Here is a 576,716-nt window from a genome sequence, read left to right on the forward strand (position 1 = left end):
AGATGACATACCTGTGGAGGTATGGAGATGTTTAGGAGAGAAGGCAGTGGACTTTTTAACCAGGCTGTTTGCTTAACAAAATCCTGGAGAGTGAGAGGATGCCTGATGAGTGGAGAAGCAGTGTACTGGTCCCCATTTTTAAGAACAAGGGTGATGTGCAGAGCTGCAGTAACTACAGAGGTATAAAGTTGATGAGCCACACCATGAAGGTATGGGAAAGAGTTGTTGAAGCAAGGCAAAGGCGAGAGGTTCAGATCAGTGAGCAGCAGTTTGGTTTCATGCCCAGAAAGAGTACCACAGATGCAATTTTTGCATTGAGAGTGTTGGTAGAGAAGTACAGAGAAGGTCAGAAGGAGCTACATTGTGTCTTTGTGGATCTAGAGAAGGCATATGATAGGGTGCCAAGACAGGAACTGTGGTACTGTATGAGGACATGTATGAGGGTAGTGAGACAGTGGTGAGGTGTGCAGTTGGAGTGACAAATGGTTTCAAGGTGAAGGTAGGGTTACAACAGGGATCAGCTTTGAGCCCCTTCTTGTTTGCAATGGTGATGGACAGGTTAACAGATGAGGTCAGGCAGGAGGCTCCATGGATCATGATGTTTGCAGATGATATTGTAATCTGTGGTGAGAGTAGAGAGCAGGTAGAAGAGAATCTGGAGAGGTGGAGGTTTGCACTGGAGAGGAGAGGAATGAAGGTCAGTAGAGACAAGACGGAATATATGTGTGTGAATGAGAGGGAGGCAGGTGGAAAGGTGAAGATGCAAGGAGTAGAGCTTGTAAAGGTGGATGACTGAGCAGATCAGAGGGACAATGAAGGTAGAGCAGTTTGGAGATAAAGCCAGAGAGGCCAGGTTGAGATGGTTTGGACATGTGTTGAGGAGGAATAGTAGATATATTGGTCAAAGAATGTTGGAGATGGAGCTGCCGGGTAGAAGGAGAAGAGGTAGACCTCAGAGAAGGTTTATGGATGTAGTGAAGGTGGAAAAAGTAGAGGAGGCAGTGGATAGGGCAAGATGGAGGCAGATGATCCGCTGTGGCGACCCCTAAAGGGAGCAACCGAAAAATGAAGAAGATCAGTTCATCAAAGATGCTGTGTCAACACTACTACCATTAAAAAATCATTTGTCTTTTGTATGTACTGTAATCTTAGCCATGTACTTTCACTCCATAGAAGACACTTTCACCCACTCAACTCCCCCACAACCCAACCCAGAATAGCAGAAACAACACAAGGCAGCTGGGCCAGTGGCAGGGCTAATTCACATACATTAAACCTTTGAATTAAGTCTGTCGTTCAGCTCTGAGATTCATCACTGGCGAACCATGCAATGCTCATCAGTGCTTACTCTGGGTGGTCCTCTCCGGATGTACATCAGGAAACACACTGACCACGGTTTACTTACAAAGCACTCATTGGCCATATGCCATTGTAACCGATAACACATCCAAGCTTTCAGTAAACAACGGAAACTCATTTCAAAGTGACTGGATCATCCTCCCGGTGCCTTTAGTTTTTACGGAACTGTTTTTTAAATTATTTTATCTTAATATTTTATTTAGCCTTTTTACTGCTTTCTTATCTTGTACCTTTTTGTTTCAACGTTTCTTAGTCTTTTCAGTCCTTCACTCTCTGCTCTAATGCTTGGCCACATTGCACATGAGGGTCACTCTCAGTGTTCTCAGAAAGCACTCATTTTCAAATAAAGATTGAGTTTAACATTTTTGGAAAAAGATAATCAGTGAATATAAAATGTACCACTACTTTTGCCCTGGCATATATATTATTTGTGTAAATGTGTGTAAAAATGTCTAAGTGTGTTCTCTGTAGCGGATATGCTAACATAGTTATAAATAAATAAAACGAAATTTCGTTCCAATGCGCACTGTACGGTGTTAGTTTGAATAACTATAAAGTCTAAGTCTATGTCTAAGTCTAAGTCTTAGAAAACCAACAAACCGTGTGATGTGACCAACTTTCTCTTTCTCTTTCACCGGCTGTGTCCCAATACAAGCAGCCAGTCCTGGAACTGTCTAGTACTGATCTGCAGCAAATGGCTTCACTACACTGACAGCACCTGACCAGCACGTGGATCTACATCGCTACCAGATCAAGGAAAACAGGCAGAAAGTGAAGTTTCTTTCAGCAGCTGGGGGGCACAGGCAGCCTGTTCGTGGGGGGCGGAGGGCGCTTGTTTACGCGAACTGAAGAGAAAAATTCATTGTAGTGGACGCCGCCCGTAGGAGGGCGCGCGCGAGCACGACTTGACGACATGTTTCTGAGAAAGTAGTTCGCTTCATGTTCTCGCGATTGATATTTTACCACCAGACACTGTGGCGTGAAACCTCTGCAACTCTGAAGCTTCTCCTGAGCGCCTCGCTGTAGCTTTAAACCAACGGACAAGCAAACATGTCGAGCACGATCAAAGAGCTCACTTTGAACTATGACCCGGTTAACGAGACCAACACCTTCTCGAGCGGCGACGTTCTTCAGGGGCGAGTTTTTCTGGAAGTGGCCAAAGAGGCGAAGATCGACTGTTTTTACATTAAGTGTAAAGGGGACGCGGACGTGAGCTGGACGGAGAGGCATAATGATCGGACCCACACATATCACTCCCACGAGAGATACTTCAAGCTGAAGCAGGTTTTTATTCAGGACCCCTCCAAACCCGGTGAGGAGCGGGTTACCCTACTGCTGCTGTCAGGCCTTAACACAGGGCAGCGTAAACAACACAGCACAGTGGTATTTAGGCTTTGTTCATTAGATTTCATTCATGGAGAAGTTTTACATTAAAATAAAACTATTTATGCCGTGTGTGTGTGTGTGTGTGTGTGTGTGTGTGTGTGTGTGTGTGTGGGTGTGGGTGGGTGGCAAAGTACACACAAAGTACACTGGATTTTATCTTCCCACAGCTGCACCTTAGAGAGGTAGACAAGACAAATACTTATTTACATTCTGTTGTTTTACAGCAAACAATGAGCCAAACGTCATTATATCAACTGGGGAGACCTGTAAGTATAACCTTATTTTACAGCATCCAATTACCAACCAAATGGTTTATGAAAACTGATATGTGGAAATTTCCATAAGCTGTCAGAGGAAGCTTAACAAATCAGGTTGCACAGTGTACTGTTTTTGTTTTTCAGCCGTCACACTGAAGGCTGCTTTGGTTTGCCATCCATTAATGTAGCCTACTCACAGCTCGTTTCCCTTAATGTTGTTCTTTTTATCTTTTGTTTCTAGACAGTAATGTGGTCAGGCCCGGAAGACATGTTTTTCCATTTTGCTTTCAGCTGCCCCATGGGTGAGTACCGATCCTCAAATGTCTTTCACACACCATTTCGTTGCTTTGCATTGTGGATTAAGTTCTCATTAACTGTAGGTCATGCTCATGTAGGTCATGCATGATATGTACAATGACAACATTATGACCACTGACATGACCCTGCAAATATTTATAAGGGCGCACAAAAGGCATCGTCTGTCATGCAGGCTGTTTATGTCATCTTTGATGTCAAATTGACATAAGATGTGACACTGGTTTTCTGACATTTGTCTGTCATGACACTTTTTTGGGTGAAATGGCATAGCATATCAGTGTGTATCACAGTGACAGTGCTGCTCATGTGACTAAATCTTTAACATACTAAAATCTAAGCACTGCATGGATGGATGGATGCTGTGAAATAATGATATTGAGCCACTCCTTGCAAAAGTCATAGTAGGTGATAATATAGGACTGTTTATATGAGACATAGGCCCCGTTTTAGTACTTTTTAACAGGCCCACACCAGTTTCAACTCGCCACTTGGAAGTGTGCCACACTTCTTTTGAAAAACACTCAACCTCATAGATACTAGATGCTAAAACTCTGCTATGAGGTTTTGATTGCATACTGCTGTGAGGTTTTGATTGCATTCAGCCATGAGAGTATTAGTAAGGTCAGGTACTGATGCTCTGGATCTCAAATGCCACTACAACTCATCCCAGAGGCGTCGGTTGGAGCTTCATTACTGCAGAGAACACAGTTCTGCTGCTCCAAAGCCCAATGCTGGGAAACTATATACCCTGCTAGTTGGTATGTATCAGCAATAGGTGCTCTTCAAATTAGCCGGATTTACTAAGAAGAAGGGTTGTCTGAATACGTCAGAGCACAGTATATCAAACTGGATCTGACCATTACTCAATTGTTTTTCTTGTTAATGTCAGCCGAGTTCTACATAACTTCACATTATGCTAACTGCACTTCACTTTTTGAGTTCTCTTGTTTAACTTGTGGAAGGTGACTGTGACATGTATACATGTATGTTACACAATGAGACAGGTCAATTTGTAAGGACCATAAAAGGTGTCTTGAATATCCCTATTGTAACAGAAATGTGACCTCTGTCTGGGATTGTTGTGTAGCATTAAGAATCATTTGAAATGACTAGTTTTCAAAATGTCAAACAATTTATCTTTGGGTAGTTTAATGCACATTTATTTATGCTGTATTCTTAATTGCAGGAATATGCCACCATCTTTTAAAGGATATTATGGGTCAGTTAAGTACATTCTGGAAGTCAGAGTGGATCGTTCATGGAAGATGGATCGCACTGCAAAAGCAGAAATCAACTTTGTCCCAAGGCTTGGTGCTGGTGTTAATACAATGGTATGTGCTCAGTTGTTTTGTTTATGTTTTTCCCCTAGGCCTGTCTGCTTTACTGAATCTATAGTGGCAGGCATTCTATCAGACTACTTGTCTCAGTATTCCCACCATGGCCATAGACAATAATGTAACAGAAGTAAGATTCCACAACAAATTTTATGTAGTGTATTGCAGGTCTACATGCTAACCCAGCCTGAAAGTTCAATAGTAAACATTAATATTATGTTGTTTGCAGCCCAAAGAATGAATGTCTAATTTAAAAGAATGGAAGGCATTGGGATACAATTTAGATTACATAACTGAACGCTGTTTTCCTCACTTATTTTGAAATTTTTTCAATTCCAGATCATTTGTTTAGGTCTATCATTACAAAGGATCATTGTTAGATTGTCCGTTGAAGGGGAAGTGAAACAGGTCAAAATAAATTACTTCACCAGCAGGCCTGTAGCAAAGAGGTAGCCAAGCCACTCATCCTGCTACTTCAGTTAAAAAAATGAGACTATCAGTAACAAAGCAGTCACCAGAGAAAAGTTGTCATATGAACCCATTGGGAACAGTTATGTTTACTATGAAAATTTGCCATCAGGGCAGTAATCAATAATCTTGCAGTGCTCAATAGTCAGTACAGCTCATTGTCCCGTTCATACATAACAAGGCAGCAAACATTGTTTTTTTACATTAGACACAGTTTCTTCATCATTGTAGTACAATGATGTTATACTCTGTGTGGATCACATGACTGTGTGGATTACATTTTGAACTTATGTAATATGGGATATACTGTTCAATAATAAAATCATACCATAAATGAAACAGACGTTTTTATAGAAGCTTGTTATTTTTTTAATTTACATAGAATTATGACCACAAAAAAATCTACGTAAAATATACACTGTGCCATAACTTTTGCAAAGGCCTCATTTTATATGCTTTATTTTTTTCAATATGTTAAAATTCAGCAAATAAATAGAAATTGTGCATTAAATGCACGAAAGTGTGTTCTCTGTAGGTGTTATTAATTAAATCAACAGAATATGTTATTGACCAGTTGTGCCCAAACATTTTCATGCCCCAGTATGTTGCTCCCTTTTACATGACTGTGTTACCTTGGTAGTTGGCTAATTATCAAGGGTTATGCAGCTAAAAAAATAGTAAAGCACCATGGTTCTAATTGTGCAACATAAGCTTATTCCAAAGTAATTGTTCACAATGTTATACCTGGACTTTTCAGAAAACATTTTGCTCAGGGCAGATGTATTCCTGTCACAAAACCCACTCATTGTTGCCCCTTCCGCTACCTGTCGTTGTGTAATTGGCACTTTTCTAACACATATATTGTGCATTTTCAAGTGATGTGAAGCTGGGGAGGACATGTAACAGCATGGTCATGGTTTTGACATGTATGCTATTAATGGCACTTTTATATATTACACTTAAAAAATCTGTCAAACTATACATAGAATGATTCCTAGGGCTGATTAGTTTACTCTTGTTGTCTTTTATTCTTTTGCATACAGAGCCCACAGAGTGCAGCTATAGACAAAAAGATGAAGTTTTTCACCTCTGGAAGTGCGTCAATGAGAGCAACGATTGACAAAATGGGTTATATGCAAGGTCAGTTTACATCATCACTCAAGCGTTCAATCTTAACTCTCCTGTACCGGCAAACCACAGATCAAGCTTTCTAGGTCATTCAGTGCAGTTTGTGACTTGTGTATTTTTATTTTTTCTTTCTGAAAGGTGATATCATCAGAGTTTCCACCGATGTTGATAACTCTTCATCTCGCGAACTCAAGCTGAAGTACAGTCTAGAGCAAAAACTGGTCTTCTTTGCACAAGGTCGCTCCAAGAATTCATCAAAAACCATTTTCAAAGTGGTAGGAGATCCTGTCCCAAATGGTTCAAAGCAAATAGTCAACACAGATCTGAAGATCCCACCTAACCTGGAACTAACCATCGCAAGTTGCAGTATTATTAAACTGGTGTACATACTTAAGGTACCAGTTTCCTTTCCTTTGTATCGCTAAATGCCTTCAGCTGTAGTGTTTGTCCTACATTTAATCTATAGACGAAAAGCACAAACAAAGCCTTAGATGCTTTAGGACGTGCTTCCCCAGGTTTTAATTAAGTCAATAGTAATCTCAATATGGGTATAGTGAAGGCTAAAATCATATGTTCTTGCACAAATCTTTAACTTTTTGGGCCAATAATAACTCTGCAATAGAGTTAATAACTCTAGTTGTACACTAAAATGTATGATTGACAGCTTTCCAGTGAGCAGTTGTTCAAGACAAGGCTGAAATGATCTACTATATGTATACTATAGTGATGGTTCTTCACAGTTTGCAGAATTTGAACTAAAACAAAAGCCTAAACTTGTCCAAACTATTATACTTCTTGGATTGTGGATGGTGAAATCAAGTGCATAGGAAACCAAATGTAAAAGCAAGTTACTTATGTGGTCTATTTAATTGCAACATTAATTTACCCACATTGTGCTATTGAGAATATTAGAAACTTTGATCTTGCCTTGGAAGCAACTCTTATGCATTTCTTATGATTTTTCTTAGGTCTATTTGGATGTCCCCTATGCAAGTGATCCAGAGATTACATTTCCAGTGTGTATTTATCCTGCAGGCCAGGGTCCTTGGCAAAGTCCACCAAGCTTTCAGCCCTATGGGCCCAATCCTCCACCCCAGGCTGCCTTTGGGCCCAATCCTCCACCCCAGGTTCCATTTGGGCCCAATCCTCCACCCCAGGTTCCATTTGGGCCCAGTCATCCACCCCAGGTTCCTTTTGGGCCCAATCCTCCACCTCAGGTTGCATTTGGGCCTAGTCCTCCTGGTGCTACCTTCGGACCAGCTCCAGGACTTTACCCTAGCCTTTACCCTTCACCTGCATGCCCACAGCCAGCCAATCCAGAAGCTCCTCCTTCCTATACAGACGTCTATCCAAATCAAAACCCAACAGTTGCAGGATTCCAGCCACATCCATCAGCTCCATCCTGCAATCCTCCACCATATTCTGCTATGGGTTATCCAGGTCCTTCTGCCCCACAGCAGAATCCAGCACCAAGTGCTCCAGAGTTCTGTCCAAATCCGTCTAACCCACCCTATAGTCAAGCAGGAGGTCCCCCTGGATACTGGCCAAATTCAGCCAATCCAACCAACCAGTCAGAGCCTTATCCAACTAAACCACCAGAAGAAAAACATGCATAATCACACGTGCCTTTGAGTTCTCCATGTGACAAGAAGATCATTATGCAGTTATGAGCAAATGAGCATAGAGAACATAATGGTGTTTGCTTCACTGTGACAGTCTGTCAAAGTTTTGATTTCAAAGCTATTAGACAGTCTGCAGACAAAGCTGACAGTTTATAGAATAGTAGTGCATTTTCAAACGTTAACCACAACAAGCGTGTAATTTTAAGTCCTTGTTTAATAAATGCCTTTGTGAATGTTGCTTGTTTAAGAGGTGGAATGAGAAGATACATGAGGACTTCTGTTATCATATAGAGACACTCCAGGACATTAACACTATAAATCCTGCATGGACTTTAATGTAATTGATGCATCATTAAAAGCTATTACAGTGCCTTTCACTAGTATGTCTAAATGTGTCTGTTTATCTATATAAATATATTCTATATGCATCTTTTGTTTATAAGGATTTTACCCCTGTTTATATACCTGTTATGAAAATATGTTTTATATGCTTATCTTTACGCTGAGCAGTACTGTGCAAAAGTTTCAGGCATAAGAAAAATTTTGAAAATGCAAATAAAAATAAACACATTAAAAAGTGAAAAAAAACATAGAACACATCTTCAGTTTCTGATGTCTTTTTACATGCTTTTTTTGTATAAATGCTTACTGTCCAGATAAATAGCTTTATATATTTAGACATTTGTACTTTTTTTAGGCACCTGAGGTTAGGTTAGAAATTTAAGAAGGCCGTTTACCTGTGCAGAAAGCATATAGTTTTACATAATGTTTGTTTAATCAGTGTTTATTAGTAACACCTTTAGAGGGCTGCGGTGAGTAATGTTTATTTATTCAGTGTTTATTTATTCAGTGTTTATTAGTAACTCCTTTAGAGGGCTGCGGTGAGTAATGTTTGTTTATTCAGTGTTTATTAGTAACACCTTTAGAGGGCTGCGGTGAGTAATGTTTGTTTATTCAGTGTTTATTAGTAACACCTTTAGAGGGCTGCGGTGAGTAATGTTTGTTTATTCAGTGTTTATTAGTAACACCTTTAGAGGGCTGCGGTGAGTAATGTTTGTTTATTCAGTGTTTATTTATTCAGTGTTTATTAGAGGGCTGCGGTGAGTAATGTTTGTTTATTCAGTGTTTATTAGTAACACCTTTAGAGGGCTGCAGTGAGTAATGTTTGTTTATTCAGTGTTTGTTTATTCAGTGTTTATTAGTAACACCTTTAGAGGGCGGCGGTGAGTAATGTTTATTTATTCAGTCTTTATTAATAACACCTTTAGAGGGCTGTGGTGAGTAATGTTTGTTTATTCAGTGTTTATTAGTAACACCTTTAGAGGGCTGCGGTGAGTAATGTTTATTTATTCAGTGTTTATTAGTAACACCTTTAGAGGGCTGTGGTGAGTAATGTTTGTTTATTCAGTGTTTATTAGTAACACCTTTAGAGGGCTGTGGTGAGTAATGTTTATTTATTCAGTGTTTATTAGTAACACCTTTAGAGGGCGGCGGTGAGTAATGTTTGTTTATTCAGTGTTTATTAGTAACCCCTTTAGAGGGCTGTGGTGAGTAATGTTTATTTATTCAGTGTTTATTAGTAACACCTTTAGAGGGCTGTGGTGAGTAATGTTTATTTATTCAGTGTTTATTAGTAACACCTTTAGAGGGCGGCGGTGAGTAATGTTTATTTATTCAGTGTTTATTAGTAACACCTTTAGAGGGCTGTGGTGAGTAATGTTTATTTATTCAGTGTTTATTAGTAACACCTTTTAGAGGGCTGCGGTGAGTAATGTTTATTTATTCAGTGTTTATTAGTAACACCTTTTAGAGGGCTGCGGTGAGTAATGTTTATTTATTCAGTGTTTATTAGTAACACCTTTAGAGGGCTGTGGTGAGTAATGTTTATTTATTCAGTGTTTATTAGTAACACCTTTAGAGGGCGGCGGTGAGTAATGTTTGTTTATTCAGTGTTTATTAGTAACACCTTTAGAGGGCTGTGGTGAGTAATGTTTATTTATTCAGTGTTTATTAGTAACACCTTTTAGAGGGCTGCAGTGAGTAATGTTTATTTATTCAGTGTTTATTAGTAACACCTTTAGAGGGCTGTGGTGAGTAATGTTTGTTTATTCAGTGTTTATTAGTAACACCTTTAGAGGGCTGCGGTGAGTAATGTTTGTTTATTCAGTGTTTGTTTTCAGTGTTTATTAATAACACCTTTAGAGGGCTGTGGTGAGTAATGTTTATTTATTCAGTGTTTATTAGTAACACCTTTAGAGGGCGGCGGTGAGTAATGTTTATTTATTCAGTGTTTATTAGTAACACCTTTAGAGGGCTGTGGTGAGTAATGTTTGTTTATTCAGTGTTTATTAGTAACACCTTTAGAGGGCTGCGGTGAGTAATGTTTGTTTATTCAGTGTTTGTTTTCAGTGTTTATTAATAACACCTTTAGAGGGCTGTGGTGAGTAATGTTTATTTATTCAGTGTTTATTAGTAACACCTTTAGAGGGCGGCGGTGAGTAATGTTTATTTATTCAGTGTTTATTAGTAACACCTTTAGAGGGCTGTGGTGAGTAATGTTTATTTATTCAGTGTTTATTAGTAACACCTTTAGAGGGCTGCGGTGAGTAATGTTTGTTTATTCAGTGTTTATTTATTCAGTGTTTATTAGAGGGCTGCGGTGAGTAATGTTTGTTTATTCAGTGTTTATTTATTCAGTGTTTATTAGAGGGCTGCGGTGAGTAATGTTTATTTATTCAGTGTTTATTAGTAACACCTTTAGAGGGCTGTGGTGAGTAATGTTTGTTTATTCAGTGTTTATTAGTAACACCTTTAGAGGGCTGTGGTGAGTAATGTTTATTTATTCAGTGTTTATTAGTAACACCTTTAGAGGGCGGCGGTGAGTAATGTTTGTTTATTCAGTGTTTATTAGTAACACCTTTAGAGGGCTGTGGTGAGTAATGTTTATTTATTCAGTGTTTATTAGTAACACCTTTAGAGGGCTGTGGTGAGTAATGTTTATTTATTCAGTGTTTATTAGTAACACCTTTAGAGGGCGGCGGTGAGTAATGTTTGTTTATTCAGTGTTTATTAGTAACACCTTTAGAGGGCTGTGGTGAGTAATGTTTATTTATTCAGTGTTTATTAGTAACACCTTTTAGAGGGCTGCGGTGAGTAATGTTTATTTATTCAGTGTTTATTAGTAACACCTTTAGAGGGCTGTGGTGAGTAATGTTTGTTTATTCAGTGTTTATTAGTAACACCTTTAGAGGGCTGCGGTGAGTAATGTTTGTTTATTCAGTGTTTGTTTATTCAGTGTTTATTAGTAACACCTTTAGAGGGCTGCGGTGAGTAATGTTTGTTTATTCAGTGTTTATTAGTAACACCTTTAGAGGGCTGCGGTGAGTAATGTTTGTTTATTCAGTGTTTATTAGTAACACCTTTTAGAGGGCTGCGGTGAGTAATGTTTATTTATTCAGTGTTTATTAGTAACACCTTTAGAGGGCTGCGGTGAGTAATGTTTATTTATTCAGTGTTTATTAGTAACACCTTTAGAGGGCTGCGGTGAGTAATGTTTGTTTATTCAGTGTTTATTTATTCAGTGTTTATTAGAGGGCTGCGGTGAGTAATGTTTGTTTATTCAGTGTTTATTCAGTGTTTATTAGAGGGCTGCGGTGAGTAATGTTTGTTTATTCAGTGTTTATTCAGTGTTTATTAGAGGGCTGTGGTGAGTAATGTTTGTTTATTCAGTGTTTATTAGTAACACCTTTAGAGGGCTGTGGTGAGTAATGTTTGTTTATTCAGTGTTTATTAGTAACACCTTTAGAGGGCTGCGGTGAGTAATGTTTATTTATTCAGTGTTTATTAGTAACACCTTTAGAGGGCTGCGGTGAGTAATGTTTGTTTATTCAGTGTTTATTAGTAACACCTTTAGAGGGCTGCAGTGAGTAATGTTTGTTTATTCAGTGTTTGTTTATTCAGTGTTTATTAGTAACACCTTTAGAGGGCGGCGGTGAGTAATGTTTATTTATTCAGTCTTTATTAATAACACCTTTAGAGGGCTGTGGTGAGTAATGTTTATTTATTCAGTGTTTATTAGTAACACCTTTTAGAGGGCTGCGGTGAGTAATGTTTGTTTATTCAGTGTTTATTAGTAACACCTTTAGAGGGCTGTGGTGAGTAATGTTTATTTATTCAGTGTTTATTAGTAACACCTTTTAGAGGGCTGCGGTGAGTAATGTTTGTTTATTCAGTGTTTATTAGTAACACCTTTAGAGGGCGGCGGTGAGTAATGTTTGTTTATTCAGTGTTTATTTATTCAGTGTTTATTAGAGGGCTGCGGTGAGTAATGTTTGTTTATTCAGTGTTTATTTATTCAGTGTTTATTAGAGGGCTGCGGTGAGTAATGTTTGTTTATTCAGTGTTTATTCAGTGTTTATTAGAGGGCTGCGGTGAGTAATGTTTGTGGTTTAATGTTTATCTGTGTACCTGTAAAGAGCTGAAATGAAAAACTTGAATATTGTTAGTAGAGAATTTTACTTTAAAATACATCATAGTGTTGTAACTACACACACACGTTGGTTTTCTATGTAAATATTGCAAATCAATGCATTTATTAACTGCTAAGTACCAAAAGACGCACTTCTGTCATGTTGGGTTTAAAGAACGTCCTGGAACTATCAGATGTCCACCTGAATGACGTGACCAAGTATTTTGAACTTCCGTTGACGCGCCTCTGTCTCAACCAGTGACTGGGCTCCTCCTTTACAGCGTCTCTGGTTTTACTACGTACTCGAGACACACGCGCGTTTCTAAGGAAATCGTTTATGATCTCGTGATTTATATTTCACAACCAGACATGCTGGAACACAGAAGCTGTGAAGCCTCTCCTGAACACCCCACTGCAGCTTTTAAACTAGCGGGAAAGGAAACATGTCGAGCACGATCAAAGAGCTCACTTTGAACTAGAAATGTGCCTTTCCTGAAGGAAACGCAGGATAGTTGCGCAGCGGATACAATGGAAGTCGATACAAAATACGAGGGATGAAAAAACTCCATATGGAAGAGTAGGGGTCAGTAATGCGGTGGATTTGATCTCGTGGACCTGCGCTGAATGAGTACACGTACATTACACTGCCTCCTCTAATTTTGTGCTATGTTAACTGAAGTTCCACCTTAAGTACTGTGCCTCCTTAAAAAGATTCCACCTTAAACACTGTGCCACCTTAAATTTAATGCTATGTCATTTTAAGTTCCACCGTTAAGTCTGTGACACCTTAATTTCATTGCTATGTTAATTAAAGTCCCTCCTTAAATTGTGTGCCTCCTCCCGAACACCCCACTGCAGCGACCAGCGGGAAAGCAAACATGTCGAGCACGATCAAAGAGCTCACTTTGAACTACGACCCGGTTAACGAGGCCAACACCTTCTCGAGCGGCGACGTTCTTCAGGGGCGAGTTTTTCTGGAAGTGGCCAAAGAGGCGAAGATCAACTACTTGTACATTAAGTGTAAAGGGGACGCGGACGTGAGCTGGTCAGAGGGAAGTGGTGATGACGAGGACTCATACCACGCTCACGAGAGATACTTCAAACTGAAGCAGGTTTTTATTCAGGACCCCTCCAAACCCGGTGAGGAGCGGGTTACCCTACTGCTGCTGTCAGGCCTTAACACAACATAAGACAACATAGTTCTTCATATCTAGAGAAGCAGCTTATTCCAAAAGGCGTCATCTGCCATAAATGTTTGTCAGCTTCCTTGTTGACATTGGTGTGTGTGTGTGTGTGTGTGTGTGTGTGTGTATATAGTTATACACACACACACACACACACACACACACACACACACACACACACACATATATATATATATATATATATATATATATATATATATATATATATATATACATACAGGCAGACGATGCCTTTTGGAATAAGCTGCTTCCCTAGATATGAAGAACTATGTTGTCTTATGTTGTGTTATATATATATATATATATATATATATATATATATATATATATATATATATATATATAAAACTTTACAGGAGAAGGAAAAGACATACATTATTTTTAATGTAAGTCAATGGAATCAGACTTTTTCCAAGTCATTTTTGGCCATTTATTTTATTATACTTAATGAAATTTACACACAATATAAAGGCCAACATGCATTTTCAAATTATTTCAAGAACTGAAAATTGACAAAAATGGAGATACAAGGTTTTGTTCCAACAATAGCGATGTGTGTGTGTGTGTGTGTGTGCGTGTGTGTGTACATATGTGTTTATAACGCTATTTATGCCCCAAGCTGATCCTGTAAGATATCCATAGTGCTGTTCAATACTTCTATAAGAGCTAAATGTGATATTATGCAATATTTTACATCCTATAATATGCTTATAGTATTGCCTACAATGTGTCCTGACTGTGTGGGTGTGTACATAGATGTACACTGGCATCTGCACCTCAAAGAGATAAACAAGTGAAGGATTCACTCACATCCTGTTCTATTGTGTTTCTTTTACAGCAAAAAAAGAACCAAATGTCATTATAACAACTGGGGAGACCTGTAAGTATAACCTTATTATGTTTACAGCATCCAGCTATTTGGTTTAAGGAAATGGATATGTGAAATTTCCATGAGCTGTTGGAGGAAGCGTAACAAATGCACAGCGCACTACTGTTAGATGATTCATGTTTTTTCCTGTTCAGTAATTGCACTGGAGGCATCTTGGTATCCGTTAATGTAGCCTATTTACAGCCTGTTTTTTTTTTTTTTTTCTTGTATTTCTAGATGGTAATGTGGTAAGGCCTGGAAGACATGCTTTTCCATTTAGCTTTCAGCTGCCCAGTGGGTGAGTTCCGATTCTGAAATGTCTTTTACATTCAGTTTCAGCAGAGCTTTGCATTTTGGTATTAGTTCTTGTGGTACCACATAGAGTTGGCCTATATGGCAAAACATCATGATACCCTAGTATGTTTTTTACTATACATAGTATGTCACAATATTTATTTTTTTCTGACATTTGTGACTGTGTTCAGCATTTCACACACTGTGAACAGGACTGATCAAAAAGGACTAATTCTGCCCTCTTTTTAATCAAAAAGCAGTTGGGAAGGTTTTTTTTTTAGGTACTGTCAAAATATCCACCGTATGTTCAGAGAAGCATATTATGACATATTGGCAATAATCTATTAAAATAATGTTAAATATTGTGATATTGCTCAACCTAAGTAAGTCTGAACTGTAAGTCAGCGTTGTCACACTCTACAAAAAAGGCCATATTAAAATTTAAGCAAATCTGGGGGTCAGCGAATGCTTAAGTTTTTATTTCATTTTGAAATAACATTTTGCTATAACCTGAACTGGCCTTTGTTTATTCAAAATACACCAAAGAATTAACAGCAGAATATAGTAAACGCTGCATATTGCATCAATACATGGGGGAAAAAAATGTATAGAATTGGGGTGTGACATGACACTTATTTACTAGAATAACACAGATGATGTGACAGCTAAAAATAAATACATTTACATTTACATTTATATAAATTTAGTATGTAAATCTATATCTAAATCTATATATTCAAATGTGACTTACTGTGAATAAGAGCTACAACAAATGTTCAGTTTTGCTCAACCAGCAAGCTGTGTTATAATGTCAGCATTATGTCACTGTGACATACTTGGAGCTAATAATGTCTGTCATTTCACCCCAGAGACTAATATCAGAAAAATCAGACATAGATGTTACGTCAACTTGACATCAAATTTTACAAATGCAACCTTTATGATAAATGAGACGTATTGGAATGAGTGTTTAAATGTTTTTGCAGGTCTATTTCAGTTCTGTAATGTAATGAAGGGCTTATCTAGTGTCATGTAGCCTGTTAGCTACAGGGAAGTTTTGCCGTTCTTGCTTTATTTCCATTATGTTGTTAATTACAATATCAATAAAACTTGCAAAAGTTACAAAGTGATTTTATAGCACTGCTATAAAACTGCGGTGCATTGGTACTAGCTGTGTAGCCTCTGTGTAGCAGAGTAACATAATGAAGCTTTATTATCTGTCATGTATAACAGATGGAGTACTTTGCTGTCATAAACCCAGGGTGAACATAGCAAATTGAATATTATGTTTTGAAATAAGCATAAAGTAATGTAGGGTGTTTAGTAAATGTTTTAGTATTTTGATTTGTGTTGATGTCCTTCAGCCTTACTGGGTTTATTTTGCCCTTATTGTTGAGGACAGGGCTAGAACAACGCCCTGGGGAGTGTGTGTGAGCTGAAAGAGAGAGAGAGACGAGTGAGATGCTGAGTCAGAGAGCGAACTGTTGGAGAAATGCTTTGCTTATGCATTTACTGGTCAGGACCCCCACAAGACCACCACAGAGAAGGTCATATTTGGGTGGTGAATCATTCTTAGCGCTGGAGTGACACTGTCTTAGTGGTGGCGTGTTACCAAAACGTCCAGCCAACAGTGTCCTGTGATCACTGGTGAAGGACTAGAGGATGACTAAAACAAAGTGTTCAGCAACAGATGAGCTCCTATCACTGACTTTACATTTATAAGGTGGATCAACAAGCTATGAGTGTCCAATAGAGTGGACAGTGAGTGGACACAGTGTTTAGACTCCAGCAGCACTGCCGTGTCTGATCCAGTCATACCAGCACAACACACACTAACATGTCGTCACCATGTCAGTGCTAGCGCAGTGCTGAGAATGATCCACCACCCAAATAATACCTGCTCTATGGTGGTCCTGTGGGGTTCCTGACCATTAAAGAACAGGGTGAAAGGGGGCTAACAAAGTATGCACAGAAAAAGATGGACTACAGTCTTTAGCTGTAGAACTACAAAGTGCACCTGTGTGGCAAGTAGAGCTAATAAAATGGACAACAGAAACAAGGAGATGGTTTTAGTGAAGTGGCCGGATGGTCTATATCACATAATGAAACAAGTCAGGACCTTAAAATGTTGTATCTGGTGTCTTAAGTATCCCTATTGTAACTAAAATGTGAGTTCTATCTATGATTATTGTATAGGATTATTGATTGTTGTAGGTATCTTTTATAAAAATGTCAAATGGTTTATCTTTGGGTGGTTTAACGCACATTTATTTATGTTGTCTTCCAAAAATGCAGGAATATGCCACGATCTTTTAAAGCATATTATGGGTCAGTTGTGTACATTTTGGAAGTCAGACTGGGTCGGTCATGGAAGATGGACCGCACTGCGAAAATAGAATTCAACTTTGTGCCAAGGATTGATGCTGGTGTTAATTTCATGGTATGTGCTCAGTTGATGTGTGTTTTAATGTTTGTCCTCTCTGCCTGTCTGTAAAAAGTATACCAGAAAAGAAATGAACAATATTTTTACAGTATCTTGTTAATCACTTTCTACTTTTTCAGAATTAAAACTGTATGTAAATATAAAACAGACTAGAATAGATTATGACCATATTAATCGTTTGCCCAATACACTCATTGCAGTTCAGACTGCAAAGAGTGTCAAATTATGTGTAATCAATCAATCAATCAATCAATCAATTAATTAAATTAAATGGTTAAATAAAAAAAAAAAAAAGTTCAATGTAGCACCAAAAGGGTTCTTCTATTGTAACAAGCCCGACATTGTAGCAACAGAAGAATGTTTTTTGGTGCTATATAGAACCCTGTTCAAAAAGGTTTGGGCTGGAACTTTTAATAAAGCTTTAATCATGCAAATGGTTCTTTGGGTGTTCACGGTTCTATATAAAACCGTTGTCTTTACTGAAGAGCCCTCGAAGAATCATCTTTAAGTGTGTGGCTTGTAGGTGGCGCTGCCCACATGCTGCTTCAAATCAAATGTTTCTAGAATTCTAATGAATTCTAATGCTTCACTGTCTGATGGATTGTCAGTATGCATGCAAGTTAAAGTCCTCATAGAGACGAATTTGGTCATACTTTGTGGATAAAAATGATATTAGTGTTTCAAATTCTGCCAATTACTCTTTGGCTTGGGAGGTCTATATATTAAAATGAATAACACAGCGTCACTAAAAAGGTTGACTGTAACATACTCTACTTTTACAGCGCAATTTCTATTGTGGAAAAAATAAAATATAAAATATGCCATAACTTCTGCCCAGGCCATATTTTTTCAATATGTTCAAATCAGGAAATTAATAGAAATTGTGCTCTAAAGTTGCAGGAAAGTGACAGTTTGCTCACTGGCTAATTAGCACGGCCTGCTCAGCTAGAAAAAACTGCAATGTACCCTGGTTCTAGTTCTGTACCTCAAGCTTATACTAAAGTAATTACAAAGTTAATGCATGTTATGCTTGGACTGTTCAATAAAAGTCATCATATGCATTCCTATTACAAAGTCCACTCTTCACTACACCACAGAGCCACAGGAAGCCATTCTTACCTGTGGCCATCAAACTCTCTAACTCCTCCCTCAGTGTGTGATTCACTAAGTGTGGTTCATCTGTGCAAAACTCAATACCAAACTGTTCATATGTGTAATAATAATAATTGTGTGCAAAAACTCAGAGGTACTATAATTTGAACTGCTTTATACTAGATGATTCATATTTATTATTACAGTCACCGCCACTTTACTATATTCATAAGTACTTAAATCTTGTGTACTTATTGTAGTTTTTCTCTTTATCTTTGTTTTAAATTATTAAAGTGTTTATTCTTTTACATAAATGGTTGCAACTGTAACAACTGCAATTTCCATCTGGGATCAATAAAGGATTCTGCTTCTGATTCTGATCCTCTATTTGTCCTTGTGTAAGTGGCCCTTTTGTGACACACAAGTTGTGCATTTTCAAGTGAGGCAAAGCTGTGGACAGCAACAGCAATAAGGCCGTGGCTTTGACGTGTGGCATTCTTTAAATAGTGCACATAAAGAAAATTCTGTCAAGCTAAACATTTTTTAGAGCTGTTTAGTTACTTACTGTCTTTTATTTCTTTGCATACAGAGCCCACAGAGTGCAGCTATAGACAAAAAGATGAAGCTTTTCACCTCTGGAAGTGCGTCAATGAGAGCAACGATTGACAGAACGGGTTATATGCAAGGTCAGTTTACATCATCATTCAAGCGTTCAGTCTAACTCCTCATGTAAAAGGCACAATTCAATTCATGTTTAGCTAATTCAGTGCAGTTTTTCACTCTGTATATTTTGATCCTTTCTTTCTAAAAGGTGATGTCATCAGAGTTTCCACCAGTGTTGAAAACTCCTCATCTCGCCAGCTCAAGCTAAAGTACAAACTAGAGCAAATACAGGGCTTCTATGCACAAAACAGCTCTAAGCACTCATATAAAACCATTTTCAAATTGGTAGGAGATCCTGTCCCAACTGGATCAAAGCAAATAGTCAACACAGATCTGAAGATCCCACCTAACCTGGAACTAACCGTCGCAAATAGCAGTATTATTAAACTGGAGTACATACTTAAGGTACCAGTATTTTTTTTCCTTTATAAAACTAAATGGCTTCATCTTCTAACTTCTAGCAGTGTTTCTGCTATATTTAGCCAGATGCAGAGCTCAAAAACGAGGTTTAGATTGCAGCTACAACCTCAGGGCCTGCTTCTCCAGGCTTTCATTAAGCCAACAGTAATCTCAATTTGGATGTAGTGAAGGCTAAAATATATTCTTGCACAAATCTTAACTTTTTGATGATAAATCTGATTTAAAAAAATGATTTTGATTGACAGCTTTCCAGTGAGCAGTTGTTCAGACAAGGCTGAAATAATGTGTTTTATGTATATTATAGTTATAGCTGTTCATAGTTTGCAGAGTTTGATCTTGAGGTTAAAACAAAAGCCTGAACTTGCCCAATCTACTATACTTCCTGCATTGTGGATGGTGGAATCAAATGTATAAGGACATGTCTATTAGTTATGTAATATGGTGTTATAGATTGTGTCTTACATTCACTGATACACTGACCAGGCGTAACTTCATGACCACCTCCTTGTTTCCACGCTCATTGTCCATTTTATCAGCTCCACTTACTATATAGGTGAACTTTGTAGTTCTCCAATTACAGACTGTTGTCCATCTGTTTCTCTCATACTTTGTTAGCCCTCTTTACCCTGTTCTTCATTGGTCAGGACCCCACGGACCCTCACAGAACAGGTACTATTTGGGTGGTGGATCATTCTCAGCACTGCAGTGACACTGATTTGGTGGTGTGTATTGCACTGGTATGAGGGGATCAGACACAGCAGTGCTGCTGGAGTTTTTAATAAATACCTCTTGCTGGACTGAGAATAGTCCACCAACCAAAAATATCCAGCCAACAGCATCCTGTGGGCAGCATCCTGTGACCACTGATGAAGGACTAGAGGATGACCAACACAAACTGTGCAACAGATGAGCTACTGCCTCTGACTTTACATCTACAAGATGGACTGACAAGGTATGAGTGTTTAATAGAGTGGACAGTGAGTGGACACAGTGTTTAAAAACTCCAGCAGCACTGCTGTGTCTGATGCAGTCGTACCAGCGCACTAACACACCACCACCACATCAGTGTTACTAGAGTGCTGAGAATGATCCACCACCCAAATAGTACCTGCTCTGTGAGGGTCCATGGTGGTCCTGACCACTGGAGAACAGGGTAAAATGGGGCTAACAAAGTATGCAGAAAATAGTGGAGCTGATAAAATGGACAGTGAGCATAGAAACAAGTGTTCTAAATGTTGATTGCCTGATTGGTGTATGTGGAGTTTGTGTATCTTTGAAAACGTAATGTAAAAGCAAGGTTACTCATTGATGTGGTCTATTTAATTGCAAAATTCATTCATTATGAAAATGCTAGCTTTTAGGAAATAAGAAACTTTAATCTTGGACTGTAATTCCCTAATTGACTGTAATATCACTCTTCTTATTTTTCTTAGGTCTATTTGGATGTCCCCTATGCAAGTGACCCAGAGATCAAATTTCCAGTGACCATTCTTCCTGTAGGCCAGCTTTTCGGTCCCCAGCAAAGCTCACCAAGCTTTCAACACAATGATCCCTATCCTCCACCCCAGGCTGCATTTGGGCCCAGTCCTCCACCTCAGGTTGCATTTGGGCCTAGTCCTCCTGGTGCTGCCTTTGGACCAGCTCCAGTACTTTACCCTAGCCTTTACCCTTCACCTGTGTATCCACAGCCAGCCAATCCAGAAGCTCCTCCTTCCTATACAGATGTCTATCCAAATCAAAACCCAACAGTTCCAGGATTCCAGCGGCCTCCATCAGCTCCATCCTGCAATCCTCCACCATATTCTGCTATGGGTTATCCAGGTCCTTCTGCCCCACAGCAGAATCCAGCACCAAGTGCTCCAGAGTTCTGTCCAAATCCGTCTAACCCACCCTATAGTCAAGCAGGAGGTCCCCCTGGATACTGGCCAAATTCAGCCAATCCAACCAACCAGTCAGAGCCTTATCCAACTAAACCACCAGAAGAAAAACATGCATAATCACACGTGCCTTTGAGTTCTCCATGTGACGAGAAGATCATTATGCAGTTATGAGCAAATGAGCATAGAGAACATTATGGTGTTTGCTTCACTGTGACAGTCTGTGATGAAGTTTTGAAAAGCCGTTATGACAGTTTATAGAATAGTAGTGCATTTTCAAATATTAACCTCAAGAAGCGTGTAATTTTAAGTTGTTATTGTTTTATAAATGCCTTTATGAATGTTGCTTTGTTTCAGAGGTGAATAGGGCAGCTACAGGAGGACTTCATAATCATATACTCAGACACAAATGCTGCATGGACTTTAATGTGCTTGAATCATGAAAAGCCACTAAAGTGCTATTAGATAGTAAATCTAAAAATGTCTATTGTATAACTATATATGTTATATATATATGATTTATCTTTGTTTTTAAAATATTTTACCCACATTTCTAAAGGTATTATTATACCTGGTATATAATGAAGTTGAATTTTAACTGTTCTGCGTCACTAAATTCATTTTGTATGCTCACCTTTAAGCATTTACAGTTCTGTGCAATAGTCTCAGGCACCCAAGAAAATACTTGGAAACTACTTATCTGGGAAGTAAGTGTTTTTTTCCCAGTAAACACCCAATATAACATTATAATAAATGGAAATAAAAATCAATAAAAGATAAAGTAAAAGATAATAAGAATTTTGAAACACAAACCCCACCCACTGTATAGGTTTGTTCAGTTTCACCAGCACAGGTACACACACATTTTCTAGCTGCTTCTCCCTCAGGGTCGCAGGGGGATGCTGGAGCCTATTCCAGCAGTCAGTTTCACCAGCAGCACACCTCATTTCATTTAATTAAGGATTTCATACATTTTTAAGATATAAATGCTTACTGTCTACATAAATAGCTTTACATATTTAGACATTTGCACAGTACTATACACACCACAGAACATTAACACATTTCCAAACCTCTCCTCATGGCAGCTAGAAAAGTTTTTCTAAATAGCTTAACTAAAGTAATTTTTTGAAAACAAGACGTTTTTGCTGTATTTATGACCATTTGTATTTATTTTAATGTTTTATGTTGCACAGCACTATATACATACATACATATAGGCATATGTTTTTCAAAAACAAAAACTTTTTCATATATTGTCTTTGAACATCTGATTTACTCATATAGATGTACACCAGTATACACCAGCATTCAACGTTTGAAATCACCAGTATACACCAGCATTCAGCGTTTGGAATCCCTTCATAATAGTTGCTCTGGTATTTTATTGAATTTGGAATTGTTATGCAACAAAGTACTCTGATAACCGCTCACAGATGAAGCGAATAACATTGATTATTTTGTAACAATTGGGCATGCCAAGGTCTGGGAAATATCAGATGGTAACTGAACAGATAGTTATCGTAGCTGACGTGTTGGATGTGTGAAGACTTAAGTGACTTTGACAAGGGTCAAATCATTATAGAGCATCTCCAAAATGGCAAGGTTTGTGGGGTGCTCCTGGTGAGTGGTGAATACCTACTGACAGTGGTCTGAGGAGGAACAAATTCTGACTTGCCGACAGGGTGTTGGCTGCCCAACGCTCATCAATGTGCAAAGGAAATCTAGGCTATCTGGTCTGGTCCAAACCAACAGAAGTGCTACTGTGGCACAAGTCACAAACATTTTTTAAACAATAATTACAGGATAATGTGTCATAACACGCAGTGCACTGGGGAAAAAGAAAGTGGAGGGCATGAAATCTTCGGGGCAATGTTCTGTTGGGAAATCCTGAGTCTGAGCAGTGATGTTGATGTCATGCCACCTATATAAACATTGTTGAGAACCAGGTACATCCCTTCATGACAATAATTTCCCTGGTTGCAGTGATCTGCTTGCTAAATTTCCTTCAGGATCAATAAAGTATCTATCTATCTATCTCTATCTATCTACCTCTTTCAGCAGGCTAAACTGCCCTGGCACACTGCACACATTGTTCAGGATCGGTTTGAGGAACATGATGAAGAGTTCAAGCTGTTGCCTTGACTTTCACATTCCATAGATCTCAATCCAATTAAGCATCTGTGGGATGTGCAGCAGCACTGCCTGCAACTTACAGGACTTGCTGCTGCTAGTCTTGGTGCCAGATACCACAGAGCACCTCCAGAAGTCTTGTGTCCATGCCTCAGTGGGTCAGAACTGTTTTGGTGGCACACTGAGGACCAACAGAGCATTAGGCAGGTGGTCATATTCTTAGGGCTCATCTGTGTCAACTGAATACTGTAAGCTAGAGGGCAGGCACTGTTTGAGGTGTTTAAAAAGGTTACTAAATGACAAATAATATACTGTAATTATTTATTTATTGTAATAAGCTATCTGCCTCATTTTAATTTTAATTTATTGTAAGCTATCTGCCTCAGATTTGATAACCTTGGTTTCATAATACTTGGTCATTCTTAATGTTTTACAGCACAGTCATTAAGAAATTATCTACAGTTCTGTTTCTCATTCACTAATTTTTATAGCTTCCTAGTTGTAATTTGAGAAGCTGTATACTAGTAGCATCACAGTAGAATCATTTCATGTTTATATGTGTGCATTTTATTGAAAACAGTCACATTCATGCTTTTTTTAAAACACTGGAGGTGATTTGCTGAGACCAAGTTGAGCAGCCACATATAATAGTCTAACAAACGGCCAGGGTTCACTTGCTTCAATGGAATTACAGTGCAAACAAAAGACATGCACCACCTGCACATGTACAACGCCCTATAAAGTATACCTTACCAAAGTTACACAAGAGTGTATGACAACATTATAAGTCACTTCCAAAAAAACTCCCCATTATATCCCCATAAACCTCAGGATTATTATTCACTTATTCATTTTAAGGCTTACTATCCACTCATTACTGTGAAAGCCCATCCAGCATATTGGCTAAATGACAAGCCACAACAAAGTGACCCATTTTGGATCCAACTTATTTTGTCCTCAGTCTTCACGTGGGCCTTTTAAGCAGAAGCCCATGTGGGTTAAAGATGGGTGTAAGACGGGTACAACGTAGAACCATAATGGGTATGTATGTTGGGCTTATATGAGCCCAAGTGGGTTTTACATGGATACAACATGGGTACAGACTTGGACCTTCGTTGGCAAACTGGGCTCCTTATGGGCATTTTATAATGGGCCCCATAATGGTAGCCCATTTTGTCCTCAGTTTTTACGTAGGGTCATTGAGCAGCAGCCCATATGGGTTAAAGACGGGTACAAAATGGGTACAGTGTGGGACGATAATGGGTAGTGTATGTTGGGCTTATATGGGACCTCATTTTGTCCTTTTCCCATGAAAGTCCCTTGAGAGGCACACTAAATGGGTACATATTGGGTGTAAGGTGGGTACAGTGTGGAAGTAACAGTGGACAGAATGTTGGGTCTGTATGCTTTTTGAAGGAAGTTGGATTTTATTTTTTAGGTGTATTATGGGAATAGAGTAAGACAATCCTATTCTACTATGGAACTAACATGTAATAGGCTACACGTAGTAGAGGAATGGAAGTCTAGATCTGAAATGTTCTTTTACAGTCAAGAAATCTGATCATGAACAAACCCTCCCACGCTGACATTCTTTTTGAATTTTAAGCCCAGCAAACAATTCAAACTTGGCTTGCAACTAAAGGTCTCCACCCTTAACACTGCACCTGAAAGGAGACTCAGGGGCTCAGTTTGAGGAAAGTATGTGATCCTACTGGCTACCCGACTAAGACACCCTCAATTGCTTACTTTCTATGTTATCTCTTAAATGTGAATGGACCTACTTTGCAATACGCTCTGACCTACTACCTCTTTATATTCTACATAGTTTACACTGGCTTTTGTGTTTTCAATAGACCTAATCTAGTTATTATGAAATGATGGTTACTCATTGCCGGTGGCCTTTTTTGTTCAATGTCACATATTGTTGAACTAGGAGATAAAAATTAACTTGAATTGTTTGAGCTGGTTTTTAGCTGTGAAAAACGTATAAACAAAATGAAGCTAAATAATAATACATCATTAAGAGAACATGTTTAAATAAGTTTAGTTCTAACACAACCAATATAAAGCTGTAAAAAAGTATTTGATTACTGCCAGCCCTGCTGAATCTGAACATTACTTAAACAGAACCTTTCCAGTAATGTGAAGTACGCTAAAAGGTCTTATTATGCCATGATAAAAGAAAGCTGATGAAACATATCAGTCTGAAACGGGTTACAAAGCCAATTCAAAGGCTCAAGGACTCCAGCGAACCACGCTGAGAGCCATTATCTCCAAATGGAAAAAACTTCCCAAAAGTTCCGGCTTGCCAAAATTCCTCAAAGGGCACAGTGACGACTGATTACAGAAAGTCACAAAAGAACCCAGACAAACATGTAAGCAACTGCAGGCCTTGCTCCCCTCAGATAAGGTCAGCATTCATGATTCCATCATTAGAAATACAGGGCGATTCGCTTGAAAATGGCCCCAAATATTCTGTTGTAACTCCTGTTAAGATGAAGAAATCTGAACTAACAAAATCCACTACATACCTTGACGTGTGTGTAATCAATTGCATTATAAGCGATGCTGTAAGTGATCTAATTTTTTCTGCCAGACACATGAAGGGGTACAGGGGTATGTACCTGGAAGTTGCAAACAGAAGTTAAATGTTGTGATGGCTGACCGGCACCTACCTCATCGCTCTGTCACAGGGGTATACCAGTTTTATCAAAGCTCCACATACTGAGGAGCACATTGCTCATTGTTTTGTTCAGATTGCTTTGTCCTAAAGAGAGTATTACAGAATATTCAGGGCCTCTTTCAAGTGAATCTCCCTGTAGGCGGGGCATAAATGATATCTATGTGAGAGTTGCAAGGCAAAAAACACTGGTGAAAAAGAGGAACATAAAGTCTGATCTCACATTTGCCAGAAAGCATCTCTAGAGTGATGAATCAAAAAAATGTAACCTTTTTGAAGACAGGATACCATGACATCTAGTGTAGCGCTAACACAGCTTTCTACAGCAAGATCATCATACCAACAGTCAAATAAGGTGGTGGTGTGATGGTGTAGGGATGTTCTGCTGACTTGCCATAACTGAGAGTACCATGAATTCTTTCCTCTACCAGAAAATCTGGCAGAAAATCAATCTGTGATTTGAAACTTAAGTGCAATTGGGTTATGCAGCAAGAACCACAAGAGAAACTCCACTTCCAAATGGCTGAAATGAAACAAAATTCAGGTTCTGGAGGGGCCTAGTCAACATCCTGACTTCAACCCCATGGAGATGCTGTGGCAGACCCTTAAATGGGCAATTCATCCTCTAAAGCCCTCCAGTGTGGCTGAATTAAAGCGGTTCTGCAATAAGAGTGAGCTAAAATTCAGGTTGATATGAAAGACTGATCTCCATTTATAGAAAGAGCTCAAATATAGTTGTTGCTGCTAAAGGTAGTAAATGAAATGATGCTTTAAATACAGTGTTTTGTGTTTCATTATGTTCTCTTAGTCTTTTGTAGGAAGAATCTGAAAACATTTAGCACAGTATTATTACTTTTATCTGACTATATTTTCTGACTGTTTATACATCACCACCATTATTGTCATAATACTTTATAATAACTTTATTTATTAAATAATTCAAATATAATTATGTCATAATCTCATCATTTTAATTTTTATTAAATATGAAATCACTATATTATTTTCTAAATCATGTGGCTGTTTTTAAATCTGATCACTAGAGGGCAATAGCAGCCCACCTTGTGACCCAAACTAAAAATGTGATCAATAAAGGGGAAACTTCTTATTAAGCATGCACTCCTATACACTTTCTGCAGTTTTTGTGTCTATAGTAACAACATACTAAGAACGCTAGTACATATGAAGTGGTGTTGACTGCCCACTGACTATAGATGAGCTGTGCTGGGTCCAAAGCAGTGTGATAGGCCTGTTATCTATTCATGCATTCCTTAAGACAAATAGTTTAATTTGATGTCTTATTATAAAAACAGACTTTTTCATTAATGGAATCCTTTGGTGTTAAAAAAATATCTGATTTGTTGAAATAGTTCATTCTAGACAACCTTACAGAATCAGAATTGTTCACAGTGGTGGTGAACCACCTCTAAAGACTCCCTCATAAAAAAAAAAAAAAAAACATGAAATGGTTATGGATATGGTGCCTGATTTCTGAGACGTCATTTTACAGAGGTTTGTGATAAAGCTTTGGCCTAAAACATATTTTACTCTATTTATTTTAATCTAATCATGGTGGAGGGATGCATGAAGAGTGTTCTAAGACCAAATAAAATAATCCTCAAAGAAAACTTTTTTTTGTTGTTGTTATTTTACCACTACTTTACCATCAGCAGCATCACATATGAAAAACCCAGAAGTAACTAACCCAGAAACCCAGAAGACAGTAACTAAGTAAATGTAATTTGTTACTGTACTTAAGTAGTTTTTTTGTGTATCTGTACTTTACTTAAGTATTTCCATTTTGGGCAACTTTTTATTTTCACTCCACTACATTTCAGAGTCTAATATCTGACTTTTTACTCCACTACATTTTGAGAAATCTGTCGTTCCTTTTGATTTCTGTGTGTGTAAAAACGTAACATGTCAAAACAAAAGAAGTGCAAAGCAAGAGGACCAATCAGGGCACAGTGGTCACTTTGTTCTGAGCTTGTTTTGACCTGTTGGTCATACTGACCCAGTGCAGCACACGGTTCAACGTCAGTGCAGCACCATAAGAATTTGGGAGCACATACGTCCCTAAATGATGAACTAACCTAACTTTGTGTAAATAGACCACAATATAGAAATATGTCCACACATGCAGTCGAGACTGGCACGTTTCTTTTTTTCTGAATTCATACAAACACTTTCATTTTATAGTAAATTAGTTTTGGTTAGTTTATGTTTATGAACAGACGCCTACAGATCAATACAGTAAAGGAAAACTTACTTGTGATCCTGAGTTTAAAGCAAGTTTGTATTCAACTTGTAACTAATTTACAAAGTAATCTTAAACTGAAACTTTGCTTGTGTGTAAAAAGGGATTTCAGAGCCACTCGGTTCTCCCTTTGCCTTCAGTGTTTTGTGCTTATGATCATTTTAATAGACGTCAGTGTCACTAATTAATGACGTTCTATTAAAAGACTGGTTTACCAAGAGAGACGCTGGAGGATTTTCACCTAAAATGAGTTCATGAAGTGAGTCCTGTTATAAAAATAATGATACATTAGACCCATAATTAATCTTTTAGTACTTTTACTTTCGATACTTAATTACATTTGAAGGCAAATACTTTTGTACTTTTACTCAAGTTGAGGTCTACAGTAAGGACATCTACTTTTACTGGAGTGATATTTTACCTTGGGTATCTCAACTTTAACTCAAGTACATGATCTGTGTACTTCGTCCACCTCTGACTGTAACCCACTGGTAGTTACCACTGTAAAGAAATCAGTCTGTAGGTCGAAATTTCTCTACAAATAAACCATTTCACATCGAACTACTCTGAATGACTTTTTTTTATACCTCAACCACTGAACATACAGACATTTCGAAAAATCGGCGGAATTCCCCTTCAAAAGCCTCCAACACGCAACAGGTGGCGCACATGGCAGCACGCAATTTCCGAAAAGGTCCCAAAGCGAAGTGACGACCACAAGGTGGCGTTTTAAGTCAGTTCCACAAAGCGCTGCAGCCGCAAGCACAGCAGAACAGACTGTAAGACTGTGAATGGTGAAATGAAACAAATAAGTCTCAACAACTGCGATCTGAGCACAGAGCATCCCATCATCCCTAAAACATGATCCAGTTAAGTGTGGAGGGGCGTCATAACAAAACGCCCAATACAGCACTGACACAGCTACACTGAATGAAAAGATGCACTAAAATGAGTTGAATCAAGTCTACATCATTTCCACACGATGTCACCTTTAGCACTAGCAGCGCGATGCACTTGATTCAGTGCAGTTCGATACATCACATATTCAGTGTCTAATCCTCAACTTCACTGACTTTATTCATCATGTCTAAGAGGAGAGCGGTACGTGCTCTATTGATTGTTCTCTGTGTATCTGTTATAATGCAAAGGTGGCTTTAAGAAAAGGCTTTAATAAAGGAAACAGTAGTAGTAGTAGTGGGAAAATTGGTCACAGAAACCTGGTAACAGACTTAATACACATGCACAGATATCAAATATGCCAGTTACCTCTCTTTAACCCTTAACCCTACTTTATTCTATCAGTCAGTGATCTCAACTGGGCAGAATCTGCTCGTCACCGCGCTGGGTAAACTTTAACCCAAAACTCTCGGGTTACTGTCTAACCTCGCTGGAGAAAAAACAATGTGCAACATAAAATGTGAATGAATGTCTCGGCCCTGTTCTCCGCAGGCTCGTCGGCTCTCATTGCTCAGCTGTTCTCTGTGAAGTGGCTGTAACGAGGCACAGCGCAGCTCAAGCCTCCCCCTCCAGAAGGCGGAGTGAAGGTTGTGCGCATGCGCAGTAACTTGTTTTTCTCCAAAGCCGTCGCTTAAAGTGAGCCGGCCGAGCAAACTCCACCGTCTTTCACAGCAGACCACCAAAGGCCGCGAGGAGCCGCGATAACAGCATCATCTGCTGTTATTCCGCTCTGCCACATCAATGACACTGAACAGTGTTGGAACTCACCCTTTTTCATAAGAGATTATTTTCATAGACGCTTTTGTTTTCTTTTCTACTGACTTTTTGTACATTTTAATTTTCTGGTCACCATGGTGCTAGGAAAGGTGAAGAGCTTCGTTGTAAGCTACGACTGTCTCAATGACAGTAATGTCCCCGTCTTCTCCAGCGGGGACTGTGTCTCAGGAAGGGTCGTCATCGAAGTGACCGGAGAGATCCGAGTCAAGTCCCTGAAAATACACGCAAAAGGATTTGCGAAAGTTCGTTGGACCGAATCGCGAAATGCTGGATCCAACACTGCCTACACTCAGAATTACACAGAGGAAGTGGAGTATCTCAATCACAGAGACATCCTCATTGGCCATGAAAGAGGTGAGCGCACGTTTAAAACGGGTTTTAGTGTGATTTTGTTGTTTTGCAGTTTTGTATTCACTCTTCATGCTCGCTGTTCGGCGGTTACTGTGGATGCTCAGACTTGGTTGGTTTACCTGTGGATGCAGAGAGTCCGTTAGAGCCGTGTTATAAACGCTTTCTACAGCCGTAACTGTTTCTCATAAACCAAAAAATCTTCAAAAAACCCCTTTCAATCCGTTAAAGTGTTGTTTTTTTGAGAGTGCTCGTGTTTGGACAGAACTGTCAGAAGTAGGTTAAGTTAACGCCAGCTGGAATGAATGGTGGCCAGCTACCAGAAAGATTCCCTGCCGGTTTCGGTGAGATTTTCTCAAAGAAATAAGATTTTGTTTCACACAGGAGACTTTTGGTAAGAAGCAGAAAGCGGATTGGTTGTTTTTCACCATACATCTCCAAATTTAAGCGGCTTGAGGCTGTTTTTGCCCCGTTTGTCTTCAGTTTCCACCCTTTGTTAAAAGCGGTTCAATCCTGTTCTGATGCAGCGTCTGTTCCTTCTCGCTCCTGATTGGCTGACGCTCGCACGTGTTCACGATGACTTCACGGTCGTGCAGAAAAAACTCTGCAACTTTTGTGTCGTTGACACCTTTGCAGTAATTTTACTGTCTTGTTTGGACTGAACGCGCAGAAAATGTGCACCGTTTTGTCATGCACATAAGTTTAAAAGGTGGAAGTCACGATTTGGCAGCGGTTACAGCCCCGTGTTCGCGCACACTGTGCGAAAAACCAACTCTGCAAAACAAAATCTCAATGGCCATCAGTGCGTTTGGCAGCATGCACATGTAAGAGCGTGTAAGAAAGAGCAGTCGTGCACAGCGGCATGCATGCCCTCCCAGTGATGGTTCTTTGTATCGATTGCTATTAGCTGTTTATTTTCAGTGGGGTTAATGATGGTTAATTTGCATGCTCAAATCCTGTACCAAATGTTGTAAATGGTTCATCTTTTTGCTTTTATTCTGTAATTTGCTTTCTCGCCTGATCTGTTAATGTATCTTGCAATCGAGCTCACGAAGCCGAGGTCAGGTTGTTTTTATTCGTCAGCTTCTTGTCCGAATTTAAGGTGCACCATTTGAGGTAGAACGAGAAAATTCGCACAAGAAGCTAACGAATAGGCAGTCAGCTTCAGCGTCGTGAAGTATGCATAGACTGTAATGTGTGCAATACTAACAATAAAAGGAGAACTTGAGAGTATGTCGGTTTCCTGTCTTGTTTTCGCCTGGTCCTCTTCTTTCTCACGTGTGGTTTGGGATGGGGGGGATGCTCGCAGACTCCACGCCGCAGTACACGCGCTCAGGCCGGTAGGGGCTTGTCTCTGTGAGAGCGCGAGCAGGCTCGGGTGCAGTGAATGCGTAATGAGCGAGGCGGCGCGAGCTGGTTTAGGCCGGTCTCCTCTTGCTCGAGTCTGCCTGTGATTGACAGCTCAGCGCTTGTTTACCACAGCGCTGCCTTCGCCAAGCAGAGAGAGAGAGAGAGAGAGAGAGTGTGTGTGTGTGTGTGTGTGTGTGTGTGTGTGTGTGTGTGTGTGTGTGAGTGAGAGAGAGAGAGAGAGAGAGAGAGAGAGAGAGAGAGAGAGACGAATGCTGAGCTGGCGGAAAGGAAGCCGGTTACAGTAATTTTACACGAAACTGTAGCTTTTAGTGTGAAATTATACGTTTTTAACATTAAAGCTTTGTTGAGAAGCATACCATTTTTAGCCTTTTAAGATGAAAGTGTATGTTTTAAGCTTTACTCTGGGGCATTTTTGGTCATTTTTATGAGCATTCATCATGACACTAGAGACCGTAACACATTTTGAACATATATTATGGAGCATGTTGTTTTGTGGCATTTTTCATAGCCATTTAGCATAAAACTACAGACATTTAACGCTTATTCTGAAGCACATTTGAATGGGTTTTAGAGCCATCTATGTATTTCCACAGCATATCAGCAGCCCTGTTTAAAGGCCATGTACATATTTTGCACATTAAAGGTTTATTTATTGGCTTCCGTTACACTGAAATGCATTTGTCTCATTCTGTGGTCTTGTATGAGGGTTTTCTCCCATTTTGAACTAAATGAATCTAAAAAAAATGCACATATTTGCCACATAATCAACAAAAAACAAAATGTATGAAGGTATTAGCTGCCATGACTTTGAATAATCCACACACTTCAAAGGATCTAAGGGTCTTCTGACTGTTACAGTCATATGTGTAATACTTCCTTATTTTCATGTTATGTGTATGAAAATAATTATACTCATGAAATGAGACTTCTTTTTTGTGTCATTTTATAGCCCTTTCTCAGGTAAGGTATACACGTATTTGGAATATTTTCTTTTTCTTTCAGATGATGATAACTCCGAGGAAGGTCTCACCACCATTCATTCAGGAAGACACGAGTATGCATTTAGCTTTGAGCTTCCACAGACGTGAGTGCCCTCATATGGTTTTACATCTTCACATGAAAGTGAAACAGTTCTTGACACCAGATGCTTTGAATTCTTTCTTTTAACGTGATCTTTGAAGGAATGTAATGTGATGTCTTTCGGGTTGTTCATGCCTCCTTGTCTTCTCTACGTGCAGACCTTTGGCTACCTCCTTTGAAGGGAAACATGGCAGTGTGCGCTACTGGGTGAAGGCAGAGCTGCACAGGCCCTGGCTTTTGCCCATGAAGTCCAAGAAAGAGTTCACTGTCTTCGAACACATCGACATCAACACTCCCCTCCTGCTGGTGAGCATCTGCCTCCTCATAATCACATTCCTCATGGACGTTGTCACTTTATGGTCATCTCCCTGACCTGAATCTGACAAGTTCTAACCAGTAAAGGAAATTCTGAATGCTGTATTTTTAGAAAAAGTTGTGAACATCTTGTTAACTCTAAACTTATCCAGTACAACAAATATCTACGTTATGTAGTTAGGAGAGAAAGGAATGGAAGTTGGGCCCTTAGAGTTTAAGGAGTTAATATGTCTTAGGTATTAACATTGTATCATTCTGATCTCTGCTCTCTCTTCTACAGTCTCCCCAGGCAGGCACAAAAGACAAGACATTATGCTGCTGGTTCTGCACCTCAGGTCCAATCTCCCTAAGTGCCAAAATCGAAAGGAAGGGTTACACCCCAGGTAACATTTTTCTACTCACGATTGCCGACATTTTTCAGCCTAATGTCACTTATATCTTTGTTGTTTGCTTGCATTGATCACTTCAGCTGATTCCTGTGTTGATTCTTACAGGAGAATCCATTCAGATCTTTGCCGAGATCGAGAACTGCTCCTCTCGTATGGTCGTGCCAAAGGCTGCCATCTACCAAACGCAGACCTTTTTTGCCAAAGGGAAGATGAAGGAGATCAAGCAGCTGGTGGCCAACCTCCGAGGGGAGTCGCTGTCTTCTGGAAAGACGGAGACATGGAACGGGAAAATGTTGAAGATCCCTCCTGTGTCGCCGTCCATCCTGGACTGCAGCATCATTCGAGTGGAGTACTCACTCATGGTGAGTTCTGAACCTTCAGGCCCACCTGTTTCCTTTCTTTCTTTCCTGCAGCTTGTTCGTTAACTATTTGAAAGATCTTAAGGATTGTCAGAGTTCACAACCCCAAGTTTGACCATTTTTTTTCTTTCTGAATTCTATATCTGAAACCTGTTCTAACTCCTAGTTGTTTCATTAACATATCTGGTAAACCGTTGCCTTGAGGGACAACAGTTTCAGAAGCTCTGAAAGCAAGAATTCCTTTAAAGCCCCTTTGACCTATAGAGCCTTGATATCAACAGTGTCCAGTGTCCTAGGTGTTGCCATCACCTGCTGATAAGAGGATCGGCCTTAAATATCGGTCAAAATTCAGGCCAGTACATGTAATGACCTCTTAACCCTGTAAACCAATTTGACCATGCTGTACTTGTGTAATGGCAAGGCTTTCTAAAACTGACCTTCATGTCAGAGTGGTGGGGTTGTATTGAAATTACATTGAAATTGACTGACCTTACCTTTCATGCATAGGAGTGTCAGAGCTTTGATGTTATCATATGCCAGTGATTGTGTAGTGTCAGATTATTTTAACAGGCAATAAGCATCATGATTTGTATGATTGACTCATTGCCACTGTTTGTTTTCTATAGGTCTACGTTGACATTCCAGGCGCTATGAATCTATCACTCAACCTGCCTCTGGTGATTGGCACCATCCCTCTCCATCCCTTTGGCAGCCGGACATCCTCTGTCAGCAGCCAGTGCAGCATGACCATGAGCTGGCTGGGTATGAGTCTCCCAGAGAGGCCTGAAGGTGAACTCTAACTTCTGGATTTGCATGGCTCTCAACATTGCTAGAAATTGTAGACAGTTCTTTTGCATGTTTTACACTCAATTTGTCATGTTCAGAAGTCAGTTTTAGCTTCATTCCACCTTTGTCAGAGCTTTCATGTTTGTTATCATGATTACATGTTATATAGCCTTTATATAGCCCTTCATATGTGTAATAACAAACATTAAGAGATTTGCATTTGCTTAAACACCCTTTCTATTAATGCTGACAAATACAAAGGTGGGAAATAAGTGACTCGCAGAAGTGACAGCTGCTGTGGTTGGCATGGCAACGGTTGTAACATGGTGTTCTGCACTGCTGTTTCCCCAGCTCCCCCAGCTTATGCAGAGGTGGTCACAGAAGAACAGAGACAAAGCTGCCTGGAGGTGTCCTCGGGCCGTGAGGACTTTGATGGCCCACTGTTTGCCTACATCCAAGAGTTCCGCTTCCAGCCTCCTCCTCCATACTCTGAGGTACGTATTAATAATATATTACTTGTGAATACATTGATTGATGGCAACCAGAACTACCCGTTTTAATTCACTAAAAGTGTCATTTAAGTTTATAACATAAGCTTGTATAACACGTATGAACATCCACTGATCACAGCGCTTATCTGCTGAATGTACACTTATTCTACTAATTTGGCTATTTAACGCTATTATATAATTAAGTCTGTTGTTAGGTTTGAATTACTGTTTCTATGATTTGCTTCAATGTTAAATAATGACAAAAGCATAACAAAAATTTAATCCAGATCATAAAACATCTCCTTTTCTGTTTGGAACCATTTTGACTCTACAATTTCAGTAGAATTTCTCCATTGCAAGTGAGAAATAATTAATATAAAATCGCAACATGCTTTTGTTATCATAGGTGATAACTGAACTAAGTTCAACATGTAATTCTGATTCCAAACAGTTTAGCATGACTGCATGCAGTCCTGAGTTCAAAAGTATGCCTGCCCTTTGAAACACTGTCGGTGCCTGGGACGTTAACTCTAGCTGCGTCTCTGTGTCCTCCCCCGTTAGATTGATCCAAATCCAGACCAAGCCAGACGGACGGAGGAGCGGAGGCCAGACACGTGTCCGTCACGTTGAGCGGCTCATGGCACCAGCCCAGAGCAGTCGGGCCCTCCAAACTCTCATCTTTTTGTTTTTTTCCCGGCGACAACAAGCGCACAAGCGCCACTGTCGACGTTGGGAGAAAACAAACACATGCAGGAGAAAAGACAGAAAGGTGCAGGAAGTCGCTGCAGCATCACTTCCTGCCTGCCCCGGGGACATGTGGTCACGATGCTCATCTGTGTCAAACCCTGTGGACAGACGTACCTGGTCGGACTGAGCCACCAGGATTTCATCAGCCTAGTTTTTGTGGTCCTCACGCTTCTTTGTGTAACTGTGGCACAAAACATGGTTCTGTAGCGTGGGGCTATCTAGAGACTCGAGAAGAAAAACACAAAGAGGAAACACTATACAGTACAGTACAATGGAGAAAAGACTACCTTCCTCCTGCCTCAGTTGTGGATTTTTTTTTTGCACATCTTCTGTTTTTTCGTTGTTGTTGTTGTTATTGTTGTTGTTTGCTTGAGTTATGTAGCTCAGTTTTCACTAATAGTTTTGTTCTCTGTGTCTTGCTATAAAATGACTAAGTGATTGCAGGCTTATAACTTAGTCTTGCTTTATCCGCACAACTATGAACAATGCAGAGAATAGATCCAGAGGTAAATAGCAGACTAAAAAAAAAGCCACGCTCTGATCTAGTTTCAGCCGTTCTTAGGTGGTTCTCTTTTTTCTTAATTGTGTTTCCTCTTAAGGCCATGCAAATGACAAACTGCCTGGCAGCATACACCATATGAAGGCCCTTCATTGCCTTCATATCGTTGCCTGTATGACTATGGCTTTTCTATTTTTTTTTCCCTCCTGTTCACACGGACGCCATATGTAAGGTCTAAAATAGAATGGCTTCGATCTTCGTTTGCCTGGTGTTTATGTTGTAGCGCATGTTTCGTGGTGGAGAAGCAGAAGACGAGCGCTTGCCACTTGCATGTGTAGGCAGGGTGGAGAGATAAAACAGGGTGGGACCCAGCAGGCTACCCACGAACGGCCTGAACAGTTTGTTGCCTTTCTATTTGTAGTGTAACGCAGTGCAGGCTTCTATAGAGTACTGCCTAAAAAAAGCACTCAGTCTCAGGAGAACTTCTCACTTGCCAAATGGTTGGAAACAAAATCTATATATATAAATATATGAAAGACTATATTTCATTTGCACTGTTTGAAAGCGTGAAAGGACATAGGTGGGAGACATAAGTAGATTAGTTAAACAGAAAGAGAGGAGACATGCATGGAGATGCAAGGCAGCTTTCTAAGACCAGAGACATTCCCTTTTTGTCCTGTTGTTCGTGCAGACTTCATTCGCCACAACATTCCCCCAGGCCAGTGATGGGAGATATGATTCAGAGCAGCTGAAAGAAATGGTGGAGCACCCTAAAAGGAGGCAGGAGGGCTTAAGAGTCATGCCGTAGAGAAAGAAGACACAGCCAAACTGTGGCTCACTTTGTACCCAGGTGGCCACCGAAAGGCGTCACAAGTTGAAATGAGTCATACATTGGTTTTTAAAACTCATTCAACACCTAAGCTAGTTTAAGATCGATTGAGCCTTAATCGTAAAGCGCCTTTAACACAAAAAATCTGATCATATCTTGTTGAGGCCTGGAGAAAGTTTGGCCATTCAATCATTTCCCATTGAAAATGTTTTGATACATCACTTAAACTCGCAACCTTAGCAAGGATGGTATGAATGGTCACTGTCAAGTAGCCGACGAGTGCGTGTATGTGTCGTTTGTGTTTTGAGTGAGGATGTAGACTTCAGCAGGTTTTTTGACTACTCCTTCAAACATAAACGGACTAATTAAAGTGGTCTTATCATAGTGGCCTTGACGAACTGACCAGATTATGGCTCATCACTCGTGTTCATTACGACTTCTAACCTTCTGATTGTTTGTGTGTTGTCTGAATTTTTTTTTTCTTTTTTTAAAAGGACAAAAAGGGAAAACCAAGTAGTCCTTTAAAGCGCGCACTGATCCCCAGACACGCCACTCTTAATTTGCTATGGCTTAAATCCCACTTTGCAATGACTAGTTTTGATTGTTTTTCATGGGCATTTAGGGTTTGTTTTCTGGTCAAACGACCTGGTGCAGTTGTGTTTCTCTCACCTCTTTTATTTTGGGAACAATGTGGTTTAGCACACCTTCAGAGAACTGGGTTGTCAATGAACTGAATAGTTCTAACTATTCTGAGACAAAGCAGCCCACTTCTCCTTTTTGTCTGTTTTGTGTGTTTGTCGTTAATTTCTGTTTTAGATAATTCACACCTGGCAAAATCACAACTGGCAAGTGATTTGGGCCTTAGGTAAAACGATAAGCTTAAAGAAAAATAAGTGCTTGGTTGGTCAGTTCCAGTGTCCAGTGCTTGGCCTTCCAATGTAGTCCAGTGTTAAAGCTAAACTCTTAACTCTCTGTGAGGAATAAAATGAGTAGAATGTTGGGTGGGGATGTGTTTTTTTTTTTTTCTTTAGAAACTAAGTGCAATATTACCAGTTTGAGTTAATTTACTCACATTGTTATATCTTCCGTTTGTCTCTTCTGTGTTTTATTTCAGTGATCATTATCAACACTACATATTGTTAATCTGCAATTTCATTTTTTGGAATGGTTTGGAACTTTGTCTTAGTTCTTCCTCTGAGCTAAATAAACTTTTTTTCAAGCATTAAAAATTGTCAGGTTGCACGTTCCTCTATTTACTAAGGTGGATCCTTTGCTTTTTTCAGAGTCCTTTATTATTTCAGGAGTTCACCTAAAGGAGTGCTAGGCACAATATAACAACACATAGCTCTTATTGCCAATGTCAACTGTCAACTGATTGAAGAAAGACTATATTTATACACTGTGACTAGACAGAAGAGTCCAAAAACCCCAAAGAAAAAAAAAAACACTACATTTAAATCTGGAAATGGCCATTTTATGACATTGACTATGTTGAGGCCTTTGTACGAAAATGTCAGATTGTTTTTTTTTCTTTCGTTCACCTCTTCCATTGAAGTCTTGAACTCTTGGATTTGATCCACTCATCAGGGGCTTTTCACAAACTTGAGGAGGTCATGCCCACTCGAGTATATAAAAAACTGGTTAAAGTAGAAAAGACCAGTAAATAGAAGGATTTTCAGTGGTGGTCTCATGAGATTCAAAACTAGCTCAAATTGTAAGAGACTACAGGTATAAAACATACACAAATATCTGAAAGTGACTGCAGCACAGTTCTCTTGCTGGCTCTATGTATTTGTGTTGAAAACAGGTGTGACAGCGCCCCTACAGGCAAAAAGGAGATTTACAATGCCCTACAGCAGTCACTTGGAAAAGTTCCAAGAAACACATTTTGAAGAGACGTGTTTTGTCAGGGACTTTCTAAGTTGCTTTTGATTTCAGAGAAACATTTACTGTAATGTCTATCAGTCTAAAGGAAAAGCGATAACATTCTAACATATTTTTACAGCCACCTTACGAATAGATGATAACAGATGTTAGATAATGGAAAGCTTAAAGAGCTGTGTACACTCGTTTAAAATGTCCCTGAAGGCAGATTTATCCTTTTTTCTTTCTTTCTTACTTATTCTTGATTCCTTTGTGGGAAACTTGTCAAACAGATGCTCACTACTCACAGATTCTTCTCTTAGTTTACAGATTAGCTAGACATTCATCTGAGAATGCTCTGAGGTGTTGGACACAAAGACGCCAGCACAGTTTATTAGTGTTCACCCCCTGACCTCATCTCATTTGGGCACTCTCTGGTCACAGGTCGAGAGTAGCCCCAGGAAAGGGCTGTAAATTCTTGGCAGTAAGAAGTGAATCGTCCTGTCCCGAAACATGGTCCCAACAATTGTCCTGCCCCAACATCAACCCCTGACCAGTCACTTTTGTGCTTGTTTTGATTTAAATGTTCAAGTTGCTGACCAGTTCCCTTTGTTTTCTTGTGAATTGTTCATACAGGCCTCTGACATAACTTTCTGATCTCATTCATTTTATAGATACGACCTGAGGGAATATTTATGGATCAGTAAAGACATTTTTCACTAGGCAAACAAACCAAAGACTTTCCTGCAGAGTTTAGTCCATCTAATATGCTGACCCAGCCAATCGGGGACTTATATATATCATTACCTGGAGCAGGTGTGGCAGATGGTGTGGCTGGAACTAGACTCTGCAGGAAGGTAGATCTCCAGGACCAGAGTTGTAAACCACTGACTTAGAGCTTTACAGATTTTACGATTGATAACAAACATTTTCAGTACGAAAAGTTCAGTCCAGCACTCTGTATAGAGGAATCTATGAGCAGTTTTACCATGCTTTGAATACAGCATACATTCAGTGACCACTTTGCAAAATGTTTTAAATCGGGTCTCACTTAGTCTCAGCCTTTAACAAAACAGTGTTTTTCTGTAGATCAGTTTGCAAATGCTGACACATACAATTACAAAACTGATGGATTTAACTCGCAAATCTAACACGATAATAAGCTACTATATTGGACAACAATCAAAGCTCAAATAAGTTAATAGGCCAATCTGAGCTGAAGTCTGACTCTGACCATCTATAGATGTAAAAAAAGAAGGGGTCACTTCAATATTTTGTTCACAGTGGGTGGCCCCTTATGGGCTCAGCACATAATAATCTAATGCTTACAGTTTTTTACAATAGCTAACATGTAATATGCTTTTTTCAGAGCTGAATTTTCAAAACTTTCTTTATTCACTTCATTATAAAACTGTTACACCTATCCGTAGAACCTGAACCATAAAAATAAACTGAATATCAATTTACTAATTCACAAATGCATCACAAGACAAGCAAAGCTCAGGATATTAGAATGTTAATAGAGACAAACTGCTGATTGAATGTATGTAAACAAGCCAATTACACTTGATTCCCATCTGAGCTGCAGTCCTACCCAGGTATTGACTATCCATAAACAGGGCTCAGTTCTGGAGTTGTTTCGTTCACAGTAGGTGGTCCATCACAAACAGGTGCTTTTTATATGTGTACAAGCAAAAGTGGATGAGATGATGATGAGAATGTGATGCTGAATGTGATACAGTACCTGTACCTTATATTTTTTCTAGATAAAGGACTGGCTTTGGCTTTTTAGTTTCCACTACTTCATTTGTTCCTACACAGTAAATATATACAAGGTTTTTATATTTACTGTAAAAAATAGTTGTCAGTTCAATCTAAAAAATATTTTGTGTGCTAACAAGCAATTCAACTGTTTGGATGAACAAGGTCAATATCAATGCCCTGTTCCAGTATTGTTCAACACTTTTTACAGTGTTGTTTACACAATCAGCCAAAACTATAATTAATACATTACAATACAAAAAACTAATTTGCAAATAACTCTTTACTACTTCATAGATTTATCAGAATAGTTGATCTACCTTAATGTCCAAAGATGTGTTACTGAGGTGACTGTGTTCTGATTGACAAAGCATTCCTGTTGTAAGAACACTAGTGTTGATGTTTTGATGGAATAAGTTTATTTTCATGTTTCTGCGATGAAGGGTGTGAAGAGTTTTAAAAAATTGAACTTGGCTTTGAAAAATGCTTCTTAGTGAATGTAGAAATCTGTAATGTTACTATTTTTGCTTTTCAAAGTAAAAATGATTGTGAACTGACCTTTATCATGTCTTACTAAAATAGAGTATTCACATTGTTAATGTTGCTGTTAAGTCATTCAACAAGTGGTGGATTGATCAATACTGTATCTAGAATCTGCTTTTAGAAAATCCATTGAATTACGTCAGCCGTGTTTTGTACTTATTGATTGGACTGAGGGAAGCTTGGAGTGGCATGCACAGGACCGAAAGCCCCGAGAGGTCCATTTAAAGCCAGGAGTACAATCAAACATCAGAGCTGGGCTCTGCTGAGCAAAGTCCCTTGTTGCCTCTCCAAAGCAAGTACACAAGGCTGCTGCAACACTAATTGAATATGACAGGGCTGTGACACTGTGCTGTTTTCACTGATGCACTAACCCTGTCCCTTGCTTTTACTTCAGCCACCCTGAAAGCAGAAGTTCTCCAACATTTTACAATATAATACTCAACCGACTAAATAAAATGTGCATACATAAACTTTTACTACTTCCACAGCTGTTTTGGTTACTTATACAACAAATCTTTATGGGATTGCAGCAGACAGAGAGATAATCAAAGAGGCACAGTCAATGCCCAGACAGCTATCATCAACAGAAAGTAAACTGAGTTTTCAGCTTGTTAGGTACTGTTACATGCAAACATTTAAAAAACCCAGTGAAATGGCATGTTTGTAACTGAAGAGTGAAAATAAATAAACACGAGTAGAAGAACAAAATTCTGAAATAACTTTTGCACAGAACACAAAATTATGTAAATGTTTTCCCCTATATCTTAAATTCAGCATTACAACGTGTGCCCTCTGTAGAAAATGTGTTAACCCCTTAAAGTCCTAGACTTATAACATATTTACAAAGGCTTATTATTTAGTAACTATGGGGACTTCAGTGCAACCTGGTTGAGCTATTCTTAGGTTATAGAAGTGTCAAATAAAACTTTGGGCCCACTGGCAGGCCCATGGCCCATTAAGGGGTTTTATGCTATTTAGAGATCAACAAAACATGCAATTTGACCAGAGGGCATCCAAATATTTGCATATGACTACTTTGTACCTACACTCACTGGCCACTTTACCAGAAACACCAACCGCATAGTTGCACTTTGTAGCTCTGTAGCCCATGTTTTGCTACATAATTCATTGGCCAAGCTCTACCATATCCATCAGCGGAAAGGAACCTTGTTTCGCTAGGTTGAGAACAAAATATCCAATATATGCCGACCCAAAATATCCAATCAACAGTGGTACTGAGGAGAGCACCAACTCTGTGGCTCTTGGAGATCTACTGTCCTGCAAATTGTACTTCCAACCTATATCAAACATCCTGCCCCCTGTAAAATAACACTAAGCTCAAGATCCAGCCAATCAATGACCTCTGAAGAAGTTAATTAGCTGGAGAAGGGGTGGCAGATTGCGGTTGAAACTGGACTCCATAGGAAGGTAGATCTCGAGGACGATCGCTGGAGAGCACAGCAAATGATGACTGACACAAATTGTTAAAGGGAAAAGGACTCTAACTGTATACCTGCTGTGCCAAGAGGGAAGGCATTTCCAAAAAAAGGGTATCCGTACCAGATGTGTCTTTGGATGAAATGTCTAGAGATTTGAATTGAGATATGTTGAGATTTGGCTTGTTGGTTGAATCTTGTCTTTGAACCTACCAAGTTGTCCTAATATGCTAAAAAGATGCTAGTTTTGAAGCAAAGTTGACTCTCACCAGCTAAACTCTTTATCCCTTAAAATCCCAGGCTCATTAAATACTAATGCTTAATATCCAGAAATAATGCAAACTCGCTGAGATATTCATGGATTAGAGATGTGTGTAATAAAACTCTGTCCTGCCAGTGAGCTCTGGCCATTTAAGCGGTCTCGCATGCTTGTTGATGTGTCCTTAGCTATGATACAAAGTCGTGAAACGTCCATATTCTTGAGAAATCTTCTCACAAACCTAATTAAGACCTCTATAACCGTTTAGGTAGAATCATAGCATCGAAGTTCACAATAACACTTTCAGATTTGCATGCTGCCAGGTGGATTTGGACTCAGGCTCTGATGAGTCAGCTTTGACCCAGCACTTTTCACTCCCTTCATGGCCCCTTATGCCATTGACTCCTATGGGTCAGGGCCTTTGTGCTGAGTTGACCCTGAGGTTAGGACATAAAAGAGGGTGGGATTAGCGGTGGTGCTAGCTGCTGATTAGCCAGTGCTGACGCCACACAGGCCTCAGCTGTTTCCTCTCACTGGCTAATCCTAGAGCTGCAGGAAGAACAGCTCCCACCCTTAGCACACAGATATAGCTGCAGCGTGGCAAAGCCTTCTAGATGTTTCTGCTCTGAGGGGCTAAAGAACGCCTCTCTGTGTTCAGGAAAAATGTGCTTGGGGAGTGCAGCGCTGAGGTTATGTAATGAACAAAGACAGTAACTCAGGATGTTGGATGTTGACAGGTTGTTTAGGGGGCATGTGGGAATATACAAGCTATTTTCATGATGTATTTTCAAAGGAACCTCCAAATACAGGATGCCACATAATTAGAAGTTAATAGTTTTTTCTTTGAGATCCCTGGTGACCAGAGGTGGACGAAGTACACAGATCATGTACTTGAGTAAAAGTAGAGATACCCATGTAAAATATTACTCGCTTCATGAACTCATTTTAGGTAAAATCCTCCAGCGTCTCTCTTGGTAAACCAGTCTTTTAATAGAACGTCATTAATTAGTGATGCTGACGTCTATTAAAATGATCATAAGCACAAAACACTGAAGGTAATCAGTTTCCATCAGGGAGAACCGAGTGGCTCTGAAATCACTTTTACAAACAAGCAAAGTTTCAGTTTAAGATTACTTTATAAATTAATTACAAGTTGAATAAAAACTGGCTTTAAACTCAGGATCACAAATAAGTTTTCCTTTACTGTATTGATCTTGGTCTCTGTTCATAAACATAAACTAACCTAAACTAATTTACTATAAAATGAAAGTGTTTGTATGAATTCAGAAAAAAAGAAACGTGCCAGTCTCGACTGCATATGTGGACATATTTCTATATTGTGGTCTATTTACACAAAGTTAGGTTAGTTCATCATTTAGGTGACGTATGTGCTCCCAAATGTTTACGCTGCTGCACTGATGTTGAACCGTGTGCTTGCACTGGGTCCGTATGACCAACAGGTCAAAACAAGCTCAGAACAAAGTGACCGCTGTGCCCTGATTGGTGTTCTTGCTTTGCGCTTCTTTTGTTTTGACATGTTACATTTTTATACACACAAAAACCAAAAGGAACGACAGATTTCTCAAAATGTAGTGGAGTAAAAAGTCAGATATTTGACTTTGAAATGTAATGGAGTGAAAATAAAAAGTCAACCAAAATGGAAATACTTAAGTAAAGTACAGATACACAAAAAAACTACTTACGTACTCATTAATTACATTTACTTAGTTACTGTCCACCACTGCTAGTGACCACGGGAAACAAGACAGAAATGGCTAATTACTGTGTCCTATAGTATACGTCTGTGCCTTAACTGCTCCAGTGCTGTATCATTACTGAATATATTCTTGTTTTATTGGAAATTTAGCTCCATAAATAGTTTAGAGGACAGTATTCATAGACAATACGTTTACTGAGAGTAGTATACAAGTACAATGGTTGAAAGATCAATTTATCCAGGCCTTCTAAAGAGCACCTTTAAAACAAATTAGCTGTAATTTGGCAAGAAGTCAATGAACTGTCCTTGTGAGCGTCATTGCATGCTAGAAGCTTTATTTTCTTAGTCAAATTGGAGCTTAAGTGGGACATCTCAGACAGCGTGGATATCCTTTGTTAACACTTTATTCCTCCTCCAACTGAGACTTGTTGATTTCAGTGAGCCATCCTCTCTGTGCCACTTGTCTGGAACAGATAAGACACCTTAACCTCTTAAAATCCCAGGCTTATTATTTGGTTACACAGGTGTTCTTAGGTTACGTAAGGTTATATAGAACTTTAGGCCTGCCAGTGGGCCCTGACATTTAAGGGGTTCAAGTGGCCATGCTATTGTCACCTAAGAATTTCTCTTGTTTCCTTCATTTACTATCATTTCACTCAGTATGTGGACTGTACCACCAGAGAGGAAAGAACACTGGACCTGCTGTATGCTAATGTTAAGGACGCATACAGCTGCTCCCCCCTTCCCCCTCTGGGTAGGTCAGACCACAACTTGGTTCACCTCAGCTCCTGTTATGTGCCGCTGGTGAAGAGTCAGCCTGTGACCAAGCGGACAGTGAGTAGATGGTCTGGGGAGACTTACGAGACACTGCAGAATTGCTTTGAGGCTACTGATTGGTCTGCACTCTGTGAGCCACACAGAGAGGACATAGATGGGCTCACAGCCCATCATGGACTACATTAACTTCTGTGTGGACGCCACTGTCCCAACCCGGACTGCTAAATGTTACCCAAACAACAAGCCGTGGGTAACAAAGGGCATTAAAGTTCTCCTCAACAAGAAGAAGAGGGCCTTCAGAGCGGGAGACAGGGTGGAGGTGAGAACGATCCAGAGGGAACTGAGGACAGCTATCAAGGAGGCGAAGGATAAATATAGGAGGAAGCTGGAGTGGAAACTCCAGCAGAACAACATGAGGGAGGTGAATGGAATGAGGACCATCACAAGCTTCAGGTCTAGCAACAACAGAGGAGTAGAGGGCAGTGTGGACGGGGCCAACAGGCTAAATCTGTTCTTTAACAGATTTGACACAACAGGCTCTGTCCCCCCATCCTGACTCCTCTGCTGCCAGTCCTCAGCAGACCATACCACTCATCCCCCCTCCCCCTCCTGATAGCCTGCCCCCCTCTTGTGACAGCCCATCTCACACCTCCATCCCTCCCTCCCCCACCCACCACCTCTACAGTGTGTCTCACTGCTGACCAGGTGAGAAGACAACTGAAGAGACTCCACACAAACAAGGCTGCAGGCCCTGATGGGGTTCCACCCAGGGTGCTTAACGCCTGTGCCACCCAACTTTGTGGAGTACTTCAACATGTCTTCAACTTGAGCCTGAATCTCCAGAGGGTCTCCATGATGTGTGAAGACATCCTGCATTGTTCCTGTCCCAAAGACGCCACGACCCAGTGACGCCAAGGACTACAGGCCAGTGGCACTGATGTCTCATGTCATGAAGACTATGGAGAGGCTTGTCTTGGATCAGCTCCGACCCATAGTCCAGCCATTTCTAGATCCCCTCCAGTTTGCCTATCAGCCCCGCCTGGGAGTTGAAGACGCCATCATCTACCTGCTCAACCGAGTTTATGCTCACCTGGATAAGCCAGCCAGCTCTGTGAGGGTCATGTTTTTTTACTTCTCCAGCGCATTTAACACCATCTGACCTGCACTTCTGGGTGATAAACTCACAGTGATGCAGGTAGATGCCCCCCTTGTGTCCTGGATTGTTGACTACCTGACTGGCAGACCACAGTATGTACGCAGCACTGTGTGTCGGACAGAGTGGTCAGCAACACTGGAGTCCCACAAGGTACTGTCCTCTCTCCCTTCCTCTTCACCCTCTACACCACGGACTTCAGCTACTGCACAGAGACTTGCCACCTTCAGAAGTTTTCTGATGACTCTGCAATAGCTGGATGTATCAGCAAGGGAGTGGAGGATGAGTACAGGGCGACGGTGAAGGACTTTGTCGCATGGTGCGAGCGGAACCACCTGCAGCTCAATGTGACAAAGACAAAGGAACTGGTGGTGGACCTGAGGAGGGACAAGGCATCGGTGACCCCTGTGTCCATCAGCAGGGTCAGTGTGGACACTGTGGAGGATTACAGATATCTGCGTGTGTATATTGACAATAAACTGGACTGGGCTAAGAACCCTTCTACAGGAAGGGCCAAAGTCGTCTCTATTTTCTGAGGCGCCTGAGGTCCTTCAACATCTGCCGGACTATGCTCAGGATCTTCTATGAGTCTGTGGTGGCGAGTGCTATCCTCTATGCTGTTGCATGCTGGGGAAGCAGGCTGAGGGTGGCAGATGCCAACAGACTCAACAAATTGATCTGCAAGGCCGGCGATATTGTGGGTGTGGAGCTGGACTCGCTGAAGGCAGTGTCGGACAGGAGGACGCTGTCTAAACTGCAGGCCATTATGGACAATGGCTCCCACCCACTCTACGACACGGTGATGAGACACAGGAGCTCATTCAGCTCAAGACTCACTCACCAAAATGCACCACAGAGCGCCACAGGAAGTCATTCTTACCTGTGGCCATCAAACTCTATAACTCCTCCCTCAGTGTGTGATTCACAAAACTCAATACGAAACTGCTGATATGTGCAATAATAACAATTGTGTGTGCAATAACTCAGAGGGACACTAACTTAATTTAAATAATTTAAATAGTTGTAACTGCTTTATACCTGATGTTTCATATTACTATGACAATCACCGCCACCTTACTAAATTCATAAGTACTTAAATCTGGTGTACATACTGTAAATTCTCTATATTGTCTTAAATTATTAGTAAAGTGTTTATTTTTACATAAATGGCTGCAACTGTAACAACTGCAATTTCCCCCTGGGATCAATAAAGGAATCTGAATCTGAATCTGAATTTACTTTGTAGACATGTTTATATAGTTTCCTGTACATTGTATGGGGGGTTAGGAATATGGCATCTGACATTAATCCTAGATAGATGTTCTCAATCTTTGTCACTGGCTAAGAGCTTTCCATTCTGTTTTGTCTTATGGCTGTGACATCTTGTGTTCTGTATCCTTTTATAGAGCAGTCATAACATAACCATCTTTGCAATGTTCCCATCAAGAGCAGCATCTGTTCAAGGCATCTCAGTAACATGGTAGACCAGCTCTTCTAGGCAGGGAAAATTCTTGACAAGTCTCCAAAGTTGAACAGGAAGTTTGGCAGGAGAACTCATCACAAAGAAGAAGAACAAACTCTAAAAACTGAGCCAATAAGTATTATTCAAAATAGTATGTAAAACTTGCAAATGCGTAGAACAATCTACTGAACTACTGAAGTTACTCTGATAAGTTACTGCTGCAACACCAAGTTAGCTTCCAGCTGCCTTTTTGTCTACCCTCTCGTGCCCTGAATATTTACTATAACATCCATGTTTTGTTTTATAATAGTAATATAGAACATCTCTGTCAGCTTTGTGCTTTTTGGCAGTAGTTATGGCTAAACATAAGTCAGTGAATTAGTTTACAGGTCTAGTCAGAGAAAAGGTGTCATACTTTACCTGACTTTGTTAACAGTGTGGGATAACACAAGATAAGTTTACAGTACTGCTGGCGCCGTCAAAGTCAAGGAAAATAAAAGGAAAAGTTTTTAAACTCTTATAATTACAGGGTCTTCAGTGCAAACTGACTTAGCTGTTCTTAGGTTATAAAAGTGTGTAATAAAACATTGGGCCTGGCAAAAACTAGTTAGCAGGGGTTAAACTAATTTCTGATGGTAGGTGGCTTTAACAGTCACTGTTAATTCAGATTTGGCTTCAGACAAATTTTACCAGGTGGGGAGCTCAGTTAGAAACAATTAAAGGTGCAAGTTGTGTAAGAGGAAAACAAGTCTGAAATATGTAGATGTTTTCTATACTTTTTTTTCCATATTTACAGACAACAGGAGCAAAATGTGGGCAGCAAATATTTTGGTTGATGGACTACATTTGGGATATAGCAGGACATGGTGTAAATTAGATTTTTGGCCAAACTGCAATTTTAGGGGTACAGGTTGACTTTAGTCAATAGGACCTCTGAACAAAGCCAGATGCAAAGCACTAAACATTGTTGCTGGCAAAGTAGCCTGCTGAAGTTTCCTGGTATTGAGTGCCAGACTCTCTTCAGTAGCCATGGCACTAGACAAGGTAAACAACCTCAGTGAAGAGGACAGCTGCAGGCTCTTTGTTGTTGACATGCAAAAGCCAGCTGCCTTCATTCAGTCAGTATTCCTCCATAACTATTGAAGGGATCAAGGAATCCAGTCACTGGTGCTCCCAGGCTTGGGTTCTGGGACTTGCAGCCAGGTACAGGATAGTCTGCATAGCTAGGGTGGGGAAGGTCTTGACCCAGCCTCAACTGCAGAAGCAAGGGTTCAAGTTTGTGTGACGAGACATTATTAGCCTAGCCAGGAAACCTTGTAGCCCTTGTGCCTGAGTGCCAAATCGAACCAAAAAGTGTTGTTTGGTCTGATGTTTTCTCTTTGTTTTGCCTTGTACTTCTTTATTGATTAATTAATTTATTTATTTATTTTCATATGAGTGCATGCATGTGCGTGCATGCTGCCTGTTACAGTAGCTCCCGTTCATTCTACCAAAATGCCCCACAGAGCGCCACAGGAAGTCATTCTTACCTGTGGCCATCAAACTCTATAACTCCTCCCTCAGTGTGCGATTCACAAAGTGTGGTTCATCTGTGCAAAACTCAATACCAAACTGTTCATATGTGTAATAATAATAATAACTACATGTGCAATAACTCAGAGGTACTATAATTTGAATTACTTTATACTAGATGCTTAATATTTATTATCACAGTCACTGACACTTTACTGTATTCATAAGAACTTAAATTCTTGTGTACATAAACAATTTCTCTTTTGTTCTAAATTATTAAAGTGTTTATTCTTTTACATAAATGGTTGCAACTGTAACAACTGCAATTTCCCTCTGGGATCTGGAATCAGGGATTCTGATTCTTTAAACTCACTTTTTCTTCTGGTAGTTTGAGACTATTTCTAACACTGCAGAGGACGTGGAAGTAAATACAGTTGTAGTGTGAGTTGAAGCTTAATGTTTGTTGGCCTTTTCACATTATGTCAAATTGTAGAACAGCTTAGACAGTGTTTTTCCTGAGAACTGAAGCTGATTTGTCTGTCTGAAATCTGATACTGTGGCCTACATCAAGTCCTAAATCATACAGCGTACTATATGCAGCTTTCTGTACAGGCATATCTTCCTGCTGCAGTGACACACACGGCCCTCCTAACAGCCTCATTTTCAGGCATGTTCAACCAGCACAGTTTCAACGGTCTACATCACTTAGGCATTCAATATGGTAATATATCAGACATCATATACTACTGTCTTGATATGCTTTGAATGAAATAAATCAATAAATAAACAAAGAGTTCTTGCTATCAGTGGGACCTGTTACTGCAGTAACTCTATTAAATGTCACAGGGCTAACAGAATGTTTTGAGAGGTTATGTGTTGTACAGTTTTGGAATAAGCTACCATGACGAAGATCCAGTCTACAGCCTGTCTGCTGCTGGTGTAATGTCATCCTCAAACACATGCGCGGAAAGCAGCATTTGTTTGATGTGCATGTTTACAGATTAAAGTTGCGTTGACTCTAGCCCTGTGATCTGCTCGGATCAGAGAGTGCTACGATGGCAGCAGAGCTATCTCATTCTGCCGGTAAACAGAAGTCTTTGTCGAGACCACTTAATCCCTGCAACATTCTGCTGCTCAAGAGGAGGCGTTTACAAGTCTCTGAGAGTTCACATTTGACGTGTATGGGTTGCGTATGGACCCGCTGCCACGTTTATTTTAGGCCTTACGTTCAACCTCCCCAGACAGTTTCCATTTTAACTTTCACTCCCTTCTAGAGGGGATTCAAAGCTCATTAGGCTTAATGTTGGACCACCGATATTAAAAGAAGTGTATTTCTGTTATGCAATGAAATTGTACTAAAAATGATTCACCATATGTAAAATAATTGGAGGGCACTGTAAATCTACAACCAACAACAAGAATACTAAACAATATTGGAGAATCTAAGTTGATTAGGAAAAAAGGAAAAGTTATAATAATAAACACCTTTTGTAATATCATGAAGATAGACCGGTTTAGACTTGTGGTCATGTGTTGCAACATATGCACACACAAAATCTCAAAAGGACAGCATATTTTGCTTCGCTGATTAATAAATTGACCACAAGTAACAGGAAGGATCATTTTAGCTCATTGCAGAAAGGAAGACACCTTTCATAAAGGAAAGTGTCAAGCAAACCACATGACCCCAAGTACCTTGTTATTTCTGTTTTTGTGCAAAAACAAATAAAGAGTGCACTGTTCCAAAATAATAACCTAGGGCATAGGTCATCATTTTTACCTGTCTCTCTCTCTCTCTCTCTCTCTCTCTCTCTCTCTCACTCTCTCTCTCTTGTTTTCTCCCTGCAGGTAGAGGAGAACGATATTTTCAAGCAGATCCAGACTTGTTCCTTTTTTAGCCAGTTTGACTCACACTGGTCTCTGTCTCAGTTTCTCCTGAGTCACTGTGAGGCTTGACCCCCCCATGAACATGAGAAGAGCAGGTGCAGACAGAACTCTTCCCTATGCATAGCAAACAACCCCTGCTGCTTTCTGTCCACATGCATACTACCAGTGGTAGAAAGAGGAGGATTACTGAAAATCTCTGCTCACAGAGCACTGCTAGTGTAGTGATAATATGTGGTAGTAAATGTAAAAGTATTAATAAACTGAATAAATGAATAGTCTTTGACTTTAAATGAATGGGAAACTTCCAGGGCCACTTAGGCCTTCAGAGAAGTAACAGTTTGGTTTTGTTTTTGGTTAGAAACTAAAGGATGAAATTCTTGAAATGCTTAACAGAAACATATCTAATTACAATTTATTTTGTTTGCTCTAGGTATATACAGCCAACTGGGCTCTCCCATTAGCCAAGACTTCAGAAGCTAAACTATAGCCTATTGTGTCAGTTTAACCAGTGATATAATTAGGAGCTGACCGTTGAATACTCATGCTTTGAGTTACAATGGGTGGGGCCAATTTTACTCACGCCTGGCCTTCTGGAAGGTCTAGATGCATTACTGATGGTGAATATGACTGGTAGTTTGAGCAATACTTTTCAGACAGATTTAAGGAATGGAAAACAGTGGGAGCAGCTCCACAGCAGGGCTTTTTACTGAAAACACGCCACAAGGTGAAATATATGTTAATATGTCTATTACAAGCTTTCAAATATAATCTAAAATGCGTACAGAAAGTCCAGTGTTTAAGTTTTCACGCAGTTTGTTGGCTACCTAAGCTAATCCATTATCTTAACTGGAATGTTAGCTTCCATTAGCGAAATTAGCTAACTAACAAGCACTGGCAATGGAAGATATAAGGAATGCCTTTAAAGATGTTTAAAGCTAGAAAGCTGAAGTGCTTGAAAAGGTAAAATGACAAAAGAAAACAAAATAAATAAACAATTAAGAGCACAAATAGTTTAGTCACTGGTGGTTTGGATTGTGAAAAGTTGAGATAAAATGTTGAGATAAAGTTGAACATAAAATTTAAATGACCAAGTTATATACTCAAACTCATGTTAAAGTAAAAGACCTATGATTTAACTATACACCAAAAGAGTACCATGACAGTGAAAAACATATAGGTCTGTTTATGGCAATGAGACTGGTTGTAAGTCATTTTCCACCTTTGCAATCTACACACAATTGCACACACAAGCTTGGACAAATATAGATTTTGGAAGGTTTTTTGCTCAATGACTCTGTCTTGTTTGTTAACTTTGTGTAATATATAACTAGCTTCAGTTTATTGAGGGAATGCATTGACTGCATTGTCTGGTATAAGGGTAAAGGCCCTATTTGAGCTGCTGTACAGAGCCCAGTGAGCGTAAGGCAAATGTTAGACAGATAGCGGATTGACTCACATGAGCCTGTAACCCAGTCCCCCCCCCCATCCCCCCCCCCCCCCCCCCCCCCCCCCCCCGGGTGCCACATTGGCTATTTCAAGTACTGTGGCGGGCATCTCATGCCAGCATCTATTCAACCTCAACATGTTTACTCCATTCAGCTTCAGTTTCAATTTTGCCTTTTGCCCTAAATTATTTGCCGTCACATCAATGTAAGTTTCTCAGGATGCAATAATTAATCTGCATTGAATCCACTCTGAAGGTATACACTGGTTTGACTTGTATGCAAGATCTTTTAAAGCACCCAAATCATGGAAAAACAAATTTTTCTTTAATGATATACAATATAAACACTGTTCAAGTTTCAGTTTAACCCCCTAGTATATTGTCGCTGTCCAAGGAAAAGCATGTATCTCCAAAATAGTAACTTTACAAGAGAAGACCAAAACATTCTTAACTTTCAGTATAAGTTAATGGAAAGAGATTTCATTGTAAGCAGTTTTGGAGCATTTCTATTGGTCCAATCATCATAAAACTTTCACACAATGTAAAGGACAGTTGAGCTCAAATGATGCAGAAAAGTAAAAATCGCAAAAAATGGACATACATGTTTTTCATTGGACAGTGACGATATGCGGTTCACATATAGAAACCAACCTGCAAACAAAGTCTGTTTTCTGATTGTCACACAACACATTCAGCCTACAGTAGTTTAGCTGCCTATTCGTATGAAGGTGATATAGAGTGTTGTTACTGCAGATAGTCGGTAGCAAAGTTATTGCACTGGAAAATGTCAGGAAACCAATTAAACAGTAGGCAAACTGTTTATCATTACAGTGTTTAAAAGGATCTGAAAGGAGTTTTCAGTTTGACCTTAACCATATGTTCCACACATTTCAGCCCAGACTGCATAAAGAAATACATTTTTCTCCTTTCTTTTTATAGTGCATAAAACCACATATGAGTGAACTTCAGGGAAAAAATAATATGCAAGAAAAATGAAAGTAGAATGTACTGAGTGAAACTCTGGTGTTCTCGCAAGATGAGACTTTTCACCAAAGGGAAATTTCATTTCAGTAAAATCAAGACAGAAATACCACAAAACCCAGGTTTTTTTTATTTTCTAAAGCTCAGGCAGAGAGGTTTCAGGTCACATATTGCACTTGCCCATTCATTTCCTGTCTGTATTTATTTATGCTAATATGTTCCCTAACTATGCAACATAAAAAAAATCTTAAAATTTATGACACATAAAGGGCATAACTGTAACCACATAGACATTCTTTGCCACAGGCACTTAGTTTTACCGCTGTTTTACTGTTTTACATTTACAACAGCATTTGGTTCTGTAATTCAATAAGCATAAACTAAGCTCATCACTGGTTTATAGTTTCTGTCCAAACCCTGCTTTCACAGTCCTGCAGTATCATCATAAACTAAGTCCCTGCACAGGCTCTTTTCCACATAAGGCCTTATGCTGTGGTTTGGGCCAACATTTGTACAGACCCTAATGATGTCACAGATAAAGATGAGAAGATTCTTCTAAAGACGAGGAGAAATGTGAAGGACTGGAACATCAAGATGTATGAATTATTTTTGGAATCTATTCAATATTGCTGACACCTACAGTATTGTGTAAGAGCCCTTTATTTATTTCAGTTCCAGTCAAAACAGCGATTAATTAATTTATTTATTTTGTAGAACTTTGCAAAAAGCTGAAACATATTTAATATTAAATTACACAAGAGCTTCCTCTAATAATGTTTCATCAAATGTCTCTATGCTTGTTGTGTCTACCCTTTATCTTTATTAGAGCTTCTGTTCTTTTCTGGCGACTTGGTTCTTTGGTTTTTCAAAGAATCTGCTGGGGTACTTTTTTCCACACTTTTTCCGTACTTTAAAGTTCACCCTTAGAAGTTGGTTGCATTTTCTGCTTCTCACAATCAAAGTAATCCCAAACAAATTCAGTGACGTAACACCAGTAGGTTCTTTTTTTGATTTGCAAATGTTCTTCTTTTTTGTCTGTTTCCTTTTCTCAGTGCCAGCTTCTCAGCAGCTACATATCCTCATAGTGTTGAGTGTCTTCTCACAGTGGCAGGATGGACAGAAACACTTGTGGATTTTTTTCAATTTGAAGCAAGAGTGGAGCTTGATTTTCTCCTCTCTCTCAAAAAAGAGAGCTTTAAGTATTGTTTATCTGATGGTGACAGTTCTGGTGCTCTATTAGGTCTTTTACAGTTGTTAGGGGTTTCATTATCTCTATATATTTCAATTAGTTTTTGAAACTCCTGTTTTTTCAGTTAATGTTATTTGATGTATTATATATAAGTGGTTTATCTTTTATATAATCTTGTCAACATTTATTTACTTGATGTTTGAACAGGAAATTGAATAAATGAAGGGTGTCTGACTTTTGAACAGATAGATAGATAGATAGATAGATAGATAGATAGATAGATAGATAGATAGATAGATAGATAGATAGATAGATAGATAGCATTGCATAATCTCCTGTGAATTCCATCATAAAACTACTACAGAATTTACATACATGAAGTTTAAGCAAAGTGATGCATAAGATCAATGTCTAAGAAAAACCTTGAAAAATATTAACAAAGATAGCAGACTATAGACTGTCTGTTCTGTGAGTAAAATCTATCCATCAGCCGTTTTTAGGTGCATAGCTGTAACAGTCTATTGACATAACACACACTCATGAGCCTCTCCTTCTTGCTCAGATGAAATGATGAGCTGGATTTGGCTCAGTTAATTTTCCATAGCATCTGATACTGCAAGAAATCCTCTGCCTCATTGGAAACTGAATTAGTATTCTACAAGTCACCCGAGGAGGTGACAGATTGAGCAGTACCAGTAAACTCTGAGCCAGTGACCTCGTCTGACCTCATCTGAAAACATCACAACACTGCAGTATAAAACTGAATAGTGTCTTTAATTGTGTGCTTCAATTAGTGCTGTACTAACTGTCTGGATCAGAACACAATCAGTCAAAATTTCCTTGCTAAAGGCCTGTAGCTTGCTATGTGGTCCACATCATGCTAAAAAGGCAGCAGGGTCAAAACTTACACTCAAGCTGTCTATCATAACAATGTGTGCTTATGTAATGACAAGAATTTTTTCACCGTGGGGGTCACCCTGCTCTCACCAGTTGTGCTCGCCCTATTCTCTCTGCTTGGGTTACAGTTGTTGGCAACTCTAATTCCATATTTAGGCCCCTTCTCAGAAAGATAGGAACTGTTGCTCTATTTGTATTGCTGATCTATACAGTTGCTGCCATATTAAAAGCCTGTATTTTTTGATAATTTGAAAATGTCACATGCATTTAATACTGTGTGGACATTTCAGTCTAAAATGGAACAATGTAACACCCGGGAACATTAACCACCACTACCTACCACCACTGCCAACCCTTATGTCTTCCCTGTGTGGAAAAAATAGAAGTGAGAGGGAAAAAGAAATAATAATAATAATAATAATAATAATAATAATAATAATAATAATAATTAGGCAGTCCCCCACCTTGGCTACACAGACAAATATATTAAAAAGAGAGCATACTTTTACATACCACTGTATATGTGCCTGCATATGTGTAGCGGTTGGGTTTATGGCATGTTAACTGTTATGCCATTTCTGAGTGAACATAAAAGCAGTAAATCAGGTATTAACTACGGAAATTATTTTTTGGGAAATCATTATTACATCATTATTAGATCATTATTATATTTTTATGTATATTTTAAAGAAAAGTTTTGAAACAGGAATTAGTTCTCAATATACTGGAAAAATGCAGTCAGGTGCTTTGAAAAGCAACCTTCTCTTTGCCTTGATGCGGCTTTACACACATGCTCTCAGGCAGCCTCATGAGGAACAAGTTCAGAGTTGAATAAGTGTTTCATGTGCTTAGATCTTATAGGCTGAAAACTATGGCATGAGGGGCGTTTTAAAAATAATTTATTTATTTTTGTGAATTCATAGATAAGCATTAGCTTCACTAGTAATATTGGCAGTAGCACATCTAAAATCTCATAGGCCCCAGGCAAAAAATGACTGTCCCTTCATGTAAAAATTTCCTTCAATAAAAAGCTAATGGCATATATCATACAGACTAATTGTAATCCTAGCTATGTACAAGGGCTCAGTTGAAGAAGCTGGGGATTTATCACTACTGCCTTCACCCCTGCATTATGGGTGCTAGTGTGATTGGCCCTAAGCATATCTTTAAAAATGGCAGTTACATATTTAGTCTTTTTACTGTATGTGCACTTAATAAAACAGACAGACAGACAGAGGGAAAAAGTGAAGTGAAATTGGGGCAAATTTCTGTGGCTGACTGCATTAGTTCATTTGGCATCCCTTGCGGACTCCTAATCTGGCTGGGGAGAGGATTCGCATTCGCATTCAAGTGCAAACCACTACAGTCAAGCCAATGCACACAGAAATGTGAGTCACACAAATGAGACGGAATTTAATATGTGCAAACATTTGGGATTAGGCTCAGTTTGACGCCTCAGACCATCTGGCTCACTTCCCCGGGTTTCTGGCTCTTTCTCGCTCTCTGTCCCGCCCTTTTTTCCCCTCTCCTCTGCTTTCTCTCTGGCTTTTCCAGCTGGGCAGACGATTCAGCAGACACTTATGAAATCCGCCCCCGATGACACAGCTGTACACGAGTCCAGAAACCCAGCCAATAAGCAGTGTCTTTAGAAGACACACCTACACCCCTTCCTCCACTGCCACTCCCCACTCCAGACCCCTCTGATGCCCCCTTTTAGGCCTCTGTGAGTCAGTACAGTACATTTGAAATGTGCAATTGATTTAACACTATGGCAATTTCTCTGATGTAAGAAGTGCCTGTGAGATGTTTGAGGACATCTAGCCTTTTTGAAAAATAAAAAATGTCATGCTTATTTTTCAGTTAAGTATGAAAGACATCTGCAATGGTTTTGTCAAGCATAAAACAGCTATTTGGTAATAGGTTCAGTTTCTTGTTCATCAAAAATTTTTCTTGTTCATCACTAAATTTTGATGATTTTTCTTTTCCAAAATCTCATTAAAAGCACATATTTAACTCTTGTTTAGTCTTTAGAAAGTTGAAATAACTGAAAGTTTTGGTGCTGATGAGTTCTGACAACATAACAAGGCAGTGGCCTAAACAGAGTCTTATTAAACAATGTATGGCCCCCATTTAAAAGAACTTTGAGTTAATAAAACATGGCAGTGTAATTGATGAGTTGATCTGATGCAAGCGGTTGTGAGGTCAGGCACTGATATTGGACGAGAAGGTCTGCCTCATATTTAATCGACCAATTCGTGCTGAAGGCGTTCAGTGGGGTTGACCAATCTCGAACAGCTGCTTGCCTGTGGAAACATATTTCATGAAGTTCCTGATGCACAGTTCTTGTGCTGATGTTGCTTTTAGAGGTGGTCTGCAGTGAGTGATGCTACAGAGGATATACATTGTTTACACACTACACACTTCACCACTCTGTGGTCCCGCTCTGTGAGCTTGCACAGTCTGCTGCTTCATGGCTGTGCTGTTGTTGCTCCTAGATGCTTCCATTTCACAGTAATAGAACTTATAGTTGACTGGGACAGATCTAGCAGGGCAGAAATTGCATGAACTGACTTCTGGCAAAAGTGGTGTCCTATGATAGTGCTATACTTTAAGTCACCAAGCTCTTCTGTACAACCCATTACACCATCAGGGTTTGTCTATGGAGACAGCATGGCTATGTGCTTGACTTTATCCATGTGTTAGCAATGGTTGTGGCTGAACCCAGCAATTAGGAGGGGTTCCATGTACTTTTGGGTATATAATGTGTATCACATTGCAAGTGGTGAAGGGTTCATTTGACAATGGTTACCAGGGATGTGGGGCATCATGAATAAGAAGGAGACAAATTAAAGGGTGCATATGTCCCTTAACTTTTGATGGGAAGTGTAATGTGGGGATGCGTGATTTGTGTCCTTGTGGCTTGATTTCGTATTGTAAAAAACTTAAGAATACTTCTTAACTAAAAGGAGCAGTTAAGTACACTATGTACGCCTATTTACCCCTTGAGTAGTTGACATAAGATAATTTAAGTATATAAATATTTAAATGTAAGTATATTTATGCAAGTAGCTGTAGGATTTTATCTGTTTTCTCTGACTGTCTTGATCTCCCAATTTTCTCAATAGTTTTCACTCATTTAGTCACTATTTTTACTCGGTTTTATTACTTTTGTCCTGCTTTTCTTGGCTATATTTTCCTGCTTCCTGTAATTTATCTCATTTCTCGCCTCTCTTTAGAAGTCTCTTCCTGCTCAGCCTTTGTCTGTCCAATTCAGAGTGGCTGCGCTGACTCATTTCTCTAATGTAAGCCACTTTAGTAACTGTTAGACATGTCAAATGATTGGGCCTTAGTCCTCTACACTTCCTGTGTTCTGTAGAAGAGGGTTATAGCGAGAGGTTGACTCAGCACAGTGACCAGTGTGTTAGGAATGTGTTACACGCTCAGCTGCAACTTGTGGACTTCCCCATCTGCACGTCAACATGCTCACATTCCCGCCAACACAGGCCCATGGCCTATAAGAGAACACTGTGAAATCCATGTGGCCATTTCTATCTTTCCTTCTGCTAGAGTATATGAACTGTTAATGTTTTTCTGTTGGCCAGAGGTTTTATGAATATAACATTTATATAACAGACTTTGTTGGGTAGAAACTCAATGTAAAGCCACCATGAGCTGAAAATAAACAGTTCAATTTAACTACTGCATGATAAATGAATACATGGCAGGAGACAGCTGGGTACACTCACACAAGAGGTCCCTTAAGGTATCTTTAGGAAAAATAATAGTTATAGATGGATCATTCTACTAAATAAGTTACAAACTGCAGTGCTTCTAATTAAAAAAGGAATTAAGTATTCAGACAACAGCTATTTACAAGGACCATGTTAAAACCATTTAAACCAGATCTATTCAATTAGGCATTTATAGAGCTAGTAATGAGCTAAATATACACAATAATCATTTATAGCATAGCTTGTGCATGGAAGATACCACAAGGCAAAGGAACAAGTTTTAAATGAATGGCCACAACTTAGTAAGGAGTGGGAATGAGATAATGAAGTTCTGGCCACAACTTAATAATTTGAACAAAATTGTGGCCACAACTTAATAGAGGCCCACATCCTGTTTTATGCCTTAGTAAATTGTATATATAATTATTTAGTTAGTTATTTAATGTAAAAAGATTTTATTCCAAGTAATAGTTAACTATTTCTACTTTTTCTTTATCATGAACTGTTCAGATAATGTAAAGGACAGTGGGCGTATTCATACTGGGTAAAAAAAATTAATAATTTAAAAAACAGAATTACAAGTTTTTTCTATTGTGATGAATTGCTCTTACAGTACTACTTTATACAGCTTCCACTCAAAGACTGATTCCATATGCACTGAGTGAGAGGCGGGTCATCTGCAGGCATCATTAGGACTTGTGTGAGGAACAGAGAGTTACTGTCTGTAAGAACAGTAGATTCTGAAGATAGACTGAAGATAGAGGCCTAGAGCTTTCCTGAAGTTCAAATGGGGCTGTTTATGATCTAAAGCCCTCATGCATGTGAGTATGAAGACAAACCTTGAATATGAGTGATTTCCGTGAAAGGACCCATATCCTACAGTTCTCTTATATTTAGCTTTTCTTCTTGAGGTCTACTTATAAAGTTTGGTTGTATGTAGTAAAAAAGGGCAGCCAATCAGAACTGCTATATATATATATATATATATACATTAGGCTTTTTAAATCAGCCTGAAAGCACACTATCATGCAACATACATCATTGCTATTCCAATGTACAATCAATCAAATGACAGATTTATTGCTACATGTTGAGTATCTTATTATAATGTCCCTTTTTATTGCCTTTACAGCTGTTAAATGTCATTAAATGTTAAGCATTGCTGTATACAGAGAGAAGTGGAAGTCTCATGAAAGCGTTTGCCAAGAATTAACAGTCTTTCACTGTCTGATGGACTCTTTTAATACACTGCATACCGACTGGGTCAGCCCACACAACTCAAAACACCTGTTGTGTATTCCCTATAGAGCAAGGCTAGCACACTATACAACTGTAAAGATACAACAAGGCGGCTAGATAACAGCTCAAGCTCTCGCTGCTTCTGGATCGTTCTATAACACACATCTGCTGCACTACTTAAAATAAATTTAACTATGACTTTTTCAGTTAAATGAATAACTGAACCTAAAATAAATGCAGCAAAATGAGGCTAATGTAACTAACGCATTGGAAGTTTTTACCCCTGAAATCATTATCATGCTAACTGCAAATAGAAATTGCCTTTAACTTGCCTCAAACCATGTTAACCAAGTTAAATAGCCTCAAATGGTTTCTGACATTGCATGACATACAAGTGGACAAACGTACAGACATAATTCAGGCTTAAAGAAGCTGCTATTACTTATACATTGTTTTTAGCTTCTTTTGTACATTTCTATAACAGAACGTCGGTGTGCCACAGTGTCAGAAACCACATAAGCAAGTATCAGTCAAGTGATATATCAGTTTGGCTTAAAATCTTCCACCTTTGTTACCTACATTAGCCTCATAGCTTCAGTACAAATCTAACGAAGTAAACTTCAAAGCCCAAAAGTCGTAGCTGATTGACTACATTTGGGGTAAAGGTGTAAACTACAGCTAATTTCTAATGGCTTTGTTCATGAACAAGAATTTTTATGATTCAGCATGTCATGTGGTGCTTCTTTCCCAGTCTTCAGAAGACACTGGAGTGCTCTGTGAGCACTGAAAGCCTTTAAATTCATATGATTCACAGCACATAAAAGATTCATCTCTCCACGCCCTGCAGCACCTAGAAATCCAGTTTGAACTGGATTGCTGTTCTTGTTTTTGGTCCTAGTGAGACAGATAGCCTTGAAACTTTCTGCAAAATAGCTTCCCATGAAAGTCTTGAAAGAATAGTGTTGTGTTATCTTGAATTTTTGAATCCGGGATGTGAAAGCAGCTTCCCTTAAGAGAATGCTTCAGTCAGATGAAAATCACATAGTCTTGAGCAACAGAGTTATCTTACAGTTCTGCAGTACTTCAGTCAGTCACTGTATTACTCTTTAAGTCAGTTTGTTCATATAACATGCAGGGCCCTGTATGAAGGACCATACTTCAGTTCTGTGTATAACTTGCACACTAATTTCATAGCATTTACCTAATAATAAATAGTAGTTACTGAATAATAAGTCTTAAATGGATAACAGGATAATATGCTTTGGTATGAAAGGGGCGAATTGTAAAGAGTGATCTTGGATAAGCTGGAAAAACAGACAGATTCAGTGTTTTAAGAAAAAAGGTTTCTTTAATGTGCCATCCCTTAACATTTAACTTAAAAAAATATAGATCCAAATCCTTCAACAGTAAGTTTTAAAATAACAGTATTATTCAGTCATTAATCCTAGCACTTAATTTTCAGTGACTGCTATAAAAAATTCAATATATACTACAGAACTAGTGCAGTCATAACGCATCCTCTACAGAGAACAAACTTAAATATATAAATATATAACAAACTTTTTTTTAATGGAAATAAATAAAACATAAAATATACATTGTACCATAACTTTTTCACAGGGTACATTTCGATTCCATGTATTTTCACAACTTTTGCATGCATGTGAGTTGTGTAATTATGACAGCGAGGAACAGAAGTGAGCGCACGTGTGGTTCCTCATCCCTTGCTTTAGAATGAAAGGTTCAACATGTATCTGACTAGAGGGGTGTAAATGTATTGATAAAGTCTTTCTCTCATAAGACAATATTCAAGAGCTTCTTAATGTTCTTAAGAACTCAGTGTTTGTCTTTGAAGCTCTTGTGTTTTTAGTTGAGAATGAAATGGATTTGTGAATTCAGATCTTTATCAGAGTTCCTTAGTGCACTGTTGTAATGAGTTTGGCTGGTTCTAAATATGAAAACTTAGCCATGTGTAATGTGTCATTTTTGTAGACATCTGTGACCTCTCACCTTTCCTTACACCCTTCTTTTGGCCCCCTGCCACATTAACAATCACATCAATTAACAACTCCTTACCCAAATGCCCTTGGAGACAGTCCAGAAGGCTGGGTTCTTTATAGCAACCTGATGTACCCATGTAAACCCTCAGGCCTGAGCTTTAGTTGGACAGACCTTCATGGGTATTAGCTGCTGTCCCCAGTGCCTCACATGAGTCACGCTAGAGCTGCAGAAGTGGAAAACACTGAACCAAACTGGTTCAGACTGGCTCTGGGTGATTCAAAGAGAGATGAGGAGGCTGAAGATAGAGAGTGGGACAGAAGAGAGAAAGAGAGCGAGAAAGAGAGAGAGAGAGAGTTTGTGTGAGGGAGTAACAGAGAGATAGAAGCTGTTCTGTTTCTGTCACTGCTTTATGTTCTGCATTGTGCCATGGTTTCTTATCGTGGCCATAGCATGTCTTCTACTAAGTCTAGTTAGCTACCATAAACACACAGGCCACCATAAACATAGACAATAGGGGCTGATATTAGCGGGTAGGTTGTTCACAGACTGAGAGAAGAGGAAGTCTTTGATTCTTTGCACCTATAAACATGTGAGAGAGACAGAAGTAGAACTTCTGATAGCACTTTCTATGAATACTACATCTACAAGAACCTATAAACACATGCATAACATAAGTAGTATTCATAACACATTATAAGAGATGGTAAGTTGTATTTGCCATCTCTAAGTAAAGTGAAGCACGCTATACTAAAAGTTCCTCCAATATTAAGAGGCTTCAAGTTGAAGTATTTACTGAAGGATTTACTGAAATACTGCAGCATACACATAAAGCACATTACAGACTTCAAGCTATAAGTTCAACCCCTTATACTATTACATACTATATTACATATTACACACTAAGGCTAATTATTCAGTAACTACAGGGACTTCAATGCAAACTGGTTGACCTATACTTAGGTTATAGAAGGATGTATAATAAAACTTTGGGCCCTGGTCATTTAAGAGGTCAAGCAAATGGTGCCATCAGTGGACTTTACCAAACGTGGAAAAATCAATATACACAAATATTGGCTTGGTGCTAACTGAACACTGCATACCCAATAGAGAGGTAACAAAAGATTGCATTACTATAGTGTAGTAATGTTATAAAGTGAAGATTTCTAGTGGTTATTGCTAGAACCAGTGAGGGAGCAAATTATAATGATAGCACTTGTCTATAAAACTGTGTACACAACAGTAGCACTTTATAAAATCATATATATAAAGACATATATCATCAAATCATCATAGCAAATCACAAATACAATCTGTCCCTTAGGAGTTAATCACTTACTATGCAGGCTTATTATCCAGCTATTAATCTTATGACTTATTATTCACATATTATTTAAATTTATTCTAACTACCGTAAAATTGATATGTAAGTTATTTTATGGAGCTTGAACTGTGAAGAACTGAGCTGTGGGTCCACATTCAGGGTGCAGTGGGTGAAACATTCTGATCAAATGATTAAATGTCCTGTTTAGCAAAGTAATTTATTAATACGTACAGATCATAATCATATGTACACAGATAAATGGAACACATTTTAAAATGAAAGCCAACACAATCCAAAGAACACTGAGTAAATATTTGAGGCTCCTTTCGTCACATGAAACGATGGCTATATCTGTCAAGATAGACAGGTCGCCAGTCCATCGCAGGGCAGACATACACAATCACTCATACCCTCACACCTAGGGGCAATGTAACATGTCCAATTGGCCTGCCTGCATGTGGGAGGAAACCCACACAGACAGGGGGAGAACATGCAAACTCCACACAGAGAGGACCGTGGTCGCCTGGCCGGGGAATCGAACCCAGGTGTGAGGCGACAGCGCTAATCACCGTGCCACCGTTCCGCCTTTATTTACACAAAGAGGCTTTAAAACCCAGATCTTTGTGACTCTGGTCTATTTAGACTACCAGATATAGCTTAGTCTTTTTTAAGTGACATCGTCTTCTTATTTGTATGTCTGATATCGTCATATGAGCTGTCCTGCATTTTGTAATCCACTTCTCCTGGCTGGGGTGGGTGTCAAGACCATCGTGACCGTCTGGACGTCTTGGCAAGCTGACCTAAAGACAGATCAGTCTCGCTGAGTTATGAGTTATGCTTGAAAGGCAAAGCTGGTCAGACAGCTAGAATTCCTGACTCAAGTATCACGGACTGCTAAGTAGATTATACAACATGTCCATTTCACATGACATAATTAGAGCAGGTAGAGGGGTATTCTGCTGTAGCAACGGAAAAATAATGTTGACATTATTAATAATCGACTGTAAGATGAGATTTTTTTTTCAAACCTGTACTTACAACTAATAATAGAATATTACTATTATGTTAAACCTTTTAATAGGTTGAATTATTGTAGTGGCTCAAAGCAATCTTGCAGTATTCATGAAATCTTTTGAAACTTCAAGGCTGCTGTACTGTTTATACATTGCTTGTGCAAAAGTGTCCACCCCTTCTAATCAGTGAATATGTTAAAATGCACCCATTGCCCACACAGAGCTTGAATAATCTCTATAGAAAAGCACTCACAATAGAGTCAGATGCTCTGAAGCAGCTGCACTTGAGCCTAAGGTCACCGTAGTCAATGCCAAGCATTGACTAGGTTCAAAGCGCCCTAACACTGGGCTGTGGAGGAATGGAAAGTGCAATAGCTTTGGGATTAGTTGGAGTGTTGTCTATGATAAGGAACAATTCAGCCAACATCAGTACCTGACCTCACTAATGCTCTTGTGGCTGAATGCAATCAAATCCTCACAGCATTGTTCCAACATCTATAATGCAAAGCATTCTGAGAAGAGTAGAGGCTGTTACTGCAGCAAATGGGGGACAGACTCCTTGTTAATTTCCTTGATTTCAGAAGAAATGTTAGATGAATGGATCTTTTGGACATACAGTGTAATCCATAGATCAAATGGGGGACAAAATAAAATCTGAATAAATGAGTAGAGAGACTCCTCAGAGGTTGGTGGTGCAGAAACCAAATGGTCTCTAAGAGATCATGAAAAAAAGCTATGTGATCAGATGAGTCATACTTCACCCTATTTTCCACAAGTGGGCGAGTGCATGTGCGGTGTACACAAAAAGAGCAGTACAGGTCTGAAGCCTTTACGCCTTGATTTATAGTGTCAGGTGGCTCTACTGTGAAGTAGGGGCATTCTATGGCAATGGTTTGAGTCCACTTATGCCCTTAGAGGTAAAGGTCACTGAATGGTTTGATGAGTATTAATATGACATAAATCATGTGCAATGGCCTTCTCAGTCGCCAGATCTCAACCCAATTGAACACCTGTGGATGATGCTGGACTGACACTTTAGTCAATGCTTTCTACCATCATCAAAACACAAAATAAGGGGATATCTCTTGATGTTTCATCCCTCTAGCACAGTTCCAGAGACTTGTAGAATCTATGAGGCTAATTGGTTGGGTATGAGGTTCCATTACTTGCTACAACAGCCTCATGCCTCCAGTGCAAAATTAAAGAAGCAATATCACTTTAATGAGATCTCCTCTTAATATCCACAACCAGGAATATTCATCCACTTACACATTCCTTCAGTCAGGTCTGCTGAGCGAGCGTGTGTCTGTCCAGGTGCTGTCTCGGATGCAGTAGAAGCAGCTGCAGTGTTAGCTCAGCTGGAGAAACGGGCCTACTGGCTGCCCCCTCTGACATGTGTGTGCTCATTTGGAACTGATCCATCTTTGAGTGCGTGCAGTCTCAGAGGTCAAGGCCCTGTGACCCCGCTGCCGATCTGTTTGCTCAGGGCGGAGTAAGAGCGAGCGAAGGCCCTGGGAATGCTCGCCTAAAGCAGGGGGGAGAGGAGAAGAAGGGGCTGCACTGTGAAAGGCTCTATAGAGGGGTTATGTGATTTACAGAGGGGATCATAGGAAGTGGGGGATGGTGTGGTTAAAGTAAGGAGCAAGTTGAACACTTGCACAGTTAAAACAGGTTCTTGAGAGGTTCTTATGTAAAAAAAATTGTTCTATACAGAACTATGAACACATGCATGATTAAAGGATTCTTTGCATCATGAAAGCTTTCAGATTTCTGGAGAATATGCTGTAGATGGTTCTATTTAGAACCTCTGCCCTTTTGATTACATCTTATCACAAGATTATACGTGACTCACATGTGGAGGTATGAGGCTATGAAGAGGGGTTGAGATACACATCATCTGCTTCTCACTCTGTACTACAACCCCAATTCCAATGAAGTTGTGTAAAACATACGATGATTTGCAAATCCTTTTCAACCTATATTCAATTGAATACACTACAAAGACAAGATATTTAATGTTCAAACAGATAAACTTTATTGTTTTTTGCAAATATTCACTCATTTTGAATTTGATCCCTGCAACACGTTCCAAAGAAGTCGGGTCAGGGGCAACAAAAGACTGGGAAAGTTGAGGAATGCTCAAAAAGCACCTGTTTGGAACATTCCACAGGTGACCAGGTTCATTGGAAACAGGTGAGTGTCATGATTGGGTATAAAGGGAGCATCCCTGAAAGGCTGTCATTCACAAGCAAGGATGGGGTGAGGTTCACCACTTTGTGAACAACATTGTTGAGAACAATGTTTCTCAATGTTCAATTGCAAGGAATTTAGAGATTTCATCATCTACAGTCCATAATATCATCCAAAGATTCAGAGAATCTGGAGAAATCTCTGCAACTAAGCACCAAGGCAAAAAACCAACATTGAATGCCCGTGACCTTCAATCCCTCAGGCGACACTGCATTAAAAACCGACATCATTCTGTAAGGGATATTACCACATGGGCTCAGAAACACTTCAGAAAACCACTGTCAGTGAACACAGTTTGTCGCTCCATCTACAAGTGCAAGTTAAAACTTTGATTTGCAAAGCGGAAGCCATATATCAACAACACCCAGAAACGCTGCTGGCTTCTCTGGGCCCGAGCTCATCTGAGATGGACTGACACAAAGTGGAAGAGTGTCCTGTGGTCTGACGAGTCCACATTTCAAATTGTTTTTGGAAATCATGGACGTCGTGTCCTCCGGGCCAAAGAGGAAAAGGACTGTCCGGATTGTTATCAGCGCAAAGTTCAAAATCTCTGATGGTGTGGGGGTGTGTTAGTGCCATCCAAACAGTGTCTTTTTCAGGGACATCTCTGCTTATTTCAGCAAGACAATGCCAAGCCACATTCTGCATCTGTTACAACAGCGTGGCTTCGTAGTAAAAGAGTGCAGGTACTAGACTGGCCTGCCTGCAGTCCAGCCCTGTCTCCCATTGAAAATGTGTGGCACATTATGAAGCACAAAATACGACAACGGAGACCCCGGACTGTTGAGCAACTGAAGTTACACATCAAGCAAGAATGGGAAAGAATTCCACCTACAAAGCTTCAACAATTAGTGTCCTCAGTTCCCAAACGCTTATCGAGTGTTGTTAAAAGGAAAGGTGATGTAACACAGGGGTAAACATGCCCCTGTCCCAACTTCTTTGGAACGTGTTGCAGGCATCAAATTCAAAATATATGAATATGAATATTTGCAAAAAACTATAAAGTTTATCCGTTTGAACATTAAATATCTTGTCTTTGTAGTGTATTCAATTGAATATAGGTTGAACATGATTTACAAATCATAGTATTCTGTTTTTATGTTTTACACAATTTCCCAACTTCAGACAACAGATTACCACAGCTTGTAGTCATTCACAGCCACACCATAGAATGGCAAGGCTTTAGGCTAACAGCTAGCTCTATATTCAGCTCATTTCTTGCTTCTTACACCGATTGATCCGTCATCCCTGTTGCAATGCATAAACACAGCGGAGGAATGTTAGTCTCACCTTCGCAATAAGAGTCTATCTCAGAACCCAGAGAACAACTGCAGGAGAACAATAACCCAGAACAAACATGAGAACACATTTTTGATCACACTACAATATGATTCTAATAAGCTAACGCTATACAGTTTCACAGGTTCCGAATAATTAGTATGAAGCTGATGTGTCCAGAATGATGAGCAGAGCTGGAGATGTTGACAGTAATTCTACAGACAACATAATTCTGCTTTCCATAATACTTGAAATATCGAATAAACCAAAAGTACCATTTGGTGTCTATTTCAAGTATTTACATCTACAGGGTGGGCCAAAATCAGGAGCCACCCAACTGTCTTTACCAATGGGTAACATGTCATAAGCACAGACATTTTGGTGGCTGCTAACTTTTGACTCTCCTTTTCAGTGTATAAAATAATAAATCATTAACATGAGAAATAATTCCAAACTTCTGAATGGTAATGTATGACTACTATGGAAAATAAGGCCTTAGCTTAGCTGTTTAATATATGTAGTGCCTAGCAACCCAATCAATCCCTGCTGTCACAGTGTGAAGTGTCCGGCTTGTGACCCAGTCAAACTCAGCTGTTATAGTCTGAAGTCTCTGGCTCCATCAAACTCCTCTATCACAGTGCAAAGTCCTCAATGTCTCCATTTCAATTTTATGGTGTGTGTGGAAAATAGACAGCAGTATCAGAATAACGATCGCATTCAAGAGAAATCCAGAGCAAATCCTGTCATAAAAGTGACGTCGAACAAAACATGTTATGCAGTTTCAAATGAATGCAGAAACCTGGTCAGTCCTTTCAGCTGAATGAGAAAAGGTGTGTCCCACTGTCTGGCATGTATATTACAGTCAGGGCTTTCATTTGGCTTGATGAAGGCAGATTGGAAAACAAGGAGATGATACTATGAGCAAGAAGTATAAATGGCAGGATGTAACAGTTCACATCTCAACACTGCTGAATGGCAGTCAGAAATCTCATAGAAGAACAAATACATAGGCTACATATAACAAAGTTGTGTAACAACAGACCAAATGTGAGTGTGAGAGAGAGAGAGAGAGAGAGACTTAGACAAGTGCTGAGTAGACTATATCATAACTTTTGGGAACTCTAAACCACAGCTGTACAGTCCATGCCCAAAGCTCTCTGTGTATGTATAGTAAAGACGTTAAGAGGCCCCATCTGGCTGCATGTTTAAACAGAGAATAGAAAAGCGCTGAATCAAAAGACAGCTCATCAGATCTGAGCACACAAGTCACTTTTGTTGGTTTATGTCAGTGTCTGTCCTGTACAGTCACTTATGCCTCATCAATGGCTTAGTTTCTGCACTTCAGTTTAGAGAAAGGAGACTATTACTACTATTACCATTATTACTACTACTACTATAATAATAATATGACTAATATATCTTTCACTAGTTTCCCTTGATGATGACTTCAACTTCAAGCTTTAATTAACTGAGAGGTGGTTAACACCTTCAGCTGCAAGATAAAGTGTATGTGGAGCCACATTTCAGTTCTGTGCTCATATGGTCATATACAAGTATGTAATTTTGAACACCCCCAATAAAATAAATAAACAAACAAACAACAACAAAAAACAACTTGGTGGATGTTCTAAGTAAAAATAAAATTAACACGTTCTCTATAGTGTACAAAGCATAATTCACATAATTCTTATTTATATGCTGAGGTTAACATATTGAAAAATAAAACATGAAATATAAAATGTAACAATATTTTCATGAGCTGCATTTTATGTTTCTTTTCAAATATAACGTTAGGTAAATCATTAATGTTAATAAATTAACAGCAATTGTGCAAATATGCAGACGTGTGTATCTCTGCAGAGGATGTATACATATTTTCCCTCAGGCACACGACTGTTACTATATAACTTTATTAGTTTGAGAGTAGTTCCTAGAAGTCATTGTAAAATACTCAATATGCTTACACCTAACCAAAAATATCAATTAAAGTGTGTGTTAGTGCACCACATTATTAAAACCTAGTAAACATAGCTTGCTGTATACTAACAAACTACACTGCTTGGCTGAGGAATTGCTTATTGTTTAAAATACTGTTGTATTGAATGTTGCTATATTTCATCATATTGTACCTTGTCATTGCTCTAGTTTTTGCTTCATATTGTACCTAACAATGCCCCTTTACAGAGATTTCACCACAGTTAAGGGGCATTGTTTGAGTTTCTGCTTCATGTTGTGCCTAACAATGCCCCTTAACTGTGGTAAAATCACTGTAATAGATGAATATTTACTTAACGATGACATTAACCTTTATATTGTCCACTGCTCCAGATCCTAGCCTGGGTTTTCAATCTCAATAACGTCTACTGAATGTGCTTTGCTGTGTCATGATGCCTGACCTACATGATGTGTGATTTTCCTTTAATAGATTTAATGCATGCTTATTTCCATAAAGTAAGGAGCATAGAGGGAGAGGCCAAGAAGCTATTTCTGTTCTCATTTCTTTTAAATCCAAGTACCCAAGTGGCTGCTGACAGCTCCTCAGTGAATGGACTGCCACTATTGGATAGTCTGACTGGAAAGACCTCAAAACCTTCAGGCTAGGATGATTCCTCCTGCATCAGCATCACTGAGCCAGCCACTTTTCTCATATGGAGAACCACCCCACCCCCCCCTTAACTGTGGAGTTTAACCTACTGGGAAAAAAGAAAACATAAAATATAAAATGTGCCATATGTTTGAAATCTTTACACAGTCTGGATTGTTTTGTTAGTTGGTCCTACTTTTAACCACTTTTCCTACAAAGTCTGGACATTTTTTTCTTGTACTTGTACAAAAACAAACACACACCTACACATGTGCCAGCAGACGCTGCAGCCCAGTAATCTGTTCTGCTCTTTCATCTCTTCAGTTCTCTTTTCTTCTTTTCAGTTCTTTTTCACACTTCTTATTTCACCACACAGAGACAGCACTCGCTGAATGAAAAATACGTTTCTGAGCATTTTTTTTTTCACTTTCCAGATAACACGCTGCTCGAATACAAAATCCTGCAGCTGCACTACATCGCAAGCCACTTTGTTTATTTGTATTAGTGAGGAGCCTGCTGCCTTATCTGAGGCTTCAAACAGGGTTTGTTTTCCTCTATGAGAGAGGAGTGTCTGCTTTCACCCACGGGGCTGCTTAATAAGTGTTAATATGTGACTGAGAGTGAGGAATAAATGGGTAGAGAGATAGCTGAGGGAGAGAGACAGAATATCCTCTTTCATCCTCCTATGGGCTGCCAAAAAAGCAAACACAGACACTTGATCCAGCTCTAAATCATGTCCAAAAAAGCGGCCTCAGACTGCCTCGCCAACAAACATGAGCAGGCCTTGCATTACGGAGTTGTTGACTCTGAAAACCCAAGTCAATGCAAGGTCAAAGGCAGCCCTCCGGGCACTGTGCGCCGCCTGGCAAAAGTTTGGTAATACCTTACTTTTCATCAAGGGCAATTGTGAAAATGCGAAACGCTGTATTCTAGAGTAAGACATCACAGCAGTGGTGAACCAGATGTCTGTAGAGATTAATGCAGCGGCTGTGTTGCCTGACGCCTGAGACATTGTTTTATGATGGTCTTCTAGATAAAGTTTTGGCTTAAAATGTAAATCTTTCAAATCTAGGAAAGAGGCACAACCAGGGTGTTATGAGGCAAAATAGTCCCCAAACACAACTTATTTGTACCAGTATTTCACCACTATCAACATGCATATAAAACTTCTCTGGTCATCTTGAATGAGATATAAAATGGCTGCATTTGCATTGTAGACATTAAGATCCTTGAGCTGGAAAGTTTTTCTTCAATGCATGATTTCATATGAAATCAGAAAAACTGAATCAGATCTAAATAACTTTTTTGAACATCTCAGTGACTGTATGATAGAGAGATTTAGTGGATTAGTGAAAATTTAATTTCCCCCTTTTTATTTAATTACTATATTTTATTTGTCAGTTTACAAAAATGTTATAGAATTAAAAATTATTCTTTGCAAAAACTGAAAAACTGATGAAAGTGTTATCTTGGGAATAACATTAAACCCCAAGCATTTTATTCCCTTGTTGTTATGTCAGCATGTCTTGCACACATACTTATTAGCTGTCAGTGTTCAGATATGCAGATGTTTGGTGATGCCTGATATGAAGGATCTGTGTTTATTCCACTGTTTGGGTTTTGCCTGGTGTGAAGTCGTGAAGTTTTGCCTAACTTGGTGTCAGTTCATGTTTATTAAGAACTCAACACAGAACTCACTAACACTCAAACCTTTTCAGTCGTTTAAACCACTACGAAAACGGAAGAAAGAAAACGGAAGTGTTGCCAAATATACTGAGAGTATAAGCAGATAGTTTTATAGTGAAAAAAATGCAGCCTTTTCTTATCTAATTAAAAAGTAACAACTTTGTAATTGTTTCAAAATGAAACTTGGTCATTAAGAAGTCAGTAACGCACTATACACTAATATTTAAAAGTCAGACACTGCTGTTCAAAACAGTTCAAAAGTGTTGCTGTTGGAAACACAAAACTTGGCATCATTCAAAAGTTTGTAATTGCTGTTCAAAAGTTTGGAATCATTGTTCAAAAGTTTGGAATTGTTCAACAGTTTGGAATCATTGTTCAAAAGTTTGGAATTGTTGTTCAAAAGCTTGGAATTGCTATTCAAAGATTTGTAATCATTTTTTAAAAGTTTGAAATCCTTGTCCAAAATTTTTAAATACTTGTTCAATATTTTGTAATCAATTTTCAAAAGTTTGGAATCAATATTTTTAATAATATAGAACTGACTTGGTTGCAGAAAAGTATATAAAATTATCAGCATATGTAATTCATTTATAACTTCACAGTTTTCAAGTAGTAAGACACTAGAATGCTTTCAATAAAAATGAAATGTATATAATAAGTAATTCTAAATGTGTCCACAATGATGAGCTGTAGAAGACTCTAAAATGACTGAAAAAACTGTATAACATTGAGAATTAAGTTACAATAAAATTAATATCTAGAATTAATCATACTGTAAAAGTCAATATCAAATCTTAATGTATATAATGTGATAAAACAATATGTAAATAGATCATTACAATATATAATTTATCATATAACTTCTTGTTCATAAAATTCTTGAAATGTTCGCACATGTAAGATTCACTATGCAGTGCAACAGTGTGCAGTTAACACTGTTTATCACTGTTGACATGGTTCCACCACCGTCTCAGCAGACTGAGCATACTTTTGCTCCATTTGCCAAACCTGTTTGCGAACTTAAAGATATCAGCAAGCACGGAATTTACCCTTACAGAGTGACCAGCAGGTCGCCAGCTGTGGGCTTTAATTTCACACTGGGGATCTTTTTCTGTTCATATGAGTACAGTCTGCCAAACTTAGACATTTAAGGTCAGCAATAAGGGCCATACATCAGACAATATAGATCCAAGCCATGCTCTACATAGATTCATTATTGATTCATGTTGCTCAATGTAGGCTATAGTACTAACTTCCAAGGCTGTTTGAGGACTGCACTGAAAAAAAAAAGTATGTTACATAACAGATCCTATAGCCAAATGCTAATGGACATTGTCAGCAGCTGTTGTTAAACAGGACAACCCCCATATTATTTCATTACAGTGTAACAACAATAGATTGCGTGCCATCAAGTCAACTATCATACCAAAAACTCATAAACAACAGTGTTGTGCTGAAACGCACTCGCAGGTGTCAAACTGGTTTGCGCACTTTCGGTGCTGGAATCTTTACGTAATCACACTGAAGCTTTCTCATTGAGCTTAACCCCTGAAGCAACTCCAAATGCCGCTGCTGTTCTACTGCCAGACAGCCAATTTCATCACTCCAAATCACAGCTAGGGGGATAAAGACGCACTCATAGATGACAGGAGTAATATAGTTGTTGAATTATTTATTATCTGTAACACAAATCGAGTGGCAGAGCCCAGTGGTCCAGCCTGCTTGTGTGATCCTTCATCTACAGTACATGATATTTACATCTCGGCCCATTAAAAATTTCACAAAATTAATATGTTGACAATTATACTGTATATTCACATATACATATATATATATATATATATATATATATATATATATATATATATATATTTATAAAAGGTCAGAAATATCAACAAATTCCAGGTATAAAAAAACAACTCAAAAACTAAGAGAAAAGAAACTGGTCAACTTTAGTGCAAAGGTGGTACATGTACAAAATACTGTTGGTTGGTTTACACGCATTCAGTACAAAAGCAGCAAGGTTATAGGTGTGTGTCCGCGATGGGAATCCGCCGCAGTTCCACAATCTGAGAGTTCGCAACGCTCCCGCCATCGTGACTGCCAGGGATGGACTCATTGTCGCTCATGTTAAGGCCTGACCCTGTGGAGCACAGAACAAAAATGATGAGTCATATACATTATATGCTATATAATAATATAGCATATATAATATATATATAATAATATAGCAGAAAATGCACTATCAGGGTATTTTTGGCACTTTTAGTGCTCAATTTCTATTTATTTTTTTTAGTTTTACATATTGCAAAACATAAAATATAAAATGTGTCATGAGTTCTGCACATTTTCAGTTTTGTTTTTTCTTCCCCCCAAAAATATTAAAATAAGCAAACAAACAGTAATTGTGTATTATAATTTATAACTTATTTTAATTTAGAAAATAAAAAAGACATCTCATGTGAGCAGGGGCACCCACAGTTTTGCATATGACTGCACAATGTTTTAATAAACAGGGTTGGGAGACCTTCACAGAACATAAATCCCATTCAAAAAATTCCTAAAACGAACTGTAGGGTTTAGACAGGTGACAACATATTAAGATTTATTAAGACTGCATCTTATCACGCAATTGTACACAGCCTCGCCCACTAATGCATTCCAGCCAGGCACAGAGTTTTAAAGGTGCAGTAAAATAATGGATTTGTCTGAAAGCTGGAGATAAAAACATCATGGTATATTCTGCACCACATCTTCTCACGAACATGCATCTGGTCCAAAGTGGTTAAACAGTGTTATTCTGATGGTAAACATATTTTCAGTGCATAATTAAGGCTAATTCCTTCATCTAACTGCTGTGTGTGTTGCAGTGGTGACAGAGAGTCTCTCAATAACACATCTTTTATGACAATAAAGCAAAATGGTTATATCTGAATAGTAGACACCACTGAAGGAAATCAAGAGCTGGTAAATTTCTCTACAGTACAGTACACCATCTCACATCATAACAGTCAGGACGACACTTTTTACATTTCAATGGTTCAATTCTGCAGGAAATCTGAAAAATATCTGGAATTCCCCTTTAATTGAATTATTCATTATTTATTATTAGAATGCACACCCCAAGTATAAAATGTGTTAGATATGAGACACAGCATGCATATATACACCATCATGATCAGCACTGGGATATACAAATGGTGAAGTTCTCCAGTCATAAATATTAATGTCTAATTGCCCCGAAGTGAAGATGTGATATTTCACCGTCCAGGCTGGTGGGGCTGAAGCTGCTGAAATAGCTGCTGTGCCAGAGATTATATAAGACACCTAACAGAGAGATCCAGCCTGCGAAAAAAACTCTTACTAAGAGATGGATTAGTGTATCAGTTCAGCTAATATGCCTCTCACCAGAGAAATGATGCTTCACAGATAGAAGGAAACAAAGACAGAGACAGTCGATGGCCTAAAACTCTATGAATATTAACAACAAATACAGTCCTCTATATAGAGTGCCTTTACTGATTATGAGCCATGTATCTATGCTGATAATGTAACGTATCAGATATACTAGATTCTATGATGTACATGATTTCAACATCATTAAAATATATCAATACAAGTTGTCATTCAGTTTACTTATCATTACTTTTTCATTTGTAAAGTTCTATGTACATGTGGAAAAGATGTGCATGTAAATTCTTCTAAAGGGTATTAATAGGGAATTGCCCCTCTTCTACTCTATTGGGAAGGCTTTACACCAGATAAGGGATGCCAAAAGTGAGGCCTACAGACCAAAGGTGGCCTGTGAGGATGTTTGATTTAAGAAACGTACCCTAACTACAGCCCTTTACCAAATGAGAGAACAAACAACTTACTACATTCGTATTTTCCTTTCACATTTGTATGTTAGTGAGGTTAGGTAATGATGTTGGATAATTGCTCTGTATCATAAAGGCAACCCCAACCCAGAACAAAAAGCTACTGGATGAAGCTTCATCAGTCCAGAGAAAGCTGGGTGCTTTATACCCTTCTATCCAACACTTGGCACAGGACATGGTGACCTGTGCAGCTGCTCCAGAACACCCCTACCTATTGGCAAAACTTTTGAATGGAGCTTACACAAGCTGTGTTTCTACCATTGAGCACCTGTGACTAACTGCACCATAAACTAGCTGAATTCACCAATTAAAATGGATGTCTAAATGATATTGGACATACAGTGTATTTAACCTTTTGTTGAATGGTTAAAGCCTGTGTCCTTCCAGCCTGTCCAGTATTCCTGATTTCCTAACACAGGCTTGCAAGAAGCACCTGGCAGCCTGGCCTCTTGGAATCAGGCTCTAAAAAGTATTTTAACAAAGAAAGATAACTGACAACGAACTGGCAAAAGTTCAAAGTGCTAAGTGGAAAAAGCAATGTTTCCATTTGATTCAAAGTCCAGCCTTTGCAGTGTGTAATACAGACTTGGTGACAGGCTCAGTAAAAAGTCATTGTGCACACAGCCAGCATCGTCTTTTTAGACCACTCAGTATAAGAATGCTCTTCCTTCATTATAGGGAAAATAGTTAAGTTGAGCCGTAATAGATCACAGTGATGCATCGTCACACATACACGGCTCTATCTCATTAAACATTGATGATCGACCCCAATAGCATTCACAGCGGTAAGTCAGTAGAGGTTTGATGTACTAAGAAGAGAACATAAAGATGTATGCAGCACTGCAGGGCCAATGAGAATATTAAGAAAACCCTATATGGAAATATTGTGTTAAGATAATTCAATTTTAAAGTATGAATGTTTAAATTTTAAAGTCAATTTTAAAGTTAAGTGATACTAAAAGTGAGGTACATTCGTTCAGTATCCCAGAACAAGTAATTACCCATATGGTAAGTATTTGTAGATACTCAGATCATATCCACTTAATTCAGATTATATAAATTATACTATATCAGACCATCACCAACCTTTCCTTTCTTTTTTCCACCATCATTTAAAAACATCATTTGTAAAAAACATTTAATTTGCTTTTCATTTCATAACAACTGGATACAGTTCAAAGCATTGTTTCCTTCGACTACGAAGTTAGCATTTTGGGCAAGGTTGTCACAAAAACATACAGTACTCTGTCAAAGTCACAGGTAGCCAAGAAAATGATCTCAGCTAAGTGTGTTTTTTTCCAGTAAAAATGTTATTTAATATTAGAATAAATCAAATAAACATAAATACATTAAAAAGCCACATACGTACATGACTAACTAAGACAGCAGTTGAACAGTTGTAAATACATAGAATCATAATATTTCAAAAGTAAATTAAGTCCAGTGAATGTGTTTCAGTAGTGAAAATTTTAAATGTTCCACACTGATTTTCAGACTTGGGGACATTGTACTCAAAACAATGAAGTCTAACTGCTCACCATGCGGCCATGAGGGACAGGGATGCAGTCTCACCTCCTGCTCTAAAAGTCAGGGGCGTGGCTAAAATGAGGCTCTGCCTATTTATGTGTAAAGGGGTTTTATTTAAACATTGAACTCATGACAAAATGAGTTAAATAAACAAAATCGGAAAAATCTTTAAAAAAAAAAGAAAAACAAATGTAAGTTTTATTTTCCCAAGCTGAAATTTAGGGGTTTGGGTATGAGACAGCCACCCTCCAACAGAAAGTAGTATAAATGATGATTTTTAAATATATTTATGCTTATTACTATATTGATTAATGCTTTGGGTTAAATAGATCATAATATAATCCTTGTAAAATCTAAATTGCTGTTGTAAATAGTTTTTAACTGTTGGACCACAGTTTAAACTAATTCATTGGAATGGTCCAAATGTACAACCATTGTAGCTCAGTAAACTATGGCTATAATATATAGTAATTACAATATAACAGATACTGTACTGTGGTAAGAAATTGATCATGAGAATTATTTTTGAGGAAGGTCTTACCGGTCTTTAAGGCAAATATGAGGTCGTCAAACTCCTGCGACTCCTCGTCCTGGACTAGATTTGTGTTAATGAAGCCGCCCTCAGAAGGATAGGTGCCGTTTTCAGCGCCCTGTTTGAACACACTGCTGGGCTGACTGCTCGGCCTGAGGGACGCTCTCTCCCAATCTGCTGAGATCTGAGCAACACACATGAAAAAACAGACACACAGTCAGCAAACAAACACACATCAAAAAGTTTCCCAGCATATCTAAACAGATTTTTCAAACATGTCTAGTAATGCAAAAGGAATATTTAATACACCCAACTTGAACAGATAGATAGATAGATAGATAGATAGATAGATAGATAGATAGATAGATAGATAGATAGATAGATAGATAGATAGATAGATAGATAGATCTTTATTGATCCCAGAGAGAAATTGCAGAACAAAGAAAGAAAAACACAACTATCCAGAGCCAAAACATGTTTACTAATATGCTTGTACCAGCACCACACCCACTACCACTGCTGTACTGAGGGTGGTCCACAACCCTATTCATACAGCAGCCCTGTGGTCAGAAACTGACCAGTGATCAGTGAAATGGAGGGTGAATGAGAAATTGTGTATGACAACATGTCAGGAATTGTGCACTCTTACACTATTTTTCAAGTTTGAGTTATTATACGGTAAAAAATATACTGCAACAATCCGTTTATAGACAATTCTTTTTGAGTTATCCGCTCCTTAATTTATTAAAACTTCATTCTCGTCCAAAGCATTTAGTATGGAATCATCTCCAGTTCAGTTCTGAACACTAACACTTATTACTGATGCTTAACTAAAAATAAAATAATCTTTTTTTGGCAAATCCATCATAATTTTATATGTGTATGTATAACTAGTTACTACCCACTTCAGGTGTAATGTGCTGATGTGTTTTGTGTCTTATTATGATGTAAGTCAATGTTAAATGGTCTTACGTCTGTCTCCTCGTGTCTCAACAGAAGTAGGGGTCCCAAGATAAGAGCTAGTGAAGAGCCCCAGAAGGCTTTAATATGGCCATGTGATATTTGTGGTTCATGAAGGGGTCACTGTAAGATTACATTGTCATGGTTGGCTAAAGGGTAAAATGGGGTTTGGGGGTGAAAGAGCTCACTGGCTGACTGAATGATTCAGTGAGTCATTTTTGCTCTGAAGTATGCTCACTGCACACCAAAAGGCTGCTTGCTGATTCAGCTGGGAAATGCAGATAACTGGCTAAGGAAACTTCCCTTTGATATGAATTTAATAAATAAATGGAGCTCAGACAGTCAGACGCGGCCTTGGGGACTACAGACGGACCCATGAAATGAAGTAGAATAAAGATGTCTGGAAATGACTGAAAAGTGAAAGAGACACTTCTGTAAAAGCTGGTCAGCAGCTGTGGGTCAAATACATGCCTTACATAATGTACAATAACAACCTGGGCTAATAACACTGCTGCTTTTACTTTTCTCTTGACTGCAAGGGTCAAAGCAATATTAAACGGAATCTATCTATCTTCAATTAACATCCAATTTTTTGCCAGGCCAGTTTTGGTAATGTATATACAAAGGGGACGAAATGTTCCTCTGCAAACTCTCAGCAAATTTTCAGGAGAAAAATGTTACACTATAGAAAGCGCACACTGACTTAGCCAGTTAAACGAACCATTCATCTTCCTTTCCTCCATCTCCCCTTTCTCACACTGCCTTATTTTTTTACCCACACTGATAAATGCACTTTCCTTCCTCTTTTATCACAACATAAATTTTAAAATAGCACACACAATAATGATGCATCACATAATAAAAATGAACAGTTTGAAGAATGTTGCTTTGTCCCACCCAGTATCTTCCAGTATACATGTATATATCTTTCAGTATACAAACACATCAAGATGTGTTTTTCCTTCAATAACATGTAACTACTCCTTACTCTGAAACACTTGAAACATTGATGCTGTGGAGTAGCCACACATGAGCCTATAGTCTCCATACCAAATGCCAAGCTTTGACTAGCTAAGTATGAAGACTTGGGCTGTGGAGCAGTGGAACTGTATTCTCTAGGGAGATGGAGCTCCACTGAAATACCTTTGGGAGGACTCTCATTAATCATAAATGCCCCTTAATACACTTTATTTCAGAAGTTATGTTGGGTAAACAGGTGTCTATAAGCATTTAGAATTACAGTACGGTCAGAGACAACCCTTCACTTATTTAACTGAAAATGGCATTGGTAGAGATATTTCTGAGGGGATTAAATTTAAGACAATCCACTTATATAAGACAGAGGAAAGTCAAGTGAAAAAAAACAGGTTTACAATACTTAAGTTTATTTTAAATAAACATTTTAAAAGATAGAAAAAGTCTTAGCTGTAGTCTTAACTACAATGCAAGCCCTGAAAGACCACCAAAACCGTCACCATCAGACAAACAGTACTTAAACTTTTATCTTTGAGAGAAAGGAGAAAATCAAACTCCACTGTTGAAAAAATCCACAGACATTCCTGTCCATCCTTCCACTGTGAGAGGACAACTCAACACTGTCAGTCTGAAAGGACAAAATGGTTACTGTGAAAGGGAAACAAACAAAAAAGAAGAAATTCCAGCCAACGTCTAATACTGAACTGTGGAGGTGTGAAGAAATATCCCAGCAGAATTCCTTGACAAACAGAATGCAAGTCAGCTGAAAAAGAATGGAAGCTGTAATAAAGGTAAAGGACAGACACACTAAATACTGACCATTTTGATATTATGTTTAGTTGTGACATCTGTATGATGCTGAATATGTTTTCTGCTCTTTCCCCCTTACTCTCATAATGAATAACTTGTACCTAATGGCCAGGCGTGAAATTAAATAAGTGAAGGGTGGCCTCTGACTTCTGCTCAGTACTGTATAATGTGTGCAGTTTTCAATAAGCTATTGTTGCACATAAAATAACAAGAGGATATTGATAAACCAAGTGATGCCAAGCATTTGAATGGCTGTGTATCTCAATAAATCTCAATGTTCTTGCTGCTTCCTTTTAGTGCTGACTTAATTTCCTTTGTTAGTGGATGTCGGTAAAGCAGTGGCAGTGCTGGAGTTCCCATGGGAAAGGAAGCAAAATCCACCCAGTTTCTCCAGTCACAGGCACCAGAATCTGGTGGAGTGGCCCACTGGGGACGGCCAGTAATCAGGACAGAAGGTCTGAGGTTAGGTGAATTCGGCACCACCAGGCACTGCTGGATTTGTCACATCCGTTCGTAATGCCTGAACAGACAGCTAGCCCTCCTTCCCCCTCTCTCTCTATCTCTCACTCTTTCCCCATTCTCTCTACTCCCCTCTCCCTCGCTTTCTCTCTATCCCCCTTGCCTCGCTTTGGAGTCCTAAATCCAAAAAGTTTGTGCTCTCATGAATGAAACAGGATTACTCAGGCACTCCTGGGCCTGTGCTGGGGCACAATCAAATTAAATCTGCCCCTTCAGAATAACGGAGCCCAGCCTACAGATCATGGAGGTACTCAGTTTGAACCCAGACTGGATAAATGTATTACAAGGTTGTGACCTTCTACTGCATCTCAAACACCACAGAGAAAAGTGTCACTCTAATATGTTGCTTTAAGTGTAAGAGAAGTTGAAGTTGATTGGGTAAAATGAGTGGGGTAAACTACTTTGCTCCTAATTCTGTTTACTTTTAGAACCTCATAATCACCACCATATCTACTGCATATTACTGTAAAGTAGTTTGGAATCACTTCCCATAGTAATACTAGGGGTTATATTATATAGAATAATAATTTGTACTGTGCAGATTAATAACTAGAAGTTATAAGTTATAATAAAACTCCTAATCAAGAGCATATACTAATAATTTAGGAGCCACCATTAATATTTGTATTATGGTATTCAATGTTTTTTTATGTATAATAATGTGTTTATTTGTTTGTTTTAAAGTGGTAGGTAGAGGGACCGACAGGGAACCAGGGAAAAAATAAAAGCACATGCTCTATGTACTATTAAAAAATTAGTAAAATAATTAGAATTATATTATAGTACATGAAAACCAAACCCCTACCTCCTCCATAGCACTGATGAGGTTCTGAGTGGACTTGCTGATCTCTTCTCCTCCAACTGTGGTGGCCCCAGTGCTCTGAAAGACACCATCAGGACTGCTGTGGCCATTCATCTCCACTGTGTAACTGGCCTTGGCTGGCCAGCAGAGCTGGTTATGCATGATGAAGTAAACTGCAAACACATACAGGCCCTGCAGACATAAGGCTACAGATTAGAGCTTAAAGCATACTGCAGTATATATTACAAAAATGATACTGTCTTGACAGGTAAGGTCACTCTTCTATGAATGACTTGATGTCAGTCTATTGATTCCTTAAAATAACAGGCTTGGTACATACAAATAATATCATAAAGACAACTGCAAAAACAATACACTGTCTTGCCATCGTACTACAAATATTGACAGGTGATGATTAATGTCCATGACAATTCGCCTCAGTCCCAAATTCTTCACATGAGATTCGGAAACAGCATGACATCACTCAAGTCAGCATGACATAATCACCAGTGAGGCCATGGACGGCACTGTAACACATCATTTTACACAGTGGCACCAAACTGACAATCGCTCAGCTCACTTAGGTGCAAAATACCTCACTATCACCAAACATCTCACCACAAACACAGTCCACGTTAGACAGACAGAGGAGGGAGTGAGAGTGGAGAAAAAATCTGTAGCGCTTCTGGCTGTAAGAATTCTGCTGCTAAAAGAGAAACTTCAGCCCCAGCCTGTATGGAGAACGCTGTGATCCAAGAGAGATGCTGAAAGATTTATATAGTGATGAATATAAAGATGTAGCAAAATATGTCCCAAAATATATCATTCAAATGTTGAAGCCCTATATCAGCAAAAAATCACAGACATATGGCCACTGCCAACAAATACAGAGAAACAATGGTTCCAAAGACAGACTACACATTACCTTTAGCCTTAGGCCTAGGCTGTATGGCCTGTGCTGTAAGTTAATTGTAGCTCAATTGTTATTCCGTTGCCTTGTGTCTTTTAATCCATCTAATGCGATAGTTAAGCAAAAAATAATCTCTGAATCTAAAATATAGTCAATCAGTCGTGACATACATGTTGTCTGAGGTTTGCTTGTTCAGTTTTGCACTGGAGCTACTTGTAGATAAAATTCACGCTTCAAGCTGGCTGCTACTACTGATTTTACACAGGCTAAAACCTTTTGCCCATTTTTATAGGTAACAGTTTGTTGTGAGATACATACAGTGACATAAACCTCATGAGCACGTCTACTAATTTAAGCAGGTATGATGACTTAGGCATGCAGTAAGCACAAAACTGAAGCTTTTATTAGCTGTTAGCTGCATTAGCCCTGTAGGTCTATTGCAAAACTAAAGAAGCAAATCTCAAGACACTAAACAAGTCTTTGTTCAGCAACTATGTTTATGTAAACTTGACTTTTTTCAACAAACTATTGCTTTAGGCAGCAGTTCTCAAACTTTCCAAGGCCATCTTTGTGGACAATAAGTGCCCTACTGTGGCCCTACTAGGCCCCCCTCTTGCCCTTCCACCCTGATCATTACATCATTACTTCACTTAATGAATGGAATGAGGACCATGCTCAGTAGCTTGTCCATTTTGCTACCTATCACTGAACAGTCTGTAAAGTTTATACCCTGTTCTATGACCTTACGGATAACTCTGTAAGTGGGTGCATTATGACTATGAACTGTGACTGGCTGACAAGAGTTTAATTTTAATAACATCCAAATTTTTTATATGGTCAAAGCAAAATTAAGTAATAAACTTATAAACTTACTAAGTAATTTTTCAACTCACCCTCCCTGATTCTAGCCTGATGGCTTGAGGTGATATAGGTTCTATAATTCAAACTCTCAGTCAAAGCTCTAAAAGCTAATTAGTCTCCTTTAGTAGAATTTGTCCTGATAAAATCCGTTTATGTTTCGAACTGGTCTGACACTTAACAGGTACCTGCAAGCTACCAACGTCAGGTGATGTAGTTCAGACCAAACTTCAATGTTAGACAGCCGCACACATCAGTCTCACTGAGACCACTTCTCAACGCCCCCGAGATACCATTATCCTCTCCATTCAAATTTGTCAACAAGTGATGAAAGCTCGAAATAGACTAAGCGAGTAAGGCTTAGTAAACGAGGCATTAGGTGATATGCTCATAGATATAAAGCGAGTGCTGGAAGGCTGCTGGGCAAGCAGAGCACTATCAAAGCTCCCCCTCCAGGAGATTAGCACACAAATGGCCTGGAGGCCATCGCTGCACGCTCAATTACCTCTGTGAGTTACGTAAGTGTTCTCCATTCAGGAGTGGCAGCCCTCGTTTTCAGCTAAGGTGTCAGAGAGCCCAAAAAGCTTTTTTCAAAGACACTAGAATTTCTGAGATATGTCGCGACATTCAAAGAACACATCCATGAATTTGATGTTTTCACTTTCCTGTATCAATACTTCAATAACTGTAGCTGATTGTTCTATTATAATGTACACAGTTATCATATAGGAGATATTACATAGGTGATTAGATATAAGATAATCCTGATACTGAAAAAAGAATAACTTGTACTTAAGTCATTTTGATGGGAATTAAATGAAGGGTGGCCTCTGACCTTTGCACAGTTTTGTATAAACATATAATGTATGATTAAGTCTGTGTGGACACCTGTGTGTGTGTGTGTGTGTTCATTGGTATACATGGACTGATTAATAGACTGATGTATGATGAACAGCTTTAAATGCTTCGGTAACCCTACAACTAAAAGAGGACACTGTCATACCCAAAAGGCTTTGTGTTTGGTAGAGTTGACAATACTGAGAGTGACAGAGAGCCAAAGAAAAAGAGAGAACCTCTTACACCAGGGTTTTAATGCAAAAGAGTGATCTTGATTAATGTTTCCGATTAAATAAGGAGAATGAATTAATGAATTAATGAGAAAATGATAACAGCACACAAAGCCGCCAGCGCATACGTGAGGTCTCCAGCAATCAGACTTCTGCATCATAAGCAGGCCTGTTTAGCAACTGACTGACGCAGGAAGAAAAGAGGAAAGGGAAGAAAAACTGCAAATACACTTCCTCTAAACATTTCTTTTTCCCCTTTCTGCACTATCATGCAAGCATCAACAGGATGCCTCTGTCAGTGTCATGTACAACTGGCCCAGTGCTCACGGCAATAATAACAGGAGCAGTAGCACAATGAAGACGGATCTATTTATAGCTCTCCAGTCCATTCAAGAAGCGGAGGGGAAATCTAATTGTGGGCGAGTGGGCTCCATTGTTCAAAGCCTCACTTTCTCGTGGTAATGGAACAATGCTGTGCCGTTTACTGGCAAGGCACAGACATAGCCCAGCAAGATTAATGGTGCCACAGCAATTCAATTATTTTCACATTGGTCACATGAAATTGGCTGTGGGCCATCACGGATGGGGCTGCGAGATGCGACAGCGGGGTAAAACTACGGGGTGGAGAGATGTGGGAACAGATGCTGTGGTGTTCTGCAGGAGGACAGATTGTGACAGAACATGTGCAGCAATGTAATCTTAATGTGTGACCTTTACTACAGTCTATATGGGCCATTCTACCACACCGGTTCAAAGTCAGAGTTCAAAACACATTTCAGACATTAAACTGGCTTTGACTTCAGACAATAAATCTTTTGCGTTGACTGACCCTATATCTTAAATAGGCCTATGCTCATTTTATTGCAATAAATGCTTGAACATTTTGTTTTGTCACTACAAAACAATTATAACACTATTGAAACTTTACCAAATATTTTGGTAGTGACTGTTTTGGTAGTGACCATTTTAGCTCATTTTGAGCAGAACTCAAAAACCCTAGCCAGTAAACTCATAATAAGTCAAAAAATAAGTCAAAACATTACTTCAAAAGTTTTTTTTGACATTGTAGTGTTTTTAACATGTAAGTTATATTAAGTAATATTAAAGTATTATTTTCCTGAAGTTGAAATTTAGGGGTTGCCAATAGAAAACCACTATAAATGATGATGCTGTATACATTAAGATTTTTAGTGCCTCTATTAATGCCTTGATTTTAAATAGATCACAATATAATCATTATAAAAATTAATTGTTCTATTTGTTTATATAGCTGCTGTGACTGTAGGGTGGTAGGAAGAACACAAACAATATTTCATAGCCTCTAAATATCTCAGGCTTATTACATCCTAAGTATTGTTATTCAGTAACTACATAGACAACAATGCAAACTGGTCGAGTCATTCTCAGGCTGTCGAATTGCATAATCAATGTTGGACCCTGGTGGTTTGTGGCCATTTAAGGGCTGCCCAGATATTCCTAGGAAGGCTTATCATGGCCGAAAGAGTATAAACAAGCAATGTAAAGCAGTTGAAATTTATAGACAGTACACCTATAATTAGAACTATTATACTGTCAAGACGTCTTATATATGTCAACATTAAAACAACAACAATGAAGAGTAACATCAGGAATAATAATGTATCTTATGTATTTTCTGGTATATATTCAGTATAGAGATGAAATGTTATTGTCTGTTATAATAGAACGCTTTTATCTTTTCATTGCGTCAGTGAAGTTTGTTTGCATGTTGATTACATTTTATACCTCAATAACGATAGGCATGATGATAATCAAGCAGAAATAAGAAGGACTAGTGGTAACTGTTATGGCATAAGTGAAGAAATGCTCATAGTTCAGTAAATACTTGAAATCAAATGCACCTATTACTGGTAGGGCAGGTTAGTGCTTCACCCGTGTTGTCCTTACCAACTACAGCTCAGCAAAACTGCAATCTATTCTGGGTTTAAGTAGTATTTAAAGCACAGGAATAACTGCAAGTGTCAGGTAGCTCTTCACAACTGAAACAATATGTATTTTAATTAAATATTGGAAAAGAAGCAGTAGTACATTCTCTTCCGAGGTAACTGAAGGGTCTGCTTCAGATGGCAGGCTTTTACTGAGAAGCTAAAGCTCTAAATATGGATGCTTTGTAGCACAGACAGAAAATAAGCTACTTTACCATCAACCATTTTCACCAAATATTTAAAAATATCTTGTCATTTCAAAAAGTAGGAAGGACGTGCCTCCCCTCTCCACAAACCCTAATCCACATGTATTTCTGAAGGGTTACAAATGTAGTACAAAGAATAAAATGCAGATATTTTAGCCTAGTAGCCCAGTACTGAATAAAGGTTCTGCTGGTGCTAGTATTTTTTTTAATACCTGCCGATGCCATTCGCTTCTGTTATCAGTGATAACATCAGTAACACACATAGGCACACAGACAAAACCTGGAACTATAAAAGCTATGCCCTTTCTCAAAAGCCTCACCATCAACAGAGAGAACAGCACTATTAAAAAGCTGCTGCAGTCAATGCAACAGGGACACAACAGAGACAAAAAGATGAGCGTGGAAAATCAGCGTCAAGGAAAATAGCTTCCATGAACAACAGCAGGCAAGTCAAGATGATTGAAAACAGATTCAAACTGCTGCAAAAGAGCAGCAAGAAGAACCTGAAAAATACAAATACAAATGTTGCAAAGCTTGTGAAAATACCTTTAAAATGCTGCAATTTGCTGCAAAGACCTACTTTAATCGTCTCTGCCAAATTCCCTTTTCTTTACTCTGTGTGTTTGTCTGCATCAGCTGCATTCAATTAGCTTGTTCTTGGCATTTGCACACAAAATTACACGCCACAGAGGGATATTTGCTTATTTCAGTACACCTGACTCATGAGGTTGTTTTGTCACCAACATTTTTCATGTCTGAGTTTTAATGTAATGACAAGGTCATGACAAAACAAATAATCTGTTATTCTTTTCCCATCTGCATCAGAGCTGCTTTACCCCTCTGTACGCTGTCATGCTTTGCCTGAGGTGTTCGACAAAGCAATACAGAAAAGCAGAGGGTGAAATCCTAGACTAAACGATCATGGCTGAATAGAGCACGTTGTACTAAACAAAATTGTGGTGACACCTTATTTTGAATGGTCCTTTTAGATGAAACAACACTTAACAGACTCTCTGTAACATGGCAAAAACATTGCATGAGGGTTAGGATCAGGGTTGACGTTAAGGTGAGGGTTCGGATAAGGGCTCGGATGAAGGTTAGGTTTTGGGAAAGGCTGGTTAAGGTTAGGTTTTGCGTAATGGAATTAACATATTAATAATACATCTACTAAATGCCAATGTTAACAGTACATCTGTAAGATATTTACCTCAATGTAATCAGATGGTTCACTACTGCTACTTCACTGAGATGTTGTTGATGCATTACTGATAATCAGTAAAGTGTTACCAAAATTATATTTGGAGCAAATTATATGCTTGATTTGCAGCTAAGTTTAGAGAACTGGAAATAAGCAGTAGGTGTTGATGAATGTACTTTAAAGCCTTCTATATGGACCATATCTAATTCGTTCCAACTGCAGTAAAAGACCTATTAAAATAAAACAAATAAATCCTTAAATATGTAATCTGACTCCTTAGATATTTACAAGGATTATGTTTTGATCTATTGAAACCCAAGGCTTTAAATGAGATAGTAAAAAGGTAAATATATACAGCGTCATCGTTTATAGGGTACTATAAACTGGGAGACTGCTATCCCAACACCATAACCCCTAAATTTCAACGTACATTTACCTACAATTTATCAATGTTTTCTTAAGATATTTAAAATATAAAACATTTTATTTGATAAACTATAGGGTCACTCAAAGCAAAATGATTGCAGTCTAAAACCAAGGCAGTTAAAAGTCTGCAATATGTTTGAAGTCTGACACTGAACCAGTTCCCTAGAATGGCCTTCAAAGGGAGGGATCATCCTATTGTTCTTGAGCCTTTGAACCAGTGCTTGGTTTCCATGAGTTGAGCTTGAACTTGACTTAAAATCTGATAAGCAGGGAAGCTGCATTACTGATTGATCTGTATATGGGTGAGTAAACAGACTACAGTAACATGCAAACTGAAAAAAGAACATGTGACAGAATGCCTTGTATTCAGGTCACTTTTCTTGGCCCTTTAGGAATGTTCTCCATGAATAGACATCTATAAAACCTATTAACACTTGTTGCTGCTTGTTCCTTGGTGCAGTTTATTTATGCCTTTCAGCTCAGTCTTTTATAACTGTGTTTACTGGTGCAGACACAATTAATAACCTTCACTAGATCAAACTCTCCAACCGGTATGTACGTCAGTGGTTTTTGTTTGCAGTCAATCAATAGCAGTTTCCTGTGAATGCCTCGAGGAGGATGTTCTATTCCAGATAAATTACATGAAGTAGAGTTAACTTAGAAAAGATTGCAGGAAATAGAATGAATAAGAAATGAGGAAACTGCATTTCCCCTGAAGGCTTTTAAATTATATGGTTATAAATATACATCATAACAACAAGTTATGTTATGTTAAATTATAATAGCAATAAAATTCCACCTGTTAATAGCAGACTGAAGGACACAGGAAAACTATGTTTGAAAGTAGGGATGCACCAATGTGAGAATTATGGGCCATTGCCTATATCCGATACCTTTCATGCACGTATCTGCTGATGCAATTACTGAGGCCAGTACAGCTATATGCAAAAGTTAAACAAAACACTCACTTGCAGAGGGCTATAAATGGGGAAAAAAGAATTAAATGCAGATATTTTTTACACAGTAACCCAGCCTTGCTTAAATATTCTGCTCCTCTGGAATATGATAACTATATATCCATACTTAAAAGCATAGCTAAAACAAAAATGTACACTGTATCCAACATGAAGGCAATTGACCTACTTGTAGGTCCAATTTAACCGTAACTGAACACAGAAGGTGAGGGTGCTTACTATGGATAAAGCCTCATTTTGGAATACACTGCAAAGACAGTGATCAACCATCTTTTGAAACGATTTCTAGTCTAGGTTTAGGCTTAATCTGGACCAAAAAATAACTTTCCTTGGTTCTACTTTAGAACTGCTGGAGAACTTCTTTTCATATAGAGACGCTAGAAGTCAGCATGCTGGTGTGTGACACACTTCACACTTCACACTTCTGTCACGTAAGATCAATTTGACACTTCTAAGTAATGAAGCAAAATGAATCAAACAATGTATATTCTTCCACTCCAGCATTCAAATCATTCCCAGATCCAAAACATGTTTGCACAAGCAGATGAAAGGCATAAGCACATTTACACGAGCAGTTGAAAGGTACTACAAAACCAGAAAACATTTGCACACACTTGAATAAAATAAAATGAAAGCATGGAACTATTTCCATTGAAATGTTCTGATGTTCTTGCCAAGCTCAAGTTATGAACTACACAAGAAATAATCATGAAAGATTTCTCAGTTTATCACTGCTGGAGGGATCATCCTATTTTTCTAGTGAAGTCAATATTTAAGCAGACTCCTTTTTATGAAGACATCAATAGATTATAGGAAAGCTCACCCTGGGCAAGCTCAAGTGTGCGTGCAGTAGCTTAAGAGATCAATATTATGTGAGTGCACAAGAAAATCGATGAGACTATAAGATGCAAGGCTCTAATTTGGCTTCTTAGCCCAGCATTACATTTGTTTGATTTTCCACAGGGACACATTAGCAAAATGACACAGTAAGAGCACCGCAATCAGACCAGTACAAATTGTGGAAAAAGTTTTTTATTAGAGTACATAAGAGGACTGTGGTCAGCATTCAGATCCTGTGTTGCAGACTTGTTAACTATCTGAAGTACTTTTATTTTCACACGTCCTCAAATCTGACAGTGCACTTTGCAGAATGAGACACAACCCTCCTTATCACTCAGGGCTCCAGGATGATTTTATTACCGGGTGAGAATTCAAACAAGATAAAAGGGTTGAAAGTTCAGACATGAAGGTGATAATGTGAAAATGAGTCCTCTGCACACTTCTGTACATGTTAATGCACTGCTTATTTGCTGTATTTAGGACATCGAAGAAAACTCAAAATGCAACCTGTGCATGTGAGATATGTGGGTCATATCTTATAGTTTATACTTTTTTCCCACCAGTATGTTAAATTCCATATTTAAGTTATCCTGTAGAGAATGTGTTCACTTAGAAAATTAACAAAACATATAATTTGACTGTTGGTGTTCAGATTTTTGCATATGGCTGTACATAGAAAAGAGGAAACGTTTCCCAATTTGCTATTTGAAAAAATGAATGATGAGGTGGTCGGGTTGTGAAGAAAACGTTTTGTCAAAAAATGTAATCTATACTATTTTTCCATTATCATATGAGAAAAAAAATGAAGATCAAATCCAAAATTATTGCATTTTTGATGTTATTGCAAAATTAATCACCATGATGAACACTTCACTGAGGGCTGCAATGACAGAACAGGTACACAGCACCAGATTGATGTAATTAGATTGGTGAGAATGTAGCAGTAGGATTCACACAAAAAAAGCTCAATCTTTACTCTCCTGTGTGAAAAGCGAGTGATTTAAACACTCTGCTATAAAGCTAATTACCAAGTATACAAATATTCTGAACTACAAACCTGTACTAATACTTCAAATGTGATGACTGCTCTCATACCCAGAGTTGTGAGTACAATGTAAGAGGCAGTAACGGCTTCTGTCACAACAAACTTGCATCACTATAAAAAGCTTTTTAAGGAATAATTAATTGCTTTTTAAAGGCATAAAAATAAAATTATAGCCCTGTCTGTTTTGTAACCGTCTGTTTTTTCTAGTGTTCACACTAAAAGGTATACAAAATATGCTTCTAGTTTTGAAATTTTGATATACATTAGTATTTCATTATGTTTTTTTTATTATACATTTTACACAAGAGCTTATGGGTAATGTAGTTTTTGGTATATGCTTTAAAAAGAGTTCAGGTAGATTTATGCATCAATTGTATTCATGCCACACACCCAGTTAAAGATTATAGTTGACCGCTTCTCATACTATCCTTTAACATTTTAGCAGACACGTTTTATGTCTATATCATGCAACTCTTATATTTTGGCTGATGAACTACGTCTGTGTACATGTGAATTGTACATGTGGCAAACTTTTCCTTTAAAAGGGAGCAAACTTCCTCATCATATTATGTGGACAAGATATACTGTCATGTGCAAAAGTTTTGGTTTTGGTTAAATAAAAGGTCTTTTGATTTTCTAAGTGAAAGTAAGTTACTACATCCGCAACAGAAAACACACTTTTGCCCATTTTACTGCACAAGTATTGCTTATTTGCTGAATTTAACATATTTGAAAAATACAAAAACTGAGGCCTGTGCAAATGTTATAGCATATTTTATATTTTAGGTTTTACTGTTTTCCAATAAACTCCACAAGTAAATAGATACTATGCATTAATGTTTAAAGAAAATGACATTTATTTTTGTTCCCTGTAAAGGATGTGTTCACTTATTTCACATTTACCAACAAAACATGCAATTTGACTAGGGGTGGGCAAACTTTTGCATATAGTTGCAGTAATGACAATAGACAGAACACAATGAGACACAACTGTCAATTGATTAACATCTACTTCAAAAGGACTACTGGATATCAATGTGCAATATATTTCTTGAGTTTAGGGTATAATGCGACTTATAATGAAGGTGGACATTCTTACCAGAAAGACGTTGAAGATGACGAGGAGAATGAGCATCCAGAGATACCTGTAGGCCATGTGGAGACCGGCCCACAGACACACCAGTGACACAAGGGCAAACAGATACAGCACCATCGGAATCTCTGGAGAACAAAAGCCAACATGACGTTAATGACTTGAACCAAATAAGATGGAGAGATACATCTGATACTTGACAAGCTGGCAAAACTAGTTCAACTCCATATACTTGTCATGATTAGCTTGTTCCATTTAATTTGAATGGCTCCACATTATGCTGACTGTGCTTTTCAAGCTCCAACAGATGTTAAGATGCCAGCATGTTCCATGCCCTACAGAAAGCCAGTCAGGTTGGCATGGGTGCTGTTTCCAGTTGTTGGGTGAGCTGGTCTGGCAATGCCCCTGACGACTCAATTTTTCCACAGTTTGGAGAACCGCCCCACACACACACACGCAGAACCTCTTTTACAGCCTCTGCTTTGGCACGGAGGGTGAGTAGGCACGTTTATTGACCAGGGGCACAAACCCAAACTAGCTGCCAGTGAAAGTAAATTCATTATGAGACTCTTAATTAGGAGCCCTTACTCAGCGCTAGAACAAGGCCAGAGCGCTTGGGCCAAGAGTGTCCTTCACATGGACAATCAATCGAATGCAATGTCAAGAGTCTCTCAGGCAAATGAATACAAAGATTCAAACAAGTGTTACTGAAAGCAGGCTGGCAGCATATGCTACACTGTTTGAAGTTGCTTAACTACACATTTTACTTACCTAGAACATTTAGCAATAATTTGCAAGTTTTAACTGGGTTTTCCACAGACTAAACTGCCCAGTTCTAAACATTTACAGTACTCTGTCAGAGTTGGAGACTACCCATCATTTATTAAAATTTCAGTCAAAATGGCCATTAAATATAATAATCATGCAAGATCTGGCAGACCACCAAAACTGTAACTGTCAGATAAACGGTACTTTCATCTTCGAGAGACAGGAGAAAGCAAGCTCCACTCTTGTTTCAGATCTGAAATATAAACAGGTGCTTCTTGCACATCAAACTAAGAAGCTGCTTATCTTCTCAGAATAATGGATTGACCACCCTAGAATTAATGCCTCAATATAGCTATGTTATAACTGAAGTTCGGGGGAAGGAACATGCCTGAAACCTCTCTTTCTTCAAATCTAACACCCTATAAATTCACATCTTCACCTTCTATTTCCATGACAAAGGGTATGCAATCCCCAGCACAACCCCATCTCCTCCCAGTTCCTCATTTTTTCCTACAGCTAAGAGGGGTGGTCTGGCCTTCAAACTCTTTACCTTTTATCACTAATTCCATAGACAGAAAAGTTCACAATTCTGTACATTTCATCTGTGAACTGTAACTGAGGTCAAGCTACTGTCAGGTCTGAACTCTGCCTCACATCATGTACATTATCTTCAAGCTACTCATTAACCAACCACTTACCTATAAATTCTGACACTTGACCTACTTACTATACTAAGATAAGATGCAAGACATTCTACACTGTTTGAATGTTCAGTCCCCATAATCATCAATCCTTATGCTGTCCTCCTATCAGTAATGCCTTATACTCACCGTGTTAGCTACGATAACTTCGAGAGCAAAGGCTACAATCAGCAGGTACAGTACATCACAGAGAAGAGAAGAGACAAGGAGACAGGTTGGGCCTGAGTTTGATCAGTTAAGCCTTATTTGCATGCCCTCACCTCCCTGACCTATTGTGAACATTGAATTTTATTCACTCATTTAATGAGGGAACAAAGTGCTGCTACAGAGCCAGGAACACACTGAGTCATCAATCACATATTTCTCTTCATTAAAAAACAGCCCAACCGCTCAAACCCCCAGAACAATTACAGAGCGGTTGAACAATGCTTGCCCCCCACTCCACTCCACAAAAAAAAAACATAAAACAAAAAAAAAACACCACCGATCTGTATTTGAATTGGATTAGTTCCCACACTTTACTCAGCCCTGAGAGTCCATATTACAGATATTCTGAAAACTCTGTAAATGCGCTTTGTCTTCTTTTGAGTGAGTGAAGCATCAATATTTACATTCAAACCTGCTGGAGTAAACATGCACGACTTATTAGCTGTGAAGGCCTAATGAAGTGAATAAAGATGGTATCACTGTTTTTGATAACTGACTGACAAATCTCACTTTTTCAAGCCTCACAAGGCCAGGTATTATCTTGTAAGGAGAAAATCTGAGGACAACCATGAGAAATTCTGTGCTAAATGTGGGTAGGAGTGCAGACTTATTAGGGTCGGAACAAACTAAGTGTGAAATTTCTGAGCCAATCGAATTCTTTGTGAGCTCAAAGTAGGGGGCGATGGTGTGCTCGTCAACATTGTCCGAGGGACAAAAAGCCCGTGGCTGTTATGTAAAGTAACTTAGTTATCGTGGCTGAAAAGTCTTCCAGAAAACTCTTTTCTACTGAATTTTGTCTCTAATTTAAGTCAGTGAGAGAGGATTTTCAGTCTATTTGGATATTTTTATTTTGTAGACAGGACATACAGTGCAGAAATCAAGTTAGGATCAGTCCTCTTTGGGTAAGATATCCTAGGCTCTATCTACTAAAATGCTACAACAAAAACACTTAATTTTTCAGATGTGTGAACTGTGACAGCTTTATTTTTGACCATTTTTATTGTGTCCAATTTTTATATAATAGTCAATTTGATTGACTGACCTGATGATTTAGCTATAACTTTAAAAGGTTTAAAATCCATTTTTGATATTTGCAATGTCAAATGCATTCCAATTCTATATATTTTGTTTATTTGATATATTATAGTGTTATAAATACACTATTTTTTGAAAACTGTTACTGCTACAGACTACTTTCATATCAGAACTGGCAAAATGTATCAGTAAAGTGTTTATTTGCTTTTATACACCAGTAGCAAGAGAGAAATACTGTGATAATGTATTTTTTTGTGTTCTTGTAGTGTCAAAAACAGACTTGTCTTTCATAACGCAGACAGTTAGATCACTTTGACAAGTTCTGAAAACACATCTCACTGCAAGTTGTGGATAATGTTCGAGAAAGTCCTCTATACACCTACTGGTCACTTCATTAAGTACAACTCTCTGTATCTACATTCTTTGTCTTCTTCATCAGGTCCATGTACCATATAGGTGCAATTTGTAGTTCTACAGTTACAGGCTGTAGTCCATCTGTTTCACCCCCTTCCACTCTGTTCTTCAATGGTCAGGACCCCCACAGCACCACCAAAGAGCAAATATTTCTGAGCGAAAGATCATTCTCAGCACTGCAGTGACAGTGACATGGTGGTGGTGTGTTAGTGTGTGTTGGGCTGATATGAGTAGATCAGGCACAGCAGTGTTCCTGGAGTTTTTAAACATGTCGGTGTCACTGCTGGACTGAGAATACAGTCTCCTGTGGGCAGTGTCCTGTGACCACTGATGAAGGTCTAGAGGATGACTTACACAAACTGTGCAGCAAAAATTAGTTACTGACTACATCTACAAGATGGACCAACAAGGTGCATCTAACAGAGTGGACACAGTAAGAGGACAAAGTGTTCAAAAACTCCAACAACTCTGCTGCATCTAATCCACTCATACAGTGTAACACACACTAACTCTGTGGTGATCCTTTGGGGTTCCTGCCCATTGAGGAACAGGTTAAAAGCCTTTAAAAAATGGCATGATCAGCTCTGATTCCGACGTGGACATCACTACTATTTTTTTGTTTAAAGAATGGTTTAAATGGTAGCTAGCTTGTTTGCTTGTTAAATGAGCATAAAATACAAGAATTTGGAGGCATTTTAGAACAGCTTCCATTGTTCACAGCAGATTTAAGTTATGTACATTCTCATTACGTGATCATCTGGCCTCAGGAGATTAGGCTCTTGGAGATAATGATACATTAAGCAACATTAGACACTGTGAGATTAAGAGCTTGTGATTTTTGCAACAAGCTTCAGCAGAAGTAACCTTCTACACAATCTATCATGATACACGGTATGTATCATATGCTCAGCTGCTCAGAGAGAATCACAGAGAGAAAACTCACTATTGGGTTCTGAGAGCAACATTTGACTGGGCACACAAACTGCCTCCTAAATTAGCAACACCAATCATACAACTACCTGGTGCCTTGTTTTAGTATTTGTCTCACAATCAAATTAGATAAACCCAAAAACTTAATCAGTGCAACACAGACTTTAGTCTGTTCTCCAAGTACCATCTCTAATGTACATACACGTACCCAAAAAAAGCAACCATGATGCTTAATAATGACTTTCATCTGGAATGAATCGACGTGAGGGCAATTTGACATTTCTAATAACATGCTTCTATTAGGGAGCACTTATACTTTTTATGAGAACACTGTGCTCCATGCTTCGGTAATAGTTCCATCTCAGCACATCCTCAAAGGAACTAATGCACCAGCGTTAACATCTGTTAAGTCTGGCTGGCACCGGTTTGCATGCTTTGATCATAATGGTGCCTGAGGAACATGCTGACTCCAATGACACACTGAGTCAGGAGTTTTGAATGGCAGGTCAATGTCTATGACGCCTGAAGTGCCTGCATGTGGGCCAGAAGCTGCGGATGTTACGAAGGACTTGGATGTGAAAAGTAGGCCACACATTCCTCGCTAGTCAGAGAACACAGGGCTCAGGGCCAGAGTTGACCCACTGGACATTCACGGAGGTGTTACTTCCAGTCCTCTGACGCTTCTCTCTCCCTGACCTGCCTTCTCTTCTCATCCTTTAACCTTTGTCTCTAAGTTCAGTTCTATATTAGCAAATAATGGAAGCCTCTTATGAACGTAGACCTGTAACAACTCTATTCCATGGTTTGACACTTTCTTACAGATAGCCCTTCTCATTGTATAATCATACTGTGTACCTCATGTACTGTATCATTTATATTATGGTATTTTTATAATGCATTTCTGAAAAATGTATGCTGTGTATATCTTGGTTTCTTTAGTAGATCAATAGAGATTTTTTGGAAGAGGATTGGTAGGATTTTGTTATGTAAACGCTAGTATATGGGAGAATGGAGCGCACTTTAGTTTTTACATAATTAAAAAAAAATATTACAGCAAAATTATTCATTTTCTTACACAAGCAAGCTGCACATTTCTGCTACAAAAGAAAATGTAAACTTTGTGTCCAGCACTCAACATTTATGAATAATTCAAATTAATGTGTCAGGAGTGCAAAAGTTACACACAGGTAAACTTCAAAGTCATAGATAGAGGTTGTAACATTTAAAAAATCTGGCAAATTGATGCAAAAACAACTAATTCAGTATAATTCTATGTTGTTTTAACCAGATGAGATTTCTAACCTAAACATACAAAAAGATATTCATCAAAATGAATGCGATTAGTGAAAAAAAGGCAATGGTGGTATAGTAGAACAACATATATGAGCATAATAAAAGTGAAACACATTTATATTTAAACGGCATCGATCATATGTGTGACTGTGTGCACAAAAACGTCCAAAAAATTGACTGTATTAAAATTATATGGGAGGATATGAGCTTCTGTTCCATTTACTGTAGGAGGCTTACTGTGTTAAATCTAACCCTGCCATGTAGAGGCTAAGTTTAGTCTGGATGTCTCTCACTGTGAATCTGTGAATTGTTTATATGTTTCAAACTGGTGCTATATTACAGCCATAATAGAGGCTAACTAAATAACATACAGTTGCATGCAAAAGTTTTGTCTCTGAACAAATTACATATTTTGTTGATTTTCTTAGTAAAACTAAGTTAACGCTTTCTCTAATGACAATGCACTTCTGCACATTAAAATATACTCATACTGTTTAATATGCTGAATTTAATATCATGAGAGAAAAAAACATAAAATGTGGCCTGTGTGAAAGTTTCAATTTTTCATAGCAGGTTAAATGTAGTAAATGTAGTAAAAACTTACGCACTAACATTGAAAAAAATGCCACATCTACAGTCTCTGCATTAGTTGGTTAAATTATGTTCACTTAAGGAATCAATGAAACATGTTATCTGAGGATATATTAAAAGTTTTGCATACGGCCATATGTCTTATTTCTGTGACATACTGTGACATAAAACTTAGTAAGTAAATAACACTTATGGTGAAAAAAAGGTTATTTTTATGATTTTTATGGTTTTATGTTATACTGCTGTCCTCTGCATACTGTAATGGTATTTGCTGATTATGAATCAAAAATGTGTCATTTTATATTTTATGTTTTTTCCACTATTTGAAAAGGTCAGCTATGTTTAACATTGTGCAAACATGGGACAGAAATGGCTTGGACTAAAATCTCATTACATTTGTATACATTACATAACATTTTTCCACCTCTTACACATTTGTGAGTGTAATGATGGCATGTGACAAAAAATCTTCTGTCCTTCTTACACTTTGGCTCACCACTTCACCTATCTCTCTTTTCTCTCTTCACTCCTTCTTGAAATTCTCCCTCCTTTCTGTCCATCTTTCTGCCATAATCTCCCTCCCATCTGAACTTACAGTCCTCCCTCTCTCTCCCTCCCTTTCCTCCTGCCCTTGCTTTCCATCGCTGTAAGCACATTCCTTTTTGTGGTCTGGATCTGGCCTCCACAGAAGCAGCATGTTCCCAAACCCTAAGGAGTAATCTCTCTCTCTCTCTCTCTCTCTCTCTCTCTCTCTCTCTCTCTCTCTCTCTCACACACACACTCTCTTTTTCTCTTTCCCTCACTCTGAAAAGGAAAAGATGTTGAAGTTTCATGTGCACACCCCACATGTCCATCCATAAATCTTTTCTCAAGAGTGGCATTACGGGGTCTTTACTTCAGTACGTGCCACTCCTATAGGAGGAAACGGAAGAAGACGTATTTACACTCAAGAACACTGGAACGTGATGTATCAGTCTTGAAGAACAGCTTTATACAATATGAAGAACAGAATCTATAATAGTATGCAAGGAAACTTGGCTGTCTGGGAAATTATAATCCAAAGAGTCTAGCTTAATTTGCTCCCAATTATAAACTGGTGAAACTGGTCAGAGACCACCCTTCATTTATTTAAATTCCAGTCAAAATGGCCATTAAGGACAATTAATTCATTTTTAGAAGACATTTCTGAGGAGAAGATATGAGATGATAATGAGAAGATAATCCACCTGCAGAGGAAGTGTAAAATCAAAGGCAAATAAGTGAAAAAATACGCTTAAAAACTGTTAAAATAAGACTTCACAACAACAGCACGAGACCAGAAATATCACCAAAACTGTCGCCACCAGATAAAAAGAACTTGAAGTTTTCATCTTTGAGAGACAGATAAAAAAATAAAATCAAGCTCCACTTTTCAGATCTGACACAATCCACAGGTGTTTCTGTCTGCTTTCATCCTCTACTGTGAGAAGACAACTCAGCACTACTAGTCTGAAATCAACTTCTTAGACTGAACTTTGGAGGTGCGTAAATATCCCTGCAGCTAATTTGAAAAAAACTGAAAAGAAGTCTCCTGAAAACAGTGGAAGCTGTAATAAAGGCAAAAAGTGGACACAGTAAATAGTGTAAAAAAAAGATTATACTATTTTATTTCGTTGTTGGGGCTTGTGTTTGCTTTCTGCTAAACACATGTTTTCTGCTTTTTCTTCTAAAGCTAACAATTGAACAACTTGTTTAATGGCTGTTTTGAATCGAATTTAAATAAATGAAGGGTGGTCTGTGATGTTTGCACAGTACTGTACATTTCAGACTGCAATGTCAGAAAGGCTGAGACAAATCTTTTCTCTTGGGCTTCCCCCAAAAAGAAATGTATCTAATCAAAAGACACAGGAAGACAAAAGCTAAATATACCAGTAGCCATTATCCACAAACAACAGAGAGCAGAGAGCAGCAGAAGTCCCCTCAAACAGCAGAACAAAAAGTGAAACTAGAGTACAGAGCACGAAGGCTACAAATAGAAAAGAGCTACACAAGACTATGTCTATATAAAAAGATTAGACTGGGCAAGAACTGCACAGAATTAAATTAAAAGCTAATTTATTATTGTCAGGCTGTGTTCCTAAATATCACTATTGTCAGAACAAAACCTTGTATCTCCAAGATGGTAACTTTGGGCCATTTCTCTCTGTCAATTTTTCATAAAATTTACAAAAAATGTAAAGGACAACCGACATTTTCAAATTATGCCAAAAACCAGAAAAAAAACTCCAGAAAGGGTTTGTTGACAGATAGACAAATACATACATATATACATACTATGTATATATTTATAGTGCTAGAGGTCAAACGTCTGTGCCCACCAGGACCCTAGCATCCAAGCGAGCCAAAAAAATCTGATGTGACCCATGCATATCATGAAATTTTGAAACTAAAACTGACTCAAGATCAAAAAAAAAACTTCTGAACTGAAACGGCCCATCATCAACCAAAAGATAGTGCTGATTAAACTGGTGTGTACCAAGAGGAATATCCCTCATTAGTTTATGGATAAATGAAACATTGAACAACAATCCACTCCCTCCCCTCAGACCTGCCCTCAGGGGATGTTTGAATATCAGAATCAATGACCATTGACTGAGAAATAATACTCATATAAGAGTATTTCATGAAAAAAGATTAGTTACATTCTCATCCTGCAGCAAGCAGACTTTATTTAAACATGCAAGTGAAGGTTTTGTTGATATTCAATACTGACAGAAAAATGTTTAGTTTCCAGTTACTGATAGAAGACTGAGACTGTAATTTACTTTAAAAAGATGGCTCTTCTAAGGTTTTTAAGTAAAGATAATTGTTCTATACAGAATCATAAACAATAAAAGAACTTAAATTACATTAAATGGTTCTTTGCATTGTGAAAATGTTCTTCAGATTGATGGAAAATATATGTATGAACAACATACAACACAATCTCCATCAATCTGAAGAACTATTTGACGATTTAATCATGCAAAGGGTTTTCTGAGTGTTCACGTTTCTACATTTTGTTCTCCATATTCACTGAAGGTACAGTCAATTTTAAGAGGGCCCATAAGACTGTTATTCCAAGTTTTCAACACAGGTTTCCATAAAAGAGCATGTGTTTGTGTTTGTAACCCTGGGGTAAAGGACAGCAATAGAAAGTGTCCATTGTTTATTGGGATGAACAAGACCCCTCAGCATGGGAAGATAAGCACAGCGGGTCTTTGCGGACAAAAACAAGGGCTGTAATGTGAGAAAGCGCTGTGGCTTCTGTTTAATATGCCAAAGCAGCTGTCCCAACAGCTAGCCACGGGGTCCAAAAAGGCCCTGCTTTGTGTCGGGCCTGCTGAGCTAACATCCGCCTGGCCGCCCGCTCTAGTGTTATGGGAAAAAGACTGCATGGTACCAGTGGAAGAACGGAGGGAGATGGTGGAGAAGTGCGTCCCTGGCATGGAGATGAAAGGAGTAACTGGAAGAATGGAGAAGTGCTGGTAAGTGATACACTAGAGCAGTAGGAGATTTCGCAAGTTTGGAAGAACATCCAAAATAGGGGTTAGATTGGAAGCAGGTTCTTCTCTTTCTGCTCTGAATACTTGATCTGTGCAGTTGTGTGTGCGTGGGTACGACATTTGGACATCCTGCTCTTCTTTCGAGGCCGAGAGTGCGAGGAGTTTTCTTGGCCGCTTGCCAATTTTCTGACCCCAGACGTTCCATACGCCACGTCCTCCGAGGCCCTGCTGTCTCTCTGCGGAAAGCCCATAGCACACGGCTGTAGTGCTAAGCATAACAAAAAAACAAGGGGTCATGCAAAAGTCAAGTTCTCCAGCAGGTCCAAGATCAGCAGTGCATGATGTTCCTGTGATGCGCCTGAAAAAAGGATGTGTTCTGGAAAACCTACAAGGCAGAATAAGACCATAAAATGCTCTGAAAAGCGCCACAGGGCATTGTGTCCTGATGCAATTTAGCAGGGAACATTTGCTCTTCCATTTTTGCCCTCTATTATTTTAAACACTCTCTCTTTCTGAGTCCATATACAACCCCAATTCCAATGAAGTTGGGACGTTGTGTAAAACAGAACACAATGATTTGCAAATTCTTTTCAACTTATATTCAATTGAATACACTACAAAGACAAGATATTTAATGTCCAAACGGCTGAACTTTATTGTTTTTTGCAAATATTCACTCATTTTGAATTTGGTGCCTGCAACATGTTCCAAAGAAGTTGGGATAGGGGCAACAAAGGGGACTGGGAAAGTTGAGGAATCCTCAAAAAACACCTGTTTGGAACATTACACAGGTGAACAGGTTAATTGGAAACAGGTGAGTGTCATGATTGGGTATAAAGGGAGCATCCTTGAAAGGCTCAGTCATTCACAAGCAAGGATGGGGTGAGGTTCACCACTTTGTGAACAACTGCGTGAGCATATAGGCCAACAGTTTAAGAACAATGTTTCTCAATGTGCAACTGCAAGGAATTTAGGGATTTCATCATCTACAATCCATAATATAAAAAGATTCAGAGAATCTGGAGAAATCTCTGCAAGTAAGCGGCAAGACAGAAAACCAACAGAGAATGCCTGTGACCTTCGATCCCTCAGGCGGCACTGCATTAAAAACCGACATCATTCTGTAACGGATATTACCACATGGGCTCAGGAGCACTTCAGAAATCCACTGTCAGTGAACACAGTTCGTCGCTCCATCTACAAGTGCAAGTTAAAACTCTGCCATGCAAAGCCAAAGCCAGATATCAACAACACCCAGAAACGCCGCCAGCTGCTCTGGGCCCAAGCTCATCTGAGATGGACTGACGCAAAGTGGAAAAGTGTCCTGTGGTCTGACGAGTCCACATTTCAAATTGTTTTTGGAAATCATGGACGTCGTGTCCTCCGGGCGAAAGAGGAAAAGGACTGTCCGGATTGTTATCAGTGCAAAGTTCAAAAGCCAGCATCTCTGATGGAATGAGGGCGTGTTAGCGCCCATTGAAAATGTGTGGCGCATTATGAAGCACAAAATACGACAATGGAGACCCCGGACTGTTGAGCAACTGAAGTTTCATCAAGCAAGAATGGGAAAGAATTCTACCTACAAAGCTTCAACAATTAGTGTCCTCAGTTCCCAAAAGCTTATTGAGTGTTGTTAAAAGGAAAGGTGATGTAACACAGTGGTAAACACGCCCCTGGCCCAACTTCTTTGGAACACGCAGGCATCAAATTCAAAATTAATGAATATTTGCAAAAAACAAAAAAAGTTTATCCATTTGAACATTAAATATCTTGTCTTTTTAGTGTATTCAATTGAATATAGGTTGAACAGGATTTGCAAATCATCGTATTATGTTTTATTTATGTTTTACACAACGTCCCAACTTCATTGGAATTGTGGTTGTATCTCTTCTATTGTTTATTGCCTACCACATTAGTGTGGAAAAGGCCAATGGCTGAACCTGCTGAACATGTAGTACATTACATGAATGTTCTGTATTAAAGTGGTCAATGAGTTCACTATTGTTGACTTTCCATTTTTTTATCATAAGCCACGATATCTGTGAATGACACTGAACTGGCATTATATAATGACAGTAGTTTGTGTTTGATGCAAACACTTTTCTGAGGCTGTAAAGACACAAAGGTTGAGTAATGTGAAACAGATGGTCTTGGGAAGCACTCAAGAACAGATAGCACATAAAATATAGCAACCCATGATTTTGGGTGTAAAAGTGTCTTATGCAATCAAAACGTCGCTTCATCTATGCTGGTAATGACTGAGACAGATCCTGAGATAAAGCCTCTGAGCATCCTGCATTTACTTAGAACCAAGAATATTTAACTTCATGGATTTAAGCCTTTAAACTTTATCTGTGGAATTTTTGCGAATTACATTTATTGTTACATTTACAAAGTATTTACATGCCATATCATGTTATTTTCAGAAGATCTCAGGCTACTGAAATATAGTGGGGTGCAAAAGTTTGAGACTACTAGTGAAATTGCTTCTGTTTTGTATTCTTTTCAAATGTAATTAAAGGTTTTTAAATGCAAAGAAATTATTAGCATAATTTGAATTAAAAGTAGACTTTTTACCATTTTAACAAGAATTTCTGGATTTCTTAGTATTTAGTATGACTTTTCATTGTTTTCAGTTTTTCAGAATTCAACATTTTTCTAAATAAACAGTTTTTCAGAATTTTATTTTCAAGTTTTAAATGAAAGAATGACAGATGTTCAGTTTGGTCTTGGCTATGTAAATGCTAATAGATTTTTTTATATCTTAATGAATTTAGCTGTTTTTTGAACAAAACTTTATTTTGTGCCAGCTAAACATGCTTTTTCTCTACAGTACCTAACCTAGTGAGCTCTCCCATTGGTTAGGACTCCAGGAGCTGAACTGACATAAAAGAACATAACATACTAAGAAACAGATGGAGGTATTTCTGTTACAAGCTTCAAACAAAACAACAGAATATGTTTTATAAGCTTTGAATAGCCAAAAAATGGTGATGTGAATTGCCATTAGCCCCTCACTAACATACTGACACAATAAATAAAAAAGAAATAAAAATTGGCATTATTGTAAGGGTGTTTTTCCTCAGTGAAGTTTTGACATTTATGGCCTAAAGTGCTTCTTTCTTGGGGCACCTTTCATATAAGAATTGCTACAATCGCAGCACAACAAGGCCAGCCACCAGGGGACATAGGAAAACACAAACCATTTGGCTTTGTGTGCTTAAGCACCTTCATTCCTTTTCTCTCTTGCACACCTGTGAATGATAGCACTGTTAGATCTAGATAAGAGCAAATTCAGTGCAAAGTACAATAACAGTCATAAAAAGCAGACAAGTTCTATGCTTACTGTCAAAAGCTGTCTGCCCCATCAAAACTCAGGTAAAACAAGGTGTTATATTCCTAGTTCTGAAAACTTCTTTGACTGCTGCATTCCTCTTTGTTTCTTAATATTCATGAAAAGATTAATGACAGTGTCTGTCTGGAACAGGGCAGGTAAGGCTGGGGTAACGCTGGGTAGCTCTGATTATGAGGCTACTGTGGCTTGTTAGAACGTGAAACTACAGCTAGCTATCTGATCTGAACTGACGTCAGGAGCTGTGTCAATCCCCAGAGTGTTTGCATCCAAACCAGGTAGTAGCTGACACAGACTTTCAGTACAGGCCTATTTATCAGCTGAAGGCTTGCTGGCTTTCTGCAAGAGATGTACTTGATTTTATCAACAGCAGTGCATGCAATATCAGGGACTTTGACTTTGTACCTGAAGGAACGTGTATTACATAAGCAGAGAAGTTCAGATTGTGCAGAAAAAAACTTGTGCAGAAAGAAAGACATCTTAAATTTATTGTCATGGAAGCATATGAAGAGCATCTTAATGCCCTAGGTACACTGATGAAACACCTGATTCCAATGCCTTGTGAGATGAAACTTAACATAATGGAATGAGGAATTGTGGCGATGATAATATGATACAAAGCAGAGCACGCCATTTGTGAAACATGTGGGCATTGGCATTTCTGTGAGTCAGTGGAGCTTGGAACTTGGAGGTGTTTAGAAACTCCCGAGTGGTGCAACCATCTAAAATTCCTATCTTTGGGCAATCATAAGTTTGAACTGGTGATGCCACAGCCATCTGTAGCCAGGAGTCTTCTCTCTCTCTGAATGGGTAGGACAGAAACTACAAAAAATTTCCTTTGGTGGCTTTACATGTCTTGGGCATCAAATTCAAAATGAGTGAATATTTGCAAGAAACAATAAAGTTTATCCATTTGAACATTAAATATCTTGTCTTTGTAGTGCATTCAATTAAATATAGGTTGAAAAGGATTTGCAAATCATCGTGTTCTGTTTTTATTTATGTTTTACACAATGTCACAACTTCACTGGAATTGGGGTTGTACGAAGGGGAAAAAAGTGGGTCATACAGCTGCTCTCAGGAAACCAATGTTAGCAATGAATACAGGACAAAAGCAATATGCTTGCTAATAATTCACCAGCCTGCCCTCTACCACACTACTAGTCTAATGCAGAATCACAAAGGCCAGTAGGATGGCAGGTTTGCATAATTTCATGTGATCAAACTTTTAATGTTAGCAAACAAAAAAAGCCTCTTTGTTTGCCTTAGGCACAAATGAACAGACTGATAACCTTTACACCACAGCAGCCACTGCAGCAATAGGCTAGCACATAAACAAACGGCCTGAACAGAGGACGGGGATTAGCTGCTAGCCTTCTAGAGTTCTTCCAGGAAAAACGCAGCACATTGTGAAAGCACTCCACTTTTCTCAAAGTCTAATGCACAACTGCGAGGGCAAATTAGAGCTTTAAATAGGCCTCTCATATCGTAATTATTTCCACACCGACTTCTGGAAGAACAACCCTTCCCAGAGGCTAGACGTTGACTCAAGCTCTACAGAAGTTCTTTTGAGGGTAAGGAGAGTGACATTGTGGAGTATCAGCACATCTCAAGGGCAGAGCTATGCAAAGTCATTCTTTTTTTACCCCGACGGTTGCCCTTTCAACAGCTTTCAATAGTGCATGGTTACAGTGAGTAGCCCTGGCTGAGGGTAACGATGGTTTTGAAAGGCTCATTAAAGCAGAGACAGAGGGAGGCACTCATATCGCCCCTGACCATACGCTTGGCTCTTTCAGTCTGTGGTATGACATGCAAAGTCAGCGGTGCTCCTTCACTCCCTACACTGGGAGTGGATGCAAATGTTGAGTGTACTACTGATGCATTCTGTGGACAGAAAAACATTTAGCACCACCTGTGCATTAGTTACCAGCCATAATGAAATCATGGGACAAGTTAGCTTAGTTGTGTGTCAAAGTGCAGCTTCAAAACTTTCAATGGGTTCCATGTGTGTGTATAGAATATATTTTACATACAAAGCCAACTTAAGTGTTCTTTGTGGTATTATGGGACCGATTAGATGTGATGAAGAACATCTCCAACACTGACCCTCACAGACATTACATACAGACTCATATACATACTAGCACATTACACATACATTAGCAAGCACCTGGGATACCAAAGAAAGGGCATGCAACACTTTTGTAACCACCTGGGATTCTATAGCATGACATAGCAACACCTTAACAAGCACTTAGGATAACATAGAAACTGCCTAGCAACACCTTAATAACCACTTGAAATGCCATAGCAATGGCCTAGCAAAACCTTAGCAAGCCCTTGGGATAACATTGCAACTGCTCAGCAACACCTTAATGACCACCTGCGATTCCATATCTATAACTTAACAACATCTTAGGAACCACCTGGGATTACATATGTGTAGTAACACCTTAGCACCACCTAGGATTTGCTAGCAATGGCTTCGTCAGGACAACTTAAAGTTCATTTACGAACTTCCCCCTTCTAGTTGTGATTTCAAGTTGATAGAAAGTTATTGTTTTGCCATATTTTTTCAATTGTTAATAACAAAGCAAACATAAAATGATGAATGGTGAAACATGATGAATCAAAATGTAATCCAGTATGTAACTAACTATATAATAACAAGATAATTACTTAACATATGTAATTACACACTTGTAAATTAAATGTAGAAAAAAAGATTAATTAACTAAGATGAACTCATTCATTTTGAAGTTATCAGTAGTATTTTAGGCTGGACTGCATTTTTGAACAAGGCACAATATAAATCAGAATATTTACACATTTACATCTTAAAGGCACAGTAACAAAACAGCCTGTTTAATACTACATGGTAAAGAGAGGTCAAGAAATGGTCATAAATGAAAAGAAATTATGATTTTTTTGCATAAAACAACAGAAACATCATTGATGGATTTCATGGGAAACCCTGACAATGTGAACATCTAGATATAGTGAACATCTAGAGATGCAGGCCTCACCATTGTACTACAATTCTGTGACACAAGCAGTGGAGGTCGGATAAACAAAATGATTTCATGCATGCTGTCAGTATTTGTGTAGATGTGTGTAGCCTAGGAAGATTCTGAGGTTTTGAGGTTACCACAGGCTTTAAAGCAATAGTTGAGAGAAAAATCAAATTTATCCAATTTTACCCTTACTTCAAATGCAGACGAGCAGCCAAGATAGCTTTGGTGTCTGAAATCTATACTGCAGCAATGAGGCTTAAGCAGCTCACAAAAAATGCCACCATAAACCATTTAGTTAGCATTGTGCAAATCTCAGGCTTTCACCATCTCACACTTTTCTCTAAACAGTGTGGCTTATGCTAAATGGTGGGCTAGCTTTCATTACTTATAACAGCCTCATAGCTTCAGTGCAAAACTAAAGAAGCATATTTGAGACATCAAATGCATCTTGGCACATTGACCATATTTGAGGCAAGAGGGAAACTGTGTACATTACATTGTTTTAGCCAAACCTTCACTTTAAGGTCTTGCCAACTGTTGCTTCATGAGTCAAAGCAAATGTGGGCATGTGGCAGTGAGCTATGTGCAAAGCTGTGAGGGTGACAGTTCTGTAGGCGGGTGGGCTGGCACCGCAGTCCACTGTTAAAATAGCTGTATGGTTGAGGATTAGCCCTGTGTGGTTTAAGCATGCTCCAGAACAGACTGGGAAAGCTGACACAGAATGTGGGAGCCCCCGACCACCCACGCACACCAACACACACAGATGTATATAGCTATACATAAATGATACATTTGTCAGCATAATTTAATGTTACCAACGGGTTAGTCTATATTTTCCTGAGATTGTACTTTTGCCCACTTTCTACATTTCTCTTGCATTTTTGATGGTTCAGTTCTGTCAACTGTGTGGCTTTATGAACCAAAAACAGTCATAATTCCCTTCTATGTGACTGTTTTCCAACCTCTCTTTATCCCTTACAATTACACGTGTTGTTTTTGTTACTGTTCCTTTAAGATGCATGTACAACTGAAACAAGGCTGAAACACTGCTTAGAACTTCAGTGTGAATGGGTGGGGCTAAACTGCTCTAAGCAGAATAGGCAGATGCATGTAAATGGCAGAGGTTTTCAATGTGTGTCATAGCCCCCTAGCAGTACCACTGTGGCCGACTGGGGGGACAACATATCTTTCTCATCTTAAGGCCTGTTCATTTTTGTCAGGGCACTGTACTCACTGCTGTATTTTTCTTTGTTTCGGTGTATATACACAGTTTTCTTACATTTCTCAGTCTGAAATACGGTGGCTGTTTCACTTACAGGTGGTCCAGCCTCTGGATCTGTCCTGTTTTTTTTTAAACAGGATAAGTCCTTGTTTTTTAATTTAAATAAATAAATAAATAAATAATTTATTATGTATAAACAAATGCAGACATTTAAACAAATGCTATTTTAAACAAGATGAATTCTTTGCAAAAAATAAATTGCTATTGGAGATGCTAACACCACTGGTGATTAAGCAGAGGAAAAACCCAATCTGGCTACCAACAAAAGTAGGAAGGATATTATCAGTTCTACACATGATCTAATTAATTTACTGGCATCTGAAAATACTGCACAAACAAATTCAATTTGGTGTGTACAGGCCTTTGGGCTCCACATGTCTGCGTACAGAAAAGAAGTAACCACCTCTCTGAGTTGAAAGCTCAGAGGTCCTTTGGTTTTTAAATGAAGCTTTGTAGCCAAAGAAATTAAGCCGTCAACTGGAGGCTAAAAAAATATGCATCTGTTGAACTGAGCCAGACCTCCATTTGCAACTTTAAGGTCTTCAGCATGTCATCTAGCAACTCATTGAGTGAGTTAACATTGAACATTTGTGAGGTCAGGCACTGATGTTGAATGACAAGGTCTGGCTTACAACTGACGTGCCAGTTCTTCCCAAAGTTTTTCAGTGTGGTTGAGGTCATGCGAGTTCCAACCCACCAAACCCATCAATCCATGTCTGTATGGAGCGTGCTTCATGCACACAAAAAGGCCTTCCACAAACTGTTGCCACCAAGTTAGAAGAAAGTAATTGTCTAAAATGTCTTTGTATGCTGTAGCATTAACATTACCCTTCACCAGAACTAACAGGCCAAGCCAAATCCTTAACTTAACAGCCCAAGGCCATTATTATCCAACAACTTTTGGCCATATAGTGCATAATACTGTGCCAAAGTCTTTCTAAATAGTTTTTGCTTGTAAGAACAATTTATTACATTAGAATAAATGCAATTCAGGCAGTAAGATTAGGTAAGTAAGAAGTAGAATTTCTTGGGGGTTGTTGATATATTATGCGCTATTTAGAAGGAAGTTTGTTTTCCAATAGCTCAATCAGAGTAGAATACGCCCATGTAAACACCTCAATCGGAATAGTCTAGTCCGATTGAGGCCATTTGGAATACAATTTCTTTCCAGCTGAATGAGGTGAGTAAACCTCTAAATAATCAGTTAAATAGAAGCATAACATCTGTGTAAAAGCCTGTATCTGATTCCATTCTAATCGGAACATGTAAGTATGTTCTACGCATGTGCGTCACATCATAACGAAAGTTTATATCGTTCAATATGGTGGGAGCAGAAACTGGCCTGCAAAGGAGACGAAGTTCATGCTCTGAGCTTTAAAAGACGGCTTGTGTGTCTCAGGACTTGACGTCTTCCTCTCGCTGCTTCCTTTATAAGTAAATGTGAAGTATGTTTTCCTGAATCTGACATCAGTTTAAAGCAACTAAAAACACAAGCACTCCAACTGGAAACTCATCTCACATGGACTGGACCTCACATGACTCGTTGTCATGGTAATGTTTACTCTAAGCGCTACTCATTTGCATCGGATTAATTGTAGTGCACATGCAAAGGAAGATTTTCCATCAAATTGTTGAATAGAGTGAGCATAGAAACACCTCAGTCTGAATCTGTAATCAGATTGTATTCAAAATCTTTTCATGTAAACATAACCAATGAGAGGTTAATTTACCAAACCAGGTACTATAGGACAATAACCACAGATAACACTGCTCCTTAGGAGGAGGTCTGGAAAAGGTTAAACAAGCACACTGATGTACATAAAGTTCATTTTACTAATGTTTGTATTTAATGCTAATTCTACTGTGTTTGCTGATAAAATAGAAACAAATATTTTTTAAATAAAACTTTCTTAGAAGGCTAAAATGTTTTGCACTGTACTGTATCTATTTTGTGAAAGGCAGATAGAAAGAGAGATACTTCTGGCTGGCGAAAGAGAAATCAAAAGGCAAACACCTGGAAAACACCACCATGAATTTACTTTCAGTTTTTTTTTCATTGATTATCAGCTTTCACTTTGTAAAGCAGCTCTTATCTGTAAGAAAGCAAAAACACAATCAAAGACTAAATATAACATCACACAGACTGTCACACAGACAGACAGACACACATACCTGAGCTGTTGGTGCGCCCTCTGTACACATCATCATAGGCCTTCCACTGCTGTGTGACGTGGTAGGCATGGATGAAGACCACCAGCACTCCCACCAAACAGATAAGAGGAACGAAGGCAGCCGTACAGAGAGCGGCATACACATTTGGGATGAAGCACCTAAAGACAGAGGGGGAAGACAGTTGTATGCAAGTTTTAACATCGCTGGTCAAATAGCATGTTTCGTTGTTTGTCCATGTGAAAAGAAGTGAACAAACTGAAATATGGCATTTCTTGCGCAAATTTTGTGCACAATTTAATGTTGGAAAAAAACTTAACATCTAAAATGTGCCATAACTTTTCTGCATGGCGATTTATTTTTTTTTCAATATATTAAATTCAGCAAATAAACAGTAACTGGGTATCAATGTGTGTTCTCTGTAGGGGATGTGTACTAATTTTATTTTTTACTACCTTTTGATCAGGGAAGCCCACATATTGGCACTATATATTAAAGGACAACCCACATTTATAATGTAGCTGAGTAGAAAAAAAATGAATGAAATCAAGGGATAAAGTAATAAAAAGGCAATAAAATGGTGATAATAAGGTAATAACAGTGTGATAAAATAATGAACAAACTGTGATATATATATATATATATATATATGTATGTATATATATATATATATATATATATATATATATATATATATATATATACACATACATATATATACACGCACACACACACTCACTAGCCACTTTATTAGGTACACCTTGCTAATAAAAGGTTGGACCCCCTTTTGCCTTCAGAACTGCCTTCTTCGTGACACACTTTCAACAAGGTGTTGGAAACATTCCTCAGAGATTTTGGTTGGTTATTTGAGTTACTGTTGCGTTTCTATCACCTGGAACCAGTCTGCCCTCTCCTCTGACCTCTCACATCAACAAGGCATTTTCATCCACACAACTGCCGCTCACTGGATATTTACTCTTTTTCGGACCGTTCTCTGTAAACCCTAGAGATGGTTGTGCGTGAAAATCCCAGCAGATAAGCAGTTTCTGAAATACTCAGACCAGCCCGTCTGGCACCAACACCTTGTTGAAAGTATGCCATGAAGAATTAAGGCAGTTCTGAAGGCAAAAGGGGGTCCAACCTTTTAATAGCAAGGTGTACCTAATAAAGTGGCTGTATAATATAAATATATATTTATAATATATATATATATATATTTTCTTTTTTTACACACATACAAAATAATGAACAAATTGTGTGTGTGTGTGTGTGTGTGTATATATATATATGCAGTGAGTTGTTTACTGCCCTCTGCTCTGACCTTGTTTGTATGTGTAAACAGTACCAAACTACATGCATGCAGTGTATTTTTGCATGAAAGGTCAGCGTGTAAGTTCATGTTCATTTTGGCACACATAGAGACACGGTGCCAAATTTCAGGCTGACTTCACAGCACTCAGCACTCTCCCACTATCTCTGCTTGGCTAGCTACCCAATGGCTCTCAGCCTTTTATCTCAGGAATTCTGTCCAATCGGCACTTGTTTTTCACCACTGTGCAATTAGGTAGCCTCCTACTGGCCTTTGCCATGGGAAAACTTAGTGGGCTGATTTTGTTTTGACGTGCTGGACGTCCAAATAATCAGTATGTGCCCCCTGTTCACAAGGCAGCGTCTCTTCAGCCAGCCAAACAAGAGTGACAAATAAACCCAAACTCATATTACAGTCAAGGCACGCAAGGCATGGCAGGACTAAAAAACTCAAAACATGCAAAACGGCGTTGTGAATAGTGCTGTCTATGTGTGTGAGGAGAGTGATAACCTGGTCAGTTTTCCATTTGGTTTCATGCCTGTGGCCTTGATTAGATGGATTCAGATATTGTTGTTGTATTATGAATGATTCCTCCTGTATTATGTAAAGCTTGTGCCACATGCTTTACATTCATACACAAGAATACAGGGTCTTCAGCAGGAGCAGATACCACCTAGAAGCTTAGGTGTAGTTTTCATTGCAGTGAGGGTATATTCTTTATGCTATCAACAATTCTACGGTTAGTCTACACTCCATGGTTACGTCACACTCATTTTCATGGTTATACCATACAATTATCTTCATTACGATCCACCTATTTCTATGGTTACACAATGCCAATTCCACTGTTACTCTACAGACATATCCATGGTTACACTACACTCATTTTCATGCTTAAGCTACACCCATTTCCATGGTTACTCTACACTCATACTCAAGGTTATGCTACACCCATTTCCATATTTATGCTATACAATTTCCATTGTTATACTCCACTCATTTCTATGGTTGTACTCTACAATTTCCATGGTTATGCTCCACCAATTTTCATAGTTACACTACATCCATTTGCATGATTACGCTAAACCATATCTGTGGTTATGCTGCACTCTTTTCTATGGTTACAGTACAACCAGTTTCATGATTATGCTACACTGATTTTCATGATTATGCACTTATTTCCATCGTTATGCTACATTTTTTCAATGGTAACACTTACTCATATTTCCATTATTTACACTACTTTCATTTACACTGTTATGCTATGCTATTTAAATGGTTACACTACACCAAATTCTATGGTTAAAGTACAATCACTTCTATGGGTATACTATTACCATGGATGCTACATATGTCCACTGTGATGCTACACATATTTCCATAATCATACTAACAACAGTTTCCAAGATGATGTACACCACTGGCTGAATGGAAGTAAGAAGGAAAGTAATTGATTTGAAATATTCAAGAATCAAGCAGAAGGTGAACTCTATTCTAACTATATTCCATATTAAAGCTCCCTCGCTATTTATTAACAGATTAATAGTGAACTGCAGTGATTTTAGCTAACATCTCCTAGTGCTAACATTGTCATTGGCTGTTACCATACAGAAAATAGCATGTGTTGAGGGTGGGCTCCAACTCCACAGTACTCTTCTACCATATCTGAAACCAAAACTACACCCTTGTCCAGAAGACATAAAGGTCCAGCAAGTCTCTTAGTCTTGCTCATCAGATTACATTGAGCACCAAATTCTCTGTAAAGGTTGTTGTCACCTAATAGTCCCACTTTATGCAGTGGAAAGTCCAGTGCAATATGAGAAGAATCAGAACTGCATTACTCCTTTATGCTTTTCACTGCTAAACTATGAGAAGTAAACAAGTTACTCTTTTTACACTCTGAAGGTCACATATCCTGCACGGCGGCCGTGTCTTCCTGCTGCTTTGCCGTAATATTAGCTCCGTGCTGGGGAGATGGAGAGACACTGGGACAGAGCTGTAACTGTAGCCTGCTGACTAACAGTAAAGGGTGGAGAGAGAGACAGAGTGAGGACAGATTAAGAAAATAGAGAGGTCACACAAAGCTAGCTGACGTACACTGGCCTGATAAATGGCCCCAGGGAGTGGTGGGAGGTGGCAGCAAGCTGTTAATCACTGGGCAAGTAAACAAAATGCTCTCCACTCATATTATATGCACTTACGTACAACATCAGAAATGCTCAGGCTTTATCATTATCCACTGTTTAATCCTTCACAGGCTTTGGAAAAAAGCCCACATTTCATTGAGAAAGCTTCTAGGGGAATTAGTGTACATGTAATAAGTACTAGGCACAAGTCTGAGCTATTCATAGAAGGGTTTATCTTATTTTTTTACAGTTTTTCACATATTAGATGAACAGAATCAAGATATTTTAGGAAATAACAACAATTATGTATATAAATACTGTCCTTCCATCCAATAGTGTTTTTTCAAATGCAGCCATTTCAGCATAAGCCTTTATGACATATCTTTAAGACTGGAAGTCAATTTTATGACTTGGACACAGAGCACTTGTAGATTTTACTGAACACCACAGACTACTATATCAGCTGAATATACATCAAAGTATAAAGCAAGTCTCTTGTTAATAAGCAACTGACAGAGGAATATTCACATCAACAGCATTGAGGAAACCTCAGACACTTCTAGGCCTTCAGAGGAGGCCTGTGTCTGTAATAACTGCTTATAATCTTGTTATATTTGAACTGTGCAAGTAATGTAGTAATTCTCTTATTTCACTTATCGGTTTTGATTAAAAAGAAAAGAGGTTGATTCCTAAAACAGCCAGAAAATGATCTAGTCAGGATTTTACTTCTGTGGTATCTAGATAGAGCCAAGCAAGCTCTCCTATTAGTTAGGACTTCAGGATTTGATCTGAAAGTCTTATGTGTCAGATTATCTACTAACATAATCAGCTAGTGCCTGAAGAATCAATGTATGCATCAATTTTTTTGAGTTTTAACATTTATATCCTACACTGATGGCCTAGCTCTACCACTGACCACTGCCACTGACCCAATGAAAAATAAATTCATAAGACTCCTATATGAAACACTAGAAAACAGTACTCTCCCCTGCAAAAACATGGGCCAAGACCAAACTATTATATTTTTTACTGATGGTTTTGGCCTGATCAGAGTTCAGACTGAAACCATATGTAGAATATTTTACCTCATATTACATTAACCTGTTTCTCAGCTGTTTAATGCCATCAATGCTGGGTGGAACAATATTGACTCCTCTTTCTCTACAACACTGTCTGAAACGTTATCCACAAAACTTTATTATTTAAAGTGATTAAAGGGAAACGTTATTCCATACTATGTTACTTTATCTGTTTGTTTAATTATTTGTTGTTCAGACCAATGAAACCTTACTGTTTTGCCATTTTTGGCATGGGAGTTTACAGTTAAAAACAAAGACCCTGATATGATTACTGCCTGAAGCTAGTCATACAGCTGAGTGCAGTCATGAACCAAGAATTAAATGTAGCCTAGTCAAGTTGTGTACTTTTTATTTGTACCCCTGGTCCTCACATCCTGCATTTGTTACGTCATGTCCATCTCTAGGGATACAAATAAGAAACCAGCCTTGCTCAATCACCTAAAACTAGTTTATTTATGTGACTGGTGATTACTAATGCAGGTCAATGCTGAAAAAGTGACTAAACCTGTTGACTGATTCATGCATTTGTATTGTTGTTTAGTAATTTACACAGTTCTCCCTTATATAGCAGATAGTAATGAGGGAGTGGGGGATCCATTTCGGTTACAGCCTGGCTCCTGTAGCAAAGCTGTTTATAAAGACTCATTTTATAAAGTTTCAGGTAATCCTGACGTTCTTAAAAGGTCATTTGAAACTGAATAACGGCAGTTGACAGGTTCTCATGGCAACCTCATTCTGTGCATCCCGTCCAGCTGAAAAGCTTTACCAGCAGGTGTTATTTAGCCAGCGGATTAACAATGAGGCCTAATGGTCTACAGAGCCATTCAGAGCCATTCACAGCAGGCAGCCTAATTAGAGCTGAAACCAATCAATATGATTAAAAAAACAGGTCCTGCTAATGCTGGGTGCACGCTACAAGAACTTAGCTGCCTGATTGAGTTCTTTCCACTTTCCCGGTCTTCAGATGCAGACATATGAGAGCAGGCCTATAGGCTTGAGGTGGTCTGATCATTTATACTTGATATCAAAAAACCTTTGGCAGCGAAAGTTCGTAGGATGGTACAAGAGTCATTTTGAGAATGAGAGCTGTCAACAGCAATCAGCTCAGAAGAGTGAAGAGGAAAGACAGTTTCCTGTGTATTGCCAGACAGGGAAGATATGGCACAAGACACAAAAAAACAATTACTCCAGCTTCTTTGCAAGGTTGAAAAGTGTTAGGGTTGCAGATTGTCTGACAACAAATACACACAGTAACTGTTTAGCTTTTTGTTGGTAGTTGGTCCATTTAAGTACATTTAACATAAATCTCAAACTTCAAATGATCTCTTTTAAACATTATAGGCTTCTGGTCAACCAGTTGACTTGAGCTAGTCATGTTCATGTAGTTTTAATCCATCAGAATTTGATAGACCACTACTGGAGAATATAACTTCTGCACCATATTTCCTGATGATGCTCCTACATCTTTCATGAAGGGATGTTTTAAGGGGTGGAGGTCATGTGTGGTGTTTGTTTGTGGTTAATGTGAAACCATGTCTGTTGATGAAATACCATCTACTGGACAAATAAAGTTTTATTGATTAATTATTCACCCAGTGTAAAAGACTAGGGCACAGCAGAGCACAGCCTAAGACATTTTTGTTTTTGCTGAGTAATTTTAAAAGCTTTTTAGCAAGACAGATATCTACACATCTCTCCTACAAATGAAAACATAAATGCTGTTTCTTTAGTGAGGATGTTTATGACCTTGTTGAGTATTATCTTATCCATTGGCTCCTGGCATCATCTATTTGCACACTGTTTTGCTTTTTTCACTCATCCGCTTTGTGTTGTCTTGGTGGCTTACATTCTCTTTTGTCTGTATCTTTCTTAGCCTCCATGCCTAACAACCTAGCTGTGGTGTTGTACTGCTGAGCATAACTGTATGACAACTCATCAGTATAGTCACAACTTAACCAAATAAAGCAGATCTAAATCAAACCTATTAACCTGAATAGCTTTACTTTAAGTTGAATGCTGGAGCGGAACATACAATTATCAGTGCAGTTAATTAGAATTTACTTAATTGTGTGATTTAGTTTAATATAATCAGTACTTACTCATTTGAACATCTTAAATGCTGCTTAACACAGTTGTTTGGAACCACTTGGCATGACATGTTGAAGTCAATCTTTTTGACTGTGGGGTTAACTGTAACAGGAGGGGGTTGCAGTAACAGTTGCTAAAAAATCTGGTGAAACATTGATGCAAACATACCTCTATGTTGTTTGAGCCAGACAATGTTTTCACCTTAAAATGTAAAAATACAAGCTCATGATCAGTGAAAGAAGTTGTGTCAAATGTGTCAAATGTGTTTTTGACTACAAACTACACTGCAAACTGAAATTCTATTTATTCACACAGCACTTGCAGTACGTTTCTCATGAATCTGCATGAAAGGTTATGAAAAATGATTTGTTCTGAATTCATAGTGGGAGGAATGAACGTGTGTCATTGTTTACTTTGGGAGGTTTAGTTGTAACACTGTGTTAAAACTAACCCCAATTTGTGGACTCTACTTTAGCTTGACTAGCTCTCATTATCAGCTGACTATATGCTTCAAAATAGTGCTATATTACAGCCATCAAGAGAGTGATTGAAATAATACTGGTGTGAATTCTGTGACTTTTGGACCGAGGATGAATCTTGGGAAATGTCCATCCAATTGTCAAAATTTGCAAATGCCAAAGTCATGGGAATATAAGAAGAAAGCCAAAAACATATTCTGATTGAACTTGTTTATCTGCATAAAATATTACAATATGTAACATTTTACTCTGTGGTAATGGTGCGCCTCTCTTTACTCTATCTAGTGTAGTGTACTCTATCTAGTGTAGTGTACTCTATCTAGTGTAGGGTACTCTATCTAGTGTAGTGTACTCTATCTAGTGTAGGGTACTCTATCTAGATTACTGAAGAAAAAAAAAAACCATTTACACAACATTAATTATTTTCTTTTTAGTCTACAACACAAAGCAAGCTAGTGATAGCTAGTCATAGCAAATCATTATCACAGCCACTGATATCCAACAAGAGCTAACAGGTTAACCTGTGGTAATGTCACACCTTTTTCCTGAGTGGTTAGGAGTGAGTAAGATGAAATATACTGAGCATGTTTCTGTAATTAAGCTCCTCCAGGACGTGCCAGTCTGCACAGCCATGAAAGCTGCTTTCTTGTGAAGAGGCGGGAACTGGAAGGCCGTGTGAGAGATGAGGTGAGGTGACATCACTTGTTTCTCTCTTTGCGAGAGGCATATTTACCTTTCCTGAGGAGGATTGGTATGCTGCTCAGAAGGAGGGAGGAGAGACGAAACTAAAGCACTTCACTATCAGCTAAGGCTGGGTGGGGCGTAAAACTGAATGTATGCACAGTCACCAGTTTGTGACCTCATAACCACAGAGCAGCTAAAAATAGCCCTGCTTTAATCCCTACAAACAGCACAACCCCCGTTCACCCAGTCAAGGCAGGGTACTGTAAATGGGGCACAGACAAGAATAAGAGAAAAGAAGCCAGTCGGGTTATCTGAGACTATTCGTTCCATTTAAGGATTAGAAAGAGCCTTGTGTAATTACAGAACAGTTCGTGCTTACAGTGAATTTGTATGTAAATGTGTGCAAGTGGCAGGTGTGTGGTTGTATCTATGCAAGCTGCTTACACTGTAAATGTTATGACGAATGGGCTAACAGAAATGGCATAAAATGACTTGGAAAAAAGGCTGGTTACTTTGACTTACATTAAAAGTAAAGTAGGTTTTTCCCTTCTCCTGTAAAGTTACTATTTTGGGGATACGATGTTTTCTCTGCACTGCAGTGGCAAACGGTGTCCCACAAACCTGAAGCCAAGAAACTGAGCTCAAAATAAAAATAAAGCAGAGAAAGTTGATGACGTGATTACTGTGTAAGTGATTTTTTTTTTACCAGTTTGTGGATGTAAAACAGCATGTCACAGTGGTTTCTTCACATTTTAAGTATACATTTTTATGTAAAACAACAATTTTGATGCTGCTTCTTGGCTGCCTGTCCTATGCCCAATTTATTTTAAATATCAAATAAAGCTTTATTTTGATAACAGATTTTGTCTCAAGACTTTTTGTCATCGGTGCATTACCTGAAATATAAAATGTTGTATAAAAAAAGTTTTTTTTCTTGTTTGGATATTCTAAATTCTTGTTTGGATATCGCAGAGGAAGAAAGACTATCTCTGAGGGGCCCATGATTTGTGAAATTTATATTTTTTATATAAATATATATATTTTATATAAATTTGGTTAAAATACTGTCTGTTTTATGTGTTGAAAAAAGATTGTAACAGTGATGTCACTCACTAAACACTAAGTAATCTTAAATTTTAAATAAAATAACATAAATGCAGTATTTGTAATTTTCTACAACGTGACTTGTAACTAACTAAGTCAGTGGTCAGTCACCAATTTCACAGGTTAAAAAGAGAGTTGTTTAGAGCTTTTTCTTTACAAAAAACTACACTGACAATAGTGCTAGCCTGGGAAAAATCCCCAACTACACACATTTTATCCCCATGTTGTGATATCACAACAAACCTTTCAGCTGTTTAAACCTCATTTGGACCAATAAATGCTATTAATAAGACGAACATGAAGCTGAGTGTTGAATAATACACCCAAAGTATCAGGAAACAAAAATGCAATGTATCTTCAAATCTTTGAAGGTCAGTATATATGCATCTGTAGACACTCACAGATCTCCATGCACCAGCCCATAGACATCATGAATGTTCCAGCCGTAACCTCCCAGTAGCACTATGACGAGGATAATGATGACCAGGGCAGGAAGGCCCCAGCTCAGCAGGAAGTAGAGCAGATAGCGTCTTTCTGTGTGCTCGTCATTCATCACCAGCGTCTGCCAGAAGTTCACGGCCTGCAGAGAACGTACAAGAACTGTGAGATTACGAGAAATGGGGAAAATTTCACTGTCAAGTCTTCATAACACCATTAAGTGAAGACAAAGACATCTCACAAGAAAAACACATCTACATTTATTGATAACATTATTTGCAATTAAAATACTGCACATACATCTCAATATCACCACCTTTAAAAATATTAACAGAGTCAAATCAATGTTTCTGCATTCACTGATCTCTGGTCTGTTACACCAGCCATACTCACTATGCAGACCTGCTTGAATATTGTGGCTTAGAAAGCATGAACAGCCTGATACCTGAGAGCTTTTAAAACTTATGATTTCATCTTCTTGATGTGGAATTATTTGTGTGGTTTGGATAAGTTCTTTCCACATTACCCAACTGCTCTTCTGATTCAGTTGAAAACATGCAAATTACTTTTGTAAAATTCCAACTTTACTGTTGGGCTTCACCTGACTTATGTGTCTTATAAACTCCAGTGCTGAAATTAATTAATCTAATTAATAATTAATTGGACTGAATGAGTGAAAACTTCAAATACATTTAACAGCTCAACAAAATCAAACATACTGAGTTTGATCAACCATTTTTTAAGTTGCCTTTTTATTTAGTAGAGTCCTATTTGCAGTCTGAGGGCCAATGGGCAGGGGCTGTGTGTATATATATATATATATATATATATATATATATATATATATATATATATAAAATATGTTTGTGCAACTAACTCTAAACCTTCTCTAAACCTGAACTTCTGAATATTGATTTTATGAATCTACACATCATTTTAAGGCAACGGATTGTTTAAATAATTCTGCTAACATATTATTATTCAATATATTATTCAAACGATTCCACTTTGGAAATATTTGTACCCAAATTGGTTGATGTTTACCAGAGCTCTTGGACAGATTTCTAGTGCGGCATCAATGAGGTCAACGTCTGATATCATGAAACCTCTAACCTTTGACATGCAACCACCACAAGCCTTAGAGTTACATACCTCAAGCAGTGCAATGCTTACGTTGAATAAATGAAAAGATCCACTGAAACTCGCTGAGCTTATACTTTTATCTATTTCCATCAGTAATAGCTTTATTAATGGGATATTGAGTAGCTGCGGCACCTTTCTGCTGTGCTGGTCTTGGAAGATGCTCAGGAAAATTGGAGCGTTGCCGGTTATTATATAACCGTGTGAAAGTCTGAATTAACATCAACTCAGTGAGACCTAGATGCACCTATGCAATACTTGATGCGTTTTTGGTGGGTAGGTCATCCAGCTGGCACCATGCCATGAGTTCCTGGCCTTCCAACTATGACTGACTGGAGACTTCCAGACTGATGCTGGCTAGGTACTGAAATCTGATTCATTAGGCTTGGGAGGGAGCTCTCAAATCAATGGTCTTTATTGACTGACTTGTAAAGAAGAAATGGGAATGTACACTTCTCCTCAGTACTTGATCTTCATTGACTGAGTGGATGTACTTGGGTGACACTGATGTATATTTTGGCTAATAAAATCAGTTGATATTAAGGCTCCATTATGATTATTAATTGGTTGTGAATTCCACAAAGAAAGCACCAGTCCTTAGTGGATTTGTAATAAGCAGATAGCTTTCATGAGAGAAACTGCAAACTGCTGAAGTTTTTTATGATTCCATGGACTTGGTAAGACAAAGAAAGAGAACATTTTACTGAAAGACAGACAAAAACAGGCACATAGGCAAATGGCAACTAGACAAAGCCAGAGCAGAAAAGGGTTTTGAGTGAATGAAAGAGAGGAGAAGGGAAAGACTAAGAGATCATGACACCAAAAGGGAATGAAAAGGGGAGCTCTAATTACTCACATATCTAGCCTTAGGCTGCCATTAATTCTGATATGATTTGCCAGCTGTGATTATGAGAAAAACAGCACACGCCAAACACATTTTGTTTCAGGACATAAATACTTTCCACTCTGAATCATGGTTTACCTTTCCCATTACTGAGTGAGAATTAGTTCCATGTGTATTTCCGTTCAGACACACATTTAAACACATACGCATGCAGATAATCAACGTTACTGTGACCGATATTTTTCATATCCTTTTAGTTTTTTCACCAGAACTTCAGAATAGAATATTGAAATATGCTGAAAAGCATTTGACAGCATGTACATGTTTGACCTCACACAACCCTAGCAGATTAGCATTCTTTGAGTACCTCACACTAATATTTCAGTGCTCACTGTAATAAACATCACATGCAAAAGGGGATTACCTCCCCTATATAAACAAACCACCCCCCATTTGTTTTGCTCAACATTGAGGTAAAAAACAGCTTATCCGTTATGTGAGAAAAACAGTCTTTGATTTTAAGGTCACATAGGGTTAAGGGTATACTTCTTGGGTCTGTACACGGTCCAATTCCTTTTCAAACAGAAAGAGAAAAACAACCAAGGCCCCAATGTTTGCATGTGTGTAGGGATTATGAGCAATGCTCTTCTAACTTTCATTGAGCACGGTTATGCCACATCCTGTTGTTTCCTGAGCCCTGAGAGAACAAGCTGACCTTCATAACTTGGGTGAGGTTATATCCAAGGCCATATGTAGCAATTTTAGAACTTTGAGGGGTGGTGAAAAAAGGATTAGGGAGAAGAGTGAGGGCTGAAGGATGAGAGTTGGCTGAGGATTTGTGAAAGATCTCTGAACAGGGGCAGCAGGCATGTTAAAACGCCTCCTTCTCAAAGAGCCATGCAAGCAGAACTACACGTAGCTGGAGCAAGTCGTGCATGAGATTACGTAAAAACACGTGTTTTTTAAGTAGGCCGGGGATGAATGAGGCCTATTTTTGTTTCAAATTGGAGCCTATCTGAGCTGAGAATGGAAGAAGAAGCAAGTTAGCCAGGCCAAGAAAAATTTCTAAACTACTAGCTAAGCTCTGGTGCCTTTGATATTTGCTTGCCAGTGGTTCCATGAAATTCTGATCATTTCGATTTCCTAATCAGATTTACAAAGAAAGATTGCATACAGTCGTATGCAAACGTTTGAAGATTTTTTAAGTAAAAGTAAGTTAACTCATTCTCTACATGAAACAAATTTATATATTTGCTGCAAATTCTACTGCACAATTTCTATTTATTTTTTTTTGTTTAACCTATTGGAACAAAGCATAAAACAGAAAATAGCTTTTACGTTTTATTTTTCCAACATTGAATTCAGTAAATAAACAGTAACTGTGTGCATTAAAACATGCAGATGCGTGTTCTCTGCAGAAGATTGTTAACTTATTTTGACATAGAATATCAAAACACATAATTTGACCAGGTGTGCACAAACCTGTTAGCTAAATGAACTTTATACCTCCAGTCCTAAAACTAAAGAAGCAAATTCCAGGTACCAAACATGTCTGTTCGACTGCAATTGAGAACGGGTACAACTGTGGGAATTAGATTTTAGGCCAAACTATAGCTTTAAATAGTCTGGCTTCTATAATGGATCTGATACTGTGCTTGGCTCCAACCTGTATGAGCATCCAGCTGAACTGGCTGAGGTGGAAGTAGTGAAAGAAGAGGCCCAGAGCTGCACAGCTGTCCTCTGAGAACATCCTGCCCCTGAACGCTGACACCAGGAAGCAAATCTGAAACAGACAGAGGACAGTAGTTACATCAGCTGAAGTCCTGGTACAGTACAGACTTTTCAAAACACACACTGCATTCCCACCATCTTTTACACAACATGTTCACCCTGACATTTCAGGAGCATAGGCTCTCATAACCCTCTAGACATAGCCGGATGATTTATGGCTATATATTTTTCATGCATTTTTAAAAGCCTTGAGACCACGAATCCAAGAGTTGAGGCCATATTTCACAGAGAATTCAACAGGACATCATTCTGCAGAATGGAAAGCCAAAAATGGCCAACAGTGGAAGTTGCTACTGTGTCTAATTATGTCTGCGTGTTTGTATCTGTTTTATAAGCATGTGGATTACCACCAGCTCATTTTTTAACATTCCTAGCCAAAACAGCCTTTCAGTACAAGTTATTCAATTTTCTGGCCCCAAAAACAAAGTATAACAGTGAATTACACAAAAACTTTAACCCTAAGCATCATTGTTTTCAGTATTTAGTGTGTCCACTCTTTCCCTTATTTACAGCTTCCACTCTTTTCAGGTGACTTCTTTCTGCTTTTCAAAGAAATCTGCAGTGACATTTTTCCACACCTCCAAAGTTCAGTCTTAGAAGTTTGGGTCTCACTTTATTTGGATAGGCCACTATAGTCCTCTATAGATTATATACAGATGTTCAAATTGTTAAACTATCTGTTAAACCCAGTTGACTCTAAACAGTTGGGGGGGTAGGGTTAGGACTAGAACCAGGGTATGGTTTGGATTTAAGATTTGGGTTAAGGTTAGGGCTAGGATTAGAGCCAGGTTTGGAGTTAAAGCCAATTATTGTCACTTTAGTAGATATTTGTTGAAAGTAACTTGAAATGAAGTATCTACAAAGCATCTAAAGTGGACTATCCAAATAAAGTGTTACTGAAGTTTGTTGCACTTTGTGCTTATCACAATCAAAGTAATCTCAAATACAAATTTAGACTCATTTCAGATGTCCAGTTTCAGTGTTGCAGTACAGATTTTGTCCCTTTTCTCAGTCTTTTCTCATTTACAGTCTCCTTGACAGTTGACTTTTTTTTTTAGGCCAAACTTTGCAAACCTTAAGAAGTTGCAGTGACAACCAAAGCACTGGTCAGAAGTAGATTCTAAACTTTGAATCAATGTCATATTTGTGTTCATTAGAGGAAGAGTTATTATTGATTTGAGTTTCATGTTCTGTTATTGTTGTGTGGTTATGTGTACAGTCTTGTTTTTGCAGCATGTTTTTATTTGACTTTGAAACAAGTGGAAAAAGTCGGCAGTGCAGGACCTGTGGAGCCAGAAAGTGAATCAAATGTGAACGTAGTTCATTGTGTAATTCACTATGCAATCAAATATGAAAATAAACAATTAGATTTGAATAGTATAACAAAACATATATAAGTGTTTTCATAGGTAAAATTAATGGAATGATATGCATTCAGCTAAAAGATTAGTACTTGGCCAATGATCATCAAAAGAACAATAGGCCAGACCAGACAGATGAAAAAGGCCACAAAAGGAGCTAAATATACTGCATAGACCTTATTCCATTGCTCAGTGAACACCTGGGACATGGGCCAGTGCCAGGTGTGCCAGGCATTTGTTGTTATATAACACAAAGCACACAGATACCAAAGCACTTATAGCAAGGAAAGGAAAGAGAGAGAGTGAGAGACACAATGTACTTGTGAGAGTGTGTAAGAGGAAGAGATAGACAAAGAGAGACGGAACACACAAAAGATGTGTCTCTGGAAGGTCCCTGAATTAAAACTCAAAGCAGCTAAGCCAGTGAACAAAGAGCAACAATCATCTTTAATTTGTCACGTTTATGTTTAAATAATTTTAGATGTTCATTCATTCATTCATTCATTCATTCATTCATTCATTCATTCCCAGGTCCATTCAGGTTTACGTATGAGATCTGCACACACAGTTGGCTTACTGCCACTAGGTTGAGTCCCTGCACAGAAAAGATGAATTATTGCTTGAATGAATGAATGAATGAATGATGAGTGCTGTGTTCAGTTCCCAAAAGAAATCTACAGGGATATTTTTCCACACCTCCCCACCATCCAACCAAAGAAATCCCAACCACAGCGATGCTGAGGTCTGGACTCTGGAGTGGTCAGTTCATTGTTATGAAAACACCAGCAGCTTCTTTGTTCAATTTGCAAATTTTCTTCTGCCTATTTTCTTTTCTCAGTAAGGGCCTCATGACAGCTACGCATCTTTTCAGACCCATAGTGTTGAGTCAGCTTCTCACAGTGGAATGATGGACAGAAACACTTGGATTTTGTCTGAAGCAAGAGTGCAGCTTGTTTTTCTCCTCTTTCCCAAAGATGAAAGCTTTAAGTGCTGTTTATCTGATGGTGACAGTTTTGGTGGTCTACCAGGCCTTGCATGCATGTTAGGAGACTCATGTTTATCCTTCAATCATTTTTTGACTTCTGAACAGTTTGCAGAACCATCGTTAACCATCCACATTACTGACTGACCGAAGCATTTTGAACATATTGCAAGATGTATCACAATTAAAATGTGTAGAAATATAATCGCAATACTAGATTTTTTTCATATAGTAACAAGCTAGTATGAGAGTTTGTTTTAATGCCTACTGAAACTACTGCCTGCAGAAATAAAACCCTTCTCTTTCATCAGGTGAACGCTGACTTTATAACCAAACTGACCTCATCCACGTAGCAAATTAAAAACGTTCAAGTTTTAGGCCTCAGCTATCTATCATCACTAACACCCAAATATAAAGAAACCAACAAAAAGTGATTCTAATTCCTCAACGTTTGCATATCTACACAATTTCTCAAACAGCCTGCTCAGTGCACACCTGTTTTGCTGACTCGGATGATGAAGGTTAAACTGTGACACTGCATTTTGTGCTGGCACATATAGAGCGCTGTGATATTGCTCCGAGAGACGACCTTGTCTTTCGCAGACAGATTTTGACATTACTCATGCGTTTCCACCCTGGAGGGGACTCTTTCAGGCACAAATGGGGAAGGCTGGGGACATACTTGCCAAACTGACAGTGTGCTGGGTGATAGATGATCGGCTACAGATGGATCTGTCAAAGCTCAAGTGGATTTAATGCTCCGTTCATCATAACATCTTTATCACCATCATCAGTGCTACGCTAAGTAACTAATACAGGTCTTGCTCAAGTTAAGTGATACTTTTTTAAATCCCACAACCAGGGAAATTCCACCTCTGCATTTAACCCATCTGTGAAGTGAAACACCACATACACACTAGTGAATACACACACACTAGGGGGCAGTGAGCACACTTGCCCGGAGCGGTGGGCAGCCCTATCCATGGCACCCGGGGAGAAATTTGGGGTTAGGTCTCATGCTCAAGGACACCTCAGTCATGGACTGTCGGCACTGGGGATCGAACCGGCAACCTTCCGGTCACAGGGCCAGATCCCTAACCTCCAGCCCCTCCGACTGCCCCAAAAAGTTTTTTTGTTTCATATTGTTAGAAATAAAGTGCATGAAAATGCATTTTTGCATTTTCCAAATACCAAATACTTTCTACACATCACAGTACAGTATTACAACACTGTCATGTTACTATTTTTGTTATTTTCATGCCAATCGCCATAACATCACCGCATCTGTCATGACAATTACAGCTAATGGCAACATGACACTGTTAAATTACTGAACTAAATCTGTCAAGACAGCACATTGTGACTGTTTAAACTAAAGTATAGAAACTTTATAGGAGAAAACATTCTTTACTTTTAATGCAAGTCAATGTAAAGCATTTCAACAGGTCCGTTCATCATGACATTTTCTAATTCCAACAATCTAAAGGACAGCTGCTGAACACAAATGAAGTCTAAAAATAAAGATGGCAAAAAATCATACTTCTGGACAGCGACAACGTGACTGAAGCTATGACATATTTATAACATGCTGATGTCAATGGTATTTAGCCATTTTCACAGCTCCTTCTTCCTGTTCACCCACCACACATCTCCTTCCTGTTCACCAGTGCTCTTTCAGTTCTACCGCTATTCATTAAAATGGGGCCTGGCCTTGTAGCTCAAAGCAGAAAGCACCTGAAAAAAAGTGTTCTCTCCTGTCATACAGTCACAATAATCTAATAGAATCTCTATTCATATGGCACCATACTGTGACTGTCAGAGCAAAACCTTGTATCTCCAAAATAATATGTTTACAGGAAAACTGTACCTGGAGCCAAACTTGCACCTGGAGCCAAATGTGTACTTGATGAACATTTTAAAATAATGAAACAAACATTAAAATCAGGCTAAAGTAGTAAAATTTATGATTCATACGTTCAGACATTGCATGAATTGGTATCATATAAGCTGGGGATGCAACACTCAGAATGATGATGATAACATTTGTGGCACATACTTATACTTTTATACTCTTTCAATTTCATCAGATCAAAATTACCAGTATTTTTCTTTTTTTTTCTTCAAAAGAACCCATTTTATTTCTGTATATTGATATCATTTTGCCCATTGCTGGTCTCACTATGGGTGGGGAAGGTGTTTGCTTTGGCCAAGAAGGCTTTAGCAACATGTTCTACATGAGCAAAAAGGCGTCTTTCAAGTTTGTTTGTATAGACACCAAATAATAAGGTACACAGAGCGGACAGGGCACAGTCATAACAAACGATGGAATGAATTATGCTATTGTGCAAACATAACAGCGTTTCTATTTAAGTAAGGACACACCTAGCAATTTGTGAGTCAATGTAGAATCTACCACAACGTTATATAATTAGGAGCCACTTTAATAGATGTGTAATGTAATTGTTGAGTCATCTCCTGGTACGAATAATTTAACAGCATTGTGCTGGTCAAACTTCATATATCAAGAGGTGGTATGATGTTCAGAAAGATATTCCTTTCCAAAAACGGTCTTTGGGCCCAGTACGCTAGCCAACAGGAACACAGGACGCATACTGCACAAGAGTAATACCAGTCCGATAAATCAACAAAAATGTATGTGGCATCCTAATAAAAGGGCATTTCAACTTTCTAATGAGGGCACTGAACTCTAATAAAAGGGCACTGAACTTTCTAATGCACAAAAACAAGCCAGGATTATTTGACTTTCTGGTGAGGTAACTCTTAGCAACTTAACTCTTATAAGTTGCTGTTAACCCTGATGATTACAAAAGCCTGGAACTATTTCAAATGAATTATGTCTCATTCATTAACTGTAAGAAAGTTCTGCTTTACCTTAAAGCTACTGTTCAGACTGGCTTACAATTTGAGTTAATTAAATTCTGAATATTAACATCACAGAACAAGAATCTGTGTTTTATGGCCAATTAGCTTCTTATCTGAAGTTCAAATAAGGCAACATGTTAAGGCAGCCCTTTATTACGTTAAAACTCCACTTTCTCTGGTGTACAAACAAGCAGAGATGTTTTGCTGTGAATTGAAACTGATTCAAATTTTTATTAAGCATTTACTTTTGAGCACAAAATATCCTCTTTTCAGCCATGTTTGTCATTTTTGACACTACAGTAAACTACGGAATGTATGCACTGCAAATTGGACGACTGACCAAAAAATTATGCCACCATAGATTACGGCCATAAGGTCACTTTTCTAGTTTTAAAAGGAAACATTTGTAGAAGAATGGCTACAATCCACATAGCCAGCACCAGCAGGAAATGCCCAGCTCTGATGTAGAAGGGGACTGGGTTATAAACTGTTACACTGTTGCTCTTCCAAAGCAAACAGAGGAATAGGCCTTTCACTGGATTAGAGCAGCAGGCTCTATTACGAGTCAGTCAGGACGGAAGAGCCAAATAAAAAGTTCCAAGAAGTTTTTGCCTTCGGAAAGCCCATCACTCCTGCTGACTAAAGTGGAAATGCTAAGTTAGTGGAATAGGGTTGACATTCAGTGAACTTCCTGTTTGCATTATGGTGAATGGTGAGCAAGGGTGGTGGGTGTGGGCAGCTGGCAGGAGGTAGGACAGAGGGCAGGGACATTCTGGATCCTGAACGTTGACCAGGTGGTTTGCTGGGAAGTGTGATTCCGCGCAGTGGTGAGCTGGCTGGGGCAAATAGCAGCGCGGCCAAAGACTCAGTGTGAGTTAGCCACTAAAGGCCTACTGCAATCCTGGCCACACAAACACACACTAACTGTCCCTGGGGCATTTGAGGTCTTAAAATGTCACAATTCCCAAGCAACCCACTGTTTGTAACCTACATTTGAGTTTTCAAGGTACACAGCACAAAGGTATGAGTAACAGCTTATCTCTAGTATTTATCTGCAGAACTCCATACACGTTCTAGGGCCTGTCTGATACACTGTTTAGCCTATAAATTCAGCTGTTAAGATTAGCTGAATTTATCAGTATTGGTGGAAATGCCAGAATAACTTAATTATAACCCATGATTTTCCTGCTGCAGTATGTGAAGTATTCCTGCTCTAATATGTGAAGAATTATCTGAGAAAATGTGATTATATAATTAAATATTATCAGTTAAGAGATTGTTAGTTCCTGAAAATCATTATTGGTGACAAAATGTTCAAATCATTCAAGTCGTAAAACACAGAGCAAGCACTGTGTAATGTCTGCCATTCTGTGCCACTCTTACAGGTCAACATGGTGTCATGTTTTCCCAAGATTAACATGGAAAATGAAAATCGTTGTGGCTAAAATGAAAGGAAAATACAAATAAATATTCTGTGATACAAAAATGTTTTACTGGACACAGCAAAGAACATACCAACTGAAAGATGTAGGACATACTGTACTGCAGGGACTCTAGGGGCAGCTTCAGTGACGCACACTAAAGCACAAAACATGTTTTGTGCTATCCCAGCATTCCCCAGGGCAGGATATCTGAATGAACGTGGCAGGGGATTGGATCTCAGATCAGCTTTCTGCTTGATACGCCCTGCTTACGCAGGCTCACTCAATCGTTCACATCAGTAACTCTAGATTCCCTTTGGTTGAAGCAGGGGGCATCATCCTCCCTCCCCTAATGACCTTTCGGGCTGTATTTCCGGCCAGTGATTGATCCCAACACCTTATGTAACAAAGGGGACAATGGGAAAGAGTGGGCCCAGCTGCATTGTTTGTGAACACTACAGCAAAGGGAAGGTAGAGGAATTCCAGCTGCAACAAAACTTCAATAAAAAAGAAATTACCTAGTAGAATATAGTTGGTCTACAATGCAGGTGACACTCCAACCTTGGCAGCGACATCAGAAACAAAGCATCTAATTCTGGGTGACATAAATGTAATGCCTGATTCATGCATTGTAAATATGGATGAGTGGAGCTTCACCTCAGTAGTTTGTGAGGACTGAGCTATTGGTTATGCATCTTATCTTGGATCTTCTCCCTCAGGCCTAGTAGACTTTGGTGACATTCAGGAGGGGATGGTGACTAAGCCTGAGGGTTCTAGACCAGAGACGGGTAACCACCAATAGAGGATTAGAGGGTTCAACTCTGGGATTTAGCTGCATGAACAGATGGATAGTGGAGATACTGATCTACAGGTTCTACAGGGCTTTTAACAGAGAAATCTCTAGAAATACACCATCATACATCAACATGTCATATTCCCCTGTCCGATATGAACTTTTCAAATGAGCAAACTTTGGAAATTAAGTTCTGCAGTGCTACTTGAGTTAAATGCTCTATAACCCTTTGCTAATTAACCTTTAAAACTGAACAAAACCAACATCTGGGTCCCAATTTCTATCCAAAATGTCACACCGTGCTGAGAAATGTCAGAGTCTTCTCACTGGGCTTTCAATGTCTGATAGATGGAAAGAGGTTTTAGAGACAAAGGGTTTCATCCCCAAGCAGGTCCCTCACTGTGGCCTGTCATTAGCAGGCAAGAGGAAGACAGTGACACTCAGGGGCAGACACTGAAGGATGACTCATTCACAGCTCTTCTCAGATCACCATTATCAGCCTCTTAATGACAGCCCTGGCCCTCTGCCAGAACAACTTACACAGCCACAAGCTGAGATACCTAAATGCCTGAGCCAAAGTAACTGAGGCTATTTTCTCAGTGACATTGTGGCTTTAGCTGACTTTTTCGTTGGGTTTCTATGGATTCCAATTGTAGTTGTAAACTGTGATCGAAAATGGCACAAAGCCAGGCCGCTTTTTGAACATCGGTTTAAGATCAGTTGGAAGAAACTTCAAAGATAAGAGTTCTGCACTGACATTAATCCGATCCATTCGCTGGTGATGGGAGCTGAGAAGTCGTCTCCTCAGATATGGGCTGAGCAGGGTAGACAGGAGACGTGGGGCTTAAAATAGCTGCGTTTCACGCAGTAAGGAACCTTCACAGTGACTGGCAGATGACAAGGACTAGACAGGATGAGGGTAGAATATGACAGCACAACTAAAAACAAGGTAATGCAGCTTGGACAACTTTGTCCTAGGCAGTTCATAAATCCTGTCCTTGCCACAGTGTTTAGAAGCCAAACTAAGGGTGACATACCGCTTCAGTTTACCCTCAGATGCAACAGCCAAGTAAGCAAGCAAGAAAGCAAGTAAGCAGTCTTTAACATCAACACTATTCTATGATACCATTAATTTCAAACTAATTAATTCTATATAATACATAATATAAAAGTGATAAACATGCAACTTGTGTCTTGTAGGACTAGGCAATTTCCATCAGTCATACTGTCTGTAAAGCCTCTGCTGAATTCTGTATAACATGTACATGGATAGCTAACAATGCCTGGTTGCTGCATTATTCATAAAGCCCTTTCTCTGTGCCCTGCTAAATGTAGAACATCACTAGGTTCACTCCTCTTGAGCGTGCAGCACACAAGGATGTTGTCTTTTTCAAAGGAGCACCTCCCCCCACTTACAGAACAGCCTGTAAAGGAGTCGAGTTGTCTGCACCCTCGGGCTGTTTTCCGTTCAAATCAGGCAGACAGGTGAACCACAGTGCCAATTCCATGGAGGGTGTCTAGGTGCCTGTACTGCAAGGACTGTAACCATGTCCAAAAACATCTAAAGCAAACCAGGCATGCATGAATGAAAACATATACAAGTAAACAATCTGATGAACAGCTGTGATAAACTGTTGTACAAACACTGGCTGGACTGGGCTGTTCTGCAACAATAGACTGTGTTTGGGAACATGACACATCATGCAATTTACCACACAAAGTTACACCATAATGGCAATACTTTCCACTGCAAAAGCAGAAGAAAAGACTGCTCTCCCCCCACGTAATGCCACCCAAAGTGATAATAACAAGACAAGCAGAGTATCTTAGTCTGCCTCCCCCCTAAAGGAAGTGGAGATGGCTTGGCTGTTTCCTGTGTGGAGGCCGGGACAGCACGTGTGTTTGTCATCAAGCACCAAGGCTGCAACTCAAGGTTCGCTGTTGGCTGAATTGGCTGGCTGCCTAAAAGAACTGAGCAATCAAGTCTCGGTTCTCTCCTGTTGATGCCTCAAGGGTGGACGTTGATGATGATGTATTTTGTTCTGGGGCAGAATGTATTGTCAGTTGTCTGTGTCATTTTGGACCTTTGTCACTGATTATTATGTCTGCGAGTGGGATCAACAAAGAGGTAGAAAAAGAAAACAACAGAAGCATTTAGAGGTGACACCTCGAAAAATAAAGCTTAGATTGTAACACAGCGGCGAACACTCAAGCCCTAATGATTTCTGGTTACTAAAAATATATATGTCACTTTTTGTTCATTTTTATTCAACAGAATCATGCTTCTTTTTAAACCCTGCAAATATTACAGTACTACTTATTTGTTAAGTTTTGGTTAGAAACAAAAGGGTTACATTCTCTTCTGTCCAAGTAGGGATTTCTATGGTATCTTGGTAGACAGAGGCAAGTGAGCTCTTCTGTTGATTAGGCCTTCAGGTGCTGAAATAAAGGCTTAACATGTCAGATTAACCACCAACATAATTAAGAACTGACAGAGGAATAGTTGGGACCAATTTGCAAGGAAAAAAATGACTCTAGGCCTTCGAGGAGTATATATATGTCACTGAATTGGAATATGAGTGGTAGCCTGATCAGTGTGTCTCAATCAGATGTTAGAAAAGGAAAACAGTGCAGCTCTGTGCCAGGACTCCTTACTGACTTACTGTAAAAAAAGATAAAATATATGCTAATACTGTCTGTTAGCTTAAAAAAACACAAATGTCTTTCACAAACGCCCTTGCTTAATTCAGAATGGCCAAAAATGGTCATGTGATTTGCTGTTAGTGTAGCACTAACACACTTCTAGAATCACATTGGGTGCTAGCAGGAATTAGCATATTCACAGAGAGTGTACATTTTCTGAATGTTTTTGATATTTATGGTTCAAATTGAAGGCCTAGTTCTGATAGTCATAGCTGCCACTGCTAAAACCTGTCTGAAGCCATATTATGGTAACCTTATAAAAACATGCACTAATAAACAGCAACTAAATCATTATCTAATAGCACATATACATTTTAAACGCTTACTTAGTGTGATAAATCAGAAAGAAAAAAGACAGATAATAATGACTTAGAATTATTTAGATATTTGATACTCTAAATATATCTCTAGATAAATCTAAGCATTTATTTAGTAGCATAAAAGCGTATAAGCAGTATAAATGGACATCCTATCTATGTCCTGCTTTAAATGAGTCAGTTGGCTATGTTTTCTTTCATTTTCGTTACCTTGCCAAGTTGTTATTATATACTTGTTAAAACATGAATAATTATTTATTTGATCTGTTATAAAGTTTAAGATTAAGAAGGCCTTATTAGTCCCACAACGGGGAAATTTCCGTGAAGTGAAACACCACATACACACTAGTGAGCACACACACACTAGGGGGCAGTGAGCACACTTGCCCAGAGTGGTGGGCAGCCCTATCCGCAGCACCCGTGGAGCAGCAGGAGGTTAGGTACCTTGCTCAAGGACACCTCAGTCATGTACTGTCGGCTCTGGGGATTAAACCGGCGACCTTCCGGTCACAAGGCCGGTTCCTGAACCTCCAGCCCACGACTGCCCCAGATTCATTTATAGCATATATTATTATTACAGTTAATAACTCTGTTATTATAAAGTGTTCCTCATAACCTTTTGGATGAAAACAATGCCGCACCTGAATTATATATAAAACACACATATAACACATTTCAGTTAGAAAGTGGTTACTGTGAATGTCTTTCTCTGTAAAAACATCACACGAATACCCGTCAGTAATTCTGTCAGAAGATCAATTTGCTCCTGCTAGCCATCGCAAGGCAATTGATCCGGCTGCTGCTGCTGATGCTGCTTTAGCACTGTGCTATTAATAGCAGCAGCCAAAAAGATGACATCAGTGAGAGTACAACACTCTGCCAGACTGATACTCACTCTCTCTCTCTCTCTCTCCACCCCCTTTCCTCCTCCCCTAACAGCTACCGGTCTGAACTAGCTGGTTCCAGCCTCAGCAGCATCGTGGGTGTTTCCTCAGCTGCTTTTGTTCTGTGAAAGAGAGGCTGTATGTGCCGCACGTAGCTCACAGACCTGTATCCCTCTGTTCTTTATCCCCATCTATCCGCATCACTTTATAATTCTTCCTTATCCCCCTCTCCCCAGCCTCATCCTGGCCAGGCCCCTTCCCCATTATTATACCCACTTGTCTCAGAGTGTTATTTCAGGCAGGCTTAACTATAATGAAGGGCTGATGGGAGGAATTACCTGGCGAGGCTTCTTCTGATTTCACAGTGCTTTCGACAGTATGTGACTTGGTTGTGTGTGTGTGCGTGTGTGTGTGCGTGTGTGTGTGTGTGTGTGTGCCTACGTGTCTGTAAACGTACATGTTCGGCAGGCGCGCGGTCGATAGAATGCCTCTGAAAAAGGAAGGAGTCATATGGCAACGACTGAGTTAGTAGGGCAGTGCGGGAAGGCAGCAGGCATGACTCAGACATTCACTAAACGGACTTTTGCCACAAATAAGCGAAGACATAATGTGAGCAGTGGTGGTGGTTTCATGCGCTAGAGGAAAAGAAAGTCAGAAACCTAGAAATTCCAAACCAGTAGATCAGAGTGGCAACATTGTGACAGGGTCATTTCTTAAGAGGTGGCAAGAGAAGGAAATCTGGCAACAGCTCTAGCAGCTGATGTGATGATAAAGTGCATTTCTATTCAGTCCTTCACCCTCAGCAATTCTGACATTTGAAACTGTTTTTGTGATGTCACAAAAACCACCTAATTTACATATATCCTCCTATTTAACCTATTAGTCCTTAAGCCCCACCCAGTTATAAGGAGTGTTTCAGCCTGCTTCTTGAATGAGGTCCATTACAGGGGAATCAATCAGATCTTTTACATATATCAATCTTAAAGGCATAACAACAAAATCAACCTGTTTGATCTTAGGCATGAAAACAGGTTAGAAAATATTAATATAAAAAAATAAAGAATGGCTACTTTCAATATGGAAATACATACAAATATTATAATGGGGAAAAACGGAGTAGCCCAATCAACAAATAGACATTAAGACTAAAGAATAACAAATATAGCACATATATTTATTTTCCATTCTTTATAGCGATACATAACTATATATGTATATTTTTAATCCCGTAATCAAATTTTCCTGAGTTATTGTGACATTCCTAGGCTTTCACAAACCTCTTAGACCAAATGCAGAACTTGAGGCCAGGTTCCAGTCTTGGACAAAGAAGAGAACATTTCATTAATTTTTGAAAAATGGATTATAAAATAAAAGACTGCAGGAAAAACAAGGATTAAATAAGTTGTACATTCACAAAGATCAAACCAACTGTGGCTTTAGTTCTAACAGATATTTAACGACTGGCTCAGTGGCAGGTCACTCTCAGGGAGCTGCATGACAATAGGCCATGTCCTTGTTTACAAAGCACTGTTACTATAGTAAACAGAACCCTACAGGACGTAACCTACTGCAAGCTCTTTATACTCAGCCACCCACACGATACTCGTCCATTCTCCCTGCAAGGTTTATTAGCTTGTACTGAATGATGTCCTCATTGTAAAGCAGCATATTAGAACAAGATCACATTACAAATTAACCTACAACAGATTACATAACAAAAAACTGTCAAGTCAACTTTAGTCTATATCCCTCTAGCACGTTTCCTGCATGTTTGCCGTTCGGGTTGACTGAAATGCAACATGAAGTCAGCACTCAAAGTTTCTGAGTACAAAGACAATGTGAGGGGAGCAACGAATCCACTCACCAAAAATAATGAAATGAGCGGTGAGTACCACTGTTGCCAGTTAGCATCGCTCACTCTTGCTCAGACACTCGATACTGTTCTCGTACTCCATCATCACATGCTTTTATCATTTCTCTCATGACTGTGGGCTACGGCCATAGCATTCACTATCTCAGTGACAGATAATTCAGACTGAAATGGACACTATCGGCCAGACCAAACAGAGGTGGCCATGGGAACATGCTCATAAACAGACCTTCACAATGGCTGTGGCGGTCAAATGAAACAGTTGCCTTGGCAGTTAGAGGCATAGAATAAAAGCAAACTTATGGAGGCCCTGAGTTCAGAAAACAATGAAGAAAAAAAAATCAATAAGGAAGTCCTCAAAGTTTCGTGCATGAAGTTTCTTTTTTTTCCCTGGCATCTGGTTCATATCTAGTTCTGAGTAACAAAGCTAAGCGATTCTGAGTATTTGTTAACTGCAAGCTTAGATCATGCCTAACCTGTGCAAAAACACAGTAGAACATTACTTGTAAAAGACCTCCTCCATAAGTAAAGATGTTTTGCATAAGAAATGAGAGAAATTTCATTTCTTCAGAACCATATTTTACTTTTAAAACATCAAAAGTTTCTAAAAATGTGCCTCAGTAACATTGATCAGGATGATTAATTAGAGATGGACAATTCAGTAAGCTCTTATGCATATAGTATATGTGTATATGTGTATATATATATATATATATATATATATATATATATATATATATATATATAGCATCAGAATGAGGAAGAAGGTGATTTAAGTGACTTTGAAAGTGGCGTGGTTGTTGGTGCCAGACGGGCTGGTCTGAGTATTTCAGAAACTGCTGATCTGCTGGGATTTTCACGCACAACCATCTCTAGGGTTTACAGAGAACGGTCCGAAAAAGAGTAAATATCCGGTGAGCGGCAGTTGTGTGGATGAAAATGCCTTGTTGGTGTGAGAGGTCAGAGGAGAATGGGCAGACTGGTTCGAGATAGAAAGGCAACAGTAACTCAAATAACCAACCAAAATCTCTGAGGAATGTTTCCAACACCTTGTTGAAAGTATGACACGAAGAATTAAGGCAGTTCTGAAGGCAAAAGCGGTCCAACCTTTTACTAGCAAGGTGTACTTAATAAAGTGGCTGGTGTGTGTGTGTGTGTGTGTGTGTGTGTGTGTATATATACATATATAAATATACATATACACACACACACACACACACACACACACACACACACACACACACTGTAGCTGCCTACGTTTCCTCTAGGACAATCATTGGTGTTTATTAGGGTGGATGAAGACCAGCGGTCACCAGTTCTCCACTTATTGGGACTTATTAAAGTGAGAGGATGATCACCATCCTTATATTTATTCCTTAGAACTTTTGCTTCCTTGCATGCATCTTCTCAAACTATCATTTGACACTCAAGCATTTTGTTCACTCTCTGTCTCTCTCATTGGGCCTTTCAAAGCAGATTAATGACTTGAAGTCGTGTAAAAATGAGCTCCCAAATGTACTCCAGGCAGGAGAGTTCTTTCAGGGACACAAATCAGCATGCTTATCGCAACCCTGTTTTAGCAGAGAATGTGGATGTAGAGTGACCCCTATAGGTTGGGTCATATTACTGTTGAAAAATGTACAAGAAAATGCCAGATCACACTCGGTCCACTAGAAACGTAACAAACCACAGAGTCTCAGTGGGCTGGAATGCCAGCCAAATCAAACAATTATGCAGTCAAGGGACAGAAACAAAAGAACTTCAAAATAGTCAAGGAATTTAATGATATCGATTGTTGATGCTTTCCTTCCTATAAGCATATCCTGCAGACACTTGCTGGAAACCTGGCACTGGCACTATTACTCTTTCTATTCTAGTCTATTTCACGGCATCCTTCCTTTTTCCCCTGCTCTGGGCATTGTCACTGCAAGATGCACAACAACCGGGCCCTGAATAGCCCACCTCAAGTCAAATGAGCAGAAGCCACTTAGGCTACTAAAGATTGCTCATATCCTCCAGTCAATACTTGCCAGGATATTATACAAACCTAATTGCATACATACAGCCTATTGCATAATATTATGTCAGAGTTGATATGTAGGAACATGAAGTTATGACTGAAGACAACACCCAGGACAACTAGCACTTGGTATCTGGCTTACAGCATACAACTTGTGGCTCTTCAGCTCTACTGACTGAAGAGTGCACAAATTCTATCTAAATCTTGGTGCTTATTAAATGAACACAGCAGTCTTAGAAGTTTACTTGCATGGCAATAAAGTTTGGGCTAATTTCTGTGGGATATTTTTCATGTTTACATATACTGCATGGCAAACAACAGAATAAAGGTTGTCTAGCGATGGATCTACGATGCAAGAAAATTACTACATTCTAGATACATCAGTACACTTTTGCTGCCATCTACTTAGTTGGTCAAAATGTTTGTAAAATCTGACACAGTGGCTAGGCCGTTAAGATTTGAGGCATTACAGGACGGCTTGCAGCAGCACACTCACACCATATTTTAACACAACCTTTTTCTCCTGACTCAGCAATGCTACTTCTTTTAATTTTAGTAAAAAAACTTTCATAGTGCAGCTTTAAAGGGCAATCAGAGAGGCATTTCATAATCTTCATTTCTAGCCTACAATGTCGTCACTGTAGAAGAAATAGTAAAGTGTACAACTATTTACAACTAAATGATTTAATGAATCATAACATTTAAAATTTGACCAAGATATGACTCGATCCAGGCCTTAACTTGCCCATCATTGGAGGTTTTAGCTGTTGTCCTCAGCTATGGGGCTGTGTGGCTGTGCTGGCATAAGGCCATGCTAAGGGAGCATTCCTCCAGTCAACAAACAGAAGAGGGGCTGTTGGTCAGGTGAAGTTGGAGCGTTGTCCCATCTCACCCTCCAAAGTTCAGGCCAAATAAATCACTCAGGCGTCCCGGGCTTTCCAAAAATAGAGCAGGGGCCACAGTCTGAGTCCAGAGGTCCAGGAGGATTGTGGTGAGCAGCGGTGACAGGCATGGCCAATGCAGCCCCAGTGACAAGAGGCCAGACTCAGCACAGGGAGAGCAATGTGGACAGCATGAAATCTGCCACTGACAGCATGGTAAGAGGTGGTTCTCAAAGCACAAAGCTTATATGTGACTGAGGAATGATATCTTATTTACAGAATCTTAAGATCTTAGGAGAGCAAGAACGAGCTGTATAACATTTCCCAAAAGGTGAAGAATTGATGCCAGAGTGTCACTTGCTCAATGTTTAAAGCAATAGTTTCAGAAAGATTGCATTTTTCTCTATACCCCAAAGGTACTAAATCAGGCAAGATATGTTTGGTGCTCCAACGTTTGCTTCTTTAGTTTTAATTCAGTTTATAATTAACTAGACCTGCTTATGTGGATTCCTATCCTGCCTTTCGCCCAATGACAGCTGGGATAGGCTCCAGCACCCCCCGCGACCCAGAAGGAGAAGTGGCTTAGAAGATGTGTGCGCGTCTGTGCTTATGTGGTTTCCAACATACTCTTACCAAATACAAAAAACACAAACTTCAAGGTTTCTTCTACAACTGTTTTGAAGCTTTGCGATGTTTCAGCTGATCGAGCTGCTCAAATTTACTGCATTCAGTTGCTGAGATGTAATCAAAGTCATTCAGAGTGGTTTGGTGTGAAATGGTTCACTGTATAAAAACTGACCAACTCAGATTTCTTTACAGAGGTAATAGTAGGATAGAAACTAGGGGTCATGATTACTATAACATAAATTTAGTTTTATTATTCTCTATCTAAAATGACCAGTGAACCTACACCTGTCATATTTTTTATATGTAATGTTGATAATGATAAAATAGTGATGCTTTTAAACAAACAAACAAACAACCAAATACTTTGTACATCATCCTTGTAACTCCCTGATACAATAGTTAAGAGTTAATGTGAAATGTCTCAGGCAGCAGGGCATGTTCCTAAAGAAATGTCTTATTTTATGACACAACGCTCTGTGAGGTAGACGAATTAAACTTAACATGTCTGGTTTCTATCACCCCCTCTGTGAACACTTCTGACCAAGTTTCACATCAAACATCAAAGAATGACTTGGTTCACATCTGATCTAATCGTGAAAAAATGATTGAATTACTCTTGAAGAGAGGTGTCTTAAGTCTTAAAGCAAGTGTGTGATGCTTATTGCATTGACAGTCAAATGCAATTTGGGATATAAGCTTCCACCACGTGCCAGCTAAATTAGCCTTGTAGTTCCAGTGCAAGCAAACTTTAGACATTAAACATGTCTTGACTACTTTTTGAGGTAAGAAACAAAAGTCATACAATTTCCAAACAGTCTCTTTAACATGGCAGCCCATACTTGTCAAGCTCATCTGCAAGAAAACCTACTTCAGACAGCTACAGAAGTACTGCAGTGCAGAAACTGCTCTTACAGTGTTAACTGAATGAAACTGAATGAAATATGGCCTGAGCACATGCAGTATGTTCCTCCACTGGAAATGAGTATTGGCAGGATGCTAAGAACAGTTATTGTGCATGCAGGGGGCACACAAGTATGTCAAAGGCCAGACTGGCTCTTTGCTACTATTTGCAGAGCTTTTTACAGCAACACAAAAAGGGTTCAAGGCCTGACGTGGTTCATTATTAAGTTTGCTGCTCAGTAGTCAAACTCCAAGTGCTCAAAGAGCTGGCACAACAGGTAAAATATGGTCTGAGGTTCCAGAGTCTTCAAATATACACACACACGAACCAGCACATCAGTGTTTGCACTTCAACACACGTTTCTGATTTGAAAAACATACAGTAAAAGCAAAGCTTATCTCTCTGAAAAACACAGAAAGTAGGCCACAAGAGCAATGTTTACCACAGTCTACCCTTGTATGCAAAAGTTTGGGAGCACCTGGTCATGATTTTCTGAACACCTTGTTTGCAGAGAACACACTTATGCACATTTTAATGCACATCTACTGTTTAACTGCATATTAAATATATTAGACTTTTGAATATTGATGAATTTCTACTTGATGCTTGAGAAGATGCCTCAGATGTTGGTAAGGCATAAAGTAAACCTGTGTCAGACGCTTGCAGCAGGACAAAAAGTCCATATTTGCTAGCAGTAAAGAAGCCAGGGCTTTATCAAAGATACACTGAGCTTAACCTAAATGTCCAGCATTAGCATGTGCGTCCAAACTTCTACTACACTTCTATATCCTCAGAATACTCCACTCCATTTACATGTGGTCCATTTAATTGCTGAACAATAAGGCTTAGGCTGTATTAAGTGATGGTTTTTAGGGGATAAATGACACAGTAAACTTGTCAAGTTAAACACTTGACACTAAATGCTTATGGCTAACGATCCATGCTGGGTTTCCCAAAAGCATCTCAGTGTTAAGATTATCTTTACTTATGGAGAGAATGTTTAGCCACAAGCAGTAGCAATATGTTCTGCACTTCAGGTTTTTTTTCCAGGTGAATGAGCTAAATCAGATTTAGCTCCTAGAAAAAGTCATTATGTTCAGTTCATTTGCTCTGCTCTAGCTAATGTGGTAACATACAATATAACAAGTTCCGGTTGTGTGCAAATAAGTTTAAATATGGTTTAAACCAAGTTAGCATGAATTAAATGTCAAATTATAGGCTACAGTATTAAGTAAATTTACCTACATTAGCCGTCTGTAGCATAGTGGAGTTACATAGATTTGTGGGACAAATGAACTAATAGTACTCCTATTGCTAACATAGAGCTTGTATAATCTCCATAGAAAAGTATGGGCAATGAGATACTCTGGAGCTGCACATGAGCCTAACGTCACCATTCAATGCCAAGTGTCGACTAGAGGGGTATAAAGTCTCCCCAGCATTGGGCTATGGAGCTGTGGAACTATATTGTTTGAACTAATGGAGCTCCATCTAATACCATTGGGATGAGCTAATGTGATCCAAGACTAACCATCCAACATCACTATCTGACCTCACTAATACTCTTGTGGATGAATGCAATCAAATCCTGACAGCAATGTTCAAACATCATGCATAAATTCTTTGCTGGAGAGTGGAGCTTGTCACTGTACCGAAAAAAGGACAAACGCTTTACTAGCACCTGTGATTACAGAGGAGATGTGGGATGACAAGTTGTCTATAAACTTTTAGACATCTAGTGTAATTTGATCAGGGACGTCCAAACTTTTGCATACGAGTGCAGCTTAATCAGTGGTTGTGCAGCAGTAATTTTAAAGCGCAGCTTGCAAAACAGTTTATCATTATACAACTCAGTGAATGATTAGGGAGGAACAAAACATTTCTGTGAATGATTTGCTCCGAACTAATCTTTGAAAAGAATTGTAACTTCTGACTTGATATTCTGTTCAAAGAACAATGTGACTATTGTACTGTCAGAATTAGAAGACATTCTGCAGTGTTACACTGTACAGAGACTTACTGTTATGCAACAGCTGTCTTGACCTTCACAGAAAAAAAGCTTAAAAGGTTTCATGAGTTTGAACTATTACTCTTTTTTCTGTGTTTTGACAGTCGCTGTCAAGATGCAGTTAGGAACGGCCGTCTATTTTCACTCGCTTCCTTTTTTGCTTCTTTCCATATTCCATTCTCGATTCCTCTAGAAGTTGAGAGGTACTGCTGATCAGCCATACTGTTTAGACATACTATTTACAGCCATACTGTTTAGACCACTAGCCTCATGTGCTGCTGATCCTCTCCTCTGTGCTGATGGAACAGCTCTGACCTGCTGAGGCATGGACTTAGCAAGACCTCTGAAGGTGTGCTGTGGACTCTGGCACCAAAATGTTAGCAGCAGATCCTTTAAGTCCTGTAAGTTGCGAAGTGGAGCCACTGTAGGTCTGACTTCTTGCTCCAGCACATCCCACAGATGCTCAAGTGGACTGAGGTTTGGAGAAGTTGGAACACCTTTAACTCTTCGTCATGTTCCTCAAACCATCCCCGAACAATGTGAGCAGTGTGGGAGAGCGCATTATCCTGCCGAAAGGGGTGACTGGTCTGCAACAATGTTTAAGTAGGTGGTATGTGTTAAACTGACGTCCACTGGAATGTTCAGAGCCAGGCATTTCCAGCAGAACATTACCCAAAGCATCACACTACCTTCACCAGCTTGTCCCACAGTGCATCCAGATGCTATCACTTCTAATCATAAATGGCACACACAAAACCAGCCATCCATGATGTAAAAGAAAATAGGACTTACTGGACCAGGCTGTCTTCTTCTGTTGCTTCAAGGTCCATTTGATACACTTGCATGTCCATTGCCGGTGCTTTTTAACACTAGTAACTCTGACTGGTCTGTGGCTATACAGCCCCATACAGGCAAGGTGCGACAAATCTTGGGTGCCAAACACCAAGTTTCCGGTTTGTGGTTTGTCCCTATTTGGACCAGTGTCAGTAGGTATTCACCACGGCTGACCTTGAGCACCCTACAAGCTTTGATGTTTTGGAGATACCCTGACTCAATATTCTGCCCATAACAATCTGGGACTTGTCAAAGTCGCTCACATTTGCCCATTTCTCCCACATTCACCACGACAGCTACCAAAACCAACTGCTGGCTTACTATATTACACATCCCAGACACTGACATGCGCCACTGTTGAGAGATAACTGATGTTATTCGCTAATCTCAATCAATGTTATTCCACTCTATGAGTGGTCATAATTTTTAAAAGAATTTATCTGCCTTTTTTCAATGAGCTGCAAATGAGACATTATGATTTTTTTTTAAAAAAACAACAGACTTTTTGTTATTGTCAGAAATAGCTGCAACATTTAAAAGTTAACCATGTTGATCTCACTAAACTGTCTGACTGGTTGATGCTGGGCTCTGTGCCAGGCAATGTGACAGAAGGAGGTAATGCTAGCCTTCCTATGAGGGCCCCCTCAGCCCTACTGGAGAATATCATGTTAGTGACACATTGAGATTAGTAATTAGCTCGTTGTTCACCATGGTCTAGAAGAGCAGGGTCCTGACCTGTGCAGCATGCATCCAATTTCCCTAACGCCTCAGAGAAAAAAGATCCAGCCCTTAGTCTGATTTGAGCCGGAGGTCTGAATGGGCCAAGCTTGGCGGCGAGGTGAAGCATGTCCGTTTTTCATTCGATTTGAGTCAAATGAGCAAGCGTGGGCACAATTAGATTAGAAGAAAACCACCAGGCTTGATTTGGCATGCCTCATCCCAACATGGCCTGTACCATCTAATCAGATTATGTCGTGGGACGATCACGTTGTTTGGATTCACTCAGCTATGTTTGTGTTGAATAAGTGTCTAGGAGTGGAGTGACACACACTCACACACCCACACACACACATACACACATCTGTTTTCATACAATGTCAGGACAAGAAGTTACAAACAATACATCAAACATGTATATATGTAAGTATCTACATGCAGCAGTAATACACCCCTTATATATATATTTAGCAGGAAATTACACAGATTGGTTTTATTACAGAATATTTTATTCCACTCTTTACTTGAAAATTGCTTTCAATTTTTAAAGAAATCTGCAAGGATATTTTTACATGCTTCTTGTAAACAGCTCTAAAATTCATGCCTACAAGTTTCAAGTAATCCCCAAAACAAATTTAGATGCCTCAGCCTATAAAACCAAATTCCACATGCCCAGTTTTAGTGTTTTAGTGCAACATTTGTTCTTTTTTCATCTATTTTTTTTATTCAGCAGTGGCATTTTGTTGTTATAAACTAAAGAATAAATAACTTGTACTAAATGGCCATCTTGACTGGATATTAAATAATTGAAAGGGTTCTGACATGCACAGTACTTTATATGTACCTATATAACAAACAACGGGTCCCATTAACAACAGCTGCCTAGCATTAAACCTAATCCTAACCTAACCAAAAAGATAAACATGTAGCTTTTTTAAAAAAATAGCTCTTTACACAGTTAAGGCCATTTTGTTGGTCCTGTCATTGTAGTTTTTCCTATAAAGTGGGGACTTTTTTCTCCTGAAAATATACAAAACCAAACACACACCCACACACACACACAAACACCTACCCACATACACACATCTGAGCCAAAGCAAAGGAAAAGCGGGAAGGACGTGAACTGTAGAGGGATGGAGTGCTTCTTCCTTTCTGTAACTTTCTCACACATCCTCCTCTCCCTCTCTCAGACTTTCTGACGTCAGCAAAGGCTGGCGCGTCACTCCGCTGTTTATTGATTCACAGTAAACGAGCGTCCAGGATAAACTCTCTCACATGCGCTGTTCTGAGCTCTGCCGTCAATGCCTGGCTCTTGCAGCCGAGAAGTTCAGCCAGACAGCAATTACTATGAGCTATGAACAAAAGCATAAGCTCCAGGATTGCAAAACCTCCATTCCCCTAGGACGGGTGCAGAAAGACGGACAAAGGTGCCAAAAATGCTTCTTTGGAATGAAGCCAACAAAGAAGCACTTTGGGTTCCATATAGAACATTTCAAGAGACCTTTTGCATATAAGAAGTTAAAGAACATCCTCAAAATGTAAATGTTCTATATCAATTTAAGGATTTTCCTAGAACTGTGCATTGAAGCCAAGAACCATTTAGTAACCTTGATTTTAGGTGTGGGAAGCATTGTTTTACAGCCACTGCCTGACCTCCTGCTTCCTGTCCCAAACAATAATACATAAAAGTTCATTGCGCCAGGATGAATATTTCTGAAAGATGCTGTTCCTGTTGTCAGAAGTGTTGATATTGTTTTGAACAGGGTCCCAGAGCTCCACAGGATGTGAGATGCTAACTCCTAAGTCATTTTAGCTTTCCTTCTTCACTGAAATCAAAGCTGCTGGTTAAACATGCAAGTACAAAGTTGGCTTTTTCCAAAATCAAAACAAGTAGTACACTTTTTTTCTATATTTCTTGTCGACCCCTGGTTCCTATCACCACCTCTGTAAAGCAAATCTGAGCTGGTAAGTTTCTCTACAATGCAAATCATTCTGAAAGACTGATTGAAGTTTTGACAAATCAGTAGAATTTCAGTGGAGTTTACCAATCAAACCAAGACACATTACTTCTGAAGCCCTCACTACAGAACCCACACAATCCTCTCAGAGATGCAGGAAAAAAATTCTGGATAAAGTAATAGATGCATGCATTCAGACTTTATTTTCACATGTATCGCAGAGAAAAGCCGATTTCATGAATGTAGTTATAAAACATACTGTACTAAAACGTGCGAGAAATAGCTGTGACAACTAAACCTTGCACCACTTGCAGCTGCAGAAGCTTATATTAGGCAGAGGTGGCAAAGCTGCATGAGACAAGAGACACTTTAGCCAATGCTAATTTGTTAACCTTCAGATAAATAAGTGACTTCAGAGTTAAGTTCAAAGAGTAGGCTGCTTATGTATAAGTGCACACACCTAGAGTTCTCACAGATAGCTCCAGGTGTTTGAGTGTGAAAGACAGCCAGGTCAGACTCTTGGAACTCTTCAACTCTTCACAGTTATGTACCTAGTTCTAAGAAAAATTGCTGCGCTGATGTGGTGAAAAGTGGTCAGATTAGCCTTAAGCGCAGTGTTATGCAAAAATAAAATAGTAAAAAAATTTGGGGGGTGAGCTAACATATTATAGTCCAAGCAATACCACTTGTATAACTATTGAAATATACAGTGGATATAAAGAGTCTACACAGCCTTAGTGAAAACGCAGATCTCTGTAATGTAATGCCAGAAATGAAAATAATTCAATTTATTAACAAAAGGTTCAGGGCCATGGTCCAATAGCCCAGACCCAGTCACACCCAGGCTGTGGCAAAGTAAATTTTTAATGTTAGCTGAGTAAAAATGTAAATAATCAAGTGAAGTGCTCTTACTTCAGACTGGTGTTTAGAGACAGTAATGGAGTACTTCTTTCTCCTGAAACTGAGGGAAACTGAGGGATCATGCTGTAGGCATGTACTGTAAGGTATCACCATGTAAGTTTATCATTTTGCGTTCATGTAACTAGCCTTATACAACATTGTGCTGTATAATGTTTATGTTGTAAACACCAGATTATCCCTAGTATGAACCGTCATGCTACTTGCCGTCAAATGCATCTCATTTAACCTCATCTGAGAACCTGAAGAAAACTGCTCTTGAGAGAATTCAGGATGAGCTTAAATTTTGCACTGAAGAAACTGAAGCAATAGAGGCACCCTTCATTTCATTTTCAGTCAAAATTGTCATTATGCACAAGTTATTCATTTTTCACTAAATTAATTTTTTTCAGTATTTAGTGTGTCCACCTTTTGAATTTTTAACAGCTTCTATTATTTTCAAGAGACCTGCTTTCAGTTTTTTTCAAAGAAACCTGCAGGGATATTTTTCCATATCTCTACAGTTCGGTCCTAGAAGTTAGCAGTCCATTGTTCTGAGAACACCAGCAACTTTTTGTTTTCTTTATTGTTTTCCAGATGTTCTTCTTTTTTGTCTGTTTCCTTTGCTCAGTAATGGCCTCTTGACAGCTACACACTGTATTTTTCTATTTTTGTTTAAATTCTTCAAAATCTGCACTAGTCATGCACTGTTTCAGTTAATGTATTTTTACTGCAGTGAGCTGAATTGATTTCTTTTGGGGATATGTCCCTAAGACACATGCTGGTGGCGGTTTTAAACAGTGAACGTTATAGGCCAAATCAGCCTAGAACTGGTTTTAATTTATTTGAAAAATCTAATGTAATAATAACGTTTTATCAACCATTATATCTCCCACTGTGTGTGCTTTCCAGTGTTAAATCTCACAGTGTAACTGGTCTGTGGACTGGTCACTGCTCAGTTAATTTGCATAAAGTTAGTCCAGAATGAAAAAGAAGAGAGATTATGTGCATCAGCAGGCTAATGTGTCAGTAAAATGTACATACTGTTGCCTCTTGCCTCACTATAGTGCAGTATGACACATTCTGTTTGATTTATAAAAAATTCGCAAAGAAAAAAAGGAAATCATTTTGCATGACGTCATCCTTCATGTCATGTATATGTGGCTGAAATTTTAGCACCTCCAACTTAAAACACCCTCCAGCCTCCCTGTAGTGTAGAGATGTCTTCTCATAGTGGAAAGATAGGCAAAAACACCTGTGGAAGTTTTCAGATTTAAAGCAAATGTAGAGCCTGATTTTCTCCTCTCTCTCAAACAGGACTTTAAGTACTATTTATCTAATGTTTAAAGCAACCACAGGCTTGGAAATTCCTTTTTTTTCTCATTTGTTTTTCTTTGATTTTTTTCTTTTGTAGTGTGGTTTATCTTATTTCTAACTGCCTCAGAAATATTGCCTGAAAAATAAATAACTTATTGGTCATTTTGACTGGAAATTATTGTAAAAAGTAAATAAAATGAAAGATGAAATTATGTTGATGTAGTATTTATTACTCAAGCTCATATACTCATATAACTTTGGCTGCATGTCAAATCCATACCACTCACTGAATCCATGGGTGGTTACTGTGCTCAGCATTAGTGTTCTTTAAAATAAAGCCACTGAACAATGAAAGTACATGTTTATGTCTCTGTGTATTCATGCACACCCTTCTGCATCTCTATACCTTCCATAGTCGCCGAGCGCAAGCTGCATGCATGTGATGCTAAAGGCTGCGCTCGTCAAATCCTTTTTATTGCCCAGGCTTGCTAGCTAATTGCCCAGGCTAAATGTGTGTTATTGCTGCTCATATGAAGAGCCCTAGCTGCGTAGACACACTGCGCCAGGTGAGCTAGTCTGGGTAACTTTCCACTCACTACAATCTTCAGTTGTTTCGCTCTCTTGCTGCAGGCCCAAGGAGACAAAAGCTTGACCTCTGCAGTATCAATGTTCTTCCTGTGCTGAAAGGTAACTCTCTAATATCCTTGTTTAACAGGAGAGCATCTGCTGTAGATCAATGCTTGGCAAGTAGGCAAACAGCATTCCACTGATAACACACGAATATAAGGAAGCGCAGACAAAGAAGAAATTAATGCTAAATTGTCAACGTTTGCTGCCCGCGTTACACAATAAACAGTGCAACTTGACTTTTCTGGGCATCTACAACATCATTGCCTCTACAAAGCCTGCACTGCCATATGAGCAGGAGTGAACAGAGCGCTGAAAAGTCCTATTTAAGTACAAGGACTGCTACTGTAGCACTGCTAATTCACTTAAATTTGAATAAAGGTAATAATAAAGAAAATAATTATGGGCGACTTGTATATTAAAAAGATGTTTATGGAAAAGACTACTCAACTTATACTCGCCTTAGAGAAAGAAGGTCCAACACACAAAGTTTCACTGATTTTGTTAGCTAAACTAACCATTTATCTTACAGTAAATAGTGATTACATTAGCTAATTTACACAGCTAGCACATGCTTGAAAATGAAGATTTATTAGAAGTTTATTAAGGGTTTAATAGGTTTATCCCAAACGGTCATGCTTCTGTTTTAATGGCAGAATAAAACAAAGAAAATATAAAGGAAAAAAAGCAGCTAAGACTACTACCAGTGAATCTGGATATATACAGTACTGTGCAACATAAGCTGGTACTAATCATAATATAGCAGGAACTTGGATTGTAAGTATGTCTAAAACCCACTCTCTAAAAGCTACATTTTAAAATCTCTCTATCTATCTCTCTATCTATCTCTCTCTATCTCACTATCTATCTATCTATCTATCTATCTATCTATCTATCTATCTATCTATCTATCTATCTATCTATCTCTCTATCTCTCTCTCTCTCTCTCTATCTATCTATCTATCTATCTATCTATCTATCTATCTCTCTCTCTATCTCTCTATCTATCTATCTATCTATCTATCTATCTATCTATCTCTCTCTCTCTCTCTCTCTATCTATCTATCTATCTATCTATCTATCTATCTATCTATCTATCTCTCTATCTCTCTCTCTCTCTCTCTATCTATCTATCTATCTATCTATCTATCTATCTATCTATCTATCTCTCTCTCTATCTCTCTATCTATCTATCTATCTATCTATCTATCTCTCTCTCTCTCTATCTATCTATCTATCTATCTATCTATCTATCTATCTATCTATCTATCTATCCATCCATCCATATATATATATATATATATATATATATATATATATATATATATATATATATATATATATAATCATTATTGATTAATATACTGTAAATTTTGTTTGTTCAAATATTAACACTTTTCTCAGCAAGTAAACACATACTACACAAATAAATAGATTTTCAAAAAAATGTGTCTTGGGTGCCTAAGTCTTTTGCACAGTACTGTATATATGTTGCTTTGAAATAGAGCCATAATATAACTACATGTATTTACAAGTATGCAAGCAGGCTACTAAACAGTAGTTGTAATTTGCTTCTTTCCACCTCTGCATATCTAAGGCTAGAAGTCTGGCAAACACTGAACTTCACCCAGACTTCATTTCACCCAAGGCGAGAGGATAACAGCAGCAGATAAATCAGAAAAGAGTTTTAATTTTCTCTGTGCAGAGAGCTCTGGCAGTGAGCAATTGCAAACACCGCTGAGTTGGGAAGTGAAGATGAGCTCAAAGCCTAAACGTGAGGGTCGATGGCCTCGCAGTATCAACAGCTGCGATGGGCTGGAACAAGAGAGTAAAACTTGGAGTCCTGTGGGTTTTGTGTGCTTATTTTATGGTGACAGGAAAAACTGAGTCATGTTTGAAGGCCTGAGGTGAACATGAAGTGGACTGTTTGGAGATGTGATGAAGTACTTCTTGGGTGGGAACATGTTCTTCACAAGAGTTTCAGGCCTTTTATGTTCAAAGCAGAAAGGTCATCAAAAGTAGCGTAGAACATCGTGTTCGTGTCCTGCAGAGAACAGTGGTCTAAACTAACTCAGAACTAAATTTAGTTGAATTTGTGAAAACATTTTTTGAAACAATAACTACAGAGTTGAAATTTAGAACATAGGTTTTCAATTCTGTTCTGTTGGCAGTTTTTAGTTCTATTTTTGCATTCAGTCTTGTCTTCAGCAAGTAAAACATATGTTTAGTGAGGTTCAGGTGCTTAACTTAGCCAGACAAGAGCATTCCACATTTTTAGTCTTGAAAACATCAGTAGTCACCTTAGTGCCAGGTTTAGGATCACTGTCCTGCAAAATAACATGTGAACCACTCTGTTTTAATCTGGATCTAAGAAAATAAGATGCTACTGTAGAGTTCAGACTTCATCCTGCTAACACAGTTGCCAGTCACTAATAAATTAACAAAGAAGTTATTATTTATTAAATTACTGACAGTTATCAATGTACATGCCACTGTGTATTACAGACCGTGGTGGGGTAATGTAGCACAAAGCAATGCATTACAGTAATGTGAATATTTTTTCCTGTAATGAAGTTGTGTAATGCACTATGTTGCTTGTGTTTGTCATATGCCCAAACTCAGTGAGTATGACCTGTCGAATCTAATCACACTAATATGAAACTCATAGATGAAGATTTCTGTTGCAGAACAAAGAGTCTCAACCTCACCCAAACAGCCCAGGCTCTAATTTCATTCAGGAACAATTATACGGGCTTTATGACGTTCTAGATTTTTAGACAAAATTAACTTAGCAGTTCATGATGCCTTGTTCCTGAATAGTGACTAGGCTTTTAAATGATATTTGTTGAGATTGACTCTTTCTAAACAAAGGACTGCTTGATTTTCCTTGTACTTTTGTTTTGGAGGGTAAGAACATTTATATATTCTGAGAAAGTAAACAGTATTTCACATTTTGAGAGAAGCGATTAGTCATTTGTAATAGATAACTTTTTTTTTTTAAACTACCCCAGAAATGCACTTTCATGTCATCGGTCAATAAGCTACAGAACTCTACAACCTGGCCTTTCTGCTCTTGAGGCAGGCCATGCTGATGTTTTCTTCCAAGGTCTGCAGAGTTATTTTTGACACACGTAATGTTTTGTCTCTGATTCATTTGTTCTGATTTTTCAGCCTCGTGATGACCTGCTTTACTGGCATTGATGCATCTTTGCCTGTCATGTTGAAAGGCAACAGTCACAGTAACCCCAGATGAAAACACTACATCTGTAATCAAGTGTAGACCTTTTGTTGGATCTCTGCATGAAAAAACAATGCAATGTCACAGTTGGCCAATAAACAACTGAGCTACAGCAATTTTTCAATTACTTATTGTCCAGCAAAAAGGAAGGACTTTGTATACAAAGGCCTATAATTTCTATTTGGTTCAGCCCAACAAATGCTATTCAAATTAAAAATACTTTCAAATTAAAGCTGATATTTTACTTTAGTCATTATTGTAATTTAAAGGCAAGCCACAGAGCCAAAGCATAGAACTGAGAATCAAATGCTTAATCACTGCTTAATTGCTCATTGACTGCTGTCCTGTTACAGACAAGCCTTAATGCTTTAGTTTATGCCCACAGCCTCTTTAAACGGCCAGCACGGAATTTTCCATTCAAAACCATTCATGACGTAAACAAAAAGTATAACAATTATGGACTACAAAATGCAAACAGGTTCTTGAAGCCAAACTAAGTAGAAGCCATGCACGCCTTCTCCTAATCCCTTAAGAGGCCAGGACCAGTGGAAAATTCCCACTCCGGTCAAGCTCACCAGGCCACAAGCAGCAGCCTACTAGCCACATGGCCCCCCCTCTCTGCCGTCCTGTGTTTTTTATGGGGAAGGAGACTGGAGATAGTTGGGTTGTCAGGCTTTGTCATTGTAGCCCATAAGGTTCCATTTGGATGTGTTCATCCAAGCTGTCATCACACAATTCCTAGAAATATGTTTGTCTCCCCCCATATGTAGGTGGGCAAAGGAGGCATGGGAAAAAGAAATGTGCAGGGATCAAGATGAGTTCAAGATTCCATGATTAGCATTATACCCTTCTCATGTACCTGATTCTTTATGTATATAGCAATTATCACTTGGTAGACAAAAAAGTAAATTCATTACCATAAAAAAAGGCACAAGTTACAAAATAAGAACACTTGCCTGTTTTAAGCTATGCAACATACTGTTGTGCATTTTTATAGACAAGAGTATGGCAAACACCTCATAACAAAGTCTGAAATGAAAATTGAAACACGGCTTCACCTATTGTAGACGTGCCTATTTGCGTCCTACAGCAGTGACACACTACATTTACATTTATGGCATTTGGCTGACGCTCTTATCCAGTGCGACTTACAATTTGATCATTTTACATAGGTAGGCCAAGGTGGTGTTAGGAGTCTTGTCCAAGGACTCTTATTGGTATAGTGTGGGGGTGATTGCCCCAGTGGGGATTGAAACCCAGTCTACAGTGTAGAAGGCAGAGGTGTTAACCACTACACTAACCAACCACACTAGTGTCTAGGGTGAGATTTTGAAGACTAAGAAAACCAATTACTGATGAGAAACTTTTAAAAAACTACAATTCTAACAACTAGCAGGCTAATGCAGAAAGAAGCTAAAAATGAGCTAACATTACTGCTAAGAAGCAGAACATGATATCTATATTTATTAACCTCTGGATCAAAGAAAGCGGTCAACGTTTCTTCATTAAGATTCCCAATGGTTTTATGCCAACTTGTGTAATGAATGCTGGTTATCATAGTAAGACAATATTAACAGGCAAAAACACAAAAAGGCATAATATAGTGAATTCTACTAACCCAATGAGGTTGAAGGATGCATGCTGTGCTAGAATATACTGCATATACTGCAAAACAACAAATAACAAACTCTAGCTTTGGTCAGAATGCCCCTTCTCAGTTTAGTTTGAGGTTTGATGACTTAGGCATAGTCATAGTAGTTTGGACAACCCTATTTGGTGTATATAAGCTTTCATTGCTTGTTAGCTACATTACCTTAATGTACAAACTAAAGAAGCAAACTTTGGACATCAAATATGTCACAGCTGATAATATCTGGAGTAAAGGGGAAAGTGTGTAGTTTCTTTTTTGCCAAACTATTGCTTTAACCAAGCATATACAGGCTCTTCTGTGGTTTTTAAGTGGGAAGGCTAGAAATAAGACGTTTTATGGCCTTTGTTTTGAATAATACAATGCATTACATACTTTTGAGACCTATAAAGTAAGAACATGCAATGTCATTTATGCTAACATGAAAAAACACCACCATAATTACATGATGCCTACAGCATGACTGTTATACACAGATAGGCTGTCTGCTTAGAGCAAGTCCTGTACAGGCTTGCCAAACATAGGTCTGTAATACAACTAGATGATGGGTCAAAACCTTTGCAACAAAAGGCAAGACCCTCTACAAAAGGACATGGTTTGATGAACTTCTTTGAAACAGTAAGCTATAAAGTAGCCATAGGTTTATTCTGCATTAGAGTCTGACTATTATATTGTTTGGCCAATAAAATCAGCTGATATTAAGTTTACACACATTTATAGGCAAGGGCCGATACTCAAGACAAAACTGACAACTGAATATCAAAGCACTGTGTAATTAAACTGCTGCAATGTGTAATTTCCGCTGATATCGGTTATGGGACACTTTCAAACGGGTTTTGGCGACAAAAAAAATGTGTAGGAACATTTTGTGTCACAGAGCCTGAGTATCATCCATAATCTCCTACCTGCATCCCTAGGCAGGCCACCATCATATGTGTGAGCAGTTTGGCAGCAAACATGGGGAATCTGGAGCAAAGCACATGGGAAATAATGGCCAAGGCAAACCCTGGGGGAGAAAAACAAAACTACTTTTAATTAGGATAAAGGTATACAGCTTCCTCAAGAGAGAAGAAAGGAGGCACTTTTTGTTCATAAGTTATACATTTACTAACAACACATTAGTGAGGTATACCAGAATCATATACTTTAAAGAAGCTTTTAAGATGTTTGGGGCTTATCAACATGATTTAATACATGACTTTATTTTGTGAGTCTGCTACATATATGCAAAGTGTTAGTAAATACAGTTGTATCTCAAATAAACAAACATTAATGGCATTTTCTGCTAATTTTAGTGCACAATTTCTATTAATTAATTTAAGTGGAAGATTTAGTTTGATTGATGCACATAGATGCAGGTTCTGACCTGAGATGCAGATGAAGCCGGCAGCGTAGAAGGCCTCGTTGTATGTGGACAGTGCATCTGTTTCAGCGTATGCTGTGTAGATGGACAGATGTGTACAGGCGCACTCCACAAAGTTCTCGCTGTCATCCACCACACGGCAGAACTGACCATCAGACAGCCAGCTAGACAACAGAAACCGTTTCTTATTATAATATATGCGTAAAACAGTTCAATAAGTTGAATAACATTTAAGGTGAAGGCACAAAATTTTCAAATACATTTGCTTCTGCAGCCAAAATGTACCCAGAGTCTTCTTGGCTTGGTTTTGGCTTTTGCATAGCACTCTAAACGTCAAATACTCAATCACAAAAGAACAAGATAAAATTCGAAATCAAATCAATAGAAACTAAACTGCATTTGGTTTGGGCTGGTGGTTCATCTGATGACTTCACTTGTTAAATGACATCACTCTTACCTATCCAACACTGTTTAAATGAAGACCTGATGTCTTAAATACACTAAAAAAGTTGTTTATTTCTTCACAAGACTGTATGTCATTTTAAGAGTGTTTTACTTCAGTCTCTCTTGAATGACACTGCCAGAAAAGGTGTTTAGGGGCTTCCAAGCACGTAATAAGAAATTCATGTGGATTAAGAGGTTAAATGTTCCCCCTTTTTAAGAAAAAACATCAAGAATATTATTATCAAACTACTTTATCACACTTTGTCACAACTTTGAGACTACAGTGTCCTGCCAAACCAAACTCAGGGGAAGGGATGGATACAATCTGTTCAGCCAAAATGTTTCAGTTCAAGTCTGTGGAATGAGTTTGCAGAACACAACAAACTCTCTTTTGAACTCACGTACATATAAAACTGGAGAAGGACACGGCAGTTCGTGTTTGCATGGAGCGTGTGCAGGTGCATGACTTTAAAAGGGGTACATCAGGATGGGTCATGAACCCCAGGGCGTAATTATACTTGGTGGATGAGATCAATAAAGTCATTGCTGTTGCAGATGATAACAAAAGCATCATGGAAATTAACAGAACAGAAAGAGAATTGAATGTAAATGCAATTCAATTTGTAACAATGCAATTCTGAAATGAATGATGTCATTATACAGTAGAACTGGACTACAACTATATTTGTTGCCATATTAAAAACTGCTCTGCTAGTCTGCAAATGTACTTGCGTGAACTATTTGGATTGTAGACAGAGTTAGTTATGGCAGTAGAGCCAAACTTGAGCTGCAACCGAGTGATAAACTGCAAAGTGTTCTTGACTGTCAGAGACTGAATGGACTTTTTAAACTCTAACACTTCCTGTGGCTTATGACAATATTTGCAGATGAAGTTTAAATGTGTGTGTGTGTGTGAGTGTGTGTGCATACAACACTGTGCAAAAGTCTAAGACCTAATTTCCAGTCAAAAAAGGTTAAAATGTTATTCATTTTTCAGGAATTATTTATGAATTTATTTACGATTAGTTATGAAATAATCCACTTGCATAATGGAGGGAAAATAAGTTCCCAAAATTGAAGTTAAAAATTTGAAACGGTTATAGAGAAATTCTTAGACCTGGTAGGCCAACAGAACTGGCCTCACCAGCTAAACAGTACTCAAAGCTTTCATCTTTGAAAGAGAGGAGAAAATCAAAAAACAAAAAAAAATTCACAGGTGTTTTCTTTCCATCCTTCCACTGTAAGAAGACAGCTCAACATTATGAGTCTAAAAGGACGTGCAGCTGTCAAGAAGCCCTTACTGAGGAAAGGAAATAGATCAATATGAAGAACATATCAAAGAAGCTGCTGGTGTTTCCTGAACAATAGACTGGTCACCCCAGAGCCCAGACTTCAACATAACTGAATGTGTTTGGGATCACTTGGATTATGAGAAGCAAACAATATAACCAACTTTTTAAGACTGAACTTTGAAGGTGTGGAAAAATATTTCTTCAAATTTCTTTAAAAAACTGAAAGCAAGTCTTCTGAAAAGAATGGAATTCATAAAGGCAGAAGTGGACACACTAAATACTGAAAAGGTTTATACTGTATTTAGTTGTTGAGGCTTCTGTGTAATTCTTGGTTAAATACATTTTCTGTTATCTTTCCTGATGCTGAAAAACAAATGATTGTTTTGACTGGGAATAAATAAATGAAATGTTATGTATATGTAGATACAGTTGGGTCAGCTACCTCTCAGCAGCCTGGTTCCACAGAAGGCACAGAGACTGCCGTGGTTTGACTCGGCGCTCTGGTGTGTGTATGCGGTACACCACTTCTTTACCATCTGTGAGAGGCCTCGACCCTCTGCCCTGTATACTAACAGAGAACACCTACACATACACAGAAGTAGGCATAAATCATAATTTATTACTAAACACACAAACACAAAAATTATACCAATTTCATTAATGATTTGTCAACCACTTCCACATATGACACATGCAAATCTCATTTAGAAGGGAAAAGGGAACAGCCATGGCCTGAGTGACTGTACACTGTAAAAATAAAAAGTCAGTTCAATATAAAATTCTAATTATTACAGAGTTTTTCTTGAGATAACTCTACATAAAAAACCCAGCTCAAACTTCTTACTTTAACCAAATGTTCTCTTAACTCACACACTGTTTTAGTTCTGCATTTCAGTTAGGTAAACAATATACAGTCACATGCAGAAGTCTGGACACCCCTGGTTTAATTATGTTTGCTGTACATTTTAATGTACAATTACTGTTTACATCCTGAATTTAACAAACTGGGGAAAAACAATAACAAAAGTCAGCTCAATTAAACCTTTTAAGGTAAGAAAAACTGTAAAATGTTAAACTAACTCAACTTGAACCTGCAACTCATTTTTTTTAGTTTAGTCAAAAGTACTCTTTCCATCACAGGCATTTCTCTTGTTGGTAGCAGTAACAGACAGCTGTAGCATAAATATTGTCCATAAATATTTAATACAATTTAAAAACACTTCAAAGAGGATCATGTATGTGGTGCAAGTGATGCTGTACAAATGTATGCAATAGTTTGAAAATCTGCAGTTTGAAAATTACATTTTTTGTTGATTTTAGGTGAAAACAAGTGCACTACACAGAACAAACATAAATATGGCATTTTCTGCCAACTTTAGCATATTTTATACAAGCCATAAGTTATGTTTTATTTTTTCTCAATATGTTAAATTCAGCAAAACCAAGAGTAAATGCTCATTACAGCATGCAGAAGTGTGTTCTCTGCAGAGGATGTTTACTTACTTTGAAGATCAACAAGACAAGACATGTCATTTAACCAAGGTGCTTTTGCATGTGACTATGTTGTTTCTCTAACTAAAATGCAGAAGTATAAAAGGTGATTCAGGAGAACGTTTGACAAAACTAACAAGTTTAAATTGTGAACTCTAGTGCCCTCAAGATGAGATAACCCAAGAAAAGCTGTTATAAGTTGCCTTTAAGTGAAGCTGGCTTTTCATTTTTTACAGCGTACTGACCAAATGATAGAGCAACAGTGCCATCAGCTGGCTAAGGTCAAAGAAAACTGGGACCATACTTTTCTCAAAACAGGGACCACACTTCTCTGCCTTTAAGATTTATTCAGGTTTATTGTTCTTATACTCAGTGAACATTTTCCCATATAGACCTGCCATATAGATGTCCCTGGTAGGTTTATAATTACATGCCACTAGCATGCTGGTATCAATGCTGAGCTAAGATTGATCCCTGCCTCAAGTAATATCTGGTCAGAAATAAACACCTCAGCCTAGAACACCTTCTGGTTCAATCAATTAAGAAGTCAGATCACAATCATTTGGAAATCTCAAATTAAAAATAAAAGTCTTATGGCACAGTGGTTTTCCATTCTTGGACCAGAAGCACCACTAAGCTTTTTCCTACATAACTCATGCAATTATTGAATTAGCCCTCAACAGCCCCTTCCTGAATACTCACTGTCATGACTGAGAATCAATGTCTTAGCAGACTCCTGATCTGAATATCTCTAAAACTCAGCTCACCCACTTTGATCTGGAAAATGGAATCAGAGCTTCAGTCCTGCTCACCTTGTCATTGAGAGCGCTGGGTTTGTTGGTGAGGAACCAGTGCTCAGTGCTGTACTCTATGAAGTGCACCTTCTGGCAGGCAGAGGGCACCATGTCACCCCCTGGCAGAGTAGGTACCTCCAGCAAGGTCTCGGGCACGGTGAAGGTGTCTCCGTTCTTGCCTGTAAAGGTGTGGCCATTGATCTGTGTTGGGTACCAGTGGTGAGCGGTGATGGTAAGGTAAGGACACGAGTCCAGGATGTTTTTTCCCCTGTACAAGACAAAGTGTACAGTGGTTTGGATGATAAGAATACTCATCAAATAAACAATACTTAAAGCTTTCATCTTTGAGACTGTGAAAAGACAGCTCAACACTATGAGTCTGTGTAGCTGTCAAGAAGCAGTTACTGAGAAAAAGAAATAGACAAAAAAGAAGAACATTTGCAAATCAAACTAAGAAGCTGCTGGTGTTCTTAGAATATTGGACTTCAGCGTCCAGACCTCAACATCACTGAAGGTGTCTGGGATTATTTGGATCATGAGAAATAGAAAATGCAACCAACTTCTAAGACTGAACTTTGGAAGTGTGGAAAAATACCTGTGCAGATTTCTTTGAAAAACAAAAAGCAAGTCTGAAAAGAATGGAGGCTGTAATAAAGGCAAAAAGTAGACACACTAAATATTGAAAACACTGATAAAATATTTCGCTGTTGAGGCTCTTGTATAATTTTCTGTTAAATACATATTTATGTTTTTTCCTAACACTGAAAAAAGAACAACTTGTACGTAATGCCAGTTTGACTGTAAATAAAGTAAATTAAGGGTCACAGAGTGTCCTGAAGTTAAACCCAGTCTTTGACATCAGGGGTTTGTGAGTTTGAATCCCAGGGATGCTCTGCTATTGGTCATCAGTATCAGCCAATATACAGTGGGTTGCAAAAGTATTCAGCCCCCTTGAACTTTTCAACCTTTTGCCACATTTCAGGCTTCAAACATAAAGATATGAAATTGTAATTTTTTGTGAAGAATCAACAACAAGTGGGACACAATTGTGAAGTGGAACGAAATTTATTGGATATTTTAAACTTTTTTTAGAAATAAAAAACTGAAAAGTGGGGCGTGCAATATTATTCGGCCCCTTTACTTTCAGTGCAGCAAACTCACTCCAGAAGTTCAGTGAGGATCTCTGAATGATCCAATGTTGACCTAAATGACTGATGATGATAAATAGAATCCACCTGTGTGTAATCAAGTCTCCGTATAAATGCACCTGCTCTGTGATAGTCTCAGAGTTCTGTTTAAAGCGCAGAGAGCATCATGAAGACCAAGGAACACACCAGGCAGGTCCGAGATACTGTTGTGGAGAGGTTTAAAGCCGGATTTGGATAGAAAAAGATTTCCCAAGCTTTAAACATCTCAAGGAGCACTGTGCAAGCGATCATATTGAAATGGAAGGAGCATCAGACCACTGCAAATCTACCAAGACCCGGCCGTCCCTCTAAACTTTCAGCTCAAACAAGGAGAAGACTGATCATAGATGCAGCCAAGAGGCCCATGATCACTCTGGATGAACTGCAGAGATCTACAGCTGAGGTGGGAGACTTTGTCCATAGGACAACGATCAGTGGTACACTGCACAAATCTGGGCTTTATGGAAGAGTGGCAAGAAAAAGCCATTTCTCAAAGATATCCATAAAAAGTCTCATTTAATGTTTGCCACAAGCCACCTGGGAGACACACCAAACATGTGGAAGAAGGTGCTCTGGTCAGATGAAACCAAAATCGAACTTATGTTTGGCGTAAAAGCAATACAGCTCATCACCCTGAACACACCATCCCCACTGTCAAACATGGTGGTGGCAGCATCATGGTTTGGGCCTGCTTTTCTTCAGCAGGGACAGGGAAGATGGTTAATATTGATGGGAAGATGGATGGAGCCAAATACAGGACCATTCTGGAAGAAAACCTGTTGGAGTCTGCAAAAGACCTGAGACTGGGACGGAGATTTATCTTCCAACAAGACAATGATCCAAAACATAAAGCAACATCTACAATGGAATGGTTCACAAATAAACGTATCCAGGTGTTAGAATGGCCAAGTCAAAGTCCAGACCTGAATCCAATCGAGAATCTGTGGAAAGAGCTGAAAACTGCTGTTCACAAACGCTCTCCATCCAACTTCACTGAGCTCGAGCTGTTTTGCAAGGAAGAATGGGCAAAAATTTCAGTCTCTCGATGTGCAAGACTGACAGAGACGTACCCCAAGCCACTTGCAGCTGTAATCACAGCAAAAGGTGGCGCTACAAAGTATTAAAGCAAGGGGGCTGAATAATATTGCACGCCCCACTTTTCAGTTTTTTATTTCTAAAAAAAGTTTAAAATATCCAACAAATTTCGTTCCACTTCACGATTGTGTCCCACTTGTTGTTGACTCTTCACAAAAAATGTCAATTTCATATCTTTATGTTTGAAGCCTGAAATGTGGCAAAAGGTTGAAAAGTTCAAGGGGGCTGAATACTTTTGCAACCCACTGTATATATATTGTTTAATTTTAGCTAATACAGTTAAAAAAAAAACAAACAAAACATTGTTTGCAGTGCCACTGTGGCCTTAAGTGTGTAAACACTTCAATGCAAAATTAAATTTCTCCTATTTCCAATTTTCTTAAGCAGAGAGGCTGCCTCAGTCCAGCATGGGTGACTGGACTTTAGACTCTTACCTCCGACCTTCAGCCCCACATGGTATGCCGGTAACCAGTGAGAAGGCAAAGCGCTCTGCCACCTCAGATAAGTGGCTCAGTCCACGTGTGTCTGTCCGAGTAGGTTTGGCCAGGGCGCAGAGAAGGTCATAGGTTAAGCCACGGCTGCTGGCCTCCAGAGGGGTCTGTTCGGCCTTTGTCAAGGTCTAGTTAAAGTGAAAGAAAGAAAGTACGGCCATTTAGAGTTAAAATGGCAGTAGGGTGCATAAAACTAGAGTGGACAAATTAAATACTCACACATTTTGCATCAGCGCATCATGGTGCATCGCTAGTTATGTTTCCAACAACTTTCATATTGCAAGTGAAAGTTTATAAAACCATTTTTGCACTTTTGGTTTCCACCAAACTGACTTTTACCATTAATAATGCTTTATGTAACGTCATCATTTCCCCCCAAAAAACTTACAGCAAAGTTCTGGTTTGTGAAATTCTACAAGGAAAATTTTCTCCAAATTTTACTACACAATTTCTCTTTATTTGAGTTTAATGAACTGGAAAAATAAAACAGAATATAAAATGTGCTCTAACTTTTGCATGCCATATTTTTGTTATATTAAGTCTCTTTTTACCCTGTTAAATTCAGCGAATAAACAGTAATTGTGCATTAAAATGTGCAAAACAGAGTGTCCTCTGTATGAGGTGTACTTACTTTTACAGAAACATATCTTTTAACCAGGGGTGACCAAATTTTTACAGATGACTGTATATTGCACTGTTTTTGTAGTGTTAGAACTTATTATAATTGAAATATGTAAAGCTTGCTGAGCTCATTGTATTGTCTACAATCCACTACTGTGCAAACAGTTCCCTCAGTCACATTTAAACAGAGACATAGTAAAATTTAAGATTTCATATGATTCAAGATCCATTAACTGAATCAAAACATTATAAGGTCAGAGATTTACATGTCAATTAATTACACTCTCAAACGCACCTGGTCCACTGCGCCCAGCACTGCAGTCAGTTGCTCGTGCGTGATTTCCACACTGACTTTATTAATCAGCCCCTGCAATACTCGGTTAATGACTGTTTCATCTAGAGGCTGTTGTAGCTGATCCAGCAGGTTCCAGACTGACTGCGTCTCTGTGTCTGAAACCAGAGTGACGTTAGCCACACCGTACACAGGATGCACTCTGGCTCCCCCAGTGGCGTCAGAGAGAATTACACGGAAACGCTTGGGTGTAGGGTTGGAGGATCCAATGTTTGGTGTGAGGGCAACGTCTAGACCAGCGCTGTGCTGCCCAACGTCGAAGGTGAGGGTGCCTTCAGCCATGACGAAGTCCATCCCAGCCACAGCAGGCCAGATCAAAGTGGGGCCAATGGACTCAGCCTTGGGTAGCTCCTGTGGCAAATGTAAAACAAAGAAATAAAAGAAAATTAAGACAGTTGAGTTACTAGTCTCAGTGTTTTTTTGGTTTTTTTGATTATTTGATTTATTTATCTTAGGTTAAATTGATTATTTGATTTATTTATCTTAGGTTAAATTATCTGCAAATTATCATTGATATTGATTTTACTGGATAAAACTATTTAAAAAAAGCAAAAAAAAGTCTAGATACAAATTGCGTAACTTTGAATGTTCTTATAACACTCTCATAATGAGAAATATTAGATATAGATGTCCAGGCTTAAGGTGATTTCCCTTGCCAAGATATCATTTTGCAGTATATTCCAAAGCAGTGCAATACCCTCGCCATAGCTGACTTTCAGCAAGGTCATCAACATGCTTTTTACTATGGTTACACTTTGCACGATTCGTTTCAGAGGACAAGGAAAACAAAATGTAAAACAGGCAATGTAAATAAATTACAGTGCTATATAATGGAGGAAATCAAGCATATGGTTAATCAAATTCAGTTTTATTGCTTAGTAAGAATAAAATAATTTGTTGCTGTAGTTGTTTTGCATGGCCAGTGTTCTTATTTACAGAAAGGTAGCTAAAATAAATTGAGCTCCACTTCTCTATTTGACATTCCTTTAATAAAATATAATAATATTATAGTGTCCTCTCTGCAAATTTTACTCAGTGCAGTTGTTTTATTTTCCAGTGTTTCTCTTTCAGATTTAAAGTACATGGTCTCTCTGATTATGAGCACAGGTGAAAATGGTCCATATCATGCCAGTTAACCAAATAGTAGATCTATAATTTTTTTGGTTAATATATTTTCTGAACTTCTCTAAGCACAAATCTAAAGAAATGTAAAATCAAATCAACCGTGTGATTAAAAAAGTTTAATTAATTTATTATACCTAATACAGTAGTTACACGGGGCTGATGACAACAATAGATAGCCAATATTCATAATATAAAACAACAATAGATAAGTAATATTTAATTGTGAATAAAAGTATAAACACAAAATTAAAGCAGAATTTGTTAAAAACAGTAAAAATAAATCCCAGGCCTATAACAGCCAAAGGCCTATCATTCAATAATTACCATTATTGTACTAAACTTAGTTGTTGGACATGGATGACTTTGCCACCACATATTAAAGGTTTAGTTACAGTTAATATTAAAGTCACTATACTTTCCCATCATGAAAAGTCAATAAAACTGTAAAATGACTTCTGTATACTTAACCCAGTTTACAAAGCCACGTAAAAAGTAAGTGATAAAAAACAGTATTCCACAATGATGCGTTTACTATGACAACAGTGTTATTAGTTACGTCTCAGGGTTACAGTCTTTGCCGGAGTCAATAAAATTCAAATTGGCATGATAAACCTGTCAGAACACAAAATTTGATCAAACTTTTAGATTGTTGGCTTTCAGATCACTGATTTCAAATGTTCTAGTAATTCAAGATCAATAACAGCCCTGAGCTAATGCCCTGATTAAAAGTGCATTATGATAATTTACCACAGATTATGTGAACTAGCATATGTGAGGGGTGGAGAACAAGTGAAAGAAAGAAAGCAAGAAAAATGGTGAGAGAGATTAAGGTTAACAGAGAGTGGTAAGTATAAAGAGAGTGACAGAAAGCTAACATAGTAGCTCTCTGTGCCTCCAGCTTGTCAAATCCAGGTTTTTTTTAGCTGTAGCACACATCTACACATACAGGCTTTGAAGTGGCAGGCTAAGACTAAGGCAGGCCTAATCTGGTCTGAGATCAGAGTCTGCTCTACATTCTTCCACTCTATTCATAACTCTTACATCACCTGAGCATCATCACAGCAAATAAGGTCATATCATATAATCTTGTCAGCCAGCAAGACACTGGGATATGACCAGGCTGGAAACTAGCACTGGCTCTAAACCTTGCTTAGGGCTCTGTGGCTACCAAGCGGCCCCTAACAACTTCTGAGTTATTACTGTATCATTATGTTGTCTAAGATGCCAGAACAAGGCAACTGGTTAATCATCACAAAAATGAATGCATGGATTTTATACAAAGGCATGATTTGTTTTTCTGACATTTGTTTTGGCCTGTAGTTGGACAACAAGTAGTAGTGGCTCTGGGGTCTGTTCAACAAAGCAGGTACAACAGACATGATTAAGTCTTCATCATTAAGTTTCAGCTTCACGAAACTTATCAAGCATAACATCTCTCTGTTAACTTTGGGGGCTGTCACACGCTGGAGGTAAGGAACCAGCCTTGTAACTGGAGGGTTGCTGGTTCAAACCCCTTTGCCGACAGCACGTGACTGAAGTGGACTGGGCTGCCCACCGCTCACTGCCCCCCAGAGTGTGTGTTCATTAGTGTGTATGTGGTGTTTCACTGTCGGATGGGTTAAATGCGGAGGTGAATTTATCACTGGGGCAACGTAATCAAAACGGGCTGTGATTAATCCTTTAATGTCCTCACCTGAAAGTATCAAACATGAAGAAAAGTTGCCAAAGAAGGAAAAAGAAACCATATTTCATAATTATGTAAAGTATTTATAAAGGTAAAAAAAAAGCCACACTGACACCACAGTCAATGAGTTTAGATAAAACTTTAAGCCTTAAAGTTTGCTGGACAAGCAAGAAATGCTGCATTGTGAGACAGAGGCCCAAATTGAGAATCAGTTTACTTAAACTGTAATCGTTTGGAACCTCAAATGAACATCCACCATCAGGAATACACTAATTATTTAACTATACATTTATACAAGGACATACACAAATAAATTTTATATAAATATTTTTACTGGTACCACTTTTCTTCATTTGCTGTAGTGAAATGGGGTTCCCTAGGGATCTATTTTGGGCCCTATTTTGTTCTCTCTGCATGATATCACTGCAGCAAATTAGTAGCAATCATAACATAGATTTTCACTGTTACGCTGATGACACAAGTTCTTCTTTGAAGAACTGTCTCATATCACTCAGAAGACTAATTTCCTGCAGCTTCATGAAAACAAGTCAGGGGTTATTTTGTTTGTGTTCCCAAAAGTGACCAGCCTTTTTATGCAGAAATTGGGTGACCTTTTACCCTAGTCCAAATTTCATGCAAAGAATCTAGGAGTGGTCTTTGACTCAAAGCCCAAATTTGATAAACAGATATCAGCAGGAGTTAGAGGTAGCTATTTCCATCTTAGAAATATTTATACAATTAAATAGAAATCTGGTGATTTGCAAGAAGTAATACATGTCTTTATTTCATCATGGTTAATTACTTCGTTAGAACCAATATACAAATGGGCTGCCATGGAAATGCTTTGTTGATTTTTTCTATGTGTGATGTGACAACTTATTTGTTCACAACTTTTTTAAACAAGGATTTCTGGCTAACCAACACAACAGTAACACATTTAAATAAGGCATTTTCTGTAAACTGTGGTGGATTGGGGAATAAAGAAAATGATATATGTATGTATAAAATGTGCTATAACGTTTGCACAGGCCATGTGTTGTTATTTTTGGCAACACATTAAGTTGAGCGATTAAACTGTAAGTGTGCATTAAATTGTGCACATGTGTGTTCTAAGTAGAGGATATGTTAACTTATTTTCACCTAGAAAATCAACAAAACATCAACAGTAGTCATTGTGTTTAGCAGAATAATATTTCCATGTCCCCATATGTGTGAATGTGACAGAGCGTATATGTGGAAATATTAATGGACCTCACCTGCATGGTGTACTTTACTGAGAGAGCCGATGTCACACTGGCGTCCCTGTAGACTTGAAGACTGACAGTCGTCGCTCTGAGTGTAGCCACAGGCAATCTGGAGCCCATGGCGAAGTAAACCAGCCCACGTGGGTCATCGCTCTCCAGAATGGTGACATTAGCAAAGCGGGTGGTCTGGTTGATGGCAGCTCCCTCTCCCACCTCATAGATCTCCACCAGAAACCACACCGCAAACTCTGGGTCCTGCGGCCACACACACAATAAGATACTGGTTTAAATAGAAGAAACCGAGCTGGAACTGAACCACTTAATAGGTTGCATGCAATCTTTTTATTAAAAGCTTTAATAGTTTGTTTTCTCTAAAGTTGACCATTTCATATCAAACCTCAAAGATTGAATTATGTTGAATTTGGTGGAATTCCCTGTTAAATGGCCAGGACTTGCAAGTCCAAACTTTTATTACACACTTCTATAATTTAAGAATAACTAAGCTAATTTGCTTTGTAATCCACGTAGTTACTGAATAATAGGGGTGCGAGAAAAACTCTTCTTAGATGCATCGTGATGTGGATGTGAGCGATTCTGAATCGATTAACAAATGTCAAAAATCAATTTTCTATATATTTCATTTATAATGTAATGTTGAGGGAACGCAAAAGGCGGAACCTGGAAGTGCAGCAGTGCAGCGCCTGGACAATCTGTGAGGTGCACATAACAACAACACAACTGAATGAGCGAGAACTCCGACCGGCTTAGAGCCAAGTTAGATCAGGAGTCACAATCCAAATGCTCAGAAGAGCCATTTTGTCCTTTCAACAAAGTCAAGCCACCTTGGCAGCCACAACATGTATATCCAGTATGTCTCAGTTTGTGCTGATGTTCTAGTACGAGTTAGGTTAAAAATATAAACGTAAACGTGGACTTAAGCTACATTGCTCTGCTTTAAGCTTTAGCTATAGCCGCTTTCCTCCCGTCTCTGCCAGAAAACCTTTCCTCTAAAGTAGATCAGTTTCTTGTAAAATGTCTTTCAATGTTCGACTGTTTTATGAGGCTGAAGTCGCTTCTTGAAGTCACTCCAGCTTCTTGTTCAAATTTTCCGGTCCCACCTTAAATTCTGACTGAGGCACCGAATGTAAATGCGGCATCATTTAAGGTGGAATGGAAAATTTGAAGGAGAAGCGACTTCCTCTTCGCAATGCTTTAGTGTTTGCCAGTCTCTCGTTGCAGATTTAACTTGTCAGGAAACCAACTGCGCTGCTTATGAATGCGAATGATGCATCGTTGCTAGGTGACCTGCAGTCTGAGTCTCAGTTGCTGCTGAACAGGGCTTTCGCGCTGTGTTGCTCACGTCCCGTTTCAAAGGTATATTACTGACACAGCGATCCCCCTTCTCTCTACAATGAGTCCAAACCTAAGCTATAAAATCACTAAAGAAAATGGGCTGGACGGCTGTAACATGTGCTGCGTGGACATCCAACGCCACTGGGTCTGATTTCACCGTAACAGTGTATTTTATCACAGATGAGCGGCAGCAGCGTTTCATCTGCTCCAAGCAATGGCAGTGAATGAAACCCTTCTAGTTCACTTTCCACATAACTTCCATTTGATTTATTAATAACTTATACTGGAAGTAAATTCATTATAGATTATTATAAATACTTTGCTTTAAATGTACCAAGTTGTCACACAGTGAGAAAAGAGAAATCCTGTATAGACAAAAAAGATGCATCAATAATCCTTTTATAATCGCATCACTGTCCTCTGAATCGTAATCGAATCGAATCGTGAGGTGCCTAGAGATTCCCACCCCTAGCAAATAATATGCATTAGGATGTAATAAGCATGCTTTTAAGAGATTAATATCTTTTTAAGACCATAGTCAGGAAAATAACATTGTGTCCACCTTATGACACTGCAAACACACATTATAATGCCTTACTTTTATCTTTATCTTTTATCACTAAGAGTCTTTTCAGTGTGTCTGACTTTATAGCTCACAGTAAAAAATATTAAATGTTTAAAAATTTTAAAAAGTAAACTGGTTGCCTTAAAATGTTGAGTTTACTAAACTTCTAACAGCAACTTAACAGAACAGTAATGTGTTTCGCATTCTGTTAAATTATTTGAATTTCAAATAATAACTAAATTAACACAACCAGGTTACTTACTTTTTAAGTGAAAACATTTAATCACTTTTACAGTGCTCTAACTCTTGATCAGTGTTTGGTGTAGTGTAGTGGTTAACACCTCTGCCTTCTATGCTGTAGACTAGGGTTCAATCCCCACCTCGGTAAGCACCCTACACTATACCAATAAGAGTCCTTGGGCAAGACTCCTAACGCTACCTTCGCCTACTTATGTAAAATGATCAAATTGTAAGTCGCTTTGGATAAGAGCGTCCGCCAAATGCCGTAAATGTAAAACAGTGGTCAGTTTCTCACCTCAGGACCCCTGTTGGCAGTATGTTTTTGTTTTCAGGACTCGTCTGAATTATTTTAATATACATAGCAACTCTTTTCAATCTGGTCTTAGACATCATATTTGTATTTATTACTTCTAATAGTAAAATATAATATTTTTTTATAGGAAGGCAGTATTTTCATGTCTCTCTTACACTGTGATTAGATGACCTTGTCAGCTACAATTAGACTTTGTATGGAAACAAAACACTGATAGCATATATCTGTTGCTTTATGCCATCATATCAAGCAATGATAAAAATATAGCAACTTGATATTGAGCTTAAATGTCCCATATGGTAATATTTTTCTTCAGTTTCTTCTTTTATAATGTTTGTGGCATTTATGTACCAAAAACAACATATATTCAGTTTTGTAAATATTCTTATTTCTTAGAATTTAACAAAGTGTTTTTGTTACTATGCCTTTAAGTCTAATAAAGAATAATATATGTAAATGAGCTCTATTCTGATTGGTTGCCCTGTATTGAAACTCATTTAAAATGCAGTCTGGACTGAAACACTCCTCATCACTTGAAGCACATCATAAATGGATGGAGCTAAACTTGTCAAATCTGAGTAGGTGGCTTTTTAGTAAATGTTTTCTTTCTCTGTGACATCACAAAAACAATGAATATAAACTAGGCTGTTTTTGCAGCTTTACATACATATACAGATTGTACAGAGCGGGGAGTGGATGGCACATTTTGAAACTTATTCTTTAGTAAATTTCCATGAAATGGGTTCTTTAATGTCAAAGAAAAGCAGTTATACTTCTGTGACATTCAGCTATTAGTGCTGAAAGGCTGCTCTGTTTAGACAAGTGGACTTCAGAAAAAAAAGAAGTAAAGAAAGTGCTGAAGCCAGGCTGGAAAGAGATTAAGAGGCACAGCGGTGTGCCAGATCAAAGCATGAAGAGAGCAGAGTGTGCTCAGCAAGAGCGCTAAAAAGAGCCACAGGCTCCTGCAGAGAGAGAGACAGAAAAAGAGTAAGGGACAGATAGAGAACAGGAAGAACACCGGGTGGGGAAAAAGAAGGACAAGTGGAAGGCTTGCATTAGGTTTCCCAATAACCACTGCTCACTGTGTGTACCTGATCAGGCCGAACCTCCAGATGGAGGAGGCAGAGCACCTCCCCTCTCCTGCACAGCACTCTGCCTGAGGTCTGCTGCAGCTCTCGGGTCAGATTCACCCCCTGACTGACTAATGTGGGAGTCGTGTGGCTGAACGTGGCCCTCCAGTACACAAAAACGTCCTCAAATGCTCTGTCAAACACAGACATTATGTAAAATACAATTGCATTGTATTGTATCTTATTGTTATTGTATTGCATTGAATGGCACAGAGTTCTGCTTTCAACTCTGTTTCTTTTTCTCTTGGTGTCTGCAGTGACATTTTGTTTCTAGCAGTATCTGAGCTCAGGACTGTCTTTTTCTCTAAGCTATTGGTAACTAGCAAAGACACTTTCTCTAGATTGACAAAGCACTTCTTGTAAGTCGCTCTGGATAAGAATGTCTGCTAAATGCTGTAAATGTAAATGTAAAAACCATCCAGAATGTAAATTGTGGCCAATAGGAAAAGTTCACTTGGTAGAAATAGACAAGTTCATCATAAAAATTAATGAACTTTTCCTTTACACCAAATGTAGTGGAACAGTCTAGACATTTAGTCTCCAAAGTTTCCTTCTTTACTTTTATGAAGATACAAAACTAATGTAGCTAATTTAACTAACTAACTTGCACCCAGCTATTAGCATGATGCAAAATCACCTCACACTTGTCTCACAGCTGTGAAGTATTCTCAAACAGATTTGCTTATGTGGTTTGTGATATTGTGTCATATACAGTTATCTACAAGATGGGAAAAAATACAGTGACCCCCAAAAGTTCACTATGTTAGGAAACAAAATGTTAAACCAAGTGTGATTTATTTTTAAAAGATTGATCCAGGACTGTACTTTTCTTTGGCAAAGTATTATTTTACAAGGCAGGTGCTTCGTGTTAGATTTTTATCGTTTGAACAGTTTTTTGCAGACTTCTGCAGGTTTGCATCCAAAAAATTCCTTTGTAGACTTTCTGAGTTTGTAATCTCATCAATAAACACAAGCTCACTAACACCAGTACTTTACGGTACTCTCGGTGCAGTCTAGCTGGAATTCTTCTCTAGGCTTTCTCCACACAGAGTAATCATCAGTTTGATGTTGTGCTGAAAGTGTTTTTCTCTGAAAGACTTGAAGTAACCTAAAGATCTTCATTAAAGTTAAACAGTAAAATGGTTAAAGTGTTTAAATACTTTTTGTGACCTCTGTAAGTTTTACACAGAATTATTCTATCTGAGCCTCTGAAAAGATGTGAAGTATACTTTTTTAGGTAAACTTCTGGTGTGCACCACATACTAACATGTGCTCACCAGTTACCATCACGTGAACACTTGATTCCAATCAAGTTTGCATAAGATATTACAAGGTGAGGATCCAATACAATCAAAAAAGCATAAGATGCTATCAGGTGAGCACCAGATACTAATAGTTTAGCACCAGATATTATCAGGTGAACGCTAACACTATCAGGTAAATATCAGAATCACGTATCACGTGAACATCAAGCATCATCAAGTGAGCATCAGTTATTATCAGGCAAACTTTAGAAATCAGGGGAACACCAGATTCTATCAGATGAACATCACATATTATCAGGTTAACATCAGATATTATCAGGTGAACATGTGACAGTATGAGGCGCGCATCAGAAAATACACCAAATTCTTTCAGAGACTGCATATAAAATAGTGGGTCGTATGATGCAGTACAGATAAAGTGTCCCAGCAGTACAGTGTTAGCTAGGAGGTCGAGGGCTTTTACCTGTTTTCTTGCCTTTGGAGGAGAAGTATGGCAGTCCTGTTGTCAGAGTCTTCATCCAGGGCCTGACCTAACTGAGAACTCAAACTGAAACCCACAATTCCATTATGAAGATCACTCCCTGAGAGGGATAAACAGATTACAGAGAAGAGTCAGATATGGTCAGCACACAGAAACAATGACCATGCATCTCCAGGACCTCTTTCTGCTAGGGTTTTGTGGCACAGGCAGCTTAAACAAATAAATTGGCCAAAAAAATATGGATTATGGACCAAATCGACTCAATTATCCAAGAACAATTTGGCATCTTAAGCTTGCTTCTTTAGTACTGAATGAGCAAAAGTATGCTGTATAGCTAAAACAGCAATAGCAGCTACCAATTCTGTTGGTAGTTTTGTTCATTTTCAACCACAGGAGTGTTATATAACAACTTGAAATTACTTCACATGAACACAATGGTCTTGTATTTCCAGTACAAAATCAAAGAAGCAAACTTTGGACACCAGGCTTATCTTGGCTAATCCACTACTTTTGGGGTGAGAGAGAGTCAACAGTCCTAAAAATGTGAGTGACACTGCAGGATAGAATATTTACCAAGAATAACAATTTTGGCAAAGGAAGTGAAGCCGATCTCATCCGGCAAGCTGACTATCTGGGCTCCCCCTTCTGCCTCGCTAAGATAGATGAAGAACACCTCTTGACCCTCTGGCTCCTGGTCATCCAGGATGAAAAGGCTGACCTCTGCTTCTCTCTGCCCCTCCAACAGAGTCACTATCTGGGAATCCAGTTCAAAGTCCTCTCCTTCTCTTGCCCAGGTCAGGTTGCGCTCCTGGAGGAATGGAGCCATGTCCAGCCCGGGTGCCACAAGGCCCCCAGCATAAGTCCGAATTCTGACACTGACAGCTCCAGTCTGCCCCACTGTCCTACGTACTCTCAGCACCACTTTTTGAGGTGGCGCTCCCTCCTGGCTATCTTCAGAAGCACGGACCAGTGCTGGACCAATGCTCAAAAATCCATTGACTGCATCATTAGAGAGAATGGTGATGGTAGAAATGCTGTTTTCAGGAATGATTCGTGGACGAGCACTAGGTGAGGGGTAGCTAGCGCTAAGAACACGAACATCGGTCAGGTTCACGTAAAATGTCTCATTTGGCTCTGTCAGCGAATCGTCCAGGATCGATACATGAAAGGCAGCAGATGTTTGGCGGCCTTCAAACAGCAGCTGACCGTCAGGCACTGGAGTAAAATCTTCACCAGGACTGGCGCTGCCTGGCCACGTCTTATAGAACAGCTGGGTGCGGTTGCTACGGAAACCATAGAGCCGCTGGACATAGAGTGTAATGGTCTGAATGTCCTCCTCAATGACCAGGTGCTGAGATTCAGGTGAGAATCGATACACACCCAATGGCTCCACCTCCGCTACCGAGTAACCAGACCTGAGCACAAAAAATCATGGGTATCTTGACAAGAAGAGACATTTCATAAACATATAGATGTCACAGGTTAGATAAGAAGGCAAGTGGGAATTCCACAATAAGATTTATTATAGTATTTATGTTACAATGTTTAGGATGTGATATGCATAAGAAAAAGAATTCCTTTGATTGAAACAATAAAATCTTTGAGTAACACTTCAATACCACTAGAATGTACAGCACTATGCAACCTCTGTGCCTTCTGTAGAGGTAGTTTACCCAACGCTATACACATATACACACACAGAACTGTGCAAATAACCACACTTCATTCATCTAATTTTCAGTCAAAATGACCTTGAAGTGCAAGGGAAAAAACAGACAGCTCAAAGACAGTCCTGTTGTCAGAGTCTTCATCCAGGGCCTGACCTGACTGAGAACTCAAACTGAAACCCACAATTCCATTATGAAGATCACTCCCTGAAAGGGATAAACAGATTACAGAGAAGAGATATGGTCAGCACACAGAAATGATGACCATGCATCTCCAGGACCTCTTTTTCCTAGGGTTTTGTGGCACAGACAGCTTAAACAAATAAACTGTCCAAAAAAATAAACACTGTTATGGATTATGGACTAAATGGAGTCAAATTAAATGAATGAAGGGTTCTCTCTGACTTTTGCAGAATAATTAGAAGTACTGTAATTCTAGAACCAACATTACAAAAAAACTTGCAATTCATTGCATAAGTATATTCATGTATTTGGGACTGACTGACATGTTAAAGATATTTTGAGCATCGCCCAATTTTCCTTTTTACTGCATTTTATAGAGAAAAAAAATGATTAACTCAGTGACTGAATTCAATTAAGGAAGGCTAGTACGACAGAAAATGAGACACAGGAACTTTCATGTTACACAATAAGTATCATGACATATAGTTGATCTGAGGTTTATAACCAAGTTGAAATGAGCAACATGCAACATGCAACAAACAGTTGGTAAAAATAAATAGGATGATGCCATAACTGACTGACATCAAATCAGCAACTTATTACTAGTTGAAAATGACACTAACTACACTGTTTATTGTTTACAGGCTATCTTCAGTTATCTCAGTTTTTTATATACAACATTGTTTAACGTTCTAGAACTACTGACAATATCTGCCACCCAAGGAAAGCACATTGTAGAATAAATTAATGTATGGTAATGTTATGTAATGCAACAAAAATATATTGTCAATCATTAAACAAACTTATCACAACAGCCATTACCTGAGTCTGGCTCCCCCTGCTGATTTGGACTCTGCGCTGGTCAGTTGAACAGCATGTGCAACAGGCTCTGATATGTTATACACAGCTGACAGGGGTATGATCTTACTCCTCTGGCCATGAGACAGTGTCACAGTTCCTACAGACAAAACCAAACAGTAAAGACACTGAAGAATGAACTGGACATTTCTCAAAACTCTCTTCACTAAAAAAATTAAATTAAATGCAAATATTATTGTGCCACCACAAAATATATTAATCTATTCAAAATTGCCTGTTTTTGCAGCTTAGTTTCCATATATGGCCTGAATGGACAGGGGAGTGAACTGTATGCTTTGAAGCTTTGTTTATATAGTATATCAGACACTTTCCTTATAAAAAAGAAAGGGAAATTTGGTTTTACTACAATACAGTCCCTTTAAGGTTATACCAAAGGGAACCTTACACAGAAAACATTAACTAAGGAGAAATCACGTCTTGCTTATGTAGCTTGTATGCAATCTGAACATGTAATTTGTGTTCTCAAAACAACCTGAAGTACCCAGTATATAATGTACACTACAGTTAATTATCAGGTAGTGGATATGATGAGTTAAGTCCTCAAAAAGAGAACTGGCTTTACGGATACCTGTAGACATAAAGTTCATTCAAAGTTCAAATATATTGCTAAAACACAAACAATATCACAGTGTGTCAATATCACAACAATACTTTGCTCGCCTCTTCATATAATGTTCTCAGCCTCTGATTTATTTGGATTATATTGTGTGTGTGTGTGTGTGTGTGTGTGATGGTGGCTAACCTGAGCTGGGGGTGACCACTCCTGGCTGGTAGCCTGATGGAGTCTGGCCAGGAGGGAATCCAGCTCTCCACTGCACATCTACATCTCCATATAAGCCTGTTCTGCTCACTATCGCCTCACACTGACCACTGATTACATCAGACACCTGCAGAGCCAAGGAGGCAAATCCGACCTACAAACAAAGCATTTGGCGTATTCACTGCACAGAATTTGATAGACTGACAGAAAACATAGTTTGCACTAATAATAAGATCAAGGAATCTAGATGACCTGTTTTGTGGATTTTAGTTAAAATAAACAAATGCCCTACAGGTAACAAACTTAAATATGGCATTTTCAGCTAATTTTAAAGAAGCACAGAAGAACAGAAGTGTGATGTCAGTTGAGGTTGTGTTAACTTATTTTCACTTCACTGTGGAGGAAAATCAACCAAACATAATTTGACATATATATATATATATATATATATATATATATATATAACAAGGATTTATTATAAGGCTTTTTGAACCATTTCTATTAGTCTGTTAATTTGATACTGTGTACAGGACAACTGGCACTTTAAAAGTATGTAAAAATAAAGAAAACCAACAAAAAAAAGATACAAGGTTTTGTTCACACAGGAACTTATAAGTGTATAAATAAGTGTAGTATGTATAATTATCTATCTTTCTATCTTTCTCTCTCTCTCTCTCTCTCTCTCCCCATCCATCCATCCATCCATCCATCCATCCATCCATCCATCCATCCATCCATCCATCCATCCATCCATCCAAGATATGTGAATGTGGTACCCTCTGGTGGTTATTTGGTTGCACACTGCCAAATCCGAGGCAGACACTGACCTCAGCATTGGCGGCCTCCTCAGGCACAGACACGATTGTAATCCTCGCCTCAAGCTGTACACGAGGAGGGGAACTGAGAAGAGGTCCTACCAGAGTCACATTCGTCAGCTCCACTGTGATATTAAAGCCAGTTACAAAGAACACCTGCAAAGGGAAAATGAACAATTTGAAGGAAAAATCAATTAGTACACAAAATGCAAATAGAGACAGAAAATGGTAATCAGGAAATTTTGTTTCATTTCTGTTACACAAAAGCACAATAACTGATGTTTTCCCTTATGGCTCTTAATGGATTTTTACATGTTTTGTAAATATGCAATTATCCAAGCAGTATATGTATGTAAATATCCAAAATGTGTATTTTATAGCGTGCACAGGCATGCAAGTTACCCATGTCACTAATACAGTCTCATACTATAGACCCTGACTTTTGAACTTTACACTGGTAACAATTTGGATGATCCTTTTTACTTTGGCTCAGAGAATACTGTCCCCATTTTCTGGAACATGTTGCAGGCATCAATTTCATGATGAACATAGATTTACAAAATAATAATAATAATAATAAGAAGAAGAATGAATGAATGAATGAATGAATAAGGTAAAAAAACAAAAACATTTTCTCTTAGTACCATTTTTACTTTTAATTACCACTTTTTGTTTTTATTTGCATTTCACATACTATCTCAGCTATGTCTAGAAAAGAAGGCAAGCATGGTTTCTTGTTTACTGGAAGAATGTGCTAAATGAAGACTTCTGTGTAAAAACATAATTACACAGTTTTCCACCTTATGTAAAACTTTGTTTACTCATCAGGCAAAACACAACCGAATAAGCAAATTTCAAAGATGTTTAACTGAGGTAAGGAAAAATGTGTAGTCAGGTTTTTATATTGAAGTATTAAATTAAAATGTTATTTCTATAAACTTTCAACTTGAAAGTAAGCACATTAAAACAACATCAGACATACGGTATGTTGTACTAACCTGTGTGCTGACTGGAACTCTGACACTAGCGGACTTCTCTCCATCCCTCACCAGGACACTCCCAGTAGATCTATCCTCAGTGAAGCTCTGTCCAGGTGTGGGGTAGCTGACCCTGTACCCCACACTGACATTACCAAATGCTCCAGCCAACCTGCTGATGTTTAGAGCCAGATGCCTGCTGCGGTCAGTGGCATTAATGACCAGTGCCTGCCACTGTGGTGGAAAGGCAAAGACACCATGTGGCTCATCATTGGCATGGACACGGAGGCGAGTGCTGCTGCGATCAGTGTCAAGCTCAGCTCCACCCTCCACTGCAGTCAGCCGAATGGTGTAGGTCTCCTCCAGCTCTGGGACAGAGTCAGGTAGCAGGCTGAGGGTGATCTCCCCAACACGCTGACCAGCCAGGATGGTGGTGGTGCCATGGAGGGCAGCAAAGTCACCTGCCATGTCTGAGTCACTCAAGATCTCCCAGAACACCTGAGGAATAAAGACAGAACTGAGTGCACAGAGTACCTCTTTGCCCTTTTACTACTGAAGCTGCTGCAGACACAAATCACAAATTGTCAAAAGAGTTCTTTAAAATTTGTGGCCTCATATCTTTTAACATGTTTGTGTAGTTTTATGTAACAAACTGCTGTGATTAATTTTAGATGAATATTTTAACCACTCTTAACCCAGGTTGTTTTAGTTACTATGCTTTTAAGACTGATATATATGTAAAAGGCCTCTGTTATGATTGGCTAAGAAACTCTCAAGTGAAATGAGGCACCTCACTTCCAAAGTGCAGTTAAGGCTAAAACGTACAGAATAAACTGTTTAGACTGAAATACTCAGTCTTAGCTGCTGCTTTCAGATATCTGGATCTTACGGAAGCCCATTCCCACCAGGAAGAGGAGAAAAAAAAATCGCCCATGAATTTTTCTACTTCCCTGTTTCCATCAGAAGTGTTGACTGAGCAATGCTGACATAATTTTCTCAAAATATTCACTCTATAAACTCAAAATAATTACTAATTTCCTTAAAATATCGGCTTAATCTCTTTAATTAATGAATTATTATTTGTTGAAATGATACGTCGTTTGTGTTAAAATGATACGGTTTTTTAGGAAGTAAATATTTTGGGGGATAATAATAAGTCATCACTATCTAATACTAAGTCAATAGTTTGACACAATAAGTAAATATTTTGAGATAACAAATCATTATTAGTCACAATTTTAAGAACAAGGTATTTTTAAAACTCTATATTTTGGAAAAAATAAATGAATATTTTGACATAATTCAATATTTTGAGAAAGCAAGTTTTTTTGACATTGCAAATCATTATTTTGACAAGCAGCTGCCAAAATCAAAATAAGAAAAAGGTGTTTTTTTTTTCTTCTACATGGTGGAAATGGCTTCCATTAGATCCTTCAGAATGCTGCAATGATTATTTGCTCCCTGACAGCCTGGAACAGCACAGCGTTTAACAGTTAACAGTTTTCCCTATATTTTCCACTATAATAACTTTACAGCTACAGACTGTCTGTACTAAAAACACTCCACACTTCAGTGTTAATGGGCTTCTAAATTGTTGCAGGCTGAATGTTTACATACAACTGAATAAAATGCCCATCTCTTGGACTAAGAGTATGAGGTGTAAGCGGGGCAGCGGTGTGGGTCCTTACAGTGATGTTGCCCATGACCCCCTCTCTGCGCGTGATGAGGAGGGAGATGTTGAGTGGACCTTCACTGTCTGTAGGCTCGCTGTACACACGCTCTCTCAGATCCTGCTCTGTGAACTGCACTATACCATTCGGGTCACCAAACTTTGTAATCTGTAAAAAAAAAAAAATTCATTTCATGACAAGATTTAGCTTTTTTTTTCTTTCATTTTGTTTTTCTTTTGGTTTTTATTTGAATGAAAGGTAAGAAGGATAAGCAATTAAGGCGTTTTTTGCAGTCCAATTTGCTCATGTCTACCACAGGTGCTAATATTTGTGGAGGTACTGTAATTCATTATAATAGTTAATGATTTAAGTAGGTAAATACATGTAAACAGTACAGCAAACACATCAAAATAACTTGACCGCTAAAGCTTAAATTGTTACTTGTGCCTAATAATTACAACTATGCAGTGTATGTGCTGTAGCAACTTAGTAACCTACCCTGAGTGTGACAGACCCTGCTCTGGGGTCAATGCTCATTTCTCCAGACAGGATGCTGAGCCTGACCACAAACATTTCCTCCACCTCCACCTCCCCGTGGGGCAGAATCCGCAGCTCGATGGTGCGCACGCCTTCCTCGCCATCTCTGAAATGGAACGATCCATTCACGGGTTCACCGATATCTGTGTTTACAGATGGTAAAACCTCGTTTGAATTGGGACCTAGTATGTTCCACGTTATCTGAGGGAGAGCAATCACATTCCACAATTAGCATGCTTTACATCAGCACATGAAGAGACACATCAAAAGGTTCTGATGACACAATCAGGGATTATTAAAGTTATGTAAAGTTAGCGTCTTTGTATTTCCAACTGTTGTTTTTGTTTCTGTTGTTTTGGCTCAATAATCTTTAGTAATGAGTAATGCTACAACTTTAACACAACATCAGCTTCATTTGTGCTACGTACCTCCAAATGTTTCTAGGATAGTTCTAGCATTTTCACTCTGTTCATCTGAAATCTCTGATTGTGACATCCAAAAGTATCTCAAAGTAGCAAATTATACATAGGTTATCACTGTTTCCTAGATTATAATTAGAATACATTCTTATATTAACAGCATCTTTATATACAACTTGAATGTTCTGTTATATAAACATTATGAGAGGGACATGCTGGCCAAAATGACAAATTTAACCATTTGTTACTACATCTGCCTCTTACAGCAGTGCCACAATGTCTCTAAAGTGTGATTTCCTGGCAGAATCCTCTTCTGATGATGTATGTTGAAGGTAGAAGCTTTTCTCATTCTGAAAGCCTATAAGTGCTTTGGGGTAAGGACTTGGGAGCAGATTGTTTTTTACCCAGCTGCTTAATCCTTCAAATGAAATATTCCCTTAGAAAAAGTAAAAAAATGACTGATTCAGGTTAATCACACAGCACCAATGCTAGCACCGCAGGTTTTTTTATTAGACTCTTGATCAGTGACTAGAGACCAGTTGGGACCTGTTGAGTGCTATAAAGATTCCTAGCTATACACTTGAGAAATGCACACTAACTATTGTAGTGAAGAACTCGGATGGGCATAAAACACAAAATAATTATATAAAACTGTGAATTCCATTAAACCAATGAGAAAGAAGGATAGAATGCTGAGCTACAAAATATTGCATAACATGACAAATAATATATAATATTAGAAAGCCATTTAACCCTTTCATCTCATGGTTTACAGCATGGATGAACCTAACAGCACCAATTAGAATTTTTATTTGATTGTTATTTTCATTCTTTTCCTCACAATCAGTGGGGATTTTCTAATGTTTTGTTAAAAAGCAGCAGTCCCATGTGGCCAACAGACTGAATAACATCATACGTTAAGTGATAAAACTCACGTTTTTGCTACAGGGTTTGATCAATATGAAACATTTCTTATGTTTTTTTCTTTCTTTTTTTCCAGGAACGTGACCCAAATAAACCAATTTACCATTCCAGATTGCCTATGGACATTGGTGAGTTAATGGTAATATATATAAATGTATATACATGAATATAATGTATATATTGCTAACAAATTACTGTTTTGTATGTCCTGATCAATAAAATCTCAAACAGTATCAGGTCTGAGTTCTCTGTTTACTGTCTATTTAATCAGTGTACTTACTGTGCAGTATAACAGTGTTGTTAATAAAAGCCTTTGTAGTTGTAGTATTGTAAACTGGCCTGTGAGTTGCAGTGAGTCATAACTGGGACTTTTAGTCAGTTTTTCCAAATGAACCAGCACTATCATGTTCCCTCTCATTAAAATGACAGACCGTCCTTACAGTCTTGGTCAGCCGACCAATTCTTGACCCCTATTATCACATTGCTAAATGTACAAAGACTTGGGAACATCCAATGGAAGTCCCCCCCATGTCCCCGTCCAAATGTTTTTCCCATGTGTGCAATACTTATGTGGAGAAGAGTGTGAGTGCGAGGTTGCAGAGGCTGCAGTTATGAGGCCAGCGTCTAGACGGGGCTCACCATGGCATCTCCCACCAGCCCTCCGACGCGCTCCAGCACCAGACTGAGTCTCATGGTGCTGTTGGGGTTGGGGATGGTGATTAGACTCTGGTTGATAAAGCGGACCACTCCGCTGGGTGAGTCGCTCTTGGCAATGGTGATTTGGGCAATAAGCTGAGCCCCTAGTACAGCGCCCCCAGTGGCTGCAGTGAGCTGGATCTCAAAGACCTCATTATACTCCCTGTGAACATCAATTTTAACAATAACAGATGTTAATTCTAACATGTAAACTTATGAGGTGTGAAAAAGATGACCATCATTTTTGTTCTGTCTGCTGGCTCATGGGTCTCCATATTGATGCATTGTTCTTGGATCCCGCTGATCGCTGCTTCAGGCTATACTTGGCGACGGTCCCTTAGTAGCTCATAAATGTTTTGACAGTCCATAGAAATCCATATGTTCTATTAAAACTATCAATTTCGGATGAAAACTCTCAGACTTTACTTTTAATTTGAACAATTTACAACAAATGTACAAAGGCAATACAAAAATTGTAAAAAAAAAACAAAACACACACACATATATATATATATATATATATATATATATATATATATATATATATATATATACACACACACACACACTTAATTAAATGCACCTCCTTTCATCTACATTCACTGTCCAATTGCTCAGATCCAATTCCCATTTAGACGTACTTTGTAGTTCTACAATTATTCATTGTAGTTCATCTGTTTCACTGCATACTTCGTTAACCCCTTTTAAACTGTTCTACAATGGTCAGGACCCCACAGGATCACCAAGAGCAGGCATTATTTGGATGGTGGATCATTCTCAGCACTGCAGTGACACTGATGTGGTGGTTATGTGTTAAGTGTGTGTTGCACTGGTATGAGTGGCTCAGACACAGCAGTGCTACTGGAGTTTGAGGTGTTCAAAAACTCAAATACTGCCTGCTCTGTGGTGGTCCTGTGGGGGGTTAGACCATTGAAGAACAGGGTAAAAGGGGTAACAAAGTATGCAGAGAAACAAGTGACCTACAGTCTTTTATTGTAGAACTACAAAGTGCACCTATAAGGTAAGTGGAGCTGATAAAATGGACGATGAGTGTAGTAGGTAGAAGGTGGTGTCCTTAATGTAGTACACAATCAGTGTGTATATACAGTATATCATTGTCAAAAGAAAAAAGTAACTTTACAGGAGGAGGAGAAAAGTTTTAAACTATCACATTGCTTACCTGTCTAGATCATCCACTATGGAGATGTTGATGTGGCTGAGGTTCTGGCCATGTCTGAAGGTGATGGTGCCATTAGGCAGAATGTAGTCTGAGCCAGGCTGGGCTGTTATGCCTCTTGTGATGAAATCAGCAGTGACCTGTCCGTATGCGCCCACTCTCCTCAGGACAGGGATAGACAGAGTGCCAATGTCCTCCTCAACTGAGAGTAAGAGTGAAGAAAGACAGACAATGTCAACAATAATAGATATAATAGTAAGATATATTTGTGAGCTAGTGTGTGTCTATGTACCAGTAATATTTGTGTAGGAGGGGTGAAACTCCAGGATGCCCTCGACATTGTCATTCTTCTGTATGACAATCATGATGGAAGAGAGGTTGCCAATGGCTGGAGGCTGATCTATCTGTAAACCCTGTTCCTTTATGGTAAAGTCCAGAGCACTGGGCACAGCAGGAAAGTATGATGATGATGATGATGCACAGCGAAAGAAAAACACATTCACATAGAAATATGTTACATAGCTAACAATATCAAATTGTTAGCTATGTAACATCAGGATCTTGTATCCTCAATTTTCCATTTTTATAGATAACAGTAGTTCATACATTGCACTTAGGCAAGTCTATTTGAGACAGATGTTAATTGGTGAGATACGCAGTACTGTGCTGGAGTCAGAGACTATTTCTTTAATTCCAGTTAATACAGTCATGTATAAGTTATTTTTCAGTATATATATATGATTTCCACATTTTCCTGATGCTCAAAAAAGAATAATGGCCGTTTTGACTGGAACTTAAAAAAATGGTCTCCGACTTTTGCACAGTACTGTAAATATCCATTACTTGTTCATTTTATATCTCCAGGGAAAAACTAAAGAAACACATTTTAGACACCAAACATGCTGGATCAGATTTTGTGTAAGAGGCAAATTGTGTATAAGGTTTTTTCACTATCACTATACTGAATGGATGATGAGGCTCTTTACTTGTCATTGAGGAGCTGCACTTGGGTAATGTTGAGATAGAACTCTTCGGGTCCCTCAGCAAGCAAATCATCCAGGATCTTCAGAGTGATGACTCTGAAGGTGTCTCCTAGACCGAACAACAGTCTGCCTGAGGACTGTTCAAAGTCCAGTCCGCTCACTGCACTTCGACCCTCTGTGTGGTAGCTGACCCAGACACTGCCCAGCAGCCCCATGGAACGAACCACTGTAACATTTGCCTTTGGTAGAACAAAACACAGAACAGTGATAAGCTGGATCATCTGTAGAGATCTATATATATTTGACCCTTTCCTGTGGTCTGAATGCTATTTTTTACAAAGGGAACAACCTCAGCCTCTGGTCAACAATTTATCAATAACTGATGTTATCTATAAAATCACCTATAATCTATTAGATTTATGTAACACAAATTGAATGTTTATAGGGGTCTACCACGCATTTGATAGAAAGAAAAAGTTATGGGAAAAAATAACGCTACTCTGCTGTGGCTAGCCTAATTCTAACAGGATGTTGCCATTATTTAGCCCTATCAGCACTATTTATATAAGTAATTGCAACTTTGACCGTTTTCACTGTTCTTATTTTTATTTCTGTACAAATAATCATTCAAATGCAAACAAAGTCAACAGAGTAATTTCAGAAAATCCTGCTGAGAAATGTTCACAGTGGTAGTGATAGGAACCAGATATCTGAAGTGTTTAATGCCTCTAAAAGCTGGCTCACAGAAAGTTAGAACATGGAATAGTTACAGATATTATGGCTGAAACATTATTTTATAGTAGTTTTTGTTTTATGATCTGTTTTTGGACTAAAATGTGCCTTTAAAATACATTCATGGTGGAGAGGAACAAGCAGGGTATTGTGAGAAAAACAGTAATTTTTAGATTTATAATGAACAACTGCACTTTAAAAAACTTAATACATTTCTTTATATATCAAATATTTAATTATGCAGATTTTTTTTATTTTCCTTTAATTTACTGGTTTACCTTAACAGCTGTGTTCTGTTTGTTAGTTAAACAGTATTCTTATGTTTGTTGTTTAAAAATATTAACTGATGCTGCAAAAACAGCTCATGTTGAAGTCATTGTTTTTGTGATATCATGAAGTCCAGCACATTTACATTGATCTGAATATTCTGCCTAGAACGGTATGAGTGGTTTGGACTGAAGTCATGAGATGTGTTTTTGCTAGACTGCTTTTTGAAAGTACACAGGGCAGGCTTAAAGGCACAGTACCTAAAACAGGCTGTTTGATTCTAAAGGATAAAGAGAGGTTGCAAAACAGTCTTGTAAAAATTAATTATGGCTGTTTTCAGTATATAATATCAAACACAATTGTAAATTGTAATTGTACATTACAAACAATTGTAAATTGAAAAAAAAGTAGGATCCTACATCTTTAATTTTTAACTGTAATGGGTTATAAGCATATGTCTTATTCTTGACCTGTTCATTGAATAAAAGTGAATAAACTGACATCTGCAATACAGTTGCATACTAATGTTTGAACATTCTAGTCAAATTGCATGTTTTCCACTATAATAAATAGTAATCGTACTTTTTTGTATTTTTTAAATTGTTACTATGATCCCTCAATGTGAAATAAAGTAACACTATATTTACTATTTAACAATATAAGTTTTTCTCCAGTTTTTCTCCAGTCCACTGTATGTAAATACCACATAAAACAATTTTATGTGTAGTAGGTGCAGCATTATAGGTAAAGGGTAGACTCTCACGGATCTATCATCCTCTGAGGCGCTGAGGGACGGCTGGGAGAAGGAGAACAGGCCATAGGGCAGGTCACTGGCTGCCATGGTGATGGTGGCACGCTGTCTGCTGGGGCTGATCTCTGAGCCGGGAGTCAGGGACATGAGGCTCAGCTCATACACACGCCGCTCCTCCGGAACGTCATCATCCAGAGCCTGCATGAGGAAAGACATTTATCACTTTAGATGGGAAAGGTACAAATTTGGCAGAAAATACGACAGTATATCAAATTCAGATCATTTCCCTTTACCACAAATGTAGTCAGTTTAGAGTCTCATGAATGCTTCTTTAATTTTGCACTTTTTCCAAAACAGGAGTGGTTTGGAAAAACATATAATTTTCCTTATATATGCTCAGTGTCTTAATTTTGCTTCTTCAGTTTAGCTAGTCTATAATGTTGCTAAAAAACACTAAAAGTCAATGGTCATCCAAATCGTGAATACAAAACATGTCTCAACCTGTTTCAAAGGCATCTGGGTGCTCATTAAGGTTGTGTAGACTTTTTGATGTGGTTTGGTGCAGAGTATTAGTTACTATGAGCCATCAAAAATGAATAAAACTGTGCTGTGTAGCTAAACAACATTTTAGACCACAGTGTTCAGCTAACCTGTGAAGTTTTCTTCATTTTAACAATTCAAAATGCTGTGTTCTAAACTACATCAGCCGGTCTGTGTAACTTTAACAAAGGCACGTTCACATTGCGAGCAGGTGATTTATGAACAAAATCTGGGTGACTATTGACATCTAGTGTTTGTTGGCAGTATGCCTAATAGCTCCAATGCTAAACTAAGGAAGTAAAATTTGGATACCAAACATGTCTTGACTAACTGACTATATCTGGAGTACCTGAAAAGCTGTGAATTTCATTTTAAACTAATCCTTTAAGTTAATGCAGCTAACAGGTAAGCAAGGCTTATATTGCTCCAACTAGCATTGTACTCAGTGGAAAATATGTTTGTAGCCTCTTAAACTCCTTAGAACAACCGGTGGCTACAAAACGCACTTTGTTGTATTCTTCATAACTTTCATATTTCATAAGCTACATTCAAAATGTGGTGTCATATGAGAGCTGTCACCGTCTTCTTTCCAGTCAAGTAGATGGGTGGTGTAACTTTAAACCCTTATAATAAAACAAGCTGAATTTTTCCACAAATCTGGGCTATAAACCGGGCTATAAACAGATGGCATCTCTTCAGCGATATACTCTGTAAAAATTATTTTTATTAAAAAAAAAATTATAAAAAAAATATTATTAAAAAATACATAGAGTGTCTAATATTTTTGGCTTTCAGCAGGAAATTGTAAGCATATAACAATATGTGTATGATCATAAAACACATTTTTCTGTTCATTTGATGGGAACATTTACAAAAAACTAATAAATTCATAAAAATTTACAGTTGCTTAATAATTTGCCATGTGATCGTGTAAATTCAGATGAACAAACCAAAATATACCCCGGAGCACAAGAGGTTAAATCATTATACAGTATATAGGAGGAGGAAAGAGCAAAACTCTGTGGGTTTGTTATTTTTTTATTAAACTATCGGTTAAATCTTAGAAATGTGCTTCAGAGCAGAAATGAGGTTGTTACAAATGCGCTTTTAAAAACTATGCTATTTTGTTCATTTGTTAATATGCACTTCTAGAAATTATTTTTCTAGGTTATCATTGAACATCATTGATCTGGTTTTACTGAAATCTTGCTTTAATCTTAGAAATGTGCTTCAGACTGCAAATGGGCTAACCATGCTATTATATAAACTTGATTAAATTCACTTCTTAAAGTCAAGTCAACAACATCTCCGAAACACAATGTAAGCAAATGTCACATTCTAAAAACTGACAGTGATTGTACTCAAGAAATAATACACAAATTAACAGTAAAATCTTCATTATTAAAACTTGGACTACAAAAAGAAACAAAGGCTGCTTTTTTGCTCAGTCTAGATTTACCTTCAGCTGAATGGTGGCAGCAGACTGACGGTCTCTCATGATCACCTTGCCTGAGATCTCCAAAAACTCAGAGGATATGGCTGGGGTGATGTTCCAGTATATCTCAATCTCACCAAAAATGCCTGGCCCCCTGACAAGACTGCAATAAACACCATATAGAGACCTCACAATAATGACTCTGTGCTGACCTGAGTTATGAATCCACAAAAACATGACAAAAATCAGAAAATAAAGGTGTACCTGATCAGAGCTGTGCCATTGTAAGAACCCTGAGGTTCTCCAATAAGGACATTCCTGGAGGAGTCAGCTATGCCAACAATTCCTAGGGCTCCACGGTCTGCCCTAATCACAACTGTGGCAATGTCTAATGTAAAGAAGGACAGGAAAAATTAATGTTGGACTGGGTGATGAATCGATGATTATCAAAGTCAAACATTTAATATTGATAAAAAAGCTTGAGCTGTTTTCGATGTTGATAATTATGCTGTTCTCTTCAACAATCTGGTATTAGCAATAAAAGACTGAACTATGAACAATTACTACTTCTGTACACTAGGTGGCGATGTGCACCTTTTACTTGCTAGATGGAAAAAGCAAAGCTGTTCAGCCCCTAACAGCCCATGCCAGCACAAGTTAGCTAATTAGCTAATTATTTTCATATGCATTCTTCAGCATATTCCATACAGAACTGTGTGAAAGTCAGGGATCTTCTATTTATTTATTTTATTTCGGTCATTAAGTATAAGCTATTTATTTTTCAGCCTCAGGAAAAAAAAAAAAAAAACACTGTCACCTTTCTTACAGTTTACATTTGTTTCCAGTAAACTTGCTTTCAGTTTTCAATTTTTTATGCTTCTTGTAAACACCTCAAAAGTTTAATCTTAGAAGTTGGTTGCATTTTCTGCTTCTCATTATCCACATAATCTCAAACACATTCAATAATGTTGAAGACTGAACTCTGGGGTGACGAGTCCATTGCTCTGAGAACACCAGCAGTTTCTTCTTCTTGTTGGTCTCTTTCCTTTTCTCATTATTGTATTGAGCCCTGCTGGTGACATTACATATACATAAAAATAATGCATGGCCACAACTTATTAAGGGATCAAGATAATTAAGTCATGGCCATGACTTAGTAAGGTGTGGGAACGAGATCATGGTTTATTAAGCTGTGTTCAAGGTTTAATTATCTCATTCCCATACCTTACTGAGTCGTGGCAACACCTTGTTTGGTCAAGGGCATGAATTACTTTTGATTGTACTCCATGTCAGCAGCAGGGCTCTGTAGTAATGACTTCTTGATAGCTACAATGTCTTTCAGACCTACGTTGTGTTGTCTTGTCACAGTGGAAAAATGGTCCCAAACAATGATTTACTTTCTCCTCTCTCTCAAAGTTGAAAGCTTTAAGTACTGTTTATCTGATGGTGACAGGTTTAGGGGGCTACTAGGTCTTACACACTTGTTCTCTGAATTTTTAATCAGTTTTTAAACAGCAATTTTTCACTTATTTTTTCACTTTCTTTTTGATGTTTCCCTTGTTATCTAATCCCATTAGAAATAGGTCCTGAAAAATTAATAGCCTGTATTTAATGGCTATGATAACTGGAAATTAAATTAAAAAAGGGTCTCTGATTTTTTAAAAGTACTATATAAAAGAACTTTGATATAACAATACAAATGAAATTGACAGAAAAGTGTGTAATGTGTGTAAAAGTGTAATGACTGACTTCTCGTTGGATCGATGACGGCCTCATTTTCTGCAGACAGAAGCTGGACAGTGAATCTCTCCTCCCCCTCCAGATTAGCATCAGCCAAAGCCTGGATCACCAGAGTCTTCCTCGATTCAGTCTAAACACAGCACATTATAAAGATCTGTATCACAATTATGACTGCATCTCTGGATGCTGTTGAATTATGCAGTAGATCATACTTTGAGCCTAGAAAGTCCATATCAATATGCAGTGATGTTGATGTAGTCCATCTAGATTTGTTTCAAATCTACCTCACTTATGATTGTCCTCAGAAGTTGCAAATATCATCACTAATAAAAAAAGCATTTCATATGAATTGTTTCTCATGCATGGCTCATTGAAAGAGCAGAGACATTTTGTGGAAAGTGCAGTTTCTAAACTTTCACTCAACACCACATTTATGTTTATAAGTAGAAGATATAAAAATTGCATTATGACTCCAATTTGATGACTTTACTGTTTATTGTGCAGAAAGTAAAATCATCTTTTTTATCTTCTGCTACGTTTTGTCATTATTTGACATCCACACAAAAAGAGGAAGGAAAGTTGAAAGTAGAGAATCTGACGATACTGAATGTAAATTAAATGTAAACAGCTGAATGTAATTACATCAATATATTCAAATAATATAAAAAACAACAGTAATGGATAACCAATGAATTGTACTGGTAGGCCCTCAACATACCCCATTAAAGACAAGAGTTCCGTTAAAAGGTTGGAGGTCATCTCTTCCCTTCTGCTCAAGAAGCCAGATCAGATAGACCGTTCCTACACCCCCTGAACTTCGCACTACTGTTAGATTCGCCATGGAAGCAGGATCATCAGCAAACTGTGGCTCAGAGATGGTAACCTGGAGAACAAGAGCATCATTTAAAAGCACATGGTTGGGCAGGAAGGTTGAAAGGATCGACACAGGGTGTTATGGTTCAAGATAAGTATTTTAGATTTACTGTTAGCTCCTGGAATCCAAAGCGACCCAACGGTGAATCGTTGGCAGGGATGTTGATCACAACAGAAGTGTCAGCACCCAGTCTAGCGCCTCCAGTCACTCGAGTGAGCTTTACAAGAAACGATTCCATGGGCTCCACAATGGCGTCATCAAAAATGGTGATCTCAATTATGGCACTTGCCTATAAAAGCAGAAGAAATGTATTAATTAGTACAAGCACCAGTTCCTTGCACATAAGAAACAACCACTGTATACATGCAGACCAATAATTTGTCACTGTCATTAAGAAATACATTTTTTTCCACATTTTGTATTTGATTACACTTTACTCTTACTTTCCTTGACATCATAGTGATATTTTATTACAAGTAGCTGCTCCAAAAATACTTAGGAAACATCTTATTACATGAATGTACATTAAAATTAAGAAAATAATTTTACTTCTCCTACAAAATTACAGTTTAAGATTACACATATGAAAAACTTGGGGCTGGCCCAAACAGCACTTTACAGGCTTTAAGTGGCACTTTATTAATCCCACAAACAGGGAACTTTCACCTCCACATTTAATCCATCCGTGAAGTGAAACACCACATACACACACTAGTGACCACACACACACAACGGGGCAATGAGCACACTTGCCCGGAAGGGTGGGCAGCCCTATCCACAGCACCTGGGGAGCGATTGGATCTTGCTCAAGGACAGTCATGGACTGTCAGCGCTGGGGACTGAACCGGCAACCTTCTGGTCACAGGGCCAGTTCCCTAACCTCCAGCCCACGACTGCCCCCTAGCATATTTGTTGGTATTTTCAAACGAGTAACCAAATGCGCATTATCAACCCACCCCCAATCCCTTTAATGCATCCAGTCTATTTTCTAGCATTCTGAAATATTTTAAAAATAATTCACTAAAATAGCAGCTGCTCAGCTCCTGCACTGATACTAATGGAGGGTGGATTCTAACACAAACACATAACTGTCAGGGTTTACCAATGAGATTTTATCAAATCTACAGGTTTTCAATCACAATCCACCACATTTGTAGGTGGATTTGTAGGCGGATTAGGTACATTTAGGATTAAGTTTATAGGTTTGTAAACAGCTGTAAAAACTTAATTTTTTTCGTAATAAACAGATGTGCTGTTTGTACTGTCCAGTTTTAAACCTGTTTTAAACCTGTCTAAATATAAAAGAAAAGGAGAGTTCATGTGTGCGCCTGAGGTAGTTATATAATGTAGCTCAGTCAGCTGCTTACTTATTTGATTCAACTTGTCACGCCTCCATGGTATACGATCAGATATATTTTGTGTTGAGCACTATTTCTGACCATTTAAAAGGCTAATGTGTGATTTCTGAAGCGTCTTTGCCATTTTAGTTTCAAAGGCCATGTGGTAAGTGACAGTTTGTTGTTGTCTGAGGCGAGGTGGCAAGTTTACCTGCCATGAATTTACGAAGCATTCAACTAAGCCAGCTATAATGCATTTATTTTTCACATCACACCTAAATAAACCAATCACTGCTCTATCTCAGCCTAGCCTTTGTTAATTAAACTTAGTTTTTCAGCTACATTTTTTGCGACTTAAAAAAAAGTATACTAAATACTAAATAGAGAAATTAATACCAACATAATGAACAAATACTGTAGTATTTGAAATTAGGCCAGCCCTAGTAAAATAGTTCAAATCTTTACCTGTCCATCTTGAAAGGTGAGGTTGCCTGAAGATGGGGTGAAATCCTCAGTGGTGGCGATGACTGGTTGAGCTTCCCAGAACAACAATATCCTGTCAGTCCTACCAGCCTGCCTCACCACCGGTAGATAAAGGACATTACCAGGTGGAGGAACCTCATGAGCAAACACTACTCCAGAAGCATCCTGAAAAATATGGACACCTTTCATTGCATATGGGATAAAACAAATGACCTAATAAGCTGTTGGATTTCTGGAATCATTTTTTCAGTTCTACATTAAAGTGATGATTTGGAACAGATGGTACAGTGTGGTATATTAAATCAGTTTCATTTTTCTTGGGTAAATAAGGGTATAAATAAATGCAAAGAGTAGCCCATAGGTTCTCCAATGGTGGACACGTCTAGATACACCTTGTCTCATATTTTGTTTATTTTTTCTTCATCCAAATCTCGCTAAAGAGGAGAAACTGGTATCAGAACAGAAACAGAAAAGTGGGAAGTGCAGAATCTGCCAATAACAAATGTGAACAAGTGTGACCAGTCTTGTCCTTTATATCTCTGCCCTAGTCTGTCACTGTTTTACATTGAAACAATTGAAGACTATTTTTAATCTATCACATTTTATTACATAGATATAACTAGACAATAATGTAACTACATATAAATGATTATGTAATATAAAATAAAAATAAATATATCAGTAATTACAGCAATACCTCTAAAAGTGAAAGAAAGAACTTCTCACCTTGGAGACGTTGAACTGAACGACCCCTCTGGGATCATCATTTTCTTGAATGGTGACCTCTGCTATCTCCATACCGGGCCTTCTGATGCTTGGCTGTCCAGCACCAGTCTGACCACCCAGCAACTCCACACGAGTGAGATTCACCAGAAAAGTCTCAGCCAATTCTGGAATGTCATCCTATATAGACAAATATAAACATAACAATTGCTTATATTCCCATACAGTCCGCATAGCATTTCACTCCAAACCCACGTCAAATTGACAACTTACCCAATCTGTTTTTCAGCAGTGTGCGTAAATAGCTTAGCATTAAACCAGAACTGAATTATGTGTTATGCAGTTCTTCTCACAGAACGTGTTGATGTTTGCCAGCACTTTGAGACGCAACCGAGTACTCTCAGCCCAAACAAAACTCAGCATGAGGCTACAGAGGGCGAAAATACCGGGACCGCTGCAATTTGCAGGAGCATGAGCTATTTGAGGAGGAAAGAGAGGAAAAAAATGCAAGGTTTTAGTGGTCGTGGTGGTAGCCATGTGTTGCTGGCCTTCCCTGTAGGCAGCATGCAGGCAAAAAGCCAGCTTGTCTGCTTAACAACTCAAACAGAGCTTTGGTTACTGCCTCTGCTTAGCTTAGGTGGCCTGAGATGAACTGTGACACAGATGATGGAGTAATGGAGGTCTAGAACAAGTATTCTCTGCCTCACACTCAAAAGGCATTGGTGCAGAATATACTTTCATGCTAGATAGACCCAGTATTGACAGACTGTTTAGTGTCTTTTAATGCCACTAAATGCTAACTCACAAAGTCACAATACAAAATATTTATGTAAACACTGCCCGAAGCCTGAGATACTGACCTATGATTGGTAAATAGTCCCATAGAAAGTTAAAAAAAAATGAATAAAAACTAAAAAGATGTGTAAGTTCATTGTTGTGTATGTAGCTGTCTACATTTCCTGTGGTGGAAAGTAACAAATTACATTTAGTCCTGTTTCAGTATTTGAGTACTTTCCCCCTGTAATGGCACTTTTTTGAGTAGAATTGTTACGATTGGCCCCTCCCAATCCTGTCCATGTGTTCGTGTTGTGTTTTGGCTTAGCCCATGTGTTCTTTGTTTTGTTTTTTTTAGTCCAGCCCCCTCGTTTCGTGACTCCACCCCTGATTGTTTCCACCTGTGTTCCCGCCTGTTCCTCATTCACCCTTATGTAATTAAAGCCTGTGTTTTCCTGTTTGGATGTTTGGTGTTTGATGTTTAGGATTTGTTTGGTGTGTTTCTCATCATGTCTGTACCCGAATCTATCCGTGTTGGCTACATGAACCTGGACTGTCTTGATCCTGGTTTTGGATTTGCCCACAATAAAAGTCGCTTTTCTCCGCATACGTGTCCGCAACCTTGCTCCACATTACAAGAGTTACATCACAGTACTTTTACTTTTACTTGAGTTCATTTGTAATGAAGTACTTTTCCTTCAGTCCCTTCATTTTTCATATCCATTAGAGAGCAAAAATACATGTGTATCAGCTTATCAACCAATTAGAAGAAAGCCCAGTTAAATTTAAAAGATTCAGTTCTGAAAGCCAATCAAAACAGAGCAGCTCCCAAAAACACATCAGCCATGATGAGTTTAGAGACGTTTAGTGGATAAAGAAAGAGAAGAATGTTACCAGCATACACGAGGAACATACTGTAGCCATTTTCATTAAACTAGCTAAGGAAAAATGCATTATCATCATCTGGCAAAAATGTGTAGATATCTGCTTTTCACAACTTAACTCCCACCCTGGAAGAGCAGCAGCTTGCTGACTGGTTAGCTATATGGGTGCTGTATTTTTTTACTATTTTCTTCTTAGTTTGCTGCTTTAGAATAATATGGTGGCTATTTATTACACTTAAAATCTGTTGTTTATGTTTTATTGCTACATGTATTGCCCCTGTCAACCCATATGGTTTACCCATATAAATACAGTTATGTCATAGTTCTGCTATATAAGTCTGTGATACAGGAAATTATGTCTAATATAGGCTCCCCAAAAACTGACGCTCAGCTTTGTTGTTCAATTTTTCTCTTAAGACATCAAGCAGTTACCCACTAAATGTGATGAGAACTTGTCTTGGACTGGAGCTGAATAGCCCGTAAATTGTCGATTAATCTAAAGCTCTGCAGCAGGCAAATAATAAGATGTATTACAGTATTAGGACACCTTACAGGCGTCTGATGTGAACTGCACAGATGAAGAGCACTGAGATCACATAAAGGGGGAAAAAAACATCTTCTATAAAATGATTATCACATCTACAGTCAAGCATAAGTCCTAAATCGAAATGGCTGCACTACATAAAGGCTATAAGGACTGTATATATCTCACATGATGCATGGAGCAAATACCCCAGTAATGTCTGACTTACTGACATAGCCATCAAATATTCCTTGTTATTAAAAGTTAATATCCCTACTCTAATCATTTCTGAAGGAATATCACTACAAGAGTGTAAAAAGAACCAGACCTCGAATCTGACACCAGTATGTGCTATTTATATACGATTACACATGATGATACACGATGTGTCTTGCAGAGTAGAAGTAATGTACTTTTAAACACAATGCTTCTTGCAGAGACAGGCCTAATAACATTTTTTGGAAAATCTCATTACAATGTTGGCAAGCTAAGCTGGAGGAAATGAATATAGAAGGGTGTTGGGTTATGGCTCAAGGAGGGTACTGTGAAGTGTCAGGGATAGAAACTGAGAATAATGTCTGTTTTTGCTGGATGAGAAGAGATCAATGTTGCCTGTTCCAAATCGATATCAGATGAGTCTCCCCATGTAGGTGTCCTACTTTCATCCAGTAACCATCCTGAAGAGAAGATGCGCCCTAGGATATGCATTGTTTAAAGCAGCTATAGGAGGCGACACGTAAGTAAGGAAGGGACCATTTTGAAAGAAGGAAAGAAAGAAGGATTGTGTGCCAGTCAAAACTGCAAAACACCTTGTGATTTGACAAATTTGCTTAACTGAAAAGAAGGTTTGCAGCTGTTTGTAGCTGCGGTTTGTAGCTGCAGGCGCTACAATGGCCCAAAAGTAATACAAATTAGTATATCTGAACACAAAACACCATTATGGTGTATGACAAAAACATGCTCCATGCATCCAGATCTATTTTTTATTGCGTTAATAACATGTTATAAAAAAAACTTTCTATGGAGAAAAACAGAAAATTAAAAAAAACAAAGCATTCTGGGTAGCTCCACACCCAATGCCATAACACATTATTTAAAGAAGAATTCTATCAGTTTTTCAAAATGTTCGTATTATTCTGTCATTGAGATGGAAACAAAGACATTTAGAGTGGTTTGATGTATGAAATGGTTCACATGTTCACAAACATAGAAAATCAAAGAGTGCTTGATCTCTCTCTATTGTACTCTATTGTAATCTTCTTATTCATTTCCACAATTTTCTACAATTAATACGCTTACCGTACAGACTCCATTCAAACTGCGTTTCGAAGGTCTCTGCGCTGTGACTTGTGCTATGTATTTTTGGATTCGATCAGATTGGTAGTTTTTAATAAAATTAAGTTTAAAAATGAAAAACCTCCCATAAGAATGAATGGCGGAATGTTCAGAACTTCAAATTCTAACTGACATCGATGATGTCACAGCAGGCCACTCAGTCTCACAGACACAGCTGATCATGCAGGAAATCTGCTTTAAAATCCTTAAACTTTCACCTAGAAACTCCATCATCTCATCATTTTATCAATTAGCTTTAGAGTTATGAGCATTTGTTTGACACTAGGCACAGAAAACTGCCCCATTCACTGCCATGTAAATTTCTCAAAATCAGAATCCTCAAGGGGTCTTATCTCACACCATCTATCCGGTTAAGTGATAGAGTAAACATTTCCCGAGTTATGACTGTTTGTTCAGAGGGTGCAAATCAGACTCAAACAAGGCTTCTCCACTAAGAGCTGCATAATGACAGAATGACAGTTAATTTGAATGACCCCCCCTTCCCCAAACACATACATCTCTCCCTCTCACACACACCACACAGACACACATACAGACACATACCTAAGAGAGGAGGTGTTGTTCACCTACACAGAAACACACAGAAACACACACACACACTTGCAGCTCTTTTCAAGCACTATTGCAGTTCCTACAGGAAATGCACCTCTATTTTAATCTACTATCCAAAACAACCAATAAACCTACACATTCTCTAAGTTTTAATTTATGTTGAAAATGACAAAAAAGTGGTAAATCTAAAAAAAGGTGTCTTTGTAGACTATTTTAGCTTTCAACACCTTGCATATACCTCTCCACCTTGAGCAAACTGTAAAAAAAACAAGAATTCTTAAAAATAACAACATCTCAATAATAACTTTGAGAGGGAGCTTTTAGAGGCATTAAACTCTTCAGATGTATGGCTCTGTCATCACTACTGTGAAAAACAGAGATTCTTTAAGTTTCTCTAGATCGGAGCATTTTACATCAGACCACACTGAATGACTTTGTTTACATCTTAAGCATTTAATTTCCCTTTTAAAACTGTGAGTTTGAGAAATGTATATAATAATAGAGACCTGACAGTCATATCAGTCAGTAATTTGCACTGTTTAACTAAAACTAATAGAGTATAAATCTAATCTAAATTAGAAACATGAAATGATCTCAGCCAATATTATCTGTTATCAGAATTTCTAGCCCCTTTAAAATTGGTTTTGGAGTATAAAACCTTTACATCGGTTGGGCCCAAGTTCTTAGTGACGTGAAGAATGTTAAAACTGAGAATAGATACTTGAGACAAGGGATTTTAAGTGGTGAAAGGTGCACACATATCATTATGCACCACCTGCCTTGCAATCTTCAATAAAGTGAATGGTGTGATATCCCGTTCAACAAATATTGAACTGAGGGAGTCCACTGAAAGGGAAGTAGTCATCAAGACCTTATTTGTTCCATGCAATCTGGCTACTATAAGTACTTTTAACAACAAAAAGAATTGTTGCAGGATTTTTCTGTAATATAAATACTCACCGGTAAGATAGTAATGGTTACCAGGGCAACAGTAGCCTTCTCCATCATGATGACTGTAGCTTGTTTAGCTACAAAGTCCTGACCCTCACTGGCTTGATTAGCAGGAGGCAATGACAGCGCTGGTCTGGTTGTATAGTAGACCACCACATCCCCAGATGCCCCCTGATCTCTCACTATGCTCAAAGTGATATTGCTAGGGCTTCCTGAAAGTAGATTGAGAAAAAAAAGCAAGTTTGAATCTATACGTTCTCTACAAGCATAAACATTATCATACTGTAATAAAAGAATCGGCTATGTGTAGAAACAGATTATTTATTGGCCAATCATAACGCTTTCCTCAAGTTGGAGGGAAGCATTAAGCAAGCATCTGTACATCCTATTTCTCAGCGATCAATTCACACAAATTGCAGGAAAAATTAGGCCTTTGAGTTTCAGCGGTAAACCACCGTAATGTAGACCAATTATGTTATGTAGCCTTTCATTGTACTGGTTTTTCTGAAATGCTCAGTCTCTGCGAACAGATAAATTACTTTGAGGTTCAGCTGTGATGAAGTACTGGGAGTCCAGGTGCCATCCAATCACTCCGTAAGGAGAGCCATTAGCTTTAATGGTGAGCTCGGCTCTGGCTCGTTGTTGGTCTATCAGGGCTCTCCTAGATGGATCGATGGCGCCAATTGTGGTGATGCCTGTTAGGATGATGGTCACTTTCTCTGCCATTTCTGGAATGCTGTCAGCTAACACATTTAGCGAGATGGTGGCCACAGCCTGACCCTCTGAGAAAGTCACCTAGGGAAAGAAATGAGAGGACATAAAAGTCCAGCTCTTAAATCTGATTGGCTGAGCTGTTCAAAGCTGATGTAAGATCTACTGAATTCTGCACTAATGCACCAAGTTATTAAAACAATGTCATTGTGCTGCTCATCTTTGATCAGCATCTGGCTTAGCATAGCCTGCTGTTAATGAACTACTTACCAGAGAAATTACTTACTGCAATTAGTTAAAAATAATAAATAAAACTATCAATTACTATCAATATAACTTTACTGGGCTTTACTGGGCAATATCAGATGTTATTATTTTCATCATAAATTAGTATCTCATTGGTTTCACCAGTACTTTATACTAAAAAACTGCATGTATCATAATCAAAAGAAATTACATAGAAACTGCATAAACTGTACAGAAACAAGTAACTGATTGGATATCAAACCATCAAGCCATTCTTTTGTTCATATATTGTTATATTTTTTTTGCAAAGATTTTTTAGATTATTTAAAAAAATATCCATATAATCAAGTTTTTCACAGGTCTTTTTAAATGTGGCACTACAGTTTTGTGGCACATTACATAGAAATATAAAGTTATGAAATATATTACGCATCATGAAAATGTTGAGAAAGTATTGTGGTATCTGTGGGCAGGAGTAGAAGAGAGTATAACCGTATTCACTGCCACCTAACAGCCCACCACCTGTACTGCGATATTTCTGCTACGTTGTCCATTACTTAACGTTGTGCCTAATAATCCCTTTTAACTGTGGTAACAAACGTAAACACACAGCTTCTCATGACTGACTGCTTTATTAACTAGTGTCAGCATTGACTTTCAATGGTTTTAGCACATAAAAAAGATGCACTCAAAAGTATTGCCATTGTCAACTGTGACAAACATTTCACAACTGAACTGAAAAGTATAAACTATTACTGTAGTATTATAATGCATAATTAACAGCATGCAATTGGATTTTCTAACCAGAGATACCTAGTACGTTTGTTTTCAGTTCTAGCTATATGAGCTCTCACCACTCCTGATGTAGGGAAAATGTCCTCCAGACTTCCATTGGCTGTCCAGCGCACAGTCAGCCTACCAAATGTGCCCCTCCTCCTCTCCACACTCAGAGTGACAGGATTATCCCTTTCCAGCTCATCCACCTCCCGAGATAACGAGTTCTGGAACAAATAGAGGTATGTTAGGCTTTCCAAAACATTTTACAGTTTTAAAATTTACAGCAAACTTTAGGGCCCTTTTAATGACAGTCACATCAATGAGCATATACTGCCTAATATTTAGAGCAAAAAACAATACTGTGATCACTGAAAAGCTGAGAATATTTAAAGCAGATAACTTAAGTTTAAGTTCTGGGTCAAATATAACATCATCTAAAATGACAATGTAGCTAAGCTAAAAAAAACCAAACAAACAAAAACAAACAAAAAACTCCTACCTTTCCTTCAAACAAATGATTTAGACAGCGTAATGGCAAAATAACTGGGACTAATGTACATCATCTACTGTACATTCTACACCCTACTGCATATTTTCTGTGAGTTTCTGTGAGTACTGTGAGTATAAGTAACACTTCAGCATTTATCTGATTTATTTGATCTAAGAATGTACTACCTGTGCAAAGCCAATAATGCCATAGGCATCGTCATTAGCTGGAATGACCACAGTCACTTGACCACGGAAGCCAATCTCTGCACCACCTTTAGGGTTCTTCAGGCTCAGGCGGAAACGCTCTTCCTCTTCTGGAGCATCATCGTTGATTATGTTCACTGCTATCTCTAACTCGCTAACTCTTGGCTGAAAGAACAACTCACCAGAACTAAACAGGAATAAAACATACCATTTTTACATCATATTATCAATGAAAAAATAAACATTGTAACACATTCTATTCTAATAAAAAAATACAATAGAACTGCCAAACACATCAACACAGTGGACCATGCTAATGCTTCATATACTGCAATAACAATATCTCATTAGCAATACATGCATCATGACAACACAGGATACTGTTAAATTATAATAACACATACTATTGTCACACATATATATTACTGTCATTATTTATGACACAAAAAAAGTGTTTTGATGTACTCTACCGAGGAATGAAGTCAGACTGATTGGACACTGAAGTCAGCTCATGTATGACAGAGCCTGAATCTCCTGTGGCTATGATGAGACTCTTTGTTGCATTCAGTGACTGGACAGGCAGGTAGAGGAATTGCTGAGCTGGAGAGGAGCTCAAGACTTTGGTGAACTGGCTGATATCGGACTTCCAGGAATACAGAGCAGATTCATTCATCCCGGCAAGTAAGAGGTGCGCTAAACAATGGAGACATTGTTGGCATACAACATAATTTATCATCATAACTAACTGCAAAGGTATACTACTACATTTTTCAATGTTTCCCATAAAATAAAAGCGACTTTGCTGCAGATACATGTATTAAATGATTTTAATATATTTTACTCTAGTCTAAAAATTCTCTACAAACCCATGTTTACATGTTTACAGAAAGACAAACAGAGCTGTTGAGGGCTCCATAATACTTGTGAAATCTGGTTAACATTAAGGCTGAATCTATAACAAAATTAACATTCAGAATTTCTCACATTTGACTAATAAATAAATTACTATATATTTGCATATTTACAGTTTATTATTTATAAATTAATATTTCAGTATGGGTTCCAAAACCTAGAAATACTGAACAGAACATCTAATGGTAACATCTTGGTTTCTAGTTGAAAGTGTGTACATATGCAACATATTATTGAAGTTAATACTGAAAGATATGACAAAGATAGTCCAAACTTTTGAACAATAATGTAATTTCACAGACAAAAAGCAGACTAATAAGCATCAAGTTAGCTCAATGACAATTATTCGCATCAGAATTGTGATAATCTGTGGTAACTTACGTATGCCAGATGTAGGGGTGAACGCGTGGACTGAAGATAGGCCGGGGAACAAAATGGACTGCGCTTGCTGGAAGAAGGTCTGTTGGGAACCCCATAAAAACACCTCACACACAGGATTTGGGCCTTTGGAAGACAAATGTGAGCATGTGAGCTCATACAGTACCACGCAAGTCAGAGACCATCCTTCATTTATTTAATTTCCTGTTAAAGTGGTGAATAAGCACATGTAAGAAAAAATATATAAAAAGTATAAAAATATATAAATTTATTTATATATAAATATATACAAAATAAGCAGTCATGTTGGAACAGGAAGAGGTTGCCCCCAAATCTCCATTTGTCCAAAATCTCTTGGTCTGCTGAAGCATTAAGTGCTCCTTTCAACGTAACTAAGGGGTCGAGCCCAACTCCTCAAAAAAAAAAACCCACACCATAATCCCCCCTCTACCAAACTTTACACTTGGCAGAATGCAGTCAGACAAGTAACGTTCTCTTAGTAACTGCCAAACCCAGACTCGTCCATCAGATTGCCAGATGGAGAAGCGTGATTAGTCACTCCAGAGAACACGTCTCCACTGCTCTAGAGTCCAGTGGCGGTGCTTAACATCACTGCATTCAACGCTTTGCAGTGCGCTTGGTGATGTAAGGCTTGGATGCAGCTGCTCGGCCATGGAAACCCATTCCATGAAGCACTCTACATTGTTCTTGAGCTAATCTGAAGGCCACATGAAGTTTGAGGCCTGTAGTGATTGACTGCAGAAAGTCTGCGCACTATGCACCTCAGCATCCACTGACACTGCTGTCATTTTACGTGGCCGACCACTTCATGGCTGAGTTGCTGTCATTCCCAATCGCTTCCACTTTGTTATACTGCTGACAGTTGACTGTGGAAATTTCATGACTGGACTTGTTGCACAGGTGGCGTCTTATCGTGGTACCACGCTGGAATTCACTGAGCTCCTGAGAGCGACCCATTCTTTCACTAATGTCTGTAGAAGCAGTCTGCATGCCTAGGTGCTTCGTTTGTGGCCATGGAAGTGATTGGAACACCTGAATTCAATATCTATATATCAATATATATATCTGTGTGTGTGAGTGTGTGTGTGTGTGTGTTTTCTGTGTAATACTGGTTGCCCAATAATAATAATAATAATAATAATAATAATAATGTTTATTATATGTATGTGCCCATATATACCAACCCATAAAATATACTGAAGTACCCCTATACAATAACTTTCTAAGCCTAATCCAAAAGCGAGAAATAATCTCTGCTTTAGTGTTCAAAGAGAAGTGGTTATGTGGTTATGCCTTTTCAGTTTTAAAAAGTGAAATGTAGATTTCGGAAAAAAACACAACCGTTTTCTCTGGTTTTCCTACAAAGTATATTTCTGACCTTGAATCCAACAACAGCACACACACACACACACACACACACACACACACACACACACACACACACACACACACAGCCCAAGTCTGAAGTGATGGTGTGGTTCAGACCAGTGCTGTGCTGATACTCCTACTAGCATAAAACCCAGCATAAAATTATAAACCTCTAGATTGGCTGCGGTTTTAGAAACAGGCCTGGCAGAAAAGCCAAGCTTACGATCCACAGGCACATGTTATGGCTTTGGTTCCTCGCTATAGTTCAGTGTAGCCTAAATATGCATCGGAGTCTTCATGTCTGCTGTTGTCTGAGAACACAGAGCTTGTTGTGTCCACATCATATTTGTACACCATAGTTTGTACACCATACAGACTATAAACATAGAAAGTTCAGTTGGTCAACAAAACATAGCCTACCATTAACCTAGCCTTGTTAGCTCTGGGTTCAATTGGCCATTAAATTACAGAGAGGATACTAACCTCTGTGTTTAACCCTTTAATGTTGAGGCAAAACATAATCTATTTCTGCCTTTTCATTTACCCTTCGACATATCTATCTCATCTGTTCTGGAAACTGGCTTTTATAAGTTAGTCTCTGATTCACTAACAACAGGTAAGGTTAAAAACAGAATTACCTTCAGTTACTACTAGCAGGAACGTATCTCCTCCCATGTGAATGGACTCCATTTGTTTGACTTTAGCGCTGACTGGCAGTGGCTGGGGGTTCTGGAAACCTCCATTGCTCCACTGGTAGATAAGGCAGGTGGATGAAGCTCGGTTCCTGCAGGCAGCGAGGTACTGTCCATTTCCACTGGCCCGGGTGAAGGGTGAGAGAGCGGTGATGTTCTGCAGCTCCAGAGTGTGTAAGAGGGAGAGAGAACCTCCCATCCACACAAACACCTGCACAGAGAGAACGCAATGTAAAAGTTTTACTAGCAGTGAACACTGTCACTGTCGTAAAATTCCCTCATAACCCCTGAAAGGCTCACTTTACTGCAGAAAGAAGTTCTCATGACAGCAATTATATAAAGTTAGATTGTTCTAACTTTAATGCATGAATGAATATGTACAAACTGGGTTTACCTGGACATTGAAACATTACATTAACACAAATATGTCATGACCGACATCATATAAAGTCATGAGTTGCCACGATAGATTATATGCAGTAATATAACCGTCTCATTTGCTGGTAATTGCCATGCCAGACAACGTTTGATGTTATGATGGCTAACTAGAATATACTTAGCAAAAATTAGCATGTAACAAACTGTCATGACAAACATTCCAGCATCTGTCATGACAATTATGGGTAATAGTAACATGCCACAGCTATATTACTGAACAAAATCGGTCAGTACAGCATATGACATATGCAGTAAGGACTACTGTCACAACAAACCTGCATCACCATAAAGAGCTTTCTATGGAATTAAATATATTGCTGCTGTCGGAACAAAACCTCATATCTCCATTTTTGTTTTTCAGTTTTTGAGATTATTTAAAAATACCTGTTGTCCTTTTTATTGTGTGTTTCAAGATAAATGAACCACAGGAAGTGTCCCAAAATTACTTGGGGGGGGGGTCTGTTTCCATCATCTTTCATTAAATGTAAAGTATGTTTGTAAAGTTATCATCTTGGAGATGAGTTCCAACAACAGCAACATATTTACTTATTTTGTGCACCTATATAGAAATACTTTATATAAAAAAACAACCAAAATAATTGTACACAATACTTGTAGAGCCTGATGTAATGTTTTACTTCTTGATATTTCCTGAAAGGTGAAGTTAGATTTCCCTTTCATTATAAAAAAACAAATAAATAAATATCACACCCTGTACTTGCTGCATATCCAGTCAGTGACACATTATTTTAATTATTATTTATACATCTCATATCATCATTGCAACAACTAACAGCTTTATCAGACACTGCATTTTAGGTACACATTGTGCAGCCCTACTGTCCACTTATAATCAGATCACTCCAGACAGATGTTATTACCAAGTGTAAACAAGGTCATACTCATTCATGACTTCTTTAACTTTAAATACATTAATGTGACAAGTTTGTATTCCAAGGAATATTTCTAATGCCCCTCTACCATGAAATCGTTGATAATGTTGGGGGAAGTTGGGGGAGTTACAAAGTTTGTCATAAGACAGCGACAATATGTTAGTAATCAGGGTACAAAACCAATTCTCGGGCATCAGTTGAAAGATTAAACAGCTCATTCACTTCTATTCATACAGGTGGCTAGATTCCCCTAACCTGGGTCGCAGCTATGAAATACTGCTGAGACTTCACTGAGAAATGTTGAACATCATGGCTTCCCACAGCCAATGTCTGCTCCTAGAAAAGAGACAGAAGTGTGAACAAATTAAAAACAGGGAATGGGAAGATACAAAGCTACTGTGAGATGCATTAACAGCTTTCACAATAGCTTTCAGTGCTTCATGAGTAAAAATGGAGTGGAAGCTATTGTTGGTGTACAGCAGTGAGAGAACACAGACATGGCGACACTGATGGACTCACTAGAGTAAGATTGAGGTCAGGCTGGAGACGGAACAGGCTGACATTGGCAGCAGTCGACTCTGTGGTGTCTCCGTGGGACACTGCCACATAGGCGGTGCCATTTACGGTAAAACCCACACAAGAGGAGGGCCTCTGGATGCTCACGAACTATGACAGCAAAAGAGAAGAGTGGCATGGAGTTTTCTCATGTTTCTTTAAAGCATTTATACTGGCTCCTCATACTATCATCTACATTTCATTTCTATGAATTATTGACTAAGTAATAAGGAAGAAGTAAGAACGACATCTGGACTTGGTTTCCTAAAAGTGCAGTGTTGAAATCATCATGGCTATGAGAGCAAATGTGCTCAAATTGATACTGACACTACTATCTTAGCAGGATCTTTGTACTAAATCTGCATTGAGGAAACATACTGCTTATTGCTGCTTTAACCCTTAAACACTTAGGTGTATTGCCAATTGTTGTTTCTAACTAAGGGGCTTATTCATCTAGCACTTTTATCTTAATTTATACCATAAATTGATCTACAAACAGCAATAATAGTCTAGAACTGTCAAAAAGTTAAAAAAAAAAAAGCTTTAGAAAATGTTTTATATTTGAACATTTTAGTTATCAAAAATGAGCAGCACCTCAATATAGACTCTACATTAACGCTATAACAATAACACTGTCATGACAGTTTTCACATGCTAAGTTTTACTGGATATTATAATAAGCCATCTTAACAACAGTTATTTATACACAATATACATCATGACGATCTGTCATTACAGCATATTATATCTGCAATGCTGTATTTACCAATACCAAAAATACCAAAAAATTTACAATTACCAAAAAAAGGATAACAAAATGAAACAGGCTGCTAGCAACATATTTTCTGTATGTATAGTTTAAAAACACTAAAGAGCCTAGACTTCTGGCCCTTGATAATCATGTCAATTAAATCTTTTATTTCAAGCTCATTCCCATTAGCTACAGTACAATGGGCTACAGCATGATAATTGGCTGGTGGGTCAATCTACCACAACTGAAGATGACCTGACAGGTCATATTGCAGATCTCACATTCAAGCTTTTACTTAAATCACGCAGAGCTTGCAAAACTCATGAAACTATGCCAATTTCAAAGCTGTGTTGTAAATATTTCTAGTTATAATTCTAAAAGCCCTGGAAAAAGTTTAACTGCTTACAGAATGTCTGCTTACAGAAAAATGCCACACAACTTGTTCTCATTGGTCTAAAATGGTCAGATTACACAGTGTTAAAGCTTGAATCTACATTTAAAAATGCACATGACAACTTTTTTCATTTTCATATTTTAATTCATAATCAGATTTGGATTTTCTATTATTTTGTTAAATCCAGTAGTCTAATTTGACCAGAAGACTGAATTATATGTAATATTAAGTGATAAAAACTCACTTTTTAGCCAAATAGTTTGATCAATGCAAAACATTCTTCAGATTTGTGCTCAGGTAGGCCAAGAGATGACATATAAATGATATTCAAATACAGTACTAAGCATAATCTTTAAATTAAAGTTGCATGGTGATGAATTCCCTTAATAGGTTTGTTTTTTGCATATTAAATATGGGATTTAGAACCTGATATGGCAAAATGTAAAAGCAGCTCTGATGAGTCTCGTACCTCAACAGGCACAAACACTCCCTGCCACATGTAGAGGGTGACCTGGTCCTGGACTAGGCTGCTGTTTGAGCCCCCGAGCCTCAAGAGCATTGCAGAGTCTCCACTGGGCACAGAACACCAGCTGACAGGTAGTGCGTCTCTGAAGTGCTGATACACAGTCAGATATGGATAATCTCCCTCTAACAAAGCAATGCAAAGTTCATTTCAGTACAAACTGACACAGATAACACATCTATAAATACTCAGATGTGGTACACAGTATTCCATATGAACGTTAAACAATGGTATTCAAGTGGCTGTTGGTGTAATGTTCTTACTCATGCCAAAGGCTGTGTCTGACTGCGTCTCAAACTCCACACTGACTGCAGAATCCAGCCCGTTACTGCGAGATACTGTCAAATACACTGTCCCTGCAGTCTCCTCTACTGTCAAAGAGCTCAGAGTTCTGAACAGAACACATGCACACACATAATAGGACCACTGAGCTGACACCAGCATATACAAATGTGATTACATACATTCTAGGTATTAACCAGAAAAGTGTGAGGTACAAAGTCGTAAGTACTAGGTCACTATTTTGAGTAAAATGATGGAAAGTTTCAAGACAGTTTACCTAGGTAACACTGAAATGCTGAAAAAGTTCAATAAACTTCATAATACTATGTCTTTAACTCAAGATAAAATGTACAGTAATATAATGAAAAAAGTTATATTTATTACCTTCTTAAACATCTCAGAAATAATTATGAGATATTTTACTGTGTCCTTTCCCAGCTTAATAGCTAGAACCTGCCATTTCATTGTAATAGAGTTTATTTGACATGGTATTTAACATACAAGTAATTTATATATTCTGTAAAAAAGTTTTAGGCAGCCAAGAAAACTGTTTAAACTCACTATTAAACTGTTTAAACTCACTCACTTCATAGTAAAAAAAAATGGTTCTATATAGAACCATAAGCACTCAAAGGTCCCAATTGCATGATTAAAGGCTTCTCTGCATCATGAAAGAGAGATTGGTGGAATATATGGTTCTACATAGAAGCTGTTTGAAAAATGTTCTATATGGCACTCAAAAAGGTTCTTTTATTGTTACAAGCTTCACATCATAACAAGGGGAGAAGCATTGCGGGTGCTATACAGAACCATTTAAAAAAAGATTCTGTATAGAACAATTTACATCACATTCTCCATCAATCTGATGAACCCTTTTAATCATGCAAAGGGCTCTTTGAGTGTTCTTGATTTCTTTGAGTGGCTATTTTCTTTACTGAAGTACCCATAAAAAACATCCTTTTCAGCACTGCATTTATCTGGGCAGCAAGTGTGATTAGTGCTTGAAAATGCACTCTATTGTTTTCTTCTCATACTTCATACTTTGAGACTCCACTCAAACTGCGTTTCTGCGCTGTGACTTGTGCTATGTATTTTTGGATTCGATCAGATTGGTAGTTTTTAATAAAATTAAGCTTAAAAATGAAAAATCTCCCATAAGAATCAATGGAAGAATGTTCAGAACTTCAAATTCTAACTGACATCGATGACGTCACAGCAGGCCACTCAGTCTCACAGACACAGCTGATCACGCAGGAAATCTGCTTTAAAATCCTTAAACTTTCACCTAGAAACTCCATCATCTCATCATTTTATCAATTAGCTTTAGAGTTATGAGCATTTGTTTGACACTAGGCACAGAAATCTGCCCCATTCACTGCCATGTAAATTTCTCAAAATCAGAATCTGCTTATTTTTTACTCAGATTTTCTCTGAGTTTAACTTGTCATAACTCAGACAATTTCTTCTCAATACACACAACATTATACCAAAATAATCCTCAAGGGGTCTTATCTCACACCATCTATCCGATTAAGTGATAAAGTAAACATTTGCCGAGTGATGACTGTTTGTTCAGCGGGTGCAAATCGGACTCAAACAAGGCTTCTCCACTAAGAGCTGCATAATAACAGAGTGACAGTTCATTTGAATGACCCCCCCCTTCCCCAAACACATACACACAGACACACACACAGACACATCCCTAAGGAGGTGCTGTTCATCTACACAGAAACACACACACAGTTGCAGGTCTTTTCAAGCACCCCTGCAGTTCCTTCAGGAAATGCACATCTAGTTTTACCTGTAATCACACTACGTAATGTGAGAATATATGCAAATAAACTTCATGTAAAATATAAGAATTTCTTGTTTTGATTAAGTTATTAATATGTTGGTTAGAAAACTATAAGAACATAGATTTTGTTCCTGACTTCTTGGCCACTGTATGGATACAATAAACTGCACCAGCAGCACACTTGATTTAATCAAAACATCACTATATAAGATTTTTGTTTGTTGAAAATGAAGGAAGTAATGTTACTGATTTGGGAGAAAATAAAACATGCAGAATGGTTTCTGTGCACTGTGGTGAAAAGTCGGATTACTCAGGAGTTTTTCAGGCCTAAGACTGTCTAAGACTTTTGCACAGTACTATATATGCAGACGTGTACCTGTTGCTGGAAGGAGCTATTCTGAACAGTCCGAGAGGAGCCTGGTTCTGGAGCACAGTGATGAGCGTCTGTGTAGGCTCTCCCAGTCGTGCTCCTCCGGTAGGGTTGAACAGAGTCACTGTAAAGGTCTCATTAATTTCTGGTTCTGCATCTAAAACTGCCCAGATCTCCAGAGTCTACAAGCCAGGACATGATTCAATAAACATATCAAGCATTAGCTATACTTTCAAGTAAGCACCTCTTTGTCAAGAAACATACAAGGCAATGTGTTCAGACTGACTTCTGGTCACTCAGTTATTGACAGTAGATCATAAAAAGTGATATTTCTCCAAAATAAAATAAATATATAAAATAAACCACATAGGGAAATTGGTATGAACTAAATTTTTTCACTGGACCACGTCTCCTGACTGTTTATTCTAACATAGACACACAGTTTCACAGATAAGAAGCACTTTTCTTATAAAGCACCAACACCTTGAGTGGCAATGGGGAATTTTCAGCCTGCTAAATGAGAGTGAGTGAGTTACTAGCCAGGTCTATGAGGTGTACTGATCTAAAAACAAAAACTAAATGAATTTTCAAAGTAACTCTTAACTGCTTAGTCAAATCTCTTTTTCTCACCTTATATCTAACCCCATCCTCCAGAACAACAAAGCCCTCTGATGGTGTGAGATCATCGGTGTAGAGCGTGCCATTGACATCAGTAATGGAGAACTGCACAGTGACTGTGCCGAATATGCCCTGTGGCGGATTCCGTACGATGTAGAGAGTGGCCACACTCTGGCCGAGACCGGACACTGAAGTGGGCTCCCGCAGCAAGAAGTGCTCACTGTTGTTGAAGGAAATGACGCCATGGCCATCGTCATTGACCAGGATGGTCACCGTCGCTATGGAAAATGAGTACAAGGGACAGTTTAGTGGACTTTATGGATTTATGTGGGATGCAAAGGTGCAGACACAATTGTTGGGCAAATAATAGCTATCTACTCATTAACCTAATTTATGCTTATTTAAATTACTAACCAGTAGTGTTTTCTCCAAGCTCGAGCCCTGATGACGGGTTTGTCAGAATAAGTTGAAACTTCTCATCTCCTTCTGGAATGGGGTCATCAAAAATCAGCACCTCTACAAACTTATATCTCTCTCCATCCACAAACTGCAACATCTGCAAGGGAATCATATTTGAATTTAATAGTTTTTTTTATTTCTGCATAACTGAATTGTTAAGATGTAATCATAATCATTCAGCGTGGACTGATTTAAGGTTCTAGAAATACTAGTGTAGAAGAAAGTTATTACATGACATTATTATGAATGTGCTAACCGATGCCTGAAATATTGTTTGATGTTTTGAAATAGTAGTTTGGCCTACAATTCAGTATTTAAATAAGAAAAAACATATTTCTTCAAGTTAACTGCTATTTTACCCATATAAAAACTCAGAAGAAGAGTGTAAATTCTCTGGATATTTTTGATAGCCATTTGGCATATTCACTGTCTTTGTGCTGTAGACATTACAACCCCTGGTTCCTCTCACCACCATTGTAAAGAAAAGTAAGTCAGTAAGTTTCTCTAGAATGCACCTCTTCGCACGAAACCACTCTGAATGACTTTGTTTACATCTTTACAATTAAAAACTGGTGTAATTCCTTTTTAACTCTATGATGGTATACACACCTAGAAACAACTCTTCTTACATTTTGTTTCATTGTTTTTCACTTGGGGTGGAGAAATTTTGGTGAAAGTGCAGATTTGAAACTTTTAATGTATTTGTAAGCAGAAGATTTTTTTATTATGAACTTGAAGGTGTGGTTAGCACAGCTTTGTTTTGGGTGTACAAATGATGTGTGGTTATTTTTTGACATTGACGCTTAAGGACAGAAATGCAGTCAAAAAGTGCCGACATATTTGTACACTGGTTCTGAATGAATAAAATCTGTTACATCCTCATATTTGTTTTCTCATTTTTGGCAAGAAATTGTTGATGTCATAATTTAATTGTGTGGAACATTTGAATCAAACAAAGTCAACCTTCTCTTTTTCAATGTACCTACATAATCACAGATCATTTCCTAGCTGTATTATATTGTTTATAAATGAATATTTAATGTAAAAATAACAAAACACAATAGCCATATTAACTGTAGACTCCTAAGGTTAATATTCTAAACAAATCATGACCACTGCATGTGGTGCACAGTAGACAGTAATAAAAACATTTAACTCACTGATGCTGTAGCATTGAAGTCCAGGCCCAACTGAGCCTCTAGATTTTGTGCGTAGAAGAAGACAGAGACATTTCCATATGTCCCAGCATGTCGATATGCCACCAAAGTTAACACTCCAATTGTCTCATTCACTTCATAACTGCAGAGGAACAATAAAACCATATTACTGCTGACCGGACAGCTCCGTGGCATGTATGAAAACAATTCACAATAGTTTGAGCATAAATTACAGGTGTGCTCTTACTCAATGTTTTGCCAACTAATGATGCCCCGGATCCCGTCGTTAGCATTAATCCTAATTTCTGCTACCAAGTCTTGAGTATCTGTTGACGTAATACCAATTACACTTCATTAAAGAACATAATGTAGTATTTCAATACAGAAGACAAGATTCCAGACAAAAGTTAAAGTAACAGATCAGTGAAAATAAGTTTGATTCTTTCATATTATACAGGAACTACAGAGCTAGATCCATACTTCTGACCATTTTTATAGATAATACAGATCAACTACAGTACTGTGCAAATGTCAGAGATCACCCTTTACTTTTTATTTTCTGGTCAAAACAGCCATTAATTACAAGTTATTCACCATCGGATAACAGTACTGAAAGCTTTCAGCTTTAAGAGGGAGAAGAAAATCAAGCTCCACTGTTGTTTCAGATTTGAAAAAATCCACAGGTACTTCTATCCATCCTTCGACTGGGAGAAGACAACTCAATATTATGAGTATGAAAGAATGTGTAGCTGTCAAGAAGCCAATACTGAAAATAGGAAATTGACGAAAAAGAAAAAAAACTGAAAATCAAACAAAAAGCTGCTGGTCTTCTCAGAACAATGGACTGACTACCCCAGAGTCCAGACATCAATGTCACTAAAGGTGTTTGGGATGACTTCTAAGACTGAACTTTGGAGGTGTTGAAAAGCTGAAAGCTGAAACTCTCTCAAAAGAAAGAGATAATGGAAGTAACAAAGATCAAGGGTGGAGACTAAATACAAACCAAAATGTAGTTGTTGATGTGTCTTCTGTGTACTTTTAACTACAGTTAAGTAATGTGAATGCTTTCTGTTGTTTTTTTTTAATCTTATCTTATCAGTAACTTATACTCAATGGCTGCTTTAACCAAAAACCAAAATAAACAAAATGCTTCTTTCTTACTTTTTGTCACGATTGGCCCCTCCCAGTCCTGTCCATGTGTTCGTGTTGTGCTTTGGTCTAATCCATGTGTTTTCTTTGTTTTTGGTTTTTAGTCCTGCCCCCTTGTTTCGTGACTCCACCCCGATTGTTCCCACCTGTTTTCTGCCTGTCCCTCGTTATCCTTGTTTGTATTTAAACCCAGTGTTTGCCCCTTGTGTTTGCTGGTCTTTGGTTGAATTGTTGTTTGTAAGCCTGTTTTGACATGATGTTTGTATAGTTTGGATTTGTTTGTTTTTCTGTATTTTGTCATGTCTGTCCCTCATTCTATCCGTGATGGATCTTTGAACCTGGACTGTCATGACCATGACCCTGGATTTGCCAGCGTCCGCCTCCTCGTTCCCCCGCGTTACACTTTTACACAGTACTATAGATGATCAGCTACATTTGGGCTAAGGCAAAATTTATATTGATTAGATTTTTTTCCACCAAAATATCTCTTTAAGTACATTTCAAGCTGGTTTTGGCACTTCACACCTAGTAACTGTACAAAGCTTGGACACTGCATCTACTAACTGATGTGTTCAACAACAGCAGAGCAGAGTCAATGTAGGCAGGCTTTGCATCTACATCTCGTGATTACAGGCAAGCACAGAGAAGCAGACATTTACCATTACCTTTTAATTTATAGTGCACCTCTAGTGAAAGGTGAAGAATGAAGAAATGAAAGAATGAAAAAACAAGAGAACAGAGCTGTTCAAAGGTGGTTCAGAGTATTAAGAGAAAGATGACACAAAATTTCACTGTATGAGACCGTATGGAGGTTTAATAACATGGAACAGTGGATACTGTCATTTGGATGTACCTAGCTTAGAGGCAGTTGGAAGTGTGCTTATCAGAACTGCTGACGTGATGTTGATCAGAAAAAATTCCTGCAGTTCAGGAATACTGTCCTGTTTAAAGGGAGAAATCAACATTTCAGAACAATGGGAAGCAAAACCACACCCCTTTTTTCATGAAAACCTCTCTAGAGCAGTAACCTTTCCCTACAGAAGGAGAAAAAATATACATAATAGCAGTTAAAGGGCCCAAATCCTACATTTTTCCCTGATGTCCACTTATAACATTTGTTTGGGTTTATGTACACTCATTATAACTTCAGTGTAATAATTTTTAACTGTTGGCTCAACAGCCAGATCTAAATGCACTGCTTTTTGTGACATCACAAATACAAGAATTGAAAATGAGCCATTTCGCCAGTCCATGTACCTATTTACTGGGGAGTCAAAAGCATGTTTTTAAGCTTCTAAGGACCAATATTTTCCTATGAGGTCCTTGTATAATGTTTCTGTTTCCTTTTTTCATCCTAAAAACAGTCAGAACTCATTTTAACATGACTATTTTTTAGCCTCCCTTCATCCCTTAGAATTGAACAGGCTGTTTTTGTTGCTGTGTGTTTAAGACAGATATAGGTAAACAAGCTCTTCTCTGATTGGTTGACCTGTATTGTGCCTCCTTATAACTTCAGGGTAAATGGGCGAGGCTAAACAACTGGTAGGTATTTGTGAATGTGGTGGTTTTCGTTACATGACAGAAAAAATTAGCTCAAAAGAGACTGTTTTTACACCTTTCACATTTAATTGAGCTGTTATTTGGTTTACCCTGTCTAGCTGTCTTAAGTGAATTGTATCAGTAGCATTGTGTCAGTAGCAAAGTGACACTGTCATATTTACAGACATGTTGATTTGCACAATATTAATAGAACTTGTAGTTATTTATGTGGTGCATTTTATAATAGGTAAAAGATGCTGCACTCTTAACTGATGTGGGAGTGAGCAGGCCATAAAAATGACTGACATGGCGCATTGAGACAGAACTACAATGACTGAGAAAAGCTAGCAATAAACACATTACCCTACTTGCTCATGTGAAACTAATCCCGTCTGAATAGTGGTAAAATTAGTAAGTGGTTAGCACATGTAGGACCTTCTCCACGTCTGTTGGAAAAACATTATTTTTACTTTTTGGTCACTGTCAAATTCTACATGTGTTAATTAATTTAACTGAATGTTTTCATGACTCTATTACTATTAAAAGTAAAAAAAAAGAACACATAAATAAAAATAACCCTTGCCAGAGTGAGGAATTCAACTCTGATGTCAGGTTGTCATCCACTACACTATCCAACCTCTCTGCTATGAGTCTATGAGCCATTCCGCCAGTCCATGTACCTATTTACTGGGGAGTCAAAAGCATGTTTTTAAGCTTCTAAGGACCAATATTTTCCCATGAGGTCCTTGTATAATGTTTCTGTTTCCTTTTTTCATCCTAAAAACAGTCAGAACTCATTTTAACATGACTATTTTTTAGCCTCCCTTCATCCCTTAGAATTGAACAGGCTGTTTTTGTTGCTGTGTGTTTAAGACAGATATAGGTAAACAAGCTCTTCTCTGATTGGTTGACCTGTATTGTGCCTCATTTAAAGAACAGTCCAGGCTGAAACACTCCTTATAACTTCAGGGTAAATGGGCGAGGCTAAACAACTGGTAGGTATTTGTGAATGTGGTGGTTTTCGTTACATGACAGAAAAAATTAGCTCAAAAGAGACTGTTTTTACACCTTTCACATTTAATTGAGCTGTTATTTGGTTTACCCTGTCTAGCTGTCTTAAGTGAATTGTATCAGTAGCATTGTGTCAGTAGCAAAGTGACACTGTCATATTTACAGACATGTTGATTTGCACAATATTAATAGAACTTGTAGTTATTTATGTGGTGCATTTTATAATAGGTAAAAGATGCTGCACTCTTAACTGATGTGGGAGTGAGCAGGCCATAAAAATGACTGACATGGCGCATTGAGACAGAACTACAATGACTGAGAAAAGCTAGCAATAAACACATTACCCTACTTGCTCATGTGAAACTAATCCCGTCTGAATAGTGGTAAAATTAGTAAGTGGTTAGCACATGTAGGACCTTCTCCACGTCTGTTGGAAAAACATTATTTTTACTTTTTGGTCACTGTCAAATTCTACATGTGTTAATTAATTTAACTGAATGTTTTCATGACTCTATTACTATTAAAAGTAAAAAAAAAGAACACATAAATAAAAATAACCCTTGCCAGAGTGAGGAATTCAACTCTGATGTCAGGTTGTCATCCACTACACTATCCAACCTCTCTGCTATGAGTCTATGAGCCATTCCGCCAGTCCATGTACCTATTTACTGGGGAGTCAAAAGCATGTTTTTAAGCTTCTAAGGACCAATATTTTCCCATGAGGTCCTTGTATAATGTTTCTGTTTCCTTTTTTCATCCTAAAAACAGTCAGAACTCATTTTAACATGACTATTTTTTAGCCTCCCTTCATCCCTTAGAATTGAACAGGCTGTTTTTGTTGCTGTGTGTTTAAGACAGATATAGGTAAACAAGCTCTTCTCTGATTGGTTGACCTGTATTGTGCCTCATTTAAAGAACGGTCCAGGCTGAAACACTCCTTATAACTTCAGGGTAAATGGGCGAGGCTAAACAACTGGTAGGTATTTGTGAATGTGGTGGTTTTCGTTACATGACAGAAAAAATTAGCTCAAAAGAGACTGTTTTTACAGTATAGTTTTCATGTATGGACTGTGTGGAGTTGTAAGTGAATGGAATGTCTTGAAACAGTGTCCACATATTACATCAAACTAAAAGTGAAGGAAATTCAGTTTTCCATCATACAGACCCTTTAACAACATTTATGTCACTCTTTTTTAAGCGATGTTGTACAATAAAAGGCAACACTGTAAACTTCTAAAGTTTATATTCATGTGTCAAGAGAAATTGCCAGTAAAGACTTACATCTATAATAGTGATTGGAATGGACACAGAAGTCTGGCCATCCTGCATGACCACTGAGCCAGAGACATACAGGAAGTCCTGACCAGGTTCTGCTAAAGCCCCCTCAACCTGCCTCAGGTCCTGCAGAGACCCTTTCACTGCCTCGTAGCTGATATTTACTGCTCCTATAGAAAGATAAAGAAAAATTAAAATGCCTGATATATTGTTTTATTATTTGTATACCATGACTCTGTGAATATTCACATTTGTGAAGTGTATTCAGAGGATATTTTTGTTAAAGTTTTGAACTGTGTCTTCATAAGGTCATCTATAAAACCAAACAAATTAAGCTGACATTCAGAAAAAAAAACATGGTGACACTGCCTAATAGCCAAAGTTTGAATACATTTGCTTTAAAGTATATTTACATTTTTTATCTAAACGCTTACACTAAAATACCTGAAATGTCTTTCTGAGACAAATATAAATCACAAAAAAATGAAATAAATAAACCAGCCAAAACGTGCTATTCAGAAAGGATTAGTTTTCCATAGGAACGTGGCGTAATGCCAGTTTACCACCAGTTGCCAGTGAATGTTCATGACCAATCTGCAAGGGATGAGTAAACTCGGTACAAAAAACAGAAATAGGAATGGCTTCAACTTATGCAATGTTTTTACTCCTGAAAAGAAAAGAACATTTAATTGAGCTGTTATTTGGTTTACCCTGTCTAGCTGTCTTAAGTGAATTGTATCAGTAGCATTGTGTCAGTAGCAAAGTGACACTGTCATATTTACAGACATGTTGATTTGCACAATATTAATAGAACTTGTAGTTATTTATGTGGTGCATTTTATAATAGGTAAAAGATGCTGCACTCTTAACTGATGTGGGAGTGAGCAGGCCATAAAAATGACTGACATGGCGCATTGAGACAGAACTACAATGACTGAGAAAAGCTAGCAATAAACACATTACCCTACTTGCTCATGTGAAACTAATCCCGTCTGAATAGTGGTAAAATTAGTAAGTGGTTAGCACATGTAGGACCTTCTCCACGTCTGTTGGAAAAACATTATTTTTACTTTTTGGTCACTGTCAAATTCTACATGTGTTAATTCAATTAACTGAATGTTTTCATGACTCTATTACTATTAAAAGTAAAATAAAAGAACACATAAATAAAAATAACCCTTGCCAGAGTGAGGAATTCAACTCTGATGTCAGGTTGTCATCCACTACACTATCCAACCTCTCTGCTATGAGTCTATGAGTAGGTTTATCCAAATGCTTCACAGGTACTGTATGCATTTAATATACCTCAAAAAATCTTCTTGTTGACTTTAAGCAATATTCCACGGGCATTTTAAACATTTTACCCACATACTTTGTGTAGAGCATCTATTTTCCATGAACATTTTGTGCAGTATGTCTATTTATTCATGCTTTTTTAGGAACAAACCTGAGGCTCCGAACTCTCTGTTAATGTAAATCCTGATTGTAGTGTTTTTCTCCTCAGTGGATACACTGCGAGAGGATGGAGCGATGCTGAGCATTCCAAATGGCTCATCACTGGCCTCGACACTGACCACTGCCTCTCGACCTTGAAAATCCAGAGCCGCTACACCTGTGGCTGTTACACCTGTCAGACAGAGATAGGAGTTATGACCTGTGATAGACATAAATTCTCAATGTAATACATTTTTGAGCCTGAAAAGAATAATGCTATTACTTACTGCAATTTCCCCTCTGGGATGAATAAAGGATTCTGATTCTAATGCTAATTTTGAAGACTATCAACAATCAAATTATTAAATTATTAATCATTAGTTATTAAAATATTTTAAATTGTGATAAACTGTGACTGTTCTAGGTAGTCAAACCATGTCTAAAGCATAGACAATAAGCTAACAAATGCTGAATGTTATTACTGGAGTAGGAATCACTGCAGGCCCAACAGTACAATAGCATCACTATATTTGAGCCATGATACAGTTCTATGGTAATTTTTTAAAGATTTGTGTTAAGTATAACACAATACACAATACTGTGAATGAGGCAAATTACACCTGCATTCAAAAACCTCTGTAAAAGTTTACATTTTATTCATGTAATTTCATTTTCAATCCAAACAGAATTTCAATAGTTAAAACATCCAACTATTTAAATATTCAAATGTATTTGGATAATCTATTAGTCTATGGGCTTAATACACATTCAACATAATAAAATACTGATACTCTTTTTAAACTCAAAGCCCATTATTAAACTGCATACATTTCCTTCTCCCAACCCTAGTTATTAATGCTATATAATGCTAATCTTTAAAAAAGCTAAACTTGTTTTATCAAAAAAACAAATAAAAAAAAGTTAACTCTCAAATACATGCAAAACATGTAACAAAACACTAGAGCCCAGAGAGACTATGCATTACAGTGCTTTTACCACAGTTAAGGGCTGCTGTTAGGCACAGCACAAAAGCACAATCCAACAAAATATCCCAACGTTCAATAAATAATGTAATTTAGTATTTATCATAAAGATTTACAAAAAGTTTCCCTAAAAGCAGTATAGTTCATTAGCAGTCTGCTATTGTTGCACTGATTTCAGTGACTGTATGTGGGCACATGGGTGAGGTTTGAAACATGACTCATCCAATTAGACTTTAGAACTACTAAAAAACAAACATTTTGTTTACCCTTAGTTTGAATGTTAGAGAGGACAACTCTGTACTCTTCTCTTTCCTCAGGAGTGCCATCCTCCAACAGCTGCAGCACTACAGAGTCATTCAGCATCCCCTATTGCCCAGAACATAGCAGAATACAGCACATGACAAACAGCCTTTATTAAAGCACTTATTATTGTCCTAGTGTCTTTAACACAATGCATTCTTATGGTTTATAGCCTATGAACAGTCATTATCATCATTATACTGAATTAGTTCAAGCTGTAGTCCCACAGTAATAAAGGTGAATCAATCAATAAATCATTTAGATGTTCAATCATTTGTTTAAACACAATAAACAAAATGTAGGCATAGAGACACCCAAAGCACAAAAAAAAATTCAAGTTGGTTAAAAGTCTGAAACATGGTTTGAACTCTAACTTTGAACTTATTGGGTAGAATAATACATATATACATATTTGTACCTCACTGAAGAACAGAACTCCAGAGATATCCACAAACGTCAATGAAGGTTGAGGTCCTTCGATTCTCCATTCCACTGTGACATTTCCTATTGCAGGAGGAGTTCTTTCCACCAGCAATGGCAGCCTCTCACCTGCCACATGCCACAGAGCACTGATCATTTCATTGTTGATTATGGAATGGATGGCACCTTCTGGCTGATATGCCCTGCTTTGCTCCGAAGCATTAAAAAATACTCATAACACAAACCATTAGTAAATGTTTCTTAATACTTAGAAGTTGCAATTATTGTCTGCGATAACGAAAGCATGTTTCATGTCTTCATGTGAATTTCTCACTCGTGATTCATTAAAAAAAAGCTAAACATTCTGATGAACTTTCACTTGATATCACATCTTGAATTTGCAGGAAGAAAATAATGTTTTTTTTCCTTTTTTTGCCATGTTTTTGTTATTTAGTAAGACTGAAACAGAAAAAGTCAGATACAGAACGTAAAGTGAATGTAAATGTAGTTCATTATGTAACTACGCTTTACTAAGGTTTACTAAGGCTTAAACCACTTTTCATATGGGCTGCTTGGTTCTGTATTACACAAGGATAATAGAATTCACAAAGTAAAGTATCCTGGTGCTCTGTCATGCATGCATAACAAATCCTGCCTACAATGACTGTCTCTCCTTGTCTCACTGTGACAGTGCATCACTGCTTACTACAGAGTGAAACCTGATCTTTCAATTACACAGGTGGGTTTCAAATGCCTATACACACATACCTACAGGATAGACAGCATTAATAATTAATCCCAACAGAATGTGCAAGAGCAAACCTATTTAAACCACACAAAACCGCTTTACATTCCATTGAACGTTATGAAAACGTATTTCCTTCACCTGTACAATTACCATTTTGGAGATACAGCAACACTATGTTGGATTACTTTTAAAACACAGCAGTAAAACTGCTTTAAGTGCATCGACATAGTCGTTCTCACTTTCTGAATATGTTACGTTCACATTTAAGGTTGCTGTAACACACATTAAGTACTCCTATTTCTTGGCTTTGAATGTGATGCTGTGAATGTGATGCTAGCTCAGCCACAGTCAAAACAGTGCCGCTGCAGATATTAGTGGCTGAGTTTCCACTTTAAAATAGTCCCCCACTGCTGATATTTAGACCACTTGATAAATTCTGAAAACATGCCTTACTCCCACAAGTTGTGGATAAGGTCCACTTAAGTCACCACTTTGCCATTAGGTAGAGCACAAAAGAGAAAGCTTTCTGGTAACACTTTACTAAACCTTGCTACATAACACTGATATAAGGCAGGCGTCTTGTTTGATTTTGTTTAGTTATATAACAGTGTTGGGGTCCCATTATTGTTCTCATGATATATATCATAATGTCATTACAGCATCTGAAATTACATGTATATGGCAACGTTATGTCAATGTCTATGTGGGCAGGGTTCAAGTAAACGGTTATCAGAACTGGATAATATTTACTACAACCAATACCAATTAATCAGGATCTGCTTTGTTTGGCTCAATATCAATCTTCCAGGGCAGATTATAATGTGCATGCTAGCAGGGGAACCATTAGTGTACTCACCTTCTCTAACTATGACTGATCTTGAGGCTGGGTTGAAGCCCACCAGGCCAGCTGCATAGTCATTGGCGAGGATGAGGATGGTGACAGTATCTGAGCTAGGAAGAATGCGGCTGCCACCCTCAGTCCTCACCAAACCGATCCGTATGGTCTCATTATCCTCCGCCTCAGTGTCATCTGTGATGAAGAACTCAATGGTCTTCCTCACATCCCCTTAGGATAGATAAAACACCAGAGATGCATTGAAGAACGTTTAGCCCTCTCTCTAATGTTCATATCAACATATCTGCATTACTGTAGGTGGCACTGTGGTAAAACAGATCAAAAGTATGTAAGCAAGTAATGAGTAATTTAAAAATTCAACATGCAGCATGTTTACTGAGCTTCAGTTTATTTAATGATGTTTTTTCCAAAAGTATTGTATTTGCTTGCAGTAAAATGCTCTTATGTATTATATTTTGGCAGCTGCCACATGTTCTGCATATTAAGAAGGAGCTTTGGAGGTGTGGTGCACAGAGCAGTTATGCGGATACCCTGCCTCCCTCAGAAAAAAAATCTAATTAATATGTAACTACATAATTCATTTTGAATCATATAACAAAGCGAAAGTAATAACTTCTAATATTGCATTTTAGATAATATTGCATTTTAAATAAACAAGAAATATGGAAATATGGATGCTGAACACTTGTAGCTTAAGTCCAGGTGTACCCACGTATGTACAACATAACCCAAACAAAACACACAATTTGATATATAAAGAAATATTTCAGTTCAAACTTTATATGGTAGTGCCATGCTTAAAACCATCATCTTAGAAATAAGCAGAATTACTACTATATAAGCAATGCTATCACCATGGCAATATTTACATTTCTACATGGCTGTGTGACAAAGATTTTTTTTTCAATGCCAACACGTAAACAAAGCATAAAGGTAAAGTTAGTTTTGCTTCCAAATGTTTGGCCTGTAGTGTACAGTCTACAAGTGTAGGTATATAGACATTTTTGGCCCTACCTTCTGCAAAGACGAGCATCTCTCCTGTGCCATTAAAGTCAGCATTGGGTTTTGCGCTCCCACCTACATACATCCACTCCACTGTAACCTGGCCTAGACTACCTCCGGTCCTTTCAATGACCAGTGGCACTCGAGTACGAGGTTCCTCTCTCACCTCCAGATAAAAGCCTTTCTCAGTAGCATTAGGACTAGTGCTATACAGCATGAAGACTCCAAACGCATCACCATTCATCCCTATGGTCACTCTGGCTGTGTCTGGTTGCCCGATGGTGGGCAAGTGTTTCGCAGCCACTGTCATATTAACCAGGCTAACCTTCAAGATTTGAATCATGAAACTCTCATCCACCTCTGGCAAAGAATCAGTCAGGATTGGCACAGTGAGGTTGGCAATACTCGACCCATCCAGCATGGTCGCCGTCTGTGCTGTCATGGTAACATAATCGCTCCCGGCAACTGCCTGCGAGCTGAAGAGAAAAGCGGCAGCTGTGGTGTTTTTTATATAGGTGAGCGTTTGGACGCTAGGAGAGAGCTGGTTAGCCCCAGACGCTACCCAGAAGCATGTAACAGCGGAGGCGTTAGTGAAAGAAAAGGCTTGACAGGCTCGTTCTCGAAGACAGAATGCTGCACAGAAGTTCAAAGGGTCTCTGGTTGATGTGATGTTGATGGGCCTCTGCATGGCACTAGTGGGTGCCCCAGCCCGGGGCGAACTGTAGTAGATGAGGAAGTTATGGCCGTCTCTCTGGGCATTACTCACCACGTCAAACTCAAAGGTGCTATATAAGATCTCCAGAAGACCAAAATTACCTCCACTGGAAAAACAAAAAGAAATCAGTAAGATAAACAACTTAAAACGAATGTACACATTCTATATCTTTTGTTTTTAATATGAAACACATCATAAAAACAATAGCAAACCTTCTTCGAACAGTAACGTTGGCTATATACATTCTTTCCAAAGGCTCCTGCACTCGATATACTGCCTGTTCAAAGTACACTGTTCCATATGGATTGTCATTAGCAGGGACAATGATGTTCACCACATTCTCAGCACCAATGCTCCCACTGTTTGTGGCACCAATGAGCTCTACCTTGATGATCTGAAACATACAGATTACTACATTAACCTAATGCAACATTTTAAGTGACAGTTCAGACAAAAAAAAAATATATATATAGGGAAAGAAGAAAATGTAATAGTTTAATGTTTTGGTGAACTATTCATTGAACAGAGTAGTGCTGATGGTATATAAATCACATTACAACTAAAGACAATTAAAGAGCACAAATTATTTAGACAAACATTCATATATTACAATAAATTACTCTTCATCACTCCAGCTAAATAATTCAATTAAGAAATTAAATTTCTGCCTTAAGCCATATTTTTATATAGTTACATAATGTATGCAACATACATTGATTATACAGTCATTGGATGTTACATGTTAAAATTATAGGGTTATATACTTATATACCCTGTTAGGACATCCAACTGCTTTTAACTGTAAAGTATTATATTTGTGTAATGATGAACTAAAAAAATAAAATATAAAAAATAAGATTTTTGCTATAGATAAAAAAGAAATCCCTGCCCAAAATATAGTCCATCAGCCAAGACTTGTTAAGGGTCTTAAGTTTGCTTCTTTTGTTTTGTGCTGGATCAGCCTGAATTTTGTCTGTACTTATGTTCAGGATTAACAGTGTCAATGTCCTACACTATCACAAACTTAAAAGAGCAAATCTAAGATTACTTAATAACTCGCCACAGTTTGTAGTAAGTATGTGATGGTTTAGGAATGCAGCTTGCACAGTGTTAACTGGGTAGGGTGAATACTGGTAAAGTGGGACACTTAAGCTAGATCCTCTATATTTTCATGCGTCTACACTTAAGTCATCAAAAAGCACTAATGCTGAAGGTGGTAAACTGTTAAGGTTCTATATTTGTGATGTAACTTGCCACTGAGACAAACCAGGATCAAGGAAAATCAATAATACATGAAGTAACATAGTAGGATAGAAAATCATAAGTTAACAAAAAGCAAAACTTTTTTGGAAAAAAAAGGATGTGTAAATGTTACACATACAGAAAAGTGTAAAAACAGCAGAAAATGTAGAAATTCGTTTTAAATATTTTTAAAGGACGTATATACCCATATTGTCCTCAGTTTTTTAAAAATAAACGAGTTAATATTGTTAAAGTTTAAAAAAAAATACGTTTTCACTACCCAGCCCATAGTCCATACAGTCCAAACATGAAAACTAAGCTGCAACAGCCTATTTTGAATTATTTTTTTTCTGTGATGTCACAAGAACCAACTCATTTACATATATCCACCTATAAAGCCTATAGCATATAAGCCCTGCCCATTTACACCGATGTTCTAGGGAGAGTTTCGGCTCTGACTGATTTTTGAATAAAACACATATAAAACTGAAAGCCAGTCAGGGCAGAGTTTATTTATCATATATCAGTCTTAAATGCACAAAATCAGCCTAGTTAATTCTGAGAGATACAGACAGGTTGGAAAATGGTCATGTAAAGGATTACATTAGACCATTGGTACACAAAAATACACCAATGTTATAAGCAGACCTGATGGGGAAAACAAACAACCTGTAGGTTATAGGCTATAAAATGCCATTTAATGCTTTTACTGTAAGCAATGTTTCCTCTGTCCCACTTTACACTGATACAGCCACTGAGGAGGCTTATGGGTGAATATGGTTTTATTATAGTCATTATTTTATTTCATTATTTATTTACATGTCAATAATAATAATTACAATTATCAACAGTAGGTACTGACCATTGGAGGTTTTCACTTTATTGGAAGAAAATTCAGAGGATTGTGTTTGATTTTTTTTTTTTACAAAAACCTGCTTAACGTTTAAAAAACATAGAATCTAGACAGGTTTGCAATAAAAACATAAGATATCAGTCATAAATTGATTCACAGAGTGACTTCATTGGTCATTAGGCATTTGTTTAAACAATAAAGCAAACAAACCCAACATTATTTAGTGTAGCCCACGTTAATGCTCACCTCTTCGATTTCTGGTACATCATCAGCCAAAACTTCCACTTTTAGGGTCTTCATGGTTTCACCTGGAGCGAAGCTAACCTCTCCAGATAGGGGTCGAAGGTCACCAGTTGCAGGTCTTCCATTGACGGTTGCCTGCCATCGCACAGTCACATAACCTATTGTCCCAGCATTCCTCACAATAGGCAAGGAGACTTCAAAGGCGTTCACTCCTGGCTCCTCTATAGTCATGGGCTCGGCCTGGAAAACTGGGCAACACAAACAAGACCTACACATCAGACTTGAATTTCATAAGAAATTAGTCTAACGGATGCAGATATGTCTATGGATAATTAATCTACTAACCAAAAGACCCATATGGGTCATCAGAAGGCAGGATAGTGATGATGGCCTGCGTGAGGTCCCCCAGGAATGCTCCCCCTGTGGTCTGGTTGAGAAGTTCAATGCGGAAGGTTTCCTCCAGTTCAGGCACCACGTCGTTTATAATTAGGATGGGGACGGGCTTACTGCTCTCTCCCTCCAGAAGAACCACATCAGAGGAGGCCACACTGTAGTCCTCACCTGCACACACAGGTGACAGTCACAGTCCAATGCTGAGGTTATTTTGTGTGGATAAAGTAATACATTAATTATGAAATCCTTTAATAACGCTAGTCCTCAATAATTTCTTAATAAAGAAAGAACAGCAATCTAACAAAATATAGGTTGACCTCAATAGTGTAAAAATTTCATTCTTTATTTTTCCATAGTTTTGTATATATTCATACATAACAGTATATCCTACCATAAAAAAGACTGTTTGAGATTACTTCATGACAAGATTCAGTTTGACTGGAGAATTGTGATTTTTTTTTTTTAAATTACCACCTAAACCTTCTTCCTTTGGCTATGTTCCTATCTTTGAGAAGAGCAAAATGAGAACAAAAGATTATGCATGCAAAGCTGTGTAGTCTTCAGTTCTACTTACCAACCCGGGCAGTCAGGGGTACAGCACGGAACTTGACAGACACATCAGCAAAAATCCCTCCGGTGCGTGTGACATTGATGATGGGTCCCACATAATACTCAGGCACACTCACTGCTGGGGTGGAGAGCTGAAGCACCCCAAATGCATCATCGCTGGCCTCTATAATCACCTGAGCCACTGAGACATTTCTGAGGCCGAGTCGAGGAGACAGAGCAACTAGAGGAACACATTATAGAATGTTAGAGTTTGTCTGCATGCTGTAAAATACTCAACAAGTGAAGGGCCAATATTCTATATTTTTCTTGATTTTTTTCCCCCTCAAGTTTACATTTGGCCAGTTTATGTACAAAAATATGTAGTATGTAATTTTATTTTCTTCTATTTATTTCCTTATATTCAGAAGTCTGCAATGATTCCTTTGCTTGCTGAAAGGCAGAAATACTTGTACTTTCATCTTCAAATAACTGCTGCAGACCATCTGCAGTAACAACATTTATCATCTCAACATGAATGGGTTAGATTACTATGACTAAAGAGATTTGTGCTGCACTAAATCCAATTAGGCAGGACTAATTATCATCTCTTGCAGTGAAGCATGCAGTTGGTCAGTTTTCTAAAAGTGCTTACATTATTCACAATATACTCAGTAAAGCGCGTTGTGACATATCGGGGCATAATTTATGATAATACCCATAAATGCTGTTATACATCAATGAACCAAAACATTACAACCACCTGCCTAATATACTGTTGGTCCTCTGTGTGTTGCCAGAACAGCTTTGACCTGTCAAGACATGGACTCTAAAAGATCTCTAATCTGTGGTATCTGGCAACAAGACATGGATGTAAATTGCAAAGTGGAGCTTCCTGCACATCCCATAGTTGCACGATCACATTTGGGGAATCTGCAGGCCAGGGTAACACCTTGAACTCTTCCATCATGTTCCTCAAACAATTCCCAAACAATATGTGCAATGTGAAAAGACTGCAGACATTCTCCTGCTAAAAGAAGCCATTGCCATGGGGGAATGCTATTGCCATGAAGGGATGTACCTAGTGACATGTATCAAACTGAGGCCCAAATTAATGCCTGGACTTCCAGGAGAACATTGCACAGAACAGTACACTCCTTCCATTGGCTTGTCTTGCACAACGCAGCCTGGTGTCAACACTTCCGCCAGTAAACAGCGAACATGTACCCAGCCATCCATGTGATGTAAAAGAAAATGTGACTAACCGGACACAGCAACCTTCTTCTATTCCTCCAAGGTCCAGATCTGACGCTTGCGTGCCCACTGAAACTGCTTTCAACAGTGGATAGAGATTAACATGAGCACTCTGACTGCTCTGTGGCTACAAAGCCTCATCCACTATAAGGGGTGAGGTACTGTGTGCTGTGACACATTTCTACCTTAACCATCATTGAAAATTCCAAACTGACCATAGCTCTTCTGTCAGTTTGGAGCAGGATGGATAGCCTGCATTGCTATCAGGTATCAATGAGCCTTGGGCTTTCAACATCCTGTCGGCAGTTTGTGGACTGTCCCTCCTTAGACCACTGTTGGTAGGTACTCACTGCTCACTACAAGCCTTGCTGTTTTGGAGATGCTTTGACCCAGTTGTCTGGCCATAATGATTTGGCCCTCGTCAAAGTCAGTCAGGTTTTCATGACAGCCCATTTCTCCCGTAGCCAACATGTTAACTATGAGAACTAACTGTTTACATGCTGTCTTATATGGCCCAGACCTTTACATTTGTCTGTGTTACAAAATATTCAGTGTTCTTCACTTCATCTGTGAGTGGTCATAGTGTTTTGGCTCATCGGTGTATTGCCCACCTCTAACACAGAATCAAACAATTTACTTTCTAAAAAGCAAGCAAAATACAGTGATTTTGGCCCTTTAAAACACAAATCATCAAAAGCTGTAAATGGTTCTTACCTGGTCTTGCCTGTACACCTTCCACCAGTATGACACTGCTGAGCTCCACAAACACAGACTCCGCCCTCTCTGGATCTTGGTCGTCCAGAATCCTGACAGTTACATTTGCTTCACTCTGATTGGATGAGAACGTCACTGACTCCAAAAGGGGTATAAAGTCATTACCAGCACTTGCTCTGCCCACACCTGGAGTGCTGAAGGGCACCGTCTCTGTATCCCTCAGCGTCCTGTAAGTTACCCGCACGCTTCCCATCAACCCTTTCCTCCTCTGTATCGTCAAGGTGACGAGTGTATTCGCTTCTGCCACACGAACTGGCCTGCTGCTTTCTGCAAACACAAACTGCCCATAGGGGTCGTCACTAGCTAGCACAGTCACTGTGGCAACCGTCTGGTTCCCAAGTCGTCCATAAGAAACATTAGACAAACAGACTCTGAAGCTCTTGTCCAGTTCAGGGACATCATCCTGGGAGATCAGCAGATAAATACTTCCAACAGTCTGCCCCACGCTGAAGGTCAGGTTGCCAGACCTGTAGATAAGCTCTCCTTCTGAGTCTGCATCTGCCTCCCAGTATACGGTCACATTAGATAGAGCTCCAAACATTCGAATAACCTGAGACGAAAAGCAAGCAGGTATATCATCACTATCACTGTTCTTCGGACATTATTAAAGGAATACTCAAGTGTTTTTACACCTAATTTCCTAAATCTTTAATCTGTAGTGCATGGTTGATTACCAAAGAGTAAACCCATCAAAACACACTCATAATGTAAGTCAACGGATAGTTGCTGAATTCCACCAGTAGGCATTTGTGGTGTTTTTTCAGTCAAAGGTTTGTAATTTAAGTGAACAATCTGTAGACTGAAGTCGTGTGATTGTTCTGTAGTAGGGATCATGACCATATTACGCACTCCAGGTCTAAGCTGAATTCTCTATGGGAAAAATTAGCTGTGTTTTAGAAAGTCAATGCCATCGCACGCTGTGGTAAACAAAAATGTTCTAAGGTCAATAAATTTTGTCCTCTTTTCATTTTTCCATCAAAATATCAATGGATCCACTGAATTATGAGGTCGGTAAGAAGTAAAAACATGAATATTGCTACATGCAAGTTAACATATTAGACTGGCAACCTAACTAAACTAAAATACCCAAAACCAACCAGTAAGCTTCAAATGTGGTAATCTACAGCTTGAGTAGTTGATGTTGAAATATTGCTGAAATATAATGAAGTTATAGGTTACAGGACTTATTTTAGTCCAATGGCATTTCACTGAACAGGAGTGTTATCTTGCTTGTTTTGAAAATGATTTTTCAAGTCATTCAAAATTTGTTAATTGTTCACAGTGGTAGTGATAGGAACCAGACATCTGGAGAGGTTAAAGCCACTTAAAGCTACCTCAAAAAGTAATTATATGAAATGGTTATGAATACACATTGTTTTAGAATAGTTTTAGGATATAGTTTGAGGATAACGTTTTGGCTTAGTTTTTTTTAATCCATTCATGTTGAAGATGTACATGCAGGGTGTTGTGAGGCAAAATAGTCGCACTATCTTATGATCATCAACATTACATATAACAGAAGCCTATAGATTCATTGGTTGCATTGGATAGTAAAAAATTGTGTTGCGTATATTGTGACCCCTGGTCTCTATCCACCACTGTAAAGAAATCAAGAGTCTGTACTCTGCTCTACAATGAAGTATTTCATATCAAACCACTCTGAAAGACTTTATTTACATCTCAACAAATAAATTATGCACAAATTCCCTTTACTTTCTTTATGTTTTTAGGGTTCCATTGACAATTATGGGAGAAATGTGCACAGGACAAAACATATTAGCTTTGGAATATTTTTGTTTACTACACCGTGTGACATCGTCAATTTTTAAATGTGGCATTATTTTTAAAAACCAGCTAAGAGCTCAGAGCTCTTAACATTGGTATGACAACAGAATTACTTCAGGCTTCAGAGAATATACCTTCCCAATGTCTGATCGCACATGGATACCAAATAACTGTAAGGAAAACAAAAATAACCAAAACTTCTGGATAAAACTTCATGAAAAGCTTTCTCTAATGTCCCCTAACTGTATGATTACAGTGTAAACAATTTAGTTGGTTTTGCATTTCATACATATCAAATAGTTATGCATGGAATTCGGCACCTGCGCAATGGCTTATATTATTAGTGAGAGATCTGACTCGACTTTTAAGCACAATGAAATTCAGCAACATTATTGGATCTGGTAATGGATGGTATAGACGCAGCTGCACCAGATCTTCTGAAATAGCTAATTTGATTATAAAAGCAGATTTTGCTAAATTGCTGAACAATTAATTTAGCACAGAGAGCCTGACCTGTAAGACCACGGTACTCCGCCCTTCCTCAGGCTCTGTTCCGTTCACTGCCAGAGAGTCGGCACTGAACTGGAAGACCCCATGAGCCTCATCGGACGCAGCGATGGTCACAGTGATGTGAGATGCAACTCCCAAGTTTGCTTTGAAGAAAAAAATAAATAAAAGCAATGTTACTTTCATTCAGGTGATGTTGGGTAAGAAAGTAAGTGCAGCTCTTAAGATGGAAAGGGAGACACAATATGTTACTTCAATGAAACAACCCTGTAAACATTGTGACCTAGCAAATACATTACTTGAGAAGGAGCAAAGAGGTACCAGCACTGAAACTATCTACTCTTTGGCTGTTTGAGTATGAGGAAATGTGCACTCTTTGGCCATGTTTACATGAAGTGACTGAATTCAAATGTCTAAATGATGATTATTCTTCCATTTAACAGATAACTAAAGGTGTACATCACCACTTTTGATCAAATAGACAAACCCTATTCTAGCATAACAAAGTGACCAAATGGGTTGTCACTGCTATTTTATGCTTTTGTCTCATTTATGAATTCATAGGGGTTTTCCTTAGTCTTCCGACTTTAAAGGAATATTAGACAGCATGTAAACATAGGTTTTTGCAATAGTTTGGCTAAACCAAACGTCCGAAAATAAACAATGTGAGCAACAGCAAATCAGCCCGGATGTTGAACCAGCAGAACAGAATGAAATTCAACCCAAAGACAGAAACTGTAATGGTGTGAGCCATTCCAAAACAACATGGAATAAATATGAATTTATATAGATGACACTAAAGACTATATTCAACAGTATAAATATGTAGCAATGGCAAAAAAAAGATTAGCACACGCTATTTCAGAAGACATGATCAACGACTGTGGTAAAGAATTTGGCTGAAACAGCCAGGGCTAAAGCTGTTGGATTTGCACAAACTTAGAACCAGCTAAGCTAAGAAGCCAACCTCAACACCGAGCAGAGCACTCTGTATGTGTTTTAAAATGAGGCCCTATGGGAAAAGTGAACCTGCTGACATTTTCAATACGCAACTTACCGCCACTGCTATCCTCTCAATATAGTGGCTGTTTACTTTTCCCACATTTCTCCTCTGAGTGCTCACTGGCTTTGGTGCAATGTAAATAATGTGGCAGACACTAGTCTTGGATTGCAGGAGGCCACTAAACAAGGATGTTTTACTTGGGCACTGAGGTGGACAAGGCCTCCAAACCTTTACAGCTTTTAATCTGGAACTTACCAACAAGGAGCTTTGATTTAGGACCAAGTCTACACTGGCCAGAAAAACAAGAACGTGCAAAGTAGCGCATTAGCATTAACTCTAACTGGGTTTTAGTCAAAACACACAAGCCAGCAGCTACTGAGTGTGTCTTAGTTGGTGCCAGTGGTGGCTTAGAAGCATGAATGGCAGATACTAGGAAAATAAGTGCCTATAAAAGCGGTCACATTGTTGATTTAAAAAAACGAACAAGCTTTCCTGACCCGAGAGTGAACTGAACAAGAACATGTTCACAAAGAAAATTGTGCTCACTCTTCACCGTTCTCACTGAATGACCATCAAATGTCCACCAAATGCTTGGAGACACGTTGTTTTCTTTTGAAATCTAAAATTTCTCACTGTTGTGGTTTGACTGCAAACATCGCAACAAGGGGATAAAACGTGGGGTTTGCCATCATTCCCAGGTTGTACTGTCCCAATATGAAAAAAGGATTTTCACTGGTGAGGTGCTGTAAAAAGTACATTTTTGTAAGTGAACTTTGTGTAGATAAAACACACATTTACACTATTTTAACAGTGCTGTTTGTAATTTACAGAAATACAATGTAAATTCACAAAAAAACAAACAATCACCGTTATTTGACAACATTTCTGTTTATTTTAATGGTTGTTACTGTTATTACTATGGTAAAACACTGCATGTCAGAAAAACTAGTTAAACTAATGAAACTTCAGACTGACAGTAAAAGGCTGGTATTATGTCATTGTAAGAAACTAAATAAATGTAATTTTTCTTACAATCACTTTACTTTATAATTGTTACTATTACTTAAAAAAACATACTTTTCGTGTTAATTAACGGCCCCCCGCTGCCAGTCTGTTCATGCTTTTTTTGTGTGTGTGCATTAGTGTTAGTCACATTATGGATGATAAGAGGGATGTGTTAGTTAGTGCAAAGGTCACATTCGATCTCTCTTCTTGCTTGTTAAGCTTGTCCAAAGTGTGTTAAGTATTTCTGCAGTAACAGAAGGATCAATAGGAACTTTAGTGCAGTGGGGATAACAGGGTGACTGCTGTTCTCTGAGAGGTTGAATCCACCATTTCCATAAAAATATACTTGGAACAAACACTGTTAGTGCATTACAGATATTACAGATGTGTAAAATACAGTTTTCTGCAAAACCGCCTCTGATATAATCCACTTCTGTTAGTCCATACAAGTGGGATGGGGTTGGGTACTGGTTTCAAATTTAGCTGTATAAGTTGGGCCTACTCAGGCTGGACCTCAACGTAATGAGTACGAGTTGGGTTCAGGCTTGAATTTCATGCCTGCTAGCCAACGTGGTTGTATAGGAGATGGAGCAACAGAATTGCCAGCTAGTGCTCTCCTCCAAGTATGTTGAGCTGTCCAAAGAATTTCCATTAGCAGCAGTTGGAAAGATGAATGAATTTTTAAGGCAGTATTTCTTTGAAATGGAAGGGCTTTAGAGGAAGATTAGGCGTCAGTGAGCTTACCATGGCGATAGTGAAAGGGTGGAAGGAGGAAATCAGTGTCATCCTCTCCACTTCCACTGCCCTCGCCCCCATAGAATAGATCCACTTAGACACCACACAGCAACCACACAGGACAGAGGCACACAGGATCCACACAGGATGTAAAAGGAATATACAAAGGTCCGGTTTTCCATGATCATGCCCAGATCACATGAATGGAATACAGTTAAACATACAGGGCATGCAAAAGTGACAAGGGCAACACCATAAGGCATTTTGAAGGATAAGTTGACTGAGTGCAGTGGAAAAGAGTCACTGACATATTCAAAATAGAAGGTAAGATACAGGAAGTCTACTGATGGTAAAAGGAGTGCACTCTTCAATACAGTAACAATTTTATGACTAGCCTGGTATATTCAGGACACTGCAAGCTACAAATCATCTACGAATACGTGAATAAAGCCTGAAGACCCTCACCTCCTCCCTCAGGGTTGTAGAGTTCCACTCTGAACACTTTATCCAACTCCGGCACTGAATTGTCTATAATAGTTACGTTGATATATTTGAGCCTCTCGCCTGGCAGAAAATCCAGCAAGCCCTCTGCGTCCTGTCCAAGAGACAGAGGAAATTAAAGCATGTCTCAAGACACAAGAACGTATCTAGGAACTTCCCAAAGATTATATATACACTGAAACAAATGGTGTTTTACTTAAAGTACCCAGGCTGCCTCACACTTTTGACTTCACTGAACTTCAAATAAGTTAAAGAAATACATTATTGTACTGTTAACGTAACATCACTACATTCAACTTAAAATTTTAAGGCAGCCTAATGACTTTTTGTGTGGTTTTATGTTCCGAAAACAGTAATAATTAATTTTTACATGGCCATTTTCCAACCTCTCTTTATCCCTTAAAATTAAAACAGGCTGTATTTACAACTGTGCCTTATATCTGCAGAGTAACAGAGTTAGAGTAAAAGGCTGTTATTGTAAGAACCTGAATGATTGTAATTTTACTTACAATCATTTTACTATACAATCTTTACTATTATTGCCCTGTATTGTGACTTGGTCAAAAGCAGCCCAGGCTGAATCACTCTTCATAACTGTATGAACATTTGCTACATTACACAGGTTTGGTTTCGGAGAGTCATTCAATAGATCAAGATCTTACACACTTCGCCTATGGCCACTGCAGCCACTGACAGCATAATATCACAGTGCTTTACTCTTGACAGAGGCACTAGATAAGGATGCTCTCTCTCTTCTCATCTATCTGCTATATCTATAGAAGCATTAATTTCAGTAATACACCAAAATGTCAATTTGAAAGGAATTAAGACATCAAACACCCATAAAATAAATAACATAAAATGCAGATGACATTCTACTCTTCTTATAAAACCCACCCTCCTCAACACATAATACAAACTATCAAAATGATTCTAAAATTGCTGACTACTTGATTAACTGGTCCAAATCCTCTGTTCAGAATGATCTAATCTTAATTACACCCCCCTTCTCAAAACAATAAGCGACGGAGGACAAACCATCCCATCTCCTTCACAGGTAGAACAGCTGTTATCAAAATGACAATACAGTTCAAATTTACTTATTCTCAGTGATACCTCTTCAACATCCCACTACCTGGTTTAAATCCTTAGATACCACTTTCCCCAATTTTTACTGGAAAAACAAAACACCCAGAATCAAAATGACCACACTACAGAACCCACAGAGGTTCAGAAGCCCTAAACATAGTATTTACCACTATGTCCTAGCAAATCAATTATTCTAAAAGGAATAAATCCTAACCAGTCAGATTGCCCATGAATTGATGTAGAACAAACACTATGCAAAGATATCTGGATAGCAGACTTACCATTTATCACCCAAACACTGAAAAATCAGGTCTGCTTTAAAAATCCAACAATGTCAACAACTCTGACAGCTTGGTGGAAATTTCACAAAATCACAAAACTCTACTCCCTCCAAGACTATACACAATAGCATCTAAACCAGACGCAAACTTTGCCAACTATACAATGGGAATAAGATCTATCCATCCCTCCCAGCGCTGATTTATGGGTACAAATATGCAAAAATAATCTATGTGTGATTACAAGTACTAATCTACAGCTCATAGAATATAAATACATCCACAGAATACATTACACTGGACAAAAGATGTTGAAAATGTGATTTACCAGCTTTGAAATCTGTTTACATTGCACACAGAATACCACAGATATCCATGCCATGTGGCACTGCACACTCATAAACCAGTTCTGGCAAGAAATTATAAATCTATTAGCACTCTGCTTAAATATCACTGTCCTCCTGTCCCCCAGAGCTATGTCTGTTAGGAGATACATCAGCAATCAATAGGACTAAGGAAACTTCCACCGCTCTACTCACAGCTGTAACCATTGCCAAGAAAACCATAATCATGAACTGGAAGACAGAAAACACCACTACTATCACTCACTGGAAATATTCACTAATGGATCCTATATCCATGGAAAAAAATATGTTTCCATTAAACTTAAAAACATTCAATATGACTTGATCTGAACACCGGTCATTAACTTTTTACAACTGTAATTGTCCCACTAAATCAACTTTATTGGTGAAGCTGGTACACTGAGATCCAATTCCCAGTTCAAAAGTACTCTATACATAAAACATCTTTATAATCATAAACTCTTTCCCTTTCTAAATCTCACGCATACACATACATGTACTTGCGGAATCTCTGTACAACAATAATGATCAAATCATAGACAGTACTGATATTGTTAATGTTTGCTTCTTATTAAGTCATTTGTTTATTTGGTCATTACTATTATTTTCTATTAATACTGCCTTCCGCCCGATGACCACTGAGCACCCCCCCCACGATCCTGAGGGAGAAGCGGCATAGAAAAAGTGTGTGTGTGTGTGTGTGTGTGTGTGTGTATTATTTTCTATTTCTATTACTATGTATTATTATTTCATTATTTCAACTTCTTTCTTGCAAAAAACAGCTGCTGGTATGACTTTTGTTAGACAAAGTTATTGTCTTGGAAAGCAACAAAGAACACAACAATAACACAATAACAAAGAAAACAACAATAACACTGGTAATTTTCAAAGCCTTTGCGAACTAAATGAAGTGTGGCTCTCCTCCACTAATTAGACACAGTGAAGAATTACCTGGTAATCCTTTGGAGTGATGGCTGTGAATGGGATCATGCGATAGGCCACCAGCACTCTTCCCAGCAGGCCTTGCGCTCTGGCCACGGGCAGTCTGAGCACTCCAGCCTCCTCTTGTACAGTGATGTAAGCCTCCTCCACAGCTGGCCTGATCATAGCCTGAGTGACAGGAGCAGTCTGGAACTGCAATAGACCTGAATCAATGGGCAAAACAGGTCAGAGAAACCACACAGTGTCTTTTCCAGTTATGCAGAACTAAAATGAGAAAATACATTATTCATCAACTTTATTACGGACACTTAATTTTCTGCCTCTACCCACTGGCCACTACAAGAAGTTTGCCTGCTGTGAAGATCCACAATATAGGTGTTCAATTACAGACTGCAGCCCACCTGTTGCCATGCACACTTTATCAGCCACCCTCTATTGATATTGACCAGATAGCTTGGATTTTGGCTTTTGATGAAAAAATAAGTAACATGTGAGCAGTAAACTGAGGCAAAAAATTGGCTACTTTAATAGGAATGTATTTACCTTTGCATAGCAGAAAGACACTTTCTGAGGCAACTTCTCATTCACTCCTTGATTAAAGCTCTTAGACTCAATTCTGCACTCAGATTTACATATTCCACCTACAACTTTAATTTTAGTCATGTTACAAAGGTAAGTGAACGTAGCATTAGGAGTCTAGCCCAAGAATGCTTATTGTTTCCTATTACACCATACCAAACCATGAGTTTGCTACTGCTGACAAACAATAGTGCAATACTTTAGAAGCACATAACACTAATCATTGTGATCTTCATAAAGTTGAACGGCCCTCTTTCTATAAACACTGCATTTTACACATCAGCTCTAGTGTGACTTATGGTCCTCATCAGACTCACTCCAGCTATGGGATTACAATGCAGGTTGCATTTATTTTCATTAAGATAGGATGCAGTTGTATTCAGTCTGGAACACCTTTCAGATGGTCACCTCACTTTTATCCCTAGACCAAGTTTAAATATTGGTTTCAAACAATTGTTTTAGTTGTTTTAGTCATTTTTATTACACTAATCTTTAGCGAAAATTAACTTCAGTTTGTTTTCTATATCATTGTAGCCTTATTGAGTATTAAAAATGAGGTTTCTCCAGAGTCTAATTAAAGGTTGAACTGATGGTGAATGATATTTAGCACAGCTGTGACAACAATGTAGTAATAACGTCTCATGGGCACCAACTTGACAAACATTGGGGGATAAAAAGAATTTTGAATTTAGGTCTTAATCAGATGACAGGGGTTTAATTTGGGGGGATATTCCTTCAGTGATGAGTCCCTGAAGGAATGTTCAGTTATGAGTCCCTAAAGGAACGTTCCTTCAGTGAATCTCTTCACCCCCTTGGAGCATGTCAGGTCAAGTTCCACTTTGGTAGGTGCCTGATTTCTGTACTAAACATTACCATTTTAGTTTAATTCATCTCATTATTCACTATAGTGGCTACATAATAACTTTATGCTTCACTGAATTTAGGTGATCAGCTAAAGAGAACAGACGAAGGCCAAATCAAGAGATGAACCAAATAAAGTGGCAGCTTTGCACTGTCATCTTGTCATATTGTTGAAAGTTTGCTTATAACTCGCCAGGAGCCGAAACTGACCCAAAATGTGTCCGAACATAAATTTTTAAAACGATATGTAAAAACATTAATATTACAATAACCCCTCTACATCTAACAAATCCACAAAAATGTATTGAAATGCATTTTCTACCAACTTGTATTACTCATTAATACTTTTTATATTAATAGTTGCCAGACTTACAGAGACTTCTTCTTGTGATATCACACGCACATATGCACCCCTTCAAGTTTAGAATGGCCAGTAAAGCCACCAAACAAGCTGCAATCTGCTGCTGCTTCTCTTACTGTATATGAGTGTGTGTTCATTTCCACCTGTTCAACACTAGGACCAATATATATATTCATAAGATGATTTGATTTCATTTTCAAACTCTTTCTGTAGCCACAGCGCATTTAGAAAGATGTCCAAACAAAACCGCACCCAAGACTATTTAATTTCCAGCCGCACTGCATTTTAAAACTAGCTGGAATTGCTGGGAAAACTAATCTGGCAACTTTGAAAGAACTCTTGAGTGAAACATGCACATGCAAAAACTGCACCATTTTTCTGGTTGCCATGGCAACTCTGCATGCCTAAAATCAATACTGTTGAATGCAGTTTCACCAAAGCAGCCATTTTCAGACTATTCTTTGCTGTTTCACTACAAACAAGGCTTTTCTCAAGCTTTGTTCTAGGACATATTTAGTTCTGGGGGGCCAACGACTCATTTTTTCCTGACCCCTGCAATACTTTTTGCCGAAGGACATAGTAGTGTGTGTGTTGCTGGTACTAATGTATCTGTCACATGGTCCTTACCTCAAACATATTCAGCTAAAAATGGTTCTGTGATCAGAAACTGACCATTGTTGACTCATGCAAACTGTGCATGAACAGATGGGCTCTGGGTTACAGTCATTAACTGCACACCAGCAAGGTGCAGCTATAAGGAAGGCTGGTGAGTGTATATTTAGACACTGTGATTTAATACAAATAAAATGGTGTGGTAGTATATTCACAAATGGCCATATAATGAATTACTACAGTGTAAGGAGAAAACGTGTTTAGTCTTGGCCATGTATACCATAGGGGTGGTCACTGGCCTTGATGGTGATGTTGTTAATGGCATTCTCAGGATCAATGCTGGCTCCACTTGTTGGAGTAGACCCTTGTTTTCCATCTCCAGATTGAGCTGAGACCAGCCTGACTTGGAAGAACTCATCAAACTCAGGGATGTCATCATCCAGCACGAACAGATTCAAAACCTGAGATATCCAGCAGAAAGAGGTTCATTCAAACATTAACCGATTACATTATCTGCAACATTATCGATTATTGCTATTCACAGTTTTTTACTATGAACGTCACAGTCCAAGATGAGTGTTTTCATGTAAAAACATGTAATCTGACCAGAGGAGTAATTTTAGTCAAAATAATGCAAGTCAATCTTTAACCACCACATTAGTGATTCACCACTGTGCTTTTAAAATATTGAGCAATATAATCACTATACTAGCACTTCATCTGGATCATACAGCTCTGCTACCAGTCTCTCTTTAGCTCTGTCATCCAGTAATAACAATCCATCATACAAGTAAGACTAGCAAGAAAGCCAAAATACCCACTAGATGGAGCTAAATGTTAAGAAGCTAGATGTGAAATAATATCAGTTATAAAGAAGATAAATATTACTTCATATATTACCATTACATCATATCTACATCTTGGTAGATATGGTCCATTCTTAAAAGCCCTCAGTGACCCCTCTGCAAGACACAGAGCTTGCTCAGCGGAGTGTGTTTCCTCAACGGGAGGTTCCCTGCTCATTAATGATGGATGCCTGACAAGTAAGCCGTGTTACCTCAGAGCGCTGGGCCGGCAGGAAGAGGATGGAGCCTGTGGCGTTGGTGAAGTCTGAGCCATTGGACACCACAGCAGGGGAACCGAGCTGTGTGACAGTGTAGTTTACATACACAGAGTCAAGAGCTCCACGTGTACGCTCCACTACACAGGACACGGTGGAGCCTTCCTCAGATATCTGATTAAAGAGAGGACACAGGGTAGATGAACACACATCCATAAGCTCATACGACTCGAATTTACTATTAGAAATGATTACATTTTTTTTTCTTTTATATTATCCTATACATTTCATAGGAGAGTTAGTGAACTCCAATTAGACTGTGCAATATTATAGATTGTGCCTAAAGTAAAGCTTTAGAAATCTTGAGCTATTAGTGCCATGATGATACATTATAGGATAATTAGTTAATTACATAGTTATAATTAGTTATGGCACAGTTGTTACATGAGAAATATTTCCATTTAATGTACATTGTGCATCAACATGTTTTTTTCTATTTGTTTAGATCCAAAAGGATGACAAAAAAGGTAAAGGATGGCTTTTCTTTCTGCAACTGCAAAATTCTTTCTGTAAAACTATACACAATATCTAAAACTATAAATATTAGATTATATGAAATTTTAATAAAACTGCTCTTCTACTTACAACCACAAATGTGGCATCGATTACAAGCTTACAACTCATAACTTTGACAGAATTTCTTTGTTTCACTGAACTATGAGTGAGAAATTATTCATATCAAAATATACCACATTTTTATTATTGCTAACACTAAATTCTAAGAGTTAAGTAATGGGAGCTTCATTGAATTAAGGTAATAAATGAAAGACTGGGCAAAGCTAACTATGCTCTTATGTTTCTTATGTCATTTCAACCTGGCTCAATATAATTTATAGAAATCCTATCTTGCACTAATCTACTGTATGTAGAGAAGGTTCTTGTAGTACAAGGTTATGAGCATGCATCTACAAATGGTATGGAAGTGCTCAATTATCCCACACAGACCTAGACTGCTATCTGCATTAGTATCCAGTTCGGACATTTCTCTTTTTTCGTGCCTGGTCATGATGTGATTCTCTGAAAGCACGCGAAAGGGCACATGCCATGGCGTCTCTTTTGTCTCAGTAAGTGAAATGTGGTCCTTCTGAAGGAATTCTCTGGCCAGGTCTGCCATCTGTTCTGTTAATCGACTCAGCCATCGGAGATGCCATGAGTCCAATCACCCTAAAGAGTCCACCGTCAACTCCTTCCAACCAGGCGTGAAGACAAATTAAATATACACGAGGACATGCGCTCACAACCAGGGGGTCGTGTTACACGCTTTCTACAGAGCCAAACCAAACAAGGCTGAACCAGGAGGGACTTGTCTACTTAATCAACTAATACTCTGGAATGCTAAGTAAGGATAGCATGGATAAGAGGCTTTAGCAGAGCAGTTATGTGGGGGAAAGTGAGAACATGCTATGGAGATACATATCTGCATAATTCTCAGTTATACAGTACTGTGCAAAGGTTTTAGGCATCTAAGCAAATTTTTAAACAATTTACCTCAGCAGTGAGTTTATCACAATATACATTAGAATAAAGTCATATTCATAATTCAAATAAACATAAAAACAATCAAAAGTAATAAGAATTTCTTGAGTCCATATTTTTCCTTGACACCTTCACAGCCGCCTTAGCCGACTTGTTAATATCATCAATTACATGATGGGCAGAATTTACTGAAGCACTGACTGGTCAAACCAGGAGTTGCCTTTTAACTACATATAATACTGGACTTCCCCGAGGATTATATATAATTATGAATTAATATTCTATACATTTTGTTTATTCAAATATTAACACTTTTCTTAGCAAATAAACACACTACACAAATAAATAGATTTTGAAAATGTGTCTTGAGTACCTAAGACATTCAAAAAGCCTGTTATATTTCATATTAATTATTTCTCATTTCTAGCTCTGAGAAATTTTGCCTAAAGTGGAGATTCAGAATTTTCACCACGTTTGTTGGTAAGTAGCAGAGGAGATCATTTATGGCAGGCTTTCATTTGTGCAAAGAAAATCCATATTTTTGACATTCAAAGAAACTGAAAAAGGTTAGAAGTGCAAATTTAAAGTTGTCTGATCCAGTAAAGCCAAATATAAAGGTAACTCATGTAATAACTATGTTATTAATATTGTAATTTAATTTAATTAGTAGTCACATTCAGTATATATTTTGTTACTTAGTTTGATGTACTTATGTTTAATTTTGCTATATATTTTAATATTACTTGTGCATTTATTCATATTTAAATACATTAAGCATTTACAACTTCTAATGTTTAAAGAAAAAATATATGATAAAATCGAGCATGAATACAGCTGTGCACATTTCATACAGCAACTCTAAATTTGATTCTGCAGTGATGTTTGCTTTAAAATGCAATCTATATGTACAGATATAATAGTTCATGTAAGTCCTTACATCAGGAATGCAAGCTCCAGTGAATCCAAACAGGCCATTGGCGTTGTCGCTCTTGGTAACCCTGAGTCTGGCAGTGGGTCGAGGTGTGGGCAGTCGGGCTCCACCGTGAACGGCCACCAGCTGCAGGTAAAACACCTCCTCTCCCTCCTCCTCCAGATCATTGTGCGTTTCCACCACAAATGCCTTGCGCTTTTCTTCTTGGCGGTATGCCAGATAGCCTGACACATTCCGCAGGTCGGTCTTGGCGGGCTGGCCATGAAGTTCGCGAATTTCTGCTTGGTTCAGGCGGCTGAAATAAAGGCGCACATCCTGCAGCAGGCCAGTAAAGAGCTGCTGACCATCAGGGTTTGAGCCAATCCGCACAGGAGCTACATCTGAGAAAAACACATCAGTGTCCTATATTACTGCTGCAGGGCAAAACGTAGAATTTTTAGATAATAGAAATAATAAGAGGCTACTGTAGCTAACAAGTAATTGAAGCTAATACATCAGCAATTAGCATCATACAAACTGCACACTTGCCTCAAACTGCAGCACTAACTTTATAGCTCCAGCACAAAACTAATAAAACAAACTTTATACACCAAACATGTCTTGGCTGATTGACGACTTCTAAGAGGAACTATCTCTGAACTACCTGCTAATGGGTTAGTTTTATTGCAATGCTAGAAACATAACAACCAGAAAAAACTCCACTCAAAGCAAGACAAGCAAATGTCTTGGATAATATTAATCTTAAGCACAAAACAAAAATTAAAAGCAAATTAGGCATATACCTCCAAACATAGAGGCTAAAACTCAGATCTGCTCTGGCTTTATTTTGGCAAGCCACCTGCCTTAATGTATGTAGTAGAAGCTGCCACCAGAAAGGCATTCAAAGCCACACAACTGTACAAATTGAGGAAATGTGCTCGAGTGAACACTGACAAAACCCATGAACAAAGCCTGAACAACATATTCACCCGGTTAAGCTAACAATCTGAGACAATGTCAAATATGCTAGATGTTTATATGTCTATCCAGTTGATTGAAGTTAGCACAAGAGATGTTGAGGAAGTCTCCCCAGGAGGCTTCACTTTTATCACAAAAGCAGCATTGTTTTCAATTACTTGCGAGGAAGATGCCAGCCGCTTTCATATGTCGCTAACAATGTCCAGTGGCAGCCCAGCGCTCGCTCAAGCATATCAGCTCTGTGAAATTTCAAACAATGGTACAGGCTTTTCACAACAGGCTCTTGCCAGATGTGGACTGCGGGCACGGAGAGAAGCCTCCTTGAAAAACCTCTCATTAAAAGCCACAATAACGAAGTGTAATGTGGTGAGAAGAAAAATAGCCGTGATTTGCAGAGCTACGTTTGCAGAGCAAATACAATATGTTGAAAGACTTTGGATGAAAACTTCTAATGTGGGGGAAAAAAATAGTAAGTCTCTTCTTCTCAGCTAATAGATGCCAATTCTGAGGAGGGTTGCACTCTTTGAGCTACCTGCGTGAAGAGGAATGAAGCATTGCGACATTTACAGCTTTAATTGCCATCGAAGAGAAGTGTAAACATTGGTTAGGCCTAGATCCTAACCTTAAAATAGACCTAGTTTACATACCATTCATAATGGCTTCTCCTTTCAGACTCTTAATTCCTCCAGGCATCGGGCTTCCGTCCAAATAAAACTCGATAATTCCATCTTCCACGGCAATGATGACATGAACCCATACATTATCTTCCACAAACTTCGCTGTTGCAGCTCTTGCCACCTGGGTGCTGTTGGATCCTATGGTCATGTAATGAAGCATCACACTAACATGAGACTCATTGGTCTGGACTTTCACTCCATAATACATGGTTCCATTACCGTTGCCCTTTGAAACAATGAACCCATCCGTGTTGGGCCTGGGCATTAGCCAGGCTGAGAAGGTAAAGTTTGCCAGGCTGTGAGAAATCTCCCCAGGCTGGCCTTCTGGACTGATTGTTCCATAAGCTCCAGGAAGGCCAGAGAAAAAGAAGGCATCTGTTCCAGAATGGTGCCTCCTAGCATGTGGCTGAAGCATCACGGCTGGAGGGAATGTAGCCGTCAAGATCAAGTCCTCCATTGGTGGTAAACCTTGCGGGAAATTTCCAGATAGGATTTCCCACGACACACGAACATCTCCAAAAGTGCCCTGCTGGCGGAGGATGGTGAAGGATGTGACTGAAGACATATCATCCACAGATAGGATATCTTCTGCTACCTCTTGGTCCAAGCTGTCTTTGTCAATGGCAAAAACTCCAAAAGGGTCATCATTAAAAGGGATCAGAACAGATGCGTTGAGGTCTTTCCTAGCCAGTTTGCCACCTTCACCAGGATAACCGCCTATGAGCAAGAAGATAAAACATCATTTAACCATTAACATGCAGAAGGATTTCTCTACAGCATCATTTTCAACAGATGTATTCATTTTTGGATAAAGGGCAGCTAACCTGAAATGTTGATCAAACGAAGCTCATAAAACTCGTTAAACTCTGGGATTTTGTCAGAGATTGCCTCCAGGACCACAGGCTTGGTTTTCTCTCCAGTGGTGAAGACGATGAATCCAGATGTATTGATGAACTCCTGATGGGGTTCCAGAGGAGTGTCGTTAGCAAACAGCTGCCAGAACACAGTGACGTTCCCAAAGTGCCCTCTGTTCCTAATAACACTGATGAAAACAGCACCAGTAAGAACAGAGAGGAGGGGGAGACTTCAGTGCTGCAGAATCAATAAGCGTTTTTTCATTAGAGGGAAAACTCCATCTCTAGCTGCCACAGCCACAACATGTAATCGATCGCCACAGATTATTCCCTTCTATTTAGCAAAGAAAAGGAAACCTTTTGACTTAAAACAAACTTATAATAGAAGTCAACAGAAAGATGTTTCAGCAACTGCCCATTGGCTTCTATTACAAATGTGTTTACTAGAGTTCCTCTTCCTACTTCCTTCCTGATACTAAAGATGTATCAAAATTATTGTTCATAAATCAAAAATATGGTAAGATGCAGAAGAGAGAAATCAGTTTAAAAATACTGTAATAATTCTTTTAACTCTAATGAGTCTTATATGTTTTAGTTTATGGACAATCCAGGAGTTTACTTCCTTACTAAAAGTTGTTGGACTTTCCCTCTTCCACAGGCTTCTCAGCGGCATCCAGAGAGAATATGCCATTGGCGTCATCATTGGCTTCAATAACCACTGTAGCCGTGTGCTGTCCGTACACCACCGTATCCCCTTCACATAAAACACAACAAATATCATGCAAGAGTGCCAAGCCAATTATGTCTAATTACTGATTAGTTTATTATGATGCATACCCATTACTTTATTAAGCAGCTAGAGTAAACTGCTCATTTTCTAGAGCACCTTTTCGCATGTGTACAGTCTGTAATGTGCTGTTGTGTATCTGCAAACTCTGAAGTCCTGTGTAAAATGCATCAGTTGCATGTTGCATCATGGGGCCTGAAGAACAACATAACATGTTGCTGCAGTGTATACAAGTTCTATTGAGAAATGAGAAAAGAACACTTGACTTGAAGATTTTAATATATACTGGGATGGTGTTCACTTCACATTTGAACACAGGGTCTGCACTAATATATGAATTGTGATTAGGAACAATGTAGTCAAAACGTAACTTTACATATTGTCGTCGTTAAAAAAAAAACAAAACACAAGCACAAGCATCTGTTAGCTGATGTTACAGAACTGGTGGTTGGTGCTTTCCCAGGAGGGTGAAAGCTAACACAGGCTTCACGGGACTCGGAGGAAGCTTGTGTTAGCCTTCACCCTCCTAGCGCTGGTGAAATCGTGTGACTGTGGGTGGAACTCTGGGTAAATGACTAAATTAGGGAGAAAATTGGAAAAGTAAAAAAAAGAAGAAGAAGGAAGTAAAAAAAAAAAAGGAAACAAAAATACATCAAATTTAGCATAAAATTAATTCCACTTCAACATTGTGTGAAATTTCATGATGAGTGGACCAACAGAAACACTTCAAAATGGCATATAATTAAATCTCTTCACATAAATAAGGTTTAGAATAGCACATGTTGGATATCTTCATATCAATGAATGATATGCAAAAGATTATGATGTATAATGCATGAATAAATGTGCTCTGAAAATGCTTCATTCACCCTAGTTACAGCTTAATAAAGCAGGAGTGAGCAGCCAGGTTATTAGCAGTAATTAGCATGATAAAGCTTAATAAAAGCATAAGACTGGACACCTAAAATGTTGTGCAAAACATTATGATGCATAATGCACAAAAAGGTGCTCTAAAAATGCTTTTTCAGCCAAGTACCTGCTTAATAAAGTAGCAATTAGGAGCTACTCGCTTAATATTGTTTAATAAGAGCTTCACACGGGTATTGTAATGTCCTGTTGTACTGAAATGCTAATGATTAAGATTGAGCATAGGCTTGTTGTAATTCTATTTTGTCTGTACAAACAGAAATATTCAATATTGTGTAATATCATTCTTGTTTGGTTACTGAGAATGTTGTGATCTAAATGTGTGAGCCCCAGCTAAAGCAGTTTCCAATGAAACCTCAGTACATGTAATGATATACAGGCCACTCAAAGTATTATGCTTTCAGTTTCCCTGGAATTGTATTGTTTGATCAAAGTAGTTGTGTAAGTAAATAACCAAAACAACCAGAAAAGGAGACTCTGTGCTCTCAAACAACCCTAAAATATGAGGCAATAACTGCTTTGCACAACAAGCCAAACCCTCCTGTTTACAATACACACTCAGTAAGACTAATTCATATTAGGCATCAGAAATGCCTCCTTCATAATCCTCTTCAAATCTTTCCTAAACAAAAGCCATGTGTTTGTAAATCTGAAAGGACGCACATATGGGTCTGCATCTGAGCAGTGTTATTATCACATCAAAACAGCAGCACAAAGCGCAAGACACTGTTCTAATTAGCAAAGAACACAATAACCGAGGCGACGTAAACAAAGGGCTGGCTGCAGATAGCAGTAATCCATCGTCTTTAACGTCTTCTCAGAAAGTGAGCCTAGCATTGCTTTGTGGAGAAAACCACTAAAAGCAAAGGCTCTTGGGTGGGTTGGTGTGATGTATAGAGTGGGAGAAAGAGAGAGTTTGGTGTCTGTAATTAACTTCCTACAGTGTTCCACCCCCCTTTCATGTGTGTGTGAGTGCATTACACAATACAGGGATTAGAGGGGGCTTTTCAGGGTCAGGCCAGTCAAGCCTAATCAACAGAGCTCTCTGTGTACTGAAACAAATGTCAAATAAGGTGGATTCATTGGCAAAACAGGACCGAGCTGGAAATGAAGTGCATTATTTGGCTGTCTTAAACCATCCAATTGACCAGCCGAGACATATATAGTGCTTGGTGAAGACGGAGCTGATGGAAACATGCTCTGCAAAAGCAGGTTTATTTCCATTGCTAAATGAGGCATGACCAGCCAAAATCAAAATAAAATACATTAGCAAAACAGTGTTTTCCTCATACAGAGGGTAAGGAAATTAATACGCGGGCCAATTAATCACAGTCAAAATTTTGGCAAACGTGGCTTAAACCAACTTTCTTATTATAAGCAAAGCCAAAGGTTTTATTGTGCAGTGAATACAGCATTTTATGGATATAATATGCTACATACTGTAACGCGGAGCGATGACAGAATTCCAGACGCTTGCGGATAGAAGATAAATAGGTTTAATGATGAACCGATCAACTAAATCCAACAAGGGGCAAAACACCAAGAATAATCAGAGTTCAAGCAAGGGGTGAAAACCAATATCCAAAAAACAGCAAAGGTACAAAAACGGAAGGCAAAAAGACGTAGTCAAATACAGAAGAACAGAAGAATCATAAACATGGTCAATCCAATAAACATACAAGAGAGAACGCTTAGTAACGTCAGCGAAACAACACCTGGCAAAGAGTCTAAAGCCCGGGCTTTTGTACTCTCAGCTATTACGATTCACAGGTGAAGATAGTTAAAATTCAGGTGATTGTGAGCGCTGATAGGAGCGCATGTTGACATCCGAGGTCACATGATATTCTGGGAGTTGGAGTCCAAGTCTGAATGTGGATTCACATGCGTGACACATACAGTAGTGGGCAAAATTCAGATCACCCAACACTTATTTAATTTCCAGTCAAAATGCTCATTAAGGACAAGTTAGCAAAAAAAAAAAAAAAACATTTAACAGAAAATTACACAAACTAAATGTATTTTTTTCTGTATATAGTCTGTCCACTCTTTGACGTCATCACAGCTTCCATTCTTTTCAGGAAATAAATCTGCAGGGATATTTTTCAGCAGCTCCAAAGTTCAGACTTAGATGCTAGTTGTATTTTTGCTTCTCACAATCCAAGTGATCCAAAACTATGAATTTTTATGCCCAGATAAATCAATAAGTAATTCATATAGACGCCAGATTAACACAGAGAACATAAATTTAGACTCATTAGGCAATTAAACCTTACTCCACATCTCTGATGTTCATTTTTTCTGTGTTCTGTCTTCTTTTTTCTTCTCTCAGTATCGGCTTCTTAGCAGCTACACATCCTTTCACACTCTGTTTAGTTGTCTTCTCACAGTGGAAGGATGGACAGAAACAGCTGTGGATGTTTTCAGATCTGAACAGGGGAGGCTTATTTCCTCCTTTCTCAGAGATGAAAGCTTTAAGTGCTGTTTATCTGACGGTGACAGATGTGTGGTCTATCATGTCTTGCACGGTTGTTATTATTCACATTTTCTATTGTGAAATCTTATTATATTCTAATCTTTAGCCATTTTCTGTTTGGGTAGCTGCTTGTGTGACTGTTAATGTCTCTTTGAAGGAGGGCATAATGGCAGTTGGAGCTCTGGTAACAGCTGTTGTTGGGAGGACAAAGTTGTAACTTGTTGATTTTATGATTAAAGTGATGCAAGAGTTAAAGTTGCAGTAGTGTGCAAAAGTAAACAGTGGACATACTAAAAACTGATAGATCTGACACTGTATTTAGTGTCGGTGGCTTTTGTATGATTTTCTGGGAAATATGTTTCCTAATTTTTTTTATTTATATGGTTGTCTTGACCAAAATATAGATAAACAAAAGGGTAGTCTATTACTTTTGCATGGTATCGTAGAAAGGACTTGCATTAAAGTGCAGGCTACATAACATACCTGTGGCATTAAACAGGACGATGTAAAAGGCCTCATCTGTTTCTGGGATGTCATCATCCATTACGACGACTGAAATGTTCTTCATCCATTCTCCATAATCAAACACCAGCAGCGAGTCATTACTCAACGGTTTGAAGTCTCCAAGTGATGAGTCACCATACTCAAACTGGTACATGACTGTTGCTATGAAATTAGCCAGTCCGGCCCGTAGAATGGTAAAATTTGCCACACCACCTTCTCTGACTCTCTGCACCGCTGGTTCTTTAAAACACAAAACACAACTTCATCAATCAAGATCATCTAAAGTTCTAAAGTATTAAAAACACAGCTGTATGCAAAAGTTTGAGTATCCGCTGTCAAATGATGTTTGGTTGATTTTCTAATTTAAGCTTGTATACAACTGTAACCTGTAGTGCCTAACAATTGCAGTGCCTAAATGGTGTGTGGAGTAATATCATGAAGAAGCATTTCTAGTTCTTTAAAGGTACCTTTAGTGGATAGTTCTTTAAATAGCCATGCTTATAAATGAAATATGAAAGTGTGAAGAACCTTTTCAAAAGTTCTTTGTTGTCACATGTCTCATTTACATTAACCATTACATAAAATAAAGTAATCCTTAAAGAACTATTCATATAAGGGTTCTTTAGGGTTCTTCTATGGTATCACTTCAAAGAACCTCTATTTCTTATGAGTTTATGCAAATGAGCTCATGATTATTGAGATATAAAAACTGAATAATAGATTATATAGAATGTTAACCTACCTGCAAAGTAAATTGGGTCATCGTTCTTTCTAATCTCTAAGCTTGCATTCAGCACACTTCCCAGTCGGGCTCCACTGGTTGCATTGATGAGGGTGATGGTGAATTGCTCATTATCTTCTGGTATCTGACACAAAGACGGCAGTACATTTCTAACCTTAAACAACTGCATCATGAAACCTCAGATCTTCAATGCAATTTTGATACTATTGTAAAATCACTAAATACATAAATGTGACTGGGGGAAAGACTTACACTACGAATGCTCCGTTCATGATTTGTAAGGCTGATTTCTTCACAGCCAAATTAGCCAGCTTTTTATTGGCTTTTTCTAATATTAAGCACAAACTGTGCAGACTAATAGCACATTTCCAGTCCTTTCTATTAGCCAAAGTTGCAAAATAAATAATATCATTTGGTCTTTCATGGGCCAAATTGTCATTTTGACCCCTTAAATGGCCAGGATACACCTGCAGAGCCAAAGTTTTATTACTCATTTGTATAACCTAACAATAGCTCCACCAGCCTGCACTGAAATCCTTGTAGTTACTGAAAAATAAGCATCATAAACAAAAAATAATTGGCCTGTTTACACAAAGTGCTACATCAACTGTAAGAAGCAATTTGTTATTTAGCACAATGAATAATGTAGATTTATGCAATGACATTTTGGTGCAGGTGAAGCAGCAGCATTCAAGTATGTTGCGAGTGCACCTGCAGAAAATTAGCCAGGGACTGATTTCATTCCAAAATCGACAATGCTTAACTCCAACCTTCAGATCGAATGTGCCTGAATGATGACCTGAGGTATTTTTACATCTTTAGAAACCCCTTTTCACAGCAGCTATGAAATGCAATGTCTGCCTGTTTTGGAGGTCCCTCATCGGAACTATGCATTTTTTTCTTTGGTAATATTAATGCAATACATTTTGCGTAAATGCGTATGATTTACCAAAAAAAAAAATGAAGTGAACTGGATTTTTGAAGTCATCATTTATAAAGGTGTTTTTCACTAGTTCATTTTTTTTTTTTACATGAAGAAAGCTGCAGTCGTGCTGTCTTTTATCTTGGCACAGCCGTCTTTGAGCCTTGGAGAGGTGTGAACTGTTTTCACAGCAGGAGGGTCTCACTCCTCCCCTTTCACCACTCATTGCTTGCTGGCAGCTCAACATAGAGTCACAATATTTCACACAGAGAGCCAATAGTGTTCTAGTTAATCTGTTATGGTAACAAAAAATATTTAATGACATCATATGAGTCAATTCCCATCCCGCCGGTGCAGTCACCACTCTGGGGCCTGCAGATAGAGGTTTTTCAGCTTAATATCAGTGTGCCACTTCTGTAGCATATATTCGATTACCACAAACAATAATTTCAACACATTTCTCTGTTTCGTCTGTGCTTCAGCAGCTGCTCTTTCACTTCTATTATAAGTGTGTTTTGAGTGAATACATTTTCCGTTCTTTTTAAGTTCGGGTAAATGTGCTGAAAATGTGTCTGTGGTAATCAGCAATACCATACAGACAAGGCAAATAGAGATGAATGGTAATGGACAAGGTCTATTATTTGTAGTGTGATTATGTCTGTCATAATCACATCATGATGGTCTTTACCTCATCTGGCTTGGAGAAAAGGGTCAGGTTTTTCAGATACTCTCCTTCAGCAAAGACCACCTCCCCCTGGACTGGGGTTACATCTCCTGAGTAGGTGGGCTCCAGGACCCAGAGGACTGACACATTCCCAAAATGACCCCTTCCTCTCACAATGGGGTAAGAAGCTATAATAAATAAATCATCAGAGATCCTTCTAAAAACTCACGAACATCAAAATACGTGACCTACATAGAAGTGACAGCTCACCATGTGTCAATATAAGTCAACCCGCCATAGACGTCAATAAATAATTAATGCGCAAAGACAGCCCACTATATAAGTCAATAAATAAGGCATTGCACCATATAAGTCAATAAATAATTAATTCCCAAAAAGGCCAACAATGAACACAAGCCACAGGCCAGGGAGAACAGAAAACATCTCCTTTTGAATAATGTTTACTGTCGTTTAGCCAGCAACACTAACATTTCAGACAAACTATTCCATTAAGGCAAATCTAAAAGGAACATACCTGAATGTAAGCCCATTTCTTTGCTCTCATTGATGGAGAACCTGAGGCCTGGCTGAGTGAACTCAATGACCCCAAATGGATCATCACTCTTGCGCACAGTAATGTTGACTTGTCTGCGGCTGCCCAGGCGACTAGCTGGGGTGCTGTGGCTACTAAGAAGTACCGCAAATGTCTCGTCCAGCTAAGAACAAACGTTAACAGAAATTAAGACTCTTTGATATAACAGGTACAATATACTGTATGTATTTATGAATATGTAGATACACAGTTGTATGCAAAAGGGCACTTCTACATATCTTGTTGATCTTTGAAAGGAAGCAAACACAACTTTTTAACCCTTAATTAATCACTAAAACTATTTTAAAATATGAAACATAATGGAACGTTTGCCAATGATACACTTATACTGTGAAATCGAGTGATTAATTCATGCTCAATAATTTGTAGATCAAGGTGTTTATTGTGCATGAACGCAACCAATACCACAATTATTATTGATTGTCACATCACTGACCTCCATTTATGTACTAATATATGTCGTAATGGATAGCGCTTGATAAAAGGTCAATAAAGCATTCAGAAGCGATATCATCTTCTCAACATATTTCCTAACTTACAGAGAGGATCTTTTAGTGCAAAAACAGTGCAAAAAGTAATGTTAACCTCAGGTAACCCATCAGGTCTGGCTACTAGAGCCACCACCACCTCCCTCTCTCCGGGCTGGAACTCCAGGATGCCTGTGGCACCGTAAAAGTCCTCATTTCCGGAGGGCGTCACCGTGTATCTCACCAGCTGGTTCAGTAGTTGCCCTTGCTGTCTGATCACTCTCAGCTCCACCGTCTGGCCCTCCTGCAGAGACAGCATGAATATACCTCTTAAAATGTGTTGTAGTCCTGTAATTACAGCTGAACTAGTAAAGAGTACAACTGTAAATATACATCCGTTCATCCTGCTTTTAGGATGCTAGATTTGAAAGTAATGATAATAAACGAAGCATGGGATCAATTTGTGGGCAAAATAAAACTGACCAATGGCAAAACAATGATTGACATGCCTCTCTGCCAATCACAACCATCTCTTTTTTCTCTGTCAAAGAAATTAAATGCTCCACAGAGCAAACCTGCAGTGAGAATGGTGATGGTGGTAAATTAGTTATTAGACTGAAAGGGTGGGACAGACACTATCCAACTACAGTTGGAAAAGTTTTGGATTTAACTATATGGAAGACCAACCTTACAGCCCATTGGTCAAAACTATTAACAGGCAGAATTAAACTTAAATGTGCTATTTTAAGTTAGGTCTCCATGGATTGTGTGTTAACCTTTTTCATTTTAAAAATTAATAAAACATAATTTCACTTTTGCAAACTACTGCAACGAAATCATGGTGAAATTTGAGATTCATGATGCACGATGAACTGCTTCCGAACACATTTTCTTTTTCTTTATGTTTCTGTTCCGTGAGGAAAAATGGATAAACCAAATATATTTTCACTCAAGTCAAGAAAAAGACTTCATTCTTACGTTAATGAACCAGGGGCCTCTAGATACAGGTGAAAACTCAAAGACTCCACCAGGGTCATCATTCTCCAGTATGATGATCTCTCGGCTGGTGAAACCAGGCTTCAGAATCTGGTTCTCCACATTCGTCCTGCACCACAAAACAAACAGTGAGAGTTCCCTGACTGAGCTGGAGAATGTGATACACTTGATTTACTTGTAATGTGTATATCATTTCTACATGATCGTCAACAAAACTACTGCTAAAAGTCCAGTATTTATCCAATATTTTATTCATGTGGGAACAATGTACATAAATGTATGAATGTTTTGAATGAAGTATTTAAAAGCATCATCTTTATCGTTGTACCATTAAAACACCGATTTAATCTGACATTTTAATTCAAGGATTTTAAAATAAAGTATGTGTGAAAATTGGCATTAGCATAGGTCACATTTGTGGTCGGCCCGTCTGCAGGGCTGCTTTGACTAGCCGTGTTTTGGGACAGCCCACTAGCCTCCCCCCACCCCGGCAGGGGGTCCTGTGTGTTAACTGAGCTCGGTTTGGGTCCAGCCAACCCTAGAAGCTGCAGATAATTAGTAAAATAGCAGACAAAGAGCGGACAGGCAGCAGCATTCCAAACAAACGCATTCAGAGGATGCGCCGCATGCATACAAACACTGACTGCTTTACAGCAGCGCATAAAGGAAGTGGGTAAATTAGGTGCTAAATGAGAAAAGAGAGCACTAGGCCGGACCCGACTGATTCACTTTACACACGCACAGGCTATTTGCATGCGCACACACAGAGACACACACCCTTTCTCCCCATTTCACACACCCAGATGAAAGAGACTTCCCCCCAGTCGAAATGTTAAGGCATGGTCCAAAGTGGTCCCATCGCAACAAAGTGTTGATTCACAAAACACAAAAGGGCAGAGTCCCCTCAGTGTACACTCACCCGAAGTACACTACAAAGCGTGCAGTCTCTACCCTGCGAAAGGGGACAGTGGGAGGCAAGCAGAGGGAGCGTTCCCGTCAGAACTCATGAATACCAGAGGGGTCTTCACCAAAAGAAGACGGATAACGCAACGCTTAAGTCATCACATTCAGCTCTTACTGCTATTGTTTTTGCTAAGTTGTTTTGCATTTTTTTATTGTAATCTCAGACAAATGTTTGGACACACCTATACAAGTCTGAACACCCTCTGTTAAACGACACGTTTTGTTGATTTTCAGTGAATATAAATTAATACACCCTCTACAGAAAATACTGTTGTATGTTTCTGCAAATTTACTGCACTATTTCCATATTCCATACACACATCAGGGAATAAAATCATAAAATATAAAATGTGCCATAACTTTTTCACAAGCCACATTTTATGTTTTATTTTTCCCCCAAAATGTCAAACAGTAACTGTCATCAAAATGTGCAGAAGTGTGTTCTACTTCTTTTCACTCACAAAATCAATAAAAACAAGCAATTTTACCAGAAGCACCCAAACTTTTGCATTCCACTGTACGCATAGAGGAGTTTTTAACCATTAGATTATTTTCATTTTAGAATAATTTACACATTTAGAATAATAACAAGGCATTAATTACTCACATCTACTGACTGACACTTTATGTTGGCGGGGGTGGCGCATTTAGTGGCTCATCTACTAGGAATTTCCAATGAACCAATGAGAACTCAGTAATTAATATATGACCAGCACAATATAACTACACATGTGGCGTACATGCTTTTCTTAAAACAGACTTTTTTTAAAGCAGACTTTCTGAAAGTCTATTTCTCCCAGGAAGGAGAAAAAATATTTTTGTGTTTCTTAGATTTTAGTTCAAACTGTGACTCATTAGGCTGATATTGACTTAGTAAGTAAAAAATAGTGACTGTATGAAACAAAAAATATTCATCCAGACAGTGTGCAATTATTCTGACATAGTAGGTGATTATTTAGAGAAAATGAGATATTATTCTCAACCTAATACATTAGAAATTCACACACAGTAAAGCGCATAGTCAGAAATTTAATATCAACCTTGTGCTTCATTGTAATAACCTCCTCCCAGTATTTTACACTTCTCCCAGTATTTTCAAGCATATTCTTTGAAGAACTGACACTGGCTCTTTTATGGCATCACTCAAAGAAGCCGCCCTTTTTTAATGAGTATTGGACACTTTTCTAACCATCTTGAAGTTCCACATGGGCTGAGCAATTACTGGCCACTGGCATTTTACTTTACTGGTATTTCACCAGTTATTTCTATTATGACAGTTTCCGGCATTTAAGTTAAAATAAGATCAAAACAAATTTGAAAAACATACATTCAGTAAGAGTGTCCAAACTTTTAACTGGTTCTATGTGTTTCTAAATACAGCTAAATACTTATATGCAGAAATATGAAGCAACTAACAGTCATATGCAAAAGTTTGGGTTCTTCTGGTTAAAAGACATGTTCTGTTGATTTTCTAAGTGAAAATAAGTTAAAACCTCCTCTTTTAAAACACAGTTACCGTTTACTTGCTGAATTTAAAAGTTATGGCACTATAATATTTTATGTTGTCTTTTTCCAGTATGATAAACAATAGAAATTGTGCTCAAAACGCCATATTTGAACATATTTAAGTGTGTTCTCTTTGGATGATGAGTTAACTTCTGTCCACTTACAAAATCAACAAAACAGGGTACTCCAACCAGGGGTACTCCAACTTTAGTATTTCACTGTATTTGTAGACTCACACCCAGAACAACACTTAAAAAAGGAATACCTGGACTAGAAAAAAAACATCAGTATCATATGAACACAGTGGCTAAACAAGCAAGGAGCATACAGCACCTATCTAAAGTGAGGAGCACAGTCTCGTTGATTTCCGGAACATCGTCAGCCATGATGATGATGCTGATGTTTGCCTCACTTTGTCCTGAAAGGAACGTGACGGAACCAGAGAAAGGAGAAAGGTCGTCCTTGGTAACATCCATTCTGTTCTCACCAGTAGGTCGCAAACTCCAGAAGACCACTGCCTGTCCATCTGTACCATCTCTCCTCAGTGGAAGAACGATCTAGAAAGAGGGAGAACATACCCAGGAGGAACGTTCACTCTGTGGAAAATCAGTGAAAAAACCTAACTACATACAAGTGCACCATGTAACTAAAGACAGCAGTGGTAATCATCCTTTTGTTATAGGTAACATTATGTCATATGTGAGAAATCATATGAGCAAGTCTAATTGAGATTACTTAGCAATTCAACATGGTTTGATTTATGTGTGATGATTCAGGCATGTAGTTTGTGCAATGCTAATTTAAAATGGTTGGTACAGTGTAACACCTCTGCCTTCAATGCTGGCTTGGGCAAGCACCCTACATTATACCAATACGAGTCAAGACTATATTGGTATATAGACAAAATACTTGGGCAAGACTCCTAACACTAACTTCACCTACCTGTGTAAACTGATCAAACCAAAGTCACCCTGGAGAAGAGAGTTTATCAAATGCCATAAATGTATAGAATATATGATTCTACTACGCATTAGCTATATTAGCCTCATATCTCCAGCGCTAAATACGTCTTGGCTTTGTATAAAAACTGTGTGAATTTGAGCTTTTGCTTTAAACTGACTCAAAGACACTTAAGCCTAAGATCAGATGATAAATTACACTGTAATTAGTGGGTTCAGCTACTTAAAGTACACCCACTGCTGACACAGGTGTTCAGTTTCACTCACACAGCTTGTATAATCTTCATAAAAAAGCACTAACAGAATGAGACACTCTGAAGCAGCCATGCTGTAGAGTGATGGAGCTCTATCCAATATCTTTGGGATGAGTTGGAGTAGCATTTGTGATCCAGCGCTAATCATCCTACATCCGTACCTGAACTCACTAATGTGGCAAATCTCACTATTGTGGCCAAATGCAAGCAAATCCTCACAACAATGTTACAAAATCTAGTGTAAGCTCCTCCCAGAAGAGCAGAGTCTGCTGCAAATGAGGGGCAAACTGTCTATTGATTTCAGAAGGCTGGTGTCTACAAACTTTTGGACACATAGTGTGTCTGCTCTGTGATGAGCTGTAACTACAGCGAGGAAGATGCGCTGTACCATGCTGGTGTTTGTGTCATCAGGTTCTATTGCCACCACTGTCTGGTTGCTGGTGAAGCCGATCTCTCCATTAGCGATGTCTGGTGTAATAAGCAGGGAGATGTTGACGGCTCCTCCAAAGCGAGGGCTCACTGAGGGAATGGGGGGAGTAATGTTGACCAACTGCACGCTGTCCAGCTGAAGAGGAAACAAAACACTGTTTAAATGAACTGAACAAGAACTTAAATGTACTGAGCAGCTCTGCCAATGAAAAACACCTTACAACATCTGCACCGAAAAGCCAAAGGAAGTTTTCCAACAAATACACTGATCTTTTTCCCTTCGCTGTCTAGTGTTCATCACATCAAGTTCAATAACTACTAACCTGTAAAAGGTTACCTGAGCATATCTCGTTTGCAGATATGACGGGTACTGGACATAAATATAGTGTATAGCGAATATATAGTGAAAATAGTGCAAAAAGTGAAACAAAGACAAAAAGAAAAATCATCTTTTGAAATGAATAATTAAACAAAAATGAGCAAACTGGGAAATAAACTGTAATCCAAATAAATTTGAGAATGTTTCATACAAGTTGCTGAAAGTTGTACTGATTTGCCTTTTTTTAACAAAGGAATAAATATGCTTGAATGCCCCCGCGACCCTGACGGAGAAGCGGCTTACAGAATGGATGGATGGATGGATGCTTGAATGCATTATTTTTCACACACTTATAAATAAATAAATAAATAAATAAATAAATAAAACTTAAGTTGCAACTGTTTTTGAACAAATACATACATCACAAAAAGACTAATTAATACATGCTTTTAAATATATTTAAAAATATAATAATTTTCTTCATTTTATTTACTTGCTACTGGCAAAATGTTGTCAAGAACCAGTGTTAGTTCTAGGTAAATTACATAAAAACACCCTAGAGACAAGCTATAAGCCTTAAGATAAAAGCTCTGACAATCCCCAAGACCTACATCTCCAAGCTTAGACTCTGGTTCTAATCTCAGGACAAAGACTCAGAGTCCAGAACTCCAGCACAAACCCCCTGCCCAACCCCCCAACAAATTCCTATTTAAATAAACATACATGTAAATAGCTTCTGAACCATTTGATCTAGGGGACATATAATATAGAGGGCTTTGTGATCTTATGGGTAGACAATGCAGGGGGCTTTTAGTGTAAATTTAAGGCCTGGGACTTCACAGGGAAATGTGACATACAATAACACACACTGCCAGAAAGTTCAGCTTATCTAGTTTCAATTCGACGTGTACTGATGTCAAATGGTTATAAAGTTCAAACACAGTGTGTCCTAAATGTGTCACAGGGACACGGTCACTCTTACGCACTTAAACAAGACCTCATATTACGTTCACATGGTGTGACCTCTTAACTGAGCACTTCTCACTGTCAGTCAGTCTCCACTGTATGTGTGTGCGTTTGTTCTGTATCTTGTCTGTTTCCTTGAAGGAGTTCTTAAGCAGGTCCAGCCGTGCCAGGCCTGTTTTGTGTTGTGTTTATTTCTCAGCGTTGCTTGATGAAGGGGTTATTTGTTTGGGCAGCAACACAAATCCTATGGCAACAACCCAAACCCCTCACATCACCACGACTCAAGATTGTTAATTGCCAGGCAAGCTGATGGAGAGACTCTTACAGTGAAAGAGGATGAATTGTTAGGACACTCGAGGTTGTCCTCCCAGGTCTAAAGAGAGAGCCAGAGAGGACAGGACAGACAAACAAGAGCCATAAAGGATAACCTTAATCAACTGGCATACGGAATGTCAAACTATTCAGAGCCAGTTTCATACTCACAGTCCATTTATGGCAGCACAGCTTGTTTAAATGTTAACCGTTAGCAATCCAAGTCTAAGGTCCAAGTGTATTATTTCAAAGCAACTGGTAAATCTCATTCAGCCTATGGGAAAATTGTAGTTTTTGGGAAAATAAAAATATTTATATATTATATATTAAATATATTATATAAAATATATTTATATATTACACACACACACACACACACACACACATATATATATATATATATATATATATATATATATATATATATATATATATATATATATAGGATGACTTCCAGGAGAAAAGGCAGATTAATAAAAAAACATGAACAAAACATAACTAAAGAACAAAGGCTGTCTATGAGCTAAATTAACATAAAATTGCTTACAGGACCATTTTACAAACATCAAGTGTTACACAGTAATACTTAAGAAAGATATGAATACATATCACCTTTCACATATCCTTGCAACTGCTTGTGCTAGTTGCCATAATGAGGTATTTTAAGATCCAATTCTCACAGTATTTTGTAAAGTATTCCATCCTCAGTTGTAATATAAATCAATAATTTAATTTCCATTGAGTAAATTTCATGGACAGCGCTTTTTGTTGGGGTCTTGCTTCCACTTTCTCATTTTGGCCTTTTTACTAGCTACCAATAATATTTCAAGCAGATATTTATCATTCTTCCCTACAAACTGGAGCACTTTCCCGATCATGAATATTTTTAAAACACATTCCTTCATTTCAGGAAAAAAGTGCAATTTTAGAAAGATTCTATTAAAAAGATTTCCATGTTGTATTCAGTATTAAACCATTAATAATTATTGTACAATTAATGTACATGCTAAAGGAATACTTTGTGCACAAACAGGGATTTAAATTTGCTTAGATTTCCAGATGAATCAGACGAGTGCTTTATGATCAAAGTAAACACTTTGAACAATAATAAATGAAATTAGAATCTCAGTTGACTTGACTTAACATTAAAACATTAACAAAAATTTTATTAATGGTCATAAGTACATGTTAAGCATCATTAAGGGTGTTTTCAATTCATCAGATCGTACTGTACGTTCATTCCTCATTAATAAATGTGTCAAAAATGTTTATGTAATTGCGATGTACCTGTATTGTTTATGAATATGCCATGAATGCGTTATGCCCATGTAGCTGTAATAAAGCATTACAGAAAGCTCATTAGGTAGCGAAACCCATAGGCAATGTTATGTTGTGACTTTGAACAAAGATCGCTACTGTTTTTCAAGTTAAACAAAACGTCTGCTAGCTTTCTGTAAAGCTTGTCCAGCTTTACTAACGCTGCTACAAAAGAATGCATTTGTGGACGGAGCAAATAGCTGGTTACATTCCACACACATTCAATTTACATTGTGTACCAACAGGTTCAAGTTGTACTTCTGCTTTTTGCCAACAATTGAAGGATTACTGTACATATAACAATATCTTTTCAATACATTTAAATTATGATATTTTCAAACGCAATTGTGGTTTCAATGGCAAGTTCTGAATCTGCACTTTCAACAGGATTCCTCTGCTTGCTCTAATGAGCTTCCTATGGGGGACTATGAGGGTAAGCACCTGTATGAGGAAGTGGGCTCCATTCTGCAGGAAGGCATCATTTCGGATGGGCAGGATGAGCTGGACCCTCGACTGGCCCGAACTGAACAGCAGACTGTTGGCACTGGTGCCGTTTAACACACCATCCCGAGCTCGGGATGGGTCCAAAGCCCCAGCTGGGATGTAAAGGGCAGTAAGGGTCAGTCGCACCTCCCCTAGTGTGCCTCCTTCACGCATGAAGCTGAGGGACAGGAAGCGCACGTCGGGCTGGCTCTGAATGCGTTGCGTCTCATTGGGATGGAAGCCGAATCGTCCATAGACGTCATCGCTGTCCTGAATGTAGAACACCATCTGTGGAAGAACGAGGGCAAGTTAAAAACAGTTTGCCAGTAACTGGCGAGCACTGCTCACAGTTGGCCTAATCATCATATGTACATAATTCCAGCCTTTCTCCAAAGTTCCACCTTTATTCTGAATTTTGATGCTTATACAGAACTATCCTGATCATTTTTACAAAGCATAACAGACTGTATAACATACTTTTTTATACAAAGACGGACAAAAGCATGTCACATACACTATATTTCCAAAGTATTCGCTCGTCTGGCTTCACACACATATGAAGTTGAGTGACATCCCATTCTTAATCCATAGGGTTTAATATGATGTTGGCCCACCATTTGCAGCTATAACAGCTTCAGCTCTTATGGGAAGGCTTTCCACAAGGTTTAGGAGTGCTCTTCCAGAAGCGCATTTGTGGGGTCAGACAATGATGTTGGACGAGAGAAGGCTTGGCTCGCAGTCTCCTCTCTAATTCATCCCAAAGGTGTTCTATCGGGTTGAGGTCACGACTCTGTGCAGGCCAGTCAAGTTCTTCCAAGTTCTTCACTCATCCATGTCTTTATGGACCTTGCTTTGTGCACTGGTGCACAGTCATGTTGGAACAGGAAGGGGCCGTCCAAAAAACAGTTCCCAAAGATTTGGGAGCATGAAATTGTCCAAAATCTCTTGGTCTGCTGAAGCATTAAGAGCTCCTTTCACTGGAACTAAGGGGCTGGGCCCAACTCCTGAAAAACAACCCCAGCCCATAATCCCCCCTCCACCGAACTTTACACGTGGCACAATGCAGTCAGACAAGTACCGTTGTTCTGGCAACTGCCAAACCCAGACTTATGCATCGGATTGCAAGACGGAGAAGCATGATTAGTCACTCCGGAGAACACGTCTCCACTGCTCTAGAGTCCAGTGGCGGCGCTTTACACGACTGGGTTCGATGCTTTGCATTGCGCTTGGTGATGTAAGGCTTGGATGCAGCTGCTCGGCCACGGAAACCCATTCCATGAAGCTCTCTACACTGTTCTTGAGCTGATCTGAAGGCCACACAAAATTTGGAGGTCTGTAGTGATTGACTCTGCAGAAAGTTGGAGACCTCTGCGCACTATGCACCTCAGCATCCACTGTGTCATTTTACGTGGCCTACCACTTTGTGGCTGAGGTGCTGTCATTCGTAATCGCTTCCACTTTGTTATAATACAACTGACAGTTGACTGTGGAATATTTAGTAGCGAGGAAATTTCAGGACTGGACGTTGCACAGGTAGCATCCTATTATGGTACCACACTGGAATTGACTGAGCTCCTGAGAGCAACCCATTCTTTCACAAATGTTTGTAGAAGCAGTCTCTATGTCTAGGTACTTGGTTTTATACACCTGTGGCCATGGAAGTGATTGGAACACCTGAATTCACCGATTTGGATGGGTGACTGAATACTTTTGGCAATATAGTATAACTAAAAACCATAATAGTAGCATGTCAAAGCAGTGGTGTAGCTACGGGTGCCTAAGCGGCAAAGGCCTCCTCACTTGGAAGCTAGATTCCTGACTAAGTCAAAGAAAAAAGCCTGATGGCAATGATAATCTCTGCTTCAAGCATCACCAATTTTCAGCAGACGCTATTTCCATGGTGATACTAAAACAGCTGCATGCTGCCATCAGTCAGGTAACATGGCAGTTTGAAACCAACTCATTGTTTTTTACCACAATGTATTAAATGTGTTAAAGATTGTGGGAACTTTCTTAGCATAGGCTACACTCTTAAAAAAGATAGTTTGTTAAGTTTTTTTTTTTTTTTTTTTTTTTTTTTTAGTAAAGACAATGTTTCTGTATGGAACCATGAACACGCAATAAACCATTCCATTTGCATGCTCAAAGGGTTCTTTACATCATGAAACAGTTCAATTAATATATTCTAATTTAGAATATGTTGTATATGGTTCTAGATATAACTAAAAAGGGTTCATCTATTGTTACAAGCTTGAAATTATAAGAATATAACTGTGAGTGTAACAGAAATAATGTGCAGACCTGCCCTGCTTTCATGAATTACATTATAAATAAACTGTGTGCAATGCTCATTCACTGTAAAATGGCCTATATTGCTATAATAGACTTACTAGGGTTGGGATTAAATTGTACCACTTACTGTAAAATTGCTTGTAAATGTCAGTGTTTAAGCTAAACACTCAAAATGCAACACAGTTAGCTTGACGCTAACATACTACGGCAGATACATGCCATTACATTAATTCATGCTCTTGTCTTTTGCCCTATTTTTACCAAAGTACTTTTTATAAAATATTGCAACTTGCAGATCACACTAATAATTCAGTTCAGTGTATTTTAGTGACAAAGCTACTCTAAAGAGCAGGAAACTAATTTACTGAATATGCATCAGAAATAATAATGAATTGCAGAGCATTACATATTTGACAATATGGCAACTCTAACACCTCATTCCCACATGCTACTTTGCATGGCGTGAACGATGCGGCAGCTTGAGCGTTACAGCTCAGATGCACTGCCTTTCATACGTACAGCATTCGTGCTGCATAGTGGAGCAGTGAGTAAGCTTTACTGACATTCCTTTTTCCAGATGAATAAATCAGTCACTCTGCTCAATAAAAATATAATTTATAAAAGAGCACGGTATATTTATTTACCCTCGACACCAATATAGCTAGAGATTGGGCAAAAGTCTAATGCCTGGCGGACCACCAGGAAATTTGTTTGCAGCACAGAATGTTTAACTAGTATTTTGTCTGACAATGTTCATGAATTAAATTCCAGTATTAGTCATATTTCACATTTTCATTAAATTTGACTTTTCATTCATTTCATTTTGGCATATTTTGCTGCATGATATGCGCAGCATGCAGGATAAATCAGCACCTAATCAATTCTTTAATACGGCGCCACTTCAGTGCAGCATCTAGGACGCTCTGCTACTTCGCTTGAGCAGCCTGTTTGTAAGTACTGACCAGTTAACATGAGCGCCGATATGAAAATTATACCATTCTGTGTTGCTCACACCACACAGAGGTAGGTAGCATCCGTGAATCAGGCCTGAATTAAGCAGAACTGCAGGTTTTCAAGTCTAGTTTTACGTTGTTGTATGCTGGCTTTAGCCGCTGTATGTTGGTCTCCTCATGTCAAACCAAATCCACACCCATGCATACAGCAGCAGTATATCCAGAAATGCAGAAAATACTATTAAAAATGCTGCTGTGGTGATAAAGTACATTGTAATTGTGGTCATTTGGCAGTGTACATGTCACTAGTAATATAGTCTTCAGAGTCTTTTTGCTTTTGCTGTGATTTTCACAGCTGCAACAGCTCTTCTCCTCCACACAGACACAACGTACGGCCATCTGCATAACTACTTGAAGTGTGCTAATCTTAGTAAGCCTTCCTCTTTCATTAGACCTCATGGGCAAAAATAGTATTCACGAGCCACTTTATTACCCCCTAGTCATTTCTTCAGGCGTTATCTGGGCTAGACGAAAGCCTTCCGTCAATATTTTGCTTTGTGATCTGCGGGGATGATTTTTCAAGGCAAATTTATGGACGTTTGACATGTACAAGCTGTAATTCCAGCCTTTGCATTGGGCTCCTAAATGGTGTCGAGTCAAGTCCTGTGAGCCACATGCACAGCTGAGCTCCATAAGACTAGTGGGAGAGAGCTACCGCATTCATGCACTGGTGCAATTTAAAGGCTTATACATAAACAAGGGCTGGATCTACCCACTCCTTTCACACATAATCAGGACATAAACCTGCGACAGACAAGTTCTAAAGAGCAGAACACACACGCTTGTGTGCGCCGCACTGTTCTGGTAGCTTTATTTTCCGCTATGACCACATGAAGGGAACACCCAGGTGACACTTAATGCAACCAGCAGTGTGCTGACGTCGCAGCACCAAATGGTTCTGTTCAGACCACATCCTCCTACAGGCAGTGAGTGGGTTCCAGATGGCCTACAGGAATGAATTCTGATCCGAAAACAGTTTTCCACTTTCCTATTGAGGGGAAACTGAGGTGTAACTGATCCTAGGTCTGTTGGGAATGTCCAGACATTCTACACAGAACTCTCAGAGGGGTCCAAGGAGGAACTGTCTGACATGATTTCCTGTTCCCACCCAGAATGAAGAATACAGTCTGGGATGAGTGCTATAGAATAAAAGGTGCTCTCTTAAAAATAAAAGTTTCAAGAGTTAGGCTTTAACTTGATATAGAATTCGTGCCATAAGTGTAAGTTCAAGCCCATTTTAACACTCCACTCATACAAATTTAATAAAACTAATGTTCAGTATCAGGCTGGGGCATCAATTCAATACCTCTTTACAAAATAGCTGTTAGGTAAAATCACTGGATTAATAACTGAGTTAGTAGCTGAGGCTCAGTTAATAGCTGAGGTTACAGAGCGCTATCACTTGTCCATTTATGTCAAAGATCGACTGCTTTCCTGTGTAAATTTTATGCCATGTGATCTACTGTGGCTTTCTAAGATCCCCATATTTAAGATCGGTAGCCGAGTTCCCGCTTTCAATTAATGATGTATCTGTAAATGTTAAGTGGCGCACTCTGACATACTGAGAAACTGGCTTTTAATGCTATGTGGCGCAGCACGTCTAATGTGTGGTGGCCTGTACTGTAAAACTGCAACATTCAAAGTAAATTCTATGTTATTTTAATGTCTTACAAGTTTGAAATGCCCATGATTAAGCTAAACCTAGTGTATAGTGAAAAAGCACCACTGTTAGCTTAGCGCTAACACAACATAAATAAAATGCATAGCCAAAATTAGTGTCACTACATTTAATGTGTTTGTGTTCAATCAGATTCAGAAACAACAGCACTGACAGAGACTGCTTGGGACAACAGTGCAGGACACATTGCACAAGCTATGGGCAGCGGTTGGCCACTGACACTCACTGGAGGCCTGCAAGCATCCAATGGCCAACAGTCAGCTTGGTGTCAGGGCACCCCAAGTGTTCCTGCAAAGTGTATTTAAGGAGTTTGTCATTTTTATATAACTCTAGTCACTTAATTAGATGTAGAGTACATAGTGCTGTGAAAGATAAAAGACCCTTCATTCATTTCATTTTTATTCAAAACCAAAGCCATTGAATACAAGTAAACATAAGTATTGTACTGCACTGTGTATTGTAGTTTATTGTATTGTATCTTATTGTTATTGTATTGCATTGAATGGCACAGAGTTCTGCGTTCAACTCTGTTTCTTTTTCTCTTGGTGTCTGCAGTGACATATTTGTTTCTAGCAGTATCTGAGCTCAGGACTGTCTTTTTCTCTAAGCTATTGGTAACTAGCAAAGATACTTTCTCTAGATTGACAAAGCACTTCTTGTAATTCGCTCTGGATAAGAGCATCTGCTAAATGCTGTAAATGTAAATGTAAGTAAACAACAATTAAAATTACTATCAAATTGGTTGGCATTTATTGAGTCCACCCTTTATCTCTTTTACAGCTTCTTTTCAGGAGACTTGCTTTGAGACTTTTAAAGAAATCTGCAGGGATATTTTTCCACACCTACAACGTTGAGTTAACTCATAGTGTTGAGTTGTCTTCTCACAGTGGAGAAATGGACAGAAACATCTGTAGATTTTTTTCAGATCTGAAACAAGAGTGGAGCTGTTTGTGTGATGGCAACACAAATGGTCTATCAGGTCCTACATGGCTAAGCATTTTCTCTAAATCTTTTAATATATTTATTTTTTTGACCTTCAGTTTTGCACACTTTTGTTTTTTTCTCATAGCTTATATCTAATCTCTATATAAATATCTCCTGAAATGGATTCCTGGAAATGAAATTTAAAAAGAGTGGTTTCTGACACTTATTATTATGATTATTTTGTATATTCTAAGCCTTTCTTTCACATACAAATCCAAACAGACCTCCAGAATCAATAACATATACAACAATGATCATACAATACACCACAAGCACAAACAACTCTGCACAACTCTGTTCTCTCCCACAAAGACTAAGCACAGTAACATTTCTTTGTCTATGTCCACTGCTGATTATGCAATCTAATGGACACAGGAATGAAGGCGTGCTTGAACCTGTTACAACTGAAATAAGGTGCACTATAATCCTTCTTTATAGCAATCACTGATATCCATCACAAAACACATACTGAATCCAAATGCTTCTGGGCAATCTTAGCATTCTTTAAATATGAGCTTATTAGACTGTTTGTTCTTATGATTGATTCACAGTATTTAAGCACATTGACAAAAACAAAGTGCAACAATCAGACTCCAAGCCGAACAGAAAGATTGGACAGTTCCTTCATACAAAAAATACAAAAAACAATACATTTTGATCACTTGCATCAAAGCAATGTAACTATAATGTAATCTACTGTTTTAGTGTTCAAAATAAGACAATTAGGATGGCACCAAATTAATGACTCATTGCTGATAAAGGCCTGGGTCAGTGCTGAGCACCACGTTCGGTCCAGCCACAAACAAAAATGCAGGAGCACCACACTTTCACTGGTTCATCCATCACAGTCTATTTACATCTTATACCATTCAGTAAGAACTGTTCTCAGTGGTGGAGGTAGTAGGCAAATGCTTAGTACAATAGTTTTCAGAAGGTTTTGGTCTACAATTCATTTTTTAAAATCCATTCATGACAGAGAGGTGCATTTTAAGTATTGTAAGGCAAAATATTCCCCAAGGAAAATGTATTTTTGGATTAACCACGGTTTTACAAATATCCACATATTTGCAAAACAGTGTATAACAGGTGTATAACTAGTTGTTTTGGACAGAAAATTACTATATTTGCATTGTAGCTATTGCAACTCCTGGTTCTTATCACCAACACTGTAAAGAAATCAGAGCTGCGATTTCTGGAGAGATAATCAAAGCCTGGACATTCGAACCTGACCAACAACCAGAAGAATAGTGCCACTGACCTCCATGGGTTCGTCCACTTCTGCCCCTCCCAGCACGGAGCCAGGGATCAGTCTGAGTAAAAAGGCCTCTGCTTCTTCAGGGAGGCTATCTTGAGTGATGTTTAATGGCAGGATCGCAATCATCTGTCCTTCAGTGAACCTCAGAGTTCCAAAGGCAGGAAACAGGTCACTAGTTACAGGGGTCCGATCTGTGGAGTTCCGTGTTATAGTCCAGTTCACCGAGACCAAACCATGAGTTCCTCCGTTCCTCACTATGGTGATGCCTTCAAACCTTGGGAGGAAAACGAAATGCAACTAATGAATTATACCTTCATTTTACCTGCATGTTATGTTAAAGGGTGAAAAATCTAAATTTACACAATTTAGTCAATCAACAGTTTGCATCTTCAGTTTTGTACTGAAGCTATGAGGCCAATGTTGCTTACAAGCAATGGAAGTGAATACCCTCTAGTAGCACTGTGCAAAGTGCATGCCCACAATAAACACTTGCCTCAAACTGCATCAAGGTCAAACTGTACAAAAACATTATTATAAAACAGTAACTGCATCTGAATTTTGTCTTTACTTTTCCCCTTTTTAATAGAAAAGTGTCAGAAATTGTGCTTATTAGTGGGGTACACATTAATTATTGGTTGCAATGCCCTCAAAGTTCCAGTGCAAAACCAACATATCACTGTTGTCGGAAGAAAACCTTGTCTCTCCAAAATGATAACTTTACAGAAGAAGGAAGAAACATACTTTACTTAATGTAAGTCAATGGAACCAGACGTTTTTTCAAGTAATTTTGGGTCGTGTCCTTTAGTCCATTCATCATGAAATTTACATACAATTGGTACAAAGGTTACAAAGGATAACAGCTGTTTTCAAGTTATGTCAAAAACTGAAAAATATAAAAAATAGACATACGAGGGCTTTCTTATTACAACAGTGAGAAACGGGGTGATTCAAAATCTGATTTCAAAGCAGCATATTTTTACAACTTTTAGGAACCTAGAAACAAATCTGACATCAACTGAAAGAGGGCATCACAGATGGCTCCCTACAGTCTGTGAGGAGATGTGACCCCCGAGCACAAAGCATTTTGCGTTCTTCACTTAAATAAGAGCGACTCCAATATTACTGTGCAACAGGATTTTCCCCTGCAGTGAATCTCCAACAGCTCAGAGCATTTGTTGTTGGTTCCACAACACTGGATGATCTCCAAAATCACACTGAAAGTGCTGTGAGTGCAGTAACACCCGACATGCTCAACCAAGTGCGGGATGAATTTGACTATTGCGTCGATGTTGTCCGTACAGCTTGAGGAGGCCATAATGAGCACTTGTAAAATTACATAATAAACTTTATGTTCACTTAAACAATTTACTGCACTGTTCTGTAATGATTTACAAGTGAAATAAATCATTTTGAAATCGGACGAATCTTTTTGAATCACCCTGTATGTATCAGAAACCAAACACGTCTTGGCTGATGAACAAAGTAAAAGTGCGATTTTCCACCAAACTATCACTCTAATTTGATAGGGAACACTAGGGAAATAGCACAGATACAGAATAGCATACAACCCTTATTACAATCCAAAATCCATTCACCTCACAGTTGTGTCTTCATTAATAATAACTGGCTGTGTTGGAGGTGGACTGCTGATGGATAGCACTCCATAAGGCTTGTCATTAGGTTCGATGGTCACCTGCACAAAGCTGGGAGACACCAGAACTGCATCACCCAACAGAGTCTCCTCCAGAAGAACCAACTGAAAGGACTCTGCAATTTCTGGAACTCCATCATCAACAATGTTGATGTGCAGCACTGTTTCATGAACCCCTGGATGAAATATCACCATCCTCTTAGCCTGGAGGTCCACAAAGTCCTCCAATAGGGTGGCACTGGCCGCTCCATTCCCTGTGACAATAGTGTAAGCGACAGATACCTCTCTGTCGTCAGAGCCAATGAGAAAGCCATCGTCGGTTCTGCCACGGGTAACAGTGAGATTTATAATGCCAGCATTTTCAGGCACAGCCAGGGAGGGTTGAGAGAAGCGCACAGGGGCATCATTACGAAAGATTTTAATCTGCACGCTGGTGTTGTTGGGGTTCAGTAAGGCACCTCCTGCTACTCCTGTTAACTGCACAGTGAAGATCTCATCATCTTCTGGAACCTGGAAGGAGATCAGCAAGAGTGTATCACTATTATTAGTAATATTTACCCAGCACTGGATTAAATAAGGAAAAGATTGAAGCTCGTAAAAAACATTAACTGTCTTATGCATTGTTCAGGCTGCAGCTTGTAATCTGTCAGTGATGAATCTAGGACTTTCAGAACGCCTAAAGTGGAAACTAAAATGTGAGTCCTCTTACTTACTACGTATGTTGAAGTTTAATTTTACATTAGACCTTAAGTTCACCTCCTTAAGTCCTAATCAATGGGAGTGCTGACTAGGGTCTTCATAAAATCCTGATTGGGCAGTTTTTATTTGTTCAAGAATTTACCCTTTACTTTCTGATCAAAATTTCACAGTGTAATAAGACAATTACTAAAACATTTGCAAAGTTTAAATGCATCAAACAGGAGGATTATATTAAATAAGAATTAACTAAAAAAAATTTATTGGTTTCACAGCTGCCATGAGTGTACCCCACTGAGGAAAGGTGTGATGTATTTCCAAACATCTCTGAGTAAAGACCCTTCATGTTGCAGCTAGCAAATTAGGTAGTCCCTGCTAAATTGCTTTAACTTTGTTAAAATGGAATATTGTTTTTTGTTTGTTTCCCAAAAACACATAGATCACATTTTTTTCAAAATGAAAAAACATATAAGATAAGCTTATTATAAGATAATGTAACTATAATAATAATAATATGAAATTATAAAAATTCCAATGCATATACCCACACCAATTAAGGGGACTGGACTTATAAATTGACACAAGGTAATGACAAGTACCTTATCATCTTGTATGAGTACACTGAAGACCACGACTGCTCGGCCAGGAGGAATAGTGAGGTTCCCTCTGTCTGGACTCAAATCTTCACTGGCTGGGTTCGGGCCTCCTGAGATCTGTCAGTTAAAAACAAATCATATTATGACATTAAAAGCAGTCTGACTGCATTAAGAGAACATCAGCCCTCAGGAACTACTGTTGTGTTAGATGAGGTAAATGACCAACACTGGGGATATGTATCTTTGGGTTAATTAATACCTAATAAAAATCAAGAATACAACAAAAAGAACAACAATAAATTATATAAAATTCCTGACACTCACCTCAAAATTGACAGTGACGGTTCCATACGTTCCTTTCTCTCTGATGAGAGTTAGAGGCACATACTGGTTTCTGCCCTTTGGCTCCTCCACAGTGATCAGGCTGGTCTGGAGCAAGACACAGTGCATTAATTACCATTCTAATACAAGTAATGATAACACATCATTTTGATGGTTCAATGTAGGTAGTGGAACTCGACTGATATATTGGTTGGCTGATAATATCAGGGAATATTGACAAATCAATGTTTTATTGGTATCACCAAAAATATCACTGGTAACGTGCAATAATTAGAGACTTTTCTTGTGGCATCACTGAGATCTAAACCTCTTGGTGATAAAACAAAATCTTTCACAGCTCTGCAACTGGATTGATTATTAAGACTTACTGTTTGTTTAACCATCTGACAGAGACATAGGCTGAACTGATGAATTTCCCCAAACACCATGAAGATTAGAATAACGAAAATGTGAAATATATCTAAACCTTTAGCATAAAATAAAGTTTTCCTATGATAAGAAAACAAGAAAATAAAAAACTAAACAGAAAACATTCTGAGTATCTCCACCTTCAGTGTTATAATACTGATATTGTTGACTGAGTTTAAGATGTGCTACCATTAAGAACTGAAAATCATATCAGTCAATAAAGCGCTGCTGAACTCAAGTTAGAATAGTGTATAATTAATTAGTAATTAATTGATCATCAAATGAATACTAGACAGTTGATTACCAATCTGAACATTTATAAATGAAAGGTTATCACCAAAATAAGACATTACAAATGTAATTTGTACCATGGACTGAGAAAGTATATTAATAAGTCTTGAAATACTTAAAACATAACATAATATCTTCATAACATTTTCATTACATGGCATTCCAATGGGAACCAAAAATACAAACCTATCTTGTTTATTTCAGACTCCTCCGATTGATTGAAGGATCTTGATTAAAAAATGACTTAGCCTTAGGTGGAGCAGCCCGTTCCCATGACGACATCCAAACTTCCATTGACAAGTTAATCTATTCAGTGAAGGGCTCATGTGTGTATTTTTACTCACCCTAGCAACCCAACAGCCTCCGTAGGCTCCCACCTGAGCGACCCTTCAGCAGAGGCATTCTAAACCCTTACCTCCCCCCAGTCTCATTTCCTCCCTCTCCCTCCCCCCTTACGTTTAATTGCCCTTCAATAAACATGCAGAAATAACTCCGGACAGCAGTCACCATAGCGACTCTCTCAGCTGTATCCCTGAACAAATGTCTTCTACAGCTATCAAGTTCTGTTAGTCTGCAGGTCTATACAGTACACACTCACTGCAAAGGTTTGGGGACGCCATGCCTTCTCCTGAAAGTGAAGTATGATTTTCACTGTTTCTGCTCAGGAACTTAAACACCAGAAAAGTTTGAGTGCCAACATCACAATAAGTGTAAAAATGTGGAGTATGGATTCATTCTAAAAGCAGCACTTACGTCATATGTTGCTTCACTTCTGTAGTTCTGATGTTAACTTCTAGTAAACTAATGAAAAACTATGTGTCCCCAGACTTTTACCAGTCAGTATAAATACAAACAAAAGTAAACAGTGTATATAATATTGATTAGCATCTTACTGAGTTGAAGGAGATGATTCCAAAAGCATTGTCATTGGACAGGATAGTGATGGTGGCTATGTTTGGGGTCCCTACAGTCACACCATTCGAGGAGCTCTGAAATAATATGAGTGAACACAGTTATATTGCATAAAGCTGCTATAAATTAGCTATAAAACCATAAAAACAACGGAATTACAATAAATACATGTAAAAATATGATTAATAATAAAAAAAACAGGACACTCTATATAAGAAAATGGTTGCGTTCCCAAAAGAGAGACCATATATTTTTGTGCTGTATCAGTGTTTTCTTTACAATGACTAGAATACAGCACATAAAATGTGAGGTTAGAAATGTATATGATACTCACGAACAAAAATAACAATTATTATAAATAACAATAATACTGATTATGAACTGAAAACAAAGCAGGCACAACAAGCAGGCTCCAATGTTGCAACCCTTGTACATCTACCTTCAAGCAAAGTTCTAGTTTTAACCCCAATGTGCCACATCTGCTCATAGCAGGAGGGGGACGATTGGTGAGCACTCATGTAATGAAAGAGAAAACATTGAATATTTAGGCTACACTTTTTTTAATGAACGGTAAGATGAATAACAAAAATGGTCAATAATGACTTAAAATCTTGCTACATTACTATATGTTATGGGGCTTTTTCTTGTACTTGTGCGCTTTAAAACATTAACACTGTTTACACACTATATCAAACTCGTATTTTGTAAATGTGAGGGAAATTCAGTTTCTCATTAGGTTCTGGGTTCCTTTACTTTCTCATAGATATTAAGTTTTCTTCATTTGCTAATACTGAGCTGCAGTAATCGAGTTCAGTGGAAAACACAGAACACACACATGTTTGTGTGTCTATGGCAGAGAGACAATAAGTGAAGAGCAAAAGAGGTAGAGATAATAACTAGCTCTGAGCTTAAGCCCCACGAAGACCCTACATTCAGCCCTGCATTCACACAGGCTTCTCTCGCTGTAACAGAGCTTTATCTCAGCTTTCTTTCACGCGCACAGCTTTTGTTGCAGCGGTCAAACAGACACAGAACACACACGCTCAAACAATTCCCTCTGCCGGCCGTGACTGAGTCCTGGCTCAATCACAGCACCACTGCGGACCCCCTCACCCCCTCCTCCTTCCTGAGGATATGGGGAAAAAAATGAGAGCAATATCTTTACATCATAAAAATGTGATAACATGTTTTCAGGTTCCATACGATTTAGAACTCTTGAGGTCAAGATTTCAACTTCAGTATCGAAACAAGTGCCAAAAATGGGAATCCCTAGAAGTTATATGCAAATTTTTGAAATCATTAAAATGCCAAATGAGTTTGTGGGAGAATAGCATAAGCTCCTCCCTCTCTCTGCCCACTTTACTGCAACAACACACATCCAGATTTTAGACCCTGTATTCCACAAAAGCCAGTAAATAAGAGATCCCAGGAAGAGACTGATGGGCATTTCAATGTACTGTTTACTGTTTACTTGCTGAACTTACCATACTGGGGGGAGGGAAGAGGATGTGTTAATGCAGTTTCAGTTTAAAAAAAATAATAAAACATGTAATTCCAACCAAACATTTGCATACGACCGTACAATAGGGTCCAAGTCTAAGACCTACAATGAAAATGCTGACATTCTGCATTAATGGAATTTAATACAAAGTTTTCATTCACAAATTATATTATTGTATCACCATGTGAGTGAAAAGTACTGTCTGAAATATTTACACAAATTTCTGCATTTCTGTATTTGGTATTACCCGATATAGTTTAAACAGAAGACCCCACGGTGTATTGAAACCATTTCATTCAGTGATCATGGAGGGGAAATGAAGGATTTATATTCATTTTAATACCACTTTGTGACAGTGTCGGCAGATTACTTGTTCTATGTCATGTTTTTATCCCCATAACCTGAAAGGGCATGTATATGGGCCTTATTACAATTCTTCACTGTTAATTGTATGTTAGTTAAAGCAGGCAAATAATCAATTTTAGTTATTGAATAATACATCTTAAGGTTAATAACTGAGTGATAAGCCCACAGTTTAATGGTTTAAACTAAAAGTGGCTTCAAGCGGAGCTCTAAAACCATCATCCTATAGCACTGATAAATTTTCTTGTCATTTTGTATCTGCGCCACTTGCAGAGAGAGAGAGAGAGAGAGAGAGAGAGAGAGATTGTAGCCTATCTGCACTATTTGTACTTTGCAATCATTTCAATGACATTAAAACAAAAGCTATGGAATAAAGATAATGGAATGGACAGAACTGCAATCTAAAATTGAAAAAATCTTAAAAAGATTGCTCGAAACAAATAACGGGCTGTCAGATAACATTCTGAACCAATCAACTCCAAACAGTAAGCCCAAGCTCCATGTTTTGAGCATCAGCGCAAGCTCATGGTGCCAGTGGACCTTTGCCTCCTTTAAGTGCCTCTGTTCTGTCCTCTCCGTGCCAGTCCGAGGCTCATTTGTCAACAGCAGACAAGCTGACCAAGGAGCTGAGACCTAACACCATTAATCAATCTCTGACAGCAGCTGATGGGACCATGGTGATCAGGGGCCTCCGCCGAGACTCATGCAGCTCATTGAGCAAACATCAGAATGATTCTCTTCACAAAATTTTACTCAAAGAACCATAAGGAACCCAAAGGAACCGACATGTTGTTTACCTATAACGCTTCTTTAAGGAGGCAGTTTAGCATCAAATTAAATTTACATAATTGTCCCCTCACACCAAATGTTGTCTGTAAGATATGTTTTGTCTCACTTCTTTGGTTTAGCTGCGAGGCTAACAAGTAATAGAAGCTTGTAGTGCATCATGCAAACAACAAAAAAGTCTGCCTTCAAAATGAGGCCTGCTGTTTTCAGCAGTGCAGCAAACTTTTTTCTATTTGTGTAAATCTTATCCTACCTGTAATTAATGTGCAATATCTGCTGCTGACAAAATGGTACAAGTGCAATACATACACAAGTTCTGTGCAATATCTGTAATTATTACTGTGCAATATCTACAATTTCTGTGCGATATCCAGTCATTACCTGCTCAGAAATGTGCAATATCCATACAACTGCATGTGTAAACTGTAAATTTGTATAGTATCTTAATTCTATTTTTATTTTTTATATTTTTCTGCTAACAAACATTTTTGTTTATTTATTTATTTCTATAGTATATCTTCTATTTTGTATTTTGTCTGATGCACATCTTTGTCTACTTGCTGCTCTTTATCTGCTTACTGTGTATTCTGCTGTAACAATGCAAATTTCTTATCTTATCTTATCTTATCTTATCTTATCTTATCTTATATATGTCATTGTACCACTGCAGCAGTACACGGTGTACAAACGTTGCTAAGTGTTAAATGCAGTATGTTATATTAAACATCAGTAAAGTTGCAACACCAAAGTCACACTGTATGTAGAAAAATACAAAACGCTTCTGTCAGAAAAAAACCTTATGTCTCCAAAACAGTAACTTTACAGGAGAAGGAAAAACATACTTTACTTTCAATGCTAGTCTATGTAACCAGACATGTTGTCCAAGTCATTTCTTTTGGTTCATTAATCATGAAATTTACAAACAATGTACATGACAACACTTTTTAAATTATGGCAAAATCTGAAAAATTGAGCTACAAGATTTTGTTCCCACAGCAGCAAAATATCGCATGTATTTAAAAAAAAAAAAGTCATTTAGATTTTTTTTAAAATCACTCAATGTTTCATGAAGAACACCACTGTCTCAACAATTTCGCGACACAGGCAGCTTTCAATATTTCCACCAAATTTATGAGAAATACAAAAAGAGACTTTTTTTCTATTTGTGGACTTCTCCAAAGTTAGTGTTTGCTTTCCATCCACACAAGACTTTGTGTTGGTGTAACACCACTGACAAAAATATCTTCAGAGATTTATTATCAAAAGAAAACTACATAATTACTGTCCAAAGAAAAACATGTATCTCCAAAACAGTAACTTCAGCAGAGAGAGGGCAAAAACACTCTTTACTTTTAATGAAGGTCAAAGGAAAGAGATTTTATTCTTAGAAATTTTGGTGCAATTTTTGGTCCGTTCTTCACGAAATTTGTATACAATGTAAAGAATGGCTGCCGTGCTCAAGTGATGTAGAGAAGTGAAAATCGCAACAAATTGAGATGACGTGATTTTCTTTAGAAAGCGAAGATATATAATACATAATCAGACAAAAGTTATAGAAATTATGACTTCATATACAAGTAATATTTCACCTACATCTGTGAAGTCACTGCTGTGACATGCTGTCTTTCTAAATGACTAAAAATCCCTAAAATAAAACATTTAAGAGAAGAGGAATTATCATAGTTGGGCAAAATTTTGGAAAGAGTCTATGCACCTCAGGTTTCTGTGGTTTATTCTTATTTTCAGCTCATTTTCATTGCTTCAAAGTTGTGGGATGCCATTTGTCACTGCTGCGGTAGAATGACCCATAGTATGCTACCGAGATCAATTAACAATTCCACAGAATATAACGCAGGCATATTTTACGTTTTAGCTGCATTAGCCTAGTATTTGCAAAATTATAGAAAAAAATGCATAAAAATAGAATAATGTTCAGATAAAATTCAGTCAAGCTGGTTGCTACTGTTTTCAGCTATATACTGTAACGAGAGTTCTGTCTGAGTGCCATTAGATGGTTATCTCCTTATATCACCTTGTTTTGTGTTCATCACTAACAACGCAGTTTGTTGGAAGGAAATCAAGTTGTTCAGAGAGTTTTGGTTTGCCCACTGTAATTGAATTTACTAGCCAGCAAGATGAGTATGTGTATTTGTGGGGGGTTCGAAGAAAAAGGGGACACTGCCATTCTCCTAGAATGAGCTTTTTGCCATCTGCTTGGTACAATAATTTGCCAGTTTTAATAGATAGTAATGTCATTGTGTGAAAACAACTAAAATCTATTTGAGATTACTTCCCACCTAGATGAAGCTTAAGGGAAGTTTATGATCATCTAGGCATGTAGTTAACACAAAACTAATTGGTGGAGATGCTAACTATGTTAGCCTTGTAGCTACAGTGCGAAACTAAAGAAGCAAACTTCAGACACTGAACACGGTGCGTCAATGGTTGAAGATCGTTTTGCTTTCTTCTTCTTCAGCTTAGTTCCACATCACTGATTGTGTTATAGTGATTCACTGTGAACAAATTCTCTTTAATCTAACGGTCAGGAGAGTTTGTGCTTGTCACAATGGCTTTCTTTCCACAAAGGTGACTCTTAATGCACTCTTGCTGCTGCCGTGGCATTGCCTAAGCCTGAAAAAGGGTCTACAGAAGACATCAAAGGGCACGCCAGGGCTTATGAGGCCTTTGGCTGGGGTTGAAAAGACGAGGAGTGCTCGGAGTGATCACACTCAAGCAAATGTTTCAGGACTCCTTCTGTTGCGGACAAGAGCACAGGCGCGCTCTGTGGGGGTGCTTACTCTGGGTTTGAGGGGGTGGTCCATAAAAAGACAGAGGGCAAAAACACCAACACATGCAAGCAAATGTAAAGAAAGAAGATATTCATAACACAGACCTCCCATGGAGAGCAATGACAACCACGGCTAACTGCATCAATAGTGTTTTAATGTACATTACTGGTTAACCCATAGATGACTAGGCTTATTATTGTTCTTTAGCTGTACAATTTAAATGCAATTACATAATACTGAATGTTAGATAATTAATGATTTATATTTTGTTTACACTCTTTATTGATAGGTCTGAGTGTGTCCTTCTGACTTTTTTCCATTGGTTTTAATGTCAAGGAACAACTGAAAAGTGGTAAAAATGGAAAGGTGTACAGGAGTGTATACACAACAACTTCTCAGATTCAAGTCAATTGAAAATGTTTTTGTTTCAAGAAGTAACAACGAGGAGATACAGTCAGGTTTAAAGGTTTGCCACCCCAGGTCAAATCACACTTATGCTACATTCACATTACAAGCATCATTGCTCAATTCCAACTTTTTCCTCAGATCCGATCTCTCGGACACGATGATTCACATTTGTTTAGGTAAGTGATTCAAATCTGTCATTAATGTGAAGGAACCAGGGTCCTGAAACGACCCACATGCTACTCAGTAACGTCACGTGAATGAATCATGTGCATCACGTGCATCATCAGCAAAGAAACTAAAGGGCAGAACGATCCTTCGCTGCGAAGATAAAAACTCTGATCTGCTCTCAGCTGTTCACTATTGGAGCCAGATGAAGGTGAAAAAGGTGAGATGTGTTGCTTTTCTGCTGTTTTCAAGCTTTAACTTCTGTTCAGCGCTGCTGTCATGGTAACACCGAATGATGGCGCACGTGCAGTGGAAAAAAGCACATGAAGTCTGATCTGAGCGTCACATTAAGGTCACATGACCACGAATCGGACACGTATTTAAACTAAGACCACATATGAAAGTGGCTCAGGTCGGATTTGAAAAGATCAGATTTGTGTGTCCACACAGCCCTGAAAACATCAGATCTGAGTCACATTAGTGCAAAAATTCTGATTTGTGCTGCTTCAACCTGGTAACGTGAACATTAAAATTGAAATACCAGGAAATAACCCCTAAAATACGCTACTCAAAAAGAAGCACCAGCTCAATGTGAAATCAGTGAGCTCAAAAGCAAAATCAATATTACACTAATGAAGATATGATGACAACAGTAGATAATTAACTTACATCCATGCATCCTTCAGTAAGGTTTGACTGAATACTCTTTCAGTGCACTCACAATCATCACTCATTAATTCGAGTATTCGAGTAATCAAGTACACATTTTTACTCCAAATCTGCAAATTGTACATAATCTAGCATTAAATATGTCATATTTTAAATATGTTCATATTTGGCATACCAGAAAAAAACAAACATAAATGCCGGCATGCACCCAAACTTTTGCACATGCCACAATTATGTTTTATTTTCTCCCAGTATGTCAAATTCAGCCAATGATCAGTGACTGTGCAACAAAAACTGCAAACGGTTGTTGCCTGTAGAGGGTGTTTTAACACATTTTCAAAACCAATGATACGTCATTTGACCAGGAGTGCTCAAAAGCAGGCGTTACGAATGTAACTCCAACCACAACCATAACATTCCATTTTTCAATACAGTCATGTTACCTGGAGTCGGAGGTTGAACACGAAGGTTTCATCAGCTTCAGGCAGGTCATCGTCCTTAACAGCGATGAAGATGGTTTTGCTGGACTCGGAGGACAGAAGGAAAGCAGCTGCGGTGGTGGCCTCAAAGTCTCCAGTGTCCTCACCCTGCAGCTGCATCACCACAAACCACAGCTTAACTACTGTCACATCCTATCCTGTCAAAGATCCATTCATACTTTCAAATGCATGGTCTAAATAAGCGTCTCCGAAAGATGAGGAAAAATACAAATTAGGCCTAAATAACCTGTCAAAGGTTTGGATGCATCTGAGCGAATGTGTGTTTACTGTTATGCTAAATATATTTTTTATTTAAAGTGTTATGCTTAAATTCCTGTGTTTTTTTATTTCTAAAACAAACATGAAATATATACAGTACCATGCAAAAATCAGAGAATCACCCTTCATTTACTTTATTTCCAGTCAAAATGAACAATGAGTACAAGTTATTCATTCTTCAGTGTCAGGGGGTTTAACAGATGATGTTTTTCAGTATTTGGTGTGTCCACCCTTTGCCTTTACTACAGCCTTGTTCACTCCAGACTTGCTTTCAGTTTTTCAAAGAAATCTGCAGGGGTATATTTCCACACCTCCAAAGTTCAGTCTTAGGATTTGGTTGCAATGTCTGCCTCTCACAATTCAAGTAATCCCAAACACATTCAGTGATGCTGAGGTCTGGACTCTGGGGTGGTCAGGGCATTGCTCTGAGAACACCAGCAGCTTCTTTATTTGATTTGCAAATGTTCTTCTTCTTTGTCTCTTTTCTTTTCTCAGTAATGGCTTCTGGGCAGCTACACATCCTTTCAGAGCCACAGCACTGCGTTGTTCTCTCACAGTGAAAGTAAGAAGTATTTTTTCTTTTATGCATTTTGACCCTTCGAACCACCCGCTGTGGTTCCAGGCTGACAGAATCCGTAATTTTAGTCCTCTCATTCAAACACAAAGTTTTTAATGCAGCAAATTTAGCAGACTATGCAGGATAAATACGCTAAAGTAAATGAATGAGCAACACAAACAAAAGTGAGGGCAAAGTGGAATCTACAGCTCTACTTAAGAATCCATAAGCTTTATGAATGAGAGTGAGAGTGAGGCTACAGTCACGAAGGAGTTGGAAACACAGACTGCATACATGATATGTATGATATACTGTGGCCACTGCTGCTCTTATAGGATACCAATGATGAAAACTGGAAATTGTGTCCATTCTATGGAAATCACATGATTTTCATGTTCAGGTTGAGAAAGTCCTGTGTTTACATGATACAAATAATAAATACACTCTGATAAACCAAATTTTGACATATGTCTTTAATAAGATGTACTGCTTTTTAAAAAGGTAAAAAAATATCTTTATTTAAAGTAAAATTCCAGTAAATAATTATCACAATTGCCTACACAAAATTGTGATTCTCATAATAATAATAATAACAACAACAACAATAATAATAATTATTATTATTTTTTATTTATTTATTTATTTATTTTTTATTATTATATGACAGCCCTAATTATTCCATAAGTTTTCATATCTTCACTCTTCTATTATGTGGAAAAGAGTAGAAATAAGTAAGACCTTCTGAAAGCAGGCACATCATTGTGTGTTTTTGACTGATACTGAATCTAGAGTTGTCCATAATTTCAGAATGTTTGATCTACTTACATTAAGAATCCAAGTGGATTTATGCAGATTTCCATAATTCATTTCAATCACTCTAGCGTTTTGGACCAAACAGCATAACATCAGTTTATCTGTCGCTAAATGAGTGACATGCATAGTAGTTCCAGAGAGGAAGAGCATGGGAACTCCGCTGATTCTCAAAGGCCTCCTCAGCGCAAACACACAATTACCCACCATTACTACCATTTCCACTTGCATTCATGCCACCCACTAAATCCCACAACAAAAAAAAGGTCATAGATCTTCCCTTCACACCACCATGGGGGGTGTTTGACTGAAGAGCAACCCTGGGACACTTAGCATGACAGTTAGTGCTCTCTGTTGAGCACTCTGCAGCAATGGGCTGCTACACTAATCATGCACAGATGTGCAAGGCGATGAGTTAGTGAGTTAAGAGCAGGCAGATGTTTGAGTGTGGACATCCACACTGCTGTGACTGCACATCTGGCCTACATAGTTCTGTAATACAGTGTGATGTCACATCAAGTAGGAGGCTAATTGTGAGCGCTAAATCATGTCAGACTACTGTTGTCCCAAAGAACTGCTGAAGAGACCAGAGTTCATATATCTCTGTCAACAGACTTCAGAAGGTTTATCTTTGTACTCTGTAAGCACAGTTTTCATCCAGCAGTAAAGATGGCATGATAACACTGTTTCCAACACTGACACAGACTGAACCGTCGAGTAATTCCAGCGATTTTTCAACTTTTCTGCCAAACTCCTATGATGAGATATGGACAGTCTTTGAGTGGGGTTTAATGTGAAACTATGCATTGTAAATAAACATATAAACTTGAATGGCTTTACAGTGGTGTTGGTAGGAACCAAGGGTCACAGTGTCTACAATGCAAATATAGGCATTTTATTTTTTTTTTCCCAAAACGAGCAGTGAACCTAAATGTGTCTTCTGAGTTTTATATGTACTGATACTGGTAATGGTACTGATACTACTGATACTGGTAAAATAGTGGTCAAATAATTGTATTATTTTTTGTCAATTTGCATCCTTTTATAAAAACTTTCATGAAGCTTTAGCCCTGCCCACTCTTGACATAACCACATTATGCAAATATGTCTACTTCCTTTGTACTAATGACAGCAGTAACACAAATAAAGCAGGTCTTTCTTTAATGTAGTGCTAATTGTTAACTGCTCAATTTATGCTAGATTGTGATACAATAACAGGTGAATACTGTGAATAGTGTTTTCTTGATGTGAAAAAAGGGACATTTCAATTATCGGTTCCATAAAAGTCTTTTGTCTTCACAAACAAATAAATATTTTCATTTTTAATCATCTAAATATTAGATTTTGTTTAATACAAATATGCAAATAAATGCATATTGAATCAGTTAACATCTCTATTATCTACTTGCATTTTGCGGAAAACGTGAGGAAAAAAAAAACTTGTAGGAATAATCAACTCGAGAAGATTCACAGTGATGCTTATAATGATGTGTTAAAAATGACCCTATAAGCGTTTAGATCAAAATGTCTTTGAGGAAGCTTTCACATCCAACCTGTTTGGTGCAGTTCACTGCTGGTGGGAATGCATTTTGTGGTAATGGGCATCAGATGAAATAATTCAACATCATGCTTTTCTGCTTCTTCTAGCAGCACATCACCGTACTGTCTGCAAAATCTGTCTGTTTTAACATCCAACTCTTGATAGACATTCATATCGTGCCTGTAGCTTAAGCTGCTGTTAATAACAGTGAAGCAATAAAATAATAGCAAAGCAGTGCCTTTCCATTTGGATACTGCATCAGTCACCTGACTGGTTACATTCAGCAGATATCAAGTAGGTAACTGCTTTGACTGTGATGCAGATGTTAAATGTATCTATTTTCACACAAAGTTGGAGTTTTTTGCCTCAAATGTTTGCAAATGTGAGACTAAGACAGCTGTTGTATCCCTGCAAATTTTTGGGCCAGTATACATGCACTCATGTATTATTTGTACTTTAGCCGAACTCAACTGAACTAAATAAACAGGATACAATGTCACAAAAGACCCTAACTCTGGTTCAGACTTTAGTAAATAAACTAGACAAAAGTAGCCTTTGAACAACACACATTTAATCAGATGTGTGTAAACCTTTGACTGACACTATGCTCCACCACATTATTACTCACTGCTATCAGTCTTGTATTCTGGATTTGTGCTTGTGATCAGATCCCCAGTTTGTTCTTGTTTCAATTATGCTTTGGCAATTCTGTAACTGTAAGTGAACTGAACTGGCTGGAACCTTATAAGCAGATCACTGTCAGATCTACACTTACATTTAATCTAAGTTCAACACCAGTTACTAAAACAACTACTTTCTACTACTTCATCTGCTTCTGAAGAGCTTACCAGCACTAGAGCAGTGACGTTGATGGGGTCTCCCACTCTCTCCACCACCAGACGCACTATAGCCCTGCTGCTCTCGTTCACCACAAACTCCGTCTGCCCCTGGAACCTCAGCACCGCTGACTCTGGCCTGGCACTGGGGATGAGGAGCACCAGGAACAAGCCAGATATAGCCAGGAGCCCTGGCATTCCTGCAGACCAACAAGAAAAGCAAATAGAGATGAAACAGCTATGCAATCTGCCTTAACCCACAATCTGACAATCTGAGAAAAGCTATAAAAGCATGATGCAGCTTAAAATGGATTATTATTTGTACTGTCTTGAAACAAGTGAAGAAATTCAGTATAAACGTTCAAACGATACAATATTCCATACATAGATTTTTTTTTTTTATTAGAAATTAGTCTCAGGTGGCCCATATGAGGAGGTGATAGAGGAGCTCAGGGAGGAGAAAAAGGGGGAAGGAGCGTGAGGTGGAAGAGAACGCCCCAGCAGATCCTCTGAGTGCATTCAAACAGAAAAACATGGAGAAAGAATTGAGAACCAGCATTGGAAAGTTGACAAAATAACTCTTAACCTTGAATATTATTACAGGTTTTCCAGTTAGGGAGGAAGCCAGAGCTGCTGTTTTATACTTTACTTTTATTGTTCTCTTCTTTCGTATACCTTGATTTATTATTTTATGTTTTTTATGAATTTTGTTTAACAAAACTATTGGTTTACACTGTAAAACATAACTGCACATCGTAAAGAATCAACATAACAAAAATTTTGAAAGTTTAAACAAATTCAAAATTGAATTGTTAAGTGTCACGATTGGCTCCTCCCACTCAATGTGCGTTTGTTTTGTTGTTACTCCGCCCTTGATTGTGTTCACCTGTCCCTCATTGTCCCGTGTATTTAAGCCCTGTGTTGGCACCTTGTCTTTGCTGGTCTTTGTATCGGTCTTTGTCCTTGCCTTGTATGCTGTATTGGTCTATGTTTGTGCGCTTGAGTCTGTTTATAGTTTGTTTGTCATGTCTGAACCCCGATCTGTCCGTATTGGCTCTTTGACCCTGGACCGTTATGACCCTGATTTTGGATTTGCCCTCAATAAAAGTCGCTTACCTCCGCACATGCGTCCGCTACCTCGCTCCTCGTTACATTAAGACAGCTACGGTCACTGTGAGTAAGATCAAGCTACTGTTAATCAAATCTAATATATCATGCTCAATATGTGCAGTGTTTAAGTTGATGTTACAGGCTAATACAAACAGGATGGTGTAATAAAAAATAACAGAAATGGGAAGAACAGAAAAAAAACTCCCTCTCTTCTAACTGCATGTGCACACTAGTAACAAACAGATCATTTACTCTTTGTACTAATCCTGTTTTTAGCCCCTGGTTTTAGTGGAATGGTGGCAGCCCAATCCGCAACGCCCGTGGAGCAGGTGTTGGGGGTTAGGTGTCTTGCTCAAGGACACTACAGTCAAGTGCTGTCGGATCTGGGGATCGAACCTGCGCCCTTCCGGTCATGAGGCTGTTTCCCTAACCTCCAGCCCAGGACTGCCCCGAAGACTAGTCACTTAACGTGATGAGTGTTTGGTCAATGCAACCTTCTTGAGTAAAATACATTTCCCTCGGGATCAAGTGTCTACCTCCCGAGCAACCGTCCGACCTACCGTCTTTTGGACATCTACATGTTCTTTATATTTGGTAACTAATCTAGTGTACTCAGCAGTGAATTTGGTTTATTAAAATCTGTGCAGAGTTTCCACGTCCCCACCTGCTGAGTCTAGCCCTGTGGAGGCAGTCACTACTTCTGCGTTCTGTGCTGACGTGTAAAATGGTGCAGAGCAGAAACAAGTTCAATTGTTTAAGACATTTTTGCCAAGAAGTTTGTGCAGAGCCCTCGACTTAGTAAAGCATAGGAACAAGATAAGTCTTGGCCACAACTTGGTAAGGCATGGGAATGAGATAATTATGCCTCGGGCCACGACTTAATTATCTTCTTCCCACACTTTACTAAGTCATGGCCATGTTTTAGGATCTTGTTTTCACATGTTAATACACAGTGAATTTAAGTCATTAATGATCAATTGATGATTGAGTTTCTTGTAATTATCGCAGGATTTAATGTGGCTATGACCATTGTCCTGGAGTGAATGTCCTTCTGTACGGAGAATTGATGCATTGCTGCTAACTTTAACCAGAATGGCTGCTGTTAGTCTGGACAGCGATGCTGACTCTTGCGCAAAAGCACGACTGGTAACAGTGATGAACCTGTTTAGAGTTCAGCAGAAGAAAGCTCTTACACAATTACTCCACCATTCAAAAGACTGACTTCACTGTTTACAGTAATCTCAAAGCAATTTGATTACAGAGAGATGTATAAAATGATGGCAATATGTTAGACCTGCGCAGCCCTGCAGGTTCCAGATCAATGAAAGAAAGCCAAGCAGCTGTCAGAAAAGTCATTCAGTCATTCAGAGTGTTTAATGTGAAACATTCTAGAGAAATTTACAGAGTCAGATAATTCACAGTGGTGGTGATAGGAACCAGACTTCTGAAGAGTTCATCTAAAAGCTCTCTCACAAAAAACGTTATGGAATGGTTATGAATACAATGTCATTGTTTTACAATAGTTTTGAGGGTTTTGGTCTAAATTATATACACTTTTAATACCTTCATGGTGAAGAGGTCACTGTAAGACAAAATAATATCCCAAAGATTATTTGATCAGATTTACAAGTAAGATACATATATTTTAACTGGTCATTTTGGATGGTAAAAAAATCTGTTATAGACGTCACGACTCCTGCACTCTCAGAAAAAAAGGTACGACACTGTCACTGGGGCAGTACCCTTCTTATCACTGGGGTGGTACCCTCAGGGGTACATCTCAGTACCTTTAGTCAGGGAACATAACTGTACCATAATCCATTGAAATGATATTTTTTAAACTGTACTGACTCCACACCCCCTGTCTCGCCTCCAGGCTTCTTATTAAATTGTTCTGCTTTAAAACATTAGTTTATAAAAAGATACAAATATCTACTTTACACTAGGAAAAACTTATTTAAGGTACACAATTGGACCTTAAAACCACTGCTGTACCTTAGAGGGGACGTTTACACTGTTTGTGTCTTGATGAACGAATCACGTACCTGCATGGTACCTTTATTTCAAACAGTGTGGTTCCTATCACCACCACTGTAAAGAAATTAGAGTTGATAAGTCACTTCACATCAAACTTGGAGTGTCACAAATTTGAATAAGTTATCTAATTTCCAGAGGGGGTTTCTATAAGCTTGGCTGATTCTAGTTGACAGGACTCAGGATTAGGCTTGTAACAAATGTGACAATGTCGTTTATCCACAGGATGAATAACTGTGGTGAGATGTCTTGAGTGAGGTGATGAACAGTCATCTTTCTGGAAGATCTTCTGACTAAGATCAGATGTGATGCTCTTAATTGGCATCACCAGTGTTGGGAAATTCATGTCCAGAAAGTAAAATTCTCAGGATTCTGTTAAATCCACCTGACTTCTACAATTAGCTCAATCCAGGATTTTTACTTTGTGGATCACCTCTACGGAACGGAATCCATGCCAATTTGAAAAGCAATCTCTACAGTAAAAAACATGAAATGCTATGGACACATGACATCACTCTTCCATACTGAAATGCAAAATATGTGAAAAAATGAAAAACAAAACCTCTGTCACATCATTTTTCAAGTCGCTTGACCTCTTCACTGAAAAACAATATATGAAGACCTGCATTTAAAAACAGAAATGCTGGATTAATAGAATAATTGACTACAATCTGTCTTGAAATGTAGTAGACACGCATATATTGCTTTTCAATGTGCAGTACTTCAAGCAATGTCAAATCAATGAGCATGTTTACATGCACTTAATAATCTGATAACTACAGAAAATTAATTTCATCAGTAATCCAATCAGCGTGTTTACATGCACATGGGTAATCAGATAACGTGACAACTCCAGGTCTACATGAATACACAAGTCCAAAAAATAGCTTTCTTTTAACAGCATGTACTGGGTTCTCTGCACATGTTACACACATCTACATGCTTTTTGGACTTTTTAGGGGGGATTTCTCAGTCATGCTCACCTTACATTACTACGTTTCATCAATGGGTGAATGACAGGCTAAGTGTTGGATGAGTGCACCATCTCTGCCATCATGAGGAGATGGAGGTGCAGGCAGACTCCAACCTCTCAATACAGAATGTACTGCATATGTAAGTAATTCACTACAACTATCAATCACTCAATAAATGATGTAATTACACAACTAATTATGTAATTAATTTAAAACAGTATCTTGCTATTTATAAAGTGGAATTCCACTAAAGAGATTCTTAATTTAAACAGAGGTTTTGATTAAACCAAGAAACTGCGACTGTACAAAGTGTCTCTGTAACAACATCTTATCATAAATCAATGAGTTTAATGAGTGCAGTTAATAGGCAAGGTAGTAAAAATGTTTAGTAGCGGAGAATTTTAAGCACTGTTCTGGAACTGTGATGTAACATACAGGGCTAGTAGCAAATGCTGACACAAAGTTCGAGTGTTATAGTCATCATCTTTCCAGTTTGCAGACTGATCCTAATGTCTTCTGAGTTCCATCATGCATTAAGGGAAGACTTACTCATAGCCAAGATTAAATCAATGTCTCCTTTTTATTTCTTTGAGGAAATAAACCCAAGTAAAGCAACCTGATGTCACTGTACATTTGGATGTGACTTGAAGGTCAGTTGCAGGCAGTAGAAAAAGCCAGCATGCTTATTGTGTGTATATGTATTTAATGAAGGATGCTGATAGCTCCCTGATGTGCCATTGAGCTTCTTGAGGTTTTGTTGCATCAGGCTTGGGACAAATGACCAGGCCTGTCTGTCTATATGTCTCGGTCTCTCTCTCTCTCTCTGACTCGTGAGCAGTTGTCATGGCTGACAAAACAAACAACTTGTGGGTGTGTTCATTGCCGATTTGTGGGCATCTCCTAGGTCATGTGCTCCATTTGGTAGAAATGACCGCATGCTTTTTTTTTTTTTTGCTTTTTTTTTTTTGCAGATATTTGCACCAAATTACAGGGTTGAGAAATACATGGAATGAAGTCATTTTGTTTTCTTTCTTAATTATTTCTTTTCAGCAGGAGGGAGATTGGATAGGAAAGTTGGAGCTTGGAACGATCCACTTCTTCATATGTTCCACTCCTGCTAGATCATTTGGGGTTATTTTGGGCAGCGAGGGTGTTTGGGGCAGAGGGGGATTCATCAATCAAGGTGCCAGGCTAGATTAGTACAGCAGTCCTTTTCTGTACAGTCAGGGTTAGCTGGGAACTAGTAGGAGACTTTTATTGTAAAAGAGAAAGGAAGAACTGCAGCAGTAAGCATGGACAGGATTTACTGAAATTTTGTCCCAACGTGATGTGCATGATGGAGAGAAAAGAAATGATTGAATAAGACAACAAAAGATGGAGAGGGATGATACTAAACTCTTAAATATGAACTAAAAAGGGTTATTTGGATCACTCTATGCTTTAGAAGCATCTATTTTGGTGAAGAACTTTTTAAAAGTTTAAAAGAACTTTTACATAACGTAAAGGTTCTATACCAACTTACTGTATGGAAATGAGCATCTTGCAGGTGATCCATTCAGAGAATGTGGTGATTTAGGGAGCTAGAGCACGTCTATGTTGACCACAGTGGAACATTTCTGCATATAGAATCTGAGCTGTACTATCACTACATAAAAGATGCTTCCTAAGGCTTCTGGATGCAGTCATTTTTTTCTGAGAAACTTCAGTTCAGATCAGTTGGTTCCTATTGTTTTGTTTAATTGGAGAATGTTTAAATGCATCTAATGGCTGATTTATCTTCCTATTGATGTGTTTGCTTTTCAAAAAAGTAGTTTAGTAGTCAAATTATATACAAAATCTATGAATTCATGTCTTTGTTTGATCATCACCTTTACATATCAAATAAACAGAACTCAACATCCAAGCAAAGAACTACTGAAGAACCTTTATTCTTAAGAGTGTACACTCTTAAAAAAGGTGCCAACAACGGTTCTTTAATTGATGCCAGGGAAGAACCCCTCTTTGGACCAAGTTTGAAAAGATCTGTGAGAATTTGGTGATGGACACAGCACATGTGTGTTCAGGTTGACCACACCAAAACAGGTCAGTGTGGAGAATCAGAGCTGTCTGTGTGCTATCATGTTTTTCTATCAGTGTACAAGAGATGCACAAAGTCATTCAGTGTGTAGGTCGGATCAGGAAGCACATAATATTGTTTTGTAATGCTTAAATGCAACTTGTTTAAAAAGCTGCTTGTGAGGCAAACTATTTAAATATCTATTAATTAGCGACTTTGTTAGATTACGTTCTTTACATATCAAATATACAGAAATGTACATCCAAGCTATGGGCCTTCAAAGAACCTTTGTTTTCAAGAGTGCATGCTCTTAAAGGTGCCAAAGGCTCCCGAGTGGCACAACCATCTAAGCGTTGACCCTATCATCAGGAGATCATGAGTTCGATTCCTGGTAATGCTAGTCCAAGAGGGAGTCCAAGAGAGCACAACTGGCCTCATTCTGTCTGCGTGGGTAGGATGCTCCCCACTTCTCCCCCATCACTCAATGCGATGCTAGCCAGTGCAGGTGTGTGTTAGCTGACATAACAGATCTGGCGGTTGTCACTTTCCTCCTAGCGCGTTCAGTTATCCAATGACGTTGCATAAGTGGCATTCCGTAAAGCTGCTTTCACAGGTCTCGGAGGAAGCCTGTGCTAGCCTTCACCCTCTTAGTGTTGATAGCATTGTGTGACTGGGGGAGTCCTAACTAGCGGGTGGAATCGGAAACGACTAAATTTGGAAGAAAATTGGGTAAAAAAGAAAAAAACAAAGGTGCCAAAAAAGTTCCCTTGAGAACCATGTTTGAAAAGTAGATTGGAGGTCCATTACGTGGAGGTCCATAGAACCTTTCTTTAGAAGTTTTCTTTAGCCTCACACATTCACTGACAGGATTTTATGGAACCAAAAGTGTTTTGTTTTTTTTTATGACATCACACAAAAAAACCCTTTTCATTTTTCAAAGTGTGGAGCTGCACATTATCCATATGCTAATCAGAACAGTCTTTGTAATGCTGATATTGTAGAACTAGCCATGGGCAATATGGCGAAAATATATCAAAATATTTCAAGACTTTTTCATGACAATTTCATGACATCACAATATTTAGGTTTTCTGAGACTTTCAGAGACCTAATTTTCCTCTCTTCATAACGAAGCGTAGTTAGTCAGTGTTCCTTCAGTACTAATGACATCCATGAAATGGTCAGGAACACCTACTGTGACACTGAGCCTCTAAAGAAATTCTCAATTTGCTATTGTGTACTTTTACCACCCTGACCAACAGTTCCTTTAATGTGCTTCAGATGTTTGGATGAATCAAGGTGTTTACACGACCTAACAAACATTACTAACTCTGGTCAAAATAACGCAGGCCGTGGGTCGTGTCACATCACAGATGTGATTTTAATATATTGCAAACTATTTGACGATCAAAATATGTCAAATCACAACCTGCTGTTTTGTCTATATTGTGAAGCCCTAGTGTGTGTGCATGTGTTTTGATGACGAGAGCCATGCACGGCTGCTCAGTGCTCAGGGGGTATTGTGAAGGCTATCAAAACAGGATTAGTGGCTGCCGACTGGCCGGACCATGGGGAACGGGGACAAAGCATGGACAGTGGATGGGAAAGCCTACTATTCAGCTATGAATCTCTCCTAGAGCTGGGAACTTCCTCACTCTAATACACATTACAGCACAGATGGAAAACTACTACACTGCACCAACACTTTGTTCTAGATTACTTTTCAGCAGTCTCACTCGACGCCCCCTTCTAATAATTCCTCTTCAACATATTATCGATCACTCACTGCAGCTGACATCTAATCCCATCTCTATATTAAGTTTCTGATATAAATAAATTAGTAAATAATTAAACATAAGTGATGAAACAGATCTGTGGTGCCTGAAAACCCGATTATGGTTAATGGGGTTAAAAATGCACATGAGCTCTAAGCTCAGCTAACGTGTTTCATTTATTTGAGATTTTTGCTTGCGCGCTTTAAATGTGGAACTACTTCATCTATGATCACTTGTGTGAATAAAGGTAGGCAAATCATAACATAGCTCGACCTTGGTCAGTGAAAATGTCATCAACAAAAAAAAATTGAATTTCAAACATTCTCAATGTCAAACAGCCTTCAAGCCTCACAGCACAACATATTCATATCATGCCAAGATCACTAAAACTTTTAATCTAGTCACTTTCCTGACGGTTCCTCTTGTGCCAAGCCCTGAACAGGGGGATCTCAGAGATGCGTAAGCTGTCATTCATCCGAGAGGTCACCATGGGAGCTTCTCCAAAGCCTCTTGACACTGATAAAGAAAGACCCTGCAAGGATCTCCTCAGCTTCTGCCAGCCCACCACGGGACACACTGGCCAGAGTCACACCAAATGTTTTATCAGTGACCAGGAGGCCATACAGCAGCCAAGAACCTGCAGCCTGGCTCTTTGACTCGCCCAGGATGATCTATTGTGGAGATGTCTTAGTGCGAATGCGCAAATGATCCGAGCTGGTTTTGCCAACAAGTGAGGTCAAGACACTGTCTGTTCCTCAAAAGCGAGGGGGGGCAGATGGCATGAGCTGTTTACTATAGTCTAATTGGCTGGCCTTTAGCAACTGTGAGGATTCAAACGCTCGAAAAAAAAATTGAGGAGTGGATGTGAATGAGGTTAATGGTTAAAAATGTAGTTCATCAGTCAATACATGGTTTATAAGCTTCTGAAATGGCTTTGCTGAAATTTCATACAGTGTCCCATTTGTTAAGTAAACTTAAATATCTCGTTTTAACACATCCTCCACAAACACATCCTCCACAAGAAAACACAGCTGCACATTCTTATGCACAATTACTGATCACTGATGAATGTAATATTGGAAAATAAAACATTAAATGTGATCTGTGCAGAGGTTACAGCACGTTTTATACTTATGTTTTCTTTTTTCAATGCCATATTTAGGTTTGTTCCCTGTTAAGCATGATTAAACTTTTGCACACAAAAAATTGTGGAAATATTTTTTCTTGTCCAGCTATTCCTGTGAGACCAAGACAAGCCTCAAAGGAGGTCTTTTCAAAGTTGTATGCTTGACTGTCTCTCTCTTTCTTGACAGCCAACAGATTGCCACCACACATGTGCAGCCACTCGGATCACTCTAAGACCACTCTGCGTCCTCCACTTTCCATGGATGAATGCCTCCGAAGATTTATATCTTCGTTCTTATTCACTAGGGGCACTCTGGAATTACCGCCCCTAATAAAAATGCCTGCATGCCCCTGCCAGGAAACTTGATTACAATGGCCTTAGTACTTTATTGTCGATGGTAATTAAACTGCTTAATTCAAAGGATTAGCAGATCAAAGATTGCTGGGGAAAAAAAACATCACCACTATGGGCAGCTCTAGTGGGATTGAATTTATAAGATATAAAAATGTAGCCACCCTGATACTTAGAGGAAGGGAGTCTGCTGAGGCCTTGACCTCCCGACCCTCTTGGGTGACTTGGCAGCAGGTTCAAATGGCAGCAATGGCCATAGCGTAACTGAGACTTAAGCAATTACACTGGATCGGCCGACCGGAGATGTGACGGAGTGTTTGGTTACGAGCTTGTTGCGTGGCGGCTGCCTCTTGGGTTACCCCTGCCGGTGCAGGAGGATCCGTAGTCTTTACATCAATTATTCAATTAGTAAGACTTCACAGCCAGTGCTGCGCAACCAAGAGTGTGTATGCTGCAAGACAACGCTCCTGACTTCAGCAGGGGAAGGTGTGTATGTGTGTTTGTAAGGGAGAGATGCAAGATTAAGCTCTCTGACTTCAGCGTGTGTCTGTTTCCAGTCAGCGTGTGTCGACGTGATGTAAGACGAAGCGCTCTGACATCATGGCAGTCAAACACGTTTCATCCACGTGCCCACAGGATATCACACATGGAAGGATTTCAGACTTTCTCGCACAGCAATTACTACCGTTTACAAGAACTAATGCCATTAAGAATAACAGTATTTTAGTCACACCATGCTGTGAATGTGATTTAATGGCAGCATTTTGCAAAATCCAAATTACAGGCTTGTTCTAATCTCATGGTTTCTCCACTTCTGTAAAGACCTGTCTGATGAGGCTGTGGTAAGCTTTGGCAGTGGGGCGTTCACGCAGATCACAGCATGTATAGTGCCTGTGGAAGTGAATGTACTGGAAACCTTTAAACTCTTGTGAGACTTGTCCAAGTGCAGCGATCAGGGCGTCTACTGTTTTTTCTCACGAGACAAAACCTTTCCAAGACAGGTGGTTAGTTCACCAGATTAGTGAAAAACCAACCTATAATGGTCAAAAAGATGGAAAAAACAAGCATGGAATGCTTATACTACCATAGCATCATTCCAACCGATCTCACTGTCCAGGAGAAAATACAGAGTTATTAAGAAGGCATTTGATTCGCTTTTTCCTGTGGGCATCTTAGCTTAGAACTACAGAAGTAAGTCTGTATGGAAGGTCTTCCAAAGTTAGATGGTCAGTGATTAAATAGAATAAAACTGAATCACAAATAAAAAGTGAACGGTGCTTGGATATCACTGCTGTTAGTGCAAAACCTTGCTTCTACTTTCAGTTTTCCAGCCTGTTGCCCTTCACATCGTGTGTACATTTCATGAAGAATGGACCAAAAGAAACAGCCCAAAATTACTTGGAAAAAAATCTGGTTCCATTGACTTACACTAAAAGTAAATAAGTAAGTTTTTTGCTTCTGTTGTAAAGTTATCATTTTGCTCCGACAGCAGTGATTTTCTTTGTAGAACACTTGAGACTGGCCTGAGACTACAGAGGTTAATCCCTAACCAAAGTCATGCAAGCCAAATCTAATCCTTGACAACTCAAACTACATGGTCAGTGGTCAAAAAGACCAAAACAAAGAGTACAAATCTGAGAAACATTCTTTAGCCATCCTGAGCAAAACACTGTTTCTCTATTTCAGTTATAGACTAAGGATGTTAATCCATAAGCAAGGTCTTTCAAGGTTATACTGACCAAACTGATTCTTGATGACTCAGATTAGATGGCTAGTGGTTATACAGACCACATAATAAATCTGAAGGGTGCTTAGACATTCATGGTGGAACACTTGCTATTAAATGTATTTTAGCCTGGGACTACAGTGGTTAATCCACAAGATTTTACTAAATATGCTGGCCAACACTGATCCTTGAAGGCTCAAATTGCAAGGCCAATGGCTAAAAGGAGTAAAAACTGCCAGAATAAAACTGAATGAGGCTTAGATATCCTAAGGTCTATTGTTATAGTATCCTGTTGCTATAGTATCAAGTGTACCTTAGTTACAGACAATGGAGATTAATAATAAACATGGTCTTTCAAGGTTATGCCAGCCAGGTTGATAACTGACTCAGATAAGATGGTCAGTGATCAAAAAGACCAGAATAAAACTGAAAGATGTTGAGACATCTATTGACATCTAGAGACATCTTGCTGCATGGCATCTAGCTTGAGAGTGTCGCCAGAGGTTAATCCCTATAAAAGGTCTTTCAAGGTTATGCTGGATAAAGCTGATCCTTGATGACTCAGCCATTAGATGCTGTTTGACTGGCTCCAAAGTAGCTGAACACCCTTATCTTGGCTATTGCATCACATTGATTAGTAATTGATGAGAAATAAACAGACTCACATAACCAAGGGCTATAAACATGGCAAAGACAGTCTGATGGAGTTACTGAGGTCACCGGCATCTTCATGCTCCATTCTGAGCTTTTGCAAGAAGAACAACAACGAGTCCTTGGGAACCATTCAGGTTTGAATCCCACCTGTGCAATATGCCATACATGTCTACATACCTTGCTGCATCCTGAGTGGAAAGATGGCGATCTCCAACTAGACAGCTATACAAACATATTGCTTTCTTATCTTACATTGAATGTGAGTAAGACGCTTTCATTTCCTCTCATGACATGCTCTGTTGCCTCAGTAACCAGCCTCTTTCAGGGGGGCTCTGGGAACCTTCACAGTCGCCATATATGGAGGACTCAGAAGCCAATAATTACCACTCATGTTGCCTCTAAAGTATTTTTAGGAAAGCCACTGTCCTGGACATCTTGCGGTCTGGGAAATTAAGATATTTAATAAGTGACTATGGCTAAAACATACATCATTAAACCGGAGGAGATTTTTTTTTGAAACCCTGTTTAGATACTAATTTGGCAAGTGCTACCCAAAGCATTCTTATTTTTGGAAGATATAGAGAACCTAGAATTAGAGCACACGCGAAAAAAAAAAAAAACGTGTTTGTGAGTGCACTTGTATGCATCTGTGTGTTAGAAAATGAGGGGTGCTGAGAGGTTCGAGTGGGAGCAGATGCCATTCTATTTGAGGGGCATAAGGAAGGAAAAGGAGAAAAGGAAAGAGAACAAGAAGTCCTCTCACAGAAATGCATGAAAAAGTCACATATTATCTTGTCGTACTTTTTTTTTTACTGAGCATTTCACCTCCTCCATAAGAAGTGAATGCCAATCAAGGCTGGATTGGCTAAAGAGCAAAGGGAACAGAGGAAGAAAATATTTTGAAGCTAGTGTCCCTGGCCTGCTCTCTGCCCGACTCGGCCTGTGCCAGTGGCATCTCACATCCTTGTTCCTGAAACACACAATGACTTTTCTTTGCTCTCAATTTGTGGAGGGAGAATGCGAGAAAAAGGATCCCATTGAATTTCACATTGCAAATGCTCCTGGGGGCCACGGAGCTCCATGACTGATTAGCTATTGTCGCAAACAATGTCAGGAAGGGAGAAGAAAACGTACTTTCACAGGATTAAACAAGACCAAGCCTCTCGAATGGCGGCCTGGGGCAGGAAAAAAAACACAAATTATAAAGCTTTATTACTTCATCAGATATAGCCAGTAGAGCCTGGATGAAATGCTAATTGCCTTTCTTTGCAGCTGCCTTTCTCTGCAGAAGCGAGGGTTAGTGTGTGTGTGTGTGTGTGTGTGTGTGTGAGAGAGAGAGAGAGAGAGAGAGAGAGAGAGAGAGAGAGAGAGAGAAAGAGAGAGAGAGAGGCAGGGGCGTAAAAGCGGACACTCGATTCACTGACCAACGCACAAAAAAACGTACACAGACTTTTTTTTTTAGGCTCGCTGTTGTGCTCTTTCTTTTCTTGCAACATTGTTTTTTCTCGCTTTTCTCTAATGCACCCCCCCACCTCCCCCCCAACCCCGGACTCCTTCTTTCTTCTTTTTTTCGCATGCAAGAACTCCAGCCTCCTAGCAGCCCAAATCAAACGCCCCATTCAGATAGATAGGTCTCTTTCTCTCACTCCGTCCCCCTCCAAGACCCTTTTAGCGGAGGAGAGATGTGGGAAATTCCTGTCCTGGCCTCTTCAATCTGCCGAGTTTGGCAGCCCCAGGACAGATGGCTGGATTGAGGATGAGGAAAAAAATCCCCAAGCTCGCTCAATGGTCTCCAGACCTCAGAGGCAAGGATAACCCTTCCATAAACGAGGAATTAAGCAGAACGCTCCTTCAATGCTCCTTTCTGAAACACCATGACCCGTTTTGTAGTTCAGTTTGACTAAGCACTGTCGCTGGCTTTACCCTTTCAATAGATATAGACGTCCACCATCTCGATATTGTTAGCTTTTGTTAGAAGAAGCGGCGCCACTAGATTCGGCATTCATTGGTCAGTAAAGGTCTTTGCATGATCCCGGATTCAGTTCAATTCCCACCTCTTCAGAAATTCTTTCACCATGACGAAACACAATGGCGAGGAACCTTGCTGGTGGTGGGAAGAAGAAAGAACCATAGAAAAAGGATGGAGAGAGGGAGGGAGAGAGAAACAGAGAGACTGTGCATGAAACAGCAGAAAAGGGACACAGCCAAGGACAAATGAAAGATAGTGGGCAACCTCTAGCCAGCGAAAGCCTATTGCTTCAATACAGTCTCACTTTTGTGGTCTGCTAATGACGGCTTCCCCATCTACCCTCAGAAAGATCTCCAGAGGCCATCTGCACAAGCTGTATGTAAGTTCAAATTTAGGCTAGTTATAATATTCAGGTTCAAGTTCACTTCTTCCTATCTCCAGGTTGTGTTACACAAACTAGTTATGTGGAGCTTAGTTACTAAATACGTACAGTGGCAGTTATGAGTGTTAGTGAAACCAATGGGAATCTTACTCATAGTACAAGGAAGACTACCCGAACAAAAAAGAGTAATTGCTCATTTCACTATTTTGCTAAGATAGCTAATACATACTCAATGCTGTGTGTTACGGTTTTAGTTTCAGCTCCAAACATGAAACTATCAGCTTCAGCTCAGTTAGTCTGTAGCTAACACCCGTAGCTCCAATTCAGTGAAAGCTCAGGATGGCAGAGATACCAAATCTCGACTGATTTTCCCATTTTGCTGGTTCGGTTTAATAGAAACTCTCCTGCCTTGAACACCATTAAAAAAAAGTTGCGTATTTTGGTGTGAAATATATGTAAATCAAACAAGATGTAAGTATCCAATTTTATTCAGTTCAACTGCAAAAACCTGGAGACATCATTCTCTTCTAAACTGGATGATCTTTTTTTTCCTCCATGAAATGCAAAAGTCCAGCGCAGCCTGATGGCAACGTGTTTCCATGGCAACATGTTCACTGACTGTCCCTGTCATGTTAAAGCAGCACTATTTAGTGTTTGTCATTATGTACACATTACTTAGTTCTTACTTACAGACCAGTGGTACTGCTGAATTTAGTAAAAGTAGTTTGAAACTAACTAGTACACAAACTTAAGTCCAGATCACTGAAGATTTCACTACAGGCTTGAAGATGGATGACTGCACTGTAACCACTAAAACTGCCCCTAACCACTTTATGGTTTTAGAGAAAAGGCCCTATTCCCTGTGGTGGGGAATTAAGAGAGGAAATCAAGGGAGGGATAAAACTAGTCGTGCTCTATTGGTTTGAACCCCTCAGTCACAAATCTTAAAGAAGACAAAACCTTGGTTTCACCTAAAGGATTAACTCCCAGAAAAAGACCACCTAACTGCTTTGCTCACAATGAAACTAACAAGACCCTAAGGCAAAGGACATGTGGAAGCAATCCCACCAGAACTAGATAGATGAGCAAACAAAAGGAAGTATCAAGAAGCAGACGTAGACTTCAAATCTTAATCTTTGTAAAGTCTTAAAGGTTTTTAAAAAAGGGATTAAGAGAGAACACCAATGGAGGGATACAACAGTCAGGGATCTATAGATTTGGTCTATAGAGGACTAACTTCCACAAAAGGTCCCAAGGGCCTTGGTCACAATGGATGGAAGACCTTCAAACAAAAAGATCTGCAGAAGTCATCTCTCTAGAGAGGATGAGCAAACAAAAACAAATTAGGAAAAGGACTTAATTGTTCTTTTAACCTTAATTTTAAATATGAAAAAAGCTTTAGCTTAGATTGCTGTTTTGGCTTGAAGAATTTCCTTTCAATCTCCAGCACCCCCTGCCGCCCCCCAACCCAAGTCAACTTGCATTAATCCGTGTATGCCTTTGTGTTTTTACATTTACATAACTGTACATTTTGGACATTCATACCAAAGAATGTGAAAAAAAAAGAAACATTTGTTTTCCCAGAAGTATGAGAGAGATCTTCAGAATAGTTTGTGGTATGGACTCATGCCCAACGCGTCCATTGTGAATAACTGAATGCTGAATAGTAGAAAATGATCGTGGCTGATGGAGAACCTGCAGGCTGTTGAAGCGTCAGAGGGCGCAGCTTGATTCCACCCTCGATGTTTTCAGCCCAAGGCTTTGGGAGATGAAAGACGAGGTCATAGTTTGGGTTCAGTGCTCCAGAGAAATAAGATAAAGTTTGTTTATTGGGACTAAGTTATTTTACGAAACCACAAACACAGAGGAGGAGGGGAAAAAAGAGAGGTTTATGGTTATTTTAGCAGTTCTGAAATTATAGCTTTCAGACTGATGTACAGCACTTTAAAGCAAAAAAGCAAACTTAAAGCGATGCTTTGGCAAACAATCAAATTTACACAATTTTCCCCTTCCCGCAAATGTAGTCGATCAGCCAAGACATGTCTGGAGTCTAAAAGACAAACATAAGTCACATACCAGGGGCAGCTTGTCTGTTTAAGCAATTTTTTCCTTATTTTAAAAGTTTTTTATTTACAGTTGAATAAAACTAAAATGGGAAAACAAATATATTTCATAATCTTAATTCACCGATAATATTTTTACAACCTCTCTATTTGACGAGCTGAAATGCTTTCACTGCCATAAAGTCACATAACTCATCTTCAGGCTTGAAATTTGTGTCATCTTTGTCCATTTTTGTAGCAGAATGTCATTATGTCTGAATCCACAAAGCAAGTCTATTTGAAATTGCTTAACAGCTTGACATTGTTTACGGTGAGCGTTTGATGGTTTAGGCATGCAGTTTGCTCTAGGGATACACGATGATATCGGAATCATAATCAGCATTATGTATATATATATATATATTTCTTTGAAAAACAAAAAATAGGCATCAGACAGATTTTCAAACTTTTATTGTACTCAGAAGTTCCGAATGTAATGCAATGCTAAAATAACTTTTTATCATTAAAAATATTAGCTGATGTTAACGAATAAATGTTGTATTGATCTTAATGATTGTTGTAAAGCTCAGAGTCTACAACGTATGTAATTAAAAAAGCCTGTAATGCATTTTGCAATGAAATCCTTCACATACAGACTAACAATTCAGTAAAATGCGACAGTTTTTCTTGTATTTGTGAATAAGTATGCTGTGTTATATTTTCTTACTCCAAAATCCAATTATCTGAAGGCAAGTCTGTTGCAAAGAACATCTTATCAAGTAGGGTGAACATGCATCCTCTTTTTGGGACCTAAAGAAGTGTCTGGACATGCTTTCTAAACTGCCTAAAATGTTCAGCTTTGCTTTCTTGTTGACATTTACTTTCTACAGTCTGCCCCATGGCAGCGTCCTGCCCCCAGTGTCCTCATTTTTGAAAGACAAAATATGGTCACATTATGTTAAGGATGCGGCTGAGAAGGCAGAGACAGAGGCAGCGCAGCTGTATCACTAACAAGGCTAGATACTCTACATGCTTATAAAAGATGGTTCTTCAAGGGTTCTTTAGTAAAGAAAATGGTTCTATATAGAAGCATGAACACTCTGAGAGCCCTCTGCATGATTAAAGGGTTCTTTGCATTATGAAAGGTTTCTACAGATTGATGTACAATGCACTGTGAATGTTTTTGAAAATTGGTCTAAATAGCACCAGAGGGATCTGCTATTGCTAGACACTTGACAAAAGAACCCATTTTGGTAGAGTAGCTGTTGTTAGCTTGGTCCAAAAACCATGAAAATAAATTTCTCTGACCAACAGTATCATCCACTGAGAAGGAGATACCTTGTGTAGAAGATAACAGGTCCTCCTCAGCATCCAACTTGACACTGTCCTGCTAGAAAAACCAGCACAGACCAGCAGATGTTGTGTTTTTGGATGCTGGTACTCAGCAGCAAAGGAATTATGCATGCTGATCAACACCAAAACCAGCATATATGCTATATTTCGGATGGTCAATCAGCATGATCAAGCTGGGTGACAAGCTAAACCAGCACTAGACCAGCATAAACACAGAATGTGTGCTGGTCTGCACTGTCAGCAGGATAGTTTCTCTGTTAGCTCATCAGCTCAAAGAGGCAGTTTCTGTTACTCATCCAAGACGTCTGCTTTGCTTTGAATAATCTTGAATAATAAAACATGTTTTCAAGTTTATTCCTCTCCTGCTATGTTTTGTCCAACACCAGTGCGGTCACCTAAAAAGGTAAGGCTACTGTGCCACATTATTTTCAGCCAAATCAGCATATAATTCCCATATTGGTGTATCCATAGTTTTCACAATGCTACTTGATGAGTATAAACTTGCAGCTCATGTTAGCTACATTATCCTTTAGTGCAAAACTAAAGAAACAACCTTTGGACACCAAACATGTCTTGGCACACAAGGTTAAAGAGAAAACTCTGTACATCATTTTAACAGAAGCTTAAGATAAGCTTCCTTTTCTATCTGCTTTACGAGGAAATGTTACTGTACATGACTGACAAAATGAGACTGCGTGTGTGAGTGAGTGAGTGAGTGAGTGAGTGAGTGAGTGAGTGAGTGAGAATACAAAAGTGCACACAAGGAAATCTTACTGTACATGACCGAGCTGCTGAGAGGAAGAAAGACAGACAAAATATAAAGAGACTGTGTGTGTGTGTGAGTGTGTGTGTGTGAGGGAGAGAGAGAGAGAGAGAGAGAATACAAAAGTGCACATTGGGTTCAAGGAAGGTCAAAGATGAGTGAGTGGCATGTTGACCGGCAATACACATTTTTTTGCAAACTTTTTGGCTCTCTTGTGGCAGACCATATGACAAATAAAGAGACCTCAGGATCGCTGCTGGACGTGACTGAGGCTTGAGTAGTCCCACTTTCAGAGTCCAGAACAAACAGCTACTAAAACACGATACTCGGAACAACATGTCAACCCAGCACTGCGAGACCACGTCGACTGGTCAAATGGACTACACAATGACCAGAATAATAACACTGTCTGCACTTTCAATATATTATTATAAGGGTAGACCTGTCTCTACTGATTAGTAATCAAGTCATCGACTGATTATTTTGATGATTAATTGAGTAAGCGGTGTTTACTGTCTCAGTGTAAAGTGTCCCTGGATTTGTGAAAGTCATAAAATTAACTTATTATTATAATAACTTAAAACAGGACACACAACAGAAAAAAATGTTCTTACGGTAAGAGAAAACATTAGAATTTAAAGTTAAAATATGAATTATTACACAAAAATAGCTGCTTGATATGACGATACATTTTAAACTAATTTATACGTTTAGTTGAACTGATTACTTGTGACAGCCCTTTACAAGAGTGTAGTTGGTTAGGTGTAAATATCAAATATACCATTACAGACCTACATGATTGACAGGAAAAAACAGGCAAGGACTTGCACTACCAAGATGACATAACCTTGTTAAGCACACGGTGTCTTCCTTACACATCACAACTGAAATCTGATAGTCAGGCAATCAATTACTGCACTCTGACCAACGGAGTGAAAAACTAGCAACATAGCAGTTGAGGCTTCATATACGTTTGGTCATTTTCCAAATTTATCTGAATCAATGAATACTGAATTTTATAACCATGGTTTACATTTACACAGACTTTTTTATCTAGTGTGAGGTCCAAAACTGCTTTGTCTACTCGGAGAACGTAACCCAGCTGCTACAAATAGCTTAAGAGTCCAAACCACCCTTGAACTTAGATGCTGCCACTAATAAAAGCCAGTATTAATACCTAGAAAGAAACACTGAAGTAAACATAGCACAAGTGCAATACAATGCATTTCAATAAGTACTTAGATCAGAGCTCAGCGTTTCACATAGATTTTGGTCTTCAGTTCACATCTAAAGTTCATGAGGGGCGGCCAGTGAGTTTTGACCATTGGAATGAGGAATGAGCTGGACCATTTTTGGCTTTGTAGGCAAACATCAGTGTTTAACATCTGATGTGGGAAGCTGCAGGAAGCCAGTGAAGGGTATGCAGCAGTGCTGCCGCATTCTGGATCAGTTGCAAGGGCCTGATGGCCTACAAAGGAAGACCAGCTAGGAAGACGCAACAGTCAAGAGACTGAACAAGTACCCTGGTAGCCTACCAAAAGTAAAAGGTTAGAAACCTCTGGACGTTGTAGCACAGTGTAAAACGGTCCAATAGCTTTACTGACCTGTATTGATATATCTTAATCCAAAAATGGTCCCACTCAACCTGGGACCAATTTTTTATAAACAATATCATCAGTACATGTCAGCTACAAGCTTTACAGTACAGTCCATACAGAAGAACAGTCATAGGTATGTCAATAAATTATGACTAGTGGTGTTTTATTTAATATGGAACTGTTCTTTCTAAAATGGGTCAGTTGAAGTCATGAAGAGCTCATTTTTAGAGAAATCTTTCAAATTTTTCCAAAAGAATTCAGTGTAGCAGCTGCTTAAGAGTAACTTATTTGGAAAAAGTTTGAAACAAAAAAATACTTTTGTTTTTTTACCTTTCTGGTATTAGAAAAATGTGTAGATTTAATTAATATCTCACATTGATATTTAATGATGTATTATTGTACTCTGATAAGCAGAATGTTTAGATGATGCTGGACTACAACTCTAAGATGTCTGCATTTCATTAATTTTACCACATTTTATTCTTTTATTCTCTGCACTCCACAGGAATGTTGTATTTTGCAGTAATGCTAATCTAGGTAGATGGAGTCCCCCTTCCCACATTTTATGAATGTTTATGTATCAGTATCGGCAGATATCAATGCAAGAAACAAATGGATAACAATGTCGGCCTACAATTCCCATACCGGCTCTCCACCCATTCATTTCTTCCTTCTCACCTCAAATGTTTCTTCTTTTGATTTATGATATATACTTCATCTTCATTGTTGCTAACTCCTCAGTACAGGGTCGTGGTAGCAGTTGAGAGACCAGAGAATCCCAGACGACCCTGTCCCCTGCAACTTCCTCCAGCTCATCCCTGGGGACCCCAAGCCGCTCCCAGGCCAAATCTGAGATATAATCCCTCCAGTGGGTCCTAGGATGACCCCGGGGTCTTGTCCCAGTAAGCCGTGCCTGGTACACCCCACTGGGAGGCGTCCAGGGGGCATCCGGATCAGATGCCCGAACCACCTGAGCTGGCTCCTCTCAATGCGGAGGAGTAACGGCTCTACTCTGAGCTCCTCCCGAATGACCAAGCTCCTCACCCTGTCAAATAGAGTGTGATCCGCCACCCTGCAAAGAAAGCTCATTTCCGCCGCCTGTATTCACGATCTCGTTCTTTCTGTCATTATCCACAGCTCATGACCATAGGTGAGGGTTGGGATGTAGACCGCCCGGTAAACAGAGAGCTTCGCCTTATGGCTCAGCTCCCTCTTCACCATTACAGTCTGGTACAGTGACGCATTACTGCTGCTGCCTGTCCCAGCCTGTGGCCGATCTCACAATCCCTCTTCCCATCACTCGTGAACAAGACCCCAAGATACTCCTCCACCTGGGGCAAGTCCTTTAACCTTACCTGGAGTGGGCATGCCATCCTTTTCCGGGCTAAGACCATGGACTCAGACTTGGAGGTGCTGATCCGCAAACCAACCACTTCACACTCGGCTGCAAACCGCTCCAGTGGGTACTGGAGGCATCCATGTGATTCAGTCAAAAGAACAACATCATCTGCAAATAGCAGAGATGCCACCCTCTGGCCTCCACACATAATGTCCTCCTGACCCTGGCTACGCCCTGACACACATGAATATCACGAACAGGAGTGGAGACAGGGCACAGCCCTGGCGGAGTCCAACACGAACATTGAAAGAGTCTGACTTAATGCTGAGTATACAAACACAGCTCTCACTCTGGGAGTACAGAGACCGAATGGCCCGGAGTAGTAGCCCTGGCACCCAATACTCCTGAAGGACCTCCCACAAGATATCTCGGGGAACATGGTCGTAAGCCTTCTCCAAGTCCACAAAACACATGTAGACTGGGTTGGCAAACTCTCATACCCCCTCAACAATCTGTACGAGGGTGAAAAGCTGGTCCATTGTTCCATGACCAGGATGGAATCTGCATTGTTCCGCCTCAGTCTGAGGTTTAACTATCGGTCGAAAGTCTCCTTTCCAGCACCTTGGCATGGACTTTCCCACGGAGGCTGAGCAGTGTGATACCTCAGTAGTTGGCACACACCCTCTGGCCCCCCTATTAAAAACAGGGACCACCACCCCGCTCTGCCAGTCCAAGGGTACTTTTCCCAAGGTCTATGCAATATTGCAGAGGCGTGTTAGCCATGACAGCCCCACAATATCCAGAGCCTTAAGCATCTATGGATTAATCTCATCCACCCCCAATGCTTCACCACTGAGGAGCTTGCCAACTACCTCAGTGACCTCCACCAGGGAAATGGAACTTGACACACCAGAAGCCTCTGGCCCTGACTTCAGTGAGAGAGGCATGTCTTCCAGATTAAGGAGTTCCTCAAAGTGCTCCTTCCACTGACCGACCATATCCTCATTTGAAGTCAGAGATTCTCCACCCTTGTGGAATACAGCTCGGGCACAGCCAGCCCAACTGCTCCTGAGTCGCCGGACAGTTGTCATATACAAATGTTTAGATGCTCCTGGTTCATATTTTCTTGAGTTTCAAAGTGAAAATAAAAGCACATGCTCTACAGGGAACAAATTGAAATACTGCAACTTCTTCTGTTTATTTGAGTTTAACTTCTCAGAAAGGAAAAAAAAACAAAAACAATGTAATGTGCTAACTTTTGCACAGGCCATATTTTACCTTGTTTTTTTCCACAATGTGTTAAATTCAGCAAATAAAAAGTAATTAAAGTGTGCCTTCTGTAGATGACGGGATTTGTTTTCAGTTAGAAAATCAACAAAACATGTCATTTGACCAGGGACAGCCAAACTTTTGTGTAACATGGTCCACACTGCAGTTTTGTAAAAGAATTACATGAAAAATGCCTTAGTCTCAGACCTGCTCATTTAGAATGAAGTAAAACAGTAAAGTCATGTATGATAAGTTATTTTTTAGTCTTTACTTCTTTGCTTAGGATCAGTTTCCCAGGCAGGAATTACACACCATTCTGAACAAACATTCTCTACAGAAAGGAAATGGTAGTCCAAGATGAGGCTTAATCCCTATATGGGAAACTGACCCTTAGAGTTCCAGGATTTCTTGTTATTTCTTGTTTATTGACACACTGCTGAAAACAGCAAAGTAGTTTTGTGAATTCTTATTTTGGTCAAAATAAAGGATATAAAAAGCAGAATTATTAGACAGTGTTGTCAGCTGTAAGTGGCTCTGCACAGCATGGGATACATTTTATACTGAGGTTCCAAAACCGACAGTGACAAATCTTCAGGAGTCAAGCACTAAACATTTATCATATAGGTCTTTCATTGCGCTCCATGTATTCAATAACAGTGCGCACAGTACAGCCCAGTGGGACATTCCCACTGCGTTCCCATTCTGCTATGGGTGTGGAGTCTTTGTGGAGCGTTTTGACCAGCTGAATTCATTCCCTCTGCAAGCCCAGCTCCATGCGTGGGCACTTTGTTTTAGCGGAGGCCCCAATCTGGTGGGAAAGGGGGATCCAGATTGGAACCCTGCTATGGCAGTTCAGAAGGTGTGGAAATTTGAACCAGACCGGAACTAATGTAAACTTGAAAGTGAGCTCAGTTTCAGAATTTCTTTTTGTGAACCACGAAGGTTTACTTCATTCATTACAAAAATACATTCTGACAGAGAACACATATTAGCAAGCCAAAGTCTGAAGACCTTTCTGCACCTGAAGTCCATGCCTGGTCTGATTTATATGTAATGTGGGAATTTAAATGTAATAGGGAAAACAATAATTGGAAAAAAAAATTGTTTTAAAAGAAAATCAGCAGACCAGCTGTAATACGTGTGATAAAATCATAATCAACAAAATATGGAAAAATAAGGACTTTTACATTGCATGGCCAAAAGCATACTGACAACCATTTAAATTAGCGGATTTGTTTATTACAGGTACACTCATAAGATACATTATGGATAACCAGTATGACTATATTTCATTGTGCTTATGATATATTACAATATGTTTTTTTCTATCCTTGAAGGACACTGACCAAATGTGTTACAAAGAGAGTAGAACTACTACTAAACTGTAGTAACTACTTAAACTTTTTTAATCTGTTTCTACTTATCCAACCACTGAAAGCCTAAATATAATGATGCACACTGTGCATTGTGCAATTTTTTTAACTATTGTGATTACTATATCTCCCACCTCTAGCATACATCCATGCAGTGTCCATACACACTGGCAGTAGAATGAGACGTACCTAAGATCTGTCATTTTCAAAGTTGCACTGTAATAAGATGACACCTTTCTAACAAGTCAGTTCATCAGCTTTTCACTTGGTGAACTGCAAGTGCTGTTATTGTAAAGTGTAAACTTCTAAACATCTAGGAGCATCGTCAACTCAGCAATGAAGCGGTAGGCCGCACAATCTCACAGAACTGTCTAGCGCTGAAGCAAATAGCACATAAAAAACATCTGTTACTCATTTCAGAATTCCTCTAGGTAGAGCAAGTTCTGACTGACAAGACTGTTTATTGGGAGCTTCATGGTCAAGCAGCCACACTCAAGCCATACACAATGCCAAGCGTTGGCTAACAAAGTTTGGTTGAGGAGGTATAATGGTCTGGGGCTATTTTTCATCAATTAGGTCCCTAATGCTACAGCATTGTAGAGAATTGTGTGCTTCCAACTTGGTGACAGCAGTTTAAGGAAGGTTTTTTCCTGTTTCACCAGGACAAAGCAGGCTCCATAAAAAAGTGCTTTGCTGAGTTTGACCTTGGCCTGCACAGAGCCCTGATCTCAACCTCAAAGAATACCTTTGGGATAAATCAGAAAGCTAACTGTGAGTAATGTCTAATCACCCAACATTAGTTCCTGACCTCACTAATGCTCTTGTGGTTGAATGGAAGAGAATCCTTCCCCAACATCTAGTGTAAAATATTCCCAGAAGAGAAGAGGCTATTACTCTACCTACTACCAACTACTACTACTATCCATGTAATGCATTTACATTAGCAGTTTTACAGTCTATAGTATATTGTATTAATGTTATTTATTATATACACACTATCCATTTATTACATTGTGGCCGTGGGGATTTGTTACTCAACTTTTTGTCAACAATCCAGTTTTGGTTGACTAAGACAGTTCTTTTCAGATTTTTTTTTGCATAACTTTCAGTTTGTGAAGCCAACCAGAAACAAAACTGACCATTCTTTTCACAATTTATGTTAGTTTGTGCAACTTGTATTTTTTTAAAAATCCAGTGTTTCTGTACTCCTTCATTAAAATGTAATGACTTTTAGGCACCTCAAAAATGGATTTTTGGCTACACCATCAAACATTACTGTTATATTAACCCATTAAATCATATTTCACTTACCCTTTCCCCACCAGTACCAGTATGAAAACACTACAATATGTAAGGAAAATGCACTGTTTTCAGCTTCTTATCGTCTTTTTCAGCTTCTTATCATTTTTTAAGATGTGACTGGATACTGCTTATTTTGTCATACATCCCAAGTGTATAATAATTGCACCACTTTACAGACTACAGTCTGTTAAAAGTGCTAAAAGAAACTGGAGAAGCCACCAGAAGACTAATCCCATCCCTAGTGAATTAGCTTCACTTGCCGCTCTCTCAATCCCTCAATCAATGCTCCAAGCATAGATAAGGCACCAAGCCATATGTGCTCATACATTCAGCTTGAGTACAAAGGGATAATAGGAGTGGGGAGGGTGGGCAGTAGGGCAGGGCCTGTGGGGCTTGGAGACGACACAAGGGCTACTAAGCAAATCTTTGCTGCCCTCGATACAGCAGCTTCCCTCATCGCACACTACAGACTACACAGACCGTCTAACTCAGTGCAGGGGAAGCCCTCGCTTGGCCCAGGCTGTTGCTCAGCTCGCTCTTTTGTCTGCGCACACCTGCTGCTCCTCCATCACGCTCATGTGTGGTCCATTTATCCCCACAACATCAATCAGAGCATCAGCCTGCAGGCAAAGCCTCAGCACATCCTCAGGGAAGATGCTGTTTATGGTACAGCCTCTTTGTCTACGCCACAGGAGTGTGCTGACTGTCCAGAAACACTGCTAAAACGGCACAGAAACAGCACTTATACAGAAACTACAGGTTACAGAGCAGAGAAACCACAGGCCTGAGTTTTGTGGCGTAACAGACAAGAACTGAAGTCAAGCACAATAATACTGAGGATTTGAAGAAAGATTTATGATTGAAGAAAATGATCCAAAAGTATAGAAACAACAGACACATGCCCGGGTCTTCTGTCTTATTTCATGTGAAATTAGTACTTGAGTACATAATAATCCAAATTAAAATGGAGGAAAAACGGAAACAAAGAGGAGCCCCTCATAACATCTAAAGAAAACATGTGCAGATTAACCCATTCCTGGACAAGCAGTTCAATACATGCGGAGATACTCTGACTGAGATCTTTTGAAGATGCACTTGTACGGAACTTCAACCTCCAGGTTCTCAACACAAACACAGTGTGATGAGTTTTGCCCACCATGTTCACACAAAACCTACTGAGCTCGGGTGGGCCACTAAGCCATAAACAAAGACAGAGTTGTCCTTATTATTGAATACATTTTTCCTAACAGTACGCAGCTAATCTGTGTAGCCAAAAGAAAGAAAGAAAGAAAGAAAGAAAGAAAGAAGATGATAAAAAACAAAAATAATAAAAGAAGAAATAAAGAGAGACTAAAAATGAAAAAGTGGATGAATTAATGAAAGAAAGGATGGATAAAAGAAATTGGAACACTGAATAAAGCAAGTAAGAAACTACTGGGTGAATGGATGAAAGAAATAAACAAAAAACAAACACCGAAGCAATCAGAAAGAAATAAAGAAGTAATTAGAGTGAGAGACAGAGAGAGACACAGACAGAGGGGGAGAGAGAGAGACAGACAGAGAGAGAGAAAGACAGAGAGACCAACAGAGAGAGAGAGAAAGAGATGGAGAGAGAGAGTGGGAGAGACAGACAGAGAGAGAGGGACAGAGACAGACAGAGCAAGAGGGAGAGACAGACTGAGAGCGAGAGGGAGACCGAGACAGACAGAGAGAGAGAGCGAGACAGAGAGAGAGAGAAAGCGAGAGAGAGAGAGAGAGAGAGAGAGAGAGAGAGAGAGAGAGAGCGAGACAAAGAGAGCGAGACAGAGAGAGAGAGAGAGAGAGAGAGACAGAGAGAGAGAGAGAGAGAGAGAGAGACAGAGAGAGAGAGAGAGAGAGAGGGAGAGAGAGAGACAGACAGACAGAGAGAGGAGAGAGAGAACGAGAGAGACAGAGAGAGTGAGAGAAAGAGAGACAGACAGAGCGAGAGTGGGAGAAAGATACAAAAAGACAGAGAAAGAAAGAGAGAGAGAGAGAGAGAGAGAGAGAGAGAGAGAGAGAGAGAGAGAGAGAGAGAGAGAGAGGGGGAGAGAGAGAGAGAGAGAGAGAGAGAGAGAGAGAGAGAGAGAGAGAGAGAGAGAGAGAGAGACAGACAGACTACAGTCCTGCGTGTCTGTTATGGACATCAGCTCGGGCTGTGGATGAGCGCAGGACGCCAATGGAAGCGCCGCGAGTCTCTCATTGTTACTGTATGATGGGGATGTGCGGTCAGTCAGTGAGGCCAGTCCATACACAACACTCAGACAATAAAACACTCGGTCCAGTCAGAATAACTAGACTGGGGCAGCTGTCCTACGTCTTCGCGAGACAGCGGACCCAGCGCGCTTCTCTCCATCGCTTTAGAGGAGGAAAAGTTGAGGTGAAGCGTTTCCCGCACTCACTCCGCTGTGCTCCTCTTCAGCCACCTGTTCCACACGCCTCACACACACACACACACACACACACAGCTGCCGCAGAGAGACACTGACGGAGCCGTTGAGCGCGCACTCACCTGAACACCTTCTCTGAGCGTCCGATCTAAACTGCAGAGGTCCGGCTCGACTCAGGCGACCATGGGCGCTCGGCTTCAGTGAATCCGTCACGGCACAGCGGATGGACATTCACTGCATTCTCCCTCCCCGCGCCGCCCGCGCTGTGAACCGGTGAAGTTTCACGTCCAAAGCCGGGACGCGGGGTCAGCTAGTCTGCACGAGTTCCCGCTACTGTGAGGCGTTCGGAAGTCACCTTTCCGCGGGAGAGACGCTGGACTGTAGCCGCGCGGCCATGCCGTCCGTCTGCGTAGCCGTTAGCGCTTATCCTGACTGGACTAGCGGGAGTTGGTCATAGCGCCTTGTCTGGGCAGAGACAGAGACGTGCTAATCTCATTACACCCCTCACAGCTCGCTCAGACAGCGCACAGCTCCCCCCAGCGACATGTCGTCCTCACTCGGCCACTCAACACGAGGGGATTTGAATCAACGCTCCTCCAAACGACCTGAGGCGGCCTGCCTTTCAGACGCTCCCGTGAGACCAAGTTTAGGGCTTTGAGATATCAACGGAGAAGTTAACCCAGGTTTAAAGTTTCTCAAATGAATAATTTAGGTGTAAACAAAGTCATTTGGGGGTGTTTTGAGGTGAAATAGCTGACTTTAAAACGGTGGAACCAGGGGTCTTAAATCTGCAGCACAGATAAATATAGCCAGTCTGTTTAATGTGCTGACCTGCGCATGACCTTTGAGTTTTATATGTAATGTTAAAATATTCAACTTGTACCTCTCCACCTTGAATTTTAGAGATTAAAATATGTTTTAAACCAAAACCTTTTTTCAAAACTACACTGTAAAAAATGGTTTTCAAAAATGACATTATTTGGTAGCCAGTAAATTAACTGGATTTGTTCAACTAAAAAAAATGACTTTGCTTGAAATAATTGTTCATTTAATGTTCACACCCAGCTATCATAGTACATTGTGAATTGGGAGACATGACGGCACAGTTGAATAATGTAGAACACTGGTGGCATGACTAGAAATGTAGTAAAATGCAAGTAAAACAACTCTCTTCAATATTTTGAATTTGGACTTATTTTAAATGCCCGTTGTAAACAACTGTAAACAATTCTGACTCGTCTCTTCAGAATGGAGCATTTCACATCAAACCACTGTGACTATGTTATCATACTGATGATTTAATTATGCAGAAATTTGGAAAAATCAGTGGAATTCCCCTTTGAGACTGTCGTGAACGCTGACACATGTTTCCGCTAGAGAACTTGAACCCGTAATGCATGATGCATTATGGATAATCTATAATGCACAGTCCATATTGTGCTATCCATAATGTGCATCACATAATGTGAGATCCAGTCCTTCAATTAGAGCTAATTATAAGACTTCAGACTGTTCAACTCAAAATAAACATAACATAAACATATTAATAAACATATACTAAACAGATATTTCACAGGCTGTCCACTACAGGTCTATCCACAATCTTTGACAGACGACGTAATTCCTGCACTCTAAGGCCTCCCACTTCTACACAATTGTTTAACTTTAGTTTTAACCCTAGACTCATGTGCTGAGATGGGCCTAGTGTATTAAGTTTGATATCAGATAAAACCCTGTCTGACAGTGTGACAGTTCATGGCTGCATGGCCTGTGTCAGTTATGCCCCCTGCTGGGCCAATCAATTACAGTGATTCACATACAATAAAATGCAAATTACTATTCAGCTCCAATTAACCCAACATGTTATGTGTTATTCAGTGTGAAAGTTATTACAATTGATCAGAATACAACTAAGGATTTCTCAGAATTTGGCAGGTTATAATAATATATGTGTATAATATATAATTATATATATATATATATACTTTCATGTATCTTCTGTTTAGTGTACAGAGTTTAGTCTAAAGAGTTTTACAGCATTAGAACTACTTCAGAATAATCTAACATGAAACAAATTTGAATATCTACTGATACAAGGGCAACTGCTTAAAGGGGAAGTACACCAATTGTTCAAATGTGTTTTCTATTTAAGGCATAAATACAGTAATTAAGAGTGGTTTGATGTAAAATGTTCTGTTGCAGAAAGTCTGAATTGTTTACAGCGGTGGTGACAGGAACCAGATATATGCTTCTAAAAGTTCCATCACAGAAAGTTATTACAGTAAATGTTGATGAATATGTTGATACCTGAGGCTAAATCAGCTGGTGGGGAAGTCCCTGATTCACCTGACTCAGCTCAGCAGCCAACTGCCAAGTTTAGTAGGAGTGTCAAGGGCTACTACTCTGAACAAATTTGTTTACATCTCAACCTCTGAATTACACAGGACTTTTGAAAAACCTGTGGAATTCCCCTTTCATTTTTCATGTTTTACAGTTTCTGCATTACTAAGTTATTAAGACACAAACCAAGTCAGAAAGATATTATATGAACTGGTCAATGCCGTGTTCCCTGATGCCTTTGAGATAAGACTTTGGCCTAACACGTATTTAAATAGTCAACTGGAGAGAACTACATGCAGTGTGTTGTGCGGCAAAGACACATACGCTTGTTTTTCAGTGTCGCCACTATTTCACCCTTATCAAAACTAAACAGCACTCCGATCTGGAAGCTCAGTACGGTTTTATTTCATTTGTTTACTTCTACTTGAGTCATTATTTAACAGGAGTAACAATACTCATTTAAGTGTGGGCTACTCTACCCTGCCCGTCACACATCCCTAACCCGTAAACGCCCCCCGGTTGCCTCCAACGTCATTACGTTGAGACTGTGTTGACGTGGCGTAGCTGATCTCAATGCAGTGAGAGTGAAAGAGGGAATAATGGCTTAGCGAGAACAGGCGGATTCAGCTCGCCTCGTCTGGTGGGTTAACAGTTTGCTTTTCGACGTTAGTAACAGAACATTGTTTGCTCCGTTTGTGATATTGTGGAATAGCTTGTTCGCGGAATTATTACCCAGGTTACTGTTAGCACGTTAAGTATCGATAAGCTGTGCCAATAACGTTAACTTTGCTAACGCTAGCTAACTAGCCACCCAGCCAAACGGTATATTGCCAACAAATCCTTAGCGTTAACTAGCCTGTGTTGGGGTTAGTAGGTATACACATATTATTGTCTGTATTATACACATATATTGTTACCTGGCTAGTTTCGACGCATTGTTTTGTTTTGGGTAGCTACTGGCTAGCTAGCAAGCTAACGTAATTAAGTTTGTTGACTTTAGCTAGCTAGCGTTAGCCCAGTTAGCCGCCATTTGCTGTAACTTACTTTCATTTATTTGCTGTTCTGTGTAGTCTTTCGACTAAAGGTTATGTTTAACGTTTAGCTGGTCTAGCCAACTGTCCCGTATCGAACTTTAAATCGTATAAAGGCATGTTTCTGAGCTAGCTTGGTCCGTAAATCTGAGTAATCAGCTAGGTTAGCGATGTTAACTAGCGGGCTAACTGTATTTTGCTGACAACATTCAACTAAGTCAGTTGTCAGTCTAGCTGTATTTGACCTTTGGTCGTGTTGCCCCATCGAGTTAAACTTTTGCTGCATCTACTGCTAGCGACGTCAAAAACCAGGGTATTTTCTCTTTCGATTACACAGTACCTTTCTTCAGGTACGTTACATTGGCAATGGACTAATGGCTATAACAACCCACTGCTCTTCTTAGACCGAGGGTCCGGCAACTCCGGTCTTGGAGGGCCAGATTCCCGCACAGTTCGGTGAGTTTCCTTCACAGACACACCTGATTCCACTCAGAGATTGATTACCAGATTTGATGTGTGTGCTAGAAAATCACCAAATTGTACTGGACCCTTAGTTCCCCACCCTTGTCTTAGACTCGGGCAGTGGCATAAAAGTTACAGTGGATGTTAGTTTCACCCTTTTAGGCTGTTCATAGTTCTGTTGTGCTGTTCCAAGTGTCTGTTCAATAAACATATTGTAAAGCCAATCTCCTGATAAGGTGCATTTTATTGTATCAATATATTGTTTGTTGCAAATAGGAAGAAAATGACTGGAAGGAACCAGTATAATGGCTTCCAGTCTGCTACGATGGTGCAACCTGCAACAGGAGGGCATGCATATATGTTTGGGAACAATTCCGAGACAGAGTGCTCCGAGGAGGACAGCGAGAGCTATGAACTTCGTTCCAGAGGCAGGGAGAGGCTTCGCCGGAGCGTCTCCAGAGAACGACCGGACGATATTGTCTATGTAATGAGGGACATTAAGGAAGGAGACACCTTGATTAGCATTTCTCTTCAGTATTTCTGTTCTGTAAGTCAACAATGCATTGCCTGTTTGCTTTTTGTAGCTTGCATTCACAGGCTTTAGTAGACTTATAAATTAATACAAAGTGCCTATGTATTGATAACCAGATCATTCAGATAACCTTCAGTGATGCATTGTATTATAATAAAACTTGTCAGTGTAGATGAACTACATAACATGGCATGTAACTGACATGATTTTTTTTTTTTTTTTTTTGGGTGGTGTATCTTAGGTTGCTGACATAAAGCGGGCCAACAATCTCCTGACAGAGCAGGACTTCTTTGCTTTGAGGTCCATAAGGATCCCTGTGAGGAGGTTCAGCTCTTTCACCGAAACTCACAACACTGCCCCCCATAAAAGCAGCTCGCCCAGTGGCATTCGCAGAGTCTCAGAGATCCCACCAGCCGCAGCTTTGACAGACTCCTCCCCTTCCTCAACTTCCTCCACCGATAGTGTAGAGTGCTTTCTGCAGGAGAAGGACAAAGACATTGAACTTCTTGTCAAATCCTCCAGCCCCTCCAGGAGCAGTCTTAGCGAGGTGGTTTCCTCCCTCAGCCCACAGCAACCGTTGCTGGGGGACTCAGAGAGGAGACCGGCCCAGAGGAAAGACCCTTATTATGGGGCTGACTGGGGCATGAGGTGGTGGACTGCAGTGGTCATCATGCTTGTTGTAGGCATCGTCACACCTGTGTTCTATCTGTTATACTACGAGGTGCTGATGAAATCGGACGTTAGCCACCATGCCACTGCAGAGTCCATCAGGCCTGAGCCTACGCATTCTGCTGTTCCCCATTTTATACCACCGGTTAAGGCTGTTCCTCAAGGAGACCCGCAGGTGCATCCAGTCATTGAAAACGAGGGACCACATCTGAAGCAGGAACAGAAGACGTAGTGAGAGGAACTTGGATCACATTGACATGGACCAGCACATTTATTTGAGGCATTGAATATTTCTTTGAACTTGTAATCAAACCACTTTGTTTTTTTAAGTAATGAGTGTTGTATTTCAAAAGAATGAGTTCAGTATTTTTGAACCAAATGCCTGTAGATGAGGCACAAATTTGGTAATCAATTTTATAATGTGCTTTTGCGTTAGGATATAAAATATCAAAAACTGGACTATTGCAGTTTTTAAACATTTTAAGTTCATTTCCAAAGACCTTCTATTGGTTGACAAATTTCTGGAGGAAATAGGAGTATGCACAAAAATACAGGGTTCATATCAGTATTGGTGAATAACTGTATAACATCAGAGTTTCATATTAGAATTTGATGTAAAACATAATTGATAGTATGGATATAATCCATAACTTAGAGGGGAATTCCACCAGTTTTTTTAGAATGCATGCATAATTCAAATCACTTAGTTTTAAACAACTTATTGGGAGATTGTGATGTTAAATGATGCATAACAGAAACATACCAGTTCAGATTTATTTACCGTGGTGGTTGATGTCTGCAACACAAATGTAACCATTTCATTTGCTATCCAAAATGACCACAGAGCCTACATGCATCATCTGTGGTTTTATAAGTAGCGTTGATGACTGTTGCAGAGCCAGAAAGTTTTCATTGGTTATCATTTTCTGTTACAAGAACTTGCATGTACCTCTGTACCATGAATGCATTTTAGGCCAGTTCTATTGTAAAATGTCTTCAGCCTCAGGTAACATTCATAACAGTTTCAGATAACGTTCTATGTGGTAGCTTTTACGGGCATTCAGTTCTTCAGAGGTCTGGTTCCTATCACCACCACCGTGGACAAGTTTGAATGGATCATTTCACCTCAAATTACGCTGAATGATTTCATTATGCAGAAATTAAAAAAAAAAGGTGGAATTCCCATTTAAAAGACAGTGAGGAAGGTGAATTGAAGAGCAGCTGTTGTCAGTGCAATTAATGTATTAGTTTGTCAGTCATCTAAAACCTGTACAGACAGCTAAGATATAATTATCTTCAGGCTACAATTTTCATATTGGCACATGCCCAACAGTCAATTTCAGTGTAATGACTGTTTAGTGTTTGGTTCAAAACAATTGAACTCATCTTTTAATGAGAGGGATGATTATAGGCTCTGGACACTAGTTTCAACTTATAATGCCATAGATGGACAAATAGTGCCACGTATTGAGCCTGGCACACCTCTGGCATAAGGTTTGAACTAGATTCATCTGGCCCAGGTCCCATAGGCAGTTGTCTTTGTTGCATTTTGCACAGTTTCCAATTCACACCAGCTGACATGGCTACATAACTATTACACGTTTGCTTTAATAGTAAACTGATTTAATCAAAATGTAATTTGGAGACAGTTAATGTCTGTCTTTGTGTCAGGGATATACACATGCACACTAATTTATTTTAGAAGATGGAAATAGTTACAAAAAAAAAAGGAAAAAAGTGTTAATGCTAATGTTTTCTTTTTATCATTGCTTCGAAAGCTGCCTACAGTTGTGAATTCCTTATTTAACTCCCAGGACACGGTGGTGTGAACTGTTCTTAAATACTGAAGTGAAAATTCAAGTTGTAATATTTTCTCTTGACCATGACAGTTTTATTAAATGACACTTGAGCAGTACGTGCCTTCGGCCTTTAGACCGTAGCTTCAGTTTGAAAATAAATGAACTATATTTTAGTACCCAAATCTCCAAATCTTGATTGTTCATTAATATTTTACTTGTAGGTAGCAAAGTACCTTTTAATGCGAGGAACGAAAAGAATATTGAGTTTCAGAGCAAATCATGACAAATCAGTATGTAGCTTCATCCATATTGTCATCACTGCCAGCACCGTAATCATCACCATCTTCAAAGTAGTTTGCTATGTAGTCATTTTCCTGGGAAAGGAAGGCAAAGAAATCCAAATTCACCAACATGTCAGGATATGTTAATCTGAAAGGGACCAATATGTTCCAACATGCAGGCAATTGCAGATTAGATTTGGTTTTGCAAAGGCTTGCATCATTAGCCAAAAGGAAAAAAGCTAAACCATCACTACATTCGTCATATGCATGTCTACCTGCCTCCAGCGAGTTGTTCCCCCTAGTTTAAAGACTAACAAACCCCCTTCTGATGAGTCATCTTGAAGGTGGGAGGAACTTTTGAAAAATGACATTTGCATTGGGGTGGATTTCAGGAGGCAGGCCATTTGAATCCCCCATAAGCTGGCTAATGCAGAAGGAATCCAGATAGCTAGTGTAACTATGAGGAGGCCAAACATCTAAATTTATTAGCCTCAAGTTCAGTGTCAGGTCTTTCACCCTAGGTGGACTCATAACGGTTGTATGGATTATTCACAGAATGGATGCTGGGAGCTGCAGTGCAAGAACACTGAAGAGAAACCAAAGGTTATAAAATCTTGACTTGTCAAACCCCACCCATTAGCTGGCTAATAGCTAGTGTTACTTTGAGGAGAACAGATATTGCATCACTATTTAGTAGCCTCTATTTTCAGTTGGGGTCTTTAATTAGGGAACACTGAAAAACCAAAGGATACAAAATTGTGAACTGTGTCAAGCCACCGAGGCAGTGAGATGCAATGCTACACTATAGAACATTAAATAACACCACAGAACATCAGCTGCTCGTTTTAGAAATGTCTAGCATAGCAGTTATAGTGCACAAAACAAATGGGTCCAGTCACACCTACACAATTCTTGTCTACTGTTTCAAACATTCTAGGCAACATTCTCCTTTAACATAATGTGACAGATACAGATGAGCTTTTACCTCTTCAAGCTCTTCATCATACTCTCCAACTTCTTCCTCCTCCTCCTCCTCTTCACCCTTCTTTTTTTCCTCCCTCTCCTCATCTGATTTGTCATCACCCCTCTTCTCAAGCTCCTTTAAAACAGACCAGATGCAACAGAAATTAATTTGTTTTGGTATGAAATGTCTAAATAATAATAATAATAATAATAATAATAATAATAATAATAATAATACTAAAACTTACATCTAGTTTAGACAGCAAAGCCTCCTTATCTCTGCTTGAGACTTGTGTGGGTTTCTTACAATCTGGGAATTTGTCATGTTATTTGGAAATTACAAAATGCAGAAATTTGCAGTGAAAACAGTAAGTAGTACATTTACCAGTTTTCTTGCTTATTTTTCTTTTCTGGGGCATAAGTTCCTTTGGAAGACTGTTCCAGTCTGTTTAAAAAAAAAAAAAAAAAAACCCATTTAGGTATAATAGATTTTTATAAAATCCATAAGTTTGCTTAAGACAACAATCTTACCTGGTGTCCACTCTTCATCCTCAATTTTACGGCATTCCTTTATGTATTTTTCTTTATACCGTTCAACGTCTGTGAGCAAGTAAACACCTTTCACTTTATAAAGTACAAAGAAAAACCCTGGAACCATCTTTTCACTCAAAGGGGAATTTGCTAGATTGGCATATAAAAAAAAAAAAAAAAAAAGTTAAAATTGTCTCAAAAAGTCCCAGACAGAGGGCAGCATATCTAAGCATTTCAGTAAGGTACACTATATGGACAAATATTGGGACACCTACAGGAGCTTTCACAGACATCCCATTATAAATCCATAGGCATTAATATAGAGTTGGTCCCCTTTGCAGCTATAACAGCTTCCACCCTTTGGGAAACTTTCTACAACATTTTGGAGGGTGTCTGTGGAACTTTTTGCTCATTGTCCAGAAGAGCATTTCTGAGGTCAGACATGTTGGACTAGAGGGCCAGACTCAATCTCTGTTCTAGTTGATCCCAAAGGTGTTCTATGAGGTTGAGGTCAGGGATCTGTGTGGGGCAGTCAAGTTCAACACCAAGCTCACCCAGCCATGGCATAAACCTTGCTTTGTACACTGGAGCTCAAGTCATGCTGAGACAGAAAAAGGGCCTTCCCGAAAGTGTTCCCACACAGTTATATGCGTATAGTTGTCTAAAATGTCTTATGCTGAAGCATTAAGGGTTCTAGGCCAACCCTTGAAAAACAATCCCATAGCATTATCCCTCCTCCACCAAACATACCTGACACAATGCAGTCAGGCATGTAACATTCCCCTGGCAATCGCCAAACCCAGACTCATCCATAAGACTTGTGTGTAGCTGCTGGACCATGGAAACCCCATTTCCTGGAGCTCCTAATGTGCAGTTCTTTTGCTGATAACGCTTCCAGAAGCAATTTTGAACTCTTCAGTGAGTGATTCAACAGAGTATAGGCACTGTGCACTTCAGCAGCCCCACTATGAGTCTGCATGGGGTGCCATGTTGTGGGTAAGCTGCTGTTACTCCTAGATGCTTCCATTTCAGTGACGGCACGTACAGTTGACAGGATCTAGCAGGACAGAAATTTCACAGAGTGACTTGTGACAGAGCTGGCATCCTAAGACAGAGCCATGTTTAATGTCACTGAGCCACGATCCATTCTACTGCCAGTATTTGTCTATAAAGACTGCAAGGTGTAATTTTATCAACCTGTTAGTAATGGGTGTGGCTGCAACACCTAAACCTAACTAGGAGAGGTATCCCAATACTTTTGTCCAAATACTGTAGCTTTAAAGGGGAATTACAATTTCTCTACAATTTCTGTATAATCAATTGTTAAGATGTAAACAAAATCATTCAGATTGGGTTGATAAGGCTGATCAGGTGTGTTTGAGCAGGTAAATCACCCTGATCACCACCACAGTGAGTTTCTCTAGAATGGAGAACTTCACATATTAACCGTTTAATTATGCTGAATGTTTGCAAGAGGAAAAAAAAACTGGTGTAATTCCCCTTGTAGAGCACTGCAAGAATCCAACCACTCCCAGAAGTCATTTCACACCTCATGGCCTTATTGTTAAGCAAGTAATCTTGCAGCTGAAAGCGATCACACATTACTGTGATTAAGTCTACAAGAGCACACCACTCACCGTTCTTGCCTGAGGGGGGCTTTATATGGAAAGGCAGGCCTTTCATTTTTCCTCTGATCTCTTGTTTCAAAGCCAGCATGTAGTCTTCATCCTCACCAGCCTTTAGAGGCACTGGTTTGAATTCAACTTGCTGTAGAAGACACGTGCTGCATGATGTGCACTGTATGTAGCCACATAAAGATACTGAACATAACTGAAGTAGTTATGCTCATTATTAAGACTTACTAAATGCCAGTGGCAGAAACAGGCTTCCATGGTTAATGGGTGCATTTGAGCAGTACTGTAACTGGACACCTTTCAGCACACCATAACGTTAGCATCCAGCTTGACTCTTCAGAAGCCAAATGTATCATGAGCAACAACACGAGCGCTAAAGGACACGACTTTTTAAACGACTCACAGGAAACATTGGCTGTGGTCCTCGCTGAGTCTCAGGCATGGAAGCTCTGCTAAGTCCCAGCGCCTCTATGTTGAAGGTAAAAGCTGCTATACCCCTGCCTTTTCCTCCTCTCCCTGCCATATTGGTTTAGCCGGACTTTCCAGAAGATATTTTTGAGAAAATGGCTTTCGAAATTCAGATTATTCTTTCTCTCTTTTTAAACAACAGGTGAGAACAACGTCATGAAACCTGCCACTGAAAAATCCGCTTTCAGCCACCACAACCCCTGAACACCCAACACGCTGAGCTCGTTTGGCGGCTTTTATAGAAAAGCTGCTTGTGTGGGCGGTGCTTGTTTTATTTTTAACCAATTGTATTACAGTCTACGCTGACATCACCCAAACACGTCTTCCAATCAGCGCCGCCTGCGGAAAGGGGCGTTAGCCGTTGCCCTGTTTGCAAATGTCTGCAGCGCTCGGTTGCAGGATTTGTGCCCGAGAATCGGGATTTCTCAGTAGCTAAGTCGTTTTTTTCGTACTGACGTGTACGTGTGTGCATCGGGATGTCTGTGATGGACTGGTACGCGCACAAATCGCTCGACAACGGCGTGTTTTGGATCCAAGAGCGCTTTTACGAATCGGGGAACAGGGCCAACATCTGGCTCATTCGCGGATCTCACCAGGACGTGGTGATAGACGCCGGCCTGGGTTTGCGGAGCCTGCCCGACTACATCAGCTCCAAAGCCCTGCTGGGTGACGACACGAAGCGGAAGAACCCCTTACTGGCCATCGGCACGCACGTCCACTTCGATCACTCGGGTGGCCTGCACCAGTTTCAACAAGTGGGCGTGCACAAGGCCGAGGTCGATGCCCTGGCCAATGGTGACAACTTTGAGACGGTGACATGGCTGTCAGACCGGGAGATCGTGGAGAGCCCCTCACCTGGTTGGACGGCCAGGCAGTACCGAGTAAAGGCTGTTCAGCCCACCCACATATTACAGGAGGGTGAGTAGCGGCAGGCAGGCAGTGAGGCAAGCCGGTCTGCTGTTCTTCATCTGTATTTCATTCATCCTGTGCTGGGATCAGATTCAGCCGTCTGATTCTGACCCTGTAGTGGACATTGTAATGTTTTTTCTGCTCTTAAAACGACTTTCCAGCTCAATAATGAACAGGGGAATTTCACCAATTGTTCTAAATTCATAAATAATTAGTCCTTGATGTGTAATCAGAGTCATTCAGAGTGATTTGGCATGAAGCGGCTCATTGTAGATAAACTTAGCTACAGACTTAGATTTTTTACAGTGGTGGTGATGGGAACCAGAGGTCACAATGTCTGCAACACAAGTATAGTAATGGATTAAAATACGTTTTAAGCCAAAACTTTATAACAGAATTATCATAAAATAATGTGTCAGGTATCAGACACTTTATATCTAGCCATTTCATCCTATCACCACCACTGTGAACAATTCTGATTCTCTTTCACATCAGACCAGTCTGAGTGACTTTGTGTACATTTTAACTGTTTAGTTATGTAGAATTTTTAAAAAAATTGTAGGAGTTCCCCTTTAATGAGTGTAAACACGAGTGTTAGAGCTGGGAAAACACAGAAAATGTGCAGCATGACTTCATTCTTACCCGCCTTGTATCATCTGGAGAAGAATCGAACTCAATCAGATTATGATGGTCTTAAGAGGAGCATGCCTGTGGTTAGAGAACCAAGCCCACTGCCTAATCTGATTTACTTATCTGCCTGAATTGTCTTGCGAGGGTGGGCTACACAGTAATACCACAAGTTGGGCAGCACATCCATGCGAACATTCATATTACAATGCGAGCTTGAACACTCATTTGTGCTGGGCAGAGGCGTAGCCAAGGGGTGGCCAGTGCCGCCTTGAAGCATGAATGAAGCATGGCCACCCTTTTGGTCACCCCAGTTATGGAAAGTGAGACCATCAGCCATCATCATACAGCCACCATTAATAAAGCATCAATTCTGCTTTATGGTGAAAATCTGTCATCAGGGTAGTTACCAGTTATGAGTTATGAGAGTCTGATGACACTGCATTCGTTAATTAGCATATCTTCCTGTGATAGGCTAATTTACTCAGGAAATGGTTGAGTGGAAGGGCAGTGCTGCTCAGGGAGCTGCATGGCGAAGTTGGCTATTCAGTAGTAAGATGTATAAACTATTAAAAATTAGTGATCTGTAATCACTTATTGTGCTAATTTCTTTTAACAGTTACAGCTGGAGAATACATCCATGTGTTATAGGCTCCCTTATACAGTGCTGTCTGACTAGTGTTCTAATCATTGGACTCTTGTGTAATCTCAGAATGCAACCTAAATAAATACCTCATATGGCCTGTCTATATGAAAAAGTTTTCTTAAAGTTGACCTTGTGCACTGAAAAAGAGATGCATTAAATTTACTTGATTTAAATTGTTGCTGCTGAATCATGATCAGTCACATGACTATTTTATTCACACTTACATTATATATTTACATTATACAGAGCTGTGAAAAAGTATTTTTCACAGTATAATTTTGTCTCTTTTGAGCCATTCAAAGGTGGACTTCCTAGGGCTTCTGTGCTTTGGATCATTGTCTTGCTGTATAAGTCAAATGTGCTTAAGCTTTAGGCCACAAAGTGATGGAGGGACATTCTCCTTAAGGATTTTCTGATAGAAAACAGAATTCATGGTTCTGTCAGTTATGACAAGTCATCCAGGTCCTGCAGAAGCAAAGCAGTCCCAGACCATCACATTACCACCACCATGTTTGACTGTTGTTATGATGTTCTTATGGTGGAATACAGTAGTAGTTTTACACCAGATGTAATGGAATCTACACTATATTTTCAAAAGTATTTACTCACTCATCCAAATCATTGAATTCAAGTGTTCCAATCACTTCCATGGCCACAGGTATATAAAACCAAGCACCTAGGCCTGCAGACTGCTTCTACAAACATTTGTGAAAGAATGGGTCGCTCTCAGAAGCTCTGGGATTTCCAGCGTGGTAAGATTAAGATTAAGATTAAGTGACCCTTATTAGTTCCACAACGGGGAAATTTCACCTCCGCATTTACCCCATCCGTGAAGTGGAACACCACATCCACTCTAGAGAGCACACACACACTAGAGGGCAGTGAGCACACTTGCCCGGAGCGATGGGCAGCCCAATCCGCAGCGCCCGGGGAGCAGTACTGTCATAGGATGCCACCTGTACGACAAGTCCAGTCATGAAATGTCCTCACCACTAAATATTCCACAGTCAACTGTCAGTGGTATTATGTATGATGTCAGTGAGCGCGAACAGCCAACGAGCTGACTGACCAAAACCCGTTTGCTGTAGAAAAAAGGAAATATATGGGTGAGTTTTCTTTGTTTTTTCAGTGAAATACACCCTTTTTCTAAAATGAAAGAAAGGTTCTGGGAAAGGGATTAGAAACTATTTTAACTTTTTTGTTTTTAGCAGTTGAGCGTCATTTACTCCCATTCATTGAGGACTCACTCGTGGGCGCCCTCTGCTGATTAGCCATCCTGTTTTTGATATAACGGGAGGTATAGGGAGTGGCCAGGCTCCTCATAAACCGGCCCTGGTTATACATTCACTGTTTGAGTGGTGCGACCAGCGATATGTTCTCCTGTGACCAAGTGTGAGTGATGAGATCAGTGGTGTTACTGTACTGGCTTAGAGTGAACTCACTCTAACTCAACAGCTCACCAGACGCTTTCTCCCTCTCTCCCATGACAGATCTGTGAAATATTCCACTGTTTGCTGAGTGTTCATCATGTTCCGACCATAAAAGGATCATTTAAAACAGCAGTAAATCACCCAGGAGCAAAAGTCTGCCTTCAAACCTGAAAGAAAATAATGATTTGACATTTATCGCGATATGTATCGATTTTGAATGATATGAATTCATGACAACATTTTTTCCATATCGCCCAGCTCTACTCTAGACCTTCTGGAAGTCCTTTTTGTCACTATGAATATGAGAGTGAATACAAATATTGGCCTGACCAGTGCATTTCAGTTAGTTGTTAGAAATGGAAAGATTGAAAGAGTCATTAAAACTACTATGGCAAAGTGTATTAGTACTATAACAAATCATTTGCGTCATTGATAAATAGAAAATAGTTGACACAAAATCTTATTGATTAGTTGGCTTGATGATATTTACATTCCATATTTACATCACCTGACTGAAAGAGAGGAAATACAGATGGCAGACACAGCAGTACATGGTTATATATGACTAAAGTGTTCAAAAATATGGGAACACTTCAGCTTAACAGTATCTAAAAAATGATCCCCTGTAAGACTTGTAAACCTCAGCTTTGACGGCAGTATGAGTGTCAATTCATGGCAGACCATGGCAAATGCACACAGACTCGCTCGTCCACATGGATTGAGAGATATTTTTATTTCTGTATTTTGTCCATTTCAGTACATTGGAATTGTCATTCGCTCCTTGCTACCAAAATACTGGAATCCCATAGGGGTGCCAGCAGAAATTAGCGTTGTAGTACTGTTATCTGCTTGTTTTTGACAGAGTTTTTACATTTATGGCCTTGCTAAAGCCCAGCTTTAATAGTCACTGTTCGCCACTAAATAATAAACACAAATATGAATAATTGGATAATAAAATATTGATATTTGGCCCTTAGCGTGTCAGTACATTTTATCCTCCATATATGTAGAATATACAAGCAATCCCATGTCCCAGCCTCCCAGAAAAACAAATCACTGAATTCATTCCCTCCCATATAATTCCTGCATTGGTCAATGCAGTTTGTGCTGTGTCAGTGCTGCAATGCAGTTGCAATATCCAGTTGCTACACTCTGCTCCTGTTGTTATTTCATTCTCAGGTGATGTCATCAACCTCGGGGATCGGCAGCTCATGGTGCTCCACATGCCGGGCCACTCCAGAGGAAGCATCTGCCTCCATGACAAGGACAACAAAATGCTCTTCAGTGGCGACGTGGTCTATGACGGCTCCATGATCGACTGGTTGCCTTACAGTACCATTGGTGACTATGTCCGCAGCTGCGAGAGACTGGTCGAGATGGTGGACAAAGAAGAAGTGGAGCTGGTCATGCCTGGCCACTATAACACCTTCGGGGGCAAAAGGCTCCACCGATTGGCCTCCAGCTACATCTCCAATGCAGGAACCTGCCATAAGGTCTCGACCTGTGCAGTGAAATCTATAGCCAGCCTTGCACTCCGTTTCTCTAACTGTTGCGGTGTCTGTTAGAAGCCGTTGAAGACTTTATGCAACAATTTATACTTAAAGATAAAGGTCCCAAAAAGGATTCTTTGGAGCGATACCATATAGGAACCGCTCTTGGTTGCCTAAAGAACCCTTTATGGTACCTATATATTTAAGAGTATATACACAACAATACAAAAAACTCGCCTCAATACTGAACAATGCTTACTGAAATATTCTGAGCCCTTAACAAGTGTGAGATGGTGATATGAAGTCAAAAAAAGATTTTTGTTCTTGCTGTGTACTCAGCTTACTGGGATTAAGCATGAAAAGTTGAATACTGGGGCCTGAATTTTGCAATGTTTGCAATAGGGCCTTATAGCACTTTTTGATCCAGTCCATTACACTGTAGCTGAGAACGAGGACAAATTCATGTAAAATAATGCCAACAGTAGCATTTAGTAGTGTATTCTATTCCTTCAGTAACTACATCTGAATAACTGAAATCTAACTTTTATCATAGGAAGGCACACGGCATTGAACAAACTGTATTGAAGCTTTAATGCAGAGCACTCAGTAGCCAGTAATTTTCTTCGTAGGTACACTGCTATACTAATTGAGGAGTTGTAGGAAATGACAGAAAAAGTTTGAATTAGCCAAATTATTCTCTCAATTTCTATACAATGCAATTGGTATTTGTTGAGGAATACCTGACGGGAACTGAAAATGGGCTAGCAGTGCTTCTTATAAGAGGCAAAAATTGACATTTAGTTTTAGCTTTTCATCTTTAACCCAGATGCTTGAGTATGCAGCAGTTTTACAGCCAGAAAACCCATAAAGGGCACATGTTCAGGCTACACTACTGCACTCCGTATGAATAGTACAGTATATGTTATGGGAATTGTTTCATATAGAGAGTGATAATTCATCAGGTTTTGGAAGTGCTCAAATATTGTGCAGGTGTTTGTGGATGTTTAGTAGATTACTTTGGAAGATTAAGTGTGGGTTTATGTGTGCAGTGATGGGTGTAAAGAAGTAGATGTACTTAGCATTAATATCTTTATACTTACCAAAATGAATGTATTTTGTGTTATAAGTAAGATTTCTCCAGGATTGCTGGAGATGAATGCGGTTGAGGGCTGAAAGGAATGAAGTAGTTAATAGCATGATGCTAAATGTTGCTAACAGCAACTAGCCAAAAGTTAGCATTGTGTAAATAACATCATGCTGGTTGGTGACTACTAGCTTCCATTAATTATTAGCAAAAGTAGCATGTGTGGTTGAGTTTTCATTGAGTAGGGTAACTTTGTCATAAGAACGAGCACCTGGAGACACCTAGAGAAGGACAATCTCTGAGTTTTCTTTATACTTGTTGCTCTTTCTGAAAGCCAACAGAAGGAGATAAATCTCCATAATTAGCAGACATTATCTGAAATAAGAGACAGGGTGAAGTTTTTAACAAGATCAAAAAAAATTAGCAGCTGCAACAACCACTGTTGTTCATTTTGAGTGCCAAAGCTAACATGGCATGCTTCACCTATGGTAAAGGATAAACCTCTGAATTGTGGTCGGTGGTGAAAAGCATGAATAGCCACAGCATTTACAGACAAATTAGAACTTAGAAATTAGCGCGATTTTTATTATTTATTTTTTTCTTTTTAGCTCCCTTTGATTTGTACTATAAAGCTGCTATTGGTTAATGTGAGGTCCAAAAGTCTGAGATCATAAGTAGCAACCCTACTGTGATATAACAGTAATAAAGCATTTAAAATGATATTATTTCAAAAGGCAGATGGCATATCAAATTCGCATTCCATCCACTGATTGGTGCTGCTAGAAAGAGGGGAAAAATCACAGCCTGGAAAAACCTTAGAAAAAAGGGGAGTTGCTCGGTGACAGCTACATGCTACACACCCCACAGAACAGACGTTTGGCTTTCATTCCCATGTCAGTCACTTGACCTTGCACTCTCAGATATCCTCTAAACGGAAGTCATTTTAGCATCAGTTAGCTGCGACCCAGTCTGTGCTGTGGTGTGGCACGTTTAGCCAGCTAGCTAAGCTCTTGTTAGCTTAGCCAAAATGATACAGTCCCCAAAACCACAAAACAGTCTCACTTTCAGATTTCTCTCTCTCCAACGCCAGTCACTTGACTTCTTTTTTCTTTTGAAAAAGCACAGGAAGAGATGGTGAAATCGTTCTTCAGATTGATGGAGAATGTGTTGTCGTTGGTTCTGTATAGAACCTTTTTTGAAAATGCTTCTATATAGCACCAAAAAAGGTTCTGCTATTGTTCCAATGTCAAGCTTGTAACAAAACAGAACACTTCTTGGTGCTATATAGAACCATATACAACTCATTCTCCTTCAATCTGGGGAAACATTTACTAAACAAAATTGCAGAATCATTTTTAAGATGTAAGAAATGAGACTAAAAAAACAATATGACATGTTTTTGTGCAAAGGCCTCAACTTGGTTTATACCAGAAATTTGCTTACATTTGAACAGTGACCCCAAAGGAGGGCAGAATCTTAAATGTTTCCTCTTTGTTTTACTTTTTTTTTGTTCTAAAAACTTTGGAACTTTCTGAAAACCTAAATTAAAAAATCCCAGATTTTCAGTGAGGCTTTAGACTTGGACCCCTCTGTATGTGTTTTTTATGTATGAGTTTTTCAGCTTCTGCAGTGCATGGAATCTGAATGAATTTTTCCACTTGCTTATGAACATATAAGCACAAACATATCAGCCTACCTAGTTTGATTGACATTCCAAAGTAGCAGCATTTACCATGCAGATACATTGTGGAGTTCTAATGCAAATGGAAAGTGAATATGAGCACAGTTTAGACTGATCTATTTAGAGATGATTAGTAGCTCTAATGCTGTCCGGATCCTGCATTTACAATTTTCAATAAAACTGTGAAGTAGTTGAAGTATCTATATTCAATTTTCAGTGCCACTGGAAGGGCAGTATCCAGTAATGGCCAGTCATGCTGAGTTTAAAAAAAATGACTGACCACACCAGTTGAGATTATTCAAAACGGCAGAGATAGCAGCAATAGAGAAAATAAATGTGACCAAATTAACGTCCAGAGCACCAACACTTGTTGACCTATCAACAAGAACTTCATTTCAATGTCAATGAGCTCCAAGTACAGTCATATTTTTTTGATTTTCTAAGTGAAAACTTTCTACTGGAAAACAATGCAAAATATAAAATATTGCTTTTGCAAAAGTCATGGCACATTTCATATGTTAAATTCAGCAAATGAATAGAAATTGTGCCCTACAGTTTGCAGAAAAATGTCACGTTTAGGTATCTTCTCTGTACAGGACATTTTTCACTTAGAAAATCAACAAAATGTAGTCACACTGTATATAACATCAGTACCGTGGGAAATTAGCATTGGTACCTATTCAGATGTTCAAAACTGAAATGTATTAGTATTTTCAACAACACTACTTGGCTTGACAAAGATAAAGAGATTTGATGTGATGTTTGTGATGTATTGCACTCATTGAACTAGTAGTAGTATAGTAGATATATAGAGGGAGATATGCCTTACCATACTGAGCTGGACAGTTATGCATTTACTTTGCCAAACTCCTTCATGCTGCTTGGTATTATATTTAACTGAGAGGATATTTGTGAGACCTATTAATTGTAAGCACATCTCACAGAGAAGATGTACAGTGAATGGATACTGAAATGTGTATGTGTATAATGTGAATGTGAAATGTAAATGGAAATGATTTTCCTGCTGAAGCTTGTATATTCTGGCCTTGTTTCTGCTCAGGAATCCTATATGAATTCAGGGGCTTTGAGCAGAGCCATATCATACCAACACCATTTTCAGTGCCTCTCCAAGTATTAACAAAATAATACCTCATGATGCTGTTGCTGCAGCTGTTGGAATATGCAGGCACCTTGTTTGCAAATATACTAGCTTTCAATTCTCAACTGTCTTCCTCTTGATTCCTTTCAGAGAAATGTTCAATAAAATTGTCATGCATAGAGTTGAGTTGAACAGATAACACACACACACACACACACACACATTTTGTAAGCTGCTACTCCCCCAGGGAGTTTTATTAAAACATAAACAGTGTATGTATACAATTTTATTTTGGGCCATTTTTCTGGTGTATATATATATATATATATATATATATATATATATATATATATATATATATATATACACCAGACTCACAGTACTGTGCAAAAGTCTTAGACAACTAAGCACATTATTTAGCAGTACATTAGTTGTAAACACACTGTATATTTAAATACAAACAAAAGTAAATAGAGTAAAAAGTAACAAGAATTAATATATTGAAGTACTGATTAGCCAAAGCAGGTTTGATTGAATTAGAATTAAAACTAGAATTAATGTTCTCAGGGCTAAATGACACAGAAGCCTTCTCAAGATTCACGTTGAATATGATATATGAATATGATCCACAATGAATATGATAATCCTATGATGGATTGGGATATTCATTCTGTTGTAACTTCAATCATTTCAAAATCTGATACGATTGCATTCGTCATTCCAGAGACATTTAAAAAAAACTCCTCATTTTTATTTACGTATTATTTATGTGTCCTGCTAACCTGTGAAGTTGCAAAGGACTAACATATTCGAATCATTGTACACATTTATCTGCAAATTGGTTTTATATTATTGAAAACATCAATTCCAGACGTTTGAACAGTAGTGTAATTTATTGAAAGCTCTATCAGATTTTTTAGCTGCTGTGGAAGGAATTCATTCCATAGTGAATTCTAGATTGAGCCTGGGAGATTCTGTGCTGTTCAATATCTCTCCATGACTTGAACCTATAGATAACTGACCACCAAAGTCAAAGCACATTTATGTGGCAGGTCCTAATGAGGGGGAAGAAAAAAGACATTCTGAGATATGCACTATGAGGACAAGCACTGAAGTCTTTCTAGTGCTTGGATCCATTGTACTGCCCCATTCCCACCACTAGAGGAGGACATTGACTTTAGTATGACGAATTCAAAAAACATTCCGGCGCAAGCGACCATTAAAATAGTATACCATCAGACAAAAGACAGTGTGTCTTGGCTGCCTACCACTCATCTTATAATTCCAGACATTTATAAGTTGGCATGCTTCTCATTTTTAAAAGCTGAAATTTTCTTACATGTCAATAACCGCGAGCACGATTCCCTCCGGCTAATCATGATTGATTGGGTGTGACATTAATTTCCTTAGAAAAGTCCTTAAATATTTTTTGGCAAACTTGGGCTCTGGCAGCGTCATTGAAATCCATACGTTTGGCAGGCGCGCATGGGCTTTGAGATCGGGAGGTAATGTTTGACACGGCTCTCAGTCAGGAGAGACTGATGGCTGTTGACAGATGACTAATTATATCCAGGGGACTCTTTGTCTGGCTAGCCTTGGGAGAGGTAATGACTGTTATTTTTAAAAGGTGATAGGGCTCTTATGAAATGATGATTGGGTTACTGGGGGAAACAGAGCAGGAGGCTGCCGAGGGAAGAAGGAACTCAAGTGAGATTCTGGTCAGCTTAAGTGACGGAGGTGAAGGAAAAGTTGAACAGACGTTCGAATGAGTTCCTACAGCTTCGGGTCTGATTCAAATCAACGCTGGCTAAATATTTGGACTAATGGCCCCATATTGATGCATAGCTAAAGTTGATGTGGATACTGTTTGATATTTGTAGGGTGAATTTTCCCTGATTCACTTCTACAGTTTCCTATGCTCTTAAGAAGAAAGGTTCCTCAAAGGTTCCTGGCTTGGATGTAGAGTTCTAGGAAAGGCCTGGTATGGAACCTTTACATTTTGAGGAGGTTCATTAGCTTACACTGATTTACAAAAGCGGTTCTTAAAGACTAAAAACTATCCATTGGAATGTTTTTAAAGGAACTGAAAGTGGTCATCCTGTAGCATCACTCCAAAGAACTCTTAGCTTTTGTATATCAGAAGACGCTTGGTAGAAACATGGAAAAACCAATACATAAAGTAACCAGAGAGGAAATAATGTGTACTTTTGTAGAATAGGCCCCTCTGAGGTCATGCCCAGGAAGGAGGTGATGCCACTGAGCTTGCTCACCATCACTTTCATATAACCTAGCCCTGAAAACAATTGAACTGTGATGTCTCTTTGTGTTAGTTGAAGCGATAGAGAGCTGGTGACTAATGTGCCAGCCTCCCCTCAGCTGTCCCTCTCTCCTGCTGGGTGTTTCTCTCCCCCCACCCCCCCACCCCCTTTTCTGTAACAAGCCGCCGTGTCCCGCAGGCGGACAGACGGACGTTTGATGCGCGCTTGGGCCGCAGGGGAAAACCGTGGTTTGACATTCAGCTGCACCCTGCATTAGCTGCTAATTGACAGGCCGCTCTCTGGCCGCCGGTGAGTGTGGGACGGGGCCGAGCTGAAGGCGGAGGAGGGAAGCGTCAATCACGGCGGGGTTCTGTGAGCAAGAGGCCCATGGCAGAGTGGTAATGCGACCCGGCTGGAGCGGCCTCACCGGGTCACCAAACAGTGCAATGCTAAGATATAGTTAAGATCCAGATGGCCTCAGTGTTCAGAACTTGTAAGTTAATACCTTCTCCTGTAACAGCATTGATCTGCATCACATAAGCCTATGATACAATAGGCCAAGACATGCCAACTACAAGACCAGAAGACAAGATACGCTCAGCAGGCCATAGTGGTATAATATTGCTCTTATTCCTTTAACACTAGCTTCATGTTAAAATCCGTATTGATTGCAATGTCTTACTTATGACATTTAAAGCTATTAATGGCCTGGCTCCAGCATATCTCGTTGATCTTTTTAAGCACTAATCACTTTGCTCAGTGGAGGCAGGCTTAATGCAAACCCCTAGATCACTTACAGATCAGTTGGTGGAAGATCATTTTCTAGTATGCCTCTCTAATAGCATTCCAGAGAATATTATGGAAAGGCTAAAGGTTTTGTACTGCTTTAGACAAGTTACTACTGCTAGTAGCCATCAGATATCCTACTTACATAACATACTCACTACCAATTCTACCTCTCAGTCACGTTTCTATGAAGCTGGCATGGTACTGTACATTTTAGCTTTCAAAACCACTAAAAGTTCCCACAAAGACTGCAGTTGTGACGGAATATGCTTTCCAAGCTGTTACTTTAGCATTTTTTTAGTAGTTACTTGCATTTTGTCAGTTCTGGCTCTGTAAACTTCTCACTTTGCCTCTAATGAAGGCCACAAATGGACTGCTATCACTACTGACTGCATCCACAAGGCCTGTTCTACAGGTGTTAGTTTGCTTTTAAAATCTCATGCTGGTGATGCCACTAATACGTGGTCACATTTGACTGTTCAGTGGTAGCAATTATATGTTTAAACAATAACAATCTGGTCAGGCTTAGACCATGATCTGATCACACTGAAGATCTGGAGATCTTTTCTAGGTCAAGAGTTCTCTTTGTCTCTTTCTTTCTGTGTCTCTCACTCTGAGTAGTCATCAGATTATCAGATACATAATAGCTTTACAGATTTGCTCTTTAGATAGAAGTGGGATCAAATATGGGATCATTACTGTAGAACTGATCCACAAAGGTAACTTGTAACTAAATATGGCCTTCAGCGAACTCTACACTGGCCTTTCATTTTCTCTCCTTCTCTCATCACTTCCTGCTCGCTTTTAATGCCATGTGAAAAGTGTTAAGGATTAATTAAGTGGTGGAGAGAGGAGTCAGAATGGGCTTGGGATGAAATCCCTGTAGCCTGAGAAAGCAGACGGCTAGCCTGTGTGCCAGTGCAGTACAGCCCAGTCAAAACTCTTCCGGCAGGGGAAGTGAAGTCAGTCTGGAGCGTCTGCGAGTTTTTCCGCATTGGCAGGGATGCCCACAAACCTGACAATACTTTCAGCCCAAAATAGAATGCAGGGGCAGTCCCTCAAGTGTGATTCACCTGGTTCTGCTGGGTGCTTTTCAATAGCTTCAGGCCCATTCATGTCTCCTACTAGGGTATTATCCTGAATAGGTCTTTGTATTGTTCATAATAGTAAACATCCTTTTTTATTTGGCCTGCGTTAGAGTGTTGATATTAACAGAGGAGATGGTTTTGGCCAGCCATGAGCAATTTCCGCTAAATGAGAATGGGGTTTAACGTCACTGAGCAATGCCTGTCTTATTGTACCCCGGCCGATGAATTGAGCTGACAGACTATGAGTTCCTTGCCAATTATTGGCAGCTTAACAAAATGCAGAATTACATCACGCGGACGTCTTGATTAGCCTTTTCTTTCGAAAAACGATTTATCATTGTTGTCTAACAACATTTGTGTTACAGTCCCTGAAAAAGCCCCAATCTTATATAACTGAGAGCAACATATTGGCAAAGGAAGGGAGACTTATTGGTGGCATATAAATCAGACACAAGAGGTTCAGAACGGGCAAATCGCACTTTCTGCGCCATCGCCATCAAAAAGTAATTTCCCTTGACTGGACCCGGGCACTGCTGAACAATGAGGCTAGAGGATTAGACGGTCATTCTGTCTTGGAGAAAAGAACGAGCAGAAAAAAAAGAATCTATTCCACTGGTTTGCTTAAGCTGCCTCTAGTTTCATCTTGTGGATGTCATGATTTCCATAAAGGGGGGATTTTACTTTCATGATACCATTTCTTGCCCTCAGACATCACGTCAGCCTATTTCCTGATTTGTGTTTGCCAAATCGTTGGATTGTTTCTTCTCTTTTGGTTTCTAGGTAACTGATTAAATGGGTTATATGTTGTAGAATGACCTTAAAAGTGGTGGCAACTGCGGACTAATACTGCTAATTAATGCCCGAGAGTAAATAAGAACAATTTCCTCCTGCATGTTCTACAAAACAAGAATGACCAAAGATCTCACTTCTTGTCCAAAGCAGAAAAAGCTAGAAAATTTGTCCACCTAAAAATTTGATCGCATTTTTTTGAGTGCTTTTACTTGTCATTAGCTGCTTTTGTGGTTCGAGTAGTCGTTGGGCGTTTTGATTTCGTTTTATTGGATTTTTTTATTTTTACCAGCTTTTTATACATTTTCCACTGAGTAAATTAGACAGCTCGCTGAAATGAACTTTTCAGGTTTCCATGGAAATTACACGAAGGAAGGAGCGAGGGAGAGAGAGATGGAGGGTCTTCTGAGAAATCCGAGTGCTGACTGTAAAGCCTTGGTGATGATTTGCCTTATTTTACAGTTTACTTTGAACTTGCTTTGTCTTCATTGTCTGAAGTATATCCTCCAGAATAATGCAGGTGATCTGAGCTAGCGTAGACATCTTCCTGAGAAATAATGGTTCCTAAATGGATCCTGGCTTTGACATGCGGTTCTAGGGAAAGCAGTCTTTAAAGAATCATTATTTGAAATGTTCTATAGGGAACTAGAAGCGTTTTTTTCTATGAAATCACTCCCCAAAACCCTTTTTATCAGCTTTATTTTTTAAAGCTGTACATCCACAACAGCTCTGTTACCAATACTGAACTTCAGATTTATGTGACTACACTACAACTTTAATATACCACCACAGTCATGCATGCTGTATATCTGGTAAATATGTGAAGTTCAATGTAACACGTGAGTGTATGAGGACATTATAATGGCAGTGTCCAGCGTGAATTAAACATTTTCAGTGCACTTTTATTTGTGCATTGTACTTCAAATCGCTGCTGTTGGAGCAAAACCATCTGTCTCAAAAATGATAACTTTATTGGAGAAAGAAAATCACTTATTAACCTCTAATGGAAGTTAAAAGAATCAGATTTTTAATAAGTAATTCTGGTTCATTCATTATGAATTTTTAATACAATGTGGAGGGCAACTGGCATTTTCAAATTCTGTAAAAATGTACAAAATGGAGATACAAAGTTTTGTTCTGATAGCAGCCCTTAGTCATTAGCTGGTGATTTAAGCCAATAACTTTTAATCAACTGACTACTTAATTAAGCAGGAACTATAGTCAATTAACTCTTTTCAGAGTACTTTTATTTGTTTCAATCAGAATTCCTTTCCCCTTGAAAATGATTTTCTAATTATTATTTTCAAAGAACTAGTTTAATGTATCCCATTAATTTTTGTAAAAACCTGAATAGTTGTTAATATTTAGACCTAAGAACACTTAGGCTCTGCCTCTTCCTCTAGTTATTATATAGTTATAAAGTATGAGTAGCCAGTGAATTACTGGCTACAGGTTTAATAAGAGTTGTAGAAGAACATATTGTTTCTGTATAAAAGAAAAACAAGTATCTCAGAGATCGCACGTTCGATCCCTGATGGTGCTTTGGACAGCGTATATATTACATATATATATTATATTATGAGTTCAAAAGGCAAACCAATGCTATCAGTAACATCAGGCATGAGAATAGTTGCCAATTTATCTTGTTGGTAATTGTCATTTTGACGTTTATGCTCCACATTTACATCACTTGAAAGAACGAGGGAATGTACAGTTGGCAGAAACTACAGTTCAGTATAAAGTCAAAAATATGGGGGCACTTCAGTTTAACATGTATAAGGATCTAGAGAAAAACATTCACTGCAGAAAATGACAAAAGCTCAGCATGGTGAGTAAACCACAGTAAAACTGTAGTCAAAAGTTAAAAACTGAGTGTCGTCTGCTTTTCAGTGAGCTCTGTTTTGGCTGAAGGGATAAGCTAAATCATACTTATTTGTTGCTAGTGCACTAGTGTACACAGACCTGCTCCACCTCACAGATATGGATACTTTACTTGGCATGTTGGCCTTCTCGTAGCGTGAAAACGGTGTTTTACGTCACTAAAAATTGAGCTTTTGGAAAATACTTTTTAAGATGGAGATTTTAAAAACTGTTTTGGTGTTTTTATGTGGATGGATATTGCTGTTGTTGGTAACTTTACAGGAGAAGGAAAACCATACTCTACTTTTAATGCAAGTCAAGGGAACCAGAATTTTTTCCAAGTCATTCTGGGCTGTTTCTTTTGGTGCATTCATCACGAAATTTACACACAATGTAAAGAACAACAGACATTTTCAAATTATGACCAAAACTGAAAAACGATACGAGATACGAGGTTTTGTCCCAACAGTAGAGATATGTCTGACATAGCTGACTGCATGCACTTTTTAATGTCAAGCTTGACTACATGATGTTACCAAATTTATCTCAATAGAAGAAATCAATCGAATAGCAATGCAAAGTTCTTGCACACACTAGGGGGCAGTGAGCACACTTGTCCAGAGTGGTGGGCAGCCCTATCCTCGGCACCCGGGGAGCAGCTGGGGGTTAGGTGCCTTGTTCAAGGACACCTCAGTCTTGTACTGTCAGCACTGGGGATTGAACCAGCAACCTTCCAGTCACAGGGCCAGATCCCTAACCTCCAGCCCACGACTGCCATGTCATTTTTTGTTCATGCGTTGTTCACATGTTGTTTTTACACTTTTCACGCAGTAAAATGCCGTTTCAGATACCAATGCAGAAGGCATCTTGTGGCACTCTTCAGCTTGATAAAATTACAGGCTAGGTGTTTTATGCTTAAAAAGCATTATGCAAAAGAGGAATAATAATCCTGTTTGATGTAAAAGAGTTATTATTGACAGACTACTGGCTGCATGTTTCATTTTGTGGATTAATCGATAGTACCCATAATGAACCGATTCATCGAGTATAGAAACACCATTGATAAGCTAATTAATTAATTAATAAGCATATTCCAAATGTACGAAGCTCAGGTAAGGATTGGGCACAAAATCATGATGTGCAATAAATAAAAGTGCTCTTCAAGATGCTTCACCCAATATAAAGAAGTAATGGGAAGCCAGTTGACTTCCAGATACTGGACTGTTAAGGCTTAATAAGAGCATTTTAAGGGCCCCTATATCGATGTCTTATGAAGAATCTCTTGTGACCGAACCCTCCAAACTGCAGTGAAGGAATTTAAACACTTCTGGACACCTCATTATTTATCTACCAGTTATTCGAGTACTACAGTCTTTCTCCCAGGTCAAACACTATGGCATGGAGACCATCCTAACAATATTCAGTCCTCCCCCTCCTGTAAAACGCAGTTGGGGTTGGAGGAATGAAGACGATAGTTTCTGAGGAGTTGACACTCTTGCAGGCGCTGAGTGGACGTCAGATGTCAAGGGGGCCAGGCGTTCACAGCACCTTTGGCAGCACTGCTGCTGCCAACCGCTCGGCCTTCCAATGCAGCGACAAATTTCACAAGTGGCAATAATGAAGAGGTGTTTTCAGGCATTTCTTCGGGCACCGTAGAGCAGCCCAGACCACGCCAGCCAAGGAAGCCACACATTCTAATGTGCCATTGGAGCAGATTTGTTTTCAGGACATGGCCCAAGAAGCAAGTGTAGTTCTTCTTCTTTGTCTTCTTGTCTCATTTCCCCTCTTCTAAGTAGCTACAACATTTTAGCACTGACTGAGGCCAAGTAGTCTCGGTACCGATTTCTACAATCTGGAGCAATCAGTAGTAAGCGCACTCGTAGGTCCAGGGACATTTTGTCTGAAGCGAACCAGCTAATTTTTGTTTTCATGTTCTTCCAAAAAAAAAAAGAAAAAAAAGAAAAAGAAAAAAGCGTTCTTGCCATCTTAAGAAAGCAAATGGCTCCGTCTCAACCTTGTCACATACGCTTACTAACAGAGTCAGGCACAAACAAACCGTGTCTGTGGCGTAATTCGAAATGTCACCCACTCTCGTGCAGCTGGCTGATAGGGGGCAAAGAGCTAATGATTAATACTGCGATTACACGGGCACAGAGGGAGGAAAAAAACAAGGGTGCCAGCATTGCCATGGAGGCGGATTGCTGAACATGACCGATAGCGGCGGTGTAAAGGCAGATAAACCAGAGATGATGCCCCTCAAATCCACTTTCGGTAAGATGCGTAGAGCGCAAAGAGCGCCATGCCAATAAATAATGATGCTATACCGCTTTGCTGTGGCTGGATATGGTGAATATAATGGGGGGGTTTGACTCGGAGCATATCTCCAGCTAACAGCATGGACGCAGGTATTTTAGGTGATTTTTGACAGGGCTAAAGAGGAGGCCATCTGGATTACAGGTTGTATAACATCGTTACATCACTTAAAAAAAAAAAAAAAACAGTTCCTGAAACTTGTTCAAAGTCTGCTTGACAAACAAAGTCACACGTGTGGAGGAGATTCACTATCATATCCAACACGGTGGGTGACGCGATTATCTTCACACTAGTTGGAAATTAAAGTGTGTAAGTGGTTTTCACAGAAATAATGCAGCAGATAAAAGTACTCCCTGCAATCAGAGCAGTTTCTGAACTTTGGGAACCCTTTTGGGACACTTCCTGAACCTAAATTCTATTGTATGAAAGAGAAGAGAATTCATTTAATGGAATTTAACATGGATAAAATTAATGGTTCATATATTTTATGTGGAATATATAAGACATCTGGATTCACTGTACTTTTGCTATTAACCAAGATTAATACATTTTAAAAAGTATGCAGTAGTGGGCAAACACCACCCTTCATTTATTCAATTGCCAGTCAATGTCCAGTTTCTACTGAGTACAATGTGTTCATTTTTTCAGAGGCAGAAAAAGCAGAAAATAAATATTTTACATATACATATAATTATATATAAGATAATGTACAAAGAATTCTGCAGGAATATTTTACACATCTCCAAAGTTCAGTCTCAGAAGTTTGTTGCATTTTCTGCTTCTCATAATCCAAGTGATACATTCAGTGATGTTGAAGAGTGGACTCTGGGTGGTCAGACCATTGGTCTGAGAACACCAGCAGCTTCTGTGCTTGTTTGGCTTTTCTCAGTAACAGCTTCTTGGCAGCTACACATCCTTTCAGACTCATAGTGTTCAGTGTCTTCTCACAATGGAATAATAGACAGAAATACCTGTGGATTTTTCAGATCTGAAGCAACAGTGGAGCTTGATTTTCTCCTTTCTCAGAGATGAAAGATGTTTATCTGATAAGGGCAATTTTGGTGGTCTGCCAGGCTGTTTCTCTACCTTCACATCATTTTTGAACTCAATTTTTGGAAACTTGTGTTTTTTTTCCTTTGTTATGTGAATGGATTATCTTACATCTGATCTCCCCAGACATTTCTCCTGAACATAGATATCTTTTACTAAATGGCCGTATTTGACAGTATTAGAATTTAATATGTCAAAAATGTGATGAAATGAAAATGCTCCGTAATAGAAATTGTTCCTGGAATGACTAAAGAAAATGAATAAAGGAGGAACATGAAGAGAACAATCTGTATTTTGTTTTTCTCCAGGAAGAAGATTGAAGTCAGTAAGGCCTTTTTCACATATGCTACCTCTGGGTGGTGTGAGTGACATGGAACATCTTGCCTTTCGCCACTGATGTTAATAGGTCACAGTCTGTGTGAGCAGAATGGCACTGCATCCAGTCAAGCCGTTTTTTCTGTGTGCTGCAGACCATGTAAAAAATGTGAAAAATGTGATTATATTATATATTATATTTACATGTAAAATATTTATTTCTCTACTTTTTCTGACTTTTACTGAAAAATGAGCACACTGTACTCAGTGGAAACTGGAAACTGACTGGAAATTAAATAAATGAAGGGTGGTCAATATCGTCAGCAGGAAAACTGCAGCGACTCCAGATATTTTCTTAAGTATTCCATATAAAATAAATTAACTATTAATTTATAATCCATATTAAGTTCTATCATATTCATTCTCTTCTCTCATACAAAAGAATTTGGATGAATGAAGAAGTCCCAAAAGGGTTCGCAAAGTTTGGAAACTGCCCTGACTGCAAGGAGTACTTTTATTACTTATAGCTAGTATTCTGTCTGTATTGGTTTCAGTTATTCAGCTTCTTGTGTGACCTGTGAAGGTGAAAATTGGAAAACAATGATGTATAAAACCACATTACTACCCACATTCAAACTAGTGTGAGGTCAAATGGTCCCAGGTGAGGTATTACATTTCTTGCATTCTGTTCTTTATCAGGACTTACAATTATACCTAACAAAGCTCAACTTTTGGGAGTTGTTGTGCTAGTTGTGTTAGTTGTAGGGTTTCTATGACAAGTTTTGTTGCTTCATTCTGTGTCTTAGTCTATACAAAGTCATTTTTTGTGCACGAGTCTTACAGAGCCCCCCTCAAATCATTTTTAAACTCGGGAAACTGGAATAATATTTTTTGAAGAAAAGCACTGCACTATTCCTTTAACTGTAATAGGAGCAATTTGGTAATTTACACAGTGCGCTGAGCGGCCCATTGTACCGGGGCAGCTATAATATGAGCCGGATTTAGGGTTTAACCAAACAAGCACAGCAGGGATGTAAACATAAAACCGTCAGGACAACCCTCATTAGCGCAGTGCGTTGTTCTTTCTGCTAGCTTCTGCGCATGAGGTCTATGATGGCTTCCATATGGCCATGGTCCTCTTTAATAAATAGCATTGCATTACTTACGACTGGGGTGATCCCAATTTGACAGAAACCTCAAGTATTCCTCTAATGTGCTTGACATGTCCAGGATTTCCTTCCTTTTTTATTTTTTCTGGGCTGTGAGCCGCTGTGCTTTCACTGCCTTTTTAATTTTTTTTTTGGGAGCGCTCGTGTCTGTATTAGACGGGAATGGATGGCAGCCATTGGGATTCTGGGCCCAGACCCACTTCCTCCTTTTCCGAGCCACAGTTTCCATTACTACAGTGGAAGGAACAATAAAGAAGGATCGGTGGTGTTGGCACACTGGAGGGTTAGCTCAGGCCCTCTAGAGACTGCATGTCAGAGGCATAGACTACTCAAGGATGAACAGAAAAGAGACAGAAAGGCTGAATATACTGTACTATAATATGCTGTAATAGATACACTAACTATACATAAATAATTAGATAGTGTGTTTCTGACACTGTCTTAACTTGAATGCTTTAACATTCAGGCTGCTACTGCTGTTTATAACTGTCCAATATATGTCTGTTTAATTATGTATTATTGCTACTGGAACAAAATCTTGTATCTCCAAATTGCTAACATAGGAGAAGAGAAAATGGAGGCTAATGTATTAGATTATTATTACTTATTATTATAAGTATATGATATATAACAATGTCCACATCACTATTGAGACTAGAGGTTGGCTAACTGATTATTACTGGTGTTTCTCTGTCGTTTTAGGCTGTCAGTTTAATGTGGATCCACCACGTCAGTAATTTTCGCAGACTGTGCTCTCCTGGACCAAAAAAAAAGATTCCATTGGCATTTACTTACTGACCAAATTAACCAAAAAATGACCTAAGATCTTATAAAATAAAAGATTTTAGAGGCTGCTTTTTAAGTACAGAGGCACTTGAAGAAGCATTTACTTCTATTCTCTGTGGACCAAATCAAGCTGATATGTATTGTCCTATGATTCTGAATATTCACACATTCAGAATGTTGAATGTTGGCTGTAAGTTCCTAAACTACATTACATTACATTCACATGTGGCTGCTAACTACATGTTTAGAATAAATGAATTAAAATTAAATGAAATATTCGGTCATATTTTTATGTCTGAGCAGCCAAACATATTTACTTACACGTGATGTAATATGTAATAAGTAATATAATATTTTTGGTAAATCAAGAAGCCACTCACACCACTTTCTTATGGGATTTCTTTGGTCATGCAAATTGCTCATAAACATTACAGACATCCTGTAGAAAAAAAAACATTCTCGTATGAATAGCATGTTATCAAAAACCATATAAGTAATGCTGTTTGAGAAAACAAATTCTCTGACACAGTAGTGGCGGCGCACCATTCTACTGTGCACTGTGGTGGCACAAAATTGATCTAAGGGGAACTCTTACATGCAACCTGATCACAAAAGTCAACATCTCAAGCATGTAAGATAACACCTAGAAGACAGAAATATTTTGTAAATGTGCTGTGAGCTGAAAAAATGAAACTTTTTTTGAAGAAAACAAAAGAAGCAGCATTTGATGAAAATAACTCCTTGCCAACTGTTGAGCATGGGGGGTGATGCTATTACGTACTGGGGTTGTGTAGCAGAAGGTGGCATTGCATAGGTAGATAGGTAGGTATAGGTAGACTTCCAATGAATATCAGCAAATTCTGGAAGCAAATCTGACAGTCAGTCAAAGAACTGAAGTTGATGTCTACAACAGGTCAATAATTCAAAACACACCTCAAATTTACACATGAACTACTTCAAGAAACACAAGCTAAAGCTATTGGAAGCTATTGGACCCACACAGTCCCCTGACTTGAACAAAATATGTAATTAGATTTTAAACATGCAGTGCATGCAAGACAGCCCCAAAGATCACAAAGTTAGACACATTGTTCAGGTAGAGTGGGTTAAAATTCCTAAAACTAGAATAGATAGACTCATAACTGGCTACAAAAAGTATTTATTATCTGACATCAAACTGTGAAATCTGCCAAAGTGGGTGTTACTAAATACAGACTTAGTAGATGTTTAAATTTTGGGCATGCATAATTACTATTTTTTTCAGATTTTTAAGTGGAATTGTAATTTTTAAAATCAAATATAAAGCAAATGTTCACTTAAAAAATCAATTAAATATATAGTTTGGCCAGGGGTGCCCAAACCTTTGTGTATGACTGTACGGCTAAAGATTTAAGCCATGAGTTGATATTCAGTAAAGACCATTACACTCCCAGGTTACACAAACATACTAATATTACAATCTCATATGTTGAGATAAAGAGCACTATTAGATTAAGGCTTTCAAGAAGCAAGGAAATGAGAGTCTTTAAAACAACACTGCAAGAGAATTAAACCATATAGCACTTCAGCTTGATCACCAGTAGATGCTACAGTAGAGCTTTTGTTTTGTTTCATATCTCCACCAGACGAGAGCATGACATGCTGAGTTCTGTCACATTGGCTCTTGTCACTGGTTGACTGAGGCCTGCGAGGGCCGGGCAGATGTCTATCAAAGTGACAAGCCCCAGCGCTTGAGGCCAGGGGATCATAGGGCCCTGGCGAGCAGGCAGCAGCCCAGGCCCCACCAGGAGCCATAGCAACACCATGTCCAAGTGTTAGCAGATGATGCACATTTCAGACACGCTAATTCAAGCCGTCAGCTCGGCCATGAAACCATTTCCTCTCGCTCCCTCACACCAGGCGGACGCCTGGGTGACTTCAGGCTTATCTCTGACACAAAGAGACCCCCCCCCTCAACCTCCCAACCTCTAGCTCAGGAAAATACTCCAAAGGGTGATAACAGAAGGCACACTGAGTCTTTCAGGTAGCTTCTTACCTTTTGAAAGCCTGTTTATGTTGGTTTACCTTAGTCTTAAAAATAAAGGTGTCAAGAAGGGTTCTTTAGAGCAATGCCATAGAAGATCTACTTTTAGAGGCCTGAGGAACCTTTCAATGAATGGATCATTCTTGTAAATGAGATGTATGCATGTGAAGAACCCTTTAGAGTTTAGAGAACCTCTGCATAATGTAAAGGTTCTATGGTAATTCTTTTTTCTAGAACTGTATATCCAAGCCAAGAACCATTATTTTTAAGAGAGTAAGATTCTATTGTTCCATGTCGACAAAGAAATGGGCTGATTAAGCTTATGAATTGAAATATATTGTCTCTCCATTTGTAAGAATGGAAAGGCAAGCACCTGGGGATGTATTGGATTTTACATCATGCTACTTAATGAAGCCATTTGCTGAGGTTATGACATCTACATTTTCACAAGGACACTTTTACAAGAGTCTTGCATCAGAAAATCTACATTACGCTGTGACCGACTTTAGCCTCATGACAACAGACACCACAGTCACTAACACAACCCTATGACTATTAAAAAAATAAAATATGAACCTCCCACACACTAGTTTTTGTAATTTGCTACTGTAACCCGTGCCTCAATCCATGCAACCCTCATTAGATTCATTTTGCCCCTTGTTTTCACCTCGGTTTCCTCTTCACCTGCAATAAGATTGCCCTGCTTCTCGTCTCAATTACATGCTATCTGGTTGGAGGATGTAACTAGAAGTGTGCTTGGATTTCTTCAAACTGCACTGGATGGATTGCTGCTCTCTGTGGACAGGCAGAGTGACAGAAAGGTGTCACAGCTCAGAAGAGGACAAAAAGCAGTGCTAGCACGATGGGCTCATTCCTTCAGACTCTACACAGTTCCCCCGCTGGCATTGCCTGTTTGTTTGCCCTGGGCTCAGGCCTGTTTTTTTGACACAGGCCTGCCTCTGTAGCAATCTTGCTCTGTAGGATAAGCCAAAATACTCAAGCGGCGCCGATTGGACAACTGCTTAACTGCTACCAATGAAAATGTTTAAGCTGGCTAAACGGACCGAAATTCAGAGCGTAAGGGGTAATTTTGTTTGTGAAATGACAGACAGCAAAGAGCCCTCCATAGTTTCTGTTGTTTATTTTCTAGTGTGATGAAAATCCCATTCACACCAGCTTAGCCGCTCAGACCTTTACAACATGCTAGCTGGCATGGCGCATCATCAGCAGGCAAGCAGTATATATATATATATTATAGATCAGAGTGAAAGAGGTAATTTTGTTTGTGAAAATGGCAACCAGAGAGAAAGTTCTCCACAGTTTCTGTTGTTTCATTTCTTGAGTTGTAAAAATGCCTTTCACATTAGCTTAGCCACTCTTAACTTTTTGCAATGGAAGCAGAATAAAGGCCACCACACACTGGATACGCAAGACTGCGACACATAGCATCACATGGCAGATACAGTACAAAGCACTCAGTGTAGCTGAAAGATATGAGGTGGAAAAAAAGACTAGGCAAGTAATGTTAGCTGAGATAATATCATTAGCATTTGCCTGTTTATCTAATAGACCGACAGCCTTTCTCTGTGGAACTTGTAACAGTGAAACTGAACAGTGCTCAGAGTTGCCAAGTGCTGGTATGCAACAACATCGAATGTCTCATTAAAAACAGTGGTTTTGAATTTTTGGAAAAGTGCAATGCAGTGTAGCACATCTGGTGTGCGGCGGTCTTAAGCCAAAGACATAATGGGGAAAAAATTGAGTGAAAAGGGTCATTTAATTTGTGAAATTACAGCCATATTTCAATTACTACATAATTTAATCATAGATTTCTATAGTTTCTGTTGTTTATTTTGTAGTGTAGTGAAAATCCCCTTCATGCTAGCTTAGCAACTCAGACTTTTGCAGGACGCTAGCTAGCCTGACATCTCGACACATCATTGCTGTGGAGGCAAAATAAAATACATGTGGAACAAAAATCAAGTGAAACATTTTTTTTACACTCTCCATTCTCCATTTTTTCTGTTGTTTATTGTCTAGCATAGAGAAAATCCACTTCTTATTAGCTTAATAACTCAGACCTTTACAAGATACTAGCTAGCCTGACATCTTGGCATACTATTACATTATGGAATGTATGAAATATGGAAGAATATAAAAAAAAGTTAGAAAAGGTAATATTTACATTCTACATTGTTTTTGCCGTTTATTTACTAGCATTATGAATAGCATAATAAATATCCTCTATTGACATTACATTAGCTAGCTTAACAACTGGGAACATCATTGCCATGGAAGCCGTACAAACCAAATACATTACAAACCTTAAATAAATGGCCATTAGAGACTGGAACATTGTAAAGTATAGGATGTACATAACAAGGGGTCATTCATTGACTGTAAAATATACATGTGGAAACTATAATATTTTTATATTAAAATGAGTGGTAGACTCATAATAGGCGAGGGCTGGTTTGCTTCAGAACTTTCAATACATTTATAGCTCTGCCTTTAAAATGGTCTAACTGTCCACCCAAGTAGGCCCTTCCTACTGTATTTTAAACCTTGGCTTAAGACAATCTCTTTTGCAGGTGTTGCTTGGCGTATTGGAAGAAATAGAGGCAGATCCAGCAAATGGCACCTCAGATCACCATCTGATGTTCTACTTTTAAAAATACTTCCAAAGTGGAACAGCGTTTACCACTAAATAAGGATGGGGCATTGCGGCAAACCCACACAGCAGTGCAAATGAAAAAGTGTTTGTCAAATTTTTCATGGAATGACTTCAAAGCCATTCGCAGCATTTAGGAAATTAGGAAGAACTTTACGAGGGATTAAGAATAAGTACCACACCTGGCTGAATTACACACATACTGAACAAAAGAGAAAGACAGAGAGAGGGCAAGAGAGAGAGAGAGACTCATTGTAGAGCACATCATGCTCTAATGCCTGTAATATTGTTAAAACCTGCATTTGATATGATCCAGATGTTGTAGGAAGTTAATCACATTGTAAACACCAAAACAAACACAATGGAAGGATCTGCTTGTCAGCACGTCAACCCGACAACTGCCTCTGTAATCATCTGCAATAGGATCAAGTGGAGCTCCAGGAAATCCAGCGGTTCTAGTAGAAAGGACAAATTTCCCCCCAGCCTAATTTAACATACTCTGAATGATATTTATTAATATTCACTGGGAAATTTATTACAGAAGCCCCAAGGGGGAAGACCACGAGTGCCGGCTGCTCTCTTAAATTCCCTTGATAAAAAAAGGCCATACATCACTAAAAATGACCTCAGAAACATTATTCTCTTCCCTTTTTATCTACACTGGTTGTATTTAGCAGAAACAGATTGTTGCAGTCAGATCAGTGGTATTACAGCCCACAGTGATTACATCAGTTGAGTGATATTGTAACAATCGTCGCTGTCTGAACAAAACCTTGTGTCTCAGTTTTTGATGTTTTTTATTTTTTTAAATAGGTATGAAAATGCCAGCTGCCGCTTATATTGTGTGAATATTTCATGATGAAGGGAGCAGCTGAAATGGTCCAAAATGAATTAAAATCTTGCTTAACTTAAATTGAGACTTCAGACAAAACAAAGGTCTTGACTATGAAAGTCTATTCCTACCATGCAGAGGAGACAAAAACCACCTCTCTCCTTTTCTCTCCTCATCTGTTTCTTCAGAATATTAACATAGTATCTGTCAAAAGGGTTATTTATTTATCAGAATATAACCAATTATGGCAAAAGAGTGATGTATAATGTTACAATTATTACTTATGTAAAAAGAAATTATCCAAAAATAATCACATATACATTTAATAAGTCCTTCTTTCATAAATATTCAAAAAAAAAAAGTCAATATTTACAGATAACAAGCCAGAAAATTTACATACTATTGACGGAAACAGGAAAAAAACATAAGGCAAAACACATACATGATTTCTCTCTTCTGTTCCTAGCCAGACTGGTGTGGGAGAAACTCAGAAACTATGAAAATTTGATTTTCACCAAACTTCAATCTGTTCATTCAACATACACATTTCTACAGAAATATTGTAAATATAAACTTTATATTAGACATGCTGGAGTATTTAACCTCTACATGTATTTTTTGTCATACTGTTGCACATTTCTTGTTTATCATGTCCTTTTCTCAACATCTGCATTTCCACATATGGTCGATTGTTGTTATATTCAATAAATAAACAATACAAGATCATATCTGCTATATCAGTACGTTTAAGCTGTAACTCATCAAATGTTTCACAGTTTGGTTTCTGTATTTGACAAAAAGTCTCAGTAATAACAAAGACTAGCCACAGTTCACTGCTTCTACATGCTGTTGTAAGTGTTTGCATAGGCACATGTGTTTATGAGAAGTGATTGCTGGTGCCTCTGTGCTCTGCAGGAACACAAGGGGGTGCCCTTATCCTTCCCCTACGCCGGCCGCCATAAACAGACAAGGATCAGCCCCTGTGGAAGCAGCCCGTACAGAACAGAAGCGATTTTTGCATCCGGTAGCCTCCCTCGTTACATGACAACTCTGGCTGACGGTGTGATGGAATGCAAGTGATCACAACCTTTTAACATATGTCACTAATTCTCACGTAGACGTACAGCACGTACAGCACTGCTTCTTCCTTTCTATGTGTGTCTTTCCGCTACTTTTGCAGATGGTGAGGGCCACCATGGGAAAAACGAGGTGTAGGAGGAGGAAAAGAGCAGAACAAAGGAGCAGAGAACAGCGAGAGAGAGAAAGAAAGAGAGAGAGAGAGAAAGACAGAGAGAGAGAGAGAGAGAGGCGCAGGCCGTAGCGCTTTAACACTTGTTCAGTCCTCTGGCGGTGGAGGATTTGGTGTCTAATGCCAGTGATTTTTCTCCCCCCTTTGTGAATTAATTAGTCTCCGCCAGCGCCGGCCACATTTGTCATTTGAATTTATGCTAATGAGCTCTGAGGGCTCCTGGTGGACCTGATAGGCCGGAGCAGCTGCCTCCACCTTCCGGGGGCCTGAGCCTCTCTTTCTCTCTCTCGCTCTCACACTGATTCTCTCGTCTTATCATCTCTGCAATCCTCAGTAGCCTGGACTCTCTGACCTGTCACTCCACAGGGGGGCTGCCCGTGTCCTGTACTGATAAGGCGGCTTATTATCTCTGCGTGGGGAAGTGGGTTTAGGGACCACACACGCGCACACACACAGAGACTCATGCTATCTCTCTGTCCTCATGTAGAGAGGATGTGCATTCTTCCACAGACCCTTCCAACCTGAATGTGGAGGTAAATAATCGCGCATTCACTTCTCAGGTGCCTTTGTATCCAGCCAAGTGTTTATTATATGGATCATTCTACTGAACTGGTTCACAGTCGAAAACACATTTTGTACTTTTAACTGACTCAGACTTTAGATTTAAATCCTTTGGTTTAAGTGACCCTATATCTCAACTGGGTTGATTTTATTAACTACTACCAAAACAGTCACTAGCCAAACTTTACTGTTTCAGTAGCGACTGTTTTGGCTTATTTTGGGCTAAACTCAAAAATCTCATGCCAGTGCATGAATAGCAAACGCAGCTTGGAACAGGTAACCAAAAATCAGAATATTTTTCATTGAAACTGCTCATCATGTGGACATGAGGGACAAGAATGCAGACTCACTTCCTGCTCGAAAATGCAGGGGTGTGGCTAAAATAAGGCTCTGCCTATGGACTAAACCTTGGCAGTAAATGAAAGGTTTTTATTTTAAAATTAAACTAATGATAACTCTAAATCTTACAACTTCACTAGAACAAATCAAAAACATCTTAAAAATTGAAACTTAAGATTTTTTACAGCCACCTCTCAATAAAAGGTATTAAAGTAGTTTAGAAACTAGCATACTATATTGTGAGTGACTATAATTTTGTATATGTTTAGCTTATTAGTGGCTCTCTTAATGGCTTGAGTTTTAATAGATCATAACACATGCTTAGGAAATATCTAAAGTCTGAATATTTAGTTGGTTTTTAAATGCGTGTTTGACATTTTTGCTGTGGGATCATAGTTACAATTTGAACTCTGTAGAATGATCCATATAGGGAGTGAAACCCCCAATAGTCAATAATGGGTGCGTATTGCTGTTGCACAGTGAAGGCCAGAAATTAAGGTGATAGTTCAGCACAAAAAAACATTTAATTTACACAATTATATCAATGTCTATGCTGCATTTCATTTAAAGGAATCGCAGACTATCATTACCCTTGAATATAATCAGTCAAGACATGTTTATTGTCCAAAGTTTACTTCTTTCCTTTTTTTTTTGGAAAGATTCATACACACGAACAGCGTCTACAAAATTTCTCAGTCCACATGAGAATGGGAATGATATAAGGCTGCCAGTTCAGTGGGGGAAATAATACTTCATAAAATTTGAGGTTAAATGCTGAGCAGAACATTGCAACATGTGTATTGTACAAAACACAGAGCACAAAGCTGAAGTGATGTTGCAGTGAAGTGAAGTGATAGTGCTATGTTACAAGCACAATAGGTTTGTTCAGCTTGGTCCAGGCCAGCAGACTGTACTTTGCCATCTTTTACAGATTCAAACTTTGATTTCTGCCAGAAAATAAAAGTTTTAAAAAAACAACAATGACAAAAAAAAAAAACGACTGCTTGCAGCTGTGGAGTTGTTTACGATGCAATTGCTATACTACTGTATTTGTCAAGTTCATCATGGTTAACAATCTTTTCTTCAAACCTGAGATGGTTAATGACCATCATATCACGTGTATTTAAAGTCACTGAAATACAGGGTGATTCAGAAAGATTAATCCGATTTCAAGGGCACTATAATTTTGTAGTGACTATATTCTCAATCGTGAGGCGCCTAGGAACCAATCACATACCAACTGAAAGAGGGGTCATAGAGTTTCTGACTGTCACCAGAAGATGGCCCTTTCAGTCTGAGACCTCTGAGCAGACAGCATTTTGTGTTCTCCACTTCAATAACAATGAATCTGTCATAACTACATGATTTTTGTCAGCAGTGCTCAACAGCTCAGAGCATTCCACAACAATTAGTGCCACAACATTGGATGATCTCTGAAATCACAGTGAAAGAGCATGAGACCAGAGACACCCAACATGCTCAATCGAGTGTGGGATGAATTTGACTATTGCGTTGATGTTGTCCATACAGCTGGAGGAGGCCATACTGAGCACTTGTAAAATGACATAATAAACTTTATGTTCACTTAAACCATTTACAATTTACTGCACTGTTCTGCAATGATTTACAAGTGAAATAAATCATTTTAAAATCAGATAAATCTTTTTGAATCACCCTGTATTTTTTAATATATGCAAATGTGTTGACACTCTCTTTAAAACAACCGAGTGCAGTACATTTTAATGCCTCTGCGCTAAAGTGTAACGAGAAAGGAAAGGTACATTCAGTTGTAAAGACATTATCAACCCCAAACTTGCACACAGAAATGATCCAGTCATCATTCATGTTTTAGTTCTGCATGCTTATTACAGACAGCAGCAACAGCAAACAACCACGCACAGGTTTTTGTATAGATAGGAGGCAAAATGCTGAGAAAAAAACAAATCATTACACACTTGCCTGAAAGTGTTATGAGTTGTGTTATGTGGTTTCTGACACTATATAATAATCTAACGGCCTAAAATAAAGTCATAATTGAGGCTTTGAAACGGCTTAACTATAATTTTAGCTTTCATTTAGTTTACAAAGAGCCTGGGTTGATGATATGCTCTAAGAATGCCTAAATGTTTTCCCCTCAATGTGAGTCTCTGCCAGTTCTCACTTGTTTTCTGCAGTACTGTGCACACCTTGAGTCTGAAAGGATGTGATGAAGCCTTTACTGAGAAAAGGAGATGGACAATTCAAAGAAGAAAATTTGCAAAACAAGCACTGTTTTCTGAACAACAGCCTGTCCGACCAGTCCAGAACTTCTGAACTGTGTGGAGGTGTGGAAAAATATCCCTGCAGATTTGCATGCAAAACTATAAGCAAGTCTCTTGAAAATAATGGACACTGTAATGGGCATTTTGATCAGCAATTAAATAAAAGAAAGATGGTTTCTGACTTTTGCATAGTACTGTATGTCTCCCTGTGGCAATCTAGGGACCAGTCTGTAAACATGAGGGCCAGCTATTCTGTCCCAGGACCCTCTAGACCATCCATCCATCCATCCATCCATCCATCCATCCATTTTCTACGCTTCTCCGTCAGGGTCGCGGGGGGTGCTGGAGCCTATCCCAGCAGTCTTCGGGCGGAAGGCAGGATACACCCTGGACAGGTCGCCAGTCCATCGCAGGGCAGACAGACAGACACAGACAGTCACTCACACACTCACACCTAGGGGCAATTTAGCATGTCCAATCGGCCTTACTGCATGTCTTTGGACTGTGGGAGGAAACCGGAGAACCCGGAGGAAACCCACGCAGACACGGGGAGAACATGCAAACTCCCCCTCTAGACCATGTTTCACCCAAAATAAGATTTTCAGCAGCGGTTAAAATCATTTAAAGAGGGCATTTTGCAGGCCTAACATCCAAGCAGCTGCAATCATACATGTCTCGTTTAACACTAAGTGCATTTACATTTACATTACATGTGCTTAATGATCTGATCACAGCAGAAAATCAGATATTTCAGTAATCCGATCAACATGTTTACACTTGGGTAATGAGAGTCTACATGGCTCTAAATGGATTTCTGCTTTGCAACCAGCAAATAAACTTGCAAACGTGAACACGTGGAACGGCAAGTAAGACCACAATGGAGCAGAAAGAAGTGAAATAGTGCATTCTGAATGTCATAACCGTCTTTCATTGGAGACATGAATGAAAGTTGTTGTAGGGCCAGCATGATGCAGTGAGGAGGTTATAAATAGGGAGGTAAAGGAAAAGTGGTGTTTGTGATGAAGTCTGTGGGCTCTGCGTCATATATAACCACACATTTTTCTGAACTTTCTCTCTTTTTTCCCCTTTTCTTCTTCCCCCTATCTCTCTCTCTCTCTCTCTCTCTCTCTCTCTCTCTCTCTCTCTCTCTGTGGTAAAAGCAAAAAGCTGCACTTAAAGGCCACGCTCCTTCTTGGCGGTGTTTTTGCGTGGCTGAGCCGAGCACTAAAGCGGAGCTGGTCCGGTTTCCTCCATTTAGCCGTGCAGACGCGAGCACTCTCCTGCTCTTCCCTCTGTAATTTTCAGCCGCATGTGCTAGAGAGAGAAAGGCTTGGCCCACGTGATGCTGCACACGCCGCTCGTTCCGCCGTGAACTTTGCTTGGAGCGAGAGTCAAACGGCTTAAACAGCGCATTATTAAAGAGCCCCGCCGGCAGCAGCAGGCATCCACAGCAGTGCCTTCCATTCTCACTGTGCCACAGCTCAGCTGCCATTTCACATGCTTGTACTGGATACCAGAGATGTCAGTGAACTTCTTCAGAAGAGAGGGACACTCCAGCAAGTGAGGAAATGCTTGCAAAAGTCACAAAGCTTTACAAAAGCCAGTGCTGTACCTCTTACTTGTAGATTCAGGTTCCCAAACTGGTCTTCAGGCCCCCCCAGACAGTCCACATTTTGTTGTATCTCTGTGTTGGAAGCTAGGATGGAGCAAAAGATTTAGTCCTACAGGGGGTCCTTGAGGACACAATCTTGAATCACTTGTCTAGTCCAAATTAGAATGTTTAGAAATACGGGTTAGTACTTCTTCTGGATGCAAATTTTGCATCCAGCCAGTGATAAAAGCAATATAATTTGAGTTGTGTTCAATATGAATAGAACCAAACAGTGGTCATAATTCTATTCTAATTATGGATATAATGTCAAATATACCACGGAATATACTGGACTCTATACTCAATGCATATCCAACATGGGAAAGTGAATGTGCACCATCACTTACTAACACAAATTCCACTGAGATGAGCATAACTGTAATAGTGGTGATTGGGTAAACAAAAGGCCGCTTCTGAAGTGAAGATTTCTTTACTAATCAGTTCATACTACAGCACATGTTTGAAAAAGCTCATGAAGCCAATGAGGGACGAGGAGTTTAATAACAGAATTTAACGGCTAGCTTGGACCAAAAGAGCTTTTGTAGCATGTTTACTAACATCAACAGTGACATTAGTAGCGTCTAGTACTGTAAATATTCAGAGGTAAATAATACCTGAATAGTTTTTTTTTTTCAATCACAAAGTCACTGAAGGTTTTTCCAACACCTTGGCTGAATAATCATGCTGGAAAAACTAGCATGTGCTTTAAACTAGCAAAATCAGTGTATGTTGTGTTTTGGATGCTGATATGTTGGTCAGTAGAGACTGAAGCTATTATGCTGAGCACCACCAAAACCAGCAAAAAGCTGTGCTGCTTTATTTACTAACATTATATCTTATATAGGTTTCAGCTTAATATTTCCCAGCATCTGCTACATTTTCAAAAACGTCCAACTGTGTGTAGCTCCTTCCTTTGTACTCTTGCACTGAATAGCCTATTAACACCGTATATTTTCACACTTGTGCTTATACTACTGTAAGATGCTCCTTCAAACAACAAGAATGGCTGCCCTTAGTAGTCCCTTAAGCAGTTGCTTAAAATATCTCATAGATCTCTCTTCTAGTTTTCTCAGTGACTCTCTTGTAAAGTTGTTCTACTTGTGTCATACCAGTATGCGGTATTCTGGTGTGGACTGAAGGAGGTTGGGTTCCCCTTTTTGTCTGGGTTCCTCTCACTGTTCCTTCCTCATGCTTGTGAGGAGTTTTTCCTTGGCCTGACTGACGTAAGCATGTTAGTAAATGTGGTCTGGACCCACAGTTCTGTAAAGCTGCTTTGAGACCATGTATAAATTAGAGCTGAACTGTATGGTGGAAATGTGGTGATTAACTCTGCAGCTGATCTTTGAGGGTAATGCTGTTGGTAAACGGATCGGAGGACAAATTTCCTCCAATGATAAAAGTTTTTTGATACTTTTTTATTACTGGTGAATATGCCCTCATTGTGCTTAAGAAACAGTTAGCTCTGAGCACATTGCTTGCCTGAGAGTCAAGCCAGCAAAGCAACCATCTCTCATATCAGTGGTGGTGTTTCACAAAAACCTAGTGTATCTCAGTTGTTTCAGTGACAGAAATCTGGCCTTAGATCATCTTTAATGAACTGACTCATATTTTTCCACATTGTTATGATGCTAGGGTATGGCAAATGCCACACTCTGGCACTCGCTAATGACACCCTTACTTCTTATCACCCAGCTTCTAATTGCTTAAGAGGCTCTGTCTACATTTTTCTGCAACTGTGCTTTGAGGCAATGTCTGTGTGTAAAAAGTGCCATGGAACTGAAATAGATTGAATAAACTAAGAGTAAATATCTAAAGGTTTAAAATTTCATTTTTTTGGGGAGAAAAACTTGATTTCTTATGGATGTTGGTGCTGGGGCTAGATAACATGGGCCCGTGCCGGCTTTAATTATTTATTGGATGGTATTAATATGGGGCAGGCCTGCCGTGGGGCCCATTGGATCTCGTTAACACTCCCAACCTGCAGCCGTTTGGCTGGTTCCCCCACGCTCTCAGCTCTCCAGCCCGCCTGCCGCAGCACTAAACACGCCCCCTGCTGAGCCTCGCAGGGTGCTCCCTGCTCCACTCCTCACATTATTTTAATCGTCTGGAAAAAAAGCGAGGGAGAGAGAGAGAGAGAGTGCGAGAGAGAGAGAGAGAGAGAGAGAGAGAGAGAGAGTGTTGGGGGGTGGGGGGTGTAGTGGGGGGTGGGGGAGTATACATGCAATGTAGCTTTTGCTGATTATCGTGTAGCTCAAGAAATCTGTTGCATACCCTTTCATTAGAGAAGGGCTTGACAGGGGCTAATGGGGGCTTGATGTGATGGTATGATGATGAAGGGATAGAAAAAGATGATTGAATCTCATTAGTCCACATTTGGGCTCGATTTTGCTGTATTACTGTATTGTATTTGTTGAATGAAATGCGTTTTGCTAATGTCACTGGAATGAAACATCCTTAGGGCCACACTCAGAATAGCAGGTATTGTGTATTGTCTAAGGTATTATTAAGTAACTTCATATGATTTTTATGTAAAAAGGGCTCATGTTATGGAAAACAGACTTTAAATATGGAAAACTGTGAAGACTTTGATTTTAAAAAGGTGAAAATGTGAAAGTTTCAAAACATGCTGTTTACTACCCTGTTTATAAGGTCATTATGAAAAGAGCTGTTTTGGTGGCGTCACATATATCCATCTATTCAACCTACAGCAGTTTAGCCCCACCCATTCATGTTGAAGGTGCAAAGAGTGTTTAAGCCAGCATTGCTTAATACAGTGAAGCCAATCAGGGCAGGTATCATTAAGTCTTAGAAGCACAGTAACAAAAACCGGCTGTTTAACACTGAAAGCTAAAATACAAGAAAAATGTAGGATATGCCCTCTTTCCATTTAACATAATGAGTGGATAATTTAATACTAAGCCTCAGAAGTTGCAGTTAGCCCTTATGACACAGATTTGTGTGTATAAGAGTGTATAAATATAACATTTTGTTATGATTCGAAGTAATTTGAAGTCATTTGCATGAGCTGTTAAAACAGAATGTCAATGTAAATTTAATTAATTGCAGAATTCACTATACAATTAAATATGTCATTTCATCTGATTAGTGCAGCCAAATGAAAGCAACAAATCTCAACTTCTTTGTTAAATATGTGCATTTTCTGGTCAGAACTAGCTAAAATGTTGAAGGTCAGACACAGTTATCTTACCTTTTGACCTCTGGAGAAGTGAATGGATCACAGAGACTCAAATTCACTTTACATTATAAGTTCCCTCCATGTACATCAAACAACCAAGCCCATATTTACACTTCTCAAAAAACGTAATCAAATTACATCCAGAACTTTATGTCTTCATCACTCTCTTCTCGGCACCCCATGGTGTCTTCAGCTATTTGGCTCAAATTCCTGCCACCTACTCAAAAGGAGGAGATAGAGATGAAGGCTGTTGCTAATGTAATTTAGAGGGGGATTATGGTGCTCGTTCACTGTCTTTGGGGGTTGTGGCTATTCTGTCAGTGAGAAGCGACGTGTAAGCGTGGCGGCCATGTCTCAACTTCCACAACTTCTCCTCTCGCTCCTCTCCCTCTGCAGTCATCCTCAGAATGAGGCTGAGCCACATTATGTGCCTGACAGGATGACTAAGCCCCTCAGTGAAATGCGGTGAGATAGAAGCATCGCAGGCACACTTGTGTAATTGTTTCTGTTAAAGAAGGCATTAAGGGGAATGTAAACATTCACTGAAGAGACACTGGCACTAATTCTCTGCTGCTTTCTTTGCCTTCGTTCAGCAGCAGGACCTTCTTGAAGTGAAGTAGTGGGCCAGCCATGGTATGGGAAAAGATCTAAAGTTTGTTCATGCTAGGATCAATTAAACTGCACTTGAACTAGGCTTGATTAGTGCCAGTCCTTAAATGGTTAAAGAGATTCCAGAAGAGATGAGAAAGTTATTTCTAATATATCAGTCTGGAAAGGGATAGTTGGTTATTTCTAAGGCTCTGGGACTCCAGTGAACCACAGTGACAGCTATTATCTCCACAATGGAACAGGCAAATCTTCTTAGAAGTGGCGGGTCTTCCAGAATTCCTCCAAAAGCACAGCAACAACTCATTCAGGGAGTCAAAAACATTTACATTTATGGCATTTGGCTGACGCTCTTATCCAGAGCGACTTACAGTTTGATCATTTTACACAGGTAGGACCAAGGTGGCGTTAGGAGACTTGCCCAAGGACTCTTATTGGTACAGTGTAGGGTGCTTACCCTGGAGGGGGATTGACCCCAGTCTACAGCATAGAAGGCAAAGGTGTTAACCACTACACTAACCAACCACCAAAAAGGAACCCAGACAAACATCTAAGGAACTGTAGGCCTCGCTTACTTCAGATAAGCTCAGCATTATGTTCCACCATTAGAAAGAGACAGGTATCCATGGGAAATGTGTGAGGTGAAAACCACTACTAAAAAGACGAACATAAAGGCTTATCTCACTTTTGCCAAAAAACAAAATGGATGACCCCCCAAGCCTCTTGGAATAATGTTGTATAGCCTGATAAGTCAAAAAAATGGAACTTTTTGGACTACAGAGGTGATGGGGATGCTTTGCTGCTTCAGGGCCTGGGTGACTTGGCATAACTGATGGAACCATGTATTCTGCCCTCTACCAGAAAATCCTGCAATAAGACAACACTAAAAGGCACAACAGCAAGTCCTCCTTGGAAGGGCTAAAAAGAAATAACATGTAGGTTTTGGAAAGGCTTAGTCAAAGCCCTGACTTGAGCCCCAGTGAGATGCAGTGGATCTTGAAAGCACAGTTCATGCTCAATAGCCCTCCAGTGTGGCTGATTTAAGGCAATTCTGAGCCAGAATTCCTCCACAGCATTGTGAAAGGCTGTTCTCCAGTTAAAGGAAGCATTTGGTAGCAGTTAATTGCTAATTGGTCCTACATAAATGTTGTTGCTAGTTGCTCCTGCAATTTCCCTCTGGGATCAATACAGTATTCTGATTCTGATAAAGGTGGCACAACCAGTAATTAGGTTTAGAAAGGCAATTACCTTTTCAAATAGGTGATATATGTGTTGCATTTTTAACGTTTTTTCTTCAATGAATTAAATGATCATTTAAGAAATGTGTTTTATGTTCATGTTCTGAAATGACTTAGTGTGACAAATATGCAAAAATAAAGGAAATCTGGATACAACCCCAGTGTCACTTTGTACATGCGTACCCCTGGGAGTATGTGTAACACAGTTTGGGAGCCATTGCTTTAGGAGATGCCTAAAGACATGATGCATCAGATACAAACAATCTCATGGACCTGGCTTGTAACTCACCCGCTCATGTTTAGCAGGCCAAAGATTGACAATTCACAATGGGGTGCCATTAGCAATCAAATCGCTTTTGATGTTTCATAAGAGTGATGCTTAAATCAGTGACACTGTATGTCCTTGATTTTGACAGAAATGTGTAAAACTCAAATCATTCCTAACTAAATATGTTTTCAGATACTGAATGGATGATATGTCCCTGAAGGGGAGCCAAAAACAACTAATTCAATGACACTAACAATAAACAATATACTTAAAAAATAAATGTGCAGTACAAAGGTACTGAAAAACTGAAGTGGATGAAAAGGTATATTATAAAACAGGCCAAAAATGATTGTTTGGGTCAGAAATGCTTATGTTTCTAATAATGGATAAAAGGAAGTAACCACAAGTAAGTAGCATAATACAAATCACATCTTTCTAATTGGTCGTTATTAGCTACACAGTTAGCCATTTTAGCATGTTTGGCAGAGCTCCTTCTGTAAAGATGGATGTGGAAAGTGTGTGAGGTTGTGTAAGTGTTGGGGGAGGGAAACTGCAGAGTTGAGGTGCTACTCTAGAGATGGCACAATGCTATGAAGATTGGACGAAAGAGTAATTAACAAGTCAGTGGCAGAGGTGCTTCCATGGCATCGCTCCAAAGGACCCTTTTGGCTCTTTTATTATTCAGAGAGTAATTATTCAGGGTAAAAAAATTGTCTTCCATTGAAGCTTGTGTTCTGACTCTCAGGTGGATTTGATCTACTCATCAGAGGCTTTTTCACAAACTTGTGGAGTCTTTTACAGCTCAAGTGCGCAGTCATTAAAGCAAAACAAAGACGTCAAATGTCAAGAAATTATAGAATTCATGTAAATATTTAAAAGATTCTACTTTTTCTTAAATAATCGTGCTGATGACATAACTTGTATTGAGAATCTCTGTATTAAACTAGAAAAGAATATAAAAAATGCATTTTCTCTAGTGGTCTAGAACTTGTGTACCCCACTGTGTGGGTATATATATATATATATATATATATAATATATATATATGCATACAGTGCTTTGTGCAGTGGGGCACAGTCATGCTGGAATGGAAAAGGGTCTTTAAAGAACTTTAAAAAACTTTAAATGTAGGAAAATATCCCTGCAGAGATTCCTTTGCAAAACTAAAAGCAAGTGAGCCAAAAAGAATGAAAGCTGTGATACAGGCAAAAAGGGAACCCACTAAATACTGAAAAAAATCTGATGCTAAAGAATTAATAACTTGCATGAATAACTAGAAATAACAATGTCTGTTTTGACTGGACTTTAAGTGAATGAAATATGGCATCTGACTTTTGGACAGTACTGCATTTGCTTAAGTTAAAATAATTGATCACAACATATGTGGCTGATATCATAACTGACTGCATATTTGAATACAGCACATATAAATCTGTATAAAGCACAAATTAGTTTTCAAATGACAAAAAAAGGCATCTTTACTAGTGTTAATAAGACTGAGGTCTTTTTGCCAGATCACTCTGTAAACCACCCAAGCTGCTACCTTTCTTAGTAGCAAGAAAACAGCTGCTAAGACTGCTCTCTCATTCTTCAAAGAAACTATTAAAGATTTGTTGTCCTTGTACTTTTCTAATGAATCTACACACAGGTTATGACCTCCAAACATACTGCATAATACTGGTCTTTGACCATAACAACCAAACACTTGAAAGCTGGTATCTTTCCATTCAGAACTCTTTGGTGATGTAAGAATGGTTCTTTTACTCAAGGGCTCTCATTAAATATAGGATGCAAGACAGAAAAAAAATATTAAAAATATGTACTGTTTTGCCCCATTGCGCCTTTGGAGAAACTCGTAAAGTTTTATTGACTATCATCGTGGTGATTCTAGCGTTTCCATCAGTGGAAGAACTCTCATTTGGTCTGGGTTCATTTTCTACAGCATAACTTGCCAAAAAAAAGTTTAGATCTTAACCATAAATCATGTGCTACCCACCACATACAGCTCATATAGGAGGACTGAAACTGAGCAGTTGTGGAATTGATTTCTCGTTGGCCCATCCAGGACGCGAAACTATGGATGTGATGTGGTTTGTGTCTCGCTCTGGAACGGAAAACCTTAAAGTGTAGCAGTGGGTAAATCCCAAAGACTAACAGCGAGCTTGTTAAAAAGGAGAGCATTGAGAAGTCAAAGCCCCACTAACCCAGCTCCATTTCAAAGTGATGTAATATGCAGAACCCAAATAGCAACTGGTTGGACGCCTGTGGCCATGACCTCTTCATCTTAGGGAACTCGTTTTCGTTTGGACGGTCCCGCCAATGCAATCCCTACGCTTAGATGACTCACAGAGACAGAAAAAGCAATCAAAGAGATAAAAGAGGTATAAACGTTGAAATGAGTGGGTATGGCACTGAAGTATGAATTTTAGTCAATGGCTCATGCTGCATAATGTACTTTCTTCCATTTGGAATCACATGGACTTTAAAAAGAAGCAGTTGGACACATACATGTAGAATAATTCAAAGACCTTTTATACTCTAAAATCAAATGTGTAGGCTTTGACCAGTTTTCATCACAGTGTTGTGAAATATAATAAAACTTGACAGTAACATCATGCCAACATCAGAGGATGCTTCAATAAAAAAAATAATCTGTTGTTGAGGTTTTACAATGCCAACATATTGTAACGGGGAGCAAGGAGGCAGACGCATATGCGGAGATAAGCGATGTTTATTATGGGCAAATCCAGGGTCATAGTCCAAATGGTCCAGGGTCATAGAGCCAACACGGATTGATCGGGGGACAGACATGACAGACAAACCAGAATAACAACGCAAACAGTACAAGCAGAACAAACAACAATGCAAACACCAATACAAACAACAAAGGCCAGCAAACACAAGGGGCAAACACAGAGCTTAAATACACAGGGTAAACAAAGGACAGGCGGGGAAACAGGTGGAGACAATCAGGGGTGGAGTCATGAAATGAGGGGGCTGGACCAAAACAAATGCACATGGGCTAAACCAAAACAACACATGGAGGGGCCAATTGTGACACATATGACCTTTTTTTATATTCTTCTCCCCTGAGGCCCACTTTTTTATAGTTTTTTTTTGTGGCAAAAACAGCCATACTTGGGTCATCTCCTAAGGCTTCTTCCTCAGCTCGGAGGGAGTTTTTCCTTGCCACTGTCGCCCCTGGCTTGCTCACCTGGGGGTTTCATGTTAAAGAATTCTATGAAGCTGCTTTGTGACAACATCAGTTGTAAAAAGCGCTATACAAATTAATCTGATTTGATAACAAATTTTTGCATGCCTATCTGTTTTTTTTTTTTAGAATTAACCAGGATGTTTTGTTACTGTACCTTATATGTAATATATGTAAATGACCTGTGTAAAGTAGCATACTAGCTTAGATAGCAATATTTTGCAGTGGTCGACACCCATAATGAACTAATGTGTTCTGTCAGAACAGCATTTAACTGCGCTCTCATTTCATTTTGGGGAGAATCCTAGAAGTTAATGGCTTTACCAGCAACCTGACTGGCTGTTTTTTCTTGAAGGGTGGGACTTTCCTTGTAAACAGACACTATGTTAAGTGTTTAACTATGTTAAGCTTGCTCAATACTTTTTCAACCAGTGAACTGCCTCCTCCTCCTTTATAATGTGGGGCACAATACAAGATAGCCAATCGGAAAGGTGATCATTTACTGCACATATTTGAGTCTTAAAGACAGAAAAAATACAGTTTAACTGTAAAGGATAAAAAATTGTGAGTGTTGTTTAAATGTAAAGATGTGTTATGATTGATTTTGGTACATAAACCCACACAAACGTCATGGGTATCAGAATAAGTCAAATTTACAAAAATATACAAAATATATTCTCTACATTTGTTAACTACTATAAAATAAAATGTAAAGAATGTAATTATGAGCATAAGTATGGGTCCCCAAATGTCCTAAAGGGGTTAAATGTAAAATAGATTCTATTTTCAGAAAACTAAAGAAAGATTTGAGAAAAATCCTGAAATGTGGTGATGGCAGTACAAATAGCTCTTCATAAAGTCTAGTCCAGGCCAGGCTAGCCTCTATTTTGGCCACCAGTATTCTGGGTGTCAGCATGAGTGTTTGTAAAGGGGGGACCCCACTGCTCATGCAGCTGGCATGCTCTCAGTGTTTGTGTACGGCGCAGGCCGAGGATCTGGTACGAGTCTGGCAGGACAAGGCCTCCCTCTGCGCCTCCTGCTCCTGCTAAATGAAGCAGATCCATCACGGAGGAGGAGGCCGCCACAGTGATTTAGGGGGCCGCTCCTTGGCTCCATGGGATGCGGGGGAGGCCCGCGACTCCTCTGGCAGACACTCATCCTGGAGACAGATGGCAGAGGAGGAGCAGGAGAAACAGAGAGGAGGAAAGGAGCCTCCTCCCTGTCTGTCTGTCGGTCTGTCTTCAGAGCAGCTACTCAAAGCATGCCAGTGCCATCAGCCTGGCATGGAGCTGGCGGTGGAGCTTAGGGAGTGTGGCGCAGTGGTTGGACGTCTGAGGCCCTCCTGGCAGGTCTTCTGACAGAGCAGAGCATCCTTCTTAAGGCTGGGCCTTGTCAGTAGCCGGCACATATTCTAAACTCATGTTCAATATTAGGGTCATTGCCGTTTGGCTATACATTCAATAATGCAATAAGCCACCAGAAGTCATGCATTACAGTGATTTTATGACTGATAAGGTGTGTTATAAAGCACAACCTCAAGTGGACATGAAGTGACAGCATAATATATGAAATATATATAGATATATAGAATATAGAAAACAAAAAAAATAATAAAGAAAATATTATAATATAGCAGTGTTTAATCCAGAAACATTCACCATAAAGTAATGTTTGCCCACAAGCACTTTTGATCACCAAGTTTTACATTAGCACTTTAAAGCAATTTTCTGTGTTGTGTTAGCATCAAGCTAACTGTGCCACACATTCGTCTTCCCACACTCGGTTTAATACTTAAGGCAGAACTAACCAAAACAAGGAAATGACATTTTAGGCATGCAAGCCTTTCAAATGACATATTGTTAACTTTTTAATATATGGTTTTGAATTGAATCATTTAGTAAATACTACAATTCAAAGCCTGACATTGAATATGAATGAGCTGTTCAGTCGCTTAGCTGTCTATTAGTTTGCTTAGTCTGCTACCTTTTAATGTAATAGACCGCTTTCATGATTTCATGTTTGTTAATATGGAAGTGTAAATAGTAGTTTAGCATTTATTGCTTTTAAAGAAGGAGTCACAGCTTATGTGCAAGTCATTGAGCTTTATTAAGCAGCTAAACTCAGCCACAGACACAACATACAACAGCAAGGCTTTGGGCTAACAGTGAGCTCTACACACAGCTCATGTCTGAACTCTCTCACTCTCAGGTTCAACCGACCACAGTTCTTCCTGTTCTAACAGATATATTTCCCCATAGCCAACCTTAGTGGACTGATATACATTTGGGCTAGGACCTTTCAGTCCACACTATCTGGATTAAATTGGAGAAACTGCTAAGACTCTTTATCCCATACAAAAAATGCATTACAGAACTTCAGCTGGTAAGACTAATACATTTGGACCAGTGCTTAAATTATGTGATCAATTTAATTTATATTTCATTTATATTCTGAATCAACAGGGTTCAGTCTGAACTGGTCCAAGTCCATAAGCCAAATATTAAGCTGCTAAAAAGTTCCCTTTAAGATAGAGAATTGTTTCTGTGATGTCACAAAATCAATTTATTAACATATATCCACATACTGTATTCAGTTTAGCCTTGCGTATTCATGCTGAAATTACAGAGTGTACTAGCCTGGCTTGCTTTTTCAGTGAAGCACAATACAGGACAGTCAATCATAACAGAGCTTACATATTACATTTTACAGTTTACATAAATCTGTCTTAAAGGCACAGTGACAAAATGTTTTTTTTTTATTTGTGAATGATAAAAAAGAAATGGGATGATTGTAAATATGAATTTTGACTGATTTTGGTCCATAACCACAGAAATATTATAAGTATTCCTCTCCTCTGGAGAAATAAAAAAAAAAAACATAAATAAAGACAGATGTGGGCACTTTAAAGGTTACTATTTAGTAACTACTATAAATTGTACAGTGGTCAGATTTAGATACATGAATAAATGAATAAACATATTTTTTCATAAAACTAAATAGAGTTATAAAAATTCCGATCTGTACAAAAATGAAACTTGCTTGGAATACGAGGTCTTCATGTAGTCCATTTGTTCTTTTCTGCAAAACAAGGTTGTACACATGACAAAATACATCCCCTCCACAAATGTGTTATTTACTAAAAGTTTAGAAGTCAAACTTTCATAAAACTTCACTTGTTTCAAAGAACTGAAGTGAGAAATAATCAGGTTTAAAGAGTTTAAAGGCATATGAGTGGGCTTAGAAGGGTTAAAGTGACTGGAGGAGAGCGGCAGTGAAAGACTGACCTACATTGTGGTGAAACGCGTGGCTCGGTGTAGACAGAGGCTCTTAAGCAATTAGAGGCTGTGTGATATGAAGGATGGTTGCTTTGCTGTTTTCTGAGGACACTTGAGCGAACTGTATGCTCGCGGTGCTGTTTCTCAGACACAATCGAGGCATATTTACTAGGCTATTTGACAAACAGGAGTGTTTCTGGGGGGACAATTGGTCTTCTGACCCATTTACTAACAGCAATTTCCCTCCCTTAAATATTCAGTTGCCAAGCCAGTCAATATGTTTCCACCATCCATAATCCACCATGGCTCATTCAACTACAGTTCAGTTCAGCACTTTCAGAACAAGTTTTTTTTTTAACAATTTCACACTCAGTTTGTTCTAACCTTATTATGTCCACTCTGCTACTCCATATTACTCGACACTGCATATGGTTGTTCCCAAATCTTCTTGTCATGGGACTCCAGCTTGTCCCACATGATGTGTATTTAGACCTGCACCCATTAATATCTTCTGTTAGTGTGAAATTTGATATCTAGCTATTGAACTTGTGTAACTTCACAGTTAAGTGAACTTAAGAGATTTGAGACAGCTGACATTCATTTTAGGGTCCTCTTTGCATTATTATGATATTGTTTGTCATGGTTTATAAGCTGTGTAAGTTAATAATTCATTAGGTACTTTCACTCAGCTAACAACTAGCTAAAAGCTTTAGCTTTAAGCAGTTTAAATCTGTAGCTTCACACGTGGGCTACCTGTTTGTAGTTAAAGTTTTTAGCTACCTAAGTCAAGGTACTTAATACTACTGAACCGCTGTACAGGACAGCTAAATTTTATATAACAATCCTTGGTTTCAAACTGCAGGTCTGCTGCTGGCTGTTCAAGTGTAGATGGATACAACTTGTCCATAACACTTAACAAGCAAGCTGAGGACAACAGTGTTAGGACAAACTCCCCAAGAGCATAAACAAGAAGCACGGAGAGGAACCAAGACTAAAAAGAAGAAGCACTCTGCCACTGAGCTGCACCGGATACTGGAGTTATGATTCATGAAACATAAAGAAGTAAAGTGGAGAAGCAGGTCAAACATTTGGGGAGAGCTTGACAAATTTTTGAAATTTGTGTTTTCTTATTGTTACTTTCACATTATGGTAATTCATTCATACAGTTGCTCAAAATGGGCATTAAGTTCCAATTATTCCTCTTTCAGCCGAATGAATGAAGCTGAAATCTAATCACCTCCAAAGTTCATTCTTAGAAGTTGGTTACATTCTCTGCCTTACACAATTCAAGAAATCCCAAAGACATTCAGTGAAGTTGAGATCTGGACTCTGGGGTGGTCAGTCCATTGTTCTGAGAGCACCAACAACTTGTTAGATTTGCAAAAAGAAGACATTCTTTGTTGTCTCTTTCTTTTTCCCATTAATTGCTGCTTGACAGCTACACATCCTTTGATTTTCAGCTTAAAGATGATTTTCCTTGCCACAGATTTTTTTTTTTATTTGACTTCCCAGTTTCTTATGTCTGATCACCTTAGAAATATCTCCTGTAAAATAATTTTTTTTTTCCTAATGGCAATTTTGACTGGAAGTCAAATAAATGAAGATTTATGAAGAAGACTTTTGTAATATTATATGCCAGAGAAAAGTGCAAAGGTTTTGCTATTTGCTGATACTTTGAACATATTTTGTAACAATATGCTTTAAGTCTCTTCCTTGACATGAAGAGAAGGTTTTCCTAAGGAATCATTTGAAAAATAAAAGGTACATTAAAAATAATTTTTTATTAAAGTTGCTTAAATAGCTGCAAGATTTGAGTGCTGACTTCACAACAAGGGGACACAATGTGTGGTGTATTCCTAAAGGCACACTGTCACAAATATTTATATGAGATATTGTGTTCCTTAAAATGAAAGAAGAATAGGAGATAGGTGTCACCACACTTTTGATGGTCCACATATGAATAGACCAGGCATTTCTGGCCTGTAATCATTCTCCCACACATAACACAGCAACAGGACACACTCAGCGAACTGAAGCACATGGTTGCATTAAAGCAAGGCATTAACAGATGCGGGTCATAAGGGCACGTGCTCTGCACCGCTGCCGTCTTTTCTCTAGCTCAGTGGCCTGAGCCTGTGCTGGAGAGGAGCAGCGCAAGCATCACTCTCATTAGAGGGAATCTGTGTGAGCCTTGTATTAGCATGCTGAAAGATCAGGCCCGCAGGCTCCTGTTGTTAGGATGCACTCTGACAACTAGAAGAACCAATCCCTGTCACCACAGCGCTGAGGGAAGAAGCCGTAAAGCCTTGTTTTCTCCCAAGGAGAAAGAATGTTTAAGGCGATCAAAGAAAAATATGCCATGAGGCTTTGTCTCTCATGCCCATGACCTAGGATGACTTCACTTCACTTTATGGAATCTGTGGGCAACGCCTTTGTCTGTGGACAAATGCTGAAGAGCGTTTTGTTGATATGGTTACAGTGTTTGTTATCATTGCATATTATGTTGCTGGAGAACAGCTCTTCAAAAGAAAAACAGACCTGCTTCAGCTGAAAGGGCGTGTAGAGAGTAGTTTACACATCAATCTGACACAAATGCAAGTATCACTAATGAGCCGGAAGGTTCCAAAACGGCAAAATGCAAAGTTACAGTCATATGCAAAGGTTTGGGACCCCCTGGTCAAATGATATGTGTCGTTGATTTTCTAAGTGAAAATGAGTCAACACATCCTCTATATCCTCTATAGAGGACACACTTCTGCACATTTAAAGATGGGTGGATAGATAGATAGATAGATAGATAGATAGATAGATAGATAGATAGATAGATAGATAGATAGATAGATAGATGTGTTACAGTAGCAAGACGTGTAATTGCATAATTTATGTCTAAAAATACACATAAATTAGGCATAATTAGACATTAGAGAAAAAAAAATTGAGGTTAGAGTAAACGCACAATTACTGCTTATTTGTTCAATGTAACATATTAGAAAAAAAGAATAAACATTATATTAATTTATATTCATGTTCACTTCAGAAATTGGCAAAGCAGTTTTTGGTTTTAATTTTCACACACAACTGTATATATGTATCTATATGTGTGTCCATGTATTTAGATCTTTGTGGCGACCTAATGCCTCCTAAATGGTGGAAAACAAACATTTGGCTGTTTCTTTTGGAAAAAAATGCTTTTTAAGAAGCAACAAAAAAAATCCAAAAAATCTCTTTCTGAGCTTATGATTAGGGTTGAGGTGTGCAGCAGCAGCATTTAACTACAGTTATGTACAGTCAAGCTCCAGATATTCAAAAGATGTGCCTAGGCAATCTGTAAATGTGAGACCTAATGCATCAACAGACTAGAGAAGGCCCATTTGCAAAGCCAAATATAAAATGTCAGCCAACCAAGTTAAAGAAAAGAGTTGCATTGCCCTTGTCAGTAGTGATCTGCTTGTTGTCCATGTCCCTGGATAAAGTCATCAGAGGTAAGATATACATGAAAAAAACGATCACTCCACCTATGACAGAGACTCAAAGGTTTGGGCTTTAGGATATTGTTGCTTTCTTCCTTATTATCTTCCTTATCTTTATTATGATTTTTATTTGTTGTCTTTATTAGGTTTTTCTTGTCAAGAGCAGATGCATGCTTTATAGGGAAATGCTGTATTGGTTATTGGATTTATATTAACCTGTGCTTTCATAAATGTATGAAATACGTAATCTAGCTACCGTATTGTTTTACTACAATCATGGTATTGCATAGCCCTCATGTAACCCATTGTTACAAGACTGTATTCCCTGACCATGAAAACAGGAATACTGTTTATGAGTGTATGTGTACTTTGAGAGATATAAATGAATTTTTACAAAGGGTCCAATAGCATAACAGGTGTTACAGAGGAATTTCACCAATTTTACAAAAGAATAAATCTGCCTAATTACATTGCTCAGAAGAAAACAAAGTCCTTCAGAGTGATGTAAAATGATGTGTTGTAGAGAAATACTTTTTATAGTAGTCTTTTTTTCTAGTGTTGGTGAAAGGAACTGGCCTTTGCAAATATGGCAATTTTACAACACAAATATAGCCACTTTAATTACTATCCAAAAAGATCAAAAAGTTTTTGCCCCTTACCTAATTTCTTCAATTTTTGATTATTTGTCATGTTTACATGCTTTAGATCATTTAACTAATTTTAATATAAGATGAAGGCTACATGAATACAAAATGCAGCTTTTAAATCTTCATTCCATTTATTGAAGATAATGTATTCAGAACCTGTATCACCCATGTGAAAAAGTAATTGCCTCTAAATGATAATTTGGTTAATTAGTGGATCAGCAGTTAAGGGGACAGTTACTTTTGCACACAGGGCCAGGTAGGACTGAGCAGCATTTTTCCTTCAGTAAATAAATGATGATCTGAAACATTCAAGTGTGACAAATATGCAGAAATATAACAAATGTGGAAGGGGCAAATACCTTTTCACAGCACTGTGCATATGCCTTGGACATTTTCAATTGGAAATAATGGTGAGTCCAAAAAAAGAGTTTTCTTTGTGTACTATTTTGCCGTAAAAGGTCTTACACATACACCTCTGCCCTGAATTCAATTTAGACCACATTTATATTTGGTAAGCAACATCGCAGGGATGAGGCAACATATCCTGAACTATTCCTTGTAATTTCTGTGAGGTAGCTTTAAATTCTTTCTTTGGTTCCTGCCATCACCATTATGAACCATTCTGACTCAGTAGGTTTCTCAAGACAGGCATATTTTTTTATCTGACCATTCTGAATGACTTAAATCTTGCCAATTTAATTATGCAGAAATTTGATAAAATGGTAGAATTCCACTTTAAAACATTAAAATGGACTATAAATGGCTTAACACTTAATGATGGCTTAATCTTATTCTATTTCTCCAGGCCTTGCTGACAGTGATACAGCCCAAAGAGTGGAGTGCTTGCCTTAGGCCCCCTTATACCTCACCATAGAACATCTTTGCTGTGTCCAAGTTCCTTTCATGTGAAACTGGAGTAAGGCTTTAAAAAGTAATTCCATGAAACAACTAGTCAGCCACTGTTACCACAGACACTCCACAGCACCGCCACAACTTATGCCTCGGCCGATGACACATCCAAATATTTATGGTAATCGTCTCTCCCTTGCTCTGAATGGCGTAACTAATTTCAGCCCGTCTCTCTCTCTCTCTCTCTCTTGTGTGTGTGTTATCACTTTAGCAGAGCCCTAATGTAAACACAGCATTACAAAAGTGCCCTTATTGCACGTGAAGGAATAAAACGAAGGCCCATTTTGGCACTTACCCAGTGTGTCTTATAAATAAGTAATAGCCCTGGACATGTAGTGGTTAGTAGCAGTGGAAGCGGGTCCATGCATCAGCCCCACCTCTGTTTGCGTTGTGCATATTTCATAAGCCAGGGGTTCGGGGGGGTTGAGTTGGTCGGGAAGAAAAGGCAGCCATACAAGGGCCCGGTCTGTTCACTGTTCGCTGTCATGGCCGACGCTACTATTAATAATAGTGGTCTAGGTGTCCTCACAGCTGTCAGAGAGTCTGTGTTGTTTTTTCCTTGGCTTTCCTGTGGATGACAACAAAATTGGGGCCCTGTTGTAGCCATTAAAAGCCTGCCTGTGAGGACACTGAGCAGGTCGAGGAACGTTTGCCTCGCAAAATTACAAGTGCTGTTTCCTTTACACTTTGCAGGTCACTGCGGGTCTCAATGGCACCACTATACGGCGAGGCCCAGAGATATTGCTCAGCTGAAGTGATAGTCAGGTTTAATAAGGGAGATCAGGATCTGATATTAATGTGAGACTCAGGGGAAATTCAGCTTGATTGTAGGCTAACCCTTAAAAATGTATTCCATGGCTCAAGCTAGGGCACCACAGACATTTTCAGCTCGTTCAATCTCATATGAAAATGATTAATACGGAGATAGCATTCCTAACAACCATGGACCAAAATTATGTATCACTATTGTTGCCAGTTGGATCAGAGAATCCAATCCAATTCTATAAGAAATATAGCAAGAAAAATCATAAAATTCTTTGCAGAGTAACATACAGCGAAATAAAGTAGCCCATATGCTAACAACATTAGCCACATGTATACTAGAATTAAAATGACTAAAAGTATAAAAAGTATAATTTTGCACACATTAAAAATGAAAAAAGCCACTGAATTTAAAAAAAGCTATTGTTTGTGTAAGACATGTTCCTCTAGAGTACTAGAGTGTTTGTTCATTTACACAGTTTGCTGCAAATTTAGTGGGGACTGGGTGGAGATCAGGGTCCCCTCCACATTTTGAAATCTTGTGAGATCTTGGGGGTCATGGGATAACTGTGAAAAACACTGAGTTGCAAATAGGTTGTCAGATATCAAATATTATATAGCTGTCAGTTATTCCTGTACTTTTCTATACTTTTTAACACTCTAATTAAAGCCATAATGGACTGTAGATTGTTGTTTTATTTATTCAATAATCACAAAAAAACACAGAAAAACTGACTGTCTATACAAAATACTGACTGTCTAAAAAGACTGCCTGTCTATACGTTACACATGGAATTGGAGTTTTTAACACTTCTTTACTGAACTACGATTATTTGTTGACTTGATACAACACCCATTATTAACAATCCTTCTTATTTTTACTAAATTATCATTACAGTTGTCATTATTAAAATGTTTTGCTAAAATACTTATGCAAACCACACTAGGAATTGTCACACAAACATTAAGAAAAAACTTTGTAACAGGTAACAAGTAGTGATTGTAGGCATCAGTAGTAGTAGTAGTAAAATTGTAGGCATAATTTTTCAACTAGTAGTACATTTGAATTGCTATAGCCTCCTGATGTTGCCCCCGACTTGTTATACCATATTTGCACCCCTGAGTTTGAGTTACTTGTATATGGCCATCCTAAGTCAAGCATTTCAACTTCAGCAAAGCAGTTCCTCAGAAAAAAAGAGCAAGTGGGGATCACTCAAAGGTTTTCAGAACCAGTAACAGAAAAGAGGTATCGTACCATCTCTCGGCAAAATTTATCCCAAGATGAAAGTAGCTGAAAACCAAAATACAGTCATACAGTCCGACATTTTGGAAAAAATAAAACCACGTGCCATAACTTTTGCAGAGGGTACATTTATATTTGTTTTTCCCTACTACTTTGAATTCAGCAAATAAACAGTAACTGCAGAACTGTGTTCTCTGTGGAGGATGTTAACTCATTTTCACTTAGAAAGTCAGCAGGACATGTCATATGACCATGTAGCTCATTTTAAACCATTGCACTTAATAACAAATTATTAGATTCTTATGCACATTAACCCACACTCAAGGTCTCAGTATTAGTATTGTAAAAGTGGCAAAATCCATCTTCAGAAGAAACATTTTTCTGAGAATAGCTAGAAAAACATCTTCAATACTTCCCCTTTGGTCCTCCTGAAGGCTGCATGGTCAAAAACCACATGCTCCCCAGCCTATGGCGACACCAGCCTGTCTCGTCCATGTTTGAGAAGTAAATGTAATGAGCAAACATGGCAAGAGTGCAGGATGCCTTTAGAGCCAAAGCCTTTAGCATGCTACAAATTTCTGAATCAGCGCCATTTCTGTCACTTCTGTTTAGCCGTCCCTCAGCACACGATTACAAGGCTCCTAGATGGGTTTTGGATGTGTGGTTCTAGGAAAAACCTTCAGTATAGAACCAAATTACATTATGAGGAGATTCTCAGTCTCATTTAGAAAAACAATTTTTAGAACAACAATCAAAAGGATCTTCAGGGAAACAGAAGTGGTTCTAAGATGGCATCATTGCTCTTTTACTGGCATCTTTATTTTGAAGACTGTAGCACAGGCATACACTCACTGGCCACTTTATTAGGTATACCTTGCTAGTGAAAAGTTGGACCCCCTTTTGCCTTCAGAACTGCCTTAATTCTTCATGTCATACTCTCAACAAGGTGTTGGAAATGTTCCTCAGAGATTTTGTTGGTTATTTGAGTTACTGTTGCCTTTCTATCATCTCAAACCAGTCTGCCCTCTCCTCTGACCTCTCACATCAACAAGGCATTTTCGTCCACACAACTGCTGCTCACTGGATATTTTTCGGACTGTTCTCTGTAAACCCTAGAGATGGTTGTGCATGAAAATCCCAGCAGATCAGCAGTTTCTGAAATACTCAGACCAGCCCGTCAGGCACCAACAACCACGCCACGTTCAAAGTCACTTAAATCACCTTTCTTCTCCATTCTGATGCTCGGTCTGCACTTCAGAAATTTGTCTTGACCACCTCTACATGCCTAAATTGTGCGTTGTGGCCATGTGATTGGCTGATTAGCTATTTGTGTTAACAAGCAACTGAACAATAATCTGGCCTGTAAGTGTAGACTGTTGCTTTTTTATTTATTTTTAATGTTAAGGTAATGAATTGAAATTACATTCTAGGTCAGACATATGGAGATACTGACCTTCTTCAGGAGGACTCCAAAGCCCAGGGCATATTGTGACCAAGCAACCAGTCATAATATTGGCTACAGCTAAAGTTTTTAACCATTCTGTAATTCATTCCTTGGCACCCATTATCCTCATTTTAGTCTCTCTCTCTCTCTCTCTCTCTCTCTCTCTCTCTCTCTCTCTCTCTCTATCTCTCTCTTTCTCTCCGCCACCCCCCGCCCCTCTCTCTCTCAGTGAAAGCAGAGCCCTTGAACCTATAATATTCAATAAAACCATGTATGCAGTAATATGTGTGAATAAAGAATTAAATATGATAGAATTACACACATTTGAGTCAAGGATGCAAAGTACACATAGCCTAATTTTTGACACTTTCCAATTGCTTATGATTTATTTCCCTCAGAAAGTTCTATTCATGACAGTCCGTAGCCCTCCTTTCAACTCCCTTTTGGACTTTATTTGAGACACATACTGAGCATAATTGCTGAAATTCAAAAAAATGCAGCTTACTAAATCTAATTGTAGATGTTCCAACCTGCACCTGTCCAAATCATATTGGTAATTACATTTTCTTATCTGAAAATTTGATAAAGTTTAAAAGCTGACAATTCCAGAAGACCATGCGAGCACATGGACACAGCATCAAACACATCCATTCATTTTTTTCTACATTACAAATGGGCAAACACATGAAACCTTTTAATCCATCTACAGAAAGTGGTCCACATACAGTATCTAATTGTGTCTATTTTGACTAGTTCTACACCAGAGTTAAAGGCACAACTTCAGCTTCTTTGATTTTATCCCTCTAGCACTGTTTTCATAGTTTTTCAGCCTACTTGTGCTTTATCTGTACTTTATTTATTGACTGATTTAAGTATTTACTTCATTTTTCATGCTAATATCACAGTCTTTTCATGTGTAGTTGGTTTCCCCAGGAAATATAACAAAGTAGCTTATATAAAAATGTACAATCATCCTGTAAATCATTAAATGATCATTGCATAAGTGAGCAGCCCTGATTTGGAATATTCAGCAGAGCTCCAAACACAATGTGAGGGATGAATAAGGCAGTCAGTTTGGCCATGGATGCAAATGGATAAATGGTGTTCCAGAGAGAGGCTTTCAGCTTGATTATGAATAATAGAAAGTTTCTCCAAAGCTTGCATTTGGTCTGAACAAACTCAGTCTAACCTCTGGACTATCTGACCTATGATCCTTTAGGAGAATCACTGTAACTAGAAAATAAGATTAATGTAACAGCAAGAAAAGGTCTATATCTATATCTACCCTATGCAGCATGCATATAGTATAATGTACATCAAGACTGTTAATAAAGGTCTAAAACAAGCCTACAAGTGAAAGAAAAACATACAATGTTATGTTCTAATTCAATTTTGACTGACAACTATCTACTCTGTAAGAAAGACTATCACCAAAAACAGCCCCACTATCTATTAAATGTAGTTGGTAGTTTAATGATGGTGTAATGCCTTTAGTTCAGGACAAAAAAATGAAACCCTCTATGCTAATGCTTATTTCTGCACCTCTGGGATTCTAGTAGTATGTTGCAATGCTTGTGAACATGAACGTTTTAGTTGTTGTACATGTGGAGCTTCAAACAGGCATATTAACATGTTTTACTTTGTAGCAGCTTTACAGTGACTCCTTCAATAACAAACCGGCACAGAGCTGCTACTGTTTCCCATTTCTAAGCTTTTCCCAGACACTGTGTGACTGATTGTGACTGCTTGATTTTTCTGCCACTTCCTAATTAGTGGTTAGTAGTTAACCTGACAGATTTGACCTTCAGTTCAGATCCTGGAAAACTCATGGCTCATAAGTGACAAAGCTGAAGTCACAAAAAACAGATAACTAAGTTCAAAAGGAGAGCGTATTGAGAAATGAACTGGAACTTCACACATATACAACAGCAAGAGCTCACAAAGAGTCTAACAAAGCTGAAGGGTTAAATAGTTGATTTAATAATGGTAAACGTGCTTCAGTAGTCAGAAGGAAACACTGCTCGCTGATAGGATCCCCCAGAGGAGGGCATGACAAATGAATCAAAACTGAATAGTCAAATTCTACTCAGTGTATTTGGTTGTTTACAAGTAAATGAAACCATCTCTACATCCAGTTTTACTGATCATAGTTATAATTACCAGTAGATAATTCACATAAAACAATGGGCCTCATGCATCAACATGCATTTGTTCTAAGGTAAGAACAGAATCTATACACACTCAAGAGCACAAAGGTGTGAACTGTTCTGTGCTTTCGCAACACAGCATGAATCTGATGTAGACTTTTTCTTAGGACCTTTCTCAAGAACAGATTTAAGAAAAAACTTAGGAAGATGTCGGTGAATGGGGCCCATTGTTCTTCTATTTTTTTCTACATTGTAGCGTCCCGCTACTGGCCCTCACTGCTCTGGGGTCATTGGAGTTGTGACCATGCAGAGCGGCCACTCGCACAGATTCTTGGGAGGTGCTGCACTCATGATAGGAGCTCTAATGTTGAGACTTTCGTGTTGCAAATATGTTGTTATTGTTAGTTTAAAGAGTGTCTGATTTCTGAGTTTCCTGCTTCTTTCCTGGTGCCAAAATATCCACCACTGTAAATTATTTGTAAAATCGTATTCTTTATTCATATTGCTCTTGCTGTTATAGTCTTTTCTTAGTGTCAACCACAGGAGGATGGGGTCTCTTGAGTCTTTGTGCCTTTTCTTATTCTTGCTCAGTGGCAGTTTTTTTTTTCGCCACTGTTGCCCTTTGTTTGCTCATTTGGCTCCTTTTTTCATCATCTGTTTAGCTTCATGGTTTACCTGCAATAGATTTTAATGCCACGCTATTAAAAAAGCCTGATTTTTGTTGCCTGTGCAATCAAACCTGAAAGATAACAAATGTCTAGCTTTACAAATTCTATATGTAATTGATAAAAGAAAATTATGCATAACCACCACCCCCTACTCCACCCCCTCTGAATTTTTTTGCAATTCCTCCACTGTACATAAAGATATAGCATTAACTTGGACTATTTTTCCCCCACATATAGTGTTAATGGTGCGCTTTGAATTAATATAGTAAATCTTTAATACATTGAGCAGATTTTTGTCTATTATACATGGCATACAATGTTTAAATTGACACAGGCGGCAAAAAAGGTTAGATGGACAGTTCAATAAAGAACAATTTTGACAAATAAGACATTCTAATTAAGTTTTTAAACTGTATAGACCATCAACATAATGTGAAGGTTCTAAATTTTCCCTTGAAACATATATTCAGGTCAGGAACCATTCAATAAAAATATTGATGGATTTTTCTCAGAAGATGTTTGGCTCAAACCCTGAAACATTTTAACATAACAATGCAAATGTATTAGAATCATAAATCAGACATTGCTATGACTCTTCTGTAGATACCAGGACAAAGCTGACGTTTAACACAAATTGGTTCTGTGCTTAAATGCCATCATGCAGAGACTGGTTTTGCAGTTCATTCAGTTGACAGTGAACCACAATGTATTAAAGGCAGCCTCCCCACCCCCCCACCCCCACCTCATTTAATCCTTGGGTCAGTACAATAATGGTCAGAGGAATCTCTCTTCCTTTCTGGTCTCATTTTCAAGAGGCCCTGGGTCCTCGACGCCCCTGCAGTGATGACTTCCTCTGTGTTGTGGTATAGGATATTACATAGATAATCTCCTTTCAAAAGGTTACTGTGGATCCAAGGCTATTATTTAACTGCTCATCGTGTGGCATTTCCAGCCATTGGCCTATAATTACTGCATTCCATGACTGAGTTCATTTCGGATTTGAATAATTGTACACTGAAGCAGAGTCAGATCCGCTACCTCTACTTGAAGTATTACAGTGAACGGGGCATTACTGTGCATTTGCAGGGTTTAGAAATCAACTGTGGTTGGCTCGTGTTTGTTGAGTAGCTTCAATACCATATGATCAAAACAAGCTCAAAATTGAAATGTAAGTAACACTATTTTAATGTCATTTTAAACTCAGTGTGGAGGCAAAGTGTAGAGCAAGAAAATATGTTTATATTTTATTAAATTCCCCTGCAAATTTGCTGTTTCACAATAAAGTATCTTATTCGTTGCGAATCAAAGTCTAACCATATTCATAATAACTTCTCCCTGACAAAATTAAACTGTATGGTTAGGCTGAATGGGGTATTATATGTAGACCTGATACTGTGTCTAGAAGTATAAACATTTGCATAACCCCATTTTCAATTTTCATGCAAGGAACCAGTAAATGACGTCTTGCGCTACTGTCGAACACTGACTTATTGTTCTTTTCTTTTGTAATTGTATAGCATGAGCCATCATAATTGTACAGTAAGTAGAGCTTTGGTGACTTCAGGCCTTTTCCTGACATTCAAGATGCAGAGTATGGGGTTCGACAGTCAATTTACAGGCCACACATGGTTAGTGATGTGGTCTGCAAAAGATCCTAGTTTTTTTGTGCCCGCATTCTTGCTCTCTTAATGTCCTAGTGTAAGCCTTTTCTATTTACATTACCCTGGTTTAATCCTCAAATTTAGCCCGCAATCCCAAACTACTGTGATCCTCCATGCAAACCATATGAAACTGATCATCTCTTACCAGCCCCCCAAGCCCACAGCCCGTGTGCCTTACTTAATCCTATTCTAAGCCTAGCGTAAGGCTATGCAGCCTTGATGCTAATTCTCTTCAGTGGGTAAATTGACGTCTACTGGGATGCATCTAGCCAAAGGAGAGACTTTCTGACCCACAATCAGCTTAAGCCTAACCAAGGGCACTGTGAGTTATGGCTCCCCACTGCTAGATCTGTGTGTAATAGATATGCATGTAGAGAAAGAGTGCAGAGGTCCTTGCTAGCTTGTGGTAATCGATTTTACCTCTGAGGAACGACTGAAGAGAGCCTTGTGCCTTGCTCTGGTGCTCCAAATTGGCCTGCCAACGTCATGGGCATCTGGCAAAGGCAGGCTGGCTACATCTGGAGGGGCTTTTGCTATCTCTTTAGCTCTATCATGGCTAAGTCAGTCTCTGTCCTGCTAGCCCTGACACAAGCCTAATTAAACCCAATTAGACAAATCCCCTGGACTCCCATATAATCTTCTGGATTGCAGAAGAAGGGGAAAGAGAAAAAGAAAACAGGCTTGGCAGAAGAAGGAGCAGTATGTCCCCCTTCAGAACAAAGTGAGGGGGAAGCTTCTAATGTATCAAACACATGGATTAGCGGTTAGCTAGGGAGCCGGGGCAGTGGGGAGATGTGGTTTCGTGTGCTTCTCGGGGCCGACTTGGCCTTGAACAGGAGTTAGTCTTGTGGGAGGCCCAAAATCCAACTATCCATGTGCAAATTGACAACTGTATAAAGATAAGTAAATATATAATAACCTAGTCCTGGGGAATTTATTTGGCTTAAATAGGCAGGTGCTGAGAGTAGTTTTCCACGTTTATGGAAGGGGAGGCCCTTTATTAAGAAAACAGACATGATATTTGAGCACTACAAATTTGACACCAGGGGGTTTGCTTCATCCACCAGTTCAGGAACTGACATGAACACCAGTTGGTGCTGTGGGCCTTGTTTTGAGAAAAAACAGAATCCAGTTCCTCTCCTGAAGTCCTGCAGAACTTTGCTCAAGACTGGGATTTCTCCGAGTAGAGGCGTAGCACAGTTCGCCTCCACTGAATCGATGAAGAACAAAAGTTAAGCAAAAACATCTGTCGTGCGCTTCCTCCTGCACATGGCCCTTTGTGTTGCCAATCTCTCAACTCTAATGTTACAAAAGCCTGCAATATTTTCATACAGAGGAAAGATAATCTTGCACTTGACTCCCAATATCGAGTCATTTTAACAGGAGCACTTGGGCCATGAATAATGCACGGGTATTCAAGCTCCACTCTGGCCCGAAAGGAAGTGCTCGCTCCCACCCCCCAGTCACAGGATATCAGCGGCTTATTCATAATTCAGCAGGCTGGAGCACTTGCCGCTGGCCGATGGGCCTCTTGAAGAGCCTCTTTTGATTTCCTTCCCACACTTTTCACTCTCGCTCACTCGCACGTGGCTCCTCGGGCTCACATGACTCGCAAATCACAGATGTCTTTATCAAACTCCTATGAGCTTTTCAGAGGATTGTGGGAATTTACTGAGTATGAGTATTTTTCGTTAGGAGGGAAATTGAAGAGCAGTGATGATATACCATTGCCACTTTTGTTAACCCACTCTGCCTTATACCCACAGCAAGAGCTATTCTTGTTTAAAGTGTCATCAAAAGGCACTACAGTCATTTTCATTCACAATAGCGTTGTTGATTTACACTATGAAGGGTCCTAAATGGGTCATTGCTTGGCTGTACAGTTTTAGGAAGATTGGTAACACTTTTGTGAAGGGCAGCATTCGCCTACATACGCCTTTAATGACACCTGACATTGTGACTTAAAACTATTGATTTTATAGCAGAGATTTTGCATTTCACCTACAGCACATCATCGGCAGCCGAGCAGCACTGGGGTAGTGTGCCGTTGAGTGCCTTGCCCAAGGGTATAGCCAGGAACCCACAATGTTTTGGGTGATGGCTTACCTTCTACTTCCACTACTAACCCATTAAAGTCATAAACCTTGCTTTTGTCAATTTTTTTTATCATTTCAGACAGTGTTATGACAGCTGATACTTGTTGGAGAAAGCTTTTAGAAATGTATGTAGGTGTCAGTTGTCATGAAAGGCTTATATAGGTGTCATGGATCCTAACGATTACATCCCTTTAGGAAAATATGACCAGAAAGCCTGATACAGAACCTTTATATTATTTGAAGGATCTTGAAACCTCACAAAAGATCTTCACACTTGCACACCTAATTTTAAACCCCCCCCCCCCCATTGTTCTTTAACCTCTTAAATGGCCAGAGGGCCCAAAGTTTTATTACACACTTCTATAACCTAAGAATAGCTCAGTCAGTTGGCACTGAAGTCCCTGTAGTTAATGAATAAAAAGCCTCAGTATGTAATAAGCCTAACATATAGGAAATCAAAACAGTTCTTCTGTGGCAACACTCCTTTTAGTGCATTTACTTTTAAGAGTCCATATGCCTCATACATTCTATAGGTGGAGTTCTTTGCCATTCTTTATCCTTTTGTACCCCACCGGAGATATTAAGACGTTTTGCATGTGCACCCTTTCTCTGCAGTCACCCTCTGAGGTGACCTACTTGTATCTCCATGCTCCATGCTGTGTAATTGCTTGAGCCTCAGACATGAAGACTGCACCTTTACATACACTGGCCTTCATGACTAGGACAGTGGCCCTTTGGGATGTAACTGAATTCTGACACAGGCATTTGTCAAAAGCCTCTTCCTGCCGTATCATTTCCAGAGCAATGGATCTGCCCTGGCTTGCATCCAAAGCAGTGACTCATTGGTTTCTTGTGGCTTGGAGGACAAGCACATGACCAGGTGATCAGAGCTGGGCTGTGATGTAATGCTTTTACTTACCTTGCATGCATTGGTTAAGAATAATGTAAAGGCAGCACAGACCATGTAACTACATTGTCCAGGTAACACTGGTTGGGGTTGAGATTTGAATACATTTTTGGACAATTAGGCAGTAATTTTTAGGTTAACTGTGTTGATCATTTAGACCATGAAGACTTTAATTGTTCAGTGATACTGCAATTACATGATTATGTAATAAATGTAATAATTAATATCATCATTAATGCTACATAGTTACATAATGACCTGCTTTTTAAATTGGGTTTACACTTCAGCTACATGTCTGCATTTCTGATTCCTTTTCTGATTGTTTCAATATTGAAAAATGACAAAAAATATGGCAAAACAACGTCTTTTATTTCTTCAAAGCACAACGAGCATAACTGCATGCACAACCTGTAAACACTGTAGAACACTTAACATAAAACATTGTAGCTCATGGTCTAATGAAAAAAAAGTATATGTTGCCTGTTAATTTGAGATGAGGACTCAATAGGCATTACATAGCCTCATAGTGCTTTATTTATGTTTGTGTGTAGCATGTGTTATCAGATTATACAGCATAATCTAAACAGAAACAGAAATTCAGCATATATGCTCATTCTTTAAAACTAATGCAAGCATGTGGTTCATCTATGATACAATTCAGGCATGCAAATAGTCTATTAGATGTTGCTAACCTACAAGAATTATAGTTTTTAGTTTTGCTGTGCAATTTACACACATTACATCATTATGGCATTGTAATTACATAGTAAGTATAAAGGTCCATGGTGAATTACGTAATGATAAATTCATATCTGTACCAACAGGTCACAGTCTGCACCTCTGATCTTTTTCCATTTGTTTCAATGCCAAAAATTCACCCAAAAGTTGGAATATGGAAAATGTCATTTTCTTTCCATAAAACAGGACCACAAGCACAAAAATAACTTCCCTAGAAATTCAAATTTTGACACAAGCACAAATGTAATGTTCAGCACTTTCAACGGAATTTCTCTTTGTTTCAATGAGCTACAATAAAATGAGAAATAATGAATATACTAACAAACTGTGACTATAAATTACACCCTGAAAAGGCTTTGCACTTTGAACAAAATGTAGCAAAAGGCTATTATCTGCTAACATATTAGCAGTTGTGAAGCATCAGTGCAGTCAATCAAACAGAAAATAGGTCAGAATTCAGAGCCCACGGGTCCTGAGAGTGTGAGGTTTGGTTGGCCTGGTTTGGGTCATTTGCTCCCTGCTTCACTCAGCCTCCAGTTGAGAGCTGCTGGGGAGCACACCCAGGAGGAATTGCCCACTTTCAGAGCCTGCTGGTGGACACTGTCGTTTGGATAGAAAGTTGGGAGTAAAATTGACCTCATGTAAACCCCTCATGTAAACCCAGAGATGGAGTTGTTTACCTTGTTAAGAGAACATCCCAGTTTTAGTATCACTCATAACTCATATGTAAGAGAGTCCAGGATGAAAATTTTGCATCAGTGTCCTGTCACCACTTCATCAACAAACTGTTTTTGACCACTGGCCTGCTGACATCTGGATTGTTTTGTATAGTGGATCATTAAAGAAAGACAAGAGAGCACTACTTGATACATCTTGACAATAAGCAGAATTCCTCACTTAGTCAAATCAGAAGCTTTAGACACATTCATGAACACATTAGTTCATTTTCTTCCCATGTCTCAGATATTTGAAGGCTTAAAGGGCCAGCATAATGAAAAAGCTGTAAAGCACCTCATGGACTGACTGGTAACTCTCTCACTTACATTTAGCAGGCTCAAAATTCTCCACGAGGGGTCACCATTAGCAGGTAAGTAGCTGCTGATGCTAGTAAAGGGTCTTTGATTTTGAACAAAGAAAATTGAAATAATATGTATATATTAAGTTTCAAACCATGCCATTGACTCCCCCAGTCCATAAGCACAAATTAAATTGTAAAAAGAACTTGTTGTGAATTGTTTTTTTTATGTCACAAAAGAATTTACATCTATCCCTTGATTAAAGTATTCAGACGCTTTGTTTTTGCTACTTAATATACTTCCAGCAAATATGTTCACAGAAAGTATTTATTCATTAGCATCATCTTCATCATCACTTTTATTTATATAGTGCCTTTGTCAAAGTACTCAAGGATGCTTTCCAATCAGAATGTAATAAAATACTTAATCAACAATACATAACACAGAACACACACGCACACCTCCACAGCTCCCACAACTAGTGGGAAGCTAAGGGAATGGTATAGAGACACTTAGCTAGCCCCAAAAGAATCATGTACATTTACAACATTTAACAGATGCTCTTATCCAGAGCGATTTACAAGAAGTGCCTTTTCTACCTAGAGAAAGCATCATTGCTAGTTACCAATAGGTTAGAGAGAAAGCCGGTCCTGAGCTCAGATACTGCTAGAAACAAAAAGTCACCGTTGATACCGAGAGAAAAGGAACAAAGTTTAACACAGAGCAATACAATACATTACAATCAATACTTAATTCAGTGCTCATTTAAGTGCTGTATAAAGAGATGTGTCTTCAGTCTGTGTTTGAAGACAACAAGAGACTCTGCTGTACAGACAGCCAGTGGGAGTTCGGTCCACCCTGGGTGCCTTAGCCTCAGGGGAAAATCTCACACTGCAACTACAGTGCATCACACAGCAGGCTAGCCTGGAAAGCATTGTGCGTTGGGCAGTGCGTTTTAATTTTGGCCTATTTCTCTAGACAAACTGTCTTCAATCCCCAGGTTATGAATGTCCCTCTGTTGGACTTTTAATTTCAAAATCCTCCTTTAGTTTTCAGTGGGATTGAAGCTGATTGGCTAGGATATACAAGCACCTGCAGCTTTCTTAGAAACCAGCTTTGAGTTCTGTTGGCTATATGTTTGAGTCATTTGGGGTCATCTTTTCCCATTGAAAGTTCAGATGCGTAACTCTGTGCTTCTTTTTTAACAGAGTTGTTTTGCGTGGGTTGTAGGGACAGAGAAGTTTGCAGTGCAATTCATTACTTATTGCTCTGTTTGTAACTGTTATTCTTGCTGCTTTTAAGTCATCCTGCAACTCTTTTTGAGAGACTGTTGACTTCTCTCTTTCCTTCCTGCATTTTGTTGCATGAAATCTTCCCAACAGCATTAGGCCTCATTCACAAATGTCTTCCTAAGTTTTCTCTTAACTGTGTTTTTCAGAAAGGTCCTAAGAAAAAAGAATACATCAAATTCATGACACATTTTTAAACTGCAGAGTTGTTCAAATCATTGTGCTCTACAACCCCAATTCCAATGAAGTTGGGACGTTGCGTAAAACATAAATAAAAACAGAATACAATGATTTGCAAATCCTTTTCAACCTATATTCAATTGAATACACTACAAAGATGTTCAAAGTTCAGACAGATAAACTTTATTGTTTTTTGCAAATATTCAGTTATTTTGAATTTAATGCTTGCAACACGTTCCAAAGAAGTTGGGACAGGGGCAACAAAAGACTGGGAAAGTTGAGGAATGCTCAAAAAACACCTGTTTGGAACATTCCACAGGTGAACAGGTTAATTGGAAACAGGTGAGTGTCATGATTGGGTATAAAGGGAGCAGCCCTGAAAGGCTCAGTCATTCACAAGCAAGGATGGGGCGAGTTTCACCACTTTGTGAACGACTGCGTGAGCAAATAGTCCAACAGTTTAAGAACAACGTTTCTCAACGTGCAATTGCAAGGAATTTAGGGATTTCATCATCTACAGTCCATAATATCATCAAAAGATTCAGAGAATCTGGAGAAATCTCTGCAAGTAAGCGGCAAGGCAGAAAACCAACAGTGAATGCCCGTGACCTTCGATCCCTCAGGCGGCACTGCATTAAAAACCGACATCATTCTGTAACGGATATTACCACATGGGCTCAGGAGCACTTCAAACCACTGTCAGTGAACACAGTTCGTCGCTCCATCTACAAGTGCAAGTTAAAACTCTGCCATGCAAAGCGAAAGCCATATATCAACAACACCCAGAAACGCCGTCAGCTTCTCTGGGCCCGAGCTCATCTGAGATGAACTGACGCAAAGTGGAAAAGTGTCCTGTGGTCTGACGAGTCCACATTTCAGATTGTTTTTGGAAATCATGGACGTCGTGTCCTCCGGGCCTCCGAGGAAAAGGACTGTTTGGATTGTTATCAGCGCAAAGTTCAAAGGCCAGCATCTCTGATGGTGTGGGGGTGTGTTAGTGCCCATGGCATGGGTAACTTGCACATCTGTGAAGGCACCATTAATGCTGAAAGGTACATACAGGTTTTGGAGCAACATATGCTGCCATTCAAGCAACGTCTTTTTCAGGGACGTCCCTGCTTATTTCAGCAAGACAATGCCAAGCCACGTTCTGCATGTGTTACAACAGCGTGGCTTCGTAGTAAAAGAGTGTGGGTACTAGAATGACCTGCCTGCAGTCCAGACCTGTCTCCCATTGAAAATGTTTGGCACATTATGAAGCACAATATACGTCAACGGAGACCCCGGACTGTTGAGCAACTGAAGTTGTACATCAAGCAAGAATGGGAAAGAATTCAACCTACAAAGCTTCAACAATTAGTGTCCTCCCAAATGCTTATTGAGTGTTGTTAAAAGGAAAGGTGATGTAACACAGTGGTAAACATGCCCCTGTCCCAACTTCTTTGGCACGTGTTGCAGGCATCAAATTCAAAATGAGTGAATATTTGCAAAAAACAATAAAGTTTATCCATTTGAACATTAAATAACCTGTCTTTGTAGTGTATTCAATTGAATTTAGGTTGAAAAGGATTACACAACATCCCAACTTCATTGGAATTGGGGTTGTAAAACAAGAAAACACTGGTGAATGTCAGAATCTTTGTGAAAACTGTGTGGGTTTTAAGTCAATGTCTTTTGTAATGACATTTTACAACATGAATATGTATAATTTATTTTAGCCTTTGCACATATGTATATTTGAGTGTAGTTTTTAAATATTTTTTTTAAACCAATCATTGTTTATGCTGACAAATACAATACAAAGTCAAGTGACATTATGTGTGTAAATCTGAAGTGGACACTGCATGAATATTAAACAACAAAAACTAAGTGTCTGAATATTTGTTTCCCCTCACTGTGTAAGTAATAAGGAATGTGGGGACTATAGTATGAGGCACAATACGGCATGGCCAACAAATTAAACTCATTTACATATATCAGTATTTAATGAACAGTAACAAAAGCAATTAGTTCAATTCCATGGGACAAAGAGGTATGAATATATCGCTGCTGTTGGAAAAAACCTTGTATCACCATTTTTGCTGCTTTTGAGTTTTTGACATAGTTTTAAAAAGCTTGTTGCCCTTCACATTGTCTATAAATTTCATGAAGAATGGACCAAAAGAAACAGCCCAAAAGGACTTGGAAAAATGTCTGGTTCCATTGACTTACATTTAGTGTAAAGTAGGTTTTTTTCCTTTTCCTGCAAAGTTATTATTTCGGTGATATGAGTTTTTCTTCTGACAACAGCAATATATATCGTTCTTATACTTATATAAATCTGGAATTTCCAATTCCATTTATTTAACACTGGTCACCTGGTTACTTTGTTCCAAGAAACAGGCAGGTTTTCCTAACTGCTGTTCCCAGCTCTGTGTACCTCTCTAATGTAATGCCTACCACTTGAACACGTTTTTGGACAGGTACTTGAGAACTACATTAATGTGAAATAGTGAGAACAGCTGCACTGCTGTACATTTGTATGAAACGGCAAACAAGTCTATGTTTGAAGGCTTATAGGTTCAATTATTGTCACAAAGGAGGTGATCTTTTGAAATCTGACCTGAGGGAATATTTAATTAGGATTTTTACACATTCCAGGCTGACTTATACTGACACACTCTTGACATTGGCTTTGCATAGTGTGCCAAAACAACAGCCAACATCCTGCACATGCACATCTCCTGTGAATCCTGTTGGAAGGCTAGCGTTTCATCACTTTGACTCTTGTGCTTTCTTGTTTTGCAGTTTTATGCATCATGGGAGTAGGCAGAATTGCATATTGCTTTATTTCAAGACAACACTCTTAAACATAAAGGTGCCATAAGGGGTTGTTTAGAGTGATGTCGTAGAATAACTGCTAAATGCTTTTGAATAGGAACCATAATTGAGATGTGTGAAAGTGAAGAACAGTTTTCAAGTTTGAAGAACCTCCACATAATGTAAAGATTCTACACCAATTCTGTACCAAGACCAACCTGAGAACCAAGCTTTATTTAACTTCCCATTGTCTACCTCATTAGATATTTAGATACAATGGAGAAAAATTAATAACAAAGGTCTATTCTAATGCTGCGGAAGCTTATGATGTTCCTTACAGTCAGCTCACTTTGAGAAATTTAAATGTCAAATATAGGAAATTGGCCTTGTTGCCTTTAGCATAGAAGCCTCAACTTTTTGAGACTTTGCTTCCCTTTCAGTATAAACAACCCCCATTATTGTCTTGATTTCCAGCCTCCATCAGACAGCACTGGTCAAACTAACAGCACTCTCAGACTGGCCAAGGTAGACATTAGAGCTGATGTGGGCTGTGCTGCCTATAGTTCAGCTGCTGTTAGGCAGAAACAAATGCCATTAGGCCTGATTGCACTCTCCACCACACTATGGTGGACATTAGTTGATGTGCTGGTTATTTATATGGTGGTCAAGTGCATGATTTTTGATAACAAAGGCCTTTTTCACCACAGGGGAGCAAGAAGAGCAAGAAAATGACTAGTCATGTCGCGATTGAATGGGATGGCTTTGGAGACCCTTGACATTTGCAGAATTTATGACTACACACCAGGAGCGCTATGCAGTGGAAATGCAGCCCATGAGTGCCTAACTAGGCCCAAGCAATCATGAGCTTCTCAGAGTGGATAGCTTATCAACTGTTGTTAAGTTTTGCTGTACATTCAAGAGTATACATTTTTAGTAAGGAAGACATATTCTTATGAAGGTGAACAGTATTGAGGGAACCACTATAGGTCCCTCAAAGAACATTTCAGTGAATCACTCCTTAAAAAACCATTATTGTAAAGGAGTGAAAATCATAAGGAATGACGTTTCCATTTCTTTAGATATGGCTTTATTTAAAGACAATGCTCTTGAAAACATATGAGCCAAAATGGGTTCTTGGGACCAATTCTATAGAAGAACCACTAAAGAACCTTTGGTAACAAACCTACATAAACATTGATAAGGGCTTATTCCTAAGCGTCAGTTGTCATAAAGGCTGATTTTATCCATTTTATTTTTATTTTACTTCTGCAAGTGTTATAAGAACTGATACTCACTGGATGAGCTATTAGAAATATTGGTAACACTTTACTGTAGGGTTCTGTTCATATGACACCTACATAACCTTGTCCTGACAAATGACATAAACCTACATAAAGGTTTTAATGTGCTTATTCCAATAGGCCATCATTTGCTATAAAACTTACATTTGCCCGTTTTGATCTGCCATTAAGACAGATTACACCTGTTGGAATAAGCATTTATAAACACTTTTTTAGGGTTATGCCAGTAGTCATGATAGGTTTATGTAGGTATCATGTAGCCTTATGAACAGTACCCTATAGTAAAGTGTTACCGAAATGTCTATATAGGTTCATGTCAGTTGTCATGAAAAGCTTATGTATGTGTCATGTAGCCTTATGAACAGTTAAGTGACCAAGCATTTTTGAAAATGAGATCTGCAAGTATGAAGAACCTTTTTAAAGTTTAAAGAACCATTATATGATGTAAAGATTCTATACCTATAAAAAGTCTCTCCTAGAACTGTATATCAAAGCTAAGAGCCATTCAGGAGCCTTTTTTAAGAGGGTCTGCAAAGTCTCAGCTATGCTTCAATCAGAATTTTTGAAATCTAGATCAGTTTAAACACATTGAAGCATATGGCTGAAAGGCGCTTTCTCAACTCGATAAAACCCTCGCATGTTGGCAGATGGCCACTGTTGTTTTCTACTTTCCAAGCAAGACACCCCCCCTTTTCTGTAAGCTTACAATCAGCCATGCAAAGTAGGAGAGCGAATTCCAAATTCCTTGCATAAATGTTTGTGTTGTTGATTTAACTGTCATGCTAATTTGGGTGATTGAAGTGATTAAATATTTGAGACTAGGCTTTGAGGAGAAGCATGCAGTTACCAAGGAGACCCTCATATGAGAACACTGTCATGTCAGTCACAATAAACCTCTATCTTCAGCTCAAGAGAGAAAGAGGTTTTGATGCTCTCTCTCATTGCCTGGGAGGATTTACCAGCTGCTCGCGAGTAGGTGGATGTGGCGGGTGCATGCATGTTTTATGGAGATGAACATTTCTACATGCTTTAAGTAAATGTACAGAGCAACAATAAACTCCTTTATTCCTTGCCTTTAGGGCAGAGCTTTGCTTGAGGTCAAGACTAATCTGTTAGTGATATTGAATGACAGCACTGAACAAAGCCGCTATCTGGTGCATGTTCACATATGGAAGCCATGTGAGATTCCCTTGGAGTGCTCGACTACGCTGCACTGAATAAGGTACGCCAGGTTGAGAAGCTGCGGTTTTACAATTACGGCACGTCTGCCAGGGACCAGAACGTCCGGCAGGGCCAGCCGAGGTCTCATCCTCTTGTGTGAGATAATTGCAGCTTAATTGTGATGTGTTTGTCATGATGGACGTGGGTGCGAACGAGGATCCAAGGGCAGGGCTCCAGATTGAACCCTCGCTGGGAGAGAGGGCACCCAGGGGTGAGCCTAATGGCTTCCTCTCATTTGCGCCACACTCTACAATGACAGGGTTCACCCTGACCTCTGTTCATCTCACACATGCCACTGTCGTCCAGTGCAAAGTGGTTGCAGGGGTTTCAGGGAAAGTGCTGAAAGTGGCGTAGCACAACCAAAGTAACCTGGCTGAGGTGGATACAGACAAGTTGTCCAACACAAATGTACCCATAGTTTGTAAATAGTTTTTGGCTTGGATGTAGGGTTGCCAGAAAAATTTCCTTGGTATAGAACAAATCAGGATGTTTGTAAACTTAAAGGTTGGCTGTATTTCTGGGTGGGGTCAGCAGTGCAAGCATCTCAGTAATTATGAAAATAACAGATTGAACCAAAACATTTTCATTAATGGTAACATCTTGTTGTGTTTTCTGGCTGTAATGTCAAAGGTAGAGCTACTGTAAGTAGTGCTAGACTCAGTGAGAGAATATAAATACACAGCGTCTTTAGTTTGGTGATAACATAAAAGGGCAATTCTTATAGAAGCACTATCAAAATGAATGTTATCATAGCGGAATAATAAAAATGACTTGTAAATAAATAAGTCAAGTGAAGATTTCATCATTAAACACTGCAATGAAATGTGTGACTGGTGCATGTTCATGAGTATATTGCTGCTGTCAGAACGAGACCTCATATCTCCAAAATGGCAACTTTACAGGAGAAGGAAAAAACACATTTTACTTGTAATGTAAGTCAATGGAACCAGACTATTTGTCTAAGTAATTTTGGGCTGTTTCTTTGGTCCATTCATCATGAAATATGCACCCACTGTAAAGGGCAACAGCTATCAAAGTATGTGAAAAACTGAAAAACTACAAAAATGGAGACACAAGGTTTTGTCCTGTAATGCTGACATCATTGACTTGGGATTTAACAGCCAGCTTTAGAAGTGTATTGGTTTGCTAATGTCAACAACAACAACAACAGCACTTGGAGGATCTAGCTTTTCAAACTGCAAATAGTGTATAACACGGATTTGTCCTATAGAACCTTTACATTACTAAATTACCTGCTACAAATGATCTTTCACTTCAGTTTACAAAAATGGTCATTTGAAAGATGCTTTCACTGGTTCTTTTTTAAAAAACCTTTTATTTTAAACAGTGTACTGTTTAAAGACAGGGGTTAAATAGAATTTAGAAGGTAGGGGGGCCTGTTTCTTTCATGAGCGACAACACAGTTCTCAGCTTTGATATCATGGAAACTTTCAATATATTAAACTATTGTTTATATAATATGGTTATTTTCATTGCAGTTGTTACTTGGTACTTTGTGTCTGGCATATTTGTCTAGTGTCTGCAATATCCTTCTTGTATGCAACACTTGCCTCTCTTATTTCCCATTGTCTGCTTCTATTCATATTTATATTTTCATATTGCTGCTGTTGGATCAAAACCTCATATCTCCAAAATGGTAACTTTACAGGAAAAGGGAAAAAAAACTTTACTTTTACTGTAAGTCAGTGGAACCAGACTTTTTCAGTCATTTTGTCAATTTTGGGCCATTTCTGTTGGTCTGTTCATCAAGAAATTCACACACAATGTAAAGGGCAACCAGCATTTTTTAATTATATCAAAACTGAAAATTGACAAAAATGGAGATACAAGGTTTGCTCTGAGAGTAGCGATATGTAGGAGCATGCTCATTAGATTAGAAAGAACATTAGAATTTTACTCTATTTTGAATGCCATGCATTCTGAATACATCCATCCATCCATCCATCCATCCATCCATCCATCATCTTCCGCTTCTCCGGGGTTCGGGTCGCGGGGGCAGCATCCTGAGCAATGAAGCCCAGACCTCCCTTTCCCCAGCCACTTCCACTAGCTCCCTGGGAGGGATTCCGAGGCGCTCCCAGGCCAGCTGGGCGATATAGTCACGCCAGCGTGTCCTGGGTCTTCCCCGGGGTCTCCTCCCCGGTGGACTTGCCTGTGACACCTCCCAAGGGAGGCGTCCAGGAGGCATCCTAACAAGATGCCCGAACCACCTCAACTGGCTCCTCTCGATATGACAATAAAAGAATCTTGAATACCTAACTAGATGGTAGGGTCCTGTTTGAAGGCTTTTATCAGTGTTATTTCTAACTTTCTCTGAGCCATGAGCAAAGACAGAGATTCCCCAGCCTAAACTGCATGTCTACATCCTTTCTGCACTTTTGCACACATATCTTAATTTCCCTTACAGTCTGCTGCTAATTGTGTTAAACCAGTAGTTCTTCTGTTATTTATACTAATTTGAATAGATTCAAATTGTTGAGGAAAAAGCTACCTTTAGAACATTATTCCATTTTCTATTAGACAGCTTCTTGGCTAACATCATGATTAATGCTTGTTATGGCAAGTTGTCTCAAATGCTCTTGGGACACAGACAGTCTGAGATTGGTCTTTATAAGTTACTTTCAGTAATTTGTTAGTTAAATTACTGAAAGTTTAGGACAACAACCAATTACCACAATTTCTAACTTAGTCTACCACTCAACAGTTACTTCGATAACACTTTACTTGAAGGGTGTCTACATGACATATGCATAACATCTTACATAAACACTTCATAACATGCTCATTAAGGTTTAAATCAACATTCATAAAGCATACATGCTTTACCTAACATTAATATGGACCTCTATATCATTTCACTGAGAAACATATTCTTTTCTGAATTAAAGTCCTTTTTTGCTGAAAATCTCTATCATTTTCAGTCTGCACAGTCAAAATACATATGAGCTTGTTTTACTTCCTTTGTTCATTATGTGCCTCCACACTTCATTTTAATTAGATAAAGAAAAGTCATTTTTATTTTGGCTGTCGGGAAAAGAGGTGTTTAACTGAAAATAATTTTTATTTTGAAAAAAAAAAAGTATCTCAGTAACATGACACATAGTATTTCATATTAATGTAAAGTAAAATATGTAATACTTTATGAATAGATTTGATTGATTTAAACATCCATCAACATGTTATGAAGTGTTTATGTAAGCTGTTTTTAATGTGTTATGTAGACACCCTTCCAGTGTTACTGTTACTTCTAAGCTGGTAATAAATATGATTATCAAACTGTATATCAAAATAATGCTAAACTCAAACTAAACTCTAGATTAAGCTTCTCTATATTGGACACTACTTAAGTCAAAAAGTGTGACTTCTACACACAAATGAATGTTACTTTATTATTTATTATTTCATTTTAAGCTTTGTTGCTTATCCTGTGAATGAAACATACATGGTGTAAAATGTTCCTGGTTTTGTATTACTTGGGGTGTAGAGATTATAATTTCCTTACCAACTACAAAGTGTCTGGAACCATTTTGTATTCCCACGATCATTAGGAAGTTAGCTAGAATAGCCCTGCTGTGAAAGACGAATAACAGTATAAAATGTAACTACCTCCATCGTGTTGTCTCATCTCACAAATAGCAGCTTTATTGTCTTTTTTTTCAGCATCTGAAAGAAAATAATGCTTTAAAGCGACCCTGTCACGTCTGCCTTTTCTACGTCTGTATGGAAGGCAGAAAAAGAACATAACTCATTGCAGTTACATGTACCCAGTCACACTTTGACTGAACATCGCAAATCGTACCCTGCACTCTTTAGAAATATATAATGGGCTTATCTCATAAGTTATTATAAAGTGTATAACATTGTTCTTGTGCTACTGAACTTGCACAGTTAGTATGCAGGAAGAACTGGCAAAGGTCCTTTGCATCAATGATTTGGCAAAAGAGTTAACCATAATGGCAGAAAGGTGGCTAAGAAAACTTTGAAAAAAGCCATTCACATTTAACAGGCCTATTGAATAAATACAAGTTTGATGTAATTACCTTAGTGGAGAGTTTTACTCATCTATGCAAACTCAGCTAGCCATCTATGAGATAGAAGAACTCTGGAATTTTGCTAGTTTACCACATCGAATAGTGATCCGGCCAATGACCCTTACTTACATACTGAATAACCTGAACATGGAAGTATGACAATATCTAGCATGAAGGCTGCATCTTTTCTGAAACTGAAGTTAACTTTGCTGTTTGATTATGGCTAATGAACTGGCAATAATGCAGCACAATATTTGATATTTACATTATTCTGTGTTCTTTAGGTGCTCCCTAATCATTAACTTTTGCACTACACGAACAATCCAAGACCTTTCCTTCACTATATTCTGAACAATGGAAACCATTATGTGTCTCCACATAGGAGGCATAAGACATAGACCGCAGTCTTTGTCATCTTATGTGAACATGTGGAAATTGATTTAACAATGTCTCGTTATGTTCCTGACCAAAAGAGAGGAGCCTTCGGAATCCGCCGGCATCTTGGAGATGATTACCCCTGTTCTGTCAGCATCATGGAAATGTGGAGAGAAAAGGTCCTTAAAAACATCTTTCTCTCACATGGACACGAAGCGCAATTATCTCTGCCACAGTTTCAGCCAAGATCTACCCGTCATGTTGAGTGCGAGCGTCGGGCTGTGGGCGGCATGCCACCGGAAGGTCAGAGAGCCCATCTTGAAGCCAGATCTCTCCGCTTCTCCATGTGTTCCTTGGCAAATGCTAAAAAAGCAAAGCTGCAATAGTCGTCTGATTGAAGGATGAATCGGTTACCTACGCCAATGCTGAAACTGCCATGCTCAAAGAGCTGCTCTGCAGCTGCCTTAAGGCATCCTGCTTGAACATTAGAATGCACATCAGTGCTGAATGTCCCTGTTGTCGATTACAAATGCAGCAGTTAGTATCAGTGTTTGAGTATATAGAGCTCCCAACAGCAAGACTGTTGTGGTAGTTTAAGACTAATATTAATACGTCAGAGTGTTGCATTAACTTGTTTTAACTATTAATTGGATATATTTAAAATAACAGCTTAATGAAACATCAAATTTACACCCCCCCCCATTCCTCTCACCCAAGGCCTGATTGTTGTCTGATTAATTTTGCACTGGAACTACAACACTATTGTTGTTAACAACAAATGGAAGCTTATAGCCACCTATTAGCATTGTGCAAACTTCATGTAAGTAATTATACACTTGTTTCAAACCACATCTAGATATTAAAGGCAGTTTTTTTTTTACAATGTCTACATAATTCAGTCATTAAGATGCAAACTAAGTCATTCAGCATGGTTTGAAGTAAAATGGTTCATTGTAGAGATTCATACGGACTCTGATTTCTTTACATGTGGCTTCTGTGTTTTGATATTGTTGCTGTCAGAACAAAATTGTGCACCTAAAAAGTAACTTTACAAGACAAGAAAAAACATTCTTAATTTGTAATAGACATTTTTTTTACTGGAATGTTAATTCTAAAATTTCAACATAAAAGCAAAGGGTAACAGCAAAGGGTAACTTGTGCTAACAAATTCTGAAAAGAATGAAAATTGACAAACAGGGAGATTTTTTTGCAGGACAGCGACAATATGTAATGTTGAGAATGATAAATTAGTCAAATATTTGCCTTATATATACCCCTCCAACATGAATGGATAAAAGATTTCAGACCAAAAGCTTATTTAACACTATTGTAAACAATGTATTAGACATCAGACAATGTATCTGCAACCCTTTCATTTAGTAACTTTCTATGAAGTAGCTTTTAGAGGCATTAAACTCTTCAGATGTCTGGTTCCTATCACCACCACTGTGAACAATTCTGACTCTGTAGTGTCTTTAGGTTGAGGCATTTCACATCAAACCACTCTGTATGAGTTTGTTTACATCTTAACCATTGAATTACATGGAAATTTAGAAAATAGGTGGAATTACTCTTTAAGTAATTATTCAGCTTCTATATTAGAACTGATATCTGTAAAAATGGACAAAAATGAGAGTCCAAAAATTGTGGAATATTATCAACTACAGGAACACAGATCAGATTTTTTTTTTGCCTTATTGTGACCCAGATCAGATTATTAAAATCAGAACCGGGTCATATATATTCTTAGACTGGATACATATCTAATTGGTGGCCATGAAACCTTAATGAGAACATCCATATTGGAATTGATTTGTTTATTTCCATGGCATGTGTGAATATTACCTTCATCATCTGGTGCATGCAGCCAGCAAATGATGGCCGGTAAAGTTGTCTTATTTCACTTTCTTCCCTAATCATGAACAGCTGCGAGCTCATCACAGCTAATAATCTCAGCGAGGAAGGCTTGAGCTGCTAGCTGTTACTGTCATTCATGACGCACATGGATCATTCATGTGACGTTATTAATTTGTTTGTGTGAATGTGGGTCGTTTCAGGGCAAAGGTTCCTTCAACTAAACACATAATATGGGTCACTTGAGTACAAGAATGTGAACCATCAATGCAGAATGTGAGCCTAAGCAGTAAGCAATGCAGCTTGTGATGTGAATGTAGCCTTATTTCACATAATCCCAGTTATACTCTTTTTTCCAGTATTAGTGACTAATACCCATATGCCTTTCAAAGCCCACCATCTTTAATGTATATTTCAATACTACACGTACATTACAGTGTCTCCATTTGGCAAGAGGGTACAAAAAGATATTTCCTCATTAATTTCTGAACCTTAACGACCATTAGAGCTGGAGTTAGGAAAATGATAATCCCCAGGGACAAAAGTCTCTTGCATGTACATAATACCTGTATACTAAGCCCATCTGTTTGCATGCTCAAATCCCTGTGGTGCTGGCCCAGGGTGGTGGTACAGTGCTGATGTTAGTGAAATGAATGAGAATCTGTAGGATTTAAATGCTGCTGTCATAGTGATGCATGGCATTGTTTTTAAGATAGTTATATTCAGATGGAAGAATCTAGTATCGTCCAATGAGTTGGACCTTCATGCAGGGCTCATAAATTCTGGAATGTGGTTTATGACAAACCCATATGGGTTTACAGAGCTTGAAATAATTCTCAGAACCTTACAGGAATGAACTATTCATGTTGGGTTTGGTCAGGTTCACACATCATTTCTCAAATATTTGCTATGCTTAGGCCAGGTATACTGGAGAGGAACACTACAAGGCTAGCATGTAAACTATGTATGTACAATTTATCCTGACTTACAATGACTAATGAAAAATGATTTTAAATGCAATTAAAACATAATTGTGGATTGCTGATATATTTGTTCTGTATGCAGACAGCCTTATAATAGCCTTATTAAGCCTAATCAATCCGGCTGTTAATTAACTGGCTGCTCATTAGCACTTTATTAGGCAATATAGTCTTTTTCATCCAGCTATTGCTTTAGTAAGACAATCTGATGAAATACACTGATCATACATACCATATGTTGAAATGAAGCCTGAAATAAAGCCTATACACCAAAAGTTAACAGCAACTTAGTTCTTAGCATTAACTAGAAGTCTTTAGAACAGAGGGTCAGTGTGTTATTATTTACATCTGTTTGGTGATTATTATTGAGCCGTTGATAAGAATAAGAAGTGAGCCCATTATAGACTCAAGGGTTAGGCACCAGATTACAATGCCTAAAACACTCTTGAAAAGGCTTCCTTCACCCTAACTACTGCTTAATAAAGTAGTAATGAGCATGTGATTAAGTAGTAGTTAGTGACTTAATAAGTTTATCAGCTATTGGCTTGATAAAACTTATTAAGGCCAGTATATTTGACAAAAATTAATATGTATAACGTACAGAAGTGCTCTGGATAAAGCCTCAATTCACCCTAATTACTGCTTAAAAAAGTGGTATTAAATGGCCAGTTAATTAGTAGTTATTGGCTTTATAAAGCTTAATAAGGGCATAATAATGCACATCAGAAGTATGCAGAATATAATGATGTATAAGGACAAGAAAAGATGTATATGGAAAGTGCTTACTACACCCTAGTTACTGCTTAATAAAATTGTAATAGACAACAAGTTAATGACCACCTTCTAGCTTGATAATGGTTCATAAGAGGCTTACCAAATTGTTGCTATTTTTTCTTGCTTATTAATCTGATGATAACAGGCATCATCACTAAATAGAATTTTTCTAAGGTAACTTAACAGGCTCTATTATTAGCTCTGATTGGTGGTTGTCAGGATCGGGTCAGGATAGATTCAGGTTCAAAGTCGGGTGCTTCAGATAGAATGTTCTTGAACTATATTTGGGTTCCGTTCAAAATTTTAAGCTTGATTAACCCCCTAAATGGCCAGAACCCCCCATCAGGCCCGAAGTCATATAACACACTTCTATATCCTAAGAACAGCTCAGCTAGTTTGCATTGAAGTCGGTGAAGTTACTGAATAATAAGGCTTAGTGTGCTACAAGCCTGGGAATTTACATACAGGAGCCTCAAAAGACACAAAAGTCACACTGCTGACCCAAATGAATGACTTTTCATGAGCTCCTCTTTGTGCTTCTCAACTCCCTCCCTAACTCGCCCCCAAAGATTCTTCCTGTACCACAACCGAAGCCAAATAAACCATGCAAAAAGGCTACGTTTGTCACCCTGAGTTGCTGATTACACATCTTCAGCACAATGATGATGATGATTATGGTTCCAGAGCTCCTCAGGATACCAGTCCCACATGCTAGTGGGCGAGAGAGCTTGCTGTTGCACATCTCCTCCCCTGCCGCTGCTGTCAGGTGGGGCTTGATGGAGCCCCTCTGGGGCGGACACTGAAATGACATGGGTGATTCTCCCGCTCCCTGTCCCCTGCAGGTTCGGGACAGGCTTTTTATTGTTTGCCTGTAGGGTTTGACATGCACCTCTTTGAGAGCCCAGGTCCCCCAGGGACAGACGCACAGCAGATAATACCTACATATCAATTTACTCTTTGCTAATAACACACAGTTACTCGCTAACTCTGAGGAGAGATCCAACAAGGCTCCATGAAGTTCGGCCATGCGGAGTACAGTTGGATTATGGAATTGTAATTAAAGCTTTAAGGTTATATTTGACTTTCTATATCTAAAATCATCATTAGTTATGCCAGCATGAATGATTATTAGATTTAGACAAAGTTATGGATTAGGCATGATAAAGCTATAGTTATAGTCATAGCTATAGCTATTAAACAAATCTAAATTCCAAGGATACTAAATGTAATCAATCAGACAAGTCATGTTTAGTGACTGAAGTTTTACACCTCACACCCTCTGCATGCTACGCTGGATGAACAGAGAAGCACATTCAGTGGCCGCCTGTTACAGCTGCGCTGTGTTAGAGAGCGCCGTGTGAGATCTTTCTTACCTACTGCTATAAGGCTCTACAACGAGTCTCCTTACTGCAGAGACAGTACTGATCTCCTGCTGTCTGCACTGAGCTGAACCACATCACTGCATCTCCTCTTCGATTAATACACACTGTGCAATATATCACAACTATTACTGTAATGACATTTTTACTATGCACTTCACTTTACACTACAATATTGATGCAACTCAAAGTTAGGCATGTCTGTAATATGTGCTGTTAGACTACCTCATACCACGCAGTGCCTGCTGTCATGTAAATACAGCAAATCTCTCTCAAATGCCATGTAAATATGTAAATAGATGTACTTTCGTATTTTAATTTATTTCTCTTGTACTTTAACTTATGTCTAGATTTATTTTTTTGTAATTTTGTAATTTTCTAGTTCATGTAAGTTTATATGTAATTACATGTCTTGCTACTGAAACACCATAATTTCCCCTCCAGGATCAATAAAGTTTGTTTGTAAATACATGGTAGGAATTGTAACTGTAAAAAGTTCATGAGTTTATGTAGGTACTGTGTAACACAGGAGTGTAATATAGACATTGCTTTGGCAATAATGTAACACATTTAATTAATCTCATTAAAGTTTGATTTTAAGTTAAGGGTATGTCTGCTGTGCTGTCACATTACAGGATGGTTTAAAGCTGAAACTGGTTACAGTGACACAACACTAGCAACAAAAATGCTAGCTAAATGTTAGTAAAGCTGGCAGATACAGTGTAAGTAATGTCAATGTAAGTTATTATATACTTCGTTTTACTGCTAGAAAAAAAAAACTGCTGTTCCAGTGATTACAATGTAATTACATTTATTTTATTACCCTTGTGTGATTACATGAGAAAGAATAGGCTGTTACAACTACTTGTGTAATTACATAAGTCACTAAATCCTTAGTAGTTACAGTGTTGTTGCATATGTCGCTTACATGTAACTAGACAGTTATTATAGACCCTTAATATAAAGTAGGATCTTGTTTTCTTATCCTTCATCTTAATTTGGGTTTGGAAACTGCAGGGAAGACACAGCAGTAACTATTTTAGCCCAGTTGTGATTGGAATCACCCTGACTGGGTGACAGTACTAGAAACAATGACAAAATCTAATTAACCCCCAAATTATTCTTACAGTTTTATACAGTGCAATGAATATCCCATCAATCAAAATAAGTCAAATTTATGGGAGGAGATGCAGGAGGTGTGTTCATGCCAACAAACATGACCTACTATTGATTAAAGATCAATACCATTCTGTTTGGGATCCAATGTTTACAAAAAATTCAACTGGAAATCAATCAATGACATTTTAAGGATGTGATGGATCATCATAACAAATTTTGTCTGATGTTTTCATAACCTTGTAAATGGCCAGGTTACACACTTCTATAGCTTGAGATTAGCTCAGTCAGTTTACACTGAAGTCCCTGTAGTTACTGAATAATGAGCCTTAGGATATAATATGCCTGGGATTTTCCTGAATGAGTCAATAGCCGAAGTTTACCTTTTAAAATTTTTGTGTCATAAATCCATAAACAAACCTGCAAACATGAATCCACGAACAAGTCTATAAGTAAGTGACGGCGACTGTTCGGTCCGCTCTCTTTGTGAATATGGACCTGCACAGTGAAGCCCCAGCAGAGCCGGCCAAAACATTCCACTGTTTACTTTTGCACATATTCTCACGGAGTGGCCATTTTCCCTGCGACCTAAAATGTTTTCCTTTTCTTCCCTTTTTTTCCTGCAGTAGTGAGGGGCAGAGGGTCATTCTCCGAGGTAATGCTTTCATCGTGTGCTCAGAGGAATGGCATTTTCCCATGTAAGTGCTCAAAAGTTGAAAAGGTTACAGCAGAGCTTTACAGACAGGGCTGAAAAAATGCCATCCAAGCAATTTGTGGAGAAAGGACTAAAAAAGCATCGTCATTAAATTCCTTAAAACAAATAAAAACAAAATTTAAATCAATACACTAACATAAACAGTGGCATATGTTTCTATGTGCACATTCATGCACACACATATATATATGTATGTATATATATATATATATATATATATATATATATATATATATATATATATATATGGCTGTTGTCGGAACAAAACTTCGCATCTCCATTTTCGTTGATTTTCAGATTTTGATATAATTTGAAAAAGTATGTTGGCCTTTATATTGTGTATAAATTTCATGAAGGAAGGACCAAAATAAATGGGCAAAAATGACTTGAAAAAAAAAGTCTGGTTCCATTGACTTACATTAAAAATAATGTATGTTTTTTTCCTTCTCCTGTAAAGTTACCATTTTGGAGATATGAGGTTTTGTTCTGAAAACAGTGATATATGTGTCTGAAGTGTTAACAAGGTCCATTTTTACTATTTGTATGGATATTTGTACCCAAATAGTCCATTTTTACATTAACACTTTCTAATCTCTAATAATCAAACAAGATGTTTTGAATAATATATTTTAATGCCATTTTGTAACATTGGGGAGCGATGATGAGGCGGATGCATATGCATAGAGAAGTGAGATTTATTGGGGGCAAATCCATTTTCAGGGTCAAGATGGTCCAGGTTCAGGGAGCCAACATGGATAGATTGGGAGACAGACATGACAAGGAACACAGGATAAACACAACGGAGGTTGGAAGAAACAAACACCAAACAATATCAAACACTTCAAACAAAGACCAGTGAGAGACTAGGGACAGGGAGACAAGGCTTAAATACAGGAACAGGTAATGAGACACAGGTGGTTAACAAGAGGGTAACAGGTGCAAACAATCAAGGGCAGGGTCTGGAAACAAGGTGGCAGGACCAGGAAGGAAGCAAAATTTATTTTATAAATAAAGGGAAGGAAGCAAAATTTTATTTTTTTATTATAAAATATATTTCCTTTTGTGACACATTTATTCTGACATTTGGCTGCAATGTATTGTGCCTCATTCAAAAAGCAGTCCAAGCTGCAACACTCCTTATAACTTCAGTGTGAACTAGTGAAGATAAATTATGGCTAAAGAGGTGGCCATGTTTGATATCCTATAGACTATGTTTTATTTTTTACTTTTTATACTTACATAGAACTACTTTTAACATAGATGTGGATTTGTGTACCAAAAAACAGCAACTATTTATTTTCAGACAATCATTTCTATATCAGCCTATCTACATACCTTAGAATATAGGATTTTTGTTGCTGTACCTTTAAGACTGATATTTTTGTGTTTGGCCACATACTTCAGTTTCGTACATAACAAGTGGGCAGAATGTGTTCGATTTGCGTCTGAAACTGTACATCAGGCCCAGAGACTCTTGAGGAACATGATGCTTCACACTTAAGTCAGTCTTAAACTGTGCCAGCCTGAAACGGTGGGAGGTGAAGCAGATGATATTACAGATTTCAAGATGTTTAAGGCATACTTTTCATGCCAAGCAGTTCCAGAGCTCGAGAGATGAGTTTCTTTTTTCTTAGGCTGGCTTTACATGGTGACAGTTTCATGCAACTGTAGTTGCTTGAAACCTAAATTAAATTAAATTGTGCTTGAGTTGCGTAATGTAAACCATCCTGCATCTCACTTCACACTCAACTGTGGCAAGTTGCAAATGAAGCAAGTTTCATGAAACAATCCAACAAAACAGCAACAACACATCAACTGTGTCGAGTGACATTCAGACCATGATTTCAGTGGATCAGTGAACAAGAAAATGAAACAGGACATGGTTCATTGTGTGGTTGAAAAGGAAACCCCTAACTGACTCAAAGTAGTTTTTCAATTTGCCAGTTTCCTGAGCCTTGACAACAAACAGGAGTTCTCAAAGCTAAACAAAACAGTTTTTGTCACCTGCAGTGTTAAGCAGCCAGCTAACAGTAACAGTTGTTTAAATGGTTGCTTGTGCCACCATTTCTTCTTATTTGTTAGTCTGCTGTTATGTTAACTAGTGCATGTTAAATTCAATGTGTTAAATAAACTTGTTTTTGAACTGCTCCATGTAACTGTGTAGTTATATGAAAGTTTTACCATGTAATGCCAATCTTAAGTTTCTTAACCCTGCTGCCAAAGCAACAACTAGCCATGTTAGTAATGTTATCATAATTGTATATCCAGTTATTTCCTTCCTTTATACATACCTTATATTTCTGACATTTGTTAAAAAGTTCTAGTTTCTGCCACATAAATGGTCAGCTTGGTTGTTGCCATGCCAACCACAGAGACAGCAATGATTGGCCATGTGAGTTTGACTGAGTTATTAGTTGCCTGTGAACACTAGCACAATTCAATAAAATGTTGCATTTTCTCAATCTGAAAAATTGAGCTTGGTATTCAAGATGTCATTGATTATGCACTTATTTGAATTAATTTACTGACATCTGAATAAATCGCTAATAAACTGTGCTCAGGGTCTGTAAAAGCATTCAGACTGTGGCTGAAATGTGTCGATACTCTGTTATTAGTATTGTGCAATAATAGGATAAAAATATTATTCAGTGAATAGCAGTCAAAAATGCATGAATCAATAAGTTGATCTCATCATCAGCATGTTCAACATGAAAACATTCAACATAAAAACAAGCTAACATTAGATACTTAAATGAGGCTGAAGTTGGCTTGTTATGTATAACCACAGGTATGAAAAATGCTTGAAATGCGCTGAGGATGAGGACTGGGATAAAAACACAAACATTGACTACTCCACACTTAATTCTTGATCCATGATTGCAGTAATGCACAGTTACCTGTCAGTGTTCTTGGTGTGCATGATGAGCAGCAGACTGTAGAGTGTCAAGAGAGTCTGATAAGTTTAATTTTTAATGGCTCAGTGGTCAACATTTATGTTAGCTAACATTGGTCTGTCTACATTGGCCTGGTATACATTTAGCTAGCACTAGCCCTAGAAATTACAATTGCATTTTTGAGATTATAGTCACTCTAGATAGAATACAGAGGTGGAATAAACTGAATGTTGATTTTTCTGGAAATATGGATGCTCACAGTGTACCAGCTGTACCAGGTTAAGGTACCACAAAACCAAAACAAAACCACTTTAAAATAGCATAGTAAATAACACTGTAGCCCCACATATGGACTGAGTTAAACCAAAAATGCTATCACCATGGTAACATGGCTGCATGCCACCATCATTTGCATACCATCGCTGTACAGCAATTGTGCTATAGGGCATGGAAGTTAACACGGAAATGCAATGCAATGCTAATTAAAAAGTGAAGGTTTCTTCTTGCAATGAAATTGAAGAACCATTTTGGTGCACTCATTCTGTTTATCTCTCAAAGAATTATTTTGTAAATGAGATTTTATGAGTTTGAAGAATCTTTTGAAGATTTAAAAAATCTTCACATAAAGGCAAAAGTTACATATCAATTCCACATCATCCTATGAAAGTGTTTTTAGGGAACTAAAAATGATTCTTCTATGGCAAAGAAATCTTTTTGGCACGTTTATTTTTAAAAACGATTACTGTCGCTCAGTCATGCTAGTCAAAGTAGTGGTCACTCAAGTGTAAAATGACATATTAATATGTAAAGATTATAAATGAATGAACCCATTAGTAAAATGCTAGAGTAAGCAGTATACTTATAAGGGAGCAAGTGCAGTGAGAATGTATTCAAGCATGTAGTATATACAGTGCATCTGTGATAAATGAAATTAATAAGCATTTTTTTTACTAGGTATCAATGAATTGTCTTTTCAGATCTGAAATGTTAAGAGGGCAATTTCATAAAAGCCTCGTCATCTGAGTTTAGAAAAAAAAATAACGGAAGAATAAAATTCACATGGCCTCTAGACATTCTCCCTCAAGATGGTGAATCACTCTTCTTTTTTTCAGGACAGCCAAATTATGCACTAACCGTGTTCAAAGATTATCCCTGATGCATTTTCCCTCCTTTGTGCACGCAATGTTACTTAGTCACTGCAGCCTGTCAGAGCAAATTTCTGTTCGTAACAACCGGACCCCTGTTACTCCATCACTATGGGCGCATTTTCGAGCCTCTTCACTTACAAAAAAGCCCAGCCATCCATCATCATTTCACTGCTGGAAATGGGCCCTACTTACCTCTAAAGGTTAGCAAATGCAATGTCAAGTTGATTTAATTGTGACTCTTTCTGTCATCTCTCTAATTCTAACAGTTATAAAATGGGGTTTGTACTCTTGCTTGTCAGTGCAGGCCATCCAGTTCTGTGCAGCTTACACGTTAAATACAAGGCATCTATTTACACCGAATCTGTTTAACTTGTTTATCCAGGGCTAATAGTGATTGCATGGATTGGATGAAGTCAAGCTGTATACTTGTGAAAACATTTGTTTTATTCTTCAGACTGATCTTCACTTTAAACAGTTGTACTGCTCTCTTCCAGAGTTGTGTCATTTAGCTATTACACAATTAATTACATAGTTCATTAGATAATGACATTTATACTATCTGTCAGTTTAGACTCAACAACTCATAGGAGGCGTTTCCTTATTTTTAGCCTACACTTTTGCTCATTTTGGAATAAGAGTAAAGACATCAACCTGTGCGTAATGTGTAATTATAAATATACTATTGGCGTGATCTCATACTTTAGATTCTGTCTTGATTTCAGCTTTATGCTTTTGATGATTCACTTACGCAGCTTCCAACAGGCTTGAAGGAGTTCCACATATGCTGTCATTCAAAAGCTTTGCAATCGATGTTTAAATATTTGGAATCAATGTTTTTAATGATATACAGCTAGGCTCAGAAATATTTGGACAGTGACACAAGTTTTGGCATTTTAGCTGTTTACCAAAATATATTCAAGATACAGTTGTATAATCGACATGGGCTTAAAGTGCAGACTCTCAGCTTTAATTTGAGGGTATTCCTAATTGGAGGGAGGGTTTAGGAATTACAGCTCTTTAATACAGTGGGGTAAAAAGGTATTTAGTCAGCCACTGATTGTGCAAGTTCTCCTACTTAGAAAGATGAGGGAGGTCTGTAATTTTCATCATAGGTACACTTCAACTATGAGAGACAATATGCGCAAAAAAAAATCCAGGAAATCACATTGTAGGATTTTTAAAGAATTTATTTGTAAATTATTATGGAAAATAATTATTTGGTCACCCACAAACAAGCAAGATTTCTGGCTCTAACAGACCTGTAACTTCTTTAAGAAGCGCTTCTATCCTCCACTCATTACCTGTATTAATGGAACCTGTTTGACCTTGTTATCTGTATAAAAGACACCTGTCCACAGCCTCAAACAGTAAGACTCCAAACTCAACCATGGCCAAGACCAAAGAGCTGTCAAAGGACACCAGGAAGAAAATTGTAGACCTGCACCAGGCTGGGGAGAGTGAATCTACAATAGGCAAGTAGGTTGTTGTGAATAAATCAACTGTGGGAGCAATTGTAAGAAATTGGAAGACATACAAGACCATTGATAATCTCCCTCGATCTGGGGCCCCATGCAAGATCCCATCCTGTGGGGTCAAAATGATCATGAGAACGGTGAACAAAAATCCCAGAACTACAGGGGCCTAATGAATGACCTGCAGAGAGCTGGGACCAAAGTAACAAAGGCTACCCTGATTAACACACTACGCCAAGAGGGACTCAAATCCTGCAGTGCCAGGCGTGTCCCCCTGCTTAAGCCAGTACATGTCCAGGCCCATCTGAAGTTTGCCAGAGAGCATATGGATGATCCAGAAGAGGATTGGGAGAATATCATGTGGTCAGATGAAATCAAAATAGAACTTTTTGGTAAAAACTCAACTCTTTGTGTTTGGAGGAAGCAGAATGCTGAGTTGCATCCCAAGAACACCATACCTACTTTGAAGCATGGAGGAGGAAACATCATGCTTTGGGGCTGTTTTTCTGCAAAGGGGACAGGACGACTGATCCGTGTTAAGTGAAGAATGAACAGGGCCATGTATCCTAAGATTTTAAGCCAAAACCTCCTTCCATCAGTGACAGCATTGAAGATGGAACGTGGCTGGGTCTTCCAGCATGACAATGATCCCAAACACACCACTCGGGCAATGAAGGAGTGGCTCCGTATAAAGCATTTCAAGGTCCTGGAGTGGCCTAGCCAGTCTCCAGACCTCAACCCCATGGAAAATTTCTGGAGGGTGTTGAAAGTCCCTGTTGCCCAGGGACAGCCCCAAAACATCACTGTTGTAGAAGAGATCTGCAGGAGGAATGGGCCAAAATACCAGCTACAGTGTGTGCAAACCTGGTGAAGACTTGCAGGAAACGTTTGACCTCTGTCATTGCCAACAAAGGTTATGTTACAAAATATTGAGTTGAACTTTTGTTATTGACCAAATACTTATTTTCTACCATAATTTACAAATAAATTCTTTAAAAATCCTACAATATGATTTCCTGGATTTCTTTTCTCGAATTGTCTCTCATAGTTGAAGTGTACCTTACTTCGTAAAATTACAGACCTCTCTCATATTTCTAAGTAGGAGAACTTGCACAATCAGTGGCTGACTAAATACACTGCTCAAAAAAATAAAGGGAACACTTAAACAACACAATATAACTCCAAGTAAATCAAACCTCTGTGAAATCAAACTGTGCACTTAGATAGCAAAACGGATTGACAATTAATTTCACATGCTGTTGTGCAAATGGAATAGACAACAGGTGGAAATTATTGGCAATTAGCAAGACACACTCAATAAAGGAGTGGTTCTGCAGGTGGGGACCACAGACCACTTCTCAGTACCTATGCTTTCTGGCTGATGTTCTGGTCACTTTTGAATGTTGGTGGTGCAGCAAGTGGCTGAGGTAGTGCAGCTCATCCAGGATGGCACATCAATACGAGCTGTGGCAAGAAGGTTTGTTGTGTCTGTCAGCGTAGTGTCCAGGGGCTGGAGGCGCTACCAGGAGACAGGCCAGTACACCAGGAGACGTGGAGGAGGCCATAGGAGGGCAACAACCCAGCAGCAGGACCGCTACCTCCGCCTTTGTGCAAGGAGGAACAGGAACAATGAAATATTCTCATTGAATACTTTGTTCTGTACAAAGTTGAATGTGCTGACAACAAAATCACACAAAAATCATCAATGGAAATCAAATTTATTAACCAGTGGAGGCCTGGATTTGGAGTCACACACAAAATTAAAGTGGAAAAACACACAACAGGCTGATCCAACTTTGATGTAATGTCCTTAAAACAAGTCAAAATGAGGCTCAGTATTGTGTGTGGCCTCCACGTGCCTGTATGACCTCCCTACAACACCTGGGCATGCTCCTGATGAGGTGGCGGATGGTCTCCTGAGGGATCTCCTCCCAGACCTGGACTAAAGCATCCACCAACTCCTGGACAGTCTGTGGTGCTGTTGGTGGATGGAGCGAGACATGATGTCCAAGATGTGCTCAATCGGATTCAGGTCTGGGGAACGGGTGGGCCAGTCCATAGCTTCAATGCCTTCATCTTGCAGGAACTGCTGACACACTCCAGCCACATGAGGTCTAGCATTGTCCTGCATTAGGAGGAACCCAGGGTCAACCGCAACAACATATGGTCTCACAAGGGGTCTGAGGTTCTCATCTCGGTACCTAATGGCAGTCAGGCTACCTCTGGCGAGCACATGGAGGGCTGTGTGGCCCTCCAAAGAAATGCCACCCCACACCATTACTGACCCACTGCCCAAACCGGTCATGCTGAAGGATGTTGCAGGCAGCAGATCGCTCTCCACGGTGTCTCCAGACTCTGTCACGTCTGTCACATGTGCTCAGTGTGAACCTGCTTTCATTTGTGAAGAGCACAGGGCGCCAGTGGTGAATTTGCCAATTCTGGTGTTCTCTGGCAAATGCCAAGCGTCCTGCACGGTGTTGGGCTGTGAGCACAACCCCCATCTGTGGACGTCGGGCCCTCATACCATCCTCATGGAGTCGTTTTCTAACCGTTTGTGCAGACACGTGCACATTTGTGGCCTGCTGGAGGTCATTTTGCAGGGCTCTGGCAGTGCTCCTCCTGTTCCTCCTTGCACAAAGGCGGAGGTAGCGGTTCTGCTGCTGGGTTGTTGCCCTCCTACGGTCCTCCCCACGTCTCCTGGTGTACTGGCCTGTCTCCTGGTAGCGCCTCCAGCCTCTGGACACTACGCTGACAGACACAGCAAACCTTCTTTCCACAGCTCGCATTGATGTGCCATCCTGGATGAACTGCACTACCTGAGCCACTTGTGTGGGTTGTAGAGTCCGTCTCATGCTACCACGAGTGTGAAAGCACCACCAACATTCAAAAGTGGCCAAAACATCAGCCAGAAAGCAGAAAGGTACTGAGAAGTGGTCTGTGGTCCCCACCTGCAGAACCACTCCTTTACTGAGTGTGTCTTGCTAATTACCAATAATTTCCACCTGTTGTCTATTCCATTTGCACAACAGCTGTGAAATTGATTGTCAGTCAGTGTTGCTTCCTAAGTGGACAGTTTGATTTCACAGAAGTTTGATTTACTTGGAGTTATATTGTGTTAATTGTTCCCTTTATTTTTTTGAGCAGTGTATATTCTTAATATCTAATCACTTCACCTTAATTTCCCTAATCCTATAACCCTAACCATAACTTCAATCTAAAGAATAACCTTCTCCCTGGTCCTAGAGTGTTATTATTATTATTAGTGCTGTCAAGTCATTTCTGACTCCTGGTGACCACATAGGTGGTGCTTCTCCAGAATATCCTGTCTTCAATTTGGGTGTTCAAGCTTCTCAATGGCTGGCTCTTGATTCTATGATTGTCTCCATCCATCTTGTGGCTTGTCGGCCTCTTCTTCTTTTACCTTCAACTCTTCCAAGCATACTGTTTTATTTTTCAATAAATTGGCACAGACTATGTCCAAAGTAAGAGTGCTTCAGTTTGGTCAACCAGGCTTTGAGAGGTGAGGCTTGATTTGGTCTAGAATTCATTCGTTTTTTTTTTTTTTTTGTCGTCCAAGGTACTGTAGGAAGTCTTTGCCAACACCAAAATTTTTTTTTGTGTCATACTTGTTTATTGTCCAGCTTTCACATCACAGAGCAAGATCACAGCCTGGAAAATTCTGTTCTTTGTTTGTAGAGACAAAACATTGCATTTAAAGATCTTTTCAAGCTCCGACATCTTTATTCTTCCGAGCACCAATCCATGTTGTATGTCTTGGGTGCTGGATCCTCTGTGGTTAGTAACTGATCTGAGTAGGCAAAAACTGTCCACTATCTCCACATCTTCTCTGTTTTGTCCTAAAGTTGACCCTGGTACTCATACTAACCACAGCCTTAACACCATTGAGTTACATGGATTTATTGAAAATGTGAACATCTACAGATAACTTATTGGGGGCTGTCTAAATAAAGTGGGACCCTTTTTGACTGATGTCAAGACAGGATTTGTGAAGTCAATGCAACTTAATGACTGTATAATAGTAAATAAATGCAAAGAAAAATGGTTCATTAAAAATGAAAATGCAAAAAATGTAACTGTCTACAAGGAAAGCAAATGAAAATGTACCCTCAAAGATGCAGCAATTATTATTAAGCTCAAGTTATGTACCTTAAATGAGATTTAAATATATACTACATTCACTTTCCCAGGGAAATTATATATATTTTTCATGAGAAGAGTGTGTGGAGTCAATGTAACTTAATAATTGCATGTAAATAAGTAATTGTAAGGGAATATGGTACAGTTATGCTCCCTAACTAAAAGTACTGAAGACATAGCCTTGAGGGTACCACCCCAGTGACAAGCGACTGACCCTGAAAGGTATAGTTCAGTTTATTTTTTAATTTATTTTAGAGTGAATGGTTAAAAGTGCTAGGCACTTTAAAATGATGCTACGTGTGTTGTGAGGATGCATTAGGGAATTACAGTTTTTGAAAACTGCTCCCACAGCTTCATGTAGATGATGCCTCCTCATTTGCTATAATTAAGACTAATACAGAGGCAGCTAATAGCTTTAATTTGTAAAAGAACCTGTTGCAAAGACATTAACGATCAGAGCTGAGGTGTTCTGATCTGCTTATGGAGCTTACGACCTGACACAATGTTTCGCAAGGATGGCAGTGTATTCATCCACCCACCAGAGCCTCATGCCACCCACCACAGAGTCTGACTCACCTAGCTTCACAGCTTTCCACGTCTGATACCACATCGCTGTTGGAGAAGACATTCAAGTGTGTGTATACTCCCAGCGTTTGTGTGCATGTACTGTGTGATTGTGTAGGTGGTGCAACCTTACAGCTCTTTTCAACCCAACAATATGGCAGGAAAAGGACCAGAACTTGCACTCCTCATTGGCTGTTAGAGGCCAAAAAAGACAGGATTATCGAGTCTTCTGCTCTTTGGAATGTTTGCTCCTTTGCTGCCTCCCTGATAAACTAAATGCTATTAGCAGCAAACGCGTTCAAAACAGTGGGCAAGATTGAGGTCATGCCAGAAAGGGGTGGAACGGACCTCAGAGCAGACAAAGCACTGCTTGACTGAAGCTTTTATGGCTTGTTAAGGAATTTGAACTGATGGACGTTTGTACTTTTGACGTTCCATGGCTTATTAAAACATCAGTCTTTGGAGGCAAAAGTCATAGTTGGAAAAGATGCTTTTTTCATTATATTTTATGAATTCAATTAAATATATTCTAGCTATCCAGCAAAGGACTTGAGTACATTGGCCCTGCAGATCAACATACAGTACTGTTCAAAAGTCAGCTTTTAATTTATTAAATTTCTATCCTTTAGGTACAACTTATTCATTACTTTATAATGTTGGATATTTTAATATTTAGTGTGTTCACGCTTTGCCTTTATTACAGCTTCCATTCTTTTTTGGGAGACCTTCTTGCAGTTATTTATGTATATTTAGAAATACATAGCCTTTAAAGTTAGACTTGTTGCATTTTCTGCTTCTCACAATCCAAGCACCCTAAATACCTTCAATGATGTTGAAGTATATGCTTGGCAGTGGTCACTGGTGACACTTAGGTCAGGTCAGGTCAGGTCAGGTCAGGCTTGGTCAGTCTATTGTTCTCAAAACAACAGAAGCTTCCTTGTTTGGCAAATGTTAATCTTTGTTGTCTACTTCCTTTTCTTAGAAACAGCTTCCTGACAACTAAACATCCTTTCAGACCCCTAGTGTTGAGTTATCTTCTCACAGTAGAAGGATGACCTGTGGATTTCTTGAGATCTGAAACAAGTGTGGAGTGTGATGTTCTCCTCTCTCTCAAAGATGAAAGCTTTTGTATTACATATTTATCTGAGGGTGACAGTTTTGGTGCTCTACTGGGTTATTAGGAGTCCCATTTTCTCCATGTTTTTGAATCATTTTTGAACTCTGCCTTTTCAGTTATTTTCTTTTCCTTAGGTAATTTGATCTTACATCTAATTGGCCCAACACAGTTTTAGAAGAAGAAATGATCTTAAACGCTGAAGTTAATGTAGCTAACTTTGAACCCTGAAGCTTGGCACGCAGACTGCTGGTAATATAGGAATGCAGCAATGATGACAATATCACCCAGCTAGTAGCCAACAAAAAGGCAAAGAGAGATATTTAACATGAATGTTGATAATTTGGAGACGAATGGATATATTTGCATTCATAAGCACTTGACTGGTTTCCTGATATGTTTAATCTTCAACAAGAAACTATCAAACACTAAAACAGTCACAAAGCTGAAGTCAACCTTTTGTTCAAATTGTCCTGTTCCACTTTAAATAGTGCAGTTACATTACATTCACTTAAGGTGGAATGGAAAATTTCAAAAAAGAACTGGGCAAACATTTAATCAAACATTGAAAGACATTTTACAAGAAATTATTCTACTTTTGCAGAAATGCTTCCTGCTGGATGTGAAACCAGTGGCTATAGCTAAGCTAACGGTTAATACAGACCAAAGTAAATCTGCATTTTTGTCATATTATTTTTTTAGCCTGTACTAGTGCATTAGCAGATACTGAGACATATATATGGCAAAGATGGTAGAATGGACACAAAATGTTGTTGCTCTCAAGGTGGTTTGATTTGTGCTGAATGGACAAAACAGTGCCACCTCATTTGGGTGGCCTAGGTTGAAATTCCAAGAAGGGGTAAATTGCACATCTGCATATATCACACAGGTACATCATCCTGTGAAGCAGCAAGTCATCACACATCATAATATAACAAGCACACCACAGTCACACTGTGCCCTTCCCACCCTCCCTTGTCTTATAACTACAACTGCAAAATGACTTCCTGCTAACATTTGATCTCCACCTCGCAGGTTTCTGCACTGTAGTGTCACTCTCCACCTCTGATGGAGTTCACTCAATTAGCTGAGGCTGAGCCGTACTGGTGGTGCTCAGGCCGGATCTGTAGCCCTCACCTCTCATTACGCACGCCTGCTTCACAGTGGGGAGGCCTCAGCTCCAGCTCTGAGGCATGACTGACTCACACCAGGCTGCATCATGGCTCTCCTCACTCCTTGTCGGTTTAAACAGCACCTCTTAGACCAACGTGAGTTCATTCTTCTGAGAGATTGAGGCACACGGGAGCTGGAAGCTGTGAAGAACCTGAGCAGACATGCTGTTTTATTTTAGTGGAGGTGGAGGAGCAGCAGTGCTTATGTTTCAAAAGTGGATACAACTTCAGTTCAGCTGATGAAAATGTTTGGCTTAATTTAGAAGGGACTGTTTAAAAGGTTTTGAGAAGCTGCTTTGTTGACCTGATTGAAACACCATCTTCTTCTTCTTTCGGCTGCTCCCTTTAGGGGTCGCCACAGTGGATCATCTGCCTCCATCTTGCCCTATCCATTGCCTCCTCTACTTTCACACCAATCATCTCCATATCCACCTTCACTACATCCATAAACCTTCTCTGAGGTCTACCTCTTCTCCTTCTACCCGGCAGCTCCATCTCCAACATTCTTTGCCCAATATATCCACTATTCCTCCTCAACACATGTCCAAACCATCTCAACCTGGCCTCTCTGGCTTTATCTCCAAACTGCTCCACCTTCACTGTCCCTCTGATCTGCTCATTTCTAATCTTGTCCAGCCTTGTCACTCCCAACGAAAATCTCAACATCTTCATCTCCGCCACCTCCAGCTCAGCCTCCTGTCTTTTAGACAGAGCCACAATCTCCAAACCATACATCATAGCAGGGCGCACTACTGTCTTGTAAACCTTCCCTTTCACTCTTGCTGCTATCCTTCTGTCACACATCAGCCCTGACATCCGTCTCCACCCACTCCATCCTGCCTGCACCCTCTTCCTCACCTCTTTTTTGCACTGTCCATTGCTCTGGATGGTTGACCCAAGATATTTGAAGTCATCCACTTTTTTTTTACAACCTCTACTCCTTGCATCTTCACCTTTCCACCTGCATCCCTCTCATTCATACACATGTATTCCGTTCCTGATTGAAACACCATAAGCCCCTTAAAGTAGATTATTATCCTGTAACTGCTATAAATACTATATATATATATTTAGTAACATTTTTGAAACTTTGAAACTTCTGGAAGAAGTTTCAAGAAGAAGAGGAAGAAGAGGAAGAGAGTGAAGACAGAGCCAAAGATTAGATGGTGGAAGCTGAAGGAGGAGGATAGTTGCACGCAGTTCAGGGAAAAATTGCAGCAGGCCCTTGGGGGCAGTGAGGAGCTACCTGAGGACTGGGAAACTACAGCTCAGGTGGTGAGAGAAACTGGCAAAAATGTGTTGGGTGTTTCGTCTGGTCAGAGGAAAGAAGACAGGAAAGTTGGTGGTGGAATGAGGAAGTCCAGGAGAGTATTCAGAAGAAGAAGGCAGCTAAGAAAAAGTGGGATAACCAGAGAGATGAAGGAAGTAGGCAGGAGTCCTGTGAGGCTAGTTGCATAGCGAAAAGAATGGTGGCAAAGGCAAAGGCTCAGGCCTATGATGAGCTGTATGAGAGGCTGGACAGTAAAGAAGGAGTAAAGGACTTGTATCATTTGGCTAAACAGAGAGATAGAGCTGGAATGGATGTACAGCAGGTTAGGCTGATAAAGGATAGAGAGGGAAATGTACTAGTGAGTGAACAGAGAGTGCTGAGTAGATGGAAGGAGTACTTTGAAGAACTAATGAACGAGGAAAACGAGAGAGAGAGGAGAACAACGGGGGGAGAGATAGTGGATCAGGAAGTGCAGAGAATTAGTAAGGTGGAAGTGAGGGCAGCTTTAAAAAGATGAAGAATGGAAAGGCAGTTGGTCCAGATGACATACCTGTGGAGGTATGGAGATGTTTAGGAGAGAAGGCAGTGGACTTTTTAACCAGGTTGTTTGACCAAATCCTGGAGAGTGAGAGGATGGATATATTGGGCAAAGAATGTTGGAGATGGAGCTGCCAGGTAGAAGGAGAAGAGGTAGACCTCAGAGAATGTTTATGGATGTAGTGAAGGTGGACATGGAGATGGTTGGTGTAAAAGTAGAGGAGGCAGTGGATAGGGCAAGATGGAGGCAGATGATCCGCTGTGGCGACCCCTAAAGGGAGCAGCCGAAAGAAGAAGAAGAAGAAGAAGAAGAAGAAGAAGAAGAAGAGTAACATCTTTGAAGCTACTATGCACATTATGTGCTTATGTGAGAGTTGTTAGGGTTTAAGGCAGGGGTCCAAACAAATTAGCATTTTGGTGCCCTTCATAATCCCTGTGGAATCTGGTCAAAAATTTGGTGGGTACTAGATGCATCAACTGATTACTTCATTGTTATTAAACACATTTATCTTATTTGCTAAAATTTGACCACAAAGATTTTTTTCTTTTTAATTAGGATTGTATTTTGTTAAAGCTATATAACATAACCTTTAATGGAATGCATATTATTAGAAATAATAAAATAGCATTATTATCATATTATGAACATATTTCACATCAACCTGAAAATAAAAATCACACATATTCTGTATATTTTCCAAATTTCAGAACATCAAACTAGGAAAATGCATTAACAATGTTTCAAATAGTGTGTGGGATCATTAATCATGTTCATATGCTAGTAATGCATAATTGCTAAACTATTAATGTGTTATTAACACACCCACGTTGACAGGTCTAGTAAATACACTAAGGTTTCAATTATGGCCACACCCAATTTGATAATGCCAGTCCAAAAAAAAAAAAAAAAACCCCAAAAAAAACAAACACCGAATGACAAGCATCCTTGGGGTTATTATTTGTGAGTAATTTATGAGGTCTGTCACTCAAAGAACAACATGGCATAAAGCTTTCCCACTTTACCTGATGTCCTGCTTTTCCTTAATGCATCATAATTAAATTTTTCATTACAACTCACCACTTTACACGCAGTGTCCTTGAGAAAACTAAGTCTAAAACATCAGTGTAGCTAACAAACAGTCACTAAGGTAGTCTAGTAATATTAGCCTCAACAGATATTTGATAGCATTAAGTGCTTACATGAGCAAGGTAGGGTCACAGAAATGCTGCGTTAAATGACAGACCACTATAAATACTGAAAAAAGATAATATAAATTATTGATAAATACCCTTTTCCTGCCAGATGTGGGCAAAGTTGAGGATGTAAATGTATCATGCAGACCACAGGGTTAAAATCATATTAGTTCATTATTAGTGTGAAACTTGCCCCCAGACCCCTGTGAAAAATGGATCTAGTTGGATAGATGTAGAGATTTACCAGCAATAAAGAATCTCATAAGCTGAAATTCCTACAGTGCTGTGTGCTATTTGTGTGGAGAGCTATGAGCAGGAGCAGACAGTCAGCGCGGCACAAAGCGATGACGGTGCTGAAGTTAATGAGATTAATGTTGGAGCCACTTCCTCTCAACACTCTTGGCTTGGGCTTCAGTCCTCTGAGGCACGAGCACTCATACAACCCTCGACCCTCTTTTCTTTAAAGCCAGCAACCCAATTCTCTAGATTGCACCCCCTTTGAGAGAACAGCAGTAAAGAGAGAGAGAGTGAGAGAGATGAAGAGAAAGAGGAAAAGAGAGAGAGGGCCCCTGAGCCAGCATTGCCAGTCCAGTAGTGTTTGTTTTATCAGTGCCATGGCGGTGCAGTGGGAACATGACTAGAGTGGCCTCAGCGCTTCCTCTGGAAAGCTCAGGTGATGAATGCACCGAGCCAATCTAGGACACTGCAATGGAAGCACCATAAATTTTGCAATCCTATCACAGCTTGCATGGTATTGCATTTGTGGATTTGTTTTTAGCCCTTTGTAAGGACCAACTGGTAGAAAAACAGACAATTTTGTACATGTGAGGAAGGTGGCTTTACACTAGAAAAGCCTCATTTTTATCATTATTAATATTTTAGTTGTTTCAAAAATCTAATGAGCCAAATGATTGGTTTGTAGTTGCGGAGGTTCTTGGCACTGCATTACTCAGCTACAGTATGGGAGCCAATGATCAGTCAATAGAAGTACGCATAAATGTAGTAACGTGAAAGCACATATTTATAGGTTTATAGGTTCTTTTTTCTTTCTATTTCTAAAGCACTAGCTAGCCCTTTACTTTGAACATTTCATGACAAATGGACCAACACAAACTTTGGAAGTTTTAAGTTACATCTACTGATGTTAAAATTTTTCATGATGCACATTGTTCAAGGTGGGCTTCACACACAATAAATATCAATGCTATATTATTAATATAGTAATACCACCTTCATAATATCTGAGCATTTAATGACGAATGGACCAACAGAACGTGGAGCAGTTCTACAGATATAAAAACTTTTTTTGTTGTTATTCAGTCGTTATTCTTTTCAAAATCGTCTTATATCCAACAATGTTACAAATGCATAACAGCATTTTGAGCCCTGAAATATTCAACACATCAACGCTGTTATTACTAGAAGTAAACAAGACAAAATTGTAAGTAAAGACAGTATTCCTAATATATAATTAGACAATTTAATAATGTATTTTTAGAAAGGAACTTAGCAAATCTATTTACTAACTAATATATTTAAATCAGATGAACTCAATGTGCCTTTTTTTAATATTTTCTTAAGATGATAATGTACAATATCCAAACATACAGTGTCAATACAGAAAACAAACATTTTCTTTCAGGTACTACTGCAAAAGACACTGTTGCATCTATGAACCCTCTTTTCTGAAATATTCACATTGATCTACCCTGGAAAATTCCTTAAATGCTGAAGTCTGTAAGTACATGTATGAATGGCCATCACTAAGTTAGTGTAAGTGTGTGTGTATGTGTCGAGGGAGGGGGGTTAAGAATTACAGCTGTCTCTTGGCTGTGGGAAGTGGTTTAGGACTGCTTCCCATTGGTCATTCCCATGAACCCTGAGCGCTGCAGAGGGGCACAGTGGGAGGCCACAGAAGGGACTTTCTGCATATCAGACCTGCGCCACATTGTGACAAATTGCCAACAATTTATCAACAAGTTTACGCCGGATTTTGAGGGATGCCAGGGGAACACTATGCAGAAGCTGATTAGAATGAGAACTGGACATCGTGTATATGTGGTTGTGTGCTTGTGCTGTTTTCATACATTAAATTTCATAAATTTGTTCTGACTTTGTAGAAAAAGAGATAAAGAGGTCTAATATATGGGATAGATTATTATTACATTATTACATAATAATAATGCAATAATGGAGTATTTGCACTATGATAATGTTGTTATTACAATGTAATAATGTACTTCAAGTATATAAAATGATTTATACATTAAATAATTAATCCATATGTATATATATATATATATATATATATATATATATATATATATATATATATACACAAATTATTTAGTCAGCCACTGATTGTGCAAGTTCTCCTACTTAGAATGATGAGAGAGGTCTGTAATTTTCATCATAGGTACACTTCAACTATGAGAGACAAAATGAGAAAAAAAATCCAGGAAATCACATTGTAGGATTTGTAAAGAATTTATTTGTAAATTATGGTGGAAAATAAGTATTTGGTCAATAACAAAAGTTCAACTCAATACTTTGTAACATAACCTTTGTTGGCAATGACAGAGGTCAAACGTTTCCTGCAAGTCTTCACCAGATTTGCACACACTGTAGCTGGTATTTTGGCCCATTCCTCCTGCAGATCTCCTCTAGAGCAGGGATGTTTTGGGGCTGTCGCTGGGCAACAGGGACTTTCAACTCCCTTCACAAATTTTCTATGGGGTTGAGGTCTGGAGACTGGCTAGGCCACTCCAGGACCTTGAAATGCTTGTTACGGAGCCACTCCTTTGTTGCCCAAGCGATGTGTTTGGGATCATTGTCATGCTGGAAGACGCAGCCATGTTCCATCTTCAATGCTGTCACTGATGGAAGGAGGTTTTGGCTTAAAATCTCAGGATACATGGCCCTGTTCATTCTTCACTTAACACGGATCAGTCGTCCTGTCCCCTTTGCAGAAAAACAGCCCCAAAGCATGATGTTTCCTCCTCCATGCTTCAAAGTAGGTATGGTGTTCTTGGGATGCAACTCAGCATTCTGCTTCCTCCAAACACAAAGAGTTGAGTTTTTACCAAAAAGTTCTATTTTGATTTCATCTGACCACATGATATTCTCCCAATCCTCTTCTGGATCATCCATATGCTCTCTGGCAAACTTCAGATGGGCCTGGACATGTACTGGCTTAAGCAGGGGGACACGCCTGGCACTGTAGGATTTGAGTCCCTCTTGACGTAGTGTGTTAATCAGGGTAGCCTTTGTTACTTTGGTCCCAGCTCTCTGCAGGTCATTCATTAGGCCCCTGTAGTTTTGGGATTTTTGCTCACTGTTCTCATGATCATTTTGACCCCACGGGATGAGATCTTGCGTGGACCCCAGATCGAGGGAGATTATCAATGGTCTTGTATGTCTTCCATTTTCTTACAATTGCTCCCACAGTTGATTTATTCACACCTACCTGCTTGCCTGTTGTAGATTCACTCTCCCCAGCCTGGTGCAGGTCTACAATTTTCTTCCTGGTGTCCTTCGACAGCTCTTTGGTCTTGGCCATGGTTGAGTTTGTAGTCTGACTGTTTGAGGCTGTGGACAGGTGTCTTTTATACAGATAACGAGGTCAAACAGGTGCCATTAATACAGATAATGAGTGGAGGACAGAAGAGCTTCTTAAAGAAGAAGTTACAGGTCTGTTAGAGCCAGAAATCTTGCTTGTTTGTGGGTCACCAAATAATTATTTTCCACCATAGTTTACAAATAAATTCTTTAAAAATCCTACAATGTGATTTCCTCTATTGTTTTTCTCATTTTGTCTCTCATAGTTGAAGTGTACCTATGATGAAAATTACAGACCTCTCTCATCTTTCTAAGTAGGAGAACTTGCACAATCAGTGGCTGACTAAATACCTTTTTGCCCCACTGTATATATGAATTAATTATTTAATGTATAATATATAAATATAGTATTTATTCTATTTGTAATATTTGTGTTTTTCTGAGCAAATAAATGTGTACTACCTAAATAAATAGCCTTTTAAATATAATTTTCCCAGGCACTTGCGCAATATATAGCAAGAGAATAGAAATTCTTCAAAATTGCTTGGAAAAAACTTCCATTTAAAGTTAAGAACATTTTTTTTTGCTTTGCTTATAAATTTACCAATTTGAAATACAAGGTTTTGTCATAAAAATGATGGTCTGTGCAAAAGTTATATTTCATGTTTTAGATTTATTTCCCCATTATGTTAAATGGTGCTGTTCAAACTTTTTCATTCATATATATATATATGACAGATGGACGAATAGAAATGCTCCAAAAAACAATCCAAAATCCATGATTGAAGAATGTTTTCCCCTTATCCTGTAAATTTAACACTCTTCAGGTTTTGTTGCTACAGTAAAAATATGCATGACTCAATGTCCTGACACCGTATAAAAACAAATATGTGTGTTTAATGTAACATGAGTAACTCACAGCCTCTACACACTCATTGCACACTACACTATCAGGACCATATAAGGAAAACCACAGCAATGATGTTAGGTCTGCTGTTAAATATACAAGTGTTTAATGACATAAAAAATGTCTGTTATTCTTTCCTGGGTAGACAACAGGTTTTATTTATTAACTCAAAATTCAGCTTTACATACAATTTTTAAATATAGGTGATTTTAAAAGCAGTCAAACATCATCACCACAGAATTGTTCTGCATTAGTCAGTTGAACGGCAAAGAAGCAGAGTACGGACTACATGGTCAGACTACTGACCACACATTGACCTCAGATGACTTTGAAATGCTCCATTATTCCTTGTTTTTTTCCTCGTATAATTAACATGTAGCTAAAATAAATTTAGTCTACAAGCAAGACTTTTTATTATAAATGGAAGCCAAACAGGCTTTGAAAATAGAACTGAAAAGCATGAAGTGTTTATCTGGGCTCGAATCTTCTATACAGTTTTTTTTAAGACTAAGGGAGTAAAACATAATCTCCGCAGCTTTAAATCTCAATCTGTGGGGAAGTCATTATGCTGTGTAGGAGTGCAGCTCACTGAAATTTTTGTGGGACTTTGGAATAGTTCCTCGTCAGTACGTCCCCAAGGATATGAGTATGGTAAACATGAATGGTCATCTACTTATTAACCTTCTGGCCACCATCTTTCCTCAGCTCCTGTTAGCTATTGGAGGAGGCCAAGAGCTTGGAAATCCCCCAAACTGAAAGAGACCCAATGTCAGTCTAAATTAAGCCAGTGATTTCAGGTCAACTCAAAATTCCTATTCTCCTGAGTGTGGCAACCTAGCACTGAAAAACAAAACAAAAATTATATTCACCTACAGAAAGCCACATGTAGTTCATGTGTTCTATCTGCATTAATGAACCACATGAGCTCATTAACCACTTCAAGCATTTCTTTCTATCTTAGCTGTTCACATAAAGTTTGGTCTTATTCAGACCCAAATGGTTGTTTCTAAATTATGTTGTTTTCAAAAGATACACACCGAGGCAACCGCATTAAAGCAAGAGAAACACGGTGACCTTGTGAACAACAACTTCTTCCTTTCCTCTTCGTCCACAAAGCCAGGTGGCTAAATTACTTATTTGTCCATCCCTGCACATCTTGACATTTTAACAAATTAAGCAGAGCTAATGCCAAAGAAACAAAGAAACCTCACATATTTACTTCAGGCTTTGATTCGAGACAGAAAAGCTCCAATTGCTGTGATGCTTAGATATAATAAACAATTATCCATGTGGTCAACAAGGTACGAGTGATACTGTCCCATGCTCTTCATAGAATTACGCTTATCCACTTTCTCTATTTGTAAAGTTACGCTCTCAAAATCATGAGATTCGTTGGGAGGAGTAAACCGAAGTGTAAATTAGTTTACTGCTGAAGATCGAGCCTTGATGACTTTCATATGTGAAATTAAAGCCAGAGCTGAATATAAATGCAAGGAACATAGACGTAAAGAACACATACTTCGGCCTATTATCCAATTTTTCAGGGAGCCTTGTTCATGGTCAAAGTAGAGATTTCATCAGCATAGCTGAGTAAGAACACTGTATTTCCATTTGCAAGTGCTTTGCTAGTTTTATCAGCATTTCATCACTAAATGATGAAATATAGGCTGAACTAACTCTCAGCTTCTTCACAAACTAACCAAACATTTAACCCTTAAACTGTAGGCTTAGACTAAGACATACTACTTGACACATACTACTCAGTAAATTATTTAGTGAATATTATCAGGGTGTTAATTATGCCCTTTTTTATGTAGCTAGGTTAGTCTTGTAATTTAAATGGAACTATGTTAACTGCCCTATTGTAACGGGAGAGATGTTGAGGCAGACGCATGTGCGGAGACAAGCGAGATTTATTGTGGGCAAATCCAAAATCAGGGTTGAGACAGTGCAGGGTCATAAAGCCAACTCGAACAGATCAGGGTGCAGACATGATAAACAACACAGAACTTCAAACAAGAACCAAACATGAAAATGCAATACACACATCCAACAGATATATCCAACAAATCAAACAAAGACCAGCAACCAGACAGGGGAAAACACAGGGCTTAAAAACATGAGGGTAAATGAGGGACAGACAGAAACACAGGTGGAGACAATCAGGGGTGGAGTCACGAAACAAGAGGGCAGGACTGAAAACCAAAACAAAGCGCATGGACAGGACTGGGAGGGTCCAATCGTGACACCTATGAACTCGTTTCTCACAAGCGTTCTTAATTTTTGGGGGGGCAGGGTTGGAAAATGAATGGTAAAGCTGGTAATGCCTGGCATAAAGTCCTGCCTTTCAATGAAAAGACTCCATCATGTAGCTGGTAAAGCTGCAAGAGGGAAAAGCTCACCTCAGTTGTGGAGGTCTGTGTATGCCCTGTAGCCAGAACAATAAGAAAACATGTTTTTTGTGTGTTATTTGAACAAAACAATATTACCTATTCAAATGATTTTTGTCAGATTTTTCAGTTCTTGAAACATTATTGTGGCTTTCAGTTTCATGTTTATAGGAGCCTCTCCATTCAAAGAGAGGCTTATAGGACTGGAAATAAGATAAGATAAGATAATCCTTTATTCGTCCCACAGCAGGGAAATTCACAGTATTACAGCAGCAGCAGAGTAACAGGAGTAAGGCACTCAGTAATAGAAATGGGAAACAGTGTAAACCTTATCAACATTATAAATAATAAAAATTAAAGCTAAATCTCCAGATGATTTACAGGAAAAAAAAGGATAATAATAAAATAAAATAAAATGAGTTGCATAGAAATCTGTATTGCACTTAGCATATTGCACAATGAAGAAATAATAGAGGCATTACCAGTATGGCTGCAGAGTGGAAAGACTTTCATATATGAGCTTTTTTTTCCCATCAGATTGATTTGGGCAAAAATCTCTTTTACTCTTGTTTGTTGCTACATGAACTCCCGTAGTTTAACCACAGAATTTTGCATTGGTTAACTTAATTAGCCATGAACAACAAATTAACCATGAAATGAGCTATATGTAGCATTAGCTAATGGTTCATGCAGTGGAAACTGGCCAGTAAAGTGTGTTTCATATCTGCATTAGTGAACAGAAAATTGTATGTTTTCTTTCTTTACCTGCTTTCAAAGAGGTGATGCCATTGTCCTTAGATCATGTTCATTTCCATTCAAAGTTGAAACTGCTATAAGTAGCTAGGAGGTTGCTGAAAAAGTTAGCTGCAAGCAGCAATCAGCAGGGTCCATGCACAATAAATTGGAGACTTGGGAGCCAGAATAGGCCATGCAGATAGAACTCCAATGATGGATAGTCAGAGTTTTTAGAATGATCTCCATTCATACCTACTTTTGCTTCAATACATGACACTCAAAATCAGTGAATGCTAGCTGGTGAACTTATGTTGTCAGCTAGCAAGGCACTAGGCTGCTTCCGACCATTACTGATGTGGTTCTACCCTCACGTTTGCTACTAATACATTTCATGATTTTTCATTACTGTTTACGGTCTGGCAGGTTAGAACTTTTCTAGAGTTTTGTTAACCAAAAGCAATAAAATAATAAAGGGAAAAATTCTTATTTGTGCCTTGACTATAATCAAAACTAATTAAGTGTGGGCCCTTGCAGTTGAAATGGTACCACAGCCATAGCAGCAAGCTAGAAAATCTTTGATTCTACCTTTGCTCAGTGTGTGGCCAAAATAGTCCACCCCTCTTGAACATAAGTGGTTCTAGATGATGAAGAGTTTTCATTTAAACCGGCCCACAGTATTTACAGAATGAAAGTTGAGCTACAGATCCTTAGATGGTGGCTAAAGATCAAACTGACTGAAGAAAACTCATCAAAACATCTGCTCAGGTGTCAGTAACATCTGTGGATTAGAGAAACATATATAACTGTCTCTTTGGTGAAGTATTCTGTCAGTGAAATGACAGAAGCTGGTGTGTTTAAGGGATGGAGTCCAGTCTCTTTGAAGACAGCACTGTGGAAAAAGGAGATTCAAGGCCCAGGTGAATTGGCAAGTCCACTGAGAAGCTAAAATAGATGTCCATTCACACAGAACAAGAACCCAGGGCAACTGCTCGAGCCAATGCCAAACCTTCCAGTCCACCGACAGGGTAGGCATGACTCAGAGGGAAATGAATTGTGGGTACAGAGGGTTCTTCTTGCCGTTGGAGACAACACCACTGTTAAGGAAGGCAGCTAGCCTCTGGGCATGTGTCTTAACCAGACAAACATGGGCCATATGCTTCTAAATGGACATTTTGTGGATGTTCTCTTAGAGGCCTTAGCCAGACTGCTTTGATTTATGCTCACATTTTGAAATGAAGACTGTTTGATAGTTCCACAGCAGAGGAGTGTGGAAGGACTGACAGAATCTACTCTGACAAGAAAAACATTTACAGACTTTTAATGAGCATCATGAAAGTAAAGAAAATATAATAAGGTCAAAGTATAAATGTACTTTTACTAATGTAATGCGCTTGCATATAGGTGTTCTGTAGGTAGTCGCTGTCAAAAGACTATGAATCTCTGTAGCTGTAACCTTTCAGGAGAAGGAAAAAAAGCTCTTCCTCTGAAAATGTTTATTGTGACCTTTTTATTGACATATTCATCATGAAAGTTCCACACAATGTAAAGAAGGGCTGGTGATCTAAATATTTGAAAAAAGCTGAAAAACAAAAGTAAAAATGTGAAATGATAGAACATGATAACCTTCAAAATAATTCCTACCCATATATCATCACTGTCCAATGAAATACATGCATCTCCAATTTTTGTGACTTTTACTTTTCTGCATCATTTGAGTTCAGCCACCATCCTTTACGTTGTGTGAACATTTCATGATTGCTTCCATTGACTTAAACAGAAAGTAAAGAACATTTTTGCACTTTCCTGTAAAGTTGCTATGTTGGAGTTTTTCTATGGATAGCGATGATATACAAAACTTAAATCTTGTCCTGATGCATCCTTCTGGTTTAGTGCATATGGAGAAGAGACTGCATAGAACTACTGCCCTTTACCAGACAACATAGCTGCTCAACTTCCCTCAGCCTAACCTGCTGCCCTGAGTGCTGAAAGGTTTGATGCAAATAAATTTACCTCATTTCTCCCCATTTCCAGCTAATGCTACATTTCCTTCACTCTTTCAGTCAAAATGATGGAGATTTTTTTAAAGTAAATAAATGTAGTGAATAACAGGGCTAGTTTTTAGTGGTTGTCAAAGCAAGTTATATAACCTCACACAGCTAATATCTCTGCTCACAAGTAGTCCACATAAATTTCATTTGATCATTTGCAAGTGGCAATGTATGCCAAGAAAAACTTCTATATAGTTGATTTTAAGTTAGCAACAGCCACGAAGACATAAATAAAAATAAATGTTGTTAGCCCTATAACAACATGTTTTCATTCAAAGAGGCATAAGTGCATATGCTGTATATCCCTTTGTAGCAAGGTTTTGAAATGAATAACAGCTGATATATAATGAAAAACATCTTATAAAGGTGGTAATAATCACAATGAATCATAATGCATCTTAATATAGCACTGATATTTGTTTTGTGTATAAAGCCCAGTCCTAACAAAATATATTCCATACTGAAGCCTAGTCACTCACGTACTGTTATAATAATTCTGAGACTGCATTCCTCTTGTTCAAATGTAGCTTTTAAATGGTTCCATTGATAGCTCTTTTTTAGTTCATACAAAGTTGTGAATTTCTTTATTACCAAGATACATTAAGTCTGAAGTATCACAAAAGAGCATGCCTTGAACACAGCAATATTAGTCATTTGGCAGACACATAGGAGAACTACGAATAATTCAATGAGCAGCAAACTAAAAAAAGTAACAGCAACGTGGAAAGCTATAGTGTCCCAGGGAAATGCATGACAAGCAGTATAAGAGCGAGAGGGCTACAATTCTAAGTTGAAACATGCAGCCACTGTTGTTGTCACTGCATGTCTTTGAAGATTTTCATGTCCATCCTGAGGTCACATGAGGAAAACAATATAATTGAACTGAAAGCAAAAAGCTTTTTTTGTCTAGTATAGCTATAACAAAATGCACTACTTTTTGAATGAAAACACAACAGCAAAAGACGAGATTAATTATGATTAACAACACAATAGTAGTATAAGCTGTTCCATCCTAAAAGAGGTAAAAACACAAATGGACTGTTCATTTTTGTATTCATTCATTCTTGCTTATTTGAAGTCCTGGCCAGAAAAAAACCTTTACGTTTGTCTGTTTCTGTTTGGTGCCCTTTGCTTTCAACAATCCGAGGACTGGACTCTGTCTGTGATAATGCTGTACGCACAGAGTGAGATGAGGTCTCTTTATCATGAAGTGGCTGGAAGGCCTGCTCAAGAGGGTCTATTTTCTCCTGACCAGTTGTAGATGGGATATCAAACTCTTGGCCAAATGGGACAGTATGGCAGCTGCCATTTCTAAAATGTGCCAGATGCTAAGTAGGGTAGAAGATTGACACCAAATGGGTGGGATTATGGTATGGAGTGGCATTAGTGGTTACATAGCCCAACCTCTGAAATATATATGTGCCACATTACACCAAAGCGAGCAGCTCCACATTTAATGAAAAATAGTTGAGTGACCACAGAAGGCTTTACTTGATTTAGCTACATTTTGCTTTTAGATTAATTTTGCTTTCAGATCAGGCTTTAACATTTCTAGGCTTTAGCAAAACTACATTGTTTACTTTGTATTTTTTCCTTTTCTGTCTTTCTTTCTTTCTTTCTTTCTTCCTTTCTTTTTTTCTTTTAAGCTCCACTTTCCATTCACATTGTGTGAGAATTTCACGATGAATGGGCACAAAAGAAATGGTCTAATATTACAAGGAATAAATATGTTAATGCTGTTACATTAACATAATGTTACCTACAGACTTATAAAATCTTACCTAATTTTGAAAATGTACCAAACTTCACAAACAAAGACGAATACAGTTGAAAAAATGTGACTTTAGGTTAACAAAAATTTCAAAGATCAAAAAGATATGATTTGGGTGTCTACGAGCAGGGAACCAGTACCCAGGTGGCTGTGGGTTCATACCTCCCCCTAGTCATGGTAAAGGATTCTTACCCCCCATTCACTGAGGCTGTGCTGCTCCTAAATTATTTAGTAAAATGACTAATTTTCTGTGTAGTGTCAATGATCTACAGAACTTTTTGTTTTTCTCAGTGTTGATGTAGATAAAACAGATTTTATTTTAATTTAAAAATAACTAAACCCAGCATGACAAATTTAATGTACAATGCATATAACATTACATCACACAGGGGTACTGGAAATTATTCTTCACTTTAAATGGAAGGCAATATTCAATAGATCCATTCAAGTGACCTTGGGTTTGTGAAAGGCACTATATAAATGTAACTTCTTATTTCTTATTTCTATTTCTTATTTCTATTGGTCCATGAATGTTTATCACATTGTAAAGCACAACTGGCCTTTTTAAATACAGTTAAAAATATATATAAATATTTAATTGATTATCAGTCATAACAACATTGCATTTAATACAGCAGTCAGCATTCTCCCCATAATAAAGCACATTTTGTTTTAGGTACTGAAATACAGAGAGGACTGAAATACAGAGCACAGGTGGACTTTGACTAGACTGGAGGGGTAAAATTGATACACACCCCTGGATTTTGTGGAATTACACTGATTTAAGATCAGTCTCAAATTGGGATACCTTTGGCAGTTATCGGGAGATATAAATTGTCATTGTCACAGATATGAAGTTTTCTTATGACAGTGATAACATGCTTCTCTTTGTAGCAATTGTTCTTCCATTGAATGCATAACAGAATCATACAATGGTTAACACACTATGGTTAACACCACCAAATAACCCCATGCTGAGGGTGCGGATGCTGAAAGTTGCTCGAGAGCAGAGCGCACTTTTACAATAAAAGATTTCCCTCATTGTTCTTAGTCTCACGTGTGTCATTCCCTGGATGCACCTTGAGGCCTTCATTATCAGGTTAGACACCTCTCGTCGAATGAGCTGTGTGCAGGGATAATAAAAGGTGACACCTGGGCTTTGATTACCATCACTTCTATCACCTACAAAGCTCCAGAGTCCCTGCTGTGATGGCATGGGAAGGTGACAGTTTGCCACCTCCACAACTACAGTTCGCCAAATGTCCTGGATGACGACAGTCATGTAAGAATCAGGCAGATGACACTTCATTATCACAGGTTCCACAGCTTTCAAACAGTGAAGGATGAGAATAAGTGGGCGTTTTAATTGAAATGCGCTTGTGGAATATTCTAAGGATACAAATGAAAGTGGACTGAAATGTGAACTGGCCTTAGCTGTAAGCGAACACGTATAATTAACCCTTAGAAACAGAGGGGACCCCTCAGAGAAGGCCTAATGATTTCTCAAAGTTAAAAAAAATGGATGTTTGTCATTTTTAGTTAATAGAATAATCATGCATGTTTGTAAACACTGCAAGTGTTACAGGATTATTCTCTTTTCATCGTTAAGTTTTGGGTGGAAACAAAAGGGTTACATTCTTGAATCCCCTCGCAGAAATTTAGCCACTGAGAAATTTTCTCTATGGTATCTAGGTAGACATAGCTAGGCTACTGGTTAGGGCTTTAAGATCTGATGAGAAGTCCTAAGTAGTTAGATTAATCCATCCATCCATCCATTTTCTAAGCCGTTTCTCCGTCATGGTCGCGGGGGGTGCTGGAGCCTATCCCAGCAGTCATCGGGCGGAAGGCTAGATAGATTAATCATCAGCAAAATCACAAAGTGACAGGGAAATCAACCAATCATGTTTTTTCCAATTCCTTGAGAAAAACATTGCTCTAGGCCTTCTGGAAGAAGAGCTAGATATGTCTTAGGCTAAATACGGGCAGCAACATAACCAATAGGTTGTTAGAAATGGAAAAGAATGGCAGCAATATATACCAGAGCTCACTACTGAAAGAGTTACTGTGAAGCTGCTGCAAAGTACACTATGTGCTAACATGTCTGTCACAAGAGTACATCTACAAGTAAAGCTCGGAACATCTTTCAGAAGCTTCAAATATCTGTGTTTAATGTTTTTGCTTTCCATCCTACCTTTAACGGTGCAGAAACTACATTCTGGTGTCAATGAATTTTCCCAATTTAACTGCTGCACTGTTTAAAGTATAAGATAGATAGATAGATAGATAGATAGATAGATAGATAGATAGATAGATAGATAGATAGATAGATAGATAGATAGATAGATAGATAGATAGATAGATGACGGAATAAGCTGGTAATGATATGGTAATATTATGGTAACAAGTAGTATTTAAGAAAAATTACATGCAAGTTATAAGTATTAGTTATTATAAATGTTAATATAACAGATAAGAGGCAAAAGCAGGAACATTATTATTATTTTACAGCACTAATAGCACATTATTTCAGCAGAACTACACTGATTCTGGTGTAAAAACACTAATATTATAAAACCTTGTCAAGATTTTAAATAACTGGGGTGACATGTTGATTAATCAGATATTATGCTGTGAGATCTGGACAGTATCTAATATAAAATCTAAGTTGCATAAAAAGCGAAAAGGGATCTAGAGTTACTAATTGTTTTGTATTAGTCACATTTTTGTATCAGCTGGAAAATTAACATTTCATCTACAGGTAATTAGAATTTGTTACCATCAATTTTTATTACTGACCTTTGCTGCTACAATAACATTACAAACTTATTATTTAGTAAAAACTAGAAAATTAGCATGTCACTTTTAGTTTAATACAACTTGTTACCATAAAATTACCATATCATTACCTGCTTATTACTGATCAGCTCCTGAAATTTCATAAAGAATTGAGTGAAGATTTTGTTGTGCACACAGTCTTGCTTTGGAGAAAGTAACCATCACATTTTTGTTATTTCTTCACATTAACATTTGAAAACATCAGATGTGCAACTAATTGCACAACTAACAATGCAATTAAATATGTAATTACATTGGAATAGTACACCAACAAAAGAATGAATGCAATGAGTTTTTTTCAGTTGATCAGCCTCTTTATTTGCTTAGTGTACATAACTATACATTAGCTTATATACAATAGTTCAATTAGCTACTAAATCATGTCTTAAGGTTAATAATTGATGTATTTGCAGTATGTAGAACAGACTTGACAGTCCACATATTTCTGTTTTTAAGCTGATTACTTAGCTGCCTCTCTACAAACCACAGACCACAGATAATACAAAAAAAAAAAGGGCATAAAGCTGACTTCAACAAAGTCACGAACAAAAGTAAAGTTTGGTAGCAGCTTGCGATTCCCCTCCCCAGCCCACTGCTGGCTTGTGGGGTGCAAATGAACAGTGCTCACCAGGGATACATGAAATACCTACGGATCAGCAGTGCATCACGACTGCGGCGATGTCAAGATGTCACAGCTCGTGTGACTGGAAGAAGGCTCAGCCCCGTCGTCGGTGTAAGTGCTGAGCCTGCCAGCGCTTTTGACACCATTACTGCATGTCAATTAAACGTGTTACTGTAGTGAAGGTGCAGCCGGAGCACGCCTGACATGTTTTCTTTCTGCAGACACCTCTCTTACCACGGCGTCGCAAAGCGTGCAAGCCCAAAACAAAGTCAACAATCAAATGATGAAAAGTTTATTATGGAAATGGATCCAGTAATGGCACACAGCTCTAGTGATTAAGACTGATTGGCTGTGATGATAGCTTGTTGTTTGCTCGGCTTGATGAGAGCAAGAAATGATGTCTGTATAGTATTGGTTCTAGACTGATCTATAGATTGAAAAACTGAATGCGCCGGAAGTACTTGTTTCAAATATATACTTTCCACATTGCATCAAGACAATCATCATCAAAAGTAAGTAAAGTGACTTTTGTTGATGTAATGGTACATGACTTCTTTCAGTGCTAGATTAGGTTCTACATATAAATACAGTACTTGCATACATTCATATGTTCAAGTTTGTCTTGATGGCAACTTACTTTGATTTCTATACAGTAATTTTTCTAGATCAAGCTAGAATAATTGATTCCACACACATTCATACATTCACAACCGGCCTGGAGAGCGTAGGCAATGACATCTGTATGCTATCAGTTCTAGATTGATCTGTATAGCAACATAGCATTAGATTGAACAGATTCTATCCATCCATTCATACATTCATCCTGGGCTCAAGCACATCCAAAGATTGCTATAAAGCACTGGTTCAAGATTGATCTGTCACGATTGGCCCCTCTCAGTCCTGTCCATGTGTTTGTGTTTTGATCTTCCACATGCATTTGTTGTTTATATTCCCAGTCCAGCCCCCTTGTTTCATTACTCCTCCCCTGATTGTTTCCACTTGTTTTCCACCTGTCTCTCATCATCCTTGTGCTATTTAAACCCTGTGTTTGCCCCTTGTTTTCATTGGTCTTTGTTGGATATGTTTGATGTGCTGATTGTATTGTATGCATTGTTTGTGCTGTTTGGAATTCTGTGTTTTGTTTCGTTATGTCTGTCCCTCCTGCTCTTTGTGTTGGCTTTTTGAACCTGGACTGTTCTGACCATGACCCTGGATTTGCCCTCAATAAATCTTGCATGCATCCTCCTCATCGCTCCGCTTTACAACATCAATGCATCAATCAAATATAAAATCATTTTATAGTGCGAATTAATGTTTAAATAGACAAGAGCATGCAATGGTTTTAATATGTTATTGGTTCTGGATTCATTCAGTATTCAGTTTACATATGTATATAGCATTCATACACTCATACATTCATGGCTTGTTGAGAGCATGCATCACAAGAGTGGGATTTGGTACCAGTAGACATAATATACTTACAGTTCTTTTCTTGTCCATTTTGTGTGTGGTTTCTTTTCTTTTCTTCTTTGCCTCTTTTGCTTTTTCCGGCATGACATACTAACTGCCTGTCTGATTGCCTGCTTGCCATCAATTGATATCTAGGGGTTACATGTGTTTTATTTATGAAAGATATGTTATACATGTGTGCATAATTCTGATTGTGACATATATACACTGTTGGAAACAAAGGTACTGTGCAGGTATATTTTTAATTAATCTTTCATTAATCAAGGTACAAACAACGTACTTGTTCCCTCAAAGGTACAACAGCTGTTTTAAGGTCCAGTTGTATACCTTAAATAATTTTCCCAGGTGAAAAGTACATATTTGTACCTTTTCCTAACCTAATGTTTTAAAACAGAACAAGAAAAATAAAAAGCCTTTTGACGAGACGGGGTGTGTGGACTCAAAACAATACAATACAAATATTTTTTTATATAATATATTATCAATGAATTATGGTACAACTATGTTCCCTGACTAAAGGTACTAAGATGTATCCTTGAGGGTACCACCCCACTGACAAGAGGGGTACTGCCCAGTGACAGTACTTATCAGTAAAATTGGAACAATGAATCCAGACCTCAGCCTCACTTAATATGTTTGGGTTTACTTGGATCGTGAGAAGGAAAAAATGCGACAAACTTGTGTAAAAATATCCCTGCACACTTCTTTGAAAAACTGAAAGCTCTTAACATCTGTCCTGGGACAACTGATGAAAATGAGTCATTTAAGCTTATTTACAGTTCTGTTGATACTGCTTAATAATGGACATTGTCCCAACCAAATAAATTAATAAATTAGTAAGCGTGGTGATATTTGTACAGTACTGGTTCTAGATAGACCAGTGTAGTACTAGATCACATTAATGTATTTATATACAGAGTTGCTGACTCAAGCAAGGCGTCTCTTTACTGAAGTGTATGTTTGGATGAGCACTGGATGAGTGTTTGGAGCAGAGCCTAATCTAAGAGAGTGTTCTTTGATATGCTTCTGTTCCATCTCCATGCATGCACACTGGCACTTAGGCTCCTAATGGCACCGTTCACCATTTATTCTCCTCTCTCACTCACTCTGCTTATCTCTCTTACACTCCCTCTCTCTTTCTCTTGCTGCCTCTTTCTCTCTCATGCTTTCTCCATCCTTTCTCTCGAATGAGCCTGCACAGACTTCTTACTCTATCCTCCTCTTTCTCAACTCTCTGTCGATTTGTGTGCATAAATATCACATGAGAGCTCCTATTCATTATTGAACTGGCAAAAGCATGGAGCAAAGGGACTATCTTTTCAAAGTCTGTGTTGAAAAGAGCTCACTATTGTGCATTAAGATCACTCTTTTAGCCTTCATCGTCATGGATATGATTGTAATAACATCTAAGTGTTGCTATGACACCACTGTAATTACTGGTTTTATTTTGATGATGATCTGTTCAAACTCCACCTATCAAAGCATTATTCATAGCAATTGTTGCACAGTTGGGCAAGCTTTAGAGAATGCTGGCAAAAACTCAAGACCATAAATCATAGCACATAGCTCAGTTTTTGTTTGAATATGATAATTAGAGTGGATTATTAATCATAAATGACATCTGTTTTGTATGCATTTTAAAGTGCTTGCTGTTAGGATAGATCGGCTCTAGGTTTTTCAGATGTGCTGCACCTTATTGACCTGGCTAGGAACTCACTCCCTCTCTCAGGTTTAGCAGGTTTAGAAGATTCTCCACAAGGGGGAGCTATTATTACTAAAATAACTTTTGGTGCTGGGCATCCATGACAATGTGTGCTTGTCACACGGCATATTAACTCTAACAAAGATTGTGTGATTAAGTGTCTATAATATCTGTGTAGTTACACATTAACAATACATGCATCAATGATGTAACTGATAACTGGCTGTTTTTTCAACAAGACATTTCTGATCGTAACAGGAGCTGTGTGATTACCCACATTATGAGAGTCCTTATACTGCATCTGCACAGGAAATGCTATTTTCCTAACATTTAGCTAGCTGTAATAGCATGCTTTTATTATTACATGGTAACTTAACATAGTTCTGTCTTTAAGCCATTCTGTAATGTGATGGTAGTTACACAGCAACAGCAGATATACATTTTCTTCAAAAGATGACTCTTTATTAAGGTACTGTGAAATTACAGATTGGTATTAATCCATGTAATTTGATTAGGTTACAATGTTACAACACAAATATTCCACAGTAACTGTGTGAGGTTTTTCTTTAAAATACGTGGACATATCCTAAGCAGTTGTTATGTTGGTACAGTGAAATTGCAGATTGGTAAGACATTGCTATTGGGGTTGTACAATGCAACACATATTTCAGTGAATTACATAAACATTACTTTTAAACATTTGTTTTATTGCTGTGTAAATACACTTACATTAAAGATTAGTTTAAAGCCAGAACTTAGGTTACCATGTATCAAAGCACAAACTACTACAGCTACTATAGCTTACACTAAAGTGTAAACACTGATGTTGAAACACATGTATTTACATAAGCTTTGCTACTATAACCATTAATACATTGTACATAATTACATGCTGTTGCATGTATTAATGAACTTAATAGTAATTAGATGGCCAATGTAAAGTGGGACTGAATGTTTCATTAGGATGAATAGGAATTTTGCTAACATTAACATCCAATTAATATTTTGAGCAGTGATTTTTATGAAAGATTGGATGTGGGAGTAGAGCATGGACAGGTCAATTGATTAGTTACTAGCTGATCAATTCTGTTTCTGCTGTATAAGTGCAGTTTAGCTGTGCTCATCTCTCTCACACATACGCACACAAACAAACACACATACACCGTTGTCCCAAGTCTTTGCCTCACACAGCACCTTGACCCAATAAACCACATCCTGCGGGCTCCCCACGGCTCAGGTAAGGACTACAGAGGCAAAGTCATTGTTGTGTCTCCCCACTAATGGTGTTAACATTGTGTGGGCAATAAATAACAAGAATGAATAGGCACATAAAAAGAATTAATGAAACGTGCACGGAAGTGGAGCAGCGAGATGCATGGTTACACAGTGTGGCGACAAATTACTGAGGGTGTGCGGGGTAACAGAGCAGCCATTACTCTATACAGCGAGCAGTACTGGCTAACACCTGTGCTTCTCTCTCAACCACTCACCTTAATTAGCCCATCCAAACCCAAAGGATTCCCCACACCAGGCCCTGCTCTGCTGAGGGAAGGGAGGGGGTTGATGTTTCCCCTACCTTCGCGCACCCCCACCATCCCTCCAACCCAAACACACAATCTTTCCATCTCCCACCTGACTCGCTATTCCCGAAACTCAAGTCACATGATTCCAGTGCTTGGAGTACCTGTTCATTCTTATCTTCAAGATAAAGGAACACTATTGTTTTTTCACTTAATCTGTATCTGTTCAATGCCTATTCATTCAATCTATATCATACTGTAAAAAAGAACATGGACATGAACCTATACTTGAAAAACCTACCAACTTGAAAATTACTTTCAACAAAAGCCACTGGGCAGTTTCTGAACTCCATTAAAAAAATGTTTGAAGTGATGAAAATTCAATGTTTCACCAAAGCAGTTCTCAAAGTTTAGCCTTAAAAAAGTAATTCTGGTTACATTCACTCTCCATAAAGTTTTCTGATATCCATTCACGATCAGGCAGGAACCATTTTTGTTCATTTGAAAACACCATTTCTATTAGTCTTTTGCCTGCAGTTTGCCACAAGCATAACTCAGTACATGATGAGATGATTGCTAGCCAGATACCTGTTCACACCTCCGCTGGTAGAAATGTGCAAAGCCAGCTCTAGTCTTTTGGGAAGCCCTAAGCAGGATCCATCCATCTTGTTTGCTGAAATACTGTAAAATTAGAGGCTAACTAATATTAATGACTAACACAAGCTATCTAACTCTATAATTTCATGACAAATTTGCATATTGTTACTACTGAAATTAAACACATGCTTCTCAGCATTCTCGATTTAGAGGTCTGTTCCAGTGTTGCTTTTCTAACCATTATAAATGCTTCATTTTCTATATGTTTAAGTAGCATCATTTCTTTTTTCCTTCTTTGGTGGTTCCTTTTCATATTTCATGTGATTAGCTTGTCATATACTGTTAACCACTGTTGTAAAATGAGTTCCCCACATCTATGTTTTCTTCTCTTTTTCTTTTCCATATGTTGGTGATAGATGCGTACAGTCTTGGTTAAAGCATGATTAACCAGTTGCTTTCTCCTCTTACTTGAGCATCTTAGACAACCTTATGGTGAGAAATAACCAGATGCTGTGAGGAGATGCCCTGGCAGCCACAAGGCCCTAAGCAGTTGCTTATGTCACTTATTGGATAGAGTTGATACTGACACGTGCTTCAGTTGTTGCTAAGAAACCTCCACCAGCACAACTATTTTGGTAATATATAACCACAATTTCAAATCCTATTTCTGAAGGAATTAATATAGATTTGCAGTTTAATCTCTGTCTTTGAAAGTGTTCTATACAAATATATGTAGAATAAACATTAGTGGATGGAATTTAGCAACTGCCCAAAGGCTTGTGTTATGGTTGTGTTTCAAGTCAAAGGGTTTTCTGTTCTTTTCTAAGTACAGGAAAGTGCATGAAGCTTATTGTCAATGATAAAAGACAGAGATTAAGTAACATCATAGAGATCAAGTTAAAAACACTTCAACCACCTCAACACTAAAGAAAATTTGGGTCCAGACTTTGCTTCCTCTCTCCACATATCTACACAACAGCTTCATACTAGTTATCAAACAATTCAAAGCAGTTACTTTATGAGTCATAGAATTGTGTGGATAATAAGTCTTAGGTATAACTAAGTGATTTATGACTGAATTATAAGTTTAGAGTTTTAGCGGGTAATACAACATGCATTAAAGTACACAGCACACTCCCAATGTCCCACCCAGCATACAAAACACCTCTCCTGCTGATAATACTATTGACTGGAAAGCTTCCTCAGAGACGTGTTCCCCATGTTCGCTCCTATGGGCTCCTGTGTGGGCCGCTGGGCGCAAGAGCCAATAAGAGAGCGAGGTGAAGGGAGGAAAGGGTCGATGTGATTGGGTTACTGCTCTCCCGTGGTTGGATTGATCCCTTCCTGTGGCCTCCGGGCAAGCAATTGAAGCATTGATGCTATGAAAATGGGTGAAAAGAAAGATCACAGAGGGAGCTTTGGAGGCAGTATAGAAAAAAGGTCGAGGCAGCACCATGGATAAAGAAGAAGTCCAGGAGGTACCATGGAAAACAGCTAGAGCATGCTCAATACACTTCAATTGAAATAGAAGCTGGTGTTGAGTTGAAGAGAACAGCATTGTGGGAAATATTTGATCATATAAGCCATTCAAATAAAGTCCAGCACATCTCATAAAGGCCTACATTCCCAAAGACCACAACCTTTGGATGTCTTGAGTTAATATAGCCATTGTTTAATTCTATTAAAATGTAATTATGTAGGTATATAATTAAGCACATGCACCATTAGTTACATAATTAAATATCTTTACATTCAATTGACATTGCTGTGCTAAAGTCAGGGACCGCCGTTCTATTATTTAATTTCCAGTCAAAATTGTAATTAGGGACAAGTCATACTTTTCTAGATGTTTCTGGGGAGATATTCTACTTGCTTCTTGCATAATGAAGAGGAAAGCCAAAGAAAAATAAATTAATGTAACAGGAGTTTCCAAAACTGGGATTCCAAAAATGATTAGATATAGAGAAAGTGGGAGAAGAATTCAACAGCTGGTAGACCACCAAAACTGTCACCATCAGGGCCAATACCATAGGGACTAGGTTCCAATACCACATTGCAATAAGTTGTATTGACTGTATGCAGTCTGCCTTGTCCCCAGGCTTTAATAGGAGATTATGAAAAGGTCTCTCCTTTACGCACCATGTTGCCTCGGTGGCTCGGTCCTGCCGCTTTGCGCTGTACAACATCAGACAGATACGGCCGTTTCTAACACAACAAGCCACCCAACTCTTGGTACAAGCAGCAGTGGTCATCTCACGCCTCGACTACTGCAATGCCATACTGACGGGCCTCCCGGCCTGTGTTGTAAAACCACTGAAGATGGTTCAGAATGCTGCAGCGCGTCTGGTCTTTAACCAACCAAAACGGGCGCATGTCACCCCACTGCTCATTGAGCTCCACTGGCTACCGGTTGCTGCTCGTATCAAATTTAAAACTCTTACAATTGCCTACAAGGTGTTAACAGAGCAGGCTCCTTCCTACCTGCACTCGCTCCTATAGGCTTACAGCACCGCACGGCCGCTGCGATCCTCCAATGAACGTCGCTTAGCTTTGCCAAACATTCACACAAAGCAATCGAGACTGTTCTCATACTTGATTCCCCAATGGTGGAACAAGCTACCTTCCGCTGTCAGAGCAGGGGCGTCCCTCGCTATTTTTAAGAAACTCCTGAAGACAGAGCTCTTCAGGGAGCACTTGCTCTAATCGCCTCTTGCAAATCTAGCCACTACCAACCTCATCTCCTTCTTGCCCTCCTTCCCTTCTCTACCCCGCTATTACCCCTTGGCCTCCTTTAAGGCCTGACTATGTTTGTTCTATGTACCACATTATTTGTAAGTTGCTTTGGATAAAAGCGTCTGCTAAATGTAATGTAATGTAATGTAATGTAATGTAATGTAATGTGCAAATTTGTACCTTTTCCTTGGGAAAAAAATGTATTTATGGTACATGGTTGGAACTTAAAACCATAGTTACATCTTTGAGGGCACATTTACATTATTTGTACTTTGATGACTGAAAAATGTACCTGCACAGCACCTTGTTGATTGACAGTATATGTTTTCTGCTTTTAAAAATTGCACTTAATGGCAGTTTTGACTGGAAATGAACTACATGAAGGATGGCCTCTGACTTTTGCACATTACTATACATCCTGGTTTGAGTCTTCCGATACGTCCTGACTTTTTTCTGTTTGTGTTAAGCAATGCCAAAAATGTGTTCAAATGTATAATGTAATGTATTTCCTTTCCAATATGAATAGTTTACTACAACATTTTGAATGTCACTGTGTCAATGACATACACATCAAGAGTCAACAGTCGAAGCATAATTCACAGCAAAGTACACCAAACTCTTATTTCTTCTGTACTTGCTCTTCTAACTAATAATGATCTGCATGCTATGGTGCTTTGGGATAGCTTTGGTCAAGTAATGTAAACTTAGTGTCCTAGATCATTTCAGATGTTCTAATCTATTTATATAATGTGGGAGGTGTGAGTCACTTCCTGTTGTTTCTGTGCTCATGTACTGTGTTTATAAAGCTGGTATTATCTGTGGTTTGTGTGTGAAGATGTCACTGCAAGTTCACAGTCATTTCAGGTTTGTATACACTGTTATCGAAAGCCATTACTGTAGAGAATCTACCTGATATCAATGGTGTTTATGTGGTTTTGTGGAAGACTAGTGCCCCAATCTGCAGAATCAGCATCTGTTGCATAACACAAGTTCAATCTATTGAAGTGTCATGTTCTGGTCTGAGGCTTAAACACCTCTTAGCGATTTCACAGATTAGGACATTAATACAGTATACAAAAGATTATATGTTTTGTTGAAGAGAAAATAAGTTAATACAAACTCTACAGAGAACCCACTTATAAATGATATTGTTACTATAGATGTTTGTGTACAATTTCTACTTATTTGCTGAATTTAACATGTTGAAAAAAAAATGAAACAGAAAGTATGCCATAACTTCTGCACGGGTCTCATGTTATGTTTTATTTTTCCCCCAGTATTTGGAGTTTCAAATGAAAGCATTCAAACTTAACCTATACCTGTACATGAAACTGTACTATGAATTTATCCCTCTGTGGCTTTTTAAAGCTGCCCAAGTTTCCCTCCCAATTTAGTCATGGCCAATTACACCTGCTAGTTAGGTCTCCTCTGTCACATGATGCTACCAGGCTGGGGTGGTGAAGGCTAGCGCGTGCCTCCGAGATATGTGAAGCCAGCAAATGCAACTTTTCAAACTGCTGCTCACATCACATAATTGAAGGACGATGTTAACTGACAATTCTATTACATCAGTAACAGACACCTGCAGTGGCATTGTGCTAAATGATGGAGGGAGTGGGAGAACCATCCTAGCCATCCAGAGACCATGAGTCCAATAGTAGGCTCTTGTAGTCCTTGTAGTACTCTTGTAGTCTCCTAGCCACTGTCAGCTTTTGCATCACTGGGGCCTGAACATTATGATTTACTGATTTGCTCATGCTTAGATTTTCCCAATGATATTAAATTCCTTAATAAAGTACAAATTAAATAAATAAAATGTCATTTTAAATTTAAATTAAAAATAACATTTTAGTCATTCTTTCAAAAGCTTTTTAAGATTTTAAACTTTCAACTTATACCATAAGATATGGGCTGAATTTGATGAAAAGCACTGGTGGATTGTGACTATTAGGGTTAGGCCTTCAGTTCTGGCCTTACATTTTTATATGAAGAAAATAAAGACATCTAAGATAATGTTAATTTCTCAAATGGGATTCTAATATTTATTAGCACTAAGCTAACAGTGATTCAGGTGAACAATGGTTTGTTCCATTTTACTGTGTTAAATTAAATGCAGACATTTGAAGCTTGTTAAAGACATTTTTACCTTTTTTACAGTAAAGAGTCTGGTATGGAGATACTGCAGTTTTCTATTTCTAACTGACTGAAATGCATTGGCTACCACTCGTTTTCATAATAGGTGACGCATCTAGAACTTCCAAAAGGCCTAGAGTCACACTATTTCTCACATCTCAAAATTGGTCCCACCCTTTCAAAAGCAAAATATGATTGGTTGATTTCACTTTCAGTTTGTGATTATATTGCTGCACATTAAGAATTTTGTTCAGCTGGTGAAGTCCTAACTAATTGCAGAACTGGATTGACTGTATTAATCTAGATATCACAGAGAAAATAATGACAAATTTCCTTTGGGTATTTAAAGAAAAAAAGCTTTTAAGAAGCTTTTAAAGAGAATAGAATTTGAAAAGAAATTGAATAGAAGCTTTTAAAGCTTCCTTTTATTTCCAATCAAACCTGAACAATGAAGAGTATCACTACAATACTTGCAGAGTTAAAAGGATAATTATGTTTGATGAAAAATAACTAAACACAGCCGCTGTCCAAAGAAAACCATGTATGTCCATTTTTGTCGATTTTAATTTTTCTACATAATTTCCACATACCAGCTGTTTTTTGTACTGTGTGAAAATTTCATGATGAATGGACCAATAAAATGCTCTTAATAACCTCTTTACATTCACTTACATTAAAAGGTACGAGTGTTGCCTTCTCCTGTAAAGTTACTATTTTGGAGATACTTGTTTTTCTTTGGACAGTGACGATATACAGTCACATGCAAAAGTTTGGTAAAACAATCTGGTGAAATTACACATTGTGTTGATTTTTGAAGTAAAATGTTAACAAATGCACAAATGAATAAAACATAAAGTGTGGCCTGTGCAAAAGTTATGGCACATACTATTTTTTACTTTTTATTGATTTATGTTTTCAATGTGTTAAACTCTAAAGAAATAGTTTATTAAAATGTAAACAAAAGTGTCATACTGAAGTTTGTACATTGTCAAGAAGCTTAATTTTACGTAAAAAATCAATGTAATTTTATTGGAGGTATTCAAACTTCATATGACTGTAGGCAACTAGCATTAACTGCACTGCATATAGGCAACACTTTTACTGGTAGTGGATAACCTCAAGGTTTAGCAGACACCAAATACACACACACACACACACACACACACACACACACACACACACACACACACACACACACACACACAATCAATAATTGTACAAAGGTCGATCCATTCAGAACCACTGCCCGGAATTATGGTTGCATTAAGGAGGTTTAATGGTATAGCTCCACCTATGCAATCTCTCTCTCTCTGTTTCTCTCGCACTTACTTTCCCAAAATAACTTCACATACATCAGAACATTATACAAGGTGGGTGGTTAAGGGTGGAGGAAGAGGAACAGCAGTAAAGAAAAATATACACATCACAATAGTATGTGAATTTCATTCATAATGCTTGGATCAGATTTACACACTGCATTCCTGCACATTTGCCACAAGCCTGGGAGGTCAACCAATGAGACTTCCTTGAGCGTAGCCCAGACTCGCAACAAATAAGCACCAAAGTCAGCAAGCTTACTAAGGATTTTTCTTTCATGTTTTAGTCCCAGCCTGCTCCTCTATCCCTCTTTCCCTGCCGGTGCATGCACATCACTGCATGTTCAACGTCTTCTAGAGGATTTCCTGGCCCATTCAAAGTCATCCTTTTCCACCACCACCACCCCCCCATCAGTCTGCGGTGGAAAGAATGATCTCTTGCTCCTCGGCGGCTGACAGAAGTAGGCTACGCGGGGCCTGGGCCCAATCAGAGGCGATATGCATAGTAATATTGTGGCAGGGGCGGGATAATGAAGTTCCCAGCTTGCAGCCTGGAAGGGTATCCTCCGGTGTGCACTGTGATTTATTTCCTCTGTCAAGAGCCAGGACAGCCAGGACTTGTCCTTCCCCATGGTCCCTGAGAACGGCAGAGCAGCAGCAGATAAGAGTGGAGAGGAGAGGTAGCTTGGCTGGGCGGAAAACGCGGAGCGCCCTACATTCGGAAGAGAAGGAGCCACCGGAGGACGTTACAGTGCAGAATGACTGCACCGAAAGAAAGTCAAGCACTGAATTTTACTTGGTTCAGACATTTCCACATGAATAAAATAGATGACATCAACACAGCTTGCCTACTTTTGGCAATAACTGTTGTCTTAACAACATTTTCTATCTTTGAAATGGTAAATTTACAGGAGAAGGAAAAAAGCATTTTTTGACATGACATGTACGTTAATGCATAGATGCTATATAACCCCTTAACAATAATTATAACCAAGTCATGTAACCTTCTTAAAAATTATTTTGATAATTACTACTTGGATGTAAAACATGATGAAACTACTGGATTTACTGATGTAACCAATACCATCATAGAATGTGTCACTATTACTAATACTAATATGATAAATATTGATGAAAACCTTGCTGTTGGCCCTCTTCTGCTTCTCCCAGTAAACAGACGACTTAAAATGCTCTCCAGATTCATGGAAGTTCCTTTAACAAACAAGTCAAATAAATCTAATGGTGTCTTTAATGTGCTCAGCATATATTTGAAATGTTACTGTATAGAAAAATATGTTTTAATGAATAGTGTTAACATACAGATTGTAAGATTGTGTAGACAATCCATATCACTTTGTCTGAGTCTTTTCAATGACTGTGTCCTTTACTTTATGACCTTTCCCTGTAGTTCTGAACAGAGAAACATCTAAAGAAATCTTTAGTCATTTCTATATAAAACATTAATTTCTGGAATTTATCACTGTAAAACCCCATAAAAGTAATTGACTAATGTTGGTGACTTGTGGTGAGATCATCATAATTTTGTATATCTCCAAAAGCTTTTGTGAATTTTTTCCCGTAGCTGAGTGCCCACCCACCCCACAGAAATCAAATTCACAGTTATGCCCTTGTGTTAATGTAACAAGATAATTCCAAATAACTTTAACCCATTAAATGGCTCACCAACAGGTCCAAAGTTTTATTACACGGTTCTATAACCTAAGAATAGCTCAGCTAGATTGCACCGAAGTCCTTGTAGATACTAAATAATAAGCCTGGGATTTTAAGGTGTTAAATCATTTTTATCAGTCCATTTGTCATGAATTCATGTGGAAATCAGCATTTTTAAAAAGAATAAACTCAGTATATTACTTTTCACTGTGTGAGTTATAAAAAGTTGCATTCTAAGCTTTGTGGTACTTTCGTTACATCTTCCAGATATTTTGAATTTTGCCATCAAAATTTGTAGATGTCCTTCAGTAGACATATTCTGTGCAATCCATGCAATATCCGGCAATAGCTGGCAACAGGTATTGCCTCTCAGATTGGAGAATATTTGAATATGCCCCCACTTTTTTGGTAAATTCCCATAAGCAGTTGTATGTTCTCATGCAAGCTCACATTGAAAGATTCCACACAATCTTGCAAAGCAGCTTAATCTCTTTTAAAATCTTATTTTGGAAATTATAAATACTTTAAACACACCTGGCATTAATATGCATCCTGGTGATCTTATCGTAAGTGGACAGAACTAAATATAGGTGTGAACAAGGTCCAGTGTGTCTAGGTCCAGACACAACTGTAATCCGATCACTGGGACCAGTGGCAGCTGGCAGTCAAGTTTGGCTATTTAAGGACTACAGCATGTACACAATTTCCATGTAGACTGTACCCTTTTCTCTAGTCACACAATCTCATCATAAGTGGTCAAGAGAGACAAGCTGGAAATGGCAGGTGCAAATTACTGTACTTCTCACTGTCTACTTGTAATCAGATTGCTGAAGGTGGACATTAACACAAGGTATGAACAGCAACAATATCATGTCCATTAACACTTTTGAGAAATAGAGGCATATACCTACTATAATACAACAGCCCTTGCATTGCTTTATTGGCTGCCAGTTCATCATAATTTTTTTTACCTTGTTAACTGTTGCCCCATTTTTTCCATACCCAAAGTAAAAGCAGCATTGTTTCCACATACTTTGGGGTGCAGTTATGATCTTGATCTAATTTGTAAGATTCTCAGTTTTTTCTTACAACCATCAGCTTAATTGCATGAATTACTGATACAAAGTAACAGAGACTTTTGTTTATTTCTGCTTGAATCACAGATCTCTAAAGTAAAGTGACTCTTGCTGTGTTATCAAGACCATGTATTTATGATTATGATGCCTCCGTGAATAGTGCAAAGCTCTTAAAAGTAGGGTCTTACCTTTTTGCTAGCATTTGCTCATTCGGTGCTTATTTTGCAAATGAAACTATTGTAGTTGCTGTAAATAATGGATTATAAAATGGTTTAAAGGAATCGAATCATGAGATTTCAAGCTTTCTAACAGTATATTGCTTCACTGTATTACTGGACAATTTTCTGCATAAAATTACATGTAAAAAAACAGCAGTGAACACTTTTTTGCCGGTACCGGTACAGCGGGTCTAGATAAAGTTAAAACTCTTGATGGATTGGTTCCTCTTTGTATTGTTGATGTGCTCATGCTTCCAACTGCTCAAAGATCCTTACAATCAACATCCATTCCTAGATTCAGTTGAAACTTAAGGGTGATCATGCATTTGTAGTTTGCACAGCAAGACTGTAAAACAGTTTACCTTCATCTTTTAGGCAAGATCTCTGTTTTCAAATGTTAAAACCCACTTTGCAAACTTGCTTTTGAATAGCGTTGAGAGATAAGGGTCTCGTTTTCATCTTAGAGGTATGTGTTGTGCTCTTTATGTCTTGCTGCCTCAGTTTTATATTATTTACTTCATGTCTTTACTGCCTTATCCTATATACAGCACTTTGATTAACGCAAGTTATTGTAAATGAGGTTTATAAAAAATCTCACCTACTTATTACCTACAGAGAAAGCTTTAATGTTGAGCAGCTTCTCGTTGCTGTTCTATTTAGTTTCATGGTTGTGTTTTCATGATAAGAGCACAGAGACAGAACTCACTGGCAAATATAATGGCTAAGAAATTGTTCATTAATCAGCAGCAGTTATCTTATGTTTATTGACCACCTAATAAAACGGTTATGGTTTTGCTTTAATTAGAATAAGGCATATTTTTAATTTCTTCATCAGTCCACCTGTACCAGCTGCCTTCTGTCATGCTGCATAGCTATGGCTGGGAAAGTGCACCTGTGTGGTCATGTGACTTTATTTGTATTTACATTTCACATTTCTTTTCTATTCGCAAAAATTCATCCACCTCAAGTGAGTGAACTTTTATACCAACTTTACCAATGTTTACAAATTTGATATTTGCCATTTCCATCAATGACTTCCAGTTTGAAATGCTGGATGTTATGGAACTTCCTCCTATTAAACAGTAACAAAACAGAGGTTCTCCTTCTGGGTCCTAAATTGGCAAGAAATAAAAATATTTCATTTTAAATCTCGTCGACTTTCCAGTTACACCTGGATCAGCAACAAAAAATCTTGGTGTCATAATTGACTCAGATTTATCATTCGATGAATAGAACAGCTTTTCTACATCTTCGCAACATTGCCAAGATAAGAAATGCCCTGTCCCTGCGTGATGCGGAAACCCTAGTACATGCCTTTATTACTTCCAGGCTAGACTACTGTAACGCGCTACTGTCAGGATGTACAAGCAGGAATTTGAGCAAACTCCAACTAGTCCAAAATGCCGCAGCCAGGGTCCTCACTAAAACTAGAAAAATGGATCATATCAGTCCAGTGCTATCATCACTCCATTGGCTGCCTGTTAAATTCCGTATTGATTACAAAATTCTCTTATTGACGTGTAAAGCCCTACACAGGCTCGCTCCTGAGTACTTACAAGAACTTATTTCCCATTATGAGCCATCACGACTACTCAGATCCCAGAGCGCTGGCTTATTAATAGTTCCCAGAGTTCATAAGACTGCAGCTGGGGGAAGAGCTTTTTCTTATAAAGCCCCCAAACTCTGGAATGATGTTCCAGAAACTGTTCGGGACTCAGACACAGTCTCAATCTTTAAGACTAGGCTGAAAACTCACTTGTTCAGTTTAGCTTTTGGTAGGTAATGTTCCCCCTTAGATAAAGGCAGCAGATCCAGGGGTCCATGGGCACAGGGAATTATAGTAAACTGAGACGCTGGTGCTGTCGTCCCGCTGCTCGCACGCGGTCACTCAGGTTTGTAGACGGTGGAGCGGAGGGATGCCAAACTGTTTCAGAGTACTGCCATGTCTGTGTGTCCTTCTGGTTCTCTCCTTTTAGCTGGGCTGTCATAGTCAGATCTGCCGGAGTCGTTAGCCACACTCTTTAAATGTTTACATCTAATGTTTTACGTACAAGCAGACAAAATAAAACGAATTCCCTCTCCCTGCTTTTTTCCGAGTATACAATCGCCCACATGTCCGGCCGGACACTGAAGGACGACTGACTGTCGAGCTCTCCTGGTACCCACTTCAGACCAGCTGCCCATGCCCCAGCTACCACCACCTGCCTTGGATTAACTGCCCACCCTACACTCATATTCTCATGGACTCCAAGCTATTCCTCCTACCAATACCATTGCTATTAATATTAGTAGTATAATCACTTGTAGGTAGTTTGACCAGAGGAGGATGGGTCCCCCCTGGTGAGCCTGGTTCCTCCCAAGGTTTCTTCCTCAGTTCTGAGGGAGTTTTTCCTTGCCACTGTCACCCCTGGCTTGCCCACCGGGGGTTTTTAAGTTTTTAAGCTTTTACATTTTTACTTTTTTTACATTCTTGTTAAAACTCTGTCTTTTCTGGAATTCTGTGAAGCTGCTTTTTGACAACATCCATTGTAAAAGGCGCTATAAAAATAAATTTGATCTTTTGTATAACCTTTACATTTTTGGGAACTTATATTACTGATTCTGATCATATCACTAAAAATCTCAACAAAGGTTATTTTTGGGACAAAGTGAGAAGAGATATAACAGTTACATTTTATTTGTCTATTATTGAGATTGCTCTTACATCATCTATAACAATTTGATATTGAAATATTAATAAATATTCATAATAAAGATAATATTCATAATTTATTATGAAATAAAAATTCATAATAAAAACTAAGAGAAACCTTCTCAAAAATAGTTTTTTTTTACTATTGCCATAAGGTCACTAACCTTTTCTGAGTAGTAAACTTCATTATAGTCTGTCCATAAGATGTACAGCCTTTGTAAGAATGCATTGATGAAATTACTGTGTAATTTTGATGGTTTTCCTATGCTTAATGTTGTATTATACTGTATATATGTTACAATGTATGGTTATGTGTATGGTGGTGCTACAGATTTTAGTTACATCTTGATGCACTGGAATTTCCACCAACTTGTGGTATGGCAATAAAAAAATAAATGAATCAATAATCCAATCAATCAATCACTCACATCTTTTTTTGAGATATGCACAAAATATGTGGATGGAAATCAGGCTATACACAATAACCTCTGACTTACATAAGAAAGCCCTGCTTATTACACTATATATTAAACCAGTTTATACCCAGTTAACCATAGCAACAGGGCATATTTCCTGTCTGAGAAACTCTTGTTCTTGGCCTCTCTAGCCTTGTCAGGTTAGTCCTTCATGGTCAGGTGTGAGGCACGTGGTCCATACATGCCTTTGTCTCCCAGGCTCCCAGGGTCATATTAAATCTTTGTCAGGCCTGACCTTGGACAAAAGAGTTAAATTAGTCCAATGAAGCACATAATGAGTTCATTTAGGTAATTAAGCATTCAGGTGGAAGAAAAAAACACGCACACCAAATATGCCTGAGGTCAGCTGTACATCAACCAAGTTGAATGATGAAGATGCTGAAACAATCTAATTAGTTTTTTTTAAGCTGTGTGGTATTAGCATGGGTACAGCTAATGTGGCTTGGTTTCCTGTTTTGGAAGCACGTTCATTGTCTGTTATTGTGGAAATGTTTTTTTTTCTTTTTTATACCAATTATGATACGCCATGATTTAAACAACAAATATGCAGACAACTGGCTTAATATTAAACTGATTATCTAAGGTACATCTAAGCTTTCTATGTTTGGAAGATCATATTTCAAGGTGTCAGTTCCTAAAAGAGTGAGATCACATCAAAATCTAAATGAATGGCTTTGATTTTGAGTGGTGGTGGCAGGTGTCTGCTCTTTTGAAACATAGAGGAACATCTTGCTACATCTGCTGTAAACATGTTTACCTGCCTCCTATAATGGTGCCTAGAGTGAAATTTGCTTAAAAACTACAAAAATCCCCTTCTGATCATGTATTTTGAAGACTAGAACTACTCTTGGCTGGAATTTTCAGGGCTGTTTAGATGTACTTATTTGTAAGAATGTACTTACTTGCAATATAGTAGATGTACTATATTGCAAGGAAGCTAAATATCTTGAACGACAGAAATGGCTTTTTAGAAGTTTGGCTTTTCATTGGCATTCAAATTGTGCTGAATAAACATGTTCAACTTCTTTTCACTAATGCTAGCTTGGTTGTACTGGGCTAGACAAGCAGTCAAAATTGGCCGACACCCTATGATTGTACAACCTCAAAATCTGAAAAAAAAAAATGTACACAGTGAGTGAAATGCTTACAAAATGTAAAGAGCAAGGCTGAAAACCACAACTGAATGCCTGTGAACTTCAATCCCCAATATGTCTGTGATGGATATCATCACTTGGGCTTGGGAATACCAAACCATTGTCAATAACCACCATTTTTCTTAGCATCCAAATTCAAGTTAAGATTGCACTTTGCACAGCAGAAGCCATTTGTCAACAAAATATAGAAATGACACTGACTTCTCTGAACTTGATGGAAATATCTGTGGTCTGTTGAATCAAACTTTCAGATTGTTAATGGACATCTTGTTCTCCAGGCCAAAGAAGAAAAGATCTATTCAGATTGTTACCAGTGTAAAGTTCAAAAGCCAGTGTCTGTCATGGCATAGGACCATATGTCCATGGCATGGGGAACTTACATGCATATGATAAAAGCACCATTAATGCCAGAAGTTATACACAAATTTTGAAGCAACATATGCTTCCTTCTAGATGATGACTTTCTCAGTGACATCCATGCTTACTGCAACATGACAATGGCAAGCCACATTCTGCACATGTTACACTAATTCTTCTATTATTCACGGACCAAGGAAATGTGTCGTTGTTAGTTCTCCTTGACCTTAGTGCAGCATTCGACACAATAGACCACGCTATCCTACTAGATAGACTAGAAAACCTTGTAGGGGTAACAGGAACAGCTCTTTCCTGGTTCAGGTCCTACCTCACCGATCGATATCAGTTTGTTAATGTAAAGGGTGAATCATCTGTTCGTGCAAAAGTAATTTATGGTGTTCCACAAGGTTCTGTTTTAGGACCTATATTATTTACAATATATATGCTACCACTAGGCACCATTATCGGTAAACACGGCATAAATTTCCACTGTTATGCAGATGACACCCAGTTATATATATCAAGTAAACCGGATGATAAAATTAAACTTGGCAAGATTGAGGACTGTATAAAAGACATAAAAGATTGGATGTCAAATAATTTTCTGCTACTTAACTCAGATAAAACAGAGGTCCTGCTTCTTGGTCCAAAATTAGCCAGAGACAGACTGTCTAACTCAACACTAAAACTTAACAATCTCTCCGTTTCATCAAGCCTATCTGTTAAAAATCTTGGTGTCATGATAGACGCTGATCTCTCCTTCAACACACATATATCTAATATCACTAGAACAGCCTTCCTGCATCTCCGCAATATCGCTAAATTAAGAAATTCATTATCTCTACAGGATGCAGAAAAGCTAGTTCATGCATTTATCACTTCAAGGCTAGATTATTGTAATGCCCTGCTGTCTGGATGTCACAGCAAAAGCCTTAACAAGCTTCAGCTGGTCCAGAACGCTGCAGCCAGAGTCCTCACAAGAACTAGGAAGTTTGACCATATTAGTCCAGTTTTATCAGCCCTGCACTGGTTACCAGTTAAATTTCGCATTGATTATAAAATTCTATTACTAACTTATAAAGCTCTAAACGGGCTCGCCCCTCAGTACCTGAGTGAGCTCCTCTCCCACTATGAACCATCACGCCTACTTAGATCACAAGGTGCTGGCTTACTACTGGTACCTAGAATAAATAAAGCTACATCAGGGGGGAGAGCTTTCTCATACAAAGCCCCCCAGCTCTGGAATAATCTTCCTGCCAATGTTCGGGAATCAGACACAGCCCCAATCTTTAAGTCTAGGCTAAAAACTTATTTGTACAGTCAAGCATTTGGTGATTAGTCTTCCCTGTCAGGTCTAGACCTGCTGGAGTCTACACTGCTCTGTTTTACTGTAATCTGTGGTCAGCCACTCTTTACAGTACTAACTCTGTTTTTTTTCTTCTCCTTTCTCTGCCGAGCTGATCAGCTGCCCATCCTGTGCGCCTGATGCTGTTGCCTCTACTGCCTTGATTGGTGTCGCTGCTCACCAGCCTTCTGGACCGGTTTGACCACCACTGAGCTTCTTGCTGTACAGCGCTGTGCAGTCCTCACCCTCAGATCTCTCTCTTTCTTTTCCCACTTTACTATAATACTTCATACTAATAATGTTTGCTGTCCGGTGTCGACCATAGGAGGATGGGTTCCCCTTCTGAGTCTTGGTTCCTCTCAAGGTTTCTTCCTCTTTTAGGGAGTTTTTCCTTGCCACCGTCGCCGCTGGCTTGCTCATGGGGGCTCGGACCCGGATTTTCTTTCTTCTTTTCTCTTCTCTCTGTAATACTGATTGTTCTGTAAAGCTGCTTTGTGACAACACCTGTTGTAAAAAGCGCTATATAAATAAATTTTGCTTGCTTGCTTGCTTGCTAGTGAGGGTCCTAGACTGGCCTGCTGGTCTCTTATGGACAAAAAGTGGTGTATAATGAAGCAAAAAATATGACAACGAATATGCTCACCATAGATTTTCTTACAAAGAGTCGAGACAAACTGAATATCGCAAATTCAGTGTACCATGTCGCTGTACTATTCCTTCATGATAGTGATACAGTCAAAATACCAAATTCTGACAGAATGCTGAATCCTACCACAAAAATATCTGCCTGAATATAAATCTAAACACTAAACAAATATTTTTAATGTACCTGTTTTTATTAGACAATATGGAAACACAATGAGAGTATAACAGTGGATTTCCACTGCTAGCAGACTGGTGATCTTCATTTTTCATTAGGATGTGTTAACAAGTGGCCAAGTAGGCTGCAAGAGGATAATCAGACGACAATTGACTTTGTAGCCTCTCTCATTGTATAAAGGTCTTAATAAAAAGAGCTGTGGTTTCATAACAGTGAAGCGGCTGGGCAGTGCATAAAGGGACAAGGACTTGTGCATTTGTCATCACTTGTGCATGTGACAAGCTCCTGCTGTACTGGCTGCTCATGTGCTTTTGTCCTGCTATGTTGTACAAATGTGTTTTTATGTGTTTTAATGTGAGATTTAGCATGCTGTATGGCACAGCCATAGTCTTGTAAATAGAGAAGATAGAGAATGAATAGATATCACTAACCACATTTACGAGCAGACTAATATTTCAATATGAGTAAGAATGCTAGTCTAAGATATTATCACTGCTGGGGAAAAACCTTCATATCTCCATTACTCTCATTTAAAGAAATAGTCCCATTAACTTCCATTAAAATATATAAACATGCATTCCTTATCCTGTAAAGTTATCATTTTGGAGATATGAAGTCTTGCTCTAACAGCAACAGTAAGACTATATAAACAGAATTCTTCTATTGACACGGTCCTACTAAACTGAATATGGTTCAGGCCAATATTCGCTATATTCTACAAGAAAGAAATTGGAAATGTAAGTGCTTAAATCATTCCACTGTCTTTCACATGGCGTTTTTTTTCCAGCACCTTCTGTAATATCACATGTGTGATCACTGTTTTGTGATGCCAAACAAACTGCACAAATATTTCGGGGGGAGAGAAAGTGATAGGATAACAGAAATCCCTCTTATCAAACATTTTATAAGACAAAGACATCATGAGATTAGATGAAAAAGAAGAAAGGAACACCATTTTTCAGGGCTCAGAAAACAAATCAGCTGGTTTACAAATGAAATATGGATTATTTCTACACTCTTAAAAAAGATAGTGCTTCTAGGGTTTGTTGGTAAAGAAAATGGTTCTATATAGAACCATGAATACCCAAATAACCCATTGCATGATTAAAGAGTTGTTTTCCTCATGAAATGGTGCTTCAGACTGATGGAGAATGTGCTGTAGATGGTTCTATATATTGAATCTTTTCAAAAATGGTTACATATAACATAATGGTTACATATAGCACCCAAAAGGGTTCTTCCATTATTACAGTGTTAAGCTTTACAGTACATTCATGCACATTTTCCATCAATTTGAAGAGCCCTTTCATGATGCAAAGAACTGTTTAATCATGCAAAAGGTTCTATGGGTATTTGTGGCTCTATATAGAACCAATTTGTTTAATAAAGAACCCTTGAAGAGTAATCTTTTTAAAGAGTGTAACTGGCTAAATGTTTAATCACATCATGATACATGATACAAACAAAATCATGTGAGAGTGTATGGAGAACTGCTCTATTAATAGGCTGTGACTATTAAATTAATGTATATCCTAAGTACAAAAATGTGCCATATAAAGTGATATGCAAAAGTTTGGGTACACTTCGCCTACAAAAAACACTCCTGCTAATTTTAATGTTAAATTACTGCTGATTTACACGTTTTGGGGAAAGATTGATATCGCTTGTGTAAACGTTATGGCACATTGTATATGTACTTAAAATGCACAGAATACCACTTTTAAGTTTGATCCCTGTGGAGGATATGTTACCTTTTTGCAAAGCATAATTTGACCAAGATTGCCTAAACCTTTGCATACAATGGTAAATCCCATAAATAATTCACTGAATGAAATCAATTAAGCTATGATGTTGATCCAAAGCTGTTTGGGAGTTTCATGAAACTTATTGATGTAACACATTTAAAGACAAGTGTCAACCAAAGTCCAATTAAGAGTAACTTCAAAATAAAAAGGTGAAGACAATTAACAATACATAAATTAATAATAAATGAACACATGAAAAACAATAAAAAGCTGTAAATTACAAAACCAAAGAAGAAAGAACAATAATTCACACAATTTAGGAGACCTTAAAAAGATTCAAATGCCTGGAAGAAAGAAAGAAGTTTTTAAATTGGATTTAAAACTTTTCATTGTGAGAGATGATGAAACTATGCTGTTCCACACACTGAAAAAGCCAGATTATCTTTGAACCTCCATGGAATAGTTAAGAGTAACTGATTAGAACATCTTAAAACCAGAGGTTGAAAATGGAGGCCATTCATATATATATATATATATATATATATATATATATATATATGAACTTTGATATATATGGAATGAACTTTGATATATATACAATGAACTTTGATATATATTGAAGGAACATTGATATTTAATGTTGTTATATACTGTATTTTTTTGTGTCCAGCTCTGAGTTAGTGAGAGTGTGTTTGTGTTTGGTGACCATCAAAAGAAACAGTAAGGCTAAGAGTGACCTACCTCAGTTTTTAGTTGCTTTTCATGTGGCATTGTTTTCCCTTGCTCTTAATAAAAGAGCATATTTCATACAGAAATTATGGCCTCATCTGACTCTTTTTCTGCACCATATCACATTATGTAAATTATGTATCATTATGTATGATAATGTATATATTATCTATTGAAGCTCCGCCCATCTGTAGCTTCACATCATATATCAGCCACTCTCAGATCACTCTATCCAAGGGATCATTGTGTATACACACTTGCTACTTTATCAGAATTCCCTTCCTTTAAGCTCCACCTTTCATTATCAAAGTTCTTTAAATATTTCATTTTTTGCTTGCCATATATATATATATATATATATATAAAACACACATATACACACACACACACACACATATATATATATATATATATATATATATAAACAATCTGTTTCATTTTTAGGTTGCATTTTGTTCCCTAGCAAAATATCACTCATTTCATATTATATTTGCAAAATATCACTCATTTCCAACCTTAATATTTAACTATCCAAACTTAGGCGCATCAGAAGTTTCATACTGCAGGTAAATCAGGCAATGCTGGTGTATAAAATGGACTAGTCTTTTGTAAAACTCTTGTAAAAATCTTGATTCAGTCCAGTTGCTTAGACTAATATAATCATTTAATAGTAATACAGTCGGGCTATTGTGTGCATGTAAATGTAGTAATAGATACATATCTACCTACAAATATATACACAGAGACACTGCTGGTCCAAGATGATAACAGGTCCAGATCAGGCTCCTTAGAAGAAGCTGGAAGGGTGTGTGTGTGTGTCAGCTTGACTCTGCTAATGAATCTCTCACCCCCTCTGGCTTGCTCATCTCTCCTCTTCTTTCCTTCTCCTCTCCAGCCCCTGAGGCACTGCCCATCCCCTTTGCAACCCTTAGCCAACACTATCATCATCAGTATGACCTCATGGCCTCCTAACGTAGCCCGCAGTCCCTGTGTCACTTCGACTTCGGAGGGAGCGAGGGCTAAGGAGCCTTGTGTCAGCCACTGGTGAAGGGTAAATAGTTTAATAGAATCTAATGAGAGGGATGGTGGTCAACAGCAACCTTCTTCTCTTCAAGCCATTTTTCAGCCAGCCTCACTCCAGTGCACCTCAAAGATCGGGAAACCCATAAGATGCAATGTCTAAGCATACTTAACCCAAGCTGAATAAGATAAATATACAGGCAGAGGTTGAAAAGGAATTTGGAAGCTAAAGGAAATCTTGCAAGTTTGCTAATGTTATCTACTGCCACAAGTTACCCTACATCATATTGGCATTTGCATTTATGTATAATCTGAAAAAGACCTACCTTAGCTAGCTAGGCAGTAAATCTGATGTAGCTAGCCAATCATCAAGCCACAAGTTCACATACAAAGCCAACTAGCTACTTAGCCAGCTCCATTTACACATTATCAGATAAACAAACATAAAAAGTCTCTAAAATACAAGCTCTTAATGTCAGTGTACAGTTGCTGTGGAACCACTGTTACCTTTAATATTTACAGCATTTGGCAGATGATCTTTTCAAGATTTACTTACAACTAGATCTCATTTAAAGTAGCTGAACATTACATTAACAGGTTTTGCCTAAGGACTCTTATTGGTATAGTGTAGGCACCTTGTCCAGAGGGGATCGAACCCCAGTCTGCAACATGTAGGGCAAAAGTGCTACCCACTACACTATACCAACCACTTCATAGTAACATAATACTACCCATAAGGATGCTCTCAGAAATTAGCATGATGAGGTGTAAATCCGGTAAGTGCATGCATCCTCTGAAGCTACTAACTAAAATATTTCTGCATTAAACAATGCCATGCAACGACATGCTAACATGTATCTGTATCTGACTCTCAGTTTAGACAAAAAAAGACCATTGTTCATGTATGTCATTGGAGTCAATTGGATTTTAGATTTGCACCTGTCCCAGTAAGTGGATAATGCAGGGCTGTAACATTTTAACTGCATGAAATAAGTTACTACCTATTAGGCACAGAGTCACAAGATATGCTGTGTCAATCAACACCTTAGGCCAGATATAAATGAGCCAATTTAGATCTTTTCTTGGCTCCACAGTCTAAAATACAGCTTCTTATCTTTAGTTAACAAAAAGATGTGGGCTCTTTAGCTTTACAAACCCATTTAGACCAGTCACCACTGTCGAAGTTAAAGGTAAGGATATTAATAATATCCCTATGGGTTGACATTGCAGAGAGGGAATAAGCCTAGACTAGGAAGACATATTCCTTTCAATGGAGAATCTCCATTCAAAGTGCTGTGTAGACCAGGACTTGTCTTAACCCAATCCTAAAATTGTGTTTAGATTATTGAATTTAATCAACCAGGCTGGTTAAAACAACCTGATTTCCAGTCTTTCTCCACACCATCAGATTCCACACAATGAATAATTATTAGAAAACTTTCTATCAAAGAAGAAACATAAGCAGCTCTACATTTTTCCAGAGAAACATGATTAGTTTTTTCTTTGACACTGTGGGAATATGGTTAATGGTCAGTCACACTGCAGGACAAATCAGAAAACTTCTTTGGAGGGTGCTGAATTGCTGTTCTAGATCATCCTTGCCTGCTTTAACCCCCATATACTGAAGCATCAGAATGCAAGTGACTGCACCTTTGACTACATGCCACTGCCATGGCATCCTATTTTGCCAAGTCAGCTTTCCACTGTAGACTATCAAATATAGTTAAACCCGAGGTACCAAGACATTGGCGTTGTTCTTGGCCTTCCCTCTGGTGCTTGACGTTTTAAGGGCAGGTGAGGAGCTGGTGGGGAGTTCTGGGCACTGAGCACTGGGCTTACAGCTCACATCTGTCTGTCCCAGTCGGCCCGTGTCCTTGGTGACCGCCGAGCCAGCAGCTGTTCAATTAGGTCACTGATGACTGGATGCTGCAGAGGCAGTTCAGAACAGGCCAGCAGGGGACTGGGGACTTAGAGTGGCCTTCAGTGGAAACTTTGAAACTGTGCTCAGACTGCCAACGTGGCGAGAAATTTGCACTGGTGTGATGTTATACCACGGTTGTAATTATGTTGTAATAATGTAATTTCAGTATGCAGCGCAATTACAGGGATAATTATTTATATTACGCTTTAGACTTCAATAAGTACGAATTTCATGCTAATTATCTCAGATGTTTGGATTTTTTTAATATTCAGCAAGGTTTGAGTATGCTGGTGCCATTTTAGTCCAGCGAATCTCTTGTTTTCTTGCCTTTGTTTTTAGTTCTTACTCATATATTCTTCAGTTTTAGCTGTATTTTCTTCTTACAATCAACTCCATCTCTGCACTTTTAAAAATTAAAGGGTCTTTCCTTGCGGCGTTTCCTTGAACAACCTATCCAAGGATAATTTTTGGAAATGTGATCTATGAGTGAGAAGAACCTTTTTGAAGTTTAAAAAGCCTCCTTATGATAAGGTTGGTATAAATGTTTTTATATCAATCAAACAGACTTGCACATCCAAGCCAAGCACCATTTAAAACACTGTTTTATGTTCAGCTTGTTCTCTACCTCATTCCCTGATATCTCCATGTCCTTTTTCAGTACCTAGATGACAGTTATATGTTATGAGTTTGGTGATCATGGAAGAGTGTTCTGTCTTATTGGAGAAAATCCCTGTAACACCCACATGCTGCACCCATCTCACCCCAATCGTCTGCTTCCCCGCAATAGGGGACATCATCATGAATCTCTCTGTATTTGGCCCAGGAACCTAAGCATTCAGCCTTCGCTTGCCCAAGCTTCCCCCCACCCTGGTTGCTCTTCTCCTAGAGGATCGCCTACCAGCTGTCGAGGGAGGCTCAGTGGACTGGGATGGAGGTGGTGGGGTGTAGGATAGTATAATGATGGAAGGCAGGCCATGCATTTACCACTTATGTTAGCATGAATAAGGGGGTATATGATATGAGTGGGTGTTGGGACGCTAAAAGTGAAAGATCACATGGACTCTCCCCCTTGCATTAGCCACTTTAGTACACAACAGGCTCTTTCTCTGGACTGTCCACATTTACCACTGATATTTACTGGTACAGTGTATTATTGTGCTGTATAGCTAATGGACGAGGCTGTTACGGTTTACATATCATTTGCACCATTAATCTACTTAGGTCTGTATTCTTTTGAACCACTCAAGTTCACTCAAAATCTCATTCACATTGCTTTGCTCAGCATAATTATCCCGGCCAGAGGATAAAAATGCAGACTTAAACCTGTTGATACAGAATGTACATTTAATTCAGTATGCAATTATTCATGTAAATAATGTGTAGTTACATAATTTATTAAAAAATAAATAGTATAATACACTCACAGTGTTTATACTAGACCTTTCATAATTATTGCATTCAGTTTTGGTCTTTGAGTCAAATTTTGTCTTATATTGTAATTTAGGACTGTACTGCAATGGCCTATTTAACCACATGAACCCAATGGACTCATTAGTATTGGACAAATAAAAAGGAAAGCAGCTTGTTCAAAATTGCCACCAAAGCAGTTGTCATTGGAAACTGTAAAGTCATTTTAGCAATTTCAGCATATACACTGTTAGAAATAAATGTACTATGCAGGTACATGATTAATTCATCAAGGTACAAACAATGTAAGTGTACCCTCAAAGGTACAGCAGTGGTTTAAGCTCCAATGGTGTACCTTACATGAGTTTTTCCTAGTGGAAAAGTAGATATTTGTACCTTTTCATAACCAAATGTTTTAAATCAGAACATTAAAATAAAAAGCCTGGAAACGAGCCGGGGGGGTGTGGAGTCAGTACAGCTTAGAAATATAATTTCAATGGATTCTGGTACAATTATGTTCTCTGACTTAAGGTACTGGGATGTACCCCTGAGGGTACCACCACAGTGACAAGAGGGGTACTGCCCCAGTGACAGTGTGCAGTCAACTCTTTCTCTCTCTCTCTCTCTCTCTCTCTCTGAGTGCTTTGCATATCAAATAAATGTGACACCAATATCCAGAAATCATGTTATTAATAGAAAAGAGTAAATAAATTATCAGAAATAACCACTTTTTGGCTTAAACAGTAAACTTCACTATTGTCTATGTCTTGGTAATACATAGACCAGTCAACACTATAGTCCAGTCTTATATGTTGTTCCATGGCTCTAAATGTATCTTGTTTGCTTCCACATACACTCTCAGAAATAAAGGTATGAACTGTCACTGGGGCAATATCCCTCGTGTAATATCCCTCGTGTCACTGGAGGTTACAACTCAAGGTTACATCTCAGTACCTTAAATCAGGCAACATAATTGTACCATAGTCCATTGAAATTATATTTTCTAAGTTGTACTGACTCCACACTCCCGGCCTCATCTCCAGACTTTTAATTTTATTGTTCTGTTTTAAAACATGCAGTTATGAAAATGTGTACTTTTCACCTGGAAAAACCTATTTAAGGTATACAATTGGACCTTAAAACCACTGTTGGGAACATTTACATTGTAGCTTTATGAGTGAAAAATGTACCTGCATTTTACTTTTTATTTTAGACCAAAAGAATCCCAACAAGAGAACAGGACTATACAAACTTGAGTTCCTATACTAATATGTGCTTGATTTAAGTTCTGATGCAGTTAAATAAGATAGTCACTACTTACGCAGTTTTTTGACCCAATACTTTGTACTTCTACTCAAGTGGTTTTGGGAAAGTACTTATTATTTACTGTTACAGTCATTATTTTTGACTCTTTATTACAGTCATTATTTTACCCCAATTATGAGTACTTTTATTGAGTATTGGTTTAGGCTACTCTCTCCACCACTGCGTACTGGTATGTGGATCAGACAGCAATAACACGTTTCTTGATTTTGTCAAATCCCTCCCCATAGTCTAGCGCAAAGCCAAGCACCGGACCACACTAATGCCTTTGCTGTGTCTAAGCTGTGCTGGGTGGAGTCGCTGCAGGTCATGACCTCATCCACCTACGCCATGGGCTGGGGCTTCCGTTGATGTGGCCTGGACACCCAAAGATGGTCGGCTAATTACATACTGTGCCGCAGTGAGAGCCATTCCTGAGGTCTGGAACTAGCACCATCACTCCACCCCTCTCTACCTCCATCCATCCACCCATCCATCTCCACCCAGCCTCCCTCAGATGCCCCCCACCCCCTGCACCATGGCAACCAACCCCCCCATCCCCCTCTCTTAGACGGCCGCTAATTGGCGCGTTCCCCTGCCAGTGCGGGTGCCTGGAATGTCAGCGTGCCACATGTCCCAGCCGTGGGGACAGGGAAGCAGAGAGCGTCTGCCTTTTGTTAGGGGGAGAGCTTGTCTAGGGCTGCAGAGCACAGCCTGAGCCTCAGGCCCCCCCAGTCAAAAGAGATGCGAGATCATCCCGCCACTTCCATGAGACCCTGGAATGCTAATTCATCTAGAGCTGCCGTTGTTGCCTTTTTACCACAAGAGAAAGTGAAGCCATACAGGGTACACCATGGCTGCAATGATTAGCTGATAAAGGTGACAAAGTCAATTATCAAAATGTCACTGGCTTTTTTTATTGTTGATTTGAAAAAAGTGCTCTTAAAAAACTTGTATTAAAATAAACATTTTTAAATTTCTATTTATCTTACATCATTTGAAAGTTTAGCTGCCTTTGACACTGTATGGACATTTGATGATGAAAGGCAGTAGCAATTCTAGGACTGTATAAATGAGGTAGCCATTTGGGTATCCAAGGCAATTTTAGGTGGTCCATAGTCCATATGACCTAGAATTTTTTCTGGGCTCAAAAATGACCAGAAATGTATCAAAAATGACCCAGAAACAAGACCTATTCTATAACTTCCTCTTTCTGAACAAAAATGTTAATATTGATATTGAATAAGTAGGTAACTCTAAAAAGCATTTTTTAAAATACAAAATATAGAGCTAGAGTAATAAAAACACCAGGGGGCATTACTTTGGATCTTATTTTCCAGCCTCTTATCCTAATTTTACATTCCACCTTAAATGGAGTTTACATATAATTGTACATATTTTAGGCCATTGTTTTTATATATCTTTTCATTTTTTTAAGTGAAGTTGAAAGATTCAGAGTCATCACAAGTTTAATTTTTAAATAAAAAAGATTTGCTGTCCCATGTTTTCATGTCACTACCAAAAAAAGAAAGAGGATTAGTCGAAAGGCGGAGCCTTATTTTAGCCACACCCCTGCATTTTACAGGAAGTGAGACTGTCCATCCCTGTCCATCAAAAATCTCAAATGCTGAAAATATGTTTGTAGCTTCAGTAATTGTACTACTAAAAACATATTTTCTGAAATTTAGAAACGTTTTTGTACTTTAACAAATAAAATAAATATTATGATTTTTGTTATGCTCAAAATGTAAAAATTGTCATTACCAAAATATTTGGTAAAGTTATCATTGCTTTGTTGGTAGCAAAATGGAATGTTCAATCACTTAAATCAACAAAATAAACACAATTTATTCATTGTACGATTCAAAGCAAAAGTACATTAGTTGAAAGTTCAAGTCAGTTAGAAGTCTGAAATGTGTTTTGAACTGGTTGGTCGGGTGGTTAATAACAGACAGAAACCAGAATATTCTTACTTGGAGAAATTCAAAATGCTTATTCTTGTTCACTCAGCTACATCCGGATCAGAATTCCTGGATATGAGCAAATGTGAAGGACATGGAGAAAACATTACAACCATATTGTCTGACTGTGTGTAACACAACATGAACTACTTTCTCTTGGTTGAGCGGGAGCCTCTGAAAGTGTCCTTATCATCCAGTTATGTGTCAGAATATTTAAATGTAAAATTTACAGGGGAAAATACATTACATTTAATAAACACCTATGTGTACTTGTTTTATGGTGGCGTTGGCAATAAATAAGTTGAATAAATAAATACATGGCACTTAATTTTTGCATGACATCACATATATGCTGTTACCCCCCCAATTTATAACACCATCCATCCTACATCCACAGACTGCAGTAGATTAGAAGAAGCGTTAGAGGCAATATGGCTTCTGTTATTCTCCTGCATGATAAAAGAATAAATTGCTTGTTGCACAGATGGAACTTTTGCTCAGTCTAAATCTCTGGGCTCTGGTTCTGTTCTCTCATTCTGTGACATTCACTGAAGAGCTCGATGTCATCATGTCTACTCTGCAAGGCTGCATAGCTCCACGCATGTAAAAAAAAACACCAATGAGAGAAGATTTTAGCTCCACCCATTTCCATGGTTGATTTTGACACCATCGTCTGTACATCTGAACATGAATTGTGTATTCTGTGAAAACATCTAGAGTACAAGCAGATTATACTCCTTTTATACACCTTATTGTTTCCCTATATACACATACATCATTTTTGGCCACTGTAATATTATTCTAAGAATATTTTTAATCATACATCAAAACATACAATATCAACTGTTTCACTATAAAGTTAGGCATCAACAGAACATTTCTGAAGCAGCATAGAACCATCACCTTCACAGCACTTTAATTGTTTTACATTTTTCCATTATTTACGTGATGATCTGCATTGATGTGTTTGAACTAGGATACATGCACCAAGCTTACGCTTAACAAGTGGTAAAGTTAATCAAAATTAGCCTAGTGCGGCCAATCTAGCTAACATAGCACAACCTTGTTCAGTGCAAATATCTGAGTACCACTGCTATGATAATGCTTATTTCAGGTAGCTGTGGGATTCAGTCTCTATGGGATTCACAACCCCAATTCCAATGAAGTTGGGACGTTGTGTAAAATATACATTAAAACAGAATAAGATGATTTGCAAATCCTTTTCAGCCTATATTCAATTGAATTCACTACAAAGACAAGATATTTAATGTTCAAATGGATAAACTTTATTGTTTTTTGCAAATATTCACTCATTTTTAATTTGATGCCTGCAACACGTTCCAAAGAAGTTGGGACAGGGGCATGTTTACCACTTACATCACTCAATAAGCATTTGGGAACTGAGGACACTAATTTTTGAAGCTTTGTAGGTGGAATTCTTTCCCATTCTTGCTTGATGTACAACTTCAGTTGCTCAACAGTCCGGGGTCTCTGTTGTCGTATTTTGCGCTTCATAATGTGCCACACATTTTCAATGGGAGACAGGTCTGGACTGCAGGCAGGTCAGTCTAGTACCCGCACTCTTGTACTATGAAGCTACGCTGTTGTAACACGTGCAGAATGTGGCTTGGCATTGTCTTGCTGAAATAAGCAGGACGTCCCTGAAAAAGACGTTGCTTGGATGGCAGCATATGTTGCTCCAAAACTTGTGTGTACCTTTCAGCATTAATGGTGCCTTCACAGATGTGTAAGTTACCCATGCCATGGGCACAAACACACCCCCACACCATCAGAGATGCTGGCTTTTGAACTTTGCGCTGATAACAATCCGGACAGTCCTTTTCCTCTTTGGCCCGAAGGCACAACGTCCATGATTTCCAAAAACAATTTGAAATGAGGACTCGTCAGACCACAGGACACTTTTCCACTTTACGTCAGTCCATCTCAGATAAGCTCGGGCCCAGAGAAGCCAGCGGCGTTTCTGGGTGTTGTTGATATATGGCTTTTGCTTTGCATGGCAGAGTTTTAACTTGCACTTGTAGATGGAGCGACGAATTACTGTAGGTTCACTGACAATGGTTTTCTGAAGTGTTCCTGAGCCCATGTGGTAATATCCGTTACAGAATGATGTCGGTTTTTAATGCAGTGCCGCCTGAGGGATCGAAGGTCACGGGCGTTCAATGTTGGTTTTCTGCCTTGCCGCTTACTTGCAGAGATTTCTCTAGATTCTCTGAATCTTTTGATGATATTATGGACTGTAGATGATGAAATCTCTAAATTCCTTGCAATTGCACATTTCAAAACGTTGTTCTCAACAATGTTGTTCACAAAGTGGTGAACCTCACCCCATCCTTGCTTGTGAACGACTGAGCCTTTCAGGGATGCTCCCTTTATACCCAGTCATGACATTCACCTGTTTCCAATTAACCTGCTCACCTGTGGAATGTTCCAAACAGGTGTTTTTTGAGCATTCCTCAACTTTCCCAGTCTTTTGTTGCCCCTGTCCAAACTTCTTTGGAACGTGTTGCAGGCATCAAATTCAAAATGAGTGAATATTTGCAAAGAACAATAAAGTTTATCCATTTGAACATTAAATATCTTGTCTTTGTAGTGTATTCAATTGAATATAGATTGAAAAGGATTTGCAAATCATCATATTCTGTTTTTATTTATGTTTTACAAAACGTCCCAACTTCACTGGAATTGGAGTTGTACAACACCATGTTAGCAGCAAGCTGAGATGATGTGCTTTCACTTTCTCACACTGAGTATAATACTACACAGCTGTAGATTAAACACCAACCTTTGGAGCTTGTAAACCCAAGTCAGATTTATGTATTGCAGTTTTTCATCCTTTACTAAACTTTAGTCCTTCAAGTAAAGCCTCATTGTGAGTATATTCAACTCTTTTTGACTTTTTATTCAAGATGCAATTTAACTGCCATTTTAAACCTACTCTTGTGAGTCTTTCATTTCCTAATATATGCATACATGTGCATATAATATACAATATTACGAAAAGAGGATACTGTTAATTACATTAATATATCAACGAGTAGATTTGTAGAAATGCAGTTTTCTACTGTAAAAAATACAGTATTCATGAATGTAAAAAACTCAGACAAAACTGGAGGTTTAGATTGAGCATTTCAACAGTAGTGATGGCAAAGGGAGAGAAAGTGAAAAATGTGGGGATCACATCAATATTTAAAACACCAAGCACATCTTCTTTTGGATGGATTAGTCGATTAATAAGAAAAAGTCAAGATATTAAGTTATTATAGAAATAATCAACAGCAGCAGCCTTAGATATTACAGCACCAAGAAGAAGAAAGCCACTACCTCTTCGCTTCTATCCTCTTACATCAAAGCATCACAGCAAACACTCGTTCTTCAATTTTAATTTTACCTGAATTACAGGATCTAATTTAGAGTCTATTTATGTCCCACTTCGTTGACACATTGTGTAATTCTCCTCCTTCTATTCTTGAGAAGCTTAATTTCTTTTTAATAATATTTCTTTATTACCAAGGTCACTGCAACAATAGAGTAGTTGCATGAAAATGTAGAAGTGCAGTTAGGCAAAAATGAAGGAAAAAAAGTCTCCATCCTCTAATAACATTATATTGAGGAAGAATAAATTTAAGGCCGATGGTTTTGAACAGACACCCGTGTGGCGGCTCACCAGGCAGATAAATAACTGCCTTGTTAGAGTTTTTGCTCTATTTTTATGGTGGTGAGTTTTATGTTTGAAGTGTTTTTTATGGGCCTCTCGCCCCTCTCTTTATTGACTGCTCCTGCCATCTGGAACGTTCCAGCTGTGAAGCTTTATGTCTCATTTAAGGCCTTTTGTCAGTGCCTCTCAAGAGCTAATGCTCTCCAGACTGGTGCCCATGGCGCACAAAACATTGAACAAATGTTCAGGCGTTGCACGGAGGCGAATGCAGAACAAACGTTCTTGCACACAGAGACAAGAGAAGAAAACAAAGCTCTAACATCCCACATGGCTTGAGGCTAATCTGCTGACATGGATTCTTCTCCTTAAGGCTACTGTATGTGGGTGCATCTATTATTTTTTCCCACCGATAATGCAATAAACGCCAGTCATGTGTAATAATGCATACTAAAGACAAATTGATATCTTGTCATCTATGCTGATGCATCATCCACATCGTGGCCCACTTCTTCTTACACAGTCTTTGATTCATTAGCTAAGTCCATTTAAAAACCCACGCAGCCAGCAAAAGCTCTGTTACATTTGGTTTGTCTTGGTTTTTCGCTTTATTTGAGGAATGCGCTTTCATGGTTGGAGCAGCAGGCCTATCAAAGCTGTGAGATAGCACACAGCCTTCAGCATCTGCTAGAGCATCTGATGATACCCACAGCACTTACTCACACTTGCAACCGTTCTTACACATTTCTCGTTGCCCTTGAGGACTTGCAGACGGAATTGCTTAGTTCAGTCCAATCGTCATCTTCCTTTAGCTTACTTCCTTTTTCTGGAGATACAGGACTAATGTGGTTAACCAGAAAAGAAGGCGTGTAGTCTTCCATTTAGCATCACACCCTTGCCTCACACCATGTTGAGTGGTCAAGTAACACAGATAGCCTCCTTTATGTGGTTTTTGAAGTTGTAGGACATATTGTTTTACAAAAATGGACAAAAATAGTAGCCTTCATTTTTGTTCAACTTTGGATCAGAAACATAGCTGGGGGTGGCCTGGGGCCCTAGGCTGTGTCATTTGGAAGGCAGCAGACCTCCCTGACCCTAGATTGCCACCATGGCAACTGTTTTACTTCAAAACCAACATGCAAACAGCATTGTTTACTGCCAGATGACTTCGTAGATTATGGAAAGTTTTGTGAACTGTGCTAGTTCCTATTGTTGGCTACTACTTTTCGAGCTAGTGAGTTAGAAAAGAGGTAAAGTTCAATAATAAAAAAAAAAAAACAAGGTTGTCCTCAGTCAGTCGACACCTATGCCTAGTGCTTTAAAAGGTAGGACTGAGGTTAATTAAGCACTTTCCAGTGTGGTAATAGGAGGTCAACAATTGTCTGTTCTGTTTAAAATTTTATTCATCTCGCTAGTTATAGCTGTGATGATGTAGGCTAATTAGTGTTTGTTGTACTTGTAAAGCAATGTCTCTAGAATATAATGCTACCCAACAACCTGGGGGCAGGACCCCTGGAAAATGAAGCTCTGGCAACCCTACTGCTTTGCATATCACACTGTATCTTTACTGAATGACTCAATTTGGTCTAAGAGGAAAATTGTACAAATCTTTTACTGAACTATCTGTGACAAAGCAAGTGATTAGACTGGAAATTTCTTGTACGCCTTCAAATAGAATATGTTGTATTTTAAGCATCATCGTGATGTGTAAGCAAGATTTTCACTGAACTATCATTTAAGTTGAAAAATGAAATGAAAACCTCCCTGAATTAGGTTTTCAGTGGGAGGCTTGGACGCAACCGACCAATGAAGACAAGGTGTGTAGGGGCGATGCAGGTCGTGGGCTGATATGCCATTGAATGTTGGCAAGTCATGTTCTGTGGAAGCACAGGGCCAATTTTCCAGTCAACACATGAGTCACTCAGCAGAGATGCACCCAAAATAAATGGCCTCCCTGTCCCAGCCTGGATCCACACCCTCATGTGGTTTCAAGGCAGGCAAGCCTGGGTAGGGCCCTGTGGCCGACCACAGTGAGGATTTCTGGGGGCTGGCACTGGGGCTGGAGCAGGGGTGTGAGTGGGTAGCAGTGGGGCAAAAACAGAACGGCGAAGCAACAGCCGCCCGTTGGGCTTTTTTTATTTGTTTGTTTATTATTCAGTGTTTATTGTTTGCCCATGTGGGGAGCTGTGTACAGTGACATGCCTGTGGACAGGTTACCCCATGGCGGATGTGCAAGAGGCCTCGTTTTCCTTACTTTTCTCTCCTCCACCACCCGCCCCCGCTTTCACTGATCCTACAAGTGCTCCCAGGGCCCAAACAAGTGTGACAGCTGTCAGTCACCGAGCTGTGGAAGAAACAAAGAAAAGCAGCAAAGCAGGACTTCTGACAGCACATTGAGCACAGGGGCTGGTCAAAGGCCAAAAGGAGCTCGAAAACAAGCCTGTTTTTTTCTCTGAGACAAAGGGAAGAGAGAGAGTGAAGTGAGAGAGAGCAGGAGAGAGAAATAGGCCTGGCGGACAGATGCGGCGAAGGAGGGAGCAGGCAGCCGCTCAGCTCCATGTCTTCTGTAGGAATTGCGGGGATTTTCGACAGCCGTTGTTAGCTGTCAAGTGTCATCTTTATTAGTGGGCTGAGTGAGTCAGTGCTGAGGCTGGAGCAGCGACCTGTGAGGGCTGCCGTTCATTACCGCGAGCCACGGAGGTGTCACACATTGCACCCATTAGTCATGTCGTTTGCATTTTGTACACACAGTGGAAAGATAGTAAATGCTACTGAAAGCAATCATTACTTTTATTGTGCTATATACATTTCCCTTTTTTCTACATTCACATTACAAGCCTCATTGTTCATTTCTGATTATTTGCTCACATCTGTTCTTACAAACTTGATGGTTCACATTCATGTAGGTAAATGACTGGAATTTGTCATTAATATGAATGAGCTTATGTCCTGAAACAACCTGCATCTGCACTTAATCAATAATGTCACATGATGGAACAATGTGCGTCATAGACAACATTCAAATTAACAGGCTTTCGTCATGAAGATAATTTGCTCTGAGCGGCTACCAGCTCTTCATTATTAGAGAAAGATGAAGGTGAGAACGGGTCAAATGCATTGCTTTTGCATTGTTTACTGGCACTAACTGTAGGTTAGGCACTGCTGCCAAGTTAGCATTGAATGATACCGCAGGCATAGTGAAAAAAAAAACACTTGAATTTTGATCTAGTCATTCTCAATAAGGTTGCACAGCCACAAATCAGATGTGCATCCAATCTAGGCCACATATGAAAGGCTATGTTCACATTAGGCCCAGGCTGAAGTGGCACAAACCTTTGCCTCAATATGACTCAGATCTAATATCTTCAGAGCTGCGTGGACACGCAAACCTGATCTTTTAAAATCCTAAGACACTTTCACAAGCGATGACCATGTGACCTTAATGAGAATGCTCAGTTCAGGGTTTTGGCACTGCGCATATGCCACTATTCAGTGTTAACATGACAGCAGCACCTGACCTGAAGTTAGCACCAATAAACATCGCAAAAGCAATGCATATGACCTGTTTTCACCTTCATCTTTCTCTGATAATGAATAACTGAGAGCTGCTCAGAGCAAATTATCTTCATGATGAAAGCTTGTTCTACTGGTTAGTTTTCATGTTGTAAATGAACACTGTGGAACAGAGACATGATGTAATTGATATAGATGTGCATGTGCAGGTCATTTCAAGACAAGCATCAAAGTAGAGAGATCACATCTGAGCAAAAAAAATGGCATCGAGCAATGAGGTTTGCAATGTGAACATAGCCAAAATGGCTCCGATTTGATCTGAAAAGATCAGATTTGGCTATGTTCACATTATAAGCCTTGTTGCTCAAATATGATATTTTGCTCAGATCATTTAGGTAAGTGACTTATACTGTATCTGTCGTTAATGTGAATGAACCTGCATCCTGAAATGACCCACATGCTCACAGTAATATCATGAGAATGAATCACAGGCATCATGATCAGGAAGTAAATTAACAAGCACAACGAGCCTTTGCTACGAAGATAATTAACCCTGAACAGCTCTCAGCTGTTCATTATTAGAGAGAGACAAACGTGTAAAGGGTGAGATGTGTTGTTTTTCCACCATTTATAGACTTTAACTTCTGTTTGGCGCTGCTACCATGGTAACGCTGAATGATGACATACAGGCAGTGGAAAAAAAGGACATGATCTCAATGTTCACATTAAGGTCACATAGCCACGAATTGGATCACGTATCTGATCAAGGACCATATAAAAGATCAGATTTGTGTGTCCACACAGCTCTGAAAACATCAGATTTGTGTCAAATTTTAAAATCTGCACAAAATCTGGTTTGTGCCACTTCTACTTGGTAACGCAAACACAGTCTTAGCTAAATGAATGTGAATCATTGAATTAGAAAGATCAAGATGAGTAAAATGAGTAAAAAACTGGACTGAGCAATGAATGAAATGTAATGTAATGCTTTTAATGTACATATAGACTTTGTTTTGCTATATAGGGAACACATGCATTTACATTTTGTACACATTAAAAAAAAAGACAAAAAAACTACAAAATGAATTTAGAGATGGCATGATAATAGTACAGACACCTTCATACTTCTACCCATCCAAAATGTTTTCTTTAAAAACTACTACACTTTTTTAATTAAAGCATTTCACTGAAGCTATCATCCCGTCCTCAAACACCTAAAACACTCTACTACCCCACAGGAAGAAATACACAGCCAACATCCCATCACCTGTGAGTGGGCACTATTTCAGGATAGATCTGTTACAGGATTAGATTCCTTCATTTCATTCCTTCTTGCTGATATCAGCCTGAAATACTGACACAAACACTGACACTCGATCTCCAAATGCAATCATTTCTTTTTTTGAACTACAAAGGCTACCTATATATGCACATTTACACTTTACACTAAATTGTCAACACTATTGAATGTTACTTTTTGCCATACTGAAGTCATACGAAGAAGTTTGGCTGCCTCTGGTCAAATCACATTTAGTTGATTTTCTAAGTTAACTATAAAATAAGTTGACACATCCTCTACAGAGAGCACACTTCTGCACATTTTAACGCACAATTTACTTGCTACATTTAATATACTGTGGAAAAGAATGGAATACAAAATGTGGCTTGTTCAATAGTTATAACACCTTTTATCTTTCAAATTTTGTATTATCATTTACAGATTTTTTTACTCAATTTCTTCTTCAATTTAGTTTCCAATTCCACCCACTTCTTAGGACTCTCCCACTCACACGATACCATCAGCACTAGGAGGGCTAAAGTTATCCCAGGATTGCACATGACTGTACATTACTGTATTACACATTTACTTAGTTATGTGCAAATCATCACCAGTGGGGTAAAACTATAGAAGAAACTTGTACAGTCAAATAGTAACCTTTTCAGAGAAGTGAAGCAATAGTGGATATATGGATATATGTTAATCCACACACACACACACACACACACACACACACACACACACACACACACACATATATATATATATATATATATATATATACACACACATATATAGACCATTTTTGTCTGTAGTTCCTCATCATCTCTGTCTGGCACTGCCTTTATTTTCACCACGCATTCCTCTTGTTTCTTTTCTGGTAGACTGGATGCTAATTTTGGTCAGGCAATTGTAATTAAGAATAGCAAGTCTGCGCTGGTAATGTGCACAGATTAAAGTTACCAAGCTCTGAGTGTTCAAAAGCACCAAATTTAATCAACATGTAATTAACTACACAAGCACCAGAATGCTCCTTTCCTCTGTTTTGTTTGTTTTTTCATATATGTTTTCATATCTTTTTTTCTTTTTGCTAATGTTTTTTTCATAGAGTAAGAGAGAGAGAAAGGAAAGTTTCCCCTTTTGGGAATTTTGGGGAGTGCTGCACCAAGTGAAAAAAAAAGAGATCAAACCAAAACCACACACCTTCAATCCAAACATGCAAACATACCCAAACACACACACACACAAACACAAACTCACATACACATGAATGGATATCTTCTGGAGCTCCAGAAGCTGGAAGAAGGCTATGGATAAGAGAGCCTAGCGTTAGCTACGGCAGAATTAGAGCGTGAACGTATTATCACTGGAACGAGTGTGAGACGCCAGCTTCTGGTTCCCATGCAAACAAGAAGGCCATTCCCCTGAGGACTCGCCACGTCTGGGGAAAATAATTGACGAGTCCCCTGGCGAGAAGGCAAGCACAGTTCAGAGAGAGCAAGAGAGCAAGCGAGCAAGCGAGCGAGAGACAGAGACGGAGAGTGAAAACTGTTTCCCTCGTCTTTGTGCAGGAAAAGCCATTTCCACTGGAGGCTTAAGCCTATTAATGAGACGCCAACTCAGAAAACCTCTCTCAGTGTGAGACCCTTCGCTTTCTGCACTCCATTCCATTTCTCCCTTATAGGGTCGTCTAGTTCTCATTCAGATCCTCCACACATCTGAAGTGCTATGTTCTCTCTGGGCTGCACAGCTGTTTAGCTGACTAGAACTTGCTCTGCAGTTGTTTTATTGACGCCGATTGAAAGATGCAGTGTGTAATTTGATCTCGGTTATGTTCAGTTCATGTATAGTTTATCATGACTAAGGGCAAACTGTCACATTTAAAACATGTGAAAGCTTGAAAAGCAATAAGAAAAATCTACTTTTTATTTGAACTGAGCAGTTTTCTAAGGACAAATCACTGAGGCTGCGACCCTGTCGAGTCAATGTTAACTGACTTGATCAGGAGTCAGAATCTCACATTTAAACATCATCGCTTATTACTTGATACTGGAAGCTGTAAAATGAATCTGTGATACATTCGCTTTTTAACACAGTTATTTTGATTTTACAGGAATAATAATGTGGCTCTTTGAGATAAGCTGAGAAATTCTCCAGAAAATTAAGACTCTATGCATTCAATTGACTCCACACTTGTCTTTATAAATGTAAAAGGAGATTTTTCATCATGATTTCAATTTGACATTACATCACATTGGAAACTGAGACATCAGAGGGGAAGATTCAAACTTGCGGATTTTATTTGACTTTTGGTCATTTAGCAGATGCTTTTGTCCAGAGCGACTCACAAAACGTGCAACAGTGGAAGCCAAAGTGATGTAAAGTACCTTGAGTAGTTAGTGCAGGTAGTGATGCACCAAAATGAAAAATCCCACCTGAAATGGAAACTGAAATTAAGGATGCATCTGACAGAGAACAAGAACTGAAAGCCAAAATAAAGGTTGAATTCTTATTAATTATTTTTACTTTTAAAGAAACATACTAAACATAAAAGCTATAAAGTACTAGAGAAGATACAGTTTTATTATTGATAAAATTTGCTTTCAATAAGACAAAAGTGAGCTGAAAAACAAATGTTTTGCAAAAAATTAACTTACTAAAAGATTACAGCATGTGGGCTACAATATGTACCACAAAATCTGATGTCCTCAACAACAGAGGATGGTTGGTCATCTAAGACAATGACTTGCATCATTTGTCAGTTAAACTTCGTAATTTGGTGCCATCATTGGTGATTTGTTGTCCTTTCAAAAGCTAAGGCTACATATAGCTTGAGGATGTTTGCAAGGACTTTCTTTTCTTTCACTTTTTCTGTTGTTTTATTGTATTTTGTATATTGAATGGCATCAAACTTGTAATAGAGAAGTTTCAAGTGATGTGTCATCTCTTGATACTCAGGATGAACAGAGATAAATTCCTTGTCTAAACAGTCCTTGACTGTTTATGTGCTGCTGCTAAAACTGTTTAAATGCAACTGTGTTTTGTCAACTGTTAATTTGACCATGCATTGTTACCTATTTTATTTGTTAATTTGTGTGTGTGTGGGGGGGGGGGTTGCCAGATTTTTTAGCCTTTTGTCTTGTTTGTCTAAGTTGCTCTGGATAAGAGCATCTGCCAAATGCTGGAAATGGAAATGTTGACAAAAAAACTAAAGTGCCACATTTGGCCATTTTTTTTCGTTGAAATGCATAGCACTTTATTTGGATGGTCCACTGTAGATGCTTTGTAGATGCACAGTACATATTTTAAGTAACATTCAACTATATATCTATTAACTATCTATATCTATTAATCTGAACTTGAAGTTGACTGTTGAAGAACTGTTATAGCCTCAAAGCTAAGCCTATGCCTAAAAACTAACCCTAAAACTAAGCTAAAGCTAACCCTAAACTTAAAGTTGTTAATAATCAACCGGGTATCACCAGGAAGTTTGTTAATGATTGAAGTATCTGTAGCTCATCAATAGGGGACCATCAAAATAAAGCAGCAAAAAAGTTTCGGTGTCCCTCACTGCAAGAATCTGTAATCTAAGAGATTCAGAATTAAAGTGTGGATGAGTGCAGAAAGGTATATTACTAAGTGTTGCCTGAAGAGCTGAGTCTTTATTGTAAGTGAAATGCAAACTGAATGTAACTGCAATTCTATACGTACATACACTTGTAATTATCATGTACACAGTATAGCAAAATGACATCAATAACTTTGGATTTATCAAAGTCAAAAAGCCACGTCATTCTCAAAATCGCTTTAGTAGGACTGCTACACTTCTACCAAACCCAGAAAGTAGCAGCACTAGCATGGAAAAGTGCAAATATTGCCCATTGCGCTTTTTAGACTGATGGGCTTTCACGCTAACAAATAAGACACCCAACAGGTGCTTTCTGACTCGATATTTGGCTGAAGATTAAAATAAAACAAAAATAACCCTCTATAAATCATCCCTCTGTATCACCCCAAGCCCAGCAGTGCATCTAATCATGTCAGGAATGGCTTCTTAGGCCGTGGACTCGTCGCTTTGATGTCGATGCCCCCCATTTTTGAAGAGACATCTTTTTGAGTTTTGCCAGTGAGCTCCTCACCTGCTTATCGACCCTCTCTTTACTTCTCGTCACACATTTAAACTAATTGAGAGGGCAAACGGAGGCAGCTGCTCGGTCCTGATTCTATTACAATTTTTTAACAGACGTTGCCAACATTACTTGGAAAACTGACAAGGCCTCTTTCTTTTCAGTATGGTCCGAAACTTAAAAGAGCACATTTTGCAAGAGGGGAAAGGTGAGAGAGAGAGAGAGAGAGAGAGAGAGAGAGAGAGAAAGAGAGAGAGAGAGAGAGAGAGAGAGAGAGAGAAAGAGAGAGAGAGAGAGAGAGAAAGAGAGAGAGAGAGAGAGAGAGAGAGAGAGAGAGAGAGAAAGAGAGAGAGAAAGAGAGAGAGAGAGAGAAAGAGAGAGAGAGAGAGAGAGAGAGAGAGAGAGAGAAAGAGAGAGAGAGAGAGAAAGAGAGAGAGAGAGAGAGAGAGAGAGAGAGAGAGAGAGTAGGGTAGAGAGAGCTAAAATGTCTGTCTCAATGCAATGACTGCTGTTCCTACAATAGTAACATTCAATTAAAATCTCCGGGCTGCTTTCAAGTGCAGCCAAATGTCGGCTATAAATATCCCTGACTGGCCGATCTGGTTGTTGGTGTGTTTATTTGGTCAGCTTCTATTTTTTTTGTACGGCTGTACATAGAGGAGTTTTTCCCTCTTTTTTCTCCCCTTTCACTTAAAAACAAATCCAAACTGCTGGTCATATACAGTGTGTGTCTTGTTTCTTTGCAGAAGACACAAACTGCTTCTCCTGTGCAGCTTGTCATGGACGGAACACCTTGTAGACCCCGCCGCTGGAGACAGAGGTGTTCAATTATATCTGTTACACACTCTGAAATCTGGGGAAGAGCCAATGTCAACTTGAGATGGAATCAAACGGATCATTTATCACAATTTGTCTGATTCACAGATTAAACCGTCTGAAAAAAGGGGTTGTTTAAAAATCCCTGTCTTTACTCCTTCACCTTTGAGTTTACAGAGTTAATGCTTCATATATTTGATGTAAAAAGTGTTGTATATACTCCAGCTCCCCCCGCGACCCTGAGGGAGAAGCGGCTTAGAAAATGTGTGTGCGTGTGTTGTATATAGTACATGAAACGTGTCAGATTTCATTTCCAGGCAAAATGCCATTAAGTACAAGTATTTCAATATCAGAAGATGACAAATTTACTAAAGGTAGTAAATATATATATATATATATATATATATGGAGAATGTGTATGTTTGTCTGTCTGTCTGCCCTGCGATGGACTGGTGACCTGTCCAGGGTGTATCCTGCCTTCCGCCTGACGACCGCTGGGATAAGCTCCAGCACCCCGCACGATCCAGAAGAAGTTGCTTAGAAAGTGTGTGTAGATGTGTGTGTGTGTGTGTGTGTATATATGGTGAATGTGTATGTTTGTCTGTCTGTCTGCCCTGCGATGGACTGGTGACTGGTGATATATATATATATATATATATATATATATATATATATATATATATATATATAAAATGCGTTTTCTGCTTCTCATGTTTTAAGTACTATTTTGTGTTCATATGACAGTGACAGCTTTGGCAGTCTATCAGTTCTTGCATGGTTATTAGTGCTATTTTCTCAATTAACTTTTTTTTTACCTTTTTAATCAATGCAAGCAAATTATTTTATATCTAATTTCTTCAGCAATATCTCCTAAACAATACATAACTTTTACTTGATGGCCGTTTTAATTAGAAATTGACTAAGTGATTTGTGGTCTTTGAATTGTGCACAGTGTTGTGTGAAGAGTTTTTGACAATTGAAGGTAAACAAAGATGAAAATATTAGTAGACAGTTGCTGATGAACTGCCTAAAGTGTTGAGGCAGCAGCATATTTTATGGATGCTCCTGGTTCACCTCAAAATGGACAACAGCATTGACAAACAAAATTCAGCCACTTTAGTGAAAAAAAAGAAACCTTCTCCCACTAGCTGAAGATTTTCTGATAGGTATGTATGTGGTGATTTTGATCGCAAAGGAAATCTGTTTTCTTGAAGAAATTAGCCACCTTCTTATGTAAAGCTCTCTAATTCACACCAATTAGTAACTGAACACAGAGGCTGTGAGGTGAGTTTCATCAGTCAAAACTGTTATTTGAGGGTGTTTAATGGAAATAATTATCCGTTATAATTATGAAGTTATTACTGACAACAATTTAGAGCTTTGTGGTGGAAACAAATAAAAGCAGAAAGCACCTGTAAAGAGAGAGGGAGAGGAATGGATGGAAAATTACTGGTCTGGTGATACCTGCTGCTTCCCAATTGGAGCACTGGCCAGCAGGTTTTTTGACCAAATGTATTTATGACTTGTGGGCTGGGAACTTTGCATGTGTGTACACATACAGACACCCACCGTCAACACTCGTCCTCATTCTTCACCCAACCCAGTCACATGCCCCAAGTTTTGCCCCCAGAGCAGCCTGGCGGGTCAGCGGTTAGCCTACCCGCTATGTCAGTGGTGGCAGTGTTAGCCCAATGACCACACGCTCCAGCCCCTGGGTCCAGGTGACCAGGCTTGCGGTCCAGCTGGCCAGAACAGTCCAGTCCTCTGGTCAACGGCGACCAGTGGGGGGGAGAAGAGCGAGGCGTACCGAGTGTATTTTCGGTACGTATTCATTACCCAGTCAAAGGGTTGCAGTTGGGCCGCGCGTTTGAGGCGCCAACGTGTGATTGTGGCAAGACGACCTGACCACTCTAAAATCGCTGAGCTAACAGGGCTTAGAGTTTACCCTTGCCACCCGAACTCACACACCTTATAATGATAGATCATTGCAGGCACAAAAAAAACAACAAAAAAAAAACAAGCAAACCCACCCACGGCAAATGTTTGCGAAGAAGGGAAGTGAGAGCAATGCGTCTGGGTGCCAAAGGAGTAGGCTGCCTGACGAAACTTCAAAACTAGACGAGCCACCTCGCCATCTTCAGAGCCGAACTCCTACACAGACTGAAGGGGAAAGAGAGAGAGAGAGAGAGAGAGAGAGAGAGAGAGAGAGAGAGAAAGAGGAGGAACAAACAACGAAAAAAAGAATCGCCTTGGAGATGGAGTCAACTCACAAAAAAAAAAAAAACTTTTCTGCGGCGTGCAACAGCGCATGGTCTTTGATGGTTGAGGGTGTTTGAAAGAAAAAAAACGGCAAGAAACTCGCTCTCGCTCCACCTTTCGCTTCATTACGCTTCCCCTGCATGTTTTTGTTCAAGTTGCGCGCTTCTTCTGCACCAGAAAGATTAGCCTGAGAGTTCACCCCCCCAACATCCAAACGCAGCAAGAACGGCCCGAAGGGAAAGCGGCCCGGCATGGTGGGGTTCAGCTGCAGAAACAAAGCCGCCCTGTCTCTAAAGCGGCAGGGGAAGCCAGACATAAAATCAATCTGGGGAATGTTTTGTCAAGGTTTTGCGAAAGAAACGTTCTTAAGGATTCCCCTGTCAATAGGCAGCGAAAGGCAGTAGCGCTTTGGCAAGAGCCATGTGATCTCGCTCCAGCCGTGCAATCGAAGCAAGGTGCAAAGCTTGCCTCTCTCTCTATGTGCTGTTACTTTTTGTTTGCTGCTTGCAGTTGGGCTCGAGATGGCTGTTGAAAGGCCTCGGTCAGTTCCTTGAGTAGTTGCCTACTTTTCTTTCCTCTCTTTTTCTCTCTTTTTTTTGAAGATAATAAGACTTCCAAGGAAAGGCAGCCTGCGGCTGTGCAGCCTGGGAGAGGGGACCTGGTCATGTCTCATTGGTTCCCTGGTGAAGGGTGGGTCAGAGCGGCATAGGGAGGAGGAGGACACATGGGGACAGGGAGGAAGGGAAGGAGGGAGGTGGGCCTGAGCAGGGGGCAGTGCCCTGGATACTCTGTAGGGGGCAGTCTTTCCTTTAATCGCTTCTATGGGAAGGCTCAACAGGCCGGGAAGAGTACAGGAGCCAGCGAGAAGGCAGAAAAAAAAGGGAACAGGGAAGAAGTGACACACTGCCCGCTGTCCATATATTGTGGCACACTATACAGTCTTCAGTGAACCACAAAAGTATTTTCTGCAGTGGCTAGTTCTTACATTTTCTAGTAGTTGATTTTTTGGTAAATTTTGAAATGTTTGGTAAACTGAACAAGATTTTTGTCAACTTTCTCTGTCAATCATATATCCATACACATGTGCAGCACAGTTTGATGATTTGTCTTCTCAAACACACCTGATCCAACTATAAGTTTGACTCCACGTTTTGTAGGTGTATTTAAACACACTCTAAAATGCTTTAAAACACAAAGTGTTTAGACTATTGTACAAATCTCCAAAATTGCTACTTTACAGGTCAAGACAAAAATGTTCTTTGATTTTAACGCAGTTAATGCAAAGAGCTTTTATTCCTAGAAATTTTTGTAACATTTCTATTAATACATTCACCATGAAATTATTACACAATGTTAAGAACAGCTGCTGTGATCAAATGATTTAAAAATATAACACACTGAAAAAAATATGGAGATCTTTTCCACAATGCAGGGAATTCACCAAGTTGGTCCCTTTTTGTGCCATGCACTTTTTTCTTTAACAACCTTGATGAAATATTTCTCAATTAAAATATGTATGATTTGGAGCTAAAGTGGAAATTTGCAACTTAAAATACACTTAAATAAATGTCAAACTGTAACAATTTACAAAACAAAAAAACAAAGTACAGTTGTTTGGAACACCCCCATCAAATTCCCTGTCTGAAGTGAAGATGAGTTAACACATCCTCTACAAAGAACAAACTTTCATGTGTTTTTTTCATGCAAATATAAGTGCACAATTTCTAATTATTTGCTGAGATTAACATTTTATGAAAGAAAAAAAACCCCCATAAAATATGACACCCAAACTTCAACTCCTGAAAATAATTAGATTTACATTTTGTATGTTTGAGCCTTTTAGATTTTTTTTTTAAGTTGAAAGATTTAGTTAAATCATGAGTTTAAATGTAAATAAAAATAAGCTGTCCCATGTTTTCATGTTGCTACCAAAACACAAAGAGTTTTAGCTCATATGTTAGCCACACCCCTACAATTTAGAGCAGGAAGTGAGGCTGCATCCCTGTCCCTTGTGGCCACAAGGCGAGCAGTTACATCCCACTGTTTTGAAGTAAACATGGCCTAAAGGCCTAAAGTCTGAAAATGTGTTTTAATGGAAAATATTATAATTTTGTGCATGTGCACCTGTTCAACGCTGTGTTTGCTAGTCATATACTGGCCAGTACATTTGAGTTAAATGAAGCTAAAACAATCACTACCGAAACGTGGTAACATTTTAGAGTGTTGAATTACTGATGACAAAATGGATGAAATGTGTTTTTATTTGAACTTTGAATCAGTTCAGTAGGATGATCCAGATAGAATCTGTGACATGTGTGTTCCACAGTTCTGAGGAGGGTCAGCTAGTCACAGTATAGCTACTCAACCCTTCAGACTAAACTATCCTATTCAAAGCTACAGTCTCACATTACTGACTCAAGTGCAAAAGAAAAAAAAATGTCATGTCTTTCAGTCTTTCAGCGTGTGGGTGTCTGGCACATCTGCTTCAGGAGAGAATTGTCTGTCAAGCTGAACGTGGTGCCCTGCTCGTTGCTCCGGGTCTCCCAGAGTGTCTCCAGCTCAGTGACAGTGCGCTCTGAGCACAGACGGACCAGGCAGCCCTGCTAATTCCACGTCCCTGAAAGCTTACTTTTTCCTACTACTTTTTTGCGTTCTTGTTATTGAAGTCACAACTCGGGAGTCTGTCGTGTATTCACTGCCAAGTTTCTTGGGGGGGGGTAGGGGGTGGGTTGGGAAACAACACTTGCTGGCACGACGTCTGAAAGTCTGAGGCACCTGCCATACTGCAAAACCTGAAACTGAGAACATTTGGTGGGTCGGGTGGTTCATATGGAATGTGTACTGTATGTGAGGGGACTGCGTGCCAAGCAATCATGCCATTGAAGGGAAAAAAAAATCAGAAAGAAGCTGCACAGGCAGGTTGACATTCAGACCTCAACATCTTTATGCTGATATATAACTGGAATGCATGTTCCTGGAAAGACATAAACGCAAATCACACTTACTTCCATCATGGCCCACAAGTTCGATCGCTGATGAACAGAAGTTAGGTTTGTGTTCTCTGATATAATGGATGGTTCACTTATGTCGGGCATTTAATCTCTGTTGCAATTATAGGGTGTGAGAACACACGGAAAAATCCTGAAAAGGTGAATATGGAAAAATAAACCTGGTCTTTGCATCATTAAAACTTGCTCTCTGTTATCGACTCTCAAACTATTAGCCACCTGCTGAGCAAAGTTTTGCCTCCAAGAGGTGTGTTACCTAATTGGCCCTGTAGAAAATAATCACAAAGTAAATTGCAATTATTAGGCTATTTCCGCATCAAAGCTTCCGTCTCATACACAGAGAAAACGGGCAAGATGACTGAACTTGAGAGAATGCTGTCTCCTTACATATATTTTCCTAAATTTATAGTATTACTCTAAATTCAGAGACCATTCCATTTATTTGATTTCCAGTCACATCCATTAAGTACAGGTTCTTCATTTTTTCAGCATCAGAAAAAATACAGGAAATATACCGTTGGCAGAAAATTACAACAAATAAATATATCATTTGTTTTCGCATTTAGTATGTCTGCCATTATAACAGCTCTCATTCTTTTTGGGTGACTTGCTATTTTCATAGCAAGATTTCAAGATTTCCATACGGGGAACACAGTTCAAGTTTTCTTTACCATTGTCCAGTGAGAGGAACAGTAGCAACTCCTCTGCAGTTGCAGCCCTCTTGCTATGACTTTTGTTCAAACAGCTTTTGGATTCTTGTTACAGTGAAAGATCTTGAAGGAAGATAGATTCCACTATCTTTTGCTTTTGTTTGCTTGCTGCTTGTTGAGTTATTCATAGTTGTGAATGGAGGTATTTGCATTTATAAACACTCTAGCTGGTTTCCTGATATGTTTCATAAGCAACAAGAAACTGTCAATCAGTGAAAAGTCATGACGCTGAAGTCAGCTTCTTGTTGAATTTTCCCATTCCACCTTAAATGATGGCTAAGGTACCAGAATGCAACTGCTGCACCATTAAATGCAAAATATAACAAGAGGTTGGTGAATCAGAAGCTGATTTTAGCCTTGTAAAAAGTCAAGCAGTGAAAGACTTGAGGAAAAGTTTCTTGCTGGAGATGTGAGAAAAGCAGCTATAGCTGAGCTAAAGCTTAAAGCAGAGTAAAGTAAGTCTGCATTTTAATTAATTATTTAATTATATTTTTAGCCTATATTAGTACATTACCTAGCACATACTAAGCTATATTTTCAGCTACCAATAAAATGGACATGAAATGTGGCTCCCAAGGTGGTTTGATTTTTGTTGAAAGGACAAAGTGGCCCTTTGTAACATTTGGGTTGCCAACCCCTGGTATAACATGACTGCTCTATTGTGTGTAGCTTCTTTATTTGATTTGCAAATGTTCCTCTTCTTAGTAATGGCTTCTTGACAGCTACACATCCTTTCAGACTCAGTGAGTTCTTCTCACAGTGGAAGGATGAACAGAAACACTTCTGGATTTTTTTCAGATCTGAAGCAACAGTGGAGCTTGATTTTCTCCTCTCTCTCAAAGATGAAAGCTTCAAGTGCTTTTAATCTGATAGTGACAATTTGTGGTGGTCTACCAGGTCTTTCACTGTTGTTAAGAGTTAAGAAACTTCTAAATTCACTAATTTTCCATTGACTTTCCCCTTCCTTATGCAAGTGGCCTATCTTATATGGGACCTCGCCTGAAATATCACCTGGAAAATCAATAACTTGTACAAAATTGCCAGTAAATGAGGGGTGGTCTCTGACTTTTGCATAGTACTGTGTATGTAACACATTTTACATTTCTCTTAGAGAGAGTAAAGATTCTAAAGTCAGAGATGCTGCAACTAAAGATAAGGGGTTCACTTGAAGGTTTTGAGTGGAATATAGCCCTATTATACAATATAATTTGATGTAAATGTTCTGCTTCTAATGAAGTGGTAATCGTTTCATCTCTCATTTAAATTGCTTCAGAATACAGTTAAAATGTACATGTTTGCTTTCCTGTCCTGATGCATGTGGAAAGAAGTGGAGGGCCTACACCAGCTGCAGTTCAGACTGAAGGACTGGGGTGTGCACAGAGCCCTTAATTACTGCCAGTTTAGAACATATGAAGGCAGCTCCACAAGCGCTTTTTAAGAAACCTCAAGTATAGCACAGATTTTATGAACACATTGTGTAGGGTGCAATTCTCTGAGCCGAACCATGGAATTTAGACCGAGCAACTGTCTCAAAGAAATCCTGGAATGCTTATGTGCATCTTCCAACTTGCTGTCATTTTGGGACTGTAAGCTTCAGAACATTTTTTCCCTGATGACACTGGTGACTGCTTGGTATGGTTAATAATGGTTAGCATCAGTCTATATATACACATTAGAGCTGTCAAATTAACATGTTAAAATGTGATGATGTGACAAATCATCAATGCATTTACCTACTTTGACATACTGCCTATATAGTGCAGGCTGAAGCTCAGCTGCTTGTGTGTTATTTGTTACTATGACAACTCCCCAAGTGTAGCTCTTAAATGGATTTGAACACTTTCTAGATCACTGTACTTCCATCAAAGCCTACACTTGTACAGCGATGAGGAGGCGGACGCATGTGCGAAGTCAAGCGAGATTTATTATGGGCAAATCCATATTCAGGGTCAAGATGGTCCAGGGTCAGGTAGCCAACATTGAGAGATGGGTGTACAGACATGATAAACAACACAGAATAAACAAACAATCCAAGACAAAAACCAAACACTTCAAACAATACTAACACCTCAAACAAAGACCAGCAACAAAGAGCTTAAATACAACAGGGATAACGAGGGACAGGTGGACAACAGGTGGTAACAATCAGGGGCAGGGTCTGGAAACAAGGGGGCAAGACCCGTAAGAAACAAAAAAAAACACACGTGGACAGGACTGGAAGGGGCCAATCGTGACACACTTCAGGTTTTTTTATGTACCATTTTTATGCATCAAATCATCCAGCAATGTGGTGATGCAGTATTCTTTTAGAATGCTTGAAATTTGGTTCCCACAAACCATTTTATGATCCATTACTGACAACAATTGCAATCATCTTATTTACAACATATGAATGAATGAGCAAGCACTAGCAAATCTGTGGGTCCTCACCTTCAAAGCCTTGCTGCTATCCACAAAGACATCATGATACGAAACATGGTCATGGCAAGAGTTAGAGATCAGTTTAAAGATCTGTAACTCAGGTGAAATAAACTCCTCTATTCTGACCTCTGTTACTCTGGGTCAGTAATTCATGCAATTATTCTGATGTTTGGGGAAAAACAAGAAACTAACAAAAGCCACAGTAAAATGGAAAACCACATTTTCCTCCACTGCTTCATTGCCTTCAGTGTAACAAGAATCCACAAGCTGTATGAATTACAGAAGGCTACACATGCCGGGGAGCTGGAACCACTGACTGTATATATGATATATTCGAAAGCTCTCTATGGACGTGAGTAATGAGCACTGGATTCACTTTATGGAAATCATTTTCATGTCCAGGTTTATGTGAACCCTATGTTCAGTAATGACTTACTGAATAATAATGAATCGTACTTCATATACTCATTTTGTTCAATCACTGCGTTTTAAATTAGAAAATTTTAAATGAGTCAAATTTGAGCAAGTAAGTCAAATATGATTAATCGTTCACAATACACCATGTATTTATAAGGTAAATTCACATACATCCACTACATATGCTGTTGGCCACTGAATACCATATGTGACTATTCCTTGAAATCTAATCATTAGATTAACCATAATAATTGCTGATATAATTATCAAATGCATCATGTAGTGGTTTATGAAAAAAAAGAAGCAAAAAAAACAGTGATTGAGCAAACTCACAGTTGGAATGAGACTGCATTACCTACCATACCAAATGCTACTTCCTTTTTCTGGAGGCCATTATACCAATGTCGGAATCTCTTGTACCACAAGCCAAGAATGGAACTCTCTGGAACAACTATTTATTACAATGTGTGTGTGTTCTCATCTTATTTGCTGAAGCTAGATGGATGTTGTGCTTGATGCAGTATTCAGAGGGAGCACACCAGGCATAAAAGACTTTTGTCTTTGAAAGTATTCTCCTCATATTTGCACTGTGTTGAATTTGAGTGTGATGAGACCAGAAGCGAGTGAGTGTCAGGCCCAGGCCTGCACAATGCTGCTGCTGCTGCACTTAGATCTATTGGCTTTGACAATGTTTGGGGAACATAATGACAATGCGTGAGGGAAAGGCGTTGCACTTGATGAAGCTGCCAGTCTGGGTGAGAGCCCATAGCCTGCCAGAACGGACCCCTGTCTGACCTAGTTTAGACCATTGAGTGTGTGTGTTCACACCAATGCTAGCCTGCTGCTGACCAATGCTGCCTTTTGTCATGTGTTCCTACCCTGCGCCAGTCATTCCACATCTTATCTGTAGCACAGAGACAGGCCCTCACAGCAGGGTCATGGTTTAGAGGGGAGAAAATCCTTCACCCCATGTCCTCGTACTGCTCTAGTGCAGGAGAAACAGAGAGGATGAGTGAGAGTAATAGTCAGGGAGGAAGACAAATGGAGCTGGTGAGAGATTCTCTACAGCACAAATCCAAAAAAACATCATATGTCTTCATTATCAATTAGGAACTCTTACAAATAGGCTTCTTTGGAGCGATGCCATAGAAGAAACACTAAGGACCTTTGAATGTAAATGAGATGTATGAGTATGCTGGTTAATCATGACTGTGACATGGTAATAGACTCAAACAAAAAAAACTATTTTTAGGGGTATATGATAACATCAGAGTCATATCGGTAGTGGTGGAACTGGTAATCCATGTAGATGTTGTTGTGTTGTCTACATTTAGTTCTACTTTTTTAGTTTTACTTTGGTACTTTGATTTTATGAATGTTTATGTAATGGAATCAGCAGATACTCTCTCTATCTCGAACAGAGAAAAAAAGAGGAGACTACTTTCAATTTATTTAACAAATTAATAAATTAATACATGTTATTAATTTCTAAGGATATACTGCAGTCAAAAAAAGGAAAAAAAAAGATTAAAAAGTGATTAAAATATTTCAAATATTCAAATATTATTGCAAGACCTGGTAGACCACCAAAACTGTCAACATCAGGGAAACACTACATTAAAATTTTATTCTTTAATCGTTGTTTTTTTCATCCTCCCACTGTGCAAGGATATCTCAACAATATAGGCCTAAAGGAAGTATAGCTGTCATGAAGCTTACTGAGAAAAGGAAAACAGCCAAAACACAAAATTTGCTAATCAAATAAAGCAGTTGCTGTTGTCCTGAGAACTGATCCCCAGAGTTTAGACAACATCAATAAATGTGTTTGAGATTATTTGGATTGTGAAAAGCATGAAATGCAACCAACTTCTTTCTAACACTAAACTTTGGAGGTGTGGAAAAAATATCCCAGCAGATTTATTTGAAAAAAGCTAAAGAGTGAAGTAATCAATGTTATATTTACTTGTTAAGGCTTCTATGAAAGTGTTGTGCTTTTTTCTGACTTAATGGCGGGTTTTACTAGGAATTAAATAAAGCAAGGAGGTCTCTGACTTTTGTGCAGTACTGTAATATCATAAATATCAGATATCAGCACCAGCATCCAATATTTTGATATACAAACACCAGATATCAGCTTTCCTACTACTCTTTGTGTAATAACATAAAAAATGTAAACACCCATAGGAGCATAGATCATCTGAACTGACAGGTCAAACAGTTCAGAAATAGCATGAATATGTGCATTTTGCACCTCTCTGCAATGTTGATATGGTAAGGACAATACTGTGATACTCATGAAACAATGATATATTGTGCCGCTGTATTATACACAAAGTGAAAGTTTATTCTTTGATCTGTACATCTAAGCCACCAACCTTTTAAGAGTTATTTAGTTAAATTACCAAATTAATGGAAGAAAATGTTATTGGCTTATACTTGGAAGTGGGCAACACTACAGTGTGACCTGTAAAACCATATTCTGTTCACCAAAGCATATGAAATGTCAAAAACAGAGGTAAGATAAACAGATGCATTTCACACAGAGCTACTGTCTCTGCTTATTAGTTATACGTAGCTCGCACACACAGTAAATATAAAGCCCCTGTTTATTTCATACATATCTGTGCTGCATAATGAATATTATTTTTTCTTGATGTCTTGCATGCTCACCATCTTCAAAAGCTAATGAGAATCTCACATATGCACAGTATTTGAAGGGTGGAGGAAAGGTGTGCATGTAACAACACCTAGGCTATACCAAGAAAACCTTTTTTTTCCTGCCTCTATCATCTTTTTCCCCCCTTCTTTTCCTGTAAATCTCTTCCTCACAGGTAAGGATGAAAACTGCCTGCATGTCTTCTGCTGACCTATTTAGGTAATTGCACTCTTCATTAAAAAACTCTAGTCTGAAAGAGAAATTACACTTCCCCGATGGTATCTAGGTAACATAATCTCCCTCCGGCGAGCTAATTGCATGGCATGATAACCTCATAGGCCGGGCCTGTTTAATTTTTCATCTCTTTTCAAATAATTACGGATCAGAGGAGAGAAGTATTGATTTGATTCATTAACTTCCCTGCTCTGCGCCAAGGTTAATGATTACATGTATCCCAATTATACGGTAAAGATCCACTGGGCTATTTGCTTTGATCGGCTTCCACTTTATTATTGGCAAAGGTTGTGTTGAAACAATGCCCAAATTGGGCAGTGAGTAAGCTAATATAACTGCCTAAGTGCTTTATTTTACCATCCCTGAACCCATAATTGACAAATAAAATGAATATATGGTGCTGAATAAGCATTAGGAAACGGCTGAGATGAGAGGCGGGATGACTAGCATGGTGTGCTCAGCCCAAGAAAAAGAGGTTTGTGATGACTCAAAGAACTGGCTGAAAACTGCCCCACCATTTGTCACTGCTGCCAGTTTTGCGATGCTGTTGCGCACAAAAAAAAATTCATCGAGTGCGAACACAATGGCTGTACAGCAGTTAAATAAGGCTATGGTGGAAAATGAATGGTCATATAAAGCAGTATAAAGGCTTACTCCATGATTCAGGAAAGCAACTAAAGAGATGGCATAATTCAGATCTTGCAGTTGACTAGACAGTTCTCAAATTTTGCAAAAGTCGCAGTTGTAAGAATAAGCTGCCACTGAGCTGGAGTTAAGAACGTTCTCCAGCATTTAGCGGCTGAGAAAAGTGACACCTCCATCTTTCACAGTTACCTGTGCCATCACCGCTCCTCAAAGCTTCTGCCCGACTGCTTTAATACTGGCTGACTTGTAACAGCGAGCTGCTCCAGGGGTGATTTTAAGCAGACATAAGTACATTAAAATGACTGTAATGTCTAAATGATTTCCTCCATTAAGTTCACCTCTCCTGTCCTTCTAGAATGATTTCGCTTGTTTCCGGGGAGGCGGAGGGGAGGCAGGGAGCGCCTTATTATTGCAGATCCTGGAATGAATTACTCTTCTCTCTGGTAATGTTGGGGAAGGCGAAAAAACATCATTAAAGGCTGGAAAAACAGAGGCAAAGTCAATTTGCTGGTTGTTTATGTAAGTGGAGGCCCCGCTCTGTCTCCCTCACTTTCTCTCGCTCCTCTGGCAAATGCAATGTCTTTGTCCAGCTCCCATCAAGATGAACGGCCTACACGTTGTGTTGTAACATGTCACGTCTGTTATGCAAGATTTCACTTCTGTGACTTCCTTTTATTTGATTTCCAATTTTGCAATTTAATGAATTGTTATTTTAAATAAGATGGGGGGCTATGAATTCCTTGCCATTAGAAGTAAATAAATAAATAAATAAAATAACAATTCGTAGGTCGTTTAGGGAACATATGGCCAATTAGGTGGCTGGTCTCTGGAGATAGTCATGAGAAAACACAATAGAAGGCGGGTGGAAAGGGGACAAGCAATGATGCAATGGAATGGCAACCCAGGGCACTCTGGGAAGTCCAGCAGCACTTTGGCTCTCCTCTCAAGCTCTTCAAGCAGGGGCCTAGGTTATTCTTTGTGTAAGAGCCTGCAGAATCTCAGCATTTCAGGGCATTTGGACGGGGCGACACTCTAGGTCCTCGTGATAATACATGCAGACACCTATGACGGTGGTCTACCCTTTTTCTCTGCAGTTTTCCAACAATGGAAAACTCAGCAGTCTACACTTTCCAGAGAAGGTCAGCAGCATTAGAGGCGGCCCATTTGAGGTTGCCTTTCTCCATCCATCTGTGGCGAGAGAGTGCAGACAGGTTTGGCTCGTTTCATTGCCTAGCGTTTCCATTTGGATTGTGCAATGCTGCCAAGGTACTGCAGGTAATGGCCGACTAACAGTGATCCCTGGTCTCTGTAGCCTAGTTTGGGGCTTTTCGCCTCTAGGGTCAGTGGCATGGAGGTTGCCGTGGTTGCATGGGTTTCTCATTCGTCTCTCAATCAGAGTTTTCATGCAAGCAAATGGGGAGAGTGGGAGGGGTGTGGTAAGGCTTCCGTTCTGAACGTTCCTCTCTCACCCTTTCTGTTCGATTCCCTTCACTGCTCCACTGAGGGATCCGCTCCCCATAGAGTGATTGGGAGCTGTTGACATTGCAGGAAAAACGTGCAAGTTTAACAAGTGTTTAAAGAGTGTGGCTGAGGCCATGGTGGATGACTCTGAATGTCTGGAGTGTTAACAGCACTCAGGATGCTGAGAGGGCCTAAGGAGTGGGGGCCTCGTTTATTTTCACAGGTATGGGAGGAGTGGGGGGCTGAGTCTGGCCCGAATCTGGCTAGAGTCTGCCCAGCAGGCATCCCACTGAAATAGAAGGTCAATTTGAACCTATGCTACCATCCGAAAGTTTGTGGACAGTTTGGCTTTTTCTTTAAAATGATAAAGTAAGCTGATTTTAACTGTTACGTTTCAACTAAATTAGAAAAGGTACCTGAAAAGGTTTTATTGTTACAAAATTATGGGTATGTTTTCCAACACTCAGCTTCATGCTCATCAAAGTATTTTTCTTGGTAGAAATAGAGTAGAGTGGAGAACAAATTCTGACTGAAAAGGGACATCCAGTGAGGGATCTGTGTGATCCTGTCTGGCTGGCAGATATGGTATTTTAGTCAATATCACGAAGCACTTCCAAACAGCAGCCTACAAGGATAAGATGCTGTGGTTTGGCAGCTGTATACGCACATCAAGACCTTTGCTACCAAGCTCCAACTATTCAATAGACATCTGCCACAAACTGAGCCCAACATGACACACTTCCCCATGTTTTCCAAGCATGAACATTGGGAAAATATACAACTGCAGTTGCTTCTCTGTCAGAGGAGTTTAACAAGGATTTAAGGATTTTGCTTTCAAGACTGAAGAGGACATGTTCATTCATCCACATCAGCTTCAGATGGAACTGGTTGAGATGCAATGCAATGATAAACTTCGTAACCGACATCAGCAGGTCTCTCTCCAGAATTTTTTTTATCAAACCTGAATAAGGAGAGATTTCCCCAGATGCAAAAGAGAATTTGTATTTAGTTGGTTGTAAGACTTAAGAAATATAAGACTTGCTATGTTATCCAGTTCCAGAGGTTTGGTAATTCATAACAACTTAGTATTAAAATACAATCTACATGAAAATCAGAAGATATTCGATGTTTTAAAGATGCAGTATTTTGTATAAATGTTAAACCTGAAGTAAATAACAGCAGTTTTCACTTTATGATATCCTGCTGCAATTTTTATACTAAAATGTAATTCAGTAGTAAAATACATATAAATCGTTTGATTCATTGAAAGATATTGTGGGTTTTTTTTCATATCTAGAATACACTTATTGAATGATTTATTAATAATATTTTTGGAACTCAAGACCAGCCTTTAGGTATTTTGATGTGGTCAAATGTGGCACCTTTGAAAAAAGTTGGGCACCCTTGATGTAGAAGATATCTTACAAATTCTTTTCACTTACAAAATCAACCAAAAATGTGACCTTTAACATTTGCATACAACTGTAGGTTGTGCCTAAATAACAATTTAAAAACTCCTGCCAAATAAACATAGTGAAACTCTTTTGCCCAAAGGGGGTTTAAACAGCTGAAAAGGTTGTTTCTTGAGTGCTGATATCACAACAAGTGGATATAAATATGTGGGGTTTGGCAGATTACACAACAAGAAGGAAACATACTAATCTGCATTAAAAGCATCCTGAAAAGTTAGGCTAGACTATAAACTTATGATGGGCAGTATACTCTATGCGAAGTGCTCAAGGAAGAGTACTTTTACATGTGTATAAAATTATGGTTCAACCACATTCATTTTAGAAGGATCCAAGAGCTGGTGCACAGACGACCTTGGTGAGTGGCAAAAATAGTGAAACATTCTTAAGGGGTACTTGTGACTAGTTATATTCTCATGATCTACATGGTGTAACTCGCTGTAATTTCAAAGTCAAAGATCAATAAGAGCGGCTTAGGAGAAAGGTGGTATACTTAACAGGCTGAGAGAACAGTTCCTTCTAAGCCATTATCGTAATACTCGAGACTAATTACCACATCAGTGAGAATGAAGTGGCTCTTGTTTTTAGATTATATGAAGGATGTGCTGTACATAATGCCACTCGTCAGTGCTCAGTTATGAAAGACGCATCTCTTTCTTTGTATTTGTTAAATGCAAGATTAATTAATTATTTTTTCACTCAAAAACACAGAATCACAGAATAGATCACTGAGCCAAGAGAAAGAGCTTTGGTCTGTCCCAAAAAAATAAAGTTCTTGCATTTTTTCTTATTAGTGCTAGTACAGTTTTAAGCACTTGAGTGATTCCTCCAATGAAAGGTGCTTAGCAGTGCAGCAATGGGACCTGAAGAAAAAAAATGGGCAAAAATATTAAAAAGGAGTTTCTCAATTGGTCCTTTGGCAACTACAAAAGGAAAGAAACGCTTTATTGCACAGAGAAACTTCCCACTGGTTTTTGAAAGTTGACTCTGTGGATTTACCAACAAATCCCTCTTCTTTCCCATCCTGCTGTTTCATGGCCTCCAATGAGGAGTAGTTTGGCCTGATGTAGCTGGTTGGACTCATAAAAAGCTTTTTTGTTCATTGGACTCCACAGAATGGGTAAATAGGCCCAAAAGACCCATGATATTTTGGAGGAAATGAAAAAGTTGAGTTAACGGCACAGAAGAAACTCTTAGTAGTCTACTGAGTCATGATTCCAAACTTCCTCAGAATTCGGAAGTCTCTGATCAACAGTATTGCTTCTATGAGTTTGAGATGGAACTCTTACTTTGAAAACTTTCATAACACTGGTTGTTGCGAATCACTGACAGCTTGCGTCCTGATGTCATGATGGTTTGCACAACGGCCTTTCTTTCAATGAGCAAGTTTAAAGGACAAGTGATACTTTAAGTATTTTAACCTTTAAGCCATTTACAAGTGTGTGCATCTGATCTGTATGATCACCACTAAAGCAGAACTGAAGATTAGCTCTTGGTCAAGAACTGCACAACTGAAAAACCATCCTTCGTCCATAATGCATCAACCCATGTCTGCAACTATTGTGATTCATTTGTCAGACAACCATGAGTAACTACTACTAATACATCCCATTTTACAACTTTATAGAGCAGGTTATCGCCGTCTGACGACGCAGAGCCCCTGGCATGTAGACGTGCTTAGACAAGGCCATACAGAAGTCCACGGCCTGATGAGTCAAAATCCAGAACTGTAGAGTCCTTTCATAAGAGGAACTAAATGATTCACTCACAAGTGGTTACAGGAAGAGAGACTGTTTTAGCGGAACAATAGTAAACATCTACAAATCTAACTATGGAAAATCTAACAGAAAAGGGAATAGCAGTTTGCTTCATGGTTGTGTTGAGCATTTGCTTTTGATACATTTAACTAATTGGTAACTCTTTACTGTAGGCCAGTGTCTATAAGGCTACACAATTAAAATCACTTTGAAAAAGTGATGGCTATATATATATATATATATATATAGCCATCTGCTTTAGTCGACTGCTGCTCCCCCAATTCCCTAAACAGGAGTCCAGTTTGTCACTGACACTAAGCTTGTCACTCATAAAGATGTCCACTACTATTAGTTTAATCATCCTCCAAAAGACAAAATCACTAAAATAAATAACTGGTTTATCACATTGATTTATCAGACTACTCAGGCTTTAGTAAAAATGTTTGTATTTTACAGAAACTGTTACTAAAGAGGGCCATTTTAGAATTCATCTAAAGTGCATGCCCTTCATGACAACTGACAAAAACCTACATGAAAATATATAAATAGGTATTCCAGTAGGTGTCAGTTGTTATAAAAGGTTCATTCATGACCTTTGACATCAAGTTCACACAACATCTATGTCAAGTTACATTTTTCTGATATAAGGTTGTGTCACTGCCTGAAATGAAATAAATACTTTGTAGTTCAAGGTATGTATCAGTTTCATATACGGATAATTTGACATAGCTTGATCAAAAGTGAACATTTTCTGTGGCCCTTGCAGGAGAGCTACATTTAGTATTCATAAGATTTAAGTCTTTGTGACATTACGCAGATGTGATATACATTAAACTACAAAGTCAGTTCTTATAACATGTACTGTTTTTTTATTGTATTTTCAGCCAAAATATAGTTATTACTTAACCTAATGTGAGCAATAACCATTATCACCTAATAGGTGTTGAAAAAAGCAGCCTTTATTACAGATGACACCTATTGAAATAACCCTTTATAAATATTTATGTAGGTTTATGTCACTTGTAATGATAAACTTATTTAGGTGTCGTAAATTTATAAATACTGTCCTACAGTAAAGTGTTACCATGTACTCCATTGTATACAGTGTGCAAAGTATGTTAAATACTTGATGTATACAACTTCATCAATTCCACTGTTTATTTTGACTTTTGAAACAAATTTCAAACATTTAAACTAAAATTCTACCCATTTATCAAAGACTTAAATGCTTAAATGAATCAGTCTGATGTGATTCAAGGAGTGTTTTAGTGTGAAACGTTTCTCATCAATGCACCAAATCAACTCTAATTTCTTTATGGTTTGTCATAAGAAACAGGGTTCATGATGTTACATTGTTTTCCAAAATTACTATTAAACCTTCATGTGTCTTCTGAGTTTTTATATGCAATGTTCCAAAATGGTAAAATGCTATTAAATCACTAGTTAAAAAATCTAGCCTTTCTTTGGGCACTATTTTCTGCACACATACCTTTTCCCTATATGTGCTTTAAAAACATATTTACATAAAGGGATTTGGTAGCCACTCTTATCCAAAAATATATAACCTAATACAGTTGTAGGCATATGTAGTGTTAATAGTCTTGCCCAGGGACTTTTATTGGTGTAGTATGCTAGGCTTGGCCAGGCAGAGAATTGAACACTAGAACTCTAGTCTGCTGCTACTACACAGGCAGCCCAGTTAATATTCATAGACATTGAACAATTTGAACATCTGGTTCCTATCACCATCACTGTGAATAATTATGACTGATCAACTTTCACATCAGAACACTCTGTCTATATATCCTAACGCTTTAATGTTGCAAAAATTTAAGTGGAATTCTTTATCAAAGCCCATTCATCAAAAAGTCTTTAAGAACATGAAAAACATTTCGTTAGCTGTGTTTTAACTGGTACCATATATGATGTCAATGAGCAAAGTTCAGCTCCTAAAGTTTCATCATCTACTGTCCAATATTTAGAATATATTGCAAACATTACGGTCAAAACTATACAACACAGACATATAGGTGGGGGAAATGTACTATTTCAAGCAACTCCATTATAAGATATACTTTGTACAGTACATTATATTATATATAAGCAAAGCAAGCTAAGAAAACTTGTTAAGGAGACTATTGGCCATTCAAAACTGAAACAGCTGGCTAGTTGGTCATTTAATCTAACATGACAGTCTGAGCAGAAGGGTAGAAAAGAGCAATATGGACATTAAACATTTATTAATATCTAATGACTCCATGAATGTGACATGCACTGATGCAGACAGTCACCACAGTCTTTAAGTCGGCCTAATTAACCTGTCTGAATGTCTCCATCCTCTGCCGCTATTATCATCCACTGATCGCATTTGAGGTGGACAATCCTATAACGAAGCAGTAGCTGAACTTCTTTGTCATCTGTATTCAAAAATACCCACCCAACTCTTACCACTGAAGCAAGGTAGACGGCAGCGGCATCACGCTTCCGCACTAAGCAAACATGTCCAATTAGCATGCATTCGCCAGCTCTTCATTAGAACGCCAGTCCCCTCCAGCAACAAGGACATAAACAAACACGGCGAACGCCTTGACAATCGCCCACATTTAGTCTGCCTGCTTAATCTATGAAGGTAGAATAACAAATCCTAAAGTGCTACTCCAGTCCCTCCATTACCCAGCAGTCCCTCCTCTCCCTGGGGGCAATTAGGAGCCAGATTTATTAGACATAATTAAGAGAGTACGCAGCTCCTGTTCTGGCCCTGATATTTAATTTGCTGACTTTAATGAAACAGAAATAATCTGACCTGCACTCCATGGTTAGTGAGTGCCTACCTTGTCTGGCTGCTGAGAGTTTTGAAGGATTGTGAGATGTACAGGTAGGTGAACTGGATTTATTTGTATTTTTTTTATTTTAGCCACACTGTATACAAACACTACAGAAAATTTTACTCATTATAGAAAAAATGAGTAAATGACCTGATAAACATTACATACACATGGCATACAAATACTCTAGGACACGTTCCTAATTATAGAAAATAATATTATTTAATTAAATATATTAAATAACTTACCTGAAGACAATTAACTGAGGTAAACAGTCAGCTTCCTGCCTTCATGTATGCTCTACAACATGTAGAGAGAAAATGAATGCTTACATGCTAGTTTACATGTAGACTATCTTACCTTGACACTAACTATAATACACTTCATTCAGGTGATATTACACTTCATAAACACACAAACCTTACTGTAAAATGACCTTAGTATTATTAAGTACCTTCTTCACCTATGCATTGTATGTATTGTATGTAAAAGTTTAAACACCCTCAGTCAAATAACATGAGTAAAAATAAGTTAACACATCCTCTACAAACACTTAAATATGGCATTTGTCTGCAAATGGAAATACATTTCAATAAAAATAAAAATATAAATTGTGCCATAACATTTTTACAATTCACATTTTTAAAAGAAGTTGAAATGTGTTAGAAGTTTCACAAAATGTATCATTTGATGAGGGGCATCCAAATTTTTGCATGTGACTATATTTTTGTTTTTCACTCTGATTAAAACTTGACAATCTGAACAGCGTTTTAACTAAATCTCATAATTACACATACCACCTCTAAATCATTCACAATGCAGACAGTTCCAAACTGCACCCTACACCCTACAGTCCTCCTCCAGATTTGCACTTTAGTGACATCAACAAATTCAAAAACAAAAACATTTGAGACAGTCTGATGTGCATTTTATTTTATGTGTATGTACTGTTTTTTTTTTAAAACAACCTAAGATGCTGATCTCTTGTGGCTCCATATACACTACAAAATGCAGCTTAATAAAAAGGTGAAACTATAAACAAAGACATTTTGTTTAAAAATGAAAAAATGATTTTTTTTCTCTTTCTCTGTTTTTGGCAGCAATGTGTGAAAATTTTTATTCAAAATAATGACTTAGAACTTATAAGCCTTACTGTGTTGTAATAATTACACATTAGTTTTTTGACCAACTATATAAAAAATTGATTTATTGTCCCAAAATAATTTAATTAATTAATTTCAGTGTCTTGAGTTCATCATTTTTACATAATTTTTTCAGTCAAGTTTAAACTTAAAGTTCCAAGAAGTCTCTTCAGTACTTCAACTTCTCCAAAGTCAATATTTAGAGAAAATAAGTAGATTATTAACTCAAAATTTCCCATACCACCATACTTTTTGGATAAGAGGCCACTGTATTAATGCAGTCCTTGTCAAAGGCCACATTAAGGGCACATAAGGGGTGTTCTCCATTGAAAGCCAAAAATGAGAAACAGGACTTCCTACAGTGTCAGATGCACAGATGAGGACCAGAGGACCAGGGGTGTCAGACAGGACAAAAACATACTTGCATGGCTGATGGTGTCACTGTCATATACACTGAATAGTTTTTAACACATTCAATCAGTGGACAACATTAATATAATTATTATTAAACCGGTGACAGATATTTGACTTTGAGCAGCAACTTTACAGGAGATTCTTCAGTAGACAAAAGCACATTTGCACACACACACACGTGTTCAATAAAGTATGCTTTTCATGTGTCCCCAATCTCTCATTGTCAAACGTTAGAGGTATTCTGTCAATGTCTGGCCTAAGAAGATAAAATCTGTGCACTTGCACAAGTGTGAAATATCACACGTCCAAAGAATGTCTCAGCCAACAGCAATGCTGCAGTATCCATATGTCTTGCTCATGTTCTCTTTGTATTTTAAGACATCTACTCATGTCCTTACATTTGCAATGAAAAATTGCCATCATATTCATGTGGAACTGCAAGAGGACCGCATCTCTTTGTTCATACTTTCTTAAATTCCAAATATTGTAGTAAATTCCTGTTCAAATCATAACACCTAACTGAAGCAACAATAAAGGGACAAATCTATTCTGTGGCTGAATTATATTGCCAAAATATTATGGATGAATGAATCTGAACTAAAACTCACAGTCTTAGCTTGCTACAGACATAATCAAAGCAAAATAGTACTTTCATCAGTCAATTTACCTACCTTAAAGTCTTACAGTTGATTTGTATTATTGTTGACAGTCTCAGATTTAGTAACAAATCCTTCTGTAAAAATTACATCCATTGTCCATAATGAGATATACTGCAGGCATTGTGTAGCATGTTATTCCGAAAACAATACTTGAGACTTTTGTTGATGTAATTGCAGTATAATAGCTTTTGTAAAATCTTTAAAACTGAAACTAGCCTGAATTACTTGAATCCATTTGGAACATTAGTATAGTAATCTGGGACTGCAGCAGGTGTATAATATATATAGCTCTAATATCTGTGTGTACTTAACACAGAATACAGAAATAATAAAGAGCTGAATCAAACTGCAATTTCCTGAAATGACCAAAACACATGATAAAATGATTGTATGATTCAGCTTTAAGGGAGCTAGCAACTTGATTGCAAAGATCATAATTAAAACAAACTCAATGACCTTGGCAATAATTAACAAAAATTATATTTAAAAAAAGAAGAAGAAAGAAAAGAAAAAAAAACTCTATAGGGACAGGGCTATGTGGGCATTTTAGACCACAAGTTGATTCACAGTGATGTTGCCATGACAACATAATCAACCACACAGCACAGCAAACTTTTCTTTTCTTAAGCTTTTATTTTCTGGCAGAAGTTAGATGTTGAATGTGGATGAGATTAGATTATGGACGTAAAGTAACATTCAACCAGGCGTGACTTATTTATATAAATCTAGACAGTTACTGCGGTGTTAGTGGCTATGGCAAGCAGGAATTTGGGCAGTCATGCAAACACTGTTAGCATTTTCTAAATATAGTAATATAGTATAGCATACTATAAAATATAGATACTATTGTTTTGTGGCTAGGTAACAACAAGTCAAGCAATGTCAGCATTTGTCAGCTAAGCTAGAGCAGCCAACAGATGATCAAGAAAGAATTTGAAAATGTTAGCTAGCTAATGGCTCATTGGTAGTCAGTCATGCAAAAAGAGACATTGGTTTGTGTGGGTTGGGCTGTGGAAAGGAGCCAGTAATGAAAACAGCCCAAATTCTGATTGTTTGATGTCAGCATGTTCCAATATGGTCCCACACAACTCAAATCCAACAATGGAAGAACAGAATAACAAAAGTCTCTCAATCAACCTGGTCTAATTTTTTTCTTTATTTGGTAGTCAAGAGTACGTGCAATATTTAAAACATTAATTTGGTTAATGGACAAAAGTATAAACCAATGAATAAAATAAGTTTACAGCCTCTTTTGAAATGTTGCTAGAGTGCTTGCCTTTTATTTTAAGTCTTTCAAGAACTGTATTCTCAAAAATGACATTTTCAAGTAGTTTAGGAAGAGCCAAACTCTGTAAAATGTGGATGTTGTAATAAGAGAAATGAAAAATATGAAGAAAGTAAGTCTACACCTCTGTAGTGGCACTAATCTTTGAACATTGGCTTCTGTCCCAGAGATTTTACCAAACTGCTCAGATGTATGTAATTGTTGGACCACATCAAAAGAAAAGAAAAAGTGAACTGAACGCAGTGTTTTTTTAATGGTTGCAGCCCTACAGTTGCAGTGATTGCTGCTCGATTTCATCTAATATGCCGACAACAAAGGAAGTGTATAATTATAAAATTGCATTTGAGCAACACCTTAATTCCCAGGGTGGCTCCATGGCCCCATTCTGTCAGGTAAGGTTCATACCCTGTGTTTTCTCACAAGGAGAAAGGATCTGGCAGTAAATGGGTTACAGCTGGAGAGTAATACAATCATCTAATATGATTTTAGACCTAATTCATTGATCTAAGTGCTAGATTGCCCTGACCATTTCACTTGGGAGCATGTTTGTGTATGTACGTGTGTGTATATGTCTGTGTGTGTGTGTGTGTGTGTGTGTACAGTACTGTGCAAAATTCAGAGACCACTCTTTATTTCATTTCCAGTCAAAAGGGCCATTAAGTACAAGTTATTTATTTTTTAACTAAAAAAAGCAAGAAACATCTTTTTCATAGAAATGACACAGAAGCCTCATCAGTGACTATAAAATAAAATCTATCAGTATTCAATTTGTCCCCTCGTTTTATGCACCCTACTGCCACATTAACTCCGCCTTCCTTCGTATCTTAACCCCAACAAGATCCAGGAGCTATGTCTTCCCAACAAAAGCTCTTCCCAAAAGATAATCCACTTGCATATGGAAGGCGAGTGTGAAAGGAAAAAAGTGGTACCTGGTAGACCACCAAAACTGTCACCATCAGAACTTTTATCTTTGAAAGCTGAGGTTCTTGCTTTAGAGCTAAAAAATCTACACATGGTTCTGTCCATCCTTCCACTGTGAGAAGACAATTCAATGCTATCAGTCTAAAGGATGAGTAGCTGTGAAGAAGCACTTAAGAGAAAAGAAAGTAGACAAAAAAGAAAATTTAAACTAAAATAAATCACTAAAACTGGACAGATATGTAGAGTAAAGGTTAATGGACTCATGAGTCTAACATAGATTGTCAGAAACAGAAAATGCAACCAATGTCTATGACTCAACTTTTAAAGTATGCAAAAATATCCCTGCAGATTTCTTTGAAAATCTGAAAAGAACTGAAGCTGCAATAAAAATAAAGGGTGGACAAAAATTGAGTAAATTTCTGTTGAATATTTGTTTTTGACATGCAAAAATGAATACTTTGTAAATTATGTCTGTTTTGTCTGCAAATTAAATAAAAAATGATCTCTAATTATGCTTGTGTAGTTATCTGCATATTGTAGCAAGTGCATATACACTTGTCCATATATACTCTGTGTATATGTGCATATGCACTGATCAGCCATGACACTAAAACCACCTCCTTGTTTCTACACTCTACAGTCAGAGACAGTAGCTCATTTGTTGCTGCATAGTTTGTGTTGGTCATCCTCTAGTTCTTGATCAGGGGGTCACCCAACACTGCCCGCAGGACCATGTAGGCTAGATCTTTATGGTTGTTGCACTATCCCAAACCAGCAGTGACACTGAGGTGTCAAGTGGGGGTCCAGACCATTTAAGAACAGGGTAAAAGGGCTAAAATGTGCAGAGTAACAGATGGACTGCAGTCTTTAACTGTAGAACTACAAAGTGCACCTATATGGTATGGAGCTAATAAAATGGACGAGTGTAGATACAAGGAGGTGGTTTCAATGTTACGGCTGATCAGTGTATGTTACATACTTATAAACATTCATTTGTCACAGAATGAATAGAACTTGTGTTGTTTTGTTTTAAAGCACAAGGCCTTAGAAAATTGAGCTTAAGCTTCTTTAGTTTAGCATTGCTGTATCCACACTGTCTGTTCTCAGTTTCATTCAATCTGAGTGATCATTTATTGCATACATGATATTTACAGAAGCTTTGACTAAATGCCTGTTGTGTAATACATTTCCTTAAATATGCTGTGGCTGCACAGATGTGGTGGAATGCGACTCCGATTTATAGGTCTACTGACCACACAGCGATGATAAATGGAACTTTTTGCCGCCCTTTTTTTGTTTTCTCTCCTGAAGACATTTGCGAAATCCAAAGCAGGCAGGAAGGACAGGCGACAGGTCCAGTCACTCTGAAGAGCCTGCCGGGGACATTTCCTGTCTCACTTCCTCTCTGGAGGAATGGTCTTATTGGACAAAGCCAGAGAAGTACACTTAGCTCAATTTGCTCATTCTTGGAGGTAAAACAGGCTGTTAAAAAGTAATCTATCACACATTAGCAATTACCTATCTAAAAATGTAATGGGATTACTTGAATTATTCGTTCTTGGAAAAAAGTGATCTCACTACTCATTACTTTACTTTTACATTACTCTCTGTAATCTAGACATATCTACGTAGAGCCATGAATAAGGTGTTTGTGTTTACCTAGTTTGTATTTATATTCTCTATAGGCTTTAAATCTGGACTCTGACCAGTCCAAAACCATCAATAAAAACTATTATATTTTGGCCTTGGCCCTTTTGTACATCTTTGAAACAGAGGGTATGTGCAAGTATTTTACAAATGTATGCACAGTATTGTCAGAAAAGTCTTTAAAAGTACCCTTTATTTACTTCATTTCTATCAAAACACGCATTAAATACAAGCCAATCATTTTTCACATTTTTAATTTTTCAAAAAGTTTAAGGAGATATTTGTGAAGATTATAGATATAGAATAACGTTTACATAAGGAAGGGAGACCCAAAGGCAAATAAGTGATAATACAAACCAAAACTAAAGTTGAAAAATGATTAAAAGACACTGAGAAAATGGTACTCCTTAAAACCAAGACCTGACAGACCATCCAAACTGTTGTTTAGATAAACCGTATTTAAAGGTTTCATCTTTGAGAGAGAGGAGAAAACCAAGCTCCACTCTTGCTTCAGATCTGGAAAAATCCACAGGTGTTTATATCCATCTTTCCACTGTGAGAAGACAACAATCTCAGTCTGAAAGGATGTGTAACTGTCAAGAAGCAGTCACACTGCTGGTTACTAAGAAAATGGAAAAAGGAAGAAGCTGCAGGTGTTCACAGAATAATGGATTAGCCACACCAGAGCCTAGACTTCAACATAACTGAATGTGTTTAAGATTACTTGGGTTGTGAGAAGCAGGAAATTCAACCAACTTCTAAGACTGAACTTCGGAGGTGTGAATAAATATTCCTGCAGATTTCTTTGAAACACATTATAATACTGAAAATTTTTGCCTTTTTTTATATTTTAAAATATACATGTTCTGCTATTTTTCTAATGTCAAAAATAAGAAAACATATACTTAATGGCTTGTACTCGGTACAGTGCTGCATATGTGTGCATGTGTGTGTGTGTTGGGGGTATATATGGTGGTCTGTACATAAGCTCTCATGCATATTTATGTGTGTATGTGTGGACATGTGTGTGCATGCTTGTGTGTGCATGCTTGTGTGTGTTTGCGTATGATTGTGTGTGAGTGTGTGCACATGTGGCCACATTGCTTGCGTATGTGTGAGTGCCTGTAATTACAAATCAGATTCCGGGCCTCACAGTGCCCCCTGGCTATTTGTTCTATTAGACAAGGCTCAGTCAGGCAGAGTTGAGCCGGTCTACCTTCTCTTAACCTTAATTTGCCAGGATGTAGCATGTCAGGGCCCGAGGACTGATGGAATCTGTCAACTAATTTCAAAACGTCAAGGACTTTTTTCCCCATCGTCTTCTGCAGATGGGTTCAAATGTGCATCCACTCAAGTAGCGAGAGCTTACATAGTCATCCTACGTTTAATGCCTCTATATTGTGAAGAGGAACTTAAAGTGGAATTGCACTAAATTCTAGCGCTTTGTGTCTTTGCATCATGTGGAGACACTGCTTTGTTGCTGTCTATGGAAAATAGAGGACCATACCAGTCCTAAAGCCATTTTATTTGATCAAATGCACCTCTCCCAAGTATGCATGTAGATGTGTTTGTCCTTGGTCAGCTGAACCACAAACTTGCTCTCTATGAATGTTCCCACCGCAACATCATTATGAATACTAAGTGACTCAGTTTTATGAAACACAGAAAAGGCTATATTCTTTGGTGTGGGGTGTTTTTCATACATGGCATGTGGCTAGAACTCTAGACTTTGTCATCCACTGACTAAAAATGTACGATTTTGAATGTATCCATGGCTTATGTTCATATTGTAGGCATCATTCTTCATAGTGACAATTCACTGACAACATTTAGAGATTTCTCCAATAGGTAAATGATGAAATTCTGCTTATATAGCCTGCAAACCAAGAAGGAATGCTAGCTAAGGTAGCTAGTGTCATGCCAGCAACGGTTCCTGATTATATCAGTATTTCTCTTGCATGTGAAAGCATGAATTCACAATGCATTTTGGGTATTAGCATTGCTGGGTTACTTACACATTAAACTTTTGAAATAAATAATAACTAATGTGTTATTCTGCCACTTTTTGACCAACTTAACTTGCACTTAAGTAGATTTTAGTATATATATATATATATATATATATATATATATATATATATATATAAATATATATGTATACACTGTTGTTATATTTGGAACATATTATAAATGTACCAATGAATGTACTGATACACTTCAGTGATCTTTATTGAGTTATACTGTAACTAAAAGCACTTATATGCATTTCATATTAATCTTAATATCTTAGAATGAATTTCTAATATTTAACAAATAAATTGTTTGTGTACTTTTAAAACTTTCAAACTTTCAAAAAAGTGTACATGTAAATATATGAGAAAAACTGAACAACATGTAGATACTTAAATTGTCATATCAATATACAACCTCAATACCATTGAAGTTGGGATGTTGTGTAAAACATAAATAAAAACAGAATACAATGATTTGCAAATCCTTTTCAACCTAAATTCAATTGAATCCACTACAAAGACAAGATATTTAATGTTCAAATGGATAAACTTAATTGTTTTTTGCAAATATTCACTCATTTTGAATTTGATGCCTGCAACACGTTCCAAAGAAGTTGGGACAGGGGCAACAAAAGACTGGGAAAGTTGAGGAATGCTCAAAAAACACCTGTTTGGAACATTCCACAGGTGAACAGATTAATTGGAAACAGGTGAATGTCATGATTGGGTATAAAGGGAGCATCCCTGAAAGGCTCAGTCTTTCTCAAGCAAGGATGGGGTGAGGTTCACCACTTTGTGAACAACATTGTTGAGAACAATGTTTCTCAACATGCAATTGCAAGGAATTTAGGGATTTCATCATCTACAGTCCATAATATCATCCAAAGATTCAGAGAATCTAGAGAAATCTCTGCAAGTAAGCGGCAAGGCAGAAAACCAACATTGAATGCCCGTGACCTTCAATCCCTCAGGCGGCACTGCATTAAAAACCGTCATCATTCTGTAACGGATATTACCACATGGGCTCAGGAACACGTCAGAAATCCATTGTCAGTGAACACAGTTCGTCGCTCCATCTACAAGTGCAAGTTAAAACTCTGCCATGCAAAGTGAAAGCCATATATCAACAACACCCAGAAACGCCGCCAGTCTATCTGGATTGTTATCAGCGCAAAGTTCAAAAGCCAGTATCTCTGATGGTATGGGGGTGTGTTAGTGCCCATGGCATGGGTAACTTGCACATCTGTGAAGGCACCATTAATGCTGAAAGGTACATACAGGTTTTGGAGCAACATATGCTGCCATCCAAGCAACGTCTTTTTCAGGGACGTCCTGCTTATTTCAGCAAGACAATGCCAAGCCACGTTCTGCACGTGTTACAACAGCGTGGCTTCGTAGTAAAAGAGTGTGGGTACTAGACTGGCCTGCCTGCAGTCCAGACCTGTCTCCCATTGAAAATGTGTGGCACATTATGAAGCACAAAATACAACAACGGAGACCCCGGCCTGTTGAGCAACTGAAGTTGTACATCAAGCAAGAATGGGAAAGAATTCAACCTACAAAGCTTCAACAATTAGTGTCCTCAGTTCCCAAATGCTTATTGAGTGTTGTTAAAAGGAAAGGTGATGTAACACAGTGGTAAACATGCCCCTGTCCCAACTTCTTTGGAACGTGTTGCAGGCATCAAATTAAAAATGAGTGAATATTTGCAAAAAACAATAAAGTTTATCAGTTTGAACATTAAATATCTTGTCTTTGTAGTGAATTCAATTGAATATAGGTTGAAAAGGATTTGCAAATCATCGTATTCAGTTTTTATTTATGTTTTACACAACGTCCCAACTTCATTGGAATTGGGGTTGTATAAATGTTATATAAGTAATGTTAAAACACATATGCCTACAAGCTTTCTTCTGTTCAAATTTTATGTTGTAATTAAGCTACTTTAAGCAAATGTTTACACAAATTCTACTGCGCATAAAATTATTTTAAATGTGTACTCTTGGGTGTTCTGATGCCTGTATTTGATTGCTAGTTTGTTGGACTTATATTGCAGCTAAAATGCCCTAAAGCATGCTTTAAAAGTCCATCCATCCATCCATCCATTTTCTAAGCCGCTTCTCTGTCAGGGTCGCGGAGGGGTGCTGGAGCCTATCCCAGCAGTCTTCGGGCGGAAGGCAGGATACACACTGGACAGGTCGCCAGTCCATCGCAGGGCAGACAGACAGACACAGATAGTCACTCACACACTCACACCTAGGGGCAATTTAGCACGTCCAATTGGCCTGATTGCATGTCTTTGGACTGTGGGAGGAAACCGAAGACCCCGGGGGAAACCCACGCAGACACGGAGAGAACATGCAAACTCCTGCTTTAAAAGTCATTGCTTTACAATACACTCAATGAGTATTTTATTAGGAGCACTATGATAACATTGGGTCAGACCTCCCTTTGCTCTCTAAACAGCCTTGCAAGCATTCCTATGAGATTCTGGTCCATGTTGACTTGACTACATTGTGCAGTTCCTGCAGATTGTTCAGGTGCACCTTAATGCTGTAAATCACTTGCTGTACCACATCCCAAGAAAAGGCCACTGAAGAACATCAAACTCATTGTCATGTTCATGAGACCAGTTTGAGATGAGTTTCGCTTGGTGACATGGTGCATTATCATGCTGTAAGCAGCCATTAGAAGATGGGTAAGTTGAAAGGATGAACATGACCAGTAAGAACAGTCAAATAGCCAGTGGCATTCAAACATTGATTCATTGGTATTAATGGGTCCAAAGTCTGGCAAGAAAACATTCCCCACACCGTTACACCACCTCCACTAGCCTGGACTGTTGACATAAGGCACAAATGGACTCCCACAGAGCAGGCATTATTTTGGTGGTGGATCATTCTCAGCACTGCAGTAACACTGACTGGAATTGTTAATCACCTCAGTGTCACTGATGGACTGAGAATAAGCATAAATATCCAGACTGAGCAAAAATATCCAGTCAATAGTGTCCTGTGGCCAGCGTTCTGTGACCACTGATGAAGGACTAGAGGATGATTAACACAAACTACAGTAACAGATGAGCTAACGGCTCTGATGTCACATCTACAAGTTAGATCAAGAAGGTAAGAGTTCCTAATAGAGTGGGCAATGAGTGGACACAGCATTTAAAAACTCCAGCAGCACTGCTGTGTCTGATCCCCTTGTAACAGTACAACACACACTAAAACACCACAACTTCAGTGTTACTGCCGTACTAAGAATGTTCCACCAGCCAAATAATAACTGTCCTGTTGGGGTCCTGTGGGGGTCCCAACCACTGAAGAAAAGGGCGAGAGGGGGTGAAAGTATGCAGAGAAACAGACAAAAAACTATTAAGTGCACCTGTACAGTAAGTGGAGCTGATAAAATGGACAGTAAGTGTATACACAGGTAGGTGGTTTTAATGTTATGACTGATTAGTGTATACACTCATTGGTTGGGATATTCAGCCACTGTTGCTCTCACAGTACGTGGGTGTTGCAAGCTTGAAACTGTGTTCAGCCAGTGAAAATCAGGTTCATGTCAATCTAATTCAGTGTTCACACACTGCAATACATTCTGATGAAACATATTTGTCTTTCTTTACGGTCAAATTTGAGCAAGTAAAACAAAAATAATCATTTGACAGGCCTACTATGACCACATAGGTTTATTAAAGGAATATCCTTCAGGCAAAAAATATACAAAACCAACATCATTGACTCAAACTATGGAAACTCAAATGCAGAAGCTGTGACTGCAGCTTACATTAAGGACATTAATGTCACATGCATTGTAATGATTGCTGTTGAACTTACATTTCCGACCAACATGGGAGATGGAATCACACTTTATCATGCTTTTTCCTAGTTAAATGCACTTGCTAGTGTAGTAAACGAGAATGTGCTTTTGCCCACAGCCTTATTGTATCTTCAGTCCTTCCCAAAAACAGTCCCTTGAGGCTTAGCTATAGCCACAAACCTCTGACAGTTGATTACGTCCATTGGGTTTGAGTCAGGGATTCGTTAAGGTGGGGTGGTGTGTATGCGTGTGTGAGTGCAAGCGTGTGTGTGTGTGTGTGTGGTCTGGTGATTCTACTGGCTGTCATGATGGAGAGAGCGGGCGAGAGATAGAAGGGGGAGGAAAAGAGAGAGAGAGCAGGACTTTCACTTCCCCAATTTGGTATCTGCATCTGTCCATTACTGGCAGCTAACCAACCCTGCGCACTCGGCTGCTTCTCCAACCTCAATAAAGTCACTCGGAAATAAAGAGACGTTTCACCAAATCCAGCAATAAACCAACTGTCAGTCAGCAGCGTGCTTATTAACAAAATGAAAAAGTGAAATCTAACAGTAATTAAATCCATATCCCATGATATGAAAGCATGTTCAAATATATCTGCATCACTCCTGTATCTCATAAAACTTATTTTCTTCGTTATTTTCTCTGAGATGTAAAACAGGTTTGTGTTACAAAGGGACCAAAAAAAAAGAAAAAAAGAAATGATGAAAAGGACGACTTTGAAAGAAGAGATTATATTATATTCATTGTTACACTGCTGCTCATATCACATCAGGTTTCACTACTCTTTGTCTAGTTGACATTGTTCCACAGCGCACTCTCATTTGAGGTTCCATAGAGTTCATATATTATTTGAACTTAAGAAATGTTTCATAAAAAACACCCATATAATCCTGACAACATGAAGAAAGTACAGTTTTACATTTTAATCATTTTGATCTTAAGGCAGCTCTATGGAAGATAGGTTTGGTGCTTTAGAGGCATGACATTTGCTTGGTTTCATCATGCTAATTTAGAATCTTAGGAAGATGCAAAGAAGTTATTAAAAGGGGAAACAGGGAGAGTAAGGAGTCAAAGATGTTAAAAACATGAAATACTCCACACAAAATGATAGAATTTTTGCCTTTAGTCATTTTAGATTACACTAACAAACTTGACCAGTGGTCCCAAGATCTCGCAGAATTCCTGCTGAACAAATTTGACTTTATATCAAAACAAACATGGCTCATAATAGTTATTTGTGCATTCAGCAGCTTAACATGTCCTAATCAATATTGTCTATTTACAGTGTTGATTAGGACAATGAATGATTTTTATCCTTCTGTTCTGCTCAACGATCCATTCAGTTCAGCGCTCAATAAATATCATGTCTTTTATTCATGATGTCAATGTGGTGTTTTATGTGAGAGAAGCAGCATTCTGCTTACACTAAAGCAGGGCCATAGCTCCAAAGCTATGGAGGGGGTTGAAAGGTCTAGGCCAGGGGTCAGCAACCCAGGTATTAAGAAGAACCATATTTTCCATGTAACATTTTATTCCAAAATGTTATCTCCAATTTACCATTATGGCTGTAAATATGTCTCAGTATTTGCTAATGTACTAGTATAGGCTAAAACATATAATAAACACAAACACAGACTTACTTGGTTCTCCTTTTAGGTGTAGCACAATTATAGCCGCTTTTCTCAAAAGAAATTTTTCCACAAAAGTAGAACAGCTTCATGTAAAATGTCTCTCAACATTAGATTTTTTATGAGGCCAAATCAGCTTCTCATTCACCATTCAAAGCTTCTTGTGTGGATTTTCCTTTCCACCTTAAATGGTGCCTGAGGCACCAAAATGTAGCTAGTTGCTGCACCATGTAAGGTGAAACAGGAACATTGTAATGGGATGCCGAATTCTAACTTTTTAGTAATTGACACTGTCCCATGTCTCAGAAAACCAGCTGAGAGCTTGTAAATGCAAATAAGTCCCAGAATCCACAAGTCTCCAATTCATTGTTCATCTTACATCTTCGCCTTTTCATTAGCTACTAGTTTGGCGAGATTGTTGTCTGTGCTGCTGTGGTGACCAGAAATCTGCATGCCAATCTTAAGGTTGGTGAATAAGCAGTTATAGGCTACATTATGTCTAGAATTTAAGGCCATTTATTGTTAAAACTGTTTTTGAAAGCTTTATTTTACTGCAAAATAGGATAATTAAATTTTTAGCTAAAAGTTGAATTCTGCTGTGGGGCTACAACATGGCAGTAAAAGAGGCACATGTTGCATACCCCTGGTCTAGGCCATCCCACTTAGCGGCCAGGCTCCAAAGATTTCTAACCACTAAAAAAGGTTCTCCAATGCCAATGAAACTATTGAAAAATAATGATCATGGCCAAATATTTCCCCTTGAAATAAATAAAAGAAACTGACAAAGCTCTCCTTGGATCTTAACAACATTTCAGTAGATACTATTTAAAAAGCATGGAAATTGATTTATTTTTTAATACATCATCAGTTAGCTCCACTTTTCTCCTGATGGTGAGAATTGAACTAAGCTGCAATAGATCTTAGAAGCTATGTACCACGCTAGTGAGCAGCACCATGACTGTGGCAAAGAAACACAGTTCAATAATGTGTGACAATTTCTATACTACTGCTGTCAAAGGCAGGACTCTGCTTATTTAGACTTTACCTGCTTTCAGTTGTTGGTGTCAGTTGTTGTAACAACTAACATTAGCCAGATTAATATGAGGCAAGTAATGTTTTTTTTTCCCTCATTGTGGTAAAGAGGTGGTAAGTTTCTAACAGTTTGGCTATGATGAACTTGGCTAGTTGGTGGTCATTATCTTCATGATAGTGATATCTCTAGGACATGCTACTTTCTAGCTAGACCCTTAACCAAGAGCCAGCTAACTGACTAGATTTAGGTTCCCAGGTGCTTTAGGCTAGTGGAGAAAATCTCAAAACCTTAATCAAATTTATTTGATTAATGGCCAAAGCCAGAAACCAAGTAGGTCAAGTCAGTGCTTATTTCTGAAGAAGCGATTTGCTGAATTCCTCTTAAAGGCCAGAGCACATTGACCTAAAAGCACTTAAATACCAACAAACTTTAACATTTGGTTGGTGTGCCATACCTGAATGTGACCTGTGGGATACTGTGGGACGTTCTCCCCCGTTCATACTGATCTAGAATGTTCTTTCCTATTCACACGTTTCAACAATGTTCACGTTTACCCCTTTCACCCTGGCTCATTTGGCATACAGTATTTCACAAAAGTGAGTACAGCCCTCACATTTCCACAAATATTTTATTATATCTTTCATGGGACCACATAGAAATGAAACTTGGTCAGTGTACAGCTTGTATAGCAGCACAGATTTACTGTGCTCTGAAAATAACACACAACCATGAATGTCTAAGCAGCTGGCAACACAAGTGAGTACACCTCACAGTGAACATGTCCAATTGTGCGCAATTGTGTTGTTGTCCCTCCCTGGTGTCATGTGACTTGTTAGATTTACAAGGTTCAAGGTGTGAATGGGGAGCAGGGCTGTGAATGTTTAATGCTCTAAAATTTTGTTTATGTACTCTGTCCTAAATCAATGTAATGTACCTTTCCAACACAAACCCTTTTGTGTTCTATGACCTCCCCTTCTCTTCCTCTTTGACCTGCTAGATCAATGTTCCAAAACACTGTAATTTACAAATTAAGCACTGAAATGTGACCTTCATATTGTTGGTAGTGTCTTAAAACAAGGAAAAAGGCTTATCACTGGATAAAAAGATAAAACCAAAACTAAAGATGGTACAAAAAAAATGAAGATGACAATCTGGCAAAACTTTTTCAAGAAAAAAAATTGGTATAGGCTGTTAGCAGGTTGTTGATATACATGTTTTCAGAGGCCCCTACTGAAGGCCTCGCCAGAGCAAAGCTTTGACTGGATCTTTGTCTGAGAGACACAGCTGTGAAATGCAGCAAATCAACCCAGCAGCACTACTGTAATAACAGAGTAGTCTCTCTGATGAGTGTGAAACAATAGGAGGGGTATATTTTGTGTGTTTCAGTGGTTAAATGATTTGAGGAAAGGAGTGGCTGATTATGTAGTCGTGCAAAACCAGCTTATCAAACACAATGTGGCTAATCCCCATCAACTACAATGAGAAAACTGCGTCTGTCATCAACTTCTTTTTCCTCGCCTTTCTCAGTCTGTAGCCTACAGACTCTTTAATGCTTCCTAGCCGCATGGGTGGGGCTGTGTGTGTTTAGCTGATGGCCACAGCGAGAAGAGATTGTGTTTGTGGGGGTGTGTGAAAAATTTATGCGCCAGTCCAGCTGCATCTCCAACCAAAAGCCACCACCCCGGGTCATACTCTCGGCCGCCCAGACCGGAAGTCTTTGGCAAGTGAGATGTGACTTTTGGGCCAGACAGTCCTTGTTGTTTACAGGCCGCTGAAAAAGGGTCTGCCACACTTCCACCCGCGCTACATCCCAAGAAGAGGAGAGCGGTGTGTCCCCCCCCATACCTCCCCCCCCACCCCCCAAAGTCTCTTGGGATGCAAGCAGTGCTGCTCGTTAAACAAAGTCCAACCACAATGAAAACACTGCCCTGTCCACAACAGATGCTTGTTTGTGCTGTCTGTTTTCATGCAGCTATGCTGATCTGTTAAGAATAGACTTCTCATAAGAGCCACTGTGTCCATATAAGACCCTTTGCTGTGGGGAGGGTGGTGAGGTCGTTAAGGACGATAGTCAGACACAATGAGAAAGAAAGCAATCAAGAAAGCGAGGGAGGCAACCAAAAGGGGGCCAAGCACTAGGAGAGCAGGGAGGAGAAAGACAAGGCTTGAGCCAAAATGAGAAAGATCCATTTTGGCAAGCGTTTATTTTGTTGTCTCAATGCAACTGTAGGCCATTTTTTGCATAGCACAAGCAACCACGACTGATGACTTTTCTTTATCTTTGGTCAATCTGTCTAGGCCTGGTACTGGCACCAAATCTTTGAAAGCTCCCACTAAATGCGTCCTAGCTCTCAAATTCAGAAGTTAAAGCCAAAAAGTAGGAATATTGAGAAAAGCCATAGAAGAAGGACAATTGTCACATGCAGCAAGGAAGTGAGTGAAGCAATCAAATGGGACTTTACCAGTGCGAAACTGTGACTATTAGAGCTACGCCTTTAATCCGAGCCATAAATGTCAAAACCTGATCAAATCATGAGGACCAAAAAAACACCTCTATTATATTGTTTGTTTTACATATAGCTTGTAACAGACATACTGTATTAGCAAATTATTTATTTTGACTCTTTCAGTAGAGAGACTGGTTTAAATCTGCTGCCACTGTTTTCCATTTCTAACAACTCACTGATTAGGCTGCTGCATGTATTCTCTGTCATATATCCATTACTTCCAGGATGCCTAGACTGATGTTGTTTCACAAATTTATTTCTGCCTATTGGAAAACAAAATTGGTTAATTTCTCTGTCAAAATTGGTTAATTCCCCTGTCATGTTGTAAATATGCTGATGGTTAATCTAAAGCAATAGATTCGTTTAGCTCTTGAGGTCGGAACAAATAGGACAGCTCGCTTAGCTATATCTACCTAGATATCAAAGATGAAAGCAATTTAAGATTGGAATGGAAGTTCATTCCATTCTGTTTCCATCTTAAACCTCACATTAAAGCACAGATAGCATTGTAATACTTGCAAAGTTAGGATACAAGCATGATTCTACTGAATAACAATTAGCTAAAAATGACGTTACAAATAAAATAGACATATATTTTTAGTTTCCCCAAGTCATTAGGCCTTCTTTGAAGGTTACTTTGGCTAGACCAGGTACTGGCACAAGGTTCCTTCTAAATGACTATGAAAGTGAAGGCCAGAAAGTAAGAATAGAGTGAAAAGAAATTGAAGGAGGACAGTAGTCTTACACAACAAAATAAAAAGCAGTTAAGAATTAAAAAGGGGCCCAGGCACTTGCACAGCATGTTGAAAAGATACACATTCATTTTGGCAAGTTCTTCTTTAGTTGTCTGGAGGCAAATACAGGCCCAGATTCTTAAATGTTCCCTCTAAATGTTCACTAGGTCTTGAATTCAGAAGTGAATAGTAGGAAGAGAGAAAAAGGAAATGGAGGAAGAGATTGTTCTGAACGTTACTACCGCTGAGGTCATTAATGAGCATCGCTCATGCTGTCATGGCAACCATTAGCACAAGAATGTCACTAATGGCATTGGAGACAGGGCATGAGAACGATGTGAAAATTATTGTCAGATTCAATTAGGATCCTTCTTCTGCACTCAGCAGGACCCGCCTGTGGTCGTCATTGATTATCTATCAAATTAAAGAGGGAGGAAAAAAAAGTGTAAAAATACTGTCCAAGGCAAAACACAGAACATCACAACATATAGTGGCTTTGTGTGCCATGATGACTTGATCAAGCGTATGGAATAAGCCTGCATTGTCTTGCTTTGCTCTAAATGTTTATACAAAGTTTCCACCAAACAACAAATGGTGACTATGAGTATGGGTAACAAAAATAGAAAACATGTTTATCCTGTGGACGGCCTTAATGGAGAACATATGCTGGTCAATGCACAGGTGGCTGAAGTGGCAGCAAGTGAAACATTAAGCTTTATAGCAGTGGGTGTCGGCACTTGGGTCTGGCAGAGCTCGACTGGTCAACATGTTTGGACACTCCGGAATGTGGGCGGTTGTGGCAGCGGCCACATTAGAGAGGCGTCTAGAGCGGGGCATAATTGTGGCCAGACATCAGCAGTTCTGTTGCATGCGCTAATTCCCTCTGAGCTGCAGCTCAGCATCGTTTCTTTTGACAATAAACTCCTCAAACTTTCAAGAGTGACTCTAATTGTTGCTCAAGTGTTCCATTAATGTGGGTATGCTCTAGTCCCAAATTTATCTTGGTGGTGCTTCCTGGAGGTTGTGTAAATGAAAATGAATGCTTAAAAGAAAGGAAATTGTTGGGAAACGTTTAAATGGACAGGAAATTTTAACAAAAGGAATATTTAAATGAAAGGAAATTGACAGAAGTTAACTTCATTTGGTGGTTTCAGTCATTAGAAAATCTAAATCTAATTTGAACCCTGTAGTAGACCCTATAAAAGAACGTTAACTTTTAACTTGAAATCTTACCATTTGAGAGATTATTTTCAACAAATATGGCCAAAGTTTTGTGCATCACTTCTCAAGAGTTTTAGATGATTTGTCCAGTCTTTCCTTCCTAAAGCAAGTTTAATGTCTGTACTGTAAATATAAATGACATGAGCTTTTTTGAAATCTTGGACAGAGGCTAATTTAACATGCACACTCTGAGACTGCAAGATATGATTATTTTCTATCAAAACTGTCTATTCCTGCTGTTTACTACACTACATACACTATACTACCCTATATTACCTATAGTTTGTTACTACCTACTTTTAGAACTAGAAAATGCAAATCAGTTGTTTATATTGTTACTATGTTTAAACAAACCAATAATAATAAATGCTGTCTGATTTAAAATGTGCTCACAATGCTATCTAAGGTATAAATTTCATTTCAGCAACAGACACTAATCTTCTCAGCTATCATGTTGCAGTGCTGCCTAATGCCTAAACATATCACCAAGAGTGCACCTTCCTACCATTACTGAGGGTAATACGAACCAATCAAGCCTATTCTTTTTCTTCAAATGGTTATTAGATATTAGATTAGATAGATTAGATAAAAATAAGCAGTTTAGGCTGCATAAGAAAAGTTCATATATGATTTTGTGTCCAGGAATGTATTTTTTTTCCTGGACAGACAATTAACATCCAGCATGATCAAGGAAATCCTGGAAGGGTATCAGCCCTAATTTTAGTGCATCCAGTAATAAACAAAGTGTCATGCGTCTTTTATGCAGTTGTTAAAACCTGGTAGCACATAGACTGATGAGCGTACATTCTGATTTTACTATGGTGATTCTGGACATGCCTGAATTAAAACTCATCTGGAAGCAGCTTAAAACAGGTTAAAGGGGCCCAAGTCTCTAAACATAACTCTTGGGATATGTTTGGTGTGATAAGCTATAGGCACAAATTAAAAAGGCAACATTGAGAAGCAAATTACATTACAGAAATACACAACAGACCTTCACAGAACTGATTATATATCACAGTACATCAAATTGCACAGAACTGATTATATATCACAGCACATCAAAATGACACTACTGATACATACAGACTGGAATGCGTTTTAATTACAATTTATTTACTGTCCCAAAATATACCTTCAAATTGGTGAAACCAATTTGAAGGTATAACCTTCAAAACTTTTGGTGAAGTTTGTTATCTATTATTCATTCAGTCCAAATCCAAAGTTGATATTGCCTAACTTAGTTAAGCAGGAAGAACAATGTGACCTCTGCACCAAAAATGTGTTTCAGCCAAAATCCTAGCCCTTACCACAACACTCACTCATGCCAAATTGTGTGCTTTACTCTCTAAGGACTTACTTTGTCATTTGTCTTCCAAAGATAGAATCTCAGTGAGTTAGTGCCTCAGATATTAAATTGCTTTGATAAACTATATATTTGGAACAGAAAGTCAGATGATTTTAAATTAGGCTTTAACTCTTTTGAACAAAATGCAGGTTTATATACGCCAATCAATTATTCAATCACTGATGAGTCCCAGCATTCCACTGCTTTTTAAAATCAAGCTTTAGTCTTATGAGATCTATCATCCTGCAAGGCCAGAGCACAATAGTTTATAGGGTTAAGATTTGTGAGATTGAAGAGTAAATAGCCCAGAGAACATTCTGTGTCCACCACAAACTCATGCCAGGGCACGTCCACTATGCTTTGATTCTGGGACTGAAGCCAGAGATTGGCCTTCTGCCACCACCTCCACAAAGGACAAGCCAAGAACTTCGGGAGGCCTCCAGCCATTGGGATGGACCGATGTCTGGGGGCAGTGCATCTCCCCTGGGCATCTGGAGCTGGTCGCTTTGGTCTGGGAATGGAGCCCTGGAGGTTTGAGGCTTGTCTGGTGGGAGGGTGCAGGCTTGTGGTTGAGAAGGTTCTTTTTGCCATGAAGTTGCACAGATAGAGACAATAGATGTTGCTTAGACATTGTTCAAATAGTGACCAGGCACTTGTATGTCTGTGGTATTAGTTATACTACAGATGTACATTCATACCATACATGGGAATCCATGTTGTGAAAATTGCAGAATATATGGTGGTCATAGTTTACAATCAGGCATAAGCATTACAATCCATACCTTGAACTCAGTTTTGGATTTTGTAATTCCTACCAGTAATTACAAAATCCTGGACTGCAAAATGGATTCAAGGTCTGGATTTGAAGACTTCTAACGTCGGGTGAACAGTCCCATATTTCAGCTTTGTTTTTGGGTGTCCAGACTCATTCTCAAAAATTGATTATCTATTCTAAATATATATATATGCAGAAAAAGCAACATGCTCATTTGCAATATTCATGTAATTACCAATTAGATCACTTTATAACATGAGTAATTGAAAGCCACTGACAAATAACAAAACTCATCCAATCATATGTCCTGAAAGGACTGTATGTGAATAAGATGGCGCCTACACTCCAGCCTGCTAAGCTTGCAAAGTTAGCATTTGTTAAGCAATCTAGGACAAAATTGCAGTCTGATGTCTAAAAGGCATTTATATTCATTTAATGAGGACTTTCAAAAAGCGTTTACATTTTTGAGGAAAAGATGTCTTCAATTCTGCCAAAAATAAGTTAGCCACATCTGCCAGGCATTGTTGCAAGCTTTCTATTTCTATTGATATGTCTGAGCAGTAGTCTGCTGTCGCCGTCAGTAGGGCTGCACAGTGAAGAATCAGTGTGTGTATCTTTCTTTAACAATAAAAAAAAAAAAGACTGAAAACGTGAACTAATGGAACTAGTTATATACGTATGACCTCCACTGTCCTGTCAAAATTTGTGTCCCATATTGGACCATGGTATATCTTGACACTCTTCCACAATGAGACAGAGAAACTGATAGCATATGTTCAACAGACCAAGAAACCATGTAAATTGACCAAAAGGCATGACCACTCCTGTAACTTATTGCCAGAAAGTCATGTACAGTCAAATGAAATGATAGTTATGTCATAGGGCAATTACTTAGTGCAAACTTCACAACATTATTCACCTCCAGAGTCATTGCTCACAGTCTGAAGTACATTTACGGGCATAGTAGGAGGCATAGCGTGGGTTCCTGCACATGTCAGAACACTACATTATGTGAAAGGGTTGGACCCTCAAATGGTGCATATCAAATGACCTCAATTACTCCAGACAAGCGTCCACCACACACAACACGCAGCTCCTTTGCACGAAACCATTTCATTTGAAGTGCACGCTTGCAAATTACTGCAATGCCAAAACCAAAATTATATGAACTGAAACAAATCCGTGACTTTTGTGCAGATGGTAAATTCCTTTAATTCTTGTGGAAATGCTTGAAGGTTGAGCTTTTATAAAAAGCTTTTATAAAAAGAACCAGCCGAGCACAACTGGTGCTTTGTAATTGGTTGTGCAGAGGATAAGGTGATTTCTGTCTAATGGCCACAACAAGTGTTCCAACATTGTCTGAGTCTTTTGAAGAAATTCTTAATTGTTTTTCCTTATACTTTGAACCCCAACTCAAATGGGCTCCTTTTTGTTTTGGTTTTTCTTTCATAGACAAAATCCCACAAGCTGCTATTTTCTAATGCAGCCTTAAAAAGCAAGTATAACATATTGAAGCCCTTAAATTTAATTTAAGTAAGAAACATTATCTGGTACAAGCAACATGAATCAATTCAAACAGGAGCAACTGTGACCATATGGACTGGTGGCATGCTTTTAACATGAGTTCCCTTGTTGCCACTCACTTTGACTGACGGCAGTGACTCATTTGACTTTAGCCAGGCTAATATTATTACGGATAAATAAAGAGGATCCGTTATAATCTATGCATGTTATTATCCCATTATGTAATCTGAGACTGGCCCGCAGTCTTAGGAAACTTTTAGGCCTTGACTGTTTGCTCACTGCCTATTTTTAACCTTCCCACTTTTGAATGACAGAGTGTTCTGAGCAGACGGCACATGTCAGTGAAGAGGGGGAGTTGACTTGGCCAAAAGAGGCCATTTCTTTAACTTTAATACCCTTTACAGTGGCAGGGCATCCAAGCTTTGGTCATTTTACGTTAAGTATTCCCAGAAACTGGGCCTATGCGCTGTCTCTTGTTCAGACTACTATACAAGCTACATTGATTAAGACACTCTTATTCAGATAGACAGAACAACAGTATGCATCTTGATCTCTGTTGAACTCTGTTAGCCGGGGAATCAAACCCAGGTTCCAACTGTACAGGGAGAGGATGTCATCCACCACACTGACCATTCAGCTTCTTCATATTTTACACATCCAATCACAGCACTTATTTACGCCCAGTCAGTATGGCCGTTTAAAAATTGATTTTTAGGAGATATTTTTGAGGAATTTCAATAAAGATAATCTATGAGCTTGATGGAGGACAAAGTCTAAGGAAAACAACTGAAAAAAAATAAGAGCAACAACAAGCATTCAAAAATGATTCAAAAACAAACAGAATATTCCTGGCAGACCACCAAAACTCTCAGTCAGAAAAATAATGCTTACAGCTTTCATCTTTAAGAGATGTTAGAAAATTAACCTTAATTCTTTTTTTAGATTGAATAAAAATACACAGGTGTTTCAATCCAACCTTTAACTGTGAGAATTCAATACTTTGAGTCTGAATGGATGTGAAGAGCCAAAAAAAGAAGAAAATCAATGGACTGACCACCCCAGAACTCAAACATCATTAAAGGTGTATGGGATTACACAGATTGTGAGAAGCAGAAAATGTAACCAACTTCTGTGACTGAACTTTTTGGAGGTGCCAAAAAAATCTCAAGGCAAGTCTCCTGAAGTGAATGGAATCTGTGACAAAAGCAAAGGGTGGACACATTAAATACTGAAAATGTTATATCATATCAAGATGTTTACTGCTTTTAGTGTGTTCTGCTTTCTTCAAGATGCTGAAATATAAACAACTTGATTACTCAATAGCTGATTTAACTCGCAATTAAATGAATGAACGATGGTCTCTGACTTTTGCACAGTACTTTTGTGTATTGCACTCATACATAGTTTGTTCAATTCCTACAGAGCTCCACTTAATGTAAGACTATTAATAACGCTTGTATGATGTATTAATGCAATGCATGCTGGGTATTGTAGTGAAAGAACAACAATGAACAAAACAATTAAACTGATCAGTGAGTGAATTCTGTGAAACTGATGAGAATTAGGGAAATTAATCCATACTACACAATGTTACATAACACAACAAAAATAGATGCATTTCTAGTTTTCACTTGAACCACTAATGCCCCTCTTTAAATAAAAATGTACTTCTGCATCTTTTATAAATATGACAATACTACTACCTCAGTGTGTCTGCTCTGAAAATATCAAACATATAATGTTTCATGTATTGTAAAAAGTTTTGATATAATATATTTTTTTAAATATTGCCCTCCCCTGTGTAGGACCATGACATATTCCCCAGTCCATTAAAGCAGCCATACTAGGGCCTTCGTATAAAAGTAAATTAGTGTGAACTGGGCAGAGGAATAAGAGTTCTGTAAGCCTGTTGTTAGCTAAGTATTTTAGGCTGTGTTTTCTGTGTTGGCAGTGGTTGCTGCTACTCTGTCTGTTTTTTTTTTTTTTTTTTGCTTCATAAGACTTTTTATAGGACAGCAATTGTCAAATAGCTCATTTGAATCAAGCATATGCAAAGAAAAAAGAAAAATAAGCATTTAAGTGGAAAAGAAAAAATGAGAAATAAGATGCAATGAAATATATGTTTAAAATACTGTTTTGAAATGCTTCATTGATTGCATTGCCTGTAGCTCAAAAAAGGGGAAGAGTAACATATTCCTCAGCCATGCACTACTATGCTCTTCTGTAGTCTGCCAGATTGTTTGCTATTGCTACGATCACCAGCATGTTCCGCTCTCTTAACAGTTGATTTTCTATCCCCCTCCCACCCCCACCCAGAGTTTTGGCAATGTTTCTGATTCATTCATTCTAAATTTTTCAGGCTGCGGAAGGTCTGTACTGCTGACATTTTGGGTTCTCTTGTTAAAAGACAACAGAAGGCTTCAGAATCAACTCTAGACTTTGTGTTAGCTCTCTTTTGCACACGCTAATGATGCAGTGACACACAGCTGGCTGAGAAACATTTGCGCAACCAACTGTCTAATTGTTTAAAGTCATTTGAAACAGAGGGACTATCTATAAAAGGGCTGTAATGCATATTAATGCACAGTTATTAAATTAAATCTAACATTCTGCATTTTAACCTATATATGCATTTTTCTCCCCTATTGTGTTATTGCCAATACTACCCACTAGCTAGGTCTCCCCATATCACATAATGGTACCAAGCTGTGAGGATAAAGGCTAGTGCATGCTTCCTCTGAGACACATGAAGCCAGATGCAGCAACTTTACAAACCGTCGCTAATGCAACATCACTGGGCAGCTCAACATGCTTAGAGAAGAACATTAACCAACAATTCTGATATGAAAGCTAACAGATGATGGCATTAGCTAAGACCACTTTCAGTTGTGGGACAGAGTGAGGCCAATTATACTGTCTTGGGCTCCTGGGCCAAATGGCTGTGGCATCACTGATATTCAAAGTCAAAGTCAAAAGTGCTCTCCCTACAACAGTGCCAACGCTTAGATGGTTACACCACTCAGGAGCCTGGTCATTATTTTATTTCAAATCCAATATGCTGCAGTATGGAGCCAAAACAACAATTATGGTATAACTGTCCAATTACTTACAAACCACATTTTTTCCTGGCATTACCTGAGGTTTGGCACACCGCTGACCTAGTAGCAATCGTTTCACATGCTATTATTCACTAATACTGAGGAATTTGGATTGTACATTACCGGATAATTGGGTGTAATAGTTCAGTTTGCCTAAATCGAATGATTTTATCAGTCTCCACACAAAGGAAGCCAGTTAAAAGCACCTTTGTTTAAGAATTCTGAAAACTATCCCAGACTTTCTGATGCATACAAATCATTCTTTTACCTTGCCAGAGTTTTCCTGACAAAAATGTTCCTAGAAGATATAACATTACAAGATTAATGGCTTTATAGGCACAAATCATACTTATGGCATGATAAATAGGCAATGGACTGTACAAATATATAAACAAAAGCACTGGAGGGTGTGTGTTTGAGCTAGGCAATAGTGTTTCCGATCTTCTTTACAGTCAGTTACAGAAGTTTGATGGAAACCTCACTTCATCGCCATACTCCATTTAACATACACAGTCCTAACTACATGGTGAATAGGCTTAGGTCAAATGCACTTGAGACATAACAAAGCAGCCTCAATAAATAAATCAGAAAGTGCATAAGCTGCATGCAGACTACTATGTGTCCATGCAGTTATGGGGCCATCCTAAAGCCATCCAGCACCCCAGCATACGGAATACTCATTCCCTCCATCCGTCCGCTCCCAGCCCCAGACCACCAAAGCAGGCTGCTCTTTGGCCCCTGCCAGTGGAAGAAACCTGGGCCATTGTGCCAGCCCTGCGCTCCAAAAACCTCCCAACATGCTGGATCCAAACTGAAATGTCACACTGCTCTCCTGAGGAGCACATAAAAAAACCGATGAGTTCTCCAAACAGCAATAAGACTGCGGTTTTTCAGTTTTTCATTCACATGATCTTTGTATAGCCCCAGAAGTATAGGCCACATATACAATGCCTGTCAAAACTTCAGCTTTTCAAAATGTTTTTAACCCTTGAAAGTTTTAAGTTAACATTGTTACTTTCTTTACAATGTGTCTCTAATAACTTTGTAGTTACACATATGTGCTACAACAATGTAACTACTTATAATGTACTCACTGTTACAGATGGATTACAGTAGAAAATACAGTAAATAAAGCTTTTTTAAATACACGCATGTCAACTTCAGTTTAGACTGTTGTGATTACACAAGTATATATTGATAGTTGCAACACCATGCTGTAACAACTTATTAATATCTTATGCAATTACACATGCAACTGTTGTTTTTTTGAGCATTACCTTTCTGTTTGTAATAGGAGATGTGTAATTAGATGCACAGCAAATGTCATATTTTACATATTTTATCTGATTGTATCTACATAACAACTACAATGGAAATATCCACTTACTTTAATGCAGAACGTTTACTGTACCATCATATTACAGAAGGTTTTAAAGCTATAAGTTTCATTAGTTTTCATGTCACAACACAACCATACTACTACACTATGCTACATTTGTGGAAATGTACAGCTCCTGTACAGATGCAGTGTACACAAACCACATTGGAAAATCAGCAGTTCATTCTATTTCGTGTGTAGTACAAGAGTGAAAAATGAGGTTGATGCTTATGCGTTTACAAAAGCTGTACTTCTGTAATTAATCTGTAACAGGATGTAGCCAGTAGTGACATAGTTTTGTAGCATGTGTTATAATGTGTAACTACACAGTTATTAGAGACACTATATTAAGTGGCCACAATTTGCTATTCTATTTAAACATATTTATCTATTTACATAATATAGTATATTCACATTCTGTAATACATTCTGTATTGACAGTTTCAATGTGGCTCCTCCCATTTTTTCCACTCATTTTGATTTCAGTTAATGACAGAAATGCAACAAAAATAATGTAAATAAAGACATTTTCAAACTGTTGGCTGAATTTCCACTTCAGTGTGGCAATACACATCTGCGTAGGCAATTTGTAGTAGGTTAACGTGTGAAGATTTCGGAAATAGCTAAATCAAGTTAGGTATTCATGAAACTATTAATGATTAAGTATTTAACAGTAAAAGAACAACATTTTCAAAGGTGAGGTGTCCCCAAACTTTTGATGGGCAGTGTGTATATGCCTTTGAGGCAAAACCTTATGTCTACTCACAGATGGAGGGAATAACAATGATTATCAGTACCGCATGGGCACCTTCAGAGGTCTTAAAGAATCCATGCCTTGGCCCGTCAGAGCACTTTTGTTGGCATGCGGGAGACCAAGACCAAATAAGGCAGGTGGTCATAATGTTTTAGCCCACTGGCATATGCCTATATAAATGTTTTTCCTTCACTTTCTGGAATGTATACAGGCTAAGGTTGAGGCAATTGTTGTTGCTGTCACCTGTTGCGGTTCGGCTGATTGGCTAAGCTGACGTCCGCCTTGCTAATGACTTTTTATATGCTAAATAGACCTATTCCATTAGTCACCACTTTAACGCTAACAAATGTCCATTTTAGAGGGTATTTCTGCTGGCTGCTTTTTCATTTTCTGCACTCTTTGCGGGAAATGAAATTGGTAATTTATAAGAGAGAAGGAAAATGAGAATGGCTTTGTGTACATATCCCTCTGGCGAAGCATTCCATATACCGAGTGGTAATCATAATAATTGTGTAGTGACAGAATATGCTGATTATATGATTATGTATGCATGTAATTGGCATTATTGTTATTTTTAGCTGGAAGTTAATTGCTAATGTAGATCCTGTAATTGGATCAGTATATTGCAACATTGCAAATCTATTAGCTCCTAATAATTGCTGCAAAGTGGGAACAGAAAGAGTGGGTGGAAGGTGTTTATCTGTCTCTATGGTGCAGGGGTGGGAAAAGAAAAAAAAACAGTTGATGTTAATTTTTAAGTAACCAGTGCTGGAGCTTAATTGGAAAGAGTAAGTGAGTTTGACAAGAGTGATGTTAATAAATGTTACTGGGAAAGCTTTTTTGCTCATATCTCTAAAATTGCTTTTTTTTTATTCTTGGAAATACATTAGTATAAGCACATAATGCCTGGATAACTATATGAACCAAATAAATCCCTTAAAACATTAACCACTTCACAGTATCTAAAGAGTATACGTTAGAAATCTCTTTTCACAAAGTGTCTGAGAAATTGTCATATCATTGTGTACTACTCATGCTATGGCAGTTCCCTTTGCACCAGTTTGTCAGTTTCATATATCTTCCATGTCACCACATAGGCTCAAATAACAACAGCTACATAGCTACATATTCAACCTCCTCCACCAAGACACAAAGAGTAGTATGGGAAAGCAGAGCACCATCGAATGCTTTTTTTCTTCTTTTTTTGCAAAATAATGTAATCAAGGTTCATTTTTTATACAAGCAAACTACATATCTCTGTTACAAAAGAGGATGTAGACGTTGTTGCAAGTTACAAGTGCCTAGTGTTTGTGAACAATTCAGCCAAAAGTGATAGAAGTGCAATGGTTACAGCTTACCTAAAAACTGAAAGAAACTGAGGGGCTAGTTTTAACCCTCAATAGAAAAGCCTAATACATAATTCTATATTTCTGGACCAGAATCTCCCCAAACTAAATACATAAAAACATATACCTTAAAATGTGTTACAGTTAATGAAAAGTTATTTGTAAATGTAAAATGTACCAGCAAAAAGCAGCACAATAAAATTGACATGTTTTATTTGCAGGATGTCTGCATTGTGATCTTGTAAAAATGGGACAATGTGCATCACAGAGACTTGTACTGAGAGAAATAGACATACTAATTATGCCATCTAATGCAAGCATATTGCAAACAATCAGCACCAATCAGCAACTCACTCCAGCACTCCTGTCTCTCAACTCTAGTGTAAGTGTAGTGTGAACGTTGAAAACATCATAAAGATGTAAAGTTGTGAATCCAGTACTGTTGAATAGAATTGCAAGCTGAGTGTTTTGCACTGGGAATACGAGATGACCATAAGCATGCTCTACGTAAGTAACTACATATAAAATCTGTTACATTTTACCCTGCATTATAGGAACTTTATAGGAAAAAGAAAACACATTTATAACTTTAACATATTGGAAAGGGAGAGTTGGCAAGACTAACAGATCAAAATCTTCCTGTTTTTAAGTTTTAATGTTTCATTTGGAAATATCAGCTGCCCCTTACATTGTATGAAAATGTCATAATGAATAGACCAAAAGGAAAAAGTCCAAAAGTACTATTACATTAATAAATATTAATGAATAATTTCTCACATTAAAAGTTAAGGATGCTTTTTCTTTCTCTTGAAAAGTTACAAATTTTATTTAAATATGAGGTTTTTTTCAGGCAGCATTGATTAATCAAGTAATGAGAATTTATCCCAAGTAAATGGTGCCCATTTCTATTGGTCTTCTTATTGTGAAATGTTCACACAATACAAAGGGTGAGTTATAAGGTTCTCATATGACAGTGACAGGAAGTATAACATATAATATTGAATACGTTGAATCAGACAGAATATAAGTGTGTGTATAAGTGTGTTTAGTTGGGGACGGGGGTCACTAGGAGGTGTCTGAATGATAAGACGCAGAGATAGATAGATAGCAGAGAAGGTCTGCGGTGTATCATTAGACAGGTGGAACCTGTGTTATCAGATTGTGGCGTCAGGGGGATCGGTCTCGCTGCTGCTAGTGGGACAGGTCCGAGTTGCAGTGCTGATATGAAGGACCCATTAAGGGCGTTTTATCGTGCTAGCATGAGGCTAATTGACAGGGATTTGATAGCAGCTGACGATTCCTCTCTGTACACGCCACCGCGGGAAAATTTGTCTTTATCAGTCATCAGATCCTCAACTAACAAACGGGGGGTTGGGGGGGTGAAAAAGGGGAGAAATAGAGAAAAAAGGAACAAAGAGGAAGAGAAATAAATAAAAAAGAAGAAATTCTTAAATGGGACGCTCTCTTCCTCTCTATCTCAGACATTTCGCTCTATCTGTTAATTCTATCAGCTCAGTAGGGAGAATCAATTACATCAAGAGTGTGTGTTTCGTAGAGAGCAAGAGATTGAAAGATTGAGAGAGAGAGAAAAAGGGGGGAGGGAGAGAGAAAAATAGAGAAAGAAAGGAAATGATATAATAATCAGTTCTCTCTTGAGGCTTCTAGCACTGTTCATACAGCATTAAAACTACATAAATATAAACAGATAAACAGATCAAAATGGACTGTGAGATACCTGAACTTGAAGAAATCTGAACATGATCTAAACTTAATAAATAATTAAGAAATGATTTAAATCTCATGTGAATGATCCACTTCCATTAGGTATGGACAAATATTTTAAGCTTTATTGTGCTACAGCCTGCTGCCTAGCATGCAAGCTGCCATTGCTAGGGTCAGGGTTTTAACTCCAATGGGCCTACTGCCCTTGATGTGTAATGGAGGTGTGCAAGTGGATATCCATGTATGGAAGCAGCACTTAACTCCAGTAGAGGACCAGCCCAGTCAGTTGTCCACTCTCTGCTCAGACAGGACTCACGCCAACAGGACTAGAAGTGGAGGACTTCCAGAAAATGATAATAAAGGAGGAGGGGGGTGGCTTGCTGGTTTGGGTGAGTGTGTTGGGTGAAAGCACTGAGGGAAGAGTAAGTGTATTGATTGTATATATGCCAACATTCGGTCAGGGGATAAACATTTTTTCTCTTATGCTATCTCAAGGCAGGAAGTGAGATAGCAATACGTTTACAATAGGGTACTTTCTATTTAGGAAGTGACTGTCCCAAACCTTAACCCTAAATTTCAACTTGTAAAAATATATATTTTAAAAATTTCTTTTAAAGTGAAGGTCAGTGTGTAACATTAAGAAATGTGAATATAAACACATATTTCCAGTGTTTTAATTAAAGATATTATGAATGAAAATGTTGGTAGTGTTATGATTGTCACGTTAGTGAAAAAGTGGAATGTTCAATCATTTGTTTTAATTAGCATAATTAAGGGAGAGCAAAATGATTTTATTTTAAATTCCAAGTTCGTTAAAAGTTCTAAATATGTTTTAAGCTCTGACTTTGAACCAACTCTGTAGAATGATCCAATTTTTAACAAGGGTGAAACATAGAAATGATGTTTCCATGAGCTGAGAGTGAGAAACCATTAATATTGAATTATTCTGTGATTAAGTGTTAACCCTCAAAATCCCAGCCTTATTATTCAGTAATTACAGGAACTTCAGTGCAAAATTATTAGGTTATAGAAGTTTGCAATAAAAAGGGGTTAAGCCAAAAGACTAGATTACCAGGAAATAAGAAACATTCCTATTGGACAAATCTCACTTTTGGCTTATCCAGTTTACTGAGGTATCTTGCTTTGTGACATACCATCTAGATCTTGAGTGTGTGTGTGTGTGTGTGCGTGTGTTATGGCTGGATTTGAGTGTGTGTTGTGTAGTGTGGGTCTATAGCAGTGAATGCGTGAGGACATGGACAGTAATGGCACAAACTTTCTGCAAGAACACCTTGTCATTGAGTGCCTAATGATGTGTGTCTTCAGACAGGGTGACAGTAGGGCCAGACAGAGACACCCATGCACCCAAGTGCACACACACACACACACACACACACACACACACACACACACACACTCTCCCTTTTCTTCTCTCTTTGTCTCATTCAGTTTTCTTCCATCACAAACACACACTGATTTGTTTTAATACTTTTAGTACATACATGCCAGTGTATATATACGTGTGTGTGTGTGTGTGTGTGTGTAAAACTGCTGTCAAAACAAAACCTTGTACCTCCAAAATGACAAGAGAAAAAAAAACTTCTTTACTTTTAATGTAAGTCAATGGAACTAGATTTTTTCCAAGTCAGTTTTTGGCCATTTCTTTTGGCCCATTCACCATGAAATTCAATATACAATGTAAAGGAACACAGGCATTCTCAAATCATGTCAAAAACTGAAAAATGACAAAAGCAGAGATACAAGATTTTGTCCTGACAACAGCGATATATGTCTATGTACTGTATATATGTGAAGACACAAACATGTCAATGTCTGACACAAACATGTCAAAGTCTCCAAAAAAGTGTTTGTTCCCCCAGTGTCTGTTATCTACATGTACAGAAAAAGTCTATAATACACATGTAATATTACATGAGGACATGAAATGGATTCTCATATTGCCATAAGGATTTGGATTGAAATCTATGTACATTTTATATCTTAAATATAGTTATTGTTATCACATTTTTAGCGGCTTATTTCAGTTATTAAATCTTTGCTGGTCTGGTTGCACCACTTGATCTATCTGATTGTGTCAGCCCCTTTGGCACAAACAGCTGTACATAGGCATTCCTTATGTATGTCTACCAGTTTCTGGCATCTGTCTATTGGGAGAAATTTGCACCCATTCCTCCATGTTTCTTGCATTGTCCATATCACATTTCTCCAGATGTCCTGGCCCATGCCTAAATATTCATTAGCTTTAAACTTGTCCCAGTGTTCTTTTTTTTCTTCCCCCAGCACACCTCCCATGTAGGCCAAAGTTGATCTAGACATGATTATACCACACACTGCCTTAACAAAGAGCAAACCAGGCCAGATATCTAATGTTCAAATGAAGCAAGTTCCTCCAAGCACTTGTGTTCTAATCATTGACACCTGGTTGTGTGTACCTAATTTCAATTTGACACCTGACATCTGAAGCAGTGATATGTGTAGAATGTGTAAAATTAACTTTCTTTTTCAATTTTATTAAGAATGACAAATTCATGTTAATTCTAAGTGTCTCTTTCTAAATTAGGTCACCTTTATCTATCAGCACTGTATGAACACATCAGCACAGTTTGAACTTTTCATGAGGCATACTTCTTCACACTCTTCACACACACACAATATATATATATATATATATTACCAATCAAATGAAACACTCTGGAGCAGCCACACATGAGCTTCAGGTCAACTTGCCCAATGCCAAGCATCAGTTAGGGGAGCATAAAGCCCCCCAGCATTGGGCTGTGTAGCAGTGCAACTGCGTTCTCTGGAGTGATGGACCACCAACCCATTCCTTTGGGATAAGTCATGTTTGTGATGCAGAACTCATCAATCAACATTAGTACCTGACCTCACCAGTGTGCTTGTGGCTGAATGCAATCAAAGCCTCACACCAATATCTAATGCAAGGCCTTCCCAAAAAAATTTGTTACAGCAATAAAGTGGGGACAAACTGCTTGTTAATACCCTTGATTTCAGAAGAAACATTGGATAAACAAGTGTCTACAAACTTTTGAACAATTGGCTGTGATTATACATTGGAAGAAAGTAAAGTCTGTGAAAAAGCTTAATCCCTGTCTGGGAAACTGATACATAGTGCTAGTCTTAAGACTAAGTACGTTTTTTCTCTAGTTTTGAAGTAAACTCAGGATGTCATGTCCTATAATGTACAAAAACAAACACACATGAACAGACATGCAGGAGTTGTCCATGTGCACTCACTGTGAGGGTTCAGGGTGAAATGGCTAGACTCAGAGATGCTGTCCTGTGGCCCCAGGGCATGTTTGAACAGGGCAGGCTGATGAAGCTCAAACGTGCGTCTGCAGAAGGAGCTCGTTCGCCGCAGCCATGGCACAAATTCCACGGAACGAGAGATTTCTATTAATTAAATCATAATTGGGTTTTATATATTTATTTGGCGGAGGAGAGGAGTGAGATTAGGCCAAGATTTGCATGTAAAATGTACGAGATTCATTAGGTTACCTTGGCAAAGATGAAATAATTCGTCTGCCTGCGGGGCACACAGATGGCTCTGTGTGTTTGCTAATTTGCTCCTCTTTCAAGGTCATTAGTTCTATTTGGTGAACTATCAGAAAGTTGATTTGGGCCGTGGCGAGATTTATGCGTGGAACAATGCCCTTGTCCAGGCCATGGGGGTCAACTGTTAACATCATTTATTGTCCAAGCGCAGGCTCACTCAGCAGCAGCCAAGATTTTTAACTCTGCATTCAATAAGCACTTCAATAATAATTCAACAATAGAACATCAGATTGTTATAATCAATTATTATTACATTCAAGCTTCAAATTCAGTATTCAGCATAGAAAGTACATACAGTTCTGTGAGTACATGTATTTCTATGTGTGTGTGGTGGGAAAAAGTCAAACATATAAAAAAGTACAAGAGAAAAAAAAATCGATGTAAATGATCAATTATATTCAAGCTGATGTTTTGTACCTAAGTTATTTAGTGACTCCTAAATTAATTTGCCAAAAAGGTTCTTTGCATGAAGCCTAAAAACAGTAGATTGTTCATTAGAGAACCATTTTTTTTTTAAACGAGATGCTTGAGTATAAAGAACTTCCACATGTGTAAAGGTTGTAGGAAGAACTTTTACACTACTATAGATTAAATTGGTATACATTAACCTGTAAACCTTTACATTACATTCTTCACACAAATCTATTTTTCAAACATGGTTCTTTAGGGATCCAAGTGTGATTCTTCTATGGCATTGCTAAAAGAATGCTTTTTGGCACCTTTATTTCTGGGTGGTTCACATTGCATGTGTTTTTGAGGGAGTCACATTTTTCTGTTGTTTTCAGTGGGGATGTATCCATTCATACTCACTCACGTTATGCACATTACAAAAGAAAACAACTATATATATATATATATATATACAAACATTGAATAAGATCAAGCAACCTTTTGCCTGCATTTGTGCACAAAAAGGGGAGCTGGATTCTGCTGGGGAGGCAGGGGAGTTTGGCACAACCATTGGTAGGGTTTAGCCATGTGGTGAAGTTTCGTTTATTTTTATAATTCACAGTATGTCATACCATGTCCTAAACCACATTGCCAAGTCTGTGTAACCTTAAAGATAACCTGGATGAATTTCACTTGAATTTTACCAAATCATTCCTTAAATCAATGATATTATTTGTGTACTGTCTCACTTGAGATTTTGGTATAGTACTCACACTGTACACAATGTGTGTGTGTGTGGTGGGAAAAATCCAACCATATGAAAGAGTAAGAGAGTAAAACTTCCCCCATATGACACTAGCAGATAATCATTGTGCTTGTCTCCTCTCCTGTTGAGTTGTACCTGCTGGGAGTAATGAAAACAAAAAAAGGACCCCCCCACCTCTCTCCCTCTCCCAGGTGGTCTTGCTAGGAAGTCGAATCCTTTCTCTTTTTTTAATCGAAAAAAGTGCAATTTTAGCCATTTTCTCCTCTGTCTTTAGAAAGACTCATTCGTTTTTGCTAGAGAGGAAATGAGATTTGACATAATGGATTTTCGCCCTGTGTTACGTAGGCCTGTGGAAAGGAGGCTGCTCTCTGACATGGGCTCCCCACTCTTTGTTTGCTTTATGGCTTTAGACTCGCGCCGTCTCTCCAAACTGGATGTAAATAATCAGTGTAATGTTCCCTCACAATCAATCACTCACATTTTCCTTTTCCTCCCCCTATCCTTTATACTCCCTTTGCACAATATTTTACTCCCAAAAGCCATGCTACTGACAGAGAGCACAGCTGTATATGAGCAGTGCTTTAATAGAGAGCTGTAAACTTCTGAGCTAAGTAGACTTTTACACTGCAGCTAAAAAGTGGTTATTATCTTTATTTTTTGAAATTACAGTGAGAACAACAAAAACACATTTAATCTAAGAGTTTAAATTCTTATTTCAGCCACTTCTGTATAAGTAGTACTAACTACATATCTCATCAGATATGTGGCAACATGACCTCTGTCTGAACAGTTGTATTGAAATTCATTAGTCCAACTCAACATTCCTCCTAATTCTTCATTGATAGGATCTAAGCATAAAGAAAGATTGACAGCTAGTCTTTTGGGGGCCCTAGGAAAGACTTTTTCTGAATTTTACATAGCATTTTAGCATTTTACCATGCTATTGTTCAACTGTAAAATGAAAGGCTAACTAATAATAATAACTACCACACATTATCTACATTTTGTACATTTATAACTGTCTAATTTGTGTATTACTGTAAAGGGATACTTATTTTGGGTTCTGATAAGTTATAGTTTAAATTACAGATAATCTTCTTAGCATTCTTGCTCCATAGGTCTGTGTCATAATGCAGTATGGCTTGCTGACCAGGCTAACTTTAAAAGGAACCTATTACACTTTTTCAGTTGTTCCCTTTCTGTTAGTGTAGAATAGCTTTTTTGCATGTAAATGGTCTCTAAAGTTACAAAGCTCCAGGTATACACCACAGGAAGTATCTCTCACAAAAAAATGTTTTTTCAGCTGCCTGAAATACCTTGTTGGAGTTCCAATCCTTTTCCTTTGTTACAAGATGATGCAATCTCATAAGACAGTTCTTATTGCCTGGTTACCAGCAAGCTTGGCATACCATCACACAACGTACAGCAATTACTGGAGGCTGGGAAGAGTTTGTCCAGTTTTGTAGCAATGTTGAAAAGATGGTGACCTGAATTTCAGGACTGGACTCTGGCTCACATGTATACGACAGATCAAACGCCGGTGGAAAAACAGCCACATGGGGGTTTATACCGGCTCAGGAGAGAAGGGTCTGTCTGCAGGCTGCAAGACAGGGGTGGATGCAGAGCAGAGTGTATGAGTTTGTGAGGTTTTGTGGTGTTGAAATCGAAACTCAGAAAGTTTCTGTAAGTTAAACTTGTTTCAGATGGATCCCAGACTTCTTCATGTTGCTGAACCATAAGCCAAACAAATTTCATTAATTAAAATTCACACCACTAAAACACCCAAAACATACTTGTATCGTCTTTTCCTATTTTTATTTTTCTTCTCCATTTTTCACCTACAGATGTATTCACTCTTTTTTTGAAACATGATTGTTTTTCCCCCTCACTCAACCATCTTAGACAACATAGTGATGCAATAATATTCAGAAGTTGTTGAGAGGCAACACCTGCAGGGCCCTAAGCAGCTGATTATGTTGCTTATTACGTAGAGTAGGCACTTTAAGCAACAGTTGCCAGATTGGAAGCTCTGCAGAATGTAATATACCATAATTAATGAGGGATTGTAGGAGACCATTTTTTGTCCAAATAAATGTCTAAATTATTCAGACATTTATGTTTGCTTTGAACCACTACATTTTGTTGAGATTCCAGTTTAAAATGCTTATTTGACACAAATGTCAGCTAGCAAAAGTTAGCAGTAGCTAACTTACACTAACTGGGATGTTAGCTTGTTAGCATTCTGAGATTCTGAGATCTGAGATTTTGCTACTGTTCTATAAGGCTTGTCCAACAATTGTTAGGAAGGAACACATTTGTGGGAGGAGCATGAATAGGTGAATTGTTAGTGCTATCTCCACTTTGCTTGTGTACTTCTGAATGAGTATGTTAAGTGAGCTCAGGAGTGTTTTAAATAGACCATTTTAAAAAGATAATGTGAACATTCAAAGAACATACTGGCTTTCCTTTTCAAACTTTGGTTTTTATTATACTTTTCATAATGTGAAGAAGAACTTCATGTGGCATCAGAATGATTATTTTCCTGTTTCGATAGGGCAGAATGAAGTGTTGAATAAAAATAATCAAATATATCAACTTATAAATATAGCAACGTTCAGATAAAAACAAGCAAAGGCATCAGAGCTGGTGAAAGATGGAAATAATGAATATATTATCCTCCTTTTATAACAATATTCACTGACTTGCCAATGCTGTCACATTTATTTTGATAAAGAACATGTTGTAGTAAAGCTGAGAATTTGTAGGTTCTTATTGTGCCACAAACCACCACTTTTAGCAAGTAAACATTCACACTTCAATTGGTGTTTATTCTTCCTCTGATGAAAGGAATCAATTGAATTTTGTTCTGAATGTGTGCACACCCTTGCAAAGAAACCACTGCAGTGCACCCAACAATAAAGACAGCATCATTCTTTTACACAGTAATAGTAGCGCTCAGAAAGCAGCAATTCCACAAGCTGATACACTTTATTATGGCCAAGGTGGACATTCATGCATTGTAATTACTTGAACGCCAGATTTTAATGAGCTAAGGTGGAAAAAGCCAAAGTCTCTAAATGTATCACCAGCATGACCTTACGTTACATTAATCCAAGCTTACATTCAAATGATAAAACTTGCAATTTAGTCTCATGAGACTCAATCTTTTTGCAGCAGCACTTGTACAGCATGGCATCTAAACCCAGTCTCTACATCTTAAAAGCAACCATTGTACATAACAAGCTGTGGCTGTAGTTACAGATACTGGTTCCACTGAGTTCCAACAATGTTAGCCTTTGAAGATGACAAGAAGGCACACATTTTCCAGTCAATTTCTTCGCTTTTAAATCTTTAGCACTGTATCATTAGCACCGTTCCCTTAAAATAATGAGAAAACGGCTTTATCAATTTCAATTGAAGTTCATTTTCATTATGGAATGGGAGTAAAATAGTATTCCCTTTTTACAGTAATGTGGCCTCAATTATTTTAATCCTCTATCTTTCATCATTTGTAATGCTTTTTAGTGTCATTTCACAGTGCCCGAGTGCAAGTTCCATTTGCAAAGGGGGTGATAGGGGCTAGGAAGATACCATCTGCCCATAAGGAGGGGGTGGACAAGTCATTTCACACCCTGTCCTCATGCTTTAGCTCTAATGACAGAATAAAGTGATGGGCCATGCACTATTACTTCCTTTCAAGTCTCCGCATGGCTGAAGTGGACCGGCGGAAAAAGAAGGGTTGTTCTTTTCCATTCCATTCTCGTCATTCTCACTGATAAAGTGTCTCTGAAGTGACTTCAGCTTCATCTTTAGTTATTATTCATAAGAATCCGAAAGGGATCTCATGATACTTAAAAGTTTAGAGGCAGGGAAAAATGTCCAGCAAACAAAATCGGCTTTTCCCCCAACTGAGAGAAGTGATGAATCATCATTTAGGGGATCCAACGGGAGCTTTATTTAATCTGCTTTATATCTCTGACATAGTTAAAGTGTTCTAAAATCAGGCCATCATAGCAGCGTATTGGATTGGTACCTTGGGAATTGAAGAGAGCTCCTCTAGAACAACATGTCCTTCCCTTAAAAGTTCATATTGATCGTTTTTATGATGCATTATATATGGAATTGTTTGATGAGCCAGATTCAGGCTGTGAAGCCTATTTCTTTGGGCTAAATAGGCTATAGCAGTTTTTGGCCTAGCTCTGTTGTGGCTTTAACACTGTCTTTGTATGTTCATCTCGTATATTACTTCTACACGTGCTGCACTTTTGCCCAGTATGCTATTGTTTTGAGTATGATTAGCAGAAAACAAACATTAATATGCATCATTCAGAGCACTGTTATGACTAAGACATCTCATTAGCATGCGCTGCAGCCGTCTTTAATGAAGGTATCTGAAGGATCTTAATATCTTGGGATTCTGTTTTTTTTCTTTCTTAAAAGCTGTTATTCGATGTTGTCTAATGAATGTATTGTACTTTTTTTTTGTTATTTTTAGGCATTTCCTCATGCTAATTGGCTGCTTTCATTTCTATTCTTCCATTTCTTTCTTTCTTTCTTTCCAAAATAGGGCAATGTAATTACTTCGGTTTTGCTGCATTACTCGAGCAGATTTTTCTGAGCAACTTTTCATGGTTCAAGAAAGGCAACAACTTAATCAAGAGGAAAACAATATTGATGCAGTGGACTCAATATTAGCAAGCCCTGCTAGTCCCTTTATTTTTGGCTTTGTTTGTCTCTGTATTCATTCTTGACCATTTCCCTGCGCACACAGTCAGACACTGGACTGAAATCCGTTTACATGTTCATTTCTGTGAGACATTTGGGACACACTGGGGAAAAAAATAACATATGACTCGTGCAAAAGTCATGCACATTTTATGTTTTGTTTTATTTTTTATTGAAATGTTATACCCTAAAAATGATTAGAAATTGTGCAAAACTCCCAGTAGAGGACAGCTTAACTTATTTTCATGAATAGATGCAATTAATATTTATATTTTCAAAAAACTGTGATGTGAGCTAGTTTGAAGAACAAAGTTTGGTTAGATGTCCTATATGCCCCCAGCCACCTCACTGATTAGATAAATTCCATCACCAGCACCAGCAACTCTGCAAGACCAATTAAATTAATTTGAATACATTAAATTAATTAAAATACCACCAGACATAATATTCAGTAAGAATATTCTCCCACAATGCAGGTTAAATGTTAGAGTGCTGTGGTGTGCTGAACTTTAAAAGTATCATAATGACTGAACCTGAAACCCGACAGTGGTAGTACAGTGTACATTTTAGGATCTTAGCGGTAGATTTCAGGCATCAGACAAGGCTGGGAAGTATGTAATTGTTAAATGGTAAAGCAAACCCTGGATGATTATTATCCTCAGAAATACTGCTGTTCGTTTCACAACACCTCACCATGGTGAGGTATTTGATCTTGTCTTTTATCTTTGACATAGTAGCGAATATTGAAATTTGAAGATGTGCCAGGAATGGTTCCAGAACACTGAATACATAACAATATGGGACCCCAAGCTGAATAAAGGACATTTAGCATTACATTCTTCATGGAAGAATTCCTTCACATCTATCATCAGCTAACATCCACAGAGTAATAAACATGGACAGGATGGACATGTGATAATAATTACCCAAATAATATTAATAATAATAATAATAATAATACCCAAAATACTAGATTGGCCATGTTAGCTGTAGATGTTGATACAGCTTGCTAGCAAGAAACTCATTGGCAAAAATGTTAAAAAGGGATATTGTCATAGTCTGTACCACCACTATAGATCATCATCATCATCATCATCATCATCATCATCGTCATTGACCACTTAATCCAGATAGGGTTGCAGTACCACTGTGGATGTTGTCCATAACCATCAACTCCCTGCCGAGCACTTGCTCTCTCAAATGTCATCAGTTTTTGACGCTTAACATGAAAACTGTTCCACTGGAAGTGGCTGGTAACAGCACCAACTTTAAAGTGCAAACATCCTTCAGAGTCAGTGCAGGGTTAGCCAGCAGCAGTGACATGCTGACACAATTGCAGAAACTCATTTTGCTCTGCTCATTGTCAGCTGAGAAGCTATCGAAACTAAGGTATGGTGATTTTGTTTTGAGCTTTAATACTTAGGTAAGCTAAACAAGCTCTACTTGGCCATTGATGTTGCAGAATAACCCTACAATGAATATTTCCAGCAAGAAAAAAAAAAAGAAAAGAACAACAAGAAATGTGAAATAAAGCTCTTGCTTGGTTCTTTTTAACTTTATCTCCTCACCATTAACTACCAAGGTATCCATAAGATGTATGTCTCTAAATGTAGCAAACAGCTAGGCTAGGCTGGTAAAAGTCAGAGCAATTTAGCTTTTATTTTCTCTGTCAAACACTTATTCATGGCTATGCTCAAATATTGTTGATATAAAGTTTACTTGATTTAAAAAAACTAAAAAACCCACAGAACTATGAAGTTGCTTTAGATACATTTGAGAACTAGTAGAGGCCATAAAGACAGAAAAAATGGCAACAAATCTTTTCTTTAGCACAGAATTTTATGTAGGGTTTTTCAAGAACGTGGTAGATAACATTTAGATTTGCTTCACACATCTTATGATAAAACAATGTTGGTTCTCTGTAACATTAACACAAATATATGAGCTGAATTTGACTAATTTTGTCTGGTAAACTGAATCACTCCCAGACACCGTAACTTACAATAAAAAGTTCCAAGAAGAAAAAATGATGTATTTCAGAGATCATAATAAATACAGAGCAGCCAAATGATAAAAACAATTAATCACAATTATCATTTGAAAAGCTGCACATTTTAAGCATTTCATTCATCATGCAATTATTTAAAATGAGTCATTTAAAAAGCAGTGCATTTTATCATATTTATGCGACTGAACTAAATAAGCTTCATCAGAATGCTCTCTTTCAGAGAGCTAAATTCATTGCACATGATAATGAGAACCAATGTTTGTCCAACCTTTTTATATGGTTCTCAACCATGTATAAACTTGCCTAAAGGTGAAGTTCACCACGACAGTTCACATTTGTGGCCCACAACATGCCCTTTGATTGTTTACTAACACTAAATACTGTACGTAGTATTAAGATAAACAGTGTGCTGGGTATGAGATGCACGCACACAAACATATTTCTCAATTAGAAACAGCTGTTCCTCACTTACAGCACAGTCCTAGACTGTAAATTACAACACTCCTAATCCCTGGGGACTGCTATATAGGGCTGTAGCACATCCCTGCTAATGAACTGCTGTTGTTTAATGAGATGTTGCAAAAGTAATGAGCAAAATAAGCTACAGGTACACTCAACATCTATGCGCTAGCTTTGTTGACATCAAGTGGCTAACTTGATCTCACTACTCTGCTCCTATAGTAAAGCTTCTATAGCATTTTAAGACAGTTAAAGTGAAATAAACCATGCAAACTAATAAAAGTCATGTCAGAAATCTTAGAATAGTTCTTAATAAATAGGGACGAATGAAGCCACTGATTTTATTTTCAATCTGATACCAGGTTATACAATAGCCAGTATTCCAACACTAAGTCATGCATCTAAAAAGGGGAAATACTTGTGATTTTGTCAGTCTACAGTGTAAACCAGCATATGGGGGATTCAAAAATTGTATTTGATAGCCTTTGTGGGAATATCACACGCTGGCTTGGAACAAGAGGGGTGAGAGGCCTTTTGCCTCCATGTATCTAACTACTATGGCTCCACTTTTTGATTGAATTCAGGCTGCTTATTTTTGAGACATTTCCATGCAGTGAAACCAGTGTGATTTTGTGCTCAATGAGAGGATGGCTGCAGCTCGCTAAGTGGGAAATGTTTACGTAACCACACAATGTGACAGATACTAAATCTCAGTCTCAGTATTCTTACCATGTTAAGCTAGCATTTGAAGATTGTCAGTAAAGTTAGCTGTCTGAGCAGAATCGAGAGAACCTCACAGGCTCAAACTGCACAACAAAGTTAACGAATACAATTATTTTGGACATATTAACGTTTGGACGTATTAAGTGCTGAAAGTTAACTTTAATTAGTTAGCCAGTGTCTAAGATGTCTTTTATCACTCAGTCTGTTCCACTAGCAAGCTTTAGCCAACCCTAAAAAAAAACAGCAAAATGCATTCATAAGACAGCATCGAATAAAGGCTTTTAAGAAGAAAATAATCAAAATTCCAATATTTTAAAGACAGTAAATTTTTAATTTTGCCTTACCAAATTTGGAGGAGCCATCCTCAATCAAAAGGTAGACTTTTCAGTAAAATAATCTGATTGAAAAAATAATTCAGTAAAAGAGCACTACTCCAAGTGATCTGTTATTACAACCACTGGACCACTGGTAGGCCATTCATTCCACCTGCATGTCTGACTCACAGCGTGAAAATCCCACTTCTATTAGCGGGAGTTCCACAGATTCTGCAATTAAATTTTGCATTATTAAATCATTAAGATGTAAATTAAGTCATTCAGATTGTTTTGATGTGAAACTTACAGAGCCTGAATTGCTCACAGCAGTGGTGATAGGAACTAGACTCTGAAGAATTTAATGCCTCTAAAAACTCCTGCACGGAAAGTTAACACGTGAACTAGTAAAGTAAAATACTGTGCTTATTGCTGGAACTGGTTTACAATATTTTTAAAAGACGGTTTTGGCCAAAAACATTTTTTTAATTAATTCATGGTAAAGAGGTACATGCAGAGTGTTTATAAAGCAAAGTAACACCTAAAGCAAACTTTTTTTTTCAGACTTACCACCAATTCACTATTATTAACATTACATATCAAAACTAAGGAGAAACATTTGTCATAGGCTCACTGGTAAGGTTGGATAGTAAATAAAATGCATTGTATGCATCATGACCTCTAGTTCCCATCACCACCACTGTAAAAAAATCCCAGTTTGTACATTTTACATCAGCCGTTTCTGCATGACTTTGTTTACATCTTATTGATCAAATCATTTAAACATTATGAAAAACTGATGGAATCTCACTCTAAGACTAGCAGTTAAAGAAAAAATATACAAATGGAATCAGGATCAAACTGTCCCATCCTTCTGATAACTATCATTAATGAGGAGGAGATGGTGAATGAATATGTTGGTCTAATATTGCGAATTTAAATTGAAGCATGCACTGTAATGACACCATTTCTAAATGAAAATAAAGAACACATTCTGAACTGACAATATTTCTGCATCCCACCACAAAAGCCATAGTTCCAAAATAATTTATTGTCAGTATATTCTTCTATGGCATTTGTGCTCAGGAATCTTTGTGTCAGCAAGTTATGATGTCAACACAAAATAATGAAAACACATTCAGACTGCTCTTTGTTTAGTGAATGTAGATAGCATAATATTTAGATCTGACTTAACACAAAGAGAAAGGACATCAGTCTTAAAGGTGGAGCTGTTCAACAGAATGTGAGAAGATGAGCGAGAGAGAGAGAGAGAGAGAGGGAGAGAGAGAGAGAGAGAGTCTCAAGAGCAGGTTTTGCAGGCTGGCTGGCTTGTAATGGCTCAGATAGGCCGCTCTCCATACAGTGACAGCAAGATTGGGCTGTGAGGAGACACAGTGCAGGCAGCTGGACACGCACTCAGCCTCATTAGCCATAGAGTTATCTGCCTACTGTCAATACACACACAGAGATAGAGAGAGAGAGAGAGAGAGAGAGAGAGAGAGACAGAAAGAGAGACAGAGAGAGAGAGAAGGAAAGGAATAATGATGTAATATACCCTCAAAGAGTGATTGAAAGACCGAGAGACGAGGTGAAAACAAATTGTAATTGTAATTCAATAATAATCAGAGCTCAATGAACAACCACAGAAATTCTGTCAAATATCAGGAATCTAAACTTTCAGTGAACACTCTCTTTGTATTTCGAAGTGGAAGAGGAGCTATTTTGTTATGTAAAGTTTTGCTGTGTGTTGTTTCTCTTTGTGGAAAGAAAAAAACTTACTTTGTAATTTGTTTTGCCATTTTTCTATTTTTTTTACACCAAAACAAATGAAAAAAGGTACAGACTTCAACATGTTCATACAGCATACAAATGAATAATTATTAAACATTAAACATCAAGAACATTTTTTCTTGCTGCTGAAAACTTATTGATGACAGCTGAGCTATAAAGTGTCTAAAAACTACTGTTTCAACATACAAATATAGGGTACAGAAAGATGGAGGACATAACACTAACGTAGTACTACACAAGGATTTGTTAGAAGATGAGAGAGTCCAATAATGTCAGCAGTACTCTGAGAAAATGATATAATAGGTTTTAAATATGTACTAACACCAGTCCCAGTCTCCCTCTCTCTACCTCGTCTACACTTCCCTCCTTTCTTGTCCTTTTCATTACAGGTGTACTGTTCAGTTTTTGCATATATGTCTGGATATACCGCTGCAAGTACAACATGGAGTCAGAGCCTTCGTTTATGTAATTTTCAGTCAAAATGGCCATTCAGTTTAACTTCTTTATATTTCAGGAGATATTTTAAAAGATCTTAGATACTAAATTCACTTGCATGGGAAAGGGAAAGGGGAATAACTGAAGAAACAAGAGTTCACAAAACAGTTCAAAACATTATTATACAAGATGGAAAAATTGGAACTCCTCAGAACCATGTAAGCCCTGGTAGACTGCCTAAACTGTCACCAACAAATCAACAGTAATTAGTTTTCATCTCTGACAGAAAATCAAGCTTCAGATCTGAAAAACTCCTCAGGTGTTTCTGTTCATCCTTCGAATGTGAGAAGACAACTCAATGCTCAATGAGTTTTAGGTGGAACCCCTTAAAATCCCAGTCTCGTTATATACTAGCTTATTATTCAGTAACTACAGGGACTTGCAAACTGGCTGAACTGTTCTTATTCATAGACGTGTGTAATAAAACGTTGGGCCTGTTGGTGGGCCCTGACCATGTAAGGGGTTAAGATTAGGCATGAGTGTGTGTCTAGCATTTGTTGCCATGCTAATGCTAATGACCTTATTCATAGCAACCAGCATGAACTGAGTATGACTGTATAACAATTCTTTGGTGGGTGAGCCACCATGAAAGAGTAAAGGAAAGAGAGAGAGAGAGAGAGAGAGAGAGAGAGAGAGAGAGAGAGAGAGAGAAAGAGAAAGAGAGGGAGAGAGAGAGAGAGAGAGAGAGAGAGGGAGGGAGAGAAAGAAAAAGATAGAATTAGAGAGAGGGAGAGAGAAGGAGAGAGAGAGAAAGAGAGAGAGAAGGAGAGAGAGAAGGAGAGAGAGAAGGAGAGAGGCTGGTGGGACGGAAGGGGTGACAGATAAACACACAGAAACACAAGGGAGGCTGGCAGAGAGACAGCAGCAAATGCACACACACACACACACACACACACACACATGCAAGCTGACAGAGAGAGAGAGGGCACGCACCCCCACGATCCTGCACCTGTCACACTTTGAGATAATCATCCATCATGGGCAGGCAGTGACCGCAGACTGCGTGGTCTTTTTAATGGACACTATTGACACTATTCGTCTCTTCCCCCACCCACGAGCTGTCACCAGCAGAACTGAAGTGTGTTTTGTGTGTGTGTGTGTGTGTGTGTGGCGCAGGGACAGAGAGAAGTGGAATGTCTAGCCTGCATAGTCACACCAGGAGAAAGATGTTGGGGGTGGTGCTATGCCAGCAAGCTCATGAAGCTATTAATGGAACTTCATTGCTGTTTATCATCAGCTCCATACTTTCAAGAAAGTTCATAATTACTCTGATAATATTAAAAGTTTTCCTTTTTGCAGTAACAGAGTATCAGATGCCCTTTAATAGTGCATGTCCTAAACAGTTCATGGCTGGAAGCGTGTTTATTATATATATATATATATATATATATATATATATATATATATATATATATATATATATATAATACAGATTTATGTGAAAGGTTTTATTAAAAAAATGCTATATATATGTTTGTAAGACTTTGTAATAAAATAATAGCTGATGTACAATGAAAAACATTTGCAGTATAAAAGTGATATTTCCTACATGTGTATAGCTCACTCTCAACCATTATTTATATTCCAATATACACTCATCTGCCATAATATTAAAACCACCTCATTGTCCATTTTATGAGCTCCACTTACTATAGAGGTGCACTCTGCAGTTCTACAGTGACTGTAGTACATCTGTTTGTCTACACATTTTGTTAGCTCCCTTTTACCCTGTTCTTCAGTGTTCAGGACCCCCACAGAGCAGGTACTATTTAGGTGGTGGATCATTCTCAGCACTGCAGTGACACTGACGAGGTGGTGGTGTGTTAGTGTGTGTTGTGCTGGTCTGAGTGGATCAGACACAGCAGTGCTGCTATTGTTTTTAATCACCTCAGTGTCACTGCTGGACTGAGAATAATCCACCAACCAAAAATATCCAGCTAACAGTGTCCTGTTACCACTGATGAAGGACTAAAGGATGACCAACACAAACTGTGCAGCAGCAGATGAGCTGCTGTCTCTGACTTCCCATCTACAAGGTGGATTAACAATGTAGGATTGTCTGAAAGAGTGGGCAGTGAGTGGACAGTGTTTAAAAACTCCAGCAGCTCTGATGTGTCTGATCCACTAGTATCAGCACAACACATACGAACACCACATCACCACCACATCAGTGTCACTGCAGTGCTGAGAATAGTCCACCACCCAAATCGTACCAGCTCTGTGGTGGTTCTATGGGACTGACCACTGAAGAACAGGGTGAAAAGGGGCTAACAAAGTGTGCAGATAAACAGATGGACTACAGTCTGTAATTGTAGAACTACAGAGCTACAGAGTGCACCTATATGGTAGGTGGAGCTAATAAAATGGACAAAGAGTATAGAAACAAATAGTGATTGGATACTTTACTGAACTTTTAAGTACAGTTGATTACTGTAATTTTTATTGTATTTGTTCCACATTCCTGTGTTTCTAGTGTGCATATTATGTGTACTCTAAAATGGAACCACACCTTTCTGAGGGTCCTCAGTTTTTTCCATATTTTAGTACAACATGTAAAGACAGACAATGCTAGATAGGCGTCAATCTTCCTTCCGTAAGCAAATGCTTGAACAGTCATGCAAATGGTTACATAGTTAAGAGAAAGCTGACATGATCTTTCACAGCAGTCTTGTGCAGTTTACTGATCCAATCAAACCATGAACTGATCATCACATTACAGAAGATAAATGTAGTTATGATAATCATTCAGATTACAAAGCTGGCAAAAACCAAATATCTTTGAACTCTAACATTACAAGATGAACTCAAAGTTAATTGGAGCAACAAAGCATCATCATGGTTGAAATACTAAACCATGTAAAATGCATTAAAAAGTGTTCGACTGTGAGAAGGGGGCTCAATGCTGAGTGTTAGGTTTAGGATTAGGCATTACAGTGTGTCTATCATTTGTTACCATGCTAATGCTAATGACCTTATTTACAGCAGTCAGTATGAACTGAGTATGACTGTACAATTCCTTGCTGGGTAAGAAACCAAGAAACAGAGATGGTGATGGGGGCTGGAAGGACAGAGGACACACACACACACACACACACACACACACACACACACACACACACACACACACACACACACACAAGATGACATATATATAAAAATACATATCTTTCAAATGTGTGAGGTACAAATAATACATTGTAACAGAAGTAAAATTTGTGAAATGAACTGTAGATGAGGAAATACTTAAGGTGACATTTTATTTTGAGTTGTCCTTTTTAGATTAATCAAAAACCCAGAAGACTCCCAGTAAAATGTCAAAGATATATGAGGGTTAGGATTAGGTATGGGGTTGAGGTTGCGGTCAAAATTGGGATTAGGGTCAGAGTTATGGTTTGGTTAAAGTTAGGTTTTTAATGGAAGTAACATAATACATCTTCTTAATGTAATGTATCAACAGAACATCTACAAGATATTTACTTGTATGTAATGTATTGAGATGCTGCACTGCTGCTACTTCACTGATATGTTGTTTATGTGTTACTGATATTCTGTTAAGAGTTAATTAATCATCTACAATGGACCCCTCCAAATACTGTTACCAAATGTATTAACTACAACTACTAACTACTATAAAACTGCCAAAAATACTAATAAGTTCCACCCCATCATAACAATGTTCAGTATGTTCAAGCATTTGCAAACTACTAGTCCCTTTCCCAATATCCTCTGCAAACAACAGTTAATCACTGTGAGATTTGACAGTTTAACTTCTTTGACAAAACATTTGACCTGTGTCTCCCAGAATGAACTGAATTTTGCAACCATCTGTATTGAAGTAATACAGTAGATTCCTGCAGTGGTAAAATTACATGAGTTCCTTATAGTGTATTATTTAGGGCAGGTTTGCTATTAGTAGTCTGCTAGGTTACAGGTGAAAAGTTGCAAAACCAATTTACAATCTGGATGATATAGTGTGATCCCCAAAGCGACCACTGTGTTCAAAAATCTTTTACAGCGAGAACAAAAGCAAAGCATCTGCGCTTCTGTTCTCTTTTGCCGACTTTCACTTAATCCAGAGAGGAACGTCTGCCAATATTTTGCGCTTTACACTGTCAAACTCTGTCTGTTCCAGATCCATTACAAGAGCAATGACCGTGACTTTGAGAGGACCCAGAAGGTCCAGACAGTAGGGGAACGCATGAAGCAGTTTGAAAGGCCCATACGATTTCAATAAAAGCTGTGACTTTTGGCATGGAGATGACTGTCTCCTTTCAGCCAGCCCCAGTCAAAAGTATCCTTAGAACATGAGGAGGTCTGAGAGATACGCACCAACGCCTGTGAGTGCAGGGCAGAGGGATTGTGTGCAGCAGATGGGGTTTGGCACATCTTCTGCTGGAAATTTGAAGAGGTGAGGTCAGAGGAAAGTGTTAATAGCCCATCTCCGAACAGGGAAGGGCAAGCACTAGGCGAGTTTCCGAACAAAGTATACAGTTTGAGTTGAATATTTGTGGCAGTGAATATTTCAAACATTGTTTGTCTATTGTCCTATTTATTTATTTGTTTGTTTTAACTTCTAAAGACAAGATGGTGAGAATTCATTTTTCAATCTAATGATTTATTTTGCTCCACAGATGAATAAAATGTTTGCTATCAATTTACTGTACTGAATTGTGGATATTAGCTCAACATGAATGAAATAACTTCAACATAACTAGAAGTACACAATTTAACATAATTTTAATTGATTTAACATATTCAGTTGTGTGGAACTGATGTACACATGAAGATCATCTAAACGCAACAACTTTTTTTTTAGGGAAAAGGCCTATAATTGTCATAATCAGCAGACTTAAAGTTGTACTCCAATGGCTGAGAAACTGGTCATTCTTTATTTGAAGGCTACCTGCACATGGAATTCATGATACAAGTATTACATGAGAATTTATGAACAATGTATGTCAGTATTCACAAGTTGACAGGTTTATGAAGGAAACTACATTGTATTGGGGCTGTAAATGGCCATAAACTAGCTGTTACAAAGAACTTAAGGCAAAGGCCTAGTTAATGACACCAGACTGTGTCAGTACTATGAAAGAAGCCCTCAAACTGAAGCGATACAGACAAATATTTATAAAAATGATCACTTTCGTGGGCATAGAACTGATGAACAATATTCAATTAGTTGAGCATGATGCTTGATAACAGTGTTATAAACTGAATAAATGGCTGTCCCTTTAGTTCCAGGCCCCCTGTGTCAACACAATGTCATTTACATAATAAAACTTCTTGTAAATGTTGACATAAACTGTTCATAAATAATCAAGTATTACTATTTAAATATGTTATTTAATGCTTGTACATACATTATGAAGTTCCTATGCAGGTAAAGTATAACCGACAAAGTTTACTCTCTAGGTATCTCACAAGCCTGTACATTACCTGATATTATTTGAACATGGTCCATCCCAGTAGATACAGTCACTGTTTATATTATGAATGTACCAGTTGCTGTGTTACAGTTTGCTAAAGTTGCTACAGTTACAATTTTGTGACATGGGAATTTTTCAACTTTATGGGTTCAAAAAGATTTGATTTTTATTGCTATTGGTCCATTCATCATGAAATTTACCCACAATCAAAAGAGCAACTAGTATTTTTAAATTATGGGAAAAAATTAAAATTGATTTGAGGTTTTGTTCCAAAAGTGATGATTTACAACTTTGGCAACTTTTCAGATAAAAGGGCTTCTGAAGACACTATAAACCATACATTGGTTCAAAATGGCCCATTTCCACTTTAAGCCAACTTCCAGTATACACCAACGTCAAGTTTCTTTTTTCTAGTACTGAAATAAAAATGCAAATGCTACAAATGCAAAGCAAATAGCAGCACCTTTGAACACCTAGAGGAGGCACGTGAGCATTAGCGGCCGAGCTAATGGAGGTCCCAGTGGGGAAAAGAGGTGGAAGGAGTGGGGGGAGTTCAGGGGAACTTGGGGCCGGCCCTCTAGCCCCTGGCCAGATTTAGCGGGGGAACCGTGGAGGATGGCGGCCTGCTGCGGTTTCTCGGTTGCCGATGATTCTAGTTTCAGGTGACGTGCATCATGCTCTATTAGCGCACTCTTCCGACCACAGTTTTCTTTGGCAGGGCTGTCGGGCGCTGGTGCTCCATGCAGGATGCGCAGCTTTTCCACACACACACACACACACACACACACACACACATGCACACACACCTAAAACACGTAAAAGACCCACACACATAAACTTAACTTCTCATGTTTCATCTCACATCCTCACACCCACACACATGCTGCACACAGAAGCTCTTTTAGGAATGAAGCAATGGCTTCAATGGCTCTTGAAAGACAAAGTGAAAGTTGGACTCATTTAAAACAGGACACTGAAGTAAATATACTGGAGTGCTAGTAGTGCTGTAAAAAAAAGTAAAAAACATCCTCTCTACTCTTTATCAAAATAATGACAGTGCTTGATTATTCACTGCTGCTATGGCTCAAACAAGTTTGTGCTCTGAAGCCATGTTGCTGCCTCCATTAGCATATAATGTTACCTACATGATGGCCCCAGTGAAGATGTTGGGGAGACAAGTCACCACAGTCCCCCCTCTGCCATGGGGCCCAGTGAAATGACCTCCTTTAAAGAGTCATTTCTGTAAATGAGATGTGCTAATATGAAAAGCCTTTTAGTGTTATGTCTTTGAAAGCTTTTAAAAACCTAGAATATAAACTGTTGACAAACCCTCTGGTGAAACTGAAGAGATCCTCAAGAGCATTTGGGGTTGGTGTTACGACAAAGTTTTGGTTATAATTAGATTTTGAGTTGACCTTTACGGTTCGATTTAGGATTAATAATAATTAAGGTGAATTGAATAGAAATTTAGATGAATGTCAGTTAAATGCAAGTGTCTACAAAACATAGTCACTCAATAAAGATTCAAACAGAATAAATATATTAACCAATACTATATTGTAGGTGTAATTATAAATTAGACATGCTTCTGAGCTTTTGCCATTACTTTATTACATCATAACTGTAAACTTTGGATGCAAATACAGCACTAGAAATGTAAGAATAAAACAAAATTATGGAGTAATGGCATGCAGACAGTGTCTCAGTGTCCTTAAGATAATCAAAAACAGTGAGAAACGAGCCAACGGAGGGATAGGACACTGGACGTTTTTTCTTCTCCACACAAACTGTGTCCACACACCCTGGCTCAGGCATGTGAAGTGGTCGGATGCCGGCATGTGGTGTCCCTCGCCTCCTCCAGAGTCCTGGGTGGCTCTAACTTTTCCCTTTTTCCCTTCCTCTTTTTTCTTTCTCTGAAATGAAGGAAATTTCCTGTTTGGGAAGATGGTGTGCTTGTATCTGGGGACAGGGCGATGGGAACCAAATGGTCTGACCAGTTCAACATAGTCAACACATTACAGCCTAACGTGTCATCGAAATTGGGCATGCATGGAACTTTAGAGTGGAACACATTGAAATAGTTTTCCCTTGTTTTCATAATACAATTGTGGCACTTAGACCTTGATCAAAGCCTAGTCTAAGAGATTCCTGCCAAAATAAATGTTGAACTGCTTCTGCTTTTAAGACTTTGAGACTTTAGCTACACTCTTAAAAAAGAAAAAGAAAGGCTTCTTGGAGTGGATGTACAGGAAAACCTGTCTCATATGGTTCTTCATACTCAAGCATCATGACTTCTGTTATCAGCTAGATTTGGCCAGGGAGTTTGCCAGTGTATCAGCCAAGATAGCAGTCAAGAGTGACTGCTTGAGCTATGTTACATTGTAGCCACAAAGTTACTGGGGCACTGGAGCTACTCAAGATTGCAGCTAGAAAGTCTCCCAGCCTGTGAGGGACCCTACCCCATGGCTTAGGACTCTTTCCTGGTCAACTAGGAAAGTCTGTGTTGTGGTCTGAGGAGTTTCCCCACTTCCAGCTAAGGAATTGCGTGTATGTGTATCATTGATTCTGTATTTGTATGCTGTTGTTAAGCATCGTTGGGTTTGAGAAAGACACTATGTAAATTAATGTTGTTGCGGTGTCAGCAGTGAAGGAAAAACAGAGAATGCCATTATTTCTTCTCAAGCTATGGTCTTCCAATGACAAACAGTCATAATGGCAGAGAAGGTCACTTCTAGCCAGACAACTTCTCTATATTGTGGACATACAAACCCAACTAACTAACCGATAATACACAATACAACACAGTACAATCAATACATAAACACAGCTTAAACCAGCAACAACAGTAACAACAAATGTCTTTCTAATGGAGGGGGATGGTGGTGCTTGGCACAGCTCTGCATGCCACACCCCCAACGCCCACTCTGATACATGGAGTAAGTGGCAGATGCCAGATTATTTTCATTGTTACTGTCATTATTAGATGAATTAAACAGCAACTTTTGTGCTCTGATCAACGTTGATTACTTAGGCTAAAAAGGAAACTTGTTTTATAGCAGAAATGACTCAGCATGGCAGCAAAGTGGAACTTTTTAAAAATTGTGTCTAGTGGCATGTAGCTTGCGGCCAAAAGAAAAAATAGACTGCACTCCTCAACCATTGTCATCTGAGCAACGCTCAATAATCCCGCTTTGAAAGCATGTGATCATGCTTACTGCATACAGCCCTCTTCATAGTCCACACTGATAACACAAGCATCAGCAGTGGTTCCCACTTCCAATCTACAATGTTATCTATTTAACTTTACTCTTGTAGTAAAAAAGTACATATGTATATATATATATATATATATATATATATATATATATATATATATATATATATATATATATATATATATATACACATACATGCATCGATGCAGGATGCAGCTTTCTCATGACCTGCTCTTCTCCGCATTGTGACTCATTCGAGGCCTGACTGGTTTGACACCGTCCAGATAAACATTATAGACTAAGGCATTACCAAAACTGGGCATGTGTGGAAATATTCAGGGTTGAAGTGATTTCACCTTGCTTTTCTAATAATAATAATTTAAAAAAAGTTTTTTGTTTTAATTTACTTAGTGAAAATATTGGAACATATCCTCTACAGGGACCTTTAAGACAGCATGTTTTTCTGCAATTTTTAGAGCTCAATTTTTATTTATTTGCTAAACATTTGGTTAATGGAAAAAATCAAAGATGAAATAAAAATGTGCTGTAACTTTTTTTTTTCTCAATATGATAAACTCAGCAAATAAACAGTACTTATGCATTCAAATGTGCAGAAGTGTGTTCCCTGCAGAGGACGTGCAAACTTATTTTCACTTAGAAAATCAACAAAACAGGATTTGATCAGAGGTGCCCAAGCTTTGCCATGTGACAGTATAAACATATTGCTTCCTCGTGACCCATTCCTTGCCACACTGCGACCCACTCATTACCACACTGCAACCCACCAGTGGGTTGCAACCCACAGTTTGAAAACCTTTACTTTAGGGAACCAAAATTTTTCAATGGCATCCCTTCAAAGAGCCCTTTCTGGCATTTTTACTTGAGGAAACCTACTTAGTGCCTTCAAGCAGCTATCCTCCTCAAGCACTCATTAAGCATCTCATGGATGTTCTTTAACAATAACACAGGACTTGCGGTGTAGACTGAGAGCAATTCAAAAAAACATGAAGCAGACACATACTATAGGAAGCTATTTTCCATATTCTAATCAGTAGTTAGAACATCAAAGGGCCCTATGCAGATGAAAGCATTACAATGAGCACGGATATACTTGGACGCATCATTGCAAAAAGTAGACCATATATGACACAGACGATAAAGCAGAGTGAGAGAGAGTGCAGACGAAGAAGGAAGAGGGTGGAAAGTCTGGGTGTTTTTTTCTTTCTCTCAGTCTGAAAGTGACTGTAACGGGTTTCTTTGGGGTAGCACGTTAGGGTGTCTGTTTACACTTGTCAAACTCGGTGCTTATATATTCTTCCCGAGCGTGTCAAGAGCGATGAATAACACAGTTGTGACAATCTGAGACGCTCGGCTGAATGGCAGGGAGCGAATGCTGTGTTTGGTCAATACAGCGACTCCTTAGCAACCGTTTCTGAGGCTAAATGGAAGTGAATTTTATGCCCTGGCCACAGCCCAAGACACACAGCCGGGCACGACTTCATTGCACCGAGTATAAAAATAATTTATTCTGGTTAGGCTATTTTGCCAAATCGTTTAATCACCGTAAAGGCCTTTCAATGTGGGTTATTTTTTATATTCCTTTGAATTTTGTGTAAAAAATTTACGATACTGCTCTTTTTGTGCCGTTGCATGATTTATGATAGAGCCATTGGCGTTTGACTCCATCGACAAGCCGAGATCCTTCCTGACACTTTACGACAACGACCCGCGAGCTTATGAATCATAGCACTGATAGAGGATTTATTTTTGTTTGCAGGTTATTTGCAGGGTTAACCCGCGTGGAATCGAGATTTTCAACAGAGGGTATTTTCATACGCCGTGATCTGATTTTAATGAAAGTTTCTGTCAATCTGCGAGGGAACCTGTAGGATTCCAGTTTATGAAGTGCAGCCTCAGTGAAAAGGTGCGAGTCGAACAAGCTCATAATGTTGGAGCGAGTGGCTGCGCTGACAGCCGGCCCGTCGCTGTTGGTTTTGGCCCAGCGAGCGGTTTTCTCTGCTCAAAATGCAACAGCTCCAGGCCGGAGCTTTTTGAAGTGTGACTGTGATGTGTCTGTTAAAAATAATGCGCCTCTGTTGCTGCTCTTCATGCTTCTTATATTTCTTCCAGCAACATTACAGGCTCATATAACTTCGAACCTTCACTACGCATGCGCACATGCTAATGTACAACATGATTCCGCCATAAAAACATACACTGCACCTCAAAAGTTTGGAGACATCAAGCTTTTTAAAATGTTTGTGGATCACGTAACCAAATTGGTTCAAAAGTAATTTCTGATGTTTAACTGATTTACACTGGGCTAGTCCAAAATCTTTTTGCTTTGAGTGAATCTGGACCTTAATAATATTTATTTTATTAAAATGCCGGATTGAACATTTCACTTTGTTGCTACCAAAACAATCATAACACTTTCAAAACTTTACCAAATGCTTCAGTAGTGACAAACTAATATTGAGCAGAACTCAAAAATGCTAGCCAGTACATGACTAGCAAATACAGCTTTGATCAGCTGTATACACACATAAAATCATTCTATCTTTACTAAAGGACAAAACATTTACTTAATTGCAGAATATATGTGTTTCAGTGATGATTCTTGTTGTTAGACACTGATTTGTTTAGGACTTTGAGATGCATTTACTTCAAAACAATGGCATCTAACTGCTCACCATGTGGTCATGACGGACAGGGATGCAGCCTTCATGCATTTCATGCTCTAAAATGCAGGGATGTGGCTAAAATAACGCTCCACCTATGGATTCTAACTCTGTGTTTCAGTAATGACATGAAAATGTGGTATAGCATATAAATATTTATTTAAAACTTTAATTCATGATATAAATCTTTCAACTACAAATTTAAAAAGTCTTTAAAAACATAAACATAACATAAAACATTAAAAATTGTTATTTTCACAAGTTGAAATTTAGGTGTTAGCGTTTGGCTTATTACTATCTCAATTAATACCTTGAATTTAAACAGATCATAACAGAACATCTAGTCTGGATACTTAATAACCTTTTTGATTTTAGTTATTTATTTTTTTATTTTATACTATAGGGGAACAAAATGATCTGTGTACATCAATAATAACCATAAAACAACACATATACACTATATTGCCAAAAGTATTCAGTCACCCATCCAAATAATTGAATTCAGGTGTTCCAATCACTTCTATGGCCACAGCTGTACAAAACCAAGCACCTAGGCCTGCAGACTGCTTCTACAAACATTTATGAAAGAATGGGTCACTCTTAGGAGCAGGATTGGACGCCACCTGTGCAACATGTCCAGTCGTGAAATTTCCTCACTACTAAATATTCCACAGTCAACTGTCAGCGGTATTATAGTAAAGTGGAAGTGATTGGGAAGGATAGCAACTCAGCCACGAAGTGGTAGGCCACGTAAAATGAGAGAGCAGTGTCAGCGGATGCTGAGGCACATAGTACGCAGAGGTTGCCAACTTTCTGCAGAGTCAGTCGCTACAGACCTCCAAAGTTCATGTGGCCTTCAGATTAGCTTAGTTCCAGTGAAAGGAATTCTAAATGCTTCAGCAGACCAAAGAGATTTTGGACAATTTCATGCTCCCAACTATGTGGGAACAGTTTGGGGACGGCCCCTTCTTGTTCCAGCATAATTGCGCACCAGTGCACAAAGCAAGGTCCATAAAGACATGGGTGAGTAAGTTTGGTGTGGAAGAACTTGATAGGCCTACACAGAGTCCTGACCTCAACCTGATAGAACACCTTTGGGATGAATTAGAGTGGAGACTGCGAGCCAGGCCTTCTCGTCCAACATCAGTGTCTGACCTCACAAATGCGTTACTGGAAGAATGGTCAAAAATTTCCATAAACACATTCCTAACCCTTGTGGAAAGCCTTCCCAGAAGAGTTGAAGATGTTATAGCTGCAATGGGTGGGCCAAGATCATATTAAAACCTATGAATTAAAAATGGGATGTCACTCAATTTCATATGCGTATGAAGGCAAACGACCGAATATTTTACTATAGTGTATTTTCCCCTTGTTATAATCTCTCAGCACTTCTTAGCACTCATCTTTTTGATGTCTTAGCCACCTCTGGGCCAGAAATGTTTCAGTGTGTGTTTTTAAATGGGATTTCATTAATTTTTTTAATGTTTTATAAGTAAAACTGTAGGCAAAGCCATTCAGAGTGTCTTGATGTGAAATGCTCTGTTCTAAAGAAACTTCTCAATTTACCAAATAATTGCTTGATGTAGTGGTGATAGGAACCAGACAGCCAAAGCCTTTAATATCTGTAAAAGCTACTTTAGAATGGATAAGCTGCCTAGTGTCTGAGACACTGTTTTATTATAATTTTGAGATCTTCAGATAGACCCTCTTTTTAAAAATGCTTTCATGGAGGAGAGGTACATGTAGTACAAAACAGTTCCCAAAGAAAACTTCAGATTTTAGACTTTTTTACCATCATCAACCTATAAAAACTCACAAGACACAAGTAAGTTTACTGGCCATTTTGGAATGCAAATAAAATGGCTATATTTGTACTGTAGACATTGTGACCGTGGCTCCTATCATAACCTTTAAATGAAATTCAAAAAGAAGTTGATATGTTTCTCTACAGTACACCATGTCACATCAAAAGATCTCAACTATTGGATTATGCAGAAATAATAATAAAAAAAAACAATCACTAGAGATTATCTTTAAAACCAGCTCAGAAAAAAACAAATCATTTTTAGGACAATGCTATTCTCTACAAATAAAGACATTTTGATGAACATGAATTTTTTCAACAAGTTTGTGGCCAAGAAAGCATGCACATAATCAGCAATAATACTCAAATAGGCTGTGGCATTAAACTATGATTGATAGGTATTAACAGGCTCAAAGTGTGCCTACACAATATTTCTTATTACACCACCTCAATGAGCCTGGACTGCTAACACAAGACAACTTGGGTCCATGGATTCATACATGTGAGCCTTGGCAGAAATTGAGATTCATCAGTCCAGGCTACGTTTTTCCAGTCTTCAACAGTCCAGTTTTGGTGAGCCTGTGCCCGCAGCCTTAGCTGTTCTTGGCTGACAGATGTGAAAGACCCAGAGGTCTTCTGCTGTTGTAGCCCATCTGCCTCAAGGTTCGACATGTGCTTTCTGATATGCTTTTCTGCTCACAATTGTACAGAGTGGTTGTCTGAGTTACTGTAGTCTTTCTTTTAGCTTGAACCAGTCTGACCATTCTGCGTTGACCTCTTTCATTAACAAGCTGTTTCTGTCAGCAAAACTGCCACTCACTGGATGTGTTTATGCCTCTTCAGCCTACAGCAGTCTACTTTCACTCAGCAATGCAGAAATTAGGAGGAGTGTTTCAGCCTAAACTGCTTGTAAATACATTCTCAACACAAGGCAGCCAATGAGAACAGAGAACATTTACATTATATTGGTCTTAAAGAAACAGAAGCAAAAAGAGGTTGGAAAATCATGTTAAAATGACTATTTTGTTACATAAAATCAGACAGATGTCATAACTGCACTTCAGGGAAATTGATCTAGGCCCTTTAAATGAAAATATTCTGATCATTTCAAAAGAAGTGAAGTGACACAAAACTTTTTTCGGTCAAAGTATGTAATATAGGACATTTATGTATTTAATATAAGGCCAATATTGAAAGCAGATTCTACACATATGTACGGAAATAGTCAACAGACTTGCCATCTAATTAGGTAAGCAAACTGTATCCACCAGCGGTTTCCAAAATCACGTGATTAAGGTGGCCCATATGATTTACATTCACGCAGCGCCACAGTGTTTGCAGAGAAGGATAATTTGACAGTCCGATAAACCATCAGACAGACAGATAAACACTCCGCCTCATCGCCACAGAGATCTCCCTGTCAGACTTACTGAAGCCCTTGTTCTCAGCTCCGTCCCGACAGCCGCAGGGCAATATTTAAGCAGACAGGCAGAAGACTTCCAAATATTGAACAACATTTCTTTTTTTTCCCCTTCCTGCCGTACCTTTTTCCCCTCCCTCCCAGCCTCTGTTTTTTCTTTTTCTGGTCGAGCCCACAGATCCCAAACAAACAGGAGGGCTGAAGAGCGGAAGAATGGGCTGACTCATCAGAGAGAGAGAGAGGGAGAGAGAGAGGATGGAAGCTTCTGTACTCCAGGTGAAGGGCCTCAGACCATGTACATCCTGTACAGTCATGACCATAATGCCATGGATATCATAAAAGCTATGCAGGCATGGGGAAGTGCGCTTCTTCATACGCATTAGTCAGCAAAAACCTCTGGAATTTGCTTAAGTGGAAAAATTTGGGCCTGTAAAAATTTGAAATCACTAGACCATCATAACAATACAATGAATTTTGTGGAAACCATACCATGTGGTGAACCATTTCAGAGGTAAATGTTGTCTTTTCATTCGAATTTAGGTGTTTACATGCTGGAAATCAGAATATCTTTCTGTAAAACAAATCCACCAATTCATACAAAATTCAACATAATCGTTGTTCAGTCACTGAGATGTAAGCAAAGCCATTTAGTGTGTTTTGATGGAAAATTTTGTATTGCAGAGAAAATTCCTGACAGACTTCTTCACAGTGGTGGGGATAGAAACCAAGGGTCACAGTGTATTAGATATAGCCATTTTATTTACTATAGGCATTTTGAGTGTCTTTCTAGTTTTTATCGAACGCTGAGGATGGTAAAACAGTGATAATTCTGGATATAATGTTTTATTTTGGGAAATATTTTCTTTTTACATCCTCTTGCTATCTTTCGTATCATCTTTCTATCTTCTGTATATTCAATTATATTTCTAAAATTCTTCATATTTTAATTATTGATATGTAAACAAAGCCATTCAGAGTGTTTTTATGCGAAAAGGTGTTTTGCAGAGAAACTTACACACAGATTTCTTTTTCAGTGGTGGTGGTCCTGATGACTACAAAGCTATTTTCCTAGAGCCATTTATGCATCTTCTGAGCTATTTTCTGAGGAAAATACAGTAGTTTATGGGAATCTAATGGAAAAAGTTTTCTTTGGACAAAACTACAGTGGGTTGCAAAAGTATTCATACCCCTTGAACTTTTCCATATTTTGTCACATTACAACCACAAACATAAATATATTTCACTGGAATTTAATGTGAAAGACCAACACAAAGTGGTATACAATTGTGAAGTGGAAAGAAAATTATACATGAATCAAAACATTTTTTACAAATAAAAAACTAATAAGTGCGACGTGCAAAAGTATTCAGCCCCCCTGAGTCAATACTTTGTGGAGCCACCTTTTGCTGCAATTACAGCTGCAAGTCTTTTAGGGTATGTCTCCACCAGCTTTGCACATCTAGTGACTGAAATTCTTGCCCATTCCTCCTTGCAAAACAGCTCAAGCTCAGTCAGATTGGATGGAGAGCGTTTGTGAACAGCAGTTTTGAGATCTTGCCACAAATTCTCAATTGGGTTTAGGTCTGGACTCTGACTGGGCCATTCTAACACATGAATATTCTTTTTTTTAAACCACTCCATTGTAGCTCTGGCTTTATGTTTAGGGTCGTTGTCCTGCTGGAAGGTGAACCTCCGCCCCAGTCTCAAATCTTTTGCTGACTCCAACAGGTTTTCTTCCAAGATTGCCCTGTATTTGGCTCCATCCATCTTCCCATCAACTTTGACCAACTTCCCGGTCCCTGCTGAAGAGAAGCACCCCCAGAGCATGATGCTGCCACCACCATATTTGACAGTGGGGATGGTGTTTTCAGAGTGATGTGCAGTGTTATTTCTCCGCCACGCATAGCGTTTTGCATTGTGGCCAAAAAGTTCTATTTTGGTCTCGTCTGACCAAAGCACCTTCTTCCACATGTTTGCTGTGTCCTCAACATGGCTTCTGGCAAACTGCAAACGGGACTTCTTATGGTTTTCTTTTAACAATGGCTTTCTCCTTGCCACTCTTCCATAAAGACCACATTTGTGTTGTGCACGACTAATTGTTGTCCTGTGGACAGTTTCCCCCACCTGAGCTGTGGCTCTCTGCATTTCATCCAGAGTCACCATGGGCCTCTTGGCTGCCTCTCTGATCAGTGATCTCCTTGTTCGGCCTGTAAGTTTAGGTGGACGGCCTTGTCTTGGCAGGTTTACTGTGGTGCCATACTCTTTCCATTTCCGGATGATGGATTGAACAGTGCTCCGTGAGATGTTCAAAGCTTGGGAAATCTTTTTATAACCTAAGCCTGCTTTAAACTTCTCCAAAACCATATTCCTAACCTGTCTGGTGTGTTCTTGTGACTTCATGATGCTGTTTGCTCCCCAATATTCTCTTAACCAACATCTGAGGCCGTCACGTAGCAGCTGTATTTGTACTGAGATTAGATTACACACAGGTGGACCCTTTTGAGTCATTAGCAGTCATCAGGCAACTTCTGAATGCAATTGGTTGCACTCAGGGAAAAGGGGGCTGAATACTTTTGCACGTCGCACTTATTAGTTTTTTATTTGTAAAAAATGTTTTGATTCATGTATAATTTTCTTTCCACTTCACAATTGTATACCACTTTGTGTTGGTCTTTCACATTAAATTCCAGTGAAATATATTTATGTTTGTGGTTGTAATGTGACAAAATATGGAAAAGTTCAAGGGGTATGAATACTTTTGCAACCCACTGTACTTATAACTATTATGCTTTATAACTCTTTTCATGTACAGTTTTAGGCCAGAACCTTATCTCAAAATGATTGTGAAACAATATGTCAGACAACAAATTTGTTACCAGTTCATGTAATGAAGTTAGATGTGGGTTGTTTTCAGAGTAATTAAATGTTTCAGATGCCTGCTTCTGGCTTGATATGTTTTCTAGAATGATGCATTTCACATCAAACCACATCAATGACTGTTTATACCTTAATTTAATTATAAAAAATTGAAGTGTAAGTGGAGTTCCTCTTTACGTACTGATCATTCTTCCAATTATACTGTAGATTACTGTGTATTATTATTCTTATTATGGTAAACGTTCTGTAAATAACATATTGTTTGTGTAAATCTACTATTGAACTTTAACATGCTAACATTATATGGCCTCTCATGTGCGTGCAACATATGGCACAGATGGAATACTGCTTCATATGGGGAGTCAACTGATACTGAGGAAAACCAAGCCACCAAACCACAGAACGTTGTCAGTCCTTGCACTGGCCTAAATCTACAGAACTTGTCTTTCCTTCCTTACAACCCTGCTTTGAAATTTAACTTAGAATTTTAGCATTTAACAGCCTGGTAGCATGAATCACAGTAAAACGCACAGTGGGTTTTTCAAAGCCTTGCTAATCACTGCCAGGTGCACCGGCTAACAAGCTTGATTCACTGCATGCAACTTGCAAGGTGGCTCCACCTCCGCCAGCTTCAGGGGAGGAAGAACCGCCAGCTTGGAGAGAAGAGACACTCACACTAATGTCTTCCCTTCACGGTCATGCTAGAAAAAGAACAGCCATGAACGACTTGTTAGAGCTAATACATTAATTTTAATGCTTTTATGAAATCACTCTGTATAAGGCTTTACGATCTAATGACTCATATGGACATTTTTAGAGATAAAAAAACAATATCAGCTAATGCTGAGTAATTAACTACAAATATATTACAGACATCTCTGCACACAAGCCTGATTAATAAGGGAAAAATTCTTTAATGCTGAGTTTGTTCAGTGCTCTAAATGATCCAGTCCTAGCGGTTGGGCCTTGTCGTGGTCTTTTTTGGGATTTCTTTTTGAAGTTTTGCCTTTAATTTCATATCTGAAGATCTGGTTACCAATGATTTGGTTATTATAGGTTTCTGAACGTTTGGTGCATAGCTTTCTCTTTGCAGTAATTGTCTGTCTGTTTGGTTAGGCATGAATGTCATTGCTATTCCTTTTTTCTTTTCTTCTGGTGGCCTTTGGGGGAAAGGCTAATATCTTGTGTGTCAATTCACAGCATGAAAACTTTTAGATCTATATAAGGTTATTCATTCCAGAACTTATTTTCTAAGAGAAAAAGAAGGCACGAAATACATTATTTATGAACGTATTCCCAGTCCAATGGTTAATTGTTTATATCTTCACAATTGCTTTGATGTATCCAGCTCGACACGTAATCCGTGTAAGAAAGCAGCAAGTTTTCCTCATTTCTCCTGTAATTTCTGCTGGTTTTTGTACTTTTCCTTTTCATCTTTTGTGACAGAGAACTTGTGCAGCGATGTAAAATGCACCTAAATTGCCTCTCGCTTCATTTTTTTCCCACCACAAAGCACTATCAGCTTAGATCATGCTACTGCCTCACTACAGCTACCTTTAGTGTACTGATGAACTAAACGTTCCATTTCAACTGACTGTGTCTAAGGCTTTTCCTACTCGCTCCTTGTGAAATGCACACTCAGCCTTATTCACATGCAGTAATGAAGTCAAAAGCCACAGCACAACTCCAGCACGGACTAAACTGCTCCGGCAACAATTCTGAGGCAGTTCAAAATGAACCAAGCAAAGTACAGCTGTGACTATTGATGTTGATATATTTTTCACTGCAACTGTTCATTTTTTATATTTCTTTAGATGAAAACTAATTTTAAAACCTCAAGGTAATGGGAAAAACACAATTTTACAGCTAGTATCATAAAATGCTAATCCAAAGTATCAGCATTTTATGCTCCCCTAATCTGGCAACACTCAACGCAGCTGTGTGTAAATGTTTGAACGCCCCTGGTTCAATGACATGTTTTGTTGATTTTCTAGGTTAAAATGAGTTCACATATCCTCTACAGTCCCATACCTTTTGCACAAGCCACATTGTATGTTTTCTTTTTACTCATATGTTAAATTCTGTAAATAAACAGTAATAGTACAGTAAAGTGTGCAAAGGTGTGTTCTCTGTAGAGGATGTGTTCACTTATCTTCATTCAGATAATCAACAAAACATGTTATTTGACCAGGGCTGCTGAAACCTTTGTATATGACTGTATACTGTTTGAACATACAGTATCTGTTGTAACTGGAGAGCAGAAGAAACAGCATCTGTTTAACAATCATTAAAAAAAACCAACACAACCTGATTCTATAATCAAAGTTAGAACACAAGCACACACTGTGGGTCTTAATTGTAAGTTCAGCCTAAATATGATTCCTGCCCCCATTCATACAGAACATCAAAAATCCTATACAACATATTGAGAAACTGTTTGTGTTTGTTTTTGTCAGATTTGGGCATCATTTCTAAACCAAAGGTCAGACTTGGGTCAGCTTCAAATCATTGTTATATAGTGTTGTTATAGTGATGGTAATTATTACCAGTGCTTTCCTAGCTGATCTTGTTCATCACTTTACGTGATGATGGGCCAGTTTAGGTCAGAGACTCAAAACTTGAAGTTGGGTTTGAACAAAAAGTTCAGACAAAATGTATGGACCCAGTTAAAGCTCTTATTGGAGAGCATTATTAATTTCTAATGATATTTATGGTATGCATGCAAGACGTCACACTATTAAGATTGGGTGTAGTTGTTTTTGTGTATCTGAGCTAACTTTAACATGGTGGCAATGTCACTGTCATTTCCAGTGTGCCTAGTTTCAATTATTTAAACCACATACAGTAGTCCAGCTTAGTCCAACTTAGTAGTGCAGCATTTTAAACTGGAAACTCAGTGTGTAGCACGTGTAAATATAATTAACTACAATGTCTTATTAAGTAGAATTGGAGCTTGTTTAGCTTGTTTGTTTGCAGGCAGAGCAAAGGTCAGTTTGTCATTTTACCTGTCCAACCTCACAACAGTTGCTACAAATCTTTGGGGCAAGAAAAGGGTCAATTTTTCAGTCATTTTATCATTTATAAAGATTTTAATTACCACATGTATTGCATTTATCAAAATTTTCTAACTATTTATTGCACCGCTAAATAAACTTGCTCCTCACACAGTGCAGTGCACCCATGTGACCAAGAGGTCTGCAGTAGCCTCTATACGATGATGGTCAACGTCTGTCTTTGCCAGGAGAGCTGGCAGGGATGGTATAGTATATACAGTGCTGTCTGTTTATGTCTGAATGTGAGATGGGAGATTTTGCTCAATGTGTCTTTTATGGTCGCCGTGGCTCCGGATATGTTGGAGCTCACAGAACGTGAACAACGTCCAGGTAAATAAACTTTCAGACCATGTTCATGACATGCGGTTGTGGGAATATGCTGGCCTATATGTTAGCCTTTATATGTTTGAATAAGACATTTTACTCCTGACAAAAAAATCCCAGTCAAGCGCTACATAAAATGAGACGAGGAGCTACATGCAAAGGAAATCTCTTTAAAATACTTATGTTGAGATCAGCACTCTGGGACACCTGAATGTATAAGCATCATTGGTAACACTTTATTTTGATCATGCACTGTAGACACTTTGTGGGGAATCAGCTTATCTTTAACTGACATTCACCCAAATATCTACCAAATTAAAATTTTTCTCTAACCCTAAGCCTAATTTTCACTGTAACACTAAACTTAATCTCAAAATCTAAACCCTAATCCTGGTCCTGCATCTAACAACAGAAGCAAGAATTAATTTTGTTTCTTAAAAAAGCTTTCAAGGGATGATCTTTAACCCTTTGCAAGGCGTGGCCATTTTTTTTACACCTGTTTACAATATAAATGTCATTTTTTTTCTTTCCTTTGGCTGTTTCATTAAGTCCATGTTAACCAGATCACATGCATTCATAATGCACTCTGTATTTATTTTTTTCACATACACATCATATGATGAGGCAAGGCCTATGAAGATCTCTCAAAGCATGCGTACACGCAAAGCTTAACCTCAACCCAAAACCTAAACCCTGACTCCAACACTAACGCTGGTCCTACACCTAATAAAAGAAGCAAGAATTAATTTTGGTTCCTTAAAGAAGCTTTCAATGGATGAATCTTTAACCCTTTGCTGCATGACAGTAAAGGCATACATTTTTTGTATACACATCACATGATAGGGCAAGGCCTCTGTAGTCCTCTCAAAGCATGTGTACAATTCAATATTCATAAGCAACAACTGCAAGAAGAAAAATGAAACACTATATATGGGGGATCATAATTTTTCATAAATGAAACCAGTTTAGATGGAATTGGTACTGGTGATAAAATTTCTATTTTTTTGGCACATTTCTATTAATCATGCCATTTAATGTGAAAAATCATAAAATTTATAAAAAGAAAAAAATCATTGTAAAGATAGTTATAGAAATATATATGTAAGATGTGAGTGTAAAGAATGTTTTACATTTAATCTACAAATAATGAAAAGGTTCTATACACATACAAGCCAGGAATGACTTAGGAGTTTAAACTTAAGTCTGACCCTAACAGTGTTGACAGTGGTCAGATAGTCAGTTAACTATTTAAGCCTTTGTGGATAATCTATACAGGATCATCAAAATAAAGAGTGCCTGTGTTAATTATGTATTACAGGCTTAATAGCCATCCCACTGAGACAATGATAAGGTTGAAAGCCAAAGTGCACACCTTATTCAACACATGATACCTTGGATAAGTGAAACCAACTTGGTCTAGAAAAGGAAAAGTCTTGCCAAGACTGCCAAACACAGCCTTGAGGACATATCACCCTGATCAGCAGCTTTGGAAGAAGACACTGGATCACAGCTTGGCAACAGCACCTCCGTTTGTAGAGGGAATGCAAGGCCTCTAGGTGTGACTAAAAGAGGATAGGGTGCTCCAGAGCACTCAGGACCCCAAGCTTATCAACCCTAACCCAACCCAAAACAATCCCCTCCAACACTTCCCTCCAAAATGTACCCCCAGCTGCTGAACTTCCTTAGCCTCCAAACTCCCTCCCTGCCAGCTCCCCTCCGAGATTGAAGAACATGCTCTCGCTGCTGCTCTTCCTCTTCTTTCCCTGTTTGATTCCTCCTCTCGCTCCTTTCCTCCACTCCTCCTTTCATTCGTCTGCTTGTGTTTTTTTTCTCTCTCTCTCTGATCTCAGCTCTCCTCTAGGTCTCACTGTGGTAAGACTATGGGGTCCCAACAAGCGAGCTTGCTTTTCCGCTGCCTTCTCTAAAACCGGCGTCTCATTAAGAAGGGAATGTTTGCATAGGCGAAGTTAGTATTTTTAGTGCGTTTGTTTGTTTTACGTGTTCTGTGTTCTTGCCGTGGAAAAAGAGAGAGGATGCGGGCTTCGCGCGCTGCTGCGTTAAAGTCGAAGTCCTCGGCGTTTTCACTTCATGGCACTGTAGGGAGGGAGGAGAGTCGGAGAGAGAGACAAATATACAAAAAAAAAAGCTTTCTTCGCTTCTCATTATGAGTGTTTCAGAGAGCAGCTGGGAACGCCGCTCTGATGGCACGCCTTTGGTCGCTTCCAAAATTACCCCTCAGCGGGCTGTGTGATGTGGCGTTTTCCTGTAAACAGGTTTGAGGAAGGGTGTTCCACAGGCTTGGGGAGGAAAAGTAGGTTTAGTGCAAACTTTCACCAACAGCTGAGCCAAACTTGCCTCCAGGCGCTCCCTGCAAGGCGATTCAGCTGGGGGAATAGAGCTGAATGGGGTTCATGACTTACACTCTTAAAAATAAAAGAGGCAAAATGTTTTTTTAGAGAAATACCACAGACCTCAATGAAGACCACCACTGATTCCCTAATGATCCTTTCAATGGTTCATTCTTTAATGGCGCATTCCAGTATAAAACTAGCATTTAATGTTATTTGTCATGTTCTGTGATAGATATGATTTTGTATCCTTTTTGTGTTTCTGTCCATCAGCGTACTCTCACTACAAAACCCAGAATGCATTGTGCAAATACTCCCCCATGATGATAAAGAAATTCTGCCTTATAGCGTAGCCAATGATGCTGAGGCTAACAAATACACATGATACCGTGCATCCTACCAATAACTACAGCAGGCTGTTTTCTGAATTCACTAACTATGAAAAAAAAAGGTAAAATAAAAAATACAAACAACCAGCCCTCAAGTGTCGACCCAACTCAACAGGCTTGGAGAAGAATGCTAAGATCATTTACATAATGTAAAAGTTATATACCAATTTTAAAGTACCCAAAGCATATTAAAGCATCCAAACCAAGAACCAATTAGGAACCTTTCGAATGGTTAGTACTACCAAATCACAGCATTCTATGACCCTTTATAAAGTTAAGAGTCTAATGGACTTGGCAGCAAAAACAAGTAAAAACATATAGCTAGTAAAAACCTCAAACAGCCTTTAGCTCATTAATAACAGTTGCATATTGTTACAATGAGAACAAAACCTTGTCTACAATTTCCATGATAAATGAAGCAAAAGAAATGGTCCAAAGTGATTTGGAATAAAATCTTCTTACATTAACTTACATTAAGTTTTTTTTTCTTTCTCCCATAAAGTGGAGAACTACTGGACTACTGTATAATGTGCGCCCAAAACATTTCAGAGTGCTAAGTCTGTCTTCACAAGAACTGAATGGTGAATAAGAAGAAGACTATAAAAGGAAAACTTACCATACCATAGTTTACAACTAAACATGGAAACAATTACTTAGCAAGACCTTCCAAAATACATTACATATCACAAGACCACAAGTTCCTTTTTCGGGGACAACAGTTAAAATCCAGAAGCTAATTGTTTATGGCAGTTTCATTTTGATTGCTGTTTAGGCAAGTGGCCTTTTTTCCTCTGGAAACAAGCAAAAGATGATGAGTGCCCAGTTGTTGTCACCTGATCCCATGACAACGGGATCACACGACAGACTAAGCCTAATGAGCGGGCCCCTGGCTCCGGGATCAGACGCTTCTGGTCTGAAGGTTTGGTCCCCAACCATCCCGGACATGAATATTTCACTCCTGACCCACTTTTCAGGCATGGAGACCTTGCTCCCAGAAGGACATAGCCATGTCCTTTCTACAGCCAAGCTCATGAGTCACTCCAGTAGTCACTAAAAGAGCCTGGATGGACTTAAGTTTAGCAGCATAATAAGTAGCACATGCAAATAGGTCTGTTTTCTCAGTGGTGTGTTGTTCTTGACTAACATCCCAAGATCCCACATGTATGTAAATGGGAACACACATATGGTCACTGGAGTAAAAAGAAAAAAACCTTGTATCCTTAAACCAGTAACTTCATAAAAGCAAAAAGGTTTTAATGTACATGAAAGTAAAAAGATTCTATTGCACTTAGTTTTAGTTTTTGCATTCATCTCTGTGTTATGAAATGGTTAAATAAAGTAAGGCAGAAGCTAGTATTTTCAAATAAGAAACAGAAAAAGTGCTGTGAACAATGATATACTGTACTTTGAGTCAGAGAGCACTCTTTATTTTCCTAATTTCCAATGAAAGTACAAGTTATTCATTTTTCAGGAGATGTTTCTGTAGAGATTAGATGTAACATAATACACTTGCATTAGGAAGAGAAAAGTCAAAGGCAAATAGATGGGGAAAAAAAAACACCAAAACTGTCACCATAAGATAAATAGTACTTTTAAAGGTACGCGTCCACTTGCAACTTAGCCTTGCTGTATCTTATTCATTTCAATGCAGAGCTCTACCACACTGTGCTGTGTGTAATACATTCAGCAGATTTCAATTTTATGCAAAAGAGCATGGTTGCCACATTGCATGCCGCCAACCAGACAAACATAGACTGGTTTTATCACTCACAGCACAGCAAAAGTAACTTTTCTGAAAAGTGGAAGACAGCACAGCACAACAGCAGCTCTCTTTCTATTCTTTGACAGTTTCATATTATATGATTTCATTCATAACTATTTACAGTCAAGATTTAGAAGGAAAACATTTATTTTAATGTAGCTTCTTATATGGTTCTAACAGGAAGGCAAACTGGTAATCATACAGACTCTGTAAGTTACTTGGTAACATAGCTAATTGATGAGCTAACTCATTTTCTAGCTTCTTTATATAAAAGCATATAAAAGATAACTCATTCTTCTGTCACTGTTCAACAGCAAACAGCATATCACACATGTTCAACCCATCACTATGAGTCTGAAGGGATATGTATGTGTCAAGAAGCTGTTACTGAGAAAAACAAAAAAGGAGAACATTTGTGAATCAAGCTATAAATCTGCTGGAGTTCTCAGAATAGCAAACTAGCCACTCCAGAGTCCAGATCTCCATATCTTTTAATGGATTTGAGATTGCTTGGCTCTTGGGAAGCAGAGAATGCATCCAACTTCTAAGACTGAACTTTGGAGGTGTGGAAACATACGCCTGCAAACATCTTTTTTAAATCCTGAAATCAAGCCCCACCAAAAATAATGGAAGCTATAATAATCTTCACAAACAGTAGCTTCTCCAAGAGATAGACACATTAAACATTGACAAGTGTGATATTATATTCAGTTGGAGCTTCTGTGCAACTTTAAGTTCACATATTGCACAAAACCTTTTTTTGTTGACCTTTTTTGCATTGTTTGAAAATTCCAGTTACTCTTTATATTGTTAAAATTTCATGATGAACAGACCAATAGAAATAGTCCAAAAGGACTCAAAAATACTTTAACTTTCATTACAAGTTGCCCTCTCCTGCAAATTTATCCTTTTGGAGATAAAAGGTTTTAGTCTGACAGTGGTGATATGTTTCCCCCATTTTTACTTCTAACTGAAAAGTAACTTATGCTCAAAGGCTGTTTTGACTGGAAATGAATTGATTTTGTCCAGTGTTGTGTTTCAGCAATAAAAAATGAGAAGCTGTGTTTTATGATAAAAAAAAATTGTCACAGTGATTTGGTCACAGGCACAAGCTGAGGTGAAGAAAAAGTAAAGCAATGACACACTGCATATTACTTTGACTGTTTTTGGATATTGGATGTTGGTTTCTTTAAACAAAAAATAGTTGCACCACAAGCAGCATGTTGCAATCACTGATGTTACTTAACTGAATGACATCGCTGGTGCCAATATATACTTTAATATGCATGTAACCATATATAATAAGCAAAAGAGACAAGGCATCCTGTATGTACAGGAGTGTTTCCAGAATAGTGAAGGGTTTGCTGGAAGGCTCACCACATTCAATCGATACCCCTCAATTCCTTCTGCAGGGAAGAAACCACAAGTGATCCGTTCTGCCCTGGCCTTCCTTCCCTGTGTGTGTGTGTGTGTACATGTACTTGAAGGACTACTATTGGCCTACAGCCTTTTAAGTTCTGTTCGTTCCCTTATTACTAGCATCCAAACCAAGAAAAATAGGCATTCTGTGTAGAGCAATTATGCAGTTGTCCTTGTCACTTAACAATAATGAATAAAAAATAATCGATGAATTATGATAAAATGTACACCACTGTCCGAAAGTTCAGAAGAAATAATATCAATAACACAAAGCCCATAGGCTAAAGTTGAATATAAAAAAAGACTTTAGTCCTGTGCAGGCCATATAGCATCAGTAACAGAAACAAGTTCTAATGAAATAACATTCAGAATGCCTCAAATTTCAAAAGTTAAAATATGCTTGTAAATGCATAACTGGAGTATTTTTTTATCCACTTTTCATTAGAGATGTAAAAGGATAGATATATGTACATGCCTTGATGTGCCTTGATTTCGACAGTAATGATGACTATGAAATTAACATTACGTTTGAGCAGAAGACCACAGACTGCACATAAGACCCATGGCTAACTGTATGATCGTGTGGCGCACGGTTTGGGGACAAAAAAAAAGAAAATGAATGTTCATAATAAATGACATTTTTCCCACCGAAACATTCTACAGGGTTATAATTCTACTCAAACTAAAAACTGAATTTGGGAACAATAACATTGCATGTGCATATTGCAACTGCATCACAGCACATTTCTTCTCATGGCCTTCAATATGGCCAAAAGTATGTGGACACCTCACCATTGCACTTTTATGAGCTTGTTGCATGTCCCATTCCAACACCACAGGCATTAATATAGAGTTGACCCCTGGCTCAAAATAGATGTTTCAATTTATCCCAAATGTGTTCAGTAGGGTTGAGGTCAGGGCTTTGTGCAGGCCACTGGAGTTTCTCCACACCAAACTCGTCAAACCATGTCTTTATGGACCTCGCCTTGTACACAGAGGCACAGTCATGCAGGAACAGGAAAAGGCCTTCTCCAAACTCTTGCCACAAAGTTGGAAGCATGTAATTGTCTAAAATGTCTTTGTATGCTGTAGCATTAACATTATACTTTACTGGAACTAAAGGGCCTGAAAAACCTGAAAAACAGACCATTATCCCTCCTCCACTATCTCCTCCTCCTGCTTGGCACTATTCATTCCAGTAAGTAGTATTGTTCTATACGCATTTGCCAAACCCAGATTCATCCATCAGACTGCCAGATGAAGAAGAGCCCTGTGGCAGCGTGCTTTTCATCACTCCAGCAAACATTTGGCATTGTACATAGTGATCTTAGGCTTGCATGCAACACTCCATGAAGCTCTTCAGGCAAAGTCTTCATGTTGATGTTGCTTCCAAGGGCAGTTTCTAACTCTGTAGTGAGTGATGCACCAGAGGA

General features: G+C 38.6%; 7 protein-coding genes across 15 annotated transcripts; 5 read left to right on the forward strand and 2 right to left on the reverse strand.

Annotated features, from left to right (window-relative positions):
* The first annotated feature begins 2,068 nt into the window (after positions 1 to 2,068).
* Positions 2,069 to 8,249, forward strand: LOC108426243 (arrestin domain-containing protein 3-like). The gene is made up of 7 exons (XM_017695594.2): positions 2,069 to 2,671; positions 2,970 to 3,011; positions 3,244 to 3,304; positions 4,507 to 4,651; positions 6,166 to 6,262; positions 6,389 to 6,645; positions 7,219 to 8,249. The coding sequence occupies exons 1-7, from the start codon at positions 2,410 to 2,412 to the stop codon at positions 7,864 to 7,866; spliced, it is 1,512 nt and encodes a 503-aa protein (XP_017551083.1). The 5' UTR covers positions 2,069 to 2,409; the 3' UTR covers positions 7,867 to 8,249.
* A 4,402-nt stretch (positions 8,250 to 12,651) lies between these two features.
* Positions 12,652 to 21,800, forward strand: LOC108426241 (arrestin domain-containing protein 3-like). 3 transcript variants are annotated; one of them, XM_017695591.2, is made up of 8 exons: positions 12,652 to 12,974; positions 13,199 to 13,480; positions 14,384 to 14,425; positions 14,651 to 14,711; positions 17,003 to 17,147; positions 18,832 to 18,928; positions 19,054 to 19,310; positions 20,759 to 21,800. In XM_017695591.2, exons 1-8 carry the CDS (start codon positions 12,965 to 12,967, stop codon positions 21,320 to 21,322), a joined length of 1,458 nt encoding a protein of 485 aa, XP_017551080.2. In that variant the 5' UTR covers positions 12,652 to 12,964; the 3' UTR covers positions 21,323 to 21,800. The 3 variants fall into 3 exon arrangements, with proteins under 3 accessions (XP_017551080.2, XP_017551081.2, XP_017551082.2); XM_017695592.2 differs by having other exon boundaries at positions 12,652 to 12,968; XM_017695593.2 differs by having other exon boundaries at positions 12,652 to 12,923.
* An 8,073-nt stretch (positions 21,801 to 29,873) lies between these two features.
* arrdc3a (arrestin domain containing 3a) lies at positions 29,874 to 38,449 on the forward strand. Its single transcript, XM_017695590.2, has 8 exons — positions 29,874 to 30,360; positions 32,728 to 32,809; positions 32,964 to 33,111; positions 33,401 to 33,503; positions 33,615 to 33,871; positions 34,495 to 34,657; positions 35,006 to 35,148; positions 35,707 to 38,449. The coding sequence occupies exons 1-8, from the start codon at positions 30,081 to 30,083 to the stop codon at positions 35,773 to 35,775; spliced, it is 1,245 nt and encodes a 414-aa protein (XP_017551079.1). The 5' UTR covers positions 29,874 to 30,080; the 3' UTR covers positions 35,776 to 38,449.
* A 36,642-nt stretch (positions 38,450 to 75,091) lies between these two features.
* Positions 75,092 to 316,537, reverse strand: adgrv1 (adhesion G protein-coupled receptor V1). Of its 2 annotated transcripts, XM_037531691.1 has the most exons (91): positions 316,212 to 316,537; positions 288,499 to 288,686; positions 284,430 to 284,579; positions 277,287 to 277,382; positions 275,677 to 275,781; positions 275,356 to 275,469; positions 274,005 to 274,570; positions 272,413 to 272,683; positions 265,146 to 265,475; positions 261,750 to 261,926; positions 260,482 to 260,705; positions 258,599 to 258,631; positions 257,662 to 257,788; positions 256,802 to 256,987; positions 256,139 to 256,319; positions 255,628 to 255,791; positions 254,018 to 254,141; positions 253,255 to 253,515; positions 249,212 to 249,338; positions 248,555 to 248,772; positions 247,701 to 248,447; positions 246,103 to 246,476; positions 243,627 to 243,803; positions 242,850 to 243,030; positions 240,166 to 240,359; positions 237,447 to 237,576; positions 236,991 to 237,074; positions 234,245 to 234,384; positions 231,887 to 232,496; positions 229,947 to 230,162; positions 229,325 to 229,540; positions 228,983 to 229,227; positions 226,854 to 227,035; positions 225,939 to 226,747; positions 224,925 to 225,134; positions 223,319 to 223,449; positions 222,867 to 222,966; positions 221,631 to 221,810; positions 220,190 to 220,353; positions 217,212 to 217,299; positions 215,457 to 215,535; positions 215,213 to 215,351; positions 214,008 to 214,149; positions 213,606 to 213,871; positions 212,982 to 213,157; positions 210,792 to 210,919; positions 210,475 to 210,653; positions 208,825 to 208,971; positions 208,561 to 208,641; positions 206,921 to 207,185; positions 204,897 to 205,019; positions 204,074 to 204,296; positions 203,586 to 203,790; positions 202,988 to 203,134; positions 201,716 to 201,971; positions 201,186 to 201,388; positions 196,140 to 196,316; positions 195,396 to 195,578; positions 193,703 to 193,882; positions 193,438 to 193,602; positions 192,729 to 192,849; positions 191,244 to 191,367; positions 191,004 to 191,142; positions 189,017 to 189,202; positions 187,258 to 187,493; positions 186,564 to 186,712; positions 186,275 to 186,473; positions 185,038 to 185,257; positions 183,017 to 183,256; positions 182,537 to 182,686; positions 180,870 to 181,346; positions 179,884 to 180,027; positions 179,039 to 179,210; positions 178,240 to 178,375; positions 176,141 to 176,982; positions 175,550 to 175,667; positions 173,783 to 173,954; positions 170,233 to 170,475; positions 166,111 to 166,518; positions 165,138 to 165,322; positions 162,440 to 162,689; positions 160,579 to 160,718; positions 158,404 to 158,564; positions 157,943 to 158,043; positions 126,026 to 126,142; positions 122,339 to 122,517; positions 113,072 to 113,229; positions 93,795 to 93,916; positions 83,211 to 83,399; positions 79,151 to 79,325; positions 75,092 to 75,347 (listed from the first exon to the last, which is right to left on the reverse strand). In XM_037531691.1, exons 1-91 carry the CDS (start codon positions 316,318 to 316,320, stop codon positions 75,229 to 75,231), a joined length of 18,765 nt encoding a protein of 6,254 aa, XP_037387588.1. In that variant the 5' UTR covers positions 316,321 to 316,537; the 3' UTR covers positions 75,092 to 75,228. The 2 variants fall into 2 exon arrangements, with proteins under 2 accessions (XP_037387588.1, XP_017551078.2); XM_017695589.2 differs by lacking the exon at positions 258,599 to 258,631.
* A 2,416-nt stretch (positions 316,538 to 318,953) lies between these two features.
* Positions 318,954 to 322,930, forward strand: lysmd3 (LysM, putative peptidoglycan-binding, domain containing 3). 4 transcript variants are annotated; one of them, XM_017695581.2, is made up of 4 exons: positions 318,954 to 319,069; positions 319,798 to 319,916; positions 320,199 to 320,469; positions 320,696 to 322,930. In XM_017695581.2, the coding sequence occupies exons 3-4, from the start codon at positions 320,206 to 320,208 to the stop codon at positions 321,353 to 321,355; spliced, it is 924 nt and encodes a 307-aa protein (XP_017551070.1). In that variant the 5' UTR covers positions 318,954 to 319,069; positions 319,798 to 319,916; positions 320,199 to 320,205; the 3' UTR covers positions 321,356 to 322,930. The 4 variants fall into 4 exon arrangements, with proteins under 4 accessions (XP_017551070.1, XP_037387832.1, XP_017551072.1 ...); XM_037531935.1 differs by having other exon boundaries at positions 318,959 to 319,069; positions 319,811 to 319,916; XM_017695582.2 differs by having other exon boundaries at positions 318,961 to 319,069; positions 319,865 to 319,916.
* A 60-nt stretch (positions 322,931 to 322,990) lies between these two features.
* Positions 322,991 to 326,996, reverse strand: polr3g (polymerase (RNA) III (DNA directed) polypeptide G). 3 transcript variants are annotated; one of them, XM_017695585.2, is made up of 8 exons: positions 326,735 to 326,996; positions 326,560 to 326,628; positions 326,335 to 326,464; positions 324,698 to 324,766; positions 324,552 to 324,611; positions 324,415 to 324,476; positions 324,189 to 324,302; positions 322,991 to 323,296 (listed from the first exon to the last, which is right to left on the reverse strand). In XM_017695585.2, exons 1-8 carry the CDS (start codon positions 326,852 to 326,854, stop codon positions 323,210 to 323,212), a joined length of 711 nt encoding a protein of 236 aa, XP_017551074.1. In that variant the 5' UTR covers positions 326,855 to 326,996; the 3' UTR covers positions 322,991 to 323,209. The 3 variants fall into 3 exon arrangements, with proteins under 3 accessions (XP_017551074.1, XP_017551076.1, XP_017551075.1); XM_017695587.2 differs by lacking the exon at positions 326,560 to 326,628; XM_017695586.2 differs by lacking the exon at positions 326,560 to 326,628 and having other exon boundaries at positions 326,335 to 326,494.
* A 166-nt stretch (positions 326,997 to 327,162) lies between these two features.
* Positions 327,163 to 334,172, forward strand: mblac2 (metallo-beta-lactamase domain containing 2). Its single transcript, XM_017695580.2, has 2 exons — positions 327,163 to 327,717; positions 331,591 to 334,172. Exons 1-2 carry the CDS (start codon positions 327,276 to 327,278, stop codon positions 331,974 to 331,976), a joined length of 828 nt encoding a protein of 275 aa, XP_017551069.1. The 5' UTR covers positions 327,163 to 327,275; the 3' UTR covers positions 331,977 to 334,172.
* Positions 334,173 to 576,716: the final 242,544 nt, after the last annotated feature.

The sequence above is a fragment of the Pygocentrus nattereri genome, chromosome 20 (assembly GCF_015220715.1).
Source record: "Pygocentrus nattereri isolate fPygNat1 chromosome 20, fPygNat1.pri, whole genome shotgun sequence".
NCBI lineage: Eukaryota > Metazoa > Chordata > Actinopteri > Characiformes > Serrasalmidae > Pygocentrus > Pygocentrus nattereri.

What these genes read in the sequence shown, in the direction of transcription:
- LOC108426243 (XM_017695594.2), top strand. Translation starts at nt 2,410, where the DNA reads ATGTCGAGCACGATCAAAGAGCTCACTTTGAACTATGACCCGGTTAAC. An exon ending in GTGCTGGTGTTAATACAATG is followed by an intron (nt 4,652 to 6,165) that starts GTATGTGCTCAG and finishes TTTTGCATACAG; the next exon opens with AGCCCACAGAGTGCAGCTAT. An exon ending in AACTGGTGTACATACTTAAG is followed by an intron (nt 6,646 to 7,218) that starts GTACCAGTTTCC and finishes GATTTTTCTTAG; the next exon opens with GTCTATTTGGATGTCCCCTA.
- polr3g (XM_017695585.2), bottom strand. Translation starts at nt 326,854, where the DNA reads ATGGCAGGGAGAGGAGGAAAAGGCAGGGGTATAGCAGCTTTTACCTTC. An exon ending in CTTTGCTGTCTAAACTAGAT is followed by an intron (nt 324,303 to 324,414) that starts GTAAGTTTTAGT and finishes TCTGTTTTAAAG; the next exon opens with GAGCTTGAGAAGAGGGGTGA. An exon ending in ATGATGAAGAGCTTGAAGAG is followed by an intron (nt 323,297 to 324,188) that starts GTAAAAGCTCAT and finishes TTCCTTTCCCAG; the next exon opens with GAAAATGACTACATAGCAAA.
- LOC108426241 (XM_017695591.2), top strand. An exon ending in AGCTTTCAGCTGCCCAGTGG is followed by an intron (nt 14,712 to 17,002) that starts GTGAGTTCCGAT and finishes CCAAAAATGCAG; the next exon opens with GAATATGCCACGATCTTTTA. An exon ending in AACTGGAGTACATACTTAAG is followed by an intron (nt 19,311 to 20,758) that starts GTACCAGTATTT and finishes TATTTTTCTTAG; the next exon opens with GTCTATTTGGATGTCCCCTA.
- adgrv1 (XM_037531691.1), bottom strand. Translation starts at nt 316,320, where the DNA reads ATGTCCATCCGCTGTGCCGTGACGGATTCACTGAAGCCGAGCGCCCAT. An exon ending in CTGGAGCTTGCATTCCTGAT is followed by an intron (nt 243,804 to 246,102) that starts GTAAGGACTTAC and finishes CTCTTTAATCAG; the next exon opens with ATATCTGAGGAAGGCTCCAC. An exon ending in TGACCCATATGGGTCTTTTG is followed by an intron (nt 229,228 to 229,324) that starts GTTAGTAGATTA and finishes TGTGTTGCCCAG; the next exon opens with TTTTCCAGGCCGAGCCCATG.
- lysmd3 (XM_017695581.2), top strand. Translation starts at nt 320,206, where the DNA reads ATGACTGGAAGGAACCAGTATAATGGCTTCCAGTCTGCTACGATGGTG. An exon ending in CTCTTCAGTATTTCTGTTCT is followed by an intron (nt 320,470 to 320,695) that starts GTAAGTCAACAA and finishes GGTGTATCTTAG; the next exon opens with GTTGCTGACATAAAGCGGGC.
- mblac2 (XM_017695580.2), top strand. Translation starts at nt 327,276, where the DNA reads ATGTCTGTGATGGACTGGTACGCGCACAAATCGCTCGACAACGGCGTG. An exon ending in CACCCACATATTACAGGAGG is followed by an intron (nt 327,718 to 331,590) that starts GTGAGTAGCGGC and finishes TTTCATTCTCAG; the next exon opens with GTGATGTCATCAACCTCGGG.
- arrdc3a (XM_017695590.2), top strand. Translation starts at nt 30,081, where the DNA reads ATGGTGCTAGGAAAGGTGAAGAGCTTCGTTGTAAGCTACGACTGTCTC. An exon ending in TCAACACTCCCCTCCTGCTG is followed by an intron (nt 33,112 to 33,400) that starts GTGAGCATCTGC and finishes TCTCTTCTACAG; the next exon opens with TCTCCCCAGGCAGGCACAAA. An exon ending in CTCCTCCTCCATACTCTGAG is followed by an intron (nt 35,149 to 35,706) that starts GTACGTATTAAT and finishes CTCCCCCGTTAG; the next exon opens with ATTGATCCAAATCCAGACCA.